This window comes from Gobio gobio (assembly GCF_949357685.1).
Source record: "Gobio gobio genome assembly, chromosome: 22".
NCBI classification, from domain to species: domain Eukaryota; kingdom Metazoa; phylum Chordata; class Actinopteri; order Cypriniformes; family Gobionidae; genus Gobio; species Gobio gobio.
The window spans coordinates 42,083,499-42,600,854 of record NC_137118.1 but is presented as its reverse complement, the minus strand read 5'-3'; the positions used below and the strand labels follow the sequence as shown (position 1 = coordinate 42,600,854).

The window sequence follows — 517,356 nt, the reverse complement described above, 5'->3', positions numbered from 1 at the left end:
CTTTTTATATATTCGGTTAGTTTTGGTTTGGTTTCACATTGCAATCATGCGAGCGGACAAAAGAACTTTACATGACGCACTTGCGTCCACTCGTCATCATCTATGTGGGCGGCATCTGGACATTGATTGGTTTGTAAACGGACGTGCGTCTGACGTCAGCGTCTTTGACAAGTTGAATGAACGGTCGCATATCGTTGCCACTATTGAACAGTGCGCATTGCTTGACTATTTTTTTATTCGTTACGCTTAAAAGTGGGCATTTCTAGCTTTATATACACATATTTCTCATGTTTGTGAGGCAAGTTGCCTGCTGAGTTTCGGTTTATTTGAGACCCGCTCCAGTTCATGTGTAAAGCATGTGATCGCTCCCGTGATTATTGTCTGCTATAGACTATTTGCTTCTTATTTATTAAATCCAGGCAATTATCTGATTAAACGTTGATTAAAATTAAGATACAATTTATACAAAACGGAATTCCCATTAAAGAAATGCTTTCTAAGCAAAATCATACAAAATTTCGTTAAAAATTATTTCTGACTTTCTGTCTACTGACATAATGCGCATATTTTCACTTTTCATAATCAATGTAGCCTAGATTGAATTTAAAAATAGCGTTATAATATTTAAACATAAACAGGAACTTCCTGTAAATGGTCTGAAAGTCCGAACCATACAGAAAATGCTTTCACACTAGAAACGAACCGAACCTTTGTGCAGTTTGATCCGGACCGAGACTACCTCTTTTCGTCGGACCAAATTTCGTCTGTTTGGTCCGGACCGTGGTACGGGGGAGGTTTCACATCTGTAATTTTGATTCGGACCAAACTGAAAAGTCCGAAAATCCGGACCAAACAAGTTAGGTGTGAAAACGCCCTAAGTGGCTTGAAGACAAACCATACATCGGCGCGATTGTGTGTTTATTAGTCTTCCAATGTCTCTATTTGCATGTTTCGCGATCTCAGGAAGCTTTTATTATGGACTTCTATTATGGCACATGGTATCTTCTTCGTCTGTCTGTACCATATATGGACTGCATGTGCACAGAGCGCCCTCCGGCTGCCAGGCTGAATTGAAAACAACACATAAGAGACTCAATCGCTCATGATTAGGCTATCTGCGCATTTTGAGGAAGTATTGAATAAAAAATACTCCTCTGTTTAGAAATTTGACACAGACATATGAGAATCTATCAATATGTCTCCTCATCTGCACACTTTTGAACTAAAAGCCCTGAGGGATGTTGATTTGTCGCGAGTCTTCGTGAGGAGAATAGAGGAGTTTTTTTATGAATGAGATCAGCTGAGGCTCATATTACAATCAAACGGTAGCGACGCGGTTTTCATTTTCATAACTCCTGACACATATTAACAAATTACTGTCACTATAAGACTTTGATGGGCGTTCCGTTTCCGAAAATATCTGCACAGACTATACCAATCACAACTGACTGGGTCATCTGACCAATCACCGCAGATTAGCGTCACGTAAAGGCGGGGTTTTAAAAAGTGAATCACTAAAGGAATCATTTGAGAATCGCTGTCAAAACAGGTAAAAATAAATGCATATTATAAGAAAACTAAAGTCTTTTTTGTCATTGCATGCATGCAAAACTGTTGTTGGGGACTTCTAAAACAATATTTGGAACATTTGAAATGCCATAATAGGTGCTCTTTAAGTGTAAGTCTTTAACTCAAAGAGGAAATAACCGATCACCTCTCCACAACTGTGGGAATGTATGGAGCTTCAAGAAAGGCCCTTGTTTTCATGGTGCATTTTGACTGACAGGCTCTAAACACTCAGCTCTCCTTGAGCGTCCATTCTCCACACGTAATTACCCATAATCACTTGTACATCCTGAGGAGGATTTGCTCCAGTGAAAAGCTTCGGGAGCCAGGGACGAATCCAGGCCTTTCTCTGCTCTAAGTGGCAAAATCAGAGGGGGAAAAAAGAGAAAATCAATGTGGTCAACAGCTCGATGGGTCACACATACCTTCATCTGAGCGTGCCTTTCATCCTCTATATGCTTAACAGTGCTACACTTTTCATTTTCTTTGCGAGACCTTCATCCACAATTACTCCTCATGCTCCCTTTCCCATTGCCGTCCCCTTAAAGCATTAAGGTGGTGTGTAACAGCCTCACTGAACACCGATGCCGAGCAATTATTTCACATCCAGCTATGTCAGCGTTTATATTCCTATTCACCGTTAGAATTCCAACATGATTTCCACAGACACAATTGCACACTATTCACTATTCTAGAGCAACATGTTAAATGCATGAAATGTTAATGATTTTGTGAATAGCCTGTAAATGAAGCTCATAGATCAAAGATCAATAATACGCTGACATATCACAGTTCATGATATTAATAAATGAAAAATGAATGATTTATCAACTCAACAATAAAGATTTTATCCAACTTCATCAAAAAAAGATTTATTTGTAGCAACTGTCAAAATATTACACAGTATATATACACTCACCTAAAGGATTATTAGGAACACCTGTTCAATTTCTCATTAATGCAATTATCTAATCAACCAATCACATGGCAGTTGCTTCAATGCATTTAGGGGTGTGGTCTTGGTCAAGAGAATCTCCTGAACTCCAAACTGAATGTCAGAATGGGAAAGAAAGGTGATTTAAGCAATTTTGAGCGTGGCATGGTTGTTGGTGCCAGACGGGCCGGTCTGAGTATTTCACAATCTGCTCAGTTACTGGGATTTTCACGCACAACCATTTCTAGGGTTTACAAAGAATGGTGAGAAAAGGGAAAAACATCCAGTATGCGGCAGTCCTGTGGGCGAAAATGCCTGGTTGATGCTAGAGGTCAGAGGAGAATGGGCCGACTGATTCAAGCTGATAGAAGAGCAACTTTGACTGAAATAACCACTCGTTACAAATGAGGTATGCAGCAAAGCATTTGTGAAGCCACAACACGCACAACCTTGAGGCGGATGGGCTACAACAGCAGAAGACCCCACCGGGTACCACTCATCTCCACTACAAATAGGAAAAAGGGGCTACAATTTGAACGAGCTCACCAAAATTGGACAGTTGAAGGCTGGAAAAATGTTGCCTGGTCTGATGAGTCTCGATTTCTGTTGAGACATTCAGATGGTAGAGTCAGAATTTGGCAAAAACAGAATGACAACATGGACCCATCATGCCTTGTTACCACTGTGCAGGCTGGTGGTGGTGGTGTAATGGTGTGGGGGATGTTTTCTTGGCACACTTTAGGCCCCTTAGTGCCAATTGGGCATTGTTTAAATGCCACGGCCTACCTGAGCATTGTTTCTGACCATGTCCATCCCTTTATGACCACCATGTACCCATCCTCTGATGGCTACTTCCAGCAGGATAATGCACCATGTCACAAAGCTTGAATCATTTCAAATTGGTTTCTTGAACATGACAATGAGGTCACTGTACTAAAATGGCCCCCACAGTCACCAGATCTCAACCCAATGGAGCATCTTTGGGATGTGGTGGAACGGGAGCTTCGTGCCCTGGATGTGCATCCCACAAATCTCCATCAACTGCAAGATGCTCTCCTATCAATATGGGCCAACATTTCTAAAGAATGCTTTCAGCACCTTGTTGAATCAATGCCACGTAGAATTAAGGCAGTTCTGAAGGCGAAAGGGGGTCAAACACAGTTTTAGTATGGTGTTCCTAATAATCCTTTAGGTGAGTGTATATCCATATTTTGCTGAAAAATTATGGCATGCGGTGCAAAACATCATTTATTAGATTATAATGTTCAACAAATTTGAACTCATGCTCCCAAAGTAAATTATTAGCGTAATTCGACAAAACCTTCCAGAATTTGCAGGAATTTATGATCAAATGTTCAGAATCAGATCATACAACAAATGTACATGGATCAACAAGCACAATATCAAGTGACAACAGGTGAAGTGAAACTTACATTAAAGGGCACAATATATCGGTTTTTGCCGCTAGAGGTCGCCTATTCAAAACAAAGGTGTAGATTGATGACACCGAGATTGAGCGCGGATTCATGAGAGATGTTGTCTACACCTCACAGCCGGTGGAAACGAATCGGGGAGAAATCATGTTCATGGATGAGATTATTAAAGGGGGGGTGAAACACTTAGTTTCAGTCAATCTCATGTCAATCTTGAAGGCCTACAGAGTAGTATTTCTATCCTTCATATCTCAAGTCTTTAGTTTGATTATATTTATAAAAGAAAGATAGGCTCTACCGAGTCTTTCCGAATAAAACCGAGCGGCTGGAGGCGTGTTGTGTGGGCGGAGCTAAAGAATCACGAGCGTGCGCAGCTTTTGCTTTGAGAGCGTCTGAAAGCTGTGACATCCTTAAACGTGGAAAAAAACGTTATCCTAAATAAACCATGGAGATCAATCAGATTCAGCCATACATATATGATCCAGAATCAGATCTATAGGCTGAAATTGAACAGGAGAAGCAGCAATGACGACTACAGCAGGACGTCTCACTGTAACTGTAACTTATATACTTGCTTAGCGGCTTGTCATGCGCAAGTTTTACAACATTTGTGTGTGTTTACTCGTAGTTTATTAGGATATAATTTGGTTTATGGACTATTATATGTGATTTAATGTTAGCAGTAGCAAGCGGAACGGTTTTGCACGTCAGACGAGTGCATGTTTACATAGAAAAACAATGGAATAGTGTTGTCACGATACTGGAATTTCTAACTTCGATACGATACCTAAAAAAGTATTGATATTCGATACCATTTTCGATACCACGGGGGAAAAAACGCTTCATTTACAGTCAAATATATACAGATATTTTTAATATAGTTTATTTTTTGTCCGTCTATTGAAAGTCTAGGCAATTAAAAATTTCTTCTGAAGAGATCACTTTATATGATGAAGCTTTTTCTCATATAAACGTTGATCAATTACCATTACAATTATCTCACAAATTTGCTAACTAATTGTGTTGCAATAGCTTACATATACAGCACAAGGAAGCTTGATTTCAAATTTAATTTAAAAAGACAAGTAAACAGTAATAAAATAAGCACAATAGCACAAATAAATACAATAGAATAAAGATATAAATTAAATAGACTGCTTTATTTTTTCAGGTAGGTCTAACAGTATTCAGGTAAGAAACTGATTAAAAACCCCAAAAGTAATCAAATTTAAAATAACATTGGATAATCTTCATTTAAAAAAATGTAATGCAGATGAATCCATTAAAGTTACACAAGTTAATCAAGAACAGTAAGTGATCGTTTGTCTTTTTGTAGGCCTAGTTTGAATAATAAATAACTGCTGTCCCTTTAAGACCTGACACACGCATGGATCCCTAACACTGTTCCTGTTACACATTCTGAACTGGTTACGACTGTGTTTACGTTAATACTCACTAAGATGGACATTGACATTTTTTTTGAGTGTATTTGACCTGGTAAAAGGAGCACATTTTTGCACTTATATGTCAGAGGCGGCTTTATTACGGTATGTGTGTGTGTGCGCTTCAGATGCGAACGCGAAATCTGCGGGAATGAGAAGAATTAACGTTATGTGCAATCCTGCGCGAAATTCAGACCAGTCACACCAACACTAACACGCTGTCATGAGGAAAAATCCAGCAGAACACGCATTCGCCGTGTTCAGAGGGTTAACCGGACTGAATGAGAGGCGGGTGCGTGTCAACTCGCTGTCAGTCGGAGAGGAGAGGAGAGCACAGCTGATATCGATACTGTAGAAAAGGAGTATCATAACGTTTCAGATATTTCAGTATTGATACATATCGAAATATCGATATTTTTGACAACACTAAAATAGAATAGTAGCGCATTTGAATGAACGAGTCGATAGCTAACAACACAAAGACATTTGAAGCAGTTTTACTCACGGCCTGCTTCCATCGCATGACCGTGAACCTTAATCGCTGGGACTGCTCCATCTTTCAGCATTAGACAAGCTACAAATCCGGCGTCAAACTGGGCCTTGCTTATAAAATGCAGCCGAAATGAAGGGAACAAACAAAAACACTTGTACAACCGGGTTCTTTGGGAAGCTGTACAGGGTTGTCTTGCCCTTACAACCAAAAACACACATCTTTGGTGACATTGTTGATGTCGTGAAGTCCTGTGACTGCAGCGCAGCCGATCAAAGCGATTTGATGGGCGTACTGCTTTCGCTCTCTCGCTATGGTCTACGGGTGCACGCGCGCCCTTCCGGAAGAAGTGCCCTTTGGACACGTTTAAGGAAATTCCGCCCTATCTGACGTCACATAGGCAAATACTCGGAAAAAAAACTTTCCGAAACTTATGAGAAACCGGAAGGAGTATTTTTGGCGCAGAAATACTCCATCAAACGTCCAACTTAATTTTTGAAACTTTGTCCATGCTTAGCATGGGAATCCAAGACTTTAACAGTGTAAAAAACTCACTATGCATGAAACAGCATTTCACCCCCCCTTTAACGTTACTGTATTATGAAGCAGAGCAGGGCCGAGTGTTGCAGAGCTGAATGAGAGACGAGTGCGACACACAGCTGGAGAGCAGCAGAACTTTTATTTTGCCACAGTCGCCGCTTCCACTTCTTGCAGTCATGTGTCTGTGGGGTGCTGTTGATCATATAAGATACATTTGAGTGTTTTGAAAATTATGTTATAACGTTACTCTGTGCGTTCGCTCCGCAGGTACTATGAGACTAGGGCTGTGTCGATAACCGCATTACCGCAATACTGCAGTAATGAGTGTTGAGGTCATTACTGCACTTTTTTTTTTATTTCGCTGGTGAATGTTACAGGAGTGCATAAAGTGTGCGATATGAACTATAAACACAATAATCATATATCGGTTATCATAATTTACTGTCTTCCATATAAAAATTTGACAATATTTATCCTTGATGTAAACGATATGATTTGTGATAGAGTTTTTATCCAAGCTTACTCTATTTATAAGCTATAATTCACCCAAAAATTTAAATTTTGTCATCATGTACTCACCCTCATGTCATTTTGTTTAACTTCCGAACACAAATTAAGATATTTTTATGAAACCTAAGAGTTTTCTGTCCCTCCATTTAAAGTCCATTCCTCTAAAACTTAAAATATCCAAAAAATGTCATAAAGGCATCGTAAAAATAAATAATCAAGTGTAGGGATGAAACGGTTTGGAAATTTCAAATTATCACGGTTATCAATATTATCACGGTTTTCTTCAAATGAGATGAAAGTGTTCAAAAAGAACAGATGCACACACACTTAAAACATTTCAACAAGTTTTATATTTGAAAATCAACAAACAACAAATAAATCAAGCAGCTCTATGCATTTTTTAAGATAGATTCTATTCTGTGGGATTTCCTTCTTTACAATGGCCGTCGTCAATAGCAACGCATAACGCATTAATAATAATAATTGGGTGTAAATATAATATCAAATTTTATCTCTGTAAATATATTCTCAAGCAATATTCTCATCAGCGCTCTATCAGCTATGACACACAAAATATGCTAGATTTAAATGTATGAGCCCAAACAAGTGAAATAATACATATCCATATTTTCATATGATTTGAGTTTATTTTATTAAATATCAAAAATACCTGACACCTAGATAAACACTTTACAGCTGGTTTTATGACTGCAAGTCATTTTCTTCAAATGCTATATAAGTTAGAAACGTGTACCAATCGTGTATGTAACTTTAGAGACACTCGTTTTCAGTGAGTGAGAGCGTGCTCTGAACAAAACTCCGGCTAATCTGAACGCCTCTGATTATTAGAAACACGTGTGGTTGGTTATAATGCACAACGTGATTATAACAGATGGCTTTTGAGAAGACTATAATAAGTTCAACCGCCAAAGTGGCTAGTGTGAGTGGTAGTAATACCAAACGTAGTTTTGGTATTGAGGTCAAAGTTCACTTGCCTTGCGTTCGCAGATGTGAAGTATTTCCCCCTATTACAGCGACTTTATTCTGGCATGTTCTGCAGAAAGGGTGACCATCTTCGATCAAGTTTCCCTCAGGACTTTTGTAAAAGCCAAAATATGACCACACCTCAGATTTGGTCCTTTTAGAAGGCTGAACAATCCCCCGAGTGCTGTCACTGCCTTCTGCCATTTCTTCTCATTCAAAAAACAGCGTTGCCCGCACCTGACTAATGCTGACTGGACAGGATTTACCCGCGTTTTCAAAATAATTAATTTTTAAACGGTATTACTAACCGTCACTACATTTTATCGTGGTTTATAGTGAAACCAGTAATCGTTCCATCCCTAATCGACTGTTTAGCGGTTAACCACCAAACCACATGATTTGTAGCTCCTTCACCGCGGTAAGAAAAAATCACATACCGTCACAGCCCTATACATGAGACACTTGTTGCACACTGCAGTGAGCTAGATCAATATTAGGCATGGTAAAACACTAGCCTGGTCCTACCAGACTCTCGTACATTTCATTTGTACAGAGAGTCTGGCCACTCTCCATTGACAAGTGTTTACTTCCTTGAAGGCGGGTACTCTGTTGAAGTTTGAAACTATTGGATCTGCCCAGAGCCACTCTGCAGCACTTTGTTAGCGTGTTTGTTCATGACTGTTCAGGGATCGCGGTCCCTTTAAATGTTCTTAACGCGTGTTGATGTGGGACGCTTGTCAGCACCATTTTGGTTCAGAGTTTTTCTGCCTCAGAATAATAAACGACACACGCACTCGTGTGCTCAACGTGAGAAGTTGTCTCTTGTTATTTACTGCAATTCCCACACTGTATATAGGCCTATATATACATACATACATACTTCAGCAAACCACTAATGTCGTCAAGATATATTTATCTTGTCATTCGGTCAAATTATTTTAGCACAAAATGAAATTAAATGAACATGATCGTTAATGACGTGTAAATGAATTTCACTTATCAAATCACAGATATTTGATGTATAATATACACTCACCTAAAGGATTATTAGGAACACCCTACTAATACTGTGTTTGACCCCCTTTCGCCTTCAGAACTGCCTTAATTCTACGTGGCATTGATTCAACAAGGTGCTGAAAGCATTCTTTAGAAATGTTGGCCCATATTGATAGGATAGCATCTTGCAGTTGATGGAGATTTGTGGGATGCACATCCAGGGCACGAAGCCCCCGTTCCACCACATCCCAAAGATGCTCTATTGGGTTGAGATCTGGTGACTGTGGGGGCCATTTTATTACAGTGAACTCATTGTCATGTTCAAGAAACCAATTTGAAATGATTCAAGCTTTGTGACATGGTGCATTATCCTGCTGGAAGTAGCCATCAGAGGATGGGTACATGGTGGTCATAAAGGGATGGACATGGTCAGAAACAATGCTCAGGTAGGCCGTGGCATTTAAACGATGCCCAATTGGCACTAAGGGGCCTAAAGTGTGCTAAGAAAACATCCCCCACACCATTACAACACCCCCACCAGCCTGCACAGTGGTAACAAGGCATGATGGATCCATGTTCTCATTCTGTTTAAGCCAAATTCTGACTCTACCATCTGAATGTCTCAACAGAAATCGAGACTCATCAGACCAGGCAACAATTTTCCAGTCTTCAACTGTCCAATTTTGGTGAGCTCGTGCAAATTGTAGCCTCTTTTTCCTATTAGTAGTGGAGATGAGTGGTACCCGGTGGGGTCTTCTGCTGTTGTAGCCCATCCGCCTCAAGGTTGTGCGTGTTGTGGCTTCACAAATGCTTTGCTGCATACCTCGGTTGTAACGAGTGGTTATTTCAGTCAAAGTTGCTCTTCTATCAGCTTGAATCAGTCGGCCCATTCTCCTCTGACCTCTAGCATCAACAAGGCATTTTCGCCCACAGGACTGCCGCACACTGGATGTTTTTCCCTTTTCACACCATTCTTTGTAAACCCTATAAATGGTTGTGCGTGAAAATCCCAGTCACTGAGCAGATTGTGAAATACTCAGACCGGCCCGTCTGGCACCAACAACCATGCCACGCTCAAAATTGCTTAAATCACCTTTCTTTCCAAATCTGACATTCAGTTTGGAGTTCAGGAGATTGTCTTGACCAGGATCACACCCCTAAATGCATTGAAGCATCTGCCATGTGATTGGTTGATTAGATAATTGCATTAATGAGAAATTGAACAGGTGTTCCTAATAATCCTTTAGGTGAGTGTACATACACAGTAAGTATATATACGCTATATATATAGACACTACAGACTAGACAATGACCAGGATTAAATGGACAAAACTATTTATTTTAACCAAAAATCATAAATGAATGGGCTGTGATTATACCACACGTCTAACACACTTGGTTACTCTGCTCAGAAGCAACTAGAGAGGCCAAACTAGGACATAATGATCCATTTCTAGGCAGTTAAGTACAAGGATACAGCTTAATGCTGCTTTTCGTAACCATAATAAAATACCTGCTTCAGTTTCATTTGTAAATAGTGATTTTCAGTTTAATCTTAATGCCTGCTCCAAAGGACAATCAACTTTAGATTTAACAGGAGTGCATGCATAACAGTTATTTATCAGGAAAGAAAAGTCATGTAACTCATTTAAAGGTCCAATGAACAAAACATGAAACACTCCACACACACCTGTTTAAAGATGATTTCTCAGAGGGGAGTCCACTGGAGGGCGTTGTTGCAGGAGACCTGCAACGACAGCCTGCAGTGAGAAAACTGAATTATGCATTCAGACTAAAGACCTCTGTGCTACTTTTAAGGGTTGCCTTATGGAGAAAAGCCCTGAAGACAGTTTTTCTGCATGCTTACTGCTTTGGGTAAATGTAAAAACCCATAAAGCTGAAGTGTGTACATTTTTTCTGATGCTAAAACACTTTGTTCTGTCCCAGTTTAATACACTGATACACCCGGCACAGTGCGACGGCAGGCGCGACACAAGTGTTTTTTGCTAGTTTTAGCCTTACGCAGTTATCATTTTCTGATTCTCTAATCCCTATATAGTTCATGGCAGTTGATGGCACTATATAAGCAAGGAGAGAATGAAATCGGACACTGACGTAATACACTGCGTCAGAGAGCTGTCGCAGAAACTGGCTGCGTCCGAAACCTGGAAAATGCTGCCTTCGGAAGACACATTTCAAGGCAGGAAGGCAGGAAGGCACCAAGGCACGTCCGTTAGCTTCACTTCCTGTCTCCTGAGATACCTTTATCTGATCGATTTTAGAAGGCAGCATATTTGTATCCTACGCTGCCTTTGATATCCCACAATCCTGTGCGTTCCATTCTGTGACAGTTGTGCTGGAAGAAAAAGATGGCGTCCGAAAGTTGCGTTTGCTGGTCAGTTTGTGTGTAAATGTACGTTTTTTTACCAACATTTTTCACTTCTGATGTCATTTCTAACGAGAAATTACTAATGTAGTAATTAAATATTTGTTTAGTTCTCACCAAAGCTCGCTCTATTTTGCTGTAGATCATTAAACGGTTTTACTGCCTAAGAAGTCTGTCTGAAATTAGTTTTGTGAGATGCCTTCATGCACAAACGCTGCCTTACAAGCCATTGTCTGATAAGGCAGCAAGGCAAAGAGTCACTGGCTAGGTTTTCGGGCGCAGCCACTTTGTCACACATATTCATAGTGACTTTAGTTTGTTATTATACATAGGCTTCCTCCATGCCAGCTATAGTTTTATTGATGGTATAATAATGCAATAAATCTGTATAGATTCGGTTTTCTATGGTTAACCTCATTAAACTAACCATAAATCATAAAAAACTCACATCAAGAATAAACACATCAATAAGTGTACATTATTGTATGTATTTTAGTATCTAGTATCTTTAACTCACCTTTTAAGACAATGATCATGTGCATTTAGCGCTATCACTCAACAACAGCTGTTTTTCGTGACTTTTTCCTCTGTAAAATTAGGTATTGGAAACAGCTAGGTAGCAACGTTGATAGCCACTCATCAAGTCATCGCTGAATTGGACTAATTTGGACGGTCACGCTAAAAGTGTGCTGTTTTAATAAGGGGATTTTAAGGCTTTGTGTCGGGGGGAAATAAATTAAGTGTGTAGCAACTGTTTTGATGTAAAGTAAATGGAGTCGAGGAGTCAGTGGGAGTCAGGAATGGGAGTCGACTCCAAAAAACCTGGAATCGAACAGTTCCGGCTTGTTAGATCTAGCATTCTGCTCGCTTTGAATCAGACAGAGATAAAGTAGTGCTGAAGATTACATTTATTTGAATGATTGAATTATAGCATTTATTTGAATTAATTATCGAGAGAGAGAGATTTGTACCTGCATCTGATCAGCGTCTCTCTTAACAATGAAGATGTGCGTTTATTACATAAAAAGAGCGATGTAACCCTCTCATTTCTGAGAAATATAATGTTGTGATCCAGTAGCTTAGCTATTTTATGACTAAAAGTTGAAAACAAGTGTCCTGAACGCTTGTGTGTGCGCAGTGCAATCTCCGCTCTGTGTGCGAATATGTGTGTGTGCTTCAATGAAAACAGCGCATTAATATAGAACAGTGATTCAACTGACCTGGAACTATCTGTGCATTAAATGGTTTTATTGCACAACTTCCAGCCAATCAGAATTGAGTATTCAGAATCACACCCCTAATTCAGACAGATCATGGCATAAATTACTTTAGTTATTGTTAAACTAAAATGTTAAGGAGTTATGTTATACTTTTACTTAAAGGTGCACTATGTAACTTTTCCATCCGCTAGAGGTCGCCTATTCAAAGCAAAGGCGTAGTTTGATGACGCCAAGTTTGAGCGCAGAATCCTGGGACATGTGGTCTACACCTCACAGCCGGTGGAAAAGAATCGGGATAGGACTTGGGCAGGAATCATGTTCATGGATGCGATTCTTAACGCTACTGTAGTATGAAGCAGAGTAGGACCCAGTGTTGTGGAGCTGAGCAAGGCCGCTGCACTCTAAAAAATAATCCGGTGGCTTAGTAAATATCACAGTAATAATTAACTTTATTAACTTAATAAAATTTCTAAATATCATTTATTTGATAATTTGAGTTGAACATACCAAAATAATTGACTAAAAATCCAACAGTTAATTTTGTCTCAAATTTACAGTTATATTTAAGTTTTTTTCACTAAAAGAATTTAGTATTCGAATAACCAATTATTTATTTCAAATATACTTAATATATTTGTGAAATTTCTATCAAAATATTTGAGAAGGGAGAATTAAATCGATCTGTTTCAAGAACCACAAATATTACTTAATTCAAATCAAGATTATTAATATTTAACAAGCACTGAAGAAATTTAGTACATTTACTCAATTATAACACTGCACCCCTCCCCCGCCCCTTAACATGACGACGGCTCGACGGTTGATTGAGCGCTGCTTTTTGAATTCTCAGTCTCCAGAGAAGTTTCTTCTCCTCAGCGTCGCAGAATTGGAACCTTTCTTCTGTGAAATTCAGGTTTGTGTGTTTTATTTTATCTATAAAATCATTACTGAACTTAAAATCTTTTTATTTAATGCAAAACAACATACAGTGTGACGCAATGTGAGTAAACGAGTTCTGCATCTGTCTTTGAAGCCCCTGGTGCTTCACTCCTTGCTCAAAACACACAACTTTATTCCTTAAGATAATGAATATAATTCATTTGGATGATAAAATGTTCTTAAAACTGTGTACTGTTTGTTTATTGGCAGGTTATGGAGTCAGGCGCGTTGCAGCATCTTTGAGCTACGAGTCAAACGCAGGATGGCGGTCTCAAGTTCAAAGTCCACCCGTTGAACGCGAGTCCATATCAGTTGATTACACTTGAATTACTTTTAAATGTTTAATTTTTACTTCAAAAATGTTTGTTACATGAGTTTAAATGTTGTAAATATGTTGTAAAATATTGTATACATGTCAAAACTGTAATATGCTGTATTGCTTTACTCATCGACAATAAAGGCCATTGTCATGTATAAGTGTGGTTGTGTGGAGTATTTTACAAAGGCTTAGAGGAAATTAAAGTTATACTATAAGAGTTCATATTACTCATAAATAAAAACAGTTAATTTTACTCTTAAATATTGTTTTTTAAATGTTTTTCCTCCAATTTTTTCTACTCAATTTTATTTGTAAATGTACCAAATGTAGTTACACAGATCTACTTAATTTTTTTACTTGCATTTGCTCAGCTCATATGGTGTATGTAATTGATTTCACTGCTTTAAAATTTACTCAATTTTATTAGTGTAAAAATGTTTCACCAAAAAAATTGTGTAAATCATAGTAAAAGTTTTTAGAGTGTGGAGCGATTGTTGATAAGATGAACGCAACACTCGCCTCGCGAGCAGCGGGACTTTTATTATGCCACAGTCGCCGGCCCCATTTCCGTTTTTCCGGTCATGAGTATGAGGTAACTCAGCTCTGTTTATCATATCCGTTGGAGTGCAAGCTGGAAAAACCAAACTCTGGTCAGGCCAATCACATCATATATAGAGTCGGTGGGCGGTCTTAACATAATGATGGCAGAATTGCGGCGGTTCCGCATGCTACTTGAGAAGCTGGCGAACAGCGGTCTTTGGAATCGGCTTTGGCCACGACTCTCGAAGACTTGTAGTTAAGCTTTTTTTTTTAGAAAAGAACAAAGAACGGCATTGAAGTCAATCTTAAGAAAGGAAGATGTGTTCGAAGTTTAATCTATCAACTACCTCCGCTTCACCTTCTTCGTTGCTCTGGTTGGTTGTAGCGCTATCCTATTGCGTGCAGAAGGAATTTGAAAGACAACCGTTTATCTCGCCCCTCGGAGTGAGCCCTGCCAATGGTGTGTTCCCTGGCCCAACATCTTGATGTGGGTCTGGCTTGTCAGGCTAGGTTTTTGGATATTTTACTGCAAAAATGTTACATAGTGCACCTTTAAGATTTCCAGGGAAAACTACCAACTTGTACCAAGGCTACTTTTTTACTTTGCTTACTTTTGACTCATGCTGTGTGGCTGTGTCACTATAATGCTGTTGCTGCCACCATATGATGATAGATTTCCACTTTGAATTAGGTATTCTGTCATCAATGACAGTAGCTCATTGGAAATGGATGGAAAATGCCCTTCATTTTGTTTGCACTAATAAATGCTGCTGCCTGCCAGCTGCAATCTCCAATAAAACGTAATATTTTTTCTATATCGTCATTAATTTCATTATTGCAAATATTCATTAAATATCGTGATATAATTTTGAAGCTATATCGCCCACCCCTAGGCGGGACTATCTTTTTGTCTGACCAATGACAGACAGGAAATGTAATTCTGTTTGGAGACACAAATTACACACTTAGCTTTAAGAAACGGTGACCCACAAACTACGAGCATCCATCACTGCAACAGAGAATAAAAACATATTAGTCAGAAATCAATATAGGAATTATAGCAATACATTTGACCTAATGGCATTTCTCAATTGGAAAGTCGAGATCCAAATAATGACAAATGGTTACACAATGGAGAAACAGGAATAGGAAAGAGAAGAGCTTCCCTACACAGCTCACTTTTTATTCTTTCACATCAAGATTATAGTGAAGTTTCTTTCATGCTATCGTCAGCAGTCTTACGAACGCCCTCTACAGCCTTCTATGCATTTCCCCTGGTGCATTTAAAAACCAAATGTGGCATCTCTGGAAGAGAGTGTCTGTAATCCTAAGTGCATTACTGAAACAGTGACGGGAACATGCCAAGTGACATCACTTCTGCATATTTGATGCTTTATCTCTCCCATTGGCCCACTTTTCTTTCTGCTCTTTTAAATGTACTTAACCTTCTAGAATTTCACTTAGTCGTGCATTGCATGCGATGACAAAGAATGCATGTATTTCAGATACTCTCTTTCTCAAATGCAGCTGAATAAAACAGGAATAATATGCATTCCAATTTTTGTATTTTTGTGCAAAAGGAGAGGGATGTGCGAAATGAACACTATAAATCTATTTCTCTTTGTCAGGTAGTAGGTAATGAGTTGCTGGGGTTTTTGAATAATTGAAAACGAACAAAGCAAAATAAAAAGTCATATTGCGTTTCCTTTGCCGGTTTTTAATAACTGGGTTTCACAAATTCAATCTTGCTCGTAGCGAATATGATGCAAATGCAAAACAGAGCTCCTCATGCAACAGCGTTTTCTCTAAGCCCAAGGATTCTTTTCTCATATCGCCTTCTCAGGTTTTGGTGTGGCAATAAGATGTTTTGCTCCTCTGGGCTGGTTCAGGTCTTACTTTGCAGATCATAGTCAATTTGTTTTTATGGATGGTCACAGATCAGACTCAGATGTTGTTCCTGTGAGCATTGTGTCCCCCAGGGCTCAATTCTCGGACCTTTGCTTTTTAGCATTTATATTTCCCCACTCAGTCAAGTACTAAGATCTCTTTACCTTAACTTCCATTTTTATGCTGACGATACGCAGATTTATATTGACTCAGAACCCGGTCAATATGTAGATTTCCCATCTAACAATTTCCTGGCCAACTGCGTAGTGCTGGTTCTTTAACTTTATCTGTTGATGGTGTTGCCTTGGAACATCTTGGTGTTATTTTTTATGCTAGCCTGTCATTTGAGCCATTTGTGCAAAATACTGTTAAGAACTCGTTCTTTCATCTCAGAAATATTGCATGCCTACGACCTATTTTGTCATTCTCGGTTGATTAACTCTTTTGTTTTCTCATGTATAGACTATTGTAATGCTCTTCTTGTTGGGAGTTTTTAAATCTTGTTTTAACAAATTTCAATATCTGCAAAATTCGGCAGCTAGAATCTGTCTGGAGCTAGGGTTGTTGCTGGCAAAATGAGTTGCAATAAGCACATTTTCAAAAATTATATATTGTTATTTTCACGTCGCCTATTAAAAAAACCTTCAAAATTATAGATGCACCGATCTTACATTTCTCAGCCAATCCGATTTTTCTTATGGAAAAGAAACCGCTCCCAAATAATGCTGCAAACTATACAGAGAACCCTCTCATTTGGTACACAATAATATTGTCTGCAATTAACAACAAAGGCAAATGTATTATAATAAACTTAAATAAGGCCATTTCTACTCACAAACACCACGGGTCCGCTTACAGTGAAATCGCCATTTTGCGCCGCCATGTTTCTACAGTAGCCCTAAATGGACAAACTGCTCTACAGAGCGCTAGCTACACTCTAAAAAATGCTGGGTTAAAAATAACCCAAGTTGGGTTGAAAATGGACTAACCCAGCAATTGGGTTGTTTTAAGCTTTCCTGTAGCTCAAACAGTAGAGCATGGCGCTAGCAACGCTAAGGTCGTGGGTTCAATTCCCAGGGAAAGCAAGAACTGACAAAATGTAAATTGTGTACCTTGAATGCAATGTAAGTCGCTTTGGATTAAAGCGTCTGCCAAATGCATAAATGTAAATGTCAAGCCAGCGGTTAGGTTAAATGTTTGCTTAAAACAACCCAATCGCTGGGTTAAAACAACCCAATTGCTGGGTTAGTCCATTTTCAACCCAACTTGGGTTATTTTTAACCCAGCATTTTTTAGAGTGTAGGGGTGGGCGATATAGCCTCAAAATGATTCCACAATATTTCAAGAATATTTACAGTGGCCTGTTGCAATTCACAACCTCACCACTAGATGTTGCTAAAATCTCACAGGACTCGCAAAATATCTTTATCAAACAAACACTATGATTCATCTCTCATCCACCCGCGATTGATTGGAATGTTATTTCTGTATTACTTGGCCGGCCCGATCATCAGTGAATATAACCGCGAACCGTACACGCGCACAGACACACGCTCACGTTGCAAGAAAGGAATGTTATTTCACTACAGCCCATTGGCAGGCCGGTGATAGCCCGTCTGAAAAACACATAGCCCGGGATGTTGGGCTTTGTGAGCACTGGCGTCACAAGTCTGAGTCTGATCACGAATGAACCAATAACACCTTCTCCAGCCTGTGACAGCGTGCTAAGGTATGTAATCAATAGATACCAAACGATCTGTTACGATGCAATACTAACACATAAAAAACAAGTTTTACTCACATAAGTGTGTTGCACCATTCCTGTCGGATCCAATATAGAAGGCACAGCATTGTGTTTTATTCTCAATATGTCTGCAAATCCAGTCTCGACCTGTATCTTGTTTACAATCGATTCTGCTGTGAAATGAAGCGAACAAACGCGCAATGTCTTACGCACGTGAGCTGGAACCGGCATGTTTATTGCTCGGTAGCGCGACCCGTTTGGCTCCACGAGTCAGTGGGCGGGGCTTGAGGCGGTGCTTCTGCATGACGTCAGTGGTCGACATATTCTGAGATCTCTCGTTTTCTGGGCCTGGTGTCTATAAAAGCTTTTCTTTGACTAACTAACAAGGACGTTTTCAGCTCTGAAACTCACAATTAACTTTTATATATCAAAGGCTCAAAGGAAAGTTGATTTCTCAATTTATCACCCCTTTAACTAAATATTTTCTTGCAGTTTCACACACTCATTTTATGGTAGAACATGGGTGTCCAACCCTGCTCCTGGAGGGCTACCTTCCTGCTGAGTTGCAAGAAGAAAAAAAAAAGTATTATCTGCTAGTTAAAAATGCAAAGATGTAGTCAACAAAAAGTAATAAAATCAGTTTTACATGTGAATGTTAACATTTACACTTTTTTTTTTTACTCAAAATACATAGATTGAGAAGTGGGACTGTGTACAGTGGGCCCAGAGGCCCTATAAGGATCTTCCCTAGGGGCCCCGGTCCTGGAACGAGATTTCTACTGGCCCTCCCACCACCCACAACCGACCCCTCACTCGTCACCCCGGAATTCGCAATAATGCAATGACCAGTACAGGGAGCCTAGTTTACCTTGAAACACCATTAATTGTCAATACAGTGGATGATCCTTTTTTTATACCCTAAACAGGCAACGTGAACTGGGAGTTACAACTCATAAAATCAAATCTACATCAAATATTACTTAAGTCCAGATGAAATAAGAAGTGACATGAAATTATTTTTTGCTGATCATTTTCCAGTCGTGCCTGTTTAAGGGTTAAAACCATTTTTAATTTCAGGACTGCTTTTAACTGATTAATTTTGTTTTTATTTTGTTGTTTAATAATTCACTGTTATTCTGTTTCTTTTCTTGTGTGTTTGCTTTATATTTAATGTATATTAATTTATATTGCTGTTTGCTTGTGTTGTAAAGCACTTTGAGAAAGCTACTTTTAAAGGCGTTATACAAAATAAATGTATTATTATTATTATCAGTATGAACATACACAGCGGCCACAAAACGTATTAGGACACATACGCCACACTTAAAATGTATGCATTTAATTTCATTGCATAACAAAATATCAAAGAAAGTGTCAGTATCTGAACTCAAATCCTGCAGGAGCTTTCCACAGAACTAACATTCCTTTTCTCTGTAGTTATTGCATTTTTTCCCATCTAGTGCAATGGCATTCAGGTGTCAAAGAATTACTTTTGGCCCGCAGAACATGCAATAAACAAGCTTATCCTAAGTTGATCCTTTCCATATATATATATAGTACGAGAATCTATTTTTGAGTATAAAAGGGAACTTTATGTAAATATATCACAGAAGTTTTTTTTGGGGGGGGGGGGGATCAAGAGGCAATTCTTCAGAGAAGATAAATCAGAAACATACGACCGAATGTACGTTTTGATGTTTCCCACATCCATCGAGACTTGTTCTACTCTGATATTCTCAGTCAGATCTGAATCAAGGCCTTTGCTGGCTCATTTTCACAGGAACGTCAGAGATCTGTGGTCATTACTGCTCAGTCCGTGAGTCACTCTTAAAATCGAAGAGTGAATTCAAAAATGTACAAGTGTACTCCTCCTGAGAAATCATTTTTGAAGTCCTACCATGCAGTTAGGGGTAGAACAAGCCTGCTGCACTCGTGTAAAAGGTGGTTGGTCCCAGTACAGCTCATAACCCCCGCCTCTCCGTGTATTCTAATGCAGGGGTTCTCAACCCTGGTCCTCAAGGCCCCCATGCCAGCAGAGTTTAGCTCCAACCCTGATCAAACACACCTGAAACAGCTAATTATCCGCTTCAGGATTACTAGAAAGCTACAGGCAGGTGAGTTTGATCAAGGTTGGAGCTAAACTCTGTAGGACAGTGGGCCTTGAGGACCAGGGTTGAGAACCCCTGTTCTAATGGACGCGAGACAAACTAAATATTATGTCATGTCTAACAGTAATCATTCCTCATCGCTAGATGGCGCTGTTTGACACGGGTTTATTTCAACTTCCCCTCGAAAAACTTTATTTGTTATGCTTCATAGAGACAATCACGTAAATCTCAGCAGTCATTTTAGCCATTCGGTGCAGCAGAGAGATCGCTTCATCTGTTTCCAGTTGTTGTTTAACGCCCTGGAGAAGCTTTGCTTGTAAGTTTATTACTTATTATTGTTATTTTATATACTTTGTGTCGATCTTGTTAAGATATATATATTAGAAGCATGTTATCGGTTCCACGTGCGTTATTCAGACATTTTTCAAAAGATCGCCATGTGATCACGTAATGACTACCGTAATTTACCGATGTTGATGTAAAAATTGTATTAATGAGTCATTGTATTTGTTTATTTATATTTAAGTAAGCATATTTTATTTCTTTTTCAGTTTCACAAAAATATTGTAACAGAGATGAGAGAAACAACATGATTGCACTCAAGAAAGTCAAGTAAAGAGGAAATTTTACTACTTCATCTGTGTGGTCATTGAAACATCTTCATCACTTCAAAATGTTTAGCTATCTGTATATGCATGCCCAACGCACACGCATGCAGAGGACAGAATACTAAACATTCACTTCATATAATTTTTTCATAAAGAAGCTTTCTGTCATTTTAGGCTGTTTTTATCACGCTGATTTCCTTTCAAGTGTTGGTTTTAGGTAGTTATTTGATGCTATAAAAATGGGGGGTGTAACGTCATGATTGACAGCTGAGATTGGAGCTTTAGCTTTAATTTCTTCAACTGTTTATTTCCCACCGACATAATGAATTGTTCTTGCCTGACAAGCCAGACCCACATCAAGATGTTGGGTCTGGGAACACACCATTATCATTGGCAGATAAGTGGTTGTCTTTCAAATTCCTTTTGCACGCAATAGGATAGCGCTACAACCAACCAGAGCAACGAAGAAGGTGAAGCGGAGCTAGTGGATAGATTAAACTTTCGCCGTATCCGGTCGGCAAAACTCCGAACACATCTTCCTTTCTTAAGAATGACTTCAGTGCCGTTCTTTGTTCTTTTCTCAAAGAAAAGCTGAACACCAAGTCTTCCAGAGTCGCAGCCAAAGCCGATTCGAAAGGTCGTGATTTGCAGTGATTCAGTACTTTTTATGAAGCATTAATGACATGGTCTACTGGTCTGGATATGCAAACGCTTGTATGACATCAGGTGAGAATTTGTTTCTTAGGGCAACTTCGGCATGCAACTTGTATTTGTGCGTCAGACATGAATGATTCCTCAATTCATATGTCTTGTTAAGGAGAGTAGTGCTGCTACTTTACTAAGTGATCAGATTACTTTTTTCCTCAACTAGCAGACGATAAAACAAGCCAAAAAATCCCATCCTGTGTATCAATAGTTTTCGGCCGAAGTACGGTCACGTGACCTGCCGCGTTACCATGGAAATGTAATCGCGCTGGCTTTTTTAGTGTTTTATGAATTCACATAACCGGACCTGGATCATTTGTCAGCTCCCTTTACAAAGCCTTTTTACCCCGAGAGTTTCACCCCAATTCACACATTCAAGGAGGCAATTCCAACAACCATTACGAGTTTTATGCAGTCTGAATGGGTTCAACACAGGGTCTCTCTAGTACATACACATCATGAAGTCTCTCGGATGACTGGAGAAACGGCTGGAAAAGAAATGGAAAACCTTGGTGGTTATGAAAAACATATTGACCTGACATTTCATAGTTTGGATGGGCGATATTTTCGAGATGAAATGCGGCCGTTTTGGTAAGTAGCAGTAGGTAATCCGAGCGAGTAACAAGTGCACGCCGTACTCGCGCCTGATTGGTCAGCGCGTGACAACCCTCACTCCTCATTGGCTGTTTAGACTGTCCATGACATATGGAAATACGTGTTTTATTAAGTCATTAAAGTTTCAGCGTCTGCACATTTGTAATCTCCTTTGGTTTGAAAGAGTTGATATCTTTCATAGAATAGTGTAAAAAAAAAAGAATAATGACGCAATGAGACATTAATATCATTGTGCAAGATGGCATTTGTTTGTAGCAGTAGGTGTAGTAAGCCTATATTTGGTGGATGAGGTGATAAGTGTTCTCATTATATTTTCTTGCAGGTGAAAAAATAGTGATCATTCAGCACAATATTTCACGCTTTCCTGTTTTGTTTTTTTATCCTGAAACCCCTCAAAACCCCTTCAAATACCCATCATTTGTGACAAACAATAATCCTGCCATTTATGTTATGAATGTCTTGGGTAGAACCGCGTTAGCAATGTGAAGCATATGGCACTGCTAAAATGAATAACGTGCAGATTAAGTCATTAAAAGTTATAGGTGCATTAAGTGATCTAATGATGACAAAGTTTGGGTGAAGACAATGAGTAGCATGAAATTCGGTGCTGAAGGGTAAAGTGAAGGATAATTTTGCGAATCGGCAGGGAGAGGAGAATTGATGGATGTGGGCAGCTTCAGCCTACTATATCTCATTGCTGTTTTTGTTCAAGAACCGTGGGACACCTCCAATGCTGACAGTAACCAGCCCAAATTGGCTCCTGAACACAGCTTGGGTTCCACCATTGGTGAGTGGGGTCTTAGAAATGGCTATATATCTGGCTTGGGGGTCGACAGGTCTTGTACGCTGGAGGCAAGCGTCTCAAATGTGGCTGCATCATTACCGATGCTCCTGTACGGGATCCTGCTAGCATGAAAACAGCAAGACCAGTTTGATGAGAACCTGCTGTGAAACCTGATAGAAGAGCCACTAGAAGTGGTTTGTTTAGATAACTAAAACTAAACCCATAAAGAAACATTTTCAACACTTGAAATACAATATGTTAACTGAAATAAATGCAGGACTCTTGAGAGTAGGCTAATTAGTCTTCACAAATGATTTAAAAGTTAATTTTCAATTAGTTGGATGTTGCACTTGTAAGATCAAGGACACAAATTAGCTCAATGGTGTTTCGATTAATATTTCAGTTGTTTGCAGTTTCTAAGCAGCAGCACTATGGACATTAAGATAGCAGCGTATTTATAATAGTGATTGAAACAGGATTTTTTTCCATAATATACGACAGCTAAGCCTTTATATTGTATAATTTATATCCAGTCTACCAATTTCAGCTCAGTTTCATGCAGTCAACAGAGAACAGTAAGGAATCTCACTGTCTGATCAGTGAGTGACCATAGCATTATGAAAATGAGTCAATATGATTGGTATTAGAAGCTTTAGCTTTGACAAACACACCTGCCAGAGCTTTAAAAGGCGCATTATTTTAAATCTCTTCCAGGATTAGACTTAAACTCAATTCCTAAGAGATAAATATAGGATTGTAAAACTACAGATTGGGGAATTATGTTTTTGAATTTTTTTTTCTCTCTCACTGTTGAGACCTGAGACAAGACTGCAAATACTAAAACATCTCACTGCTTATCATGTCTCGTTTGAATGCTTTTTAATAGATTCCATCATGTGTTGTTTTGAATAGAGGAGGAGACTGTGGATGGCAAAATCATTTTTCTTAAATGTCAAAACAGACATTTTTGCATTTGTTTTTTAGGGGTTCAAGTGTGTGGCGCTGAAACCCTATTGTAATTGTTAGAATTTCCAAGGACCAAACCGTAAATCGTAGAGACTTGAAACTTTGAGGACTGGTAGTACCCACCCCATCTACAACATAACCAAGGCTCGCCAATTGGCCTGAAGGTGGCGCTATAGTGATCAAAAGTGTATAATGGCTCAGAACTCCTAAAAATCCAATTTTGAAATCCTCGGGCCAGCTGATCAAAACATTTAATCTGGATCAAAATTATCTGGATTTGGAAATCCCATGTTGTGCTATCCAGGATCAGGTAATCCATTTTACTTTTGTGCCGGTTTTTCAAAGCAAAATTGGATTGGATCACCCTGATCCAGATACACACCTTTTCAGATTACCAAATCTGGATTACTAGTGCTCTACGGAGCCCCTAAAGGGACATGGTGATGGAAAAAAATATGAGTTGGGGGAAGAAAAAAAAATCACCAGAGAAACCTCGCGTTCGCTCACAAAGAACTTTTGACTGGTTCATCGCTTATAATTGATAAGAAGTAAAAAGTCTTATAAGTGATTAAAAAAACACTTTAAATTGAATATAATATTTTTGTTTGATATTTACAGCTGTTTGGGGATTATTTTATGGCGGCTAAATCTTTTTTTACTTTGACTGTAGGCTACCGAAAGGCTTAATAGGTAGCCTAATGTCTACTTCTAATGCATTACTTTAACAATTAGCCTAACTAATCAAGAGCAAAATAAAACAATATGTCTTTGTGTATATGATTCAAATGTTGTATTTTTTGACCAGTTTTACTACATTTTCTTCCTGGAATCCACCTTGAAATCCTACCCCCTGTTGGGATCAGGATAATGTTGTTTTTTTTGGATCAAAGTTATCCAAATCCTACTGAAAAATTTTGAACAACACAAACTGAAGGTTTGATCCAGATTAAAACTCGGATTGGATTCCGTGATCTAATCTGATTTCAAATTCCTTCTTTCCCTTTTGAACAACCCATTTTCAAGATTTGATCCAATCCGATAACCAAAATCCTTTGAACAACTGGCCCCTCATTCTGAGCAACTTTGCCTCTTGGAAAAGGGGGAAAAAAAACCTACTTTCACAAATTAGTCCTAGGTTTTTGGCTCAACCTTGATAACTGTTAAAAAGCTTTAAAGCATATACTGTATATTTCCTTAGTAAATTGCCTGTTTTGGCTGTAAATGGTCTTTTCCATCTATGATCTAGGTGGTTACAGGCTTGCTAAATAAAACATAAGACCTTATGCATGTGCTTAAAGGCCTTAAAGGGTTAGTTCACCCAAAAATGAAAATTAGCTCATGATTTACTCACCCTCAAGTCCTCCTTTCAGACGATATAACATAACTTCTTTCAGTTAAATTAAAAATGTCCTGGCTCGTCCAAGCTTTATAATGTCAGTGAATGGTTGCGTCGTTTTTGAAGTCCATAAAAGTGCATCTATCCATCATATAACTGCTCCACACGGCTCTGAGAGGTTAATAAAGGCCTTCTGAAGCGAAGTGGCGCATTTGTGTAAGAAAAATATCCATATTGAAAACTTTATGAAGTAAAATATCTAGCTTCCGCCAGATCGGAACAAAACGTAACTGGTGTGTAATGTCGTCAGACGTAGCGTAAGCATTTTGAACTGCGAGAGGCACAACACTTTTTCCATAAGTTGAATACAGAAGGCGATCTGGTGAAAGCTAAATAATTTACTTTATTACGTTTTCAATATGGATATTTTTCTTGCACAAATGCATCGCTTTGCTTCAGAAGGCCTTTATTAACCCCCGGAGCCGTGTGGGGCAGTTATATGATGGATAGATGCACTTTTATGGACTTCAAAAACGAAGCAACCATTTACTGACATTATAAAGCTTGGAAGAGCCAGGACTTTTTTAATATAACTCAGATTGTGTTCGTCTGAAAGAGTGTGTCATCTACACCTAGGATGACTTGAGGGTGAGTAAATCATGGGCTAATTTTCATTTTTGGGTGAACTAACCCTTTAAATCGCTTGAACCCCGTTAATTGCTGCTTGAATTAATTTTTTGGTTAAAATACTCAAATGTACAGAAAACCCTCAAATTGGTTGTTTAATGGCATATTCTCATTTTGACAAAATGCCTTATAAAAGTTAAAGTAAAATGTACTGTATCAACTTTTCTTGTGCAATAAGGTGGAAATGTTTTAGGGTTTGAGTGTAAATTTGAGAAACATTTACTAGCATAAAGTGTGTCAACTATAGCCCCACTTTGCCCAACATATAAGCTTCTTCAATGTTATAGTGATTGCTTTGAAATGTGAGAGAATGGTTCAGAACCTTTAACATTCATAGAACCTTTGCATTGCACAAAAGGTTCTTTATAGTGCAAAAGGACTCTGGGAAACCCAAATGGTTCCTCTATGGCATCGCTGCAAAACTCCCCTTTTGGAACCTGTATTTTTAAGAGTGTCAACATTCACGCGTTACTGTGTGAACTGCTTGGGAGGTGAGTTGCAAACGATCTGAAAATGAGTTGGCTTCAGAAGCGAACAGGATAACAATAAAACTCCTCTACGTTACCTGGTTAAACGTCCCTGTGGAATGAACGCAGAGATGCTGCTGAAGTGGAAGCAGTTTGATTTATTGTGTTTGTTTCTGTATGTGTGGTGGAGAGAAAGAGAGAGGACTCGGCGCTGAAGGCATGTCTCTTTGCAGGAAAATTAAGTGTCTGTGCAGTGCCTGAGACATCCGAACTACCCACCCTCTATAATTTGGTGTCAGACCCTCCGCTCATTAATTTTACTGCAGTGTTTCCAGAAGGCCTCTCGAGCGATGCGTGTGGGGTAGACAGTCCTTTGCTCCTTGCCATAACAACCACAACCATGCCAAGCAAATATGTGCTTAAAAATACACACAGGGAGGCCTGTAAAAGTGTATCTGTGGATGGCGTTTTTGCTTTATTTCTGTCGTAAAGAGCATTAACGAATGATCTCCAACCAGTAAAGATAGTCGTGTGGAAACGGATCGGTGCTTGTAGCGACAGATACAAATCCAGCTGTATGGATGTTGGCAACAATGCTGTTATTTCTAACTAAAACTATTACAAAAAAAAAACCTGAAATAAAATATTAGTTGGAAAACTAGCGGGACACTTTTTTATTGCCTTTTTTTCCTATCACATATTTTAGTAATCATCATAAATTACAGATCATTCGAAAGCTTAATCACTCCAAATTCATCCTGTGAAAACCGTTTTGAAATTGGACATTGCATTACCATGTGTAACGTACTGCTCCGAGACAGAGGTTGAGAATCCAAATGCAGCTTTATTTGTAAGGGTAATCCACACTCGTAGTCAACAAACAGGCAAGGGGTCATAACATGTAATCAGTCCAATAAGGCAAACAAGGCAAGAGAGACAGGCAAACGGGTAATCCACGGAACAGGCAAGAAATCCAAAACCAAGACAAGAAACCAGGGAAAACGCTCAGAAATGCAGTAATACAACAAACAAGACTTGGCCATGACTGACAGAATGAACAGGCTTATATAGGGTGAGCTAACTAGGAAATGGGGTGCAGGTGGATGTAATCAATGGCTGTTGAAGAGTCCGGGCAAAGGATTATGGGTGATGTAGTCCTTGATGGAGTGACAGTCTGGAGTGGAGTGCCCTCAGGTGGTTCTCATGGGCACTCACACAGGACGAATTGTGACACCATGGAAACGTAACCTGGATGCCAGGCGAACTTAGCCCCGCCCACAACATTTGAGGTCGGGAAGTTCGTTCTGGACTTGATCTGTTGTGGAGCAACTATGCTTGAACCAGAGCAATCAAATTGTCAGGGCGGGCTTTATACGATGATGGACAGATGATCAACAGTAACGTAATCATCCACATCACCAAAGAGCGCTTGGGTTGAATTTGTTTACTAAACGGAGAACTTGTTCGTATATGCGTTCAGCTTTACTTTTTCTCTAAAAAAGGATGATCGTGTTGGTAAGTACTCCGTACCCTTAAATTATTTTACAACACCGGCAAAGATCGTTTACACTCATCTTCTTCTTCTACTTCTTCCAGCGTGCGTGCAGTTGAGTTCTGTTGACAACTATGCATCGCTCGTCACTTACTCCGTTGCTCTGATTGGTTGGCCCTGTCCCAAATGGCACCCTAAACCATGACCTGGCGGCCATCTTGTCACAGTCAGCTCGCTCACTCGTAGCATTGCATTTTAATGGTGCATGTACTTTTTAAATAACCATAACCGATTTCTACCGATTTCAAACTGTTTGGTTTGTTATAAAAGTCAGAGATGTAGTTATGACACTGCATAGTTAGGAATAATTATTCATAATTTGTTCAAGCATCCAGAATTATAGCCACGTTAATAACGTTTGTAAGAAACCAAACCATTTGTAAATCCGTCAAGATTTCAGTGAGATAAGAGTATTTGTGTTCGTGCAGATCACTCACCTTACATCAGGTACCACAGAGCCCGCCAGAAAGCTTGCCTGTGACAAGATGGCCGCCGGTGATGATGTTAGAGACTCCGCCGTAAGACATCTAGCCTTTATTATATATATCTATGCCCTAAACCCTCACGGTCTTCCTCGGAGTAATTCTGGGAAGAAATCCGCTGCGTAATCCGCACCAGAGCAGGCTCGGCAGAAGTGCGCATCGAGGGCGCATATCAACCTCAAAGGCTCGCGAGCACCCTTCTGAGACCTAAAATGACAATCGGGACATTTTCTTTCCTGTTTCGGTTGAAACTCGTCTCATAATCACAGCCCTATGGAGCAGCATCAGACTCAGATTCTGACTAGAATCTGAGTTTGACGACGTCAGGCTAATTTTTCAGTTTTAGGAAAACAACAGCGATACTGGAGAACATCATTAGCTAATCAGTTAATTAAGGGAGATAGTGGAAATGTAATATTGATACATGCCAAGTAATTTGTGGGAAATAAAGATGCCAAGACCATTTCAATCAATATGATCAGCTGGGTTAAAGTCCAGCTTAATTACAAAATAAATCAACTATGGCCCTGTCCCAAATGGCACTTTTCATATGCACTTTGGGTCTTGTGGACTTATAATAGCCACTGCGTGCGCGTGTCAGTTAAGTCAACGAGACCGTAGGGTGTCCCATTTGTCATTTTAGGTCTCAGAAGGGTACTCACGAACGCCCCCTTTGAGGTCGATATGGTCCTCGGTGCGCACTTCTGCCGAGCCCCCACTTGTGCGGGTTGTGCAGCGGACTTCTTCCCGGCAGTCAAAGCGGCATTACGTCGTGAAAGTGCGGACTCAGAGGAAGACTATGAGGGTTTAGGGTGCCATTTGGGACAGTGCCTATCTATACTTGTCAGTGAGGGTTGACGCTAATGTTATGCTTTTTATTGCCAGTAGGTGGGATACCCTGTGTTGTGAGGGAATGTGTGATTTATAATGAATTAATCAGCCTACATGTGTCAGTGCTGTTGGTACTAATTGGTGATCTATTATGTATTATTTCCATAAGCCATACATTTTTAACATTTTTAATAAATAAATTCCCATTAAAAGTCTAAGTAATTTATGTCTCTTTATTGCTTGGATAAATACATGAGAAAATCTGCACTAAATTATATAGTTGTTAAATTTTCTTTTTCTTTCTGTTAAGTACACTGCTTATCTGATTATGCAGTATCTTTGCCGTACAAGTGTGGTCGTTTGCATGCAGTATTTCTGTAGTTTTCAGTGTTGCAGACAGTATGTGATCATTTGAAGGCAGATTTACTGTACAGTACTGCTGTTGTCCAATTTAAAGGTGCACTATGTAAAACATTTTCAGTAAAATATCCAAAAACCATTAGGCCAGTGTTATATATTTTGCTCAGTTGAGTACTTACAATATCCCAAATGTTTCCAACTATTTGTAAATCGTGATAAAATTGCTCTTTTAACCAAGGAACCGGGACGTGTGAGGGAGTCGCCTGTCAATGGCATCATATCTGCGTTCCACTCGGTTTCCGGTTTACACTTTACTCTCACTGTAGTGTGAACAAGTGTCATAGCAGCCGCCAAGCGAACGCACAGTGTAACGTCATAACAGAATTTTCAACACACTCAGATGTGTCTAATATGATAAACAGAGCTGCGTTTCCTCATACTCATGACAAGAAAAGCGGAAATGGCGCCGGCGACTGTGTCTTAGTAAAAGTCCCGCTGCTCGTGAGGCTCATCTTATTAACAATCGCTCCAGTGGCCTTGCTCAGCTCCACAACACTCAGTCCTGCTCTGCTTCATACTACAGTAACGTTAATAATCGCATCCATGAACAAGATTTCTGCCCGAGTCCTATCCCGATTCTTTTCCATCGGCTGTGAGGTGAAAACCACATGTCCAAAGATTCGGCGCTCAAACGTGGCGTCATCAAACCACGCCTTTGTTTTGAATAAGCGACCTCTAGTGGATGGAAAAGTTACATAGTGCAGCTTTAACAACACTTCTACTAGAGCTAAACAACTGCATTCATACAAAAACAACTGTGTTTTTGTTAGAAAGTGCTGGACCATGCATGAACAATGATTTGAAAAAGAATAAATGATGTGCATCGGAACTAGAGCACACATTTGTGAGTGTGACTGCATCAACAATAATGATTTGTTATGGTTTGTTGTACAAAAGATGAGACAAAATGTGCACACGCTACACAACTTTATTGTGGGTTGAATCTGTAGACGTTTTAAAAACGTAATTCGTCATATATTTTAAAAGATTTCTCTAAAGACGTTCTCTTGAACTCTTGAAATCGGGTCTGCAAAGTCTGTAATCCTTACTGACTTTTGCTTGTTTTCGGGCCGTTCTTTGGCATATACGGATCAAGCAGAAACTTCCAGGAGTTTTCCCATTTGCTCAGAGATACAGACACCATTGCAGGCTCATGGCTTTTTAAATTATTTGAGAATTTCCAGGATTCCATCCATTCGGCAAACATTCCTTTTCCATCTTCATCTTCCATGTTGCCCGATCTAATGTTACGCTTTAGTTGTGGTTGTGTCTTTGCTATTTTACATGCATCGCTCCATCTCTTCTGTTGTGGTTTCTGCTGATCTATGTTTGAGTACATGTGCTTTCTTATCGTTGCGGCCTTTATCATTATCACCGATTCATCCTCAGCCGAAGCAGAGCTTTTCCCGTGCTTTGAGTCAAGGTCCGTCTTCATGAACCTCCAGGACTTGCTCCAGATTTTCAGCTTCAAGTCTTTGACCAAAGCAGAAGGTAAATAATAGATGTGTTTGTGTTTTGACCAAAGGATCGCATCTTGTGCTCTGAAGGACTTTGGTTTTGCATCAACCCATGAGGCGATGTTCTTTGGTGGTTGCGGGTTTGAGATCTTCCACGATCGACCCCACTCTGACCTGCTCTCCATCTGGACGGATTTGAGCATCGCAACATCAGATGTTAGCTGGAAATTCAAATAACATTCGCCTTGTCTTTGATAAAACTCTGTGCTAGTAAACATCCAAGAATTATCCCAGTCTAACACTTCTTTTTTTATGAGATGTGCGAGTCCCGGACCATCAGACCTCTTCTTAACCCTCCACGAGTCATCCCACTCTTTCAAGGGATGTCGTTCTTTGAATGTGTGAGAATCGAATGATCTGCTAAAAGCATTCGATGCTCTGCGAAGTTCCTTTCTGCCTTTGATTTCCAGTGATTTCTCAAACCAGCTATGATCAGGTTGGAAATCCTCCAGGCTGGAGAACCTCCAAGAATTCGTCCACTCGGTCACAGAGGGTCTATCGTGATTGCGCTGATGAGTTGATGATTTCCATGATTGTTCCCAGTCTGCCACAGATCTTGCGTAGGCATGTTGGCGCTCTGGCTGGGTTGATGCGCCTTGCCCTTGTCTTTGCAGAAGATGCTGGCATCGCGTAGACCTCCAGGACTCAGCCCAGGCACGAACCCCTGCTGGTCCATTATGCGGGAAATCCTCAAATCCTCTTCTAATATGTCTGGGCTGAGTATTGGCGGGCCAACCCTGCTGCCATAAACTGCTGTCTTGGTTGAGTGTCAAGTTTGTGAACCTCCAAGAATTGGCCCATTCGGTGAGAGTTTGTGATGCGGTGGATAATTGTGGAAGTGGACATCTCCGGTTCCTTAAGGCTCTTTCTTCTCTACGCTGGCGTTTTAGCATCTTCCAAGAATCCTTCCAGTCCATTTGCTCTGAGAACTGAAGCGTCTCTCCCCACTTTTGGGTTTTTGGCAAAGCAAGTACGTTGAATTTCACACGTTGACTTTGTTGCTTGAAATGGTCTGGCTTCGGACTCTCAACCTTCATTTTCACCTCCTTACATTCAGCTTTATTAATCTCTTCTTTATACTCTGACAGATTTTTTATAGTCGTCCATGATTTTTCCCAATCAGACGGAGGTGCATCCCTCCCACCAAACTGAATTGTGTGCTTCATCTCTCTAGTCACATTCATTATCACATTGCAGATGTCAGGATGCGGCTCCTCAGGCACCACCGCTTGAGATTCAACTGATTTGGTCTCCTGTTCTGGTATGGTTTTTGCAACCTTCCAAGATTCACTCCATCCTAGGTTATTACCTGTTTTTGACTTCATATGAAGCGGCTTCTTAAAGTACATCCAAGAATTATCCCATGGTAATTCAGGTTGTGTTTCCACATTAGTTGAGGGCTGAATTGAATCAGACATGATATCGCCTCCTTTTACAGGCTTCATTGTCTTCCAGGATTCGTGCCAGTCTGATGCACTTTCCTGATTCTGATCCCTCCACAATGTGTTGCTATCACTTTTATTTGTGCCTTCATTAGACTCTTTTCGTTTCTGAGTGAATATCCAAGACTTCTCCCATTCTGTACTGGCCAGATCTTGTTGAATGAGCTCGGAGTCTGATGCTTTGCTGAGCTTCTCCCACAGAAACACGTCACTGGAGCTCATTTTGTTGTTGGTGCCAAACCCAAGATCGAACCAGGGTTTACCGTCAGTGCGTGGCTGAACATTGAGAAACTTCCATGACTGTCCCCAGTCGAATGCACAGGGACTTTCTTCGGCTTGTGGCAAAGGCTGTGAGAACTTCCAAGACTTCGACCACACCATCAATCCCGGGCAGCTTTCATTGAGGTGACGTAACAGGGACAGTTTGATGGCTTTTGTTGTTTTCGTCATGTCCACCTGCCTCTGAATCCGACTGCTCTGGAAACCTTGCGGCCTTCCCAGGTGTGTCTTTTTAGCCTTGTGTGCATCAAGAGTTGATTCTTCAGGAAGCTTTGCTTTTCTCTCCAGTCTTTTAGGGGTTTTTATCATGGAGGACATGCGCCCCTGCCAATCTTGATTGATTCTATGAAAAGTTTAATTGGAACGGACAACAAATGAAAACGAGTTCTCATTAATTATGAAATGTGGTTTGAGTTAGCTTCTTTCATTTTAACAGATTAATTAAAGATAGCTGTTGTTATTATAATTAATACACAATTAAAGTTGAAGCGACCACAAGCTCATTATCGTTCTGAATGGCCTTATTATCTGCAAACAAAATAGGCAGAGAGGCAGCTGGGATCAAACATGCAAATGCTGCATTCATGCCATATCAGAGTTACTGTAATTATGAGATGACTCAGAGATTCTTCTCAGAACTTTCCTTGTCTTTGTCAGAAATTATTCTTTTCTATATCAGTGCTAAAAAATGTATCATTGTGCATTTCTCCAACTTGTAATTATGAGTTGTGTGAGTTATGTAAGGTTTTATTATGGGGTTAGAATTGTTGCATTATTCCAAATTAATAGATTGAGATTCACAAATAAATGTAAAGAGATTCACAAATAAAGAAAATAAGATTTGCAAATAAAAATGTAATCATTGTATTTTCTGTGCATGTATTTCTGAATCGCTTTCTGTGCATTTGTTAATTGTTTCCTGAGCATTTTTAAATTGTTTACGGTGCATTTGTGAATCGTTTCCTGTGCATTTATGAATCGCTTTTTCTGTGCATTTGTGAATCGCTTTTCCTGTGTATTTATGAATCGCTTCCTGTTCGTTTGTGAATCGTTTCCTGTGCATTTATTAATCGCTTTTCCAGTGCATTTATGAATCGCTTTTCCAGTGCATTTATGAATCGCTTTACCTGTGTATTTGTGAATCGTTTCCTGTGCATTTATGAATCGCTTTTTCTGTGCATTTGTGAATCGTTTCCTGTTCATTTTTGAATCGCTTCCTGTTCATTTGTGAATCGCTTTTCCAGTGCATTTATGAATCGCTTTTCAAGTGCATTTATGAATCGCTTTACCTGTGTATTTGTGAATCGTTTCCTGTGCATTTGTGAATCGTTTACTGTGCATCTATGAATCGCTTTTTCTGTGCATTTGTGAATCGTTTCCTGTTCATTTGTGAATCACTTCTTGTGCATTAATGAATCGCTTTTCCTGTGTATTTGTGAATCGTTTCCTGTGCATTTATGAATAGCTTTTTCTGTGCATTTGTGAATCGTTTCCTGTTCATTTTTGAATCGCTTCCTGTTCATTTGTGAATCGCTTTTCCAGTGCATTTATGAATCGCTTTACCTGTGTATTTGTGAATCGTTTCCTGTGCATTTGTGAATCGTTTACTGTGCATCTATGAATCGCTTTTTCTGTGCATTTGTGAATCATTTCCTGTTCATTTGTGAATCACTTCTTGTGCATTAATGAATCGCTTTTCCTGTGTATTTGTGAATCGTTTCCTGTGCATTTATGAATAGCTTTTTCTGTGCATTTGTGAATCGTTTCCTGTTCATTTTTGAATCGCTTCCTGTTCATTTGTGAATCGCTTTTCCAGTGCATTTAGGAATCGCTTTACCTGTGTATTTGTGAATCGTTTCCTGTGCATTTCTGAATCACTTCCTGTGCATTTGTAGATCCCTGCAAGGATTTGTGGATTTTGAAACATTTCTAGCGTCAAGATGTGCAGACAAATCCACAAATAAGTGGACTCCACCCACCTTCTACTTAAGCCAATCAGATAACAGCTATTTGCGCTGAGCAATCATAGCACGCTCTCGCTCCAAACAATCATGAATTGCTTAACAATCAGGGCGGTCTTACCCAGAAATAACTTTGCTCATTCATCTGCATTGGCTCAAATATGAAGTATTACATAACATTGGTACAGTAAAAGTAAAATATGGATTTTGTTAGACCATTAGACTCTGTATCAAGCCAGCTATAGTCTTATACTTTATGACAGCGCTTTACATCTCTGTTATGGGAACAACACATTATTAAAGCATCACGTTATTCAAGATACAACAGAAAAGCATTAATAAGTAGCTGATTAATGAATAACTGGATTCAGCCTCTGATATGAGCAGCTCTGTAAATCTAACGATATATAGAGCATTATAAAATGTATTTTGAACATTAAATACAGTGGTGGACAAAATTATTAGCACTTGGCATCTGGGAGTTGTCTTATTGGGCCTGGATTTATTTTTCAAGAAGTCAATGACCCGAAACATTCTTCTAACTATTGCAGGAACTACCTGCGACAGAAGGAATCTGCTGGAACATTGAAAATGATGGACTGGCCCCCTCAAAGTCCGGACCTCGACCCCATCGAGTAAATTTGGGGCGAGTTGGAAAATAAACTGGACAGATCTATTGTACATTAAAAGGAAAGCCTTTGGCTTCAGTTGCAGAAGGCATGGGATAATATTAGTGTTGAATTTCTCAGAGTAAATATATTTACATGCCATAAGACTAAGACAGAGAGAGATGTGTTGCAGAAGGTGGACATGCCAAATATTAAAGGGGTCATGAACTGGCTTTTTAAATAAAATGTATACTGTTGTCTGAGGTCAAATTAAGACATTCACGTGGTTTTTACATTCAAAAACATCATAATGAATAAGTAATAGGCTATTTTCTGCCCTGGTTTTGAGCTTCTCTCATGAAACGCTCGGTTTTTATGGGCGTGCCGCACTGAAGACTTGGAAGTAATCGCCCACTGCTATGATTGGATAAGATTTGCATATTATAATGAGCGATCGGCTCCCCCGTGAGTACACGTGAGGAATTGTTTTGAAAGAGTGTGTGGAAACGGCAACCTAAATGATTTGTCCTCAGCGCTCGCAAAATGTCTTACACAAACAAACACAATGATTTATCTCTCATCCCCCGCAATTAATTGGAATGTTATTTTTTTATTACTTGGTCCGCCCGATCGGTGGATATAACCGCGAACCGTGCATCACTCACACACACACACAAGCCTCACTGCTGAGTCAGACAAATCAAAGCATGATCAAAACTTCCGTGATTGTATTTTTCCTTCAAATATCAAGTCAAGAGAGTGAACAACGCACATCAATAAAGGAACGTTTTCAGTAAATTTCACTATTTAAGATAGCCCGTCGGGCAGGTACGTTTGATACGTTTTTGTAGCCTGTCTGGAAAACACAGCCCCGGGACATTGGTCTTTGCGAGCCCTGGCCCGAGTCTGATCACGAATCGTAGCACAATGAACCAACAACACCTCAAATAAAGGATTCTCCAGCATGTAACAGCATGCTATGGTATGTTCAGTTAGACACATACACATAATCAATAGATGTCAAACGATCTGTAACAATGCAATACTGTCACATATAAATAAAAAACATTTACTCACATTAGTGTGTTGCTTCATTCATTCATTCATGTAATTTCATCCTATCTACAAATCCAGTCTCTTGTTTACAAACAAATCCATGGTGAAATGAAGGAACAAACACGCAATTTCTTCTTTCTTCAAAAGTTTCAGGATAAAAACAGTACGACTCACTTCATCTGATATTTGATGGTCGGCGCCACCATCTGCATGATTCATGAACATTATGAAATGAAATCATGTTTTGGAGGCAAAAAAAAAGCTCAATATTTTCAGATCTGTCAGGCGTTCTAATAATTTTGGCCATCCCTGTACGTGTATTACGATTCCCTTTATTTGTAGAGAATATATTGGTGGGTTCTTTTTAAACGTGTGACAGATTGTTGTAAAGAGATCATAAAAGTGAAATGCCCAGCGGACAAGCGATATGTTGTGTTTGTGACATAAAACAAATTTATTTGCAAATCTCATTTTATTTATTTATGAATTTGATACAGTTTTGTGAAACTGTTTACATTTATTAGTGAATTGCGATCTATTTATTTGGAATAATGCAACAATTCTAACCCCCATTTTGTTTATAAGTTGGAAACAAATAAGTACAGTAATTCTGACATGACATAAGCACAGCAAAAGCATGATCATAGATATTACAAAACTGAATGGAATGCAATGGGTTAAAATATTTTCATCAACAAATTGCATCAATTGCACTTTAAGACACTTTTGACACTTTTGAGCCACAAAGTTGTTTTATAAATGTTGAGTTGGCCATTATAAAGAGTTTTTTCTGATTGACAAATGCAAGAAAATGGGAGGTTTCGGCATATCCTCACCTTTCAAGAGCACTCTTCCCTATCCTCTCTTTTTCCAGCTGTCGTTTCTGTCGATACTCCCTCAGTCTGATTTCCCAGACATCCTTCATAATTGAAGAGCCACGTACTATCACCTCTGCGTTTTTGTCCATTATTGTAGAGACTCCTGCTGTAAGCGGAGATTAAGCTGTCAGTGGAAGAGCGAGATTGGATTTTACAAGATTGCAATGTTCCCTTGTATAAACTAACCATAAAATGTGCATTTGTTTTCAATAGCTCATCTAATAGCATGCATTTGATTAAGCTATTTCATTTAACCAGGGCAGGCAATTAAATATAAACACAGTACAAAACAAATGCAGACAAAAAAAAAAAAAAACGATTTGGAACATTTGCGCATTTCTATAACACATTTAGCAGGGAATCATCACTTATCAGGCAAAAACAATACCACATGAAATTGCGTCCGTGATTAATTCTAAAATAGCATTATGGGATCGTTCTTTCATGCTATATTTGAAAGCAATGAAATCGTGTTTACTGCAAGCAATATTAATTGCAATTTCAGAAGCACCCACAGCATAAAAGAGTATTTCTCTACAAAAAATGAATTCATGAAATAGAAAATGTTTACCCGTCTGACTGTTCTCTGTCAAATGAGCATCTGGCTTCAGAAGCAGCTCATATAAGTGTCAACTGTAACTAAACTAGCCCGTGTAACCAGGGCTCTTGACCTGGCTATTTATAAGTTGCCACGAGGCTCTGTAACTCGTTAGAGAAATGCATGTCTGCATTAATTTAAACATATTCTTTGCAGTTCATGGCATACTGTACTCGACTAGCTTCACCTGTAAACCTGTGACATGAGTCACCACGAGGATGATCTCACCCTTGTAGATAATGATTAACATCGAGGGATGGAGATGTCAGATTTCAGAATGAAAATGAGCTGAAAAGAAGGAGCTGGTAATTAATACACTGAATTTAGGTGGGGCATGACACTTGCTAATTAAAAGTCGGTTACTTTATTCCTTTGAAGGATCAAGTGTTTGAGGAAGCTGCGCTCAATATAGCCGCTGTGCCACTAGAACATGATGTTTGCAACGGTTACAGGTTCAAATATGTTATGAATTTACAATCTGCACATGCAAATGACTGGGCATACAGTAGTGAGTAAAAATAGCCATATGAGCCTTGAAGTCGTTCATTTAAAGGTGACTCTTGCACACACTGCATGCATATGATCAAATGTACAGTTGCAAGAAAAAGTATGTGAAAATGTTGATTATTTTGATAAAATAAGAGGGATCATAGAAAAGTCATGTTATTTTTTATTAGGTACTGTCCTGAATAAGATATTTTACATAACAGATGATTACCTATAGTCCAAAAGACAAAATGGCTGAATTTATTTAAATGACCCCATTCAAAAGTTTATGAACTATTGATTCTTAAAGGGTTAGTTCACCCAAAAATGAAAATTCTGTCATTAATTACTTACCCTCATGTCGTTCGACACCCGTAAGACCTCCATTCATCTTCGGAACACAAATGAAGATATTTTAGTGTAAATCGTCTCGGTTACGTATGGTAACCCTCGTTCCCTGAAGGAGGGAACGGAGACGTACGTCGGACGTACCGACGAATTGGGATCACTTCTGGGAGCCCCTATCAGCTTCGAGCTTTCTAGAACCGGCCAATGAACAATTGGCGAGCGAGATTTGCATCTCGCGCCCCGCCCCGCGCCACGGGTATAAACAGGAAGCGAGAGCGAATGCACGCTGTTTTTCACTGAGGAGCCACACGTAATGGCTCAACCTGCAGTGATGGTACAGCAACTGTGGCGACGGGACGTACGTCTCCGTTCCCTCCTTCAGGGAACGAGGGTTACCATACGTAACCGAGACGTTCCCATTCAGTCGGTCACGTTCGACGTACGTCGGACGTACCGACAAATTGGGATCCCCTATGGAAAACGCCATAGTTACTACCACTTCCAGCGCCCAGCGATGAGCCCCTCAGACCCCGATCTGATGCGGGCGGGAAAGTTCACGCAGGGAGAGTCCAAGCTGCTGTTCCGCAAGACCCATTCAGCTGACTGTATTGGATAACGCTGGGAAAGCGTGCCTGTGAAGGCAGCTGCGGAAGCCACATCATGCCCAGAGGGAGTTAACATGTGGAGAATACACGTATGGGCTGGCCGTGGGCAGCACAACAAACGGAAGTCCCAGGGGTGGCCCCGGCCAATTAGAGGAGGGGGGCAACACGCACCTGGGACGGCAGAGGAGACTCTGCCGAGGGAAAGACACGGGCTCGCCGTAGGGAGCCGTACCATGGAAGAATACACATATGGGACCGCCGTGGGGGTCACTACATATGGAACCCAGCCTAACACAAGTTCCACCAATGCATACGAGTGTTAGACCTGGCGTCGAAAGCTCCGCCACGTCCGACTGCCGTGGGTTGCGGAGGACTTAACAGGGTTCGCCGATCCGGGGAACTCGACTGGAGCAGAATAAGCGCGCGCACTTATCCGTCTACCACAGGGGAGGGAATGGCGCAGCAAGCCGACACTAGAACGGGGACTTCGGTGTTACTGACTATGGGAAGTGAGCACACAGGAAGAAACCGGCTCTACACGGAGGCTATAGAATCTAGCGAACATGTTAGGTGTCGCCCAGCCCGCAGCTCTACAAATATTATCTGTCAGCGAGGCGCCACGAGCCAGCGCCCAGGAAGAGGCAACACCCCTAGTGGAGTGGGCTCTTAACCCGAGCGGGCAGGGCACGTCTTGGGACTGATAAGCCAAGACGATGGCATCCACTATCCAGTGGGCCATCCTCTGCTTGGAGACAGCCTTTCCCTTCTGCTGTCCTCCGTAACAGACGAAGAGCTGAAGCTTTGCGTCCTGTCCACGTAAGTCCGGAGAGCACGGACGGGACAGAGAAAAGCTAGGGCTGGGTCTGCCTCCTCCGAAGGCAGCGCTTGCAGGCTCACCACTTGGTCCCGGAAGGGAGTAGTGGGAACCTTGGGCACATATCCAGGCCGGGGTCTCATGATCACATGAGAGTTACCGGGCCCGAATTCCAGGCACGATTCGTCGACCGAAAATGCCTGCAGGTCCCCTACCCTCTTGATGGAGGCCAACGCAGTCAGTTAAGTCCCAAGAGGGTATGGAGGGAGGATGAGGTGGATTTAATCTCCTCGCTCCCCTAAGGAACCTGACGATCAGATCGTGCTTACCTAGATATTTTCCATCTACGAGCTCATGATTAGCGGCGATAGCGGCGACATAGACCTTGAGGGTGGAGGGAGACAGCCTTCGCTCCAACCCATCCTGTAGAAAGGTAAGCACAGATGCGATCGAACATCTTCGCAGCCGTTGCCACTCTCCCAGAGGGAGGCAGTACAACTGACCCTTCATCCCCCGAGGACTGAAACTCCATCTCCGATGCAGCGATCGACATCTGTTCGTCCGCTGGAGCTCCAAAAGTCACCACTGGTCTCCCGTGGGAGGGTCCAGCGGGTTCTCTCGGAGGCTCAACCGGCTGCGGAGCTGAGGGATTAGGGGCCTGCGGAGGATCGCTCGGCGGGTTTGCCCTAAATGTAATCCTCAGATCACCCTGGCCATCCAAAGAAGCAGGTCCACCCGGGTTAGGGGTAGACCTAGTTCGTGGGATGGGTAAGGGGACTCCCCCAGCCTGGAGGTAGGAGAGTCTCGATCCAAGCTCCGAGATCGTCATGTTCCCGCAGTGGGAACAGGAACTATCCACAAATGCCGCCTCAGCGTGCTGTGTGCCCAAACACGTGAGACAGCGATTGTGACCGTCAGCAGGGGACAGGGAACGACCGCATCCAGAAACGTACGGGTGGTAAGACATCTTGAAAAACCCGTGAAGCTCTTTTTGTGAGGAAAACGCTCTGTGCTGAAGCACTCAGGGGAACCGCGACAGCGCACGGGATTGTAGTGCAGCCCGTGCCTGTACTCAAACAGGAAAACGCCCTACCCAGACCAACGGGGTTGCTGTGATAACAGCAGTTTTCTCTGTCTTCTCAGAGGCAGCTCGATGAGTCAGCGCGGTCCCGCTGAAAGGTGCCGTTCCTCCAACACGCGTCCTCCTCTGGTTCTCTCCGGTCTGTAGTTCTCTTGCTTGATAGCAGCGAAAATACTCGTCTGTAAAGATGAGTGAGTCCTTCATATGCCTGTGTGGCTCCGAAGTGAATGACAGCGTGCATTCGCTCTCGCTTCCTGTTTATACCCGCGGCGTGGGGCGGGGCGCGAGATGCAAATCTCGCACGCCAATTGTTCATTGGCCGGTTCTAGATAGCTCGAAGCTGATAGGGGCTCCCAGAAGTGATCCCAATTCGTCGGTACGTCCGACGTACGTCGAACGTGACCGACTGAATGGGAACTGATGGCTCTGAAAGGCCTCCCCCATGAGGGTAAGTAATTAATGACAGAATTTTCATTTTTGGGTGAACTAACCCTTTAAAGTGTCGTTCTCTGATGATCCACGGCTGTGTGTGTGTTTTGTGATGTTGTTCTTGAGTCTCTTGTTTGTCCTGAGCAGTTTAACTGCCCAATGTTCTTCAGAAAAACCTCCAGGTCCCCAAAATTCTTCAGTTTTCCAGCATCTTTTGCATATTTGAGCCCTCTCCAGCAGTGACTGTATGATTTTGAAATTCATCTTTCACACTGAGGACGACTGAGAGACTCAAACACAACTATTAAAAAAGGTTTAAACATTCACTGATGCTCCAGAAGGAAACACGGCGCATTAAGAGCCGGGGTGGGGGGCTTATTGAATTTTAAGATCAAGGTAAATTGTACTTAATTTGTCTTTCGGAATCAAGGGTTCATAAACTTTTGAACGGGGTCATTTTTATAAATTCCGCTTTTTTTGTCTTGTGGACTATATGTAAACATATTTTATGTAAAATATCTTATCCAGGACAGTTCTAAAGAATAAAAAAATAGCATGCCGTTTTGTATGATCCCTCTTATTTTGTTAAAATTATTCACATTTTCACAGATTCTCAAAGGGGTTCACATACTTTTTCTTGCAACTGTATAAATATTAGGGCTGGGCTCCTATTCATAAATGCTTCCAAGCGTGACAAGACACAAGAGAAAGCGCTGTATGTCAATGTCCTGTCTGTGTGGCTGCGTCTCATGTCAGCTAATCGAGACACACACACACTCGACGCACAGACAGACTCGCGTTAGTCTCCTGCTCACATCGAGTTCTCTTTTGCTCATGAACAAACAATAACAACAACACAGAGAATTTTGAGTATTCTCATATTAGGAGTCTTAAATTAGTTAAATAACATCTTAAATGAACTTAAAGAGTTGTGAGGAAATGAGATGCGCGCGGGACAACGCGTCAGATCCGCGTCATGTTCGCCAACGGCCATTCTTAAAGTGACAGGAGCACTGATGATGCCTGTCATTAATGTTCATCAAAGAACAACGGGAACAGAGAAAATTGTAGCTTTAATGATTATTCATCTATATTTAATTTATTATTTATGCAGTTAAAAAAGGTGTTTGATAACCATTACATTTCTGTATCTAACAGGGAAGGCACAGGTAAAAATAACATTTATTATAATGGGGTTATGTAAAGATTGTTTTAAGTTCACTTAAATTAAAAGTTGTTTTTTTTAAAAGCCTAATAAATGTTGAAATTGGTAGCTTTCAGTTATACTGTAATGTAATGTCATTAATGTTTCATAGAGACATCAGTGATACTGGCCTTCATTCATAAAAACATGCCATTACAACACATATTTCAAATATACTGTCTTTAAATTGTTTCTACATTAATTTGGAGAGTAACTGAAATTATTACAATATCAAAATATTAAAAATTTAAAATATTTAAAACTTGCGATTAATTACAGAAAAAAATTTGATGAATTAGTTATTTTTTTTAATCGATTCCCAGCACTAATATATTATAATCATTGTGCTGTTGTACATGTGACAAACTTTGATTTCAATTCAATATCTCTTTGCTAAATCCTGTTTTTGTTTTTTTACTGGAAACTAATAATTACAGTAATTGTTCACAGATATTAAAGGTGAACTATGTAGGATTTTTGCAGTAAAATATCCAGAAACCACTAGGCCAGTGTTATATATTTTGTTCAGTTGACTACTTAGAATATCCCAAATGTTTCCAACTATTTGTAAATCGTGAGAAATTGCTATTTTAACCGAGGAACCGGGACGTGTGAGCTATGCGTGTGAGGGAGTCGCCTGTCGATTGCGTCATATCTGCGTCACCCTCGGTTTCCGGTTTTATTCAGTGAAACACTTTACTCTCACTGCAGTGTGAACAAGTGTCATAGCAGCCGCCGAGCGAACGTCATAACTTCCTTTTCAACACTCTCAGATATATCTAATACGATAAACAGAGCTGCGTTACCTCATACTCATAACTGGAAAAGAGGAAGTGGCGCCGGCAACCGTGTCATAATAAAAGTCCCGCTCTTCAATCGCTCCTGCGGCCTTGCTCAGCTCCACAACACTCGGTCCTGCTCTGCTTCAGACTACAGTAATGTTAATAATCGCATCCATGAACATGATTTCTGCCCGAGTCCTATCCTGACTGTTTTCCACCGGCTGTGAGGTGAAGACCACATGTCCCAAGATTCTGCGCTCAAACGTGGCGTCATCAAACTACGCCTTTGTTTTGAACAGGTAACCTCTAGTGGACGGAAAAGTTACATAGTGCAGCTTTAAAGTGCCCCATTATGCTTTTTTGAAAATTCCCTTTCATGCAGTGTGTAATATAGATGTTCGTTAATGTTAAAGTTCTGCAAAGTTTTAAAGATCACAGTGCATGCAAACAAAGTTATTGTCTCCTAAAATAAAAAATCTATTCTGAACTGCCTGAAACGAGTCGTCAACAATTCCAGTCTCACTTCCCGTTACATACATAACAATGTAACACATTTGCATAATGCCAGCCTATGCTCTTCATTGGCCGCCCACGAACACTGTAGTGTTAACTAAGTCCTGGAAGAGTTTGGTTTGTGTTATCGAGAAGAAGCGGTTTTCTGACCAGCGAATCCACTTTGCGTGCAGTTCAAAAGGAGACTCAGACTCGAATTGATACGGAAAAACGGACGCCATCGTTCCTGTCACTGTGTATCTGAGATGAAACTCAGATATGGTAAGAAAGAGGTGTTTCCTTTTCAATCAGAGCAGAGTAGACCAATCACAAAAGACTGGGCCATCTGACCAATCAGAGCAGAGTAGACCAATCACAACAGACAGAAATGAGGTGGTGTGCAATGCATATTATGAGAAAATGAAAGTGTTTTTTGACCTTGGATGCTTGTAAACCAGTTGTAGGAGACTCCAAAACAAACCTTGGAACATTTAAAGTAGCATAGGCCTAGTAGGAACACTTTAAAAAACGACATGGAAAGGAATAGGTTAAAAATATAAAGCATTTTTGTTGGTTTGTGTGCGACAAATGAAACTTTTTCAATTCAATATCTCTTGTTGTCAAGTTTGCACTAATGCTGTGTTTCTCTTTTAGTCTCAGTGCTTTCTCTCCCCCTCAATGCTTGCATGAAAACTTTTCATTTTGCACTGCATTTGTCCTTGTTTCTCACAGAAGTTGCTGACATCCTGAATCTTAACCTTTCAAGCGGAGTGAAGAAACAGTGCGGTGCCATTCAGAAGGCAGACAGCTCATTAGGAGAGAGAGAGCGTCAACCTTTGCATGGCTGATAATGATTCAGCTGTCATTAGCGTGTCAGTTTTCAGAATAGAAATCACAATAATCAGGTCTGTCAAATGTTCCCCATAAGCAGCAGAAACTTACACTCGCTGTCACAGCCAAGAATGACATGGAGATTCAATCAATAATGCCTTGTTGAATGTATCCTAATTAAAATATTTCATTACAGCAATCCAAAGGCAAGATTTCTTTTTATGAACCTTTATATATATGTGTATGTGTGTGTGTGTGTGTGTGTGTGTGTACATGTATTATATTGTATATACCGATCAGGCATAACATTATGACTAATAATGTGTCGGCCCCCCATTTTGCTGCACAAACAGTCCTGACCCGTCAAGGCATGGACTCCACTAGACCCCTGAAGGTGTGCTGTGGTATCTGGCACCAAGATGTTAGCAGCAGATCCTTTCAGGCCTGGTGGGGCCCCCATGGATCGGACTTGTTTGTTCAGCACATCCCACAGATGCTCGAATGGATTGAGATCTGGGGAATTTGGAGGCCAAACTTTGTTTTGTTGTACTCCTCAAACCATTCCTGAACCATTTTTGCTTTGTGGCAGGCGCATTATCTGCTAAAAGAGCCACAGCCACCAGGGAATACCGTTTCCATGAAAGGGTGTACATGGTCTGCAACAATGCTTAGGTAGGTGGAACGGGTCAAAGTAACATCCACATGGTTGGCAGGACCCTAGGTTTCCCAGCAGAACATTGCCCAAAGCATCACTGCCTCTGCCGGCTTGCCTTCTTCCATTGCTCCGTGGTCCAGTTCTGATGCTCACGTGCCACTGTTGGCTCTTTCGGTGGTGGACAGGGGTCAGCATGGGCACCCTGACTGGTCTGCGGCTATGCTGCCCCATACACGACAAACTGTGATGCACTGTGTATTCTGACACCTTTCTATCAGAACCAGCATTAACTTCTTGAGCAATTTGAGCTACAGTAGCTCGTTTGTTTGATCGGACCACACAGGCCCGCCTTCGCTCCCCACGTGCATCAATGAGCCTTGGCCGCCCATGACCCTGTCGCCGGTTCACCACTGTTCCTTCCTTGGAGCACTTTTGATAGAGACTGACCACTGCAGACCGGGAACACCCCACAAGAGCTGCAGTTTTGGAGATGCTCTGACTCAGTCGTCTAGCCGTCACAATTTGGCCCTTGTCAAACTCGCTCAAATCCTTACGCTTGCCCATTTTTCCTGCTTCTAACACATAAACTGTGAGGACAAAATGTTCACTTGCTGCCTAATGTATCCCACCCACTAACAGGTGCTGTGATGAAGAGATAATCAGTGTTATTCACTTCACGGTCGTAATGTTTTGGAAGGAAATAATTAACCAAAAAATAAAAATTAATTTCATTCAAAACCTGTATGCTGTTATGTTTTGACAACCCTTTTGCATTCGTGACCATGTCTGGCAAGCTCCATAAAAGACAGAAAAAGGCCCAAATTTAACACAATTGCCAATCTCCTTGTTCTGTTTTTCACAATAAAATAGCAGCTTTTGAGTTTGGAACAACGTGATATGACAGTTTTCATTTTTGCACCAGGAAGTTGGTTACAATTTCATTGATGGATGGCATCAAATAGGAGCTACAATTTAGCAAACTGAAAATGAATAGGCTAGTAGCTCCTATTTGATGGCATCCATCGATGAAATTGGATTAAAGTCCTGAAATTCACCCAAAAATGAAAAATGCATTTTCATTTTTAATGCACAAGCAGGAAGTTTATTCCAATTTCATCTATGGATGGCATCAATCAAATAGGAACTACTATTTAGCAAATGTACCGATATATTGAACAATGAATAAACCCAAGTCAAGTAAAAATAAACAACAGCACTTCTTACCTGTGTCGATGTGATTAGAACTTCCTTGTAAACATGCTGGAGCACCTAATGGGCCTGCAGTGGCATTATCCGGTGGCTTGTTAATTACGGGAATGAAACACAAAGATAGGTAAATTAATTATGAGCCAGCAGGGGGCTCATCTGAGTCAGTGCACGAGCAGTTGAGCGAGATCGCTTTATTACACGCACTTCACCCTGAGAGCTTCACTCAGCATAATGAAAGCGCCGGTGTCTCGTTTCCTGGTCACACATGGCACTGATTGCACTTTTATAGACCATACTTTGGCTGGGAATCAAAGCCCATGATGTGTTACAGTGATGAAGTTACATAGATTTAATAAGCTTCGACATGTAGAATATTTAAGGTCTTACATTTACATGGTTGGAGTTCACGGTTGCTCGTGTTTGAAGACAACTTTAATCCTTTCATTTACTTTGCACTGGTGGAAAATTAATAATTACACATTTATGGAGTAAAGATGAGGGTCAAATCACGTTTCTTGTTGAGGAGGTGTGTGCTTTTACACGGTAAAATGTGATTTTGCGAAGTTGTCAATAAACCAAAGATTATTGGAGTGTGTTTTATGAGAAAATACAATTTCAATTTTTAAAAGCCAGTTCACACCAGTATAATGATAACTATATTAGTGTCCACAACAACGCATAGCCTACTGTATCGTTCTGTTTATTCTAAGCGCACGCTGCAGTTTTGTCCTTTTGCAGAATTATTATTTGCACTATTTTCACATCTCTTAGAAAAAGGGTTCCATATAGAACCTTAAAGGGATAGTTCACCCAAAAATGAAAATTAGCCCTTAATTGACTATAGGTGTAAATGACATTCTTCTTTCAGACGAATAAAATCTGAATTATTTTACAAAAGTCCAGGCTAATCCAAGCATTAGAATTTGATTCATAGTTGCTCTGTTTTTGAAGTCCATAAAAATTGCATCTGTCCATCAAATAACTGCTCCACACGGCTCCGGGGTGTTAATAAAGGCCTTCTGAAGCAAATCGACGCGTTTGTGTAAGAAAAATGTTCATATTTAAAACATTATCAAGTAAACGTTTGGCCCAAAAACAGAGCAACTATCAATCCAATTCTAATGCTTGGATTAGCCTGGACTTTTGTAATATAACTCGATTTTATTCGTCTGAAAGAAGAATGTCATATACAGGATGACTTGAGGGTGAGTAAATGATGGGCTAATTTTCATTTTTGGGTGAACTATCCCTTTAATTACTCACCCTCATGTTGTTCCAAACCTGTAAGATTTCGTTCATCTTCGGACCACAAATCAAAAAGCTTTCTTCTCCTCCGTTGACAGCTACCACTTTGACGCTTCAAAAAATTGAGATCATAAAACTGATCAATATGAATTGAGCAGTTTAGTCCAAATTTTCTGAAGAGACTCAATCGCTTTATATTACGGACAGATTGAAGTTGTGGTAAACTAGGGTGACCATGATATTTTGAAAACCAGGACACTCGGCCCGGCAATGAGAGACTCAAATTATACTCAAAGTTTAATCAAAGATTCCTTATTAATTTCAATACATTTAAAGTATGCCCCCTCTGTATGGATAGAAAATTGTTATATTAGGGCCAAGACAGGACAGGACATGTCCTGGGAAAACAGCACGTTTGGTCACCCTAGGTAAACAGAAGCTCAAGCATTGACGTGCAAGAACCAATGAGGTTCATTCTCGTGTTACCAGGCACGTTTGAGCTTCAGCAAGAACCAATGAGGTTCATTCTTGTGTTACACATCACGTTTGAGCTTCAGCAAGAACCAATGAGATTAATTCTCGTGTTACGCAGCACGTTTGAGCTTCAGCAAGAACCAATGAGGTTCATTCTCATGTTACGCAGCACGTTTGAGCTTCCGCAAGAACCAATGAGATTAATTCTCGTGTTACGCAGCACGTTTGAGCTTCCGCAAGAACCAATGAGGTTCATTCTCATGTTACGCAGCACGTTTGAGCTTCCGCAAGAACCAATGAGGTTCATTCTTGTGTTACACATCACGTTTGAGCTTCAGCAAGAACCAATGAGATTAATTCTCGTGTTACGCAGCACGTTTGAGCTTCAGCAAGAACCAATGAGGTTCATTCTCATGTTACGCAGCACGTTTGAGCTTCCGCAAGAACCAATGAGGTTCCTTCTTGTGTTACGCAGCAAGTTTGAGCTTCAGCAAGAACCAATGAGGTTCATTCTCGTGTTACGCAGCACGTTTGAGCTTCAGCAAGAACCAATGAGGTTCATTCTCGTGTTACGCAGCACATTTGAGCTTAAGCGAGAACCAATGACGTTCATTCTCGTATTACGCAGCACGTTTGAGCTTCAGCAAGAACCAATGCGGTTCATTCTTGTGTTACACATCACGTTTGAGCTTCAGCAAGAACCAATGAGGTTCATTCTCGTGTTACGCAGCACGTTTGAGCTTCATCAAGAACCAATGAGGTTCATTCTCGTGTTACGCAGCACGTTTGAGCTTCAGCAAGAACCAATGAGGTTCATTCTCGTGTTACGCAGCACGTTTGAGCTTAAGCGAGAACCAATGAGGTTCATTCTCGTGTCACACAGCACGTTTGAGCTTAAGCGAGAACCAATGAGGTTCATTCTCGTGTTACACAGCACGTTTGAGCTTAAGCGAGAACCAATGGGGTTAATTCTCGTGTTACACAGTACGTTTGAGCTTAAGCGAGAACCAATGAGGTTCATTCTCGTGTTACGCAGCACGTTTGAGCTTAAGCGAGAACCAATGGGGTTAATTCTCGTGTTACACAGAACGTTTGAGCAATGCGCTACCGGCGGCTCCTGTAACCCGAACGAAGCTCGTTGATGGCTGCACACGCGCTCATCCAGGAGAAGTGCCCATACAAGGAATTCCACTCATTTTGATGTAATACATGGCCATACTCTCTTTCAGAAACTTGTTCGAATCCGAAAGGAGTGTATTTGGCACAGAAATACTGTCATATGTTCAACTAATGTTTTTAAATTTTGGCCATGTTTAGCATTGAGTCAAGGACTCTAAAGTGCTAGGAGTGCTAGATTGTACAATAAAAAAGATCCCACGGGATCTTATGCACAGGCAAATGAACTGTAACAGTCTCATTTGAATTGTAGTCTAATATTAAAAACAAGTGAATATACAAGCAGACATATTTAATCTGGATTTGTCCCCTCAAATCGGCTTTTCGCTGCCCACCTCTGTTACTGTAATTACCTCACATATTCCTCTGGCAGCAACATGACAGGCTGTCAGCCGTAAGAGACAGAAATGCACCTGTGAGCAGAGAGAATAAATCACCTTTTGACTCTACATCCGACCTGAAGACAGCAGAGCAGCGTAAAGATCCGTGACCTTGGCTGCTCTCTTGCTGCTCATTAGCGTACACAATTGAATCCTCCTTTATGTGAATGAATTATCTAATTAAACCTCATTAGCCCATTAGCAAAAACAAAATGCATGTATTTATGAACTCTGCTTTGTATTGAATCATTTAATAACTTACATCCAAATTAAATTGCATATGAAATAATACAATTGCAGCTATGATGCTAGAGTGTTGTGGTTATGGGTGCCAGGACATTGCTACTTTAATTACCGAAAATTATTTTTAATTGTTTTAGTTAACAGTAACAACAATTACAGTGATGCATGATGACACTTTAAAAAAATAAAGGTTCTTTAATGCCATCGATGGTTGAAGAACCTTTAACATCCTTGGAACCTTTCCACAAATGGTTCTTTATAGTGGAAAAGGTTCTTTAGATGATTAAAAGCTTTTGGAGCTCCAGTAGCTCGTCTGTTTGATCGGACCACACGGGCCAGCCTTCGCTCCCCACGTGCATCAATGAGCCTTGGCCGCCCATGACCCTGTCGCCGGTTCACCACTGTTCCTTCCTTGGAGCACTTTTGATAGAGACTGACCACTGCAGACCGGGAACACCCCACAAGAGCTGCAGTTTTGGAGATGCTCTGACCCAGTCGACTAGCCGTCACAATTTGGCCCTTGTCAAACTCGCTCAAATTCTTACGCTTGTCCATTTTTCCTGCTTCTAATGCCCCATCCACACAGAGACGCAGAGTGGATAAATCTGAAAATGACACCCTTGCGTTTTCGTGTGTACAGCCAATCCGTATATTTTGTGAAACAGTGATGTTATAACCCCATGTCTCGCGCATGCTCCAAGTCTTCTTCTCCATTTTTAGTGTATCTCTGGCAGAATTACAGCGCCACATACTGGTCTGGCATGTATACTACATGGTTTTGAGTCAGTATCAGTCAGTCATTCTAGTCAGAATATGAGTCTGATACTGCTCCATTGGGCTGTGATTTTGAGGCGTGTTTCAACCATAGACTGTAAAAAAATATGGACGTAGTGTCCGTGACGTTACCCATAGGATTCTGATGAGCAGTTTTGATGCGTAAAGTAGGGTCGAGCTGACTGTTGCCATCTTGGCAGCGCGTCATTGCGCGTCACTCCTGGATAACAGAAAATGGGAAAAGAGGCGGGACGTGGGCGGAGCTAAAGTGACGCGATGAGGCCACGCCCTTAATTATGCAGAACTTTAAGGCTTTATATAATGTAAACTAATGAGTTCTAAATTCACCCCCCTCACAGTTGTCATGAAGGGCAAAATAAGTTGTATAGACCAAACCCACAATTTGTACCAGGCTGTAAACATGTTTTTTTCTGCTGTAAAGTTGGGAATTTTAACATGGGACTCAATGAGATTCTGCTCCTTCTGGAGTCTGACTCTAGCGGCCAGTCGATGAATTGCAGTTTAAGTCATAGAAGTAGAAGGTGACGTCAAGCGGCAACCTCCTCCAGTTTCTCTTGAAGCCAATACGGAAGTGACTGAGGGTGCTTTCACACTTGGTTCGATTGCCTGGACCGAACCCGAGTTCGATTGCTCCCCCCTCCCCGTGCCCCCGCTGGACTGTGTTCATATTATATTATTTGGTTCCGAACCGGGGTGCGTTTGCGTCAAAGCAGCAGCTGTTTAACCGGTTGCTTAGTAACAACAGCGAGCGTGAAGGCGGCGAAATGCATAGTGTTGCTCACCTCACTTTTATATTTTCGTTTTTTAACTGTTGGTTTTGTTTCTAAAGCTTCATTACGTAATGGCACTTGCGTCTATATGCCGCAAATGTACTGCAAATGCTCTTAAAAACGCTGAAGACGAGCAGAAATTTGATTTACAGCTCTCTGCTTGCAGTGTGTCAGTCATGCTCGTCAGGAAAATGAGTGAAACGCACACAAACACACATTTTTATCAAATCATACGTCATTAATAGCGGTTCACTTCCGCGATTTAGTACGATTGCGTTTACATCAGCAGCGAACCGTACCGGAGTTCATATGAACCGTACCCCAGACCACCCTTTTTAAGCGGACTCTGGTACGGTTCGCGGGTGCGCACCCGAGTTCGGAAGACCGCGTTCACATCATCCACACGTAGCGAATTCTGACATCAATCGAACCCGGGTGCGCACCAAAACTGCTAGTGTGAAAGCACCCTTAAACTGCAATTCATCGACTGGCCGCTAGAGACAGGCTCCAGAAGGAGCAGAATCTCATTGAGCCTCATGTTAAAATGCCCAACTTTACAGCAGAAAAAAAACACGTTTACCTGGTACAAATTGTGGTTTTGGTCTATATAGCTAATTTTGCCCTTCATGACAACTGTGAGGGGGATACATTTTTTTTATAACTCATCCGTTTACATTATATAAAGCCTTAAAGCCTTTTTGCCCATTTTCAGTTATCCGGGAGTGACGCGTGATGACCCTCTGCCAAGATGGCAACGGCCATCTCGTCCCTACTTTACGCTTCAAAACTGCTCTTCAGAATCCTATGGGTGACGTCACGGACACTATGTCCATATTTTTTTACTGTCTGTGGATGATTACGTTACTGTTGATCATCTGTCCATCATCGTATAAAGCCCGCCCTGACAATTTGATTGGTCCGAACAGCTCTGGTTCAAGCAACGGATCAAGTCCAGACCGAACTTCCCGACCTCAAATGTTGTGGGTGGGGCTAAGTTCAGCTGGCATCCAGGCTGTTTTTGTGTGTACGCAGATATTTCTGGAGACAAGGAAAAAAAAGATTGGATAGGTAAAGCTCTGGCTATGTGTACATGTGGCCTAACACATCAACTTTGAGGACAAAATGTTCTCTGGCTGCCTAATATATCCCACCCAACAGGTGCCTTGATGAAGAGATAATCAGTGATATTCACTTGTCATAATGTTATGCCTGATTGGTGTAAATACACATGAATGTTGATTTAATCATTAGAATATTAGTATTAAACACAAAGCTAAAAAGTCATTAGGTAATGGTCATGGCATGGGTCATGTAATATACCAGCAGCATTCAGTCTGACCTTTAGCCTTTCAGGGTTGGCCTGTCACATGGTCCACCAACTTTATTTAGCAACTGGCCTTGTTCACGCGGTCGACGTCTGTGCTGAAGATCTTTCCTCTAGATCAGGGGTGTCCAAAGTCAGTCCTGGAGGGCCACTGTCCTGCAGAGTTTAGCTCCAGCTCGCCTCAACACACCTGTCTGGAAGTTTCTAGTATGCCTAATAAGACCTTGATTAGCTGCTTCAGGGGGTTTTAATTGGGGTTGGAGCTAAACTCCGCAGGACAGGATTGGACACCCCTGCTCTAGATGGACAGAGCGGCCGTTCTGTTGTGAACCAATTCCCGGCAACAATTAGTGGAAATGTTGGCATGAATGTAAAAAAGAAACATTAATGGCACTACAAGGAAAGCTCTCCCAGCGGTGATGCATTGTGCTTTGAAATGAAAAATGCATCAACCTGAGCCATGTAATTTGCATGCAATTTCTTTTTAAAAAGGATGATTTTTCCCACTGGACAAAATTTACTTTTTTTTCATTACGCAGAAGACAGACATACATTAAATGTGAAATGTAAAATAGGACAAGTCTATCACTAAAGCTTCCATTTGGAGAACATTATGCTTGTTCTGCTTAAAGACAATCATTTTGACTTTAAAATGGAGTTGAGGTTTAGGAAGAGTGAGTTTGTGACAAGAGAAAGCAGGGCACATATGAATACACTGAAGTGTATTTTTACATTTCTGGTTGCATAGTTAAAAAGACCGAATGGCAAACTCAAATGTTTGAAGGTTCTTCACCTCACAGGCTCAGAGAAATCAGCTAATTAGAAACCAATAACAAAGAATAAGGACAGAAATAGAGCAGGAAGCGTCTGCGTGTGCTTTACGCACCTCTGTAAAGAAGTGAACCGCATCAAACACAAGAAATTCCTCAAAGAAAACTTACTCTAATTACTTTAGGTTTTCAGAGGTTATATATACCTACTGCCGTTCCTTTGGAAATGTCAGCCTGTGGGAACAAAACCACAAGAGATTCATTTGAATTTCATGCATAAATGTTATAAACAAATAAGAAAGGTATCACCAATTGTGTCTCACTAAACAACAAATAACAAACTGCTTCTAAACAAATATCATTTGATATTTATATCTGTTTTTGAACTAAGAGATAAGATAAGCCTTACATCTACACACATATAAATGCAATATAAACAAACAGAAATATGTAAATATATACTGTAACGTGCAATAAAAATGTAGGCTTTGTGCAAATGCATGTGTGCACTGGATTGTGCGGGCGAATGATGAATTAAACTATGTAAATATGCATTACTTAACTCTGTAAAGAAGAAATATATATGCAATAGCAAAAGTTTGGCTTCATTTACGTGATTTTAAAAACCTTTGAGTGTCCAGGGCGAACCGAGCTGAACTTTCTTATTATTCAAACGTGGGAAATGAGTAAACAGGTTTTTTTCCAACTTAATGCAAGACACAATATGGTAAAAAAAAATAAATAAATGTGATATTAGAATATTAACTAATATTAAGAATTGCAAACATTCAATTTTTCTGAAATGTTATAATTAAATATGCAAATGAGGCATTATCTAATTATATGTGCACTCATTTGCATAAACGTAATTTGATAAGCAGGTTCAAAAATCTTAATTAATTTTTTTTACATATTTGAGTCAAATGTTTTTACCTAGGGGATTTTAGATTTTTTTTAGGAATAAAATGTTGTTTAAAATCTCAATAAACAACAAATACCAAACTACTTCTAAACAAATTTTATATATTTATCTGCTTTTTTTTTATTAAGAGATGAAATGTGCCTTACATCTACACACAAATAAATGTAATATATACATAGGCTATAGAAATATGTACATTTTAGCGCTGGGGAAAAATGAATCGTGATTAATCGCATCCAAAATAAAAGTTTGTGTTTACATAATATATGTGTGTGCTGTGTATAATTATTATGTTTATATAAATTCACACACATGCATGAATATATTTAAGAAAAATATGTTATATTTTTATTCAAAAATATATATAAGATATTATATATACAGTATATACATGCAAATATGTATTATATATACATGCATGTGTGTGTTTATTTATATACATAATAATTATACACAGCACACACACATATATTATGTAAACACAAACTTTTAATTTGGATGCGATTAATCACAATTAATTTTATGTTATATTATGTTATATAAAATATGTTATATTTTTATTCAAAAATATATATAAGATATTATATATACAGTATATACATGCAAATATGTATTATATATAGGGTTGGGAACCGAGAACCGGTTCTTATGCAGAACCGAAACTGATTTTTGAAAAATACCAGAACCGCGCGAAATTCCTAAGTTTCGGTTCCGAAAACGGTTCTGGTGCAATGTGTGTGCGAAGCGCTGGAAGCGTATCCTTTCATAGCGAGTGACAGCCAGTGTTGCCAACTCCGTGATTTTCCCGTTTTCCACTGTTGCCGCGGGCTGTGTTTCATGTCCGCGGGTTGAAACGATTGTGCAATTGTGCGGGTTTTGTTGTGAAAACCTGGCAACCCTGGCTCACCTCATCATGAATATTAATTACGTTGCCTGCCGCTTCCAGGAGTGCAGCAGTTCAGCACTGAAAGCCCTCGCGCTACACATTTACGGTTTTGCGTCAGATATTTTCTCGTTGACCACCAGCATGGCGAAGAGAAAGTCACAAGTATGGATTCATTTCCAAAGAATGAATGATAATGAAGCAAAATGTAACACGTGAAAAGTTAATAACATGCAAAGGAGGCTGCACTAGCAATTTGACAAAACATTTGCTACAGCACAGAATGCCACAGGGCTTATACCAGATTTATAGTGAAAGGCCTATATATATATATATATATATATATATATATATATATATATATATATATATATATATATATATATATATATATATATATATATATATATATATATATATATATATTTGTCAACCGTTGAGTCACCATGGTTTAGGTAAGCGTTTAGGCACAATTAGGCTACCTTTGTAATGCTGAATTGCAATTTATTATTTACAAGTTCACTGAATAACTGAATTACTATTAAATTAATATATAACTAATTAATAAATATAACTAATAAATATAATTTATAACTTGGTTTTATTCAGAGACAGAGAGATAAAATGTAATAAGACAATTTCAGAGGTGTTCATTTGAAAAAAAATGTTTTGCAAGAATGGCTTAATTAATACTGTAATATATGTACAGTACAGGACTTTTTTGACATTGCCAACCTGTAAATACATTTTAGAGCAAGTAATAAACACAAAATGGATTGTTTGAGTTGCGTATTGTGCCTTTTTCCTTTACCACTATTTGTTTAATAATTTTAATGGAACCGGAATCGGAACCGGAATCGTTAGGCGGAACCGGAACCGGAACCGGAAAATTTCTCACGATTCCCAACCCTAATTATATATACATGCATGTGTGTGTGTATTTATATACATAATAATTATACACAGCACACACACATATATTATGTAAACACAAACTTTTAATTTGGATGCGATTAATCACAATTAATTTTTGCAACACTAGTAAAATACTGTAAAGTGCAATAAAAATGAACGCTTTGTGCAAAAGCACACTGCATTGTGCAGGCGAATGATGAATTAAACGATGTAAATATACATTACCTAATACTGTGAAGGAGAAAAATATATGCAATAGCAAAAGTTTCGCTTCATTTACATTATCATGATTTTAAAAACCACCGAGCTGGACTTCATTATTATTCAAACGTGGGAAATAATGAGTACATGCACTAAGAAATGATCTAAATAATCTAATCTTTTTTTTTACTTAATGAAAGATCCAATATGAAAAAAAAAAAAAATCATAACATTTCAGAAAACTTGAATGTTTGCAATTCTTAATGTTATCAATCAACTGGAGAAGTGTGGTGATATCTATAACTAATAGATATCACCACACTTCTCCAGTTTATTGATAACATTAAGAATTGCAAACATTCAAGTTTTCTGAAATGTTATGATTATATATGCAAATGATCCATTATCTAATTAAATATGCATCATTTGCATAATGTCTAGGGCAAAAATCTGAACATTTGATAAGCAGGTTCAAAATTCTTAAATCTTTTTGTTTTACGTATTTGAGTCAAATGTTGTTTACCTAGGGGATTTTAGATCTCTTTATCACTCAGAAAATCAGAAAAAAATGTCAAAAATCAGAAAAGAAAAAGAAATCAATTTTTTTTAGGAATAATCTCAATAAACAACAAATACCAAACTACTTCTAAACAAATTTTATATCTATATCTGCTTTTTTTTAATTAAGAGATGAGATGTGCCTTACATCTACACACAAATAAATGTAATATATACATAGGCTATAGAAATATGTAAATATTAGTGCTGGGAAAAATGAATCGTGATTAATCGCATCCAAAATAAAAGTTTGGGTTTACATAATATATGTGTGTGCTGTGTATAATTATTATGTATATATAAATACACACACATGCATGTATATATTTAAGAAAAATGTTATATTTTTATTTAAAAAAATGTATATATAAGATAAATTATATATACAGTATATAGATGCAAATATTTCTTAAATATATACATGCATGTGTGTGTGTGTGTGTGTGTGTGTGTGTGTGTGTGTGTGTGTGTGTGTGTGTGTGTGTGTGTGTGTGTGTGTGTGTGTGTGTGTGTGTGTGTGTGTGTGTGTGTGTGTGTGTGTGTGTGTGTGTGTGTGTGTGTGTGTGTGTGTGTGTGTGTGTGTGTGTGTGTGTGTGTGTGTGTGTGTGTGTGTGTGTGTGTGTGTGTGTGTGTGTGTGTGTTTATAATAATTATACACATTAGGCTACACACATATATTATGTAAACACAAACTTTTATTTTGGATGCGATTAATCACGATTCATTTTTCCCCAGCACTAGTAATTATATACTGTAATGTGCAATAAAAATGTACGCTTTGTGCAAAAGCACACTGCATTGTGCAGGCGAATGATGAATTAAACTATAAATGTAAGTATACATTACTTAATACTGTTAAGGAGAAAATATATGCAATAAAGTTTGACTTAATGTTGCAGTCTATTTGAGTCAAATTTTTTTGACATCTTTATTAAAAATATAAATTTCACCATTTTTTTAGGAATAAAATCAGATTTAAGGTATAAAATCAGGCAATTTAAATATGAACAAACCCCTTTGTAAAAACCTTCCAAATAAAGATAGGAATAAAACACTTAAACGTGTATTTTGGATGTTTTCCTTCCACTAGTCTGAGCAAAAAACACTTTATGAAGAGACCAAAATCTCAAGATTGACAGATGCTTGAAAAAAAAACCAATGCTGTAATGGCTCCCCTTAAAAAACAAAGCAAAAATCCTTGATAAAATCCTGCATTATAGAGCATCAAAGTGCCCTGACAGACAGCCATTGCGAGCCTCTAATCGCTTCTCTGTGATACTGAAGAGAATCGATTCATTTCGAACCGGTTTGACCGACGGAACTAATATGAATGGAGGCGCATTTGCATTTGTGGGTGTGCGCGCGATCTCATGTATGACTATGGGAGGGGTTTACAGGTGTTAATGGCGCGTCGTGAGGGTAAAGATAAATAACAGACCCCGGAGCGGGGCAGATAGAGGGTGGGCTGGTTATTTGGTGTGTGTGATGGTGACACTGGGGATGTTTTGAGCAGATCAGTCACCTCACGCGCTCCGAGTGTTTTGGAGTTTGCCAGCGAGCGGAATGACGAATCAACTGTTCAGGTGAGCAAATGATTCATGATTCTTTTGGGATAACCGGAGCGTTTGTCTTCTTTCTCCTCAGGCCTCACACATTTGCTCTTTCCTCGGCAGGTTGTTGCTGTCTGCGGTGGCGGTGTGTCAGGCTGTTTCGACTGACTCAGGTAAAAGTCGATACTTTAACGCACGATACAATAATTTCATAGCTTCTTTCTAACATGGATAACGCGTTTTCTCTCAGGTTGTGAGGGCTCAGAATGTGGGAAAGCTTCTGGAAAGCCAAAAACACAGGAATTCTTGAAGTTCAATGAAATGAACACGCAATCGCCGCAACGCCAACACCGGAACGCAGAGGCCGTGTTACCGTTCATAGGACTGACTGGAGGTGAGCTCGTGATATAATATTACAAGCTATAATATTAACCATAATGCAATGGATGCATGCTTCGATAAATAAGTCTCTTACCAAGGCTGGATTGATGTGATCAAAAATACAATAAAACAGTAATGTCGTGGAATATTATTACAATTTAAAAGAACTGTTTTCTATGTGAACATATTGTAAAATGATAAGCTGAATTTTCAGCATCATTACTCCAGTCTTCAGAGTCACATGATCCTTCAGAAATTTGCTCAAGTAACATTTCTGATTATCAATAATTTTAGCTTATATATAATGGCTGCATCGCAGTAATACATTAAATTTTCAAATATAATAAAATAGAAAACATTTTAAACTGTAATATTTCACAATATTACTGTTTTGCTGCAATTGTGATCAAATAATTCAACTTTTTTAAAATCAAACTTTTGACTGGTAGTGTATGTGCCGTGTGGTATTTATGATATAAAGTATATACATTTATATTTATACAATATGGTTACGTTCCTGAACAATGTACAATCATTTTTTTTAAGCTGTAAATAAAGATTATTGGAGTTTGACTTACAGAAATTTCCAGTTTTTACGTTAATTCCCTTGAAGTTGTTTGTGAAATTTACTAGCAATTTCTGAGTGAAAATTGTTTCTACATCAGAAGAACTTGCACAAAGAAAACTTCACAATTATAGTAATATTACTTCTACTACTCACTTTAATTGCACACCGTTGTAAACAACACTTACACAACATGAACCAGAGTAAACAAGCTTGTGTGTCAAGCAGAAAACTGTTTTTGAGCATCTAGGCTGGAATTGAGTGGATTTATCAGTTTATTAATGGGAATTCCAGTGTTGTCAAGCGTAACAGTGCCTGCACAGTGTCTGGACGGTTCACGTTGTGTTGGGGAAACAGATGTTGGTAGCAGCTGTTTAGATTACACGCCGTAAATTTGAGCATGAAGGGGCTGCTGTTTTGCGTTCGCTTCCTTATATTCAATATCTTTATTTTGCTGTTTCTCATTTCAGTTGCTAAACAAAGTCGGACCTGCTGCAAGAATGGAGGAACGTGCATTTTGGGAAGCTTCTGCGCCTGTCCGAAGTACTTCACCGGTCGGAGCTGCGAATACGACGAACGCCTCCGGTATAATGAAATAACGTCAGGATTGAGCTGTGCAGCATTGTTGTGGTCGCACAAGGTTTTTAAATGTGTGTGTTTTTACTTTTACAGGGATTGCGGAGTTATTCCACATGGGGAATGGGTTCAGAAAGGATGTTCATACTGCAGATGTGGTTATGGACTTTTGCACTGCTTCCCGCATGTTTTCAGCAAAGACTGTGGTGAGTTGTAAATGATCATTAAGGTCAGACATGCACTTAAAAGGTTAGCTCACCCAAAAATTAACCTAACCTTCAAGTTGTCCCAAACCTGTATGAGTTTCATTCTTCTGTTGAACACAAAAGATGGTATTTTAGAGAATGCTGGTGGTCAAACAGTTGACGGTAGCCATTGACTTCCATAGTCTGTCTGGTTACCAACATTCTTCAAAATATCTTCTCCAAACCTCATACAGGTTTGGAACAACATGAGGGTGAGTAAAACTGTTTTTGGGTGAACTATGCTGTAACTAATTTAGTTTGAGACTCAAACAACAATAGACCGGAGACAGAAGTTCTCACCTCCAACTATTCAAACACACACTTAAAGGGATAGATCACCCAAAAATTAACCTAACCTTCCAGCTGTCCCAAACCTGTATGAGTTTCATTCTTCTGTTGAACACCAAAGATGATATTTTAGAGAATGCTGGTGGTCAAAAAGTTGACGGTAGCCATTGACTTCCATAGTCTGTCTGGTTACCAACATTCTTCAAAATATCTTCTCCAAACCTCATACAGTTTTGGAACAACATGAGGGCGAGTAAACATTTTAATTTGGGGGTGAACTATGCTGTAACTAATTTAATTTGAGATAAACAACAATAGACCTCAGACAGAAGTTCTCACCTCCAACGATTCAGACACACACTTAAAGGGATAGCTCACCCAAAAATGAACCTAACCTTCAAGTTGTCCCAAACCTGTATGAGTTTCATTCTTCTGTTGAACACAAAATAAGATATTTTAGAGAATGCTGGTGGTCAAACATTTGACGATAGCCATTGACTTCCATAGTCTGTCTGGTTACCAACATTCTTCAAAATATCTTCTCCAAACCTCATACAGGTTTGGAACAACATGAGGAGGAGGAAAGGCGAGTAAACATTTTAAGTCTTGGGTGAATTGTGCTGTAACTAATTTAATTTGAGATAAACAACAATAGACCTCACACAGAAGTTCTCACCTCCAACAATTCAGACACACATTTAAAGGGATAGCTCACCCAAAAATTAACCTAACCTTCAAGTTGTCCCAAACCTGTATGAGTTTCATTCTTCTGTTGAACACAAAATAAGATATTTTAGAGAATGCTGGTGGTCAAACAGTTGACGGTAGCCATTGACTTCCATAGTCTGTCTGGTTACCAACATTCTTCAAAAGTAGCTTCTCCAAACCTCATACAGGTTTGGAACAACATGAGGGCGAGGAAACATTTTAATTCTGGGGTGAACTATGCTGTAACTAATTTAGTTTGAGACTTAAACAACAATAGACCTCAGACAGAAGTTCTCACCTCCAACGATTCAGACACACACTTAAAGGGATAGATCACCCAAAAATGTACCTAACCTTCAAGTTGTCCCAAACCTGTATGAGTTTCATTCTTCTGTTGAACACAAAAGATGGTATTTTAGAGAATGCTGGCGGTCAAAAAGTTGATGGTAGCCATTGACTTCCATAGTAGGAAAAAAGGGCTGGGCTGTCTGGTTACCAACATTCTTCAAAATATCTTCTCCAAACCTCATACAGGTTTGGAACAACATGAGGGTGAGTAAAAGTGTTTTTGGGTGAACTATGCTGTAACTAATTTAGCTTGAGAGATAAACAACAATAGACCGCAGACAGAAGTTCTCACCTCCAACGATTCCCTAATAGGGCTGTGAATCACTGACTAGCACTTGATTCAAACTGACGGCGAATGATTATTCTGGACGTCTGTTTCTTGTTTGCCGTTTCTTCAAATAACATTCCTGTATATCATTTCATGTACGTTTTGTTTGGTTTCAGACGACTCTCAGGACGTTCAGTGGTACCGCTCAAGCGCCCTCAGAACGTTGCCGTCTTCAATCATCATGTCGGTTGCCTTTATTTTACCCTTTCTACTGTAAATGAGTTTTCTTAACTGGGTTTTGTACATGGCATTGAAACATAACACAGCAGAGACGGATTACAAACCAAAAAGATGTTTGTTTTCCGTTTTCTTTCTGGGCAGCATTTATTGGTGGCACTGAAATGCATTTTGCTTCCAGTGGAAGTGTAACTAGCTGTGTTAAAAGCAACTGTTTAGTGAAGGAACATGTGTATATAGGATTTATATTGAAAATATATTGTGTGTGTGTGTCAGTGCGCGGCCAAACCAAATGGATTCTGTCTTTTTCTATGTCTCTGTATGAATTTATTGTACTAGAGAGTGCACTGGCTGAAAGTAAAGCTTTTTTTTATATTCTGTATCTGCAAACACACCTGCGTTTTACTTTTGGAATATATGTGTCATCTTAACAATGAGCCGCAGTTCTTGGTTTAAAGTCAAGTTCTCGCTGTTCAAATGGTCTTGTCCTTTATTTGTGCTCCACTTTCGTTTGCTGTGCTTGTCAATGGAGAGAGAAAGAGAGAGTCAGATAATGCTCAGATAGCCTGTGATTGTTGACCTTTCGGCTATTTTCTCTTATCTTATATAAACAAGTCGTCCGGCCAATCAATCTCAGTGGCTGGAATGACTATCTTGACCTTCTTGAGTTGGCCAGTGATGAACTGTAACTCTCTGTATGATTGAGCGAATGACTTTGTCTCATCCAATTAAAACTCGCATCAATAACCGAGATGGCTGACTGTTTACTGACTTCAATTAAGCAATTTATCACGGATGCTGAAAATTAGATTGGATCCCTACAAACTGTGGCTATGAATAACCATGACATCCAAACAAGACTTCCAGGGGCAAACATGTTCTAAAGTTTAAACTTTTTGGGGGAAGAAAATAAAAGGTCATTGTAATGTTGTTGTTTTTGCTATGCTGGTAATATTTCAGCTTCTACTACATTTTCTAAAGACCCCAATTACCTAAATTCTTGTGGCCAAATGTATAAAATCCCTTTGTTTCTCAGTCTAGGCTCTCTTCCTGAAACAGGCTGAATAAACAGAGATACTTAGCCCTCTTTTACACTACAATGCTTGAATCTCTTTGGTATTAATAGCTGGGTGGGGTGGGGGAGACCATCCTAAGCTCTGCATCTTCTCCATTGTCAAGCGTGATAACGGCCTCATTCTGCATGAAGAATGCACTCTTACATGCAAAAGCCCTCGCATGAGTTCAATAGATAGTCAAAGAGATGCTTATAGGGGCGTCTTGTGTGATAAATGAGCAGGATATGGCTCAGCCTGCTATTCAGGATTTAGGATTAGAACGTTTACTTCACTTAAACTGATTATGACATTTATTTTAGCATAAGGAGAAAGTCACAAATTATATTTTTTATTATTCTCATTATTGCAATACAATGATTTTTCATTATTATTTACAAAAGCAAAAACGAAAGGCAATACAACACATGCAGCTATTTATTTTTTAAATACAATTAAAATGATATATTTACAATACTGTTTAAAAGTCTTTTTGAAAGACGTCCTTTTTCTGCTCATCAAGGCTGCATTTATTTGATCCAAAAATACGGTAAAAACTGTAATATTGTGAAATATTATTACAATTTAAATTAACTGTTTTCTGTTCGAATATATTGTAAAATGTAATTTATTCCTGTGATCAAAGCTGAATTTTCAGCATCATTACTCCAGTCTTCAGTGTCACATGATCCTTCAGAAATCATTCTAATATGATGATTTGATGCTCAAGAAACATTTAAGATTATTATCAATGTTGAAAACACTGTAAAAAAAAGTTGCTGCCTTAAACATCCAAGTTGATTGTACTTAAAAAATTAAGTCATTTCAACTTAATTACATTAAACTGACTGAAAAATGAGTTGAATCTTGTAGAACTTATAAAACATAGTTGAAAATGGCTTTACTTGTTTTGATGAGTGAGTCAAAGCAATATGTTGTCATAACTTATTAATCATATCAATTTTTTACAGTGCAGTTTTGCAGCTTCAAATATTTGTGGAAACCATGATTCTTTGATGAATAGAAAGTTCATTTATAAACAGCATTTATTTGAAATAGAAATCTTTTGGAACATTAAAAATGTATTTACTGTCACTTTTGATCAATTCAATAAAATTACTGAAGTGCTTACTGACCCCAAACCTATGAATGGTAGTGTATATACAATTTATAATTGATTTAAATAAAAAAAAGTATTGTATTACAGAAAATCTAATCCCTATTGATAAAAATGACGTCACTAAAAATAATGTAAACACCATAACCTTTTCTGTATGCAAAATGTTATTTCCTATTTTTTATGTCATCTGTATTTTTCATTGGTCAACAATCGCTTGTGCCACTAGCCTGGTTTCATTACAGATTTGCACAAAACTTTTGCGACATTTTCTAAATATCGGTAAAAAAAACGATTATGAAAAGCAGAATTTTTCTCATCTTGTGATAAGTCTTTCCAAAATTCATTTTCATGCATTCATTGTGATGGATGTTGGTAGGTTTACACTGTAAAAAAATCCAACTTATGTTTTGTTTGACAAATTCAGCTTTTAAAGTTTATTCAACTATTTAACAAAGAAAAAAGTTTGTACAACTAATTGACCCTAAGTTGAGAAAACTCAAAAATGTTCTCCAGCTGGTTGCCTTAAACTTTTAAGTTTTCTCAACTTTTTTTTTTACAGTGCAGCGCACTAGCCATTATTTTTAATGGAAGGGGACGTATGCGTGGTATCCAAGTATGAGGTGTTTCTGGGAGGTTACAGTACAGAGGAAATGTGGATTCAGAATGATCATGTGACTTTTACATATGCCGGTGACCTGCGGAACAAATGAAAGCTCTAGCGTAAGTTCTGCTGGGAAGATTCAATGTTACGTCACTTTTACATTCAGACCTAACCAATCAATTCAAGAGTATAAAAGATCGGTACTTACACATGTCTGAGTTCGCAGATGCTGACGCCAACATTTACCTCCAACCTCCCCACCACCACCAGGATGGTCCCTGCCTATACCTCCAAGGGGGTCGGCTGCGCCCCTGCCTTCATCTTCAGGCAGGAAATGCAGAGTCCGGTACCCTCGAGACGAGAGCTATGGACAAGGCAAAAAAAAACTCGAAATATAGTACTTGGTGGTCTGTCAATAAATTAACACATTCTTACTTCATCTGACCTCCTGAGTCTTTCTGGTAGAACTAAATATACCTTTTTGGACTGAAAAACCACCTCATGCGAGAGTTTTGACACGTTTCCATTGGGCGTATTTTCAATTTGCGCAATTTGAAGGGTAATGGAAAGGCAACCACTGTCACAAATCCTTGCGTTTTTCCTCAAGGTCCTTGCAAGTAGTGTTGTAGTACTCGAGACTGGTCTTAAGACCATTTTTTGACGGTCTTGGCCACATTTGTACTCTGTCTTGTCTCGGTCTCAGACTAAGAGGACTCTGGATTTTGTTTCAAGACCGGTCAAGACCACAACTGTTTGAATGTAAAACTTACTGCTTCAGATGCAATCAATAACTTATTTCTAATTTGATTTATTTATTGTGCCGATTCAGAAATTAATTCGGGATTGTGTACAAAAATGACACTAAAAATGAATACAAATGCTCACAAAATTCAAGATATTGTTGCAGTAAGTTATTGAATGAGATCTGGATTTATAACATGATATAATTAAGCAATATCACAAGAACAAATTTGAGCATGACTGCAAACATGATATTGCTTTTATACAAACATTCAATAATAAAAAATAAAAACATTATTTATGCATTTGTAATTTACCAATTCAGGTGCATCTTCTGTATCTACGGTTGCCCAGTAGTGCACAACATAAGCAAACATAAGTTCACAACACAAATAAATCAAGCCACAACACAACGGAAATTATCCAAACCACTTGAAGGCACTCGGAGCGCGGTAAAGTTGCTACTGTTCTATAGAGTCGGCAATCTTACAAAGAAATCAATACCACAATTAGTTTTAACAGTATGTAGGCTAACCATTGTTTATCGATATGAAATATTAATTTAAAATCACCAACATGCATTATAGCTGCATATTTATGCTTGAGAATGCTTTGTCCCGATACCACGGCGCTAAGAGAACGTCTACCATTTCCAACAATTGGTTGAAACGTATAATTTGTATGAATTAAAATTACTTTTAACATTTAAAAACCGACATGTTGAAATTCCACAGCTTGATTGTATTGTTAAAACTGACTTAATAATGTACAACACAACATTGGAATTTGAAAATAAAAAAAAAGTTAATTTAATTCATACAAATTATATGTTTCAACTTGGTGGAATTGGCAGGCGCTCCCTTAGCGCTGTGGCAGCGGGTCAAAGTGTTCTCGAGTATAAATATGCAGCTATAATGCACGTAGGTGATTTTGAATTGATATTTCATGTCGATATACAACTGCACACTTAAAGCTGATCGTAGTGTTTAAATATTTGTAAGATTGGTGAATCTATAGAACAGTGCAAGGAAAACTAACTTTACCGCACTCCGAGAGTCCCCTAGTGGTCGGGAGCATTTCCGTTGTGTTGTGGCTATTTCGTTGTGTTGTGGATTTTTCGTTGTGTTGTGGCTTGATTCCATTGTGTTGTGGCTTTATTTCGTTGTGTTGTGGCTTTATTTCGTTGTGTTGTGGCTACATTTCGTTGTGTTGTGGCTTCATTCCATTGTGTGATGGATTTATTTTGTTGTGTTGTGGCTTTATTTCGTTGTGTTGTGGCTTTATTTCATTGTGTTGTGGCTACATTTCGTTGTGTTGTGGCTTTATTTCGTTGTGTTGTGGCTACATTTCGTTGTGTTGTGGCTTTATTTCGTTGTGTTGTGGCTTTATTTCGTTGTGTTGTGGCTACATTTCATTGTGTTGTGGCTTTATTTCGTTGTGTTGTGGCTACATTTCGTTGTGTTGTGGCTTTATTTCGTTGTGTTGTGGCTACATTTCGTTGTGTTGTGGCTTTATTTCGTTGTGTTGTGGCTACATTTCGTTGTGTTGTGGCTACATTTCGTTGTGTTGTGGCTTTATTTCGTTGTGTTGTGGCTACATTTCGTTGTGTTGTGGCTTCATTCCGTTGTGTGATGGATTTATTTCGTTGTGTTGTGGCTTTATTCTGTTGTGTTGTGGCTTCATTCCGTTGTGTTGTGGATTTATTTCGTTGTGTTGTGAACTTATGTATGCTTTTTAAATTTCGTTGTGTTGTGCACTACTGGGCCACCGTATGTATCACCTCTGTAGCACAAAGATTAATTTTGTTGTTAATGATTTCATTTGATTGGTAACAGCTCTTAATCTAATTATATTTATTATAAGTCATTTATTACAAGTTATAAGTCGTTTCTCAGGTGGTAATGTGGATCTCCACTTTTTAAAAAAAGGTTCTATTTGGCACTAAAAGTGGTTTTTCGTCATAATCATAGAATAACCACTTTTGGTGCTATATAACACCATATCTTAGCATGTTCTGTATATGGTAGGGATGCTATATAGCAGCTTAGCAAAAGAACCGCTGAAGAACCACTGAAGCACCAAAATCAGTGCTATACAACACTTAAAAAGGTTCCCATATGATTATGAGCCAAGAACCACTTTAAGTGCCATATAGAACCTTTTTTTTTTTAGAGTGTTATGTATTTAAGGAGTGCTGGTCTGGTCTTGGTCTTGACTTGGTCTCGTCCTGACTTGGTGTTGGTTTTGTCTTGGTCTCAACCCCTCAAAGTCTTGGTCTTGTCTTGGTCTCAACACACATTGGTCTTGGTCTCGGATTAGGTGGTCTTGACTACAACACTACTTGCAACGCACCTTCCCCATTGAACTCACTGGATTCTCAGGGTTCTGGTGTTCAGGCGCCCGAGGCCTCGAACTCTAAAGTGGCATTAGACATTCTTTAAGTTTCATTGATCCCCTTAAAATAAGCTGCTCTATCTTCTACCCTCCAGAGATTAATCCAGTATAGTGACAAAGCTAGAGACTTTTTTGACTCTGTTTCCATTCTCTGAGCTTCAGGAAGTCCCGCATTTTCCAGAGTCATGACATTCAGACACTCCGGAAAGGGGATTAATGGGAGCGTTTAGAAAGTGACTCCTAAAAGAAACTTACTCTGACTATAATACAACCCTTCGTCCTGCTGGGAGACTAGTCTTCCCTTCCTCTTACGCCCCGCTGACACAAATGCGATTGTTTCGACGATAGCGCTTCATATGCACAAACTGCTCAGTTCCTTTGATGGAGGCCTGGCATGTGGGTTTAATTGGGCTGAAGGGGCTCCGCAGGAATCTCCTCGATGAAAAGACTTGGATGTATGGGATTACATGCAGGAAATCTGTCTCGGATTGTTGGCTGATTGAACGGGGGATGCTTTTTGTAGCGATTGCAGGTGAACTTTTAAGTGATTGCGTCATTGACGGAATAAAAACAAGGGTTGGTTTCAACCCAGTTCCGGAGATGTAAGGAACTCTTTTCAGAGGTTATATCCATTTGATGAGATACAGGAAGCACAGGCACATCAAACACACTCTTCCTCTCTCAGCAGGTGTGTGTTTTTTCTTTTCGATTCAACTTTAATGCTCAATAGGTTCATTGTCTTGGATATGCATGGATCAGCTCAATCCAGGCCGTGAGTCATATACTATTGATAAAAAGATGGCATTATTAATGCATGGCACCGAACCTGCATATTTGACTGTGGGACGTTTCATATTAAAGACCAAATGTGCGAGTACGCGCCAATCAAAATCCTCAAAATCAACATGTTCTTTTTCAGTCTCATGTAGCCCAAAGGTTTGCACGTGCTCCCTCTGAAAGTATTAGACTGAAGTTTATTGGACTTGGACTGAAACTTAGTTAAAGCTTACAGCTCAAGGAAAAGCTCAAGAGACAAACACAAATCTCTCATAGAGAAGAACACTTTTGTTCATAAGGTGATGCTAAGAATCAAGATTTTCTGTTTGTCTTCATGCTTTCTCTAAGACATGATGAGAAGGTTAAATGGAGAGCAAATAAAGTATTTCTGTTAAGAAGAATGAAACATCAGAGACAAAGTTTGGTAGTTAAATGAAACATAACTATAAGAACGTCTTGGTTATGTATGTAACCCTCGTTCTCTGAAGGATAGGAATCCTATTTGTTGGTACTCCGACGTAGCGTCGAGAGTGACTGACTTCATGGGAACTCTGAGCTGTTCATCTCATGTGCATTATATACATCTCAGTCATGTGATCTCAACAAGTAAAACAACGAGGCCTATTTCTTCAGGTGCAAGGTTTTTATTTTACAACTTTTTTAATGAGTTTTATTGTATTTACATTTATTCATTTAGCACTTAATTTATCCAAAGCGATCTTACAACTGAGGAATACAGGAAGCAATCCATCATGAAGATTCGAAAAATCCCAAAACTGTCTGTCTGTCTGTCTGTCTGTCATTCTATCTATCTATCTATCTATCTATCTATCTATCTATCTATCTATCTATCTATCTATCTATCTATCTATCTATCTATCTATCTATCTATCTATCTATCTATCTATCTATCTATCTATCTATCTATCTATCTATCTATCTATCTGTCTGTCTGTCTGTCTGTCTGTCATTCTATCTATCTATCTATCTATCTATCTATCTATCTATCTATCTATCTATCTATCTATCTATCTATCTATCTATCTATCTATCTATCTGTCTGTCTGTCTGTCTGTCTGTCTGTCTGTCTGTCTGTCTGTTGTTCTATCTATCTATCTATACATCTATCTATCTGCCATTCTATCTATCTATCTATCTATCTATCTATCTATCTATCTATCTATCTATCTATCTATCTATCTATCTATCTATCTATCTATCTATCTATCTATCTATCTATCTATCTATCTATCTATCTATCTATCTATCTATCTATCTATCTATCTATCTATCTATCTATCTATCTATCTATCTATCTATCTATCTGTCTGTCTGTCTGTCTGTCTGTCTGTCTGTCTGTCTTTTTGTCTGTTGTTCTATCTCTCTATCTATCTATACATCTATCTATCTGCCATTCTATCTATCTATCTATCTATCTATCTATCTATCTATCTATCTATCTATCTATCTATCTATCTATCTATCTATCTATCTATCTATCTATCTATCTATCTATCTATCGACATGGTCTGTCAACAAATTACACTACAAACAGTGAAAATGTAAATGTGAATCTTGTCCAGTCTCTTGCAATCAAACTCTCACATACACTAATGTGTAACCTATAATTTACAATAATTGTCATCAAAATTTTAGCCATATTTACATCAGAACATCCCTCTAGCCCTTCTCCGGCCTTCGTTTGGGAATTACACTCAGGGTTTTTTTGGGGTCTCCACAGACCCCAGGCAACAAAATGTAATTTTTTAACAAAACAATTGTTTTTTTGTTTTTTTTAGAACAAATGTAATTTTACTCTGTTTATTAATGTTTTTCCTCAACATCTGTGCAGTTTTTGGAGTATTTATAATATTTTTTACATTTATATAAATCAATTAAAAAATATATTTTGAATGGATTTTCACACAAAATCAGTTGTAAAATGTAAAATTCACTTTATAAAAGACCCAAATTTCTAACTTTCATTCGTGGTGATAACATGGATAGTTTGACATGGTTTAGTGTAAGATTTTTGCCCATCTTTTGGAAAATACAGTTAAAAAATTTAAAAATTTTCTTTAAATGGCTGCAGAGCTCCACTATTTGCATCTTTTCACAAGTATTTTTCAGTTGGATTCATATCTAAATGTTATGAAATCACATTTATAACAATTAAAATTAATTAATTTAGTCAAAGTTTAGCATTTTTTTGTACTGAAAAAAACAATTATTTTTTTTCAATTATGTTTTACACTATGATTAGAATCAAACCTGAACAAGAGAAAAGTTGGAGTCTTTAGAGTTTATCATTTATTTCAAACATCTGATTTTCTTATAGTTCTACAAATTTAATCTACACTTCATTTACTAACTGTAACATAACAAAAATGAACAGAAATGAACAGTTATATTACATATTGAGTAAAAAAAAAACACAACATGAACATCAACACACGTGTGTGTGTGTGTGTGTGTGTGTGTGTGTGGGCATGTTTTTGTGAAATATCAGGACACAAATGTGTATAATGACATGGGTATGACATAGGTATTACAAAAAGAGGGTGAAATATGAGGACGTTCCCCATGTCCTCACTTTTCAAAATGCTTATAAATCACACAGAATGAGGTTTTTTTTCACAGAAAGTAAACTGCACAGTCTCCTGTGAGGGTTAGGTTTAGGGACAGTGTAAGGGGATAGAAAATACGGTTTGTACGTTATAAAAACCATTACGCCTATGGAATGTCCTCACATTTCACAAAAACAAACATGTGTGTGTGTGTGTGTGTGTGTGTGTGTGTGTGTGTGTGTGTGTGTGTGTGTGTGTGTGTGTGTGTGTGTGTGTGTGTGCGTGTGTGCGTGTGTGCGTGTGTGCGTGTGTGCGTGTGTGTGTGTGTGAGCATGATCATTTGCATTGTGGATGTTTTATGCATTGTTGGAAGTGTGCCACTTCATTTCTGTATGCGTGTTGTGTTGTTTCTGTTTCCCCGAAGACCCTGAGTGTGACTTTTTTTGTCACACGAACATAAAAACAGATATCAATACAAAATATTTTTTATTTGTAGATCTAGAGAGTGTTCACCACCGTACAAAGTCTCATGCCATTTGGACAAAGGGAACTTTTTTATTTATTTGAGCAAACGTCCTTTGGGGTCAGAAAAGACCCCGAAGACCGGAGAAGGGCTAGAGTACACTGTTATATTGACAACATGACTAAGCAATTTTTCTGTGTTATCCGTACGCAATGACAGAAGGACTTGTCATTCTGATGGCACTGACATGTTCATTGACACAGATATTTACTTTTGAGAGATGAACTAAGGATTTTGAGCAAGAGACTGGCTTGTGCAGGTAATCCGTGGTGTTTTGCTATTTGTACGACTTGTTTTGAGAAATGCACTTACTGTTTTGCAAATGTCGAGGATGATTCGAGAAATGAACCAAAGCGACTGAGAAAAACTGTAATACCAGGTGTGAACCGGGGCTCAGATCATGCTTAAGAACATGATGATCATTAGGTTTAGTTCATGTGGCTCCCTCGAGTGCTGCTGACAGGCACACGACACAACATGTACCGAAACAATCTCACATGCATGTTCATTTTCAGTTAAACCTTTCACTTAAAGGGTTAGTTCACCCAAAAATGAAAATTCTGTCATTAATTACTTACCCTCATGTCGTTCGACACCCGTAAGACCTCCGTTCATCTTCAGAAAACAAATGAAGATATTTTAGTTGAAATCTGATGGCTCTGAAAGGCCTCAATTGACACAATGGCACTTTACACTCTCAAGACCCTTAAAAGGTACTAAAGACGTTGTTACAAAGTCCATCTCACTACAGTGGTTCTAAAATAACTTTATGAATCGGCGAGAATAGTTTTTGTGCGCAAAAAAAACCCTAAATAACGACTTACATAGTGATGACGATTTCAAAACAAGGCATCATGAAGCTTCGAAGCGTTATGAATCAGTGAGCCGAATGATGATTCGGATCGCGTGTCAAACCGCCAAACTGCTGAAATTTGGCGATTCAAACCGCTGATTCGACTCACTGATTCATAACGCTTCAAAGCTTCATGATGCCTTGTTTTGAAATCGTCATCACTATGTAAGTCATTATTTAGGGTTTTTTTGCGCACAAAAACTATTCTCGCCGATTCATAAAGTTATTTTAGAACCACTGTAGTGAGATGGACTTTGTAACAACGTCTTTAGTACCTTTTAAGGGTCTTGACTCTTGAGAGTGTAAAGTGCATTGTGCCAATGGAGGCCTTTCAGAGCCATCAGATTTCAACTAAAATATCTTCATTTGTGTTCAGAAGATGAACGGAGGTCTTACGGGTGTCGAACGACATGAGAGTAAGTAATTAATGACAGAATTTTCATTTTTGGGTGAACTAACCCTTTAAATTGTGATGCTGATGATATCATTTGCATGTCGCGATAGAGGAGTCTCAGAGTTTTGGACTTCACTGTGTGTTTGTTATCCTGACAGACTGTGCTTGTCACCTGGCTGTTTCTCAGGCTCATTCCAGTGGAAAGCTTGTGTGACAGTGGCAAATGTCTCTGCTCTGTGGCAGTAAACAGAGGCAGATAGGGTAAACAGAGCGAGGGCCGTCAGGGGCCAGGACTCGGGCTCTGGTGAGGGTCGGGGACTGCAGTAATAGGGAGGGAGTGGAGAGTTAGCAGCAAAGTGCTGTCTGACTTACACTCACACAACAGACAACCCTATACATCACAGCGACGGGGGACATATTTACCCTTAACCGCACAAGGGAAGGGGGCGGCCACGCTGCCATTACTTACAGAGACACAGGCATATGGTCTGTTCTTCTGCAAGGGTGCAAAGGTACATGAGAAAAAAGGAATTGCCTTGTCTTATTTTATCATCTCTCTCTCCTCGGTCACCCTTTGTACTATCATCTTCACTTATCCTTTGTTCTTGCTTCTATTTCGTTTTCGTCTGTCCCCTATCTCAACATTTCCTGTGGCTATGTTTAAACTCGTCTGTCCTTTCTTCTTCTCATTTGGAGATTTCTCTTCTTATCTGAAGGTGGTATGTAAAGAAGGCAGGACTGGCCAATAGTCTTCAGCAGTGGTCCTCGACTGGTGGGTCACGACCCAAAATGGATTGGACGGGTTACAGACAGGGGCGGAAAAATGATCATGCATAGTTTTATGTTCATAAAAGAAAATATGACATTTAATATGGTTTCATCTGCGATGATATGCAATAATAATGTGCAACAATGTGTTAATAATGCATGAAACCATCAAAATGCAAGGTACATGAAACACTCATTCATTTATTCATTCATTTATAATCTTTATATTATATCATAATATATTTTTGATGTATGTGTATGTATATATATATATTATTCATTTTATCATATTAAAAATAAGTATTCATAGTTTTCAAATATTCATCATTTTTCCATTTTTGATTTTAAGGATACTCGCGTTTACTTTTGACCATGAAATCAAAAGAAAATTATGACATTAAATATGGTTTCATTTGTAATAATAAACATAATTTGGGCCAAAATGAATGCATGAAGATATATTTAAAAATGCTCAATACTTAAATAATAAAAATGTATATTAAAATGTATGATTCATATAATATAATGTAATATAATGTTAATAACAATATACATTTTATTATATTATTCATATTATAATGATATTAAACATAAATTTTTTCATCATTTTCAAATATTCAAAACACATTTTATCGTTTACTTTTGTACATTAAACCAACACATTATAAAACAAGTTATGACATTAAATATGGGTTAGTAAATTTGCAATAGTACCGGTTTACACAGTTTATGCATACATGAAAAAAGCTCAATAATTTTATAATACAAATATATTATCGATAGCACTTAAGATTTCATTAATTAACATTAGTTAACTACTTTAGTTATCATGAACTAAAGTGAACAATACTTCTAAAGCATTTATTAATCTTAGTTAATGTTAATTTCAACATTTGCTACATTAATAAAACCAAATGTTGTATTTGATAACATTAGTTCATGCACTGTGAACTAAGATGAACAAACAATGAACAGCTGGATTTGTATTAACTAACATTAACAAAGATTAATAAACACAGTAACATATGCATTGCTCATTGTTAGTTTATGTTTGTTAATACATTAACTAATGTTAACAAATGAGACCTTATATAATACATTATATCATTCACATTATAATGATATTAAAAATAAATATGCATAGTTATGTAATTCATAATTTTCAAATATTGATAATGTTTGATTTAAAGGAAAATGTTCTTGCATTTTGTATATTAAACAAACTCGTTTAGTTCTTGGTGTTGGTCACTTGATGTCCAGACTGTAAAATCAAAAGCACTTGAGAATCTCTGATCTACAGGCCATCTGCGTTCCGCACTGTTGCTCAAACTCCAGCGGGAGGACGTGCATCTGGGCCGCGTGATAAAAATTCTGCTCAGAAAACCCACATAGCAAGAATGTCACGGTTTAGTTCTCCTCCAACCCGGTTAATTGCTTAAAGGCAGACTCGCGGAATGAAATATGTCTTAATATGCGCGTGGCAATAACCCCTCCTGACGACAGACTCTCTCACATAAGAATCAAACCCTCCTCATTACGCGAAGGGCAATCGGAGCTGAATTAATTGGCAGGTGGTGCTGCCGTAATGAGCCATAAATTAAACACACCATGATCCAATGTATTCACATTCAATACCAAAGATGTGACATTTTTGCACAAAATGACTAGACTGATAGCCCTTCAAAAACCACAAAAGAAAAAAGGCACGGAACTGTATACCAACTGAATGTGGACATTTCCTGGAGAAAATGTCTGGTGCGCATGCAGAACTACCTGAGTGAGTTTTAGGCCCCGTCCACACGAAGCCAGAGCTTTTCCCTATCCAATCTTTTTTTTTTTCTCTCTCTCTCGTTTCAAGAAATATCTGCGTATGCACGAGAGCACTGAAAACTACGGTGGCCCAGTAGTGCACAACACAACGAAATTTAAAAAGCATACATAAGTTCACAACACAACGAAATCAAGCCACAACACAACGGAATCAAGCCACAACACAAAGAAAAATCCACAACACAACGAAAAGTCCACAACACAACGGAAATGCTCCCGACCACTCGGGGGCACTCGGAGCGCTGTAAAGTTTGCACTGTTCTATAGAGTCGGCAATCTTACAAAGAAATCAATACCACAATTAGTTTTAACAGTATGTAGGCTAACCATTGTTTATCTATATGAAATATTAATTTAAAATCACCTACATGCATTATAGCTGCATATTTATGCTCGAGAATGCTTTGACCCGATACCACGGCGCTAAGGGAACGTCTACCAATTCCACCAATTGGTTGAAACGTATAATTTGTATGAATTAAAATTACTTTTAACATTTAAAAACAGACATGTTAAAATTCCACAGCTTGATTGTATTGGTAAAATTGACTTAACAATGTACAACACAACATTGGAATTTGAAAAAAAACAAAAAAAGTTAATTTACTTCATACAAATTATTTTTCAACTTCGTGGAATTGGCAGGCGCTCCCTTAGCGCTGTGGCAGCGGGTCAAAGCGTTCTCGAGTATAAATATGCAGCTATAATGCACGTAGGTGATTTTTAATTGATATTTCATGTCGATATACAACTGCACACTTAAAACTGATCGTAGTGTTTAAATATTTGTAAGATTGGCGAATCTATAGAACAGTGCAAGGAAAACTAACTTTACCGCACTCCGAGAGTCCCCTAGTGGTCGGGAGCATTTCCGTTGTGTTGTGGCTATTTCGTTGTGTTGTGGACTTTTCGTTGTGTTGTGGATTTTGCTTTGTGTTGTGACTTGATTTCGTTGTGTTGTGTCTTGATTTTGTTGTGTTATGGTTTCATTCCGTTGTGTTGTGGATTTATTTCATTGTGTTGTGAACTTATGTATGCTTTTTAAATTTCGTTGTGTTGTGCACTACTGGGCCACCGTAGAAAACGACTCAAAACGTAATTCTGCCAGCAAATCTAGCAAATGAAGCAAAATCTAATGTGCTACTTACCAGATGTATTTTATTAACGCCTACACCCTAAACCTACCCTTACAATAATGCAAATACAGTAATTAAATGGCAATATTGATGTGCGCATGCCCAGTGCCATGTACATAATAACGGCTAGATGTCTCGTCCGCGCTGCTGGCCAATGGAGGTCGACGTCTGCACCTGGCGGCCATCTTGTCACAGTCAGCTCGCTCACTCGTAACATTGTGTTTAGTTTGTTATAAACGTCAGATATGTATTTATGACACTGCATACTTATGAATAATTATTCATAATTTGTTCAAGCATCCATAATTATAGCCACGTTAATAACGTTTGTAGGAAACCAAACCATTTGTAAATCCGTCAAGATTTCAGTGAGATAAGAGTAGGGGAGAGCAGGGCACAACCTAACGCTTTTTGACTTTCTCAGTTTGTGTAAATCCACTTGGGGTTCAGAGTATTTTATTTTCCCATATTAATTGCACACATGTCTAGTACAATTATGTGGTTTTGTTTCATTAATACAGTGTATACTTTTTTCTTGATTTACCCCGAAAGAATGGAAGTGAAATGTGACAACATACCCATAGGTGGGGTACATCGTAACATGACCAAATGACAGCTTAAAATGTTACCTTATATAATCAAAAAAATATAAAAGACAAACTAAAATATTTTGTCAACAAAATACAATTATTAAAATAAAATAATGGCATTTTTTAATCATTAAAAATATACTAATTTTTGAGTTTTACAACAAACACATTGCTAAATACAGCTAAACAGCATAGTTCAAAACATAATAATAATTAATAATTTCTGAACATTAACTCTCACTCATTATTCACCCTTTTCTCATGGTTTTTCAAAAGAATTCATAAAAGTATAGAATGTAATGGTATATTTCTAATAGGGGCTCATTGTAACACAGTGTTACAACACGCCCCATCTGCACAACTGGGATTTAAATCGTGGCTTGTGTCTTCTGCCGTTAGATCAGCATTAAAGAACTATCTCAACTGATAAATAACAGATATAAGATTCAAATAATATCGGATTTGTCTTATTTTAAATAAACACAAAAAACAGAGATGAAAAATAAACTTAAGTAAGAAATGTACTTTTGCTATGGTTAAATACATGTTCAGTAATATCTTCCAGAGATTTCTTTTAATTTGGCGCTATTTTTTCTCTAAATAATGTTGATATGGCAACTAGTAAATACACTAAGTTTCGTCATTCTGGCATGTGTGGAAAGGGTTAAAACATGCGTGTTACAACTAGGTTAGGTTGTGCCCCGCGCTCCCCTATTTGTGTTCCTGCAAATCACTCACCTTACATCAGGTACCACAGACAGAGCCCGCCAGAAAGTTTGTCTGTGACAAGATGGCCGCTGGCGATGACATTAGAGACATCTAGCCTTTATTATGTATATATTAATGGTTGTGTATCCCTTGCTAGTCTTTCCCGTGCGGTTTGTGGTGTGATGACATCACCATTTCACAAAATATACGGATTGGCTGTACACACGAAAACGCAAGGGTGTCGTTTTCAGATTTATCCACTCTGGGACCCGGTTTCAAAAAATATGAGTTTCATGCTCCCAAAATGCTGGATCCGTGTGGACGAAACGCTGATACGGTACAACATTTTTACGTATACAGCTAAACGCGTCTCCGTGTGGACGGGGCCTTAGTGTGTTGTGCTGCTATGGGATTGCTATAGGTTTGTAGGTGATATCCGGGTGTTGCTTTGTGGTTGCTAGAGTCTTTTGAGTTTTCAGTGTGTTGCTCTGCGGTTGGTGTTCTTGGTGGTTTCCAGGCATTGACAGGTGGTTGCGAAAGCCTTGCATTGGTGTTTTGAGTGTTGCTATGCAACTCCAGGGTGTTCTGGGTGGTTGGCAGGGCTAAATGCACATGGTTTGTGTCTGGGTTTGTTCACATCACTAACACTCGGACATATTAATAGTGATGTTTGACTAAGTAAACATCACTAATGAATCTCACGTTATTTTTACGTTTTTAAACTGCAGTCGCTTAAAATCAAGTCAGGTTGTGCATGGAAACACAAGCCAAACGCGAGTGGATAAATTCACAGTGGCGTGAGCGATGGAAACCCAGTGCGAGTGGGAGTGAGGCAGACTGAGAAAGAGGAGGAGTGATTGAGACAGCGTGGTGGACGCTGTGAGATTGGTGTGGGGGTTTGGTGGAGAGTTGAGACCAGAGGACTGGGATAATTAATTACTCCAGGAGATCCTGCGATCCATCATTCCCTCCATCTCTGGGATTACACTCTGTCTAAGCTCCCAACACCTTGTTCCCTCCAGGCTGGAGTTGTATTTAACATGGAAGAGCTTTAGACGCTGTGGATTATGGGTTTCTTAATTAAGTAACACTGTTAGTTCATGAATCACACCAGTAGTGATGCAACTGAGCCGGACAATATCCTAAGGGCTCAGGGGAATCTTTAACTTTCAAGAGGGTTTGAATTCTTTGTTTGTTTTTCCTAATTCTTTTTTAAAGTAGGGGAGAGCAGGGCACAACCCAACGCTTTTTGACTTTCTCAGTTTGTGTAAATCCACTTGGGGAGTATAGAGTTTTTATTTATTTTTTAGTATTTATTTTTTCCCACATTCATTTCACACGTCTAGTACAATTATGTGGTTCTGTTTCATTAATACAGTGTATACTTTTTTATTGATTTACCCCGAAATAATGGAAGTGAAATGTGACAACATGCCCCATAGGTGGGGTATATTGTAACATGACCAAATGACAGCTTAAAATGTTACCTGATATAATCAAAAAAATATCCAAGACAAACTTAAATATTTTGTCAATAAAATACAATTATTAACTTTTTAAATAAAATAATGGCATTTTTTAATCATTAAAAATATAAAAAAAATTTAGTTTAACAACAAACACATCGCTAAATACAGTTATGGACAGCATAGTTCAAAACATAATAATAATTAATAATTTCTGAACATTGATTCTCAGTCATTCACCTTTTTCTCATGGTTTCTCAATAGAATTCATAAAAGTATAGAATATAATAGCGTAGTGCTAATAATGGCTCATTGTAACGCAGTGTGACAACATGCCCCGTCTGCACAACTGGGATTTAACCAACAGCATTAAAGAACTCTCTCAACTGTTAAATGACAGATATAAGATTAAAATAATATCAGATTTGTCTTATTTTAAATAAACACAAAAAACTAAAATTAACTTAGTAAGGAATTTACTTTTGCTATGGTTAAATAAATGTTCAGTGATATCTTCCAAAGATTTTTTAATTTTGACGCATTTTTTCCCTAAATAATGTTGATATGGCCACTTGTATATACACTAGTTTCGTCATCCTGACATGTGCGGAAAGTGTTAAACCAAGTGTGTTACAACTAACCAGCGTTAGGCTGTGCCCCGCTCTCCCCTATATGTAACATGTTAAATCAAACCATCATTAAATTACATTTTGAAGTGGAAATTATGAACAAAAAGTTCTGTCATGAAACTTTAGATGGCGCAGGCTGATGGATCCTTAAAAGATTAGTTCACTCCAGAATTAATATTTCCTAATAATTTCACCCCCATGTCATCCGAGATGTTCATGTCTTTCTTTAGTCGATAAATAATCCTTTACCTCAATCTGCTTGCGTTCACATCATTCTCTATAAGGCACAGCTGATTGGTTCCTGCGGTATCAACAGCCAATAAGCTCGCTGCTCAATCTTCAAATAGCAGTTTGCAGTGCGCTTTCAGAAACCCTCCACCTTCCCCAGCTCCACCTGTATAAATCTGCTACGGGTAATTCATGTATGCTAGGCCTATATTATACAGCAGCAGCATGTCTTACTCACTCACAGCAGCGTCTTGTGTATGTATTGGCAGTAGCAACTCCTGTACTTGCTCTGCAGCAGCAGCAGCGTAGCAGATCTATTCCTTCAAGACCAAACATATCAACATTGTCCCATCCATTACCATGCCAACCACTCAGAGAGTTCTCATGACAGAAATCTGGGCCTGTCAATTTATGTTTTCAGTCCTCGAGACAAGTAGCTAATGTCCCCTTCAGATTCCAGGTTGACACGTAGCTCTAACACATGGAAAACTCTGTAATCTTAACTTCTTCATTTGACACAGTTTAAATCCCTGTATACACTTCACATCTGTCAGCATATTTGACTGTGAATCCTGTACAAACTGCTTTCTCAAAGACTGTAAATCCTCCACACATATATTCCCCAAGGCAAAGCAGATAAACATTTTTGAATGCTTTAATAAATACATATTTTAAAGGGTTCCTATTATGCTTTTTTACATGTTCATCTTTCCTTAGTGTGTAATGTTGCTGTTTGAGCATGAAAAAGGTTTCAAAGCACAAAGTCCCTCCAGCGGGAGTTCTTCTCTTAATCAGTGTCAGTGTTTCTGAACTCCATGAAACGCCTCCATTGTAGTCTTGAGTTTTCTTCCGGGAACGAACATGTCACAAAATTCCTCATTTAAAGGATTAGTTCACTTTAAAATGAAAATTACCCCATGATTTACTCTCCCCCAAGCTATCCTAGGTGTACATGACTCTCTTCTCTCTAATGACAATCTGAGTTATATTAAAGGCGGGGTAAGTGGTATTTCAAAACTGCTTTAGAAAAGTGTCTCGGGCCGAGTACCAAAACAAACTGATAGCCAATCAGCAGTAAGGGGCGTGTCCACTAATGCACAGTGCACGTCATTATTCAAAAGACAAGACACAGGACGGACATTAGCCGAGCGACGACAGAAAGAGAGAGATGGCAGATAAAAAACAAACGTGGAAGATGTCTGTGGAACAAAAGAAGGCTTACGATCAGGCAGAAGTAGGACCCGTGTAAATATCAGATCAACTTTCCAGCGCTGTCATGTCAACTTTCAACTTTTTTTTCAACTTTTTTTTCAACTTTCCTTCCTTTTTCATGCTCAAACAGCAACATTACACACTAAGGAAAGATGAACATGTAAAAGTAGTAACATTGGTTTTGTTTTGTTTCACAGAACTAATATATCGTCGCTGTCCGATGAAAACCACGTATGTCCATTTTGCCGATTTTGAGATTTTTCGACGGATTGAATGTCCAGGTTCATTTCCGTATACAGTATGCTTCACATATCTAAATGGCCAATGAAAATTTGTGAAATCATGTCATCTGATTTTCACGTATATCCATTTGGTGTCAAAGCTGTCAATCACGCCGCGTATCTCCCGCCCTGTGGAAGCATCTCGCCGGTCTCGTGAAACATAGCCTGGTGAGACAATGACTTTCCTTCATCGAGGTAAACGTTTCCCCCCTGATGCCAGACGTAGGTCTAGGAGTGACAAAATTACGGTAGGACTGTACAAACAAAGTATCTGTCTAGCATTACCATGTCAGTGTATTGATTCATTGTCCCTTCATAGTTTGCAAGAGACATTTAATACATTTATAATTAATATTAAATAAACTAAGCATATTTAATAAACTTAGACGTAGGCTATTTAATAAACTGAGCGTATTCCTCTGTCAATATGAAACGCGACTTGGCCATTCTAATTAATGATCGGAAGAACGCGTATCGACCACCGTTACTGTAAAATATGCACGTATGTCCATTTAAACTTAATTTTGGTCAAATGTGGATTATATCATTACACTGGCAAGAATATGGTTACATGTAAAGATGCCGTACCAAGTATGACAACGCTACATTCAACTGCTTTTGAAATACAGTGTTTTTTTCACTCCCTGAAAAGTAACCGTTTTTGGACATACGTGAGTTTCATCGGGCAGCGACGATATGCTGGCTTTTGCTTGAATATGCTCATGTGTCATGTTTGCTTGCTTGTCCATTTGCGATCGTATTGTCGTTCACTTCAGTGATGATAAAGACCCATTCATTTCCACACCGTATAAACCTGGAGCGTCTAAACCTCCTCACTGTCTGTTTCAAGCTCAGCTCCCAAAGTGTGTCCGAACAGTAAGATAATAAACTCCTAATATATGTTTGTTTCCTTTGGTTCTTCTTTTAGTGATCGATATAAGTTATAACACTCTAATCTTAAAGGGGCACTTCAGCGCTGGTAAGATGAATGTGTATTTAAACTGGGTCATTTTTGTAGTAGAAATGTGAAATTATTTTTTAATTTGGTGCCTTCTAGACGAGAAAAGACAGAAAATGTATTTTGTCTCATGTGGATGAAAGACAACAACTCCCAGAATGCACTTGCTTCGCTGCCCTACAAGGCCACTCCCAAAGCCACGGCTATTGGTTATCACTTGCCCACCGCGGCATTGCCCCCACTGTTGTTTTGATATTCATAGTAATAAAATCATTTCGTTCAGTTAGACATTTACATTTAGTCATTTAGCAGACGCTTTTATCCAAAGCGACTTACAAATGAGAGCAATAGAAGCAACTAGAACAGTCAAGGGCAACAGTATGCAAGTGCTGTAACAAGTCTCAGTTAATCTAGCACAGAACACACAGGACAGTTGTTTTTTTGTAATAAATAAATTAGACAGAAAATGAATAGAATGATAAGTGCTATTCTTGATTGGTCAGGTGCTGCTGGAAGAGATGTGTCTTCAGATGTTTTTTGAAAATGGCTACAGTTAGAGGATAGACACTACAATTAAAAACTGAACGTGTCTTTTCAATAACATGTGAGTGAGCCGAACGAAAGTCACGGCACAAACGCAGCAGGAGTCAGATTTCATTCATCACGAGAAGAGCTGAGCAGAGCTGAGGTAAGCGTGGCAGTCATTCACGACACGTGTCCAGTTTGACACGTTTTCAGATCGCATATGGAAGCTTAACTCTCATAGGAATTCATTGAAAAGTTGAAACACTCACTTTGCTCCGCACCTCTCCGCTCTGTTATTAATGCCCGAGCCGAGCGGTCGTGCGCATTTACATTCTGTGAGTGAGATCCCTCTGCTGTGGGCGGGTTGAAAACATGCGGAACATGCGGGTTGAAATCCTCAGATGACGCAAAATGATGATATTTGCGTCATCGGTAATTTTTTTCCAGAAATAAAATGCATAATTCTCTCGTCTCAGGGGGATATGAGGGGGGAAAGTACCATAATTTGAACATACTACCGGGTTTCTACTGATACAAAGCTTAAAGGGTTAGTTCACCCAAAATGGAAATTCTGTCATTAATTACTCACCCTTATGTCGTTCGACACCCGTAAGACCTCCGTTCATATTCGGAACACAAATGAAGATATTTTAGTTGAAAGCTGATGGCTGAGAAAGGCTTCAGATAGGCCTCCATTGGCATTCAGTACACTTATACTCCCAAGACCGGTAAAAGGCACTTAAAACGTCGTTACAAAGTCCATCTCACCACAGTGACTCTACAATAATCTTACGATGCGACGACAATAGTTTTTGTGCGAAAAAAAAAATCAAAATAACACCTTTATCCAGCTTGTTATTGCCTTCCGCGTGTGCCTCCGCGACGCATGCGCGAGAATATGACGTAGCGCCGGGGTTCGGGAATCCATGAAATGCACACTTAAGCCCCATTTTGAGCACTACGCCGAGACCTAAAGCACGATCAATGTAGAATCCAACAGCTTAGACACGCGCGTCTTCCTCTGATTGTAAACAAATCGCTTCTGGGTCATCTGTCCGAACGCCGGATCTGCGTCATATTCTCGCGCATGCGTCGTGGAGGCACACACGGAAGGCAATAACTAGTTGGATAAAGGTGTTATTTAGATTTTTTTTTGTGCACAAAAACTATTGTCGTTGCATCGTAAGATTATTGTAGAGTCACCGTGGTGAGATGGGCTTTGTAACGACGTTTTTAGTGCCTTTTACCGGTCTTGGGAGTGTAAATGTACTGAATGCCAATGGAGGCCTATCTGAAGCCTTTCTCAGCCATCAGCTTTCAACAAAAATATCTTCATTTGTGTTCCGAATATGAACGGAGGTCTTACGGGTCTCGAACGACATGAGGGTGAGTAATTAATGACAGAATTTTCATTTTTGGGTGAACTAACCCTTTAATGCTAAATCGCTGAAGTAACCCTTTAATTGTAATATGTTCATTAGTTGGACTGTCGTGCTCGTGCTATCGAGTTGTTCATGAGAACTGTGTTTATGTTTTTGGGATGTAAGGGATGACTTTTTCACTGAACATTTGACCTGGATTACCATAGTAACACAAAACGCTTTCACTTATTGATGACATCATACCCTCGGCCGTCGTTGCCTGGGTTACGGATGAGTGGGGCGGAGCTATCAAAATAGGGGCGTGTTTGTTTCGGTGATTTGAAATCAACATCGGTTACCAGAAAGCACTTACCCCACCCCATTACTACCCCATTTTTAATAAATATTCTGGCTCTTCCAAGCTTTATAATGGCAATGAACAGGGCTCACGAGTTTGCAGCTCAAAAAGTGCATCCATCCATCATAAACGTACTCCACATGGCTCCGAGGGGTTAGTAAAGGCCTTCTGAAGCGAATCAATGGGGGGGGTTTTTAAAGAAAAATATCCATATTTTAAAAGTTTGGCTTATTTAAAATATTAGGCTTCCGCCAGACCGCCTTCCGTATTACGGAAAAAGTGCAACTTCGCTTCAGAAAGCCTTTATTAACCCCCTGGAGCCGTGTGGAGTACGTTTATGATGGATTAACTTTTTTGAGCTGCAAACTCGTGGGCTCCGTTCACTTCCATTATAAAGCTAAAGGATATTTATTAATATAACTCTGATTGTGTTCATCAGACAGAAGAAAGTCATATACACTTAGAATGGCTTGAGGGTGAGTAAATCATGGAGTCATTTTCATTTTAAATCCTTTAAATATTTCCCATCCAAGGCATTCGCAAAATCAAGGGGCGGGGCCTGGATGAGTTCGTAGTGTGTTGTTTCTTTATTCATTTATTTATGTAATTACGCATGCATGCATTTATGGTTTTCTCAAATTTGTGATTTTTCTTTCATACGGGTCTGCAAACACACATAGTCGATGTCTGGCTGTTTTCTAACTACCTCTGAGTCGATGAAGCTCATCTGTCATTAACGCTCTGTGTGAGTTTGCAGGTCACAGAATCTCACCTCATCCTCGCGGTCCCAAACCTGATCGATTCGTCAGCCGCTTCCCCTCCCCGCAGCTCAGACGGAGTTCATTAGAGCTGTTAGCAACCCAAATCTCAGCAGATTGTGAGAATCAAACACTTGTCAAATACAACAACAGCATGTGACAGCATCGAACACGCTTCCTCAAACCGAATCTAGTGCTGTTAACAATCTGTAAGCAGATAAAAAGGTTTACTGATAACCACTGAGGGATATTTCTGTGACTTTTTGCACTCGAGTCTCTTCTATTTTTGGAGACAAATCACTCGGCCAGTCCTGGCTGTTTTCTTCTTGTCAATAAAGTCGCCTCACCGGTCTCTTTGTCTGAGCCTAATATCCACTTACCCCGAGGCAGCACGGATCTCAAGAGAACATCTCCTCAGGGGGAAACGTGTCTGCGGGAGCTATGAAATTCACAACTTCTATCACTTGAACCATACAGCATGTTATAACCAGCACACGCAGAGGTGCTGACACCACATTTGGTGATTTCAAACTCAACAGCATGTCTAGGAAAGACATTTCCACCGAGCAAGAAAGAGAACAAAATCGAAGGCCAAATGTGTCTACAAATAGCAGCAATCATCATTTATGAAGCCTGCAAGTGAGAACGGGTGCGTTTTGAATAGCATACTAACATACTTTTTGTACTATTTAGCATACTGTGCACAGTAGGCAACTTCCCTGTATGCAATGAATGCTCAAATGAACCTCTAGCCTACATTTGTGCATTGATGATATCACACAATGCAATGCACCCGCCTTTTTCATTTTGATGAAATATATCAAATGCGAAATTCAACGTTCTTCTCCTGCTGGATTAAAAATGTAAAAATAACCATTAACTGGATGACGACACTCGCTGAATAAAACAGAAATGACATCATGGCATTTATCATTTCATATTACTTATACTATTTCTCAGAGAGCAGTTCACTAAGTGCTTCATCTAAAGTTTTCAGTGGCTTTCATATGTCTGTATGCAGCACATGCCGTATCGGTTTGTCGTCCTGAAATGTAACACTGCCATCTAGAGATTGGACTGAAATGTGATTCAAGATAGGGATCGTGTTTCTGTTGGGTGTAAATGAGAAGATGTCCTGTTGAATATCTGCTCGGCTGCCCTTGGCACTGCTCTGCTGTGGTTTAGCATACAGCCGGGGAGATGAATTTATAGTGCCAGGAGTGCAAGTCATGGGGACTTGCCTTCGCAGCTCCGCACATGAGCAGGGAAGAGAAAAAGAGAGCAGGAGACATCAAGAGAGTTGCTTAGTCATTTCCCCCCCCTGCATTTTATAGATATGTGTAAATGTGTAGTAAGAAAGAGCTCTAGTGAAATACCACTGTGGCCCAGTAAAATAATTAGGTCCTCTATTAGACTAAATCATGTGTCGATGGCGATTATGTGTACTGACCTGAGAATAATTTTCCCTGATAATATTTAAGCAATCATGTCCTCTGTTGCCAATCAGCTGTTTAGAAACAGAACTAAATGCCAGATTCGTGAATCACTCCTTTGATCTAATCAGATCAACGGGGTTTAAAGGGATATTCCACCCATGATCATCATTTACTCACCCTCATGTCGTTCCAGACCTGTAATTCTTCAAAACGTCTTCTTTTGTGTTCAGCAGAAGAAAGAAATTCATACAAGTTTGGAACAACTTGAGGGTGAGTAAATGATGACAGAATTTTCATTTTTGGGTGAACTATCGCTTTAAGATCTGAAATTGTTCACAATTCATTCAATTTGATTTATTTGGGCAGTTCACTCACGCACTGAATCATTTGCAGACACTTTATAAGGCAAATAAAACGAAAAGAAAGTGGATTGCACAAAAACGTCTTCAGTAGCCGCGTTTCCATCACAGATTTGCGCAAAACGTTCAAGATTTTTTCTAAATGTCGATAAAAAAACGATTGCGAAATGACAGCGTTTCCATTAACCGATGTCGTGCTTATTTTTTTCCTCTCGTGATAAGTCATTCCAAAAATAAAGTCACGTATGTTGGGTTTATGTATATCCCAGCCACCGCACTGGCCGTTTCTGTTAATGGAAGGAGACGTAAGCGTGTTATCCAAGCATTAATGGCAAGGAAAGCTCCTTTTGAGCACCTGTAAATGCCATTGCAGTTTTGCGAAAATGTCCTTGTGGCGAGCAGCGAGGCCGAGGGACCGTGAGGGCGGGACGAGGCGGCGCTCATCAGAGAGGATGAGCGCCAGCTGCGAGCCGCAGCGATCTCGGCCCTTGCGGAGGAGTGAGGGAGTATAAAGGAGGAGCGACGACAGTGAGGGACGAGAGAGGACCAGGCCTGGACTTTATGTTGTATTTTATTTACGTTTTGTTATGTGTTGCTGCAGTCGACCGTGAGGGGCTGCAGCTTATTATTTTCATTTTGTGTTTGTGTGTAGGCGGCAGTCGACCGCGAGGGGCTGCCGCCGCCATTTTATTTTGTGTTTGTTTTTTATTAAATCTTTTGATTGTCCGCCGGTTCCCGCCTCCTTCTTCCCGTACGAACAAACATTTACTACAGTCCTTTTTCGAATTGCCTGAAAAACCACCTCAGTTGAGCGTAAAAACTTTTTTGCGATATATGGAAGTTTTTGAAACATTGGCGCATTTCCATTGGGCGTATTTTGCTCGCCCTCATGTCGTTCCAAACCTGCAATTCTTCAAAATATCTTCTTTTGTGTTCAGCAGCAGAAAGAAATTCATACAGGTTTGGAACAACTTGAGGGTGAGTAAATGATGACAGAATTTTCATTTTTGGGTGAACTATCGCTTTAAGATCTGAAATTGTTCACACTTCATTCAATCTGATTTATTCGGGCAGTTCACTTACGCCCTGAATCATTTGTAGACACTTTATAAGGCAAAAAAAAACGAAAAGAAAGTGGATAGCAAAAAAACTAACCAAAAAAACGCCTTCAGTAGCCGCGTTTCCATCACAGATTTGCTCAAAACGGTCACGATATTTTCTAAATGTCGATAAAAAAACGATTGCGAAATGACAGCGTTTCCATTGACCGATGTCATGCTTATTTTTTTCCTCTCGTGATATTATTCCAAAAATTATGCCACGTATGTTGGGTTTATGTATATCCCAGCCACTGCACTGGCCGTTACTATTAATGTAAGGAGTAGGCGTGTAATCCAAACATTAATGGCAAGGAAAGCTCCTTTGGGAGCGGCCACATATGAAATAAGTCGGATAGATTAAAGGCCCACTTAAGTGCCTTGGAACGCGCAGCATTATTCAATGTGTTGACGTAAATTCCCCTGAAACGGCTGCAGCTGTTAGCAGCTCCTCCCCTTTTTTGAAACAGCCAATAGCGCTCCGTTATTACCACAGTTTGACTAGAGCCTTTCAGTTTTTTTAATGCCAGTTTCCTCCGAATCTAACCGTTTATCATCATAATCTCCTCCATATCTCTTTGAAATACAGCATTCTGTGCAGCATTTAAATGGGTCCGATATGTTTTGTTGTCTGCGCCGACTCGCGCATATGATCCGCGCTCTCGTGTCTGTGGTCAACGGCTCTGCTCTAGACTACGTGTGTGCGCTGCTGCGGTGCGCGTGAAACTATCGTGAAACCAGACTTCATTTGCCTCAATTGAAAACATATTTACACTGTCTGAATCGTTTCCTATCGCATATATAGTGCGCTATGTGCCATTCACCATGTAGAAAATAGTAAATGCGTGAACAACTGACCGTTTTCAGACGCAGTTCAGGGTCTATTTATAAAGCAGGGGGCGGGACTTCAGATTCTAGAGCGCATTTGATTGGACAGAAGATTTGATGAGAAGGTGAAGTCTGCGATGATATCATAAAAATCTGTGATTTCTTTTAACGGAAGTGAGAGACTGTAAGTTTTGAATGCTTATATCTCCGAAATGCTAATTTTGTCATTGTTTTGGAACACACCAGCTTATTAATAACCTTAAGGCTAAGATAATCATTCTAAAAGCTAAAAAGCTTTATTTTGATTTCAGTGGGCCTTTAAGTCGGTAAGCGTATTTGGCGCGCTGTCCGGGGAGAGGGCTCTGAGCTTGGTAAATGGCCCAAATGCCGAGTTTAATAAAGAACTCGGTCTCGTCTTCTGTCCAAACATACCGTCATCTGTAAAGAATGATCGACTTTTATGTACGCCAGGTGACCTGTAAATGCCATTGCAGTTTTGCAAAAATGTCCTTTTTCGAATTGCCTGAAAAGCCACATCAGGTGAGTGTAAAAACTTTTTTGGGATATATGGAAGTTTTTGAAAAATTGCCGCACTTCCATTGGGCGTATTTTGCTCGCCCTCATGTCGTTCCAGACCTGTAATTCTTCAAAATATCTTATTTTGTGTTGAGCAGAAGAAAGAAATTCATACAGGTTTGGAACAACTTGAGGGTGAGTAAATGATGACAGAATTTTCATTTTTGGGTGAACTATCCCTTTAAGATCTGAAATTGTTCACAATTCATTCAATGATTTATTTGGACAGTTCACTCACACATTGAATCATTTGTGGACACTTTATAAGGCAAAAAACAAACAAAAAGAAACTGGATAGCAAAAAAAACGAACTAAAAAAACATTGAAACAAAACTCGCAAACATCTTCAGTAGCCGTGTTTCCATCACAGATTTGCGCAAAACGTTCACAATATTTTCTAAATGTCAATAAAAAAATGATTGCGAAATGACATCGTTTCCATTAACCAACGTCATGCTTATTTTTTTCCTCTCGCAGTAAGTCATTCCAAAAATTATGCCACGTATGTTGGGTTTATGTATATCCCAGCCATCGCACTGGCCGTTATTATTAATGGAAGGAGAAGTAGGCGTGTAATCCAAACATTAATGGCAAGGAAAGCTCCTTTGGGAGCGGCCATATACGAGGTTTTCACGAGTTCACACTTACAAATAAGTTGGATAGATTAAGTTGGTAAACGTATTTGGCGTGCTGTCCGGGGAGAAGGCTCTGAGCTTGGTAATTGGCCCGAATGCAGAGAAAAAAGGATTAGTATGTCCCAAATCGTAGAATGTTGAAAAGAGTATTCCAAAGATTCCCGGATGGTTTACTATTTCCGGTAAGGATTGGAAGTGCAGATTGATGCGCACTCTAATGGCTGATATTGCCCACAACCCATTGCGAGATAGACGAGGATTCGATTAGAACTACAAACGCGGATAATATGCGAGTCCCGAAGGTTAAGTAGAGAGGGTTAGATAAAGGGGTTTGAGTGAGCAATTATCAGTATTTAATTAACCTGATGAAAAGATATTTATTCAGTATTATCCACATTATATTTCACCTGCAGCAGCATTGAGAACTTTTGTAATGATACGTTTGGCCATTAACTAATCTCTGAATTAAAGACCCACGAATGGCAGATCAACGTGTGTCTACTCTTCTCTCCGATACGGTAGGAAATTCAATTGAATGTGGAGGATTTGAACTGTGACGATGATTGACAGGGCAGTTTAAAAGGTGACAGGATGCACGTAACTAAGCAACAGAGTCAGTTATAGATGACGAAGTAGTATGTCCCAAAGCTAGAATACTCTTCTGCTACACACTCAAAAGTATGTACTTTTTCTTCACAAAAAGAGTACATACTTTTAGGGCGTAGTATAAGTAGGCGAAGTGGGACGCAGCACCAGATTATATATGGCTTGCCTTCGTGCTGATTGGATAGATATGTTGATTACTGATTGTAGACAGCTGGTGATACTAGAGTATTTGTTGATTACTGATTGTAGACAGCTGGTGACACTTGAGTAGCTTATTTTGACGTGTTCCTCCCGAACTACGTTAATAAAACATCATTTGTGTGTGTTTCTCCCTCAGATCTGCTTCAAGGTCTTGATCATTTGTGGCATATCTTTGTTGTTTAGAATCCAGTATTCATGTAATTCTCTTTTATGAGTTTAATAAAGAACTCTGTCTCGTCTTCTGTCCAAACATGCCGTCATCTGTAAAGAATGATCGACTTTTACGTACGCCAGGTGACCTGTAAATGCCATTGCAGATTTGCGAATTGCCTGAAAAACCACCTCATGCGAGCGTAAAAACTTTTTTGCGATATATGGGAGTTTTTGAAAAATTATGTAAATGTGAGTAGGCCTAAATGATGAACGAATTTTCATTTTTGGGTGAACTATCGCTTTAAGATCCGAAATTGTTCACAATTTATTCAATCTGATGTATTTGGGCAGTTCATTCACATACGGAGTCGTTTGTAGACACTTTATAAGGCAAAAAAAACTAAAAGAAAGTGGATAGCAAAAAACAAACAAACAAAAAAACATTGAAACAAAACTCGCAAATGTCTTCAGTAGCCGCGTTTCCATCACAGATTTGCGCAAAACGTTCACGATCTTTTCTAAATGTCGATAAAAAATGATTGTGAAATGACAGAGTTTCCATTAACCAAACCTTTTTTCCTCAGCGTTACGCGAGTCAACTTGCACTAAAAGAGTAACCTCTGATGCTACGTTTTGTTTTGCTCAATACGCATGCGCCAAGGGCTCAAGGGTCAAGGGTTACTCTTTTAGCACAAGTCAACTCGTGTACCACTGGAAGCTAGTTATTTTAGTCTACAAAGTTATAAATATGGATATTTTTCTTACACAAACATGCCACTTCGCTTCAGAAGGCCTTTATTAACCCCCCAGAGCCGTGTGGAGCAGTTATAGGAGGGATAGATGCACTTTTATGGACTTCAAAAACGAAGCAACAATTCACTGCCATTATAAAGCTTGGAAGAGCAAGGATATTTTTAATATAACTCTGATTGTATTCATCTGAAAAAAGAATGTCATAAACACTTAGGATGACTTGAGGGTGAGTAAATCATGAGCTAATTTTCATTTTTGGGTGAACTAACCCTTTAAGTAAGTGCTTATGCTTGACCAGAGCAAGTCTACTGAACCCAATAGGTTCTTTACAGAGGGAATGATCATTAGATAAGCTGCACTAAAGTTTTTGTGGCTTTGGATTCAGTGGGAGCCATTTTAAATGAGCATGAAATGTCTGCTTTTTTAATAGTGCAATGGAAGCGAGGCAGATGGACGGTGATTGGCGTTTCTTTATCTTGCAATCACTCTTCCGTCTCTAAGCGTGTCATAACAAGCACAACAAAATTGAAAAATGAACAGGAGTGCAGGACGGATTTGCTGCTCCGTAACAGTTTCTTCCAGAGCTGCAGAGCTGCGTGTTCAACAGTGTGAGGTGTTTGACAGCCGCTCTTACTGTCATATGAAACTCTCAAGGGAGAAATTCCAGCAAAATACTTTTCCAAGTTACTTCTGTTCCTACTTTCAGATTTGAGGTGGATTCAGCGGGCTGAGAGATGGTTGAATAATTCCTGGCAATATAACCTGTCAAATGACAGGCCGAAATCTCCTAAACATGCATTATGATTCTCCTCAGGTACTGCAGAAACATTCACTAAAGACCTTCAGGAGCATTAATTAAAAACTGTTATTTTAGGGCGGTAGCCCTTACGAAAAAGAAGTTCATTCAGGTGTGCTATTAGTATTTCTTAACTAAAAATAAGAAAGTATAGGCCTACTTTCAGTCTTAAGGCCTGTACACACCAGGACGAATATCGCGCGCGCTTATCGCCAGCGTTTTTCGTGACGTTTTTCGGCGCGTCTTGAGTGTTCACACCTAAGCGATTTTCACTGGCGATGCAGCGAGTGAACGTGCACATTCAGTAGATGCGCTTCCGGTACACAAGGTGGTGCTGTGACAGTGGCACTTTACGCTTCTGACACTCGCTTGTCACACAGAAGAAGAAGAGAGACAGTATTTACGTGCTTGCCAAAACCATCCAAACCATTCACACACACTTTTTGCTAACTGGCAAGCAGCATTAGCTGTTCATCTTCTTCTTTGTCTACTTACTACTTCTTCGTCGTATCAATGTGTGCTCGGCAAGACCGTTTTGTGCTTGAGCGCCACCAAGTCATGTTTTACTGTCACTTCAGCAGCTCCATCACTTGAACAAAAGCGCCGATCTCATTGGTCGGCTAGTTTTTAACGCGCCGCGTCAAAATAAAAAAACGAACCAGAGGCGTTTTTTTAAAAATGACGCTTTTACGCCTGGCGTTTTGCGCGTCGGTGTGTACACTCACATTGGCGCCCTTTGTTTAGTCACGAGGCGTTAAACATCGGCGATAAACGCGCGCGAAAATCGTCCCGGTATGAACAGGCCTTTAGGGTGACCATTTCCAAAACACCAAAAAGGAGGACACTTTGCGGCATTTAGCGAGGCAAGAATAATTGCGTAGGACTGGTGTACTCGCAACTACAATACAATTTTGTCCATCATATCGATGGTATCGTGATACAGTGATTCTGAAATAGCCTGCTCTATTCATTGCCAGACAAATTTGATCTATGATATATCCTCTACGATATATACCTATGTGTAACAGAAGAGGCAGAAAAGTGTTTGTTCACAGTATTTGTTCTTACTTATTCAAGATATTGTGATGTCTGTTTCGAAAACTGACCACTGAGATGAACTTGTCTTGCAAAGTACACAGTGCCTGAAAACATAACATTTCTGGACTTCTGTAAATAACAGAAATACATAAATAAACAAATAATGAATGCGAAAAATAAATAAATGCATATTTCAGTTCTTAAAGAAGTTCACCCTCTGCAGCAGCTCATGCAGCTCTTTGCTATCTGAAATGTGTATTTATTTATTTATCGCATTCATTAGTTGTTTATTTATGTATTAAGTCCAGAAATGTGATGTTTTCTGGCACTGTGCCAGATTATTTGGTTATGTATTTCTGTATGACTGGTGATGCTTGAAAAAATGACCTAAGGGAAGACTTAGCCTACCTGAGGCTCGTCGGTTACTTTTATGTTTTTCGGTGCTGTCATGCGGCTTTCCCTTGACTACTAACGTCCACTTCACAGCGACACAGTGTGCTTTTTGATATAAATGTGTGCTCTTTTGTCCATTCCGGATAAATGAGGTCTGAGCGTCTGACATTTAGGTATGATGTGACATGGCCAGCACATCGTGAAGGCTTGTTTACGTTTTTAACCAATGATATATCAGATATTTATTTGACACTGCTTTCAGCCAATCATTTGTTTAACCAGAGATCTTAGGCCATTAGATGCTATGCTGCTGCGTCCCAATAAAGATTCTAGAGCGGGATTTTATAGTCCGATTCAGCGCAACTCCAAAAAGGAGGACAAATGAGTGTCTGGCTTGAGGCTGCGCTGGACAGGGAGCTTAAAATCCGGACTGTCCAGCCAAAATCCGGACGTATGGCCACCCTTGTTATATACTTCTCAGAAATATACTTACAATTGCACTTAGGCCTAAGTAAACTTGACTTATACTGACAGAAAAGTAAAAAAACCTATGGGTGATTCTATAATTGCAGGTCCAAAGTCCGTATTCAGCTTTTTTTCAAATTATTATATTTCTAATTATTGTAATAAATTGCTACTCATTGTACATTGTACTAAGACCGGTGGAAAATGAAAAGTTGTGATTTTCTAGACCGATATGTCTAGGAACTATTCTCTCATTCCTGCGTAATAATCAAGGAACTTTGAGCCGTATCATGAGTGCAGCGGCGCAGTGATATTATACAGCGCCTGAAAATAGGCTAACTTTCGTCAACATAGCCAACGTGACAACCTGCTTACACAGAGAGTGTGCTGGGGACTATTTTCAGGCGCTGCGTAATATCACTGCGCCGCTGCACTCATGATACGGCACAAAGTTCCTTGATTTTTACGCACACTCTAAAAAATGCTGGGTTAAAAATTGGTTTGTTTTAACCCAGTGAATCGTCGTTTTAACCCAGTGGTTGGGTTAAATGTTTGCTTAAAACAACCCAATCGCTGGGTTAAAACAACCCAATTGCTGGTTAGTCTATTTTCAACCCAACTTGGGTTGTTTTTAACCCAGCATTTTTTGTGCAGGAATGAGAGTATAGTTCCTAGTCATATCGGCCTGGAAAATTACAACTTTTAATTTTTCGTCAGTCTTAGTACACGATGTAACTATACACATCACAACATGTAAATAGGAAAATGTTGGCGTTATTTTGTCACTTATTGAGCAGTAGGCTAGCTGGAGCCATTTACCTCCAGTCTTTGTGCTAAGCTAGGCTAGCGGTGGGTGCGTCAGACAGAGTTATGGCACAGAGATGAGAATGGTATGTATGGACTTCTCTAACTCTGGGGGATACGGTGAATAAGCTAAAGTCCCAAAAAGTCGGCGTGTTCCTTTAATATGTTCATATTTCAAACATACAAAGAAAAATATCTAAATAGGAACATGCTACTTACAGTGCAAAAATAATATATTAATAGTAAACTATATGTATGATGTTATGTTCACTTAAAGAATACTTACAAGTATACAGTATAAAACTACTAAACTATTAGTTTACTGAGAGTTTACTTTCATAAACAAAACAAAAACATTTGACTAGTAAACTATCAATATACCTTTCACTTGTAGTTTAGTTACAGTATACAAACAAAAAACTTAGTTGTAAACTAGTGTACTCAAAATGTACTACTCTTACACTTAAAGTATACTTTAAAGTATTCTTGTATACACTAAAAGTGGGCCAATTTAGTAGTATTGAAACAGTACACTTGTTCTGTAATTCTAGTACATTGATATTAGTATACTTACTACATAAAGTATACCTATATACTTAAACTTTAGCTAAGTATGCTTAATAGAATGAACTTATGGCCTATACTTATTTGTCATCAAGCTCATGGACAGTTTTATGCCCAATTAATATAACCTTCCCAAAGCACCTTTTCCAAAATGAGCAAATGAGAGTTTCAGCTATAATAAAGATCCATCTTCCTCTAATCGCTCTTGGATTCTTGATGTACTGCACTAGCAATAAAACATTTGAGAGGCTCAACTGCACCCTCTGGTGTTTAAGAGAGGATTCATTCAACAAAGCACTCTCTCATGTTTTGAGAACTCTTAAAAGGTTCAAAAAGGCTTTGTGAAAAGTCTTATCCTTATCATTTTATTACATTTTATTGTACATATACAATTATATATTTCACATGTACACTAACGTTTGAAAAAGTGACTGTAAAGACTTTATAATGTTAGGAAATATTTATATTTCAAATTAGAAAATCGTTTTATTCATTAAAGAATCCTGGAAATCGGTTTTATCTGTTTCCACAATAATATGAATCACAATTGTTTTCTTCATTGATAATAATCATAAATGTTTCTTGAGCATCAAATCATCATATTATTATGATTTCTGAAGGATCATGTGACACTGAAGACTGGAGTAATGATGTTGAAAATTCCGCTTTGATCACTGGAATAAATTATACATTACAATATATTCATAGAAAACAGTAGAAAAATACAAAAAATAGAAAACAGTTCTTTTAAATTGTAATAATATTTCACTTTTTTACTGTTTTTACCACATTAATGCAGCCTTGGTGAACATTAGAGATTTCTTTCAAAAAATCTTATTTATTTTCTTAAAATTAACCTTTCATCTTACCAACTCCAAAATTTAAGTGTAGTGTATATGTTTCATATACGTTTTTAACATATATATATATATATGTATATACATATATGTTTTTCTCAATTTCTTAGAGTGGGTTTATTTTTGAAAACTACAAAAAAACGTCAACCATTACATCCCAGTAAAATAAGAAACAGTTCACTGAACACATGGTGACCTTTTGTGACCCCAAACCTATTTAATTACGTCTGATATTGCTCTTATTCTTTGAAATAATGGACTCAGTGGACCAATAAGAGAGAGATTAAGCCTTACCAATGGAGAGATATAAATACCACTTATTTTCCTTCATTTGCACCTGTTTGTGACCTGATGGCGGTGAAGGCCTGGCCTTTTCTCCCTCTGATTCTAGGCTGATGATGTCACTATTCTGTTTTCCTCCATTCTCTGATCCATCTCTCCAGCGGCCTCATCTTACCCCTCTATTCCCAACAATCCCGCTCCCGCCGACCCTCTTTCCTCTCATTAGCCCCTCTGACAGCCCTGATCTATGTCTGTGTTCCGTCGATCAGCTTGTGTAAAGTCCACTATTCTTAGGTTATAGTTCAGGTTTGTTATCCGCCTTACTATAGCCGCAGTTAAATTGGTAATGACCTCCCGAGCAGCGGAGGCTTCTGTTCCCTGAGGCTCCTGCAGTAATGGGCAATGGAGCCATTTTTTCCATGAGGTCATTTTCAGGGGCACCGATGCAGCCGGTCCAGACGGATTCAGTGCAGCTCATGGTTTGATGATGGATGGGTTTAGTCAGAGACTCTGCAGAAACATTTTTTCCCCAAACACTTTTGGAATACATTTGCTTTTGGAATATAACTCTTCTTATTTGCACTGTAACTGTGCATATGATTATGTTTTTTTTTTTCTCGTTGAAAAATGTAGCTATATTATCACCCAGCTCTTTATATAAAGTTAAATATACACCAATCAGGCATAACATTATGACCTAATATTGTGTTGGTCCCCCTTTTGCTGCCAAAACAGCCCTGACCCATCGAGGCATGGACTCCACTAGACCCCTGAAGGTGTGCTGTGGTATCTGGCACCAAGATGTTAGCAGCAGATCCTTTAAGTCATGTGAATTGCGAGGTGGAGCCTCCATGGATCAGACTTGTTTGTTCAGCACATCCCACAGATGCTCGATTGGATTGAGATCTGGGGAATTTGGAGGCCAAGTCAACACCTCAAACTCGTTCTTGTGCTCCTCAAACCATTCCTGAACCATTTTTGCTTTGTGGCGGCGCATTATCTGCTGAAAGAGCCACAGCCACCAGGGAATACCGTTTCCATGAAAGGGTGTACATGGTCTGCAACAATGCTTAGGTAGGTGGTACGTGTCAAAGTAACATCCACATGGATGGCAGGACCCAATGTTTCCCAGCAGAACATTGCCCAAAGCATCACTGCCTCCGCCGGCTTGCCTTCTTCCCATAGTGCATCCTGGTGCCATGTGTTCCCCAGGTAAGCGACGCACAGGCACCCGGCCATCTACGGGATGTAAAAGAAAACGTGATTCATCAGACCAGGCCACCTTTAACACAAAAACTACCCAAACACTGGATTGTTACGTCTGACCCAGGATCTGGGTAACTAAAAAACTACCCAAACACTGGATTGTAAACACTGAAAAAATAACCCAAAAGGCTTAACCCAGGATTTGGGTAGAAAAAATAATCCAAGATTTTACTCATCTTTATGACCTCATATCAATTAAGAGACTAGATCATTTTTATTTGTTCATTTAGTTTCATTTGTGACATTGCAGGACTATTAAAGTGGATTGACAATAGATAGAAAATGGATAAAATTGATGACTTATCACAGCATAAAAAAATATACATTTTTCCTCATAATAATTCTCCGTTAATAGTACCATCAGACGTAACAACCCAGTGTTTGGGTAGTTTCTGTGTTACCCAGAAAATGTTATGATTTTATTCAAAAAGATGAATATAAATACTTATGATGTTAAAATTTGTTCTCAGAACTGATTGTTTATGGATGGTTATGGAGCCAGTCACCGCATATTTCAGCTGTGAGTGAAATGCAGGTGGTCTAAAGTTAGAAGTTCCCCCGCTGAACACGACACAAGCTCCGGCACGAAATCCAGCGCCGTTACGGTGGAAACGGGACAACAGAGACTGATCGATTACACTTAAATTACTTCTAAAAGTTGTAATTTTTTACTTTTAATATTTGTTAAACTAGCTTAAATGTAGGCAATATGTATTAAAAACTATATAAAATATGCCATCCTGTCAAATATGATTGAAAATAAAGGAATTATCATGCAAACAGTGGCTGTGTGGAGTATTTAAAAAAAGTTTAATTAAAGTTAATCCGTAAACATGAATTCATGTATGAAGTAAAAAAAAAAAAAAGATAGTATTATAGCCTAGTAAAAATTAATCAACCCATTATGCTGGGTTATATAAACAACCCAATTTGCTTTGTAAAATTAACCCAATGTGTTCTTTTTACCTATATTTAGCCAGCCCTTGGGTTAATATTGAGTGTATATTATAATTATGAAAGAAAAGCAATCATTGCATTGAATATTATGTATTGTAAAGAAATATGCATAAATACACTTTTCAAGTAGCCTACAAGTGTGAAATGATAAAAAAAAAAAAAAAATCTTCAAATCTTCTTATCTAATAAAATCACGTTTTGTTTTGTTTTTTCTGAAACTACTTTGGCCATGCATCTTAGATCAAAATTGAGTTTGATCTGTAATGATTCGTGACATCTCATTCCTCACAGTCAGTTGCACATACTAGTTTTCCTGTTAAATTAACACGAGGACTGTTTATCACTTCAATAAGTCCAGGCGTAAATCCCAGCACAGCTGACAAGTCATCCTGACTGTTCTCGTGCCAGATGTCAGCAGTGAATCTGGAACTGTCAGTGTGTGTTTGTGTTTTTGGGTGCTGGGGCGTCTCATACTGTGCGAGTGTGTAGGTCTTGCAAGACCCTCTTCACTGCCCTCTGTGGCAGCGTCATGTTTTATTGGACCGTAATGAAATTCCCACGCATCATAAACCCTGAGCTATGGCCCTACATGAGTCCTGCAGTAAGGCGGAGATGCCCTAGAGCTGCTTGTCTGTTCCAGTTTACGGCTCGTACAGATATCCAGGTTCAGACCTGACGCTTCATCTCAGAGCTTTTTAATGGTAAAGATATCAGCCTCTCTGAAGAGATGCCTTACACACGCCAAAAGTGTTTACTGCTTCCACAAAATTCCCAGTGACATTATTAGTGCTGCTTCCTGAGGCAAGAATCATTAGGCTATTAATATTGCTCAGTCCTAATTAGTGTGTGTGTGTGTGTGTGTGTGTGTGTGTGTGTGTGTGTGTGTGTGTGTGTGTGTGTGTGTGTGTGTGTGTGTGTGTGTGTGTGTGTGTGTTTGCAATTTAATTTGTTTAATTGAAAAAAAATAAGGATGAAGTTAATCAAATCACAAATTTAGAACCATATATTTTTGATTTCTTCATAGTATCTCGTCCCGTTTGTTTTAAACCTTAAGGACAATAATTGCTTTGTTCTGAAAGCTAAAAGAACTTGATGAGGGATTTTTTGTTTTGTTTTAAAGCACTGTAAAAACTGGCACACTGTAAACCCGAATAAATTGGCAAAACTAAAAAAATGAGGCAATCGGTAACATACATTTTTAAAATAAATTTTAAGTTTAGTTCTTAATTATAATATAACTTCAGTAATTCAATAAATGCTATACCTTGTTATTTGGTAACACAATGCTTTGATAGCATTAGCATAGCACTGAATAAGTACAGCGATATAGATAATTTAACATACTGTATACATCTGTATAGACGGGTTTATTGAGGATGCCGTGTCGATGAGGCGATTTCAGGGGGAGTCTAATTGACACGGTCTCTGCAAACCGACTTTGGGCGCAGGTCCACCATCTGATCTGGATACGGCCTGGATCCGGCTGACTGCAGTAAACCTCAGGATAAACAGAGAGACTAACATTAGCGTAGATGCCTTTCTTTTTATGATGTAACGAGTACATCAGGTGTTATGGGAAGTGCTCCCCGTTCCGGCTGACCTAGTTAATGCAGCCTAACAATCATTTCATTGAAAATGTGTTTTATGTGTATGCCATAGTAAAGAGATGTGTTTTTAGTCTAGATTTAAGCTGACTGAGTGTGTCTGCTTCCCGAACAATGCTAGGAAGACTATTCCAGACTTTAGGTGCTAAATAGGAAAAGGATCGACCGCCTGCAGTTGATTTTGATATTCTCGGTATGATCAACTGGCCAGAGTTTTGAGACCGCAGTAGACGTGATGGAGTATAATGTGTTAAGAGCTCGCTCAAGTACTGGAGCTAAACCATTTATTGCTTTGTAAGTAATAAGCAAGATTTTAAAATGTATGCAATGTTTAATAGGCAGCCAGTGCAGTGTTGACAGAACTGGGCTAATATGGTCATACTTCCTGGTTCTAGTAAGAACTCGAGCTGCTGCGTTTTGGACCAGCTGGAGTTTGTTTATTAAGCGAGCAGGGCAACCACCCAGTAGAGCATTACAATAATCTAGCCTTGAGGTCGTGAACGCATGAACTAACTGTTCAGCATTTTGCATTGAGAGCATGTGCCATAATTTAGATATATTTTTAAGATGGTAGAATGCAGTTTTACAGATGCTAGAAATGAACGTCTTTGAAATGAAAGATTGGTATCAAAGAGCACACCCAGGTTCCTCACTGACGACGAGGACTTGACAGAACAGCCATCAAGTGTTAGACAGTATTCTAGGTTACGACTTGTGGAGTTTTTTTGTCCAATAATTAAAAAATCTTTTTTTTTCTGAATTTAGTTGCAGTAAATTAGTAGTCATCCAATTTTTTATATCAGCTATGCATTCTGTTAATCTTGTGAATTGGTAAGTTTCGTAGGGGCATGAAGAAATATAGAGCTGTGTATCGTCAGCATAACAATGAAAACTAACGCCATGCTTCCTAATGATATCTCCCAGTGGTAGCATGTACAGGGTGAAAAGCAACGGTCCAAGCACTGAGCCTTGCGGTACTCCATACTGAACTTGTGATCGGTGTGACATCTCTTAATTTACTGCTACAAACTGACAACGGTCAGATACTGTAAGTATGATTTAAACCATGCCAATGTAATTCCACTAATGCCAACATAATTTAACATTACTCTTGCACAAAAAAAACAAACATAATATAACACTTCATTTTAGCATTTACTCTCCCTTTTGAGTGTCGTAGCAAAACATGCTGGGAAATGTGATCCGACCTCGAACAGACCCAACTGCAAAAAGTACTCATCATTTTTGGACTAAACCAGCTGCCGTAGTCAGCTGCGCTGTGCATTATGGGATGAGGAAGTGTTTGTTGACAGTTTGCACTTTAGCATGGCAGGTCGCGGACAAACTTGGAGTAGTGAGGAGGTGCGGAGCCTCATAGAAATTTGGTCTGATGACCATATTAGGTCCCAAATTTCGAAAACTCACAAGAACAGCGCGCATCGCTCGTCACTTCAAGCGAAGATCGCGCTGTTCTTGTGAGTTTTTGAAATTAATAGCCGTTTGCAGTGCATTAGAACGTTGTTTTCAAGCAGCATCCGCTCTTCATTATAGAAATGTATTGTTTGCATATTGTTGTGTATACAAACAATGTAATAGATTATAGCCAGGGACAAAACCAGCCCGCGCAGTCACAGTTTAGGAAATACGCCATGGCCAATGAGTGATGTGGATGTTGTCATGTGACTGCATTTTGGTTCGTTTCAACTGGTTTGGACCAAAGCAATCAGTGTGGTGTGAAAAGGAACCAAAAAAGCTGAAAAATGCTACAATGTATAATTGTTTGCCCTTGGTTCGCACCAAATGAACCGAACTAAAGATGTGAAAGCACCCTAAGTTTTGTCTAAATGAAAAGAAACAAGTTCATAAAACTCAAAACAATGAAACAATTCAGATGACTTAAAATGTGCCAGTTTTGTGAACTCAAAAGTAAAAGAAAGTTCAAATTCAAGTTCATTTGATTGAACTAATTTGTTTAATTTGAGTTGGCTCTACTCAAACCAGTGAATTATTTTGAGCGTTAGGGTTTACAGTGAAGTCAAAGCGGTGTACATGTAACGAAAAACCCAGCACAAACATGCATAATGACACAAACCAATCGCAAAAGTTTTCTATAACATGCAATCTACTGAATGTAATCTACAAATAATTCAATTTGTATTTATTGGTGCTTGTTTTGTGTATTAATTATTAGGCAGGGTTTGTCGAACTAGGCCAAATAAAACAATTATCTTGTTCTCCTTTTTGTGTAAGGGCCGGTTCACAATAGAACGAAAAAAGCGCAAGGCAGAGAGGCGCGTTTTTTAAAAATTGAAAAATTATTTTGACTTCAGCAGTGCGTTTTTAGAACGTTGCGTCTTGTGCGAGACGCTGCAAAAGACACTAGACCCGAGCGCAACAGTCCGTCTAGCCCGTGTTTACATCGAAAACAAGTAGCGCAGTGGAATAAAAAAACTTTGTTCTGTGTGAACGGCCCCTTATACATGCATAAATATTAAACAAAAAGATATTTAACAAATAGAGCGCAACCACACACCGTGGACAGGAGCAAAACAGAGGTTAATTGAGTCTGGGTTTTCAGTCGCGTGAGCAGTGGTACGTGATGTGCTTCTGGTTGTATAGCTCATATAACATCATAAAACATGCTGTGTGACTAAATATCAAGCCATAGTAACTGCATAGCATACATTCTATTTAGAACACCTTAGAAAGTGCATAGCAACACCCTGGCAACCACTCACAACACCCAAGGAACTGCATAACAGTGCATTAATCTGCATCCTGACCTTTAGCTCCATGTCACCCTGGTGTTCACTTTGAAGGGCACAGTGGCAGGTGTAACATGTTTTACTCCTGTCCATTCACACACAGACGCACAAATCCTCACTGCACGTCAGGCTGGCTCAACACAACACATCTCTCACCCAGACGACTGTCCGACAAATCCCAGCAGGCAGCTGCCCAGAATATCAGAGCAGAGTTTTGTCATGCTTACAGGGTGACTGCACGGTCTGAGATTACACACAGACGAGACCGACGAAAAAATGACAGCGCTTATTAAACACACTCCCTCGTTGCTTGGCGGTTACGGATACATTGAATTTTCAGCACAGGCAAAAGTTACCGCAGAAATGATGAATGTGTCTCCAGCACAGTTACTGGGTTTCTTTTGCCATATAAAACCATGCAGAAAAATCTCATCAAGAATGTGGATGTGTCATAAAAAAAGCTTTGATGGTCACTATACGAGCACATCCATAGATGACTGAGTGTTATAATCTGGATGAGATTTTATGGATTGATATATCAAATACTGTTATGTAAGATAAAACATGAAATTTAAAACCATGTTTTTGCAGCCGTTTTATTTGCTTTCATATACATGGTAGGGAAAGATGAGTCTCACAAATTACACTCTTCAAAATGTCACTCGTACAGATGATCTCTATGGAAATATACTGTGGTCTTTTTTATTAAATATGAATGAACCCTGACAAAGGAGGTCAAATCAGAGCTCAAATCATCAAGGAAACATCTACAGCTTGGCTGAATCCGAAATCGCCCCCTAAACCCTCATTCACTATTGCCTTAGTCCACTAATACAGTTCACTTGAAGGAGTGAATGAAAATGAGTGAGTGATTTCAGACAGCCGTTGTGTGTACATCGTTATTGCGGTGCAATGTGGGATTGAATGAGTGCACTTAATAACGTCCACTATGGTTTCGGACTCCACTACAAATGGCTGTCCCCTCAAGGGTAGCTATAGGGGGCGATTTTGGATTAAGCCCATGTTTTAAATTTTTCCAGGTGTTAAATCTAACTTCACTACGGAGCCCCTAAATGGACATGGTAAAGGAAAAAAATACGAGATGGAGGAAAATTATTTGTCAATGCTTGTTTCGCATTTGCATTCCCTTGAAAAACATTTGCATTTCACTGAGAAACGTTGCGTTTGCGAAAGAACACAAAAGCATTGACTTATTATTTTTCCTCTCATCTTATATTTTATTTTCAACCAGCATGTCCATTTAGGGGCTTCGTACTTTACAAAACATTTTTTTTAAATGTCCCTTTACAAACATTTAGTACTAGACACAACTACACAAAACTTCTTAGTGTAACGGAGACCAGCTGGTAGTCGCTGTGCGAGTAAACCTCACTCCTCTGATCTCGAGACATTCTAGCGAACAATGCTAGAGGTTGCAGTCTTTAGCCTCCTTGTTAAGGCTAATTTAACTTCTGCGTCGGACCTACGCCGTTAGTTACGCGTTGGTTTTGATTTATACTTCTGCGCTGTTGTCCGCGTCAATGTGCAATTACACATGCAGACGCTAGTAGGCAGTGTCCTCGGGCATGTTGGTGTAATCAAGACAACAGTCGAAGAAGAAGCAGCTTGTTGTGTAGAATGTGTACATTCATTGTCAGAGTATCAGCAGCAGTGAGAGAGCGGCTTTTCTTGCAGCTTGAGTTGTTGTATCTAATACAAATTAAGCATCTCTAGTTGATTTGTAGAGTAAAATAAGGTGATCTGGCGCTGGAATGCGTGAAATCATGCAGAGTGCTCGTCGCGCTGTTTTCAGTAGCGATGGCTCGAGCAAACGATTGCTGTTGCGGAGACTTCATTCACGAAATGTACCCTAATGTGTCCCTGTTTTTGATATACAATCACTGATTAACATCTTTGGTTTTAATGAGAAAATAAATAAACTATACTCAGCGGATCTATGTATTTCTTTACTAGCATAAAGAATCGCTGGACTACAAAATATTGTGTTATAGCAGACGTAAGGAACTATCATCCCATTTCTGGACACACACACACACACACACACACACACTCCTATCGCAGATTTTTTATTTATTTATTGACCTGAGGGAGGGGTTCTGGCAGACCAATCACAGCGCTTGCGGTCCGCGTATAATTGACGCGTTGTTACATTTTTGGAGAGGTGCGCGTCAGGGTACGGCGTAGGGTACGTGCGCATCACACAGCCTACGCCGTAGCTACGCTACGTCCGACGCAGAAGTATAAATTGGCCTTTAGAGCATCTGGCGCTCATGCCGGCGGACCTGGGTTCGAGTCCCGCTTGGAGCGGGCGGTTCGAACAGGAGGGGTTACATTGGTGCCGTGACCCGGATGGGAGTGAGGTTTAGGGGGGTGAGTGTAACGGAGGCCAAGTAGTTGTCGCTGTGAGAGTAAACCTCACTGCTGATCTCAAGATACATTCTAGCGAATGACACTAGGTTGCAGCCTTTAGCTTCCTTGTCAGAGCATCCGACTCTCATGCAGGCGGACCGGGGTTCGAGTCCCGCTTGGAGCGGGCGGTTCGAACAGGAGGGGTTACATTAGTTATACCCACTACATCATTCAAAAGTAAAATTAACATTACGGAGCTCCTAAAGGGACATGGTGAAGAAGAAAAAAATTAGATGGGAGGATGGCTTTTGCGTATTCTCACAAATGTTTTGTGTTCCCCCGAGAAACCCCGCTCACTCGCAAAGAACACAAATGTTTTGCAAGCAAAGACAAAGTTTCTAGGGGGAACGCAAAATCATTGACTTATTATTTTTCCTCCCATCTAATTTTTTTTTCCATCACCATGTCCCTATAGGGGCTCCGTATAATATTAATTCAATGAGATTGATATTGTTTACTTATTCTGTGAGCTTAACCTGAAAAGTATTCACTTTTTTGATCCAATATTTCTTCAATGCCTCAAATGGCTGCATTTGCATGCTAAATAAATTACTTATTTTTATATATATATCATATATCTTTTCCTTTGCTCAAAAACACATAAAATTATACTTAATTTCAGCATTCCCAATCCAGTCCCATGAAAAGCATGCTGGGAAATCCGCACCTGTTTTCAGTCAATGCCAACAAAATTGATTCATGCAGTTCCAACAGAAAAAGACAGACCATTTTACAAATGTAGCTGGATTGAAAGTGTTGCTTCAGTACATTGAACAAGGAGCATAAATAAATCTTGAGTGCATGTTCATCCGTATACATTTATCAAACCCATGACATCACAAGGTAAGTCGCAGAACCTGATTTCACCAAGTGCAGCATGTTCCTGGATCAACATCTTTGTTGATCCTGGAACAACATTCTAATCAGCCAATCAGATTTGCGGGACAAGTTTACAGTTTATGTCAAGTTTAGGCTTACAATCAGTGTTAGGTGCTTCTACATCAGTGTGATTCACCTATCATTTCTCTCTGATTTTAGGGATAACTTATGAGTAGGGTTAAGTTTAGGGGAAGGGATATAGTTTGAATTAATTCTGCCTCCACATTTACATTTATTCAGTTAGCAGACGCTTTTATCCAAAGCGACTTACAACTGAGGAAAACAAGAAGCGATCCGTCATAAAGAGGCGAAAAATAACAAAAAGTGCCTGAAATACTATGTTTTGGACATTGCTTAGAGTAGCATAAGCTAGAATAGGGAGGGAATAGAGTTTTTTGTTTAGTTTTTTTGTATGTCTTTACATGCTATCGGAATTATTGTAAATATGAGTTTCCTAGTTAAAATTCCACATGAACGCCCTCTGATGTCGTGTTTACCACTGGGAAGTTCAGAAATAATTTGGATACCCAAATTCCAGAGATAGGCATGCCATAACCTTTAAACATGGTGGCAGGGAGAACTACTGTACTGTGACAGGTATGATTTATTTGTTTTTTCCACCAAAACAGCAATATCGTGTCATTAACCTCTTATGCTCTGGGACCATTTTGGGGGATTTCCTCCTGGATTTGGCCTACCCAAATTTAAAAGCTTCCCATACCCACATACAGTGGTCTCTAAATATACAATTCTGGTGTAATTTTACAGGAAATCCTTTGAAGTTACATAAACCACTGCTAAAAATTGATAAACATGTAAGTATATGTTGTCTGAGCTGTAAAAAAATAAAAGAGGCGCTTTTAGATTTTTTTGGTTATACATTCATTTTTGAAAGTGTGTGCTCTAGCACCCTGCAGACAGTTTGGGCTGTTTCCAATAAATTCCAGTAATAAGTGAAAAAAGAAAAAAAGAATTTTGTCTGTATTGTAGCGACTATGAGTCAGATAAAATAATAACTCAACGGGGAACTGAATTAAAATGAAAGAGACTCGAATGACACTATAATTTATAAATAATTCAGAATTAATGTTTACACCTTAACTTATTCGTCCGCCGATATGTAAGAACTTAAAGGGGGCTCTGTTAAAGGGAAACATGTATATTTAGCTCAAATAAATGAATTAATGAATTCATAGGGAATTTTGAGAGTTTATTTTACAGCCGAGCAAATGACTCTTCCAGCGTTCATTTGAACGGGCCGTAAATATCAACTCTGCAGCGGATATTAATATCCGAACAATAGTGAAACACTATTTAACAGCCAGGTAACTTAGATCGGCAGTTCAAGACATTAAATTGATAAGCACATAACACAAGAACAGTTATCTTTGAATACAAACGGAACTTTATTGATTGCTCTAACACATCAAACTAATATCTAACATAAACACACGCACTCGCACATTCACACGTTGCAGAAAGGAAGAAGGTGAGGAAAAGAATAAGTTCTAAGAGAGAGAAAGTATGAAATAATTTGCCTAAGCAATATATGCATTTATGACACATGACCTGAAGAAACCGTTTCTTAGGCAGGGTTATTACATTTGATCTAATGCACCAGTTCTGCTCGGAATCACGAGGCATTACTTGCGTTTTTGTCTCGTGTGTCGTCCTGGCTGGACAGGGGTTTTCCCGGATCTTTAATTCGCTGAAGGTCTGGTCGACGTCTGGGGAAGCCAATCACGCGGCGTGTTGGCTGGATGGAATTCTTGTGGGCGTTGTTTGAAGTTGAAGCGCGCGGTTGGAGACTCGTTGTTGAGAAGCTTTTGCGGCGAAACTTAACAGAACCCGAGACTTAACGGAAATAAAATAAACTTTAAGTAAAAGAAAGGAAAGTGAGAGAAAGACAGATGGCCTGAATGAAATCGTTGTTAACCCATTTTCTCTGATGTTGGTCTGTCACGATCGTCAGATCGTCTCCTGGGAGCTCTCCGTTCAGAACTCAACTCTGGCCAAACTGCTAGGACTTAGCTCATCTCTGAACTGCGAACAGGCCACGAACCAGCTCGAACCGAACTGGAACCGAACTTGAGCTGACTTGAACCGAACTCAACTGAAAAACTCTGAACTGAACTCTTCGTTCGTGTTCTGAGATTAAACTCAAACATTTGCCCATCCCCTGGATGGGTTCTGGCCAATTAGGCTTCAAGGGTGACTGTGTCTCCACCCCTCCCACAAAATTGGGTTATCTATAGAATTTAGTTTCCTGCTCTTAAGCAGAGGGTAAAATTAGACCTAATTTCTTACTATAAGGACATGATCAATTCTATAAAGATTTCATTCAGCTCATCTGTTGGATTATACCCATACGAACACACCGGTATCAAACACGATGCCTTTTCATCCACTCATTCAATAGTTACATAATTGCATGAATTGTGAGTAATATACATGCATAATAGTCATGTGTATTCAGTTGCAAACACACTAACAAGCTATGTTGAAGGCTATTTGAATGAAAGTCCAATAATCAGTAATTTGATATGTAATCAGTATGTAATAGTTTCTGTGAGCTTGCTTGGAGTTTTAGCTGTGTCGTGGAGTTCATTTACCGGTCATTGCAAAAAACAGATCTGGTTGTTTCTTTGTCTTGTGAACACAACGAGTCCTCTGTCCTCTCTAACTGAGTTTGGTCATGAGTCCATAGGAAGTTATCAACAACTAGTAGCTCCAGGCAGAATTGAGCCCCCATCTCTCTCGTGATCGATGGTCGATTTCCTGGGGTCTGGAGCTGAATTGGGCTTTGTGAAGGGGATGTTAATTTGATCGAATCATTTTGAAGATTCATTAACTATGTCTGCATCCATAATTGCTACATTCGTTACAGTATCATGTTATATATTCAAATGGATCTGAAAGGAGGAATATTACCTTTTTTATGTAACCCCCCATTACCCATATACAGTGGTATAAATGCAATATCCCAGTGTCATTAAATTCTTTTTCCAGTGTTTGTTGACATATTCTGGAAACAGCCAAAACTGTCTGCAGGGTGCTAGAGCACACAGGGCCTGAATAAACACACAAAAAAATAATTTATTACCAAAGAAAATCAAAAAGCGCATTTTTTTTTGTCTGTTTTTATTATATCACACACAACATATACTATAATATTTATAACGTTCAGCAGTGTTTTATGTAATTTCAGGTTTTTCTGTAAAATGACACAGGGATATTGCATTTATACCACTATATATGGGTAATGGGGGAGGGGGGTTCATAAAAAGGTAATATTCCTCCATTCAGATCCATAAATTGAATAAATCTTGCATACATGATACAGACACAATTCTTTTTTCCAGTATTTGCTGCAATCTAGTGGAAACAGCCCAAACTGTCTGCAGGGTGCTAGAGCACACTGGGTTTATACACTTGCAAAAATGAATTTATAACCACAAAATCAAAAAGCGCCTTTTTTGGGGGGCTCAGACAACATATACTTAACGCCAGTGTTTATATAAAACACAATGAAAAAAGTCGACTTTGTGTAAAACAAATGCCAAAGTGATGCATGTCTCCAGAAAGGTCAACAGAAAGGCTTTCAAATGGTACCACATAATATGAGGTCTGAGCTCCTCCACAGACATTTAAAATGTAAAGTATATACTTGAAGATGCCTGATCAGGGTCTGCAGAGTTTAAGAGGTTAATGTAGTGCATATTTACATGCGAGTAATGATTTAAAGCGTATTGTATGTTTTATACACAGCAAAAATAGCCTGCATTTGGCTGAAGTTATAGAATCGGCAGAAAGTGGACAGCATCTGGATAGCATCGTAAATGTTTATATGGTTGTGAGTGCATGTGCCACTACATATAATTTTGGTTTTAATAAGATTTTCCCAATAAATAGGCGCGAATAAACATGGCCTCCATGATTCCAACAACAAAGCACTTGAATGCAACAAGCTTGTAATCACAACTTCTGAAGTGGGAATTATGAAAATCCCAATAGCAGGTGAAGGCACCGTGTTCCAGGATCAACAAAATATTGTGACCCAGGAAGGCGTCTAACTCTGCAAAATCCGGATGTGCAGATACAAGTCCACTAGAAGTACTTTTGACCCTGACGTGGTAATTATGATCACTCCGGTACATCTTGCTCTACTAAAGAGAGCCGGTCACTGGGGAGAGTGACGCGTGATGGGACTGGCCTGCTTTCCTCTAAACCCTGTAAGTCCACAAGTGGCGTTTGGTGTGGTAAGTTGCCGACTCCAATGGGAACGGTGGCATTCCTCTTGGCTTAAACACACCAATACTGCAGGTCAGAGCTCCATTTGTCTTTTGTGTTTTTGCTCCAGAAATAAACGATGATGAGATTGAAGGGAAGAGAAACTGCCAGCTCGCCCAGCGAGGGCGGCAGATGGCCTGTACCTGCCACGCTTCACGCCGATCTTCTGTGAGCCATCCTTCAGTTTGCTCGTCCTTCAATGATTCTTTCAGACATTTCTCAGCATTCTGATGTTTTTCTCTTCACAGAAAGTGGAGGACAAGTGAAGCTTGTTTGGAGGTTAAATGTTCAACACCCGCACAAAAAAAGGTACTTCGTTTGAGTTTTATGCTGCCAAGTCATATCAGAAATGATCATTTTCTTTCCAATTTGAGGGCTTGCCTAGTAAAGAGTCACATTGGAAGTTAATTGGTACTGATCATAATAAATTCCAATTGTACATTTGTACTAGATAATGTAGTTTACATGCATGAAGAAGAGGAATAGAGATTTTTTCTGCATTAGTGCTAAAAAAATCAAACACACTGTTTCTAAAGTTGTAAGTAAGAACTTCCCAGAAGAGGCAGAGGGAAATTGTGCTGCATGTGCATTTGGTAACATCTAAAATTTAATGCAAAGTGTCTTGGAAATGTTCTCATTTGTCTTGACTATGGATTACGTGTCAAGTGCAGTTGCTTTGTTTTGTCTTAGTTTGCTTGGAATACAATCATTCCCTGTAAAAAATGGTTTGTCCATGTATAATAGGGACCTACAGATATTGCGTGCTCCAATGAAAAATTGTGATTCGTTTCAGTTTGGAGGAATACCAGAAACACTGATGCACAGCTATCCGTCACCTTGAAATATTCTGGTTGCATTGTTTCAGATGATTAATTTGGCACGTATTCATGATAAATACGGGGTGAAGAAGTTTTGGGAAGAGAAGATTGAAAGCCACGATCAGAGGATGGGAAATGAGGACTCAAGAATGAAGAACAGCGCTTTATCCAAGTGTGTATGCCTATCACGGATAGTCAAAGCTCTTCTCAGATGATATACTTTATCCAATGCATTGCCTTTCTTTCCATTTGTCACTTTCATTGTTATTTTCTGGGGCGGTAATTGCAAAGAACGATTAGGTCGAATAAACTGAAATGAAAAGATCATTTTGATAAACAACCACAAGTCACAAAATCAAACTTGCAGGAATGGACCTAATATGAACTCATAATTGTTTTTCTGACCTAGTTTTTGGATCCATAAAAAGTGTCTTGCTTCTGGTAATGAAAAGCATCCCAATGAGAGGTTCATGGGTAATTCCAGACAGGCTTCTGGTGCTTGTTTTTGCTGCCCTCTAGTGTTTCCTCACAGTCACTTCAGGAAGGTCAGGGTGGATTAGCGCGTAACATGGGTACAAATCTCCAGGCTTTGGACCTTGTTCAAATCAATGTGAGGAGACAGCTGTAGATGCGAGCTGGGCTTTCCCAGCGTGTAATGAATGTATAGATTGTTCCTACAGATGAACCACAGCAGGCTTCAAACTCAAAGCAAATCCTAGGGTTTATTAACACAAGCACCAAACTCAGAACAAATACCTGGAGAAGCTACTTTTGAACCTGTAGTTTGCTGTGCTACAAGTCATAATTTACAGCAGTGCTAAAATTTGTATTCATTTTTTTTTTTATGGAACAACAACGGACCAGAAAAAAGACCAGAAAGGAAAATACAAATTAAAAGCAACTAAATGGATTGATCATATAGCTAAACAATCTTAAATTCTATTGGTAACACTTTACAATAAGGTTTCATTAGTTAACTAAAAATGAACAATACTTCTACAGCATTTATTAATCTTAGTTAAAGTATTAGTTCACTTTAAAAGGAAAATTACTCCATGATTTACTCACCCTCAAGCCATGGGTATATATGACTTTCTTCTTTCTGATGAACACAATCAGAGTTATATTAATTCATATCCTGGTTCTTCCAAGCTTTATAATGGGAGTGAACAGGGCTCACGAGTTTGCAGCTCAAAAAGTGCATCCATCCATCATAAACGTACTCCACGTGGCTCTGGGGGGTTAATAAAGGCCTTCTGAAGCGAATCGATGGGTTTGTGTAAGAAAAATATCCATATTTAAAACGTTATGAAGTAAAATATCTAGCTTTAACCAGACTGCCATCCGTATTCAACTTACGAAGTTTAACAGTTCAAAACATTACGTCCAACGTCATACTTCGCGCCAGTTACTTTTTCCGTAAGTTTCAGAAGGCCTTTATTAACCCCCAGAGCCGTGTGGAGTACAGTTATGATGGCATTCACTGCCAGTATAAAGCTTAGAAACATCAGGATATTTACTAATATATCTCTGATTGTGTTCATCAGAAAGAAGAAAGTCATTTACACCAAGGATATCTTGAGGGTGAATAAATCATGGGATATGTTCCTTTTAAAGTCAACTATTCATTTAATGTTAATTTCAACATTTACTAATACATTAATGAAATCAAACGTTGCATTTGAAAACATTAATGCGCTGTGAATATGAACAAACAATGCACAGCTGGATTTTTATTAACTAACATTAACAAAGAAATAAATACAAAAATATAAATACTTTAACAAATGTATTTAATATTGTTAGTTCATGTTAGTGAATACATAAATTAATGTTAACAAATGAGACCTTATTGTAAAGTTACCATTCTATTCTACAATATTACTTGACAAAATTCTGTTTATTTCTATGAAACAGCACTGTAAAAAAATGCAGGTCTCCAACTGAACATTTTCTAGTGACCGATCACATCTACATTTTTTTGTTGGCCGAATTGAATTTCTCTTAATTAAATTGCATCAATTCACAGAAATTCAATTTGGCCAACTGAAAAATTTAGATGTGATCGGTCACCTGAACATTTTCAATTGGAGACCTGAATTTTTTTACAGTGAGTAAAAAAAAAGATTCCCCTATTCATTTGAATCACGGAGCGATAGCACTACATTTTCTTCAAATGTGTACACTGTAAAAAATTATCATGTTTTTAATGGTAAAAGACTGTAAAAATGCTACGGTTAACAGTTAACTGGTTGACAGAAAGTTTCCATACTATATACGGAGAATAATTGTAAGAGCTAACCTTACATTTAATGTAATTTTACATAAAAAATACTGTTAAATTTAGTTTTTGGAAGTGAAAAAGAAGTCGTTGTGTAATTTACAGTGAAAAAACGTAAATTGAAATTGCCAGAATTCCCTGCGTGATACTTCACATTTGATGTATTTTCATTGAAATAACTTTCTTAGATTTACTTTTTTTTTTCTGATCAGTTTTGTACATTTGGGTTTTATTTTACATTTATTGTTGTTAAATGAATGTTTATTGCAATTTTTAAATGCCATGTGTGTTACCATGATGGTGTTCAGTGTTTGTGTGAATGACACTGTGCACCTTCTATATATTAGTCTTGTCCTCCTAAAAGCTTTGATTCATCATGTGACTCTCATCACCACTGTGATTGGTGGTTATCAAAGGTACATTACAGATATTAGTATTTCAATAGATTGGTAATTTAACATTATTTCAGTTAATGAATTACAGTAATTTATTGTAAATTTAACTTAAATCTGTCAAACCTAAAATGTTGCTACCGTATTTTTTACAGTAAAGTTCTGGCAACCACAGCTGCCGTTTATTTACCGTAAATTTTACGGGGATTTTGTTTACAGTGATATACCTAAATGACATCTAATATACATCAGACTCGCCAATGTAAAGTAAAGTCTATGTGAGAATACGCCAGTAAGACGCTTTTATCATAAAGACTCAATGTTTTCCTTCAGGTTACGTGAAGAGTGGGTCCAGAGGCTTCAGTTCCGGGACCAACATGTGATCGAGACCATGAGAGAGCAACAAATAAGAAGAGCTGAGAGGGTTCAAGGGATTTTAAGATGTCAGCATGAGAAGCAAAAGCACTTCTCTAATGCACTTCCTAGAAGAGCCTGACATTATGCACTCTCAGAAAAAGGAAAAAATGGTACAAAAGCTGTCGGGAACGGTACGGAAGGTTCTATGTACACTTTTGGTACCATTGAGGTACTAATATGCACTCTTTAGGTACAAAGGTGTAACTTTTGAAAGGTATACCGCCTCTGTGACAGCTTTTACACTTTTTTTCCGAGTGTATATCAGTACTGTATAAAAGTCACAGTCTATTTCTTTAACTTTACTAGTTTTTTGTGCCTTTGAGACAGAGAGATGCTGTTGCAGACATGCACCATTAAACTAAATGTGATCTTGCCTTCCAGCATTCGTCTTTCATATAAGGCTCATTGGGTTACATAGAATACATTCTTACAGAGTTTTGTTTTTATTAAAAAATATCATACTTTCACTGTGTAGCTTTATGCTTTTACTGAGAAAGAGCATGAGCATAATTTGTCATGGTCGCTGGCTTTCTGTTCAACTCTGTTATAACATTTCCCTCTTTAAAAATAAGTTTGCTCTGTCTGACATGACAGTTTTTCATTATGTTTATTGTCAAGCTCAATATAATTACACTCAGACTATTTATATTGCAAAAAGGAACGTGCAGATGTAAAGACAGAGAGAGAGAGAGAGAGAGAGAGAGAGAGAGAGAGAGAGAGAGAGAGAGAGAGAGAGAGAGAGAGAGAGAGAGAGAGAAAATAAAGAGAACACTTTTCAATTCCACTTTCATTTAATTTGCAAACTTTAACATCTGTCATCTGTCTTTTCTATTGTGATAAAAAAGAGGAACTTGTTTAAGTTGCAGGGGTCAGTTTACTTAGTAATTGTCAGCAAATTTGTGTCTAAATATCATTTTTTGCTTTTGCTCATCATGATTCTGATGCGAAATGATGATGCAGGCAGTATGTTGATCATTTTCTGTCAGTCTTTCTTAACACCATAAAGGGCGGATTAAGAATTAAAGGGGTCATGAATTGAGGACTCAACTTTCCCTTGAGCTTTTGATATATAAAAGGTCATGGTAATATAAAAAGATCCTGTAAGTTTCGGAGCTGAAAACATTGTTAGTCAAAGAAAAGCTTTTATTGACACCAGGCCCAGCAAACGCTCGACCTCAGCATGTTCACCATCAGTGTGTGGTGAAACACAGCCTCAACAGAAGAAGAAAAACACCTGATTCTGTTGCCCCGCCCACCTATTATAGGCCTACGTAGAGCTAAACCGGATCGAACTTCCAAGCAATAAACATACCGCAAATGCTTCATTCGATTCCAATATTATGAATGCATGGATGAACTTTATTTTTAATGAATATCCTGCACACATGGGGAAGACAGTGTGTGTCTGTTCCTTCGTTTCACCGCGGATTCGTTTGTAAACGAGCCTGGATTTGCAGACAGGATGAGATTACATGAGTGAATGGAGCAACACACTAATGTGAGTAAAACATGTTTTTTTATATGTGACAGTATTGCATTGTTACAGATCGTTTGATGTCTATTGATTATGTGTACGTGTCTAACTGAACATAACTTGGCACGCTGTCACTGGAGAATCCTTTATTTGAGGTGTTGTTGGTTCATTGCGATTCAGGATCAGACTCGGACATGTAGCCTATGGGCCAGGGCTCGCAAAGCCCAACGTCCCGGGGCTATGTGTTTTCCAGACGGGCAACCAAGTGTGTTGTTCACTCTCTTGACTTGATATTTGAAGGAAAAATCGCAGAAGTTTGGATCATGCTGATTTGTCTGACTCTGCAGTGAGGATTGTGCGTGTGTGTGTGTGTATGTGTGTTAGTGATGCATGGTTCGCTGTTATATCCACCGATCGGGTGGGCCAAGTAATAGAAAATAACATTCCAATTAATTGCTGGTGGATGAGAGATAAATCATTGTGTTTGTTTAATAAAGACATTTTGTGAGCCCTGTGGGCGATTCATTCCGGTTGCCGTTTCCCCACACGCTTTCAAAACAATTCCCACATGTTCTGACAGGGGAGCAGAAACTCATTATAATATGCAAAGCTTATCCAATCATAGCAGTGGGCATTTACTTCCAAGTCTTCAGTGCGGCACGCCCATAAAAACCAAGCGTTCCAGGAGAGAGGTTCAAAACCAGGGTAGAAAATAGCCTATTACTTATTCATTATGATGTTTTTAAATGTAAAAACCACGCAAACGTCATAAGTTGACCTCAGACAACCGTATAATAAAAATTAAAAAAAGCCAGTTCATGACCCCTTTAAGGCCAGAACTCAGGCCACTACACAGGACGGGGGTTAAAAAGGCCTTCTGAAGTGAATCGATGGGTTTGTCTAAGAAAAATATCCATAACTCGTTATAAAGTAAAATATCTAGCTTCAGGCAGACCGCCTTTCCGCATTCAACTAACACAGAAAGCGTAACACCTCTCGCAGTTCAAAACACTTATGCTACATCCGACATCATCATCGTGCCAGTTACGCTTTTTCTGTAAGTTGAATACATAAACATATTTTTCTTACACAAACCCAACGATTCGCTTCAGAAGGCCTTTATTAACCCCCCAGAGCTGTGTAGAGCAGTTTTATAATGGAGTGAAACACTTTAAGTTTCAAATTTGGGCCTGCCATTCACTGCCTTTATAAAGCTTGGAAGAGGAAGGACATTTTTTATATAAAACAGATTGAATTTGTTTGAAAGAAGGATGTCATATACACCTAGGATGGCTTGAGGGTGAGTAAATCATGGGGTAATTTTAATTTTTGGGTGAACTATGCCTTTAGCAGGCTGTGATCATTTTTAGCCCAAAACAGTGAGATCACTGGGTAAATCGATCCATCAAGCTCAAGGTGAAAACACTTTCAAACATGGTGATGAGCATAACAAAGTGGAAAGTCTTGCACATGATGGATCCATACAGACAATGATCATGAAGAGAGCTTTGTGCCACATACATGTATATAGTAATGATGGGAAAGGCAGCCCAGGAGGTCGGCATTCACTAAACACTGCTGTATTAACAGTTGTCTTCATCTTTATTCCAGCTACACAACAAAGGCATTTCCAAGAATGCAGAGGATCAAGGGAGTAGATGACCAGAGAAATCACCAGTAGAGTATTATTTGTTTGTTCGGTACATTTCACTGTGGATTCTTTGGTAAATCAGTTGCAATTTCGGCAGAGTGGACTCGACAGTAATGCCACAACAACATGCAAGGAACCATGTTCATTCTAATGTCTGATCTGTGATCAGTGATTTCTGATATGATTCATTTAGAGTTAGACATTTTTGTCTCAAAATCATTTATGGCTGTTTGTGTGTCAATTAATCAAGTCAGTGACTAAACGGTCATCACATAGTTTCTCTTAGTGCCATGAAAATAATCTGTTATTTAAACTGTGATTAAATCATATATAGAAAGTGATCAAAAAACGCTCCATTTATAATCACTGGAGCTGTCAATCAAACAGCGCAAGTTTATCAGTTACTGAGTTTAGAGTACAGAGTCATTTGAACTATGCCCGTTGATCACGCCTCTTGTGCAGTAGAAAATACAGAGCAGTCTCCCCAGACCAATGTTCAATCTTAAAGGGATAGTTCACGCAAAAAACGAAATTATGTTTATCTGCTTACCCAGGGCATCCAAGATGTAGGTGTCTTTGTTGCTTCAGTAGAACACAAATGAAGATTTTAACTCCAACCGTTGCAGTGTGATAGTTGTATAATGTATGTCAATGGGGATATTTTAGAGTATGAGAGCAATGAGAGTAAAAACACATAGACATACAAATCCTTATTAAACCCTGCGGCTCGTGGCGACACATTGATTTCTTAAGACACGAAACGATCGGTTTCTTCGAGAAACCCAACAGTATTTATGTTATTTTTTTTACATCTTATCAGACGAATGTCATCTAGTCTTCCCAGCGCCATAACTTCCGGCGAATAAGGTCAAAATACTGGCGTGATCAAAGATATATAAACGTAGATGCCTCATTGGACCGATCCGCGTAGGCACTAATGAGGAATCTATGTATATATCTATGATCGCGACGGTATTTTGCATGTATTTTGACCTTATTTGACGGAAGTGATGGTGCGGGGATGGCTGATGCAGAGCCATAGAAAAAAATGAAATAAAATTTTAAATATGGATATTTTTCTTACACAAACGCATCGATTCACTTCAGAAGGCCTTTATTAACACCCCGGAGCCGCGTGGAGCAGTTATTTGACGGACAGATGCAGTTTTTATGGACTTCAAAAACAGAGCAACTATTACTGCTATTATAATGCTTGGATTTGCCAGAACATTTTTAATATAACTCAGATTTTATTCGTCTGAAAGAAGAATGTCATATACACCTCGGATGACTTGAGGGTGAGTAAATCATGGGCTAATTTTCATTTTTGGGTGAACTATCCCTTTAAATTGAGCTTGGTCTGGTGATAGCACAGTAGACTGTTTAAGTGTTAAGTGTTTTTTTCCCCTCATGTTCACGACTTGTAACCACTTCCTCTAAGAGACTTCACCAACATGTACAAAAACTTGGCTGAGCTACCTAAAGATGGCTAAGCCTCCCTGCTAGAAATGCTAATGTCATAGGTTTGATTCCCAGGGAATGCATAATTGAATTGCAAATTGTAAATTGGAATAAAAGCGTTTGCCCAATGCATACATGTATGGTAAATAGATGCAAGAAATAGCAATAAGTAAATGAATATAAGACTACCACTTGCAAGTCAGCTGTTTTTTATAGGCTATCGCTTTTCACAAGACAAATTGTTTCGAAGATTTCCTTATGATTATAATTCATATAGTAATGCTTTGTGTGAATATAAAATTGGATATATCAATAATAGTTGTCGAGTGAGGTTAGCAATTCATTTTACGTCTCAATCAGCTCCCTAGTTCAGTAGTTAGGGCACTGATCAGGGAGTTGGTCATTATAAGAGCCGTCTCAATTGCAATATTCTTCCAGTGGGCTAAAAAGTTCGCTCCCAAAAAAAGTCCCACTATAGACCGTGAAAACCAGGGATCACTGATGCTCACTATGTTCCCTTAACAGAGATTCTGATGACAGGTACTGAACATAGTCTAGCTAACATTTATAATTAATTTATGGCTGAAATGTTGCAGGTATGTAACAATCAAAGTATGTGTCATAATGTATGTTAGCTAACATTAAAAAAGTCATAAATAAATAAAATCATGAATAAAATACTGCGGACGTTGTAATGTCAAGTTACAGGTTTGGGCAGCCCTGTTGTAAACCATAAACTAATTCACGACCTAGGGAGCTGATTGAGATGCACCCTATGTAACTGTCACAGGTGATGTAGTCTCAATAAAGTCAGCAGGTAAGAGATGCTGACCTCTAGTGGTGAGTGGACGGTACAGCAGCATGTGTTATTTTGAGAAGAAATTAAAATGCATAATGAAGAGATTTGTCAGATTTTGGGCAATGATTTTTTTTTAAATGCCAGGCGACAAAATTTGACACATTTGTCATAGTATAAAAAAGCAATGACAATCAAGTGGCCAACTCTTAATTAGGTTGATTTTTGGATAGTTTTTCTTTTGTGAAGTTGACATGCTAAACCCCATCTAAAAGTAGTTGAAACAACTAATTCCTTTATAAATATTATGCATTTATGAGATCATTTTAATTGAGAGACTTTGAAATATTAGTAGCCTGCTTATAGTACACTGCAGGAAGACCGTTAGAGACCGATTAAAATGAAGAATTTATTACAAATGGTGACCAGTCGCAGGACCTGAGACATTCACTTTCCCTATAGGAGTTCATAAAATACAACTGTAAAAATAATCTTGATGTTGTTAAGATTTCACATTATGAATCAACTGGCCTTTTACAGTGACACCCTAATGCATTAAAAGCGAGGAACATGTTTAAATAGGAAATTATTACTGAGATCGGGTTGTTCTTCTGAGAAATAGTCAGCAAAACATGCTTATTTTTGCTTTTGTTCTTTGAAAGTCTAGTCGAAAGACTCGAGTAGACTCTGTGGGTCCGTTCTAATCAGGGGATGTGTATCTTCTTAGAGTATTGTGTCAGAGTACTAGATATCCCGCTGCCTATCTGCTTCGTTCAATCACTACTCGTTCTATTGTTAAAGCTTTGACAGTTTATTTCTGTGTTTGGGATTCCTAGGGTGGTTCAAAGTGACCAGGGATCAAATTTGATCTCATTTGTTTCAGGAGTTCTTGCAGCAGCTTGGTGTGAGGCAAAAGTGTTTGCTACGGGCTTATTGTGTGGAATTAAAACGTGACTGGGTTGCCCTGGTTATTGTTGGCGGCTCGTGAGGTGGTTCAGGACAGTCTAGGTTTTAGTCCCAATGAGTTGGTCTATGGAGATAAAATGCGTGTACCACTGGCTGTTCTCCATGAGGATCTGAAAAGGCTGTCCAATATATGGGGCAACCAGCACAGGTGCAGTGCTAAGCAACAGCTTCACATTGTCAAAAGTTTGTTTACACTTCGAGGACCACTCATATTTCACGTTCTTCTTCAATAAATCAGTCAAAGGCTACCACTGAAGAAAAATTTGGGCAAAAATTCTTGTAATAGCCCACCAACCATACCCAGATCAGATCTGATCTAATTCTAGAAAAGTGCTTATATATTTTCAACAATGTGAATGTCTCAGTAGAGTATTATTTGTTTGTTCGGTAAATTTCACTGTGGATTCTTTGGTAAATCAGTTGCAATTTCGGCAGAGTGGACTCGACAGTAATGCCACAACAACATGCAAGGAACCATGTTCATTCTAATGCCTGATCTGTGATCAGTGATTTCTGATATGATTCATTTAGAGTTAGACATTTTTGTCTCAAAATCATTTATGGCTGTTTGTGTGTCAATTAATCAAGTCAGTGACTAAACGGTCATCACATAGTTTCTCTTAGTGCCATGAAAATAATCTGTTATTTAAACTGTGATTAAATCATATATAGAAAGTGATCAAAAAATGCTCCCTTTATAATCACTGGAGCTGTCAATCAAACAGCGCAAGTTTATCAGTTACTGAGTTTAGAGTACAGAGTCATTTGAACTATGCCCGTTGATCACGCCTCTTGTGCAGTAGAAAATACAGAGCAGTCTCCCCAGACCAATGTTCAATCTTAAAGGGATAGTTCACGCAAAAAACGAAATGTTTATGTTTATCTGCTTACCCAGGGCATCCAAGATGTAGGTGTCTTTGTTTCTTCAGTAGAACACAAATGAAGATTTTAACTCCAACCATTGCAGTGTGATAGTTGTATAATGCATGTCAATGGGGATATTTTAGAGTATGAGAGCAATGAGAGTAAAAACACATAGACATACAAATCCTTATTAAACCCTGCGGCTCGTGGCGACACATTGATTTCTTAAGACACGAAACGATCGGTTTCTTCGAGAAACCCAACAGTATTTATGTTATTTTTTTTACCTCTTATCAGACGAATGTCATCTAGTCTTCCCAGCGCCATAACTTCCGGCGAATAAGGTCAAAATACTGGCGTGATCAAAGATATATAAACGTAGATGCCTCATTGGACCGATCCGCGCAGGCACTAATGAGGAATCTATGTTTATATCTATGATCGCGACGGTATTTTGCATGTATTTTGACCTTATTTGCCGGAAGTGATGGTGCGGGGATGGCTGATGCAGAGCCATAGAAAAAAATGAAATAATTTTTAATATGGATATTTTTCTTACACAAACGCATCGATTCACTTCAGAAGGCCTTTATTAACACCCCGGAGCCGCGTGGAGCAGTTATTTGACGGACAGATGCAGTTTTTATGGACTTCAAAAACAGAGCAACTATTACTGCTATTATAATGCTTGGATTAGCCAGAACATTTTTAATATAACTCAGATTTTATTCATCTGAAAGAAGAATGTCTTATACACCTCGGATGACTTGAGGGTGAGTAAATCATGGGCTAATTTTCATTTTTGGGTGAACTATCCCTTTAAATTGAGCTTGGTCTGGTGATAGCACAGTAGACTGTTTAAGTGTTAAGTGTTTTTTCCCCCTCATGTTCACGACTTGTAACCACTTCCTCTAAGAGACTTCACCAACATGTACAAAAACTTGGCTGAGCTACCTAAAGATGGCTAAGCCTCCCTGCTAGAAATGCTAATGTCATAGGTTTGATTCCCAGGGAATGCATAATTGAATTGCAAATTGTAAATTGGAATAAAAACGTTTGCCCAATGCATACATGTATGGTAAATAGATGCAAGAAATAGCAATAAGTAAATGAATATAAGACTACCACTTACAAGTCAGCTGTTTTTTATAGGCTATCGCTTTTCACAAGACAAATTGTTTCGAAGATTTCATTACGATTATAATTATTGCTTTGTGTGAATATAAAATTGGACATTTCTATAATAGTTGTCGAATGAGGTTAGCAATTCATTTTGCGTCTCAATCAGCTCCCTAGTTCAGTAGTTAGGGCACTGATCAGGGAGTCGGTCATTATAAGAGCCGTCTAAATTGCAAATATTCTTCCAGTGGGCTAAAAAGTTCGCTCCCTAAAAAAGTCCCACTATAGACCGTGAAAACCAGGGATCACTGATGCTCACTATGTTCCCTTAACTGAGATTCTGATGACAGGTACTGAACATAGTCTAGCTAACATTTATAATTAATTTATGGCTGAAATGTTGCAGGTATGTAACAATCAAAGTATGTGTCATAATGTATGTTACCTAACATTAAAAAAGTCATAAATAAATAAAATCATGAATAAAATACTGCGGACGTTGTAATGTTAAGTTACAGGTTTGGGCAGCCCTGTTGTAAACCATAAACGCGTTCATCACATCTCGCCTCGACTACTGTAATGTTCTTTTTTCTGGACTACCAGCACACTCTATCTCACGTTTGCAATATATCCAAAACTCAGCCGCAAGACTACTAACTCACACTAAAAAAACTGCCCATATCACTCCAATTCTGTTCAAACTGCACTGGCTACCCGTGTTATCCCGTATCACTTACAAAATTCTTCTGCTTACCTTTAAGTCACTCAATGGTCTTGCTCCAGCCTATCTCTCTGAATTACTTTCTCCTTATATTCCCCCTCGAACTCTCCGATCTTCTGGCTGTGAACTCCTCTGTGAGCGGAGATTTCGCTTATCATCTATGGGTGGCAGGTCTTTCTTTGTTACAGCCCCTAAGCTATGGAACTCTCTCCCCCTGGCTCTCAGGACAACAACCACGTTAAATTAATTTAAAAGTAAACTCAAAACACATTTGTTTAATCAGTATTATCAGTCATGACAATGTTAACTTGACATAACACAATCACAATGTTAACTGACTACCAATAATCTGTTGCATCTTTACTCTAACTGCCCACCATGCTGTCTGTAATTAATGTTTGTTGCCTTTGTTTTTCATGTTGTATTGCAAATGTAGTGCGATTTGCAACTGCAATCGCTCATTACTTGGACTGGGCAAATGTCCACTGTCCGTCTATGTGTAAACTGCTTGTTATTTACTGTATTGTGAAGCGTCCTTGAGCTTGGGAAAGGCGCTATATAAATTAAACTTATTATTATTATTATTATTATTATAAACTAATTCACGACCTAGGGAGCTGATTGAGATGCACCCTATGTAACTGTCACAGGTGATGTAGTCTCAATAAAGTCAGCAGGTAAGAGATGCTGACCTCTAGTGGTGAGTGGACGGTACAGCAGCATGTGTTATTTTGAGAAGAAATTAGGATGCATAATGAAGAGATTTGTCAGATTTTGGGCAATGATTTTTTTTAAATGCTAGGCAACAAAATTGTTTTATGTTAGGCTATACCAACCGATTAGACACATTTGTCAAAGTATAAAACAGCAATGACAATCAAGTCGCCAACTCATTTTTGGATAGTTTTTCTTTTGGGAAGTTGACATATCATGTAGTCTGACATGCTAAACCCCATCTAAAAGTAGTTGAAACAACTAATTCCTTTATAAATATTATGCATTTATGAGATCATTTTAATTGAGAGACTTTGAAATATTAGTAGCCTGTTTATAGTACACTGCAGGAAGACCGTTAACTAGAGACTGTGATTCAAATTAAGAATTTATTACAAATGGTGACCAGTCGCAGGACCTGAGACATTCACTTTCCCTATAGGAGTTCATAAAAAACAACTGTAAAAACCTATAATCTTAATGTTGTTAAGATTTCACATTATGAATCAACTGGCTTTTTACAGTGACACCCTAATGCATTAAAAATGAGGAACATGTTTAAATAGGAAATTATTACTGAGAAATAGTCAGCAAAACATGCTTATTTTTACTTTTGTTCTTTGAAAGTCTAGTCGAAAGACTCAAGTAGACTGTGTGGGTCCGTTCTAATCAGGGGATGTGTATCTTCTTAGAGTATTGTGTCAGAGTACTAGATTTCCCGCTGCCTATCTGCTTCGTTCAATCACTACTCGTTCTATTGTTAAAAATTTGACAGTTTATTTCTGTGTTTGGGATTCCTAGGGTGGTTCAAAGTGACCAGGGATCAAATTTTATCTCATATGTTTCAGGAGTTCTTGCAGCAGCTTGGTGTGAGGCAAAAGTGTTTGCTACAGGCTTATTGTTATTGTTGGCGGCTCGTGAGGTGGTTCAGGACAGTCTAGGTTTTAGTCCCAATAAGTTGGTCTATGGAGATAAAATGCGTGTACCACTGGCTGTTCTCCATGAGGGTCTAAAAGGGGGGCCAGATCCACCTCAGAGTTTGTTACAATGCCTAAATGGTTTTAGATGGTGTTTATTCTTAGTTGGTCAAATGGCTGAGGAAGATTTGTTGAACAAACAAAAGATGAGGCGTTTGTTTGATCGAAACAGACTCTTGTGCGTTTTGTCCAGGTGTTGCCTCTTCATGCTTCTCCTTTTTGTGCCAAGTTTTCAGGTCCATATACGGTGGAACGTCAAGTTTACATAATCTCAACTCCTGAGCGGAAAAGACATTAAATATATGATAAAATAACATTGTTAAACCTTCCTTTTCAAGCTGGGCATCACCTTGTTTACTAGTGGGAAAGCCAGATGGAACGTGCCGCTTCTGTACTGACTATCATAAGGTGAATAATGTAACCAAACCAGATTCTTTCCCATGGCCGCGAATGGAAGATTGTGTAGATTTTTTTTGCCTTTGCTATTTGTATGTCAGTAAATGAAATGTATTGCAAGTATATTGGCAAGTGCCTTTAACTGCTTGTGCAAAGGAGATTGCCTCATTCATTACCCCTTCTGGGCTATATTCTTATTCTGTTATGAGTTACTCTACGCTACTTTTCAACACTTGATGAACCATGTAACTTCTGGTTTAAATGGATGTGCTGTCTATTTAGATGATGTGGTTGTATATAGTGATACGCGGGATCAGCATCTTTTACGTATTAGCGTTTGGCTGAGGCTAGGCTCATGGTCTACTTGGCAAAGTGTTTCGCACTATATTGGCAAAAGCATTGGGACACCCCTCCAAATCATTGAATTCAGGTGTTCCAATCACTTCCATGGCCATGTGTATAAAATCAAGCACTAGGCGTGCAGACGCTTCTACAAACATTTGTGAAAGAATGGGTCACTCTCAGGAGCTCAGTGAATTCAAACATGGTACCTGTGCAATAAATCAATTCATGAAATTTCCTCACTACTAAGTATTCCACGGTCAACTGTTAGTGGTATTATAACAAAGTGGAAGCAATTGGGAACAACAACTCAACCACAAAGTGGTAGACCACGTAAAATCACAGAGTGGGGTCAACATCAGTGTGCAGAAGTCGCCAACTTTCTGCAGAGTCAATAGCTACAGACCTCTAAACTTCATGTGGCCTTCAGAATAGCTCAATAAGTACGTAGAGAGCTTCATGGAATGGGTTTCCATGGCTGAGCAGCAAAGCATGCCACCACTGGACTCTAGAGCAGTAGAGATGCCTGGGTTTGGCTGTTGCCAGGAGAACGGTACTTGCCTGACTGCATTGTGCCAAGTGTAACATTTGGTGGAGGGGGGGATTATAGTGTAGGGTTGTTTTTCAGGGGTTGGGCTTGGCCCCTTAGTTCCAGTGAAAGGAACTCTTAATGTTTCAGCATACCAAGACATTTTGGACAATTTCATGCTCCTAACTTTGTGGGAACAGTTTGGGGATGGCCCCTTCCTGTTCTGACTGCGCACCAGTGACGAAAGCAAGGTCCATAAAGACATGGATGAGTGAGTTTGTGGAGGAACTTGACCGGCCTGCACAGAGTAATGACCTCAGCCCGATAGAACACCTTTGGGATGAATTAGAGCGGAGACTGTGAGCCAGGCCTTCTCGTCCAACATCAGTGCCTGACCTCACAAATGCGATTAAGAATGGGATGACAATAAAGTTAATGTGCATGTAAAGGCAGGCGCCCCAAAACTTTTAGTAATATAGTGTATTTGGGGAAAGAAGTTGGGCAGGGTAATGTACGTCCGGTATGCACTAAGGTTTTGGCAATTGATAATTTTCCTCCACCTCACACGAAACAAGAGCTTATGCAGTTTCTGGGTATGGTTGGTGGGCTTTTACAAGAATTTTTGCCCAAATTTTTTCTTCAGTGGTAGCCTTTGACTGATTTATTGAAGAAGAACGTGAAATTTGAGTGTTCCTCAAAGTGTAAACTAACTTTTGACAATGTGAAGCTGTTGCTTAGCACTGCACCTGTGCTGGTTGCCCCATATATTGGACAGCCTTTTCAGATCCAGGTTGACGCCAGTCAAGTTAGGGCTGAAGCTGTGCTGTTACAAACTGATGCGCGTTGTATAGAGAGACCGGTGTCTTATTCTCCCAGAAAGTTTAAGTCTCACCAGCTGCAATACTCCACTATCGAAAAGGAGGCATTGGCGTTAATTTGGGCTTTGCAATTTTTTGAAATTTATTTAACAAGTGGTATTTTTCCAACTGTGGTATTTTCGAACCACAATCCACATACTTTTTTTGCACTCTTTGCAGAGCCCAAACCAGCGTCTTATTCGATGGTCTCTCTTTTAACAACCCTATCCTCTGGAGATTCGACACACAAGGGGGATGCAAAACATACTGGCGCATGCCTTATCTCGTGCCCCATGTGAGAGTTTTTGCGGCTGATTCAGTTGAGTTTTTTTTGTTTTCCTCGCATTGTGACTGTGGCTTTTCCTAAAGGCGCCAGGAGTTGCGGTCTTCAAGTTGCAGAGGGCGATCAGATTAAGAAGCCACCATACTGGGTTTGCAGCCTGTTATAATGGTTTTGGGTTAAATGGTGATTTTTTTTTTTGTTCGGTTTTTTTCGTGAATTGATTAGGATGTAATTATATTTTTCTAATTTTTGTTTTAGAGGTTCCTTTGCAAGGATCCTCTCCTCTTAAGAGGGGAGGTGGTATGGTGTGTGGGCGTGGTTTGTTTTCCTTTTATTTATTTTCTCTTGGTTGTCTTGTAGGTGGCAGGGGAGATGAGAAACACCTGATCCAAATCAGGAGGTGTATATATGTGTTCCTGTTACATGCATGGAGGGGGGTTTGGTGTGGAGAAGGGACATCATCTCCGACTGGCCTATTTGTTACCTTGCACAAACGGGATGTCGTTGTAATTTCTGACTTTCCAAATTGCAAAAAATTGCTTACTATATTCTGTGAAACCCCTAGAATTACGTAATAAACTCTATTCATTATATCAATATTTTGTTTTCTGGTGCCTTGCATTGAGGAAACTATAGGCTACTATCAGGCATTCAAGTAAAAGTAGGCCTATTATTTGTGAAAATTAGAACAATGTAAAATCAATCTGTCATTTTCACAAAGTAAATTCCAACAGGATGATCTGGACCCCAAGACAAAGCTATTTATAAATAAAATTAATTAAATGACATGAAATATTGATTTGGGCTTAAATGGTTTTATTAGGCTGTGTGGGAAGAAAAGAGAGTGCAGAGTGAATCGAGAGACATGAAACTAGAAAGGCTAGGAAAGCATTTGACCGAGACAAGGATAGCCTACAGATTAGCCTCATTAGATATGGCCAAAGAATGACAACATTGACCAAATACAATTATTCCATACAGCCCAAATATAACACTGTATAAAAATCAATTTGAATATTTAATGATCATTAAACAGTAATTCTATCTTAAAACATAAAACCGTATACTTTTTTAGCTATAACATCTTTTAGAGATGATAATGCAATTGTGATATGTGGCATAACAATATGAGCAAAACTACAAAATGATTGAAGACATTGTGATAAACAGTAAAATATTAAAATCTTGACTGACGTTACATAAATGGTATAGCATTATTATTATTAGTAGTAGTAGTAGTAGGGGAGAGCAAGGCACAACCTAACACAGGGTTAGCTGTAACACACATCGTTTTAAACTTTCCAGACATGCCAGGATGACAAAACTTAGTGTATTTACAAGTGGCCATATCAACATTATTTAGAGAAAAAATTGCGCCAATTTTTTTTTGAAAATATCACTGAATATTTACTTAACCCTAGCAAATAGTACATTTCTTAATTTATTTACTTAATTTAGTTTATTTAAAATGAGACAAATATGATATTATTGTAATCTCATATCTGTTATTTAACAGTTGAGGTCGTTCTTTAATGCTGATCTAACAGCAGAAGACACGAGCCTGGGTTAATCCCAGTTGTGCAGGCGGGGCATGTTGTCACACTGCTTTACAATGAGCTATTATATTCCGTACTTTTATGAATTCTATTGAGAAACCATGAGAAAAGGGTGAATAAAGACTGAGAGTCAATGTTCAGAAATGATTAATTATTATTATGTTTTGAACTATGCTGTATAGCTGTATTTAGAGATGCGTTTGTTGTCAACTCAAAGATTAGTATATTTTTAATGATTAAAAAAAAATGCCATTATTTTATTTTAAAAAGTTAATAATTGTATTTTGACGAACTATTTCAGTCTGTCTTGTATATTTTTTTGATTATATCAGGTAACATTTTAAGCTGTCATATGCTCATGTTACAATATACCCCACCTATGGGGCACGTTGTCACATTTCACTTCCATTCTTTCGGGGTAAATCAAGAAAAAAGTATACACTGTATAAATTAATGTGGGAAAAAATAAATACTCTGAACCCCAAGTGGATTTACACAAAAAGCGTAAGGTTGTACCCCGCTCTCCCCTATGTACTGCATATGCAGACACTAGAATTTTCCATTTATGACAGAATATTCATGTATATTTTTAAAATCAAGACAAGTGTGCATCTGTAGACCACATCCAGTCAGTGGATACACCATTAACTTCCTCAAATCATACATCAGATGCCTTATGATAGCATTACAGATTGCAAGCTACTTTTGAACTTTCGGCATATAAGAAAGCACAGTGTCATGAATCGAATAAAGATAGAAACAATGCAACAAAAACTGAGCATTGCTAAGAATAGCAAAAACAATATTCCTTCTCTGTCATATCTGTTTCAATGCAGATGTTTAAGATGCACTATAAGAGTTTCATAACTTACTGACAAAAGAAGAAAAAAACGAGTGTGCACTTCCTTCTGAAAAGAGCTAGAATAAGCTACTTGTGCTGTTTTGCATGTGCCATCTTAAGTTTCTTTTTTTTTTAAAAGGGAAATAACAAAGGCAAAATATTTGTTGTCAAGATACTTCACAACAGAATTTGGTCAAGAAAACGATTCTGGGAATAATAAAACAATATCTCATCAAAAAAGACACCAATGTTAAGTTGCACTCAAAAAGGTCTGTGTCATTGCATCAGATACAAAATGTCAAAGTCTTGTTTGAAAGTGCAGAGATTTGGCATGGAAAAATCTCTTCACTACACGGAGTGCATTTGTTGTGACTGGGTGGATCGTGACATTTGCGTTCCCTCCTCAGAGAAAGCCCTTTCAAAAACACGTCTTAGAGAAAGTTTAACTTTGTTCTTAAAATCCTGCCCCATGAAAACGTACAGAATGGGGTTTAGGCAGCTGTTGATATACGCCAAAGAGATGACCAATGGATCCACCGCCACCGCCACTGCCACGACACTCGATTCCCCTCCATACTCTCTTATCAAGTCCACCATGTGATACGGCAGCCAGCACAGAAAAAAGGCCACGATAACAGCCAACATGATGCGAAACGCTCGGCCAGACTGAAACTGACTCCTGCCCAGCTTGCGTGCGATGATTCCATAGCATGATGTGATGCATACGAGCGGTATCAAAAAGCCAAACACAAATCTGATGATTCCAGACGATCTCAACATTCCAGATGTTGTTAAGTCCTCATCAGAATGAAAGGTGCAAAGTGTGATGTTAAAATATTCTTCAGTGTAAGTTTGTCTTAATATCATAAAGGGCAAGCTGAGCACCAAAGCCAGAACCCAGGCCACTACACAGGACAGCCGAGCAAGAAACAAGCTGCGATGATTCTGAGCCCAAACCGGTGTGATCACCTGGGTGAACCTATCTAGACTAATCAAGTTCAAGGTGAAAACACTGGCAAACATGTTAATAACTATAACAGAGGGGAGAATCTTGCACATGGCCGATCCATACGGCCAGTGATGGTCAAGAAGGATCTCCGCCATACTGAACGGTATGGAAAGGCAGCACAGGAGGTCGGCAGTCGCTAGATTGAGAAACCATATTGTATTAACGGTCCTCTTCATCTTCGTTCCAGCAAAGTACACAACAAAGATGTTTCCGGGAACTCCTAGGAGAAACGTCAGGCTGTAGACGAACAGAGAAATCCCCCTCATAGAATTGCTCACCTCTGAAGACACTGGGCTCGTCTCACTCTCATTAAAAGACCACGGATAATCATATCCACTTGAGTTCATGTCGTCGATGTAATCGTCAGCAGACGTCTGGTTCATTTTGCTTGAGTTGATGCTGTCCAAAGTGCTCCGTTTATCCTGTAAATACCACATTTGTCAAACATTTAGTCCATTTAACAGATGCTATTATCCCAAATGACTTACAAATGAGGAACATAAGCAGTTTGACTTTGATTAAACAATAAAGTTTATATCAGATATTATCACCATTAAAAAACCCCAACTGTACTCACCTCACCAGCTGCTCTGTTCTTGTTAGCGATACTTTACCCCTTTCACCACTTTAAGGCGGAACCACAGGAAATGGAAGGAAGTCCTAATAATTAGATGAAAGGACTGCAGAAGAACTCCTGTGGTAATTGCATGAACGCATTTCTTATTTAACAGACAATTTCAGTTTCATTATTCTATCTAGAATGTTGATCAAGCGGCACAAACTAAAACCTTTTGACGCTAACACACTCACATTCTTGGGTTCCTCTTTTAAAGAGTGGTAAAACAGAACCACGATTAGAGAAGCACAGAGACGTTTCAGCTGTGGGTCCAAACAATTTGTTCAACTGCAAGTCATTATTTGCTGTAATATGTAGAAAAGGCACCAGAAATCCCCCAAATGATCAGCAATTTCTAAACTAGTTCACAAGACTAGATAATTAAACTCATACTATATATGGCAACAGTATCATAATGTGGAATCCATTTACAAAATGATGGCTGATTACGGTCAGTATTACTGTTGGAGAGTACTACATTCCTAAGAGCTGACTACATGTGAATCAGGAAGGAATTTAGATATTTGTTTGCCTTTCCAAATTGGATGAGTTGGCTTACATTAAATGACCCATGAGTTTAAAATCATGTGACTACATTTTGATAAAGTACTTTTCTCTTTTCCCTTAAAAAAGCTAAATAACAGCACACCCAAAAAGTAATATCACACAATTAATTGAGATTACTTATTTAAACTGGGTAAAAAGTGTAAAAATTAACAGATCATTAAAACACATTAAAAGTCTGGAATAAACAATCAACCCATAGTCACAAAAATGATACCGTTTATTGTGTAGATTTAATATTTTTTATTGGAAATATTTTGTAAACATTGAATTGCCCACTTTATTGCATGAGAAAAATAAAAATTAAAAACTCAAATAAAATGTGATTATTTACACCGTGGTTTTGGCAAAACAGTTGAACCTAATTATGTGCTTAATAACTAAATAAAAGGGAAAAGCAAATGAGCTTTTAAAAAGGTACCAACACCAAAACCTACAGGAATAATTTAATTTTCAAACATTACTTCAGTCTTTCATTGAAAAGACACCCGCCTCATCTGGCAACAACTATACACAAACAGCAGAGCAATGAAACTATGTTTTTTCATATAATCTATGTCAACCGTCAACATCATTATTCGACAGTTTTGAGGGTTATTTCCAGCTGTCAAAAGCGCACACACGAAAGTGTAAAATGTTACACTACAGCTATCAGTACAGGTCATATGTCCACAGAAATGTTTATCTTTATAGGAAATACTATACCACTGAATCGGTTCATGCAAGGAGAAAATCCATTATGTGACATACAATATGCAACAGTAAGAATGAGTTTAACATTTGAATTAATACAGGTTTACAGTTGGTTTGTTTTTTAAAAATCAAATGCAATAGTATTGAATTCCACCAGAAGTTTAACAGCATCCCAAATATTCCACCATTAGCCGTAATTCTTGTCAGTTCAAGCTAAATACAGGATCCTGATGTGCGGTTAAATTAAATATATACATAATCAAATCTGTACAGTACAAATTGTCAAACATTTTTGCTCTCAGATGTCTCCCTACTGCTGTTTCTATGGATCTGAAACCAACTTTAGCTTAAACAGCAATCGACCAGCAAGAATAGGTTGTCTAACACAGGGTGCAACAACAAGAAGTTCTACGAAAGTGGCCTTTTGTCTCCACAAAATCCCAAAGCAAATGATCAACAAGGCCAGAGTCTGTAATAAGTGTTTTTTGGTTGTCGTCATAAAGTTCTATGAGTGTGTCCGAACTTACACAGAGGTGACAATGTAAGACCCGCTTTCAGTTGTGTCTCCTTTAGTGTCTCTTTTTTTTGCACTGCTTGTAATAGGTGTTGGGATCTGAGACGGTCTAGGAGTTGCGCTGTCAGCACTACTCTTTCTGGGGCTTGGTGTGTAGTTAAAAGGACTTACCCTAGCAGCCACAGCCCCACTAGGGGAGCTGTGTTTGCTAGAGTTAGTTGAGCTAAATGGTGTGCGTTCAGCAACTGGGAATTCATGGACCTCTGTGCAAATGTTTGGGTTACTTGGTGCAGGCTTGACGTCGGTGACTTTTTTATCAAGAGACTCACTGCTCCTGAGTAAATTCAGATTGGTTTCTGAACCCAGGTTGGCCACAGCTGCATTCTCACTTGCTAGTGGCTGTTTTGAGTGTGATTCACTTAAGTCCCTGTCACAAGGAAGCCCTTTGCTTGACTGACTGTCAATAACAGGAGGTGTGTTTGCTGTGGGTGATTTACTAGACCTTGGATTGTTTATGGGACAGTCTTCAATTCTCACCCAGACATCTTCTGTCTTGGACATAGCAGCACCCATTGAATGAGCAGCATCACCAGTTGAATCTGGTAAGTCTAATGTCATAGAAGATGCATATGAGGATTCACTCTCTTTCATTTTCCTCCATGTTCCTTTGCGTTCCAGGCCCCCCTCTTTACCTGATTTTTGAGGTGGATTAGCAGGTTGCCGCTCATCCTCGCTTCTCCCCTTTTCGCTGGACTCAGACGAAGCAGAGAGAATGGAAGAGCTGCTGCCGGTTCTTTTCCAAGTGCCTACTCTTGGGAGAGACGAGGAATGTTTGCTGTGTTCCCTTTTCCATGTCCCCGTCCTGTTGATTGGGAGCCTGGAAGGGCTTTCTGAATGAGATCGGGAGATGTCATGCCTTCGGAGTGACTTGCTTTCACCATTCTCTGCAGAGTTCTGACCATGAGGGGACTTTCTCCAACCGCTTCCTTGGTAAGGTAGAGTTAGTGACATATCTGGTAAGGATGGACTAGATACTGGAGTCTGTGACTGGCTCGGAGACGAAGGAGACAAGGACTCGAAAGATGCAGACTCCTCTAGTTTCCTTTTTAGTGTTGGACTAGGGGCTTCTTTGATAAATGTTGACTGCCGAACAAGTCCAGGCTTCTCGGACCGGTCAGACTCACTCCCACTTGACTTTGTGGATGACATTCTGGACAACTCTGCCTTCTTTGAAGGGCCTGTTGTTCCACACTGGTTTAGACTTTTTGAGGCAGATTCACTTCTAGGAATTCCACTGGTACTTCGCTGCAAACCACTCTGCTTTGTTGGCGTTTGCAGGCCCAGTTGCCTCCCTGGAGAAGTGTAAGACATGCGTCCAGATCCCGAAGATTTTGTTGAAGCAGCACCGGGGGAAGCAGTGCGAGGAAGTTGAGATAATTTGTTAGATGGGCTCAAACCATTCCTACCAGGTGAAACTGAGGCACGACCAGGAGACTGCATGGGCCTTGTTAGAGATTGCTGAACTGGTCTAGAAGGTGTAGAGTCTCTAGACCCAGATCGAGAGGAAGCTTTACTAGACCCTCCTTGAGAAGATGGTGGGTCCCTGGCAGGACTAGGCTCAGAATTAGCTGGGACTTTCATGGTTCTTGGAGAGTTTCCAGGGCCTGGTGCTTGGGATGGTGGTTTTGACATTTGGCCACGCAGAGGAGGTTTTTTGGGCACAGGACTGGTGCTAGGAGAGCTGCTTCTCACACCAGGAACATGAATCATTGTCCTGCCTCGTGAGATCACAGGAGCTTGAGCTTGTCTGTGCTGAGAGGACACACTTTCTAGGCTGGGACGGGGCTTTCCTGTGATTAGACTTTTATACACTTTCTTTCCTCCTTTCAGACTCTTAACAGATTCTTCCTCTGTCTTTTTGGCCTCTAAAGAGCTTTTCTCACCAGGTTTGAGTATTCTTGGCCCTTTATTTGTAGCAGGCTTATTGTCATCTTGATTTAAAGGTAGGTGGAAAGGTGATCCAATGGAGATGCCCGATTTGAGAGAGAGAATAGAGTCTGAATCAGAAGAACCTTGTCTGGAGAGACTCGCTGCAGCCTGATGAAGACTGCTAACTATTGAATTGGCACCCTCTTGAATGGCTTTCCAATCAAATGATTCAGAGTCTGGTGACAAGGCTTGCTCTGAAATAGGGCTATGTGTGTCTGTGAGATCCAATATAAGATCTGGTTCTTCTGCTAAAATACCATCTGCCAATATGCTCTTTTCTTCCTTACCCCCTTGTTCCTCAGCCTTACTTCTTGGCGGCTGTTTCTTTTTCTTTGGCATTGCAGAGCTGATGCATTCTTGGAGAAGGTCATCTTCAGAATCGATACTGAGAGAGCTAAGTGAACTATTTCTAGAAAAGCACACAGGGGTGTCCTCCACGTGAAAGGCCTTTGGAGCATAACCAGAGGCTTGTGGCCTAGGTACTTCTATCTGAGTTGCATCATCTTTGTGTGAACAGTCTTTGTTGTTGTTTTCTTGGTCAATGTCGCTTAATGAGCTAAGTGATGAGTTTCTTGAAAAACATACAGGTGTGTCTTCAATGGAAAACTTTTGCTTCTCGTCGCACACTGCAACTGTATTTTCTTTGGGTGCTTGTGGAAAACTTACTGGTTTTTGAATGGGTTTTGTTGGAGCCGTCTGAAATGCTGATACCCTGTTGGTGTTTACTGGCTGTTCTATGCTGCACTTCAAAGGGGGGAATTTTCTTTGCTCTTTATCTTTTCGTAGCTCAGCTTTTTCTTTAGACAAGTCAAGATCATCATCCTCAAAGTCAAGTGAACTCAATGAATCATTGCGAGAGAAGCAATAAGGTGTGCCCTCAATTGGTGTGTAATGATGCGGAGAATCAAAGGCAAACCCAGGACGTGTCCTTTCCTCAGCATTAGCAGGCTTATCAGCAAACTCTCTTGTGACTACTTTGGGCTCTTGCTTTTTGGTTTCTTTGTTTTTATCTGGATATGATGCTGCTTCTGACAAGGTATTAGGAGCCTCTGGCCGTTTGAGCATCCTTGCTCTGTACTCATTGCTTTGTGGCATAGGTTTTACAGGCGAAGTTGGCTTTTTCTTTTCCAGGTCCTGCTGAACTAGATTGCCAGTGGCGGTGGAAGGATGTGGAGCCTGATCAGGCATCTTCTGCACTCTAAACGGCTTGTGAATTTTGCCTTTGGGCATTGCTGAATTGATACACTCCGCAAGAATATCGTCCCCTTCGTTCTCAGCCAAAGCAGACTGCATGGGAGGTGATAAACCTGTATCTTTAGCTTCTGCACTTTTTCCCTCTGGCAGAGTGTCTCGTCTTTGACCAGATGCTTCTGCATGGGGAGCTGAACTTTCAATACCAGCCAATTCATTTGGGGGTGAATCAATTGTGAGGTCACTGAGAGATGTTGCTGTGGAAAAGTTAATGGGTGTTCCCTCAACACAGTATATCCGGGGCATGTCCTCACCGTGTGTTAGGGCTACATGTTTCTGCTGTTGTCCTCTGTTTTGTGGTGGCAACAATTTATAAACTGGGAGCTGACTTGGTTTGCGAGCCACAGGTGGTGGTATTCTTGAGGTGCTAGAGGGCGATTGTTTTTTCGGTTTTCTTGATGATTTTGTTGGCATTGCTGAGTTAATACAAGCCTCTAGAATCTCTATATCATCATCATCATCGGAGTCATCCAAGATGTCTTTTCCGGCATCAGATGTTGATGGTGGTTTCTCTTGAACTTTAGGCTCTAGGATGTCTTCATTCTCAAGCTCTGCCTCATTACTTTGGTCATCCTCATGAACTGGGGGCATTATCTTCAGCTCAACATCTTTCTGAATAAAGGGTTCATCTAAACTTAGTGCACTAAGGCTCGAAGCACAAGAGAAACCATCTGGAGTGCTTTCTGTTGCAAAATGTAAAAGAGTATCGTTATCTGGTAAAACCTGCACTTTCTGTACAGCAGCACTTACAACTGCATGTCTTGGAACCAAATCACGTTTTTCTGAGTGGGGTGGCACAGTTACTTTTTGTTTTACTGATGTGGATCGTGGTGGTGGAGGTGGTGGTGTCTTGCTGCGACTAGGAGGCATTGTTTGTCCAGGGCTATCAGGTAGATCACTCGGACTGATAATCCCACTGACCATCCCACTGCATGGCTCACTCTGTACAGAACTAGCAATAGAATGACTCTCAAAACTGTCGAGGGAGCTGACAGACGTGCATCTGCTGAACATAAGCGGAGTCTCTTGCACATAATGTTCAGGGGGACTTTTAGGTGTCTGGGCACCACTTTTGGATGGCGATTTAGCACCTGACGAAAATTCCACTGTTTTGTGATGCCTGGAACCATCTCCATGTCCCAAGTGATTTCGTGGAGGCTTGATGCGAACATAATGGACGGATGATTGGCTCTCAGATGTTCGTTGGTCAGGTGCATTGTTACTAGAGGACTCTTTTTCTGATATAGGCATGGTTGGGTAGTTGTTGCCTGAGTTGACATTACGCTTGCAGCTCTCCATTTCATCTTCCTCTGAAGACAATGACGATAAAGAGCTACCACGTGAGAAACAAATGGGTGTGTCCTCAACACAATACGTCTGTATTGTTTCTTGATTTATTGTGGGAGCCTTGCATGTTGAGTTCTTCTGAACTGCTCTCGTTGGTCCTGATCTGCTTTGAGCAGAGAAAGGGTGGAGTTGCTTTTGCCTACCCTGATTCTTTAAGGATGCCACAGAGGAGGAACTATCTTGGCTTAAATGGTCTTTGACAGAACTTTGGGTAGAAGATTGCTTTGATTGACCGAACATGGCCTTCTTGGAAGCAGCATCAGAGTACTTCAAACTGTAATCAATAGGCTGTTCTACATGATGATCCTCATTGTACTTCATGCTGTAGTTAGGAGTTTGCTCATCAAGCTGCTCTTCCTCTGAATAGCGCTCACTGTAGTTTGTGGGTTTGTCGTCGGCATAATCATCAACAGTGCAGATGTTTTGAGAGATTTTTTTGTTAAGTCCATGACTTGACCCACTGTTAATTTGTTCAGTTGAGCCCCTTGATCTAAATCCAGTCAGGTCCTGTTGAACAAACCTGGGCTGGTACTTTTTTAGTTTATCTTCTCCTTCACTGTTGCCTTCAGTGTACATGGGGTATCCTGGGCTTTGCGATCTCGATGGTTTCTGATCTGGCCGTTTCATTTCATCATCAAGGAGCTTAGGCCTTGCCCACCTTTCATTCTGGCTTGGGCTTTGTCGACCAGAGTTTAGCTGCTCATCAGAATACTTCAAACTGTAGTTAATAGGGGTGTCAAGATCTCCGTTGTCATCTTCCATGTGATTTGCATTGTGTATCTTATGGGCAAGGTCCGCAGGATATTTTCTGTAGACACAGCATTTGCCTTCATCATCTTCTGAATAGGAATCCACTGAGGGCTTCATTTGACCTCTCTTTCCATAGCCATCGGTGCTGTTGACACTATTCAGACTGTCATTAGAAGCTGTGGACTCCAGTTTGGGCAGTGCACACCGTCTGCCTGATGGGTCAGTTTTGCTGTAGCTGTACATGTTTTGGTGACCATGAAGAGCAGTTTGGCGCCGGATAATGTCGTCTTGCACTACGTGAGGGTCTGGTGTGGATCCTGCCGTTCGATCATCCATACTTAAGTGCATGCTCTGCATTTCCTCCATACCCACTGAAATTTGAGCTTGAGTCGTGGGAATCTGCCCCATTCTCTTGGAAGCCTCAGGATCTGTATGGAATCCCCTTCGCTCTCGATCTAGACTTCTGTCCCTTTCGGCTCGTACACTTTCTGCATTTCCTCTGTTGTCTCGAGAGGATGGGCTTGAGAGCACAGGGGTGTTCATATAAGGTGAGCGAACACCGACTCCATTGGGGCTATAGCCATCTGATCGACAGACACCATCGTAATCGCCATAGACATTATGCTTATGTCTTGGTTTGGCCCTATGGGAGGCTTTCGGGCTCAAGTTGTCAATGTTATCAAAGGTTTCAGATAGTTGCTGTGCATCTAGTTCTTCAATTAGTGCTTTCTGTTTTCTTACATGCAGGGATGGCAGACTGGATCCAGGGGACATTATGTTGGCATCCTTATACTTGGCAGGCCGATTTGCCATAAGGTTTCTCAAAGCAGCTGCACTTCCCATAGCTATCATCTTGTGCTTGGAGTGAATGAGGTTCTTAAGCATGCTAACTGCACCCATGTCCCATAATGCCTCCTGATCTTTTGCATTCCGAGCAGAGAGGTTCCAAAGTGTTCCACAGGCATTGCTCACTATTGTCAGACTGTGTGATTTAAGGTGCTGAAGAAGAGTCTGAAGACAGCTGTTTTCCCTTAATATTTGCCTGAAATAAACAAAAAAGAAATGGTTTGCTCCCATGTGAACAAATTAAATGTCTGTGAGCGTATGCAGCTTTTATACAGCATACTTTACCTGTGCTCCTCATTTGTGGCGATGAGGCTTGACACATTTCTCAGGATGCCACCACCACTTTCTATGATGGCAAGGGTGTTGGTTTGGCTTCTGTATGTTAGAGTGCTCACTAAAAATGCCAAAGCTCCAGGAACGTTACAGATATCAGCTTTGTTTTCCGTGCAATGTGCTGATAAGTTCCAAAGGGCACTCAGGACACTTTTTAATGTGGATTCCTGTAGGAATAATAACAAAGACAATTTCATTAATGATTTAATGGCTCGTTTGCATTCCAATTACAGAATTTATCAAAGACAAACCTCACCTTCTGAACCTCTAAGGCACACTCCATCAGGGCCCTTACACTGCCGACCTCTCGCAAAATCTTCTTACTGTTCACATCAGCTCGCCATGAGAGGTTCCTCAAAACACTGGCAATTACCTAAAGCAGTACAAAGTCTCTTAATACAAATGAGAAATATTGAAGCCCCCTTAATTACCCAAAGCAGTAACTTGGCATTAATGTCTTTCTTCTTGGTGGCATGCATTATGAAATGACTATGATATTTTTTGGCATTTTTGGAATAATGTAAATATGCAACACATACAAAATATAATGTATTTCCAAAGAGTTATACCTGCTGTAGGTCCTCACTCTCTGACTTTAGCTGAGCTACCATGGCCCTCATACAACCTTTCATTGAGCAAAGTGTAGCCTGTAGACAAAACAAGAAAGTAACAATTAATTGAACAATAAAAAAAAAAACAATACATAAAATACCATACAGACAATGATGAGAGAAATAACGCACCTTATTAGCTACATCTCCAAAGGTTAGATTAGTTAGAGCCATGCCAGCATATCGTCTTAGTGTAACACTGTAGTGATCATTGGTAAGACCGTAAATCTCACAGTCTACCTGCAGGAGCTCCCCAATCGCCTGAAGTCCACCTGCATAAACAATATATTGAAAGAGTCAGTGTCTACCCAAGAAAAAACTGGGTGGCCAGGTTTAATTTATATCAGTTTTTTAGATAAATGAATACGTTTGGAGAACCTACCAAGCTCATTCATCGCGTGCCTGTGCTCTTCATCAAAGGAAAGTTTCATGAGAACACAAACCGCTGGGCAAATCTGATGCTCGACTGGTGAAGGCACTGCAATGAAGGCAAAAGTACATTAATGAGATTGTACTGCTCCACATGTATTAAATATGCGTCAACCCACTTAGAAGAGAGTCATCCATCCATTCAACTCCTTCCCATCAGAGCATTTCATATGAATCACATTTATAAATTAATCAAATGTCTTTAGTATATGGGAATAAATCAAAAAGCCTGGCATTTACTACTGCAATATATTAAGGACATATAGGCACCTATTACAGTGGTTGAATTATGTTTTTTTAAATGGCTAATGCAGATGCATCATATTCAATGCAATGCAATTTATTTCAATATAAATTACAGGGTTGTTATTGTTAACTAAAATTAAGAAACTATTCAATCTGGTTCTCGTTAATTGAAATAAAGTGGGGAAAAATATAAAAGTATAAACATGAAAAAATATATACATTAAAAACTATATTGCCATGGCAACTAACCAACAAAATAAAATCACTAAACTGAAATAAGAGTTAGAAATGGTTAATTATTTGTTGGTAGATTTTGAAACCAACACAAGGGTGAGAAAACACTTCTATTAATCCACACAGTTACTGAAACTAAAAATTACACCACAAGGATGCCATGTCACATCCCTCTATGCTATTCCTGACACATTGCATATATCAGCACAAGATATATTAGGTCTTACTTGGGTTCTTGTCCTGGTCCACGCCGCGCTCATGGCTTTCCTGCCACTCCCAGCAGGTCTCGCAGTAAGCTCGGATCTGCTCCAGTAGGTGGAGCACCCGGATCTCCCGCCGGCCGCGCTTGTCATCGGGTTGTGAATGGATAATGTTATGCAGGGCGGCGCTGGCCCTCGCCCGGGCCTCTTTGCTGCCGCGAGAATTTCCAAGCAACACAGAGTCCTTGTCGTTGCCATGGAGAAGTTGGATGAGCAGCGGCAGGCACCCGGATTGGCGCATGGCAATGCAGCTGTCCTGAGAGCTCGACATGGCCAGAAGGGTTCGAGACATGTCATCTTTATCATGGGTCCCCAGCATGGACAGCAGAGAGTACACCATTTCCACCTAAGCATATGCAAACTTCGTTCACTGCAAGCTGTCATGTTTTTAATTGTCATTGTAGTATTGAGAATGAAACATTGAAAATCTAGCTTAGGTTAACCTTAGTGCCCAGATGGCTAGTCAGTCTGCGTGGAACGGAGTAACTTCCCGCACTGCTCATCTCACTGGCGGTGTCATGGTCGACCCGAGAACTTGAGCCCTGTCAGGCAAAGTAAATTCAAGGCAGATTCAAACAACTTGCAGGTCTTCAGCAAACCCAATCAAACACCTTTCTAAAAGTTTACATTTATTTTATCAACTGTAGATATTACACCCCCTACAAAATGTCATTAGCCCCTTTCACACATACAGTCTTTACTGGTGAATTACCAGCAAATTACTGTTAATAAATCATGTGTGAACAGGACCTTTACAAAAATACGGGGAAATTGAACCAATGAGAAGTTGTAAGATTACCAGTAAATTACTGTAATGATGCTGTGTGTGAACAAAGAATGAAGATTTGTGGTATGGGCACATACAAGGTCCGAACGTGGTGACGTAAGAAGTCTGCTTTGGGCAGATTACTCCGCACTGTTTAGGTTTAGTAGTTTTTCTATGTAAATATGCGCCAGCTAGATGGACATCTTTGACCTTTGCGCTGCGTCTTGCAGCTTTTTCAGCACGTCACGCTGCTTTTCCATTCATCAGCACTGCGGATGTGCAGTATAAACTTTATTATCTTTATTAATTGTTTATAGGGATGCACTGAATCGATTTTTGGGGTTTCGGCCGAATACCGAATCCACTGGTTAAGATTCTGCCGAATCCGAAACCGAATCCTACTCCCATCCTCAGTCCATTATCACAGTAAACACATTAAAGGTCCCGTTTTTCCTGTTTTTTTGAAGCTGTGATTGTGTTTACAGTGAGCAATATAACATGTGTTCATGTTTCGAGTGTAAAAAAACAGTATTTTTCACACAATTTACTTATCTGTATACCGCTGTTTTCACTGTCCTAAAAACAGCTTGAAAGATTTCCCTGTTCAATGAAGTCCCTCCTTCAGAAATACGTAACGAGTTCTGATTGTGCCAGCGGTTCCCGTGTTGTGATTCGACAGCAGCTTAGCGCACGTTGCCCGGAAAGGTCACGCCTCTTACCATAACGGGGAGATGCATGTGCTCAAAGTACAGCGTCCCTGGCCAAAGAAAGCCGATTTGACTCCGGGATGAAAATAACTGTCTCGACGACATGGCGACAAACACTCTACAAACGCAACACTTCCTCTTCTCCACGTGGGAGAGCTGAGAGCTGGAGAGCTGGAGAGCAACAAGACCACGCCCCCTTTTTTGCGTATTCTTGTGGGCGGAGGTTAGTCAACAAACTGTTCTACTGACATCATTAAAGCAGGAAGTACAGGGATGTAGTCCAAACCGGCCGTTCGCTGTAGGCTTTGAAAGGGAACTTCTGTTAAATAAAATATCTCGCTTGGCATTGAACATTGAGCTTTATAATTTTACAGGTATTATTTATGCTCTAACAGCAACATTACACACTAACTAAAGTTTGAAAAATGGGATCACGAAGAACAGGACCTTTAATGAAGTAAACAACATCCACAGCAGTGTATTTTTCATTTTATTTTATTTTAACTGTAAAAAAAGAGGATGCCAGGATGAGCGTCCTTCCTTTGTCGTACCTGAAGATCCTGTATTTTGGCTGTTGTCTGTAGATGCACAACTCGTATTCTTCGTAACAGTGGCTATTGTTTAGGGTCCTTGTCACAACGAGACAAATCAGCATTGCAAATTGAACACGTAAATCGACTTGAATCACCTTCTTTTGACTGAAAGTTCTGCCAAACAACACTTTTCCTGCTCACAAGTTCAATTTTCACTTTCTCACAGCCTGCTGCATTTGAGCGGTCCACCTAGTAAACACCTTCCCATAATCAACGGCGGCGTCATTACGTCGACCAGCATAGCGCGCATAGTGCAAGCGTAGGGTTCGGTTCGGTGGAGAAAAATTCTAAGGTTCGACATAAACCGAACTCCGCAAAAAGCCAAATATTCGGCTGAATCCGAATCCTGGATTCGGTGCATCCCTTTTTGTTTTGTATGATTATTGTTTTGTGTTATGTGTGAAACTTTATGTGCTGCCGTCTTGACCAGAGATCGAATATCTCAATGGGATCTCCTGGTTAAATAAAGGATAAATAAATACTATTAAGGGCATCTTATATTTTTAAGATCAAAACTGCGTTCTGTGCAATCATCCCCATACGCCTGTACTCCGATGTGAAAAATGTTAAATTGAACAGATAGAAAACGATAGAAAGAGCTTCTTACGTGGGCGGCACAGCATTTAAAGAAAATTTCCGATGACTGGCATCACAGAATTTACCGGTATTTTGGTGCTGATGTGTCAATGGTCTATTAATGGTAAAGAGCCAGAACACCATTGATTGTGCAGTACATTTGTGTATTTACTGGTAAAGTCACTCTGGTAATTTTAGGGTCATTTACTGGGATTACTGGGATTGAAAGGGGCTTCAGTGAAATCTTCAGCATGTCCACAAAGACTTTGCATAGATGCATAGATAAATGTGAATATTTAAAATTAAATTTACATTTAAATATATTTAAGTTTAAATTTAGAAATGTATGTTTATAAATTTAAATGTATAATTATATGAAATATAAATATTAAATTACATTGATATTTAATTATACATTACAGTATATTTATTACATTTATAAATGTATATTTACATTTATGAATTTGTGTTTAAATTTAAATTTGTATATATAATACATTTCTTTGATACTTATTTTTTATAATTTCCTCTTTTGCTCAGAATATTGTATGTCAAGGTAAGGGAAAGCATTATGTTTAATTGCATCACTGAATTTGTATGCTTATTTTGATCAAATAAATACCTTGAAACAAAAAACTAATTTAAGTTGCATAAAAATAAAATATAAAATACTATGTTATTTGCAAATACAAAATACAGGCAAATCTCTATGCTTGGTAAACAATGTATGGCTCTAGTATTAAACTCGATCCCTGCACCTAATCCAGTGACATACCGCTCACACCATCTGTCTAAAAAATACCATGCAAGCTTAATGCAAGTGAAACAGTATGAAGAACAAAAAACCCTCCTGTTTCTGCTTAGAATTTCAAAGTCTAACTAGGTCTCTATGATGAACAATAAAACCATTAGCATCTGCATTCAAATCATTATTATTCAAAGCACACCGAAGCTCTTGGCATAGACTGAAAGGGCTTTTCAAAAAGGTCCTGAAATCCTTGGCACCCAAAAAAGGGCCACCGGAGAACACTTCTGTTCATGAGACCATCAACAAAATGAGTCTAATTTAGTGGGAGACTATTGCAAATAGATACAGCACTTACCTGTGAGCATACTGCACTACCAGCACCAGCATCTCCTGCTGCATGAGCCCCTTCGCTCTGGGTCACAGGGTCATGCTTGACCTGAGGATTCAAAGAGGAATATGAGGAAACGGCATGTTACATTGAGCAAATGACACCTAGAGAGCAAGGAAAAGACATCAGTCAAGGCAGGTGGAAAGAGGCTCGCTGGCTACAGGCGACAGATAACCTGTGTAATCAGCTCTGTGAATTAGGGATAAATCAGCGTATAGAGATACAGAGCGAGGCTGAGTGGTCTTGAGCTCCAGGACAGCAGCTGCAAGAGCACCAGGCTCTTTCTGACCTACATTGCTTTCTCATTCAGCCGGAGGCAGAGGGGGAGGAAAAGCAGAAGTGTCCAATAGGATTTATCCACTTAATGGGAAAATCACGTGCATGTTAGTGAGCAAAAACTTCTACTTGTGCACTATTTTACTATATAAAACACAAGAAGAGCATTGCACTAGCAATGGCAAGGTAATGGTTTCGATTCCATGGGAAAGCATGACATTACAAAATATATATATCTTGAATGTAATGTAAGATGCTTACAATAAAAGCATCTGCCGAATGCATAGATGTAAATGCAGTTCCTAAATGTGAACATTGCCGTGCACTTAGGTGACATGACTGTTTTTAATGCTCAGCCACACAGAGCACGGTACATTAGTAGAGCATGCAAATTCAATTAAACTTTCATGGCTTCAGTCGGTGTTTATGCACAGAAGCATTTCTGCGCACTATTTCCGTTCGCTACAGAACAAGCTCGAAAAGCAGAACCGTACAGAAAACACTGATGCTGAAATGTCCAGCCTTTCTAAAGAAAATGAATTAAACGTGTGAAGGAGGAACAAATGCTTGCACAATCTGACCACAAATTTCCATTCCAACAAAATATGATTAACCCTATAAAGCCTACTGTATCTTATTTAATATTTTGAAGGCCTCTAAATGATCAACTTTGTTGAAAACGTGTTGCAAATAATCTTCCACATGCCTTCTGTCGTCTGATTGATATTTTATACTTTTTTAGCTACTAAAGGCCTTTTAGTACAACTGTAAGAAACAGTTCAAGGTGAACACTTATTAGACAGAAGCAACTTTGATTTACTTGATTATCCATACATCATTTTTTTTTTAATTTGTGTGTCAAATATGATCTAATCGAGCTTTTGAGGAACATTTCTTTTTCATGTCTCTCTCAATAATCATTGTATAGCATTGCATGATACGTTTTAAAACTACAGAGATTTGATCATTAAACTGCAATGATATTAATATGCATTTTATGAAAGTAGTCTGTTATAAAGATTGCATTACAAGCTATCAGAATTTCATTTGACTTTTCGGTCAAATAAATATCATCTGCATCAAATAATAAATAAATTATTATAAATAATAAATGACAAAGAATAAAACAGTGTGTGTATGAGCTCCATGTTTTCACTATATGAAACCATATGAGCCATAAAAACATGATGTATCAAATATGATACTCAGCATAAAACATTTTTTTTTATTTTGTGAAGTCATTTTTTATAAATGTGTTTGACTATTATCTCATATGGTTAAACAAGACTTCACACAATGACTTTCACTGGACATAAATAGAGATCATAACACTGAGCTTCACTAATTACTACTAATCCTAAAGTGTAATGTTCAATTCTTCCCTCCAAGCACAAATCATGTACCTCTGTGTCGGCCGACTGGGCCTGCAAACGTGTCCGAATCCTCAGCATGTCTTTTTCTATCTGCTGTATCCGTGCGACGCGGCCCTGAAAACAAATGATGGAAACTTCATCACCAAACTGGTGGTTTCACACTGAATTTAGAAGCCTGTTTTCAGTTTCATGAACAATTTGTAAGTCTTTCAGTTTCTGCATTTCAGCCCACCTGTGCCCGTTTCTCCATGTCCTGACATGTGCCCAGTTGCTCCTCCATGGCGGCTCTTATCTGCCGGGCCTCATATTCCAGTTGCCTGCGAGTCATATCGGTCTGGAGAGAAAACTACAACAGCAGGAGAAGTGTGAGCTACAGAGATCATATAAGGTAAAAATAACCTACTGCATTGAACACCATATTGCACACTGTCATTTTTATACGTTTTGCTTACATTCTCAGTCAGTGGCAGACTGTCAATCCTTTTGGTGAGGTTTTGTAACTGGGCATAATACCAGTCTTTTTCCTTTTCTTCCTTCTCGAGTTCTGCCATCAACAAAGACCTAATAGAAAGAAAAGTCACTCATGAAAACAATGAAATTTGCTTTGACTTTTTGACTCACAAAATTAAAATTGTTATAGATCAAAACGTAATGACAGTAAGGTTCCAGAAGTCAAAATGCAACTTATTTTCCTCTATAGCAGTGGTCGGTAACCTATGGCTCGCGGAGTCATGCCTGGCTCTTTGACAAAAATCATGTGGCTCACCAGGTCTGACCCTTTACCAACAAATGATCGATACAAAAAATTTGACATCAAAAGAGATCCGCTCTCTGCAGAAAAAGCAGCCAATTACAATTCCTTTGTTGTACAGCCGAAGTTAATAAAAAGTTTATGATAATAATAATATAGTGCTGTTCGCGAGTGTCACGAGTCGCGACAGCAATCAACTAACTGCTTACGTTTTTGTGGTAAACCTACAGCTCCTGCACTGGGATTCAAGCAGCTGTAGCTTGATTAAGGTAATGGCATTTTTAGAAAAGCTGCAAAAATTTTAAAGTAGGCTAAATAAACTTTAATGTATCCATTTATTGAAACTGGTGCTTTCTGTGCAAAGAGACATTCACCCGCTGATACTTTCGCTTTTGCCACTTTATGTCATACGTGTCGTATTTATGATTTCAGTTGACAATACTGTTTAAAGTTATTAATAACGAATAACATGAATGAATGAGAAAGAAAAGAGTGGGATGTACTTTTTATTGAAAATAAATATTAAAAACGCGATAAGTCGCGAAAGAGAACTGAATTCCACTGACAGGATGAGCTGCACACGCTCCGAGCGCAACACGGACAAGCACAGTAGACGTGGTCTTCGCCAAATAAACACAAATATATCAAAATGCCAAGTCGAGTATTCACGTAAACACAGTAGATGTAGCCTAAGCACTGTGTGCGTTCTCTCGCTCGCTCGCTCTCACACACACACACACACACACACACACACACACACACACACACACACACACACACACACACACACACACACACACACACACACACACACACACACACACACACACACACACACACACACACACACACACACACACACACACACACACACACACACACACACACACACACACACACACACACACACACACACGGATTTATGCTCATCGCTTGGTAACTCAACCTCACAGTGAAAGTCCTGGACCTAAATTTTATTGAAAAAAGCTAATTTTTATTATATTTTATTATTTTTTTAACGGTGGCTCTTTCTGAAAAATTAACCTGATTGGCAATTTGCTTGACATTTCAAAAGATATTAATATAAATGTAAAAACATTTTTTAAACGTTTTTGAAAGAAGTCTCTTCTGCTCACTAAAACTGCATTTATTAAAAATATTATAATTCAAAATGACTGTTTTCTATTTGATCATATTTTAAAATGCAATTTATTCCTGTGATCAAAGCTGAATTTTCAGCATCATTACTCCAGTCTTCAGTGTCACATGACCCTTCAGAAATCATTCTAATATGATGATTTGCTGCTCAAGAAACATTTCTGATTATCATCAATGTTGGAAACAGTTGCGCATGATATATTTTATTTTTCAGGATTCTTTGATGAATAGAAAATTCGGTAACACTTTACAATAAGGTTCATCAGTTAACTACATTAGTTAACATGAACTAATAATGAACTGCACTTATAAAGCATTTACAATGTTAATTTCAACATTTACTAATGCATTATTCAAATCTTGTTAATATTAGTTAAAGCTACACTGTGTGATATTTTCCCCCATCTAGTGGTGAACTTGTATATGACCATCCAGTGAATTTTAGTTTCTGTTCTGTTCAATTCCGATTTCGTTTTAACTCCTACGGTGGCCGATTTAGTCCAAGATTAATATGGCTTCCAGTTTGACCTCGTCCACATTCGACACGGTGCCTGTGGGATATTCTGTGCGCAGTGGGATGGTTGGAACTCAACTGGCCTAATTATTCGGCTAGAAAGAACTGCAGCTAATCCAGAGTGAACTTTGATGATAGTAATGTTTATTCAGTCATCCAATTGCAAGGCATAAACAGGTTTGCATGTGGTTTGTGGTTTGTGAGAGAACAAATTAGGATGGTAAATATACATGATAATGACATGACAGAATATACACAGTTAAGAACTGTATAACTATACTTATAAGTTACATTTGTATAATGTAACCGTAAACCAGAGCTTATTGTACCACATATAGGCGCTAAATGCAGCTGCATTAAAAGGAGCGGAGCTGCCGCTGCTAACAAGCGGTGTCCGGTTACAAAAGTGTGTGCGCAGGTTTAGCTCTGTATAACAAGTGTTAATATGCCGATCAGACCTGATACATATTTCCATCAACATACATTACAAGCAAATATTTTCTATAAACGAATAAACATTGTTAATAACTGAATGGCTATTCAAATAGGTGAGCATTACGCTATTGTATGTTGACACAAAAATACTTCTGAGGTAACATCAACTGAATTACATGATGACACACTCTGAAACACATCCACAATGACAATAACTATTATTACTTACGGAGTTATTAACGCACAGAAATACCACACAAGGAAAAACAGACTTTTGAGGAATAAACAAGCCAGGAAAACTCTGTATAACTCTGTTACTGGAGCTGCTGAGATGAAAACTCTCTGCACATGCACCAGACAAGTCTGAACAAGTTGACGCGCACAGTGTTAAAACCGGTTAAAACGCGAAAGGCGAAGCTTGAATTTACGGGTATGTCCCTCTTTGGCTAATGTACTTTCAAGATGGAGGGGCAACATGGCGACCACCGTTAGATCCCATTACCTTATGTATTTTCAATGGCATATTATAAACTTACGAGAATACTTTATTACTTGAAAGAAGTGAATATACATTAATGAGCAAATATATTTTTGAAAGAACTAAGTGTTTTTAGCTAAGAATAGACTAAAAAAGTTACACAGTGTAGCTTTAATGCACTGTGAGCTAACATGAACAAACCATGAACAGCTGGATTTTTATTAACTAACGTTAACAACGATTAACTAATGCTGAACAGAGGTGTTGTTCATGGTTAGTTCATGTCAACGAATGCATTAACTAATGTTAACTAATACAACCTTATTGTAAAGTGTTACTGAAAATTCTTTGTAATAAATGTCTTTACTGTCAGTTTTGATCAATTTGATGCAGCATTGCTGAATAAGAGAAGAAAAAAAAAATAAACGCACTGCCCACAATTGTTTGAACAGTAGTGTACATGTGAGATTATTTTGCACTGAATATGAAAATAAACTTCTGATATTCAAACACTTTTTCGCTTGAAATCAAAGCTGGCTATCTGGAATGTACCATCATTACCACGTTTACCATGTAAATCTCATCCAGTAGCAAAACCCCTAGAAGAGCTTTAGAAGAAACCTTTAGTTAACATTCTTAAATAAGGATCTAACCGGCCATATGAGCAGTCCATCTAATGCACAGAATGATCCCTTCATGCGAGCGCTCACCGTTCCTTTTCCAGCTCCTCCAGGTAACCGGCGCTGTCTCGTCCCCCACCAGTCACCCCTCTCCTGGGGAAGGAGCTCATGGGACTGGGGCTGGGACTGCTATCGGTGGAGTCCTGCAGAGAGGTCTTGGACCTCAACTTCACGCCAGGGAAACTGCTGGGGTCAAGACTCATTTCTGCAGGACAGAATGGGAGATGATAATGATGATGCCACATGTACTGTATTTTCCAGAAAAAGTCACACCTAACAGTAGATGCGTTTAATTTTGAATCAAAAACTGCAGTGTGGGAAATGCACTATACAATTAAACTTCTCATTCGGTACAAATCCAAATGTGTGCAATATTCTGCATTATAATTGCATTATATAAGTTGCTTTGGAATCGAAGTTGCAGCATGTTTAAGATGATAACAAAAAAGTATATTCTGGAAACATGGTAGATTAAGAGAAGTTTTTACATCTTCACAAAACACTTGTTTCTACTTCTACATAGACCTTCTAAGGCAGCATTCGAACTGAAATGAAACCCCATAAGTGACCGTTTTGGAACGGCCGATATATACAGCAACCACACAAATAGCATTTGATTCTGATAGGGTTTGACATTACCTAGTTGCTAAGCTAATAACAATATTTGACCAAGCATAAAAATACACAGCACACAGAACCACTGGGTAAATAGTTTGTCCAAAATGTGTTATTATTTGGAAGTTTGCATCGGAAACGCACCTATGATGTCGCCTATGACAGGCAAAACCATTGTTTTTTCATGCACTTGGGCTACTTTGTTTCCATCACGTCTTCTTTCAGACGAGTGGAAAGAAAACACAAGTGTTTATTTTATTACACTTTAAATTAAAGTGGATATCTTTAAAGGCCAGAAATCAGCACATACACCAAACTTTACAGGGTTTTACACAGGGGTTTGTTCATATATTATTTGCCTGTTTTCTAAAACAATTTATTCCTAAGTGTATTTTTTTCGGACTGTTGACAGTATTTTCAGATTTTTCTGTAGTGATATAATAATTTTTTTTACAAAAATCCCCTCTTTAAAATCCTTTAAAACTCTAATTTGTAAACAAAATCAAACAAGAATTTTAAAACTGGCTTTAACCAATGTTCAGACTTAATTTATGGAAATGTATGTCAATTAATGCATGTTAAGTTATTTAATAAGCATACCATTTCAGAAATCTTTAATTTTCTTAATGCATTACGTTTAATCAACTGGGCAATTATGGAGCTATCTATTAGTTAACATTTTTAGCAAATTTACAGTGATGTCTTGCCTCAAAATGCAATCTAGATGGTATACAGTTTATGTCAAAATATGCATTTTTCACATGTCCTCACCTTTAAATCGTTCGAAAAATTCAATCTGCCCTTGCGATTCTTTAGGGTCCTCTACAATAGTTCCTTGTAGCTGCTTCAAAACCTCCTGAAAGAGAAACAGACAATATCTGTGTGTGGTAGAGTGTTAGAAGCCATCTTCAGATAACACAACATGATGCACGGAAGGCACCAGAAAAAACAAACATGAGATATTTCCAGCTCCCACCACATGTAAGAAGACTTCTTCAGCCTGTGGGTAAAACGGAGCTGATAAAGAGAAGAAAACTTCCATCAAAGAGCTTTGAAGTGCTTTGAAGACGCGCGTGTCAGAGACATAAACAGCTTTGAAGCTCTAAAGATGCACCTGCTACTTCTTTAGTGCCGTGTTCATGCGTGATCTGGCCGTGATAGTGCCTGAAAGGCCCTGATTTCTGCTAAAGGTTTTTGATGTAGGCAAGAAAATCAGTGCACAAGATCAGCTAGCGTTCACTGCTCAACCAAACTTCAGTGGGTCGGGGCTTTACACATCACAAACCACCGTATTTTGCCGTACTACAAATCCAACGTGGCAGAGGTTGCTGATTATATGACTTGCAAAACTCATCGCTATGATGCTAACATGTTCTAAGACGAATAAATTGATTAATCAATTGTGTTTGGAGCACAAACACAGCAGTTATATTGATGATCAACCACTAGAATTCACTGATCAACAGCACACAATTCATCTCAAAGTCTGTTGACACACTATCAGTAAAGTATCAGAAAAACATTCAGGATATTTGCAGAACTTACCGCTGCACATACGCTGAGGTTTTGGTCAATGTTCCTGTACGGTTACATCGGTATTGATGATGCCAAAACGGCCCCAAACCATATCAAACATGAGACTTTTGCACCGCTCGTTTCATTACTTCAAGTTCTCCAGCGTGTTTGGAAGCTGAAAAAGCCCAAACAATGCGACTGCCTTACAGGAAGCAGCTACCTCCCCCTTCATCCCATCCCGGAGACCCAAAGCCTCATGAAGAGCACAGATGCTTCCCCATTCAGCTCACAGGACCACCCTTCCCAAACGGCCCGGGGTCACCATATCCACAGCCCACTGGAGACGCGTGGAGAAGGCCGGAGGTGTCCAGAAGGGAAAGGTCACACATGAGCATGCCGTTTATCTTCCCTTATCCAGTAGAAAAGAACAACACGGGGTTATTCCGTGTCTAAGGAGAGTCACTCGGGTGCTTTCTCCCAAGGGAGAATGACGTCACACTGAGCCGTCTCAGGAAACAACAGCTTCATTATAGGGGAGGTCATATGATTACAGACCTCTTTACTGCACTGTGAATCAGAGATGAGACGACAGCATGACAGCATCATTACTCTCTCGCTTGTTAAAGACAACATGGCCTCCATGTTCTTGAGAAACGTCTCTGGTCTTATTGTGTGAGATTGTTCACCATATCGTTCAAAAATAATCTTCATTAAAATATAACAATTTCAATATATAAAATATAATGAAATGTAACATAATATAATATAAAATATAATTATATACAATTAAAAATTAATAAATATATAAAATTAAATATAATTATTATACAATTAAAATACATAAAAATAATATAACAAATTATTATATAAAATTAAAATTTAATGAAAATATATAAAATTAAATATAATTATATAAAATTAAAAATATATAATAAACATATAATATAAAAATAAAATATAATTATTATATACATACAAAAATAAAAAGGAAACAAAACAATTATTAAATTAAAAATAAATAAAATATATAATTAATAAACAATACTTATATAATACAAAACAATCAAATAAAATATTACAAAATAACGCTTAATATTACTGATCAACTATGTTCAAATCATTAACACTGACTATAAACAATAGTGAGAGTGCTAGATGCTTGACTAATATTATAAAACATGATGCTATCTGAACAAATTGAGAGTTCTATTTTTTTAAGGTCTACTGCTAGTATTACAAAAGTGATTTGCCGAAATCCTAAAATAACCATTATGAGAGTAGATTACAGCTTTAATAACATTTTCAACAGCCAAATCCACATTCGAATGGACTTCAATTTCCTAATGCGTCTCTGAGGCTATAATGGAAGTCCTCGTTTTTCTCTTCCCAGAGTCAACGTCCGAAGGAATCAGGTTACAGCGATGCAGATGCCCTTGGTACAATATTAGAGTCAAACACCCACTCATGTGCGAAGCTGCGAGCACACAACACTTTTAAAAATGTCATCCTATCCTCCCAGTAATGGAAATCAATGCTCCTAGGCAGCCATCTGCAGGGAGCCTGAAATACTCGCATATCTGATTCCTATCTAGCATGCTTTTCATCTGACCTGGAGTCAGACGAGACCCGTGGGCCAGCGGTGGGAGTTATTGTTTGAGTGTGAGAGGAGGGGACTGGGTTCGTGTGGGCGGATGGCAGGCCTCTTTACTTTCCCAGTGATAAAGGTAGAACGTCCTTGAAATGTGGAAAGAAAACATCACATGACACACATGGCATGCACTAAGGAAAAAACAAGCATGGCGACTGACGACAAACAAGGCTACTCTTCTAAAAAAGACTGCGCCAAGAACATGACGTCAGTAAATGAATTATCTGAATTCAGTAAACTTCTCATTAACATAGCCTGATCTTTGAGATGTATGAAGAAACCAATATGAAGAACTAGTGATGCACAATTTTTTTTTTTGCCAAAACATTGAAACCAAAAGTAAAGTCTTGGTTTAATCAATTAATTAATCAACTATTTACTAATCAACATGCGTGTTGTATATACAAATTTAAAGGTGCACTATGTACATTTTTTTGCAGTAAAATATCCAAAAACCACTAGGCCAGTGTTATATATTTTGCTCAGTTGAGTACTTACAATATCCCAAATGTTTCCAACTATTTGTAAATCGTGAGAAAATTGCTCTTTTAACCAAGGAACCGGGACGTGTGAGGAAGTCGCCAGTCGATGGCGTCATATCTGCGTTCCCCTCGGTTTCCGGTTTTATTTTGCAGAAACGCTTTACTCTCACTGCAGTGTGAACAAGTGTCATAGCAGCCGCCGAGAGGACGCACAGAGTAACGTCACAACATCATTTTCAACACACTCAGATGTATCTAATATGATAAACAGAGCTGCGTTACCTCATACTCATGACCCGAAAAGCAGAAGTGGCGCCAGCGACTGTGGCATAATAAAAGTCCCGCTGCTCGCGAGGCGCGTGTTGTGTTCATCTTATTAACAAATCGCTCCAGCAGCCTTGCTCAGCTCAACACTCGTCCTGCTCTACTTCATACTACAGTAACGTTAATAATCGCATCCATGAACATGATTTTTGAGTCCTATCCCGATTTTTCCACCGGCAGTGAGGTGAAGACCACATGTCCCAAGATTCTGTGCTCAAACTTGCCGTCATCAAACTACGCCTTTACTTTGAACAGGCGACCTCTAGCAGATGGAAAAGTTACATAGTGCACCTGTAAATTGCTCATTTTTATAACACATTTTTAATGATATATTGATTTGTTGTTGAAACATAAACAAACGGTGGCTGTAATAAAAACTTGCTTTCATGAACACTTTTTTTATGAAATAAAGACAACATGTTAAAGCTGTAGTCCAGGGTTCCTCAAATCTTACCCTGGAGGTCCAATGCGCTGCAGAGTTTAGCTCCAACCCTAATCAAACACACCTGAACATGCTAATCAATGTCTTCAGGTTCAATAGAAAACTACAGGTAGGTGAGTTTGATTAGGGTTGGAGCTAAACTCTGCAGCGCATTGGACCTCCAGGGTAAGATTTGGGTAACATCTTAGTCAGCTCCTCACTCTTAAATCTGATGAATGGCTCCTGCCGCTGCCGAGACTCACGGTCGGATCCTGCTTTATTAAGCAGATACGTTCAGTTTTTATTTGTATTGTCTGTTCTCTAACTGAACGAAATTATTTTATTACTATAAAAAAAATCAAAAAGACGGTGGGCGGTGCCACGGTGGGCAAGTGATGAAACCGGTGTTGAGTCTGGACACCGGTAACACCGGCAACACCGACTATCGTAGCAACCCTAGTCTGAATACAACAAAAGAGGAAACAAAACTAGACAGGTGTCTAGTTTTGTTATCGTTTTAAAGGATGTACTGTTACTTCATCCTCTACAGTTAAAGACCTGGGTGTTACATTTGACAGCAACATGTCTTTCAAAAATGATTTCATTCTTCATTCTTCTGCCACCTCAGAAACGTCGCTAAGCTAAGGAACATACTAACATGTTAGTTCATGCATTCATGACCTCTTGACTAGATTACTAGATAAATAAACAAGTTACAATTAGTCAAAAATGCAGCTGCTAGAGTTCTTACCAGGTCAAGAAAATATGATCATATAACACCAATTTTATCATCTCTACACTGGTTACCTATTTAGTTCTGTATCGATTACAAAGTATTGCTACTGACCTATAGGGCCCTAAACGGTTCAGCTTCTGTGTATTTAACTGATCTTCTAGCGCCCTACTATCCATCACGCTCTAAGGTCACAAAACTCTAGGCTTTTGGTTGAACCTAGGATATCTAATTCCACTAAAGGAGGGAGAGTGTTTTTGCATTTGGCTCCTAAACTCTGGAATAGCCTTCCTGATGACGTTCGGGGCTCAGATTCACTCTCCCAGTTTAAAACTAGATTAAAAACACATGTCTTTAACATTCCATTAATGCATCTCATAACCTTGTACTCCAGTCATATCAGATCAACTGCACATGGTTATCTTTGCTTAATGTTATGTACAGCAGCTAGGCTAATTATTTTTCATTAGCTTTGCTCTTTTATCTTGGGACGCCCATCCCGAGGTAGTCTCAGCCTCAGACGTCACGCCCATGGACCGCTGGCTGAACGTCTGATGCATATGGCACACTTATCTTGAAACACTTCAGGAGTTTCGAAGTCGTTATGTGATTGGTTAAATTCTACAGGATGTCCGCAAGACACGTGTGTTGCGTTCTTTAACGGTCCGCCTGGAAACAAATGCTGTGACTCCAAACTCCCTCGTGGAAGAAGAACACCGTCGTGTTTACAACTGTGTCAATGAGCGCTTATCAGGATCGAGTAAACGCTATATTACGAACTGTGACTAGTTGCGTGACATGTCAGTCAAACGTCCTCTTGGGCGGTCCTTGACCAATGAAAGCTGAGAAAGTGTCCAGACCTTCTGCCGTCAGTCTGAAGGTCTGACTACGCAAGACTAATTCCGAGGTAACTAGTGAGTACATCAGCTCCAGTTTGTATCCAGCCTCTTACAAAGACTTCAGATGACCCAACACCTGTGAAGAGATGATGCCAACTCCTGCGAGGATTTCAGATGACGCCAACTCCGAATTCAACATGCACCAATGCTAAATTTGATATATATTGTAATCATTATGTTCAAAACTTGTAATTATTACAATGAGTTTATTGTTTCCGCCTCTAATACATTATCAGCTAACTGAGTGGTTTGTATATGTACAAAACCATGTGCCAAAACCACATTTATTGTTTGAATTTTGTGATAAAATTGACAGAATTCATAAGCGGAGACTTCGTTTCATATCATATTCAATTGTGAACATTGAATGGCAGGCATGCTACAAATAATGTTTAGTTGGAGTTTTGTTTCTGAATGTGCTGAAAAGGGCATAGGACTAAAACTTCTTGGTTCATCAAAAAGAAGATCATTTAAAATCGAAAAAATGATAGTCAACCCAGCGCTAGTGTCCACACAGCTGACATGTTTACTTGTTGCAGCTTAACCCATCCATCCATCTTCTTCCGCTTTATCCAGGGCCGGGTCGCGGGGGCAGCAGTCTAAGCAGAGATGCCCAGACTTCCCTCTCCCTAGACACTTCCTCTAGCTCTTCCGGGGGGACACCGAGGCGTTCCCAGGCCAGCCGGAAGACATTGTCCCTCCAGCGTGTCCTAGGTCTTCCCCGGGGCCTCCTCCCGGTTGGACATGCCCGAAACACCTTCCCGGGAAGGCGCTCAGGAGGCATCCGGAACAGATGCCCGAGCCACCTCAGCTGACCCCTCTCGACGTGGAGGAGCAGCGGCTCTACTCCGAGTTCCTCCCGAGTGACTGAGCTTCTCACCCTATCTCTAAGGGAGCGCCCAGCCACCCTGCGGAGAAAGCTCATTTCGGCCGCCAGTATCCGGGATCTTGTCCTTTCGGTCATGACCCAAAGCTCATGACCATAGGTGAGAGTAGGAACGTAGATTGACCGGTAAATCGAGAGCTTCGCCTTACGGCTTAGCTCTTTCTTCACCACAACAGACCGGTACATCGACCGCATTACTGCAGAAGCTGCACCGATCCGTCTGTCAATCTCCCGTTCCATCCTCCCCTCACTCGTGAACAAGACCCCTAGATACTTGAACTCCTCCACTTGAGGCAGGAACTCTCCACCAACCTGAAGAGGGCAAACCACCCTTTTCCGACTGAGGACCATGGCCTCGGATTTGGAGGTGCTGATCCTCATCCCAGCCCCTTCACACTCGGCTGCAAACCGTCCCAGTGCATGCTGAAGGTCCTGGTGTGAGGACCAGCATAACCCACTGACAGTCAAAACGCACAATCAGAGAAGCGCTTATTAAAATTCACCATTTCGATCAATGATTTCGTAATGCCCTTTAAAACGAAATATTTCCAGTTGCCAAAATGTTGGTGTATCACAACTAAGAACTAACCTTAAAATAAAGTTGGAGAACATTATACAAACACAAACACAACATCTAGACCTAAATAGATCTAATACTTTAGATTAAGATGAAAACAAGTTCTGGACAGAAGAGGCAATGCCTAAACAGATTTTCCTTTGCAACGCTTACGCAGCACTTTTCTGGGCAAGGTGCAAACCACGTCCAGTAAATCCATCAGAGATGTTTCATTAAAAGATTACAGCATTCTGAGTCATTAATGTAGGAATAGAGAAGCATTATTTGCTGAGCTCATACCATAGAGAAAGTGAATTTATTTATACGGCACGCCGCATAGAAAACCTCAAACATCAATGTGACAAAATCATGGAAGATTTGAGTAATAATTCAGGACCATTATGAAGAGAAATGACTATGAAACAAAACGACCTTCACACCTTCAGTGACTCATGTGAACCACTGGCACCATGCTGTAATATTAAATTTAATAAAGATTAATTAAAGATCTTAAATGCGATAATCATTATTATTACTAAATAAAAATATTAAAAATATAGCAATCTTATTACCGTAATATTTTAATGTAAAATAAAAAAATATATTTTATTTTACTTTTACAACTGTAAAATTACAATAGTAATATTTTCATATTAAAATATTACTATACTGAACTTCATTTTTCAAACGTTAAACCATCAAACTTTTATTTTGACAGAAAACCGCAGGGCTTCAAGCATAATTACACTCTACCTAGATCATTATTTGATCATTATTTGATTAACACAAAATTGAATTAAAAAAAAAGCAAAAATCTGTGATTTCTTGACCTAATATTTACATCTCCTAACCAGGTATGGCAAGTTAATCAACCACAAAATCAGAAACATGTTTTCCCCCCTTTGAAATGCCACTAAATCTTGTATCGTTCCCACATGTTGATTAACGGCTAAACTAGGGGTGCACCGATCCGATATTAGGATCGGATATCGGCCGCGATACTGACAAAATAGCTGGATCGGGGATCGGAAAAATTAACAGATCCACAAGCCGATCCAGGTGTTTTTTTCCGTCGCAGCAGAACCTACGTCATTCGTCAGCTTCACGTGTGTCGCATGCTAGAAGGGAGCGAGCCAGAGATTCGGCTGTGTGGAGGAGATATTTCACGCTTGCCACGCCAACTAGTTCGTCGCTGTTTCGAGGGTATTACTGCAAAGTCAGGGTCTTTCCTGCATTGACATTTTTTTGACGGCCAAAGCCTAATTTGATGAGTTATTGTGATTTACGAGTGATGTAGAACAGATGCTGCGCTTGTGACTGCGTGACAGAGAGACCGATCTGAGAGCTCCTCCCCCGCGCGCGCTCTCTGGGTCTTCAAAATAATCAGTGTTCGCTCTCATATTTCACATATTAATCCAAATCAAAAGCTCGGAAGACCGAAACCATGTTGCACGTGACACATTCGGACAATTTTGTCCTTGAATTATCACTGGGTGTGAATTGCGCTCAAAAAACATTGACTCTTCTCTGACCAGCTGACATAAAGCATACTTTCAATAAGCGGGAGACAAATTATATCCAGTTATGAAGTGTTTTCTCTGTGTTGACATCTTTCGCGATGTTCTAACAGACGGGATTCGCACACAACGCGTCTGCTAATGTCCGATTCGTGACCTAATGACTCCTTTGAACCGAATCATTTTAACGACTGGCCAGAACAACTGATCTGTCCAACACTGAACTCATGAACTCAGTTTATTAATTTACTCAGAACGCAACTGAAATGAGAACACAAGTGTGCTTACCCATTTTAGCAAGAGTGGGTAGTAAGAATTATTTTTAATTATCAACAGTATTTCATCTTATTTCTGTTGACAATGTGTAGTAAAATAAATAGGCCTAGCCTACAATAATTTAATCTGGAGTGAGGTGAAACCAGAACAAAGTTGTTATTAGCTAGCTGAAAATTTTTATTAAATTGCATATGGTAGAAAATTAGACTATTTGTTAATTTGTAATGCTACTTTTTAATATTGATATGATTATATACCAAAACAATTATCTGTAGTGTAAAAAATGTTTGGTAACTGTCAGATTACTATTGTATGTTTGACCAATACACTGTTTTTTGTTTCCACTGCTACATTTTATTTATTTAAAGAAGTTAGATTACATTCTATTTTAGATTTGAATGCACAATTGTTTTTAAATAAATAAGAATTCAACACCTTACATACATCTGTTATTTTGTCTTAGTTATGTTTAGTTAGTAAAGTCTGGTGCCTTTAGTCTCTTCAAGGAAGGTATAAGGTGGAAGATATACAGTTTATTATTAATTCAACAATATATCGGATCGGTATCGGGTATCGACAGATACACAAAGCCCAGGCATCGGTATCGGTATCGGGACTGAAAAAGTCGGATCGGTGCACCCCTAGGCTAAACGCAATTAAAATGCCGCTCTGGTAGTTGGATTTGGGAGCACGGAGGGGAAGCCCAGACGCGGATACATGCATGCTGTTTATTTTCTGCCTGCAGATGTTTGTTTCCGCTGGCTGGAGGGGAAGGGAAATGACTTCAGGATGAAGCGGAGCTGCATTCATCCGACGAACAAAGACAGGAAGGGAGATTCTCTAAATTAAGCTGAAAGAATCTCACAGGCTGGGAAACGGAAGGGGCCTCTGAACACTTCCATGCAAAATAGGAAAATGGTTATGATGCTGGAAAAAAAGAGGAGTGCATAGCACTTGTGAATAAAAACGAAAGTGTTTTTCCTTCAGTGACACCGCCAGGGCATTTCTGATGAATGAGAACATTTCTGTGCCACTGCGACACTAAACCACAGTTACCTTGGACGGAGGAAGATGGAGAGGCAGCGGTTTAGTGTTGCAGGTTTAAACGTCATGATAAGAAGGACACTTAACACAAATCCTGTCAAAAATACTGCATTTCTCATAGCATTTGACAAAAATGAGGGGGGGGGGGGGGGGGGGGGGGGTTCATCGGCAGAGGGCAGCAATGAATGATATAAGGAACATTCAATATACTGAATATTTTCTGTGATTCATATATACATATATATATATATATATATATAAATATTCAGTATATTGAATGTTCCTTATATATATATATATATATATATATATATATATATATATATATATATATATATATATATATATATATATATATATATATATATATATATATATATATATATATATATATATATGAAATTTAATTAATTAATGCATTTAATTAATTGTTTTTCTACACATTCTATCATTTGCCTCCATCCCAATATACTGAACAATGTGACATACAGTCACATCAAATCACGGAACATTATAGTTACACACACACATTATATATATAACAAGCGTTAGAAGCATTGCTTATGCACATGTAAGATAACGCGATCATAAACATTAAACAGCATATACATCAAAACTGCCTAACATTACTGAATGAAATGTCGACCCAGGACGAGCTGCAGGACTGTGAAGCTTTGGGGGTGTTGATGGACTCCATCTACTCCATCTGTGTTTGATGATCATTCTGAATGAGATTCGAACGCAGTCTTTGACAAAAACATGATTTACTCAGCTTTTTATTCAAAATGTTGCTTTTTTTAATGGAACGTCAAGTGTTGATACAAAAAAGAATACATTACTTTTTGTATTGTTTTGTTGTTTAAAAGTCTTGTTGTCTGTTCTTTATTTTGATATATTGCATGTTCAGATATAAAATATACCGGGGGCCATGAGAATTTTGTGAAAATGATCAAAAATGCAAGCCATTTCTGGCAACTTTAAAAAAAAAAAAAAAACGATGGCAGTCAATAATAAGCTATACATTTTTTTCAATTCATGCATTCCCTGGGAATCGATACGCTCTACTGTTTGAGCAATTATGCAAACTCATCTCTATATTTATCCTATGTGGGTGCAAACAAACATGAAGTTTACATAGCTAAAAAATTATATTTGTATAACACTTTTCACATTACATATCGTTTCAAAGCAGCTTAACAGAAAGTCATACTGCTGTGAAGTCTATAAAGCTTTAGCCACAGGGTGGTTTTAGAGCTGGCCAATATGGCAAATATAACAATGGTATAAATGATCTCTTGAATTTAGATCTATATTGTGTTTATTGTATTGTTTTTATCATAAATATCCCAAATCACTAAAAACAGTGTGAAAATGCTACGTGGTTCTTTAAAATAGCATCACTCATGGAGGATCGCCATGCACAGTGCAAAGAGCCGACAAATCGATAATGAAATCGTTTTTTGATTATTATCATTAGAGATTTGATCAATTAGCTGTTGCAGTCCTAGAAATAGCCGCAACCCAAAGCTGGAAGGCGGGATGAGGGACTCGGGAGAGATGCACTTCTGGCCTCCGCAGAATCTGTCACAGTTAAAAACACACTAGACAAACCCAGTTTCTCAATAAATGCTTTAAACACTATGATTACATTCAGGGATGACATAACCGCTGGCATCAGGGCGGCCAGAATGTGCCTAAAATCAGATCATCCTAATGAAAGAGGTTAAGTCCAAAACCTCTTACATAAGCCAAACATCAACAGGGACTTCACTTCCTGAGTCTCGACACTGGCAAATATGATTTCGCTCTTTTTTAGATGCAAATGGATGACAACTTCCTTGAGAAATATGGACAGCGAGAGTTTAGACAATCCCTCTGGCATTTGGAGTGGTGATGACAAGGACATCTGGAGAGCATGTAAATGCATGAAAAAAGCAACATCTGAAGTCGACATGAAACCAAAATGGATCCTATGTACTTAACTCACATTCCAGGTTTTACTGTGTGCAATTCATCAGTGCACAAAAAAAAAAAAAAAAACACGTTCGTTTTTATGATGAACTGAAAATATATAAAATCCCTGCTAGTTCTCCGGAAAAATATGCACAATATAAGTACATTTTGCACAATAGAGAGTTGCGAGTATAACGAATTTTGTAGGCCAAAACACAGTAACAAATTCATAGCACTTCCAGTTTCATTGTCCTGAATTCAAAGGTTTTTTTGAATGGGTTTTTGGTCAAATGCTTGAAATAAGGTCTGTGGTTGATATTTTCATGTTTTATCCAACAACATAAACATTAGCAATACTTTATTGTGATTTAAGCTTTTACTTGTAGTGAAAAAAATAAAAATGTATCCTATTTACTTCTGAATAATGTGCACTGACGAATTGTACACAGTGAGACCAGGAATGTTATATATTTTCACAATATTTCTTGTGAACTAACTTGTCTAACTTGAAATATAACTTGTGAAATAACTTGAATTTTCAGCTGATTTCAACATGGACCGAAAATACATGTACGTTTCTCATAAAAACGTAAAAGATCTCTAATGTTGTGTTTTGTGCCATTGCTTTGGAAAAGCATCTGTCAATCAAACAAATTGAAAACTAGAAAGGCTGTGAATGAATTAAATAAGCTGATGTCACCAAGTCTATAGGCAAATAGCCTTGATTTTAGGCTGCAGTTACTATTACAGCCAATTAACACAATTTAATTGTTAATGAAATGATTAGCTTTAAATAAAAGTTTGGGCAAAATATTATATTTTTTAAATGGTAACAATATACAGTCTTGCCCCACATTTTCTTGGAGGAAATACGGCACATTAAAGGATTAGTTCACTTTAAAATGAAAATTTCCTGATATTTTACTCAACCCCCATCTCATCCAAGATGTTCATTTCTTTTCGATTGAAGAAAAAAAAAAGACATGAAGTTTTGAAGAAAACATTCCAGTATTTTTCTCCATATAATGGACTTCAATGGCAAGCGAATTGTTGAAGGTCCAAATCAATGCAGTTTCAAAGGAAGGGCTTCAGAGGCTCTGCACAATCCCAGAGGAATAGGGTCGTATCTAGGCAAACCATCAGTCATTTAAGAATAAAATAACATTTATATACTTTTTAACCTAAATTGCTCATCTTGAGCTGCTCTGCGGCTCGCCACGGATTGCGCGTTCATGTCAGAAAGGTCACGCGTTCATGTCAGAAAGGTCACGCTAGACGTAGCAGAAGTCTTTTCCACTGAAGAAAGAAAGACATGAACATCTTGGATGAGATGGGGGTGAGTAAATTATCAGGAAATTTTCATTTTGAAGTGAACTAATCCTTTAAGTAGGGCCCTATGATTTCTGCTATGTGGAAAATGCAGACAGAATCGCGGGATCTAGTAATAAAAACATTTAATTTACTGGGGCCTCTGTCCCCTCACAAGGACATGAATGCATGAACTTCACCTCCAGAGCCACTCTGAGTCACTTCATCAGCATTTTACCGTTTAATTTGAGAAAAATTATTGTCATATCATAAACACAGAAACTCAAAAAGGTCTTCACGGCAACCTGTCATAATAAAAGTTTGGTTTAACTTGAAATTGTGACTTGAAAAAAAAGTTTGTTTAATTTCTAGGGCTGTCAAAAGATTAATCGCATCCAAAATAAAAGTTTGTGTTTACATAATATATGTGTGTGTACTCTGTTAATTATTATTTATATATAAATACACACACAAGCATGTATATATTTAAGAAAAAAAAATATTTTATAATATTTATATATTATATAAATGTATATACAGTATATACATGCAAATATTTCTTAAAGGTCCCATGGCATGGCATTTTTCTATTATTTTATAATGTTTCCTGAGGTGTACTTATATTGTTAGTATGACTTTTACATCATAAAATGTCATAATTTAGAAATAAAAGGCATTTTTTATATACTGCTGTTTGCCCTGTGGCTGAATGCCCTGCTTCAAGAGGCGTGTCTGCTGTGAGACTTCAGTAAAAATGCCCACTGTTGTGATTGGCTGACATCTTTGCATTTTAAATGAGCGGAGGGGGCGTGGTTTAACGAGGTCTACGAGGCAGGAGCAGGCACGAGCTGCTGCCAGAGAGACGGATGGACCTGAGTTCACTTCACATCAGTTCTCAGCATGTCTGAACTGTTGTAGTTACAGCATATACTTCAGGTTATTAGTCTATTTCTAGTCGGAGGGACTGTCACTCATGTCAGAAAGATAGTAACTTTAGTAAATTATGGATCAGCGCTGACTGGAGACGCGAACTGTTTAGAACGATTCAGTCCGATTTGGTGAACTGATTCGGTTCACTAAAAAGAACTGGTTCAAAAGAAAGATCGTTCGCGAACCGGACATCACGGAGACGGAGCGATTGCTAACAAAATTATTTATAGTAACTACTGAGTTGTGAGAGCGCTGTCAGTCAGCGCGAGTTTATTGTGTTTGTATTTGAGAGTTCTGAATAAACACGAGTCCCAGTCACACCGAGTCCGTCTTCATCATTATTACCAACTTTGTAACACATGCAAAGTACCATTACAGCTGTCGAGATGAACGAGTTAAAAGTAAGTGTTGATAATAGCATTATTTTTAAAATAAAATAAAAGCATCAGTGACGCGCGTTGAGTACACAGCGCAAACAAAGACACAACAGCAGTAATCGAATGTAATCCAGTTTATTGTGGGGCTAGGCTGACTAGCCCGGATATGCTCACGCTTACCCCCGTCTGCTTAATCTCGCGCCGCGTAAGGCGCCTCCACTGTGGGCCAGATGCAGTACTGGGGGTCGGGGATGTTGAAGGCCACCGGCCAGTGCAGCCCGAGCTTCGGCGTGTGTGAGGTTTATCTCTAAAGATCTGACTCTGCCGATGTTGAGCAGAAACTCATGACTGTATGCACATTTTAGAACCGATAGACGCGACGAGGACGTACAAAAACACTGACTCACAAGATAGAAAACACCGTTCTGTCTGGAGAGAGAGAAGCGGCAGCGTGTGCACGAATAATAAATAATTAGCTACACATCAGAAATCACTGATCACAGATCAGAAGGAACTGAAAAAAGACTTCTGTTTTCATTTGTACATCCAAACACTGAGAAACTGCCAGCGTTCACTCGTTCACAACCCATGATCTCTCGAGCGTTTGCATGGGCGTGCCAGATTCTCTGGGCGGAGGAAAGGGAGGAAACCGTTCCTGCTTGGACGTCAAACCAGGAGACTTCAGGATTGGCTCGTCTGGGCTGTCATTTTCTCAAAGGCAGAGAAAGACAGACAGAACTCGGGTTTACACCGATCAACATTTCTATCCACTTGGGGACAATATTCAGGCTAGGGGAACTCATTTTAATGTTGAAAAACCTCATAAAATGAAAATGTCATGCCATGGGACCTTTAAATATATACGTGAATGTGTGTGTATTTATATATAAATAATAATTAACAGAGTACACACACATATATTATGTAAACACAAACTTTTATTTTGGATGCGATCAATCGCGATTAATCTTTTGACAGCCCTATTAATTTCATATGATTAAAAGATAAAATTTATGTTTTATGCCTTCATTTGATTGCCAGAAAATTGTAAATTCACAACACAGAATTTCTCGAAGAAAAACGGAATTTGGAAAATAAAAATAAAATGGAATTTGGGGAAAAAAAAATTATTTTCATATGGCCCTAATAAAGGATGTAAAATGAACTTTTTAATGCTGGATATGAGTGTCTTGAATAATAATGAGAGAAGTTTACCAAAGCATAATGGCTAATATATGGCAAACCATTACTGCTGCTTTTCCCAATGATTTTCCCTGAACCAACCAAAAAAGATGTCTCTTCCCCCTTGAAGACTCTGCAACGTATGAACATGCGGAGAGACAATCTGCTTCCGCTTCAAAGATTCTCCCTTAGCAACACCAATCTCGTGTCTTCAGAGGAACATAAATTCCCTTCAAGAGACTTTCACACGTGTAAAACAGTACAAGGCATGACAGCGACCCGTTTCCGAGCTGATCTACAATTCAGCACGATGTATCCGCACATATCTTTATCATGAACTCGTTTGAACCTTGTCTTTAAATTTTACAGACAATCCGGGTTGACAGGCTTGCTCTAAAACTTGCACATTAGCCAACTTTTAATGTCTCACCACATTCATTTTAGGCCTAAAGTTCTTTCAAAAACCCTCTCTCCTTTTTCTTTTCCTTCCCGAGAGACTGCCAGGTCACATCCAATTTCTTAATGCCCACCTAACAGGCTGCCGCTTCCACTTCAAAAGCTCGACTCAAAGAAGTGCCTGAGAATACTGCCTTTGGTGTCAGAAGCTGCAAGAAGAAAGGGTACTTAGTGGGAAATCAGTGGCGGAGGATGACATTTTAAGTCTTGAAAGTCTGCAACATTAAAAGCAAGCCCAACCATACAGCATTTGGATGACAAAATGAGTCACTGAGGCGTTTAAGTACAAACCCTTTGAGGTTGAACTGAAATTGACAAAAAGGTAGGAGAGAAAAATGTCCAGAAGTCTAGTTGTTCCTTTTCTAGTTTACTAGCACTCTTTCTTCAAAATCTTGCAGGTTTTAACAAACTGTTAAATGTTGAAGTATACCATTTTTCACTGCTAGTTACTGCATCACAACAGCCTGACAAGCCAGACCCACATCAAGATGTTGGGTCTGGGAACACACCATTGGGCAGGGCTCAATCCGAGGGGCGGGATAAACGGATGTCTTTCAAATTCCCTCTGCACGCAATAGGATAGCGCTACAACCAACCAGAGTGCAACAATCCCAAGCGGGTTGTGGCTGAGTCCCATGCGTTTTCCCACCAGCGGAGCTAGTATCCGGTCGGCAAAACTCTGAACACATCTTCCTTTTTTAAGAATGACTTCAGTGCCGTTCTTTGTTAGCAGGGAAGGAGCAGGGAATTCATGCAGAACCGCTGCAACTCTGCCGTCGTTATGTTAAGCCCGCCCACCGACTCTATAAACGATGTGATTGGCCTGATTAGAGTTTGTTTCTTCAAGCTCGCAAGCCAACGGAGAGTTGCTAGACGAGAGTTGCTGCCGCTAGGGTGCGTCCAGATTTCTAGGCTAGCATCACAATGAAACGTGCACCAATATATTTCACGCAATAGATGACGTATTTTTGTAGGCCAAAACCCAGACTGCAAATTAGCATTTAGCACTTCCGGTTTCAACATCCTTTAGTCAATGGGTTTTTGGTTAATGCCTGAAATAAGGTCTGTGGTTGGCACAAGCTCAAGATATTCTATCATTTTAATGATAACGTCCACGACGTAAAAACCTCAGTAATACCTATTGTATTTTTTAAAGCTTTTAATAGTCTTGAAAAAGGTTAACAAGTGGCAAAACTGGGACTACAGAGGTTGTCGAGGACATTAAACGTCATCACACAGAACAGGTAAACTAAATCTACTCACTAGTCTTCTTTTACAGTTTATAATCGCAAACTTTCAGGGAAAATGTTTTTTCAATAAAGACTGAAAGACGGGTGTAACGATACACTCGTGTCACGATTCGATACAAATCGCAATACTGAACTCACAATACGATACTGATCGCGATATTTTAAGCCAAACTAAAGAGAGTTTTTTTTATTTGTACTTTTTTATTATTATTGTATTATCATCAGGACCCACAAATATTCCACCATTGCATTTAAATGAATCATGCAAGGTGATTTACTAAATTAAGCTTGTCAATTTACTGATGTTTGCGCCATTATTTACCGGCCAAAAAAAGCACATCTTAAACAGATGCTAACTGGTAGATTCAATACATTGGTCATTATGGAAATGTCTGTGTTCTTTAATTTGCACGTCGTCAGTAGATCACATGCAGAACTTTCCACTCTCATCTGTGCTTTTTAATGCCCTGTTTAGTAAATCTGGACCATAGTCGCTTAATATAGTAATGTCACTGAAACTCTGTAAACTTTCATTATTTTTCTCTCAATGTAGGCATTCGTTGGATCTCTTACACAAGACACGCATGCACTCTCTCGGTGCTCGCCATGTCCCGCCACTATTAATGCACTATACATATAAGCATAAACCATCTAAAACACTTTGAATAATCATACTACTAAAACTAAATGTGATATGGTGATTTAAATTATGTTTGCACTTTCACTTTGAGGAGTGCCGTTCCAGTGCTTATGTGCTTCAGATGATCAATGCACTTATAAATGGACACTTTTTCCCGGCTCTGTTTTATAAATCACTACTTGTTTTAAACAGCACACTTGATTTGGTAAACTTAATCAATGCAAAAATACATCACTACAGCGTTTTATGAGTCAAGAAACATGTTAAGTAGGTAAATAGAGCTGGTTTTGATTTCAAAAACACGGTTAGGCTGACGCATGACATAAACAGACACTGTACCTTCATGTTAGACGCCTCCGTCTCCAGTTTGTTGAGGTGGTTGGAGTTGTCCTCGAGTTCTTGTCTAAGGTTGGAGTTCTCCATCTTCAATGCCTCCACTTGCTTCAGCAGCTGATCATAAGATGCTGCAGCCATCTTGGACTATCTCTTGACCTACAACACCCAAGAACGGAGGAACAAATCACATGTGGTTTAGAGTGGTGCTCGATTAATATGACTGATGCCAAAATGTATTGACAATTGATTGAAAAAAATTATTGACCAAAGGGAGCAAAATATCTGCAGATCAATTGATTTAACCAATATAATAATCTATTAGTCAAGCTCAGAGACAGAATAACTAATCAAAGGAAATAAGCAGAATGGTGATATAACATAATATGAATCCCAATAAAATAGGGGTGTAACGATACCCTCATGTCACGATTCGATACATATCACGATACGATATTATTGCGATACTCCAAGGACATATGGTAAAAGGTTAATAAAAAAATTTTGATTAAAATGCTAAATTTGGGATTACATTGGTGCTGGAAATGAATAGGCTTGGACTTCGGGCTGGTAACCCAATGCACAGGACAGTGGTGACACCAGAATAAAAATATTCATGATTCTGAAGCTGAAAATACAGAATTATTTTTAGACGAATGTGCTTGCACTCCGTCACTGAGATATAATAATGTAGTAGGCCACTTTTTACTTGTAACATAAGACATTTGGCATTTTCAGGACCCACAAATATTCCCCCATTGCATTATTATACATTATATTCAACATTAAACTACTATATATAATGTAGTACTGACTGACACTAAAACTCTGTAAACTTGAAATTATTTGCATTTTGTTTGGGTGAACTATACAAATTGTCATTGTATCCACGAACAGATTGTTGCATTTTTGTATTGCGATATATTGTGACACGATATATTGTTACACCCCTACAAAAAAACTATATTGGTATTTTTTGTTTAAAATATAGTAATTCAAAAAGCTATTTTATATAGCTTCTTTATTATATATCTGTATATATTTTATCCATGGATTGTAGCATTGTAGTTTAACTTTGCTGCATTTGATCTTTTTGCAGAAAAATGCTATAAAAACAATATATAACAAAAATATAATACACACATACATATATATATATATATATATACACACATATCCAATCTAACATTTCTCAATGTTAAGTGGTCTCAATTTTTTCCAGAGCTGTATATATACATACATAAATATTACATATATTTACATTTTTCATAGCATTTGTTTCTGAGCAAGTATGTATGTGTTTTTTTTTTTTTCTGTAAATATGCCAAACGTACCGTATCATTACTTCACTGGACAGTGGACACTACAGCAATACTATTATATCTAGTGATAAAAAGCCCACATAAACATGAGGCTTAGTAAATGTATAAAGTGTTGCCCAGAGGGTTTCCTCTTGTGTGAGGTCTGTAAAAGGCCATCAGTGTCATGTGTCAATTATGAGTGAGCATCATCCTCTGAACTCTGATGTTTGCCATGTAGTCAATGACCATGTCATGACACTCATAAAGTACTACAATAACACACGTGCCTCACGTGTGTATGTGGAAGGCAGAGCCGATGCCTCTGGGCCATTTTTTACCCGTGCAGTGTGCCCGGTCAAGCAAACAGTTCTGAAAGACAAAGCGAAAGTTTCTATTTTTATCTCCGTCCTGAAGTGAAGGCCTGATCAGCCATGTGGAAAAATCTATCACCACATCGCCACTAAATTACCACTGACATGCTAAAGATCAGCAGCAAACCCTGTTCAGCCTGCTTGTTCTCTGGACTACTTCTAAGACACAATAAATGTGTGCAAGCATACTAAATATCTAGATTTTGCATTTTATTTTGAAAATATACCATTCTAAATTTTATGGTGAAAATGGTACTTTCGTAAAGTACCAGTTTACCTCTCCAACACACATTATTTGAGGAATCATTCAAACACTGCATGAAGATATACACATTGAATTTTAATACTTCAAATCACAAAAATCACTTACTTATATGCAGTGTTGGGGAGTAAAGTTACATGTAACGCAGTTACGTAATTTTATTACATAATAAATGTAACTAATCATGTGTAATTAAATTACAGTTACTTATGAAAATGTTAACGATTACATCTGAATATTTTCTGTAAAAAGCTAGGATATGTTGAATAATATTAATTTGTTGCTTTGCCTGCTTTTAATGTGCACGACGTCTCCTGCCATTTAAAGGCTGTTTAGTAAAGCGATGCTATTCTCATGCTTTTGATTGGCTCTCGTTTGAATTTGCAGCATCTGCCAATTACATCAATGCACTGTAAGCTTAAAGGCCTGTACACACCGGGACGAATATCGCGCACGCTTATCGCCAGCGTTTTCCATGACGTTTTTCGGCGCGTTTTGAGTGTTCACACCCAAGCGATTTTCACTGGCGATGCGCAGAGTGAACGTGCACATTCAGTAGATGCGCTCCCGGTACACAAGGTGGTGCTGTGGCACTTTGTGCTTCTGACACTCGCTTGTCACGCAGAAGAAGAGAGACAGTATTTACGTGCTTGCCAAAACCACAGATATATTATGTCTATGGCCAAAACCATTCACACACTTTGCTAACTGGCTTATTAGCAGCTCATCATCTTCTTTGTCTACTTACTACTTCTTCGTTGTATCAATGTGTGCTCGGCAATACCGTTTTGTGCTTGAGCGCCACCAAGTCATGTTTTACGGTCACTTCAGCAGCTCCAGGCACGTGAACAAAAGCGCGGATCTCATTGGTCGGCCAGTTTTTAAACACGCCGCGTCAAAATAGAAAAACGAACCCGAGGCGTTTTTTTTTTTAAATGACGCTTTTACGCCTGCCGTTTTGCGCGTCGGTGTGCACACTCACATTGGCGCCCTTTGTTTAGTCACGAGGCTTTAAATGTCGGCGATAAACGCACGCGAAAATCGTCACGGTGTGAACAGGCCTTTAGGCTACAACCTGTCTAAAGGTTCTTGCACACGGCGTCCGAAATTCTCATCTGAAGTTGTGCATTCAAAAATAAATACGACCTCACGTTGTGTCAATCACGTTTACACACTGCCTCCGAAACTTTTATCTGTCATACATTTTTTTGGATCGGGTTAGATTTTCTGTGTTTTTCTAGCCTAGAAATCTAGACGCACCCTAGCGGCAGAAAATGTATTTTGCCGCGAGTGTAGTCTAGCAACTCTCGGTAGACCTGAGAGCTGTAAAAACCAAACTCTGGTCAGGCCAATCACAGCGTGTGTAGAGTTGGTGGGCGGGCTTAACATAATGATGGCACGTCACGGCAGAGTTGCGGAGGTTCTGCGTGCTACTCATAAACAAAGAAGCTGACGAACAGCAGGCTTTTGAATCGGCTTTGGCCGCAACTCTGGAAGACTGGGAGTTAAGCTTTTCTTTGAGAAAAGAACGGCACTGACTGAAGTCATTCTTAAGAAAAGATTGTGTTTCGAAGTTTTGCCTACCGGATACGGCGAAAGTCTATCAACTAACGTTAGCTCGGCTTCACCGTTTATCCCGCCCCTCGGATTGAGCCCTGCCAATGGTGAGTTTCCAGACCCAACATCTTGATGTGGCTCTGGCTTGTCAGGCTAGCGTTTTTCACATCCGTAGCAAGCATTTTGAGAGGGGTTTTGACAATTCAGAGCCACCAGATGCCAAACACTCAGTGTACTCAGTGTGCAAAGACCTTAAAGGGATAGTTCACCCAAAAATAAAAGTCTGTAAAGCCGGGTACACATTGTGCGATTTTGGCCACTATTTGGCCATCTGAGACAAATTTTGCAAATCCTAAAAGATTCCTCTGATCCTAGGCTAAAATCTGACGTCTTTGAACGTTAGTTTGACATCTTCACCGGCAGCCGATTAATGACCGTTGCGATCAACTTTTACTGGCAGTGTCAGAAGATTTGGCGCACAATCCTGCAGTGTGACATCTCCTAAGACGACCGTCAAATTATCTTCGTTTTTCAAGACAAACTATGACCAAAATGAGCGCTTGAGATTTCTTGGTGGCCACCATTTCAATCCCGCGTGTAATGCAGCTCTCCATCAATGAACGCGTTATTGATTGAGGATATTGTGGGAGAGGAAAGGAGGGTTGTGGTCTAGTGGGTTAAACCACTGAACTGATACGCAGAAGGTTACTGGTTTGATCCCAGCAATCGCCACCACCAGTGTGTCCTTGAGCAAGGCGCTTTACTCCATGTTGCTCCAGGGGGATTGTCCCTGTAATAAGTGCACTATTAGTCGCTTTGGATAAAAGCGCCTGCCAAATGTAAGACACCATATAAAACTCCGGACGAGTTTTCTTGCGTGCGTCTGATTTTAGCTCGCCTTGACTATCGTACAGTCTGACATTAATGACAACTGAGATATTACAGTGTGACATGGCTTACAGTGGGGATCATCTTTGTACAGTCTGACAAGGAACAGTCGTGAAGGACTATTATAAATCAAAGTGTGCACCCGGCTTAAGAGTCTGACACAGGCTAGACAGAAATTGTTGAATAAATTCGTTATTTTTGTGCAGAAAAAGTATTCTCGTCACTTCATAAAATTAAGGTTGAACCACTGTAGACACATGGACTATTTTAATGATGTTTTTAATATCTTTCTGGACCTTGAAAGTGTTTTTCCGTTTGAAAACATATATTTTACTCTCCGTTTTGTCCTTCCGTCCACACTGAGACAGCGTTTTAGGTCAACGAAAAGGTAGCATTTTTGAAAACACTCTCCAAAGCGGATACGTTATAGTGTGGACTGTGAAAATGGAGGTATTTGAAAACAATGACGCATGTTTAGTCATGTGACGCATATTGTACCAATATGTTTATACTGCTATTGTGCCTGTTAAGAGCTATGTATAAAATGTTACTTTACGCACTCTTCATATCACAGTCCTGCAAAGAGGACACAAATGTACTGACAATTGCTGTCCTGTGGCAAAGCATGACAGCAGTTGCGTTTTAGACCAAACAAATAATGGTGAGTGAGTGCGACTGCGACCTGGATGCATCCGTGAAAGGTGAGATATTTTGCTTAATAAAAAGATCCTGCCAGAAGAATTGTGCGATAACTTGATAATGTTCTGTCTGTCATCTCGGTGAGCTTTTATGAGGTTTAATGCATGCACAGTAAGGTGAATTAAGCAGTTTCCGACGTTTCAGTGTGGATAAGAAACGTTTGGAAAACGCTTGATAATGCTAGTGTGGACGGAGAACGTTTTAAAATGAAAACCAGATATCCAGATTAATGTAGATGTAGCCTAAATAGCTGTCTATGGGGTCAGAGAGCTCTCGGATTTCATCAAAAATATCTTAATTTGTGCCAAAGATGAACGAAGGTCTTACGGGTTTGGAACGACATGAGGGTGAGGAATTAATGACAGAATTTTGATTTTTGGGGGAACTATCCCTTTATCTGTTACCACCATGGCGAGTGATAAAAATGCGTTCCAGTACTGGAAATGAGTCAAGTAATCAAAAAGTAAATCAAATGTAATCAGTTACATTACTTTAATAAAGTCAATTGAAATAGTTACACTACTCATTACATTTTAAGTAGGGTAACTTGTAATCTGTAACCTATTACATTTCCAAAGTAACTTTCCCAACACTGCTTATATGAGATGTACAGCAGTTCCTGCCAAAATATGAAATTATTATATATTCTCAGCATTTGGAATATTAATGGCTTGTGGGGTAAATTGCAACATTTTTGAAATACAGAAACAGGGAAAACGACAAAAGAAGAGAACATAGCATGCAAAAGAAAACATGTTATGAAAAGGAAAAAAATGCCCATCAAATCATTGAAATGCTGCAGGAAAGATGCACACATTGACCTTTAATATTTAGCGTCTAATCACTAACGTGTAAGCAATGCAACTATTTGCCTTTAAAAACTGTTTCTACCAAAATAGCAAATTTCCCAGAGCGAAAAAATTGTATCATGTCCATTTCACAACACACAATAAATTGAATTCCTTCCATTCCACTTTCACCATATTATGATTTACCCTGGTTTTACATTAACCAACCCCAACAGCCTACATTACAAGCTGACCGTCAACGTGTCAGGGCTAATTTGCAGCTGTGTCCAATCAATGTGACTCCGCTACAGATTCTGCCACTGTTTCCAGGGCATCCACGGCCATTATGAAGCAGAATTTATCAATAAAGGGAAGGTATTCCTATATGGCATTTCACTACAGATCAGATTTCTGAAGATAACTTGTATGTGAATCATCATACTCCAAATAATTACATCTTGCTATTATAAAACAACATGAATAATAAACCAGCGTGGATGCATATGATTTAATGCCAACAGCACGTTACACATGAGGGCAGAATGAGTCCGATTGCCACAGAAATCTGCTGACACACATCTGATGACACACATTTTGTGAATAAACAAACACTTGCACTTTTAAAGCTAATAAAAGGCCATTAAAGGCAAGACAAATGTATATAATAATACATTTTAAGCTCGCATATCTTGCCGAACAATCCTAAGCGTATAGCTTCACAATTTTATAGCTATTATTTATTGAAGAATCACGAAAATGCTATTAATTATACATTTAAAAACCTGAAGCAAAGCTCTCTCTGGCATGTAGACACAGCAAAATGGTCGACATCTATTCAGCAAAAAGGCTTGAGGTATGGAGACAGAATCAAAAGGAAACAGGGAGGAGTGGAAAGAAGAAAGCTCATTAATATTTCAACACTTTCCTCAAAAATCTGAGCATCAACGCATCTGAATTTGTTTGCACCGTTGCACGTCTTTAATACCATCAATACATCGCATTATTTCACAATTGCAACTGTGCATTTCTTCAGCAGAGGTGCAGTTGTGCATGCAGCGCTTACGATGCATTAAAGCATTCACCTCTCCACCAGCAATGCAAGATAGAAAATTCCCTGCAGACAACTGCAAGAGATGCCCTTCCCTCCACGCACAAAGACACAGTGACCATCTCACATCCTGGTCTCACCGTCTAACCTGCCAAACCAACCCGTGTTTTACACTGAAAATCTGACAACAAATCCACCATTAAATGTCTGCTTTGTTCAGGCATCGCCAGCTAAATCAGAAAAAAGCCTCTCTGGCAACAGCCCCTCCATCTTGACAGGGGCAATTATCGCTTACATTTACTGTGGAATCCGTGTCCACGGCCGAGATCACTATAAATAATCAGCCTGCTAGCGCATCTGTCCCTGCACAGCACAAAAGAGGCTTTTTAAGCGTCCCGATGATAAAGCCAGAATCCAAATCTATGCACATCCCCCCGCACCCTCTCAATAACCAGCCATCAAGACAAAAGGTTTATCGGCACCGCCTTGCTATACCGCACAAACGCGCTATTATGTCCTTCACACTGAATAGCAGGAATATAAGACCACACATCTGTAACGTTTGCCTCGAGAGATCAGGGCGTTAAACGGAGACTTACCCCATTCTGCACCAGTGACAGCCTCCATCCCAGCAACCCATCAACTATGTCAGTTGCCGGAGAGCATCCAGCCAGCACCGAGTCACATGGGCGAGGGCTCGGCCAATCAGAAGGCGGCCAGCCCAGGCCAGTGTTGGTGCAGTGGCTGATGGTGGCTGGCCAGATTTCTGCCCCAGTGTACAGCTGCTTCCCTTGACTGAGTTTAAAAGCTCTCGTTGGGGGAAGCGGTGCGGCCCCAGGCATACAAGCTACTGGAGATGCAGAGACGGGTCATAACGTCTGGAGGTCACATGACATGATATACAATAAACGGATCAATATGGCAGCCTAATCATGGCAACTGGACCATATAGAAGATACATGTTCAACGCATTAAAGTTATTTCCGTGGGACAAACAAACTGATAGATGCATTTGAAATCTATACCCCCCCTTTTCATTCCAGCTAGTAGTTTTTATTTTACATTGATATTAAATTCAGTTAAGTGCACTTACTATTTTTCTCTCAGTATTTCTCAGTTTTCCATTGCTATCTGCTGATGAGAATGTATTTATATTAGTGCTGGGCAATCGATTACTAGCATCCAAAATAAAAGTTTGTGTTGTTTACATAATAATTATACACACATGCATGTATATATTTAAGAAAATTATGTTATAGTTATATATGAAATATTTATATACAAGATAAATTTTATAAATATATAAATACAGTATATTAGGGCTGTTAAACGATTAATCGTGATTAATCGCATCCAAAATAAAAGTTTGTGTTTACATAATAATTATACACAGAGCACACACACATGTAAATATAAATATAAAAATACACCCACATGCACGTGTATATTTAAGAAAAAAATTATATTTATATACAAAATAGTTATATTTATATATAATATATTAAATATATACAGTATATACATGTAACTATTACTTAAATAAATACATGTATGCGTGTGTATTCAAATATACATAATAATTATACACAGCACACACAGATATACGTAAACACAAACTTTTATTTTTGACGCAATTAATCACGATTAATCGTTTAACAACTCCACAGTATATGCATGCAAATATTTCTTAAATATATACATGCATGTGTGAGTATTTATATATACATAATAATTATACACAGTACACACTAGGGGTGTAACGATTCATCTACTACATCGATGTATCGATTTATTTTCCTACGATCTAACTACATCGATCTGTGCTCGGCAAATTGGCCTTCCGGACGACATATATCGATCTAACATCGTTTTAAAAGGTAATCAATCGATTGTATCGATCATAGGAAATAACGCATTGGATTTAAGCACGTCAGACTTTAAATGGATGTTTTTTCTTAGCACTTTTAATGATAACGGCGTTAAACGTTACTCGATTCAGTCTGCCTATTTGTGACATCATCGCAACGCACGCACCAGCAGCAGCGCTAAGAAAACAAAACATAGCATAGCGGATGGCAGAGGAGAAGCCAACCAGCGAGAAATTATCAAGCCACCAGGAGAAAGAGCTACCTGTACTTTCAACCCTTGCTAAATGTTACCTGTGCATTCCTGGCACCAGTGTGCCAGCAGAGTGAGTTTTTAGTACTGCTGGCGACATAGTGAACGCACAGAGAAGTGTTCTGCGGTCAGATCATGTTGATATTTTTGAAAAAGAAATATGTAGAGTCATTGAAGAGTAGTTGGTTACATTTTATCTTTTGTTAAATATTGTTTGTTTATTAAACTGAGAGTAGTAGCAGGTTCAGCCAGTTTATTCAACCTGAAGAAATGTTGGTTGCACTTTATTTTTGATATTAATATTGTATTAGTATTATTTTAACGTTGAAAAACAACAGCAAAAGTAACAGGTACACCTATCATTAATTAAACCTGAATAGAAGTTAGTTGCACTTTATTTTTGATATTAATATTGTAATATTATAATGTTGGATAACAAAAGCAGAAGTAGCGGGTTAACCTACTGTTGAAATGTTGGTTGCACTTACTGTGCTTTTATTGAAAATGTATTGAATATTGAAAATGAGAGCAGAAAAGGTTAACTTCCTGTTAATTCAACCTAAACTGTTGGTTGCACTTTATTCAAATAAAATTTGAATGCATTTGCCATTAATTGTTGTTTACTTGTTTGTTTATATCCATAATTAATTGATACCTGATTCCCTTACAAGAAACAACAGGAATCTAGGAAACTTCACCTGCACTGACCAGTATCCAGATATTTATTTCAGTCACACAATTTTTGGCTAAAAAGTTACTGAATCGATTTCAAGTCACTGAATCGTTTCGGATCGTATCGTTCTAAATGAACCAACATCGTCCTTGAATCGTATCGACAACCTCAAATCGTGATACGAATCGAATCGTTGTGAAAACGAATCGTTACACCCCTAGTACACACACATATATTATGTAAACATAAACCTTTATTTTGGATGCAATTAATCGGGATTGATTGATTGCCCAGCACTAATTTATATATTTGTTTTCCTACTTCCATTTTTACATTTTGGTCATGTGTCTTATTTTTGTTGTAGTTATTATTATTTATATTTATATTATTATGTATTTGTTTACTTTTCTTTTTTACACTGAAAGTATCATAAATTATAAATAAAATAATTAAAAACCAAAAAAGTCTAATTTAATTGGCATATTACATACAGGCTGATAAACATCTCTAGACATTATTGTATGAAATGTAATTCATCCATCCATCCATCTTCTTCCGCTTATCCGGGGCCGGGTCGCGGGGGCAGCAGTCTAAGCCGAGATGCCCAGACTTCCCTCTCCCTAGACACTTCCTCTAGCTCTTCCGGGGGGACACCGAGGCGTTCCAAGGCCAGCCGGGAGACATAATCCCTCCAGCATGTCCTCGGTCTTCCCCGGGGCCTCCTCCCGGTTGGACATGCCCGAAACACCTTCCCGGGAAGGCGTTCAGGAGGCATCCGGAACAGATGCCCGAGCCACCTCAGCTGTCCCCTCTCGATGTGGAGGAGCAGCGGCTCTACTCCGAGTTCCTCCCGAGTGACTGAGCTCCTCACCCTATCTCTAAGGGAGCGCCCAGCCACCCTGCGGAGAAAGCTCATTTCGGCCGCCTGTATCCGGGATCTTGTCCTTTCGGTCATGACCCAAAGCTCATGACCATAGGTGAGAGTAGGAACGTAGATTGACCGGTAAATCGAGAGCTTCGCCTTACGGCTTAGCTCTTTCTTCACCACGACAGACCGGTACATCGACCGCATTACTGCAGAAGCTGCACCGATCCGTCTGTCAATCTCCCGTTCCATCCTCCCCTCACTCGTGAACAAGACCCCTAGATACTTAAACTCCTCCACTTGGGGCAGGAACTCTCCACCAACCTGGAGTGGGCAAGCCACCCTTTTCCGACTGAGGACCATGGCCTCGGATTTGGAGGTGCTGATCCCCATCCCAGCCACTTCACACTCGGCTGCAAACCGTCCCAATGCATGCTGAAGGTCCTGGTTAGAAGGGGCCAACACGACAACGTCATCCGCAAAGAGCAGAGACGAAACCGTGTGGTCCCCAAACCTGACACCCTCCGGCCCTTGGCTGCGCCTAGAAATTCTGTCCATAAAAATTATGAACAGAACCGGCGACAAAGGGCAGCCCTGCCGGAGTCCAACATGCACCGGGAACAAGTCTGACTTACTGCCGGCAATGCGGACCAAACTCCTGCTTCGGTCATACAGGGACCGGACAGCCCTCAGCAAAGGACCCCGGACCCCATACTCCCCCAGCACCCTCCACAGGATGCCGCGAGGGACACAGTCGAATGCCTTCTCCAAATCCACAAAACAAATGTGGACTGGTTGGGCAAACTCCCATGAACCCTCCAGCACCCTGTAGAGGGTATAGAGCTGGTCCAGTGTTCCGCGACCAGGACGAAAACCACACTGTTCCTCCTGAATCCGAGGTTCCACTATCGGCCGGATTCTCCTCTCCAGTACCCTGGCATAGACTTTCCCGGGGAGGCTGAGAAGTGTGATCCCCCTATAGTTGGAACACACCCTCCGGTCCCCCTTCTTAAAAAGAGGGACCACCACCCCGGTCTGCCATCCCAGAGGCACTGTCCCCGACCGCCACGCGATGCTGCAGAGGCGTGTCAGCCAAGACAGCCCCACAACATCCAGAGACTTGAGGTACTCAGGGCGGATCTCATCCACCCCCGGTGCCTTGCCACCGAGGAGTTTCTTGACCACCTCGGTGACTTCAGCCCGGGTGATGGACGAGTCCTCCTCTGAGCCCCCAGCCTCTGCTTCCTCAATGGAAGACGTGACGGCGGGATTGAGGAGATCCTCGAAGTATTCCTTCCACCGTCCGACAACATCCCCAGTCGAGGTCAACAGCCGCCCATCGCCACTGTAAACAGCGTTGGTAGGGCACTGCTTCCCCCTCCTGAGGCGCCGGACGGTTTGCCAGAATCTCTTCGAGGCCAGCCGATAGTCTTTTTCCATGGCCTCACCGAACTCCTCCCAGGCCCGAGTTTTTGCCTCCACGACCACCCGGGCTGCAGTCCGTTTAGCCTGTCGGTACCTGTCAGCTGCCTCAGGAGTCCCACAAGCCAGCCAGGCCCGATAGGACTCCTTCTTCAGCTTGACGGCATCCCTTACTTCCGGTGTCCACCACCGGGTTCGGGGATTGCCGCCTCGACAGGCACCGGAGACCTTGCGTCCACAGCTCCGAGCAGCCGCTTTGACAATGGAGGTGGAGAACATGGTCCACTCGGACTCAATATCTCCAGCCTCCCTCGGGATCCGGTCGAAGCTCTGCCGGAGGCAGGAGTTGAAGATCTCTCTGACAGGAGACTCGGCCAAACGTTCCCAGCAGACCCTCACAGTACGTTTGGGTCTTCCGAGTCTATCCAGCTTCCTCCCCCGCCATCGGATCCAACTCACCACCAGGTGGTGATCAGTTGACAGCTCCGCCCCTCTCTTCACCCGAGTGTCCAAGACATACGGCCGCAGATCAGATGAAACGACCACAAAGTCGATCATTGACCTACGACCTAGGGTGTCCTGGTGCCATGTGCACTGATGGACACCCTTATGCTTGAACATGGTGTTCGTTATGGACAAACTGTAACTAGCACAGAAGTCCAATAACTGAACACCACTCGGGTTCAGATCAGGGGGGCCGTTCCTCCCAATCACGCCCCTCCAGGTTTCACTGTCATTGCCCACGTGGGCGTTGAAGTCCCCCAGTAGAACGACGGAGTCCCCAGTCGGAGCACTTTCCAGCACCCCTCCCAGGGACACCAAGAAGGCCGGGTACTCCGCACTGCCGTTCGGCCCATAGGCACAAACGACAGTGAGAGACCTATCCCCGAGCCGAAGCCGCAGGGAAACGACCCTCTCGTTCACCGGGGTAAACTCCAACACATGGCAGCAGAGCTGGGGGGCTATAAGCAAACCCACACCAGCCCGCCGCCTCTCACCATGGGCAACTCCAGAGTGGTAAAGAGTCCATCCCCTCTCGAGGAGTGTGGTTCCAGAGCCCAAGCCATGCGTGGAGGTGATTCCGACTATCTCTAGTCGGAACCTCTCAACCTCACGCACAAGCTCAGGCTCTTTCCCCGCCAGCGAGGTGACATTCCATGTCCCAAGAGCCAGTTTCCGTGTCCAGGGATCGGGTCGTCTAGGCCCCCGCCTCCGACTGCTGCCCGATTCGCTTTGCACCGGCCCCTTACGGTCCCTCCCGTGAGTGGTGGGCCCACGGGAAGGTGTCCCCACGTCGCTCCTTCGGGCTGAGCCCGGCCGGACCCCGTGGGGGAAGGCCCGGCCACCAGGCGCTCGCATACGAGCCCCAACCCCAGGCCTGGCTCCAGGGTGGGGCCCCGGCTGCGCCATACCGGGCGACGTCACGGTCCTCCTTCTTTTTGGCATCATAAGGGGTTTGTGAACTGCTCTTAGTCTGACCCGTCACCTAGGACCTGTTTGCCTTGGGAGACCCTACCAGGGGCATATAGCCCCGGACAACATAGCTCCTAGGGTCATTCGGGTACTCAAACCCCTCCACCACGTTAAGGTGGCAGTCCATGGAGGATAATGCAATTAATAATTATATAATTGTATATAATTATTTTCAATGTCAATGTTATTCATAATTAAAATAAGTTAGTTACACATTTAATTTTATAAATATGAATTACATTTAATAACTGAATCATTACAATTACATGTAATCTACAATTATTCATTCAATAGATACTTTTATCCAAACTGACTTCCAACTGAACAATACAACACAAGCAAATGTACAAAAAAAAGCCTAATTTAAGACTGTCTGACACTGCATAGACATAATATCAATCATGTACTCACAATAGACGCTTTTATCCAAACCAACTTTCGAATACAAGAGATTCAAATACTTCCAAAAATTTCCCATGTAACATGCACATGCATGCAATATTTCCATCACAAACACACAATGACCAGTTGCTTGCACAATAATGGACCTTATTCATGAAACACGAGTAGAACGAATCTGTGTAAACTGCTCATCAATCCATTTGGCACAAATGGCGTACAAATGGTTTTACGTATGATTTACACAGAAATTCGTTCTGCTCGTGTTTCATGTAAAAGGGCCATAGACACTGTTTTTCCTTTCACAGATAGTTTGAAGCCAAAACACAATGTATACATAACATTTGCTCCAAAACGTGAAGGGAAGAAAGGGTTTTTGTACAATGTCGAATGGCCAGAAAACGGAAAAAGCATTTGTTTGCTAGCCACATACATCATGTTCAAAATCAGTGCATCAATCTCTGTCTTAAACAACACATTAACTTGGTCCATAATCAGTACTATTTAGTCACACTGGTGTTCATGTCCATCATTGTGTGTTTACTGCTACTGTACAACTTTATCATTGCAATTACAGTCTCAAGAGTTCCTGAATAAGCCTTTGTGAATAATAAATCATGCTCTATAAATGGCTGTGATTTGCTTTTTCAAACTGAGGCGGTGAATAGAAAACACGGACACTTCCACGGCTTTCTCTAAATGCGCTGAAAGTGTTTTTTTTTTTTCATGTAAATGAGCTTTCGGTCTTTGAGAGCTGAAAAATGAACGTTGGCAGAGACCCTTGTTGGTCAGCCCTCTCTTGTGGTGCAATTTAATGGGAAACTATCCACACTTTTTCTTCCTTGTGTGGGAAAACATTTCGAATAGAAGGGGAAAGGCTAATGTTTTGTGCCATTTAAAAAAAAATCTTCAATCTGATTTCCTTCCTTCCCCTGTTCCTTAAGTGCCAATGAAGTGTTCACCATGCAGGATACAAACGCAATTATAAATATCTGTTTAACCAAAATCCACGATAATCCAAGATAATGCATTAAAAAAAACATATTAAGCTATAAGAGACACTAGTTTGAATGCACCTTTGCACAACATATTGTAAAACACACCAAATAGGCCAACTCTTTGACTCGCTTCATGTTTACTCACTTCAAAACCAGATTAAATATTAATGAGGTCTGTAACAGTCTTCAAAACAACTTGTGCACATGAAAGTAAAGCTTCAGCTAACTTACATTTAACCCTAAAATAGAATCCAGTTCAGTTTTAGCGGATAAACATTCAGGCCTGCAGAAGGAATACTAAAGCAAACTTAAAGGAGTAGTTCACCAAAATTCATTATTTAGCTACTAATACTTACTTATTTGATTTATAACTTATGCAGTGAAGACTGTGCAGCGTTTATTAACTGCAGAGATACAGAAATTATTCAATTTCTGTATATTTTAGGGATGCATAATATATCGGCCACCATATCGGCCGATTTATGTTCATTTTTAATGTTATGGTTATCGGCCTGAGAAGAAAATTTGGCCAATATATTAAAGCTGATAAATAATGGATTATTTCCTTCAGCTGAGACACTTCAGATTTCAGGTTTGAATTGCTTGAAATATCAAAAAAGGAAAATACAGTTCAGTGTAGGGCTGGGCGATATATCGCATGACATTGTTATGCGCATCTCGTCAGTAAAGCCGGTTCCTTGATCAGTAGTAAATCGCCATCACCTGCTTTCAGATGGAGCGGCATTTACTACACAGAGCCGTAGTTCACTGACAAGCTGAGCCAAATCGCATTAAAGGAACACTCCACTTTTTTTGAAAATAGGCTCATTTTAAAAGTCCCCTAGAGTTAAATAGTTGAGTTTTACCGTTTTTGAATCCATTCAGCCGGTCTTTGTATCTGGCGGTAGCACTTTTAGCATAGCTTAGCATACATCATTGACTCTGATCAGTCCATCAGCATCTCATTCAAAAAATGACCAAAGACACTTTCAATATTTTTCCTATTTAAAACTTGACTCTTCTACAGTTACATCGTGTGCTAAGATCAACTGAAAATTAAAAGTAGCAATTTTCTAAACCTCTATGGCTAGGAACTACTTTCTCATTCCTGCGTAATAGTCGCGGATCTTAGCAGCCGTACCACGGCTACAGCAGCGCTGTTGTTATTTTATATGTTGTTATTTTATATGTAAACATGTTATTTTATGTATTTTCGCACAAGATGAGAAAGGGGGAGACTTTATAGTGTGTAACAGTGTTTAGTTGCTGTGGACTGATGCAGCTAATGTCATAAGTACTTTACTGAAGGAGCTTTTAATGCTTAGCATGCTAATGTGTGCTATTGCTAGCTAAACGTTTGTCAACTAGCTAGTGCAGTATTATAATTCAGTTGTGTGACATTAAAATATATGAAATTGAATTGAATGAATCATGTCAGGGAGCCATGTAAAAATTCACTTTGAGCCTACTTAATTTGGTCACTTAAAGGGGTGGTAAACCACGATTTCACTATTCTAACTTTAGCTAGCGTGTAATGTTGCTGCTTGAGCATAAACAACATCTGCAAAGTTACAACGTTCAAAGTTTAAAGCAAAGGGATATATTTGCTTTTAAAGAAATCAGTTTCTAAGGACTACAGCAAACGGCCAGCAGGCGACTACAGACATTCCTCCAGGGTTGGTGACATCAACAGGCTCAATATTTACATAAACCCCTCCTCCGAGAATATTAAATAAGGGGGGGTGAGGCCATTTTGTATCGCGGCGCTGTTGTGGTATAGTTAGGCTGGAGTGTTGTTGCCGCGATGCCAAGGAAACGCTGTTATTTTCATCCGGATTGCAGGTCTGGGGTACTTGCTCTGTTCAGCCTTCCTTGTGGGACGGGGGTGCGTTGCAGAGCGTTTAACATACAGCATGTTATATGCACGTGTGTATGAGACAGAGGGGAACAGGCGCGCGCAGGGCTCCCGCTGCACATCTCACGGAGGAAAACTTCCACCATCTTCGCGAGTTCAATGCCGGATTTGAACAACGTCAGCTGCGTGAGACAAACACTGCCAGTGCGTGGATGCACGACGCGCGCGCTGCACATTTCACGGAGGAAAACTTCTACCATCTTCGCGAGTTCAATGCAGGATATGCGCAACGGCTTGTCCTGAAAGCTGGATTTACAAACAGAAGCTGTTTATGGGCCACAACCTGTAAGTCTGATTTATATTTCATCGATGTGTTTTCCTGTAATAGGTTGTAGCAAGGAAGTAAACAGATGACAGCGCTGTTCTGCAAACCAGTCTGTTAAATGCTCATTCATACTTAACGTTATCCGACGAACACCTAACGTTACAAACACTAACGTTAAAATCTCAACAGCGAACTTGGCATTAGTGTAAATGATTCTTTGATTAGAGCTTTTATGTGTTGTTTATCTACAGGCATGCTAAACATGGTTCTGTGTGTGATTTGGCTAACTTACTAGTAGACATGTGCCGGTAAACGGTAATACGATATACCGCAATAATGAACATGCACAATATTGTTATCGTGGGCACTTCAAAATACAGTGAATAATTATTTATTAAGAATTATTCAGATTTTTAGAATGTATTTTAAGAATACTTTACCCGTCAACCGTTTAATATGAACAACGCATCAAAGAGGAACGCGCACTGATGTAGAGCTGCAACTAACGATTATTTTTTCTGTCGACTAATCTAACGATTATTTTTCGATTAGTCGACTAATCTAACGATTATTTTTCCAGATTAATCTTATTATTCTTTTTTACTGATTATTGTATTTCAAAGAGGGTAGTGAATTTGTATATTATTTTAACATGAAATCAATGAATGATGACAATATTAATTGTATTTCAGGAAGGGTAGTGTACATAGTGTGCCATTTTATAATGAAATATATGAACAAAAGAAGCTTTTTAAACATAATATATAATGATACTATTCATCATAAAATGTATACAGAGTAGGCCTAATTAGGAAAAGTTGTTTACTATAGTAGTTGAGTATGATTTACTTATTGATTTGTGTCAATAGTAAACGAAAATGCACTTGTATTTATCTGCAAAAGGTTCACATACAGGAGCTTTCAGCATAGTGTTAATGTATAACTAGTCGTCTATTTTGAAGATACATGTGCATAAACAACGACTAAAGCTGCCAGAAGTTTTTGCCCAAACTTCAAAGACACATTTAAATTATTAAAGCTAGAGGCATATCTTAACTTTAATGTTACTTTAATCATGTAAACTACCTATATACAACAAGTTATTATGCATATGTGTTTGGGACAGAGCGGAACCAGGTCGCATTAACAGCAGATATATGCAGCCCATAATAAATAAAAGCACGAGACGTACTGGGGTCGGAGAAGAACCCAGGAAAATGTGACCGTCTGTTGCAATACACGCGCCACGGTTCAGCTGCGCGAGAGAACACTGGCAGCAGGGTTGCCAGGTTTACACAACAAAACCCACCCATTCGTTACTCAAAACTAGCCCAAAACAAGCCCAATCGCGTTTCGGGGAGGTTCTCTGGTAAACATCGCGTTCGGGGGGTTAAATATGTGTGTTTTTTTGCTTCAACCCGCGGACATAAGACACAGCCCGAGGCAACAGTGTAGAAGTAGCCCAATTCCGCGGAAAAAAGCAGACTTGGCAACACTGACTGCAGTGTGAAAGCTCCCGCTCTCCACGCGCACAGCTTCTGCTCTGCCGTGCGTGCAGTGTGAAACCGGCGTTACAGAGCGAACAAAGCACAGTTTTATTCGGCTTCTGTTTAAAGTACTCCCACACTTTTGAATGTCGCGGTCTGGCTTTATATGATAAATGATCATTTTCACTATGCCCGGGAGCAGAAGCTGCCATTATTCTAGATCTTCTGTTTCATTCTAGAACGTAAATAATGTGCCGCCGACGCGTCGACGCATTTCACGCACGTCGACGTATTTTCGTAGTCGACGTCATCGACGACGTCGACGCGTCGTTGCAGCCCTACACTGATGTAAACAGACGTGCATGAGCCGAGCACATGGCGGAAGGCGTGAAGACACACTGAAGTGCACATTCACTTTCAGACAGCAGAGGGCGCTGATGGAACAGCAGAAATACAGCCGTTTCCCCAGTAATCACAATCCGGTGCTCGTCATCACATAACCTAATACTTAAAGACTTAAAGTCATTTTCAAACTTTTTTTTTTTTTAAAGTTTTAAATTACATGCCCTAGATATTGTTTGAATATGTTCTGACTGTTGTTCAATCACACACTTTACAATATGGCTCCATTATTTAACATTAGTTCATTCATTAACAAACTGACAATGAAAAATACTTCTAAAGCATGTATTAATCTTAGTTAAATGTACATTTCAGCATTTAATAACACATTATTAAAATCAAAAGTTGTAACTATTATTTAATGGACCTGAGCTTACACTAACAGTTGCTTTTTTAAACTAACATTATCAAAGAAGAATAACTTCTGTAAAAATGTAGCTATTCGCTCTTTGTTAATGTTAATGCATTAACTGGCGAGACATTATTGTAAAGTGTTACCTATTGTTCTTTATAATTCTTTAGCACTTTAATCTGTTTCAAATATTTGTTTACTTTATACATTTTTGTGTATTGCTTTATTGTATTTAAATGTTTGATTCTTTTGTTATAATAAAGTTTTTAAACCTGTTATAGTATGACAACACTTTTTTTGCAACTTTTTTTAAATATCGTGATAATACCGTATATCGTGATAAAAGCTTCAGCAATTAATCGCAACATGAAAATTTGATACCGGCACATGCCTACTTACTAGTAAAGCCAGTGTTTAGTGTTCGTTTTGGGTTAGTTCTTGCGACAGATATTTGGCTATAATCGTCCTAAAAATACAAAAGTAAAAGTGCCATTCAGTAGCGATCACTATAGATCCGCAGTCTTTACTCTTGAGGACTGAACAGGTTCTGCTCGATCATCTTCACTAAAATGTTCTGGGTCTGATTCGGGCTCAGATTGGTATGGTTTTATTGACGCCATTGTTTCTAATACTGCCAAAGCACAGTCTACCGGTAAAGGTAAGGGGCGTGACGTTTCCGACAAACGTGCACTAGGCGGTTAGCGAATCACAACACACTGGGCCAGCTAACCAATCTGAGCCCATCGCGTATTTTTGAGAGACTGGCTTCATACAACCCGGAAAGCATCAGACCGTTTTACAAGGAGGGACAGAGCAGTGTAGAATAAAGGTCAAATATATGAAAAATAAAAATAAAAATTTAAACGAAGCATGAACACGTGTTACAGTGCACCCCACAAACACAATAAAGCCTTCAAAACAATGTGTTTTACCACCCCTTTAAAATGACTTCATTCCATGACGTTGAAGTTACATGAACAGATTATGTTTGTTTAACTTAATTGATTCATGTGGGACCGATGTACAAGATTAAATCATGTAAATCCAACACACTTTTTTTCTCAATGCATTACAACATAAAAAACATATTAAAAACTTTAATGTAAGGTGCGATTAATTGCAATTAAATACAAAAATGTGCGATTAATTACTTTTTTATCGATTGACAGCACTACTTATTTTACCATCCAATTCCAAACCTCCCCCCCCCCCCATGGAACACAAATGGAAACATTTTAAATACCATTCTGGTCACTTTGTCCGATGCAATATAATATAAATGAGGATTTAAGCCGTCAAGTAAAAAACAAGCAATCGAACCCAAAACTGTACAATACTCACTAACCACTAATAATTCACTACAGCCACTAAAAAAATCAGACATGGTCATTATGAACCATCCAATACAATTATTAAATACACTAACATAAAGAAATATTAAAACTGCCTGGATAGCTTGTGATAAGGCACAACGTCACTGCTTGATTCCTCATGAAAGCTCTTAACCACTTCAGAAAGGTGCTTCAGATATGACAACAACAGCTGAGGCAATGTCAAACCATATTCAAAGGCTCTGTCAAAGCAAAACAACACGGCTTCAGCAGGGGAGCGGTAAAAATAACACTTTTCTTCATCACAACACTTTGGTGTCACTCAAAGACCATCATAGCACAGTGATTTAAACAAAAATAGATAGATAAATAAAATAAAAACTAGTTTTCCTCACCGTCTGCCAAGGGGTGCAGCACAGATCCACTGCTGGACTCCTGTAAAGAAGAATAGAGTTTATCAGAGAGGTGTACAGTTCATAGCAGTATATTAGAGTTTGAGTGGTTTATTGTAGTGCAATTTGGATTAGTAGAGTAGAATAGAGCAACAATGGACTTTGTTAAAGCAGTTTATTTAAACCGAAGTCTGTGAAGTACAGCAGATTATTAGTACAATACCAGTGTAGAGTTTATTACGGGGCTAATAGAGTTTATTAGAGAAAAGTTACTATGGTATTTTCCTGGAAAAGCAATGGAACCTTTTTGTAAGCAAGTTAGAAGAATATACAATAATATTTTTGTAGATAATGTTGATATGATATATTTTAATATTTTATATGAAATAATATGGGTAGAAAAAAAGGTTTCATTAGTTAACATGAACTAATAACATGATCATTAATCATTAACATGAACTACACTTCTAAAGCATTTACTAATGTTAATTTCAACATTTACTAATTCATTATTATAATCAAAATTTGTATTTGTTAACATTAGTTCATGATGCACTGTGAACTAACATGAACAAACAATGAACAGCTGTATTTTATTTTAACTAATGGTGACAAATATTAACAAAGACAGTAACAATTGTATTGCTCATGGTTAGTTCATGTTATATTAACTATACTGTTAACAAATGAGATGTTATTGTAAAGTGTTACCCTAATATGAAGTATGTAGCAGAATATTAAAGTACATTAACATTGTAGAGTTTCTTAGAAAGTACAAGAAATAGCATACAGTCAATTTAACGTAGGCTACATTTCAAAGACAAGTTGTTAAACATCGTAGGGCAGTAAAATACACAATATCCAGATCTTAATAAAACATATCAATGTAAATGTCAATACTGATGGATGAGTGCTCGTATCACTGCTGTTCTACAAACTCTTCACACATAACTACTACTTATAAATACATACACACTTCTTTAGGCTCAGTTTTATAAAGCACTCCTTGTTTTAACAGCACACTTTTTGATTTTATAAACTTAGGCAACGCCTTATAAGCATATATTTCTGTACATCATTGTGTATCAGAGCTTATTGTGTTTATATAAATACTACTGAAGCTATTTAAAGTCTTACCTGCACAAACATTCGCCTCTTCCAGTAAATAACTCGAGTTTATCGCCCAGGTCGGAATAAATCCCGTGAACTCATATTGTTGGAGGCCCAGAAACGGATATTTCTCTGTTTGCCGATTGTATCATGTGATTGTTTGAAACTTTTTCTTCTTTTGTGTGAGTGATCTTCTGCTCAGCAGCTCCAGTCCCCGCGACGCTTCGCCATATTGTTAGTGGAGTCAGACTTTGAGCATGCGCAGTGAGCTTTGTGCTCAAAACGACACCACGCGGCAGCTAATAGAATTGCTTTAATCCCTTTAATATTTCATAGACATGTAGATGATAATAATATGAAGAGTTCAGATGCAAAAGCCTCTAAAAGCCACTTCGGTCAAAAATGAGATAACGATACTGAGTGAATGCTCTCCGCATATAGTATATGTTCATAAAATACTTTAACTTCAAACCCACTAAATCCCAGCCTCAGCCCATTCAGAAGTATACCGGTAGGCTACTTAGGTAGAAACCTATCTATATGAGTCTGACAAAATGCTAATTTTAAAGAAAAACGTCAGGCGGACATAGAGGCTTTTGCATCTGAAGTCTTCATTTATTGTTTGTTTTTTTATAATAATACTGGGTCATTAATAATTGAATCAACATTAATTTAAAAAAAAAAGAAAGCATTTACTCAAAGTAAGCATTACTGTCTTCAGCAAAAAAAAAACATTTTTTTTAAAGCTTGCACTGCCTGAAAGAGCCTGATATATTACAACAGTAGCAATAATTGCAGTTACTTTGATATTTTTCTGGAAATGCAATGGTATTTTTTGTAAACAAGATAGAAGAATGTATTATATGACTAATTAAAAAAAAATAAAAAATACATTCTTTGACATTATTTCATATTTATTTATTAAATCGTTACTCCTTATAATATATTAATTATAATAAATAATATTGTATCTATATTGTATTATACATATATATATATATACACACAAAAAACAAAAATGACCACATCAGATAAAAAGTGTGTTTTTAGATAATATCAAAATATATCAAAATGTATAGAAGATACTGTCTGTAAAGTATATATATATATATATATATATATATATATATATATATATATATATATATATATATATATATATATATATATATATATATATATATATATATATATAGTATTAGTGCTGTCAAATCGATTAATCACAATTATTCGCATCTAACATAAAAGTTTGTATAATATGTTTATACAATATTATACAATATTATAATATTATACAATATTATAATATGTTTGTATAATATATGTGTACATACACACACACACACACACACACACACACACAGAGAGAGACACACATATTGTGTAATATTTATATACACACATACTAAAAAAACTTTTATGCTAGATGCAATTAAATGATTTGATATATATATATACACGCACACACAAGCACAGACATGCGCACACACACACACACACACACACACACACACACACACACACACACACACACACACACACACACACATATCAATATAATATATATAAATATAATGATACACACATAATATATATAAACACAAACTTTTATGTTAGATGTGAGGTTAATCAATTTGACAGTACTATATATATATATATATATATATATATATATATATATATATATATATATATATATATATATATATATATATATATATATATATACGATAATATATACACATACATATACCAACTTTTATGCTAGATGCGATAAATTTGACAGCACTATTATTTATTTGATTGAACATACTTTAAATATATGAAATAATTTTACATTATTTAATATGTAACATTATTTATTTATTAAATTATTTGAAGAAAGAAAGAAAGAAAGAAAGAAAGAAAGAAAGAAAGAAAGAAAGAAAGAAAGAAAGAAAGAAAGAAAGAAAGAAAGAAAGAAAGAAAGAAAGAAAGAAAGAAAGAAAGAAAGAAAGAAAGAAAGAAAGAAAGAAAGAAAGAAAACATAATGATATGAGAGGATGCGCTGAGTTTCCAACAGGTGGCAGGACAGTCCCGCTCACACACGTGTGTGTGTGTGTGTGTGTGTGTGTGTGTGTGTGTGTGTGTGTGTGTGTGTGTGTGTGTGTGTGTGTGTGTGTGTGTGTGTGTGTGTGTGTGTGTGTGTGTGTGTGTGTGTGTGTGTGGGAGGAGTCACACACATGAACAGCCGCTCAGGCTGCTTGGCAACACACAGCATGAATCCAAATGAAACACGTTCGGTCAATCTGGAGAATTTGATGGGACACTTTGATCAATCCAGCCCGACAGCACCAGCGAAAGTCATCCACAGACCCAAAACCTGCCGAAAGCTTCGGGATTCACTTTCAGGACCGCGACGAGCCTTCACACACAGAGTTTATTCATCAAATGAGTTCAGATGGGACATTTGGATGGTGCAGACATGAAGAATGAAGAGGAGAAGATGTAACAAAGGAGGACATAAGCTGACATCTCCTCCTGATGGATACTAACATTCCGACAGAAGAGAGCTTTCTGTAGGCTGTTGGAATCTCCTGTCTAGTTCAAGATGAGTTGTTTCTGTGCAGTCCAAGAGGAGTTTTACTGTGAGGTTCTGCTGCTGGATGAGTCCAAGCTGATCTTAACCACTCAACAGCAGGGAATAAAGGTAGGAGATGCTTTCATAAGGACTTACTTCAATGTGCTCAAAAGATGAACTACTGATCCAGAGCCAGGCCAATGCACTCTGCTTTCCTTTCCATACAAACACAAAAGAACTAGATATTTGGTGTACAGTAATATAATGGAAATGTAATGTATATATAAAGTATGATTATCTCATTCATGGTAGTTCAATAATAGCAGTAGTTTCCAAAGGAACATATGATGCAATTAGATGATGTTGTGTCCATATTAAATATTGTTGAGGTCCACACCCAGAACCCATGAGCTCAGCACACTGTTAACCAGATTACAGTAACCAGATGATCTGGTTACACACAATGAGAACGGCCTAATTATATAGCTGGTTGGTTCATTTTTTTTTTAATGCATGCATGTTGATATGCAGTACATTGAATATTATTAAATATACAGTTAATTATTAAATAAGTGAACTAAGAAGTATCATGGGATTGCGGACATAATAGCATTTTTTGTGTGACCATATTTTCAAATGCATTTGCCACAGTAGGCTACTTCTGATTCATGTTTCAGCTCTTTGTGAGTAGCTTCTCATTCTAGGTCGTATTTCACTTTATTTGCCTGGCAGTGCATAAGAAGTTTGGTTCTGTTGTGCAGTCAGTTTGATAAGTTAGTCTCATTTATTTAAACCAGGGTGTTAGTTAATGCAGGACTTCATGGGTTGAAGTTGTATATTACTGCTCTGTTTGACTCTCTGAACAACAGAGTAACATCAGATATCATATTGCCGGCGGCTCTAAATTGTTAATGGACAGCAGAGCAGGAGGATCTTTACCAAGTCTTTAATGGACTGTATTATGAGTTTGAACATTGTCTGCACAACACATTTTTGTAGCTTTTAGCTGATAACAGAAAGAGTGAAGGGGTCAAAAATGCTTTTAATCAGAGTTTGTATTAGTTTGTTGCACATTGCCAGGCATGTAGGTCATGGTCATTGCGAACCACAGGAACAGAGTCTGAGATAAAAGTGTCCAGCTGCCTGTAATGCTTGTGTGCATGTCTCCCTCCATCAAGACATTAAAGGTAGGGTAGGGAATTTGTTTTATAAACACTTTCTGTTATACTGGTTGAAACCCTCTTCAGATCCTAATAGCTATTAATAATAGAAGTGGTCTAAATATTAAAACATGTACATACACTCACCTAAAGGATTATTAGGAACACCTGTTCAATTTCTCATTAATGCAATTATCTAATCAACCAATCACATGGCAGTTGCTTCAATGCATTTAGGGTTGTGGTCCTGGTCAAGACAATCTCCTGAACTCCAAACTGAATGTCAGAATGGGAAAGAAAGGTGATTTAAGCAATTTTAAGCGTGGCATGGTTGTTGGTGCCAGACGGGCCGGACTAAGTATTTCATAATCTGCTCAGTTACTGGGATTTTCACGCACAACCATTTCTAGGGTTTACAAAGAATGGTGTGAAAAGGGAAAAACACCCAGTATGCGGCAGTCCTGTGGGCGAAAATGCCTTGTTGATGCTAGAGGTCAGAGGAGAATGGGCCGACTGATTCAAGCTGATAGAAGAGCAACTTTGACTGAAATAACCACTCGTTACAACCGACGTATGCAGCAAAGCATTTGTGAAGCCACAACATGCACAACCTTGAGGCGGATGGGCTACAACAGCAGAAGACCCCACCGGGTACCACTCATCTCCACTACAAATAGGAAAAAGAGGCTACAATTTGCACGAGCTCACCAAAATTGGACAGTTGAACACTGGAAAAATGTTGCCTGGTCTGAAGAGTCTCGATTTCTGTTGAGACATTCAGATGGTAGAGTCAGAATTTGGCGTAAACAGAATGAAAACTTGGATCCATCATGCCTTGTTACCACTGTGCAGGCTGCTGGTGGTGGTGTAATGGTGTGGGGGATGTTTTCTTGGCACACTTTAGGCCCCTTAGTGCCAATTGGGCATCGTTTAAATGCCACGGCCTACCTGAGCATTGTTTCTGACCATGTCCATCCCTTTATGACCACCATGTGCCCATCCTCTGATGGCTACTTCCAGCAGGATAATGCACCATGTCACAAAGCTCAAATCATTTCAAATTGGTTTCTTGAACATGACAATGAGTTCACTGTACTAAAATGGCCCCCACAGTCACCAGATCTCAACCCAATAGAGCATCTTTGGGATGTGGTGGAACGGGAGCTTCGTGCCCTGGATGTGCATCCCACAAATCTCCATCAACTGCAAGAGGCTATCCTATCAATATGGGCCAACATTTCTAAAGAATGCTTTCAGCACCTTGTTGAATCAATGCCACGTAGAATTAAGGCAGTTCTGAAGGCGAAAGTGGGTCAAACACAGTATTAGTATGGTGTTCCTAATAATCCTTTAGGTGAGTGTATATCTTCTGTGGAAGTCTCGTATGCAATTCGGTCCGTATGCAATGATCCGTTGTCCTACCTGCCTGTCATACCTCTGCGTACCTTCTCGCGCAGACATCACACATCATCAGCACGTTCTGTGAGGCTATGCAGTACAGATGCACCGATGTATCGGCCAATAATCGGTATCGGCCGATAAAAGCTATTATTTTCACTCTCGGCCGATTGTTTAAAAACAGCCGACGATCAGGGTAGATGGTATCCTGTCAATCAAAATGGTGCGCAAAAACGTTTCTGACTACAACTCATATTGTGTGTGTGTGTGTGTGTAAAGAAAATGTTGCATGTTGAATTTAGAGCAAGTTAACGTGACAATAGTGCATTAGCAGTTAAAAATCGGCTGCATATAAAAACAGACTCTATTTGACCCTATGATTCACCCGTAGTTCAAGCCAAGGTTGCCAGGTCTGCAGTTTTGCCCTACACTAAACATTATTTGTAGCGCTCCTCTCATCCAACAATCACAAATAGCACTGTGCTTTGTTACTTCTAAAAAGAAACAAAGTGTCATATTTCAAATTCTGTCTATTTTATCATGAAATTCAAACAATAAATGCCTTTTTGATGCTCCTAAATGTAATGTGACAGATTGTGGTAGTGCCTCAGTTTGCAGCATTATTTGGGAGCAGTTTCTTTTCCATAAAAAAAATGTAACTATTGGTATCAGCATTGGCCGATAACGTTCTGAATAATCATCTGAGAAATTTTGTATCGGTGCATCTCTACTAGGGATGCCACAATTCTCAATATAATATTGAACCGTTCGGTACGGCATTCACGGTTCAATACGCGCTTGTGAATTGCGTTTTTTCCGGTTTTGCATTTAATTAGTTATTTTTCTACAAATTCTATCATTTGCCTTCACCTCAATATACTGAACAACGCGACATACATTCACATCACACGTTAGTGGTAGAGTTGTACTCACAGAACACTATGGTTATTCACAATCACGAAAGTTCATTATTTGCATGCGTTTTAAAGGGTCCTTAAAGCGTCCTTAAAGGGACAGTTCACCTCTAAAATTATGTCATTATTTACTCACTCTAATATTGTTCCAAACCTGTATTAATTTCTCAATGACAGAATTTTCATTTTTGAGTGAACTATCCCTTTAATGTTAATACAATAACAAAAGAAAAAGAGAAAATCACTCACTGTTCTTGACTGAAAAACTATACAGTAGCTAAGTAAGAATCAATGTGTATTTTATATTGAAGTCTATGTAGTGTTTTTATTTTTACATTCATTCATTTATACAATTTCATACTTTAATGCTGCTGAACTGCTCTGAGCTGCAGTGTAAATCTTTATATATATTTATTTTATATTATACAAGGAATGTGTACAATGTTTTTTTTAAGTTAAGTTTAAAGGTCCTGTTCTTCGCGATCCCATTTTTCAAACTTTAGTTAGTGTGTAATGTTGCTGTTAGAGCATAAATAATATCTGTAAAATTATAAAGCTCAAAGTTCAATGCCAAGCGAGATATTTTATTTAACAGAAGTTCCCTTTCAAAGCCTACAGTGAGCAGCCGGTTTGGACTACATCCCTGTACTTCCTGCTTTAATGACGTCAGTAGAGCAGTTTGATGACTAACCTCCGCCCACAAGAATACGCAAAAAAGGGGGCGTGGTCTTGTTTCTCCCACGTGGAGAAGAGGAAGTGTTGCGTTCGGTTGCGTTTGTAGAGTGTTTGTCGCCATGTCGTCGAGACAGTTATTTTCATCCCGGAGTCAAATCGGCTTTCTTTGGCCAGGGACGCTGTACTTTGAGCGCATGCATCTCCCCGTTATGGTAAAAGGCGTGACCTTTCCGGTCAACGTGCGCTAAGCTGCTGTCGAATCACAACACGGGAACCGTTGGCACAATCAGAACTCGTTACATATTTCTGAAGGAGGGACTTCATAGAATAAGGAAATCATCAAGCCGTTTTTAGGACAGTGAAAACAGCGGTATACAGATAAGTAAATTGTGTTTTTAAACGCGAAACATGAACACATGTTATATTGCACACTGTACACAATCAAAGCTTCAAAAACACAGGAAAAACGGGACCTTTAAGTAAGCTTTTTCAATTCTTTTAAGTAAAATAAAGAAATTTTTCTCCTTAACCTCTTGCTGTTCCTGTCGCTTAAGAATAGAATAGCAAAAAACTGATGTGACAAGCCATCAGAACCGAACCAAACCGAAAACCGTGGTTAAAAACCGAGGTATGTATTGAACCGTGGACTAACTGTATTATTGCATCCCTAATCTCTACTATCCATCTTGGCAGCACGTCGCCGCACGTCACTCCGGGATAACTGAAAATGGGCAAAGAGGAGCTAACAGGTGGAGTGGGTGGAGCTAACAGACTATTGGTGGGTGGAGCTATTCTTCCCCCACAGGAACAACATAAATGAGAGTTTGATATTTTCACATCAAATCTGAGAAGTGCAAAACTTATTACCATAAATAAAGCTAGGGTTATATGTGGGTCTGTGGGGGGTTTTCACCTGTTCTTTGGTCCAGCAGGTGAAAATGGTGCATCTGATCAGTAAAGGAGAAGCACAAACACTGCAGAACAACTTAATGCTGCTAACATTAAATATGACCATTGCGCAACAAAAATATTTTTTTTTGCTTTTATTTGTTAGGAAGTGCTTACAAAGCCACACATTTTCTTATGTGCACAGATGCTTACACACACACAAAACGTGGAGCGATTCACACACTCACGACACAAAGGCCTCATTGATTTGACCCAGACGGCGGTGTGTGTATTTGTGCGTGAGGAACAGAACAGCTCACATGTTTCCATCATTGCAAAACAAAGACAGCAGCTCAGAGCAGCGAGGCCATTCTTCTGTCGAGGTGATGCTCTCCTGACATTTGTAAATGTCGTTTATGTAGGGTCTTACCAGTGCGAGGTCTAGTCCAGACCGTCTTCCTCCAGTGTGTTTCCTGTGAGAGAATGGCTGTGCTTTCTAAACAATAAAGTCATTCTGCACTTTTCAACACAAAAAGATTAATATAAGCTGTTATTGTGTTCATTGTGAAGTTCAAGGGTTCAGTTTAAAGCTACAGGGCATCAAAACAGGCCTGAATATTTAGATGTACTCATGGTTCAGTGATGATATCACATATGTGATTGAATCTCTGGGTCAGGTTTCACTCTAAAACGAAAAGAAGGAAATAAGAAATTATTTATTTTAACGACAATTAAACAGTTAATCCACCAAATTCTCCTTATTGTAATGGGAAAACAAACAGTAATATAAATACTTTAGATTATATATATATATATATATATATATATATATATATATATATATATATATATATATATATATATATATATATATATATCATGGTAGTATGTGTTGTGCTACCCTTAATTTATGTTTTAAATTCAAAATTCAAAACTACTAGTTGTTTACCACTAATAATAATGAGGAAAAAAATACTGATGACAAAAAAAATAATTTGATGGGGTGGCTGTGTGAAGTCATTTCACACACACACACACACACACACACACACACACACACACACACACACACACACACACACACACACACACACACACACACACACACACACACACACACACACACACACATTTGTGTTTATATATGTGTGTGTATAAATATTATATATATTTACATATTAGTGCTGTCAAATTGATTAATCGCGATTAATCGCATCCAAAATAAAAGTTTGTGTTTACATTATATATGTGTGGGTAATGTACTCTGTATAAATAAATAAATATATATATATATATATATATATATATATATATATATATATATATATATATATATATATATATATATATATATATATATATATATATATATATATATATATATATATATATATATATATATATATATATATGCACACTCATTCATGTATATATTTAAGAAAGATTTGCATTTACATACTGTATATATATTATATTTCTATAATTTATATTACATATAAATATAAAAAAATATATATTGTATATATAAATATAGTATTTTTGTCTTATACATGCATGCATGTGTGTGTGTGTATTTAAAATAATTTAAACAGTACACATTTTATGTAAACACAAACTTATTTTGGATGTGATTAATCACGATTTATCGATTTGACAGCACTAATACTTTTTGGGGGTGAACAATGTGATCTAACGTGTTAGCGCTGGTTTGAAATATACTGTACTATGGTATTGTATGATGATTAGCATATTCATATTGTACATAAATTACTTCATCCAAGGTATTTCAAAGAATGCCATTGTATTACCATGTCAGTGTCCAAAAGCCTGGTAATTGCACTCTTTTGTTTGGGCAGCGACAGACAGAGAAAGTGAAAGGCAGGGGAAATGTGGTATTTCTCCGTGTGTCACTGGTTCCAGAACCCTCGTCCTCCAGTCACACCCACCCTGTCAGCACGGGTGGAGGGGGTTGTGTGGCGTTTGGGAGTGTGCCGGCCTTTCCAGACAAAGGCAGAGGAACCCCTGTGATAAGACGAGCAGATTTCCTCTGGCTGGATTTCAGTTGGACTAATGCGAGCTTTGGATTTGAATCCCTTATCGTTGCGTTTAATGGGATTCCGAAATGGGCTTGTGTCTCAGCGTTATCCTAACCGAGTGTGCTTTATTTTATTTATTCACCTACAAACACATTTCACAGCTTGTGTAAATAATGATGATGAACCTAATCAGCTAATTAAACAGTCTAGAAGAGGACAGAATCAATCGTTGAATGTTTTCTCATGCAGTCTGACCTTTTAAGCCCATTATCTGGTGCTCATCTCGTAATGACAATGTGCTATGTGAGACCGAAATAAACCACAGAATAGAGAGCGTCATGCATTTGCAGCTCATAGAGAGTGTGTTTTTGTGCATCAGCTTTCCCCATGGTAAATTCGATCATTTCTTAAATTGGAAAAGCAAATAATGCATTATAAAGTTATAAAGAAGTCTCTTCTGCTTACCAAAGCATGCATTTAATCAAAAATGCAGTAATATTGAAAAATATTATTTCAATTTAAAAGATTTTTTTTCTATGTGAATATATTGTAAAATGTAATTTATTCCTGTGATCGAAGCTGAATTTTCAGCATCATTACTCCAGTCTTCAGTGTCACATGACCCTTCAGAAATCATTCTAATATGCTGATTTACATCTCATTTTCTGTCATTTTTCCTGTTTTTACTGACCCCAAACATTTGAATATTTAGCTTTTAAGTCATTCCATGTCAAATTTGTAATTTTGTTTATATTGTTTTCTGAGGAAAGACAAACATTAATAGCGATGAAAGCCAAAAGATTAAAAGCCATGGATGAATATTTGGAGCCACATTACAGGAGGTGACTTTAAAAATGATGGCAGTATCATTATTTTGTTTTACACATAGATTGGTAGGTCTATTAGTTAAATATGTTGACTTTAGCAACCTTTGTTGCATTATATGCCAACGGTGACAGTTCAAAAAATTTTGGTGTTTCCTTTTCCCCCCAAATTTGCATGCCTGTAACTCAAGAAGTATTAAAGATGTCTTAATATCCTTTTAGATTTTGGTTTTTAACGAACATTACTTTTGGTATCTTTATTTTAAAGGCCCTCGATGGTTCAATCCCAAATAAATGAGGATCTCAATGTGGCTCCATGAGTAAATTGTTAAATTGTACAGATTTATAGTAGTCAGTAACCAAATGTGGGTCACTTAACATTGTTTCTGAAACACTTTCAGTACAATAAGTATCAGTTGTATGCAAAGTCACCCACATTTGGTTTTAAACCATTGAAAATGGGTTAAGTTCAACAATTTGCACATAGAGCCACATTGAGATCTCTATATCTCTTGGAATAAAACCATATAGGGCCTTGAAATTAACATACACTCTAAAAAAAAAGGTTCTACAGTATATGGCACCAAAAATGGTTCTTGGCTCGTAATCATAGGGGAACCTTTTTTGTGCTATATAGCACCAATTTTGGTGCTTCAGTGGTTCTTCAGCGGTTCTTCAGAGGTGCTATATAGCACCTTAGTCAAAGAACCGGTGAAGAACCACTGAAGAACCACTGAAGCACCAAAATTGGTGCTATATAGCACAAAAAAGGTTCCCCTATGATTAAGAGCCAAGAACCATTTTTGGTGCCATATAGAACCTTTTTTTTTAGAGTGTACCAAAAGAAAAGCTTGTTAAGAACCAGAAACTAAAAGGACATTGCGATATCTTTAATACTTTTTGAGTTACAGGCATGCCAAATTGAGAGGAAAAAGTGCTTCTCCCCAGTGTGTAAGTGCTTCTCCCCAACAGTCACAGTTGGCATATAATGCAATAAGGATTGCTAAAGACAAAATAATTCACTTAGATCTTCTTAGAATTCACTTATAGATCTATGTGTAAAAAAAGTATATTGCTGCCATCTTTCTAAAGTCATTTTCTCGCCCCTGTAATTTGGCTTTAAGTTTTAGGTGAAAATTGTAATTTTGACTCCCCTCTTCTAAATAGAGGATTACACTATCTTACAATATCTATCCATTGCATTTAATATTTTGGCTTTTATGCCTATTTATGTCTGTCTTTCTTCAGAAAAAAATATAAACAAAATAAAACATTTGAGATCACCTCTGGTTGAGTTGCCACGGAATGACCCTTTTATATGAGAAATCTACGTCCTCATTTAGATATTAATGTTTATATGTGTTTATATGTTCCTGTGTGTACAAGTACACGTGTGTGTGTGTAGTGGTTAGGTTTATGAGTGTTTCGGAGACAGGCACAGACAGACTCCATACCTGAACTCTGAAACCCCTGACAGCCCAGAGATGTTTTATTGGCTCTGCCAACATTTCATGCAAGAAAGGAATTCACACAGAATATTCTCTGCAGCAATCCATCTGAAAAATTATGACATTTTTCAATTTTTTTTATGACAGTGGTGGCTAATATTAGGATATCATGAATACCTTGGATACTAATATCAAGAATACCATGCTATCATGGAATTACTTATGATTATTTTTCCTTGGTGAAGTGTGTCGGAGAGAAACATGATATTCTTTGTCCATTGCATCCCATGAGCCTGTCATACCACATTCCACAGATAATTAGGGGAAAGCGGTCATTGAAAACAATTAGTATCAAGGTGTTCATTTGAAACACTTAATCACATAGAGGCTGCCTAAACATTGCTTTTAAAGGGGTCAATAAAAAAAGCTTTTATTGACACCAGGCCCAGCAAACACTCGATCTCAGAATGTGCCAACCCTTGTCATCATCAATACGAAAATCTTATCCAATCATAGCAGTGGGCGTTTACTTCCAAGTCTTCAGTGTGGCACGCCCATAAAAACAGAGCGTTCCATGAGAGAGGCTCAAAACTAGGGCAGAAAATAGCCTATTACTTCTTCATTATGATGTTTTTGAATGTAAAAATCACACGTCATAAGTTGAAATTTTTTTAAAAGCCAGTTCATGACCCCTTTAAGAATGAAAATCCTTCATAAAACCTGATGCATGGGCACATATTTTAGATTGATTGATTTCGATTCTTTCAATTTAGATTCATTCAGGTGGACTGTTTTGTTTTTGTAATTTCCACGCCAAATAGAACCGGTCAATTAGATAGTCTTCACCCAAACTGAAGTTCACATGTCAGGCCGCTCAAACATGAGCTTCAGTTCACGGTGTTTTACTCATTAGGAGGTCAAACTACTAATGGATTACTGATAGTCAAAATCTGTGCACAAATTGGATTGTCTGTAATTCACAATTTACATGTATTATGCATTTGACAGATTGCATTCAAAGCAACCTGCATTGCATTCAAAGCTTTACATTGGGTTAGTGCATGCATTCCCTGGGAATCGGACTCATGACCTTTGGCTATTGATCTACTGTTGGAGCAAAAGGAATGCAATTCAGTTCTGCATATCTGTTTTTGTTTGTTAGATATTTTGGCATATTTGCTTTCATTTACCAGTACGCGTGTAGGGCTCTCAGTTCTCTTTAAAGGGGTCATGAACTGAGAAATCTAATTTTCCTTGAGCTTTTGACATATAAGAGGTCATCATACTATAAGAATATCCTGTAAGTTTCAGAACTAAAACCTTCCTTGTTAGTCCAATAAAAGCGTTTATTGACACCAGGCCCAGCAAACGACAGGTTTTTCAAAGTGGGGATCTTAGATGTCAAAGGGAGGCAAGCACCGCCTCTGCAGAAGAAGATCCACGCCTACTTCATCACTGCCTGTTAAGCTCCGCCCACTGATTCACGAATGACATGCAATATAATAGGTAGCCTTTAGTAACATAGGCCACATGATGTTAAACTAGATCGAGCTACCAAGCAATAAGCATGCTGTTGAGGATTACAAAATATTGTGCAGTGCCTGTGCTCGACAGTAATGCAACATGTAAGTAGTAACTGTGTTCGTTCTAATGCCTGATCTGAAATGTTCTTTGTCTGTGTGTCAGTGAATCAAAACAGTGACTAAACGTCAACTTGCGTTGCTTCTCTTAGTAGGATGAAAATAATCTGTTATTTAACGGTAATTAAATTCTATAAAGAAAGCGTTCAAAGAAAGCTCCTTTTGCAATCGTTTGAGCAGCGCTCACTGAAGCTGTCAATCAAACAAGAGAGTTTATCAGTGACTCCCGTTTTATTCAACGAATCTCTTAAATATATCACGTTTGCACTGTTAGTGAAGATGAAAGCATTCGTTAGTGTACAGAAACTGAGTTGCAATGGCGAGATCACTGCTTTCATACGCTCAACATGTCTGTGATTAGCTACAATGATCATCACTGCAACCTTTCATGCCACGATCTTAATATAATGCCATAGATCTAAATGCAATGCAACACTTTTCAAGATTAGTTAACCATGAGAGCTGTAGTAGTAAAAACGCACTAATAGTGCTTTCACACTAGCAGTTTTGGTGCGCATCCGGGTTCGATTGGCGTTAGAGTTCGGTTCATTTGGATGATGTGAACGCTGTCTTCCGAACTCGGGTGCGCACCTCCGTAACATACCCGAGTCTGCTTAAAAAGGGTGGTCTGGGGTTTGGTTCATATGAACTCCGGTACGGTTCGCTGCTGATGTGAATGCAATCGTACTAAATCGCGGAAGTGAACCGCTATTAATGATGTATGATTTGATAAAAATGTGTGTTTGTGTGTGTTTCACTCATTTTCCTGACGAGGGTGACTGATGCACTGCAAGCAGAGAGCTGTAGATCTAATTTCTGCTCGTCTTCAGCTTTCTTTATGCTGCGTTCACACCAAACGCGAATAGAGCGTCAGGAGCGAGTGATTTCAATGTTAAGTCAATGGAAAGGCGCGTTGACGCACGTCTGGAGGTCCTGCGGCACGATAGACGTATTTCACGCGCCGCGTGTCCAGTTCACGCAAATGGCGCTAATTTGATGCGAATTGAGCGTCTTGCGCGATACACGCGAATGGTGGTTTTTGTGCATTCACGTGTTTGAAGCGAATTCGCGTCTGACGCCCGAGTTGAAAATGTGGAACTTTGGCGTCACGTTAACCAATCAGGAGCCTGCTTGCTGCTGTCACGTGGTAAAGTGATGTGATGAGAAACCCTGCATAATTTAAAAATACTACTGTGTCACAAAATGTAGTTTTAAGACTTTTTCAGGTGAGAATGTAGTTGTTTAAAGCTCAAGTATGTGGTTTATTTATAAAGAGAGCGCCTATTTAAAAAAATAATCTTGTGTTTTTGGAGTTGTGAGATCCAGGCCATCACTGGGCGCTCAGCGCTCATTAACCCCGGCGAGAGCAGCCTTTCCTCGGCTAGTCCTTCTGACATCTGCCGCTGGCTCTGATGTCCTGTAGTGGTTCATCTTGTGTAGATCTAAGGGGCGATCTTTGGTGTCATGAATCTATCATTTGTTGTCCGCCAAATCATTTTGACGTTTTGATATTTAAATATACATGCAGGGAAGACAATGTAGGAGTTGTCTGGACCACATTTGTGTGGCTATTAATGTTTAATATATATTTTGAATGAAAATGAATTCGCTGTGGACGCGTGAATGGATTCAAAATGTTCAAGCGTCCAACTAGACGCGGTAGACGCGATTTCGACGCTCTATTCGCGTTTGGTGTGAACGCAGCATTAGAGCATTTGCAGTACATTCGCGGCAGATAGACGCAAGTGCCATTACGTACTGAAGCTTTGGAAACAAAACCAACAGTTAAAAAAAAAGAAGGTGAGTAACGATATGCATTTTGCCGCCTTCGTGCTCACTGACGTTACTAAGCAACCGGGTAAACAGCTGCTGCTTTGATGTAGGGCTGAAACGATTCATCGAGTTACTCGATTAACTCGATTACAAAAATTCCTTGAGGCAAAAATTCTGCCTCGAAGCCTTGTTAAATTCCTATGATGCGCACTATACGCGCAGGGATCTGATTCACACGGACCGCTGTTCAATGTTCAGGAAGCACACCATAGCGCGTGATACATTTTGAATTTAGTTGGCGGAGAGTAAAGATGTCCATAAACGGCAGAGAATATCTAAAGTTTGGGATCATTACATTCTTAAAAAAGAAGAGAACAAGGTGTAATGTGTCTACTGCAAAGTAGACCTGGCATTCCACAGCAGTACGACTTCAATGGTAACGTAGCCTACGCGCGCACACACACACACACACACACACACACACACACACACACACAGGTTGCTAGGTTACCATAGCAAATAGGCTCACCCCAGAAATTATATATTATTTGTTAGTAGCCTAATGGTAAATTCTGCAGGTGTAGAAATCTACATAAAAGATTTTTACTTTGATGTCAGGGCTAGATTACAGCATGAAACCTGTTGTGCATATTAATAAATTAAATTGCTTTTCCTCTTCATTTTCGTTATGCAATATTTGTTTTGGTTGTTTAAAAACACACACACAAAAGTATCCGATTAATCGATTAATCGACCGATTAAGTGCTAGATTAATCGATTACAAAAAGAATCTGCAGCCCTACTTTGATGACACAAACGCACCGCAGTTCGGACCCAAATAATATAATATGAACACAGTCCAGTGGGGACAGGGGAGATGGGAGCAATCGAACTCGTGTTCGGACCAGGCAATCGAACCAAGTGTGAAAGCACCCTAAAAGAGAGAGTAATACTTAGCTATTTCAAATGGAAAGACGTTAGCCAATCACAACAGTGGGTGTTTACACTGAAGTCTCACAGCAGACACGCCCCACAGAGCGTTCAAACCAGAGGGCTAAAATCAGGGTAGGAAAAATGCCTTTTTATTTATAAATGATGACAATTTTTGATGTAAAAAGCATTCTGACATTATAAGTGCACCCCAGGAACCATCATAAAACAATGCAGTTCATGACCCCTTAAAATACACTCAATTCCTGTTGATTGAGTCCAAAATTGGTGCAGAAATGTGAAAACCATCTGCGATTGGGTGTCAGCAGTGTTTGTGTGTCAGCTGAGGTTAGAGGATTTAACAGGCATTTGAAGGAGCGAGAAAAGAAATGGGAATAATCTCTGCTTTCTTTAGTCACAATGACGGTCATAATCTCTCTTGTCAAACGCAGAATCAACACTGATCACTACAGACACATTCCTTCAGCGTGAGCATACGGCGGGATTCACTGCAGAAGCGCCCTCAAATGAACCACCGTCAGTAATCAGAATGCTAATTATTTAGTTGATTGAGCTGATTGAGGTGCTCATCAAATTTACATCAACGCTCCGTTTGAGATGAGCTGTGAATTATTGATGGCAGTCAAAACTAATTTTATGCTAATAATAACTTTTATGCTTTATTTAAACGTTTCACCTTTGATAAGAGTCGTTCCAGATCAGCTGCTTGGCTGCGGGTCGTTCTAAGCGGCGACTCGTGCCACGCTGAAAACTACCTGCATCAGTCTTTAGTTTGGTAAATGGCCCTGGTGAGTTTCTTGCGATGTTCAACAAAGGCTTTCAGAAACGCTCATCCGTCATCAAGCTGAAATTTCCAGCGACAGTCTCGCGTGTATTTCAGCAAGCCTCATGCATTTGAATTATTACTGATGCTGGAGTCTATATTTAAATCCATCTGCCGTGCAAAAACTCTCCCAAAGCGCAGAGCTCCACAGAGACGTGGCTTCTGGTTCCCAGAGAAACATCGAATATTCTATTTCTTGATCTGTAGACTAGAAGACAAGAATCTTAAACTCAAATCCAGTAGTTGGGAAATTTCCTGTATTTCATTATTAAAGAACTTAGAAACTTTCTTCTCTGTTATTTCTTTAGTTTAGCACCAAGGACGATAACTATAACGATGACGATAAAGGTAGTTTTATACATTGCTCTAAATGTAAAAGAATAGCAGAGTTTTTTTTTTTCAGAATCCATCCTGCTTAAAAGTCACCGTGTTTTTTGGCTTTTAGTATGAATATGTTAGTCTTACTGTTATCTACAAGCTAGTGTGCTCCAAAACAATGACAGAATGCGCATTTAGAAGATATAAGTTTAAGCATTCAAAATGTACAGTTTCTCACTTCCGCCAATATGGATCAATGATGTTGATGACATCACTCTACTTCAGCTTCTCATCAGATTTTCTGTCCAATCTAATGCCCTCTAGAATCTGAAGCGTCCCGCCCCCTACATTATAAAGTGGTCACTTGTTCACACATTTACTATTTTCTACATGGTGAATGGCACATAGTGCACTATATAGGAGATAGGGAACGATTCAGAAATATGAAATTGGGGCGAATGAAGTCTAATTTCATGTTAAGCCCCGTTTCCACCGAAATTACCCGGAACAATTTGTCCCGCAGGAACTTTTTTCCCAGGAACTCTTTTCCCCCTAGACCTGCTGCTGTCTGCGTTTCCATTGCGGTCTAAAGTTCTGTGAAGATTAGTCCGGTGACGGAGGACTGTGCACGACTTTCCAGTTCCCACTGGATTTCGTCCTTCGCATATAAGCATAATAAAGCCTGAACCTAGTCGTCGGATAATCAGTCGTATTTTTAAAATTCCATTGTTCATTTGAATAGTAAACAACTCTTACTGCACGCACCGCAACAGACTTTTAGGTTGAAATAAAATGCTGCGTGAACTTAACCAATCTGCATGTTCAACGCCCAAGTCCCACCCCCGAAAGTTCCTGAACTTTGAAAACCTCGCAAGCAGGGCCATTTTTTGAGGGGGAAATTTTTAACCAGAACTGTATTTATTCTAGGGCTGTGTTCAGAATATCGATACAACGATACATCGTCATGAACTCCTGACGATGAGCTTATCGTTACAGCAGCTGCCGTATCGATACTGTGTGCTTTTGAATGAAACCAACGAGCAGCAGTGCAAGACATTCAAAATAGAGAATGGGAACGTGACGTCAGCAACGCAATGCATTCGTGGACTTTAGGACACTACACTACATTAGAGAACGAGTAGCAGTGGAGGTAGACTTTAAAACTTGTATTATACAGTTAAAAACACATTAGAATGGTGAACGCTTGCTGTGTTATGAACTGCCATAGCCGCTCTTACAACCTGCGTGGAAAACATATCTCAAATCACGCGCAATATTTCAGTTTACCAGCTTGGAAATAACAAAAGTAAGTGAAAGTAATGCTGCCTTCACGTGCTATCGGAAATTTGACAATTCCCACTTCTAAAGTCGTGATTACGAGCTCATCCCATTCATATTTCGAAAGTGGAGCGCGTTCACGTGCAATTTTTACCTAGGAAACTCCTATTTACGATAATTCCGAGAGCACTCGGAAATAAACAACTTAGCCAAAATGTGTCTTTATAATTTGTATTTATTATTTATAACAGATATATTACAGATGAATATTTTCTGAACCGCTTGAATGTGCTCACACCATAAATAATGCATGAAACGCGTCTGGAAATGCTTCATTGTTCAGCTTCTCTCAGTAGAAGGAAATATTGTACTTGTTCCATTTAAGTTCCTTTTTAGTACTGTAGGCTAAAGCGCTTTCAAATACAAATCATTTCAAAGCTGCATTACGAGCCATAATCTGTTATCATTTAATGCTTTAACGTTAAGGAATTAGGACGATATGATATAGGCTATGTTGATTGAATAAATTATCCACTGGCTGAGATCAAGCTATAAGTATATTTATTATTTTATATATCAGATACAGACTTTTTAGTTAGGCTATTAAAAAATAAACTGCAAAAGACAAACCAATGTGTGGTGCGATAGAAGGCGGCCGTCTGATTTCTGATTGTATGAAACGTGATGAATATGTGCAGTATCCTGGCTGCACGACTGAGCGCTCATGTACGTAAGAGATTCAAATATTAATCCATTTATTATAAGTGAGTGCAAGCAAGACTTCTTAAAAAGTATTAAAGTAAATAGTCGTTTTTTCCTCAGGTGATTTGCATTTGTTATCATTGTACTCTCCTGAGCGTGTCCTAAAACATGGCGGCAACTACCCATAATGCAATGCGCAATGAGGTTTTCAGTTAATGAATGAACGGAACATTGCGCTGCCTCACATCCATTAAATAACAATACTCTTTGTGCTTTGTTGCTATTTATATAAAACAAAGTCTCGGATTTCAAATTACGTCCATTTTATTACGAAATTCAAAAACATAAATACCGTTTTGGCACTGTGGCGTGAGATCGCTTTGGCGCAGCTCAGCACTAGAGAAGCTGTCGCGCGAAGCGCACGTGAACGGATCTTTTCTTCCGCCTTAATACTTAATACCAGTTACAGCGCGAAATAAACATGAATGAACATCTGAACGTGTGTTAAAAGATAGAGTACAACTTACCGAAACCCGTATCATGTCACATGGAATCCCTCGATGTCATGTAACGTCACATTTAGTCATTTACCTCAGAAAAAACCATATCCAGTGTCCATATTTGTTAGTCAGCTAGAAAAATTTATTCTAGAGAGGAGCATTTTGCTAAATATATGCACCATATTCCATATTCATTAAAGTTTTTAATGTTCTTCAATATTTAATGCATGTTTGAATTAATCTGGAAAGTTTTTATGACAGACACCATTTAAATGTTTATATTTCAAAAAAGATGTATATGATTATATGATTATGTAATTTGTAAAGTTAATATTATAACTTTATTATTATAAAAAACATTGTAATTTAGTGTAATTTAAGTGTTTGTACAAATCAGTTCATTTTTACCTTTAATATTATAGTACAACTGACTCCCATAGTTTACAGCATTAGTTAAGAGATTTGTTTTCCCAAATTTATTTTAGATTTTAGATTTATCGCGAGATTTGTTTTGCATTCCAAAATTTGGCATGTATTGTACCTGATATATATACAACATAATCAATATTGAACCAAGCCTTTCCAAAGTTTTTTTGTGTCAATGTATTTATTTCATTTAACTCATTGTTTTTTTTAATGACAAAAACAAAATAGTTTTTCAGTTATCACAACTGTTCTAACACTGGTTATTCAATAAACAGATATTACTGTTACTAAACTCTGCTCAAAAGAAATTTAATTCCAAATTGATCCATATCGTGATACGTATCGTATCGTGACGTCAGTATCGTGATGTGTATCGTATCGTGACATTGTTGATGATACACAGTCCTAATTTATTCCCCGGTTCCTGCGGTCGAAACACCCCAAGTACCACATCAAAGTCCCTAGTTTCTGGGGAAAGTTCCAGCTCCGGTCCAGAGACACGATAGCACAGAGCGGATCATGTGATCAAGTCGGCGCAGACCAGACAATGTTTCGGATGCATTTGAATTCTGCACAGAATACTGTATTTTAAAGTGATATGGAGGACATTAGGAGGAAAAACGGTTAGAGATTAGGCTCTGGCCGAGCTGTGATATAAACTAAACGCTATTGGCCATTTAAAAAAAGGGGAGGAGCTGCTCTATATAGCCCGCCAGTCTTCCTGTTTCAGTGGAAATTAAAGGGTTAGTTCACCCAAAAATGAAAATTCTGTCATTAATTACTTACCCTCATGTTGTTCGACACCCGTAAGACGTCCGTTCATCTTCGGAACACAAATGAAGATATTTTGGTTGAAATCTGATGGCTCTGAAAGGCCTCCATTGGCACAATGCACGGTTCACTCTCAAGACCCTTAAAAGGTACTAAAGACGTCGTTACAAAGTCCATCTCACTACAGTGGTTCTACAATAACTTTATAAAGCGACGAGAATAGTTTTTGTGCGCAAAAAAACCTGAAATAACGACTTATAGTGATGACGATTTCAAAACACGGCATCATGATGCTTCGAAGTGTATGAATCAGTGAGTCGATTCAGCAGTTTGGATCGCCGAATTTCAGCAGTTTGGCGGTTTGACACGCGATCCGATTCCTGATTCGACTCACTGATTCAAAACGCTTCGTAGCTTCATGATGCCGTGTTTTGAGATCGTCATCACTATATAAGTCGTTATTTAAGGTTTTTTTGCGCACAAAAACTATTCTCGCTGATTCATAAAGTTATTTTAGAACCACTGTAGTGAGATGGACTTTGTAACGACATCTTTAGTACCTTTTAAGGGTCTTGAGTAGGGCTGTACGATTAATCGAAAAATAACCGAAACCGACATTCAGAACCTCTAACCGACGTATTTTTCCCATGTCGGTTATTTCGGTTTTCACGTGACTCTGCCCCGTCAGTCACATCAAGTGCAGTTTGCAGGCACACAGAGAGATGCAAGAGCAGTTATCTGTGTTTATAGATGCCCGGAATCACTATAGTAACTGCATGTTTTACACAGTTTATACAGGTCAGTTTATTGCTGTTCTTATAGCCTACGCGCTGACACACACACACACACACACAGAGAGAGACGGCGCGCGCAAGCCCCGAAGCCAGATCGCTTTCACTTTCGTGCTCATAAAGTTTGTCAAGTATGCGTTTAAAGGCTGCCAGTTTCAACATTTAACGCGATTGTGCACTATTTAAAAACAACAATACGGAAAACTTCTCCGTTCAGTGCTCAGCTTTTCTCTGTGACAGAGAGCCGAGCCGTGTCGTGTCTCTAACAACGCGCGCGCCCTGAAGGCAGTCCTCTATCAAGTGCGTCCTCACAAAGTTTGTCATTTGTAGGTGGTTTAAGCCCTGCCAGTTTGAACATTAAAGCGAGTTTCGACCATCAGATGTGTATTATTTTGAACTAATGCCTGATATATTGTGACACACGAACACTCAGACAGAAGCTCGCACATCACATGAAGATCGCGCGCAGAGAGCAGCAGAAACGCAGTGTCAACGCTGTCTCGTGACTAAAGTAAAGTCACTAAAGTAGCTTAGAAACTCAACCGTTATAGGCATATATTTTAATACCTTTGAAGTAAGTACAAACCACAGCTTCATAATGAATAGAGACGGTATGAGTAATTCACACACACACACCATCACTCTCTCATTAATGCATTCAAATAAATGTAATGTAGGCCTATGTGCTAATGTATCTGTATCTGATGTACAAGCAGAAATCTGCCCCATAGACAATAACTGCTGAAAGTGAACCGTTTCCTTCAAGTGTTTTAAAATCACAAAGAAATGCACTTTTTCAGTAGAAAAAAAAAATCCACCTTTAATAGTAGAAAATATTTACAGTACAAACCTTATCAGTGAACTTACTCAAAAACCTTATGAGGGCAAAAAAAATAAAATAATTCCAAATAATCGTTCATTAATCGTAATCGAGGTCAAATGTTCAATTAATCGAGGTTTTTATTTTTGGTCAAATCGTTACAGCCCTAGTCTTGAGAGTGAACCGTGCATTGTGCCAATGGAGGCCTTTCAGAGCCATCAGATTTCAACTGAAATATCTTCATCTCTGTTCCGAAGATGAACGGACGTCTTACGGGTGTCGAACGACATGAGGGTAAGTAATTAATGACAGAATTTTCATTTTTGGGTGAACTAAACCTTTAAGTCATCATACCCTCGGCCGGCTTGCACAGCAGATTCCGCCATAGTCGTTGCCTGGGTTACATATGTGTGGGGCGGAGCTATCAAAATAGGGGCGTGTTTGTTTTGGTGATTTGAAATCAACATCGGTTACCAGAAAGCACTCACCCCACCATTAACCTCTGCTGTGTAGGACATGCAATCTCAGTTGTGATTTTGCTCTCCTGAGAGTTTCTTCCAAGTAAACTAGTGTGTTGATTTGATTCATTCACGGTTCAAAAGTCTTATTTAGCTTTGCTTCATCTTTCAACTTTAGTTTGTTTGGTTTGGAGCTCAAAGTGCGTGCTATCAGTGTGTGGTGTGTTTATTTCCTCTGCCTTTGATTTTAAAAGGCTGGTATGTACCGTCCGTTTCCTCAAGTCATTGTGGGAGTTTTCTGTATATGCTGCAGAACATACACTTGTTTCCCATGTCTTTGATTTTTTTTCCCCTCTTGTGTTCGTGGTTTTTGGACATGATTGTATTGAAATACCATGTACCATGGCAATTATTGCACTGCTCTCTAATAAATTTGACTTGACAATACTATAGTGTTCTCGGAGTACCATGTAAATACAAATGTGGTAATCACTCTGTTCTATACACTAGTAAAGGTTCTTTATTGGCATTGATGGTTCAAAGAAGAACTTTTAACATCCATGGAACCTTTCAATTCCACAAAAGATTCTTTATAGGCGGAAAAGGTTCTTTAGATTGTGTAGTTCATTTAATAACTGTCTTCACTGAAAGGTTCTTTGGGGAACCAAAAATGGCATCACTGCAAACCCCCCCATTTGGGATTAAAGTACCATTATATTACCTTCTATACCTTGGTACGTCCTTTAGAGGATTCTGCTTTTTCAACTGACGTATTGTTTGCTTTCACAGAAGAATGTTAACCGCTTGTAAAATTGCTGGTTAACAATACAGCGTTTCCAGCGTGACTCAAGACCGTGCTTGTCAAAGAGCCGCCTCTGTGCCGGTGTTGTGTTGAAAGTGCCGGCGCTGTAAACCAGTGCTGCTCCATGTGTCGCATCTTTGTCTTTATTTTTGAGTAACTATGGAAACTGGGAGGGTCTGTGCCGCCACCGTATGGGGGGTTTCAGACATCTGGACCGTTTCCAGCAAAAACCAGAAGAGAAATGTCTTTTCTGTTGTGTAAAATCATCCCAACTGAGACTGAGATAGCCTGGCCTTTGTATCTGTGACTTCTCAAAGCAGAGCCTTCAGTGTGTGTTTAAGCGAATCTCAATGAAATTAAATGTTTAATAAAATAGTCTTTTAAGGGTTCTTTTTTTTGCAATATTTTTTGTCATTCTCATTATACTAAATCATTTTCAAAAGTTTAATAGTATTTTTTTATTTTTTTATTAAATGAATATTACTATGATATGACCCTTTCACAATTTAAATAAAAGCTAAATTCACATTGTCTGCATTCAAACTTGGGACTTAATGTCCGGAAAAAGGATACATTTTCTTTATGCATAATATAATTTATTCTTTCTTTCTGGAGATCGAAGAGAGAGATTCTTTGCCAAATAATTTTATCAAGATTCTTTCAAGGAATTTTGATCCTAGTTTAATTGTCATGAAATACATTGTCATGGCTTGATTTTATGTATGCAAATGATAATTTCTTTATCTTGAGTTTGAAGAGAGAATTTTTTTTTTCAGGAGTATTTTCTCATCATACCTTTTCAAAGTATTTTGTCAAAGTATTAAGTCATGAAAAAGGCATATTTTTTATTAATGCAAAAATATTTTAAAAAAATCTATTTTCTTGATGCAAGTTATAGTTTCTTTCTTTATCTTGAGTTTGTAGATTTTAATGAATCCTTTTCAAAGATTCGTTCACAGAATTTTCTCACGATTTGTTCGCTAAGAATTTTCTCACGATTCGTTCACAAATAATTTTCTCACGATTCTTTCGCAAAGAATTTTCTCACGATTCGTTCCCAAAGAATTTTCTCATAATTAATTCACAAAGAATTTTTTCACGATTCTTTCGCAAAGAATTTTCTCACGATTCATTCCCAAAGAATTTTCTCATGATTCATTCACAAAGAATTTTTTCACGATTCTTTCGCAAAGAATTTTCTCACGATTTGTTCTCAAAAGAATCTCACGATTCTTTCGCAAATAATTTTTTTCACGATTTATTCGCAAATAATTTTTTTTCACGATTCTTTCGCAAAGATTTTTTTTACGATTCGTTTACGAATAATTTTCTCAAGTTTCTTTCGCAAACAATTTTCTCACGATTCTTTCGCAAAGAATTTTCTCACGATTCTTTCGCAAATAAACTTCTCACGATTCGTTCGCAAATGATTTTTTCTCACAATTCTTTCACAAATAATTTTTTTACGATTAGTTTACAAATAATTTTCTCAAGTTTCTTTCGCAAACAATTTTCTCTCAATTCTTTCAAATATTTTGGTCCTAACATGTTTAATTGTCATAAAAAGGCTTATTTTATTTATGCAAAAAATATTATAAAGGCTTAATTTTATTTATGCAAATTATAATCTCTTCATCTTGAGTTTGAAAAGAGAGATTTTTTTCTCAAGGGAGAGATTTCCCTTTTTAAAGAATTTTCTCAAGATTAGCTTAATGTTTTTAATTGTCATGGAAAAGACTTAATTTTTATGCAAATATAATGTATTATTTGTTCTTTCTCTTGAGTTTGGGGTGAAATGTGACCCGGACATGCTCCTGGCAGGCTTCGTCAGATTCACCCATTTAGGCTCTTTCTGGTCTCAGGAGGAGTAAAAGGAACATCTGCTGATGGGGATATCAGCACACACACACACACACACACACACACACACACACACACACACACACACACACACACACACACACACAGAGTCACAGCCACACCCATACAGCCGGCAGCAGCAGATGGTCAGGTCTCGTTAATGTAGTGACCCTGTTGCTATGGGGACAGCAGGGCATGTCAGAGGAAGTTAATTGTTTCAAAGAATGTCTTAAATGAGCAAACCTTCAGAATCTCCCACAATGCCATTAGCAGGACACAAACGAGGATGGGTCTGACGAAACCAATCAAGAACATGTCCGGGTCATATTTCATCCTCAAATCACATCCACAAGAAAGGAGAAAGAAGCCTGTTTTAGGACCATTGCCATTTTTTGGCATTGTTTTCATGGCAGTTAAGCACATATTGATTTTAAATATTAGTGTAAATTGCATTTGAAACTAATTAAATGGCTTGATGTTCTTTAACTAAACAAAACTGGATGATGTATATGATGATGATGTGACTGGATGAGAGAGTATTTGAAAAAGTGCAAAAGTGTTTGAGCACATTGTGCATCTTTTCCAGGTTGTGTGTTTTTGTAGCTGGACTTGAGTCGGGTTTGTGTTAATTAGTTCATCTTCTTTGTGCGCTTTTGGACATAATACCACAATCAGGCGTTCATTTGATTAGCTTGTGTTATCAGACACACGCCTGGGCTTCAGATTCTGCTTTCAGTAAACAAATCTTTACAATCTCAGTCTCACTCTCCATTAGTTCATCTGTCTTCTTGACAGTCCTTGTACCACCACAGATCTTTATTTATTAGATCTTTGTTTGTGCTCGTTTTATTTACTTCCCAGCCTGCAATTATTAACAAAGGCTATGTTCAGAAAGAATGCCATTCTACCACATTAATCATACTACTATTGCAATATGCAGTATGTATAATTTTATAATAATATCTTGCAAATATTATAATTTTTTTAATTTAATTGATTTCAGTATTTAGTATTTCATTTCATTTTTAAGTTTGTAGTAATAATATACACTGATCAGACATAACATTGACCTAATATTGTAATATACACTCACCTAAAGGATTATTAGGAACACCTGTTCAATTTCTCATTAATGCAATTATCTAATCAACCAATCACATGGCAGTTGCTTCAATGCATTTAGGGGTGTGGTCCTGGTCAAGACAATCTCCTGAACTCCAAACTGAATGTCAGAATGGGAAAGAAAGGTGATTTAAGCAATTTTGAGCGTGGCATGGTTGTTGCTGCCAGACGGGCCGGTCTGAGTATTTCACAATCTGCTCAGTTACTGGGATTTTCACACACAACCATTTCTAGGGTTTACAAAGAATGGTGTGAAAAGGGAAAAACATCCAGTATGCGGCAGTCCTGTGGGCGAAAATGCCTTGTTGATGCTAGAGGTCAGAGGAGAATGGGCCGACTGATTCAAGCTGATAGAAGAGCAACTTTGACTGAAATAACCACTAGTTACAACCGAGGTATGCAGCAAAGCATTTGTGAAGCCACAACACACACAACCTTGAGGCGGATGGGCTACAACAGCAGAAGACCCCACCGGGTACCACTCATCTCCACTACAAATAGGATAAAGAGGCTACAATTGGCACGAGCTCACCAAAATTGGACAGTTGAAGACTGGAAAAATGTTGCCTGGTCTGATGTGTCTCGATTTCTGTTGAGACATTCAGATGGTAGAGTCAGAATTAGTAGAGATCCATCATGCCTTGTTACCACTGTGCAGGCTGGTGGTGGTGGTGTAATGGTGTGGGGGATGTTTTCTTGGCACACTTTAGGCCCCTTAGTGCCAATTGGGCATCGTTTAAATGCCACGGCCTAACTGAGCATTGTTTCTGACCTTGTCCATCCCTTTATGACCACCATGTACCCATCCTCTGATGGCTACTTCCAGCAGGATAATGCACCATGTCACAAAGCTCGAATCATTTCAAATTAGTTTCTTGAACATGGCAATGAGTTCGCTGTACTAAAATGGCCCCACAGTCACCAGATCTCAACCCAATAGAGCATCTTTGGGATGTGGTGGAACGGGAGCTTCGTGCCCTGGATGTGCATCCCACAAATCTCCATCAACTGCAAGATGCTATCCTATCAATATGGGCCAACATTTCTAAAGAATGCTTTCAGCACCTTGTTGAATCATGCCACGTAGAATTAAGGCAGTTCTGAAGGCGAAAGGGAGTCAAACACAGTATTAGTATGGTGTTCCTTATAATCCTTTAGGTGAGTGTAAGTCCTGTAAGTTCCGAGGTGGGACCTCCATGGATCGGACTTGTTTGTTCAGTACATCCCACAGATGTTCGACTGGATTGAGATCTGGGAACAAGTCAACACTTAAAACTCCTTGTTGTGCTCCTCAAACCATTCCTGAACCATTTTTGCTTTGTGGCAGGGCGCAGTGGCATGACGCCACAGCCACCAGGGAATACCGTTTCCATGAAAGGTGTACATGGTCTGCAACAATGCTTAGGTACAGTGGGGAGAACAAGTATTTGATACACTGCCGATTTTGCAGGTTTTCCTACTTACAAAGCATGTAGAGTTCTGTAAATCAGACCTATTATCATAGGTACACTTCAACTGTGAGAGACCGAATCTAAAACAAAAATCCAGAAAATCAAGATGTCCAGGGCACCATGCAAGATCTCACCTCGTGAGGCATCAGTGATCATGAGGAAGGTGAGGGATCAGCCCAGAACTACACGGCAGGACCTGGTCAATGACCTGAAGAGAGCTGGGACCACAGTCTCAAAGAAAACCATTAGTAACACACTACGCCGTCATGGATTAAAATCCTGCAGCGCACGCATGGTCCCCCTTCTCAAGCCAGCGCATGTCCAGGCCCGTCTGAAGTTTGCCAAGGACCATCTGGATGATCCAGAGGAGGAATGGGAGAAGGTCATGTGGTCTGATGAGACAAAAATAGAGCTTTTTGGTCTAAACTCCACTCGCCGTGTTTGGAGGAAGAAGGATGAGTACAACGTCAAGAACACCATCCCAACCGTGAAGCATGGAGGTGGAAACATCATTCTTTGGGGATGCTTTTCTGCAAATGGGACAGGATGACTGCACCATATTGAGGGGAGGATGGATGGGGGTATGAATCGCGAGATCTTGGCCAACAACCTCCTTTCCTCAGTAAGAGCATTGAAGATGGGTCGTGTCTGGGTCTTCCAGCATGACAACGACCTGAAACACACAGCCAGGGCAACTAAGGAGTGGCTCCGTAAAAAGCATCTCAAGGTCCTGGAGTGGCCTAGCCAGTCTCCAGACCTGAACCCAATAGAAAATATTTGGAGGGAGCTGAAAGTCCGTATTGCCCAGCGACAGCCCCGAAACCTGAAGGATCTGGAGAAGGTCTGTATGGAGGAGTGGGCCAAAATCCCTGCTGCAGTGTGTGCAAACGTGGACAAGAACTACAGGAAACGTATGATCTCTGTAATTGCAAACACAGGTTTCTGTACCAAATATTAAGTTCTGTTTTTCTGATTTTTTCAAATACTTATGTCATGCAATAAAATGCAAATTAATTACTTAAAAATCATACAATGTGATTTTCTGGATTTTTGTTTTAGATTCCGTAACTCACAGTTGAAGAGTACCTATGATAAAAAATTACAGAACTCTACATGCTTTGTAGGTGGGCAAACCTGCAAAATCTGCAGTGTATCAAATACTTGTTCTCCCCACTGTATAAGGCAGAGTTTAAAAATGAAAGTAAAGTTCAGATATTAGGACATTTGTCTTCTTAGATTTCTCTCTGTGTTTGTATTTATAATGCATTACAAGCTTTAACTTTTTTCTAAATGCCACTTATAAATGCTGTAAAGTTTTTTTCACTTGTCACTCAACATAGGGCTGTTATTAGTGTACATTTGATAATGCACGCGAACACTAATCTGTTGTGGGTTCGTTATCAACATTACTATCCAGTGGAAATAAGAAGACGTGGGCATTAAACACTGTCTAATGTGGCGGCTTAAGTTTCTCTCCCAGCACAGAAAAGCTTTGCCCTTCTATTGTATCATTTTTATCTGCAGTAAGTGGGAAAATTGCCGATGCCAAGCGTTTCTCAACACAAGGAAATACATTTCCTATCTATTCATTTCACTCTTCCCTGTTATTTTAACATTCCCACCCTGACCAGCACAAATGTCTTATCGGGAAGAGAGATATGGCAGGAATGTGGAAGGCATGTTTTAGGAGGATCTTTCCTGGCCGCGTTCGGACCAGGACCCTTTGGAGACAGCAGTGTGTTTGCGGTTTGTCATATTCACCTCTCCTCCCTTTGGGCTTTTGGGATTTGAATTACGACACTGACATCAGAGGTCACACACAATGGGGGGTTTTTCCCTGGTAAGGCCGTACCTGTGTTCCCTCTGCGTGTTCAGCTTTGATAGATATTTTGCCACCGGGTACTGGCAGTGTGGGAACATGAGCACCTTAAACATACATCATCTGTGAACAGTGATCTCTGTGAGTGTTTAGTATGCATAGTCAAAAAAAAAACATTTATAGAAAAATATACGGTTGTTTACCCTGGTCAATTTTGGCAACAGTTTTACACAACACCGTTTTCAACTAAAAACTGAAAACTTTTTATGCATTTTGGTTAGGGATGCACCAAAATTTCGGCCACCAAAAATGAAAAAGACATGAAAATATGAGCCGAAAATCTGAATTTTTTCAACTTAAAGTACTCCGTCATTTTTAGTCATACAGATAAGAGTAATACATCATTCCAAACTGTAAAGTCTTTATACAGGTGCTGGTCATATAATTAGAACTCCAGCTGCAGTCCACTCTTTGTGAATCTCCCCCACATTTTTGAATGGGTTTTGTTTCACAATCCTCTCCAGGGTGCGGTTATCCCTATTGCTTGTACACTTTTTTCTACCACATCTTTTCCTTCCTTTAGCCTCTCTATTAATGTGCTTGGACACAGAGCTCTGTGAACAGCCAGCCTCTTTTGCAATGACCTTTTGTGTCTTGCCCTCCTTGTGCAAGGTCTCAATGGTCGTCTTTTGGACAACTGTCAAGTCAGCAGTCTTTCCCCATGATTGTGTAGCCTACAAAACTAGACTGAGAGACCATTTAAAAGGTCTTCAATATTGAACACATCACAATATTCAAATTTTCTGAGATACTGAATTTGGGATTTTCCTTAGTTGTCAGTTATAATCATCAAAATTAAAAGAAATAAACATTTGAAATATTTCAGTCTGTGTGTAAGGAATGAATATTATATACAAGTTTCACTTTTTGGATGGAATTAGTGAAATAAATCAACTTTTTGATGATATTCTAATTATATGACCAGCACCTGTATGTGTACACTCACAATAAAAGTAAACCATTGTGCTTTTGTAAAATAGAGAAAACAAACAGGATGAACTTTTTGCCGTCTCGGTCTCTGTGAACTGGAACGCATCACAAAAATGAAACCGAAACTCAGCGTATAGGCTACTTGCCTCACAGACATGAGAAATATCTCTATAGGAAACTTGAAAGGACTACGAACCAATTCTAATCAAAAACAAATATCCTCTTCTTATGTAATCCGTATGAAAGGTGCATTTCTCTCTTTTGGCGCGTCCACTATATGCGGAGATGGCGAGTCAGCATTATCAATTTCATCTTTGCAGCTGACACTGACTCAGAAAACACTAGTTTATTAATAAATAATAAAAACATCTCCTTGCCGATACATTCATAATCATAACTTTTTCCAGTGCTTTGCGGCAAACTTTAAATAAATATGTGTTTAGTTGACTAGACTAAAATGAACGACCACTAGTCGACTAGAAAAATCTTTAGTCGTGGGCCGCCCTAGTTGAAGGATGTTCGCTTTAAAATGAAAATTTCCTGATATTTTACTCACCCTCATCTCATCCAAGATGTCTTTCTTCAGTTAAAAAGAAATTTAAGATTTTTGAGGAAAATATTCCAGGATTTTTCTCCACATCATAGACTTCCATGGCAACCAATGGGCTGAAGGACCAAATTAATGCAGTTTCAAAGGAAGGGCTTCAGAGGCTCTGCACGATCCCAGACGAGGAATAGGGTCTTATCTAGTGAAACCATCGGCCATTTTCCCCAAAAATTTTAAATGAATATACTTTTTAACCCAAATTGCTCATCTTGCACTGCTCTGCGGTTTGCCAGTGATTGCGCAATCACGAAGTAAACGTCACACTAGACGTAGACTGAAGTACCACCCCCGTGTTTACAAAGCGCATATGCGTTGACTAATACAAACGCCCTTTAGCAAAAAAAAAGGTAAAACAACGATGCCAGATGATTTTGAAGTTGAAGATGGAGTGTTTTTGGGTAAAGGCCATTTGTATTAGTCCTCACACGTTCGCTTGGGGCAGTACTTCTGCCTACGTCTAGTGTGACATTTTCTGCGTGATTGCGCAATCCGTGGCATGTCGCAGAGCAGCGTCGCCATCTACTGGCCTGGAACCATAATACTGCGTTTTTAGTCGTTTTTTGCAGATCCGTGTGTATGGGGATCGTTTTGACAATGTTGTCTTCTGTATGAAAAAAACATGCGTAAAAATCTGTTTTTAGTACATCGTTGTCATGTGAACGTACCCTTAGTGATACACTGTAATTTCGGCAACCGAAAATATTTGGTCAAAAATGCATTTTCGGTTTCGACTGAATTTAATGAAATTAATGAAAGATACAGTACAACTTATTGATCATGTCTCATGTAAACCCTCAATCAGTGTTTGAACCGCGGAAAGATGCCAATAAAATGGAAAATAAATGAAATCTAAATGAAAACTTAAACTTTCATTTCATTGTCTGAGTTTTGGTAAATAAACACTTTTGGTCCATCACTATTGATTTTAATGTTATTTCTCAAATTTTGGTCTTTTAGGGCTAAGGAGGCTTCAATTACATTTCAGCTTACCAACTCATGTACACAGGTGGATCAAAGTCAGACAGTCGGGTATCTGCCACAGTAGTGATGGGGTCAAAACGCTATGGCAAGTGTATTTCTGGAAAAAGTTCAATTTTCACAGCTGAAGCTAATGCATTACTTCTAGCTCTTGAACAAATAGAGAAGGAACAACAACGTAATTTTTAATTTGCACAGATTCTTAATCCTAGCTACAAGAACTTGATTCTTTGAAAACTGAACATCCTATAATTATCGGAATAATAGTCGACTCTTTAAAGAAACAAGATGTTAATATATTTTTTTTTGTCGGATACCAGGCCATATGGGATTGACTTAGACTGGGTAAACCCAGCCGGATCTGGCGGCGATTTGATTTCACCCTGCAACTTAGTCTGGAAACCTGTACATTCATTTCTACTGCTTCTGTTACACTTTTGCGGGAACCAATCACAGACTGGCTTATCCACCTGGCGCGCAATTGGCGGGTTTAACACGATGACAGATAGAGAAGCGATGGATCGATGCACGTTGATCACGCCTCTTGTGGTCTGATTGGTTGAAGGACTATCCAATTGCATACAGAGTCATTTAATTTATGCTCGTTTATCACGCCTCTTGTGGAGTAGAAAATACAGAGCGCAGACTCCCCAGACCAATGTTCAATCTTAAATTGAGCTTGGTCTGGTGATAGCCAGACAAGCTTGACTGGTAATGAACAAGCAGATAAAGCAGCAAAATAGATATGACCAGGATGTATATACGAGATGCCGAATCGGACATTCAAGACTCACTCATTCATATTTATTGAAGGAGGAAGAGAAACCATTTTGTGATTTGCGCAAGCATTTCACGAGTGCAAAACATATTTTAATAGAATGTCCTTTTTTAAATAATATTAGACAACGGTTTTATTCAGAGAACACATTAATGGACGTATTCAAGGTTTCTCCTGGAGTAATTTTAGAATTTCTGTCAAATATTCAATTGAAATATTCTATGTAATTGTTGTATTACTGTTGTTGTTATTGGTAAATATGCCTGATTTTGTAAAGTGATTGTTTTTAAGACAAAATTGTTAAATTATTGTAAACAATGTATTGAAGTGATACTGCTGATTGTCATGAATATAGCCATTGCTGCTGATAAGGTATTAAATCATAAATAACTAAACAATTAGTATCAAAAGTATTCAGATTTGAATAAAAGTGAGTTATTTTGGTTAGTTGAGTGCTGTAAAATGAATGTGAATAACGGCTCAGATCATTTGATGACAAATGTTGGAGATCATGTTGAGAAGATCTCTGGATTTCCACCGCAGACTTCAGCATCTGGAAAATCTGAGAGACATCTTTTGAGATCTGCTTTGAAAGGAAACTCATGTGAGATTACTGGAGCCTCTTCCCCAGGAGAAACATCTGAGAGCTCTCCATTTGCTCTATATTTAATCTCATCTCTGTCTGGGAGATGTTGAAGAGATCTTGTGTGTGATATTTCAGTCCTGTGAGTTTGCTGGTGTATATAGTGTTTCAGATTTGAAGTTCATTGTGTTTCACCCTGCAGCGTGTAATAGGAGCGATCATGACATACGTCTGTGTGGAGCTGCAAAACCCTGAATACACGCTAAACCCTTTGTGTGTTTTATGTGTGTGTGTGTTTTTACAGCGTACACAAACACACTCTCAGCGGGGAGAAACTCCTGCAGGTTTCCTCTCACTCACCGTGTGTCATATGAGCTGACGTGTGTCATACGTGTGAGGTGCAGTTGCACAACTATCAGCAGAGATGTCACATAAACACTGAAGATTTATTACCACAGTAAAGCTTTTATTGGTGGTAACGTACTTGTTGCATGAATTTACTAGAACAGGGCCGAACTGGTTTAGGTTTTCTTTTTTCCAAACCCACTGGAATTAGGGTGGGTATGACTGAGAAGAAGTTTTAAATCTGCCTCTGATGTAAATACCCCATGCCCAAAATATAGGCTAAACTTAAGCAGATTTACACATTTACAGTTTTTCTCATCAAAAATATTGATGACTCATCTTCAAGGGTGTAACCAACTGTTTATCAATAGCTCTCGAGAATGAAAGTAGACCATACACTACCATTCAAAAGTGATATTTTCAAGTCTCTTATGCTTACCAGGGCAGCCTAATTCATGCTGCGTCCCAATTTGCATACTATCAATCCTTAAAAGTATTCAAAATTAGAATTAGTGCGCCCCAAATAATAGTATAAGCATTCCAAAGATACCCGGATGGTCTACTATTTCTGGTTTGAATCTGAAGTGAAGATCCGTGCTCAATCTGATGGCTAATATTGCCAACTAATATAAAAATTAGCAATTGCACAAATAAATACAACTGAACAAAGGTTGAAATAAACAGTGTTTTAAGATTCAGGTACAGAAACCTTTCTTCTAGAAAAATGCGGCTTTTTTTGTGATTGTTGCAGGCAAAAATCCTTGATTATGCAGCACGTTTTCTTAAAAAATGCGAGATATTTATGCAATTTTATGCAATAAAATTGCGGGAACTTGCAAAAACTGCGGTTCGATGAAAAAAAGCACTACATCACAGAAAGTGCTGGGAATATTTAAGTTCTCATCTTGTTTTATTGAAGACCTTAATAAACACATGGCTCAAATTTACAAAACATTGAGTCATACAAGTTCTGTAACTTTACAAAAAGAATATGCTACAACAAAAAATGAATAAATTACTTCCTGTTTTACAGAGGTAGCTATACAAAACAGACATGTGAGTGCTTCCAATGCACAAAGTGCAATCTCTTAAAGGGTTAGTTCACCCAAAAATGAAAATTCTGTCATTCTTGACTTACCCTCATGTCGTTGGACACCCGTAAGACCTCCATTCATCTTCTGAACACAAATTAAGATATTTTAGTTGAAATCTGATGGCTCTGAAAGGCCTCCACTGGCACAATGCACGGTTCACTCTCAAGACCCATAAAAGGTACTAAAGACGTCGTTACAAAGTCCATCTCACTACAGTGGTTCTACAATAACTTTATGAAGCGACGGGAATAGTTTTTGTGCTAAAACCTAAATAACGACTTACATAGTGATGACCGATTTAAAAAAACAGCATCATGAAGCTTCGAAGTGTTATGATTCAGCGAGTCGATTCATGATTCGGATCGTGTGTCAAACTGCCAAACTGCTGAAATCACGTGACTTTGGCGATCCAAACCGCTGAATCAACTCACTGATTCATAACGCTTCAAAGCTTCATGATGCAGTTTTTTGAAATCGGTCAACACACCGGGAAACTGGTTTCACCGCTATCTATGGTTTCACCACGGGGTTTGCAGCTTTTCGATGACGTTCGCGTTGGGTAATTACGTCACTTCAAAACGTTCCCATGACAATAGGGGGAAATGGTGGCTCTTGTATGAAGTAAACAAAAAAATTTAAACTCTCTGCTAATATATATGACTTTTTTGCAACGAAAATGCGGGGATTATGAAATCATGCTAGCCCCACATATTTTGCACGCGGAAACAGGCAATTTACGCTGCGAAAGTGCGGCGTATTTGAAAAAATGCGGCCCCCGCAAAAATATGCGGACTTTGACTGATTATGCATTAAATCATGCGATCGCATAATCGCGTTTTTCTGCAGGGACTGATTATAGAGATGGCATAAGGAATATTAGGCTGCTGTCACTTTAAGAGCTGCACGGATCCATTATACTGTTACCCGTTTTCTTTCTCAACTGTTTACATTCACTTAAGATGTAACCGACTGCGTTTAGGGGGAATATTTTGGCAGTTTTTTGTGTGTAGATTTTTCCGTTAAAGTGCAAAAAGACGCGTAAGAGAACTTTTTCAGTGTACCAGTTTTTCAGTGTAAACGCTCATGTGGTCGAATGTGTTCGACCTGTACGTCTACTCTCTGGGAAGCACGCTAGTCAGACGGGATTTAAACTTTGTCGGCTGGAGACCCAAGTTTGGTTTGAAGATGAAAAACAGAGCAGAAACTAAAGCTCTGTATGTTTTTCCGTCGTCTCCAGGCGTGTTCATATGTAAATTGCACAAGCTTATGTTGATCTGAAAAAGCCCATACATTTACCCGCCCATAGACTCTCCCCTCGAAGAAATCAGGACAGAAGACAAATTAAAACACCAGGTGTAAACAGGAATGTGTCTGTCTAATCTACTTGTGATCCAATCGACCAAAACACATCTTAAAAGGGTTAGTTCACCCAAAAATGAAAATTCTGTCATTAATTACTTACCCTCATGTCGTTCGACACCCGTAAGACCTCCGTTCATCTTCGGAACACAAATGAAGATATTTTAGTTGAAATTTCATGGCTCTGAAAGGCCTCCATTGGCACAATGCACGGTTCACTCTCAAGACCCTTAAAAGGTACTAAAGACGTTGTTACAAAGTCCATCTCACTACAGTGGTTCTACAATAACTTTATGAATCGGCGAGAATAGTTTTTGTGCGCAAAAAACCCTAAATAACGACTTATATAGTGATGACGATTTCAAAACACGGCATCATGAAGCTTCGAAGCGTTATGAATCAGTGAGTCAAATCATGATTCGGATCGCGTGTCAAACCGCCAAACTGCTGAAATTTGACGATCCAAACTTCTGATTCGACTCACTGATTCATAACGCTTCAAAGCTTCATAAGGCCGTGTTTTGAAATCATCATCACTATATAAGTCGTTATTTAGGGTTTTTTTGCGCACAAAAACTATTCTCGCCGATTCATAAAGTTATTTTAGAACCACTGTAGTGAGATGGACTTTGTAACGACGTCTTTAGTACCTTTTAAGGGTCTTGAGAGTGAACCGTGCATTGTGCCAATGGAGGCCTTTCAGACCCATGAAATTTCAACTAAAATATCTTCATTTGTGTTCCGAAGATGAACGGATGTCTTACGGGTGTCGAACGACATGAGGGTAAGTAATTAATGACAGAATTTTCATTTTTGGGTGAACTAACCCTTTAATACCAGGTGTGAACAGGGGCTCAGAGCTAAAACTATATTCATAAACAAGTAGATCATCAGACAGCGTCGTGTAATAGCAAGTTTAGTCATTGTGTTTCCTTCATCTGAACTCATTTTACCTTTATTTACCTTAGTCATGCTCAACTTTATTGGCGTTAGTGGTGTGTGTTTTCATGCTGTAACCGGTGTGTGCACGGCTCATTTATCATATGTGTGGTTTGTGGTTGAAAGTAACCCGTCAAACGATATTAAATCAGAGAACAAAGCCACAAACCCTCCTCTCACTGTCAGCAGATCCTCAGGAGAGATGCAGTCCAGCCCAGCCCAGCCCAGCTCGTCACTTTGATGCTGCTCGCGTTATTCTGAAAACACTATGTTCATGATGGGATTTCTAATGCTTTTCTAATTTCTCCACAGAAATCAACCAAAGGTTCGGTAGTGCTGGACTATGTGTTCAATCACGTGAACCTCGCCGAAACAGAGTATTTTGGGCTTCGCTATTGCGACCATAGCCATCAAACGGTGAGTGCTTGAAGATTATCACATGTCAGCTCTTGAAGAAACAGTTCATCCCAAAAATTAAGATTCTGTCATCATTTACTCGCCCTCATATCTTTCAAAACCTGCTCAAAAATAGCTCTTTGGCTGAACAACATTCAATCATGGACAGTGGTTCCATGTGACTGAAACAAGTAAAACCCAATAGAATCAACCATGTACAACTAATACAACTAACTAGAATTAATGGTGTTCATTTAACTTGAATTAATGGTTTTAGTTTAACTCAAATAAATATTTTTTCATTTAAAGGTGCACTGTGTAAATGTTAAAAATGTTCAATTTAATTTTGACGTTGTGAATTGGAACCGGCCACCGCTCACCCCTCCCTTTCAAAGCACGTAGAGAAGCTACGGTGGCCGACACAGGACAAAAATGCCGTCGCTTGAGACAGCAGAGAGTAGCTAGCGCTCTGTAGAGAAGTTTGTCCCTTTAGGGCTACTGTAGAAACATGGTGCCGCAAAATGGCAACTTCACTGTAAGGGGACCCGCGGTGTGTGTAGATAGAAATGGCTCATTCTAAGGTAATAAAAACATAACGGCTCATTATGTGAGGTCTTTATACACCACTGAAAACAGATTTATTTATATTATGTTGAATTTCTGTCAATAGATCCTCATAAATACTACACACTGCACCTTTAAATGGAATTATACAAATAATCCTACAATTAATGCTTCTTGCTTAGTCTGTGATTTACATAACAACAAACTAAATATGATTTAGGAGCACTTACATAGTGGTATCTTTATTATTGAAGCAATTATTATTAAATATGAATTATTATTAAAACAATTTATTTTTAAAGAAAAGCCACGAACATAACAGAAACTTATATAATACCAACATAATAGAACATTAACAAGTCTCTCATTTCCTCATTTTGCAAAAAAGTGCATAAAATAACACTTTATTTAAACATTTAGTGTCCCAATTTAGCCCTGTGTAAAGCATGATGGGAAGTTTAAAAAAATTCTGTTTGATTTGGGTTACTTGGTTGAAATGTTATTTCAAAATTAAAACATCAAGTTAAGTAACTGTTTCTAGTATATTTAACATGAAGCAATCACATTTGAACCAGAAATCTGATACAATGGTGTATCAAGAAACTAAACATTTTGGTTCCCATTGACTTCCACTGATTTATTGTCCATACACCTTTGGTTCCATGAAGAACGTTTAACATCCATGGAGCCTTTGCATTGAACTAAAGGTTTTTTATAGTGGAAAAATGGTGTTCAGATTATGAAAATGTTCTTTACACTAAGAAACTTTAAGAACTTTGCACTTGTGGAACCGAACATGGCTTCTCTGTATAATGGAACTCAATGGGAACTGTGTGGTTACCAACATTCTTCAAAATATCTTCTTTTGTGTTCTGCGGAAAAAAGGAAAGTCAGACAGGTTTGAAACAACATGAGGGCGGGTAAATGAGTCATTTTTGTGTGTACTATTCCTTTAAAACATTCATGAGGTTCTAAGGGTCACGTGTGAGGTCAAGATGGTAAGGTTTACCCAGGGGCCAAATATTGGGTTAGGCAAAGTGCAGTGTTGTGTCATTACCTCATTATCTCGACCAGTGAGAAAGGTGTTTCCCACAATGCCCTCCGGGCCCTGTCCCATGAGCCTGAATTTATTACTGAGCATGCAGTGGGCGAGAGGCACGCCGTAACTTACATTTAAACAAATCTATCAACTCTATGAATGGTTATTTTAGTAAAAAAGATACTGGAGTACAGAACAGTGTAATTTGTGCGGTAGAATGGTGCTTTCTGCTCTGTGGGTGTGGTTTACATGCGCTCTTGACTCAGAGATGTTTCATCTAATTGTAAGGCACTGAAAATTCCTTTGGCACAGATTTTGTTAGGACATTTTTAACATGCTCTTAGACATGCAAAATAAATCTGTCCGCATGTATAGGAGGAAAAGCCTCTTATTTTGAACATTTCTGTTTGCTATGTAGTTGGGGTCATTGTTAACGGGGTCATTGTTAACATGTAGCTATTCAGTTGTTAGGGTGTTCGGAGTAATTAAACATCTTGCTATTCAGTTTCCAGTGTGTTTTGGGTGGTTTCTAGGTTGTTGCTATGTGGTTGTTCTGAGCAGTGTTATTTTAGTATAGTTTAGTATATATACTACACTGTAAACCCGAATAAGTAGGCAAAACTCAAAATTTTTAAGTTAAGAAATTCAAAGTTTAAGTAAGCAGAACTGGCAGGGTTTTGAAATTTTGTACTTATACATTTTAATTGTTCTTAACTTGAAATGTTTGAGTACAGTACTCTAATTCATACATTTAACTTAAAAGTATGTAGTTGTTAAGCTATAACAAGCTAATTCAGAAAATGCTAATTTGCTAATATGGTAAAGGTCCCATGGCATGAAATTTTCATTTTATGAGGTTTTTCAACATTAATATGAGTTCCCCTAGCCTGAATATTATCCCCAAGTGGATAGAAATGTTGATCGGTGTAAAACCGAGTTCTGGCTGTCTTTCTCTGCCTTTGAGAAAATGACAGGCCAGACGAGCCAATCCTGAAGTCTCCTGGTTTGACGTCCAAGCAGGAACGGTTTCCTCCCTTTCCTCCGCCCAGAGAATCTGGCACGCCCATGCAAGCGCTCGAGAGATCATTCATTGCTTGTGAACGAGTGAACGCTGGCAGTTTCTCAGTGTTTGGATGTACATATGAAAACATAAGTCTTTTTTTAGTTCCTTCTGATCTGTGATCAGTGATTTCTTATGTGTAGCTAATTATTTATTATTCGTGCACACGCTACGGCTTCTCTCTCTCCCGACAGAACGGTGTTTTCGTGTTTTCTATCTTGTGAGTCAGTGTTTTTGTATGTCCTCGTCGCGTCTATCTGTTCTTAAATGTGCATACAGTCATGAGTTTTTTTCTAAACATCGGCAGACTCACATCTCTTTAGAGATAAACCTCACGCACGCCGAAGCTCGGGGTGGCCGGACGGCCTTCAACATCCCCGACCCCCAGTACTGCATCTGGCCCACAGTGGAGGCGCCTTACGCGGCGCGAGATTAAGCAGACGGGGGTAAGCGTGAGCATATCCGGGCTAGCCAGCTATTCCCACAATAAACTGGATTACATTCGATTACTGCTGTTGTGTCTTTGTTTGCGCTGTGTACTCAATGGGCGTCACTGACGCTTTTCATATGATAGGAACATATCTAAAAAATAATGCTATTATCAACACTTACTTTTAACTCGTTCATCTCGACAGCTGTAATGGTACTTTGCATGTGTTACAAAGTTGGTAATAATGATGAAGACGGACTCGGTGTGACTGGGACTCGTGTTTATTCAGAACTCTCAGATACAAACACAATAAACTCGCGCTGACTGACAGCGCTCTCATAACTCAGTAGTTACTATAAATAACTTTGTTAGCGATCGCTGAGCTCAGTCTCTGGTACATTAGTGATGTCCGGTTCGCGAACGATGTTTCTTTTGAACCGGTTCTTTTTAGTGAACCGAATCAGTTCACCAAATCGGACTGAATCGTTCTAAACGGTTCGCGTCTCCAGTCAGCGCTGATACATAATTTACTAAAGTTACTAACTTTCTGACATGAGTGACAGTCCCTCCGACTAGAAATAGACTAATAACCTGAGACATCCGTCTCTCTGGCAGCAGCTCGTGCCTGCTCGTGCCTCGTAGACCTCGTTAAACCACGCCCCCTCCGCTCATATCAAATGCAAAGATGTCAGCCAATCACAACAGTGGGCGTTTTTACTGAAGTCTCAGCAGACAAGCCTCTTGAAACAGGGCAGTCAGCCACAGGGCAAACAGCAGTATAGAAAAAAATGCCTTTTATTTCTAAATTATGACATTTTATGATGTAAAAATCATACTAACAATATAAGTACACCTCAGGAAACATTATAAAATAATAGAAAAATGCCATGCCATGGGACCTTTAATAAAAGCATGGTATAGCACTTGCTGCATGAGCAGCAATATAAAGCATTTACTTGCTCTCAAACCAAGCCACATGCACTTGTCACCATGATGGTAACTCTCCAAATTCCCACATTAACAGAAACTCTTCAACATTAGCATAACAAAACATTAATCACTACTAAATCTCCCACTTAGCATTAATCTTGCACAAAAACACATTAAATAACACTTAATTTTAGCATTTACTCTCCCTTTCAAGTGCCATGGGCAAAGCATGCTGGGAAATAGAAATCCCAGCCCAGTTTCAGTTAAACTTAAAGGGATAGTTAGCCCATGATTTACTCACCCTCAAGTCATCCTAGGTGTATATGACATTCTTCTTTCAGACAAATATAATCTGAGTTATATTAAAACATTCCCTGGCTCCTCCAAGCTTTATAACGGCAGTGAATGGCTGTTTCTGTTTTGAAGTTCTGTTTTAGAGCGTTAGTTCACCCAAAAATGAAAATTCTGTAATTAATTACTTACCCTTATGTCGTTCGACACCCGTAAGACCTCCGTTCATCTTCTGAACACAAATGAAGATATTTTAGTTGAAATCCGATGGCTCAGAAAGGCCTCCATTGGCACAATGGCACTTTACACTCTCAAGACCCATAAAACGTAAAGACGTCGTTACAAAGTCCATCTCACTACAGTGGTTCTACAATAAGTTTATGAAGCGACGAGAATAGTTTTTGTGCGCAAAAAAAAAACTAAATAACGACTTATATAGTGATGACCGATTTCAAAACACTGCATCATGAAGCTTCGAAGCGTTATGAATCAGCAAATCGAATCATGATTCGGATCGCGTGTCAAACCGCCAAACTGCTGAAATCACGTGACTTTGGCGATTATAACGCTTCGAAGCTTCAAAGCAGATAGAGCAACCATTGACTACCATAGTATTTTGTTCACTACTATGGTAGTCAATGGTTGCTCTATCTGCTTGGTTACACACATTCTTCAAAATATCTTCTTTTGTGTTCAGCAGAACAAAGAAACTCATACAGGTTTGGAGCAACTTGAGGGTGAGTAAGGGTGCGTTCACACTTGTCATGTTTGGTTCGATTAAAACAAACCCTGGTGCGATTGCTCAGTTAGTGCGGTTCATTAGAACATATGTGAACGCTGCCATCCGAACCCTGGTGCGCACCAAACAAGCGGACCGAGACCGCTAAAAAGATGGGTCTCGGTCCGCTTCCAAACAAACTCTGGTGCGGTTCGATCGATATATGAACGCAACACAGACCAAAGACATGTAAACGAACTAGGGATGTTCAAAACGGTTAATTTTCCCGACCGACAACCGCCGCTCATTATCCGATTATTAACCGTTAACTGATAAAATTGTAATATTGAATTGGCATTAAATAAATATACAATTGAAGAGTGTCAAGATAATGTGAATCCATCAGAACCTGGATTCACATTATCAAATGTTCACGCACCTGCTGCGTTTCTGACAACAGAGAAAAACTGAATAAAATATTTTTAAAAAAGCATAAAATAAATAGGCCTACACTAAAAAAATTTCACTTAAATAATTAACAAATGAAGATGACAAAACGAAAACACTGAATCCGTTTGAAGCTTTGTTTTTTTCCCGTCAAACTAAGTTTTTCTCATCATATAAAAATAGCAGGCCTACCTCAATCCACACCTTGACTGGTTTTACTTTTTTTTAAAAGTAGCATGTCTAAGTGGTGCAGGGGCGCGGGAAGTGGGGGTCCAATTTATTTGGAATAAACATTTTAAGTGGCCCATTAAAAAGTATTATTTATTTGTTGAATTATGTTTTTAAAATGATTCCGTTCATTTCTGAAGCTCCTTCCGCTCAGCACCGCACGCTCAACCCAGAACTCAATTTGTGACATGCTGGATAAAATATAGTTCTATCTGAAATAAATAGTTAGGGCTGCCCCTGACTAAAGTTTTTTTTATTTTCTAATTGTTCATTTAAGCCGTTGTTCACGCTGCGTCGCCGCCTCCATGTCATTGTCTGTTATAGGCTATACTATTTGCTTATTATTTATTAAATCCGGGCAATTTGGTTGATTAAACATAGATTAAAATTAAGATACAATTTAGACAAAACTAAATTCACTTTAAAGAAAGGCTTTCAACAAAACAAAACTTATTGAAGTGTTATTGAACTTATTATAGACCCCCGTCATCTGACATTATGCATCTTATGTGTCCTGTTCACTTTTCAACGTAAATGAAATTAAACGGTCAATATGAGCATCCCTAAAACGAACCAAAAACAGGACGTGCTGTCACAAGATGCGACGCTACAAGTCAGCTGATTTGATGACGCGGGAAGATCGGTGTATCCAAAATGAGTAGAGGGCAAACGTGGAGCAACGAGGAGGTAAAGTGCCTCATCAATATATGCAGATCTTCGTTTCTGCATACAACGGAGGAAATCCTGCTGCTGTTCTGAATGTTTTGAACATTTTATGAGCTCTTCGTGAGTTCTCAGCTGGTAAAAATAAAACCATATGTACACGCATAAAATGATTGCGTTTAATCCAGCACACAGCATTGTTTTGAATGTTCGGTAAGCAAGTTCCGTCGCGAAATATACGTCATTAAAAGCCGACCAATCAGGTTGTGACTGTATCCTTATGCCTTTGGTTCGGTAACTTTAGGTTCGCTGTTAAAAATGCCAGTGTGAACGCTAAGCGGACCAGGACTATATGTTTTGTTTTTGTTTTTTGGTCCGGACCAAACGAACCGAACTACAAGTGTGAACGCACCCTAAAGGATGACAGAATTTTCATTTTTGGGTGAACTATCCCTTTAAGGCTGTGTCCGAAATCACCCCCTATACCCTCATTCACTATTCCCTACATTACTCCTTATATAGTCCACTGTCCACGAGTGAGTGAATTCGGACACTGAGTGCGCCGGAAGGGCTTTCCGCGACTCTCACAGTGCATTATGGGTATTCTCTAGTCGACCGTTGAGCGTACATTGATTGTACACTCGTTATTGTGGTGCATTGTGGGATTGAATGAGTCCACTATGGTTTCGGACAACGTTACAAATGGCTGTCCCTTCAAATAATGCCATATGTAAGGGAATGGGGCGATTTTTGACACAGTCTAAAACTCTCTCTGTTGTGTTTTTGAGCTCTTCAGTTCAGTGAAACACACCAGCTGCTCTAATGTGATTATTAGATGAGTCTTAACGACTTAATGTATTCTAATTTAATAACGTGCAGCACTAATCCTCTTTCCGTCTGCACACACACCTTCGCTCATTTCCTATTGTTTGCACACATGTTTGTTTGCTTTGTAAATGCGGTTCAGAGGGAGTTGTGTTTGTTTGTTGTGTTTGTTGGGAAGTGAAGCTTCCCGTGCTCATAAGGTATTTCATGCATGCATTTGCACATTCATTAAATGGCATATAAATCTTGTCTTCAAGGCAATGCCAGATACAATCCCCTCATGAAATCACCTGACAGGAGTATAAAACATTAAGAAGATCTTCAGGCTGTGTTTATGCTAATCCCTGATCCGTTCATTAGAGGCCATGAGATGTTAATTAGATGAACCGCCAACAGATTGAGTAAATCACTTTTAATGCACTGATGTTTGATGTTTTGTTTGCTAATGGAAGCATCTCTTTTAATATTGCTCATAATTAGTGTTAAAGTTCAGTTTGTGCATCGTCCTGCAGCATTTGAATTACATTTGAATGTGAAATCATGTCAGTTGTTGAAGAGTGGTTTGCTGTTACTTTGGCAATCAAATGCACCATTTTCGCCTGCTGGACCATAAAACAGGTGAAAAAATCCCACTTCAAACTGAAGGAGGATCCCGAGCCACATCCACAGATCAGACGATCATAGAAACGTGAACAACCTAGCAAGCGCTTAAAATACTCTAGAAACTGCATAGCAGCATCCTAGCATTCACACAGAACATCCTAGTAAACCGGTAAACCTGCTATTTTAATTTGACTCATTGAGTTTATCAGGCACTTCTTAATCGTCTAAAGGACGAAGTCAGCATTACGCCGCATTCACATGGGGCTTCGGCGTCAACGCTTGACGGAGGGCGTGGCTGAAGCTTGGTGCCTGACGCGACCGTCATAGTGACAACAGCTAATCACATTACTTGCCGCTTGGACCACACAACACAAAAAAGCGCCTTTTTTGACAGCTAGTCTGTGAGACTATTTTGTGTATGAAAACTGATCACTTTAATATTTGATTCCTCATTTGGCTGGGGGATAGCTCTATTTGAACCACACATGATATGATATGCTGCTGTCATTCAATGATAAACAGAGTACACGGACAGAATACAAGCATGATACATTCCAGATTCTCCAACCGTCTCTGCCACCTCCTTCCAGGCCTGGTCTCTCCAGTTTGTGTCCCGGTATGTAAATAATGATTGGTAGTCCATTTTAGATCGTTCTTTACTCTTCATTCACTCTTCATTCACCGGTGTTTTAAACGAACGCGATTGGCTAGCGTCTGCTCTAGGATATTTGCATAGGGTGATCTGATTGGATGACGCCTGCGTTGGCGCTTGAAAAGTTGAGAAATCTTCAACTTTTGCCGCTTGCAACGCGAGTGAAGCGCCGCGACGGAACCCACAATTCAGTTCGGCAACGCATGACGTCACCCATTCAAAGTAAACGAGAAGCGTTGACGCCGACGCCCCTTGTGAATGCGGCGTTAGGGTCACGGCACTAGATTGGTTCTCATCATACCTCTCTCTGATAGATCGGTAAAGGTGATGATTGGAAACTTGTCCTCTGCACCACTCACCTATGGGGTACCTCAGGGGTCCCTTTTGGAACCTATTTTATGTTGTTTGTACACTCACCTAAAGGATTATTAGGAACACCTGTTCAATTTCTCATTAATGCAATTATCTAATCAACCAATCACATGGCAGTTGCTTCAATGCATTTAGGGGTGTGGTCCTGGTCGAGACAATCTCCTGAACTCCAAACGGAATGTCAGAATGGGAAAGAAAGGTGATTTAAGCAATTTTGAGCGTGGCATAGTTGTTGGTGCCAGACGGGCCGGTCTGAGTATTTCTCAATCTGCTCAGTTACTGGGATTTTCACACACAACCATTTCTAGGGTTTACAAAGAATGGTGTGAAAAGGGAAAAACACCCAGTATGCGGCAGTCCTGTGGGCGAAAATGCCTTGTTGATGCTAGAGGTCAGAGGAGAATGGGCCGACTGATTCAAGCTGATAGAAGAGCAACTTTGACTGAATTAACCACTCGTTACAACCGAGGTATGCAGCAAAGCATTTGTGAAGCCACAACACGCACAACCTTGAGGCGGATGGGCTACAACAGCAGAAGACCCCACCGGGTACCACTCATCTCCTCTACAAATAGGAAAAAGAGGCTACAATTTGCACGAGCTCACCAAAATTGGACAGTTGAAGACTGGAAAAATTTTGCCTGGTCTGATGAGTCTCGATTTCTGTTGAGACATTCAGATGGTAGAGTCAGAATTTGGCGTAAACAGAATGAGAACATGGATCCATCATGCCTTGTTACCACTGTGCAGGCTGCTGGTGGTGGTGTAATGGTGTGGGGGATGTTTTCTTGGCACACTTTAGGCCCCTTAGTGCCAATTGGGCATCGTTTAAATGCCACGGCCTACCTGAGCATTGTTTCTGACCATGTCCATCCCTTTATGACCACCATGTGCCCATCCTCTGATGGCTACTTCCAGCAGGATAATGCACCATGTCACAAAGCTCGAATCATTTCAAATTGGTTTCTTGAACATGACAATTAGTTTACTGTAATAAAATGGCCCCCACAGTCACCAGATCTCAACCCAATAGAGCATCTTTGGGATGTGGTGGAACGGGAGCTTCGTGCCCTGGATGTGCATCCCACAAATCTCCATCAACTGCAAGATGCTATCCTATCAATATGGGCCAACATTTCTAAAGAATGCTTTCAGCACCTTGTTGAATCAATGCCACGTAGAATTAAGGCAGTTCTGAAGGCGAAAGGGGGTCAAACACAGTTTTAGTATGGTGTTCCTAATAATCCTTTAGGTGAGTGTATTTATCAAAATGTTACTCTTTTTAATTCTCTTTACAACTGTATATCTATTTCTTATGCATCTGTTGATTATTATTCTTGGTTAGGGCTGTCTGACTGGAAGAGATTGGAAAAGGAGAGCAGTGTGCTTCGCTTCATTCCGCTTGTGAAGAGTGAGGCATAAGAAGTCGCTGATAGCATCGTTACGTGCTAAAGGCATAGGTAAAACGCTAGCAGACAGTGCAAAGAAAGAAAGAGTCAGACTCAAGAAAGGGGAGGCCCTGCGGGGCATAGGTAACGTCCCCTACAGGAGCCCGTCCTGGACCGACTTGTAAGGTCCTGGAGACATTGCGAACCTGCTCTCTCTCTCTTCCATCTCCTATAGGAGTAACCCGAATTTAGAGAATCAGGCGGTTAGGTATCTATTTATCAGAATTTTTTTAATTCTCTTTACAACTGTTTTAATTATCCTTGTTTCTATTTTTAATTCTTATACATGGTATTTTTTATTTCTTATGCATATGTTATCATTATTTTAATTCACTTTCTATGTAAAGCACTTTGAATTACCATTGTGTATGAAATGTGCTATATAAATAAACTTGCCTTGCCTTGCCTAAAATTTAAGTCACCTATTAACTTAGTTTATTGAATTTTATAAAATCAATATCACATTTGCAAACGGGCTGATAATCGGGAAAACCGCTCTTTTGCTTGTGTGATACTGCTTACTTTATAGATAATAAGAACAGGACCTTATACAGAGACTTTTTTTGCAACATATTTTGGTTTTTGGAAGCAAATGTATTCATTTTGGTCACATTCTGGATGCCCCTTCTGTTGTGAGGCCCGGTGAAACATAGCAAAGGCCACAGACACTAGTTCAGCTCTAGACGACATGCTCTGACGTGCTCAAACTTCATGTTTTATTGATGGAGGCCACACATTTTTAACGAGCCTGTTTCAGAGGCCGGTTTTAATAGGCCTCATATTATGCCAGCACTTGCATGACTGAACATCTCAGCAGCTCAAAGCTTTTAGGCGGAACTAAAGTAAAGCTTCAATACTACTCACTAATTAAAGCCCGATGCTTCGGTTACATGATGTTTATTGTGTTTTGATCTTGTATCTGATCAGATCTCTTCTCTTATGTTTACAGTATTGGCTTGATCCCTCAAAAACACTTGCTGAACATAAAGATTTGATAACAAGTAAGTATGCACTGGTTTTCGCTGTCTTCAGAGATGTTCTTTAATTCTTTGTGCATCATGGGACGAAACACATTGACCTAATGATTTAACCCCCCCTCCCCATTTTCAGTGCAGATTAAAAATGGATCAGCGCAGCGTGAGCCGTAATGATTCTTTAAAGGCCTCCTGATAAAACTCACAATGCATTTCAAATGATAATTTAGAAGTAATTATGTGGTTTATCCCATCCAAATATCTAGTAATGAATAAAGTTAAGTATTTGCACATCTACTGATGTGAATGTAGGGCAAAATTTACAACACATTTGTTTAATTCTGTAATTCACTCCTCTGGGACATGAATGCATTATATATCAGTGTTGCTGTTTTTTAATCTAGAGGACAACATAGATATATTGCTAACCCTATTGTTTTAAAGGGGTCCTAATCTGCTTTTTTACATGTTCATCTTTCTTTAGTGTGTAATGTTGATGTTTGAGCATGAAAAAGGTCTGGGGGTGTATTACAGAAAGATCATAATTTTAGAATCCTATCTTATCGGTTTGGTAACCATGGCAACTTCAGTTAGGACCTCATTTAGGACAAAAGCTATTACAGAATGATATTTCTTAAAGGGATTGTTCACCCTGAAATGAAAATAAAGCCATCTTTTGCTCACCCTGCTGTTGATCCAATGCCCTATGTCCTTCTATGTTTTTCGAACAAAGGCAGACATTTTTTAAATATACTTGCATGCGCTCCTCCATATAATGGCAGTGAATAGCGACCAGGCTAAAACATTACAAAAATGGTACAAAAGTATCACTTAATTATACAGTGAGATGCGCGCCATATATGTAAAGTGTTCAGGAGGCATACTATAAGGTTTTGCGAGAAAGAAACGGTATTATTCAATCGAAATACTGAGCTCAGACGTTATTCTGTGCGCGTTCCTGTGAGTGCGTGCGAGCCGACAGAGCGATCAGCAGCCGCACTGTTGTCATGCTACCCAGGATAAGCACACACACACACACACCATTTTGAGAAATCAGGCTCAATAGAAACAAACGGGACTCTCGTCTTCTCGTTCTTTAAGGTATATGATAAGAAATAATACAATAATACTAATTATAAGGTTAACCTCCTGAAGTGAATGTTGTGTACAGGGTGTCATGACAACATTGTTGTCACAGGAATGCGCACAGAATAACGACCGAGCTCAGTATTTTGACTGAATAATATGGTTTCTTTCTCGCAAAACCTTAAGGCCTGTGCACACCGGGACGAATATCGTTCGCGCTTATCGCCAGAGTTTTTCGTGACGTTTTTCGGCGCGTCTTTGTGTTCACACCCAAGCGATTTTCACTGGCGATGCGCCGAGTGAATGTGCAAATTCAGTAAATGGCACTCCCGGTACACAAGTTGGTGCTGCGCCACTTTACGCTTCTGACACTCGCTTGTCACACAGAAGAAGAAGAGAGACAGTATTTACGTGCTTGCCAAAACCTTCTGGTGTGTCTCAATCAGCTCCCTAGTTCAGTAGTCAGGGCTCTGATCAGGGAGTCTGCCCATTGACTTATGTCCTGATCAGTGCCCTGATTACTGAACTAGGGAGCTGATTGAGATGCACCGATAGACATATTATGTCTATGGCCAAAACCATTCACACACACTTTTTGCTAACTGGCAAGCAGCATTAGCAGCTCATCTTCTTCTTTGTCTACTTACTACTTCTTCGTTGTATCAATGTGTGCTCGGCAAGACCGTTTTGTGCTTGAGCGCCATCAAGTCATGTTTTACTGTCACTTCAGCAGCTCCAGGCACGTGAACAAAAACGCCGATCTCATTGGTCGGCCAGTTTTTAATGTGCCGCGTCAAAATAAAAAAACCAACCCGAGGCGTTTTTTTAAAAATGACGCTTTTATGTCTGCCGTTTTGCGCGTCGGTGTGCACACTCACATTGGCGCCCTTTGTTTAGTCACGAGGCGCTAAACACACGCGAAAATAATCCTGGTGTGAACAGGCCTTTATAGTATGCCTCCTGAACACTATCCAAATATGGCGCACGTCTGTATCATTGTGTGATACTTTTGTATAATTTTTGTAAAAAAAATGTTTGCCTGGTCGCTATTCACTGCCATTATATGGAGGAGTGCGTGCAAGACAATTTTTTACATTTTTGCTTTTGAGGTTCGAAAAACATAGAAGGACATAGGGCATTAGAACAGTGAGTAAAATATGGCTTTATTTTCATTTCAGGGTGAACTATCCCTTTAATTGCATAATCTTATTTTATCTATGGATAGGAAACGGGTATGACAGAAGCATCCTACCTCGAAAAAAACCTAAAAGCTGTCTTAACTTTAGGACAAGCCCACTGTTTTCCTAGCTTCAAACCTTTTTGAAATCCAACGGTAAAAATCACAGTACAAAAGCCTTTTTCGAGAGATCGTTACATTCATTAATTATACAAGATGAAGAACAGCGACATTTGATGGTGGAGAGGGCTTTTGGAGGACCCAGAGGATGTCCTGCGCTTTGATGATAAAACACTCATAAATAATTACAGACTCCCGCGACACATGATTATACAGTTGACGAATTGCGACCAACATCAGAGGTGAAAACTTGCCGAAAAAAACAGGCTTTAACTTTTCAACGGAGCTTATTAAAATATCAATCTCTGCCGCACTGAAATTAAATGCACACCGTTGTTTCTCCGTTTTGATTTTAGCTTTACCTCAGAAGCAGTTTGCGCGTTGTTGGTTGCTTGGTAACGGACCTGACAGTTGATTACCGAACTTGATGGAACGGTTTAAGATTTCCCAACTACAGATAAGATGAGATTTTGTAAGACAGGATAAGAATCCTAAATCAAGTTAAGATTTGCTTCTGTAATAAGAATTTGTAAAAAAAAATCCTAAATTAACCTATATCTTAAGTTAAGATCTAAGATAGAACGTTTCTGTAATACGCCCCCTGAAGTTCCAAAGTTCCTTCAGCGGGAGTTCTTCTCTATATCAGTGCCAAGGTCTGTTCACACCGGGACGATTTTCGTGTGCGTTTATCGCCGACGTTTAATGCCTCGTGATTAAACAAAGGGCGCCAATGTGAGTGTGCACACTAGGGATGCAACAATACAGTTAGTCCACGGTTCAATACATACCTCGGTTTTTAACCACGGTTTTCTGTTCGGTTCGGTTCTGATGGCTTGTCACATCAGTTTTTTGTTATTCTATTCTTTAGCGACAGGAACAGCAAGAGGTTAAAGAGAAAAAATACAATTTTTTTATTGCAATACTCTTTCTTTATTTTACTTAAAATAATTGAAAAACCTTACTTAAACTTAAAACTTTACTTAAAAAACCCTTGTACACATTCCTAGTGTATTGTATAATATGAAATATATATATAAAGATTTACACTGGCAGCTCAGAGCTGTACAGCAGCATTTAAGTATGAAATTGAATGAATAAATGTAAAAATAAAACACTACATAGTCTTCACTATAAAATATACACTGATTCTTATTAAAGCTACTGTATTAAAGTTTTTCAGTCAAGAGCAGTGAGGGATTTTCTCTTTGTCTTTTGTTGTTGTATTAACATTAAATGGATAGTTCACTCAAAAATTAGAGATGAATACAGGTTTGGAACAATATTAGAGTGAGTAAATAATGACATAATTTTAGAGGTGAACTGTCCCTTTAAGGACCGCGTGTTCACTATAGGCTGCGCTGCTTTCAATTTGCTTTCAAGACCTGCTGCGTGCATCTGATATACAGGCATGCGCCGATTTTACTTTCACTTTAGACATAACTGATTGTGTTTATGTAAACCTTGTGTGTATTTGACAGTATTAGTGCAGTAAGAAGACTTAGTCCAGTAATCTCGTGTTTGACAAGCGTTTAGTGCGCGCGCTTGGAAAAGCGTATGTTAAAACCGCGCACACGCCGGTAAGGCTTCAAAACGCATGCAAATAATGAACTTTGGTGATTGTGAATAACTCTAGTGTTCTGTGAGTATAACTCTACCACTAACGTGTGATGTGAATGTATGTCACGTTGTTCAGTATATTGGGATGGAGGCAAATTATAGAATTTGTAGAAAAATACTTAATTAAATGCAAAACCGAAAAACCGCAATTCACAGGCGCGTATTGAACCGTACCGAACGGTTCAATATTATATTGAGAATTGTGGCATCCCTAGTGCACACCAACGCGCAAAACGGCAGGCGTAAAAGCGTAATTAAAAAAAAAATTCCTTGGGTTCGTTTTTTTTGTTTAGACTCGGCACATAAAAAACTGTCCGACCAATGAGATCGGCACTTTTGTTCACGTGCTTGGAGCTGCTGAAGTGACAGTAAAACTTGACTTGCCGAGCACACATTGATACAAACAAGAGGAAGTAAGTAGACAAAGAAGAAGATGAGCTGCTAATGCTGCTTTGCCAGTTGGCAAAAGTGTGTGAATGGTTTTGGCAAGTACGTAAATACTGTCTCTCTTCTTCTTCTGTTTGACAAGCGAGTGTCAGAAGTGTAAAGTGGCACAGTACCACCTTGTGTACTGGGAGCGCCATCTACTGAATTTGCACGTTCACTCGGTGCATCGCCAGTGAAAATCGTTTGGGTGTGAACACAAATACTCGCCGAAAAACGTCTAGAAAAACACTGGCGATAAGCGCGCACGATAATCGTGCCGGTGTGCACAGGCCTTCACTGTGAACGCCTCCGTTGTAGTCTTGAATTTTCTTCCGGGAACAAACACGTCACAATATTCCTCATTTAAATAATTAATACGCAGAATAAAGGGGTGGGGCCTGGTTGAGTTCGTTAGAAGTGTGTTGAAACGCGCAGTTATGGTAAGGAGCGGGACATTTCACAAACAAAGTTTAACCAATCTGCTTTGAACACCACACTGATCCAGCCGGCCAATCAGAGCACACTGTGCTTTTCAGAAGGAGGGGCTTCATAGAGACAGGAACTAAACAGAGCATATACAAAATAATAGCCCAAAAACAAAATCAAGACGTTGAAAAAAAGGGCATAATAGGTCCTCTTTTACCCTCCCATAATAAGTAGCTGGTTCAGGTTTGGTTGGAATGTAAAATTAGTCACTTTAAATTACACTGTATTTTTGCCTGGATGTAGAGAGTGATACTAATAAACTGCATGTAATTGTTTTGTGCGACTGCTTAGTATCACCTATAATTATTGTTCTTACTTTGATAATTTTATATTGGGACATGTAATCTGTGTAACACTAATCCTATAAATCCTGTTTGATTCATGTTAATGTGCGACCGTTTTAATTTGATCATCTCTTGGATTCTATTTGTGGCACATCATTCTAGGTAGCCACGCCCACCGTGGAATCTCATTGGTCACTCATCTGCTCTACTTTAAACATTAAATATGTTCTGATCGGCTATGATTGTGTCATATTGTGCATAATTTTTGATTTCATATTGAGGACAGACTACTGGTTAGGTTAGGGTTTATTTTGTGTGTTTTTTTAAGTGTTTAGTGTTGATTGGTTGTTTTCTTCTTTCCAGCTGGACCTCCATTCACGCTCTACTTTGGGGTGAAATTTTATGCTGAAGATCCTTGTAAACTGAAAGAGGAAATTACAAGGTGTGTGTTCTGTGTAACGTGAGAATAATAACATCATGCTATATGGTTTTGGGGCTGGTGATGGTGTTTGACTGCAGTGCATCTCTCTTTCGGTCTTCTCTCAGGTATCAGTTCTTTCTGCAGGTAAAGCAGGATGTTCTGCAGGGGAGACTTCCCTGTCCCTTTAATATCAGCACCCAACTGGGAGCTCATGCTATTCAATGTACGTACAAATTCACAACATTTGTCCTTATTTCCTACAGCAAATGTCACTTCAGTCTAATTATTTATATAGAAATAATGTGTCAGCACTTAATTAACTTCACGGAATTAATAAAAAATAAACTTCTTTTATAATATATTTTATGACTCATATTGGTATATAACATCAGAGTAAAATCTTACGTTATGTAATTGTTATCTTACACAATATAACTATATATGTATATGTTTTTATATTTTATTTATTTTTTATTTAATTTTATTTATTTTTAATATTTAATTTTATTAATTTATTTTATAATGTACTCATTTATTATAATTATATTTCTTTATTTCATTATTTAATTGTATTTTTTACACGTTTCTTTATTTCATCATTTAATTTGATTTATTTATTATTTAATTGTATTAATTTATTATAATTGTATTTATTCCATAATTTCATTTTATTTTTTATTATTTTATTTATTTCATCATTTTATTTATTGATTTATTATTTAATTGTATTAATTTATTATAATTGTATTTATTTCAACATTTCATTTTATTTATTTGTTTTTATTTATTTCATAATTTCATTTTAATTATTTATAATTTTATTTTACCATTTTATTTTATTTTTAATAATTTTATTTATTTCATCATTTTATTTATTGATTTATTAATTTATTATAATTTTATTTATTTCAACATTTCATTTTATTTATTTATCATTTTATTTAATTTCACCATTTTATTTTATCTTTAACAATTTTATTTATTTCAACATTTCATTTTATTTATTTGTTTTAATTTTTTTCATCATTTCATTTTATTTATTTGTTATCATTTTATTTTATTTCACCATTTTATTGTATTTTTAATAATTGTATTTATTTATTTAATCATTTCATTTATTCATTTATTTCATTGTATTTATTTTTTTATTATCATTTTATGTATTTCATCATTTCATTTTATTTCATTTTATTATTATTTTTATATTTCATTGTATTTATTTATCTATTATACTTTTATTTATGTCATAATTTCATTTTCTTTATACCACATGACATTGTGTCCTCTTTTCCTACAGCTGAGCTTGGAGATTACGACCCATACAAACACACACCAGGCTACGTGTCAGAATATCGCTTTGTCCCCGACCAGAAAGAGGAACTAGAGGACACCATCGAACAGATTCATAAAACGCTCATGTAAGACAATAAAACACACAGCACATCTCACACCTTAATCCGTAATAATCCCATCACAGATTAGATCTCGCCGCTGCCGAGAGCTTAAACATCACATTCCTGTTGAAAGTCATTTGAAAGGACAAGCTACGGCAGATATAAGAGCTTCCCATGGGAATAGGGTCGCTAGCGTTTCGTGTGAGGGACAGTAAAGATTCCTCCCGCTGGCCGCCGTCCATGTCTTTGTAACGAGAGCCGCTCTCAGTGTGTTTGAAAGACTTGACCCTTTGCCAAACACTCACCTGTCTGCATGTGTTGATCCGGTGAGTGTGTGATGGGCTGCACCTGTCCTGTGACACACTATGGCCGGATTTACATTACATGCTTCAAGTGACCCAATTCCAATTTTTGTTTTTCTTCCATGTGGCAAAGATTGGATATGACCCACGAATGTGTAAGCAGGAAAAACGCACATGGATTCCAATATTCTCAGATTGGTTTCAGGCCTCATTCATATGTGGAAATTAATCTGATATTGATCGCATGCGTGTATTTGCGTCTGCTGTGTAGGCGGACGGATTGGATATTCCTGTCTATGCGAGTCGTAAATCATTGAAAAAGCGACGGTGGCGAATGACGTCAACTCAGGTGGACACCAACCGCAATCACATGACTCTTTTTAATGAGGCAGTGAAGGACGAAGCCTCAACCCAATATTTTGCTGACCTTTACAGATGGCGTGATGAAACCAAAATGATGTGGTTCAAAACCATTCACATCAGCTGCGACATGAATTTGCGACGTCTGTGACGTTTCAGAGCTCCAACATTCAAAAACATTTGCGGCGACAGCTGAGAAAACACGGACACTTTATCATCCGGTGAAGACGAGCTTTTCATTTTATTTAAAAGACCGAAAATAAGTTTTTGGGTGCACCCAGTCTTAAAGAACAGAGAGTCTGAAGGGGAGTATGCTAATCTTGTACAAAAGCTTAAACTTTATCATGGCCAGTTCTGCACTTACTTTCGAATGTCCATGGGATAATTTGAGGAGCTCCGCCAGAGACAGTAGCACCACATCTGACGAGACACTTCAGGAACCAATCGTTTCCAGCTCTGTTTACACATGAGTCACAATGTAAACGTTTAAAGGTCCCATGGCATGGCATTTTTCTATTATTGTATAGTGTTTCCTGAGGTGTACTTATATTGTTAGTATGATTTTTACATCATAAAATGTCATAATTTAGAAATAAAAGGCATTTTTTCTATAATGCTGTTTGCCCTGTGGCTGAATGCCCTGCTTCAAGAGGCGTGTCTACTGTGAGACTTCAGCAAAAACGCCCACTGTTGTGATTGGCTGACATCTTTGCATTTTAAATGAGCGGAGGGGGCGTGGTTTAACGAGGCACGAGCAGGCACGAGTCTGCCAGAGACGGATGGACCTGAGTTCACTTCTCATCAGTTCTCAGCACGTCTCAGTTCAGGGTGAACTGTTGTAGTTACTAGCATATACTTCAGGTTATTAGTTTATTTCTAGTCGGAGGGGCTGTCACTCATGTCAGAAAGTTAGTAACTTTAGTAAATTATGGATCAGCGCTGACTCGAGACGCGAACCGTTTAGAACGATTCAGTCCGATTTGGTGAACTGGTTCGGTTCACTAAAAAGAACCGATTCAAAAGAATGATTCGTTCGCGAACCGGACATCACGGAGACGGTTGCGATTGCTAACAAAGTTATTTATAGTAACTACTGAGTTTTAAGAGCGCTGTCTGTCAGCGCGAGTTTATTGTGTTTGTATCTGAGAGTTCTGAATAAACACGAGTCCCAGTCACACCGAGTCCTCTTCATCATTATTCTACCAACTTTGTAACACATGCAATGTAAGTTACCATTACAGCGAGATGAACGAGTTAGTAAGTGTTGAGTATAGCATTATTTCTAGATGTGTTCCAATTAACGTTATATGAATAGCGTCAGTGACGCGCATTGAGTAACTTACACAGCGCAAACAAAGACACAACAGCAGTAATCGAATGTAATCCAGTTTATTGTGGTGAAAGCTGGCTAGCCTAGCCCAGATATGCTCACGCTTACCCTCCTTCTGCTTAATCTCACGCCGCGTTTGGTGCCTCCGCTGTGGGCCAGATGCAGTACTGGGGGTCGGGGATGTTGAAGGCCGAGCTTCGGCGTATGTGAAGTTTATCTCTAAAGATGTGACTGCTGATGTTAAACAGAAAAGACTGTATGCACATTTTAGAACAGATAGACGCGACGAGGACGTACAAAAACACTGACTCACAAGATAGAAAACACGAAAACACCGTTCTGTCGGGAGAGAGAGAAGCTGCAGTGTGTGCACGAAAAATAAATAATTTGCTACACATAAGAAATCAATGATCACAGATCAGAAGGAACTGAAGAAAGACTTCTGTTTTCATTTGTACATCCAAACACTGAGAAACTGCCAGCGTTCACTCGTTCACAAGTAATGATCTCTTGAGTGTTTGCATGGGCGTGCCAGATTCTCTGGGCGGAGGAAAGGGAGGTAACCGTTCCTGCTTGGACGTCAAACCAGGAGACTTCAGGATTGGCTCGTCTGGCCTGTCATTTTCTCAAAGGCAGAGAAAGACAGCCAGAACTCGGTTTTACACCGATCAACATTTCTATCCACTTGGGGACAAAATTCAGGCTAGGGGATCTCATATTAATGTTGAAATACCTCATAAAATGAAAATTTCATGCCATGGGACCTTTAAGTGCCACAGTCGTACTGACGGAAATACATTCACTTTCCATAGTCGTGGATACAAGGTTTAGAAAAAAAATTAACTAGTTTTAACATAACAAGGTTATGTTGAATGAATAGCTAGTGACATCACCTGGACATCTTGTGACCTTTGTTTCCTTGTATGGGATTGGTTTAAGTCTTTTCTGTCGCCACTAGAGTTACAAAAAAATCGACATAGAAGCGGAAAAAATTAAACATTGTTTTTTCACAGCAGCACATTCGAGTTCGGTGTGGAAGCACTCATTATACAAACAGCTGATCAAAAAATAAAACCAACGCGCGAATTATTCCCGCGTCAAAATCGCGTCCAGTGTGAAAGGACCTTAAAGCGAAAGCATTTTGTTTCGTCCATTGCATATCATTTTGACTGCGTCCATTGCAAACTGCGATTGTTTTTCCTTTCGGGGCCTGTTTTTCCTGGTCAATACGTCTACCTTGGGTTGTTTCGCCAAGTGTATAGTGAATGCAGATATCGGATACGGGTCACTTTTAAAAGAAAAAGTAAGCTGGTTGTCAAAAAAATCGGAATTGGGCATCAAGACCTGCAGTGTTAAGGCCCTTTCACAACGGACACGTAACGAAAAAGTGAAGCGAAAAAACGAATATTTTGTGTGCGATTAGTTTGCGTCAAAACCATTCACATCAGCCGCGACGCAAGTTTGCGACGTCTGTGACGTTTCAGAGCTCCAACATTCCAAAACATTTGCGGCGACAGCTGAGAAAACACAGACACTTCCTCATTCAGTGAAGATGAGCTTTTCACTTTATTTAAAAGACCGAAAAGAAGGTTTTGGGTGCACCGAGTCTTAAAGAACAGTCTGAAGGGGAGTATGCTAATCTTATACAGGAGCTAAAATTTTATCATGGCCGATTCCACACTTACTTTCGAATGTCTATGGGACAATTTTAAGGAGCTCCTCTAGAGACAGTAGCACCACATCTGACGAGACAAACTTAAGGAACCAATCGTTTCCAGCTATGTTTCCAGTTGAGTCACAATGTAAACGTTTAAGTGCCACAGTCGTACTGATGGAAATACATTCACTTTCCATAGTCGTGGACACAAGGTTTAGAAAAAAAAATCAACGAGTTTTAACTCAAAAGGTGATGTTATCAGTGTCTGTAACCTACAGTGGGCAAACACAGCTGCAACTACAGCTGTAATCTCATGAGAAATGCCATACCTGGCAAAGGTTAATGTTGAATGAATAGCTAGTGACATCTATTGTCACCTTTATTTCCGTGTATGTGATTGGTTTAAGCCTTTTCTTTCGCTGCGAGTGTTAACAAAAATCGGCATCAAAATGAAAAAAATAAACATTGTTTTTTCGCCGTAGCGCATTCGCGTTCGGTGTGGAAGCACTCATTACACAAACAGCTGATCAAAAAATAAAACCATTGCGCGAATTATTCCCGCGTCAAAATTGCGTCCAGTGTGAAAGAACCGGAAAATTTTCTGTTTTGAAATTTTAAAAATCACAGCTTCATCGGAATGATATGAAACTTGGTGACTTTTCTAGCATTTGGTATGTTAACACACCTAAAAATTTGGGTCATGATTCGAGCATGCTTATTGGTCGTTAAAAAAAAAGTAGCGTTCATTGTCTTCGGACATAAATGACCGACCATAGGAAATTAATGGAAAATCGGCAAAAACACAAAAATTCACAGAATATTTGTGTGTACAATCTACAAATTGGCCACGATGCTGAAAAAGTACACAGCAGTGAAGGGGTACACTCTAAAACATCAAGAGTGTGATATTGACACATCCACTCTTACACACACACTTATACACACACACACACAAACACACCTATGAAAAACTGAACCTATGAACCACATTTGGAATTTTTTTTAAATCACAGCTTCATCAGAATGATATGAATGCTTTTCTAGCATTAGGTATGTAAACTCACAAAACAATTGAGGGCAAGATTTGAGCATGCTAAGTGGTCGTAAAAAAATACTCCCACTTGTGCTCTTCGGTCAAAAATGACCCCCATAGGAAATGAATGGGAAATCTGCTAAAACACAAAGTCACAGAAAAAAATCTATATTTCTAACACAAAAAAAAATCTAAAACTTAATAATAAATAGTCTTTGAGATTTTTTAAATGTATATTCAAATCCATCAAAAAAAATCATTAAATGTGTTCAAAACAGACATAGGGAATTCTCAAGCCTCTCCATAGAGACCTCTAGTGATTACACCCATGGTTCCATGATTTCTTATATAATTCCAAAAGAGGGCGCTAATCTGCCTTCAAAAAAATATTTTGAAGGCATAGTCTCTTTTTTAACCTGAAATACTGCAAAAAAAAAAAAAAAAAGTACAATATTTTTTTTTATAATTTTCAATGGCAAAAATAGACCATAATTATTGCATAAATATTAAAAAATACCATCAAATCATCTCAAAATACAAAATTAAAAAGAAAAAATATTATTGAAGAAAAATAAATTTCATTGGTTTTACTGGGGTGGAGGAAGTTTAATTTTTAGGTGTCCGGTCACTTATGACCGGGAAGACAACCAATGCAACCCCTAAACGAAGAGCACCAGAGGGTTAAATGTGGCGTGTCAGACAAAGGATGACAAGCTTTGAACGTTGAGGAGCTCGAATGAACAAACTGGCTTGAGATAATTGTTAACGTGCAATTTTCCCTTCAAAAACAAAATGATATACTATTAAACTACTCGTATTATTGTTGCAATATGAATCTGACATGTCACAAGAGTGACTTGATTAGAGTATTAGAGACATTTAAACTCTTTTCCAGTTTTTTTCTGCTCCTATTTAAGTCAGCGCTCTTACCTTACTCATATTTCGACCGAATTTATGTTTGACTGGTGATTGTCATGTTTTTTTGCCTTTAGGACTCAAGTCCCCGCTTGACTCGTAGTTTTGTACGATTATCAGCGGGCTGATTTTGAAGAGCTCCGTGAGGAGCTGAAGTAGAGCAGATCAGTCAGGAAAAACACATTTCTCCTCTAACTTCAGAGACTCGACAGAAGTGCGGCAAGAAAAATCTTTGTGTGGCAAGTGGAACAATATAAACCACATTCAAAATAGATGCTCGCTTTAATCCCTTGTGCAATTTTGATCGTCAGGTGAAGTATCTTGTTTTTGGGATGTTTGGATGTTTTTTTTACTGGAAAACATGATTTATTGCCGTGAGATGGCTGAGAGAGGCAGGAGGATGGGAAATGAAAGAGACGAGGGTCAGGACGGTATTAAGGCAAAGGCGTTCCTGTGCATGACAGTCAGAGGTAAAATGAGAAACTCTGATCAGGAATGCTGGAGCACTTAAACATGTTGGGGGATTAAGAACAGGAAACATGAGAAAGCAAAAAAATGTGAGGAAAATAAGTGAAGAGGCTGAAAATATAAAGGGAGGGTGTCTATTAAAACACGAAAAAAGATGGATACTAGTGCTATTTTGTGTATACACTCACCTAAAGGATTATTAGGAACACCATACTAATACTGTGTTTGACCCCCTTTCGCCTTCAGAACTGCCTTAATTCTACGTGGCATTGATTCAATTGGCCCATATTGATAGGATAGCATCTTGCAGTTGATGGAGATTTGTGGGATGCACATCCAGGGCACGAAGCTCCCGTTCCACCACATCCCAAAGATGCTCTATTGGGTTGAGATCTGGTGACTGTGGGGGCCATTTTATTACAGTGAACTCATTGTCATGTTCAAGAAACCAATTTGAAATGAATCGAGCTTTGTGACATGGTGCATTATCCTGCTGGAAGTAGCCATCAGAGGATGGGTACATGGTGGTCATAAAGGGATGGACATGGTCAGAAACAATGCTCAGGTGGGCCGTGGCATTTAAACGATGCCCAATTGGCACTAAGGGGCCTAAAGTGTGCCAAGAAAACATCCCCCACACCATTACACCACCACCAGCAGCCTGCACAGTGGTAACAAGGCATGATGGATCCATGTTCTCATTCTGTTTACGCCAAATTCTGACTCTACCATCTGAATGTCTCAACAGAAATCGAGACTCATCAGACCAGGCAACATTTTTCCAGTCTTCAACTGTCCAATTTTGGTGAGCTCGTGCAAATTGTAGCCTCTTTTTCCTATTTGTAGTGGAGATGAGTGGTACCCGGTGGGGTCTTCTGCTGTTGTAGCCCATCCGCCTCAAGGTTGTGCGTGTTGTGGCTTCACAAATGCTTTGCTGCATACCTCAGTTGTAACGAGTGGTTATTTCAGTCAAAGTTGCTCTTCTATCAGCTTGAATCAGTCGGCCCATTCTCCTCTGACCTCTAGCATCAACAAGGCATTTTCGCCCACAAGACTGCTGGATTGATGTTTTTCCCTTTTCACACCATTCTTTTGTAAACCCTAGAAATGGTTGTGCGTGAAAATCCCAGTAACTGAGCAGATTGTGAAATACTCAGACTGGCCCGTCTGGCACCAACAACCTAGCCTGGCTCCGCCCTCCTACGTACTTCCGCTCAATTTTCATTTTCCTTCAGTACTAGGTCTGGGACTGCTGTATATGCTTAGGTTTTCGCCCGAACAATTTTTTACCGGTCCAATCAGCGAACAGAGGGAGTGGCTGAGAGCGATGACGTTGATGTCGTGCGCTAGTTTGAGTTGTAGTTCAGTAATGGCGGCGGTGAAAGATGCGAGTGTGTGGCAGCGCTGACGAATGTCCAGAAGTTAAAACCGGAGTGTGGCGAGGTGGACGAGCGAGCGACACCGGTGTGCGTGATTGAGACACAGCGGTCTCGAGTCCTCTCATGAGGGAGCGCGGAGTTATATAAGGACGAGCGACACCGGTGAAGGACGAGAGAGGACCAGGCCTGGATTTTAAGTTGTGTTTTGTTATGTTTGTGCGCGGCAGTCGTCCGTGAGGGGCTGCCGCTTTTACTTTCATTTTGTGTTTATTATTTGATTAAAAGTTGTTAAACGTTCGCCGGTTCCCGCCTCCTTCTTCCCTGAACAAATGAACTCCCGTTTCACGGAGCAAGAACAATCACTGCTGTACTGCTGATGTTGTGGTCTGGGAAAAGTCTTTCAGCTCGCTCCGTTAGTGGTTAAGGAGTTGCTGAAGCCGTCCAACACCCACCACCCGCGAGAAAAGCCCAGGCTGAATTATCGACTGCTTTTGACAAACACCAGGTCGTGTGGTAATGTAATAGCTGTCTGAATCCACACCTCTGACTTTTCAAGAATATATCACTTCAAAACTCACTGTTTATATCCTTTATAGACCCTTTCAGAGCACTGTGTGGTTGCGTGAGCTGTAATTTGCATTTCTAGACTTGTATTTCTTTAAATACTGGCAAGTGTTTACAAGAGCAAAATATCTCATCACCGCTCAAAAAATAAAAGAAGAAAAGCACGTAAACATTTGAATTGGGCTGTTATTCACGGCAGCATTTATTCTTATCATACCAAGCATATGACATTTTATTGACAGCATACAATCATGTTATGATTGCACGAGATATGCACCACGAGAGCAGCGCGCTCCGATCACAAAATTCTCCTCTCCACCGTGAATAAATCACAATCCGAATGCACAAGGTTTTATCACTGACACTGAGGTGGTGTGCACAGTTAATGTGAGAATCAAAGGCGAACGGCGCGTGACATACGTCACGACCAAACGTTAGCGATTGGTTAGGCAGATCCAGAGTGACTCTTGGCAAATCCAATAGTTTTAAACTTCAACAGAGAACCCGCCTTCAAGGAAGTAAACGCTTGTAAATGGAGAGTGGCCAGACTCTATGTACAAATGAAATGTACGTACGAGAGTCTGGTAAAACCAGGCTACCAACAACCATGCCACGCTCAAAATTGCTTAAATCACCTTTCTTTCCCATTCTGACATTCCGTTTGGAGTTCAGGTGATTGTCTTGACCAGGACCACACCCCTAAGTGCATTGAAGCAACTGCCATGTGATTGGTTGATTAGATAATTGCATTAATGAGAAATGTAACAGGTGTTCCTAATAATCCTTTAGGTGAGTGTATATATTAGTCACAGTTGAAGCGAATATCGTTGATCATCTAGCAAGGCCGCATATTAAGGTCTGGGTAGATTAGATGGTAGGCAAGGAATCAGTTCTCATAATAAACGTGTTGGATTCAGGAGAAATGGGAAGAATAAAGATCTGAGCGACTTTGACAAGGGTCAAACTGTTATGGCAAGGTAACTGGGTCAGAGTGTCTCTGAAACGCCAAAGCTTGAGTGTTGCTCCCGGTCAGCAGTGCTGAGAATTTACCAACCGTGTCTGAGGAGGGACAAACCGCCGTCAGAGGGTCTAAGGCTCATCGATGCACGAGGGCAACAAAGGCTATCCCGTCTGCCAACAGAAGGTCTACTGTGGCACAAATCACACAAACATTTATTGATGTTCATGCCTTGGCTACATATACTATTTGTCTGCTTTTTGACTGATTATGTGATGACAAAAGTTCTAAAGATGTCAACATTTTTGTGTCTTTAATAAATCCTGACAGTAGTTTTTAACACCAAAAGAGGGTTTGCACTGGCGCAAGCTGTTAGTAAATCTGTCCCTTTATATTTTACATCAAATTAGGCTAAGAAAATACTTTTTAGCAAAAACTGTACTTCATTCTGGATTACATCAGATCACCATTCTCTTAATTAAACATGCAATATAATGAGATAATTTGACAAAAAATTTGTATACTATGGTTTGAATTGCATTCTAAAAAGATAGAGTGTGCATGCTGGAGTTTCCTTCTGCGCTCAGCCATAGACAAAGAGAATCGCGGTTAAAGCAAGAGGGCGACCCTCTCAGACAGAACAAAAGGATCATGGGTACTCCCGTCTGTGATGTGGCTCAGACCGGCTGTGCTGCATCATATTTTCTGTGTGCACTGAAAGATCCAGCGATTAAGAAGCAATATGCAGCCGCACGCACACAGGACCCGAATGAAAGAGATGAATGCAACGAGTCCCCGGGGTGCCCGCAAATGACGGGGCCCGACACTTATAAAAGAGCATCTATAATCATCAGAGACCCACCCGCCGCTGTGAGGGGAATTCATAATGCATTCGTACATATGCTAGATTGACCACAGGAGCAGGACGGAGATAATGCTTTCATTTATGCATTGCATTTCTTTTTAAATAATTATGAATTTAAACTAATTTTTATATTAAGCAAGCATGTCATTGTTTATGTTGATGTTTATAGGTGTGTGTATGTGGATGGATGGATGGATGGATGGATGGATGGATGGATGGATGGATGGATAGATAGAAAAATAGATGGATAAAACGATGGATAGATGGATAAAACGATAGATCGATAGATAGATGGATGGATGGATGGATGGATGGATGGATGGATGATAGATAGATAGATAGATAGATAGATAGATAGATAGATAGATAGATAGATAGATAGATAGATAGATAGATAGATAGATAGATAGATAGATAGATAGATAGATAGAAATAGATGAATGGATAGATAGATAGATAGATAGATAGATAGATAGATAGATAGATAGATAGATAGATAGATAGATAGATAGATAGATAGATAGATAGATAGATAGATAGATAGATAGATAGATAGATAGATAGATAGATAGATAGATAGATAGATAGATAGATAGATAGATAGATAGATAGATAGATAAAACGATGGATGGATGGATGGATGGATGGATGGATGGATGGATGGATAAAATGATGGATGGATGGATAAAATGATGGATAGATAGATAGATAGATAGATAGATAGATAGATAGATAGATAGATAGATAGATAGATAGATAGATAGATAGATAGATAGATAGATAGATAGATAGATAGATAGATAGATAGATGAATGGATAGACAGATAGATAGATAGATAGATAGATAGATAGATAGATAGATAGATAGATAGATAGATAGATAGATAGATAGATAGATAGATAGATAGATAGATAGATAGATAGATAGATAGATAGATAGATAGATAGATAGATAGATAGATAGATAGATAGATAGATAAAACGATGGATGGATGGATGGATGGATGGATGGATGGATAAAATGATGGATGGATGGATAAAATGATGGATAGATAGATAGATAGATAGATAGATAGATAGATAGATAGATAGATAGATAGATAGATAGATAGATAGATAGATAGATAGATAGATAGATAGATAGATAGATAGATAGATAGATAGATAGATAGATAGATAGATAGATAGATAGATAGATAGATAGATAGATAGATAGATAGATAGTTAGTTGGCTGGTTGTCGGCCATCTTGAATTCCCCCTCTGGGATCTATATATAATGATAGTGTTCAGATCTTGCACTGCCTGCACATTCCTGCAGGTTATATAAACATGCTTTCAGGTTTGACCTCTCTGGTCTGGGCCAGCTATTCAATCCGTGACAAACACACATTTACACATCACTGACTTCCTGAAGAAGTTTAAAGCAACACTAAATATCACATTCAATCTTTCTGGGGAAATCATTGAGTCAATGATTACAGTTTTTTGACCCGTTGTTGTTCTTCTCGTACTGGTCTTAAGCTGCACTTGTGTGCTTTGGTCTTCCAAATGTTTGCTCATAGTAAATTATTTTCTGTTGAACATTTCTTTTTTTTAATGTACAGATTTAAATTCCCTCATCTGATAATCCAGGTTATGCACATTTCGCAATTCCAACATGCTTTTATCATCCATCTGGAAATTTTTCTGCGTATTTTAAAACGTATACTATTAATATAATACTAAAGCAATAATGGAAATGACACCTTTCTGGGAAAACCAGTGAGTTAATGATTAAAATTGTGTTTTCCCCTCTTTTATGCTGCTCTTGTTTACTTTGGTATTTCAAACGTTTGCTCAAAGTAAATCGTTGTTTGTTTCGAGGGAACATTTAATAAACAGTTTAATATTTCCTCATTTAATAATCCTGGTCATGCACATTCTTCCAAAATGGTTTTAAGTTCTTTAAACACTCTCATATGTATTTTGATAGTATTTCTTGGCCCTGAGTGTTCAGTAACATGTTGACCTCTGTGTGCAGGGGTCAGGTGCCTGCCGAGGCAGAAAACAATTACTTAGGAATTGCCAAAACACTGGAAATGTACGGAGTCGATCTGCACCCTGTGTTTGTAAGTACAGCCCACAAGCGTTCATGCTGGAACTATCAACATTTATCTTTTCTATCAATGATTGAATTCTTCTTTGCATTTCTCCTCTGCTCTTGTTTCTTTCTCAGTCTAGCTTTCTAATACGCCTGGCATTTTATACTATGAATGTTGTCAGCTGCTTGCGTTCTTCTATTATAAGTCGCTTAAAGGGATAGTTCACCCAAAAATAATAATTTACTCATCATTTACTCCCCCTCAAGTTGCTCTGTATGGGTTTCTTTGTTCTGTTGAACACAAAGGAATATATTTTGAAGAATGCGGGCAATCAAACAGTTACAGGTCCCCATTGACTTCCATATGGAAAGAAAATACTATGGATATGTAAATGTAATGTCATTCATATGTCTTTTCAGGGAGAAAAACAATCGGAGTACTTCCTTGGACTGACGCCTGTCGGGGTTGTGGTTTACAAAAACAAAACGCAAGTCGGGAAATATTTCTGGTAGGTTGCTGTTTAAACTGCATTATTAACCTGTTAAAGGAATTATTCAACCGGAGTCCCATTTAGCAGCTTAAATTTGGGTCTGTTCTTCTCATAATGCTGACTTTGACTTCTTTAGACGACTTGGAGTATAGCACACAAGTCATATGGGCTATTGTTAGGTTATGATACGTTAAAGCTGCACTATGTAACTTTTCCGTCCGCTAGAGGTCGCCTGTTCAAAACAAAGGCGTGGTTTGATGATGCCAAGTTTGAGCACAGAATCTTGGGACATGTGGTCTTCACCTCCCAGCCGGTGGAAAAGAATCGGGATTGGACTCGGGCAGAAATCATGTTCATGGATGTGATTATTAACGTTACTGTAGTCTGAAGCAGAGCAGGAGCGAGTGTTGTGGAACTGAGCAAGGCTGCTGGAACGATTGTTAATAAGATTAAGGCAATACACACCTCGCGAGCAGCGGGACTTTTATTATGACACAGTTGCCATTTCCGCTTCTCCGGGTATGAGGAAACGCAGCTCTGTTTATCATATTAGATAGATCTGAGTGTGTTGAAAATGATGTTGTGACGTTACTCTGTGCGTTCTCTCGGCGGCTGCTATGACACTTGTTCACACTGCAGTGAGAGTAAAGCGTTTCTGCAAAATAAAACCGGAAACCGAGTGGAACGCAGATATGACAACATCGACAGGCGACTTCCTCACACGTCCGGGTTCCTTGGTTAAAATAGCAATTTCTCACGATTTACAAATAGTTGGAAACATTTGGGATATTGTAAGTACTCAACTGAACAAAATATATAACACTGGCCTAGTGGTTTTTGGATATTTTACTGAAAATGTTACATATTGCAGCTTTAATGGTGCTTTTGTATCATTTTTAAAGGTCCTGTTCTTCGTGGTCCCATTTTTCAAACTTTAGTTAGTGTGTAATGTTGCTGTTAGAGCATAAATAATACCTGTAAAATTATAAAGCTCAAAGTTCAATGCCAAGCGAGATATTTTATTTAACAGAAGTTCCCTTTCAAAGCCTACAGCGAACGGCCGGTTTGGACTACATCCCTGTACTCCCTGCTTTAATTACGTCAGTAGAACAGTTTGTTGACTAACCTCCGCCCACAAGAATACGCAAAAAAGGGGGCGTGGTTTTGTTGCTCTCCCACGTGGAGAAGAGGAAGTGTTGCGTTCGGTTGCGTTTGTAGTGTGTTTGTCGCCATGTCGTCCAGATGCTGTTATTTTCATCCCGGAGTCAAATCACCTTTGTGGCTCAAATTGATACGGTAATATAGACATGTTTACAATAACATTGAGCGCATGCATCTCCCCGTTATGGTAAGAGGCGTGACCTTTCCGGGCAACGTGCGCTAAGCTGCTGTCGAATCACAACACGGGAACCGCTGGCACAATCAGAACTCGTTACGTATTTCTGAAAGAGGGACTTCATTGAACAGGGAAATCTTTCAAGCCGTTTTTAGGACAATGAAAACAGCGGTATACAGATGAGTAAATTGTGTGAAAAATATAGTTTTTTTTTACACGCGAAACATGAAAACATGTTATATGGCACACTGTAAACACAATCAAAGCTTCAAAAAAACAGGAAAAAACGGGACCTTTAAGCATGGAACAACTGTTCATTGAAACAAAAATTATTTGGAACGATGAGTTCATTTTTAATTTTTGGGTGAACTATTCTTTTAAACAGATTATTATATTAATTATATGATATGATATTATTACTCTTCACTCTTGTCATTCTGTTTTGATTTATATTTGTACAAAATGTTAAAAAAATAACTTTTAATATTTGTTTTTTCAGGCCTAGAATTACGAAAGTGTATTTCAAGGAAACACAATTTGAGCTGCGGGTTATGGGCAGAGATGTAAGTCTTCTTTTTATTAGAACATCACAATAAATGATATAATAATTATAGATGTGTTTCAGATGTGTGATCCACATGCAAACATTGCATTATATTATTGCCCAGCACTAATCTATTAAATGTGACTATAAGGCATGAAGAAAGGAAAATATTATAAATATTAAAGGAACACACCCCTATTATTGAAATTTGGCTCATTTTCCGTCTCCCCTAGAGTTAAACGGTTGAGTTTAACAGTTTTCGAATCCATTCAGCCGATCTCCGGGTCTGGCGCTAGCACTTTTAGCATAGCTTAGCATAGATCATTGAATCTGATTAGACCGTTAGCATCTCGCTCAAAAATGACCAAGAGTTTCGATATTTTCCTATTTAACACTTGACAACATGACAACCTAAATGGGACAAATATCGAAACTCTTTGGTCATTTTTGAGCGAGATGCTAACGGTCTAATCAGATTCAATGATCTATGCTAAGCTATGCTAAAAATGCTACCGCCAGACCCGGAGATCTGCTGAATGGATTCGAAAACTCTAGGGGAGTCGGAAAATGAGCCTTTTCTCAAAAAAAGTGCAGTGTTCCTTTAATATCATGATTTTCCGTAAAGCGATTTTGAAACTGTTATACAGATACATTTTGGCTTGACATTCTCCCTTCAGTGTTGACCCTGTGTTCAAAAACACAACACTGAGGCTTTGTTTCTCTATTTGAAGCAAGCAACAAAATTCATATATAAAACTGCTTTACTTGACTTCATTGCGGCTGCTTCCATAACATCGATTTCCCCCTAATCGTGGCCACTGGGAGGAAAATCCTTTATGAGGAGTCAATGAAAATCCTATCATTGATTGAGTGTTATGACTGGCCTTAAGCCTCTTGTGAGTCTTCCTTGAAAGTGTCTATAACCCGTTTCCTCCAGGGGCCAATTTAACCTGCGCGTGAAGGCGTCTTCTCATTCGAGGACTCTGCCCTTAATGACCCTCTTCATCTAACCTAGTGAGAACAGACTAATTAGAGCACATGAGGGGCACCACTGGTGATGGGACAACAGATACACATACTAATATCACTTCCCTGTTTCTTTGCAGTGTAATGAGACGTCGTTCTTCTTTGACGCCCCCAGTAAGACGGCCTGCAAGAACCTGTGGAAGTGCTGCGTGGAGCATCATACCTTCTTTAGGTAGACCAACCATTTTCTAAGTGATATCAAATGCAGGGTGATTGTCATCAGCTACATTTACATATATGCTTTTAGCAGATGTTTTTATCCAAGAGAGGAATAAAGAAACCACCAGAGAGGAACAGATAAGGTGAACGTTTTGGAGAGTTACTTTTTGCCTCGTGAAGGAACAACAAGGCATCGCTCATTCAGTGACCTTAGCTGGTGGGAGGGAGTTTAATCTTATATGAGAGAATTGAGGTAGGGAGTTGCTGTTCCGTTTGTAGTTCTGAAGGCTAATTTTAAAGCCTTAAATTTGATTCTGACCACAATCAGGAGATCAGGAGGGGTGTGACATGGGTTCCAGACGTGCTGCTGCGTTCTGGATCATTTGCAGGGACTTAGTTGCGCTGGCCGGAATACCTGCTAGTTGAGCGTCACAGTTGTCCAGTCTTGAGATGACAAGAACATGGACAAGTTTTTGTTGCATACTCTGACAGGAAGAGTCTGATTTTCCTGATGATGTAAAAAGCAAACCATATAATAAAAGGTGCACTCTAAAAAATGCTGGGTTAAAAATAACCCAAGTGGGGTTGAAAATGGACTAACCCAGCAATTGGTTTGTTTTAAGCAAACATTTAACCCAATTGCTGGGTTAAAACAACCGAATTGCTGGGTTAGTCCATTTTCAACCCAACTTGGGTTATTTTTAACCCAGCATTTTTACAGTGTGATAAAATAATAAAAAATATATAGATATGATAACAAGTTTTGAAACACTCAAAGAGAAATACTCTAGCCTGACGTTGTCATACTCAATTCTAGTCAGAATATGAGTCGGATACTACTCCGTTAGGCTGTGATTATGGGGCGTGTTTTAACCGAACCAGGAAAGACCTCAATTGGATAGACCTAGAATCAGGAGAATCAGAGCAACGGAGCGACACATTAACATTAGTTGTCAATTATGCAAATTTTAGCAGACAACCCTGCCAAAAAACACATATTTTACCCCCCAAACGCCATTTTTTCCGGAGAACCCTCTGGAAAGCTATTGGGCTTGTTTTGGGCTAGTTTTGAGTAGGGTTTGGGCGGGTTTTGTTGTGAAAACTTGGCAACCCTGTCTGCACGCACGCTGGAAGAAGTAGAAGAAGAAGATGAGTGAAAACGATCTTTGCCGGTGTTGTAAAAAATAATTTAAGTATACACGAAGTACTTACCAACACGATCATCGTTTTTGAGAGAAATAGTAAAGCTGAATGCATATCCGAACACGTTCTCCGTTTAGTAAACGAATTCAATGACGTGGATGATTACGTCACTGTTGATCATCTGTCCATCATCGTATAAAGCCCGCCCTGACAATTTGATTGGTCTGAACAGCTTCTGTTCAGGCATAGTTGCTCCACAACGGATCAAGTCCAGACCGAACTGCCTGACCTCAAATATTGTGGGCGGGACTAAGTTCGGCTGGCATCCAGGCTAGAAATACTTATTAGAAACACAAGACTTCTACCGATACCTACATTTGCGACATTTTGTTAATATGAAGATGAAGAATGCGGCTGAGGCAGGGAAAGTCATAATGGAATTGTCCAGAAAAGCATACAACTCAGATTTGTTTGGTAGAATTATTTCATGCATATATAAATGTCTATTAAATCTTAAAGGGTTAGTTCACCAAAAAACAAAAATTTGATGTTTTTCTGCTTACCCCCAAGGCATCCAAGATGTAGGTGTCTTTGTTTCTTCAGTAGAACACAAATGAAGATTTTTAACTTCAACCGTTGCTGCCTGTCAGTCGTATAATGCATGTGAATTGGGTCCAATTCTATTAGAGTAAAAATAACATACAACTTCAAATTAAACCCTGCGGCTCGTGGCGACACATTGATGTCTTAAGACACGAAACGATCGGTTTCTGCGAGAAACCAAGCAGTATTTATGCTATTATTTCACCTCATATCAGACGAATGTCATCAGCTCTCCAGACTGCCATAACTTCCTGTGAATAAGGTCAAAATACCGGCGCGATCATAGATATACACATAGATGCCTCATTAGTGCCTGCGCGGATCAGTCGAATGAGGTTTCTATGTATATATTTCTATGATCGCGCTGGTATTTTGACCTTATTCACATATATTTGTATGTTGTGTGCGTATGTTTTTGATAAGAAGATATTTGATATATAGTATCTGATGTACATCTGATTGAAATGTAATGTTTATCTGAGAAAAATTAAATAATAATAAATAAAAAAAGTAAAGAGCAAACCTGCATGACCGGACCGTTGTTGAACTTGTAAAAAAAATTGTATTTGAAATAAAGCTTGAATAGAATATAATAAAATATAGATGTTAGATGAAAAACACATTTCAGTTGCCAAGGCGTTTCTAATTTTCATTCAATTTAAGTGAAATTTGAAAAATGCTAATCAAATAAATTAAAGGAATGTTTTTAGAAATAGGGCTTATTCAACTTCTTTCCAACATTTAGATATGTGGGCAAATCCATTTTTGTCTCAGTGCATGCATTGTTTTAGTTTGCCAGGGTTGCCGTTAGCTTAGCTTAGCATAATGAATGGAATCCTATGTTGCCAGCTAGCATGTCCCGAGTAAAAGTGATCCAAAAAGAAAAAACCTACCCTTATTACTTCTTGTTGCCTGCTTATTCACAACGAATAGACTAGGCGATTTCCTAGGCAGATATTAACATGGGACTATATTATGGGGAAGCACAGGCGAAGCACTGTTACTTGGGCGCAGAGATATCACGCAACACATGAAATCCCCAAACTTTGATTTCATGTGTTGCGTGATATCTCTGCGCCCCAGTAGCAGTGCTTCGCCTGTGCTTCCCCATAATATAGTCCCAAGTTAATATCTGCCTAGGAAATCGCCTAGTCTTAATCTGCATCGTTATTTGTATTCGTTGTGAATACGCAGGCCACAAGAAGTAATTAGGTGGGGTTTTTTTTTTTTTTTTTGATCACTTTTACTCTGGACATGCTAGCTGGCAACATAGCTTAGCATAATGAATGGAATCCTAAGCTAGCGGCGACCCTGCCAAACTAAGACAATACATGCACTGAGACAAAAATGCATTTGCCCACATACAGTGAGGAAAATAAGTATTTGAACACCCTGTTATTTTGCAAGTTCTCCCACTTAGAAATCATGGAGGGGTCTGAAATTGTCATCGTAGGTGCATGTCCACTGTGAGAGACATAATCTAAAAAAAAATCCAGAAATCACAATGTATGATTTTCAATGTATGAACCTTGATATGCTTCTTACAGTCACTCCTTGGTTATCCTGGCTGTGTGCTTCGGGTCATTGTCATGTTGGAAGACCCAGCCTCGACCCATCTTCAATGCTCTAACTGAGGGAAGGAGGTTGTTTCCCAAAATCTCGCAATACATGGCCCCGGTCATCCTCTCCTTAATACAGTGCAGTCGCCCTGTCCCATGTGCAGAAAAACACCCCCAAAGCATGATGCTACCACCCCCATGCTTCACAGTAGGGATGGTGTTCTTGGGATGGTACTCATCATTCTTCTTCCTCCAAACATGTTTAGTGGAATTATGACCAAAAAGTTCTATTTTGGTCTCATCTGACCACATGACTTTCTCCCATGACTCCTCTGGATCATCCAAATGGTCATTGGCAAACTTAAGACGGGCCTGGACATGTGCTGGTTTAAGCAGGGGAACCTTCCGTGCCATGCATGATTTCAAACCATGACGTCTTAGTGTATTACCAACAGTAACCTTGGAAACGGTGGTCCCAGCTCTTTTCAGGTCATTGACCAGCTCCTCCTGAGTAGTTTTGGGCTGATTTCTCACCTTTCTTAGGATCATTAAAACCCCACGAGGTGAGATCTTACATGGAGCCCCAGTCCGAGGGAGATTGACAGTCATGTTTAGCTTCTTCCATTTTCTAATGATTGCTCCAACAGTGGACCTTTTTTCACCAAGCTGCTTGGCAATTTCCCCGTAGCCCTTTCCAGCCTTGTAGAGGTGTACAATTTTGTCTCTAGTGTCTTTGGACAGCTCTTTGGTCTTGGCCATGTTAGTAGTTGGATTCTTACTGATTGTATGGGGTGGACAGGTGTCTTTATGCAGCTAATGACCTCAAACAGGTGCATCTAATTTAGGATAATAAATGGAGTGGAGGTGGACATTTTAAAAGCAGACTAACAGGTCTTTGAGGGTCAGAATTCTAGCTGATAGACAGGTGTTCAAATACTTATTTGCAGCTGTATCATACAAATAAATAGTTAAAAAATCATACATTGTGATTTCTAGATTTTTTTTTAAGATTATGTCTCTCACAGTGGACATGCACCTACGATGACAATTTCAGACCCCTCCATTATTTCCAAGTGGGAGAACTTGCAAAATAGCAGGGCGTTCAAATACTTGTTTTCCTCACTGTATCTACGTAAATGTAAGAAAGAAGTTGAATAAGCCCTATTTCTAAAAATGGTGGAGTGTTCCTTTAAAGCTAAAACTGAAATAAAAATAAACTAAACCAAAATAGTAATATTGAAAATAAACAAAAACAAATAAAAATGACACTTATACTGTGACTGGCGCTCTCTCCTGTACGTTCTCACTGAGAAACTCTGAAGGGCCCTTCAGATTCCCGGGGCTTTACTGAGGCTCTCATTGACAGGAGAAGCTTTCGTGGGCTGCGCTCCAATCCTCCCCGCGTCGCGTCGCGCGTTCAGAGTCGTCTCCGGTGTTTGTTTAATCAGAGCGGTCTCACTCCGCTCCCCAAAGAGCTTTACGCCGCACAGAATGCAGGAGGCTGGAGATTTCAGCTGGTAATCCGCGTGTGAAACTCAAGCTCTGGAAACACAAAGAGCAACGGGAGAGAGATTTAGACAAGTTACACCTCCAAACTGTGTGAACAAAATACTAAAACTTTATTAGAATCATTGCAACACTTTCCCATCTGTTAACATCAGTAAATGCATTAGCTAACGTGTATTTTTACATCATGTTAGTAAAAATGCAATTCTTCGTTGTTTGTTCATACACAGGTAGCAGCAAAATTAACATTGACTAAGATTAATAAATGCCAAGTATTGTTCGTTGTTAGTTCATGTTAACTAATGACAAATGAATCCTTGTTGTAAAGTGTCACTGAATTATTGATTGTTATGTTGTTTGCTATTGTTCATATAACGTGTGCAGAGCTCAGTGGGAAACCTTGCTTGAAACGTTGAGCTGAAACCGGACCGTCCGGACTTTAAAAACAAGCCGAATCATGTTCTGTGATTCCTGAATGTTTTATCTAGCAATAGCACAGCCTTCATGCGTGCATCAGTTCTAGTCTGAGCTCTCGTTATGTTTTGGCTTTTAATTTCTCTGCTGGTTGGTTGTGTGTTTTATCAGCTGCATGTTTATAGCTTTTTAATGAGAGGAAAGCTCTCCTTAACACTCGTTCTGTAATTTACCTCATTCAAATATGGGTGTAAACAACAGATTTGCCTCACAGATGTATGGGTTAAAGGGTTAGTTCACCCAAAAATGAAAATTATGTCATTAATTACTCACCCTCATGTCGTTCGACACCCGTAAGACCTCTGTTCATATTCATATTCATATGATGGCTGAGAAAGACTTCAGATAGGCCTCCATTGGCATTCAGTACATTTACACTCCCAAGACCCAGAAAAGGCACTTAAAACGTTGTTACAAAGTCCCTCTCACTACAGTGACTCTACAATAATTTTACGATGCAACGACAATAGTTTTTGTGCGCAAAAAAAAAATCAAAATAACACCTTTATCCAGCTTGTTATTGTCTTCCGTGTGTGCCTCCACGACGCATGCGCGAGAATATGACGCAGATCAGGCGTTCGGACACATGACCCAGAAGCGATTTGTTTACAAGCAGAGGAAGACGCGCGTGTCTAAGCTGTTGAATTCTACATTGATCGTGCTTTAGGTCTCGGCGTAGTTCTCAAAATGGGGCTAAAGTGTGCATTTCATGGATTCCCGAACGCCGGCGCTACGTCATATTCTCGCGCACCGTGGAGGCACACACGGAAGACAAGAATAAGTTGGATAAAGTCGTTATTTTGATTTTTTTTTGCGCACAAAAACTATTGTCGTCGCATCGTAAAATTATTGTAGAGTCACTGTGGTGATATGGACTTTGTAACAACGAGGTCTTACGGGTGTCGAACGACATGAGGGTGAGTAATTAATGACAGAATTTTCATTTTTGGGTGAACTAACCCTTTAATTACTCGCCCTCATGTCGTTCCAAACCAGTAAGACTTTCGTTCATCTTCAGAACACAAATGAAGATATTTTTCATGATTTCTGTCCCTCCATTGACTGCTACTACTTTGACCTTCTACAATAACCCATGAGGTTCATTCTCGTGTTACGCAGCACGTTTGAGCTTCTACAAGAACCAATGAGATTCATTCTCGTGTTACGCAGCACGTTTGAGCTTCTACAAGAACCAATGAGATTCATTCTTGTGTAACGCATCACGTTTGAGCTTCCTCAAGAACCAATGAGATTCATTCTTGTGTAACGCATCACGTTTGAGCTTCCTCAAGAACCAATGAAGTTCATTCTTGTGTAACGCGTCATGTTTGAGCTTCCTCAAGAACCAATGAGGTTCATTCTTGTGTAACGCATCACGTTTGAGCTTCCTCAAGAACCAATGAGATTCATTCTTGTGTAACGCATCACGTTTGAGCTTCCTCAAGAACCAATGAGATTCATTCTTGTGTAGCGCAGCACGTTTGAGCTTCTACAAGAACCAATGAGGTTCTGTTTTATGTTTGCTTCATTTAAAGCTTTCTTCTTTATGTAACATATTTTTGTTCATGTTCCTTCTAAAATGTCTTTTACAGAATGCCAGAGAACGAGACTAATTCGTTGACAAGAAAACTGTCCAAATTCAGCTCTCTGGGCTCGAAGCATCGCTACAGGTTAGTAAAAGAGAAATTCATGAATTCCAGAGTTTTTGTTTGATTTTTTTAAAAGAAATGAATGCTTTTATTCATCAAGCAAGCATTAAATTGATCAAAAGTGACAGTAAAGACATTTATATTGTTACAAAAGATTTGTATTTCAAATCAATTCTGTTCTTTAGACATTTCTATTCATCGAGTCCTAAGAAAATGTATCACAGTTTCCACAAAAGCACAACTGTTTTCAACATTGATAATAATCAGAAATGTTTCTTGTGTGGCAAATCATCATATTAGAATGATTTTTGAAGGATCATGTGACACTGAAGACTGGAGTAAAGATGCTGAAAACTCAGCTTTGATCACAGGAATAAATTACATTTTACAATATATTCATTGTTATTTTTAATTGTAATAATATTTCACTGTTTTTTACTGTATTTTTGATTAAATGATGGCAGCCTTGATGAGCGTAAGAGACTTTAAATTATCTTACCAACCCCAAACTTTTGAACGGTAGTGTAGAAGTATTCATAAATCATAAGATAAAAACACAACGCATGAGTTATTGAGAAATGACATATAAAATGTACAGACAAATACAGTATTAGTCACAGACAGTGAGGTAATGCTGAATGTGTGTTAAACAGCAGTCACGTCCTTTATTCTCAGGGCTAGTCATTAAACAAACTAGTCCAATTGTTTTTTTAAACGGCGGCATCGCATTTATCAAAATGTGGGCCGAACTCAAAAGAAAAGACGGCACCTTTGTAACACTGAATCAACCACTAAACACCAGTTTTAAAAGGAACAGTTCACTCAACAACAAAAAAATAAACAAAACAAAATTAGAAAAAAATTAGAAAATAAAACAAAATATTGTTTATTAAATTTCATACAGGTTTGGAACAACATTTGGTTTATTTTTGAGTGAACTGTATTTTTATAGTGATACAGGAAGACTTCAATTATAATGTGTGTTTCTGCTTCTAGTGGAAAAACTGCAACACAAATTGTAAGAGAGCCGTCTGTAACTCTCCCACGACCCGACCTGCAGGTGATCCGAACCCGCAGCAAGACCTACCCGAAGAGAAGCGCACCGCCTGCAGGTCAGCTGCATTTCACTGCAGATTTACTCCCGTTACACCCATCTAACATCATGTTTCCTGAGATAACCGACCACACTACACCCTAGCAACAGCTATACAAACACTAGCAACTACTTAGTCACCACAGAGAACACCCTACGCAACTAATTATCAACCACAAAAAACACCCTATCAAACACACAGAATACCCTAGCAGCTAATTAGCAACAGTACAAAAACACCTTAGCAACAACTGAACAACCACAAAAAACACCCTACCAACCACACGGACACCCTACCAACCAAACAGAACACCTGAGCAACTAATTATCAACCACAAAAAACACCCTACCAACCACACAGAACACCCTACCAAACATACAGAACACCCTAGCAACTAATTATCAACCACAAAAAACCCACTACCAACCACACAGAACACCCTAGCAACCAATTATCAACCCCAAAAAACATCATACCAACCACACAAACACCCTACAAAACCCACAGAACACCCTATCAACTAATTAACAGTCACAAAAAACACCCTACCAACCACACAGAACACCCTACCAAACATACAGAACACCCTAGCAACTAATTATCAACCACAAAAAACACCCTACCAACCACACAAACACCCTACCAAACATACAGAACACCCTAGCAACTAATTATCAACCACAAAAAACACACTACCAACCACACAGAACACCCTAGCAACCAATTATCAACCCCAAAAAACATCATACCAACCACACAAACACCCTACAAAACCCACAGAACACCCTATCAACTAATTAACAGTCACAAAAAACACCCTACCAACCACACAGAACACCCTAGCAACTAATTAACAACCACAAAAAACACCCTACCAACCACACAGAACACCCTAGCAACTAATCTACAACCACAAAAAACCACTCTTCCAATCACACAAACACACCACTAAACACACAGAACACTGTAGCAACTAATTAACAACCACAAAAAACACCCTACCAACCACACACACACCCTACCAACCACACAGAACACCCTAGCAACTAATCTGCAACCACAAAAAACACTCTTCCAATCACACAAACACACCACTAAACACACAGAACACTGTAGCAACTAATTAACAACCACAAAAAACACCCTACCAACCACACAGAACACCCTAGCAACTAATTAACAACCACAAAAAACACTCTACCAATCACACAAACACCCTGCCAACCACACAGAACACCCTAGCAACTAATTTACAACCACAAAAAAACACTCTTCCGATCACACAAACACACCACCAAACACACAGAACACCGTAGCAACTAATTTACAACCACAAAAAACACTCTTCCGATCACACAAACACCCGACCAAACACACAGAACACCCTAGAAACTAATTAACAACCACAAAAAACACCCTACCAACCATACAAACAAAACACAAACAAAACACCTTAGCAACTACCTGGCAACCACACAAAACATGTTTGCAACCACATAGAATACCTAAGTAGCTACATAGCAACAGTACAAAACCCAAGCAACTACCTAACAGCTATACAAAACACACTTGCAACTACTCAGCAACCATACAGAACATCCTACCAAACACACAGAACATCCTAGCAACTGCATCACAACCACACAGAATACCCGAGCAGCTACGTAGCAACAGTACAAAACCCTAGCAACACCATAACAGCCATACAAAACACACTAGCAACTACTTAGCAATCACACAGAACACCCTAGCAACTACCTAGCAACCACACAAAACACCCTAGCAGCCACACAGAACATCCAACAACTACCTGGCAACCACACAAAACACCCTAGAAATTTCATAGCAACCGCACAAAACACACTAGCACCTACCTAGCAACCGCAAAGAAGACACTGGTAACTACCTTGCAACCACACAGAATACCCTAGCAACTACGTAACAACAGTACAAAACCCTAGCATCTACCTAACAGTCGTACAAAACACATTAGCAACTACCTGGCAACCACACAGAACAACCTGGTAACTGCATAGCAACCACACGAAACACCCTAGCAACCACACAGAACTCCTGGCAACTGCATAGCAACACCTCAGCATGGCAGGATTGCGATGGATATCTTCCTTCAAGTTGTCTGATACAGTCATGTCGTTGGATGTTACAATGTCAACTGTTTGGGCTCGTACAAAGAAACTTTAAAGGAACCCTGAGTATCACATGACATGCAGCTCAGGTGTGCGATCGGTCCGTTTGGTTCCACCTGAGTTGATCCGGTTCTGTGTGAAACCGCCTTCACTTCAGCGCTCCACAGGCATGTGATTGAGATCAACACTGTAGCGATCTGGCATGCCAACAGAAAGCTGTTGTTGCTCGGCTAAGACAGGAATGTGTGTGTGTGTGTGTGTGTGTGTGTGTGTGTGTGTGTGTGTGTGTGTGTGTGTGTGTGTGTGTGTGTGTGTGTGTGTGTGTGTGTGTGTGTGTGTGTGTGTGTGTGTGTGTGTGTGTGTGTGTGTGTGTGTGTGTGTGTGTGTGTGTGTGTGTGTGTGTGTGTGTGTGTGTGTGTGTGTGTGTGTGTGTGTGAAGTCGCACCTGACCTCCATGCATGTGCTGCACCTCTATTGTTCTGTCCAAACGGCCTTCAGACGGCAATCACTTGAAACAACAGAGGAAAGAATTGAGAGGGCTTGTGTGGCGGATACAGATGGACGCAGCCAGTGTGATAAGGAATTGTTCTGGTTTACTGGATGGAGACGGTAACATCAGATTGATGTCTCTGGCTACAATAGAACTCATGTTTCGGAAATATGTGCTTTAGGACGGAGCAACGGAGGCCAGACGGTCACAAAGAAGGAGAACATGAGCGAAGGCCAGTCCAAAACCACTGCACTTACACCGGTCAAGAGGTATCAAACTCCTTCATTAAGCATTATGTGATTACAGCCATCCAGAGGACAGTTTTATTGTTTTTTAACCAGCAACAATGATTTTCTACCCCAAAACACTCTGAAAAGAGATCTCAGTTGTTTCTCATAGGAATCAGCGGCACAGCAAATGGAAACGGTGCTGAATCTCCTGGGCTTTTCTTCTGAGATAAAGGTCACAGTGATCTCACATGGATCTCCTCTAGAGTTCAGAAGAAACATTTCATACCACATTCTCCCAGGATCAAATGATCTGAGCTGCTATGTATAATCATTTAATAGACAATTATTTACTTATTTGTGACCAATCACATCAGACTGGGCCATCTGACCAATCAGAGCAGAATAGGCCAATCACATCAGACTGGGCCATCTGACCAATCAAAGCAGAGCCAATCACAACAGACTGGGTTATGTGACCAATCACAACAGGCTGGGCCATCTGACCAATCAGAGCAGAGTAGACCAATCACAACAGACTAGGCCATCTGATCAATCAGAGCAGAGCCAATCACAACAGACTGGGCCATCTGACCAATCAGAGCAGAGCCAATCACAACAGACTGGGTTATGTGACCAATCAGAGCAGAGTGGACCAATCACAACAGACTGGGCCATCTGACCAATCAGAGCAGAGTAGGCCAATCACAACAGACTGGGCCATCTGACCAATCAGAGTAGAGTAGGCCAATCACAACAGACTGGGCCGTCTGACCAATCAGAGCAGAGTGGACCAATCACAACAGACTGGGCCGTCTGACCAATCAGAGCAGAGTAGGCCAATCACAACAGACTGGGCCGTCTGACCAATCAGAGCAGAGTAGGCCAATCACAACAGACTGGGTTATGTGACCAATCAGAGCAGAGAAGACCAATCACAACAGACTGGGCCGTCTGACCAATCAGAGCAGATTAGGCCAATCACAACACTTCAAATAATTTGAGGAAAAAACATCTAAGACTGACAAAAAATAATTGAGAACTTCATTAAGTATCTTAAACTGCTGAATGATTTTTTTTTTCTTGGTATTTTTGTCGTGTTTTCCATTACAAATGTCTAAACATTCTTAAGTCAAGATACATTTACTAAGTCATTTTGCTTCTTGTGTAGCAGCTCAGATCATTTGATCCTCTAGAGGATGAAGCTCTGGAGGAGATGTGAGATTACTGGCCTCTTTGTCTCAGAAGAAGCAGGAGATTCTGATTGGTCTCCATTTGCTGTGTCATTGATGACTAAGATCTCATTTTAGACTGTTTTTCCTACAGGATTCTGTGAAATAGTAAAGCTTTTTGCATCACAAATGTCAAGATTCAACATCGTGTTTCATTGTATTTTCCCAAAGTCCCAAAACAAAGACAGACAGCACTTCAGACCAGCAGAACAAGCCCAGTGCACCATGGGAGGAAGACGCCCCACAGAGGTACAGTACAACACTGAGATCACGTGTTCAAGAATCAACAATAAATCAGATATACTGGTACTGTTGCATTCATATTAGAATCATTTTAGATGTATTTGTATACTATTATAGTATTTATTCATATTTTAGTTTGTTTTAGTAATTTTATGTGCTTTTGTTATTTTTATTCATTTTTTTAAAAAATATTTCTATTTAGCTTTAATTTATTTTATTTCAGTTTTAGTAATTTATTTTAGATTCAAATTAAACTTATTTCCGTTATTTGCCAAGGCAACATTTCTAATTTTCATTTAAGTTTTAAAGTTTAAGTTTTTCATCTAATATTTTATTTCAACTTCAACTTCTATCTAACAGAAACACCGGTGTTGTTTTAGTTTTATTATAGTTGTATTAATATTGGCTTTTATTTTTATATTTTTAGTTTTCATGTTAATTTGATTAATATCAATTTAGTTTTAGTTTTTATTTATTTCCAGTTAAAAATGTTATGCTTCATGTACTGAGGTTTTTGATGGTATTGCATGTAGGGGAGAGCGGCGCACAACCTAACGCTTTTTGACTTTCTCAGTTTGTGTAAATCCACTTGGGGTTCAGAGTATTCATTTTTTCCCACATTCACGAGTTCACACTTACATATAATTTATGGAGAGTAAATTTAAATGTGTATGTGCCGTGCTGTCGGGGGGGAGGGCTTCGAGCTCGGAATTTGGCCCGAACCCAGAGTGTACCCTTGTATGTAAGTGGTTAGAACTGAAAGTGTGGAGAAGGGGTGGTGGAGGGATGCTGGTAAACTGCCAATGGACGGAGGTAAGACTGCTAAGTATATACCGTAGCCTACTTTCCGGGCTATAAGTTGCTCCGGAGTATAAGTCGCATCAGTCGAAAACTGCGTCATGAAGAGGAAAAAAACTTATATAAGTCCCACTGGACTATAAGTCGCATTATACTAGACTATAACACCAGCTTCACACCACACGCGCAAGCGTTGGCAGGGCAGAAGCAGGGCGGAGAGCTGCTCGTCTGCTTGCTGTGCATTCACACCAAGCGGCAACCTCCCCCAGTTTCTCTTGAAGCCAATACGGAAGTGACTTAAACTGCAATTCATCGACTGGCCACTAGAGACAGGCTCCAGAAGGAGCAGAATCTCATTGAGCCCCATGTTAAAATATTTACAGCAGAATAAAACATGTTTACAGCCTGGTACAAATTTGTGGTTTTGGTCTATACGGCTAATTTTGCCCTTCATGACAACTGTGAGGGGGGTGAATTTTTTTATAACTCATTCGTTTACATTATATAAAGCCTTAAAGTTCTGCATAATTAAGGGCGCGGCCACTTTGAGTGACAGGTGGATAGCCGTTTGTCTGCTGTCTGTTAGTCATCGCGTCACTTCAGCTCCGCCCACGTCCCGCCTTTTTGGCCATTTTCTGTTATCCGGAAGTGACGCACTGCCAAGATAGCAACGGCCAGCTCGACCCTACTTTACGCTTCAAAACTGCTCTTCAGAATCCTATGGGTGATGTCACGAACACTACGTCCATATTTTTTTGCAGTCTATGATTGACACTGGCAGCGTTTGTCTCGCGCAGCTGAGCCTCTCCCGGCAGAGCGTTGTTCAAGCACCCATCTGTGGACTCGTTCCTCCAGCTCTGGCCATCTTGCTTTCAGTCCGCGATTAGCTTTCTTTGTTTTTTTCATTACAGTTAAAGTAACCTCTGCTTTTCGCCAGTCCCTCACAAGTTTCTCACTCACTCCAAACTTTCTTTCTGCTGCTCGATTACCGTTTTCGGCTGCATATTTGACTACCAGCAGTTTGTAATCTGCAGAATAGGATTTTATTTATGGGGGCATTTTGTTTGTGTTCAGTCTTTCTCAGTTGTCTTTAGGTTAATATTTCAGTTAACAGTTTTTTCAGTTTTCAGTAAGTTTTTTTCAGGGGTAGGCTACATGGAGCAGCATAGAGCGCCCTGTAGACGTAGCTAAATGTTTATTCTAGTCAGTCAGTATGAATTAATTTGATGTATAAGTCGCACCTGACTATAAGTCACAGGACCAGCCAAACTATGAAAAAAAAGTGTGACTTATAGTCCGGAAAATACGGTATACACACCTCTATTGATGATGAGTGCTCTCCACTTGTGTAAATTATCTGAACATGATCCCCCCCAACTTTTTTACTAAAACATCATTTAATTTCACATGTCTAGTACTTTTTTCTTGATTTACTCTGAAATAATGAACTTCTGAACATTGACTCTCAGTCATTATTCACCTTTATACTACGGGGCCGTTGAATGCTTGAATCTGATTGGCTTGATGAACGTTCTGAGATTTTCTGGGAAACGCACAGCGAACGTAGTTCCAGGCAGCTCTCTTGACCGCATTACAGTTCCATATCACTTCGCATAGTTAACTGTAATAACGGAAATTACAGGACTAAAAAAAACAACATGACAGACGATTTTCCTAAAGTCGATTTTAATATTTATATTTTTTCACTAGTGAGGTAATAACAGCGCAGTTTAGAGACGCACAGAGGTAGCCTAATTCACACAAGCTGACTCCACTTCTCTAAATAATGATGCTACGGCAACTAGTAAATTTACTAAGTTTCGTCATCCTGGCATGTGTGGAAAGTTTTAAACCAAGTGTGTTACAACTAACCCCGTGTTAGGCTGTGCCCCGCTCTCCCCTACACATAAACATACCAATGCCATTGTAGTGTTTGCTTCTGTTTTCTGTGCATTCTTGTCTCCTCTAAGCAGTCCTGTCTTTGTTTTTCCTCAGCGGACTGTACAACTCGGCCAGTGAGCGGAACAAATCTCCCAAATTCCCAAAAGCTCACAGACGTTCACCCTCAGGGGGCAGCGAGAACGAGACGTCTCACTCGGCCCGCCGCAGGTGTGCGCTCATCTGCTCAAGGGACACCGTTGTGTTCACATGCATTTAGTTTCTGCATTAAGACTTATTAATGACCTTAGCTGTGTTCAAAATCACCCACTGTACCCTCATGCACTATTCCCTACATTACTCCACTAATATAGTCCACTTAAAGGAGTGAATGAAAACGAGTGAATGAATTCGGACACTTGAGTGCACCGGAAGGGCTGATGCTTTTGCATACAGTAGTTTGTGCTTGATGTTAAATATAATTTGAAACTTTGCAAACTGGCACCTCCACTAGCAATTAAAATGAATTACGGTAATAATCAATTAAAAAGGAATTTACACCTGTATGATGTTACGCTGTACCCACATTGGACCAGCGGTTAATTAATTTGGCGCGACCCTCACAGTGCATTATGGGTATTCTCTATCCATTGAGAGTACGGCCATGTCCCAAATGGCACCCTAAACCCTCACGGTCTTCCTCTGAGTCCGCACTTTCACGACGTAATGGCGCTTTGACTGCCGGGAAGAAGTCTGCTGCGTAGTTCGCACCAGTGTATCTACTCTATCAGTTGTACACTTATTATTGCAGTGCATTGTGGGATTGAATGAGTGCATTTGATAACGTCCACTATGGTTTCGGACACCACTACAAATGGCTGTCCCCTCGAATAGTGCCCTATTTAAGGGTATAGGGGGCGATTTTGGACACAGCCATTGATTCTTAATGCAATTTGAGGGAGTTTTTTGAACATCAACACTGAGGCTGTGTCCGAAAACATAGGCAGCTGACTAGCTGCTTTATCAGGCAGTGACTTTGCAGGCAGCATTTGCACACGAAAGTTCCTCTCGAAACTGATTTCAGACTTCTGTTCTGGGGCAGTGTAACGGTTTAATGATCTACCGCAAAATCGAGAGAGCTTTGGTGAAAACAAAGCAAATATTTATTAATTACTACAATAGTAATTTCTCACTAGCAATGACATCAGATGTGAAACATTTACATTTACTCACAAACTGACCACCAACCACAACTTTCAGATGCCATCTTTATTGTTTAGCTCAACTGACACAGAATGGAACGCACATGATTGTGGGATACATCAATGCTGCCTTAAAAGATCACTTTTTATATCTCAGGATACAGGAAGTGAAGCTAACATTTAATTTGGACGTGCCTTGATGCCTTCCTACCTCTGAAGTCAGCATTTTTTAAGCTTTCGGACACAGCCTGAATCTGAATGCAGGTGCATTTGCTCCCTCTAGTGGAAATAAAATGGAACAAACGTCCTTTTGTACTAAGAAGCCAAACACAAAGAGTTGCATCTGAATCATTTTCTTTAGTTCTTGAAATAATTGATAACACACTGAATATCTAGTTATAAATGGTCTTTGGCATCATGTAACCATGGTTTGATCAGCTTAAGTCTCGTTGTCTGGCAGTGAAGGAGCTGAAGGTTACTATGAGTTCTGGCCTCTGGGCGTCAATAAGACGTGAGTCCCGCCTCAGGCGAGGGACTGATGAAAGAACGGCTGAGAATAAATAAATACTGATAAATCCTCAAAGCATCGCAGGCGTTTGTGTCTGTCTGTCAGAAATGATGAAAACAGTCAGTGTTTCTCTTTAAACGCCATTCCTTGTGTTTTGTTTCGACAGGAGAGGTCAAACCACTGACGACCCGCAGGCCAGCAAACAACACAGGAGGAGGTCCACTTCTATTCATTCGCTCCTTTAGATTATAACAAATTCACAACTAATATAATATTACAAAAAGCACTAAGAGAGGTAGTGTCAAAGGGTGTTCAAATTGTACCTTTAGGGGGTACAGCTTGACAATGGGGCAGTACCCTTAAAATCTTTGTACCTTTTTTACCACAAAAAGGTTCATAGCAGTACCTTAAGGTACGTATTTGTACTGTAAAGTACTAATATGCACTTTTTAGGAGTAAAAAAGGTACAAAGATGGTCTTTTAAGGGTACTGCCCCAGTGTCAAGCTGTTGTACCCCCTAAAGATACACTTTTCTCTGTAAAGATACACTTTTCATATGTAATTTTTTATTTTATAAAGAAGGGGTTCATACTCAATTATTTTTAGGATCATCTCATGTGCAGATGCCATTTTAATTTTCATACCACAATTTCTTGTAAATTGTGGGCTGTGATTTTTATAATTTTTTTGTTTTTGCAAAACTGATGTTGATAATCGTTCTAGAACTATTCAGGAATGTATGCCCCGCTTTCATTCTGCCCTGTCACCTTTTGACCCCTCTGATTTGCCCCATTAGATCACGTTCCCGTGGCAACACCAGCAGCGGCAGCGAATCCGAGAATTCCAACAGGGAACATCGTAAAAAAAGAAACCGGTGGGTGAATCCACTGAGCTTTCGGGACAATAAAAGGCACAGGACTGCTGTCCTGGTGCTCTCGTGAAATATATGCGCATTATAAATGATGTAATTTAAAGGAACACTCCACTTTTTTTGAAAATAGGCTGATTTTCCAACTCCCCTAGAGTTAAACAGTTGAGGTTTACCGTTTTCATATCCATTCAGCCGATCTCCAGGTCTGGCGATAGCACTTTTAACGTAGCTTAGCATAGATAATTGAATCTGATTAGACCGTTAGCATCTCGCTCAACAATGACCAAAGAGTTTCAATATTTTTCCTATTTAAAACTCTTCTGTGGTTGCGTTGTGTACTAAAGCTGACGGAAAATGAAAAGTTGCGATTTTCTAGGCCGATATGGCTGGGAACTAAACTCTCATTCCTGCGTAATAATCAAGGAACTTTGTGCCGTACCATGAATGCAGCGGCGCAATGATATTACACAGCGCCTGAAAATAGTCAACTTTTCATTTTCCGTCGGTCTTAGTACACAATGTAACTACAGAAGAGTCAAGTTTTAAAACGAAACTCGAAACTCTTAGGTCATTTTTTGGAGCAAGATGCTAACGGTCTAATCAGATTCAATGATCTTTGCTAAGCTATGCTAAAAGTGCTACCGCCAGACCCAGAGATCGGCTGAATGGATTTGAAAAACCTCAACTGTTTAACTCTAGGGGAGTCGGAAAATGAGCCTATTTAAAGCTGTAGTCTACGATGTTGAAAATCAGTCGAGAAAGCCTGAATTTTTAAAAAACTCATCCCGCCCCTCCACACGCACACCCCTCCCCTCTGTGCGTCACTCCAACAACAACGTCACTCAGTCAAGCAGGAGTAAACATCGGAACAGAGATGTACCATGTGCTTAGTCGCTTCAATCTAATGACCGCGCTAATGACACATCATATGTAAAGTTGACTTTCGACACTTGAACAGTTGCTTCATCAACAATTCAATGTCACCATTGTCGTAACAAAATAGCTCAGAGGCACACGTTTGAGTTCACGCCCACGCAAGATTAGCAACACATGCAATGTTCTATCGGCTCGAACAGAAAACCGCTAACGTTAGGACTATTGAAATAGTCAAGCACTTCAAGAAATATAATTACTTTGACCCGTGATAGGCGATGCTAAACGGCTAACATTCCAATGCCGACCGGCAGCATGTTCATGTTGTCAGACTGATAAAAAGCTATTTATGTAATACACCACACCATAAAAGTATAAATAAATGCATACCTGCTCAACAAAAAGTCAGCGTCGGTTTTAAGTCCAAGGTTTCTCTGAAGCTTCCTCAAACGGGCAATGGTGGACCCTATATTGATTCGGCTTTGAGTCCGGCGTTCTTCACTTTTTTTTTTTAAATCTCTGCTCTTTCCTCAATTGACTTTCTCTTTCTTCCAACCTTGATTGTTGGGGCGAGCAGGAGCCGCTTTCTGATGTCTGTTTGTTGGTTTTTCTCCATTGCTGAGTTGATGCTGCCTACTTGCCCGCAAAATTTCATGTCGCAGAACGGGGCGGGGTAGGGTGCGGTGGGTGGAGACGCGAGTGGAGCAGGGATTGGATGAGAGCAGTTAACCAATGTAAGCTGTCCGGCCGGACAGCTTACATTGGTCAATTTCTCTGCGGGTGTACACCCAATAGAGTGAATGGATTTTTTTCATTCTTTTTTCACGTGATCTCTGTCTCGGAGGACGAGGTTCGGAGGGCACTCAAACGTGTGGATGTCAGGAAAGCTGCTGGGCCGGATGGTATTTCAGGTCGTGTTCTGCGGTCCTGTGCTGATCAGCTCGCAGGGCTCTTTACATCCATATTCAACGAGTCCCTTGCTACATCTGTTGTCCCCACCTCCTTCAAACGATCCTCCATCATCCCTGTACCTAAGATCAGTAAACCCTCTTGCCTAAATGACTATCGTCCAGTGGCTCTCACATCTTTAGTCATGAAGGTCTTTGAGAGACTCATTAAAAACAACATTTGCTCCTCCATTCCTGACACTTTGGACCCTCTTCAGTTTGCCTATCGTCCCAATAGATCGACTGAAGATGCCATTTCTCACGTCCTTCACTCCTGCCTCACTCACATCGACAGCAAAAGTGGGAACTATGTCAGGCTGCTATTTATTGACTATAGCTCAGCCTTTAACACCATAGTTCCCATTAAGCTAACACACAAACTCCTGGATCTAGGCCTGAATTCTTCTCTCTGCCTCTGGATTGAAGATTTCCTCACTGGCAGACCCCAGGCGGTGAGAGTAGGCCAGTTCACCTCCACCTCCATCACCCTGAGTGTTGGAGCTCCACAGGGCTGTGTGCTGAGTCCCCTGCTCTACTCTCTCTACACCCATGACTGTTTGTCCACACACAGCTCCACCTCGATCATCAAGTTTGCTGATGATACTGTTGTCCTGGGTCTCATCTCCAACAACAATGAGACGGCATACTTGGACGAAGTGGAGCAACTGACATCATGGTGCCAGGACAACTGTCTCTCTCTGAATGTTAACAAGACCAAAGAACTGATTGTGGACTTCAGGAAGAGACAGCATCGGTCATACTCCCCTCTCATGATCAGCGGGACACCGGTAGAGAGAGTGAGCAGCTTCAAATACCTGGGTGTGAACATCTCCGAGGATCTGACCTGGACTACACACATCCAGACACAGGTGAAAAAAGCCAGGCAAAGACTGTACCACCTGCGCCAGCTGAGGAAATTCAGGGTTTCACCAGCCATCCTGAAAACTTTCTATCGAGGGGCGATAGAAAGTGTCCTGACTCAGTGCATCACAGCGTGGTACGGGAACAGCACCAGTCACGACTGCAAAGCCCTGCAAAGAGTGGTGCGCTTATCCGAGCGCATCTCAGGCTCAGCTCTCCCGTCTCTGCAGGACATCTTCACCAAACGCTGCAGAGGTAGAGCTACTAAAATCATCAGAGACATTAATCACCCTGCAAACTCTCACTTCACCCTGCTGCCATCTGGTAAGCGCTTCCGTAGCCTGATGGCAAAGACTGAAAGACTCAGGAGGAGTTTCTTCCCCCAGGCCATCAGACTCCTGAACTCAGTCACATGACTCACTTCACCCCCGCACACGCATAAACATACGGTCTTTCAACATTAACATCCACATACTGCAATTGCACTGCACTTTACTTTACGTCCCTATTGTTACTGCGTAACAACCTGTAATAAACCTTGCACATTATACTTCTTTATATATACATATTATATATTTTATGTTAACCACTTATTTTTAAGTCTACAGTTTATCTCACTTATCATCCACATATTTTTTATATTTTTATTTTTATCTTATTTCCTATTTTTATCTTTTACTTGATTTATTTATAATTCTACTTATGTTAATACTTTTTATTCTAACTTTATTCTATTTCTATTTAATTTCTTGTAACTGTTATTTGCACTGTCCATGGAGCGGACCTGTTTACATTTCACTGCCAGTTGTATTGTGTATATAACTGTGTATGTGACAAATAAAACTCTTGAATCTTGAATCTTGAATCTTTTCTCTTCATATTGTTAGGATTGTACTGTAGAACCATAACCAGCATCTAAACGAGGTTATTAATAATGAACAATCTTTGAAATCGTAGACCATAGCTTTAAAAAAAAAAAAAAGAGTGTTCCTTTAATGGTCTTAAAAAATGATTGCAGGAAATTGGGAATTTGAATTTTAATCACAGTATCAATGCATTCACAACTAAAACTCTATCATAAATATGTCTGTGCGCTGCAGGTCCCGTCAGGAGAACGAGATGGTGGATTCTGGTCCGCAGTGGGAGGTTGTGCTGCGCAGACAGAAAGAAAAAACAGCCAATGATCCGAACCATCGGCGCTCACGGCACCGCTCGCGATCGTAAGCATCTGTCCAAGATGAAATCTTTAACACCTGATCATTTATTTTCAATGGAAAGGCCATTGAACCTTTAGACAAAATATAATCAATCATATAGTATGATATAGTGAGAATATGGAGGAAAAAAACACCTCGATTTTTATTCAGAGGCCCAAACTGAGCAAGAATATGCTATTTGGTTGCTGATATTTATATGGCTAAAAAAGTAAGATGACATTCTGATTGCTTGTAATGTAAATCAATGACATCTTTATAACAGTGTAGCAAACTACTTACATGAAACCTAAATCCATATCTACATATATTTTCACTCTATCTTTCAATTATTCAAAATATTTACTTTTTAAAATCAGTAAAGATTTCACAGCAAAAACACACATGAACCACGACCTGAAGAAGGACGTTTTCACAAATATATTAAAAGGCCTGTTAGTTGCTTAAAAAGTATATAATATCAATCAGACGACAGAAGGCATGTAGTTGATTGTGTGTAACAGGCTTCAAAATGTACATATCAAATATGATACAGTAGATTTATAGGGTTAAATCATAAAAAAATCTATGATATGACCTATGTCTTGTGCCAGTCTTTGAATTCTTTCTCTTGATGTAGACGAAGTCCTGACGTTCAAGCTAAAGAGCTTCTCTGGAAACACATCCAGTGAGTTTAACGTCACTCTCGTCACTAATTAGACTAATTATAAAGCAGAAGAGGAGTCAGTGATGATCATTTTGTGTTTGTGAACAGGAAGGAGCTGGTTGATCCTTCCGGTCTCTCTGAGGACCAACTAAAGGAGATTCCGTACAAGAAAGTGGAGTGAGTCAAATCAAACTCTTATGAAAAGATGTGCTAACCTGCAACTGTAACTTCACAGATCTGTTTTAACTAACCCATAAACTTCCATTTATATCATTTTTCAGGTTGATATTGCCACATTTTACTTGCACGAAACCAGTTAATAAACTATTTAGGTTATCTGAAAATTGTTTCCTGCATATGTAATTCCCTAGTAAATACATTTAAACTGCATCCCATTAATATATTAATTAATTATAGAACTGTGAAACGTGTCTTTTGACCTTAGATGCTCCATTTATATATTTTATTATGTAATTACGATTGAATTATGATAAAACAATGGCTTTAATTAAGAAATGAATATTAAATAAAATCAAAATATTAAAAACAATTTAGCCGCAGTATGGGCCCTATCATTCACCCAACGCAATGTGTCTTTAGCTAGTTTCAGCCCGACGCAGTTCTCATTTTCACATCAAGCGCCACGTTGTTTAAATAGCAAATGCACTCGCACCATCTGTTCACCCATGGGCATGCTGGTCTGAAAACCAGGTGTGTTCAGGCGCATTGTTGGCGCGTTGCTATTTTGAGGAACTGAAAACGACTGCACCATTAACCAACAAAAACCTGCTCTAAAGTCAATAGTGCAGTTTGTGTTGTTTAAAGGGTGTGTTAGTAATATGTGCCTATAAGCAGGTACACAACGTGCGTACACTCTGCTTATTACACACACAGGGATGCGCAGCAGCACACACACATTTTTAAATATGAAAAATGAGTTCCTCTCTGGAGAAGCGTTCAGTATTTCCGCTCGCAAATTCCTCCATGTAAACAACGAATCCGCCAAGGTGCAAGCACCTTTAAAAGGAATGGCTTTTAAAGGGAATGGGAGATGAGACTCTGATTGGTTTATTGCACATTACACCCAAAACACACCCATGACTCATTAACGCTGCATTCACATGGGGCTTCGGCGTCAACAGCCAATCATATTACTTTTCCGGTGTTGCATGAACGCAATTGGCTAGCGTCTGCGCTAGGGTATTTGCATAGGCAATCTGATTGGCTGACGCCTGTGTTGGCGCTTGTAAAGTTTAAAACTTTTCAACTTCTGGCGCGAGCAACGGCAGTGACGCGACACAACGGGACCCACAATTCAGTTCAGCAATGTGTTACGTCACCCATTAAAGTAAATGAGAAGTGCTGACGTTGATGCCAACGCCCCGTGTGAATGCAGCGCAAGAGACTAGGTACAACCCATTTTGGACCATGCGCCTGGCGCATGCGACTGTTTTTTTCGTCGTTAAACTAGCAAAAGTGGATTCGGGCACGTCCTAAGTGCACCTGCGCTTCAGACCATGCGCTCAGATTGTTAAAATAGGGCCCAATATGTGCAAAACCATTCAAGAGCGCATGGGAAACTATCATGATTATACATGAACTTTGTGTCAATTTTGTGTTACAGAAAGTTTGGGATGACCAGCCCAGGCATTCATTTCTTTTACATAGGAAATAAAACATTTAAAAAAGATATGAAATAGGGTCAAATTAGCTGTCTAATAAAAAATTAAAACCCCAAATTGTTATATTTGATAACACAATTGCAAACACGTATGCGGACCATTAAAGTCGGCATCTTCCCTATTGTGTGAAACAGCTTCTTGATCAAGAATAAATGTAGGGCGGGACTTGATTTTGTCATGGGGAATTGATTGGACGGTTGTGGTTTGCTATTGGCAGATCTCATGTGAGTGACAGGTTGTCCCATCCTCGCGCCAGTAAACACATCCCCAGAGAAGAGATGTCACTGCAAGAGCGAGGGGAAGATATTGTGATAAAAGATTACAAGGCACATGAATTTTTAAAACATAAGATGTCTGTCAGTGTGTCAAAATCCCCAGTGCATTACACTGACAATAAGTGCCCATAGAATCATGCATTATTCAGCTCACTGAGCCTCTAAGTGTCCCAGATGAGCCGCATGTAAATCTGACGAACGCTGAGTTTGCAGTCACCCGGAAAAGAAGCTTTTTAAGACTAGGACCCATGTGGTACCAACATGCAAACAACTGCATGCATCTCGTTTCAGAACACAAGGTGACCCCATCAAGATCCGCCATTCACATTCCCCCAGGAGCTTCCGGCAGTATCGCCGCTCCCACTGTTCGGACGGCGAGAGGTCTGTGCTCTCCGAGGTCAAGTAAGTCCTGAGCGGTCAAAAGTATTTTATATATAGAACACTCACTGTCACTGTTCTTCATTTTAAAGAGGACCTACAGTATTATGTCCTAGATTTAGTTTTTGGGTTCTATTAGAATAGGTTTTCATGCTTGAATGTTATTTTTCACACAGCTCCTCTCTTCCCAGTCTGTCAGTAACGCTCTGTTTAGTTCCTGTCTCTATGAAGCCACTCCTTCAGAAAAGCTCAATGTGCAAACTGGTCGGCTGTACCACTGTGTTGTGATTGGTCAACCACTTCGAGCGTGTTTTGGAAATGTCCCACCCCTTACAATAACCGCGTTAGATCCAGGGTGGAAAAAACAGCAGCTGCATTCAAAATTGCATACTTCCCTACTATATAGTAAGTGAAAAATAGTATGTGACCAGAGTAGCATGTCGGAAGTCACGGCATTCATAAAACAGTAGGCCAAAAGTACCTGGATCATCTACTACTTCCAGCGAGACTCTGAATTGCACATTCGATGTACTCCTACTAGCCACTTTGGCGGGTTGAATTTTATTTACAGTGTGGAGAACAAGTATTTGATACACTGCCGATTTTGCAGGTTTTCCTACTTACAAAGCATGTCTGTAATTTTTATCATAGGTACTCTTCAACTGTGAGTGAAGGAAATCTTAAACAAAAATCCAGAAAATCGCATTGTATTATTTTTAAGTAATTAATTAGCATTTTATTGCATGACATAAGTATTTGATACATCAGAAAAGCAGAATTTAATATTTGGTTCAGAAACCTTTGTTTGCAATTACAGAGATCATACGTTTCCTGTAGTTGTTGACCAGGTTTGCACACACTGCAGCAGGGATTTTGGCCCACTCCAGACCTTCTCCAGATCCTTCAGGTTTCGGGGTCGCTGGGCAATACGGACTTTCAGCTCCCTCCAAATATTTTCTATTGGGTTCAGGTCTGGAGACTGGCTAGGCCACTCCAGGACCTTGAGATGCTTCTTACAGAGCCACTCCATAGTTGCCCTGGCTGTGTGTTTCGGTTCGTTGTCATGCTGGAAGAAAGGAGGTTGTTGGCCAAGATCTCACGATTCATGCCCCCATCCATCCTCCCCTCAATACAGTGCAGTCGTCCTGTCCCCTTTGAAGAAAAGCATCCCCAAAGAATGATGTTTCCACCTCCATGCTTCACGGTTGGGATGGTGTTCTTGGGGTTGTACTCATCCTTCTTCTTCCTCCGAACACGGCGACTGGAGTTTAGACCAAAAAGCTCTATTTTTGTCCCATCAGACCACATGACCTTTTTCCATTCCTCCTCTGGATCATCCAGATGGTCATTGGCAAACTTCAGAAGGGCCTGGACATGCGCTGGCTTGAGCAGGGGGACCATGCGTGCGCTGCAGGATTTTAATAGCGTGTTACTAATGGTTTTCTTTGAGACTGTGGTTCCAGCTCTCTTCAGGTCATTGACCAGGTCCTGCCGTGTAGTTCTGGGCTGATCCCTCACCTTCCTCATGATCATTGATGCCCCATGAGGTGAGATCTTGCATGGTGTCCCAGACCGAGGGAGATTGACCGTCATCTTGAACTTCTTCCATTTTCTAATAATTGCGCCAACAGTTGTTGCCTTCTCACCAAGCTGCTTGCCTATTGTCCTGTAGCCCATCCCAGCCTTGTGTAGGTCTACAATTTTATCCTTGATGTCCTTACACAGCTCTCTGGTCTTGGCCATTGTGGAGAGGTTGGAGTCTGTTTGATTGAGTGTGTGGGCAGGTACAGTTAATACAGGTAATGAGTGGAGAACAGGAGGGCTTCTTAAAGAAAAACAGGTCTGTGAGAGCCGGAATTCTTACTGGTTGGTAGGTGATCAAATACTTATGTCATGCAATAAAATGCTAATTAATTATTTAAAAATCATACAATGTGATTTTCTGGATTTTTGATTCCGTCCCTCACAGTTGAAGAGTACCTATGATAAAAAATAACAGACTTCTACATGCTTTGTAAGTAGAAAACCTGCAAAATCAGCAGTGTATCAAATTTGTTCTCCTCACTGTATATATACAAATTTTTAAACTGTAGTCTTTTAAAAAGGCAGCTGAAATATGTAGTTATCAAAAATATTGATTTTTCGATACATATCGATACTGAAATATCTGAAACGTTTTTAATACTCATTTTCCGCAGAATAGATACACAATCCCAGCTGAGCTTTTTCACTCTCTCCTCTCTCCGACATCTCACTCACTCGTTTCATTTGCTCCGGATGAATATTGTTGCTGTTATAAGGCTTGAATTTCACCGTGGGATTGCACATATTGTGCAAAATTGTACTCATTCCTGCAGATCTTGTGCTCACACCCAAAGTGCGCACACATAAATCCACCTCTCAGTACTAAAATGAGTTATTTTCCACTGCTTATTGCATTATACACTCACCTAAAGGATTATTAGGAACACCTGTTAAATTTCTCATTAATGCAATTATCTAATCAACCAATCACATGGCAGTTGCTTCAATGCATTTAGGGGTGTGGTCCTGGTCAAGACAATCTCCTGAACTCCAAACGGAATGTCAGAATGGGAAAGAAAGATGATTTAAGCAATTTTGAGCGTGGCATGGTTGTTGGTGCCAGACGGGCCGGTCTGAGTATTTCACAATCTGCTCAGTTACTGGGATTTTCACACAACCATTTCTAGGGTTTACAAAGAATGGTGTGAAAAGGGAAAAACATCCAGTATGCGGCAGTCCTGTGGGCGAAAATGCCTTGTTGATGCTAGAGGTCAGAGGAGAATGGGCCGACTGATTCAAGCTGATAGAAGAGCAACTTTGACTGAAATAACCACTCGTTACAACCGAGGTATGCAGCAAAGCATTTGTGAAGCCACAACACGCACAACCTTGAGGCGGATGGGCTACAACAGCAGAAGACCCCACCGGGTACCACTCATCTCCACTACAAATAGGAAAAAGAGGCTACAATTTGCACAAGCTCACCAAAATTGAACAGTTGAAGACTGGAAAAATGTTGCCTGGTCTGATGAGTCTCGATTTCTGTTGAGACATTCAGATGGTAGAGTCAGAATTTGGCGTAAACAGAATGAGAACATGGATCCATCATGCCTTGTTACCACTGTGCAGGCTGCTGGTGGTGGTGTAATGGTGTGGGGGATGTTTTCTTGGCACACTTTAGGCCCCTTAGTGCCAATTGGGCATCGTTTAAATGCCACGGCCCACCTGAGCATTGTTTCTGACCATGTCCATCCCTTTATGACCACCATGTGCCCATCCTCTGATGGCTACTTCCAGCAGTATAATGCACCATGTCACAAAGCTCGAATCATTTCAAATTGGTTTCTTGAACATGACAATGAGTTCACTGTACTAAAATGGCCCCCACAGTCACCAGATCTCAACCCAATAGAGCATCTTTGGGATGTGGAGGAACGGGAGCTTTGTGTCCTGGATGTGCATCCCACAAATCTCCATCAACTGCAAGAGGCTATCCTATCAATATGGGCCAACATTTTTAAAGAATGCTTTCAGCACCTTGTTGAATCAATGCCACGTAGAATTAAGACAGTTCTGAAGGCGAAAGGGTCAAACACAGTATTAGTATGGTGTTCCTAATAATCCTTTAGGTGAGTGTACATTCAAATGCACACAACACGTAATTCACGTAAACAATCAGTTATGATTTAACTGAACATAAACAGTTGAGAAAGAAAGTGCATGTTAAACAGTATATTGGATCTGTGCTTCAGGTCTTAAAGTGACAGCAGCCTAATAAGCCTGCTGCCAAATTATGAGATAATATTAAATATATCTTTATGGTGGTTTTTCCCCCATGTTATCAATGTCAAAATTGTGTCCAGTAAAAAATGCTGAGTGGTTAGTAACTTTGGAAAATCACTAGCCACAGTGTCTGGTGAGCAAAAAAGTTAATTTCACAACCCTGGTCACATGATAATGACAACATGGTGAATGTTTGCTACATAGAACATACTTTTTTTAGCAGTCGCACAGTAAGCACTTATTCAAAACAAGTACCTACTCGAGTCGAGAGAGTATGCGATTTTGGAGTGACCCACCACTTTATTTTGCATTTTCCTTGGATGAGAATATTGTGATGTGTTCGTTTTACTGAAGAAAACTCAAGCCGATGGAGGCATTTCAGGGAGTTTTTCACGCTCACACAGCAACACACTAAAGAAAGACGAACATGTAAGAAAGCATAATAGGTCCTGTTTAATGCTCTTTCTACTTATTCATCTCTGTAGCTCTCGGACTGATCTGGTGCCTCCTCTCCCTGTTACCCGCACCGCAGACGTGCCCGGTTCCAGCTCGACCCCTGTGCAGGTCAGACGCCCACCTTCTTCATTACTGCAAAGGCCTACTTAATTATTTAACTAGTGAAAGTTTCATTTCTTATTTAAATATTAACCTTTTAAGGCCGGTTCACACCAAGAATGATTACTATAAAGATAACTAATTAGCATCCACACCAGCGGACAATATCCTTCTGTTTAAGCATGTCTGTCGCTTTAAATGCTCAAGCGCTTTAAAGTCAGGATGGATTCTGATTGGCTGTCAATGTTTTTATCATAGACCCTTCTCACAGACTGTGATGACGCGTTTTAACGGTCATCAATATCGTAAATCCTGCAACGTTTTTTGCATTTTCATAAAAAAAAATATATATATATATGTACATTTATAACACTAAAACTTAGTATTTTATTACTTTTGCATCAAATTACAAAAAACAAGTTAGTGCTGATGTAAGGGTGTTTCTAATACAGTGTCTATGGGAGTGATGGTTTCTCTCTTTTCACTGCCGTTATCAATCTCAATCTATTTTTTCCCTCTTTTTGAAAGTTTTGAAATGACTATTGTGGCGTTTTTCTTTTGCTATTTGAGCAAATGGGCACACAAAAAAAAATATTTAATGTATTCTCTCATTCACAGTTATAATATTTAACCAAACTATAACAACTTCCGCTCTGAGAAAAGCATCTATTTATCTAGTGGATAAAGTCATTCTGAAATTGATTCCAGCGATATTGTTTCTCTGTGCCCTTATCATTATAGCTAACAATTTTTAGATCTATATCTTTATCGTCTTCTTTATACTTATCATCCTTGGTGTGAACGGGCCTTTAGCGTCATAAAGACTATATTATTCTATAATTTCTGATGTTTCTTTGGGGTTTAAAAGACAATTAATATTCGGTTAAATCAATTTAACTGCACTGACTCTACAGTTCAACTAAATTTGAACTGAATTGAGATGAAGGATTTCTGAAGGATTATGTGACACTGAAGACTGGAGTAATGATTTTGAAAATTCAGCTTTGATCACAGAAATAAATTGCATATTAAATTATATTCAAATAGAAAACGGTTATTTTAAATTGTAATAATATTTCACAAAATTACTGTTTTTACTGTATATGTAATCAAATAAATGCAGCCTTGGTGAGCATAATGCTGCGTTCACACCAAACGCCAATAGAGCGTCAAAATCGCGTCTACTGCGTCTAGTTGGACGCTTGAACATTTTGAATCCGGCAAATTGGATGCGCATATATATCGAGCGTTTGAAGCTAAACAGCTGTGCGTTCAAGGTGCTCCAGGAGAAATATGTCATAAAACACCACTCTGCCTCTTTTCATTTTCATTAAAAAATATATATTAAACATTAATAGGGTAGCCCAAGACTGGTTTCCCACTGAAGCTAAGCAGGGCTGAGCCTGGTCTGTACCTGGATGGGAGACCAACTGGGAAAACTAGGAAGCTACTGGTAGAGGTGTTAGTGAGGCCAGTAGGGGGCGCTCACCCTGTGGTCTGTGTGGGTCCTAACAACCCAGTATAGGGATGGGGACACTATACTGTAATAAGCACCGCCTTCGGATGAGACGTCATTAAAAATCCCAGGATGTCCTTCGATAAAGAGTAGGGGTGTAACCCCAGCATCCTGGCCAAATTTGCCAATTGGCCCCTGTCTATCATTAGCCTGGTTTTACCAGACTCTCGTACATTTCATTTGTACATAGAGTCTGGCAAATCTCCATTGACAAGCGTTTACTTCCTTGAAGGCGGGTTCTCTGTTGAAGTTTAAAACTATTGGATTTGCCAAGAGTCACTCTGGATCTGCCTAACCAATCGCTAACGTTTGGTCGTGACGTATGTCACGCGCCGTTCGCCTTTGATTCTCACATTAACTGTGCACACCACCTCAGTGTCAGTGATAAAACCTTGTGCATTCGGATTGTGATTTATTCACGGTGGAGAGGAGAGTTTTGTGATCGGAGCGCGCTGCTCTCGTGGTGCATATCTCGTGCAATCATAACATGATTGTATGCTGTCAATAAAATGTCATATGCTTGGTATGATAAGAATAAATGCTGCCGTGAATAACAGCCCAATTCAAATGTTTACGTGCTTTTCTTCTTTTATTTTTTGAGCGGTGATGAAATATTTTGCTCTTGTAAACACTTGCCAGTATTTAAACTACCCCCTCACGGACTGCCGCGCATAAACATAACAAAACACAACTAAAAATCCAGGCCTGGTCCTCTCTCGTCCTTCACCGGTGTCGCACGTCCTTATATGCCTCCGCGCTCCCTCACGAGAGGACTCGAGACCGGTGTGTCTCAATCACGCACACCGGTGTCGCTCGCTAGTCCACCTCGCCACACTCCGGTTTTAACTTCTGGACATTCGTCAGCGCTGCCACACACTCGCATCTTTCACCGCCGCCATTACTGAACTACAACTCAAACTAGCGCACGACATTAACGTCATCGCTCTCAGCCACTCCCTCTGTTCGCTGATTGGACCGGTAAAAAATTTTTCGGGGGAAAACTAAGCATACACCGCAGTCCCAGACGTAGTACTGAAGGAAAATGAAAATTGAGCGGAAGTACGTAGGAGGGCGGAGCCAGGCTAGTCTATCATGGCCTCCTAATCATACCCATATATGATTGGCTTCATCACTCTGTCTCCTCTCCACCAATCAGCTGGTGTGTGGTGGGCATTCTGGCGCAATATTGCTGCTCGTATCGCGCAAGACGCTCAATATGCGTCAAATTCGCGCAAATGAGGCGGAATCGCTGCAGGACCTCCAGACGTGCGTTGCAGAGGCACGAGTGGTGCTTTTTGTGCATTCACACGTTTGAAGCGAATTCGCGTCTGACGCCCGAGTTGAACAATTTTAACTTTGGCGTCAATTCGCGCCGTGTTAACCAATCAGGAGCCTGCTTGTTGCTGTCACGTGGTAAAGTGACATGACGAGAAACCCCACATAATTTTAAAAACTATTGTCACGAAATGTAGTTTCCAGACTTTTTCAGGTGAGAATGTAGTTTAAAGCTCAAATCTGTGGTTTATTTATAAAGAGAGCCCGTTTTTGGAGTTGTGAGATCCAGACGATCACCAGGCGCTCAGCGCTCATTAACCCCGGCGAGAGCAGCCTTTCCTCGGCCAGTCCTTCTGACGTTTGCCGCTGGCTCGGATGTCTCTGTAGTGGTTAAACATGAGATAGAATTTGTCTTGTGTAGATCTAACGGATGATCTTTGGTTTCATGAATCTATAATTTGTTGTCTGCCAAATTGTTTTGACTGAGGGCAAAGAGAAGTTTCATAACTAAATTTTTTTAGGATATTTAAATATACATGCAGTGAAGATAGGTTGTGCGTTGCCTGGACCACATTTGTGTGGCTATTAATGTTTAATATATATTTTTAATGAAAATGAAAAGAGGCAGAGTGGTGTTTTATGACATAGGGCCTATTTCTCTTGGAGCGCCTTAACGTACATCTATTTCGCTTCAAACGCTCGATTTATACGCAAGTCCAATTCGCTGTGGACGTGCGAATCGATTCAAAATGTTCAAGCGACCAACTAGACCCGGTCGACACGATTTTGACACTCTATTCGCGTTTTGGTGTTGAGTTCTTTCAAAAACAATAAAAATATATATATTTTGACGGTCAAATGTAACCTGTGTCGTCTTTCTGTCGTTTAGCAGCATCTGATGTCTGATGTGTCTGTTTTTTGTTTTGCTCCTTTCAGAAGAAAAAAGGCTCCAAAGACACTCTCTCTGAGAGCTCTGAACAGGACACTAAAAGCACCGCTAAGGTTGTGAAGACCGTACACACATCTCGAGTGAAAACAGAAACGTGACCTCTTTTCAGTCGACGTGTCAGGGACGATGAAAAATCAAGCTCTGGTGGAGTCTGTATGGAAACACTGAAGTGATCCAGATACACGGACACCCTCAATGAAAATGTTCATCATAGTTCATGCCATAAATCAGTTTAATACTACAGTCAAATATATTTCTTCACTGGTCTAGAGTCTCCTGTGAACTTAGATTCATTTCCTACTGACAATCAAATGAAGGATGGTGGACCGTTGTATAGCTCACATGACTCTTTTGAACACATTTTCGTACAGTATTAAACGTCTGTGAGCTCAAGCAGCATGTGGGAATGGTGGTAAACAGTGCTTCGTATTATTGTTGTTGTTGTTCGTTGTGTCCTCAGATTTTAGAGCTGTAGGAAATGTTGCTGCTGTATTTCTATTTTTGTTTTTGCACAATAATGTAGACTCTCATTCCTGTATAAAAAAAATCACTGTAGCTAAACTGGAAGCTCAAATTCTTGAGTTTGAACAACTTCTTGTCAATAAAGGCATTCCATTACACTCGCCCTGGGGTTATTTTACCTGCATGTTGAAGTAACACACTGCAGCCAGTAGAGGGAGGCAAACAGCTTGGTGAAGATATCAAGCAGTTATGTAAATATATTAAATTAAGTGCAATATACACTGACTTCCTAATATTGTGGTGGCCCCCCTTTTGCTGCCAAAACAGCACTGACCCGTCGGGGCATGGACTCCACTAGACCCCTGATGTTAGCAGCAGATCCTTTAAGTTTAAGTCCTGCAAGTTGCGAGGTGGGGCCTCCATGGATCGGACTTGTTTGTTCAGCACATCCCACAGATGCTCGATTGGATTGAGATCTGGGGAATTTGGAGGCCAAGTCAACACCTCAAACTCGTTGCTGTGCTCCTCAAACCATTCCTGAACCATTTTTGCTTTGTGTCAGCCGCATTATCTGCTGAAAGAGCCACAGCCACCAGGTAATACAGTATCCATGAAAGGGTGTACATGATCTCTTCACGTGCATCAATGAGCCTTGGCCGCTCATGACCCTGTCGCCGGTTCACCACTGTTCCTTCCTTGGATCACTTTTGATAGATACTGACCACTGCAGACCGGGAACACCCCACAAGAGCTGCAGTTCTGGAGATGCTCTGACCCAGTCGTCTAGCCATCACAATTCGGTCTTTGTCAAACTCACTCAAATCCTTACGCTTGCCCATTTTTCCTGCTTCTAACACATCAACTTTGAGGACAAAATGTTCACTTGCTGCCTAATATATCCCACCCACTAACAGGTGCCGTGATGAAGAGATTATTCAGTGAATAATCAGTGTTATTCACTTCTCCTCTCAGTGGTCATAATGTTATGCCTCATCGGTGTATATAGTACAGGTAATAATTTTATTGGGGAAATACCATATATGCACAAGACAAATTAGCTATTTGCAGTGCTGGATTGTAACTGATTACATGTAATCCATCAGATTCCAAAAATTAAGTACTTGTAATTAGATTATATTACGTTTTAAAATTATCGTAATCGGACTACAGTTAGTCTATTTTTATTGATTACATAATTACACGTTATTCTCACATTGGCAGTAAATTATTCAGAATTCATTGATTCTCCCGACTACTATTCTTTTTTCCTTTCTAAAAAGTCTACTGCTAATGTTCAGGTTTGTGAAATTGTGAGTTTTCTCAACATTGAATATCTAATAAACTCCTGACAAACACATTCATTATTATTTGAATTATCACGGCAAGTCATTTAACTATGTATTACTGTGGCTTTTGTCTTTCACACACCATTCACTTCATGCAATACAGGGATTCCCCAAATTGTGTCAGCTGAACTTCTTTGACCCGATATATTTACTTGAATTACCTCTGAGACAGAACAAGCACAACATAAGCAAACAAGGAAGCTAGCAGCAGACCAACTGCAAAACTGAGTAAAGACATTTAGAGACAATTTTTTATAAAAACAGTTGAAACCCCATAAATACATTGAGTTGTATTGAGCCAATTTCATGTTTTGTGCTTTCCTGTAGCTCAAACAATAGAGCGTGGCGCTAGCCAAACGCCAAGGTCATGGGTTCGATTCCCAGGAAAGCAAGAACTGACAAAATGTAAATGCGTACCTTGAATGCAATGTAAGTCGCTTTGGATAAAAGCGTCTGCCACATGCATAAATGTAAATGTTTTGTTTAATTATAGCGACTGTTATCTATAAGCTGGTGTGCTCCAAAACAAAATTCACTTTTAGAAGATATAAGAGTTCAAAACTTACAGTCTCTTATTTCCGCCAATATGGATCAGTGATTTTGAAGACATCACTCTGCACTTCAGCTTCTCATCAGATTTTCTGTCCAATCAAATGCTCCCTAGAATCTGAAGCCCCGCCCCCTACATTGTAAACAGACGCTGAAGCTGCGGTTACTGTTTTCTACATGGTGAATGGCATATAGTGCACTATATAGGGGAAAGGGAACAACAGTGTAAATATGATTTCCATTAATTAAGTCTGAAGTCTGCTCCGGTCAAGAGACACGATAGCACAGAGCGGATCACATGCGCGAGTCAGCGCAGACCAAAAAATTGTATCGGATACATTTGAATTCTGCACAGAATGCTGTATTTTAAAGTGATATGGAGGACATTAGGAGGAAAAACGGTTAGAGATTAGAAGGAAACTGCGGCTTTACTGAGATCAACGGCTCTGGCTGAGCTGTGATATAAACGAAACGCTATTGGCTATTTTTAAAAAGGGGAGGGGCTGTTCGATATGTCCCGCCCCGTCTTCCTGTTTCGGTGGAAATGATGTCAACACATTGAATAATGCTGCACGTTTCAAGGCACTTTAGTGGGACTTTAAATGATCCTGGAAAAAAATAGTCACACTTGTATCGTTTGTGGTCAAAAATGACCGCATTGGAAAGGAATGGGAGACGAATTTCATCTGGCAGCTAATTTTTTGAGATATCAACCTCAAATTTGGACACAGCTCGTTTAGATTTATGGCTTTGATTTTCCTCACAGTTTTAGAGTAAAATGTGTTTTGGAAAATATATATTTCATATAAACATTTTAAATTGTATTTTTTTATTTAAATAAATGTGAGTTAACTTTTTTTTTTTACTTTTTGACTTCAGCAATAATGTTTTAAGTGTCTTCTTTAAAGAGGCCCATGCTCAAAAAGTGAATGAAAGGATTATAGCTACTGCATAAATATAGTTTAGTACCCTAAAATCCACCTGAAAAACCTTATTGAACTAAAATATAGTACAATCATTTCATTGAAATAATAAAAAATCGGTAATTTTTGAACGACACGCGAAAAATAAACAGCAAATAAAATAAACAATATTAAAAAAAAAAAAAAAACTGCTGGACAGATTGTGTCCACTGCAACTAGACAAAAGAGGTTGATTTGACATTCTGTGATGGGTGTGTGTGTGATCTGCGCATGCGCGTTTATCTTTCTCTCCCTCCTGACCTCCTCCCGGTTTTTGCGCTGCTGAACAACTTCTCTCGTGAAACCCGCTCAAATACAGCCATACAGATCCTGGCACACACATGAGGCATGGCAGCTATCTTCGGGAAGATCCAGATCGGCATTTATGTGGAGATCAAGCGCAGTGATGGTGAGTCACACCCAGCAGCAGCTCGTTTATCAGGCTGAGATGCAGTTTGTCGGTGCATCATCTTTGTTTAACCCAGTAAAGCCGTTTAACACAAGACAGCTGGTGCAAACGACGGGAGAGGATCGATATATGCGTATAAATACATATCCAATACCTTTCTGTCCTTGGCACGCCGTTGTGTTACCTGTTTTTGGGATGCATGCTCCTGCTAACCCGTTAGCGAATTTACTAATTCTACTATGGCGGAGGCTTGACTCATAAATATTAATGTTGTCCTCCTGACGTTGCTTGGTTACCTTTTTGGAGCGTCTAGGCGCAGAATCATAAGCCACGACGTCACCGCACCGATTTGCTGGCTGACAGGCGCTTAATCGCTAATGTGTGCCTCTCAGCCAATCAGATGAGCGTACTGGGGAAACGACACGTTACGTAATTAATATTCATAAGCCAAGCCTTCGCCATAGTACGTTCGTAAATTCGCAGTCTCTTAGCATCCTCCCTGAGGAAGACGCCCAGAGACATCGCCTGCAAATTCGTTTGTACTGCTGTTTTAGTTTATTTGTATTATGATTTTTTAGTTTATTGGCATTCCAGTTATTTATAAGTGTAAAATGCAGCCAATTTTTCTATCTCTGCAATGTACATGAAATAAAGCATTAACCTTTGGCCTAAATGTTAAAGCTGGTTAGTCCATAGCAAAGTTGTATGGAAAGCAAGTATGAACCCTACAGTTTGGTTGTTAGTTAAAGGCACAATATATATGATTTTTGGATTAAAACATCCAAAAACCACTAGAACAATGATATATATTTTGTTGACTTGTGTACTTGCATTATCCCAAATGTTTCCAAGAATGTTTAAATCCAGGGAAAAAAGCCATTTTAACCAGGACACGGACCGTGTCCGTGCGTCGCCTATCAATGACATCATACCTGCATTACCCTCGATTTCCGTTATTTTGTAGAAACCATGGAAACACCAGAGACGGTTTAATATATTATGTGTTTTATTAGACAGGTGAGCAACTGTTTGGATACATTCATCGGCAGAAAACAGTTGGTCTTATTGTTTAAAGGTCCTGTTCTTCGTGATCCCATTTTTCAAACTTTAGTTAGTGTGTAATGTTGCTGTTAGAGCATTTATAATACCTGTAAAATTATAAAGCTCAAAGTTCAATGCCAAGCGAGATATTTTATTTAACAGAAGTTTCCTTTCAAAGCCTACAGCGAACGGCCGGTTTGGACTATATCCTGGTATTTCCTGCTTTAATTACGTCAGTAGAGCAGTTTGTTGACTAACCTCCGCCCACAAGAACACGCGAAAAAGGGGGCGTGGTCTTGCTGCTCCCGCGTGGAGAATAGGAAGTGTTGCGTTCGGTTGCGTTTGTATAGTTTGTTTGTCGCCATGTCGTCGAGACGCTGTTATTTTCATCCCGGAGTCAAGTCACCTTTGTTTGGCTTTCCCAGGGACGCTGTACTTAGAGATCATTGAGCGCATGCATCCCCGTTATGGTAAGAGGCGTGACCTTTCCGGGAACGTGCGCTCTGCGTGCGCTAAGCTGCTGTCGAATCACAACACGGGAACCGCTGGCACAATCAGAACTCGTTACGTGTTTCTGAAGGAGGGACTTCATAGAACAGGGAAATCTTTCAAGCCGTTTTTAGGACAGTGAAAACAGCGGTATACAGATAAGTAAATTGTGTGAAAAATACTGTTTTTTTACACGCGAAACATGAACACATGTTATATTGCACACTGTAAACACAATCAAAGCTTCAAAAAACACGAAAAACGGGACCTTTAAATCTTGTTTTCTTGATTTACCGCGAGTACCATGTTTTAGCATGCCTAATATCGATCTAGCGCTCTGCAGTGTGCAACAAAGTGTCTCATAGTAGCCGCCGAGGTAACGCACAGAGTATATAACATAACTTTCAACACACTCAGATGTATCTAATATGATAAAACAGCGTTTCGTTAACCCACATACGCATGAGTGGAAGAAGCGGAAGCAGTCGTCTGCGACATAATAAAAGCTCCGCGAAATCCAGGCGTCATCAAGTTACGCCTTTGTTTTGAATAAGCGACCTCTAACGGCGAAAAAATACATATTGTGACTTTAATGTTATTCTACAACTTTTATCTTCCTGAAGTCTATTATTTACTAATTCTTCAAGTAATCATGTATAATATTAGACTGGGTAAACCCAGCCTGATCTTCCGGCGATTTGATTTCGCCCTTCAACTCAGTCTGGAAACCTGTACATTCATTTCTACTGCTTCTGTTACACTTTTGCGGGAACCAATCACAGACTGGCTTATCCACCTGGCACGCTATTGGCGGGTTTAACACGATGACGGATAGAGAAGCGATGTGTCGTTGCCCGTTGATCACGCCTCTTGTGGTCTGATTGGTTGAAGGACTAATTGATTGCGTACAGTGTCATTTGAATAATGCTCGTCTGTTGTGCAGTAGAAAGTACAGAGCAGACTCCACAGACCAATGTTCAATCTTAAATTGAGCTTGGTCTGGTGATAGCCAGACAAGTATAATATGCAATCAGCTGGTCATTATCACAAAACAAACCCCTTCAGGATGATGTTATTTATTTTCCGATAATAACTGACTGGATATACATGATTTCTTTCATAACTTTTGTGCCCATTATTTTCCTCCAGTCAGACCTTTCAGAAACTCATAATCGTATAAATCGTTACAAACTGTACTGTTATGATTGACTGGAATATTTGATTGTGATCACCTGAACTTTCCATTGATGTAGCTCCTTTATTAATGGGGTTTGAGTGTTATCATCAGGCTGCAGATCTTACTTTGCAGTAAACCATTGTTTTGTTATCTATTTCAGGCAGAATACACCAGGCCATGGTGACGTCACTGAATGAAGACAATGACAGTGTGACTGTGGAGTGGATTGAAAACGGAGACACAAAAGGGAAAGAGGTGATGTCTAATATTCATTTCATTAATTTACTGTCCATCATATTGGCATAATGCTCTAAAGACAAGGCTTGTATGATTCCAGCCGAGTCATCATTCTTGCTTTCATGAGCCTTATGTTTTTAAGCTGGCTGTGTAATGTTGATGTGTCAGGATTAGGGTTGGGTATCGTTTGGGTTTTTTTCGATTCCGGTGCCGAACCGATACTTTTAAAACGGTTCCGGTGCCTAAACGGTGCCTGAACCGATACTTTTTTTTTTTTTAAAGGCCACCAAACGAGGTGGATGACATTAAATGGCTTTTTATTGATTTATTTATTATTTAAATTGAACCATTTATTAAAAGTTTAATGTATACTTAAATGTATGAATATAAATAAATACAAAACACAATTTACTTATTTACAAATTATAATTGACATATTTACAAATTCACAGTAAAACCTAAGCCACCCAACTACAACAAGCCTAATATAACTCTAAACAGTTACAGTAATAACAGCAGTCGTCTGTATTCTTGCTCTGCTACAAACCAGCTTCGAGCTTCAGCTTTATTTTGAAATATGATCATATTCTCTGGCTAAATATTTTTGAACGCATCGCCTTAATGTTTCCATGGTGACGCGTCATGTTTCTCACATGACACACAGCAGCCGCAATAGCGCTGACAGCTCAGCTGTATCGGGTTTATTTCGTTTTTTCTTTTTATTCAAAATATTCACAAACTTCTTAACTGTGTCACAAACTATTTGATGTTCAAATGTGTGAGTGAATGTGTGTTAGTTGATCTATAAAGCGCAATGGGCGGCGCCATGTTAGTTTGCGCCTCAGAATCGGATCTGTCATATTTACAACACTTGAGTTCATTCTCGTCTCACGAAATACATGAAAGTAAGTGACCAGTGAACTGGAAGAAGAATAGCGTAAACTATATAGTTACTGTATAATGTGCATGTATCTGATGTGAATAAAACACGTAACGTTAGTCAAATTATAACCGTCTGAAAGGATTGTCATTGCCGCTTTCATAGACATCAGTGTGTGTTTTTTGCTAGTAGCCTACTTATGAACATTTAAATGTCTGAAACCTGAAATAAACATGATGTCGTTGAAAACACTGAATAGTTGTCATGAGTTGTGATGTGACCAGCGCTGAGCGTCTGTCTCTGGCTCAGCCAAAGCGCGAAAGCACGTTTGAATTTTGGCACCGAAATGAGGAACCGAAATCTGCGTTCTGATTCGGTCCGTTACATACCGGTTATATAAGTACCGGTGCCATATTGGAACCGGATTTCGGTACCCAACCCTAGTCAGGATCGAAGGAGATTTATTCTAAAGCAGCTTTTGTACGTCTGCCTTAAAGGGATAGTTCACCCAAAAATGAAAATTACCCCATGATTTACCCACCCTCAAGCCATCCTAGGTGTATACGACATTCTTCTTTCTGATGAACACAATCAGCGTTATATAAAAATATATCCTGGCTAACCAAGCATTATAATGGCAGTGAATGGGAGCCCAACATTTGAAGCTCAAAAAAGTGCATCCATCCATAATAAACGTACTCCACACGGCTCCAGGGGGTTAATAAAGGCTTTCTGAAGCGAATCGATGGGTTTGTGTAAGAAAATATCCATATTTGAAACTTTATAAAGTAAAATATCTAGCGTCCGCCAGACCGCATTCCGTATTCAACTTACGGAAAAAGCGTAACTTATGCTACGTAGCGTAAGCGCTTTGAACTGTGAGAGGCGTTAAGGCCTGTACACACCGGAACGATTATCGTGTGCGCTTATTGCCAGCGTTTTTCATGACGTTTTTCGGCGCGTCTTGAGTGTTCACACCCAATCGATTTTCACTGGCGATGCAGCGAGTGAACGTGCACATTCAGTAGATGGCGCTCCCGGTACACAAGGTGGTGCTGCGGCACTTTACGCTTCTGACACTCGCTTGTCACACAGAAGAAGAGAGACAGTATTTACATGCTTGCCAAAACCATCGACATATGTCTATGGCCAAAACCATTCACACACTTTGCTAACAAGCAGCATTAGCAGCTCATCTTCTTCTATGTCTACATACTACTTCTTCGTCATATCAATGTGTGCTTGGCAAGTAGGGCTGTAATCAACCAAAGAAAATCTTGGTCAACTGAAGTCCTGAATTTTTGACAAAAAATCGACTAAAAATTACGTTAGGAAAAAAAAAAAAGCGTTAAATTGATAAACGTTAAATTGATTAGCTGCGCACTGTGCGCAGTACTTGGTAGCCTTGTTGTCTGCCTAAATTAATTATAAATAAACATAAAAAACTAGTAGGCTATTTGCAGTATATTAAATCGTTTTTGACCTGATTATTTTGGACTCGTCTGACACACGAGTCTGTCGGCTCTGACAGTGTTGCATCACGTGCACCTGCACAATTTCATAGCCTATGACTTCTGAAAATATAGTACTATGTTGTCAACTAGTGATATCATCACAAGAACTTTTGAGGAATATGCAACATAATTTAGACAATTGTTTTTCGTGATATGTATTATAATAACTGACAGACACTATCATTTCAGCCGCTCTGTGCAGCTCGAACATAGGATCAGCTCAGCTTCGCGGCTGAGACACGAATAGACTATTAACTTTTACTCTTAAACACAAAAGGCACGTCGACTTTAATAAAAAAGGAATATTTATTAAACAAGCCGGATCAAGAGCGGAAAAAACGCTCTCACAATTAAATAAATAATATACAGCAAACTAGCCTTCTTCAATCTGTCTCTCTTCTCCAGTGGGTTGGGCTAATCCAAAAGAAGTGAAAACAAGGGGGGTGTTCTGAAGACAGACTGTTACCTGTGAAACAGGGCTGCTCTGAAAACACCCCCATTAGCAATTAGTGCTTTCCACCTGATGAAATGAACGCAGACAAACTGACAGTACAGATCCACTTTTGTGGCACGACTGAAGTGTTACAACATGTGTATGTTGATGGGCGTTCCTCAAGTTTACCGCTATGGGCGTGCGTTTGGGCCAGCGGGGAATGAAAAACAAAGGACCAGCGAGAGACTTGTGCACACCCATAGTGGTAAACTTGAGGAACGCCCATCAACATACACATGAGGGGAAGCGTCACAACATCACGCTTCAGTTGTGCCGCAAAAGTGGATCTGTACTGTCATGAAATGGACGCGGTGCGGCAAAACGAATGAAATGAACGTGGCAAAAATCAGAAATTGGTCGAGCCAGAACGTATATTCAATTCAATTCAAATTTATTTGTATAGCGCTTTTCACAATACACATTGTTTCAAAGCAGCTTTACAGAGAGTGCATTTCATAAATGTACATTGAAAAATGTTAGAAAGAGAATGTTAAAGAAAAATGTTAGAATAAGTTAATCAATCATGTATTATTTTAGGCCATAACAACGCTGGCGTTGAGTCGTCTCTTCACAGGCGTCGAGTCGTCTCTTCACAGGTGTTGGGGCATCTGAAGTCTCCATGAGAGGCTGGATACAAACTGGAGCTGACGAACTAGTTACCTCGGGACTAGTGTCCCGAGATAACAACAGAAAAGCAGATGGGAAATAATTAGCGTAGCTGCTGTTCTGAATACTAATGCTTTTGATCCGATTTAACTGTAGTATAAAACATATTCATAATGTGAATGCTTGGCTAAAGAGATGCGTCTTTAATCTAGTTTTAAACTGAGACAGCAAGTCTGAACCTCGAACAATATCAGGAAGACTATTCCAGAGTTTAGGAGCTAAATGTGAAAATGCCCTCCCTCCTTTAGTGGACTTAGATATCCTAGGAATGACCAGAAGCCTCGAGTTTAGTGATCTTAAAGAGCGCGATGGATTGTAGGGCGATAGAAGATCCGTTAAATACACTGGAGCTAAACCATTTAGGGCTTTATAGGTCAGTAGCAATAATTTGTAATTGATACGGAACTTAATAGGTAACCAGTGTAGAGATGATAGAATTGGTGTTATATGATCATATTTTCTTGACCTAGTAAGAACTCTAGCAGCTGCGTTTTGGACTAACTGTAGCTTGTTTATTGATGATGCAGGACAACCAGCTAATAAAGCATTACAGTAATCTAGTCTCGAGGTCATGAATGCATGAACTAACTTTTCTGCATCAGAAATAGATAGCATGTTACGTAGCTTAGCAATGTTTCTAAGGTGGAAAAATGCCGTTCTTGTAACATATGAAATATGATTTTCGAAAGACAAGTTGCGGTCTAATATAACACCCATGTCTTTTACTGTAGTGGATAAAGTGACAGGACATCCTTCCAAGTTAAAGTTGTATTGTGAGAGGTTTTGTGGGCAGTTTTTTGGACCAATAAGTAATACCTCCGTTTTATCTGAATTTAATAGCAGAAAATTACACGTCATCCAGTGTTTAATATCTTCAACACACGCTGTCAGTTTAGATAATTTAGTGTTTTCATCTGGTCGTGATGAAATATATAATTGAGTGTCATCGGCATAACAGTGGAAATTAATTCCATGTTTTCTTATAATATTACCAAGTGGCAGCATAAATATTGAGAATAGCAGAGGGCCTAGCACGGATCCTTGCGGCACCCCATAGTCTACTGACGTTATCTTTGATTTTTCCCCATTTAGACAGACAAAATGGTAGCGGTCTGATAAATACGATCTAAACCAGTTTAATGCCTGTCCCTGAACACCAGTGTAATTTTGAAGTCGATCTAATAGTATTTTATGATCTATAGTATCGAACGCAGCACTAAGATCAAGTAGAACTAGTATTGAGATACAGCCTTGGTCAGAAGCTAGAAGTAAATCATTTGTGATTTTAACGAGCGTGGTTTCTGTGCTGTGATGCGGCCTGAATCCTGATTGAAATTTTTCATAGATATCATTTTCTTGCAAGAAAGAGCACAATTGAGCGGACACAACTTTTTCTAGTATTTTAGACATGAATGGAAGATTTGAAATTGGTCTGTAATTTGCTAGGTTATTATGATCTAATTGTGGCTTCTTAATGAGAGGTTTTATGACTGCCAACTTGAATATTCTTGAAACATGACCTAAAGATAAAGACGAGTTAATAATATTGAGAAGATGCTCTTCCACTACAGGTAACAACTCTTTCAGTAGTTTAGTGGGTATTGGATCTAATAAACATGTTGTTGGTTTAGATGCAATGATAAGTTTATTTAGCTCTTCCTGTCCTATAGTTGTAAAGCGGTGTAGTAGTTCTTGAGGGGCGATAATTGCGGTTGAATCATAAGACATCATTAAAGATTGTACATTTACAATTTTGTTTCTGATGCTTTCTATTTTCTCAGTGAAGAAATTCATAAAATCATTACTACTAAACTGTAACGGAATATTTTGTTCAGGCGATGCTTGTTTATTTGTTAGTCTAGCCATAGTGTTAAATAAAAACCTTGGATTATTTTGGTTATTTTCTATTAGTTAGCGGAGATGCTCAGCCTTGGCTGCTTTTAGGGCTTTTTTATAACGTGACATACTATCTTTCCACGCGATTCTAAAGACCTCTAAATTAGTTTGTTTCCATTTACGCTCTAAGTTACGAGTTTCTCTCTTGATAACATGTGTAGTACTGTTGTACCATGGTGCTTTAGTTTTCTCTCTAACCTTTTTTAATCTAATTGGTGCAACAATTTCTAATGTACTAGAGAAAATGGTGCTCATTCTGCTAGTCATTTCCTCTAGTTCATCTGTTTGTTTGGGTTCACTTAGCAGCTGAGACAGATCAGGTAAGGTATTTGAGAATCTATCTATAGTGGTTGGAAGGATTGTTCTGCCTGGTCGATAACGTGGCGAAACATGACAGATTTCAGCAGTACGCAGTATGCAAGTTACCATGTAATGGTCAGTGACATCATCACTTTGCGGTATAATATCTATATCGGTTGGGTTGGTTCCATGTGATATAATTAAATCTAGTGTGTGATTAAGACGATGAGTGGGACCAGTGACGTTTTGCTTGACCCCAAAGGAATTTAATAGATCTGTAAACGCAGCCCCTAACGCATCATTTGTGTTATCTACATGTATGTTAAAATCTCCAACAATTAATGCTTTATCGACGTTGACCAATAGATCTGAGAGAAGTGGCATATAGACTAATAATCGACTAATAATCGACTGGGAGATTACAGCCATATCGGCAAGACCGTTTTGTGCTTGTGCACCACCAAGTCGTGTTTTACTGTCACTTCAGCAGCTCCAGGCACGTGAACAAAAGCACTGATCTCATTGGTCGGCCAGTTTTTAACGCGCCGCGTCAAAATAAAAAAATTAACCCAAGGCGTTTTTTTTAAATGACGCTTTTACGCCTGCCTTTTTGCGTGTTGGTGTGCACACTCACATTGGCGCCTTTTGTTTAGTCATGAGGCGTTAAACGTCGGCGATAAACACGTGTGGAAATCATCCCGGTGTGAACAGGCCTTTACACTTTTTCTGTAAATTGAAAACGGAAGGCAGTCTGTCTAATTCTTTAAATTTTTGATTGAACTATCCCTTTAAATCGCTTCCAGGTTTATCAGCAGTAAATGCTGTGCATTAATGTGTGCATAAAATACAAAGACAGATATTTTATTCCTCACATGTTGCTCTTTAATAATTTAGGAGAATTAATAGAGGTTAAGGCCCAGTTTCACAGACAGGGCTTAGATTAAGCCAGGATTAGGCCTTAGTTCAATTGGGGCATTTAAGTAGATTTTATAAACGTGCCTTAGAAAAAAACATTACTGGTGTGCATCTTGAGACAAATCAATGGCACTGACATATTTTAAGATATGTCAGTGCAAGTTGCTTTCAGTTAAAACAGCTCAAACATGCATTTTAGTCTGAGACTAGTTTAAGCCTTGTCTGAAACACATTTATTTCTCTTTAAAATCGGGAGAGTATAGTGTTTCTAACTCACTTTTGGCATGTCTGGATGAGGTTAAGAGCTGGATGGCTCACAATTTGATTCAGTTAAACCGAGGAAAAACTGAGATTATGATATTCAGGCCCATCAGAGGATGCTCAGATGTTGGTCAGTCTATTGTCATGACCAAATAAGCAATCGAATTGTGTTTGACGTAGAATGGAAATTCGACAAGCAGATCAATGCTGTGGTTATTTTGTCTCTTTTGGATTACTGTAACGTTCTGTATCTGTATGAATGGGGCTGTCAGACCGTTACTTCACGCTTACAGTTAGTTCAAAACGCAGTGGCCAGTTTGCTTGTGAGTCCTAAAAAGAGTGATCATATCTCTCCTATTTTGGCCTCGCTCAGGTGACTGCCAATTGACTTCAGGATAAAATATAATGTCCTGCTGTATGTTTTTAAAGCAGTGCATGGAATGGCTCCTGCTTGTGTGTCTGAGCTTATTACTGTACATTTAGCCAAACATCTAGGTAACAAGTTGCTTATTACTATCCCATGAACTCCTCTAAAACTTAAAGGGGATCAGGCCTTTGCTGTTGCGAGTCCGAGGAGGCTTTGGAATAGTCTGTCGTATGAAATTAGAGCGGTCACATCCACACATTTAAGGCTGGTATTGAAAACTACTTATTGTCATTAGCCTTTAAGGAATTGGGTTTAGTATGTGTAGTAGGCTATGTGTTTTACAGTTGATCTTGTATTATGGTGATGTATTTGAATGTGGATTGTAGCCTACAGGGGTGTGCCATATCATACCGTCCACGATAATAACGTTATACATTTTTATATGATAAAAAAAAAGTGTCATAGCGCGATATCAATGATATAGCAACACGATGACGTATGGCGCATTTACGTTCCCTTGCGCGCACAACAACAACACCTGTAAGAGTATACAAGAGCAGCATGTCAGCATCCCATAAGGACTTAGTACCTAAAAAGGTAGCTACTTGGTTACAAGAGGTCAAACCTCTTGATAACTGACTAAACATTGACAACTTAAAGCTGCTATTGATGTTTTCAGCGCAATATTTTACCGGAAGGGTAACATTGACGGTTATTTTCGTCAGTTACGGCTCGTTAGATCTAGCATTCTGCCTTCTTTGAATCTGACACAGAGATAAAGTAGTGCTTAAGATTACATTTATTTGAATGGATGGTTTATAGCATTTATTTGGATTAATTATCGAGAGAGAGAGAGAGAGAGAGAGAGAGAGAGAGAGAGAGAGAGATCCGTACCTGTGTGACTGCGTCTGTTCAGCGTCTCTCTTAACGAAGATGTGCGTTTATTACTGAAAAATAGCGAAGTAACCCCATCGTTGCTGAGAAATATAATCTAGTGATCCAGTAACTTAGCTATTTTATTGCTAAAAGTCGCGGGGTGGCGTTAATAACAAGTTTCTGTGCTCATGAATGCAATCGTATCCCCGTGCGCGCGCGTGTATGCATGTAATAATAGCCCCGTTTATGTATAGTATATATACTTTTATGTAATTCCGATTGAACGATTCTGTGGACAGTTTACACGAGACGTTATCTAAACCGACCTGGTGTTGCTGTAAGAAACATCTCAGAAAAATAAATTCTTCTGTCAGGCGCAGCTGAAGAAAGTGCCTGGGACAAACGCTGTCAGATGATCGTAGACAGGCTATGTCTGTCATTATTCCAACATTATCTTCATAACTTGTTACGAAATACAAAGTTTAACACTTCATAAAAATTAACTTCCCTCTCGTCAACATTATAACATTATTTCCGATTGAGGTGTTTATATGCAGCATTTTCATTCGGACTTTTAAACCGATTACAGTGCTCCATGTAAACGCACCTCAGCGCATTAATAATATAGAACAGGGATTCATCTGACTTGGAACTACATGTGCATTAAACGATTTTATTGCACACCTTCCAGCCAATCAGAATCAAATATTCAGACAGACCATGGCAAAAATTACTTTAGTTATTGTTAAACTAAAATGTTATGTCCTGGTTTTGTTTGCACTAATAAATGCTGCTGCCTACCAGCTGCTATAACCAATAAAACTTTGTTCCGTATATTTTTTTCTATATCGTCATAAATATCGTTATCGCAAATATTCTTGAAATATCGTGATATAATTTTGAGGCTATATCGCCCACCCCTATTGTACACCACTTTGGTCTGTCTGCATGTGCAGTTGTAAAGTGCTTTAGAAATAAAATGAATGAATGAATGAAAGATGTTCATCTCAGATGTTTCTCCAATCAATCCACATGACAAATAGAGCTATAATTTTTTTTTATCTGGATAGCCGCTCAGATCATTTGGTTGTGAATGAGAAATATTTGAGTTCATGTTGAGATCTCTGTCTTTTGATTGCAGGCAAATCTGAGCGCACTTTGAGATCTCTTCTGAAGCTCTATAGGAGACACACGTCTGGATTTGCTCTCTGTTAGACCCTTGTGCTGGGTTGAAAATCTTTACCTAATTTGGTGTCAAATATACCTCAGTTTTTGAGTGAAAACGGAGGTGCATAAACTCAATGAGGTCAATGAGGCTTTTGCATAGAATGTAAAAAAATACGGACGTAGTGTCCGTGACGTCACCCATAGGATTCTGAAGAGCAGTTTTGAAGCGTAAAGTAGGGACGAGCTGGCTGTTGCCATCTTGGCAGCGCGTCATTCCCGGATAACAGAAAATTGGCAAAGAGGCGGGACGTGGGTGGAGCTGAGGTGATGTGATGACTAACAGACAGCAGACAAACGGCAATCCACCTGTCACTCAAAGTGGCCACGCCCATAATTATGCAGAACTTTAAGGCTTTATATAATGTAAACAAATGAGCTATAAAAAAATTCACCCCCCTCACAGTTGTCATGAAGGGCAAAATTAGATATATAGACCAAAACCACAATTTGTACCAGGCTGTAAACATGTTTTTTTTCTGCTGTTAAGTTGGGCATTTTAACATCGGGCTCAATGAGATTCTGCTCCTTCTGGAGCCTGTCTCTAGTGGCCAGTCGATGAATTGCAGTTTAAGTCACTTCCGTATTGGCTTCAAGAGAAACTGGGGGAGGTTGCCGCTTGGGCTTTTGATAATTCATTTGCAAAAGGTAATACAAAAACATGTGCTAATATAAAGAAAACAAGTTGATAAAAAGATTGAATATTTTGGCAATAACATCGCATAGTTTTTTGTAGGCTGGTCTTTTTTTGTCTGGGAACACCACAAGTGTAACGAGGAACCCCCCCTTCCCAAAAAATGTACAATCATTTTTGGGGGGTGTTATACTCTGTGTGAACAAATTCTGTAAATTGTAGTCCCAGGTTCAAAGTCGCGATACTGAAATGTTCTCATTTGTAATTTTTCTGTCCTGTGGGATAATTATATTTAGCAGCTTTTACAACTGTGGAAAGTCCTATGCGCTCATGTGCCGTGAGTAAAAGTGCTTTTGAAACTGGCAGCCTCACGCTCGTGCTCTCGTTCTCTGTGAACAGATCGATCTGGAAAGCATATTTGCACTAAATCCAGATGTTGCACCTGAAGAGGAAATCCCACAAAGCCCTGAAACCCCTCCGCCACCCGTGTCGAGTGCCATCAAAATCAACAAGATCCCCCAAAACAAGGTTGGTGTCCATTTTTGCTACACCATAGTAGTCGTAACCAAGAAGAGGTGGACAGATGACTGTAGTGCCCTCCGTCTGGCTTTTATAACTTCTCAAATGGATTTCCAGACAGGCGTCATAAAGTCATAAAATACTGTTTTCAGTTTTTACATTCAAATCAATTCAGGCTGGGTAAATTCCTGTCATAAAACATAAAAAAACCTCACTAAAATAACTTGCATGTGTCATTCTACATTGGGAGATTACCCATAAGCCCTTGTGCTTGAATAATTTAATGATATATGCATGAATAATTATAGGAAGATGTAACCAGTTGTAATTTGTAATTAATAGTAAAGTACTGTCACTGTAATTTGTGACCCTGGAGCACAAAACTAGTCATAAGTCGCATGGGTATATTTGTGGCAATAGACAATATATTGTATGTGTCAAAATTATTTATGCCAAAAATCATTAGGATATTAAGTAAAGATCATGTTCCATGAAGATATTTTGTTAAAAAACTTTCTCAATATTTAGATTTTTTTAAGATTTTCAAATAGTTGCAAATAGTGTATCGGCCAAATATTGTCCTATCCGAACAAACCATCAATTATTCAGCTTTCAGATGATGTATAAATCACAATTTCTAAAAATGTTTTTGAAAATGTTGTGGTCCAGGCTCACATTTGTCAACACACAGCAATAATGTGACATAAATTCACTGTGAATGATTTTGTGTAGATGTATATATTGTAGCTAGATTGCAGACTGGATTGAACAAAACATGATTATTTTCTTGATTCATCTTTTGTAGAATCGACGAACTGTAGCGCCACCAAAAAATGAAACCCCTGCAAGGGATAATCGAGGTATGGTGTTCAAGTTATTAAAAAGAAAGATCATAATCTAGTACTGTCACACATTTAGTCTCAAAGTGTATTCATTTCAGCACATATTGATTTCAACAGAATGTGTTTTTAAAATATACACCACCAGTCAAATGTTTGGAAATGTTGAATTTATGTTACTGAGGATTATAAAATGCTTTGATGCTCATTGTTACTTTAATATTTTTTATATATTATAGCATTTAATAAATGTTTTAGAATTAGCTTTTATTTTAATATTTTTAATTTTCTTTTTAATTTTAGATACAATTGTGCTTTATTAATTTGTATTAGTTTTTGGTATTTCTGTTCAGCTTTAATTTATCTTTGTTTAAATTTTCAAATTTCTTATTTATTCTTGTTTCTTATATTATGCGTCATATTAGTACTTCATTGTAAACAAGGCATCATTTCTATTTTTCATTAAAAAAATTTGTCTTGTATTTAAATTTTATTTAAGCTTTATTTCTATCTATTTCTGTTTATATATAATTTTTTAATAACACTTTATTTTTAGTGACGTAGTTACTTGTTACTACATGTGCTTACCATAGTAATAACAGTACATTTTGCATAATTACAAGTAACTAAACCTAAACCAAACCCTAACCGTACAGTACATGTAGTTAAATAATATTACTCTTTGCTTAATCAGATAAGTACTATGTAAATACGTCACCTTAAAATAAAGTGTAACCTGATTTTTAATAATACTACTTGAAAATAGACAGAGATACGTTGTGCTTACAAGTTTTTTTTCTTAATGGATGAGTCGTGTATAATAAAGGAAAAGCATTAACAAGCAAACCTGTTTCTCCTTCAGTGCTGTTTAAAAGCCATACTGATGTCTTTGATGTCAACAAATAGGTTTTATCTGTACCATGTTTTGATCACAACATCATTCCCAAATTTAAATGAGTGTTATTTCAGAGTTTTGATAACTTACTATTATTCTAACATGTAAAACAGTGATACAGAAGAGTCATAAATAAGCATATGCTTCTAAACGACCTGATGATGTGATCTCCATTATTCAGTCTCTGTAGGGACGACCCGAGCGCGGCCGAGCCAACAGATCGAACCTCCTCCAGCAGCGCCCGCGCCACCTCCACCGATACAACACCAAACCCTACAGCAGCAGCAGAACGGTACCACATCACACATCAAGCTCCTTTTTAATTGTTATACACCACCATTCACAAACTATTCAGCAAGGATTCATTTAATTGATCAAAAGTGACAGTAAAGACATTTATAATGTTACAAAAGATTTCGGTTTCAAATAAATGAACTTTCTGTTAATCAAAGAATCCTTAATGTATCAACGGTTCATAGCAGCACTACTGTTTTCAACATGGATGATAATCCAAAAAATCAGCATATTAGAATGATTTCTAAAGGATCATGTGACACTGAAGACTGGAGTAATGATGCTGAAAATCACAGGAATAAATATGTAGTTAAGTCATGAAACTCTAGGGACCCTATCATACACCCAGCACAATGTGACGCCAGGTGGTTTTGCTAGTTTCAGCCAGACGCAGTTATCATTTTTACGTCCAGCGCCACATTGTTTAAATAGAAAATGCACTTGCGGCACATCTGTTGCTGGTCTGAAAACCAGGTGTGTTCAGGCGCATTGTTGGCGCATTGCTTTTTTGAGGCAACTGAAAACGACTGCGCCATTAACCAACAAAAACCTGCTCTAAAGTCAATAGCGCAGTATTTTGTGTTGTTTAAAGGGGCTATATGCAACTTTTTCCCCAAAATAAAAGTAACAATAGCCTTTTTATTTTACCATTTATGACTCAAACATCTCCTGATGAGCATACTGACACCTTGTCCGCTCACAGTGGGTGCACCTATAAGTCTGTATCCTATTTTTCCTATTTTCTGGCGGGTCGTCTTTTCCCGCGCTGTCTGCGGATGTGACGTCACCACCGCTGCGAGAGCGAGCAGAAAATGGGAGCAGTTCTGTTTTTTGGCCACAGGTGTCAGTCGCGAGTCAGAACGCATATAGCCCCTTTAAAGGGTGTGTTAGTAATATGCGCCTATAGGCGGGTACACAACGCGCGTACACTCTGCTTATTACACACACAGGGATGAGCAGCAGCACACACACACACATTTTTAAATATTAAAAATAAAAGGATTCCTCCCTGGAGAAGCGTTCAGTCTTTCCGCTCGCAAATTCCACCATCTAAATAGCGCCATAGTGTAAGCACAACTGGCTTTTAAAGGGAATGGGAGATGAGACTCCGTTTTTTCCGTTGCTAAACTAGCAAAAGTGGATTTGGACACACTCTAAGTGCACCTGCGCCATGCGCTCGGATCATTAAAATAGGGTCCTAGAGGCGGCAGGCTGATAGGGTCTTAACATGCACTCTGCAAGAAATCACATCATTACTGCATGGCACAAGCTGATTGGCCTATGCTGATCCTGCAGCCAATGAGATTGCTTGCTCTACATTTAAAGGGATAGTTAATTGACATTGTCACCTTTATTTATTTTGCGCTTTTTACAATGCAGATTGTTTCAAAGCAGCTTTACAGTGGTAACAGGAAAATAATGCAACAGAATTTGATTTGGCTGTACAGCTGCTCTGGAGAAAACAGTGATGTCATCTGGCTCAGTTCAATTACATATAGTGTCAATGCGGGCAGATCAGTATATAGTAGGGCTGTGAAAATGGCTGAAAAGCTAATTCGAAATTCTTTCTTAAATATTATCAAAATTCGAATTCTAAAGGCAATACCTAATTTTAGAGGGGAAAAGTACTGTATTTTCTCCTATGCAATAAGCAAATGCAAACCAAATCAAGCATCGCGTCTTTTATTGAAATGAAATGACATTCACTTTTTACAGTGCATTAACTTTTCAAACAATTGTTATTAAATGAAATGTAATTTCATTAATGAGCATGTAAGGAAAATTAGGTAACAAAAGTGCATAAAACTGCAAGTGCATCAGTAACCTGAGAAAACACTTCAACAGACAACATAATGTGGACACAAAATAGCAAACGGACATTCAGAAACAATCCATTTCCACTCACTAAACATCAACATATTGTTCGTCAAAAACACCAAACGGACAACTTGACCTGCAGCGAGTGCTGAGCGTTTTTGGTGAGGTATGATCAACTCAAGTATGTCTTTGCCAGCTGCGCAATATGTGGATACATAACGTTATACCGCATGATTTATATCCATCTCATGCTCCAAAGCCCTGATTACCTTGTTCTGCACTGCTCTGTGTCTGACTGTATACGCTGTCGCCCATTTTCTCTCTGACTCCGAGTCCTCACTTTTTTTCCCCGCCTTTTTCAAATGAACAACACAGCCGCGTCAGTTCCGTCATCGGCATGTCTCGCATGCCTCTACCAAAAATTCGAATGCACGGTTTTTGCATTCGAATGTGCATTTTTTTTGTAAATTCTACGAATATTCGAAATTCAAATTTTTATTTGACAGCCCTAGTATATAGTATATAGTTGAATATTTAGTGTTTAGTTCACCCCAAAACAAAAATGTTGTCATCACTTACTCACCCTCAAATTGTTCCAAAACTGTATGAGTTTCTTCTGTTGAACACAAAAAATTATATTTTGGTAATCAATCAGGAAAAAAATACTATGGAAGTCAATGGGTCTGGTTACCAACATTCTTTAAAATATCTTCTTTTGTGTTCAACAGAAGAAAGAAACTTTGGACCAACTTGTAAAATCACTTTAAATAGTCTGGTTCATTGTTTGTTGTAGTAAGCTGGTCCTCTGAAACCCTCCACCTCCCCCAGCTCCACCTGCCTAGATCTGCTGTGGGATTTATATGTCTATTTATGCAGCAAACGCATATCTTACATGCTCACAGCAGCGTGTCTGTGTATCGATTAGCAGTAGCAAGTCCATATTAAGTAGCGTAGATCTAGTCCACCAAGATCAAATACGTTAACATTGCCATATTCAATAACATGCTAAAACTATTCTGAGAGATTTCGATTGGAATTCAATTTTAAAATATTTTCAAATAGAACACAATTATTTTAAATTGAAATAATATTTCTGTTTTTACTGTTTTTGATCAAATGCAGCCTTGGTGAGCAGAAGAGACTTCTTTCAAAAACACCGACCCCAAACCTTTGAACAGTAGTGTAATTATTTTTGGCACTACTGTTGAGAGCCTTTATGAATACCTGGGTGTGTAATCTCTGATCTGTGAGTGTATGAAGAGACTCCAGCAGTGATGGAGGAGCTGAAGGGCTCTCAGCGCCGTCACAAACGCCTGTTGACTGCCGTCACACCAAAACAAAAGCAGCATTTAGAGTTGTTTTCCAGCGCGTCTCAGAGATGACCCCTCATGATGCCATTGTTGAGGGAATCACTCAAACACATTTTACACAAGCTAATGCACACTGACTTTGGAATTATGTCAAACAAAATGCTATTAAAATGAGCGAATCAGGTTTAGCTGTAACTGTTTGTTAAAGATTGATGTCTGTTTGCATTGAGTTTTCTGTGTGTGTTCAGCTCGCAGGAAGTCCAACTGCGTGAAGGAAGTTGAGAAACTTCAGGAGAAGCGGGAGAGGAGGCGATTGCAGCAGCAGGAGCTGAGAGAGAAAAGGGCACAGGTGACAAAACACACTGGCATACTATTTCTGTGTTTGAAAAGTTTAGTGTTGCTTGATGTGTTTTATTTATTTAAATATGTTTTGATATGTTTTATTACCTAATAAATAAAGAAATGATTTAATTAATTTTATTATTCCCTATAAATATTGTTAGCTTAATGACAATTTTTTTAAATAAATATATAAAAGACTAAAACCATAAAAAAAAATTTCGTTACTCAAAATAAAAATATATATAAAAAAAACTTTTTAGAATGTAATTTAACTTGTACTAAAACTGAAATAGAAATTAATATAATAAAAACAAAATAGACATTTTTAAAAGATAATGAAAATGACACAAACACACAACAAAATACTAAATTTTTTACTAAAATGAAAAGTAAAAATAAAACTAATTTGGAATATTAATAAAAACAATAAATTATATTATTTAAATTATACTAAAATAAAATTGGTGTCTCATAAATGAATAAATTAACTTATTTATTTAATGTCTATTTATTTAAAAATATGTATTATTATAATAAGAAATAAAAAACTGCCTGGTTTCCAGTATGCAATAAACTTGAATGTTTCTTACAATACAGTTTACTTTATTGACCACATTAACTCGGAAATGACAATCTCAGTAATTAAAATTAATTTCTAATCCAAATATATCCAAAATATCTTGACTGTTGACGTGATGACTTAACATCGCAAGAAAGTTAATATGTTCTAACTCTTACAATATTAACTGAGAGTTTTTTCTTACACAGGATGTCGAGGCCATAACCCCTAATTATGAAATTATGTGCATGATCCGAGACTTCAGAGCGAGTTTGGACTACAGACCGCTGACCACTGCAGATCTGGTGAGTGACTACACCATTACCACTCATCTCACAGTTATTATGTCATTTAATTTCCATGTGATTCATCAACAGTATTGCATGGTATTATAGTATGTATGTTTTCATAATAAATATATTTTCTCAGATTGAGGACCACAGGATATGCGTGTGTGTGCGGACGCGTCCACTGAACAAGAAAGGTGATGATGAAATCTTTTTATTCCACCATACGTTGATGCTGTAAGTGTCGAGTGCTGTTTACGAGACGCCACATCATCTGTTCCCTCTCAGAGCTGACCATGAAGGATCTAGACGTCATCACCATCCCCAGTAAAGACGTGGTCATGGTCCACGAGCCCAAGCAGAAAGTGGATTTAACCAGATACCTGGAGAACCAGACGTTTCGCTTCGATTACGCTTTCGACGACACCTCGACAAACGAGATGGTTTACAGGTCAGATATTTATTGCTTTACAGAGAAATAGCGAAACTAAAAAGCAAAGCCGAGAGAGAAGAATTTATTTTATTCAGTCTCACGCTGTACAAAATAACAAATATGAAAATAATAATAAAAAATAATAGAATACATAGAAATATAAAAATATAATTTGTTCAGTCTCGCACTGTACAAAATAACAAATATAAAATATGCAAAAAAAAAATTTTAAGTAGAATTTATATAAATATAATTTATTCAGTCTCTCACTGTACAAAGTAACACTATAAATATATAATAACATTTACATATAAAATATTAAAAAGTATGTAAGTGTATAATTATATATATTAAAATATACAAGTGTGCATATATATATATATATATATATATATATATATATATATATATATATATATATATATATATATATATATATATATATATATATATATATATATATATATATATATATATATATATATATATATATATATATATATATATATATATATATCGGGTGTAACAGTACACGTATTTGTACCGAACCGTTTCAGTACAGGTTTTCCGTCGGCTTGTTTTAAGCGCGGAACACACTTCAATCCGAGTTCCCACACGAACATATTAAGTATTCAGTCCATTTTATCACGAAATTCAAACGATAAATGCCGTTTTGACGCTCTTTAATGTGACGTGACTGTATAGGCTGTTTAGGCTAATAGTTTGGGCTCTCTCCTTTAATATTATAGTAATGTGCAAGTAAGGGCTCACTATATAGTTTACAACATTATCTAGTTATAATTTAATTAATTTAAGGACAGACACAATTTTTTCAGTAAACCACTGTTTAATAAAAATAAATAAAAAGCAATTTTGTAAAACTGCTGTTCCGAACCCGTACCAAACCCGTGACTTCAAAACCGAAGTACGTACCAAACCGTCAGTTTTGTGTACAGTTTTATATATATATATATATGTATATGTATATGTATATATATATATATATATATATATATATATATATATATATATATATATATATATATATATATATGTGTATATGTATGTATGTGTGTGTGTGTGTGTTCAGTCATGCACTGTACAAAGTTACATAATATTTTTTAAAAATGACAAAATAAAATGTAATTCAAAAATTCTGTAATGTGAACTTTCTGAATAAAACTTAATTCAGCATCTTACAATAATGATGTTATGCCTCTGGATTGGTTTGCACTGTACAAAGTAACAAATATAAAAATATTTAATGAAAATATAATATATATATTAAAAATATCAGAAATATGAAAAAGATAATTTGTTCAGTCTCATACTGTAAGTAACAGTTATACAAATATATTTATGAAAATATAGAATATATTAAAAATATTAGAAATAGGAAAAATACAACACTCCATACAATACTCACACTGTACAAAGTAACAAATATATTTTTTTTTATTCATAAAAAAATATATATTAAAATGTATATATTAAATGTGTAAATTGTTCAGTCTCATACTGTACAAAGTAGCAAATCTAAAAATATATAATATTTTTTTTATAAAAATATAAAATGTCATTCACAACTTCTGTAATGTGGTTCATGAGAAGTAGACTGTGTTCTTATTGGATAATATTATTTTCTTTGCCTACGTGGCCTTGGTTGCATTAGCAGAAAGAGAATAAGGAGACAGTAGTTTCATAAAGAAATTATGAATACAATTGTTTGAATTAGAAATGTGACCTGATAAATCGTTCTCAATAAAAAAGTAATTTTTTGTATTTTTTATCGTGTCATCTGATTCAGGTTTACCGCCCGGCCTCTGGTGGAGACCATATTTGAGAGGGGAATGGCGACCTGTTTTGCCTACGGTCAGACGGGCAGCGGGAAAACTCATGTAAGTATCTGACCATAAACAAAACCAGATGACATCACATTACAGGAAAAGATCCTCCCAGAGGATCGTTCCACTTGCCTCTGTCATAATCGATTTTCCCTTCATTCCAGACCATGGGAGGAGATTTTTCAGGGAAGAACCAGGACTGCTCTAAAGGGATCTACGCACTTGCTGGTATGTGTCAGACCTGATGTTTTCCAATATCAATATTGAGTTATCGTTTCCTGAACGTTCTTTTCTTTCAGCACGGGATGTTTTTCTTATGTTAAAAAAACCAAACTACAAGAAGTTGGATCTTCAGGTGTACGCTACGTTCTTTGAAATCTACAGCGGGAAGGCAAGTTCTTCAGTACACATGAATAGTTAATGAGCTCCTTTAATATTCATAAAGTGCATTGTCAATTTTTCAATTTTAAACCGTGCCTTGCAGGTGTTTGACCTCCTAAACAGGAAGGCGAAGCTGCGTGTTCTTGAAGACGGTAAGCAGCAGGTTCAGGTGGTCGGACTGCAGGAGCGAGAGGTCAAATGCACAGAAGACGTGCTCAAACTCATCGAGATGGGCAACAGCTGCAGGTGCGACCAATCGGACCAATCTTTCTGCCAGTGGTTTTTTTATTTTTTATTTAACTGTTGTATTAATTGAGATTTTTGTATCCGGTTTTCCTCAGGACGTCTGGGCAGACCTCAGCTAACGCTCATTCGTCCCGTAGTCACGCCGTGTTTCAGATTATTCTCCGCCGGAGGGGCAAAATGCACGGCAAATTCTCTCTCATCGACCTGGCGGGAAACGAGCGAGGGGCGGACACGTCGAGCGCTGACCGACAGACACGCCTCGAGGGCGCTGAGATCAACAAAAGTCTCCTGGCGCTGAAGGTTTGTGCTTCAAATCGTCATACAGGGGCCAGAGCTACTTGATTAGAGCATGTTTTGACCTGCCACACCTGAGAAATTATATTTACTGATATTTACAAAGGCAAAGAGAGAGAAAGAGAAACATTTTGGATCAGTCTCGCACTGTACAAAATAACAAATATTAAAATAATTTATGAAAATATAAAATATGAAAAAATATTAGAAATATATATTTTTTAAATTTATTCAGTGTCATACTGTGCAAAGTAACAAATATAAAAAGTTATATAAAAATATATTAAAACATATTCGAAATATAAAAAATCACATTTGTTCAGTCTTGCACTGTACAAATATAAAAATATTTTATATAAAAAAAAGATATATATATATATATATATTATATATATAATAAATATATCAAGAATATTAGAAATATGAAAATTAATTTGTTCAGTCTTGCGGTGTACAAAGTAACAAATATATAAATATATATATAAAAAAAAAAGATTTAAAATTTATAAATATACAATATAAAAAATATATAATTTGTTCAGTCTCATACTGTAAAAATGAACAAATATAGAAATATTTTTATTAAAATATAAAAAATATAAATATTAGAAATATAAAAAATACAATTTCAGTCTCATACTGTACAAAGTAACAAATACAATTTTTTTTAATTAAAATATAAACAATATATTACAATTAGAAATATGAAAAATACAGTCTGTTCAGTCTCGCACTGTACAAAGTAACAAATATTAAAATAATTTATGAAAATATAAAACATGAAAAAATATTAGAAATATAATTATTTTAATTTATTCAGTGTCATACTTGTACAAAGTAACAAATATTAAAATAATTTATGAAAATATAAAACATGAAAAAATATTAGAAATATAATTATTTAAATTTATTCAGTGTCATACTGTGCAAAGTAACAAATATATATATCAAGAATATTAGAAATATGAAAATGAATTTGTTCAATCTTGCGGTGTACAAAGTAACAAATATATATAAAAAAAGATTAAAATGTATATAAATATATATTAAATATACAATATAAAAAATATATAATTTGTTTAGTCTCACTGTAAAAATGAACAAATATAGAAATATTTGTATTAAAATATAAAATATATATATAAATATTAGAAATATAAAAAATACAGTTTCAGTCTCATACTGTACAAAGTAACAAATTCAATTTTTTTTATTAAAATATAAAAAATATATTACAATTAGAAATATGAAAAATGTCTGTTCAGTCTCATACTGTACAAAGTAACGAATATAGAAATAAATATTTTTATTAAAAAAAATATATTAAAACGTATGTAAATATATATATATTCAGTATACAAAACATTTTTGTTCAGTCTCACACTGTACAAAGTAGCAAATATAAAAATATAAGATGTCATTCACAACTTCTGTAACGAGACCTTTCTGAATAAAACAATCTGGATTTGATTTTGATCTTTTTGGTTTATATTATTTTAAGCAGAAATAGTGTCATGGTAGTATCATGGTCCATTTGTGTTTGTGTGGGACAGGAATGCATCAGGGCTTTGGGTCGAAACAAACCACATACTCCGTTTAGAGCCAGTAAACTCACGCAGGTCTTGAGAGATTCCTTCATCGGAGAGAACTCTAGAACATGTATGGTAAGAACACTGATGATGTTCGCCTATCAGTCATATATTCATTTTTAACAAATGTGTGTATTTGTTAATGGTTTAAATGTGTTTGTGTTTGCAATAGATCGCTACAATCTCTCCTGGAATGGCATCATGTGAAAACACATTAAACACTCTGAGATACGCCAACAGGTACATGAGCACATCAGAGAACCCTTCACTGGATCTAGAAATGAGCTGAATGTTGGTGAACCCTGTTTATTTCAAGGTTTCTGATGCAAGTAACCTGACAGTCAAATCTGGGGGCTATTCATAAAAAAATCAAATCACAGACAATTACAAAATTATGGACATATTTGACCCGTTATGTCTTCATAATAGGCTACAAGAACTTGAATATTAATATAATGTTTATTTATACATGTATAATATACATGTATTGATACACATTTTAATATTAAAATTCTTTTTTTTTATTAATATTAATAATTTGTAAAATTTAAAACTTTACAATTATATGAATTTTATATATAGTTCATTATTTTGTATTTATATACTATTTATTTTTATTATTGTTTATATGCAAATATTTAATAAGAATATAAAACGGAATTTAAGGGTTTAAAGAATGGTAATATATAAAAAATATTTAACATTAAATTATAGATATACATTCTATAACATATTTATGTACATATTCATTTATTTATATTATGTTCATATTATTCAAATGATTTGTATAGAACAATTTTATATAAAAAATCGGAGCAAGTTTAATATTATGAAAATCGTATATACAATTATTTAGAATCAAATATAATTATCATTATCTTTTTACATTACATATTTTTGTGTTTAATGTTTGGTAGACAACTATTAACCAATGGCATTTTATGTTTATACATATTTGTCATAAGAATTTAGTTGAATTGAAATGTTGTAAAAACAATAGAATAATTATATTATATAATAATTTGAAAACATTGTATTTATTATATTAAATATGTTTTAATGTTAGAATTATTTTTCATATTATTTATATTAATTGTAGAATTCTATATATTTTATAATCAATTCTTGTATTTATTTATATATATTATATATACATTATATAAATAAATATTTATGTATTTAAATTATATTCATGTTATTAAAATTATTTTGATAAAACAATCATTTGTAATATTTTAAAATTATTTAGAATCAATTATATTTATCATTATCTATTTGCATATGACATATTTTTTGTGCGTTTAGTATCAAACTCTTAACCAGTGGCATTGACTGCTGGAGTGTATTTCACGTTGAACTCTTTTCCACTGATTATGAATCAGGAATGTTTGTGTTGGAGGGGTTTGTAATTCCCGTCTCTCTGTCTCACTGCCGTCTGTCATCCCGTCTTCAGAGTGAAGGAGTTTGGGATCAGCCCTTCCGACATTCCCTTCTCCCAGGGGGGTGGCGGTCGCTCCGAACTCTCTCCTACCTATGAGTACGATGACTTTGCTACCTCACCCAGCAGGTCTCACCCTTTTCCAGTTTCCAGCCTGTCTCTCTTCAGACAGAGCCTCCATAAGACTCCTGTGTTTCTAATGATTCGCTTCACTTTCAGTTCTGAGAATGTGTCTACATGTGCATCTTTCCCTTTTGGTCGGCTCTTATTTTTGTCCCTTGTTTTTTGAGTCCATTTGTACCACATTTCAGGCATGTGTCTGTATTTTCTGTTGCGTTGTTTAATCGTTTTCCATTGCAGCTGCGCTAACATTTTGGTTTGTGTTTGCTTGTGCCTTCTAGAGCGGATGGAGTCCATCATTATCATGCTGCATGACCATGTGTCTGTAACATAAACCATTTCCATTGGTTTATTGCATCATGACGTGAATACCTCATGCTTTCATAATGTTGCTGTCGGGCGGAAACCTTGTATTACCAAAACCACTACTTTTCCATATACGGTCTGACATGTGCAGCTCAGATGAAATTTTTGATCCATCATTAGAACAGCTTATCTGAGGCAGCAAGTGCATTTCATTACGTTTGCATCAACTTACAGGTTATAAAGTTTACTGTAGCTATATATATATATATATATATAATGTACAACCCCAAATCAGAAAAAGTTGGGACAGTATGGAAAACGCAAAAAAAAAAAAAAGAAGTGATTTCTAAATTTACTTTGACTTGTATTTCATTGCAGACAATATGATCACAAAATATTTCATGTTTTGTCTGGTCAACTTCATGTCATTTGTTAATATGCATCCTTTCCTGTCATTCAGACCTGCAACACATTTCAAAAAAAGTTGGGACAGTAAAGCATTTACCACTTTGTAATGTTGCCATTCCTTTTCACAACACTTAAAAGACGTTTAGGGACTGAAGACACCAAGTGATGAAGTGTTTCAGGTGTAGTTTTGTACCATTCTTCCTGCAAACAAGTCTTAAGGTGGGCAACAGTACGGGGTCTTCGTTGTCGCATTTTGCGCTTCAAAATGCGCCACACATTCTCTATTGGAGACAGTTCGGGACTGCAGGCAGGCCAGTCAAGTACCCGTACCCTCTTCCTCCGCAGCCAGGACTTTGTAATGTGTGCAGAATGTGGTTTTGCATTGTCTTGTTGAAATATACATGGACGTCCCTGGAAAAGATGTCTTCTTGAAGGCAGCATATTATGCTCCAAAATCTCTATGTACTTTTCAGCATTAATGGTGCCTTCACAGAAGTGCAAGTTACCTTTGCCAAGGGCACTGACACAACCCCATACCATGACAGACCCTGGCTTTTGGACTTGTTGCTGGTAACAGTCTGGATGATCCTTTTCTTCTTTGGTCCGGAGCACACGGCGTCCATTCCTCCCAAAAAATACTGATTCATCTGACCACAGTACACGTTTCCACTGTGTGATGGTCCATCCCAGATGCCTCCGAGCCCAGAGAAGTCGACGGCGCTTCTGGACACTGTTAACATAGGGCTTCCTTTTGGCACAGTACAGTTTTAACTGGCATTTGTGGATGTAACTACGTATTGTGGTACAGGTTTGCCAAAGTAGTCCTGAGCCCATGTGGTGATATCGCTTATAGATGAATGACGATTCTTGATGCAGTGCCGCCTGAGGGATCGGAGATCACGGTTGTTCAGCTTAGGCTTGCGCCCTTGTCCTTTACGCACTGAAATTCCTCCAGATTCCTTGAATCTTTTAATTATATTATGCACTGTTGAATGTGAAATATCCAAATCTCTTCCTATCTTTCTTTGAGGAACATTGTTTTTAAACATTTCAATAATTTTCTCACGTATTTGTTGGCAAACTGGCGATCCTCGGCCCATCTTTGCTCCTAAAGGATTAGACCTTTTTGGATGCTGCTTTTGTACCAAATCATAATTACAATCACCTGTTGACATCACCTGTTTCAAATCAAATCATTATTTAACCTTTTTACCTCATTACTAGCCCTAAATTGCTCCTGTCCCAACTTTTTTTAATGTTTTGCAGGTCTGAATGACAGGAAAGGATGCATATTTACAAATGACATGAAGTTGACCAGACAAAACATGAAATATTTTGTGTTTATATTGTCTGCAATGAAATACAAGTCAAAGTAAATTTAGAAATCACTTCTTTTTTTTTTGCATTTTCCATACTGTCCCAAATTTTTCTGATTTGGGGTTGTATATGTGTGTGTGTTTCTTGAGTAAAGAAAATGCTGTACTTATTCAAACAACCTTTTCTTTATTTACCATTGCATTGCAAACAAGCAAGGGTGACCAATAGTAATGATTTATGAGGAAAAACGACGAGATAAGAGGTTTCCGCCCGACATCGACGATATGCTGATTGCCTTGAATTGAGACGCTGTTTGTGACCGTAGGGTGAAGGAGCTGACCATTGACCCCAGTGCGGTGATGGATGGACGGTCCGTCGGACACTCGGTCAACCAGCTGGACGTGTTGGAGGCGCAGTGGGGAGTGGGCAGCTCTCCTCAGAGAGACGATCTCAAGCTGCTCTGTGAACAAAACGTAAGAGTGCTTCACCTCACACATCAGCTTGTTTTGGTTGGTATGAAAATGTGATGTGTGCTGATGTGATGCATGCTGTGCGCAGGAAGAGGAAGTGTCCCCGCAGCTCTTCACCTTCCATGAGGTCGTGTCTCAGCTGGTGGAGATGGAGGAGCAGGTTCTGGAGGACCACCGCGCTGTGTTTCAGGTGCGCAAAGAGGAGGCGCTTACACATTGGGCATATGGAACACTTTTTGTATAGCATTTTTTTGACACTGCACAAATCTTATTTAAAAATGTCTAAATATCCTCAAAAAGTACTTCAAAAAGTTTCATTAATGCTTGTTTTCAGAGAAATTATCTCTGAATATACAGTACCGTTAAAAAGTTCCCAATGCAAAACCAACCCAGGCTGTTTTTATTTAATTAAAAAAATACAATAAAATTATGAAATATAATTTCTATCTGAATATATTTTCAAATGTAATTTATTCCTGTGATCAAAGCTGAGTTTTCAGCATCATTACTCCAGTCTTCAGTGTCACATGATCCTTCAGAAATCATTCTAATATGATGATTTGCTGCTCAAGAAACATTTAATGCAAATAAAATATATACAGCGAGGAAAATAAGTATTTGAACACCCTGCTATTTTGCAAGTTCTCCCACTTAGAAATCATGGAGGGGTCTGAAATTATCATCGTAGGTGCATGTCCACTGTGAGAGACATAATCTAAAAAAAAAAATCCAGAAATCACAATGTATGCTTTTTTAACTATTTATTTGTATGATACAGCTGCAAATAAGTATTTGAACACCTGAGAAAATCAATGTTAATATTTGGTACAGTAGCCTTTGTTTGCAATTACAGAGGTCAAACGTTTCCTGTAGTTTTTCACCAGGTTTGCACTGCAGGAGGGATTTCTGCCCACTCCTCCACACAGATCTTCTCTAGATCAGTCAGGTTTCTGGCCTGTCGCTGAGAAACACGGAGTTTGAGCTCCCTCCAAAGATTCTCTATTGGGTTTAGGTCTGGAGACTGGCTAGGCCACGCCAGAACCTTGATATGCTTCTTACAGAGCCACTCCTTGGTTATCCTGGCTGTGTGCTTCGGGTCATTGTCATGTTGGAAGACCCAGCCTCGACCCATCTTCAATGCTCTAACCGAGGGAAGGAGGTTGTTTCCCAAAATCTCGCAATACATGGCCCCGGTCATCCTCTCCTTAATACAGTGCAGTCGCCCTGTCCCATGTGCAGAAAAACACCCCCAAAGCATGATGCTACCACCCCCATGCTTCACAGTAGGGATGGTGTTCTTGGGATGGTACTCATCATTCTTCTTCCTCCAAACACGTTTAGTGGAATTATGACCAAAAAGTTCTATTTTGGTCTCATCTGACCACATGACTTTCTCCCATGACTCCACAGGATCATCCAAATGGTCAGTGGCAAACTTAAGACGGGCCTGGACATGTGCTGGTTTAAGCAGGGGAACCTTCCGTGCCATGCATGATTTCAAACCATGACGTCTTAGTGTATTACCAACAGTAACCTTGGAAACGGTGGTCCCAGCTCTTTTCAGGTCATTGACCAGCTCCTCCCGTGTAGTTCTGGGCTGATTTCTCACCTTTCTTAGGATCATTGAGACCCCACGAGGTGAGATCTTGCATGGAGCCCCAGTCCGAGGGAGATTGACAGTCATGTTTAGCTTCTTCCATTTTCTAATGATTGCTCCAACAGTGGACCTTTTTTCACCAAGCTGCTTGGCAATTTCCCCGTAGCCCTTTCCAGCTTTGTGGAGGTGTACAATTTTGTCTCTAGTGTCTTTGGACAGCTCTTTGGTCTTGGCCATGTTAGTAGTTGGATTCTTACTGATTGTATGGGGTGGACAGGTGTCTTTATGCAGCTAAAGACCTCAAACAGGTGCATCTAATTTAGGATAATAAATGGAGTGGAGGTGGACATTTTAAAGGCAGACTAACAGGTCTTTGAGGGTCAGAATTCTAGCTGATAGCTGCAAATAAGTATTTGAACACCTGTCTGTATCATACAAATAAATAGTTAAAAAAATCATACATTGTGATTTCTGGATTTTTTTTTTTGGATTATGTCTCTCACAGTGGACATGCACCTACGATGATAATTTCAGACCCCTCCATGATTTCTAAGTGGGAGAACATGCAAAATAGCAGGGTGTTCAAATACTTATTTTCCTCACTGTATGATATATTAGGGCTGTGGCTTTAAAGGGGTAGTTCACTTAAAAATGAAAATTATCCCATGATTTACTCACCTTCAAGTCATCCTTGTGCATATGACATTCTTCTTTCAGACGAATACAATCTGAGTTTTATTAAAATGTCCATAAAAGTGCATCTATCCATCATATAACTGCTCCACACGGCTCAGGGGGGTTAATAAAGGCCTTCTGAAGCGAAGCGATAATCTACTAAATCTTACATTTCATACTGTTAATGGTGACGAACATGAAGCAGGGCAACAACTCACTGTGTGATGAAGCCTATAGAATGCAGTTTGAATGACTCTAAAATTCAAGATATCAGGGCAAAAATGCCACTGTATGTTTTTTTGTCTCATATTTATATCATGATTTAGTTAGACAATATCGCACGAGTAATGAGCGCAAATGTTATATTGATTTTATACAACAGTTTAGACATAATATTGTCTGCTTTTGCTCAATTTTGCCAACAAAAATATTACCTATAAAGCCAGAGCAGAACTGTTGTGCGTCTCCGAGCAACACACAGTGGTGTTTAATTTCTGAATGAATCCGTGTTTTGAGTGAATCAATGACCCATCCATAAAGAGAGCCGTTTCCTTTATTCCTGAATGAATGGCAAACTTAAGTAGGTACTTGTTTTGAATAAGCAATTACTTTACAATCACTTCACTCTCATTCACAAATCTTCTCCTGTGGCCTCATGGGATAGTAAATTGTCCATTGTATGCTCACTGCAAAGTCTCCCTGGAAGCAGTAGGTCATCCTGGTACTTTTGGCCTACTGTTTTATGAGTACTGTGAATTCGGACTTCTTCTCACATACTGTTTTTTGCCTACTATATAGTAGAGATGTATGTGATTTTCAGATGCAGCCCTTGACTCATTTAGACATTTACCACAACCTACTAAAAAAAACCTTAAAGGTATAGTTCACCCAAAAATGAAAATTCTAAATTGAATGTTTTTCTTTTTGTTGTGGAGAAAGTTTTTCTTCAATGACTTGAATGTGTGTGTGATGGATACTTCAGGAGCTCAGAGGTTTCTGTCTGCTCATGGTGTGTGTTGGTGGTGTTGTAGGAGTCCATACGTTGGCTCGAGGATGAGAAGGTTCTTCTGGAGATGACGGAGGAAGTCGATTACGATGTGGAATCCTTCGCCACTCAGCTCGAACAAATTCTGGATCAGAAGATTGACGTGTTAACAGAGCTCAGAGGTCAGTGTTTACAGCGTCCTTCATTTATAATGCAGTAATACAGGGAGTCTTTTACATGTGATCCATATTAATTAGAGAAGACACTAATGAAAGTACACTAAATCAAAAGAATAAAGAAAAATAACGTTTATTTCTCCTAAAATATCATTGCTATAATGTAAATAAAATTATATATATATATATATATATATATATATATATATATATATATATATATATATATATATATATATATATATATATATATATATATATATATATATATATATATATATATATATATATATATATATATATAATGTATGTATGAGAGAGAGAGCGAGAATAATTTTAAATATATTATAAAATTGTATTGTTAATAATTACATTAATAATATAGTATTATATAAAATAGTATTATTATTAATTAGCATTATTATTATGAATTAAGAAATATTCTATATTATAAAACAGTAGTGAAAACGGTAATGGTCTAAATTAAAATGGTCTAAATTAAAATTCAAAATGCATGTAGTCATCAAAATAGTCTTTAAATATATGCATTTAAATAAAAAAAATATGCATTTAAACAATATAAATTCAAAAAAATAAAGAATATATAAATAAATATATCATATAATTGATTAATATGGTTATAAATAATTTTAGAAAATATGAATATAAATAATAAAGAATTAGAATATTAATATAATGTTATATGTGTGTGTTATAAGTTTATATAATATTTTATAAGTTATATGTTATAAATAATTTTAGAAAATATGAATATAAATAATTAGAATATTAATGTTATATATATATGTGTGTGTGTGTTATAATTTTATATAATTTATATAATATTATACAAGTTGTTATAAATAATTTTAGAAAATATGAATATAAATAATTTGAATATTAATATAATGTTATATATAGGCGTGTTATAATTTTAGAAAATATTATATGTTATATGTTTTATAAATAATTTTAGAAAATATGAATATAAATAATAAATAATTTGAATATTAATTTAATGTTATATATAGGTGTGTTATAATTGTATAAAATATTATATAAGTGATATATTTTATAAATAATTTTAGAAAATATGAATATAAATAATATGAATATTAATATAATGTTATATTTGTTATATTATCATTTTATATAATTTATATAATATCATATAAGTTATGTTATAAATAATTTTTAGAAAATATGAATAAAAATAATTTGAATATTAATGATATATATATATATAAATATAAATAGCAATTATATTCATATTTTCTTAAAATTATTTATAACCATATTAATCAATTATACTGTATGTAATTATATATTCTTTATATGCATATATTTTTTCGCAAGAATGTAATGTTAAAATGTTAATAATAAATATTAATACATGAATATTAATACTTTAAATATAGTATGGTGCAGTTTCTTTATACAAAATAAATCCTATTGATTTTGGGCAGTTTTTGTTGCCGTTGTCAGTGATTGACTCGCAGGCTACACAACAGAATGACAAGCCATTACACTCGTGTCCCTTACAAAGCTGTTTTCCTTCATGTCAGATGAAATGCTTTGTCAACTGAGAGTCACGTGCAGTAAACTGCGTTTCCTTTGGTCTCAGATAAAGTGAAGTCTTTCCGCTCTGCTCTTCAAGAGGAGGAACAGGCCAGTAAGCAGATAAACCCCAAACGCCCGCGAGCCCTGTAGCTCCAGCTCTTCGCCAGCTCTCATTTCATCAATGTATGTACATGTGTAACCTGTACGTGATGTGACGGTTTTCTTTCATCCGGGAAAAGCACATTAATTCTAGAAATCATTTCAGTTCTTACCTAATTGACTGATCATAGAGTTAAAGGCCACGAGAGGGGGAGATTCTCTGAGCTAATGCATGAACAAACCAGCTCTGCATCATCTGCATCTGTCAAGCCTGTAAATATTTCAGTAATGCTTTTCAGATGTATATACCTGCTACTTGCATATCAGTTTGCCAGTTAATGAAAAACATTTATGCCGTCCCAATGGAAAAAAGAGAAGAATACGGTCTAGAGATTAGGGATGCACTGATATAGACATTTGGACCAGTTATTTGTATGGCTGCAAACCAACATGTCATGTTTTTAAATGAAAGCACACTGGCTGTCAGTTAGGAAACAAACATACAATTACATTTGCTTTTGTTAAAAAAATTTAATAAAAAAAACCCTGACATGCTTCATGTGAAATTAGGCATATACATGTGGGAAAGAGCGATACTGATAATTGTACCAAAAAATATCAGTCGATATTGATGTGGTCACTGATATATCGTGCATCCCTAGTTACAGTAGAAGTTGCATGACTGCAATATGGATGATCTCTATTGAGACCTACAGGAACTGACTCATTTATTCAAACTTGTGTAGCATTGAGACGACACAAACCTTTACTGTTACAAAAAAACAAATGCAGGCCTTATTGCTCCAAATTCACAATAAAGCTGTCCAGTGAAAGAAACGTGTAGATGAGCAACTCTACATGTGTTAGCTGATTCAGCTCTGATCAACAGTCCAGAGGAGGTCAAAATAAGTTCACGTGATAGAATTTTCTGATATAAAGAAGAGGGGTTTTGTTACCGCAGTGTTTTGTTTACATTTTGAGAAATATGTGAAAGTGGTCATTATAAAAACCAGGCTACTGTCTCATTTTTTTAAAAACGCTATTAAGCAGTGTTTTTTTTAATGTTCCCCGTCAATGCTTTAAATGATTCTGTTCCCATCTCATTTTAAACGTTGTTTGTGTTGAGGGGACTCTGGATCTGGACTCAGTGTTTCAATGTATCGCATTGCTAAAATAAAGATCCATCAGATGACATCATTTTTCTGGCATATTATTGTTCACTATACATCATTTGAGTGCTTTGCAGATCAATGGAAGGAAAACTAAATAACTGATTCTAGTGAATACCATACATACCTACATGCATCCCTACCTACAGTACATCCATACCAACAGTATACATACCCCCTACACACAGTACATCTATTCATACATACATACCTTCCTACAGTACATACACCCTACCTATAGTACATACATCCATTCAGTACAACCATACCTCCCTACCTATAATACATCCATTCATACATACCCACATACATTCCTACCTACAGTACATCCATCCATACACTCTTACCTACATACATCCCGACCTAGGCAAGGCAAGGCAAGTTTATTTGTATAGCACATTTCATACACAGTGGCAATTCAAAGTGCTTTACACAGAAATGAAATTAAAATATTCATAGGTGAATAAAATAAAAAATATATATAGTATAACCCATATCTGGAGTGGAAGAAAATTGAGAGTCAGGTTTACCGTAAAAATATTTGTCAGGTAACAAATCTTCCTGGACAGGAACACCAGGGCTTACCTATAGTAAGTACATACATATATACCTATAGTTCATGCAGACATATATACCTCCCTACCTACAATACATCCATCCATACATACCCACATACATTCCTACCTACAGTACATCCATCCATCTATACCTACATACATACATACATGCATACATACAAACATACATACATACATACATACAGTACATCCATCCATGTATACCTCCCTACCTACAATACATCCATCCATCCATCCATACATACCCACATCCATTCCTACCTACAGTACATCCATCCATCTATACCTACATACATACAATACATCCATCCATATATACACCTCTCTACCTACAATACATCCATCCATACATACCCACATACATTCCTACCTACAGTACAATCATCCATACACTCTAGATACATACCTAGATACATACCTACAGTACATCCATATATACCTACTTTCAGTACATCCATACCTACATCCATCCATCCATCCATACATACCTGAATATAGTACATTCAGTCCATCCTACCTACTTACCTACAGTACATCCATCCATACATACATACAGTACATTAATCAATCCATACCTACCTACCTATAGTACATCCATCCACACATACATTCAAGTTTCAAGTTTATTATATTTATAGAGCACATTTAAAACAACCTTGGTTGACCAAAGTGCTGTACAGAAGTTACCTATGTCCATTACTGAAATTTAAAAAAAAAATAGACATTCACAAGACATTAAACGCACAAGAAAACAGATAGGTTTTCAAAAGACTTTTGAACTCAGATACTGTGGGTGCAGTTTTGATCGATAAAGGCAGTTTGTTCCATAACTTTGGGCCAGCTACAGCCAGGGCTCTGTCCCCCCTGCATCTCAGACTAGATCTGGGCACCCGTAATAGGTGACTAGTCTGTGATCTGAGTGCTCTGAATGGATTGTGCACAGTAAACAAATTTGACAGGTATTGAGGAGCAAGACTGTTTGTGGCTTTGTAGACAAATAATACGATTTTAAATTTAATACGATATTGAATCGGTAACCAGTGCAATGAATGTAAAATTGGCGTAATGTGGTCCCTTTTTCGACTGCCCGTGAGCAAACGGGCAGCAGCATTTTGGACCAGTTGAAGTCTATGAATAGACGAGACAGGCAGCCCGTGATACAGCGAATTGCAGTAATCAAGCCGTGATGATATAAAAGCATGCATTACTATCAGGGCCGGCTCTGTAAATCTGGGGGCCCTAAGCAGGATAATTTTGGGGCCCTGCCTTGCAGTGAATAATGGAGTATTGCACTGCAAACCAGCAACTGTATACAATCTAACACTTACATATTTCATCTGTATATCTTTTAACATGATTGCCTACAATTATTTTACTGCTTATTAAAGTACACTCACTGAAACAGTAAAAGTAAAGATTATAGATTTGCAAATTTAAGGTCAATTTGTTGTAAACAAATAAATATTAATAATTTAGCATTAACAATATATAGCTAACTTACAACATTAGCCAGTGGTATGCGGCTCGCTATGCTCTACTGAAGCAGCAGTAGAGTCGCCTCCTCCAGCTGTTGAGATTACAATAGAATTAATAATAAATACAGTATGCAGAGTAGATAAAACACATTCATTTTAAATTAATATTAAAGTACAATTAGACAACATAGTGAATTATGATTATAAAACTAAATTTTTTATTGGCAAGAGGAAAATTAGCTATGTTGAAGTTGCGCACAAAACTATTCAAAAGAAAGGCAGTGGGAAATATTTACTTGTCATCTCTGGTGTCAGCCTCATGAAATGTTTCTCCACGACCACCAAAATATTTAAGAATGGCTCCTCCTGAGAAAGTGACATTTAGTTTTTTACAATTATGTTAAGGGTAAATTAAAAGAAATCCAATGTTAAATTATATTATTTAATTATTGGTTGATTAACTCTTACATACTGTTCATATTTTAAACCTTCACATCATGGAGTGAGATATTTTTTACCTTTTATGATTACATACAGTAATACATTCACTGTAAAAAAAAAAATCAGGTGCCCAATTGAAAATGTTCTAGTGAGCGATCACATCTAAAATTTTCAGTTGGCCAAATTTAATTTCTTGAATTTTAATTGAATTAAAATGCATCAATTCACATTAATTCAATTTGGCCAACTGAAAAATTTAGATGTGATCGCTCACTAGAAAATTTTCAATTGGGGACCTGCTTTTTTTTAGTGTTCTTTACTAAAATTTACCACAAATCCATTTTGCTTTTAGGTGTCTTGTATCGATCATCATTCAAAAATGTTTCAGAGAGGACACTGTGTTTTCTTTAGGTTTAAATGGTCTGGGCGATTTAGCTTAACAATATATAAAATATTTCATAATAGTATATAGATTAATATTTATTAATAATCTTTAATTGCCTATTCAATTAAGACCATAAGAAAAAGCTTGTATTTAACCGCTTTATTTTAAACTTCATTTTGATTTTGACTGTCAAATGATTGCTCTTTCTCTTCCTATTACTTTCTTTCTCTCGAATGTTCTTAAACTATTTTTTTATTGTAATAAGCGTCTATTGAGACAAAGATTTTTCGTTTTTTTATTTCCCAGAACTAGTGTAGGTCATGTAACGTTAACTGTTAAAAAGAAAATACATTCATAGGAGGTGGGTCTGTCTCTAAGCGGTCTGTAGCCCAGAGCTGGGGCCGACGGCTGGACCATAGCGCAAGCAATGTTGATTCAGCATAATCGACGGACAGCTAACGTTATGCTGCGTTCACACCAAACGCAAATAGAGTGTCTGATTTGATTTCAATGTTAAGTCAATGGAAAGGCGCGTTGACGCGAGTCTAGAGGTCCCGCGGCGCGGAAGGCGCTTTTCGCGCGGTGCGAATGACACGAATTGAGCGTCTTGCGTGATAAACTGCGGCGACGCTGGCGAGTGCAATCTGTAGTTAGGGGGCCCCCTAGTGGCGGCGGGGCCCTAAGCAGCCGCTTAGTTCGCTTATAGGGAGAGCCGGCTCTGATTACTATCTCAAAACTCTTCCTACTTAGGAAGGGTTTAACTTTCGCTAATCTTCGTAGATGGTAAAAGCTGGAACTGACAACATAATTTATTTGTTTGTTCAGTTTTAATCCGCTGTCTAAAATAAAACCCAGATCTTTAGCCACAATAGAGCGATACGGAGTGAGAGAGCCCAAATCAACAGTGCTCAGATCTGTTTTTTCAGTGGGGCCAAACAGGACAATTTGTGTTTTATCCTCGTTCAGATGCAGAAAATTATCGGATAGCCACGTTTTTAACTCTTGAAAACAGTCAATTAATTGATTTATAGCCGACCTGTTGTTGTGCTTAAATGGTACATACAATTGCGTATCATCGGCATAGCAATGATAGGATACCCCGAATTTCCTAAATATCGATCCAATAGGTAGCATATACAAAGAAAAGAGTAATGGCGCCAAAGTTGAACCCTGGGGGACACCACAAGAAGCATGGGCAACAGAAGAAGTGTGCTTCCCTATGTTTACTGAGAATCTTCTATTGGACAGAAATGATCTAAACCAGCCAAGTACGGTGCCTCTAACACCTATGCAGCGCTCTAAGCGAGATAGCAAGATACCGTGGTCAACAAAATCAAATGCAGAGCTGAGATCTAATAACATTAAAGCTGTGGTATTACCAGCATCAGTGGACATTAAAATGTCGTTAAAGACTTTCAAAAGGGTGGTCTCAGTGCTGTGTAGTGTTTTAAAACCAGACTGAAAAATATCTGATATACCATTCCTATTCAAATAGTTTTGTAGCTGCATAAATACAATTTTTTCTAAAATTTTTGATAAAAATGGTAGGTTGGAGATCGGTCTAAAATTTGAATAAATTGTGGGGTCAGGAGAAGGCTTCTTTGGGATCGGTGACACCGAGGCAAATCTGAAGTCATCCGGGACTGTCCCTGTCAAAAGACAGTTATTTAAAATGTTCACCAAATCTAGACCTATAGTATCAAAGATTTGTTGTATAAATCGCGAGGGTAACACATCATGGGGAGAAAAGGTGGATTTCAGTTTTATAGTGATTTCTTTACAAGTATGCAATGAAACCAATTCAAATTCACTCCAGTGAGTAGTGGATAAAATGGTGTCTGTTGTATAATTCGTCATTGCAGAGAATTGAGCCCTGGCATTATTAACTTTATCTAGAAAGTGCTTAAGAAGGCTTTCACAAATTAAGGTGGAAGTCTCTGGGAATGTCTGCACCGGGGGATTTAAAACAGAATCAATAGTCGAAAATAAAATTCTAGAACAATGAGAATTTTTGGCAATAATTTCTGATAGACATTTCATCTTTGCCGTCTTGACAGCCTTTTGAAAGTTATGCAGTGAGTCTTTTAGCATGCCATAGGATACTTGTACATCCATCCACACATACATTCCTACCTACCTACTTACCTATAGTACATCCATCCATTCCTACCTATAGTACATCCATCCATTCCTACCTATAGTACATCCATCCATTCCTACCTATAGTACATCCATCCATTCCTACCTATAGTACATCCATCCACACATACATTCCTACCTACAGTACATCCATCCATACATACATACAGTACATTAATCAATCCATACCTACCTACCTATAGTACATCCATCCACACATACATTCCTACCTACCTACTTACCTATAGTACATCCATCCATTCCTACCTACAGTACATCCATCCATCCATACATACATCCATACATACATACAATACATTAATCAATCCATACCTACCTACCTACCTACAGTACATCCATCCATCCATACATACAGTACATTAATCAATCCATACCTACCTATAGTACATCCATCCACACATACATTCCTACCTACAGTACATCCATCCATCCATACATACAGTACATTAATCAATCCATACCTACCTATAGTACATCCATCCACACATATATTCCTACCTACAGTACATCCATCCATCCATACATACATACAGTACATTAATCAATCCATACCTACCTACCTATAGTACATCCATCCACACATATATTCCTACCTACAGTACATCCATCCATCCATACATACATACAGTACATTAATCAATCCATACCTACCTACCTATAGTACATCCATCCACACATACATTCCTACCTACAGTACATCCATCCATACAAACAGTACATCCATCCGTCCATACCTACCTATAGTACATCCACCCATCCATACCTACGGTACATCCATACATACCTACCTATAATACATCCATCCATCCATCCATCCATACATTCCTACCTACAGTACATCCATACCTACATCCATCCATCCATACCTACCAACAGTACATCCATACATACTTAACTACAGTACATCCATACCTTCCTACGGTACACATCCATCCCTCCCTACAGTACATACCTACCTCTTACAAGTACTTGGGCAGTTGGATAGACGATAAACTTTTATTCAATGTACATATTTGCTAATCAAATCAGGAAGCTCAAAGTGAAGATTGGGTTTTATTTTAGAACTAAATATAATTTTACTTTTAATGCCAAAAAGAAACTTGTAGAAGCTACCTTCCAGCGGTGATTGACTATGGTGACATATTAAACATGCACGCAGCGGCCTCCATCTTAACGAGCCTTGATTCAGGGTACCATGCTTCATTACACTTTATTACAAATGCAAAATCCTGTATCATTGCATTCTTTATGAGATGGTGGGTAGGACATCACTAACCATGCATAGAAAGCCACTGGTACATTTTTATCTATAAAGCAATGCTAGGTAATCTTAGGTAATCCTCTATCTCTGTACCCTTCTTTGTCTTAGTTCTGGAAGTTACCAGCTAAGCTCTTCCAAGTGTTTGCTTTTTAAATGTCCCTTGGGGAAAACTGCATTTTCCTACCACGCACCCTGGGGATGGAATCATTAGCAAAATATCTAAAACTAGACACATTTGTGTCTAATTGGTGAATTTAAAGGCATCACAAAGAGAGTGGTAACAGAGGCTTGTGATTGTTTTTGTTGAGAGGATACTATGTTCTAATTTTTCTGTTCTATTGTGTACTTCTTGCATTTTAAAATGTTGTCTTCCAGTATGGCTGCTACCTTGGCCAGGTCTCTCTAGTAAAAGAGACTTTAATCTCAATGAGACTTCCTGGTAAATTAAAGGTAAATAAAAATCGCAACCTTATGCGGTTTAGAAATCGCATGTGCTCAAATCGCGATTGCGATTAATTGGACAGCCCTAGTTAGTTATTGCAGGCGCATATCAACATGTTATCATATCGGCGAAATTTAATATCGTGCATCCCTACCACGTACTGTGTGTGTACATCCATACCTACATCCATCTCTACCTACAGTACATATATACATTAAACATACATAAAATGATATAAAAAAAATGATATACATTCATAAAGCATTATAAATCACAGAAGACTTGCAGTTGTCCAACTGTATTTAATCCACAGTACATACAGTTATACACATGAGAGCACTGAACCACCGACCTGGTAAGAAAACTGTAAAGGAGCGAGTCAGTCCAGATCAGTACGTCAACAGGAGTGTAAAATCAACCTGCAGCACGTCTCCATTCATCATTGAAAAGTTGTTGGGAAAGTGATTCATTTGCAATGATTTGTACAGCAATCGGAAAGTTTTGGCAACAAATAAAATGGGCACAAAACATGATTGTTTCAGGATATTTCAGAATATTTATTTCATCCAATGAGCTTGTGTTTCGAAACACCCGCACACCAATTAGACAGCATTTACATGTCAAAAGTACTTTGATCTCAATTGATTTATATTAACGTCATTTAATGTAATGCCGTTACTCAGATGTCAGGATTTAAAAAAATGGTTGGAATTAGGGTAATATCATTGAAATATTTGGTATTAACAACTGATGTGATGTTCTATATAGACAACAGCATATTTTTAATGACTATAAATCGGGGGTTTGTAGTGTGGCCCATTATTGAAGAATACAGGAAAGTGTACGAAAGCTTCTCTGTGACATGCAAAGTACAAAAGTGGCTATAATCTGGTTTATCTGAAGATATAATACTCGTACACTGGCCTACAAGCAAGGCCGCGGATGTTTAAACTGATGTTTGCCGTGTAAAATCTGTGGCACAATTGTCGATCACAATGCCGTATGATTCCCTGCGACGCGTCTGAATCTTAATCTCAACAATTCGGAAATGAAACTCCTCAACATTGGTGAAAAATAGCTTAATTTGAACACAGGAAAAAGTGTCAGTTCAGATGGCAAGAGTGTGTGGAATAATATAACGGAGAATTTGTTCAGTGGTTAACGTTCAAATCATAAACCAACAATTAAGATGACCTAGATATCAGTGGTACAAGTCGACAAACCTTTCAGCCCCTGATGTCGAGTACTGAACTAGATGCATTACCAGTCCAAATGCCATATCAGAGCACCAATTTAAACTCGAATTTATCACAGAACCACACAATTCCAGTTCACATTACGTGGAAATTTCAATGCGCTAAACCGAGCGTCTGCAGGAGAAGAGACTGAGCGTCTGTACATGTGTAGGTGTGCGTGTGCTCCTTGCCCGGTACGCTCGGGGATGTTGTCTGTTCGCTGAACTGATTGTCCGTGCGGTGGCGGTGGTTGCGTCATCTAGAGGTTTGCTACGGAAACACTATCAACGATTATGCACAAGGAGACACGTCATTGGTCCGTTAAAAGAAGCATTTCGGAACTGTTGGACAAAAGAATAAAGCAACACATGAAATACAGTCAAACCTGAAATATCCATCATCTTATGAAGCTACAGAAATAAATAAATTCTGACCGTAACGTATCCTATTATAGTGAAATTTACATCTTTTACAGTATCTACACTGTTTGAAGTCCCATTCAGACCTCGGTTCAGAACATCCACTCCAGACAAAGGCCACGTTCGAAGCCTCCCAGTTCGCTTAGAAGAATACGTCCGCAACATGCAGCATGGCTATTCCAGTGTGTTCATGACATGATATATAGAAACAGACCGCGTACGGTTCACGACTCCACCCGACTTTGTCATGCTGTTAAAAATTAAAAGCACAATTTCTATATACCTCAATCACTTACATATGAACATATGGACAATATCATAGATAACTGAAGTTGATCTAAAATGATCTAAAATCTTAAAAACATTATACATGTGCCATGGAAACGCTTGGGAAACGTTGCTACAATCCATCGGTAACGTTGGACGTGTTTGGGTTCCTATGATCTGCCTGCTTTTGGCACATTTCTGGCCTTCTTTTGTCTCCGGAGAACTATATAAATCGCACAGATACCCTGCCATAAATAATAAGGGACATGTACTACACGCGAACGTGAGATGGTAACAAGGACCTCCACTATTCCACTAGTGCAAAATAACAATGAGGTTATGCAGTTGCAGAACTACAGCTTTCGAAATGAATTCGTTTTGGCCGTCGGCAGTATCGGGCGAGCGAGTCCAATCGCCCAGAAATGAGTGCAAAGGATTGAGAGGAAATTATTGAGCGAAATCTTTTATCAAACACGCAGATACAGCGAGCCGCACGTGGCGCGTCCTCGATGGGAAACTCTCTCCACGACGACGGCAGCAGCAGCAGGAAAGTTTTTACTTCAGCAGACGTGGCGTGTGCTCGCGACCGGTGTTTGGTGGCTCAGACGTTAACGAAACAGCAGTCGAGAAAGAAAGAAAGAAACGTGGAAGGTGACCCGGCAGCCCGTGTCGAGGTGGCGTCTCGGAGGTATTGCAAGCAGATGGCCTTGTAAAGGGATTGTTGTTCCTTTGAGAGTTTGTTCGTGCTCTGAATAAGAAGTTAAGGCCTCTGATGACCTGCAGACGGAGTTCGGCGTGATGGGCTTCCTTATTGCCAAATGCTGCTGCGATTCGACTCGGAGAGGCTGCCAGGATGGGGCGACCCAACGGAAACGAATGAGTAAAGTGGCCTCTGGGTCTTATCAGCTCCTCGAGTTCATGGCTGCCCTGAGCAGGTAAGAGGAGGCACGTATTTACATGTGTGGGAATCTCTGCGGACACCGGAAGGGAAGTCTGGGGAATGATAGAGGAAGCGGGAAGAGTCCATACCCACCCAACGATCCGTGTTTTCAGTCCCAACAGTACATTCAATCAAGTCAAGAGGCGAGGGCCATGACCCAGAGCGATGCTTAAGGCGCTAGATTTCTGGAAAATGTTTGGCTGCCGGTCTAAAAAAAACCTTAAAACTAAATATCGAACGAAAAAATGTCCCATGCAACAATAGTAATGCCGTGAGATTTGCTCACAGAGTCTGTTGTAATACTGTGAGATTCCATCGTGTCCGTCCCCTACTGTTCCTGCAGCCTGTGTGCCTAATGAATGCCTCCAGAATTTGGACCCGGTGGGAGGAGCCTATTTGGGGCTCAGGGCTCCGCCCTCAAGTTTGCTGGTCCGGCCCCAGCAGCCGGCGGCGATGCTCATGCTTCTCTGTGCACGTTCTGCCCGCTCGCGGTCGCATTCCGATTGGCTCTGCGCACGTTCGGGACGGCCTACCTGCACGGGCGGAGTTGAGGACGTGGGTTGCGAGGAGATTGTGCGCAGCAGATGATTGCGCTTCCGTAAGAAGTCGCCACTGCCGCCCAGCCCGAAACTGCCTTTCCGGAGGACCATGCGAGCGCTGCCGGTCTTGGCGGGTCTCGACCTCTGATTGTACTCCAGCTGGGAAAGGTGAGAGGCGTAGCCGTCGGCGATGAACTGTGGAGAGAGAGTGACGGCTCAGTGAGAGTGTAGAAAAACTTGTGGGAAAAAAGTAGAGGAAAAAACTGCACGTAAACATACCTGACATTGCTGTTGCAGTTTCTTTGTTGGTCTCCCCACAATGTAGATTTGTGATGGTGGCAGCCCAAGTGATGTGTACACAGAGATGTCCTTCGTGGAGCCATAAGCAGCGAAGATCTTCATGTGTGCCTACAAAAGAGCAGATCTTCAATCATACATTTCACGTATATTAGAGCAAAGGCTGACACAGAGATTTTTAAGACCTGCACAAATAAAGTCCATACAGAACAAACGTATCAGTGATTCTTTTAGTTAATTAAACAGGCTGGTGCACACCATCAAATGTTACAATATAAACATACATTTTTGCTGATATGATAATACATTTAAATAATATTGTGCAGATACTAGTAAAATCTATACAATCTAAGTGTTAAATGGATGACCCAGAGAGAAGATACTAGAGACCCCCTGTAGTGAAAATCAAGTTTTTAATGTTGTTAATGTGTCTGTGTGGTTTCTTAAATATTGTCTATAAGACAAACCATGTGCAAATTCCTAAGTCAACACCATTGCTGGGTATTTTCTTCTTAAAACTGAAGTGAAACCTGTTTGAAATTACAACTGTTCTCCACGTCACAAACATTTTGTAACCAATCACGTCAACATGTGGATATCATTAACTATAGCCGCTCTGAAGCAGGGGAGTCTAAAGAGAAGCTGGGTTATCCCCATATGAAAAACCAGGTACATTTAGCAATATAGCGGGTGAAATATGAAAATTATGTATATTACTATTTTATGATGAACTACATGCCTTTCTCCACTGACGTTCTAATCATATCAATTAGCGTTATATGTCCAATGTAGATTGATATATAAAACGCATTACCATTCTGATACATCGACTTCTAATTCCCTCTTCTACTTATTCTGAATCAGTTTCTGGTTCAAACATATATGGCTGAATTAAACCAGTATTTCCACTGCCATAGTGTAGCATTTACTACAATAAAGTTGAGCAGGTGGATCAAGTATTCTGAGCTCGTGTGAGTGAGTGTAGGTGGGACAAATATGCTTATTCATAAAACGTTTAAATGATCAAAGATGATCAAATTATTGATTACAGGGGGACTTTTTTTTCTCCATAATGTACATTTTAATTATAAACAAGCCTGAAATACACCGGGATTCTTATTTTGAAATGCCTTTACTACTTCCAGCTGCTCATTCAAAAGAAATATGCATCTTACAACATACTACAGTACAAAACATCAATTCATAATTCATTAACAGTAAATCATAAGTAATCGCTTGTCATAAATGTGTGGTATTCATTGATTAAACTGCTTCGAAACCGTGAGCCTGTAGAACGTGCAACAGCCCAGCTTTTTTTAATTAAATTAATTAAGTGCTCACGTTTATTAAAAAAAATGTAATTATTGTTTGATAATTACATTAGGCTGTATTTACATCCTCAAATTTGAAACCTTTTGTTACGCTGTTGATCAATATTGAGGATTTTTTCCCGATATTGATTCAGGATTAATGCATTGTAAATGACAGTACTATATTACCCACAACCCCCTGCGGTACAGAAAAGGAGGCGTTTGTGGTGGTTCTCGCTGTATATTCTCACCTCTGTGATGAGAGACTTGAGGAAGTTGGCTTTGTGTCGGAGGGGGTCGTGTACGAGCCCATCACAGAAGGACACGATCCCGTGAGGGAAGTTGTGCTGTGAAAGCCAGGCCACCACACGCTGCTTCTGCATGTCTGGCCGCCCCGTCACGTACACTATCATGTAGCCGAGGTCCTGCCAGTGCCTGCAACAGTCAAGAACAGCACACATTACAAATGATGAGTTTCATTAACCCTGTACAGCCTGATGTATGAAATATTCCAATTATTGAAAACTTTTTTTTAACCTTTACACAAAATATAAAATCAAAAACATTTTCTAAAACATTAGCATATATGTTTGTTGTCTTTTATGGCTAATATAGTATGATATAGAGAGAATATGGAGCTCATACTCAAACACCTTAGTTTTATTCAGAGGCCCAAACTTCAAAAATTTGGTGCAGTTGCTGATATTTACATGGCCAGAAAGTGAGCTGAAATTCTGATTGCTTGTAATGTGAATCAATGAGAGTGTTCATCTTAAATATTACTAACAGTATAAAAGTCATTCGTACATTTATTTTATACAATCAGTAAAGATTTCACAGCAAAAAGATCTGAAGGTGGACGAGGACATAAATTGTGTCAAACAGGCTTTTCAGCAGTTCTGATCATGTTGATAATTTAGAGGCCATGGAAATGTGCGTATCCCTGTAGGCTTTATAGGGTTAAATTAATGAAGACTAGCTCTCACCTGACCACATCTACCGCTCCTGCTCGTACTTTAGGGTCGCTGCCCATGATGGACACGCTGGCGGCAAAAGAGCCGTCGATGCTGAACACGACAAACTCTGTGCCACGCGGCAGCACTGTCAGGTAACTGTCAGCAGATGTGTGGTCGCCCCTTTGGACAGAGAGAACGTTGTTCACTTGTTGAAAATACAACCTTTTATGTGCAGAAAACATTTACATTTATGACGTACCTGACCACCATTTTGACCGGATACACTCCGATGCTCAGCCGTTTGCTCTCCGGAATCACGTAGGAAATTCGGCCGCTGCTATTGGTCACTTCTGTGTTGAAGTACACCCACTCACCGGATGGAGGCTGGGTCATGATGTGGACGTCCACCTTGAAAAGAGCAAAAAAAATGGATGAAATTAAAATCGAATAAGATGCCAATGGAAAACAATACTTCAAAGTAGATTTTGAAGAGAGGCTGAAGTTGAATGGGCTAACTGGGTATCCGGGATCTACACAAACCAAAGCGTATAGGGCACTAACCTTCTCTCCTGTCAGTGTGACCATGTCCAGCGGCCCATACATGAAGCGACCCATGACTACCTGAAGGCCGTCCTCATTAAACACGGCATCGTTCACGCGGTGATTTGCTGTAACATTCTTCAACACAAACACATCTTAACGTAAGCAACTATCCTGTAATGCACTCAATGGCAACATGAGATTTTAGAGATGTAGACGTCTCACCCTGATCTTCACATGGGTCCTCTTCCTCATCCACTTCTCCCGCGGTTTGGACGGAGTGAATTCGGAAACCTCCTTCCCATCTAGTTCCAAAATACTGGAATTCTCATGCCTCATTACCTAAGAGCCAAAAAAAATAAAACATTACAAACATTATTAAAAAAAAAGTGTTTTACATAATATGTGTGTACTGTGTGTGTGTGTGTGTGTGTGTGTGTGTGTGTGTGTGTGTGTGTGTGTGTGTGTGTGTGTGTGTGTGTGTGTGTGTGTGTGTGTGTGTGTGTGTGTGTGTGTGTGTGTGTGTGTGTGTGTGTGTGTGTGTGTGTGTGTGTGTGTGTGTGTGTGTGTGTGTGTGTGTGTGTGTGTGTGTGTGTGTGTGTGTGTGTGTGTGTGTGTGTGTGTGTGTGTGTGTGTGTGTGTGTGTGTGTGTGTGTATATATATAAAAATAACTACACACATGCATGTATATATTTAAGAAAAATGTGAAAAAAATATTTATTTCTATATAAGATAAATTATATATACAATATATACATGCAAATATTTCTTAAATATATACATGCATGTGTGTGTGTTATATATATATATACACACATACATAATAATTATACACATTACACACAAATTACGCAAACAAACTTTTATTTTGGATGCGATTAATCAAGATACATTTTTCCCAGCATTATTAAAATTACATTATATTTGCCTAATTTCAGTAAAAGATCAATTGCTTTTGTAGAATAATTGCATTAAAGATAAAATAACCCTGAATATTCCTTTAACAAAAATGTAATAATGTAATCATCTTAAACCATATGGTAATCTTCACCTGTCTGAGCAGGAAAGACACGACGTCCGTTGATTCCCAGTAGGAGGCGTGAAACAGGTGAGGTAGAGCCACGGTGGGGAAGGCAGTCAGAGCATCGGGACAATACAGGGCGAAATCAATGCGCTTCGTGCCCCACCAGCGTGCAGCGACTGCAGGAGAAACAACATGAGAGATTCAGTCATGCCCGTCCAAACCATTACCGCTACAACGGCAGGTTCAAACACCATTCAAGATTTCGGTTTCATCTGTACATAATTCATGAATGTTTCAGATGCTGGTTCTAGGACAGGACGAGGACATATGATGCAGATTTGCTTCAGGGGCTCAAAAGGAAGGAAAGAAATGGAAAGTTGTCATTTTGTAATGTGCACTGGGCCATGCGAGGCTGTAGCGCACATCTCTCGTCGTCTTCCTCCCATGACCCATTGCAAAGACACTCAAGAACACAACCCTGTTTTTGGATTGAAATTCTTTTCATTGGGGTTCAATGTTCTTGAATCTGCAAACGCCTCTGGTTCTCTACAAGTAGGATTGGGAATTGAAAACCAGTTTTTATTCAAAACTGGTTCCATTTTGAATAGGAAGACTGAGGGTGGTGAATAAAGACAATATACAGACATAATTTTTTTTTTTTGCAATGTCCTCACTTAACTAAACATACAGCGTGAGCAGTGCAGTCTGATTCACAAACAAAAGAGTCAGTTTTAAATGAATCAGTAAAAAAAAAGAAAGGGAATCACTCATGTCCAAATGCAATTAAAAACTAATTTGGAACAGACCTGAAATAAATGGTACTTAAAGTCAAATTAATTTGGTATCACTTAAAAAAAAAGGTAAAAATTCATGTCCCCAATCCGTACGCAAATTTGATATTTGGTCATTTTTCTACCTAGCTTGAAATATCATCAAAGTATTATATTATATTATTTAAATAATAAGATAAAAATTATACTTTTGTAATTAATTAGTAGTAAATCACCCAAATATTTACTACCACAAAACAGCTAAAATCCTGCTGATTTGTTTAAATAATATAATTATATTATTTAAAAAAATATATATATAATAAATAATATTATAAAATAATAATTTTTCATATATATATATATATAATATATAATAATGCTTTAATATAATAAAGATAACAATTTTATGACAATAATTTAATTTATGAAAATTTTAATTTTAAAATAAAAATTTGTATTTTAAAAAACAAGTATTTAAATTTGAAAAAAGTTGCTTGCCCATCCTTATCTATAAGCGACCGCTAACAGAAAACATACAGGCCATAAGCATGACGCACAGCCAGATAATGGTAGCAAGACCTTTCAAAGCATCTTCAGAAGGTCTTCATCATCCAGAGCAAACCCAGAGCGGCTCAGGGCTCCAGAGATGAAGAACCAGAGCACCAGCGCTGAGCTTTTAAGGGATGGGGGCATGAATTCAGAAAACAAAGGCGTCAGCGCTGGGGAGGTCAGCAAGAAAACAGGCTGAAGATTCGGAGGGCTAAAAACAGGCAGTAGGAGGGATTGCAGGGAATGCAGCAATGGTAGAAACTAACGCAGGCAAACAGGAGAGCGGGTGCATCTGGAGGGTCGAGGAGACCCTCTGACCGGACGTCTACCCACGCTCCAAATACCTTGCTCGATGTCCAGCAGGACACGTGGTGATGGCGGGTCTGAGGCGAGCGAGGGTGAGGGCTCAAAGCCTAGAGAGATGCTCAGCTCTGTATCATCCAAACAGCTGGAATCCTGCCTTACTACCTGCCGCTTATTTTGTGCTTTGCAGGATTTGGGGGAGGAGCATCGGGAGCTGATTTTATTATAGGGAAGGGCCAATTGGGACAAAAGACTGAGCTTTTTGGAGAGCCTAAGTTGGCATGCTTGCGTTACTAGAGAAAAAACAACAACATCAAAACAACAGTAGTCAAAAGGTGAACATGACATATACGATAGATCCTAGCTATATTTGCAGCATTCAAATGTTTTTCCTGCTGCTTTTTTTTGCAGCACACTACCCAAGGCCGTTTCTAGCCATTTTGACGCCCTAGGCGAAATCCTTATTGGCACCCCCCAGCCAAATCTTAAAAAGCAACATGGTATTACTGGTATTAATTTGAATCGTTATTAACAAATACATACACATATCATTTGGAAATGTAATCCTTATTAACAAATATATACAATTTGGAAATGTTTTCAAATTTACCGCAAACTACGTATGAAAGCTTGATCGGTCACATGACAGTAACAAGAATAAATATTGATTCAGTGCGGTCCATGTTGCTCATTGACGCTCGAACTTCCCCTTTAAATAACGCGACGCTATGCCCTCTGTACGACACTGCTTGCATTAAGCACTATTAGAACTGAATGAATCAATTCAGCATTTCGACCCCATCCGTAAAGGTGTTAAATTCGACAAAGCGGATTAATAAAGGATGTAATTAATGTTGTGAATTAGCACATTTTATTGTACAATTTTTAAATTGGCCATTAAAGTTTTATATGGGACAAACACACTGATCTTTTAACAATGCATTGGCGCAAACACACACTTGGAGGTGCAGAAAGCTTTATAGAGTCAAAATATAATAATATATCATGAAATGCTTAAGTGAGTGTGGTCATATCTTGCTTCTACAATACACGCGGAGCAATATTACGTTATCTGCCCATTTCACAGTGTGATTTCTCGACTGCCACAAATACGGCCCTAACAAAATACAGATTTGTGCATTTTTTATTGTACCTGGGGTTTTTTTTGGCCTTTGAATTTAGCTTTATTGTGTGGTTAAAAAAGCGATTCCTTGCCAAAGCATTGACCGAGCTCTAATGGTGTTGTAGAGCACTCCAAATGCAAACTCTATAAACAACAGTCAGTCAGACAGTAATTGACAGTCCTCTTATCAATATAGGAATCATCTGATTGACAGTACTCTAGCCCAATAGTGTTGAGGGAACCAGTGGTGGTGGCAATCATATTTCAGGGTGGCCGTGACACCCTTTACACACACCCCTGCCAAAATGTAGAGCCAGACGCTCACTGGCGCCCCTTCATCTGATGGCGCCCTAGGCGACCACCTAGTTTGCCTATGCCTAAAAACGGCCCTGACACTACCATTCAAAAGTTTGGGCAAATAAGCCTTTTTAAACTGATCAAATGTTACAGTAAAGACTTTTATAATGTTAGGAAGGATTTCTATTGCAAATAAGAGCTGTTCTTTTGAACTTTATATTCATCAAAGACTACTGAAAAAAAATCTAGCACGGTTAAGCGTTAAGCAGCACAACTGTCAACGGTGATGATAAAAAAAGATTTCTTGAGCAGCAATTCAGCATATTAGAATGATTTCTGAAGGATCATGTGGTCCTGGAGTAAAGATGCTGAAAATTCTGCTTTGATCACAAGAATAAATTACTTTTTTTAAATATTTAAATATAAAACAGTTATTAATTTGCAATAATATTTCACAATATTAGTGTTTTACTGTAATTTTGATTATTGTATTATATGTATTAATATATTATATAAATTATATATTACTTTAATATGTCCAGATGCAAATAAATGCAGCCTTGATGAAGATTGTGTTGATTTCTTTTTTCTTGTTATTCTATTTGACCTAATCGAGTGAGAACATGTGTTAACTTACTGTTGGCGATGTTGGAGGCGGTGTAACTGTCCGCTAATCCCGACACCTGGCTGGCGATGCTGGTCTCACTGGCCCTGCGGGCCCCACGGAAGGCTGGAATGGATCCCGGAGATGAAGGATTGGAGTGATCCCCAAACATAATGCCGTGAGACTGCATCACGTCCGCTGTAAGAACCAAAACCAGTAATTACTCACAGGGGCCAGGAAATGGAACTGACAGAGAAATTAGGGCCCAGAAATCTGACAACTTTCAGTAGTGACTAAACCTCAGTTCCAAAACCTAGTGAGCTGCCTATATAGACAGCATTATATCTAGAGAGCATCGTAGGTGTGCTCAAGGGAGTGTTGCGGACTCACTAGATTTTGGATCAGAGCTTTAATGATGCATCATTATACATTTGTAAAAGGGCCATTTGATTCAAAATGATAAAAGGAAGTGAAAAGAAGATACAAACACAAGTCCAAAGAGAAGTAAATACTGCCCCTGAGTCCATTTTAATCCGTTTCTTCCATTCTGGAGGAATTTAGGAGAGCTTTTACTCATGGAGCATTATTTACCAAATACACATGCAAGCCCATCATTGGAATCAGGATTTGTCATCAGTCAAGCTTGAATTTACATTTGTTCTTATTATTCTTGCCGTAATGTCATTTTAAAGGTGGAGTGTGTAATTTCTGCAGTATTAGTCACATTGAATGGAACTGCAAAATTAGTGCTGGTTTCCAAACAGGTTTCCCCATAGGTTGGACCACTCATGAAATCTTTCAACATCCCTAGGTTATATTTCACACCAGAATCAAGAGAAAGAAATATCTATTTTAGGACTATTATTTTCATAACAATCATATATACATATAAGTAGTATGTGTGTATATATATATATATATATATATATATATATATATATATATATATATATATATATATATATATATATATATATATATATATATATATATAGTGCATATATATATATAAGTTCTAAATTATTTATACATTATGGTAGTATTTGTTGTGCTGCCTTAGAATTACGCTGATTTAAAAACATGCATTGTGTTACAGTAATTTTTACTATAATACTGTAATTTTACTATAATTTTTACTATACTACTAACCCTGACCTCGCAATAAAGAATCTAACGAAATCGACATCTATTGTATTGGGGGTGAAAATATGCCTAACTGTCATGTAAAGTATGATTTTTCTTTTGATTGTGTGGTAAAATATAAAACTCTTTTTAAGTTTGGCTTATAATTGTCTACATTAAATTAGGATAGGAAAAATCCCTTTAACATTGAAGAAATGCACACTTCGCCTCTAAATTCAATAGCATCAGTTCCACATTGCAGCATCCAGTGGCAGGAAATCACAGTAAAACTCAAAACCAACAAGCCCAAATGAGAGAATCAATGTCAAAGCAGACGCACAAACACAGATTATGTGAAATGAGGGCACACGCCACACAGGGGTGACACACATAACAGGGAGTTTACTCTAAAGGGAAGCAAGAAACCAGGAATGGCTACACACACTCGGCGGGGGCCGGCGTGGCTTGCCAGTTGAGCACAGGGACGGGAATGGAAGTCTCGCTGATGCCATCCTGAAAGCGCTGGGCAGCACAGCTCACACTCTCCAACAGGAGGTGAGGGTTACTCTGGATGGTTTCCACTGCCACATGTCAAACCCAGCGGCATGAGGGACGTGGAGACATGAGAGCGACGTGAAGGGGAGAGAGACAAAGAAACAGAAAATAAAGACAAATAACAGACAGAAATGACACAAACCGAGGCACGAGAACACCAGTCGTGAAGCAAAACTCACGCCAGAACTGCAGTGATGGACGATGCTTCTTTAGACTAAACCAACAAAATACCTGCTTAAATACACATGCGATCACATGTAGGCCCTGCTTACAATCATGACTTCTCAGATGTAAATGGTGTCCAAAATGCTTTGTGATCTGATATAGCTTAAAATGCATGTGGCCACATTGCATTTGTAGTGTAAAAGCTACTGTAAGATGTCCAGATGCATCCTGGACAAAAGACCGGCTGCTTAACTGTCAATCATCCATTGCAATAAAACATGTAAGCTAGCCAGTAATGTGCGGCTTTCTGGGCTTTTTTTTGGCACATTTTGCATTGTGATCAGCAAGCAGTGAGACATTACATATGAGTGATGTATGCAGCAGTTATTATAGATAACTAAAACATATTTCAGAACATTAGAACATTTCAAGGCAACATTTCTCCTTTTCATTTAGTTTAACTTGATGAACTAAAACTGAACAAAATGAATACAAACCTAATAAACATGACAAACACAACAAAATTATTAAAACAGAAAATATAAAAATAAGATTTTGAAATGTTAACTCTTTCCCAACCATCGACGGAAATTTCCGGCTTTTTGTGTTATGCTAAGGGGTGCTATTACGCATCTTCTGAAAGAGTACAGAATTTTCGGATTAAAACACAGACGAAGAAGCAGAAACAAGCGATCGTATGTAAGCAGATGCACATGTAAAATCACACGGTCATCAACATTAAATAGCATATAAATCAAAACTGCCTAATGTTACTCAATGAGATGTCGACCCAGGATGAGCTATAGGACTGTGAAGCTTTGGGGGTGTTGATGGACTCATGGATGAATCAGATCCGGACGTAGTCTTTGAAAAAAACATGCTTTTCTCATCTTTTTGCTCACAATGTTCCTTTTTTATGAAACTTACCCACATTCAAGTGTTGATAAAAAAGAATGCATGAAGCTAGAATGTTTTTTGTTGTTTAAAAGCAGAGGGTCTGTTCTTTCTTTTGGTATATTGAATGTTCAGCAACAAATTATTCTTGGGGCCATTCATTTTTTTTGAAAATGATAAAAAACACTGGCGGGGAAAGAGTTAATGAAAACAATAATCGTATTTTAATATACTGAAATAACACTGGTATGCAGTCACAACATCAAGAGACCATCCCCTCTAAATCCAATCACGAGCGGTCAGAGGACACATGTTAATACAAGGTGAAAAACAGCAATCTGTCTCGCCTGACCACTTGTGATCCGATCACCCGAGAGTGTACCAGGTGTAATCCGGGTCTTAGCAGGTACACGTGTTGACTGAGAAATCTCTCCACTCTTACCCAGCAGGGCAGACTGGCCGTCACCCAGTGGGAAGCGCTGGTAGCGGGGTACGCTAAACGGTGGCATCAGGTGGAAACGCTTCTCCAGCAGGGGCTCCAGACGCGAGGCGGAGGGATCCGCGGGGTGGAACAGGTTGTAAACCTGCTGGCACGCCGGACGAAGATGAGCCACTGCAGGAAGGAAGAACAAAATAAAAATAATGTTAAATTGATCTCAAATTCTGGTGTTAGAATGTACATTTATTCATAAAAATATATAAGATTCATTAAAAAATTCTCAGCTGGTTTGTTATAGTTCAAGTAGAATCATGCATTTACACGCAACTGTTCAACAGTTTGGGCTCAGTAAGATTGTTTAAAGTTTTTGAAAGAAGTCTCTTCTGCTCACCAAGACTGCATTTATTTGATCAAAAATACAGTAAAAACTGTAATATTTTGAAATATTGTTACAATTTCTATGTGAATATATTGGAAAATTTAATTTATTCCTGTGATCAAGACTTCTCCAGTCTTCAGTGTCACATGATCCTTCAGAAATCCTTTTTCAGGATTCTTTGATGAATAGAAAATAGAAATCTATTGTAGCATTACAAATGTCTTTACTCAGCCGAACTTAGCCCCGCCCACAACATTTGAGGTCGGGAAGTTCGGTCTGGACTTGATCCGTTGTAGAGCAAATATGCTCGAACCAGAGCTGTTCAGACCAATCAAATCATCAGGGTGGGTTTTATACGATGATGGACAGATGATCAACAGTAACGTAATCATCCACGTCACCAAAGAGCGCTTGGGTTGAATTCGTTCTAATCCTAAACGGAGAACTTGTTCGTATATGCGTTCATCTTTACTATTTCTCTCAAAAATGATGATCGTGTAGGCAAGTACTCTGTGTATCCTTAAATTCTTTTTACAACACCGGCAAAGATCGTTTACACTCATCTTCTTCTTCTACTTTTTCCAGCGTGTGTGCAGTTGAGTTCTGTTGACAACTATGCATCGCTCCGATGCTCTGATTGGTTGTAGGTCTATCCAATTGAGCGCAGAGGCATTTTCTTTCCTGGTTCGGTTGAAACACGCCCCATAATCACAGCCCAATGGAGCAGCATCAGACTCATTTTCTGACTAGAATCTGAGTATGCCGACGTCAGGCTAGTCTTTACTGTCACTTTTGATTAATTTAATGCATTGATGAACTTCTGAACAGTAGTGTACTTCAGTATTTTCTTTCACCATAAACTAGCTAAAAATAACGTTGCTGTTGGTGGTTCAGGACGTTATGCCTTCAGTATTTTGTTCAACACATTCTTCCTTGTTTATGTTTTGTTTGACGCGCTCTACATGACATATGTTGGATCGGGAATCTCCCATCAGCATACTGTTCGCTTCCTCTGTGACATCAGCCCTCGAAAACAATCTCTAGAATTCTGCTGGCTGATTTAAATTGCTTTTAGGATTAATATGTTTGAAGCCTTTAAAAGGTTTGAACTTAGGAACAAAAACAGCATGAACAATAGAGATTACACAGTCCAGGTAATCCATTAGATGAAGTCACACTTTAAATGATCGCTTTGGCATCCAACCCACGCAGGATTTCATTCTCTTTCATCACTCTTCTTCCACTAGAAACTATAATAAGAGTATTGAAGGTTAACATACCGTCCAAAGAAGGGACCACAGTTTTCCTCAGAGCGAGGACCAGGCCTAGTGGAGAGCCGAAGAGGAAGAAGTCGGACACTTCGAAGTCAAACTTTCCCAGAGGGCCCCCTCCCTCCAGCATGGTACTGCTGCTGGACCGACGTGAACCCGGATCGTTCCTCAAAACGCTGGAGTGCAGACTATATATACAAAATTTACATTATTATACACATTTTTACAATTGTATTATTGTGCATTATTACAGTCACAAGTAGGGAAAACTGACATGTCAGGAAAAGTCAGGAGATATCTATAACTAATAGGGCTGGGTATTGACACAAATTTTACAATTCGATTAGATTTCGATTCACAAGATTTCAATTTGATTTGATTTGATTTAGATTCCGATTCGATTCAATATCGATTACTTTTGGATATATATCAGGTACAATACATGGCAAATTTTTTCAAGGAAAACAAATCTCTGAACTAATGTTGTAAACTATGGGAGTCAGTTATAGACTACATTAGCCTACTATAATATTGAAGGTAAAAATTAACTGATTTGTATACAGCACAAATTACACTACTGATTTTTATAATAATAAAGTTATATGAAATATAAACATTTAAATGGTGGCTGTCATACAAACTTGCCAGATTGATTCAAAATGCATTAAATACTGAAGAACATTAAAAGTTATAATGAATATGTAATATGGTGCATTTATTTAGCAAAATGCTCCTCTAGAGTTAATTTTTCTAGCTGACTAACGAGTTATGAGTTAACTCAGGGCTCTACGCTAACATTTTTCTTGAGGAGCACTTGTGCTCCTAATTTAAAAAAATTAGGAGCACAGTCAAACATTTAGGAGCATTTTCTGATCAATAACACGCATTCCAATTATAACTTTCCCATTACAGGACTATCTTTGTCCCTTTAAAATAATGTCCAGGGGCATTTTTACCATTATAAGAGCTATGTTTTCTAATCTTAATAAATATATGGATCATCTTATCAATTTCTTCAATTAAAATAGAAAAGTTGTTTTTAAAATGTTAATTTAAACAATAAATTCAGTTAGAGCAATACGACACAATCCGACTGTTACCAATCTAATTAAATCAGCATCAAAAGATCCATCTTTGCAGTGTAGAAGTGGCACAGCAGCTCTATCTGAAGTGGTGTTTACACTGTTTGAGATGACGGGACACGCGCAGCTCATGGGTATAATGTTGTATGAATGTTTTAAATATACATTTTTGAATTTAGAAATGGGTTATGTACAAGTTAAACTTTAAAAGTTTGATATTTTAAATAAAAACTTCATGCAAAGTATAAATATGAAAATAAAACCGCCAGTAGGTGGCGTCAAGTCTATGTGTAAGTCATTGATTCAATCGTTCAAACGCAGATTCATTCAAATCAAACCGCTTGGAGATGCGCAACAGTTCTGGTGTAGTTTTGATTTTCACGAAATAAACAGTATTGTGGCTAAAACGTTGTTACTTAACATCAGCTTGTCTATTGGACTTTTGTACAAGGTCAGTATAAAATTTGCAATCATGCCAACTCGGAGCAATAGCAGTCCGTAACTTTTGGCGCTCTGGCGCTAATAAACAGAACTGCATGCGTCTCGCGGAAGAACATTTCAGCCGGATCTACTTCTCTCTGTGTGTGTCTATGGCGAGTCACACAGGGACTGTGCTCCTCCGCAGCACTGCGGTCCAAACTGGAATAAAATAGTAAGAATATAAACACTTATTATATGTGTACCGTAGTGATTCAGGGTAAGATAAAAACACGGTTTGGAAAATGGATTCATGATGTACTCTCATTTATACATCTAGTAATTTTTAAACACGAGAAAAGTTGTGGACTGAAGCTGATAGCTTAAAGATTAAATCAAGAACTCATACAGGGGCTTTTTTAAATTATTATTTAGTAATTCATTTTTGGTGGCATTTTTGCCCCAAGCCCCCGTTAATTTCCGACCTTGTTTATGATAATCCAAATGTGGTATTTCTAGTTAATTTGGATTTGGCTGCAAATAAACATCAGCGCGAGGCGTCTGGTATGTGCGCATGGCTGCTTCACACCTTCACACCCGTTTCACCTAGTAAACAATCTGTGAAGTGTGGTCCGTTGCACACATTTTTTGCACATGCTCTGCTGACAGAAGGCATGACAAGCAGTCGATCGCAGAACGAAACTTAACTGTTGCTCAGTCAGTGTTGATGCACTTTGGCAGTTGTAGTTTTTATTCCGATTGTATTATAGGCTACATTTATTCATGAGAATCGATCGGGTCACTCGCACTGGTGCGCCGAAATATTTTTTCACAGTCACACGCAGTAATTTTCAGGCGCAAATGCGCCCAAAATGGTCGCTATGTAGAGCCCTGTAACTGGATATGTTTTTTCTGAGGTAAATGTGATGTTACATAACATTTGTTTGAAAACTGTTTTACTGACGTCTTTCCACGGCTGAAACACTGTTTGAGTGATTCCATGCGACATGACACGGATTCCAGTAAGTTGTACTCATGTTTATGAGTATAATTCATGTTTATTTCGCACTGTAATTGGTATTAAAAAGGGGTGAGTTCACTGAGCTTTGTGCTGCCGCTTCTCTTGAGCTGAGCTGGAGCGATCTCACGACACAGCGCCAAAACGGTATCTATGTTTTTGAATTTCGTAATAAAATGGACGTAATTTGAAATCTGAGACTTTGTTTCATATCAATAGTAACAAAGCACAAAGATCATTGCGATTTTTTGGATGGGAGGCGCGCTACAATGTTCCGTTCATTCATCAACTGAAAACAGGATGACTAATCGATTTTAAGAATCAATATTGGTTTGAAAAAATGAGAATTGATTAAAATCAAGAAATCGATCTTTTTTACCCAGCCCTAATAACTAATATACATTTTTAAAATTATATATATATTCTTTTTTATAATGCAGAGCTCACAATTTTGTGGGGGAAAAAATCATTTCATAAACAAAAAGTTTATGATAACGAAGAACCCCATTGATACATTTGAAATAATTGACTAAAAAGACTGATTTGATCACAAATAAGATAGCAACTCTACACATGTATTAATTAATCCGTAAATTAATGCCAACGTAATAAAAGACAAAGTATAGTGTTATAAATATACAGATATAAACCCCTTTGCTAGATTTACTATGGAAATGCATCATCACAGTCTGTGAAAACCGTCCATTGTGCACATAATTATGATTAATAAAACAGATATGTTCACTAGAATGATAAACAAACTGAACAAAAGAACGATTGTGGCTCACCTGGTCAGGAAGGCCTGGTGCTGTTTGATGGTGTCCAGCTCGTAGGTCGAGGAGTCGCTGCGTTTCCGGGGCAGCTGTTTTTTGGGGTCGTCCGGCCCGCTGGAACGTGGAATGTCTATATTACTACGGCTGAGGTGCCGACTGCCCTCCAGAGACAACCCCGAGCCAGAACCCGAGCAGTGAGTGCTGTTAATAATGATCCCTGGTGACAACAGGTCATTGTCCTGCGGAGGAAGTCAATCAGCAATTATTATCACAGGGGTCATATGAAGGAAAACAGGATATTTATGCTAAAGAATTTGATGCATTACAGTAAATGACATAGTTTTATAACTAATTAAAAATTATTCAGTTTATCTCATCTCGTGTCATTTATTTAACGGGTTGAATTATGCAAATTTAAATGTTCATAATTTTGTTAATGGGGTCAACTAGAATAAAAATTTTAGAATTCAAAAACTCTTCATTTACATTCTTGCAGCACCTGTTTTCACCCGCTGTCCAAATGGTAACTTAGTCTGCTCTGATTTGTCACCCGGCCCCAGTCTGTTGTAATTGGTCTACCTCAGTGCATGTCAGAAATGTAACAGCCCTTACCATAAATGGCGAGTACCAGCTCTGGAGGCTTCCTGTGGAGCTGTAAACACTACAGTAACTACACTAACTATGGGGTCAGTTTGCCGACTCCGATAATAACAAGTTGATCAACCTGCACCACCTTCACAAACACGACTTGTGGAGGACGTTTCACAGTGGTAATTCTTTATTTTATACTCTTACATTTCAGATGTGATGTTATAATTGTCATTAATAACATCTGACCTGCTTCAAACAGCATGGTTCAAAAAAGGAAGTTAGAAAAATGGTGAGAACACAACAAAAGTTTGTGGTTATACTGATGAGGAACACTGTTAAAAAACAGTTTCCTACATTTGGCGACCTTATAAAGACTGAAAAAAGGGGGTTTGGATTTAGGGAGGAAAAACAGCGTTTCTTGGACATGTGATGACAACACACTGCTAATGCCACTCAACCAGGCCTCATCCCTTTTACTTTTTGCGTATACCTTGTGACGTGTACGTACCTGGAAGAAGGCGTTTCAGGGAGTTGCAGTGGTCATTGCATTCGGACTGAATTTGAGGTACTTAGGGTGTACTCACACTAGGCATGGTTGCCTTGTACCGTGCCCGAGCGCGATTGTCCCCCCTCCCCACTCCCCCGCTGGCCTGCACTCACATTGCACTTAACATACCGGACCGGAGCACGCTTACATCATTCATGATGCAACTTTTTGTTTTGAAGAAAACGGGAAGAAAAGTGTTTTCGCTAATAGACTGCCTAAAACATTTATCATTTATGCCATGCAGCGATTTTCACTTGATTGCACTGCACATATCAGAAGATTATTACGGAGGCAGCTGACTTTGACGGAGGAATTTGCAGCTTTACTCGCAAACTACAATTCATGTTCATCAATGAGGTGAGAACCAGGACCGTTATAAACGTGAATATACTTGATTTAATTGGAAACTGTATCCAAGTAGTAATAGTTTGGTGTTTGCTGTCGTAATGTTGATAGTAGCGCGCAGCTGTTCCGTGCTCCAGCACGGTTAGCGCTCACACTGCATGCGAACCGCGCCCGAGTCCAACTGAACCGCGCTCTGGCCCACCTCTTCCAAGCGGGCCAGGGCCGGCTAATCGAGCCGCGCCCGGGGACGGTTCGGAGCACTCACACTAGTCAAACGAACCGCGCTTTGGTGGTCAAACGCACTCGGGCACGGTTCAAACTGGCTAGTGTGAGTACACCCTTAGACATCCACAGAAGATATGTAATTTTTTTTTTTTTATATATATTTTGACCACTTCTATTATTAATGCTATCAGGATGTTAAGAGACTTTCAACCAGTATTACCATTTTTTTTTATGAAAAACACTGCCTACCCTATCTTTAACGGTAATTAATCCCTGGATGACCAGGCCGTGTGTGTGTGTGAAAATCTGTGTGTTCACCTGCACACTGACAATGCTGCCACGTCGGCTGCTGTTTTGACTCTCTGACACTGTGATGTTGCTGCTGCAAAGAGCATCAAATCCCAGAATCCCTCCAACACAGTCACCAATCAGACACACCTGCACACAAATACCAGACAGACACACATTACATCACAAGTCATGTGCATGGGCAACAAGTGGCATAAACAACAATTTAAAGATGAAACAATATCCTACAAAATGTGATTGTGAAACTGAATGTTCTGCAGGAAAATAATTTTTGTTTTGATTTATTCGTAAAATGTGACATGTTTGCATGATGTTCAGCCTCGATTGTTCACAGTAAAACCACACATTTGTAAAGAAAGCAAACGCGGACAAATGTGATCTCACTTCATTTGATGTTATTCAGTGAGAAAACCACATTTATCCCAAAAGTTATTTTTACACTCAAGACGCTTCAGCAAACAAACTAAAACTAGACGCATATTTCACTGCCACACAATTTTTCCATTGCTCTAATCTGTAATTAACTACATAAGAGAAAAACCCAAACCACTGACTTGGCCAGTGAAAGTGGCCCCCTCCAGGGATTTGATGAAGTCACCGTAGACCTGATTGGCTCGCACTATGACCGTTGCCACGGCGTCCTGGTACTGTGGTGCAGAGGTGGCCAATAGGGGCAGGGCGGCCAGAGGGATGTGATCCTGACTGTTGGAGAGGCAGCCTTCGTCATAGCTGTAGGGGCTCAAACTGTGTCAAGGACACAGGAACAGAGAGCATGCTGGGTTATTACCAGCGAGAAACAGTTATATGCACTAAATTAGCACGTAGAGTGGCATACTACCATACCAGTCTTTCTGCATTATGGATGCAGTACTCGGTTGACCTACTACATTTGCCAAAATGTGCAGTTTACAACTAGAGCACACAGCACAGAACTGTATCCCACAATGCAATGTGTTTTCAAAAATGCACTAAATGAATCAATATCAACAGCAATGTAACTAATAATGATAACTAATAATAATTATAAGTTACTCACTGCAATAACAGCAGCATTTTTCTAACCAAATAAATATAGTTATGTAGGATTAGGATTATAATCCTATTTATTAATAATAATACAATCATTATTTTAAACACAATATATTATATCTTATTAATTAATTAATTAATTAATAATGCATTCATTCATTCATTAAAATGAATAAATGATTAACACATTATTACTTTTTGAATGAATGAATGACCACAGGGACATTCTGGAAACATTATTAAGCAATAATTATATTTTTTCTAATCCATCTATTCTAATTGTTTCTATACCAAAAATTAAAAAAAAAAAAATAATACAATAATTATTTTAAAAACATATTATATTATATTTTATTAATTAATTAATTATTTATTTATTTATTCATTCAATCATTAAAATGAATACATTATTAATAATTATTTAATTTATTCATTAAAATGACTAAATTATTAACACATTATTATTTTGAAATGAATGAATGAACGCAGGGTCTTTCTAGAAACATTACTAAGCAATAATTAAATTTTTTCTAATCCATCTATTCTAATTCTAATGTATTTTTCTATACCAAAAATGTTAAGTATTGATTATAATTATTTATTATTAATAATAATAATACAATTATTATTTTAAAAACGTTATATATTATTTAAATTAATTTATTATGAATGGAATAAATTAATAAATTATTACTTTTTGAATGAATGCATGCAGAGTTTCTTGAAACATTAAGCAATATTTGTTATGCTACTAGAAGGTTGAAAAGTTGGAACTGTTGCTAGATTAAGTTCGTTACTCCCCAACAGTACCTCATGACTACCAGAGGTCATGTTTAGTTTGCTGAATGGGCCGAGTGTGTGTGTTTGACACTCACTTTGACACCAGAGAGAAGGCCTCCACGCACACGGCCGGACAGGGAACCAGACGGATGGCGATGCGGCCCAATGCAGCCGGGTAATGAACCCGCATCACAGCATCAAACGCGCTGCCGATGGTGTTGACGTCCCCCTGCTTGCTGTTCTGGTCTCCGCTGCCCGTATCCAGGATGTTTCCGCCATGCAGGACCAGGAGGAGGACGTGGATCTTGGACGGCTGTAAGCACTGCTGTGAGGAACCGTCCTGAGGGACACATTTGGACAGCTGTTTCTACAGCTGCATTCGGTTCATTTAAAACATCCACACACACACTCGTGACAGCATGCTATTGTGAAAGAGGACGACTTACTAATGAACAACACGGTACAGAGCGCAACAGAAGTCTTCCGGAAGTTAAAATCCTATTCAAAATCTCCATCGATAGAAAACACAAATCTCTCAAGACAGACCTACCATGAGAAACGCAGACACGTGCTTCTGTAGAAACCCAGTGTGGCTCCTCAGATGACCACAGCTAAAATTAGCAACCTATATTGCATTAGATAATGTTAAGGTGTTGTAGTGTGAGAGCATAAAATATAGCAGTGGTCATTTCTAATATATCATTTAATATTATTCAATATATCTAATATATTATAGAAAATATATTCTGATGATGAAATTTGTACAAAACAACATAACTTGTGCTGGTTTATGAGGCGAGCAGTTCATTCACATTCATAAGTACAGTCTTTTTCTACAGCTGTCATTATGTCGCCTATGAACAATTATGATTGTGCTCAATATCAAAGAATTATTATGCACGGGTTGTTTAATTATCTGATTTGTTCATGCCAGTTACAGATTTTGAACAGGGTAGCATGGCATGAATAATTACATTGTTATTAAATAATATTCTTAATAATAATATACTAATAAAAAGAAGACAATGTAGACAAAGGAAAAGAAGAATTAAACTATTTTTTATAATTTTGTTTTATATATATTAGGGCTGTCAAAAGATTAATCGCGATTAATCGCATCCAAAATAAAAGTTTTTGTTTACATAATATATGTGTGTGTACTCTGTTAATTATTATTTATATATATAAATACACACACATTTATATACACATGTATATATTTAAGAAACATTTACATGTATATACTGTATATACATTTATATAATCTATAATATATATAAATATAAATGTTTTATATATAAAAATAATATTTGTTTCTTAAATATATACATGCTTGTGTGTGTATTTATATATAAATAACAATTAACAGAGTACACACACATATTATGTAAACACAAACTTTTATTTTGGATGCGATTAATCGCGATTAATCTTTTGACAGCCCTAATATATATAAAATCCTAATAATAATTTATTAAAATAATTTCAATAAATGAATTATTGATAAAATAATAGAATCTTTCTAAATAAATACATTATTAATATTAAGATTATCTGAAATACTGATAAATACATTTATTAATACATGATTTAAAAAATAATAATAATAATAATACTACCACTACTACAATTGAGGTATTTTTATATGATTAAATAAAATAATTGTTAGAAACATCTTATTTTTATTTATTTTTTTTAATTATTATTATTGATAAATATAGTGACTAGTGGCCAAACATGTTTGGAATTATGCAAATGTGAAACCAATGAATAATGAAACTAGACTACATTACATTCACAAACTGCTAAATGATTTGTATTGTTTATAAATATACATTCACTAAAATTCATGTATATTTATAACAAAATGTTTCTGGTTGCTGTTATATCAAATAATTGTGATTAGATTAAAAAAATACCATTCAGGCTATTATCTTTCAAATGTGCCTATGAGCTGTTTGATTTTTGATTTTATTAATTAATTACTATTTTTTTTAAGAACAAAAAGGACAAAAACAATGGGAAAAACACTTCCAGAAACAAAGACAAAGTAGACATCACTGTCCGATTAGTGAAGATTATTCCATGGTAAAAGAAGAACTACTTGTCTACATCTCTAACGTGTGTCCACTTTACAAAATACTACATCTGAGATCATAAGGTGCTATATTTCAGAGTAAAGATCAGCTAAACTCTATGCAAACACAACACAATCTGTATGAAGATCTGCAACAACACAGGAAAACACCTTTGACTCTACATAACTTCTACACTTCTAACGGATCTAAACAGATACGTGTCGCTGAGACTCACAGCTGGGCGTCTGCGTGCTGAACACCGACGCCTACGGACGGTGGAGCGCCGCATGGACCTGGGTCTCTGCGGACCAGAGTTAAAGAGCACTGAGATCATCCTAAAAAAGCCCTGATCGTGCTCTTCCTCGACACGTCCCCATGAAACCCTTCACACCATGAGAACTTGACCTTATGACTACATAATGAGCCAACCTTTGCAGCGATGCGGATTCATTTTGTGAAAGGTCATACGGATTGTTCTGTGATAGTGTGGCACTGATCCTAACTGAAAGAGCTGTTGCATAATGTACCCTCAGAGAAGCTTTAATGCTTTTCCCCCTCTTTTTACGTCAGCATAAACACAGCGTGACCATGGCAGAATTTTTGCTCCATTAGCACAAGTACAGATCAATGCATCTTTCACTCCTGCAGTTGCATTAACAACACGACACCACTGCTGTGCGTTATGTAATGTTTGTGCTGTATTATATTTCGATTAATGTTCATGGAAAAGCATTCTATGAAAATGCGCAATTGTAGACATACCTCATTGAGTCGCTCCACGCCGCCAGTCCCAGATTCTTGATACAAGTCACCTAGAAACATAAAATTGAAACATAAAATTAACGTGCTTAATGCAAGAAAAAACATCCACGTGCTTCATAATTCTTTCTGAAACTAATCTGCATTGATGAAAAAAGGAAAAAGAACAAAATATTATTATTATTACTAAACTACTAAATTATTAATTCAAGATTATGATATTAAAATAATTAGTAATTATAGTACACGTCAAAAGTTTGGAAACATTACTATTTTTAATGTTTCTGAAAGAAATCTCTTTTATCAAAAATACAGAAAAAAATGTAATATTGTGGAATATTAAAACCATTTAAAACAATGCTTTCTATTGTTATATATTTTAAAATATGATTTATTTCTCCAGTGTCACATGATCCTTCAGAAATCATTCGAATCATTCTAAAATCAGGCTTGATGAGCGTAAGAGTTTTCTTTCAAAAACATTAAAGGGGTCATGAACTGGCTTTTTTTTTAAAAGTATACTGTTGTCTGAGGTCAATGTATGACGTTTGCGTGGTTTTTACATTCAAACACATCATAATGAATAAGTAATAGGCTATTTTCTGCCCTGGTTTTGAGCCTCTCTAATGGAACGATCGGTTTTTATGGGCGTGCCGCACTGAAGACTTAGAAGTACACGCCCACTGCTATGATTGGATAAGCTTTGCATATTATAATGAGCTTCAGCTCCCCCATGAGTACACGTGAGGAATTGTTTTGAAAGCGTGTGGGAAACGGCAACCGGAATGATTCGCCCACAGGGCTCGCAAAATGTCTTTATCAAACAAACACAATGATTTATCTCTCATCCACCCGCAATTTTTTATTACTTGGCCCACCCGATCGGTGGATATAACCGCGAACCACACATCACTAACACACACACGCCTGGAAAACACATAGTCCTGGGACGTCGGGCTTTGTGAGCCCTGGTCCAAGTCTGATCACGAATCGCAGCACAAAGAACCAACAACACCTCAAATAAAGGATTCTCCAGCCTGTGACAGCGTGCTAAGTTATGTTCAGTTAGACACATAATCAATAGATATCAAATGCTCTGTAACAATGCAAAACTATCACATATAAAAAACATGTTTTACTCACACAAGTGTGTTGCTTCATTCATTCATTTAATCTCATTCTTTTTGCAAATTCAGGCTCTTGTTTACAAACGAATCCGCGGTGAAATGAAGGAACAAACGCGCAATATCTTCCCCACGTGAGCTGGATATTCATTAAAAATAAAGTTCATCCATGCAGTCATAATATTGGAATCGAATTAAGTTTATGCGGTATGTTTATTGCTTGGAAGTTCGATCCGTTTAGCTCCGGCCTGTGTTATTTATCTATAACATGCCATACACAAATCGGTGGGCGGGGCTACAGAATCAGGCGTTCTTCTTCTTCTGTTGAGGCTGTGTTATACCACACGCTGACGTCACAGCTTGGAACATTCTGAGATCGAGCGTTTGCTGGGCCTGGTGTCAATAAAAGCTTTTCTTTGACTAACAAGGAAGTTTTCAGCACTGAAACTTACAGGATATTCTTATATCACGATGAACTTTTATATATCAAAGGCTGGATGAAAAGTTGATTTCTCAATTCATGATGCCTTTAAAAATAGTAATGTTTCCAAACTTTTGACCGGTACTGTGTGTGTGTGTATATATATATATATATATATTAGGGATGTGACGGTGAGGAAATTTTCCCACCGGTTAATCGACGTGTGACAACACCGGTATCACCGGCGGGGGCTTGTAAATCACTAATTCCATCTAACCGAAAGTAACATACACGACCGCAACTGAAAACTGAACTGAAAACGCACCAGTGCGCGCACACACCGTGAATGACAGCTCGTCTGTAAATGCGCGCTCTGTGAGACCATGAATGAAGTTCATCTGTAAATGCGCGCTCTGTGAGGCCATGAATGAAGTTCATCCGTAAATGCGCGCTCTGTGAGGCCATGAATGAAGTTCATTCGTAAATGCGCGCTCTGTGAGGCCATGAATGAAGTTCATCCGTAAATGCGCGCTCTGTGAGGCCATGAATGAAGTTCGTCCGTAAATGCGCGCTCTGTGAGGCCATGAATGAAGTTCATCCGTAAATGCGCGCTCTGTGAGGCCATGAATGAAGTTCGTCCGTAAATGCGCGCTCTGTGAGGCCATGAATGAAGTTCGTCCGTAAATGCGCGCTCTGTGAGGCCATGAATGAAGTTCGTCCGTAAATGCGCGCTCTGTGAGGCCATGAATGAAGTTCGTCCGTAAATGCGCGCTCTGTGAGGCCATGAATGAAGTTCGTCCGTAAATGCGCGCTCTGTGAGGCCATGAATGAAGTTCATTCGTAAATGCGCGCTCTGTGAGGCCATGAATGAAGTTCATCCGTAAATGCGCGCTCTGTGAGGCCATGAATGAAGTTCATCCGTAAATGCGCGCTCTGTGAGGCCATGAATGAAGTTCGTCCGTAAATGCGTGCTCTGTGAGGCCATGAATGAAGTTCGTCCGTAAATGCGTGCTCTGTGAGGCCATGGGTGCGTCTCAACAGTTCCCTGGTAGTCAGGGCACTGATCAGGCATTGATCGGTCTATGTGTGAGACGCACACCATGAATGAATGACAATTCGTCCGTGAACCCTTGTTTATACTCGACGCGTCCGCATCATGGTCCGAACGAACGAGCGCGAGGGTGCGTGCGGCAAAAATTGCGTCATCTCAGAGTGTCGGACTCAAAGGAAACAATGCACGCTCTGTGCGGCCGTGCACATTTTACGTTCGGTTTTGAATTAGCGGGTTGCTTGAATTGTGGGTTCATTAGCCTATTATTTTATATGAAAAACACAACAACAAAACAAATGACAAACTCCCTTAAATAGGCGCTTTTACGTTTCGCTTTGAAACCAAATCTTCCGCGACCATCTCAGTCAGCTCCTCACTCTATGATGAATAAAATCTGATGAATGACTCCTGCCGAGACTCACGGTCGGGTCATGCTTTATTAAGCAGACACATTCAGTTTTAATTTGTATTGTCTGTTCTCTAACTGAACTAAATTATTTTATTAGGATAAAAAAAAAAAAAAAACGACGGTGAGGCGGTGCCACGGTGGGCAAGTGATGTAAGCGGTGTTGAGTCTGAACACCGGTAACACCGGCAACACCGACTATCGTAGCAAGCCTAATATATATATATATAAAATACGTATATATAATAAATATAATTTAATACTTAAATTTAATACTATGTTAATTTAATAATATATTAATTAGTTTTCATTATATATATATATATATATATATATATATATATATATATATATATATATATATATATATATATATATATATATATATATATATATATATATATATATATATATATTAAAAAATTAAAACTAATTAATATATTATTAAATTAACATAGTATTAAATTTAAATATTAAATTATAATAATAATTCAATTTAATATTATCAAATATATTTGTATATGATTAATATAATTTTTTTTAGAAATCTAGTATTATTGTTACTATCAAAAGAAACCTAGTGTTAGACTTTCATTTGAACATGGGTTTGATGAGTGTAAAAACCTCCACGGCCCGCGAGTCCAGCAAGCAGTGAGATCCGTCTCGCAAACAGCATGGAATTCTGTGTAATTAAGTGTTCCATAATCTCACACTGTTTGACACACACCCTAACCTCCTCAGACTCAATGGGGCTCCTTTACAGCTAATCCTATTAAAGATGTGAAAATCTCTGTATTTGGCGGATGAATGGAAAAAACTCCTTCCAGTGGGCTCGGCTTAGCCATTACTAAACCAAAGCATTGGAAGAAATGCTTTGCATCACCCGCCTGAAATACCACCCTGCAATCCTAGAGCGTGTCAGATGGGTGAAGATAATCCCTCGCGTACCCTGAGATTCCTCTGACTCTGCTGTCTCCATTTTATCCATCATATCGTTGGAGCTCCACTTGGTGATCTCCTTGGAAAAGATCTCCTCGTTGTCAGAGAAGTCCTCTGAGGAACAAGGATTCAGATTTTAGTAAATAACAGATTGTCAAGAGCACCTTTTAAACTGAGGATCAAACCTGCATTACCGTGAGCATCAAAGAACTCGTCATCTGTGCTGTCCTCCGAGTCTCTGGCGATGCTCTGCATGCGCCATTCAGAAATGCTGTGGCGTGAAGGGCTTCCTGCACACAAGATACATTAAAGAAAAATGAGAAATCATATTAGTTCCATGTACCAATGCTAAATATGATACATCCCCCTGAAAAAAAACACCTAATTATACAACTACTGTAATTTATATATTTATATGTGTATGTGTATGTGTATGTGTATGTATATATATATATAGTTTGGAAACATTACTATTTTTAATGTTGTTGAAAGAAGTCTCTTATGCACATGCATTTATTTGATCAAAAATACAGAAAAAAAAATAGACTGGGTAAACCCAGCCCTGATCTGCCAGCGATTTGATTTCACCCTGCAGCTCAGGCTGGAAACCTGTACATATTTCTATCCTGCTTCTGTTACAAATTTGCGGGGACCAATCACAAGCCGGCTTATCCAGCTGGCGCGCTATTGGCGGGTTTAACACAATGACGGATAGAGAAGCGATGGATCGTTGGTCTGATTGAAGGACTATCCAATTGCGTACAGAGTCATTTGAACTATGCCCGTTGTTCACGCCTCTTGCAGTAGAAAATACAGAGCAGACTCCCCAGACCAATGTTCAGTCTTAAAAGATTGAGCTTGGTCTGGTGATAGCCAAACAAGAAAAAAACTGTAATATTCTGAAATATTATTAAAATTTTAAATAATGGTTTTATATTTGAATATACTTTCAAATGTAATGTATTCCTGTGATTTACTCCAGTCTTCAGTGTCACATGATCCTTCAGAAATCATTCTAATATGCTGATTTATTATCAATGTTGGAAACCGTTGTGCCGCTTAATATTTTTTATAACCCTTTTTCAGGATTCTTTGATTAATAAAAAGTTAAAAAAATAACGGCTTTTATTGAAAATAGAAATCTTTTGTAAAAATATACACCGTTCAAAAGTTTGGGGTCAATCTTTTTTTTTTTTGAAGAAATTAATACTTTTATTCAGCAAAGATGTGATAAATTGATAAAGTGATAGTTAACATTTATATTGTTAGAAAATATTTCTATTTTGAATAAATGCTGTTCTTTTTAACTTTTTATTCATCGATAAATCCTAAAAAACAGTATCACAAGTTCCAAAAAAATATTAAGCAGCACAACTGTTTCCAACATTGATAATAACCGAATATCATATTAAAATGATTTCTGAAGGATCATGTGACACTGAAGACTGGAGTAATGATGCTGAAAATTCTGCTTTGCATCACAGAAATAAATTAAATTTGAATTAAAATAGAAAACGATTATTTAAAATTGTAACAATATTTCACAATATTACAGTTTTTTCTATATTTTTGATCAAATAAATGCAACCTTGATAAGCATAAGTGACTTCTTTCAAAAACATTAAAAATAGTCATGTTTCCAAACATTTAACCGGCACTGTATCATTAAGCTGAGTTTAACAGCTTGTGATCACCATGCATTTTCAAAGTATAGTTATATAAACAGAGGAACTTTGACGTTTTTGTCAGAAAAAATCTGAAAGTGAGACATGAACCAATAATTCCCCTCAAAGTATAGTTGTTCCAGGCCAACAACGGATGTTTATCCAGGAACATGTCCTTCTTGAGTAATTCTGTTTTGGTCAATTTCACATGAAATGCGATGTGAACTTACCGCCCCTCTTGGAGGAACGTGAAGACCTGGAAGAGGTGGACCACTGCTTGGTCAGCTCTCCTCGCGCCTGCAGCGTGTCCCCTATGGTCCTCGTCGTCCCGTCCGCTTCATTGGAGCTGTTGGCCTCCCTGGCTTCGAGCTCTTTCTCAGGGCTGGTGATGGCGCCGTTGTTCTCGCCGCCTTCCTCGTTGCAGCTGTACTGTGCCATCTTCTGCTGCAGGGCCAGCTGGGTCTCCAGCTCCAGTAGTCGGATGTCCTCCATGGTCAGACCGTACCACTCATCCTGCCAACACCAGGCCTGTCGATGAGCGCGTACCATCACCTTCCTCAGCCCTGATGGGAAGATGATGTGAGATTAATTCTTAAGTTAGCACAGGTTAAGTTTCCATAGTCACTGCATGCAAACTAGTTTGGGGGGGGGGGATGTTCACTTTGTTCATTTTCATGTTCATTTTTTTATATCTTCTGAAGATAATGAGAGTACAGTTTCCCATGCAAAAGTCAGCATCCCAATGCTATGTGGTTGATAACGTTAAAATGTTTGGAATGTATTTAAATGTGCACAGCACTTCTGTTCTGAAAGAGAGTCTCAGACAAGATGGAGTGAAAATGTAAAACCTTTTAAAAAGTAACATAATTAGAAACATTTATACAGTACAAGCAACGAGTTACTTTTAAAAATAACGTTTCTCAACACTGCTATCAACCAAAGAGACTGTTTATGCGTTTAGTTACTTTAGGACGTCAACTTAACTCTTATATCAGGTCATGTTTACTTTATTTCAAATAATGAAAATGTTTTTTATGGATTTAGTTTTAGCTTTAGTTACCTATAATAAGCCTGCTTGACTGATGAGTCTGCACACGAGATCGCTCAACATTTGGGGTTGAGGTGTGGTTTGGCTCATTTCCTTGCGCGATTTCCTCGATTGATTAAGATGTGTCAAAGATGCAGTTAACCAGTCTTTCAGATAATTGAACTCAGTAATGAAGAGACGTGCAAACTAAATAGTTTTCACAGCGGCCAGGAAACAGCGAGGAAAAATTGACAAAAATAAAAGGAAATCAGCCAAAGAAGTTAAAGACTTCGCAAATGAGGGAAACAACAGTCCGCTTGCAAATGATCAGAGAAAGGAGCCAATAAACAAGCCGATATCGAAGTAATAAAAAAGATGAAGCGGCAAGCAAACGGCACATGGAAAGGAAATTAATTCTGCCCTGATGTAGTTCACCAATCGTTGATTTTCACTGGATCCGCACTGCATCAATCTCGTTTTCATTAAGTGCAGGTTAATGATTAAGGGCTTTTTTCCTGACAAAAACGCTTGACACCTGCTGCCCACCCACGCACAACGATAGCAGGATGTTACCTAGCATCAATTCACGCACATATGCAACAGATGGATCAGCTGACTCATATAGAATTATTGGAGAGACAAATGTCCTCTCAGTGCTAATAACATATGGTAGAGGACATCACTAACTGGTACTGGTTCTAAGTTGATAATAAATTAACTGGTTTAATCTATATATATATAATATTATATTATATATACACTTTATATATATGTGTGTGTCCATTATATAAAATTACCCAGAATCCCAAGGAGTCTGAACATTTCCGTACACTTACCCACATCATGAATGAAGCGCTCAATCTTTGACTGCATGCCCCAGTATCGAAACTCCACTTTACACAACTTGTAAGCGCACATGACGGGCATATTGCCTGGGTTGTTGTTGATTTCCGCGATCCAGTCATCAGACAGGGGACCCCGCTGGGTTTTATAAGACTTGTAGAGTTTAGGGTCCTCTTCTGCAAGGTACTCGTGAGCGGCAATGAAATCTTTCACAATATCGATAGGATCTGTGAAAGACAATTGCTTCCATTAGAGACTGTATTTTTTGGGGGTGGGGTGGGGGATGAACAAGGCACAAATGGTAAATCGGGGGTTATATTTAATCCTTTAATGCAAACCAAATCAGTTCATCACACAGATTTTATTGAACCTTCTGAAAGGTAATAACATGAACCTTGTGTTATCTGAGGCCGTAAAACCTAGTTTATCTGTTTGTCTTATGTGTCATAAAGTCTTTCTCTTATTTAACATTCGGAAGTGGGTTGTTCCATTTTAAAAAAGGTCATTACTTTTGTCAGAAAAAAATAAGTGTTTTTTTTATGCACAGGTTTCCTACACATTTTTCATTTCAAAATTCCATACTTTTCCAGACTGAAATTTCCACATATTTAACATCATTGGTTAATACAGCATTATTTTCAGCTTAATATTTGGTATATAGTACAGTCATCTGTAAATATTCCATTTTCTCAGGGGTTTGTTCATTGATTTGCTTGAAGTGACAACATACAGAGAAAAAAAGTAGACTTTTGCATGCACAAGAGAAACTTTTCGTGCCCTCGAGAAACTATTCACATGCGCACAGGAATTTTTTGCGTGCATGCGCATTACAATTTCTAGTTTTATATATACTATAACTATATACTATAACAAAGTTCCTTTGTGTGTCACTGCCATCTTACTATGAAGAAAACGAGAGCATGGAAGCACATGAATTAATAGAGATCTATTTGCTCAAAATGTGGCTTTCCTTAGGATAGTACCTCTAATATCAAGGCCTAATGTCCAATTTAACGCATCCTCTGTGGTGGCGGAGAAACCATGACACGAAATGGGCTGATGGGACAATACGGCTGAGTGCATTGTCCTATTTGCCAAGTTTAAGGGTCTATGAAAAAGACTGTTACTATATAAAAAATAAAAAAAAAGGGGGGGGGGGGGGTTAAAAATGTGGCTTTCATTAGGGCAGTGTGTCATATTTCAAAGCCTTAGCTCTGTATTAACACACTCTGTGGTGGCCAAGAAACCACACTGAAATGGGCTGATGGTGCAATAGGTGACTCATATTTTTATTTTTGCAACGTTCCTATTAGAGGTTCTGTAATACAGTGCTAAGAATATCTTGAGAAGAAACCCAAAACGCTTATAACCTGCATTTTTGCATAATGAAAATTTGGACCTTGAACCAGGAATCACTAAACAGCTTTTCTATTTATCGGGGCAACAGTCTGGAAATGCAAATATTTTTCCATACTCTGCTTCCTTTTTTTCCATACTTTTCCAGACTTGGAAATTACTCAAATCAAACTCCATACTTTTCCAAATTGCGTAGGAACCTTGTATGCAGTACATATACATGTGTACATACACACACACATACATTAGGATCCATTTTTGACAGCGGAAGTAAATACTTCAAAAATACTAAAACAATTACTAATGACATTTTTAAGGAACCGGAATCATTTAGTGTAATCTCATAATCATTACATTTTTACTCTTTTTTTTGATTATTCACTTGCCTTTTCTCAAAGAACAACTCTTAATTCAGATCTCTAATCTTTCATGTCTTAACCTAACGTTGTAGGTCTTCCATTATTCACAGTTGCTGATCTTGGGTTGTTTCCTGTTTGCAGACTGCCATGTTGGCAGACGGCCTCTAGGTGTCTCTACAGCACACTGACAAAGGTGCATGTTTTCAGTCAGGAACGGAGTTATGTAACAGCATTCACAGGGCGCTTCCCCCTGCAGTGCCTGCGTCTGTCTATGTTCGGCTCAGAAAGCCTCCAGCACCTGTCCCAGAGTGCAGCGGGGCTCTCGTGCAGTGGCACGCTACCCAGCAGCAGCATGGTACTATGTCAATGAAGCGGCACGCTGTCTGCATCGTAAACACTGAGGCATGACTCGAGAGCTCCTTCTGCTGAATTGCTTGAGAAGCAGGCAATGCTCACGTGGTAAAAAGCAAGCTAAGTATTGACTGGACTTCTTGGAAACGACTTTTGTTCTAGATGCTCAGTTGTGGTTTTGCACTTCAAAAACTGTCAAAGGCATCAATTAAATGTATGCATCAAGCATGCATGCTGAATGAAAATAAAGAAAGTGCAACAGTACCTATATCCCGTTGTCTCCTTTCGGCCGAGGACATGTTGAAGACATCATTCTGGCAACCCGTGTCCGGCTTGTAGTACGTCTCGATATCGATGGAAAACTTTTCGACGAAAGGACACGTGTAGCTGCAGGACAGGCAAGGAGAGATTAACTCTGATGTCATTTCATCATATCAGTGTTCATGCAAGGTTATCCCCTCTTCGCACAGGCGTTGTCTATAACTACCATGACCCCTTCATTAGGTAACAGATACACATTTATTGCAGTGGAAGTTCATCCCTAAACTGCACTCAATGTGAAACTCTGTTCATGGAATAACGTGCATCGTTGCAACATTTACCATAAGACCAGAAAGATGCTTTAAAGGGGTCCTATTACTGCAAATTTCCAAAGCACAGTGGCAGTTATCCTCTATATCAGTGTCACAGTTTCTGTACTCCCTGAAACGCCTCCATTGTAGTCTTGAGTTTTCTTTCGGGAAGGAATATCCCTCAAGGTATATGCAGAAAAAGAGGCGAGGCCTGATTGAGTTGCGTTAGTAGTGTGTTGAAACTCGCGGTTACGGCAAGAGGCAGGACATTTTTACCAAACATGCTCGAACATGCGCTTTTTGGAAGGAGGGGCTTCATTGAGACAAGAACTAAATAGAATGTTACTGACAGACTGGGAAGAGAGGAGCTGCAACAATGGAGAATATGGGGAAAATAATGTGTTTTTTGAACAATCAAGCATGAAAACATGTTCTACTAGACCCAAAAACAATCAAGACTTTGAAAAAGCATAATATGGCCTCTTTAAGAAAGTAAACATAGATCTATTTTGATTTCATGTTGACTTCAAGACCAGAACAAAAAGGCCTCTTGAAAAGTACTCTTGAAAAAGAGCCAGAGGGTTATATTATTAGGAGCTATGGCGCTCACCGTGTACGGGTGTATGGGTAGGCGTTCCAGGATTCCTCTTCCACACGAAGCGCGGCTTTTGGCAAGATGGAGCGGAACCAGCTAGGGATGTGTTGGCCAATGTGGTAAACCTTATGAGTGTATTGACCAGAGCCGCCTGGGCCATCTGTGTAGGGTCGGTTCTCCAGGATCTCCACCCCGCTGCCCTCGCCTTCGCTCTCTTCACGACTCTTTTTCTGCAGGGAGGGAAAGGTCAGAGTGGACTGGAATTATAATGAAGTCAAGTCAATATAGCGCTTTATACAATACAGATTGTTTTGAAACAAACAGGAAAACAACAGTGTTAATATTGTAAACCTCATCAATTATGGAACAGGATCCATTCAGCCATATGAAGCTCTACAGAAGACAATAGTGTCATTATTCTGCTCAAGTCAGTTCAATAACAGTGTCAATGTTGCAAAGTTATTGTTGGATATGCACCGGTTGACCTGCCATAAATCGGAACTGGCCAGTTTTTGCTCCAAACACCAAGGCCGTAACATTGAACGAAATTCTAGGTCTAATTCTAGTTGGGAAATAATCAAATTTGCAAATAATATTTGCATTAATTTGCGTCAAATATATAGTTAGTCTGGAGATTCTTCCCGTTAGTGAATAAAAACATAGATCAAATTCCTTTGTGGTCTGGTGGTAGAATTTCTGTAAACCATATCAAAGGTTCCGGGTTCTAATCTGCTCTAATATAGTTTTTTTTGTTCTTAATTAAAATCAAAGATGTATTAATGATTGTATATTAAGAGCATGGACACGTTTGTGTGCATTTTGTTTTGTGATTTCACCGGAAAGAATAGAGTCCCCGCAATGGCATTCAGCGATAGACTGACACGCTCGTCTGTGTGAAGACCGTGAACGAACCAAAAGAGAATCTAAACCCGCCTACTTTGATTTGATTGGCCATCTCAATCATTTTGACATTGACGAGCGCCATTAAACCTGAGGCAGATCAGACTAAAAATGTAACTTTTAAACCTTTTTGTCATCCTACATACAGAGCACTGCGTAATAGAGTGCAGGAGAGCAGTGCAAGAATTTCAAATACTTGTCCCCCCCAGTGTCTATGGTGGTTACGGCCAGTGTTGGGGGTAACGCATTACAAGTAACTTGAGTTACGTAATAATATTACTTTTTCAAGTAACTAGTAAAGTAACGCATTACTTTTCAAATTTACAACAAAACATCTGAGTTACTTTTTGAAAAAAGTAACTCAAGTTACATTTTCACATTTATTTGACTGACAGCTCTCCTGCCCCCATGTTGAGAAAAATTGAGAGTAAGTGTAGAAGCGTTGTGTGTAAATGTGTTATTGTAGTTCTAGACTAAATGTGAGCATTTATTCATCTCACTTGCACAATAAAGATTCAGTACTCCTTAAAATGAATAAAATCAGTCAAATGCAAAATCAGAATACTATGCAAACCTCAAATATATAAATGTTAAATATAACAAATATTTTTATACATTTAATCTACCTTTATTGACCAATGTCTTGCTACTTACCTTCGATGATTCAGTTAAACCATGAGCAAATATTACTAGATTTTTTGTTTTTATTGGTAAAACTTTTTCGCTCCTGCGTTCTACTCTTCCATTATCCAGAATGGCAGCACATCTTTACCTCAGCCTGAGGCTTATTATTTCAATTTTGGTATAAAGAGGTCTTTACATTTTCACAAAAATATAACTTTTTTTGCTATTAAAAAACAAAACAAAAAAACAAGCCCTGCCCAGGTGAGAAAAAGTAACGCAAAAGTAACGTAACGCATTACTTTTCTTAAAAAGTAACTAAGTAACTCAATTAGTTACTTTTTAAGGGAGTAACGCAATATTGTAATGCATTACTTTTCAAAGTAACTTTCCCCAACACTGGTTACGGCCCTGCCAAACACATGTTTTAGTTTTATTTTTTCCAGAATTGCACAATTTCCCAAAATGCGATTTGTGTGTAAATATTATGAAGTCTAGCAACAGGATGTTAACACAGGCCAGAGACGGGATACACTGAAGACGGATGCAAAGAAGAGAACACAGAAGCGCCAGCAGAGCAAACACTGTACCAGGCACAGCAAACTCACTGCTCACAACGCTCAAAATATAGGAAGAGAAATATAATTATTGAATTGGGGTGGGGGTTTATATGAATGCATCTCTGAAAGAAAAATGGCATTTCCTTTTCCAGCGGTAATCAAAGAAACCACTGCTGTATGATAAGCGTCATCTACTGTCAGAGAGTGAATTTGCATTTACATTCAGTCCGTCTGCTGTTTTTGTTTTGTGCAGGTGCGTCTTATGTTAGCCTGGATGCCAGCCAAACTTAGCCCCGCCCACAACATTTGAGGTCGGGAAGTTCGGTCTGGACTTGATCCGTTGCTTGAACCAGAGCTGTTCGGACCAATCAAATTGTCAGGGCAGGCTTTATACGATGATGGACAGACGATCAACAGTAACGTAATCATCCACGTCACCAGAGAGCGCTTGGGTTGAATTCGTTCTAATCCTAAACAGAGAACTTGTTCGTATATGCGCTCGTTCACCTTTTTACTATTTCTCTCAAAAATGATGATGGTGTTGGTAAGTACCTGGTTCGGTTGAAACACGCCTCATAATCACAGCCCAATGGAGGAGTATCAGACTCATATTCTGACTAGAATTTGAGTATGACGACGCCAGGCTAGTCTTATGTAGCATAATTCCATTCTGTTTTTGCTTTAAATCTTGAAATTATACAATCTAATTCAAATCAAAAGCAACTGCTCATACTATATGAGTGTCGAACCTTTGTTTGGATCGTGATTAGAATGCAGAGGTTGTCTGTTTTTTCGAATAGCTACAGATATTTTTGGTTTAAGGCCAGTTTACCTGTTATAGAGCAAATAATTAACAAATAAATTTGCTTGTAAAAAAATCGGAATCGTCCATGAAAAATCATGATCAGTGCATTAGTGTTAGTGTCATTATCCAGCTCAATTTAGTTCTCATCTAATAGTGTCAGTGCAGTTAAATCGATAATATTAACCTAAGCTTCAATCTTAAAACCTCTTAGATCACTCGAAACTCAGCGTAAATGGAAGGTGGCAATCCATCCCAAAACAGATTTGACTCCAACCCAACATAAGTCAATTACATGCTCAGCGCTACTGGTGTTGGCCAATCAAGGAACGCCACACCTTCAGCTTTGTGTCAGTAAGATAAGCCAAGTCTCACTGGGAGTTCCAGCAAACAGAACCGTAAAAATAGGGTTCAGTCTTGGCAAGGCTCCGGAGCTGTGAATTTTGGGAGAAGGCCCACTGTGCCAGTCAGGGTGACACATGCCATCATATCTGCCACGATTGGGGAGGTCATATGAAGGTAGTTGGACGCTTCCGGTGACTAAAGGCATATCAAGATACTTATGAAGCCATCAAGGACAAGTTCGACCATAGTTGACAGGCCCAGGGAAGGAGAGTGTCTCCCCTTAAAATTGTCCCCCTGAAAGTGAATACATAAGAGTTGGACGACAGTGTCAAACATCAGTTTTAATTCTGTACAGCATTTTATTACATTTCTATTTGAACTAATTGACATGAATGTAGGTGTAATTATGTCATTGTAATGCGTCCTCTATTTAAATAAAAAGACGGATGATGACAGGCCAGTGGAGCTGGCACAGTCACTGGGCAGATGGCCACACAGATCCCATCAGCCGTGACTCTGCATTATCAAGATGATAGCAGGGTGATTAAAAGTCGACACCGCTTAGAGTTTCATTAAGGTGAAGTTTGTTCCTGAGATGAAGAAAGTTGCCATTTTCATTTCATCCAAGTGCTCTCATGAGACGACCACATGGGCACTGAATATCAACATAGTCTAAAGATAGAAGACAAGGCAACAGTATTACTCTAGAAGCTGCTGGTATGTCTTTATAACCTAACTGGCAGATCTTCATAGAATATATATATATATATATATATATATATATATATATATATATATATATATATATATATATATATATATATATATATATATATATATATATATATATATATATATATATATATATATATATATATATATATATATATATATATATATATATATATATATATATATATATATATATATATATATTCATATATTCTTCGATCCTGAATTTCAAACAAGCCTGACTGGCACAAGATGAGGAAACACAAGCAGCAGAAAGCTCTGTAAACTGCTTACAGGTGCAACATTGGTCCGTGCTCAGCAAGTGCCAAACTGTCTGACGCCTGAGAAACGATCGCTCTTGGCCTCTCAGTTTCAGGGTTTTTTAATTCGTCCTCAATCGCTGGATACGTGGCGAGTAATATATTTCCATTTTAAAAGCACAGGCCCGTGCCAGCAAGGGGATAGCGGCTGTGCATATCTCAATGTCAGACAGCTGCTTCTCTCACTTTCTGTCAAACTTGCAGACCAACACATTCCACATAATGCATGCGAAGCTGGAGCCCATCCGTGGCATCTGCAGGTTGTAGCTCACATGTGCAGAGCAGGAAGAAACGGACCAATCATGTCCTCTAGGTGAGCTGTCAGCAGCTGGAGGTGGGGACAGACAGACAAATGGCAGGTGGGAGAGGGAACGGGCGGCAGAAGCGCTGGGCTGCGGTATCTGTTTTTGCTCATCCTCCCAGCGTGGAGTCGCCAGCACTTCATTATGGTGCTGACAGATGACATCAGGCCCCGCACTCGCTACAATCAATCCCTCGTACACACACACACACACACACACCTTAGAAAAGTGTGGTATTGACACCATAAGGCTGTGCAGTACAATTACATTGCAATGTTTTCTCCCATGATTTTGTATCCATACTTTACAGTGGTGCTTGTCAAGTGATTTTGATTTAGCACCAAAATCGTTACCAAAACTGTACAAAAAGTAACAAAATTGTCCTTAAAACCAAACATGAGATAGGGCTGCACGATTTGGAGGAAAAAAATATCCCATTTTTTTCTCATAAGAATTGGAATTAAAAATGAAATAAATAAATAAAAAAACAGTCCAGGTTTGCTGTGCTTGTTTGTATGACTGCACAATTTGTTTTGTGATTTTATATCAATATGGCTATAAAATAATAATAACAATAGTTACAAATATAGGGCCAAGCACAAAAATACACAAATGAGTCATGCAAGCATGGCGGGGAGCATCAGGTCAACTGCAACTATGAGTCATTAAAAAACCTTTTAGATTATTTTATTCAAAATGGCTTAGAAATCATTAATACTATTACAAGTAATACGATTTAATTGCTTATCATTTTTGACCAATAGGTAGCGATATTATCAAATTATTATAGTGTGGTCTGGTCAGTGTGGTGACAATGACACGCGAGTTTGGTTTCAATATGCCTAAGCGTTGCAGAGTTACAGCCTCACGATCAGCTTGGCATCATGCCATCAATTTAGTTGATGCTTTATTCGAGAATGGTTTGGTCAATCAAAAAACTTTTAATAACTTTTTGCTGCCATGGTCTGAAGATGATCAGAAAATTGGACAAACGGTCTAGGAGTTAACAAAAAGATTTAAATTTTTATATTGCATATTGCATAATATTGCATAATTGGTATCATTGTTCTCTTGTCTGGCTATCACCAGACCAAGCTCAATAATTTAAGACTGAACATTGGTCTGGGGAGTCTTCTATTGCAAGAGGCGTGATCAACGGGCATAGTTCAAATGACTCTGTACACAATTGGATAGTCCTTCAACCAATCAGACCAACGATCCATCGCGTCTCGATCCGTCATTGTGTTAAACCCGCCAGGGGGATAAGCCGGTTTGTGATTGGTCCTCGCAGATTTGTAACAGAAGCAGGATAGAACAATGTACAGGTTTCCAGCCTGAGCTGAGGGCGAAATCAAATCGCCGACAGATCGGGCTGGGTTTACCCAGTCTAATTGTTCTCGGTATGACTTGAGGAATCTATCAAGACCAGTTTCATAAAATGAATCAAACGCTATAAGCATGTTTTGAAATCTCATTATAAATATTGACAAGAAACTTTTAGCATGGTCACGATGACGGTACGCTAATACGTGCGTAAATAACAGCATTTTACTACAAAATTCATAATGGCGGAAGCCCAAAATGGCCAATGTGGGAAAATTGGGTATAATTTGACTGGGTATGCTGTTCTGAATCAATAGAGACCAGTTTTATGATTTATTTTTAAAAAAATCACATCTTCTGACCAGTAGGTGGCGCTGTGCCAAAACACTGCATTTAAGCACTCAGATCATGCTTGTGATGACATGTAGGCTACCAAGATTAGTCTCTGCTAAAGCGCTGCGGAGATGAAGCCTCATGTTCATTTTGGCATGCTCTTCATCTAATTCGTTCACGCATTAATTGAGAACGGATTCGTAGGCCTGTCGCGATAGTCAATAAATCAATTAATCGCACGATAAAAAAAAATGAGCTCGATCATTTTTCTGGCCGCGATAATTTCCAGCGTCCGTTTTTATATCCATTTTTGCCGAGCGTTACATTATATGATCACGTTCTTATACATGTAAATGCTTCTAAGCGTGACAAGACACAAGAGAACGCGCTGTATGTCAATGTCCTGTCTGTGTGTGTGTGTGTGTGTGTGTGTGTGGGACACTCTGACACACACACACACACTCGACACACTGACAGACTAACGTTAGTCTCCTGCTCACATCCAGTTCTCTTTTGCTCATGAACAACACAGAGAATTTTGAGTATTCTCATATTAGGCGTCTTAAATTAATTAAATAACGTCTTAAATGAACTTAAAGAGTTGTGAGGAAATGAGATGCGACAGTGCTTTAGATCCGCGTCATGTTCGTCAGCGGCCGTTCTTAAAGTGACAGGAGCACTGATGATGCCTGTCATTAATGTTCATCAAAGAACAACGGGAACAGAGAAAATTGTAGCTTTAATGATGATTCATCTATATTTCATTTATCATTTATGCAGTTAAAAAAGGTGTTTGATAACCATTACATTTCTGTATATGTCTAACAGGGAAGGCACAGGTAAAAATAACATTTATTATAATGGGGTTATGTAAAGATTGTTTTAAGTTCACTTAAATTAAAAGTTGTTTTTTTTAAAGACTAATTAATGTTGAAATTGGTAGCTTTCAGTTATACTGTAATGTAATGTCATTAATGTTTCATAGAGACATCAGTGATACTGGCCTTCATTCATAAAAACATGACAAACACATTTAAAATATGATGTCAATAAATAGTTTCTACATTAATTTGGAGAAATTTTTATTGAAATGATTACAATATCAAAACATTTAAAACATACTAATCATAATTAATTACAGGAAAAAATTTGATTAATTAGTTGTTGTTGTTTTTTTAATCGATTCCCAGCACTACCTAAAACACAAATCATCCGTTGCAGTTTTCCCAGCTGTTTATTCAAGTGCATTTTTTGTTAACAGACTGAGAGTCCATTGCTTTTTTTGTTTTGGTTGTTTTGTTCATTTATTGTGGATATTTAAAATGCTTTCCGTTTTCAGAGTTAAATAGTCTTTAGAAATAAAAGTGTATTGATCTTTGAAAAGGTGTACCTGCATTATTATGCCATTATCATTATTATTTTAGATGAAAATGGTCTCAGAACGACAATATTATTGTTTATCGCAATAATTTCTTGGCCAATTTCTTGTCCAGCTAAATTTGTTATCGTGACAGGCCTACGGATTGGTTTATCAAAAAGCATTTAAGACCTTTTTGCCAGCATGGTCTGAAGATGATCTGAGTGGTGAGAATAGAACGCAGGTATGATAAAACATTTTTCATGACGGAAAATTTTGATTTTTACGGTTCAGAAGTTTTTATCATAAACGTAAGTGCCACTTCGGAAAGCTGATGGCGCTAGAGGGATTGAGCTAGATACACCAAAATTGTTGTGATTAATGTTCGGACTGTCCTCTATCTGTTTGCCAAATTTCATAACGACTGTCTTAATTTTCAAACCTTAAACCATCAAACTTTTATCCTGGTAGAAAACCGCCTGTTGCGATCCCAAATGCACGTTAAATTGACCCAAACTCAGAGCAGATGCAGAGATGGAGTTGATGTGGAGCAGCATTTACTGTGAACCGAGCCGCTGGAAACACCAGCAGATAATGAGCTGCACACGTGTAAGAACACAGCGCTTTACTCCGATACATGCAACGCATATATTTATTTAATCAAATCACAGTTATTGCAATTAGATAATCGCACTAAGCCATTTTAGGATTTTGGTTTTATTTTGATTAATCGTGCAGCCCAACTTATTAGTACATAATAATGAACTGCTTATGTTCAACAAGCACAGTTGCATTTGTTGCAAACAGCGCATTGTTTTCATGACCCTATCACGACAGACCTGTGACCTGATTTTGGGTCACAACTCACCAGTTGAGAACCAGTTTTTCAGTGCAATAGTTTTAACCTTGATGCGGTTTCCTTCACTTGTGTCGAGTTTACACTCTATGAGATGAACTCACAATAGTGAAGCAAACCACACAAAAGAGACAATGATCATGCTTGTGCAATTCATTTACGATTTTCATCATTTGACGAATCAGTGATGAGTAACACACCAAAGTTCAATACTTAAAATACTTAAAATGCGCATCTCGGCTGGATAAATTACATTGATACTCTCGTACTGAAACACACTGAGCCTCTCGCATTCAGATGCAGCTCGATTCTGAACACAATCGATCACTTGATGATCACATGATGTTTCCGGGTTAAACAATGACAGCTCGGATAATCACTTTTAAAAAACCCAGTTTGATAGAATCAGACCCTAAAATGGTTGAAATATAATAATAATTTAGTATATGAAGGTAGTACCAATGGTACAAAAGGTACTTTATGCTGAGAAAGCACTTCACTCATGGTTTATGACAAAAATAATGCAAACTGAATATATTTGAAAGGCCAATAACTGCTGAGAGGTCATAATGAAGATGATAAAAATGCACGGTTGGCACCAAGAGCCGTGCTGCGACTACCGTAACTGATAGAAAGCAGAAAACTGATCTCCAGTTTAGCCTGGCAGGATTCCTGTGCACTCTAGCTAATTACATATTTCACATGGATGACTTTTATTCAAATGAAAAACGACTAGGCCCTAAAAGGAGAATCCACAGAGATGTCCTGCTCTCCAGTTGAAATTTAGCAGCTGGGATTTGCCCTCAAAACATTCCCATTTCTTGCCGAAGCCACGCTCAGCTCTCCCCTTAATTTAGTATGTCCGTGGATGGCCGAAAAGCAAATGCTGCCCTATATGGTCACGGACGGCCAAGATCATGTGAGAGGTTTAACCTCGCCGCGCTGCCCATCTGCGGAGAGCAGAAATCACGGGAGTGAAGTTGCCCTGGCAACAGGCCTGCATCATCATGACCTCTCCCTCTCGCGCCGCAAACAAATGACTGCAGTGAGCGCCACGCTCGGGCTGATGTCACAGGTCTCCATGGCAACCAGAGCTCAGCTGTGACGCTGCAGAGGAGGGGGGGTCTGACCGGAGGGGAGAGAAAGAGAAAACAGGAGAGCGAGAGATACAGCGGGAAGTGTGATGCTGCTGTGACGGAAGCTTTGGAAAGACAAATGCCTGCTGGTGTATAGAGCAAAATTCAATATTCAATATATATCTCAATATAATTATGTGCTTGCATTGAAATGGCTTAAAAGGATGATTTTTTTGGGAGGGGCCACTGTTGCCAAATAGGTTTAAAAGGTTTCATGCCATAAGTAAAATATTGTAAAAATCCAGGTAAAAATGAATACAAAGATCAGTACAATACATTTTGAAAAAGAGGCAAAAGACGCTTTACAGCAGTTTTTTATTAAATGAAAACAAGAAAGTATAGAATTCAATCATTTTATTTATATGTACAAATACACCAATATATATAAACGTATATAATACATAAATATATAAACAGAAACATTAATCTACATACTGTTTATTTTAATTAAAACATTTTAATATTTGAAAAAATTCCATTAACACTTTTTGGTGTGATGACACAAGTGATTTGCTGAATCAAAGTTTTGAACAGAGTGTTAGAACTGACTCACAGAAATGAATCAAACTTATCAACTGTAAGTTTATATCAAACACTAATAATAAAAATAAATAAATAATAATAATCTTAAAGGGATAGTTCACCTGATGAATGAACCCCCAAGTTGTTCCAAACCTGTATGAATTTCTTTCTTCTGCTGAACACAAAAGAAGATATTTTGAAGAATGTCGATAACCAAACAGTTGATGGACCCCATTGACTTCCATAGTATTTCTTTTTCTTCATTCTCCATCTATGGAAGTCAATGGGGTCCATTAACTGTTTGGTTATCGGCATTCTTCAAAATATCTTCTTATGTGTTCAGCAAAAGAAAGAAATTCATACAGGTTTGGAACAACTTGAAAGCAAGTAAAAAAATATATTTTTTTGGGAAACTTAAAGGGATAGTTCACCTAAAAATAAAAAATTGCTATTAATTTACTCACCCTCAGGCCATCCAAGGTGTAAGTAACTTTTTTTTCTTCTTCAGTAGAACAGTAAAGAAGATTGTTAGCAGAACCCGTGGTCCTCTGTGATTCATATAATGCAAGTCAATGGCTACCGTCACCAAAGGTGGGCGTACAACTGTGCGAATTCGGACACATTGCGCACGTTACGATTCAGTTAACCTGATAATTGTGTCAAAGCAGCTGGTACACGACTGTACTGCATGGCGATCTCTGCAATCACATGACCTTTTGCACTAAACTCGGCGGAGACTGGAGCTTCGGATAGAAAAAAAGAATGAAAATAAAAAGTTGAGTGTGCTACTGTGCAAATGATTTGGTGTAAAGCAGAGAAAAACACCGTTATTACTTTCAACAAAAACAACTAGAGGGTTTTTATATTTGTGTGTGTCAGTGAGCATGTTTACATGCACACCAGAACGCGGATAACTCACAAAAATCTCGTCCAGGTTTATATGCAAACCAATAACCCAACAACGCAAGCAAATTATTTATATATATATATAATAAATATGAATAAATCAGGTAATTACCCAGTAGTGGTCAAAACTTAATAATTTGCGTATCTGACTCTGAATATTTAATTTGTTATGTCGATTGTGATGTTAAATAAAGCATTAAAACCCGAAGAAGAGTATTGCAACATGTCAGCAGGAAACTTAGGGCTCATGCATTATGCTGCATCTGTAACTAGTGTTTTCAAAAGTCAGTACTGAAATGTAAAAAAAAATGTGACGATACCAGCAATTCCCTCCAGCATTTTGAGTGCCTTTTTTTAAACACCTCTGATTGGCCGTTATGTTCATGCGCTCAACATGTCTGTGATTGGCTACAATGATCAACGCTTCAAAAACACGTTGTAAATAGACATCTTTGACGCTCTTCACCGATCACTTATACAGATACACAGGAGCGTTTGACGTCTGCTTTCAAAGTTAAATTTAAACATAAAACTTAATTTCACAGTAAGGACGGTTCCTGCCACATATCACACATGTGCACTTCAATAAGCCGACAGAAATCAGGTTAATGCGTTTACATGCTGGCATAAGGGGCATTACATGAAATCGGCATAAGGGGCAAAAATCCAGTTGTGATGATCAGTTTATGCTTAAAGCGTTTATGACCTTTTTATGACGCATTTATATGATCACGTGCATTGCTGGCATATTAAACATAATCGGCTTAAGAACATGCATGTAAACACATTCAGTGTAAACGCACGCTCTAGGTTTGCAGCCACTGGGCTATACTAATATTCATAGATCTAGCCTGTGAGACGTGCTAGTGTATGATTTGGCAATAGGGGACAGCCTATATACACTGGCCAAAATCAGGTCGACTCCCCAAATTTTTTAAACATGTTTTAAAATTATCGAGAGGTCAATAGGTGCTCATAAAGTGCTCGGCTCTGCTCTTAATTCCTCTCACACAATTCGAGCCACGACCATACGAGCATCAACGATTTCCATACGATTTGTCAACAAATAAAAATAAATACATACATATCGCACCGTGTGCGCCCAGCTTTAGTCGTTGACTTGCATTATATGAATCACTAAATGTCTTCTTTACTGTTCTACTGAAGAAAAAAAGTCACCTACATCTTGGAAGGCCCGGGGTCGAGTAAATTAACAGCAAATATCCCTTTAATTGCCAAACGCAAAGTGCACTTAAAATCAGTGCAACATCCATGATGTGTCTTAATTTGATTGCCCCACCCAAGCTTGAAGTAATCAACCAAACAATCTAAATCCATTACCCACTGGTGTGACAACTCGGATGACACCCACTGGCTTATGAAGTAAAAAAACTCATCTTTGGTGCATCACACACACTAGAAACCACCTCAGGTCTTCCACAGCGGAGCTAGTTTTGTTTATATTTCCACCTGCGTTGAACATCTGTTCACGGTTTCTGACCAGAGCTCTGCCGTGTAACATGAGGCTACTAGAACGGCACTCGCTGTAATCGGAAGCATGGGCACACAAACACACACGCCGGTTTAATACTACACCAGCGGGGTCAGTCAGACAGTGTGTACGAGCATGCCGAACCGTGCGCGTGCCCACCGCACACACATTAGGGGAACTCTGCGACGGCATGTCAACAGATGGTGCTTATAAACAGGAGGACTTGGAAAGAACGCACAAAACGATCCAAATAAACAAGTGAAACTAACTTTAACAAGGACGAGGATAGAATGTTCTCTTCAGATGCAGAATTAGCGTGTTAATTGGCTTCAAACTTCGAATCTCCACGCCAACCCTAACCGATTCCACCATCAGTCATATGGACGCTACTTCACACTTTCGATGACTCACGCTTTCAGAAATCTGCTAATTAGACACTCGTTCCCTAAGGACTTCAAGTCTTGAGTGAATCAACATCGCTTAGGCTCGATTCTGAGGTCTACTGACTTAGCACAAGTGCTTAAATTTAGCATGTCTGCTGCGATTGGATAGTAACGTCCTGGCTGTCTATAGGGGCCGTTTGCTTAATACCTCACTGACAACAACACTGAGAGGCAGCTGCATTGACAGACTGCTAATTAACCTTATAAGACCATTCAGAGAAAGCAGAGCATGTGGGTGGAAGCTCAGTTAGATCTGTGGCTGTAACCTCACTGTGAGCTTGAAGAACAATCTGAGCATGCTGGAGACGTGCTAGTTCATTATATTTCACCCAAACCTCCACAGACGTTTCGCTAGATACAGCTCTTTATGTAAAGCAGCAACATTGTGGCACACAAATGAACTCAAGACTCAACTTACAATCGATTCCAATAGAGTTGGACGTTAACATGTTGATAAACGATTGCCATGATAGTCTAAAAGGAATAAAAACTACATAGCATTCACAGATATTGGGTAAAACCCTACTTTAAACACATTTTAGGACTGCACAATTTGGGGAAAATCTCTAATTGCACTTGTTCTGATAAAAAGTTTCCAGGTTTGTTTACTTTTATTTTGGAGGAAAACTGTAAGAAGACCTTAAAGTTTCTCTTTTGTTGACAACAACCTATTAATAATTATAGGGCCCTATGATTTCCACGATGAGGAAAACGTGAAGGGAATCGCGGAATCCGGTCATAACGACGGGATTTTACTGAATAACACGGAATTTCACGCAATTTGTCAAAATGTGTCAGTCGTTCATGAGCATTTTACAATTTCATTTGAGAAAAACTATCATCATATCAAACACACAGAAACTCAAAAGGTCCTCATGGCAACCTGTCAGAATAAAAGTTTAACTTGAAGAAATTGTGGCAGAAATATAATACTTGTTGTACAGTAGAATTTAGCTACGTTTCAATGTAATAATACTAACACTATTAATAACACTAATAATAATAATAATAATAAATAATTCAAACATTAAAAAAATTAAGAAATAATCAACATTTTTCTTCTATGTTTTAATTTTAAAAGTAATGCTCTGTTGTGCAGCACTTTTTTTCAAAGAGTTTGTTTAATTTCATATGATTAAATGTTTTTTTTTATGAATTCAATTAAATAGACATTTTTGATTATTAAAAATGTATTAAACCATTAAAATGGAATCCAGAAAACTTGAAACAGAAAAGACAGAATTTGGTAAAAATCTAACGGAATTTCATCAAATAAAATAAAACGTATTTCATAGGGACCAAAACATGTAATTTTTGTAAAACTTTTAATAAATTGTTGTTAAATTGTATAAGTTTTATGATTTTAATTACTAAAATGTAATTATCCATTAAAATGGAGTCAAGACAAATTTAAATGGAAAAAACGTAATTTGGGAAAAAATCAAACGGATTTCATAGTGCCCTATAATTATGGTTTTACTTTGATTAGTCATACAGCCCCATTACATTGAACTATTTTTATTGAAACGCACTTATTCAACATTACTTTTGAATTGTTCGCCATCTTGTTTTTTTGTTCAGCTCGGCCCAGTGCATTCTGGAATTGCCTTCTCTATGAAGGATACTTGTCTTAGAATTAGGACAAAACTAAAACATATTGCTGCTTATCATCTTGAACAGCTTTTTTGACCATTTCTGTCTATCTAGGGAGCTTACTAGGTTTCAAAACAAAGATATTACCTTGCCTTTTCAACCAATAACATGAAGTAAACCAACAATGCCATGGTTCAGACCACAATTCACAACATTAGCCCTTCTTGAAACACTCACAACATCCACATTAGCACATCGCAGTGGTGCGTATTGATTTCTGGCTGCCGATGAGCATCAGCGTTTTTTCCACGAGCATGCTGGTGGTTTCGGCATCAGCACAATGCGTAAAGTGCTTCCTGCCTCGCCAGCACCCACAACCTCTCTGACATCCTCTCTCAGGGGATCGCGGAACAGATTTAGTGAAATATTTAGAGCATGTGAAACTGTTGTGCCCTACCAAAAATAGACTGAGGTACGAGACGTGAAACACCATCTTTGTTCTGTAAAATTGCATGTGCATCATATCTGAATGATTCAAACCTTCATGATAATTTCATTGCATTGACCCAGAGAGTACAGCAAGTTTCAAAAAAGGAAACACCAAGCATGCCAGCTGTGAGTCACATCTTTTTGTATGTTACGCACTTCGCAGAAAAAACAGAAGTGCATGATGTGCTTAAAAGGAAAACCCAAAAATTTTAATTCAGCCATTTTAGTTGTTCCAAACCCACAGGCTGTTATTTTTTCCATGGAACACAAAAGAAGATTCACACAGCTCTTTTCCACACGATGGTTCACAGTGACCAAGTCTGTCAAGCTTCAATTAGGCTAAAAAAAAGCACAAAAATAAACAGAATGACTCAAAATAAGTCCTCTAAAATGTACGAAAGTTTCCTGTGAAGAACATACTATAACTGGATATTGACACAAATTTCATATTTTGATGCGATATGATTTCGATTCACAAGCTTGCGATTCAATTCCATAATTTGGATATATATCAGGTACAGTACATGGCAAATTTTCTCAAGAAAAAAAAATTCTCAAGTAATGCTGTAATAAACATATAGCAGCTGGTAATACATTAATATAATATGAGCAGATTTGTAAATGGTGGCTGTCAAAAATTTGACGGATTTATTCAAACATACATGTTGAAGAACAGGTTAAGTAAAACTATAAGAATATGCAATATACATGCACATATTTAGCAAAATTCTCCTCTTTAGAATAATTTTTCTGGTTTTTCTGCGGTAAATGTAAATTACGTGACATTTGTTTACAAGCTGTTTTATTGACGCCTTTCAGAGGTTAAAACACAGATTGAGCAATTAACAGGAGACATGCCACTGATTTCAGTATCTTTAAAGGTCCTGTTCTTCGTGATCCCATTTTTCAAACTTGGGTTTTTTCAAACTAGTTAGTGTGTAATGTTGCTGTTAGAGCATATATAATACCTGTAAAATTATAAAGCTCAAAGTTCAATGCCAAGCGAGATATTTTATTTAACAGAAGTTCCCTTTCAAAGCCTACAGCGAACGGCTGGTTAGGACTACATCCTGGTATTTCCTGCTTTAATTACGTCAGTAGAGCAGTTTGTCGACTAACCTCCGCGGGGGCGTGGTCTTGTTGCTCCCGCGTGAAGAATAGGAAGTGTTGCGTTCGGTTGCGTTTGTATAGTTTGTTTGTTGCCATGTCGTCGAGTGACCTTTCCGGTAACGTGCGCTCTGCGTGCGCTAAGCTGCTGTCGAATCACAACACGGGAACCGCTGGCACAATCAGAACTCGTTGCGTGTTTCTGAAGGAGGGACTTCATAGAACAGGGAAATCTTTCAAGCCGTTTTGAGGACAGTGAAAACAGCAGTATACAGATAAGTACATTGTGTGAAAAATACTGTGTTTTTTTTACACGCGAAACATGAACACATGTTATATTGCACACTGTAAACACAATCAAAGCTTCAAAAAAACACAAAAACGGGACCTTTAAACATACCTTCTGATGTTCATTCATGTTTATTTTGTGCTATAACTATAGCGATATGTCGACTTTGTTTCACATTAAAAGTAACAAAGCTTATTGCGATTTATTGGATGGGAGGCATTGACTAAAAAAAAATTTAAAGGGGTCCTATAATGCCCCTTTTAACGAGATGGAAGAGGGTGGAGCTTCAAGAGCTCATGTAAGCAGCTCTGATTACTGCACTTTTTCTGATTACCGGACAATTATGGAGAGACTCAAGAAGAAGTGACAACATGTCGAATGCGACAGGGCGTTTCTGAATGGATAGTTGATGAATTTATGTAGCTAATGTGGAGTTACTACCTTCAAGTCATTGATTAGCATATTCTATAAATCGCTCATGTGGGAACTGTCGTAAGATGCACAGAGCCAGAGAACAGATCCAGCATGGGGATAGAACAGGTATAGTTTAGTTTAATTACGGTTCTACCTTATGTTGTCATACAACAACTCTTCCTCTTCTCAATATGGCCTCACACCCTTCGTTGCGTGTTCCCGGGGGCGTGTTTATGTAGATGTTACATGAATAATGTGAATAAGCTCGTTGTAGTCCCTACCAGCCGTTTGTGGTGATTTCTGTAAAAGCAAATATCTCCCTTTGCTTTGAACTTTGAGCGTCTTAACTTTGCAGATGTTGTTTATGCTCAAACAGCAACATTACACACTAACTAAAGTTTAAAAAGTGAAATCATAATCAAGTACAGCTTTAACAATCGATATTGGTTTAAAAAAATGAGAATCGATTAAAATTGAGGAATCAATATTTTTACCCAGCCCTAGAACAGACCAATTTTTAAGCTGTAGATCTCAAAATATGGCGCAGATTAGATGCCGTTGGTCCCATACTTGATGTGAGACTTTTGATGTTGGATATTTTTGGTAGATAACAATTTAAAATGTTACATTTAACTTATTTTATTATTTGCATCATACTGTTTATGCATCATATTTTATTATTATGTTATAACACTTCCAAAGAATTGGAATATAGCACACAAGTTGTCCAAACTTTTTCTATCCTTTTTGGAGCTTGTCAGACGTGGTCATTGTGAAGCTGAGTAAATAATGGCAGAATTTCTACTGCTTTAATGCAAGATAAAACCATGAGCAAACCTGAATCATGTAGAGTTGAGCGATGCGGTACTCCTCGACGCTCATGGGCATGGGGATGCGGTACTCTTTGATCAGCATGATGGGCGTGGAGCGGGGCTGGGGCTGGAAACGCTCCGCTGGGTCAGGGGCAAATCCACCAGGATGGCCCTTAGCTCGAGTTCATCAGAGAGAAGGAGCCGAGCTCATTCTCAGACCTGGGGAGAAAACACAAACAGATCAGACATCGACGGTTGTCCGGGGAACACTTTTGAGATTTGTTGCGTAATATGGTTCTTCAGAGAACATATCAAAACATAATCAGTCTTCACCGTAAACCGCATAAATTTAGCAAAATTTGCTTAAATACTTAAAACAAAACAAACATTTCTATGAAAGTCTTAATATCTTGGGCAAGTTTGCTTCTTGAGTACATTTATGTTGTTTGAAGGATGTTGAGATACATTTACAGGAAAACAAGACAAAAATGCTGATTAATAAAATGACTAGATAATATCAGACAGTGTCTTTAAAAAGCAGCGGTCAGTATGAAAATTATTAATAATAATTAGGGCTGTCAAAAGATTAATCGCGATTAATCGCATCCAAAATAAAAGTTTGTGTTTACATAATATATGTGTGTGTACTCTGTTAATTATTATTTTTATATAAATACACATACAAGCATATATATATTTAAGAAAAAAATATTTTTATATATAAAACATTTATATTTATATATATTATAGATTATATAAATGTATATACAGTATATACATGCAAATATTTCTTAAATATATACATGAATGTGTGTGTATTTATATATAAATAATAATTAACAGAGTACACACACATATATTATGTAAACACAAACGTTTATTTTGGATGCGATTAATCGCGATTAATCTTTTGACAGCCCTAATAATAATATCTTATATGTGTTGATATATAGAAATAAAAAAACGAATTGCACAAACAGAACTATATCTGTATGTGTGTGTATACGTGTGTAAAAACAGCGGTAAAGCATCTTTAGAAACTATGTATTTCTCTGTTTACAAAGTAGCATATTCCATATTACTTCATAATCAGTCACAAAACCCAAAACTAGCAGATGTTCTGTATAATCACACACAGACATAGTGGTCTGAAACACATCCAGCGCAACCAACTCGCGACTAATAAATACAGTGTTACTGTACGGCAGAAGTGCTGCAATGGAATGACATCTATGCAAGCGGTTTCTAGGAACAAAACACAAGGGGCCTCGTTTTGACCTTCGGCTGCCGTAAGAAACGTAAATCCACCTGCTGATGACACAGAGGTCCGGCAGACACCGTAACTCTCCTGCAGTTCCACAGGGTGCGTCACATGACACAGGCCGCTTAGTGTAAGACGGATTATCCACAGACAACTTACCCAACTCTTCCCTGAGAGGTAAAGCGGTCAGCTGAGCGTGTGAGCAGAAAGGTGAGCTGGTGTAAACACAAACACCATAAGACTCATAAACAATCACCAACCATTGACTAAGCGACCATCTCAGGGCTCCCAAGAGGGGCCATGTTAGGTGCAACAGCTGTCAGAGCTAAAAATGGCATCCATGACGAAAAATATCTTGCTATTTGGTCTATAAATAGCTTGTATGGCTCGGTTACGTCACGCACACTTGCAGTAAAAAGGTTTGCACAGTGATTGCGCTGTCTTGCCCCTGGTGAAAAGGAAGCATTCAACACAATTACAATAGATTGGCTGGACCCTCGACGAGTCTAAAAATAGTAACAATAATCAAAGGCTGACAAAAGGAAAGGTTAGAGACCAAACTACTGTTTATCACCACTGCCTCATTCCAAGATACTCCAAAGCATAGGTATTATTAGAGAGAATTATAAGACACAGTTCACCAAAAATTGTAAATCGTCATTGTTTACACACCCTCATGTTGTTACAAACCTGCATTTTATTTTGAATTTAAATGTGTTTTTTTTTAATAATTATAAATAACTTCATTTATAATTTAAATGCTACAAGTCCACTACCGTAAGTAAATTTTTGGTTTTTTTAAGAAATGAATGATTTTATTCAGCAAGGGTGGAATAAATTAATGAAAATTCCAGTAAAGACATTTCTAATAAAATCTGTTTTTTGAACTGTCTATTCATCAAAAAATCCTATAAAAAATTTTTTTATCTTGGCTTCTACTAAAATATGAAGCAGCACAGCTGTTTTCAACATTGATAATAGTAATAATACATGTTTCTTGAGCAGCAAATTATCATATTAAAATGATTTCTGAAGGAATCTTGTGACACTTAAGACTTGAGTGTTGATGCTGAAAATTCATAGCCTGGATGCCAGCCGAACGTAGCCCCGCCCACAACATTTGAGGTCGGGAAGTTCGGTCTGGACTTGATCCATTGTGGAAAAACTATAGCGACAGAGCGTATTTAGGCCACGCCCATCCAGCGCTCTCCATTGACTTTGCATTGCGTGAGGCTGCATCCTTGTCATTTCGGACTTATAACAAAAAACAGAACAATGTCTGAAAGCTGATAGGTGACAAAGTGTACAGCAAACAAGCTAAAAAAACACAGAAATAAGTTTGTATAAGCTGTCGACCCCCAAAAAACCGAGAGTTTAAGGAGACAAAAGTGGATAAAGGCAGTAAAACGTGACGCTTCAGCAGGAAGAATGGGTACATTTTGGGATCCTGACACTTAATATGCCTCAGTATGCGCATGTGTGCAGGAAACATATTGTCACTGTTAAGTCAAATATCCAAATGTCAGTTTTATATATGATATTTCCTGTCGCTGATTACGTTCCCCTCTAGTGTGTGTACCTCTCAGTGTAATATAACGTGTCGCACTCTGGTTCAATGGCCTGTGTTTTTTGAGTCAACAAACTTCTGGGTTTTTGGTTGTGGGTTTTGCTTAGCTTGTTTGCTGTACACTTTGCCCGCTTTTAGACATTGTTCTGTTTTTGTTATAAGTCCGAAATGACAAGGAGGCCGCTTCACACAATGCAAAGTCAATGGAGAGCGTTCGATTGAGGTCAATGTATGCATTCATTTAATGGAAAAGAACAGCTGAGATATTCTGCAAAGCATCTCCAAACAAGAAAAAAGTCAGGTGCCTGTTTGGAACGACAGGATCTAAATTAATGATATCAAATAGTTCAGTATTTAGAAAGGACATCCATAATAACATTATCGCATTTATTCTCTTTTCGCTTATAAATATATATAAATATCAGAATTTCTCTGGTTTTGTCATTCTTCCACAGGATGGGCAATAAAAGGTCACAGCTGGAAGTGATTGTCGAGAGCAGGAACAAGCCTGTAATGGTCACCGCTTGTGAGTCACAGCTGCCAGCACTGGTGCAACTAGGTCAGCGACCCCGAACATTGCAGCTAGACCTGAAATATCAGCCAAATGCACTGAGACATCATCATAAAGGCCTAAGACGTTCTGCTGCATGCCACAATACAACAGTGACGAAGCCTGCTTCTTTAAACAGACATCTACCTATTCTTCAAAGAACATTACGGATGACATCTTCACTCCCACTGAAACCAGTTAGTCTGGATGCCACACCACTGCCGTCACCGGATCGCCAACAATGGATTTTGGAAACAAACCACAAGCACTATGGAATTAATTTGTGTCAGACGTGTCGCGCAACACTGACATATGTGACCATGGAGAGGGATTTTCAGCGCATTATCTTCCTATCTCTCACCAGCTGGTTAAAATGATACTGTACTGCATCCGAGCATGTGTTGTCATCGATCTGTAACGACAAAAAAGACATGCGCTGCAATTCACATCAGATGCAATTTTCCATAATTATGTTTTCGAAAAATTCCTCCCGTTGGCAAGTGTCTCCAGTGCCTATAAGAGGACAGTTCCCTACTGAGACCGCCTGTGTCCAAACAAACACACATACATACGGACACCACAATCCGATATCTTTTTTAAGCACATCTCGGAAGCTAAATGCAGAATACAGGAGTGTGTGAGCGACTAAAAAGGGGGCAATAACATGTAACGGCGTATAAATTACCATACAGCACTAGATGAGAAATGGAAAAGGTAATTGCTTGTTTGTGTCAAGTGTCCACATGGTAATATTGCATATCATCACATCGTCAGGGTCACATTTCAACAGGCTTTTTGACCTAGTAGAGAACCTGTCTGTCTCTAAATATAAACATACGAGGAAACGCTGTCTGAGCTAACAGTGCGTGTAAAAATGTTGACATCATTGAATGTAAGATTTCTCCCCCCTCAACCTCCATCTTAATACGTCAAGGCGTGTATCAGTTAAATTGCGAGGTGATGTGAGGCTGTTTGGGTCTTAAGAACGCCCCAAAAAAAATCACAGTCTGGACATCACAGATGAATTTGCATGTGAAAATCCTGTGGGATTCATGAGCATTCCATTAGAGACTTGGATCAAAAGCAGGAAAACAAAGCATGCAGATTGAACTCTCCGTCCCCTCAAAAAACACCTGTTTATCAGTTGCGTCGAGAAGCAGGCACTGAGATTCAAGACGTCTGTCCAAGCATAGACGTTTTACCTGTTAGATGGCGCTTATCATGCTGTCTATCCAACTGATCCGATCAATGGACAGAAAGCCGCCAGTCCACATCTCATTCCCAAACAGAAGCATTCTAGCATCCTGCCACCATTGCTGTGCTTTTTTATCCTCTGGTCTGAATGAAGATGTCATCAAACGCTGCCAGTTGAATCATCGTGGAAACATGAAGGGGGGGAAAAAAATGTATCTCTTTTTTTATCTCCTTCTCACTTGCAACCTTTTTCCTCTGCCGTATCGCCTGTATCCACCTCTTGTGGGGCTATAAAGCTCTGTTGCCATGGAAATGCAAAAGGCTGTTATGGGATTGGCTGGGGGTGGTGTGATGAAAGCGGCTCAGAGACGGCCCACTAACGGCTGTGCTCATGAGCGGCCCCGCCCCCTCCTGTTTGCATTCGCTCTTCCAGACTGACTGATAGCTATTAGATTCAGTCATCTGCGGATTAATATGAGCGCAGGTCTGTCAATAAGCATTATGCAGCATCAATGGCATAAAAGAAAATTAATGGGGGACAAATGAACAGGGAGGAGTCATTGAAACTGACATAATGACACCAACCTCATAAATTGACATGCCTTTAAACATTTTTGCAATTCCTGCACAGATTTTGGAGGGAAATCTGAGGAATTCTGTGGAACAAGTTTAAGCATGGTGAGGTAAATATTTAAAACAGTAGCTGATCGCATAATTAAATCAGCCAAGATATTTATTAAACAAACACACAAGGGAAAGGGGAATGCGTTGATGTTTACCAATGATGGCTGATCCAATTTTGTGGAATTTTGCAATCATTAATTCTGATCTGCCAGTAACTTTATACATTTCAATACTTTGGATTAATTATTATTTACACATGCAAAACCGTCAGTTTTGTGTACCGTTACACCGATTGTGTACCGATAGTTTTTTAGGACGGATAGTATGGAAATTGGAATGATACCAAAGTGAAGTCACGGTTCGGTACGGGTTCGGTACAGCAGTTTTACAAAATTGCTTTTTATTTATTTTTATTAAACAGTGGTTTACTGAAAAAAACTTGTGTCTGTCCTTAAATTAATTCAATTATTGCTAAATGTTTCTTAAAGATAATGCTGTAAACTATATAGGGACCCCTTACTGGCACACTACTATAATATTAAAGGACAGAGCCCAAACTATTAGCCTAAATTCAGCTTCTATATATTTTTAGATATAATAAATCAACAGTCAAATAACACATTGTATGCAAACATGTAAACTTCACATAAGGTAGATTTTGCATTAACTTCTAATTATAAAATTATGTTTTTTCTTTCTACAATTCTCCAATTTCTCTGTTGTTGAAATATAATCATTTATACACAGTGTCTGTCATCTTTTTGATGATTTATTTAAACATACATGAAATAATCAAGACATCACTAACAGGTTAAGTAGAATATAATTAATATATATAGGCTAATATAGTGCATATATTTAGTGAAAGAGTTGATCTCTCCAGTGAACTAACAGCTGTGGACACTGAATGACTTCTGAGGTAAATGTGATGCTACGTGACATTGTTTACAAGCTGTTTTATTGACGTCTTTCCACGGTTGAGACACTGATTGAGCGATTACATGACATTTGATATGTTTCAGTAAGTGTTAATGTATCCTCAACATACCTTAAGATATTAATTCATGTTTATTCTTTAGGAAGAGATGATCCTGTTCACTCGCACGTTTGATCTGTCACGTCACATTAAAGAGCGTCAAAAGGGCATTTATCGTTTGAATTTCGTGATAAAATTGACTGAATACTTAATATGTTCATATGGGAACTCGGATTGAAGTGTGTTCGGTGCTTAAAACAAGCCGACTGTTAACTGTTAAAAGATTGCGTTCGTACCGTTCGGCCCGAAACGATTCGGTACGAATATGTGTCCTGTTAAACCCCTAGTATGCATGCTTTTTGAGCTAATAATACTCACAATTAGTGGTCAGATGGGGTTTTAATAGGGATGGAAAAGTTATTGGTAAAAATAAAAAAATAAAAATAAACACGAACCATATGGTTCTCCGTGTGCCGGCGCGGTTCATCTCAAATCTAATGACGCAAAATAACGTATAAAACAGACAGACAGATTTAGGCTAATGTATGTTTCTGTAGTTGGATACACATTCTGGCTTCCCAATACATTACAACAGCAATGATCAAAAAGCATGGACGAAACAGTCACTCTTGAATGCGAGTGTGTATGCTCGACCATTACCCAGTCATTTACACCATCATCACCAGGGTGTTTATAGCACAAATTTGACACAGCCAATTTTAACATTCAAGAGCAAGACACGAAAGAGAACTTGTGCGGGCTAAGAAAAGATTTGTGTGTGTGTGTGTGTACTCATCTGAAGCACGCACACGGCTAGTAGCAGATATTGAGTTCTCTTTTAAGTCTTGTGTTCGAACGGACAAATTCAAACAAAAAAGTTATGTCAACATGCCCGTCTTGGTGAATAATCCTAGCAAACACAGTAGGTTATGTTTTAAGTAAAACACAAACAGTTGAGAAAGACACGTGTTGGCATTATTTTTTAAAAGGAAAGAAGCCTTTTCATGCTGTTTGTGTTTTTAATGTTAATCAAACAACAAATGCGAAAGAAATCACTCACTGCTCTTGGCTGAATAACTTCTCTAACTTCAATAATGATTCATCTTTATTTAATGTATACAGTAAAGATAATAATATGCAATGTTATTTTATATTAAATTAGTTTATTACATTTCTGTACCTGAAAACCACTGTTATATACCTGAAAAACAGGTATTATTATTTTATATGCATCTTTGCTCTATTGTATGCATTTGTGTTGTTGCTTGTAGTTTAAGTATTTGTTCTTATTTTGTATATTTTTATTTGACAAATGTAAATATCAATTACCTAATTAACGAAACCGTGAGCCTAAAACCGTGATAAAAACCGAACCGTGAGTAATTTGAACGGTTACATCCCTAGTTTTTAGTGACAAATATCAATATATAGATAGGAGGGATCATTTTAGTAGTTGACTTTAAAATGAAAATTAGCCCATGATTTACTCCCGCTCAAGCCATCCTAGGTGTATATGACTTTCTTCTTTCTGATGAACACAATCGGAATTATATTAGTAAATATCCTGATGTTTCCAAGCTTTATAAATGACAGTGATGGGATCCATTGAGTTTGCAGCTCAAAAAAGTGCATCCATCCACCATAAACGTATTCCACATGGGTTAATAATGGCCTTCTGAAGTGAATCAATGGGGTTTTGTAAGAAAAATATCCACATTTAAAACTTTATAAAGTATAATATCTAGCTTCCACCAGACTGCCTTCATCTTATGTAGAAAGTGTAACGCCTCTCACAGTTCAAAACGCTTACACTACGTTCTACACTGTAAAAATGATCGTGATTTTAACGGTAAAAGACTGTAAAAATGCTACGGTTAAAAACAGTCAACTGGTTAACAGAAAGTTTCCGTACAGTGAATAACTAATAGATCTAACCTTACATTTTATGTAATTTTACAGTAAAATAATAGTTTTTGAAAGTGAAAAAGAACAAGTCGTTGTGTAAATTACAGTGAAAAAACGTAAATTGACATTCCCAGAATTCCCTGCGTGATACGTCACATTTGATGTATTTTCATTGAATAAATTTCTTTCTTATTCGTTTTTCAGATTTTTTATGATCAGTTTTGTACATTTGGGTTTTATGTTACATTTAATGTTATAAAATAAATGTTTATTGCATTTTTTTTATTTCATGTGTGTTACCATGATGGTGTTTAGTGTTAGTGTGATCGGCACTGTGCACCTTCTATTTATTAGTGTTGTCCTCTTAAAAGCTTTGATTCATCATGTGACTCTCATCACCACCGTGATTGGTCGTCGTCAGTATATGCCAAAGGTACATAACAGATATTAGCATTTCAATAGACTGGTAATTTAACATTATTTCAGTTAATGAAATACGGTTATTTACTGTAAATTTAACTTAAATCTGTAAAATCTAAAATGTTGCTACCATATTTTACACGGTAAAGTTCTGGCAACTACAGCTGCCGGTTTTTTACCATACATTTTACGGGGATTGTAGTGAAACGTCTCGCCAGTTACTCTTTCTTCATAAGTTGAATATGGAAGGCGGTATTATTATAAAAGCTAGATATTTTACTAGGGGTGGGAATCTTAAGGCACTTAACGATTCGATCCGATTCCGATTCCGATTCTGGGAGCAACGATCCGATTCCCAAAACGATTCTTAACATACATTTTTGGTAACTAATTATCCTGCTGTGCAAATACATGAACTTTACATTTTAACCAAAATTGGAGCTAATATGTTTTTTGTTTATAGTTAGAATATGTTTGACAGTATTGCCATATTAAAAATGATTATGAAGATTTCTTTCAATACTTTTATTTTTTTAACAAAGTTATATTCAAGATTAACAAGCTCTAATGAAACATAGTAAGCCAAACAATTGCAAAGAACAATCATTCAGAATAAACAGTTCTCAATTTACAACTAAGTGTGACAATTTTTCAGTTTCTTTAGAACATTTTAACAAAAAATGTCTTTAAAGCAAAAAAATAGTTTACTTTGGTTAGAGCCACAAAAAAATATTTAAAACATAGGCTAATGCAGAAGAAAAACAACTTTAGCGCTCGCGGAGAAACCAAATTCAGTGTGTGCGCATAACATCTCACATGAGAACTTGCCGAGCTGCAACAGTCATGTTAGAGACATTTAACGAATCACTCGCCAAAACGAAGCCTTGGTTCAGAATTTTCCATTCGTTTGAAAAATTGTGCAGTAGCTCAGCAATATTCGATAAGTCATTCCAAAAATTATGCCACTGATGTTTGTAGGTTTATATCTATAATAGGAGTGTTATTAAGCATTAATGGCAAGGAAAGCGCCGTATAGCCTACTTGAGCACCACTTCATTATTTTGGCCCAGAATTTCGTTTGTTGGAATATGAACTTAATTTAGAAGTGCTTTTGAAATTAAAAACTTTGCATTTAATAGGCAAAATAAATTTTTGAAATGGGGAGGCCGCAGCGAGCGCAGACTCAGAGCGGCCAGAGAAACGGAGGAGCGACTGCTGTAAGGCGCTTGTGCAAAACTGCGGAAAAACTGCATAAAACGTGAGGGTGTTGAACCCTCTCACCGGGAAGAGTGTCCCCACGGATGCAACGCCCATGAGCAGGTTGTAGTTTGTCCATTTTACCTTAAACGAAGCCAATTCACCAGCATTCGAACGTTCGCCTCACAGTGGTAAAGTGGCCTTTTGAATTAAACACAGAATCGATTGTGAATTTTTGAGAATCGATTCTGAATCGTTAGATAATTAATCGTGATGCATCAACCTTTTCTCCCACCCCTATATGTACTTTATAAAGTTTTAAAAATGAATATAAAGCCTGAAGCGAATCGAATCTGAAGTGGACCCCGTCACTGCCATTATAAAAAGCTTGGAAGCCTCAGGACAATCTAAATGTGCCATAATTGAATAATTTAGGCTATATCAGCACTATATCGCCCATCCTGCACTCTAAATATCCACATGAGCCAATGAAAAACCTTTTGGTTCGACCACTAACCACAATCCCTTGTCTTTCAGAAGTGGAATTTGTACTGGGTCTCTTTCCAAAAATACAACGAGGAATTTGAGCTGAAGCCACCACTGCTGTACTGTCTTACAACACTTAGTGTGTACTTTCCGATCACAAGTAAGGTACATTCATCTAATGTGCAGTAAAAGGAAACTGTGATGCAACCAAAGACAAAAAAAATATGTAAAAAGACATCTTTTACCTCATATTTTATCACTAGGTCTTAAATTGCAAAAGATATCTGGACAGATGCCATCTGTCTAGTTTGCTCTCGAGAACATTGTGTTCTAATGTTTAACCCAACTACAGACATTAATGGCCACTTTGTTTTACTTTAAAGTAACCTCCAACTCAGCTTGAGCTCATCTCATTCTGTTATTAATCTTTCAAAACTTTTAAATGATTATTTGCATGCACCAAAATGTCCCTTAAACATCTGAGAGAGCATGTTCTTGTTTAACCAATGCAAAGGTTGCACTGGAAAAACTTGCATAATAATATATGCCACCACAATTCACTTTAATGAAAACTATCAATGATGAATATTGGCTCACTAAAGCCACGCTGCGTTTCCCAGAAACACATCGACCTCTGAGATTAATTCACTTAAACAGTGCTAATGTGAGGTCGGCCCGTAGATTAGATATGCGTGACATTTCATATGGCGCTGCCTTAAGCTGTGCAGGGAAGCTAAGAGCTCTTCATTGATTTCTTTAAGGTTGGCGTCCACGACGATTGGGCATCTCGAAGCGGTGTGCAATTACAACAACGCATCAGGTTAGTTCGTCAGCACAGCGCTTCCAGACATCCGATTTCATACGGAATGCCTACAGGAGGGAAATTGAAAACTATTATGATAACAAGATGATGACGTAGCTAAATTCATCTGGCATAAACTAATTAACACTATTTATTTCAATAATTACTTATGGTTACTTTATTGTGATATAATGATAGCCACATGCCATTGTTTTAACTGGTTAATATTTTGCTTTAAAATTATCATATTAAATAATTTCTTTAATATTTATACAACCGTTCAAAAGTTTGGGGTCATTATGTTTAAAGAAAAGAATGCTTTTATTCAGCAAGGATGTATTAAATTGATCAAAAGTGACAGTGAGTGAACCGTTTTCAACATTGATAATAATCATAAATGTTTCTTGAGCAGCAAATCAGCATATTAGATGATTTCTGAAGGATCATGTGACACTGAAGACTGGAGTAATGATGCTGAAAATTCAGCTTTTCATCACAAGAATTAATTACATTTTAAAATATAATAACATAGATAAGTTATTTAACATTGTAATATTTCACAATATTGCTGTTTTTACTGTACTTTTGAACAAATGAATGCAGCCTTGGTGAGGATAAGAGACTTCTTTAAAAAAACTATTAAAAAAACCTTACTTTTGTAGCTACATTTTTAAAGAAACAAGTGTTTCCGAGTTTAAGCAATATCATGAATCAAGAAACGTCACTTTTACCGCTATTGTGACAACCACACTTAAAACCTTAAAAGAAGTGGTATGCATGTCTCACTATGAGATGTTCAAAAACAGGAAGCATGTTGGGGACTTTGGGTATGTTTGACATTTCACATCCTTCTAGCCGACCTGCCAACGGAGCCTGTTGTGTTCAGCACCAAACGCCACTCATCCGTTATCCAGCCATCAGCAGGTTTCCATTAACAGACCCGTCTATCTAGCAACGGCAATTTGTTAAATTTAATTGATCTGAAGTCCTCTGGCGTCTCAACGCTGCCGACATAACGCAGACGCAGGAGTCTGACACTTGCTGGCTCTGAAGGCACATGACCCACGTCACTAGTCCAGTGTAAATGCTGAACATGACAAAATAAAACTGGATTTTTAAATGCAACGGCAAATCCATGAGCACACATTAGTGACAAAGAACTTCCTTCTGTTTCCTTTGCTTTGGACACACTGTGTAACAGGACAAAGAACAAGGGAGTGTTTTGAATATTACAATCGTTGGCTATTGTGATAAATATTCTTGTACAACTCGATAGAGGAGAATAAAAGGGGTTATTTGATACGGGCATCACTGCCTTAAGAATTAACACCATTATCTCATTTGTAGATGTCAAAGGTTAAATCTAATTCCTTATAAATGAAACAATTAGCAGTGCCTGCTAAGATTTTAACGAACCTCTAACCTTCAGTAAATTCAATGTGTCTTGTTGAGACATATTGTTGTGCTTGCTAAGTGATCAGAATTACGATTTCTATTTGGTGGACGACAAAACAAGTAAAAAAAAAACATTTAGATGGAAGACCATCTTTTAAATGGAAGTCTAAAGAACAAAATACCACAAAAACCAGAGGGAAACCACTAGAGATGTGCACGAGTACTCAGACGTCACAGTGACGATCGATCCTGAAATCTGACAAGTGAAACTATAGATTTGAATCACTTTGATTATGAAAATATGTGCAAGATGTGCAGCTGCCTAACATATTGAGAACACTATTCAGTTTAGAGCTGCAACTAACGATTATTTTTTCTGTCGACTAATCTAACGATTATTTTTTCGATTAGTCGACTAATCTAACGATTATTTTTCCGGATTAATCTTATGATTCTTTTTTACTGATTATTGTACTTCGAAGAGGGTAGTGAATTTGTATATTATTTTAACATGAAATCAATGAATGATGACAATATTTATTGTATTTCAGGAAGGGTAGTGTACATAGTAGGCTATGCCATTTTATAAAGAAATATATGAACACAAGAAGCTTTTTAAACATAATATATAATGATACTATTCATCATAAAATGTATACAGAGTAGGCCTAATTAGGAAAAGTTGTTTACTATAGTAGTTGAGTATGATTTACTTATTGATTTGTGTCAATAGTAAACGAAAATGCACTTGTATTTATCTGCAAAAGGTTCACATACAGGAGCTTTCAGCATAGTTTTAATATAGTATAACTAGTTGTCTATTTTGAAGATGCATGTGCATAAACAACGACTAAAGCTGCCAGAAGTTTTAGCCCAAACTTCAAAGACACATTTAAATGATTAAAGCTAGAGGCATATCTTAACTTTAATGTTACTTTAATCATGCAAACTACCTATATACAGCATGTTATTATGCATATGTGTTTGGGACAGAGCGGAACCAGGTCGCATTAACAGGAGATATATGCAGCCCATAATAAATAAAAGCACGAGACGTACTGGGGTCGGAGAAGAACCCCGGAAAATGTGACCGTCTGTTGCAATACACGCGCCACGGTTCAGCTGCGCGAGAGAACACTGGCAGGAGGGTTGCCAGGTTTACACAACAAAACCCACCCATTCGTTACTCAAAACTAGTCCAAAACAAGCCCAATCGCGTTTCGGGGAGGTTCTCTGGTAAACATCGCGTTCGGGGGGTTAAATATGTGTGTTTTTTGCATGGCTGCCGGCTAAAATTCTCATTCCCGGGGCTAAATATCACATAGGCCTAATTGGGATCGCTTCAACCCACGGACATGAGACACAGCCCGCGGCAACAGTGTAGAAGTAGCCCAATTCCGCGGAAAAAAACGGGACTTGGCAACACTGACTGGCAGTGTGAAAGCTCCCGCTCTCCACGCGCACAGCACCTGCTCTGCCACCGCGCGCAATGTGAAACCATAGTTGCCATGTCCGCGTATAACACGCGACTTTGGGCTTCTTTTTTTGGCAAGTCGCGTTAAAAAATCACGAGTCGCGGGTTGCGGTTTTTTGGGCTTATTTTAAAAAATGTGGTTGCTTGTTAGGAAAATATAATAAGCAACTTCGTTTCTTTACATTTATGGTCGCTGTTTTGTCCAATACATTGCCTGACACTGTCTTCTCACAGCTAATAGCAGGGCCGGCCCTGACCAATTTGCTGCCCTAGGCAAGATTTTACTTGGTGCCCCTTGTGTCAAGGTTTAGCACTACATGTTATCAGTCTTTGGAAACACTCGTACTGTTTTATTTTTGTAATGCATTGATGTTTTATTTTTATATTTATTGTTGTTGTTTTATATGATGTCCAGTCCATTCTACCCCGTCATTATGTTCATGATATTATTTTTTTTATTTATTTTTTTTAAAGGCTGATGATAGTCAAACTATACAAAGATTGCACCTATGCCACATTACAGCCTAAACACAAAGAGCAAGAGTGCATCTAACATTCATGTACAAACTATTTATTGAGAACTAGCAAAAGTATTTGTTTTCCAGTAGATGGCAGCAATATTCCACTAAACTATGAGCATTCATGTTTTCACCAGGAATTAAACCGAAATTTAGATATTTAATGTGAATTTTACATAAAATGTTGCTATTTTAAATAAACCTGTATATAAATATAATTACTAATTTGGGCAAATACATTTTAAAATTGCTATACACCCCCTTAAAACTGCACAACTGCAGAGTTAAAACATAGGCTATTAAAAAAGTGATATTACATGCGTTTAATATTTTTATATTATTTATTTTTTTACAAAATCACACTGGCTGTGGCCTCTGGAGAACCCAGAACAGCTGCTTGCATAAAGTTTAAGGTAAAAATAACTGGAATTAATTAGCAAACATTAGTATTTTACTACTATGCAATTAAATAAACTGTTCATTAATTTACCTACATCACTTTACTTCTGTCTTTACACTGCAAAAAAATGCTCTTCTTATTTAAACAAGAATATTTTTCATGTTTCCAGTCCAAATATCAAAAAATTCTTAAATCAAGGTGCATAAGTAAAATGACATAAGACATTTTTCTTGTTTACTTGAAAATAAAATCAAAATGAAGTGAGTTTTTGCTTAAAACAAGCTAAATTATCTGCCAATGGGGTGAGAAAAATAATCTTATTTCTGTTTGGGACAGAAACAAGATTTCAATAAGGAACAAGATTATTTTTCTCACTCCATTGGCAGATCATTTTGCTTGTTTTAAGCAAAAACTCACTTCATTTTGATTTTATTTTCAAGTAAACAAGAAAAATATCTTCTGTCATTTTACTCATCTAGTAAATGCACCTTGATTTAAGAATTTTTAGATAAACAAAACACAAATACTAAGTAAGAAGAGCAGTGTATCCCTTATCTTTCCTGCATCAGAGGGCTTCTGTCTTTTTAGACACTTCAATTCGGCCATCCGTCATAAATATTCAGGCAACTTACACCGTGTCAACACCTGGCGCGAGCGGCCAAGCACCTTAAAAAATGAAAGCAATCCTTTCTGCGTTGGATGCGGCGAGAGGCGACGCGACACAACAAATTCCCCTAACGATAAACTGATCGTGCGTTGTATTTCTGACGCACTTCAAGTAGATCGGCGGGGGGAGATTGATGAGGCGGACCGGGAAGAGGCGGGGGACTTAGTTAAGTTTTTTTGCGCTTTACTTGGTAATATTTCGAAATTAATATTAATAAAATAGTATCAGTAATACATTTTGGCGCCCCTATGGATGAGTGGCGCCCCTAGCATTTGCCTATTCCGCCTATGCCACGGGCCGGCCCTGGCTAATAGCCATTCAGTGCAACGACAAGTGCTGTAGTAATCCGTCCTTTTATATCCCGCCTCCTTCTCCCCCTCATTGAAGAAAAATCGCGTTCAACGTGCAGGCATGTGACGTTATAAATGCACGTAATGATAGTTAGTAGACTTAAATAGACGTATACATTTTTACAAACAGTAGCACAAGCAGAGATGGAGAGGAAAGAGGGAGGAGAGGCACCTAATTTAATTAAAAAAATATTTTTGTGTATGTAATGTATTTAAAATTACAGGCTATTATAAAAAAAACAAGTCTATTAATAATAACAGTAGGTATGGTTCGAATTTATTTTATTTTAAATATGTGGCTATATTGCAGCGCTCTAGTGCTTGTGTCCCAATGTGCACACTATCCATCCTAAATAGTGTGACATTAGTAATTTTCAGTACTATTTAGGGCAGATAGTGTGCACAATGAGATGTAGGGCTTATCTTTTTCACGGTTTGCAGTGTGCGTGTTCACTACTTACTGCCCCTAATATGTGTGCACTAACTCCGACTATGGGTTACCATAATTGGCCTCCATGTCACTCTTCACTCTCCAAACCTCTTCTGTTCACAGCTGATCGGAGGATATTGTGTGTCCTTTATTGGAATTTGATGATTTTTATAAAATCACATCTGTTTTTGCTTTTCAAACTCTGAGAGGTTTCAGTTTAATATGTTGCAGGCTCATTTATTGATAAAAAAATGATTTATTATAAATAATATTGATGATAATAAATAATATAATAATATTGGGCTTGTTTTGGGCTTGTTTTTGAAGCTGCGGTTGCTTATTTGTCTCGCGAGAGTTGGCAACACTGTGTGAAACCGGCATTACAGAGCGAACAAAGCACAGTTTTATTCGGCTTCTGTTTAAAGTACTCCCACACTTTTGAATGTCGCAGTCTGGCTTTATATGATAAATGATCATTTTCACTATGCCCGGGAGCAGAAGCTGCCATTATTCTAGATCTTCTGTTCCATTCTAGAACGTAAATAATGTGCCGCCGACGCGTCGACGCATTTCACGCACGTCGACGTATTTTCGTAGTCGACGTCATCGACGACGTCGACGCGTCGTTGCAGCCCTAATTCAGTTTCAGCTCAAATGCAATGCCTAACATTATGGACTATGATTGGGTTATTTGAGACTTCAAAAAAAAAAAAAAACATCAATATTATTAATAATCCATGTAGAGTTGTTTTTCCCCGTCATATTTTTTCAATAGTAGGCCTATGATTGTTTTTTTTAAGTTGATTCATGGCCCCTAGAAAATTTTGTTGTAGGAATATCTGAACATGAAGTGTTAAAAAAAAAAAAAAAAATTGTGCCTCTGCTTTAAAGTATCTAAACCCTTCTAGCTTCATTATTTATTTTTTATCAACACTTGAATGTAGGTAATTTAATTAAAAAAAGCAACATGTTGAGCAAAAAGTTGAGAAAATCGTGTTTTTGTCAAAGACTACATCTAGGTCATATTCAGAAGGATGATCAAAACACAGATGGAGTAGATTGAGTCCATCAACACTCAAAGTCCTGTAGCTCGTCCTGGGTCAACATCTCATTCAGTAACATTAGGCAGTTTTGATTTACAGTATATGTTGGTGATTGCGTTATTTTACATGTGCATAAGCAATGCTTCTACCACTTGTTTATGCTTCTTCGCCTGTGTTCTGATCCAGAGATTCTGTTCTCTTTCAGAAGATGCGTAATAGCGCCCCCTACCATATAAGAGTGAAAACATTGGATTGCCGGCATTTTCCGTTAATGGCAGGGAAAGAAAGAAAATAATTTCTCGTCATGGCTAGGAATGTCTGAAATCACTTGATATTGTAAAATAAAATACAGTTCAGGTGCGAGATGTGCAGCATCAATCTACCATACATAACATTATAATGAAAACACTATTGAATGTTGTGGATTCTTTATACTTTAGAAGCCCGTCTTTCAGCGCGTTGTTACGAGAATAGTGCATCCACAACGGGAGTAACATTTTCTAGCTAGCACGTAATTTGCATTTGCGTCCTTTTGTGCAGATACAAGTTGTAATGTTATGTTTTTGTTGTGTATCTTATCTATTTAGGACAGAGGTTTTCAAACTTTATGATGCCAAGGACCCCCAAATATGATGAACCTTTTATGAGGGACCCCCTAAAAACAACATATTGTTTCCAAACTTAAATTGGCTATACTTAATGTTGGATGTATAACCCTGAAGAAGAATATTTTCTATTACAAATTATTTGTATAAGAAACTTACACCAGAAATGTAAGCAGCTTAAAGCTACACTGTGTAACTTTTTTAGTTTATTCTTAGCTAAAAACACTTAGTTCTTTCAAAAATGTATGTGCTCATTAATGTATATTTACTTCTTTCAAGTAATAAAGTATTCTCGTAAGTTTATAATATGCCATTGAAAATACATACGGGTAAGGGGTTTGAATGCCGGTCGCCATGTTGCCTCTCCATCTTGAAAGTACATTAGCCAAAGAGGGACATACCCGTAAATTCAAGCTTCGCCTTTTCCGTTTTAACACTCGATGGCACCGTGTCGAATGTGGACGAGGTCGAACTGGAAGACATGTTAATCTTGGACTAAATCGGCCACCGTAGGAGTTAAAACGAAATCGGAATTGAGAGGAATAGAAACTAATATTCACTGGATGGTCATATACCTTTTCACCGCTAGATGGGGGAAAATATCACACAGTGTAGCTTTAAAGGGGTGGTAAACCACGATTTCACTATTCTAACTTTAGCTAACGTGTAATGTTGCTGCTTGAGCATAAACAACATCTGCAAAGTTACAACGTTCAAAGTTTAAAGCAAAGGGAGATATTTGCTTTTAAAGAAATCAGTTTCTAAGGACTACAGCAAACGGCCAGTAGGCGACTACACACATTCCTCCAGGGTTGGTGACATCAACAGGCTCAATATTTACATAAACCCCTCCTCCCAGAATATTAAATAGGGGGGGGGGGGGGGCATTTTGTATCGCGGCGCTGTTGTGGTATAACGTTAGTTAGGCTGGAGTGTTGTTGCCGCGATGCCAAGGAAACGCTGTTATTTTCATCCGGATTGCAGGTCTGGGGTACTTGCTCTGTTCAGCCTTCATAGGGACGGGGGTGCGTTGCAGAGCGTTTAACACACAGCATGTTATATGCACGTGTGTTTGAGTCAGCGGGGAATCAGGCGCGCGCAGGGCTCCCTGCAGCACATCTCACGGAGGAAAACTTCCACCATCTTCGCGAGTTCAATGCCGGATTTGCACAACGTCAGCTGCGTGAAAAAAACACTGCCGGTGCGTGGATGCATGACGCGCGCGCTGCACATTTCACGGAGGACAACACAAACCTCCACAAACTTCGCGAGTTCAATGCAGGATATGCGCAACGGCTTGTCCTGAAAGCTGGATTTACAAACAGAAGCTGTTTACGGGCCACAACCTGTAAGTCTGATTTATTTTTCATCGATGTGTTTTCCTGTAATAGGTTGTAGCAAGGAAGTAAACAGATGACAACGCTGTTCTGCAAACCAGTCTGTTAAAAGCTCATTCATACTTAACGTTATCCGACGAACACCTAACATTACAAACACTAACGTTAAAATCTCAACAGCGAACCTGGCATTAGTGTAAATGATTCTTTGATTAGAGCTTTTATGTATTGTTTATCTTCAGGCATGCTAAACATGGTTCTGTGTGTGATTTGGCTAACTTACTAGTACAGCCAGTGCTTAGTGTTCGTTTTGGGTTAGTTCTTGCGACAGATATTTGGCTATAATCGTTCTAAAAATACAAAAGTTAAAGTGCCATTCAGTAGCGATCACTATAGACCCGCAGTCTTTACTCTTGAGGACTGAACAGGTTCTGCTCGATCATCTTCACTCAAATGTTCTGGATCTGATTCGGGCTCATATGGTTTTATTGACGCCGACCAAAGCACAGCCTCCAGGTAAGGGGCGTGGCGTTTCCGATAAATGTGCACTGCGGTTAGCGAATCAGAACACACTGGGCCAGCTAACCAATCAGAGCCCATTGCGTATTTTTGAGGGACTGGCTTCATACAACCCGGAAAGCATCAGACCGTTTTACAAGGAGGGACAGAGCAGTGTAGAATAAAGGTCAAATATATGAAAAATAAGGCAATTTTTTTTAAAACGAAGCATGAATACATGTTACAGTGCACCCCACAAACACAATCAAGCCTTCAAAAGAATGTGTTTTACCACCCCTTTAAGTATTGCGTTAGGAATACTGCCTTACAACCCCAGTGAGCGAGATAAAGGGGACTATAGTGAGAAAAACTCACTAGAAAGATACAAAGTAAACATATTATACGGCAAGAAATGTTTGGTCCAATTTATCTATTTTTGCTTTGTCTTTTTATTCTCTGTAATTTTCTGGGGACCCCTTAGAACCTTCTGAAGGACCCCTGAGGGTACCCGGACTCCAGTTTGAAAACTGCTGATCTAGGATAACTGATTAATCGCCTATAGGATGTCAACGGGCTTCAGTTTAATGATGTTCATTCATTCTTCAGCTTCACCTCATGCAAATATTCCATTTAGATGTTTATTTTTCGAAAACATTGATGCATTATTTACAATCTAGCAATGTTATTTTGCTAGTCATATTTTTTTTTTTGTCAACATTAATTTCCATTTTAGTCAGGAACTAGCTTGAGACTTGTCTGTGAAACTGGGGGTTAATGTCTTAAAAAGTCTGTGTATGTAAAGTACAATACTTTTGCATGGTAAATGTGCCCAAAAAAAATCACTGCCATAACAAGAATAACAAATAATCCATTCCAAAGTGTTTCCTTCTTACTAAACGCACACACAGACGATGTGCTTTGCTTCCAACAAAGCTTTTCCGAAAACACCATAAAATTCTTATCAGAACATCCGAAGTCTCTTCTGCTTGAGCTAAATTAGAGGCAAATAAGTCGGAGACAACGCGCCGCTACACAAGACACATGAATAAATGGAGGAAGAGGAAAGCGCAAACAAACCCTTGACGTGAGGGGCGGATGATGAGAAAAGGCAGTTTATTTATAGAGCGGGCCAGCTGATAGTGGCTCGCCTCCGTGCTCACTCGTTTCTTTAAATTATTGTAATAAATCACTCACCTCACGGGGATTTGAGCTCAGATAATCGTCAGCCACTCATATCATGCGGAGCTTCTACTCTGAGCTATTAAAAAGCCTTTTTAGGGGCCGGTCGCAGGAAATATGGAACATTGAGAAAACGGCTTCCGTCGGGAGTCTGAGATGGTACGTCGCTGGTGTTGGCGGAGCACATTAGGGGGCTCGGGGTATAATGCATGAGTTTCATAAGGTGGATACATGATGCGACTGCTGATATGCTGTTGGGTAATGGGGAGGAACAAATAACGTGGCTAGGAGGGAAAATGCAAAAACACAGTGACATACAAATGCAACCAAACACATATCAACCAAAGAAAATCATAGGTAGGTAGCCATGATAGGGATAAATATATGCAAATATGACACCTGTATGCTGAGAACATATCATTTTAGACCCGGTTCAGTGATACGCTGATGCGAAGCACAAAATTTATCAATGGCAATCTTTTCCCAACTCTATCTATTCTCCTCCTGCGTTGCTTTGCGTTGCAAATACCTGCTGTGATAACAAATGCAAATCTAAAAACCTCACAATAAAATGCAAATCGCTTAGCAAGTGAGCAACAAGGCTGTTTCGACAGAATGATGAAAGGGGAGATGTCGTAAACGGGTCGCTGTGTGCGGTGGAGGGAAAATTCCACTGGCCCTGGTACCCTATCAGATTAGCCTGGCGTGGCCATACTCAATTGTAGTCAGAATATGAGTCTGGTACCGCTCCATTGAGCTTTGATTATGGGGCGTGTTTCAACCGAGCCAGGAAAGACCACAATTGGATAGACCCACAACCAATCAGAGCAACGGAGCGACGCGTAACGTTAGTTGTCAAATGTCAACAGAACTCAACTGCACTGTGTTGCCAAGTCCGTGTTTTTCTCCATGTCCGCGGGTTGAAGCGACCCCAATTATGTGATTATATAAACCCAGGAATGCGAATTTTAGCAGGCAACCTTGCCAAAATAACATATTTTGCCAACCAAACGCCATTTTTTTCCGGAGAACCCCCCGGAAAGTTATTGTTTTGGGCTATAGTTTTGAGTAGCAATTGTGCGCGACATTGCAAAAACACTTGGAAACCCTGTCTGCACGCACGCTGGATTAAGTAACGTTACAAGAAAAAGATGAGTGTAAACGATCTTTGCCAGTAATAAAATAATTTAAGGATACACAGAGTACTTACCAACACGATCATCGTTTCTGAGAGAAATAGTGAAGGTGAACGCATATACGAACAAGTTCTCCGTATAGGATAAGAGCAAATTCAACCCAAGAGCCTTCGATGACGTGGATGATTACGTTACTGTTTATCATCTGTCCATCATCGTCTAAAGCCCGCCCTGACAATTTCATTGGTCCGAACAGTTTCTGTTCGGGCATAATTACTCCTCTATGGAGCGAGTCCAGACCGAATTGCCCGAGCAAAAAAAATTGTGGGCGGGGCTAAATTCGGCTGATATCCAGGCTACTATCAGATATGAACTCTGAGAGAAACTCGGCCGAATCGCAGAAGCCTCGGCACAGACTCCAGCATCAATGCAGCTAATCGACTAGCTGGTGTTTCTGGCTTCCATTAGCTGGTAATGATGAAAACCATAAATGGAAATACTGCAGTTTTGATGCAGTTTTAATGTTTCAACATTAACCTGCGTGCAAATATTCAAAGGGCAGAGCAAATATGAAAAATCAGTTTGTAGAACAGAACATCTTGGGCTGGCATTGATTTTTATGTGAAATTAGCATAACTTGAAGCTTGAGAAATCGATTGCACTGTTGAATACTGCATCAGGTGTTTGATATTGAGTATCATTTCACAGCCAGGAGATTAAACACAAACCTCACACGAAAACTAAATAGACTCATCTACAAACTCCAGCACATACAACAGTTTAACACAACTAGGGTAAACGTACCTTAAGCTCATCAAAATCTACATTGAGACATTTTAGTGCACAGGGTATTGGTTTGAATACAAGAAGTTATGGTAAAATAAAATATTAATCTCTCACAATAATATTTTATTTTAAATGACAAACGCATCTAAATTAAGATATACATCATTAAAAGCAAAAAGTCTGGCTGTGCTTAACGGGGACATGTTTGTACCCTTTACACCCCTGTTGCCATTAAGCTCACAACATGTTTTTTGGGGGAAATTCTTGTTTATTTTAAACAACATTTTTAAAGAATAATTTTATAAAGATTAACTTGAAGTGACAACCATGAGTTAATATTTAAAGTCTGTTTATGAAGTATTTCCATAGACGTTTAATGTGGATGAGCTTAAAGGGAGCACACTGAGCTTTATTGGAACAGCAAACCTTTTTTTAATAAATAAATATTAGTAAATTACATTTAAAAGGGACAATTTTCCTAAATAAATAATCTAGGTCATGTATTAAGTTCATACATATTTTAATATGAACAGCTATAATCGAAAATATCTATGAAATTATACTTTTTCTTATTGATATCCCACTGAAGCTGTGATTTTTATAGTAGTGCCCCTTTAAGCTCACCTTGCAATAATATGAAGTCTTTAAAAAAAATACAGCAGTGTAAAACCACAGAACATCAATAAACTGTAACTGTATAATATAATGAATTTAAAAGTACAAGCCAGCAATGCCTGTGAAGTAATATATTAGTGTAGCACACAGTCTTAAACAGCTAGTAAGCTAACAATGTTCAGTAGCACCTGCGCTATGTTGCTAAAACTATCTTTTGGATCTAACTGTAATAATTTCCCACATCCAGGTTCCAGGTTATAATATGCAAAAGTCTAAAAATTAATCTCTTAATTTTGCAGTAAGAAGTTAAAATTTTAGAAAATAAAGGCTTAAACGTCTAAAAAAAAATGCACATTTAAGGGGCTACTCTTTTGGTAAAAGTTTTCAGACAGTTTTCAAAATGGCCGCCAGACAGTGTGAACACATGAATATCCATATCTCAGTGGGCAATGGTCTGATTAGCTTGACATTACAGGAGGTATATAGTAACAAACGCACCAATTTGTTAAGACTTCAAGTAGGATGATAATTTTTTTATTTATTTTTTTTATAATCTGAGCTCAAAGATAGTAGTGTGCTTAATGGGTACTTGAGCTTTTTTAATTTATTTAACCTTTATTTATCCAGGTAAACTGTTTGAGAACCACTTCTCATTTACAAACATGACCTGGCCAAGAGGCTACAGAAATAAATTAGAAACATACTGTATATAGTCATACACGACACATAGAACAAGCAATTCAATTAAAAGAAGTAGACAGCAAAGAAGAAGAAAAATGTTTTAATAATAAATAAAAAATTAATAAAGTGCTTAAGTAAGTGTGTATTAATATGGTTCAGGATTATCAGCAGGAACAAGAGTCGACTATGGTGTTTTGGAGGTTCTGCTTAAAGGTGGAGGTTGGAATCAGAGACGTAAGTTTCAGAGTATTTTGTAGTATGTTCTAGTCATGGACTGCCGCAAAGCGGAACGCATTACGTCCAAAGGAAGTAGAAGTAGAGGGGGTACTAAACTTAATAAAATTACTTGATCTTGTATGATAGGTGTTATGAGCGGCATGAAGGAGAGATGACAGATAGTAAGGTGTCTTGCCCAAGATTGTCTCGTATATAAAGAGAAACCAATGATGGAGACGCTGGGTATGAAGGGAGGGCCAACCCCCCAGTTTATACAGGTCACAGTGATGAGTGTGAAAGGGGGCATTAGTGGCAAAACGGATGGCGGAGTGATAGAGTGTATCAAGTTTTTTTTAGGGCTGTGTTCGGTGCCATTCTGTAGATAATATCGCCATAGTCCAAAATTGGCAGTACTGTCATCTTAACAAGGGTTCATTTGGTTGCATGAGTAAAGGAAGCTTTATTGCGAAAAAGAAAGGCTAGTCTAGCTTTGACTTTTGATTGAAGGTTATAATGTGTGTAATGAATGACAGGGATGAATCCAACCAGATGCCTAGATATTTATATGTTTCGAAATACTACTGAGCCATACCGTTCATGCAGGTGATGGAGGATGCATTTTGTCTTACTGGTGTTAATACGTAGGTGGAGATTGTCAAAAAACTGCTCCGCAGCATTGGGAGAGGGACCAACTGAGTACAAAATGGTGTCATCTGCATAAAGGTGAATTCGGGAGGTGCCAGCAGCTTTGGCTCTATCATTGATGTAGATAGAAAAAAGGGTTGGGCCCACGATGGAGCCTTGAGGCACACCTTTAGAAAGGATAAGTGGGTCTGACGTGATGTTTTCAACCTTCATTTGCTGGACACGGTTGGTGAGATAATTGGCAAACCAATCACAGCTAGAGGTGGACAGACCAATACTGGAAAGCCTATGTAAAAGGATCCTATGGTCGACGGAGTCAAAGGCCTTGGTGAGGTCTATAAAGGTGGCAATACAGACCTGCTTACTGTCTACTGCTGTAATTACATCATCAAGGACCTTTGTGGTGGCTGTTATGCACCCATGTCCCGTCCGAAAAACCAGATTGCATGTCAAACAATGTATGATTTTGATCCAGGAAATAATTTAACTGTTTTTGGACAAGCTTCTCAAGAACTTAAGCAAGGCATGGTAGGATGGAAATTGGGCGATAACAATGCGGGTCAGATTCAGAACCCCCTTTGAAGAGTGGAAAAATTATGGCTGATTTCCAATCAGTAGGGACCTCTGAGAGCTGTAGGGACATGTTAAATAGTTTTGTAATGGAGACGGCAATAATGTGGGCTGCTGCTTTTAAGAATATGGGATTAAGACCATCAAGGCCAGCAGATTTATTTGTATTCAGCTTAGTGAGTTCATCCTGGACTTCAGAGGTGGAAAGAGGCGTAAAGGAGAAAAGCACTGTTGCTTGATGGAGAAAGTTTGAGATCTGCTGAGGCTGTAACCGAAGTGTCCATTGAGACTGGATTTAGGTTTGATATTGAAACTGTATGGGTTGCATTAATAAAGTGATGGTTTAGAAGTGAAGCCATCCGAGACTTTTTCAGTAATGATAATGTCATTAAATAACATCGAAATTGGTAAATGGGGGGAAATAACTTTATTTTCCATTACCTTTTCCAAAATGCCCTAGCATCAGTGCCACATGTGGTAAGTTTCTTAATCGGTACATTTACCCTATTGAATTGTGATAGCGGATCAGAATTTGTTGACAGATTTTGTGTAAGAGAGACACAAACATGCCATAGGGGTAGGGGTGTAAATCGGACGGTTCATCACGATTCGATACAATATCGATTCTCATAGTCAGCGATACAATATTTTCAGAACCCACAAAAAGTTATGCAATATAATTACGATACGATTCAGGGGTACATCGATCAATATTTCAATATTATGTGCCTATTTTACACAACCAGTTACATTTTTATTACCTCACAACTGCAACCAAAATATATAAAATTCCACATCCTGATTGGGACATCCACAAATTCACACAGTAATCTAATGACAGCTTATGACATGACAACAGTCAAGAAAGTATTTTAGGCTTTTGTGCTAAAATGTGTAATGTCAAAAAACTGATAAACAAGGAAAATGTATATATACTACAAATACTATCAAATTAAAAGAAATTTATTTTAAATGTATAGCAAAGCTTTTTAATGAAGCAACAACATAGGTAAGACAGAACAAGATTAATATTCTATTAATATTCTTTCATTGTGCAAAAGTATTATAAAATGAAAGGCTCCAAGACAGAACGGCATAAAGCACTTATGCGTATCCCGTGTGCTGAATGATGCGCTTGAACACGGAGTCACAGTGCGCAGCAGTTTATAGAGCAAACAGTTTTAAATTTCAGTTACTGTGTGTGTGTGTGTGTGTGTGAAGAACGATTCATAGCGCTCTATTCTCTGTTCATCTGGTGAAACTGTTTTCATATCAAAATATACACTGCAGAAAAACAAAATGTAATTTTTTTTTCCAATATCATGCAGCCCTAGATCTGAATCATTAACATTTTAATAGATGACAAATGTCACAGGGACTTTTGTGAAAATTTTTGCGATATGACGCAAACTTATATAATCAGAGTTTTGAATCAATAAATTGAAATTATTAGTTTTTGGACAATTATATTTAAATAAAATAATAAAAAACCTCTAAAAACATTTGACAGTTGCAAGAAAAGAATGGATAATAAAATGAACTTAATGAGACACAATCTTTAGAAAACGTAATGGGTAAATCAGTTAATGCGTTAACCTATATTAACTAACAATAAGCAATAAATTTGTTACAGTATTTATTAATCTTTGCTAATTTTAATAGTTATAAAAATGCAACTGTTCATTGCTTGTTCATGTTAGCTCAGGACCATTAAATAATATTAACAAATACAGTATTAGATTTGAACAATGTATTGCTAAATTATATAAATAATATAATAAATGCTTGTGAATATTGTTAGTACATGTTTACTCATGTAGTTGACTATTGTTGCCAAATAAAACCTTATTTTAATGTTTTACCACTTAATGGTCTTAAAAGTACTGTACATTAAAATCAAACTGCAATATTTACAAAGTTGATTCATTTTACACTGTCAGCTAAATCATTGGAAATACATTCCAAACATATTGAATATATATTGCATCTGTTTATCAGTCACTTCTTTAGGTTGGCAGTGGGCGTGGCCTCAGAGCGCCACACACAGCCTAAAACCATTAGCTGTCGAACGGGCTCCAAGTGCAAAAAGTGAGAAATATACAGTTCTTCTTATTCTTCTCGCAGACACGCCGTTCCGAGCCCATAATGACAAAAACCTCAAAACCACGGACCCATTTGTTACCAAGATTAGGCACCTATTAAGACCAACTGGCCATTTCCTGATTGCATTCATTAATAATAGCGCTCTGCTTTGTGGAGAACGGCTATTGCCCGCACACAAACAAAAACCTGAAGTACTGATGTCACAAAAGAGGTTGAAGCAGGTAAGTCCATACTAATAGAGTGGTCCTTTCAGTGTATTGCCTTTCCAAGTCTATTACTGTAAGTGGGGCGGACAAACACTATTAAAATTTCAAAAGACACCGACGTTTGGCTTTGCCGTCACAAGCAGCATGAGCGCAATACCGCTTGGGGATGGTCCTATGCAACTTTTCCATTTGTGAAATTGGGACGAGGTCAGCGGATGGTAAAATTTCAACACACAGAGGCTTCTGGTGTGTTTGAAGGGATAGTTCGCCCTCAGATGAAATGCAATCATTATTTACTCGTCCTCACATCAATCCCAGCCTGTACGGTCATTTTTTTACGTCTTTTCAATTCTATTTTTAGTTTATGGTGACCATCACTCCAAAAACACAATTAAAGTAAATCATATCACTTGCACACTATATTAAAAGCCATATGATAGCTTAGTTTGAGGAACAGACCAAATATATGACATTATTTGCTCCAGATTTGGAAGAATCAATATTAGCTTTGAGAGCTGCAAATTTGAGGTCAATAATGACAAAATGTTTCAAGTTATCACACAAAAGAAGACTCGAAATATAATGCACAACGAGCAGAGGGCTTTTGTATTTTTTGGAGCTTCAAAATCCTTCATTTTGTGTTAAAAAAATAACCAAGTCTGATAAGACATTATTCATCCACAATTTTTTGGGTGAACTATTCCATGAAGATCCCACGATCATTCTGTCAGGTTACAGATCCATCTAAAACAGATCTAGCATGCAGATGCCGTTCATCTTGTCGACTGCGGGAATCAACTCTTCCAGATCGCATGAGCTGACTAATGAGCAGAATAGGGAATAGAGGTGTCGATGGAGATGGTATGGTTATTTGTAACTTTCTGTAAGTTATATAAAAACACCCAAGCATATGCCCACACAGCTCTTCTGCCAACACCAACACATTTCCTGCTCCAGTACGCTTATTAACGAGCACAATGGGTATATGTGGAAGCGGAGAGACCAGTGGTGCCCAGTGGAAACCTTCGCCAAGAAAATCCAGCAAGAAATAGAACAGGACGCATCAATGCCAGAATGACTGATGGATGAACGAATCCTCAAGGAGATCCGGAACAAGCTATACTAAACATGATACAAAGCGCTCGCACATAAACCTACACACTTCATTTATTAATGGTCTCACCTGAGAGATATAGTGTCTGGAGACGAGAGGGTCGAGCGTCTCCGTTACACTCTCTGCCCGCTCGAGGGAAAAGTGCTACTGTTACACGGGTTAACAGATTCCATTGTACGCCAACGACTGTCAGTCATATCACACGGGCGAAGATTTTGTGTTTGCATTCATATATTTGTAAAGAAAGGGCTAGGACTGGGCGGTATGATGATATGCGGTGTTGGGTAAAGTTATTTAAAAATAGAGCATTATAATATTGTGTTACGCCCTATGGAAAGTAATGTGTTACATTACTTTTGAGTAGCTTTTGCTCACCTGGAGTCGGCTTGCTTGTTTTTTAATAACAAAAAAAAAAAAAAGCTACATTTTTGGCAAATGTAAAGGCCCTGTCACATTGAAAGTTGAATGACTCTTCAGCAATAAATTAAAATGAAACACAAATGTCATTTTTGCTTATTCATATGGTTGGATTGATTCATTGATGGTTAGCAGGAAAGACACTGGTTAATAAAGTGAGATTAAATACATAAAGTATATTTTTATTATTTAGCATATTTAATAATTGCAAATTTGCATTTTACTGTTTTTATCATTCTGAGGAATAGTTAATCTGTTTCTGTGAAAGTGAGGTGAGTAAATGCATGCTCACATTTACTCTAGATCTACAATAACCCTCATGTTTACACAGTGCACACAACGCCTCTGCACTAAATTCAAATTTCTCTCTACATGGGGACGAGAGAGTTGTCAGTAAATGTATGGGAAAATAAAGTAATTTGTGTTACCTACTTGAAAATTTTTTGATGTAAATTTAAAAGTAATGCATTACTTTACTTGTTAATTGAAAAAGGTAATCGGATTATGTAACACGGGTTACTTGTAACTAGGGCTGTAATCAACCAAAGAAAATCTTGGTCGACTGAAGTCCTGAAATTTTCGACTAAAAAAAAATTGACTAAAAAATGACGTCAGGAAAAAGAAAAAAAAATTATATGAATTAGCTGCGCACTGTGCGCAGTACTTGGTAGCCTTGTTGTCTGCCTAAATGAATTATAAATAAACATAAAAAACTAGTAGGCTATTTGCAGTATATTAAATAGTTTTTGACCTGATTATTTTGTACTGAAATGAGTCTGACACACGAGTCTGTCGGCTCTGACAGTGTTGCATCACGTGCACCTGCGCAATTTCATAGCCTATGATTTCCCAAAATATAGTAACTGTTACTATGTTGTCAACTAGTGATATCACAAGAACTTTTGAGGAATATGCAACATAATTTAGACAATTGTTTTTGTCATATGAATTATAATAACTGACAGACAATATCATTTCAGCCGCTCTGTGCAGCTCAAACATAGGATCAGCTCAGCTTCGCGGCTGAGACACGAATAGACTATTAACTTAAAGCTTTTACTCTTAAACACAAAAGGCACGTCCGTCTTAATAAAAAATGAATATTTATTAAACAAGCCAGATCAAGAGCAGAAACTAAATAAAGTGTATAACTGAAAAATAAAGCATAGGCTCAAAACTAATACAAACAGTGGCCACATGCATCGCGCATTAGGCTCCAAATAAAAAAACATTGAAATATGGCAATTCTGATATGTTCATATAGCGTACTCAAAACAGACGGGGCAACCTAACGCAGACAAGTTAGCTTACCGTTTTTAGGTGATATGACATGTTTGTCGTCGAGCTGTGATATGCAAACTGCTGCTTGCAAAATTTGCATTCGTCTTTTTTCCCCATTTTCTATTTTAAAAAATACGTCTTTGTTGACATGGTAGAAGAGGACTGACTAGGAAAACGCTCTCACAATTAAATATACAAAATAGCCTACAGCAAAGTAGCCTAACGTTACTTCAGTCTCTCTTCTCCAGTGGGTTGGGCTAATCCAAAAGAAGTGAAAACAAGGGGGGTGTTCTGAAGACAGACTGTTACCTGTGAAACAGGGCTGCTCTGAAAACACCCTCATTAGCAGTTAGTGCTTTCCACCTGATGAAATGAACACGGCTAAACTGATGAAATGAACGAGGCCAAAAATCGGAATTTTGGTCGAGCCAGAACGTATCGACTAATAATCGACTGGGAGATTACAGCCCTACTTGTAATGCATTACCCCACACACTGAGGATATGTACAATACAAGGGTATAAACAAGTCAACCCGGAAGAGATTTGGCTATACAGTTTATACTACAGCTTATCTGGCTATCAACAGACCAAGCTCAATCTTTTAAGATTGAACATTAGTCTGAGGAGTCTGCTCTGTATATTCTACTGCACACACAGGAGACGCGTGAACAACGGGCATAGTTCAAATGACTCTGTACACAATTGGGTAGTCCTTCAACCAATCAGACCAACGATCCATCGCTTCTCGATCCGTCATTGTGTTAAACCCGCCAATAGCGCGGCAGGTGGATAAGCCGATTTGTGATTGGTCCCAGCAAATTTGTAACAGAAGCAGGATAGAAATATGTACAGGTTTCCAGCCTGAAGGCCTGTACACACCGGGACGAATATCGTGTGCGCTTATCGCCAGCGTTTTTCGTGACGTTTTTCGGCGCGTCTTGAGTGTTCATACCCAAGTGATTTTCACTGCCGATGCGCCGAGTGAATGTGCACATTCAGTAGATGGCGCTCCAGGTACACAAGGTGGTGCTGCGGCACTTTACGCTTCTGGCACTCGCTTGTCACGCAGAAGAAGAGAGACAGTTTTTACGTGCTTGCCAAAACCATCGACATATGTCTATGGCCAAAACCATTCACACACTTTTGCTAACTGGCAAGCAGCATTAGCAGCTCATCTTCTTCTTTGTCTACTTACTACTTCTTCGTCGTATCAATGTGTGCTCGGCAAGACCGTTTTGTGCTTGAGAGCCACCAAGTCGTGTTTTACTGTCACTTCAGCAGCTCCAGGCACGTGAACAAAAGCACTGATCTCATTGGTCGGACAGTTTTTAACGCGCCACGTCAAAATAATAAAACAAACTCGAGGCTTCTTTTTTTTTTAAATGACGCTTTTACGTCTGCCGTTTTGCGCGTCGGTGTGCACACTCACATTGGAGCCCTTTGTTTAGTCACAAGGCCTTAAACGTCAGCGATAAACGCGCGTGAAAATCGTCCCGGTGTGAACAGGCCTTGAGCTGTAGGGCGAAATCAAATCACCGGCAGATCGAGCTGGGTTTACCCAGTTTATACTACATCGCTACAACAACACAAAAACTACCATCCACTCTGAAATGTGTGTCTCAGATGGGACATAATCTATTTATATACGATTACATTAGTTCATATATCAGCTACTTTACAATGGATTCAAAGTAATTTAGCAAATTTTGATATCATATTACAGTTTTAAAGTCTATTGTTTTTAACTTAAAAGGCACAATATGTAAGATTTTTTTATTAAAATCGATCCAAAAGAGTACAATGTTATATATTTTGTTGACCTATGTACTTATATTATCCCAAATGTTTCAAACAATGTTTAAATCCAGAGAAATCAGCTCTTTTAACCAGTGTTACAAATCGTGTCCTTGCGTTGCAATGACGTCATATCCCCATTACCCTTGATTTCTGTAGAAACCATGGAAACACCAAAGACGCTTTAATACAATATGCATTATATTAAACAGGCGAGCAACATACATTTATCAACAGAAAACGAATCATTTTATATACAGCGCAACACGGTTAGTCTTATTCTTTGAATCACTTGTTTTCTTGATTCACCACGAGTAGCGTTTTTACCATGCCTCAGAGAAAACACTATTTTGTCAAGAGGCTAAAATAGCATAATCAGAGAGAGCTTTCTCCATCATACAACATATTTTAAATATGTCATTTAGCAACCGTCATTTAGTCATCCTGTTTTATCAATATGAAGTCACTCATTTCAGCCACTGAGCGAACGCGGCATCGTTATAACATAACATTCAACACACTCAAATGTATTTAGTATGATAATTTTAAGCATGTAAAACAGCACTGCGTTACCCCAAAAAAGCGGAAGCGGCGACTGCAGTATAAGCAGAATAAAAGCTCTGAAACCGGTGTTTCACGCAGGTCTCTCTCATTAGCATTCACTCCCAAGAGCTCTCGGTGCATCCTGCTTCATACCACAGCAACATTAATAAAACTTTAATATATTCGCTCATTTCTGAACATGATTTCTGCCCGAGTCTGGCGGATTCCTTTCCATGGGCTGTGGCGGTGAAAAGTCAAGACTACAACTCGCATGCGGCGAAGCTTACACACTGTGCCTTTAAGTGTTACTTTTATTTTAATCCATTCTAATATGCTGATTTGCTGCTTAATAATTATCAGTTATTATTGGTAGGCTACTCAATTATTAATAATGGTTCTTATTATTATCAAAGTTGGTAATGTTTTTGCAGCTTAATATTTTTGTGTAAACTGTTTTTATTGGGAGACATTTTTACATGATACTTTTCATTCTAATTACTAAAGTTTAAAAAACAAAAAAAAAGGAAAAAAGCATTACATAAAACGCACAGCTGTTATGTTATGCTGCTTTGATTCGCTACCGGGCATTCATTTGTCATCTTTTTAAGTATATTTAAAGTATTTAATTGTAAAAAAAAAAAAATGTTGAGTTGATTTTCCAGCAAAGATAACTCTACTGTAATATATCCAGTTATTGTGATATAAAATGTCTCAAATCATGGCTAAATGTTACCCAAGAAAAAGCCAATGGCTCCTTCACAGTAATAACACGATGGATAACACACTTCCTGGGATCGTACGAACACACGTATGTTCTGTAGCAGCTTTGTGGCCCATAGCATGCTCGGTTGCCTTGTTTGGAGGGAATACATTTCAGTGTTTACTATGTGGCTATAAATAACAAGATGCGACTGCGTAGTGTCGCCGTGTTGTTTCGCTTCCTCCTCTCCGGTGTGGCAACAATCCGCTGCTGACGGTGTCGGGGTCATATCGGCATGCTGTCACGAGCCTGGCAGCGGCCTGCCTCGCCACCGTCCACCCATACATCCCTGCCAGAGCTGCAGCCATTAGCAGGCGTTCTCCGGCCGGGGCGGAGGGGAGTGGAAGGCAATCAATACTCTGACTCATTCTTTCTACGATGGCTGCTTCATAACAGGATTCATTAAGGACAAACCTAATCATTTTGGCAAGATAATTAGATACAGGGAAGGATTTTTTCCTCTCCATCGATGTGCTTGAAAAGAACATGGCAAACTATGAGGTCTCGCTAACTAAAAATGTAGGTTGCTAGCGAAAGGGAGTGTCCTGCGCGCGCACGGCAAAAAGAGCCTCCGATGTGGAATAGCAGCTAAAATTAACAATTCCATGACAAGATAATTGTGACCCTGCAATTAAGACATGAAGAACGTCCCAATTATCTTGACAAGACTGAAATTATTACTGGATGATGCAGGACTGTGTTCGATGTGTTTATTAATCAAAGACAGACGATCGAGGATGGAAACACATATTTAGAATTCAAAAAAATAGAATCAACCAGTGAAACCATGATGGATGGATGGATGGATGGATGGATGGATGGATGGATGGATGGATGGATGGATGGATGGATGGATGGATGGATGGATGGATGGATGGATGGATGGATGGATGGATGGATGGATGGATGGATGGATGGATGGATGGATGGATGGATGGATGGATGGATGGATGGATGGATGGATTGTGTTCGATGTGTTTATTAATCAAAAATAGATTATCGAGGATGGAACTTCATTGAGGACTTAGGGATCAAATGTATAAAATGTAGAATCAACCAGTGAAACCATGATGGATGGATGGATGGATGGATGGATGGATGGATGGATGGATGGATGGATGGATGGATGGACTGTGTTCGATGTGTTTATTAATCAAAGACAAACGATCAAGGATGGAACTACATATTTAGGACTTGGGATCAAATGTAAAAAAAAAATGTAATCAACCAGTGAAATGATGGATGGATGGATGGAAGGACGGACTGTGTTCGATGCGTTTATTAATCAAAGAGAGACGATCGAGGATGGAAACACATATTTAGGACTTGGGATCAAATGTAAAAAAAAAATTGAATCAACCAGTGAAACAATGGATTGATGGATGTGTGTGTGTGTGTGTGTGTGTGTGTGTGTGTGTGTGTGTGTGTGTGTGTGTGTGTGTGTGTGTGTGTGTGTGTGTGTGTGTGTGTGTGTGTGTGTGTGTGTGTATGGGTGGGTGGGTAGTAGGACGGACTGTGTTCAATGTGTTTTTTTAATAAAAGACAGATGATCGAGGATGGAACCACATATTTAGGACTGAGGGATCAAATGTAAAAAATGTAGAATAAACTAGTGAAACCATGATGGATGGATGAATGGATGGAGAGACGGATAAACAAATTGATGGATAGATGATAGAATAAGCCAAACTATATCCAAACTAATCTTTTACCATGTAACTTATTTCTAAGTTCATTAACTTATGGTATGATTAGACCAAGACAAACAAGGTCGTCAAGGAGACCCCCCACCCACCCAAAAAAAGAACAATTATTATACAATTATTGGACAATTATTATTATGCACACAAAAATACAGGTTAGAGTGTCAAGTATGTGTCATTTGTATCAGCCTATTGAGACAGCCCAGTTTTCCCACATTAAGAAAAATCATACTGCAGACGAAATTAGATACTAATTTGAAAAATGTATATTCAAAATAGAAATGTAAATGACCTTTCCTGGCCTGTAAATCACCATATAAAAACATATTTACAGGGTTTTCAGTGTTAATTCTGAATCTAAAATCTTGTTATATAACTTATTTACAGCACAGAATCGCTAGTTATTCATCTGTTGTACGGAAGTACTTACAGTACATAATGTCACTTGTAGAGCTCACTAATCTTCTAAACTTTTAATGTCGACTAATGTTGTTGACCATCAGAAGGAGGTCACAAATTCAACACCCCAAAAACCAAACTCTCTCTCATAACCAGCTTTCCTGAGGCAATCACATATGGTACATTTCCATGCCCATTTATAGATTACACAGAAATAGATATAAGTAAGGCTCTTTAAAGATATATTGCCAAATATACATGAAAATATAAATAAATTCAATGCTAATGAATAATTAATACAGCATACATTATTACAGGTACAGGAGTTTGACTACAATATCAAACTGTGATAAGTGATTTGACTGGCCAGTGATAACCTTCATTAACTATTCATGCTACTGTGAAGATTGGACAATTTATGAATCCCATCTAATCTAGACAACTGTAAAAGCTTGAAGATAAGACTACAATTACAGCGTCTAAATACTACAATAATCTCTTCCACAATTAATTAACCCCTTTAATACTAACATACATTAATCTCCTTATAACTCCCAAATGGTAAATGGGGCAATCCGTGAAAAAAAAATCAGGGTTTATGGAGTTTAATTATTTATTTTGGTCACGAATGACAGATAGAGAAGGCCGTGATTAGCTAACTCGCAGGCGACCGTTAAAATTAAAATTATGAACGTAGAGAAGTGGATTTTAAACGTGACAACCGCGCGAGAAGATATTTCGCGGGCTTTGTTTTTTCTTACCTTCGGCGCAGAGTTTTAGCTCAAAACGGCTCTTAGCAGAGCGACGTGGCCATCTATATCCGTCGGCTTTAGCTCTCACACATCTCCGCTGCAGGTCGAGGTGTCTGCCGGTCGCTGCAACACAATTTCCTCGAGCTGTGTATAAGCGAGCAGCTGGCTACCGGTTTAACCGACTAAGTAAAACAGGAAAGCAGGCCAACACGGTGCTCCATGTAATCAAAAATAAAGTCCTGTGGTTTTAAATTACAGCGCACAACTGACAGATAGTCCAAAACATGCACACGCCAAAGAGGAAGTGACAGGACTGGTTAAACCACACGAGAGCTCGGCTGTCACTGCCTTTGCATTGTTGTTCTATGCATATAGAGTAGCGTTAGTGAGGCTTCCTGCATCATTATATCCGCTGCAGCTGATGTAGAGGAGCCTTTAAAAACAGCAGGCGGAAAAACTGTACAGGTATGCTGATCCGTGCATTTGCGTTACGTCCCGTGGGTTCTGTGGTGGGTCTATTTAAAGCTTATGCTCTTTTACAAAACCTTGACCTAGCTTTTCAGTGCGTACACGTCCTTTCCTTCTTTCTATCTTTACCGAAAGTGCGAGCAGCATCATTTCTGGTCCGATATCATTGGATGGTAAAGTCGCCTCTCCCCTTCCTCCAAGGGTTATTTTTCCATCGCGGCAGCGCCCTCTGGCGGCGGCCTGCCGTAGTGCGATAGCTAAAGCGCCGCTGTTGTAAAAGTTTCTTAAAGGGACAGTTCGCCCAAAAGTGAAAATTCTGTCATGATTTACTCAACACCACGTTGTTCCAAACCTGTATACATTTTTTGTTCTGCTGAACACAAAGGGTGTTATTTTGAAGAAAGTTTGTACCGTAACTGTTTTGGGGTGCAGGTATGGCACTTTGTAGTCCAAAATGCGGAACCGAGTTAGCATTTTAGCACTTACGGTTCCCTCGTCCTGAAGTCAATGGGGTTTTTTGAATGGGGTTTTGGTTAAATGGCTGAAATAAGGTCTGTGGTGAACACATTTTTACGTTTTATTCTACGACATAAGATTTTTTTAAGCTACAGAGGCTGTTGAGTAGGGTGACCAAACGTCCTGTTTTCAAGTCCTGTCCTTAATATAACAATTTTCCATCCATACAGAGGGGGCATAATTTAAATGTATTGACATTTATAAGGAATCTTTGAGTAAACTTTGAGTATCATTTGAGTATCTCATTGCTGGGCCGAGTGTCCTGGTTTTCGGTAATCAAAATATGGTCACCCAACTGTTGAGGAGTTTAAACATCATCAGGCCAAAAAGGTAAGCTCAGTCTGCTTTTACAGCCTCATTATGCTTATAAATGTGCTCTTATAAACAAGTGTAACTCAAACTTTCTGGGAAAATGTTTTAAGATAAAAACTGGAAGAGTTGTCGGAAGCTTAGTGATGATGACATTGAAGTCGAGCGACCGTGGTGTAGTTCGTTTATAGCTTACCTTACTTCCGAAGACTGTATTTAGACTTCAAAATTCAGAAAAGTTGTGTTCATCTGTGATAATTATCTTGATGGACAAAATGTGCAAGGTTTATAAACTTTTGTTGATCACAGAGCTTGCTTTTAGCGATAATCCAAAAGGAAAATCTTATTGGGTTTTTCCTCGAGGGACCAGCGTGATGCGACTTACCGGTTGGCCTACAAAGTGACGTCATACCTGCACTACTCTAGACTTCTGTAGTAGGAAAAAAATGACTTTTGGAAGTCAATGGTGCCCCAAAACTGGTTTCCCACAACTTCCAAAATATCTTCCTTTGTGTTCAAAGGACCCATATGGATTTCTTTATTCTGTGGAATATGAAGCGAGATCATTTGTTGAATCTCCAAGTTGCTCTAATCTATACAATGGAAGTGGATGGGGACTAGCTACTCAAAAAGACAAAAAGTAAAAGTACTTAAAAGTATTTTTCATGCTTAAAAGTTTGATTTTTGCTAAATGTCCAAGCAGCTCTTTTCCACAGAGGTGGACAGTAACTAAGTACATTTACTTGAGTTCTGTACTTAAGTACACTTTACTTGTATCTGTACTTTACTTTTTTGGGGAAACTTTGACTTTAACTTCACTATTGAAGACAAATATCATACTTTTTACTCCACTACATTTTCTATCGAGGTCCTCAAAGTCGAAAGTCGTTTCTGTAGCAGCTTTGAAAGTCAGTGAATGATTTTTTTGTTGTTGTTGTTTTTTGCAGACAGTCTATCGGTAATCACTCCTGTATAGGGTCATGTGAAGTTTCCCAACATTTTTTGAACACTGATCAGTTTATAGCAAAATGGAAGAAGGCGGTTCCTCGGCACAGTGCGTGCACCCATGGCCATCCTTAAAAAGTATGTTTCAGTTTTCTGAAAAGATTAAAGATTAGTTTAGTTGTCTCATAAAATGTTCAAAAATGTAAACGTCTGGGAGAAAGAGTAAACCGGAGAACATCGGATGTGTATCAGTGTATTGGATCTGTGCATTTGTCCTTAAAGTGACAGCAGCTTTGTGAAGAGCTTTGTAACTTTTATACAAGTATTTAAATTAGCTTAAGGTAGTCATATGCTAGCATGTCGGATGGAGCATCACTGACTGGCATAATGTGCATTTATTACAACTTTCACTTGTAAGAGTAATGTTTGACTAGTAGTACTTTTACTTTTACTCAAGTAATAGAGTTGTGTACATACATTAAAGTCGATGGTTACTACAGATATTAAAGCCGTTTCAAACCTGTATGAGTTTCTTCTCTTGAACACACACACACACACACACACACACAAAAACACACAATAACCGTGTTTCCACTGCAGGAACTTTCCTCAGGAACTATAGGGACTTTGGGGTGGTACTTGGTATTGTAAGACTAGAGAAACTGGAAAGCCGGAAGAGAGGATGACTCTCTGAGAAAACAAAGGAAATTAACATCTGAACTCTCTCTTGTGCATTTAACATCCCCACCCGGGATGCAACCACACTGAGTCAATCACATTAATTTACATTTCATTCCCCTCTCCACACGTTGAGAACCTGAAATTCACCCAACAAGTACTATACAGTATTATACATGTTTGGTGTCATTTGAAACGTCTCAGTGCGACTGCTACAAAGGTCTCATTCCCACAGAAGTAAACCAAAGGTAATAAAGGTTTTAAGAGTTTAGAGATATTGTGCTTACTGTGGTGGGGTGTGTCCTCCGGCAATTGGTCTTCCATGCATTACCTCCGGTCCTATATAAGGTGTAAAATACCGGTCCGGAGGCTTGATGATTAATGCAAATTCCCATTGTGAACTCATGTTTACATTTGAAAGAATTTTCTGTCTTGGTCCGAGTATTTAAAGAGATGTTGGAGAGCGCTCGAGGTCGGGTTCAGACACTCAGCGTTATGTAATTTTCAGATGTCAGGTATGCATCTTTTACTCTTCAGAGCATTTGATGTATGTATTGATTATCTTTGAGTTGATTATGTAATTGGCATTATAAATGTACATAAAGTCAATAACACCGCAAATCTACACTCAGGTTAGTAACGGACTAGAACACAGTTTAGGTGAAGCAGAGTGGCGCACCAGGCCGATGTTTTAGAGCTCCGACTAACACACATTAGTTACGTATAATTAGACTGTAGAGGCTAATAGGCCCAATGGGTTTTCCATTTAGAGCAACAGTGTTGTTAGACCAATCTAAATAGCATAGCCTCAACATCTGATGAATGGAATATTATTCTGACTACGTATACGTGGGAAACCACAGCACGATTATGCAAAGTTACCATTAGAGGAAGTTAAGTTGGTCAGCTTGGCTCTATAGTAATGGTCATGGCCTCTGGTTAGATATAGTCTTGCCTTAATGAAGTATGTTCAGATCTATGGGGACTAAATAATATATTCTATATAGTCAATCGCCTCTGTCTAATGACCAAGACTGACGAGTTTGTGATAAAGAGATCGTAACTCAAAGCGAGACTCCAAGTGTTATTGGAATTCGGATGAACGGGTATAATTTCAATTAACAGAATAATCAAATGTGTAGTTAAACTATTATACACATGACCAAATAACCAATCGACATTCTAATCTAAATTCGAGGTCATGATAAAATGGAGTCAGATAAAAATAAATTGGAACTAAATTACTCTGCCACGCTGAAAAGACCAAATGCGCTTCAACCGCTTATCGGAAACCGTCGTTGGACTGATCGTGCGGGCCTAACAGTGTGTTTGGACCGCAAGGACCAGGGTCTAAATGAAGTTCCCCCCTCAGAAAGTCCCTGCTCACGGTGTGGTACTTTATCAAAGTTCAGGAACTTTTGGGGGTGGGACTTGGGCGCTGAACATGCTGATTGGTTGAGTTTACGCAGCATTTTATTACGACCACCATTTTTAAAAGAGTTGTTTGCTATTCGAATCAACAATGGAGTTTAAAATACGGCCAATGGGCCGACGACGAGTATCAGCCTTTATTAAGCTTATATGCGAAGGACAAATCTAGCGGGAACTGGAAAGTCGCGCACAGTCCCACGTCACCGGACTAATTTGCCTAATCTTCATGGTACTTTAGACCACAATGGAAACGCAGGCAGCAACAGGTCTGGGGAAGAAAAATTCCTGGGACAAATTGTTCCCATGGACTGTATAAAACTATGGACTTAGTGTCCGCGACATCACCTGTAGGTTTCTGAAGAGCATTTTTGAAGGCCAAAGTGGGTGGAGCCGACCGTTGCCATCTCGGCAGCACATCACTTACGGATAACCGAAAATGGACAAAGAGGCAGAACGGGTGGAGCTGATCAGACAGCAGACGAATGGCAATCCACCTGTCACTCAAGTGGCCACGCCCTTAATTAAGCAGAACTTTAAAACCACTTTTTTTGCTGTTAAGTTGGGCATTTTAACATGGGGGAGATACAGATTTGACTCCCTTTTGGAGCCGGTCTCTAGCGGCCAGTCTATAAATTGCAGTTTAAAGGTGCAGTGTGTAGTATTTATGAGGATCTATAGGCAGAAATGCAACATAATATACATAACTGTTTTCAGTGGTGTATAAAGACCTTGCATAATGAACCGGTATGTTTTTAATACCTTAGAATGAGCCATTTCTATCTACACACACCGCGGGTCCCCTTTACAGTGAAGTGGCCATTTTGCACCGCCATGTTTCTACAGTAGCCCTAAACGGACAAACTTCTCTACAGAGCGCTAGCTACTCTCTGCGGCCTCAGGCGACGACACCTTTGTCCTGTGTTGGCCACCGTAGCTTCTCTATGTGCTTCGAAAGGGAGGGGTAAGCGGTTGCAATTCACAAAATGTACACACTGCACCTTGAAGCCACTTCCATGTAGGCTTCAAGAGAGACAGCGGAGGTTGCCGCTTGATTGTTCCAGGTAATTTCGGTGGAAACGCGGCTAATGGGGGCCGTCAACTGTCTGGTTACTGACATTCTTTAACATATCTTCTTCAACAGAAGACAGACACTCATATAGGTTTGGAACTACCTGAGGTGAGTGATGACAAAATTGTCATTTTTGGGTGAACTATCCCTTTAAATGTCAACGAAAGCCATAGGACTGTTCTGTGAGAAAGTAAATTTAGGAGTTGATCACCCATAAAATAAAAGTCACTATACTATCAAGTTGATATTCACTGAAAATCTTGCCTTCCGCCCAAGTTCAAAATCATTTCTGCTTTTCCACTTACAAATCTGGCAGGTTTGCAACACACACACTTCTTTGTTTACATACATCCAGAAGGGAACGTTCCTTTTTTGGCTGAATTTGCCTTTAACACTTAAACAGTTGTGATGAATACAAACACATTTCAAGCTCCTTTAATGAATGATCTGAGCAAACAGCCAAGAGTGTAACATAATACAGATGTCATCAAATCATAATGACTCGACGCTAAATGACACTGCCAAACACATTATTCCGTATCCAGTTTTAATCGTGGAACATTTTTGTGCAACAGTTAAATAGATTCCGTGAGCTACAGGAAAAAAAGAAATGAACTGTCAACAGCTAACGATGGAAAAGAGCATATTTCAAATTTCATGCATCAAAGTAAGCAGCACTTCCTGTGTTGCGTTGGAAAATGTCAGAGGTCTACCTTTGATAATCATGTGTAAACAGTCAGTGCTGGTTTGGGTTTGTGTTCTTTGCAGGAGATGATCTCAACAAGGCAATTCAGCTCTACGCTATCATTCTCTGCTCGTATATGGCACAGCCAGTGTTATCGTGTAAATGAATGAACACGCCACAAACAGTGAAAGCAAATGATATCCCTATTCAAGTGTCATTTAAATCAAGAGTCATAAGACACATCGTGGAATGGAAACATATGCAAATGAGCTGCCCTGCAGGACTGTATATTTGCCATTCATTTATCAGCAGCGAACAAATAAAATAAAATAAATATCTACATCATTCACCTGAATGGGTCGAGCATACAATTTTCCATATTTCTGTGACATTAAAAAAGTAAATGTTTTTACAAATCTAGGCATTATTAAAATATAATTTATAGTATGTTCACCGTGTAATAAAACATACAAAATAGATCCTAGTAATAAAAGTAGAAATATTTACCATATCAGAGTCTGTACAGAGGAACGATCGTTCCATTGTGATAATAATTCATATGGTCCAGGATTAAGAAAGTCACTGCGTGTGATCATAGTTCATGAGAGTTCACTGCAGCCGTTGGCTATATGTTGGCAGAAGAGCGCAGGATGTTGAATCGCTTTAAAGTCATGCGAATGAATCCGAGGTCACGGTTCACCTTTTCTAGGCGATTCTCCAGGGACACCTAAGAGACGAATAACATCATAAAGTTCATAATGTTACAAAAAAAACTTTAGAAATAATCCAATGAGAGCCTTTCATTTTTGTAAAGTGGTATTATTAACAATAGGCATTATCAGTTATGTAACATATAAAATAACTATATTGTGATCAGTGTTGGGGAAGTTACTAAAAAGCAATTCATTACAAGCTACTAATTACATCTTCAACAGTGTTATTAGATTACTGTACTAATTACGCTCTCTAAAAAGAACTGCATTACTAATTACTTTCTAAATCCCACATCAACCACGGCCAGCAGAACAAATAAGACATGAAACGGCCATTTAATAGCATAAATTATGACCAAAGTTTTTGAAAGGAGAAGGTAAACATCAGTGTTAGGGGTCACGCATTAGAAGTAACTAGAGTTACATAATCAGATGACCTAACTAGTAAAGTTACGCATTACTTTTAAAATTCACAACAAAATATCTGTAATTCTGACTTTATAACTCATAATTCTGACTTTATAAAGTGCAATTCTGACTTTATATCTCGCAATTCTGACTTTATATCTCGCAATTCTGACTTTATATCTCGCAATTCTGACTATATCTCGTAATTCTGACTTTATATCTCACAATTCTGACTTTATATCTCGCAATTTTGACTTTATATCTCGCAATTCTGACTTTATATCTCGCAATTCTGACTATATCTCGTAATTCTGACTTTATATCTCACAATTCTGACTTTATATCTCACAATTCTGACTTTATATCTCACAATTCTGACTTTATATCTCGCAATTTTGACTTTATATCTCGCAATTCTGACTATATCTCGTATTTCTGACTTTATATCTCACAATTCTGACTTTATAACTTGTAATTCTGACTTTATATCTCACAATTCTGACTTTATATCTCGTAATTCTGACTTTCCATCTCACAATTCTGACTTTACATCTCGTAATTCTGACTTTACATCTCGTAATTCAGACTTTACATCTCACAATTCTGACTTTACATCTCACAATTCTGACTTTACATCTCACAATTCTGACTTTACATCTCACAATTCTGACATTACATCTCACAATTCTGACTTTACATCTCACAATTCTGACATTACATCTCACAATTCTGACTTTACATCTCACAATTCTGACTTTACATCTCACAATTCTGACATTACATCTCACAATTCTGACTTTACATCTCACAATTCTGACTTTACATCTCGTAATTCAGACTTTACATCTCACAATTCTGACTTTACATCTCGTAATTCAGACTTTACATCTCACAATTCTGACTATATCTCGTAATTCTGACTTTACATCTCACAACTCTGACTATATCTCGTAATTCTGACTTTACATCTCACAATTCTGACTTTACATCTCACAATTCTGACTTTACATCTCACAATTCTGACTTTACATCTCACAATTCTGACTTTACATCTCACAATTCTGACTTTACATCTCACAATTCTGACTTTACATCTCACAATTCTGACTTTACATCTCACAATTCTGACTTTACATCTCACAATTCTGACTTTACATCTCGTAATTCAGACTTTACATCTCACAATTCTGACTTTACATCTCACAATTCTGACTTTACATCTCACAATTCTGACTTTACATCTCACAATTCTTACTTTACATCTCGTAATTCTGACTTTACATCTCGCAATTCTGACTTTACATCTCGCAATTCTGACTTTACATCTCGTAATTCTGACTTTACATCTCGTAATTCTGACTTTACATCTCACAATTCTGACTTTACATCTCACAATTCTGACTTTACATCTCGTAATTCTGACTTTATATCTCGCAATTCTGACTATATCTCGTATTTCTGACTTTATATCTCACAATTCTGACTTTATAACTTGTAATTCTGACTTTATATCTCACAATTCTGACTTTATATCTCACAATTCTGACTTTACATCTCACAATTCTTACTTTACATCTCGCAATTCTGACTTTACATCTCGCAATTCTGACTTTACATCTCGCAATTCTGACTTTACATCTCGCAATTCTGACTTTATATCAAACAATTCTGACTTTATATCATACAATTCTGATTTTATAAAGTGCAATTCTGACTTTATATCACACAATTCTGATTTTACATCTCACAATTCTGACTTTACATCTCACAATTCTGACTTTACATCTCACAATTCTTACTTTACATCTCGTAATTCTGACTTTACATCTCGCAATTCTGACTTTACATCTCGCAATTCTGACTTTACATCTCACAATTCTGACTTTACATCTCACAATTCTGACTTTACATCTCACAATTCTTACTTTACATCTCGTAATTCTGACTTTACATCTCGCAATTCTGACTTTACATCTCGCAATTCTGACTTTACATCTCGTAATTCTGACTTTACATCTCGTAATTCTGACTTTACATCTCACAATTCTGACTTTACATCTCACAATTCTGACTTTACATCTCGTAATTCTGACTTTATATCTCGCAATTCTGACTATATCTCGTATTTCTGACTTTATATCTCACAATTCTGACTTTATAACTTGTAATTCTGACTTTATATCTCACAATTCTGACTTTATATCTCACAATTCTGACTTTACATCTCACAATTCTTACTTTACATCTCGCAATTCTGACTTTACATCTCGCAATTCTGACTTTACATCTCGCAATTCTGACTTTACATCTCGCAATTCTGACTTTATATCAAACAATTCTGACTTTATATCATACAATTCTGATTTTATAAAGTGCAATTCTGACTTTATATCACACAATTCTGATTTTACATCTCACAATTCTGACTTTACATCTCACAATTCTGACTTTACATCTCACAATTCTTACTTTACATCTCGTAATTCTGACTTTACATCTCGCAATTCTGACTTTACATCTCGCAATTCTGACTTTACATCTCGTAATTCTGACTTTACATCTCGTAATTCTGACTTTACATCTCACAATTCTGACTTTACATCTCACAATTCTGACTTTACATCTCGTAATTCTGACTTTATATCTCGCAATTCTGACTATATCTCGTATTTCTGACTTTATATCTCACAATTCTGACTTTATAACTTGTAATTCTGACTTTATATCTCACAATTCTGACTTTATATCTCACAATTCTGACTTTACATCTCACAATTCTTACTTTACATCTCGCAATTCTGACTTTACATCTCGCAATTCTGACTTTACATCTCGCAATTCTGACTTTACATCTCGCAATTCTGACTTTATATCAAACAATTCTGACTTTATATCATACAATTCTGATTTTATAAAGTGCAATTCTGACTTTATATCACACAATTCTGATTTTATAAAGTGCAATTCTGACTGTATCTCACAATTCTGACTTTACATCTCGCAATTCTGACTTTACATCTCGCAATTCTGACTTTATCACACAATTCTGACTTTATATCAAACAATTCTGACTTTACATCTAGTAATTCTGACTTTATAACTCGCAATTCTGACTATATCTCGTAATTCTGACTTTATAACTCATAATTCTGACTTTATAACTCGCAATTCTGACTATATCTCGTAATTCTGACTTTATAACTCATAATTCTGACTTTATAAAGTGCAATTCTGACTAGATCTCGTAATTCTGACTTTATAACTCATAATTCTGACTTTATATCACGCAATTCTGACTTTACATCTCACAATTCTGACTTTACATCTCGCAATTCTGACTTTATATCTCACAATTCTGACTATATCTCACAATTCTGACTTTATATCACGCAATTCTTACTTTACATCTCGCAATTCTGACTTAATATCTCGCAAATCAGACTTTTATAACTCACAACTGTTCTGACTTTATATCTCACAATTCAGTCTAAATATCATGCAATTCTGATGCATTTTGTGAAAATTACCTTTATTATTTTTTATTCTGTGGCAGAAACAAGCTTCCATAGATTGCGTATATATACCATGAAATAAAATTGCTCATATCATGACATAATATTTTCGGCCTATATATGCATCTGAATGGAATGTGATTGTGTTCCCACCTCGTCTAACCTGGTCTGCAACGTGACCCGGCCCCCGGCTCCAGGAATCCGGCTCAATGCTGCCTCAATCTGTGGAAAATAAATAAATATTCGAGGAAACTGTCACAGCACTCAGCAAATTGCTGGATGGAAACAGCTGAGCTTAAACAACAGGGTTTTGAATTAGCACTCCTCAGCATGATTAGGAAAAGGGAAGCCTGTGCTAAAAATAGTCATGATTAACAAGCAGCACTATAAAGGCAGGTTATGTAATGTGCAGCGCTGAGGACACAGCAGAACATGTGCTGCAATTGATCTACAGTCGCTCTCTCATACCAGCATGGCTCGTGAGGGAGTCACATGCTGTCCAAACACTCATGTGATGTTAAGAAATGCAGTCCATGAGCTATAAGAGTTCATAGTTTCATAATAATGACGTCAGCATGTATATGGCCAGAAGGAAAATATTGAATAAACACAATTGAGCTGAAAATAAATAATTAGAAATTTCCAAAAAAATATCATGTTGTTTTCTTCTTTTACATGTTCTTCGTCACATATTGTCAAATATCAAACATATATATATACACATATACATACATATATATATATATACATATATACATATATATATACATATACACACACCGATCAGGCATAACATTAGTGTATACTATTAGTGGGTGGGATATATTAGGCAGCAAGTGAACATTTTGTCCTCAAAGTTGATGTGTTAGAAGCAGGAAAAATAGGCAAGCGTAAGGATTTGAGCGAGTTTGACAAGGGCCAAATTGTGACGGCTAGTCGACTGGATCAGAGCATCTCCAAAACTGCAGCTCTTGTGGGGTGTTCCCGGTCTGCAGTGGTCAGGATCTATCAAAAGAGGTCCAAGGAAGGAACAGTGGTGAACCGGCGACAGGGTCATGGGCGGCCAAGGCTCATTGATGCACGTGGGGAGCGAAGGCGGGCCTGTGTGGTCCGATCAAACAGACAAGCTACTGGAGCTCAAATTGCTCATGAAGTTAATGCTGGTTCTGATAGAAAGGTGTCAGAATACACAGTGCATCTCAGTTTGTTGTGTATGGGGCGGCATAGCCGCAGACCGGTCAGGGTGCCCATGCTGACCCCTGTTCACCGCCGAAAGTGCCAACAGTGGCACGTGAGCATCAGAACTGGACCACGGAGCAATGGAAGAAGGTGGCCTGGTCTGATGAATCATTTTTTATTTTACATTACATGGATGGGCAGATGCGGATGCGTCACTTAGCTGGGGAACACATGGCACCAGGATGCACTGTGCGAAGAAGGCAAGCCGCCGGAGGCAGTGATGCTTTGGGCAATGTTCTGCTGGGAAACCTTGGGTCCTGCCATCCATGTGGATGTTACTTTGACACGTTCCACCTACCTAAGCATTGTTGCGGACCATGTACACCTTTTCATGGAAACGGTATTCCCTGGTGGCTGTGGCTCTTTCAGCAGATAATGCGCCGCCACAAAGCAAAAATGGTTCAGGAATGGTTTGAGGAGCACAATGAGTTTGAGGTGTTGACTTGGCCTCCAAAATTCCCCAAATCTCAATCCAATCGAGCATCAGTGGGATGTGCTGAACAAACAAGTCCGGTCCATGGAGGCCCCACCTCCAACTTACAGGACTGAAAGGATCTGCTGCTAACATCTTGGTGCAACATACCACAGCACACCTTCAGGGGTCTAGTGGAGTCCATGCCTCGATGGGTCAGGGCTGTTTTGGCAGGAAAATAGGGACCAACACAATATTTGGATATTGATCGGTGTATATATATATATATATATGGGTGTATTTCAGCAGTGGTGAGTAAGACAGTCACTCCTACTAGCCACTTCGGCGGCTTGAATTTTATATATAAATACATACATTTTTCAATTGTAGTCTTTTAAAAAGGCGTCTGAAATAATAAACTAAGTGCAATGTAGTGTTGTCAAAAATATAGATTTTTTGATATTGAAATAACTGAAATGCTTCCAATACTCCTTTTCTGCAGAATAGATACACAATACCACCTCCGCTTTCTCGCTCTCTCTTCTCTCTGACAGTTTTGAATTCCGGCATTGGGATTTCACCTAATCCCGCTGATTTTGTGCTCACACCCAAAGTGTGCGCACATAAAGCTGCCTCTCAGTACTAAATTTAGTTTTTTCAAAGCTTACAGCGCTTAAACAGTCAAATACACACAAAATAATGTAAAAATGCCGGTATTGGCGAGTATTCACGTAAACACGGTCAGTTATGTTTTAATTGAACGTAAACAGAACAAGAAAATGCATGTTTTAACAGTATAATGGATCCATGCGTCAGGTCTTAAAGTGACAGTAGCCTAATAAACCTGCTGCCAAATTATGAGATAATATTACCCATAGTATCGAAGTCAAAATTGTGGCCAGTAAAAAATTCTGAGTGGCTAGCAACTTTGGAAAACCACTAGCCACATTGTCTGGTGAGCAAAAAAGTTAGTCAAGCCCTGATTATATTATACATACAGTATATTACATATAAGTTATAACAGTTATAACTCATGGATTTTCAAAGGTTTCATATTTGAACAATTCAATATAGCAGAACTGTGCATTTAACCGTGCACCAATCAGAATCAAGTATTCTACAGAACAGTGTAACAACAGGAAATATCCCACAATCACCTGCTGCTTTTCCTGTGTGAGCTCATCAAAGAGGCGCTCTGCGTCATCCAGCGACTGAATGCGAGGCTGACAGGAGAGGGACGTCTCTTCACCGGCGTCTTGTGTCTGCAGCGAGCTGACAGCAGCTTCCTGTTCCTCCCAGCCGTGTCTAACCGCATGTTCCTCAGATTCACAGCTCTCTGCAGGCTCAGATGAGCCCAGGCTGGACTGAGGATTCCCTGAGGAGGAAATTCACACAAGATTTACGTTTCCTGAAGGAAATACCAGTGTTTACAGGGTAGCAAATGAGTAGTGTTAATGTTTTAGGTAAAGTAATAGTTTTAAAAAATCCATTATACTGTATATACACTTCTGGGCAAAAACTATTTAGTGGTCTTTTAATGGTCTTAACCATTTTAAATCACAAAACACTGGTCAGGAAATGATCAAGAATTGCATTGTAGATAAAGTAAAAAGCCTTCCTCAACTTGTAGACAGCTTTTACAGGAAAAGTCAGTGTCGTTTCACTCAATGTAAATGGCTTCAAACAGTTCATCCAAACACAATGACACCTCTAACTCCATGCTTCACTGTGGTAGAGATGCATTTATTATTTTATTTATAAAACAATAAAAATGACGCATGTGCGTCATAAAGACAGAACGCAGTAGAGAGGGAGACGATAAATATTCAGCGCAAAAACACTCATTTAACTGAAATATCTGCTGTTGGACGCTAAATTTAGGTTTAAAAGTGAACATGTACTTCAAGTATTTTATGACAGTAGTAACTGTAAATGGATAACAGCATGTAATTGAATATCCTAAATGTAAGACGTTTCATATAGTTTATTTACAGGATAAAGAAACGACAGTAACAGGTTACTGTGTCCAAAGCGAATGTGTGTGTGTGTGTGTGTGTGTGTGTTCCTACAGAACATTCCTCTGGTAACACTGAGTTTGTGTTTTTTTTGTGTGTGTGTTTTTGTTTTTCTTTAATATAATTTTAATGTAGGGATTTAAACTGGAATAGAGTTTACATTCTCTGCTCGAGCCCGTGCCCAAACTTGATCCGACCACTATCCTCAGGCCGGGCCCTTGATCAAGCATTTGTGTTTTTTTAATCGTTACTTTATTAGACTAATTGGGTGGGCAGAAAGCTATGCCATAATCATCCGCTGGCCGCTTGGTCATCACTTTAAATAACGAAAACTTTAATTTAACAAACAACAAAATGCTTCAAACATTTGTCTAAATTAACTTAATAAAGAAACAAAACGAAATATAACTACTTTGACATTAAAAACAAAACTGAACTATTTTAATGGCTGCAACTAATGTGTAATAGGGAGGATTAAAAAAAAACACGGGCTCCAGTCGGACTCAGGCTGATAATTTTGATGAGCTGTCGGACACGGGCCGGGCTAGGGGCTCAGCGTCTCGGGCCAGGGCCTAGTTTTGAGGCCCATGCAGGGCTCTGCTGCTGAGTTTTGGTTCAAGAGCAATGCAAGTGATCGCTTTTCATAATCAATATAGCCTAGATGAAATTTAAAGCAGCACTAGGTAGGTTTTGCTCTCGGGGTCCCCCTACAGTTGGGAAACAGTATTGTCCTCTACAACTGTCGTAAACTCTGTCATCTTACATCAGCGGATGCATCGCACGTGCATTTGTTGACTTGACAACCATGATAGCCCTGAACACTGCAGGAGGAGTTCACATGCAGGTGTTCTGCTTGCGTCGCGTGTGAAATGTCTTCATCCCAGGTACAGTGGCATATGTTTCAGCATGTCATATCAATATAATTTCATGGGTTTTATTTTTTTCAAACGCCAAATGATCGCGATGCTCACGTTTACAAGCCAGCATCATTATAGTAGCCTAGTCTATTGGTTACCGTTTTACAGAATCTATATGTTACTTCAATTCAATGTTTGAGTGGTAGGTAATAACCATACATCGTCAATATTATAATATCAAGCTACCATAGATTAATCTGCAAATTTGAAAAATCGATTTGCATTATAGCTTGAGGCAAGACAAATAAACAAATATCACAGACATGTTAGGTATCCTAAAATATGATTTTGTACGTCTAATTCGTCACGTGACAGCAAGCGACCATGACGTATCTCCTCATTCTCAATTTACTTGCAAGAATGTAGCCCCTCCTCCTTCAGCTCACGCCAACGAGCAAACGCTGGCCCAATGTTGATCCTCGTCCTGCCTTTAATCCGATCACTTTCTCGTTTCCTCTTTTTGCTTTCCTCCGACAAAACCTTATTTCTTATTTTTCTGTGCTGCTTCGGCCATGACTATAACATCCGGCAAACAAACGATAGTTTGGCTCGGGCTCGTACGTCCGAATTTAAGGAAGTGGGGGTGGTGGTGGAAGTGACGTGTATGCCGTAAAGCAGTCGAATTTTGTAGTTCTTTTTGTTCTCGGGTTACTACCCGAAACCCGAAGTTTAAAAGTACGATTAAAAACGATACAGACCCCGTCAGGCTATGGCAGACGTGTCATTCAACCTATTGTAAGTCGATGTATCATCACAAGAGTCTTGAAAATATATTATGAAGGTTGAAAAGTTACCTAGTGCTGCTTTAAAAATAACATTATAATATTTAAACATAAATATGAAAAAATACATTGTTTAATGGCAACAACAAGTATAGTAGGCTACAGTACAGATAAATGTCATGTCTGAGCGGGATTTGAGCGAACGTCATTTTACCGGTGAGCGGTTCATGGAGCGTGCCTGCATAGAGCGGATTATTGAGCTGAGCGTCACACCGCTCTGCTTCGCTCATTACAGGCTCGTTCTCGTCAGAATGCCGTCGTTTTAAAAAAATGGTCGGGTTTAAATCGGGCTCGGGCTCATAATTACAGGTAATCTGTCAGGCACGGCCCGGCTCAGACACAACGTGCACGGGCTTGGGTAGGGTCGGGCTTGATTTTTTTGGGCCCGGTCTAAGCTCTAATGTGGAATAATGTGTTTTGTCAATAAAATAACAAATGGGCTTTTTATCTGATTAATCTAAAAAATAATCGGTCAATTAATCGATTATCAAAAAAATAATCGTTAGTTGCAGCCCTAATATATATATATATATATGTATGCTTTTATTATGTTTTTCTCCGTTCACAGAAGTGCTGCAGGTGTGTAATGTGCAGATGAATCCTCACATTCTTCTGTTGTTTATGCTGCTATTTGCGCATATAAAACTAAACCCCTGGAAAACAAATTGTGTTATTTTTAATAGGTCACAGAAACGTATCTATTGTAATTTAATTTAATTGTAATTTAATATGATCTTGTCGGTTAACAGTAAATGATCGCTTAACGAGCTTCGGTTTTCGGTTAGGGAAAAAAAACTAAATGAATATACCTAATATATATATATATATATATATATATGATGATTAAAAAAAGAAAGAACAAGCACTGTAAATAGTGGTCAGTATCACTGTTTTTTTCTTCTAGGATTGTCACCATTTGATAGCTAAAAGCTGAAAAAGTAACAATACCTTCCAGTCTCTTTGAGTGATTGAACTGTAACCTCTTCCTTGGACTTGGATGAGACGGTAAAGAGGAGCTGATGCCATTTCGATCAAAATCAAAATCAATCCTAAAAAACAAGGCATTTATGAGACGCATTATATATTGACAATTGATCAGCGCGGTTGGCAAGAACAGATAGCAGGAGAGTAAATGTTACCTGCTTTGCAGGTGTTCTTGGGATGGAAGAGGGTGACCTAACGCGGTGGAGAAGTTCTCACTTGGGCAGCGCTTAGGACTGGACTTGGCTGAGAGAGGCGTGAGTAATGTATCCCTCTTGGCTAACATAAATATAAAACAACAACAATCGGTGAAGTTGGAGTTTTATGTTACTTTGAAAATGGCATCATTATACATCCAAAGATTTGGGTCACTCACTAGGTGTGGTGACAGAAATCTGTGCCCTCTGTGCTCTGGGGGGCAAAGATGATGACCTGTGGCCCTCTGGAGAGAGACTCCTCTGGGCCCTCAGGACAGCTCCGCTCCGCTCCTCCACCGCGTCTCTCACAGAATTCTCCACAAAAGCCACCGTAGGCCTCCTCCAAGCCAACCCTAAAGACACACCACAAAATAGAAATTGGAAGTGTTAGGAATGTTAAAAAGTACCTAAATAACTGTTAGGATTAGGGTTAGTAGCTCAGCAGTTTTCAAAATATTGTAGCTTTCCTTATAGATAATAGCTACTATAAATCCTATATATAAAAACAATATAGATAGTCAAAAATTTGGGCTCATAAAATACCCAATATATTTTGAATGTTTTTGATAGAAGTCTCTTATGTTCACCAATGCATTTATTTGATCAAAAAGACAGTAAAAACAGTAATATTGTGAAATATTATTACAATTTAAAATAACTGCTTTCTCTTCGTAATTTATTCCTGTGATCAGAGTTTTCAGCATCATTGCTCCAGTCTTCAGTGTCACATGATCCTTCAGAAATCTTTCTAATATGATGATTTGATGCTCAAGAAACATTTATTAATATCATCAATGGTGAATCAGTTATTCTGCTTCACATTTTTTTGGTAACCAAAAATACATATTTTTTTATACATCTCTTTCTCTGATTATTGACGATGAATAGAAAGTTCAAAGGAACCACATTTTGTGAAATATAATCTTTTGTAACATTATAAATGTCTTTACTGTCACTTTTGATCAATTTAATGCATCCTTGCTGAATAAAAGTTGATTTCTTTAAAAAATTCCAATGACCCCAAACATTTGAATGGTAGAGTAAATATTACAGTCAATAAATATAAAAAATTTACAAATATTTATTTTGTTAAATACATATTTTTCAATTCTATGATAAATTTATAATTTTGTTTTATTATTTAGTGTAAATGTGTGTGTTCAAATCTGATGCTGTCAGCCTAATTGAAACTCACATTGCTTTCTTGCAACAATAATACGGCTGATTATTTATAACATTAAAATATATTACCTCCTTAAGATTATTCAGTGTAGTTAGTTATTGTTAATTATTTGTAGCGTAGCTAACTACTGTTTAAAAAAAGTCAAGCAAAACAATCTACACAATTTACAGTAAATTCCCAAAAATGTGCAGAAGGCACTTGGACACCATTCAGTCATGTTAATCCCAACCTCAAATGCAGTTTTATTAAGGAGCATTTCGAGACATACTGGATGAACTGCAGCCGTTCTTGGACAGAACACGTCCCTCAGTGGCTTTAGTGTCCTCCATCTGGATCAGAGCCTTCATCATGGGCGTCAGTGGAACATCCCTCTTCCTCGGCTCTTCACAGTGACCCGGAGTCTGTTCTCTCTCTGGTGGAGACAGCCGCCTGATGACAGAGGATAACGCAGGTCAGAAATTACCTTCTCAAAGTGAACGTGCCACAGCACAGCATGGTAAAGAAATTAATATTGAAATACCCTCTAGCTGTTCGGTCAGAGTATGTCTGTTCACCCCTGAGACCAGCACTGTTCCTCATGCCGACATCAAAATCCCGTTGCCTTTTACTTGGTGAAAGCAGAAGATCAGGGTGGTGGAACAAGCTGGAAAGATTCAATTTGTGAGTTTCAGTAATAACTGCGATAACAAGTGCATCAAAAAAAAAAAAAACACTACAACACTGTTTTAGAGTGCTTTCACACTAGCTCTTTTGGTCCTCACCCGGGTTCGACAGACATCACAGTTCAGTTCATATGGTTGATGCGAACACTGTTTTCACAACCGTTTACCCGAGTCCATCTAAAAAGGGTTGTCTGGAGTATGGTTCATGTGATAAGGTTTCTGCAGGCTTTATGAAGGTACATTTAAGACTTTTTAAAAACCCTTTTCAGACCAAGTAAAGAATATTTAAGGAATAACCTGAAGGAAACAAAATATGTTCTCTAAATGTAAATGACTAGGGAGAAACACTTCAGAGTTTGAAAATATTACTTTCAACAGATATTCATTAATTTTTTATTAATTAAAAAAAAAAAAAAAAGATTCTTAAATAAGACTCATTTATTTGAGATGCAAAATGACAAAATATAATATTTTATTTTCTGTACAAATGAAGTTAATTTAGGATTAAAACAAGAACAAATATCTGCCAATGGTCTGAGAAAAAATCTATTTAATTCAAAGGGAGGTTTTCATAAGTTATTGACAGATATTTGTTCATGTTTTAAGAATAAACCCATTTAATTTTGATACATTTTTCAAGATTTCATTGTACATTTGCATCTCAAGTAGATGTATCCTGATTTAGGGAGGTTTAGATACAAACAAACTGAGGAAGATATCAATATTTTTTGCAATGCATGCAACATTTAATGCCCTTTTCTGCTCTAGTTAAAGACCTTTTTAGGCCTTAATTTGTGTAAAAACCTTTTTTAAGACCTGCAGAAACCCTGTGTGAACTCTGGCATAGTTCGCTGGTAAAAAAAAAAAAATAGAATGCAGCTTGATGATGCAAGCATACCGAGGTTCAGACCGAAGTAATATAATGTGAACAGAGACTAGTGGGGGAAGGGGAGCAATCGAACTCTGGTTCAGACCAAGTGTGAAAGCACCCGTAGACCCCTGATGAAGATGTTTTGTGAGTTTCGTACCCCGCTCCAGATGGTTGTGAGTTACTGTGAAGAGATTGACGTGTTTTGGCCAGATTCTCGTGCTGCAGCTGTCGGACTTGAGTTTCTAGCTTAGAGATGGCCCTTCAAAACCAGAGAAATTCATAAATGATTATTCTTAAAGATCTTTAGTTACTACACAAAAGGAAATATATTATATATAATATAAAAATATAATATAATTTACTTTTTAACTATAGCATTCATATTACTACCCATGTTACATACAGTAGTGGCTAAAAGTGATGTCTGGCCTAGGAAAATCTTTATTTAAATATTATTAAAATTTGGTAAAGATTTCGTAAGCATATTGCGTAGTTGTGCTTGGAGTCAATTGTTATTGTGATAACGCAATGAAACAAAACTAAATTGTGCAGACATCATTTTTTGTATGCCAGCCTGGCCAAAAAGTATGAACACATGCAAAACAAGAGAACCAATTAAATATTAATAACTGATTATGCTTTTCCTGTGAGCTTTTTGTTTTTCTATGCATTTGTTTTGAATAGTAAAATAAAACCTGTAGCTGCAGTTTGCCTTTTTTGCCAAATAAATTTAGTCAGATAAACACTTTAACCACATTTATTGTTTTGCTCTTCCATCATATTAAAAAAAATATATATATATATATAAATATTTTCCTCATATTTCATTAAGAACAAATACACCCTCCAGCCACTACGGTATATATAATGAATTATAATAGTAATCATACTAACAAACTGTACAACACAAAATAATTACATATTAAGAACATATTTTTCATTTGCATAAATAATTATTATAATTGTTATAATTAAATATATTACAAATAAATATATGACTTTGCTTTAATATTTGTTAAATATGACTTTTAACATTTAAATTATTATAACATTTAAAAAATTAAACAATGTAATGCAATTGTTAAATATACATTTTAATTTTAATTCTAAAATGGCAATTCATATGATGAGACGAAATGCATATTTTTAAATTAAATCTGACTACCTTTTCAGTTCACATATTTGTTCATTGGCATCAAAGAGCTTATTTTCACTTGAGACCAGCTTGTCCTGTTAGGAAAGAAACAATTGATTAGTTTGTGCACTTTGTATTCATTTTGCCGATTTGTGTCATGATGTCAGATAAAACAGCTTTCACCTTCGCTCCTTCATGCTCCCTTCTCAATGAATCATACTCGTGGAGGAGCTGCAAAAAAAAAAAGATACGAAACACACATCATCATATTGATCTTCACGGTCTTACACAACAGCACATGGGACGTTTAAAGGATTCTGCATGGCTCACATCCTGTAGCATCTTGTGTTCTTTCTTCATGCGGGCCTCTTTCTCATCCACCTCCTTACAGGCGTTCTGCATGGCCTCCTCCAGCTGACGCAGGCGGTTCTTCTGTTTGGTCATGGTGGCGTCTTTCTCACGGCTGCTGTGTTTGGTCTCTTCTAAGCGCTGCTGCAGGGTCTGGACTGTGGCGCTGGCCGCATCGTATCGTTCTGGCCACTCCGCCTGGACCAGAAACACAAGCTTTAGGATAGAACAGTGTTTAAACACATTTTGACTACTTTTCCAGTCATTCATGATCACTATTATTAGGGATGTCATGGTGAGGACATTTTCACACCGGTATACACTATATTGCCAAAAGTATTGGGACACCCCTCCAAATCATTGAATTCAGGTGTGCCAATCACTTCCATGGCTGCAGGTGTATAAAACCAAGCACTAGGTGTGCAGACGCTTCTACAAACATTTGTGAAAGAATGGGTCGCTCTCAGGAGCTCAGTGTCCATTCGTGAAATTTCCTCACTACCAAATATCCCATGGTCAACTGTTAGTGGTATTATAACAAAGTGGAAGCAATTGGGATCAACAGCAACTCAGCCATGAAGTGGTAGACCACATAAAATCACAGAGCGGGGTCAGCGCATGCTGAGGTGCACAGTGCAGTCAATAGCTACAGACCTCCAAACTTCGTGTGGCCTTCAGATTAGCTCAAGAACAGTGTGTAGAGCTTCATGGAATGGGTTTCCATGGCCGAGCAGCTCATCCAAGCCTTACATCACCAAGTGCAATGCAAAGCGTGGGATGCAGTGGGGTAAAGCATGCCGCCACTGGACTCAGTGGAGACGTGTTCTCTGGAGTGACCAATCACGCTTCTCTGTCTGGCAATCTGATGGACGAGTATGGGTTTGGCAATTGCCAGGAGAACAGGACTTGCCTGACTGCATTGTGCCAAGTGGAAAGTTTGGAGGAGGGGGGATTATGGTGTGGGGGTTGTTTTTCAGGGGTTGGGCTTGGCCCCTTAGTTCCAGTGAAATGAACTCTCAATGCTTCAGCATACCAAGACATTTTGGACAATTTCATGCTCCCAACTTTGTGGGAACAGTTTGGGAATGGCCCCTTACTGTTCCAACATGACGGCGCACCAGTGACCAAAGCAAGACATGGATGAGCGAGTTTGGTGTGGAGGAACTTGACTGGCCTGCACAGAGTCCTGACCTCAACCCGATAGAACACCTTTGGGATGAATTAGAGCGGCGACTGCGAGCCAGGCCTTCTCGTCCAACATCAGTGCCTGACCTCACAAATGCACTTCTAGAAGAATGGTCAAAAATTCCCATAAACACACTCCTAAACCTTGTGGAAAGCCTTCCCAGAAGAGTTGAAGCTGTTAAAGCAGCAAAGGGTGGGCCAACTCCATATTAAATCTTACGGATTAAGAATGGGATGTCATTAAAGTTCATGTGTATGTAAAGGCAGGCGTCCCAAAACTTTTGGCATGAATCAGGTCTAACACTAGTAAGTTTAAATGGTGGATCAGAATATTGACTTTCTCAAGCCAACATAGTAAATGTTCTGCATATATTGGGGAAGAAGCTTTGAGTTTTTGAAATGTCTACAAAGTTCACCAAAAATCCTGTTTTCCATGATATGACCCCTTTAAAGTGATAGTATATCATTAATTAAGCTGACTACAGGCACAATTGCAATGTCAACATTCAAGTCTCTCAAACACAAGCCACTGATGTATTTCCTGTTTTAGATGGAGGCGGTGACTTATACCAGCTGTCTCTCCAAGAGGTGGTTTTTGATCTCCAGCTCTCGGATGCGTGTGCTCGCCTCCGTTAACGCTCGTTCCAGGTGCTGACATCTGCCAAACGATGATCAAAGACACAATCAGTCAGAGTGCATTGGACTCCGTCGATGACAGTGTTTATCGTGCGTTAAACACCAGATACCAGATGTCACCAGACTCACTGTGCTGATGTGAGCGCAGATACAAAACAGAAAGAGCCAAATATATCAATATACCACATTAGACCTACTAGTTATTCATTATTAGCGTATTGAATTTCACTGTGCAGTCTGAAACAATGTAGCAGTGACACTTAATATTCAAATATAAGGAATGCACGAATATAGAAATAATGGCTGATGATATTTATGTTTGGCTAGTAATAACAAATACCGAATTTGTCAATGTAAATGGGCATCAAAACATTTGAATGTACTGTAAAAACAGTGTTTGAATATTAGCAGCTGACAAAATCAAGACAGATATTGATAACATGATAAAATGCTAATATTGGTGGATGCCAATCTGGTAGCATGCAATCCTACAAAATGTAGGAAATGTACGTGTCTTGTTTCTCACCTCTCAAGCAGGATCTGGTTGCTTTTCTCCATGTCAAGAGGCAAATTCACCAGATCCAGCTTTTCCTTCAGGGCACCGATCTCTGCTTCATAGTACGCTCTGAGATCGGCTATGTGGCGGGAATGTTTCTCTCTCAGCTTCTGTCTCAGCCTAGCAAGATTAGACCAACCAAACGAGTTAGTGTGGATACACCAAATAGCATTGGATAGGTTCAATAAAGCACTTAATAAAGATTATCCTTAATCATCTCAAGCTACTCTACCATTAAAAAGATTTATTCATGTTTTTGAAAGACGTCTCTTTTTTTGGCACACCAAGGCTGCAATTATTTGATAAAGAATGCATTAAAAAGTAATATTGTGAAATATTATTACAATTTAAAATAACTCTCTTTTCTATTTTAAAGTATTTTAAAATTAAATGTATTCCTGAGGCAAAGCTGAATTTTCAGCATCATTACTCTGGTCATTGAAAATCATTCTAATATGATGATTTGCTGCTCAAGAAACATTTCTAATTATTATCAATGTTGAACACAGTTGTGCTGCTTCATATTTTAGTGGAAACATTTCTTTCAGGATTCTTTGATGAGAATATTAAGTTCAAAATAAAATTAAAAAAAAAACGAAATCTTTTGTAACATTAAAAAATGTCTTTATGCAATCAATTTAATGCATACTTGCTGAAATTATTTTTTTTCTTTTTAAAGACCACAAACTTGTGTACATATTTGTCTAAGGACAGTCTCGGTTAACTATAGACCCGATATAGTCCAGCTATGAGTAACCCACTTCTAGCCAAAATAACCTTGAATTTGGTTACATGTCATTTTTGCCTAAATAACTTGCGAGATGTATGATATTCCATCATGTAAGCAAAGTTAACAGTGATTACAAGGTGTTTGGTTTCATTTCTTTGACATGTTCTAGATTACTAGTCTATCATTGACAGCCCAAATTTTAGACGTCAGGGCTGTGTTTGGACGGCTATTAGACGTCTTTTAAACGCAAAATTGCTTGCTGAGAAAAAGCCTCATGAAATCAAAACTGACCCAAATAATTAATGTACAGAAGTCTCCTGCTCTAATCCAGCAGCCATATCACCCTGTAACCCAAAACTGGTTTTCCACTGAAGCTAAGCAGGGCTGAGTCTGGTCGGTACCTGGATGGGAGACCTCCTGGGAAAATCAGGTTGCTGCTGGAAGGAGTGCTAGTGAGGCCAGCAGGGGGTGCTCACCCTGTGGTCTGTGTTGGTCCTAACACCCCAGTGATGGGGACACTATACTATCAAAAAACACCATCCTTCGGATGAGACGTTAAACCGAGGTCCTGACTCTCTGTGGTCATAATAAATACCAGGATGTCCTTTGGAAAAAGATTAGGGGTGTAACCCCGGCATCCTGGCCAAATTTGCCCATTGGCCTCTGTCCATCATGGCCTGGCGCAATATGGCTGCTGTTGCATCATCCAGGTGGTGCTGCACATTGGAGGTGGTTGAGGATATTCCCCCTCTATAGACCCCTTAATCGCCTACGTCACTGTGACGTCACCGCTCTAGCTGGAGGCAAAATATAAGGAAGAACTCATAGCAGGTGCGCTAAAAGTTTGAGGTTTTGACTTTAAAATGTTGTCTCGTTGTGTTTTTGGCTCTAAAATGTCGTCTTGTTGTGTTTTTGGCTGCCAGAATAGAAGGAACAGCACTTTTGGTTCAAAACTAAAGTTTTTACCGGATCCCGGCAGACATTCCTTCACAGAAATCAAGAAGACAATTGTGGTTGAATGCAATACGGCGTACAGACTGGACGGAGACAATCATAAATAATGCTTGTGTTTGCAGTGCACACTTCATATCAGGTAAAATAATCTATGCATATGTACTGGTGTGTTGGTTTTATCTAGTGCAAATCAGCAAGTTTCTGTTTTATAGGTGAAAAGTCGTCAACCTTCAGCGCACTAACGTTAGCTAGCTTAAATGTTAAACAAACATACAGCGATAGATGTGTGTGCCATCCTTTGAATGGTCTCTGAAAATAATCCACATTGCCAATCATAGTTAGCCCAGCGATAGGTTACATTAGACAATAAGCCTTGACAAAATTCCCCAAACCACCCGAAAGTATTGTTGTCTAGGAAATATCCAAAGCCTGGTTAAATTGTTTCTAATGAGAACAAGATATGGTCCCGCAGAGTCAGTGACTGTACATATTTGGACAGTTCCGAACCTTCTTCTGCAAAATCCCTCCAAAAACGCGCTTGTCAACATTGCGTCCAGCGCCTTTTTTGCCTCCAGCTAAGCCCCTCCCACCATGAAATGTTGCAATGTTCACAAACTTTCAAGGGGTCTATATGTAAAGTGCTTTGAGTACCCAGAAAAGCGCTATATAAATGTAACAAATTATTATTAATCTGTTTCGTAAATGATGCTAAAACACTTTTGTGAGTCGCTCTGAATAAAAGCAACTGGTAAATGCCTTCTAAATGCAATTATAAGGAGCATGAATAGTGCGTGTTATTTTAAATAATTGTTTTTTATAGGATCCCAATAACTTTTTCCAAACATCCACATCTTTCTGCGGATGCAGCCAAGGCCATATGGTAAGGGAAAATAATAATGATAGTGTTTGATCATTATGCATTTTTTGTGACCAAGCTATTCAAAATAATTGAATGATATTAAAGGGTTACTTCAGTGATTTAGCATTAAGCTTTGTATTTAAACTGGGTCATTTATGCAGTAGAAATGTGAAATTATTTTTGAATTTGGTGCCTTCTAGACAGAGAAAAGACAGAAAATGTATTTTTGTCTCATGTGGATGAAAGACAACAACTCCCAGAATGCACTTGCTTAGCTGCCCTAAGAGGCCACTCCGTACACCGTCATTTTGATCTTCATAGTAATAAAATTATTTAGTTCAGTTAGAGAATAAACACTACAATTAAAAACTGAACGTGTCTTTTCAATAAAGTGTGAGTGAGCCGAACGAAAGTCACGTCACAGTCGCAGCAGGATCAGATTTCATTCCTCACGAAGAGCTGAGGTAACGTTAAGCGCCAGTCTGGCACGTTTTCAGATCGCATATGGAAGCTAAACTATCACAGGAATTCGTTGAAAAGTTGAAACACTCACTTTACTCTGCACCGCGCTGAGTATCCGTGATTATCCGTTATGATTGTCCGTCTGTGTCTTACATTCTGTGCGTGAGATCTCTCCCCTGTGGGCGGGTTGATATCATGCAGAACAGCTCCATCTAGTGGCTGTAGTCTTTAGCCTCTGGCCAAAAAATCCTCAGATGACGCAAAATGACGATATTTGCGTCATCTGAGGATTTTTTCCAGAAATAAAATGCATAATTCTCTCGTCTCAGGGGGATATGAGGGGGGACAGTACCATAATTCAAATATACTATGGGGTTTCTACTGATACAAAGCCTAATGCTAAATCTCTGAAGTGACCCTTTAATGCATTGTAAAAGGCATTTTATGCTGACTTTCAGGACTCTTACAGTGAGAGGACAACCGGGTCCTCCAGCGAGGTCTTCCGCTCCAGTTTGCCATTGCCTGCCCCTGGGCTGCTTCTGTTCAGCTTGTACATCTCTTGAGCAGACGGTCCTCTGGGCTGTACGGTGACCGTGGCAGTGTGGCTGCCCTCATCTTCACTGTTGGCCTGGTTTGCTCTCAGCGCAGACGGGGAAGGAGACGTGCGGTCTGGCGCCTGCTGTGCAGACAGACTGCTGGCGTTGGAGATGCAGTCTGTGTCGCTGTGGCTGCGCAGGGCCATGGAGTCGGGACTGACGGGCGCGTCGCTGCTGCTAGGACAGGCCCGGACCTGCGCAGACGGACTGCTGAAGTGGGACGGCGACGTGAAGCCTGACGTGCGATCTGAGTGCTTCACATGCACCGTGGAGTCCAGAGTCAACACCTGGGTGAGCGAGCAACAGGTGAGGGATGAAACTAGACATTTTGCTCCTTAATTAATTCTCGTCTTAATTGGCTCTGCTCTGACCTGAGGAGACGAGGTGGAGGAGTTGATTAAGGAGTCCCACTCGTGGCCTTTGGGATCTACTCTTTTGCTCTGGTAGATCTCCCGCAGAGACAGACGGTTCTCATCTGGATTCTGTGTACAACAGAGTCTGCATTCAAAGAGTCTGAGGCGCAAAGCTCAGTGTTTAACAGTACAGACTTAATCCTGTATTATATTTGATACGCACATTTTAAGGCCTCTAAATGCTCAACATCATCAAAACTTTACATAAAAACCTGTTTTAAATAATCTTTCATGCCTTTTGTCGTATGATTGATAGTTTAAACATCCACATTCAGGTTGTGGTTCACATGTCTTTTTTGCTGTGAAAGTAAACATATGAATGACTTTTATATTGTCGAAGATGAACATTTGCTGGACTGAAGCAACATATGTTTACTTGATTATCCATAAAAGATTTTGCATAAAAATCATGTTAAAGGCGAGTATCAAATATGATCCATCAGGCTCTGGAAAGTTTATTTGTTCTTCTCTCAATAATCATTGTATTGCATTTACATGATAAAACTACAGAGTTTATATAAATATCAGCAACTGCACTAAGTTGCATATCAGGGGTGGGAATCTTTAGGCGCCAAAACGTTCTTCATCTACATTGTTTTCTTATTAATTAATGAGTTTACCATTAATGACTTTAAATTTATTTAATAACAATTTACCTGCATTAGGACGAAGGAAGCACTTTCAAAGTTGTCCGGTAGAGGGCGGTATAACTCACTCTCATCCAGCTTCCAGTAAGATAGGCCTGAAAAATCAAACAGAATTAGAATATGTGAACAGCAATTTCACAATAGAAATGACTTCAGTCTTAAGCACCAATTCAAAACCTCGTAATAGTACACATTACAATCCCCACCAAATCACAATCACATGCCTCCAGTGTGCTGTTAGACAGACAGCGGAGCTTGATTCTCTGTGAAACGTGTTACCTGAGGCTTCAGACACCAGACTGTCACTTCTCTTTAGAGGCAATGGGTTCATGGAGGCTGCGCTGCATCCACGCTGGGGGAAAAGCCAGAAAAAAAAGATGTTTATTATGTTCAGAAAGCAATTTCCAAATGCACAGAGGTCTCTATGAACATTCAAAGTAATTCGTTGAACATTGATGCTTCGTCTCATCTCTGAAACAGCAAATTATGCACAATTGAAAAAAAATACAAATCAAAGATGCATTAAAGAAATTGACCAATTAAAAATCTTTTCTGTCTTTAAATTTAGAAAGTGAAATGTGACATCCAAATATTATTATACAGAAGGAAAGAAGAGTTTACTGGTTAAATTAGTTAAAAAAAATAAGCTTCCCAATTGCCAATATGCTCACAGATATCTCATGCATCCCTGCTGCTCATTGTTATTTAAAATAAATAAATAAACAATCATTCAATATTAATATTTGCTTACATCAGGTAAATGATCTGTGTGCTCTTTAGGAGATCCTGCTCCTGCTGTGCTCCTTGTTCGATCCTCCACATGTGGCGTCCGGTTTTGTGCCGTTCTGCTCTTTCTCTGTCTGTGTTTTTGCCGTTGGGCCCAGGAGGTCAGAGGTTGACTACACAACATATAACAACACAAAACAACTACATCTATTAATGTTATAAAAACTATTTGACAGAGTTCATTACTACCAGTGTTATTTTAGTACATACTATTACAGTTTTTATTAATACTCTGAATCAGCTTTTAATTTATATTTAGTTTTCATTTTGAAATGTATCTTTCTTTTTAGTCATTTTGTTTATTATTTAATATTTCTAAATAGTTTTCATTTATTTTTCAGTTTTAGTTTAATTTTAGTTAGTAATTGTAGTACTTCAACTTCACAGATGAGTTGTCAAGACAGTATTTCTATTTTTTTTTTGTGTGTTTTTATTTCATTTCAGTTAATGAATAGTTTTTAATAGTTTAGTTTTAGTTAAGATAAAAACACTGACTACAACAATAAATGCTCTATTTATTACGTATTTGATTATAGTCAAAAGTTTAAACACATTTGACTGAATTTATTTACAGATTTATTTAAAATATAACTCTAGAGAGAAGCATTTTGATAACTATATGCATTATATTACATATTCATTGTATTTTGACTTGCATTGTATACTGAAGATAACAGGTTATGTTTAAATAAATCAGTAATGAAAACAAGTTATTACAGTTCACCAATTAAATGTTTATATATTGTTTTAAAAATTAAGTACAAACTTAATTTTATTATTAAAAAGATTAGTCTTATGAGCAATGTAAATGTTTATATACAATGAGGGTTGATTATTAAATAAAGTTGATTCATGTATTAATTCCCATTAGGGATGTAACGATACATCGTATATCCAGATATCACAGTATAAAAATGCGACGATATATATCGTTGATGTCAATATGGTTCGAGATATAGTTAGTTTTATCCCAGGCTCAGCTTACTGTATTTATAAGGTATAATTCACTCAAAAATGTAAATTCTGTCATCATGTACTCGCCCTCATGTCATTTCAAACCTATAAGATTTTCATTCAACTTCAAAACACAAATGAAGATATTTTTCAAGAAACCAGAGAAGTACCTCCATTTAAAGTCCATTCCTCTCAAACTTAAAAAGATCCCCAAAAAATGTCATAAAAGCATCGTAAAAATAATCAATCGAGTGGTCTAATCCAAATCCAAGTCTACTAAAGAGACACGATGGCTTTATATGATGAACAGATTTACAACGACGCATACTGTAGTAAACACAGACGTTCAAATGTGAGTAAATGCAGAACTAAACATTTAAAGTTTGGGAATACTCATTTTGACACGCTTTCTTGTGATTAGAACTGTGACTGATTGCATACGGACTACTGGCACATCTGGGAACTTAACTGTCAATTTCGTCACCGCCCCTTTTCAGGGGAAAATAAACTAGACTTCCCATAGACTTCAATACAAAATACCAGCACAAAACAACGTCCGTACACAGCCGGCAGAATTACATCCGTATACATCCACACAATTAATTTGGTCAACTTAAAAAACATGGCTCTTCATTCTCCCAGCATCAAATTGGTGTAACAACCCCACCCAGTGGCCAGAGGTGTTTTACCCGGACATTTACTCGTACCTCATCGAGTCACCAGGTAAGCCAGAGAATGATTTTACTTAGTTTTTGAATCATGAAGTACGGATGATGCTATCAGAAGCTAAGTCAGGCTAGTTGTATGGCTGGACAGAAAAGTGCACTCAGTACTCTAAATATAAAGACATAAAATATACATTTAAAGATGTTTACTTTCAAAAACGAAGTAAAATCATTCACTTGTTACACCAATTTGACGCTGGGAGAATGAAGGGACATGAAATTTACCAAATTAAGTGTGTGGATGTATCTTTCACGCTGTTGGCAGGCAGGCAGGCTGGACATATATTTACTTGACATGTTTAATCTTAGTGATTTCTTAAGTTATTCACGCCTGCCGGCTGTTTACGGAGGTTGTTTTTGTGCCGCTATTTTGTATTGAAGTCTATGGGAAGTCTAGTTTATTTTCCCCTAAAAAGGGGCGGTGACAAAATTGACAGTTAAAGGGTTAGTTCAAAAATGAAAATTCTGTCATTAATGATTGATGAATCATGAAGCTTCGAAGCGTTATGAATCAGTGAGTCGATTCAGCGATTTGGATCGCCAAAGTCACGTGATTTAAGCAGTTTGGCGGTTTGACACGCGATCCGAATCATGATTCGACTTGCTGAGTCATAACTCTTCGAAGCTTCATGATGCATTGTTTTGAAATCGGTCATCACTATACAAGTCGTTATTTAGGATTTTTTTACGCACAAAAACTAATTCTTGTCGATTCATAAAGTTATTGTAGAACCACTGTAGTGAGATGGACTTTGTAACGACGTCTTTAGTACCTTTTATGGGTCTTGAGAGTGAACTGTGCATTGTGCCAATGGAGGCCTTTCTGAGCCATCGGATTTCAACTAAAATATCTTCATTTGTGTTCCGAAGATGAACGGAGGTCTTACGGGTGTCGAACGACATGAGGGTAAGTAATTAATGACAGAATTTTCATTTTTGGGTGAACTAACCCTTTAAGTTCTCGGATGTACCGGTAGTCTGTATTGATCATCTGAAGCGCACACGCCGAAATGACACTCCTCAAAGTGAAATCGCAAACATCATTTAAATCACAAGATCACATTTATATAATGCATTAATAGCAGGAGAGGCGGAACATAGCGAGCACCGGGAGAGTCTGTGTGAGTGCGGCGCGTGTACTGCATGCAAAAAAATTATAGATAAAGAGTTTCAGTGAAGTTACTACATTAAACTACTATATATAATGTGTAGTAATGCAATCGGGGTATATTTGTGTCCTGATAATAATATAATAATAATATTATTATTTAAATAATAATAAAAAAAGTCTTTATTTGGGCTTTTAATACCGCGATAAATATCGTATCGTGAGTTTAGTATAGCGATAGTATCGAATCGTGACACGAGTGTATCGTTACACCCAAATTCCCATTCATTAATTTGTGTCATTTCAGTTTTGATGACTCCAATCATACTTGACTAACTGCAGCTTTACCTTACTACTCTCCGTTTATCAGTCAGGGTATCAGGTGTGATCATCGCAGGCATCTGGAGTTTGTCACTGGCTGTGATGGTTCTGCTCAGCAGGTTCTGGCCCAGTGGGCTTGTGTCAGGTATAGGGGATGGTGTAAGACTGCCATCCTGCTGGTTCGGGGACCACATCGCCTCATCCCGACCCTCTATGGAACTGGGCCGCCCTGTTTCTAACCCATGCTCCCAGGTGGAAAGAGTCCCATATCCGCTGCTCAGCACGGTAACCATCCCCTCCTCCGAGCTCTCCTGAGGGTGAACGGTGAGCTGGGGATGTGACAACGGTCCCGCAGCTGACGACGTGAATGTGTTCTCAGCCGCCGGGTCCTCTAGAGGCTTGTGGATCTTACCGGGCTCCAGAGAGTGTGTTTGTGTGCTGACTAGGCGGTTCTGTAACTGCACTAACGCCTTAATTTCATCCTGTATGAGCTGGAAGAAAACATGCAAGAACTGTCTCGATGACAGAATTTCCATTTTTGTTGGTGAACTATCACTTTAACTCAAGTTTTGAAGCATGTGCATTCACAGAAATGTGTTTCAAGCCTTTGGGTGCTTTCACACCTGAGTGTTTGTTTCGGAACGTGGTGCGTTTTCTCCCTTGGTTTGGTTAGTTCAAGCATATGTGAAGACGGGAATCGCGCTCGGATCCGCACCAAAACAATGAGACCGCCTGAACGAGGTGGTCTTGGCCCGATTGCAAACAAACTCTGAGACGGTTCGCTTGAGGTGTGAAAGCAACCCAACGACCCAACGGACCAACGAACCAAATGGTATTATAATACATAACGGGAAATATGCTAAATAAATAGCAGTAGTGTCTGATTCTGTGAGTCAGCACATCACAGTTGAAAACCAAAAGAGCTTCTCATCACCTTAAAATGTTGTGTAATTGACCTATCGGTAAGCCCTTCCCCTCGAACGCAGATGAGCCAATAGCAGTTGAGTATCGGTTGCGCTGGGGCCGGAACTCGGACATCTTTAGTTGTCGGCGCCATAGAGAAACATTGGAAAATCCGAAGCTCTCATCGGTTTGATGGTGTTTATGCTACAAAAATGCTAAAATGCCGTGCTTGAGGTACTGTAACACTGATTCCAGGTATCCTGAGAGGATTTTGTGTTTATCATATTCTCGTTAAGTTACGATTAAAGTCCCTGCTAACATACAAACCAAAATAACTAACTGTTCTCACGTCATGTAACACTGTAGGTCAAAAACACGAAGGTCTACATTTCAGTGCATCTCCCTATTAAACTGGTTATATGTAAATCAACTTAATTTTAGATATGTTTAAGGTCTACATTATCTGTCTTACTAAGGAGGACTCCTATTTTGATAGGTGTTAGAGTCTACAGGTAGTGAAAGGGAGAGCTTGCACGCAGTTTATCGGAGTTGTTTTGCAGATACAAAGTTTACCAGTTATTAACTGCACCCTGTGTTTTTGTGTAATTTGCTGTGTATGTTAATGGTAATGCAACGGAGAGAGAGTTTGTGAATGAGACGTTAATGCGCACTTCTTATGCTACCAAATATTTTTTGGAGTGAAAAAGGACATAATAAACTTGATAAACCATCATACGGACGGGATATACGCTACATTCTGTGTCCAAAAACATCTTGGGATAAGGTTTTCACACGGACAGCTGTCATTGTAAGATATAGCAACTCCGTTTGTTTGTCCGAGTTAGCAACAGTAACTAAGGGGGTCGGGGCTTCCCGATAGGTCAATTGCGTTGTGTAAATGTAGTATATAATTTAACAGCGGCAATGACGTCTACATTAGTATTGTGTTTGCATGTGTCTCGACAGTCACAAATAAAGCCACAATAAGCTCATGGAGCGAACTTGTCAATCATCTTGATGGATGACGCAGAGGAAACTCTGACCAATAAGAGGAGAGTTGTACTCGCATGTGACTTCCATAAACACATTTTGGTACGCTTTGAAAGGTTGCCTTGTAAAAGTCAACCGAACCAAGAAGAAAATTCAGCATTGTAACAAATTAAGTCCCCGTTTCAGAACAAAACAAATTATCTTTAGGTGTGAAAACGCCCTTAGACTAGCATAACCAGATTAAACACACTGAAGCACCTTGTCGGCATCAGATACAAAGCACAACACTTGAACCCTTGGCAACATGAACACACATAATAATTTGGTAACAGTCCAGTCAGATCCTTTGAGAAACATACCTGTATTTGGCACTGGTACTGCTCCTGCTGAGCAAGGATTTGCTCTTGATATTGCTTTTCCACCAACTGAAAGAGATGAAGCCACCGGCCCTGATTGAGCAAGAAAACACAGTCACTACGTTGTCTGCTTTTTAATAAGAGGATAAACACAGAATCTGTGGATGCAAGTGAAGGAAATGATAAGACAGACAAATTGGTGTGTTTTAGTTAGATGAGCAAATAGAGGTTTCAGTGTGACATTTCTACTGCCAATCTCACAAAAGAAACCAACAGAAATCTTGATTACCATGTGACCATTCTCAACATATAACATTTTTAAAGTGGCGATGAAACAGAAGTAGCGAAATATCTTTTCTGTTGTAAATATATGGCCTATATTGCATTTTCATTATATTTTTACTTAACCTGTTGTTGTGTTCATTATTTTATGCATGTCATCAAACTAAATATTACAGTCACCATTTAAATGTTTATATTTCAACAACAAATTAGAATAGAAACTTGCATTTATAATTAAAAAGATTATATAAAAACTCGATTTGCTCCAGAAGGCCTTTATTAACCCCCGGAGCCGTCTGGAGTACATTTATGATGGATGGATGCACTTTTTTTTTAAATGTATCCCCATTCTTTCCCATTATGAAGCTTGGAAGCATCAGGATATTTATTAATATAATCTTAAGTCATATACACCTTGGATGGCTAGAGGGTGAGTAAATCATGGGATAATTTTCATTTTAAAGTCAACTAATCCTTTAAAGGTGCCCTAGATTGAAAAATCGAATTAACCTTGGCATAGTTGAATAACAAGAGTTCAGTACATGGAAATCACATACCGTGAGTCTCAAACAGCATTGCTTCCTCCTTCATATGTAAATCTTGTGCGTGAAAAACACCACAGAAAAATAGGTGAATCTCAACATAACACCGACTGTGACGCAACTGTCAGGATCATTAATGTAATTACGCCACCAAGATTTGCATATGCCAGCCCATGTTCAAGGCCAGGCGGAACTGCACACCCGAATCATCGGAAGTTCTGCAGGTATTGTGAAGAAACAAGCATCACGTGAGGATAGCAAAAATGGCAGATCATGGAAATAAAATTTATGTTCCAGGCTATGAAGGGGACGTGAGGCCTTTTCACACCCTTCCCACAGAACAAAACTGTCAACAGGCATGGTTGATGTTTATCTATAACCGGATACCACAACAATTTAATTCAAAGTTGTTCGTTTGCTCGGCCCATTTCACCACGGACAGTTTTTTTAACCTGGGACAATATCAAACAGGCTTCACTCAGCGTCTGATACTGGAGAAGCGGCAATTCAAACTATATTCCCGCAAGCAGTAAGTAGTGATTTTATCCACTTCTTGACTGTCGAAACCATTTATGATTAAATTGAAAGTTTCTTAGTGAGACAACATCAACAATAATTTACTTTGCGTTGTCTAGATCCAACGCAAGATGCTAGTACAGTAACAATAGGCAACTCCAAGTAACTAGCATACAAAACTAAATACAGGGTTTCTGCAGGTTTCACCAAGTCAAATTTAAGACTTTTAAAGACCTTTTAAAAGACCATTATTAATTAAATTTAAGACCTATTTGAAGGAAATGCAGTCACAAAATTACTTGCAAAGTAAATTAATTTATTCAAATTGAACAAATCGATAAACTTGTATCGATAAACTTGCACTTCCCCATAGCTCAATCTCACCAGGATTTCGATTTTTTTTTTGATTTTTGAGATCAAAATGACTGAATTTGTGGTGGTAATTTCCAGAAATTTGCATAATAGGATACCACATTTACTATATTATGTATTATATTAGATGCACAATAGTCACACATGACCATAGAACAAACCAAATGCATAAATCTTGTTTATTTTGTTTTTTTGCCATTATTTTGCGGAGAAATTACAAATTATGCAGGACCTCAAAAAATGTATTGTTGATTTTTCATTGTATTTAGTAATCACGGAAATGCGAAAAACTTGAGGACTATTAGCTGAAGAATAAAATCCATTTTATGTGTCTGTGGTACAATCCTAAAGAGACTCGCGCCAATAACACGAAAGCTGATTAGCTGCAATATAAGTTACATATTGGTCTCATTTGTAGTCGTAATACAGCAAATTAAATTTGGACTAGCAAAAGAAAGAACTACAACACCACGGAATTAAAAAACAAAACATTCCAGAGCGCTGCGGTTTGAAGTATTGAAGTATTTCAATGAGCATTAGAGGTAGCGTTACATGGACATAGGAAAATTAAGACCTGTTTAAAATTATTTAAGACCTAGAACAGAATAATTCCACGAATTTGAGACTTTTTAAGGCCTAAAATTTTGATTTTGAAATTCTAGACTTTATTGGACTTTTTAAGACCCAGCGGAAACCATGTAAATTGTATGACAAATGTCAAATGACAAAGGTTAATATTATTTCCTGCCAGTGTTGTCATATAAATCTACAAAATACAACCGTAGATACATATGGCAATCCCTTTTGTCCAAGCCTATATTTCATCACCAACACATAACTCAGGAGCTAACTACGTTAGTTTAGTTGCTTACAGATAGCTCACTCGATCCTTCTAGCTAACGTCAGCAACAGTTACGTTTTGCAGGTTTTTACTGAAAATAAAGACTAAATTTACCACTCAGAAGCGTCCATTTCCAATCTCAAAACAATCTGGTCGTTACTCAAAATCTGCATCTTCGTCAGAAACAGGCTCAAACATATAAGGTTGGATGCCTAATCTCTCCATTGTCATGCCGGACAGTAGAGATGTGTTTGCTGTCACTGTGAGCTACTGAAATTAACCGCGAAATGAAACAGCCAATCAGAGCAGAACTCCACATTACTATTCATGACCCTTCCAAATAAGGCAAAAACAGACCATTTTGTTCAAAGGACAATTTCTAGGGTTGTAAATGGACCTGTAAAACTGTATCTGGACAATTTTTTCCCTTAAATAAGCCACAAACCCTCTATGTAGATATCAGAGAACAATTTAAAATATTGTTTCAACTCATTCTAGGGCACCTTTAAGATCTATAATATGCATTTAGAAAATAGGGTGATTTTCCATGCCAATTTTAAAGGCTTCAAGATACTTCTAAATGATCTAATTTGGGATGTCAGGGATCAGCTGCATTGTGGGATGTTCTCCACAGCTCTGGGAGTGGCTGCTGTTGTCGGCTCGACTCCTAGGGGAGACCCCAGACGATGGCCCAGAAACCTGGGCCATGACGGCTGCTTCATAACGCCACATGAGGGAATGAATGGACAGTGTGGTCTCGGGCATCTGCGCACCTCACAGTTCTTCCAAATCTCAGGGTCGGTCTCCCCGCTGCTCTGGATCTCCTGGACCAGGGCTCGGAGGGTCTCCAGGGAGCTTGGGTTGATGAAGGGCAAACTTCTCCCTGAGCTGAACTCCTCCTCAGTACGAAGACACAGATTCCTAAAGCATGTGACATGAGTAGAAAGACACCCAGAGGGATTTAAAACAGCTTATCAATGACAGTATCTTTGTAAAGCCAAAAACACCACACATCACATGAAAAAAACAGACCTTATTTTGTTGGAAATGCTGCATGCTGGTGTGGTTGAGGGTCGGTTTGCCCCTTCTGTCGCCTGAAGGAAGCCCTCGGGGTGGGACGCGGAGTGCTCTTCTTCGGGGAGACCCGATACTGTGTCCTCAGAGGAGACGATGGACGCCTCGCTCTCTTTCCCACCATTGGCACTGATTTGATCGTGGCTCAAGGCCACAGAGCTGGACACGTCCTCAGAGATGCTGTCATCTGTGGACATGCTTAAACAGCCGTGTACAGTGACCGTCTGCGAGCGCTGTGTAAAAAAAAAAAAGGAGAATTTTATACATTTCGTAAGAGTAAATACATGGAGATGAGACTTATCCAAAGCAACTAGTGCTCAAACCTGTGATCTTACAATTACCAGCCCAGATATTTAACTAATTAGCCACCCACCCATGAAAATAAAGCCTATTTTTACTTTCAGAATTATTTACCTGCAATTGATACATAAAAAAATTATCTATCTGCCACTGATTAAGAATAGTTAAACACATTGTTTACAAATAATGGCCCATTACAGGACCTAAAATATGTATTTTTATATGCATATAAGTTGTCGTGTTAAGAAATAAAACGCTCATCCATGTTATTCCTTGTGAAAAACAAGTACACTAGCGTTCTTTAAAAAATAAAAAATAAACAGTACTTATTACAGAAATAATATACTTTAAAAGAATATAAGTGTAGACACTTCATTACATGTTACCTGGAATTAAATGAAAGTGTTTAAATGTATATTTACTTTAGAGCAGGGGTTTTCAAACTTTATGACGCCAAGGACCCCCAAATATGATGAATCTTTAATGAGGGACCCCCTTCTCTATAATATCTATATATTTTTATGAATGAAAAAACATTTAAACTGTTAGATAAATAGCAAGTGTGACATTATAAATACAACATATTGTCTCCAAACTTAAATTGGCTATATCTAATGTTGGATGTATAAACCTGAAGAAGAACATTTTCAATTAAAAATGATTTGTATAAGCTACTGTCAGAATAAAAATATATATACGTAGCTTACGTCCTGCATCAATAACCCCAGTGAATAAGAAAAAGAGAACTATAGTGAGAAAACTCACCAAAAAGATACAAAGCAAACATATACAATTCTGGGAAGTTTGTATACGATAAGAAAGAAGAGACACATTTAGAAATGAAACAGTTATAATGTTTGGTAGACTTTATCCATGTTTGCTTTGTCTTTTCTGAGGACCCCTGGGGGTCCCGGGACCCCAGTTTGAAAACCCCTGCTTTAGAGTGTTTTTTGACATACTTAAGTAGGACTTCAGTACATCTTTATGTGTAATTTCATAATTGCCTCTACGTTCTTACCGAATCTACTGACATTTAATAAACATTAATGTGATTTCTATTTACTGAAATGTGTTGTGTATTTAAATATTGCACATTTGTGATGAAGAAGCTGCAGTTTAGTACACTTAAAACATACTGTCTTAAAATGTACTTTAATGTAAAATGTTTAATTTGACATCATTACCAAAAGTGCACTTTTTAAAAGTGTATTAAGAAACAGGTTTACTCTCTTTAAATACACGTAAGTGGCCTTTTAGTTATTAATGTTATATTATCTGTAAGTACAGTTTCTTTGGTAACACTTTAGAATAATGGTCATTAGTTAGCATTAGTTAATGTATTAACTAACATGAACTAACCATGAGCAATACATTTGATACTGTATTTGTTCATCTTTGTTAACGTTAGTTAATATAAATCCAGCTGCTCATGGTTTGTTCATGTTAGTTCACAGTGCATTAACTAATGATAACAAGATTTTAATAATGTATTAGTAAATGTTGAAATTAACATTAACAAAGATAAATAAATGCTTTATAAGTGCAGTTCATTATTAGTTCATGTTAACTAATGACCATTATTGTAAAGTGTTACTGTTTCTTTTAATATATACTTTTAAGATTTGAAGTACAATACAAACGCACATTCAATAGGATTCAAGCAAACTTATTTTTCACAAAGGATTTGTTTACAATTCATAATTCATCTTAATACAATATGCTAAATCTTTAAAATACATGCAGCAGATCAAATCTACAGAATCAAGAGTTTAAGCTCCATCACAACGATGTTTCACGACTACCATGAACTTAGAAAATAACATATAATTCATAATATTATTTTTAATGGTTAAAGCATAAACAAGAATCCAGCTGTCAGACTGTCAGGCCACATCTGGTAAACACATATGCAGTCTGACAACAACAGGCATATTCTCACAACAAATGTCATTCATTGGTCATAACTTGGATGGAGACCAACAGTAAGTTAAATTAAATGAAACCATAAAGCCAGAACCACATACACATTATGCCATCATCAGATCAAGAAACAATACAAATCAAATCTGGCAACTTACAAACCCAGCCGGTGGTGTTTTTATCGCATATCTATTTTAAAAGATGTGAAGCGGGTTCATAGAAGATGTGGACATGCCAGCAAAACAGATCCAGATATCTCGTTATGGCGCTTCCTGTTCCCTCGCGCAGCCGCCACACACACAGCACGCGCATCACCTCTGCAGCTGCATCCCGCGAGCCACCGAGCACAAGCGCTGACACACTTACCATGATAATAACTCGCAAGTAACGAGACACTTACTTGTTACTTTTTCTCATCGCTTGTTCTCCCATTTTGACATTTCCTCATGTGCCGCGCGCGCCCTCTTTCTTTCTCTTCATCTGTCACTGACGGCTTCTCGCTCAACCTTCTAACGTTCTAAGCACCCAACGACGACACACTGCGCCGCGAACCGCCATTGGCCGAACGAGTTCGAAAGGCGTCACTTGATTGGCCAGCGCCAACAGTTAACGTCACTTCACGCTCTGTGATTGGCTCTTTTGCAGGATTCTGCGCATTTTGAGAGCACAACAGTGGCTCTGATTGGTCTTTTTAGTAACGGGTGCATTTCACCTGTTAGGAAATGCCTTGGTTCTATTTCCGTCAGTAATCAAAATAAATACACATTTTATTACATTTGCTTAAAAAAAAACCTTTTTGGGACCAGATTTTTTTCTTTTACTATGCACTTTGATGTTATTTAAAAAATAATTATATTTAAGGGTAAAACTTTATTTTAACGTCACGAAGTTGCACATTACTACATAATAACAGTAAATTATGCATAATTACAAGTAATAAACCCTAAACCAAATCCCAACTGTAACTGTGTAGTAAGTAAATATAGTTAATTAATATTACTCAGTTCTTATTTGAGTAAGTACAGTGTAACTACATCAAAATGAAATAAAAAATAAAGTGTAACACAATTAAGCAATTTATTTCACTTAAAATTTGCCCTACAATACAATACAATAAATCAATTTTCTGAGAATAATAAAAGCAGAACAACTCAAAACATAATATGAGAATGCATTACAATACTTATAATTGAGCAAGGAAAAATGTCATTAAATATTTTCACAAATGTAAAAATAATGTATCCAAAATATGCTTCATTTTTTAATGCAAAATTACAATATCTTATTTTATCCTCCTTTGGGTGAAGTTTTTATAAGAATCCCCAAAACAATTAATTAAAAGTGACACTGTACAATAAATTTACAATGCAATTATCAATTTACAAAATTCAATTAGTTAATTTGAGCTGTATTACAGCATTATTTTGATGTGTAAACCATGCTAATTAATTATACAATATAGCCTTAAAGCTGCACTATGTAACTTTTCCGTCCGCTAGACTAGAAGTCGCCTATTCAAAATAAAGGTGTAGTTTCGTGACACCACGTTTGAGCGCAGAATCTTGGGACATGTGGTCTTCACCTCACAGCCGGTGGAAAAGAATCGGGATAGAACTCGGGCAGAAATCATGTTCATGGATGTGATTATTATTAACGTTACTGTAGTCTGAAGCAGAGCAGGACCGAGTGTTGTGGATCTGAGCAAGGCCACAGGAGCGATTTGTTAAGACGAACGCAACACACGCCTCGCGAGCGGCGGGACTTTTATTATGGCATAGCCACTTCCGCTTTCCCGGTCATGAGTATGAGGTAACGCAGCTCTGTTTATCATATAAGATACTTCTGAGTGTGTTGAAAATGATGTTGTTAAGTTACTCTGTGCATTCGCTCGGCGGCTGCTATGACACTGCAGTGAGAGGAAAGCGTTTCTGCAGAATATGCCCTTTTCACATTTTTGGGTTTCTCAGAGCGGAAGTCGTCATAGTTGGGTTAAATATTATAGAATGAGAGAATACATTAAACATTTTTTTGTGTGCCCATTTGCTCACATAGCAAAAGAAAAACGCCACAGTAGTGATTTCACAACTTTCAAAAAGAGGGAAAAAAATAGAGTGGGATTGATAACGGCAGTGAAAAGAGAGAAATATGTTCATTTTTACCATCACTTCAATAGACGCTATTACTAAACACCCTCACATCAGCGGTAACCTTTTTATTGTAATTTGCAAAAGTAATAAAATACAAAGTATTAGTGTTATAAATGTACATTTTTTTTTTTTTTTAAATGAAAATACAAAAAACGTTGCAGGATTTACGATATTGATGACCGTTAAAACATCAGTGTGTGAAAAGGGTCTATAAACCGGAAACCGAGGGTAATGCAGATATGACGCCATCGACAGGCGACTCCCTCACACGTCCCGGTTCCTTGGTTAAAATGATGTTAAAAGAGCAATTTCTCACAATTTACAAATAGTTGGAAACATTTGGGATATTGTAAGTACTCAACTGAACAAAATATATAACACTGGACTAGTGGTTTTTGGCTATTTTACTGAAAAAAAATGTACATATTGCAGCTTTAAATAATTACTATGGTAAACACTGATTCATAATGATCGAAAATGTAAGAATCTTTGTATTTAAATTTCCTACTTAGGTGGATCATCAAACCAGGATACCACAGTTTTATTGTAGCAACAGTAAAAATCTGGTATTGCCGTGTTAAACTGATGTAAGGATAGTAAAATTGCAATACAACACAAGTCTTTTGCAAAACAATAAACAAAAACGTTTCATACACAATGAATGTCATATTTATTGACAGATATACAAAATTCCAAAGAGTGACCTTTTTTGTCTTTACATGAAAATACATTGTATTACACAAGGTAATAAATACAAATAAAGACGAAAGTAATGGCATCACTATAATACTTTTGAGAATCTCCCCGGTTAAAAGAAAACTCAGCTATCCATGAGTGTGTCCGAGGAGAAAATACCTTATAATCCTGAGACCTATTTCTAAAAGCACATACCTAGTCTAACCTGTAAAAGCCATGCAGATTCTAATGTGGGACCTTTCATCCGGTTGCATGCATTTTTGCTTGTTTTGTTCTTAAAGATACTATGTGGTCAAAGAAAATGAAATATATAAAAACGACTCAAATGGCAACAGTTCTCCCAGATCTCTTGCATGTATAAACCAGAAGATATATTCTCTGCGTCGTGCCTTATCCCCTCCAAACCACAGATGAAAAGCGCAACTCGTAACATAAATGCTCCACTTGTTGATTGTTTTGTCCCCCTCAAAGGAAAGGCATGCATGATTCCCGTGTGACGGTATAAGAAGACACAGTTCTTTCAGCCGAATGGAGAGCATGAGGAAGGAGGCGCTAGGATCTCGCGTTTCTTTCTGTCTCTGCCAGACACTCCCGGACGAGCCCTCTGGCGTGAATGATGCCTTCAAATAAAGACACAATATTGGAGTTGATGAGTAAGTGTAACACGAGTGCATTTGATAAAAGGGTCGATGACAAATAAGAAAAATAAAAACAAGTCATTATTAAGCAAAAGAGTTTTAAAATGTAAAAAAAAATGTATAGTGTTGATTCATATTGGTTTTACAGCTTCTAAGACAGCATTAATTCATTATTAAACAAGATTTTTTGATTTTACCACACAGAAAATGTCAGGTGGTGTGACCATAAACTCATTTTAAATAATATACATATACAATATGCGTATGAATCATTGTAAAATGCATATCACATGGAAAATTCCCTTTTCTATGGATTGCCCTTTTAGTCCAATTCCTTTAAACGGACACTTTTCTGTGTTCAGAACACAATTTTCCATAAGGAGTTTTTATATTATTTGTATACATTATATAATGGTTTATATTTCTTACTTCCTTTTGCAATTGCAGTGGGAATTGATACTTTTAGATGTAAATTTGCTGGTCACACCACCTGACATTTTAGGCTTTTGAAACCCCACAACTCAAATTGAATTTCAAAAAAATTAAAAGAGTATCTTATAAAGGAAATATTGTAGATCAATTTGATGCGAGACATGTATTTATACAATTTTTTTTTTTAGGAAAATAATGAGTTCGGACACAAAAAATACATGTCATGTCATTGACCCAAAAGCAGATTTATAGCGTTTGTGCACAAACCTCTTTTAAGTCGCTCCATGGCGCTTTTACTCCCTGCATATGTCGGCCTTATTTCTTTCCCAAGTTCTTCAATGATGGCGAGGAGTTCAGCATATTTACTCTGAGGTACTTGGTTTCCATTCGGACCCTAAACATGATAAAGGAGGGGGGGGGAAAACACAAACATTTAAATTACCCCATGATTTACTCACCCTCAAGTGCTAGGAGGACTTTCTTCTTTCAGCCAAACACAATTGGAGTTATATTTAAACATGTCCTGGCTCTTCCAAGCTTTATAATGGCAGTGAATGGCACCTTTTTTGATTTTGAAGGCCAAAAAAGTGCATCCATCCATCATATAACTGCTCCACACGGCTCCGGTGGGGTTAATAAAGGCCTTCTGAAGCGAAGCGATGGGTTTGTGTAAGAAAAATAACCATATTTATAACTTTATAAACTATAAATCACTGGCTTCCGGAAACGGCCGTATGCAAGTCGAGTTCTGGTAGAAGAGTGACCTCTGACCCGACACATGATGTAGGATGTATGAGTATCATAAGCTCAGGTGAGAGTAGACGCCTCACGCAGTTCAAAAGAATACAAAAGCTACCGAGTTCATCAATACAGCATGTGTCGGGTCAGAGGTCACTCTTCCGCTGGAACTAGACTCGTGGATTACTTTTATGATGGATGGATGTGCTTTTTAGGCTTCAAAATCTAAGGTACCATTCACTGCCTTTATAAAGCTTGGAAGAGCCAGGATATTTGTTTAATATAACTCTGATTGTGTTTGTCTGAAAGCAGAAAGTCATATACACCTAGGATGACTTTTTAGGTGAACTATCCCTTTAAATATGTTCGTTAGGACCAAGCGGCAACCTCCCGCAGTTTCACTTGAAGCCAATACGGAAGTGACTTAAACTGCATCGACTGGCCACTAGAGACAGGCTCCAGAAGGAGCAGAATCTCATTGAGCCTCATGTTAAAATGTTCAACTTGACAGCAGATAAAACATGTTTACAGCCTGGTACAAATTGGGGTTTTGGTCTATACGGCTAATTTTGCCCTTCATGACGACTGTGAGGGGGGTGAATTTTTTTATAACTCATCCGTTTACATTATATAAAGCCTTAAAGTTCTGCATAATTAAGGGCGTGGCAGGTGGACAGGTTCTGCTAGGCCCTGTCCCAAATGGCACCTTAAACCCTCACGGTCTTCCTCTGAGTCCCACTTTCACAACATAATGGCGCTTTGACTGCCGGGAAGAAGTCCGCAGCGTAACCTGCACCAGTGCGGGCTCGGCTGAAGTGTGCATCGAGGGCGCATATCGACCTCAAAGGAGGCGTTCGCAAGTACCCTTCTGAGACCTAAAATGACAAATGGGACACCCTGCGGTCTCGTGGACTTAACGGACACAGAAATGCGCACGCAGCGGCCATTGAAAGGCCCTGTCCCAAATGGCACACTTCATGCGCACTTTCGGTCTTGTGCACTTACAATGGCCCCTGCGTGTCCGTTAAGTCCACAAGACCGCAGGGTGTCCCATTTGTCATTTTAGGTCTCAGAAGGGTACTCACAAGCGGCTATTATGCGCCCTTGATGTGCACTTCAGCTGAGCCCACAAGCTAGCGAGCTAGGCAGTCAAAGCGGCATTAAGTCGAGAAAGTGCGGAATCAGAAGAAGAGCGTGAGGGTTTAGGGTGCCATTTGGGACAGGGCCTAAGTCCACGAGACCGAAAGTGCACATGAAGTGTGCCATTTGGGACAGGGCTTTAGTCATCTTCAGGTCACCTCAGCTCCGTCCACATCCCGCCTCTTTGCCCATTGTCAGTTATCCGGGAGTGGCGGGAATGACGCACTGCCAAGATGGCAACGGCCAGCTCATCCCGACTTTACGCTTCAAAACTGCTCTTCACAATCCTATGGGTGACGCCACGGACACTACGTCCATATTTTTTTACAGTCTATCTATGGTTAGGACAGAATGAGTTTTAAAGTGTAAAAAAAAAAAAATAATACAAACCTACCAGTGTTATTTTAGGAACTATTATGGTTAATATTATGAGTTTTTACTTTTATATTTTAAGTTCACAGTAATTTTGTTGTTAATATGGTATTTTAATGTATTACAATTTTATTTTATTTCAAGTTACGATTTTTTTTTATGGTTTAAGTTAAAGTCGGCATGAAACTGAACTTGCGATAGACTTTCGTTCCCTATTGTGACGTATATCCGAGTAGATTTTGTCCATGGGGAACTCATTGAATGGTTGTGGTCTGCTATTGGTCGATCTCATGTAACACTCAAGTGAAATGTTATTGCAAGAGGGAGTGAAAGTTATTTTGATTAAAGATTGAGTTAAAAGAAAATGCTAAATACATCTTTTATAATAATTACTGCAATATTCCACACAAATAAATAAACAATTGTTCATTTTGATTTCTATACTACAATAAGCCTGAAACCTACCGGTGGGAATCCCAATGAAGGTGGTCCGAAGTCGTTTAGAATTGGCTTGTATGACTGTATTGTTGCCATGGAAGATGGAGAAGGAATGTTTCCTGTTAAGAGTGAACAACAACACAAATAATTAACTGGATGAAACATACAGCGATTATGATACAATATACAGCGATTATGATTGACATAAATACATATATTATTCCTAGACAAGACTGACAGGTAGATAGTGTCAATGCAGAACGATTGTTTGTGCATTTGCGTGATTGGCCTTTTGTCTCAAACCCACTGATACGCAACTGTGACAACTAGCCCCGGTCTCCGTCACGCTCGTTCTGTGCAATACCGCCATCGGCCACTAGGTGTCCCCAAAGAGCAATAAAAAACTGCACGTCTGAATCCGATCAATCAACAGCCCAAGAGACAATCATGGAGGAAACGGCACGGGCTTGATCTTAGCCGCTAAAAGGATTCATTTTTATCACAATCTAGCGGCCTCCACACAAACCCATCCGGCCACGGCGCGACGCGGACCCTTCGGGAAGAACCCGAAAATGCACCTCACGCCGATATTTAGCCCTATCGAAGGCGAGGAAAGCGTTTTTTTCACTAGTAATAATGGCGGATGTGAAGGATCTGACCCTGTAGCGATCAGACTGGACAAAAACTACACACGGCTTTTCCCCAGGTATTCTTTCTCACGCCAATTCTTACATTCGATCAAATACACTCAAGACGAAGAGTTTTCCACGCTTTTTCGGCATACCTTGGTTCCCAGAAGTTCCCGGAAGGTGTTGATGGGGATTGGGTTTGTAAGACATACCTGAAGAGATAATAAATGAGAGAAATAAAATTGTCCCTAAAATCAGCGGAGCGTCCGTCTCACAGACACTTTTTGTTTACAGCGGAGCAGCACCGGCAAATATGGCCGCGTCACTCCTCATGACACCCACACTGCTGTCCATCATCATCACAAAGAACTCAAGACAATTAACACATAATTAATAAAAAAAAATAAACAATGTTGTCCGTCGTCGCAGGGACAACTGGAGAAGTTACAAAATCATTAATGAAGAAATACTGCTCGTTCAGCAAGATTTTAAGTGTATTTTACTTGAATGTTTTAATTTAGTTTCACTAAAAATGCATTTTAATAAAAAAAAACATGGAAAATGTTTGTTCAATTACACATGTATATATTTTTTCTTTACATTTTTTTAAATTTGGGACAAAAAAAAAAGGTTTTAGGATTTATTTGAACAAACCTTGATTAATTAGATTTAATTATTTTGTCTAGCTTTGTACAGGGTGTACTTTTTACTGTGCCAAAATGCTATTAAACTACATTGAAATAAATGTGAAACCTTGTGCGTGTGTGTGTTTTTATTTTATAAAACTCATCTGACCTTGAGAACTAGATTTATACATTTACTTCGGCTGTAGTTATAGTACTTTCTTTCTCGTTCAACCCTTAGCACATTGATAAAGAAAGCCGAATACACATTACCAATACAAAAAAAGTGGTTCCCTTCAAGCAAAGACATTTTGAAATTGATGTAATCCACAAGATTTATTGGTCATATGCAAGAGGTAGAGATCTTGCAGTCAGTTAAATTTTTCCATAGATTCTTTGTACAACAGATCCATCAGTAGTGCAACTCGTGCAAGGATGAATGACATTGTCTTCAGAGTGCCGCAACATCTACAATTCAGGAAAAACATGACATTTCAGATATGCAACTATACATGGAGATATAGTAGAGAGACCGAGCACGTGTCAAACTCCAACATTTACAGCAGAGATGAGGTTCGGGAGCTCTTTATCCCAAGGAACACGTGTGACAGCAAATTATTAAAAGCGAGAAATAGAAAAAACGGAGCAAAAGCTTTGATTGATGTGGCCTTCTGTAGAGGTCATTCCAGTTTACAATTGCATTAAACACTCAAACTGCAACACCGGGAAGCAGCGAAAACATCAAGCCTCTTGGAAGCTGACCTGCTTCCGTAAACTAAACTAAATCCAAAGGGTTCAAACCATGCAATGTTCCTGATAGTCTTCAGGGTTGGGTTTAAACCGCTTACACCCGTCGGGTGAGCCGGAGCGTTCCTGCTTTCAAAAATCAGGGACTGTATTAAGTGGTAAACAAGCAGCGTCATGCCCAAGACATGCTGGGTCACAAGGCTAAAGGTGGGGACAGGCGGAGGCCATGTTTAAAATTAGACAAAAAAGAGGGACAAGAAAAGGAAAAGAAAACTCGATTGCGAGTAACCCCTGAGCGCTGTCCTGTGTACATAGTAGTGTGTGTGACTTCACAGAGCCACGTGTGTCGATGGAAAGCACAGGCGATGATTTAGCCGACTGGAGGTTGTGAAAAGGAAACAGTCTGACCAAATATCGTCCAGTTTCGCCCCCTTCTCAGTGCGGTTTCCTGAAGCGCAGAGCTCCCGATTCTGTCGTCCAGCAAGCTCCTTTGGCAATGAGTCCTCTTTGGACACGAACCCTGAAATATTAAATACGACACAAGCACTGTCTTCCTCACAGTGTACCGGAAGAGGAAGGGTGGCTGGCTGGCTTACGATGCCACATCTGCCCTAAAGCGAGGGGCGCGTTTGTCACGCTATGTGTTGACGGTGTGGCTGATGCTCTGTGGATGGAGTTGCTGCCACATTTGCTGCTGCTGCACAGCCAGCTGCTGAGACTGATCTGATGATGACAGGATGTTGGTCAGGGGCGACACACAGTTGGCGGGAATGATCAGACCTGAGCAGGGAAAAAGAAAACGGCTTGAAATTAAAACTCGTCTTGCTTGTTTTTCACAGCCACAATGTACACTCCTGTTAGAAAGAAGTCTCTTTTGCTCACCAAGGCTGTATTTATTTGATCAAAAATACAATTAATTCAGGAATATTGTGAAATATTATTACAATTTAAAACTGCTGTTTTCTATGTGAATATATTGTAAAAATGTAATTTATTCCTGTGATGTAATGCTGAATTTTCAGCATCATTTCAGTCTTCAGTGTCACACGATCCTTCAGAAATCATTCTAATACACGGATTTGCTGCTCAAGAAACATTTCTTATCTATAGCCCTATTCGAACAGGACTAGATTTCCAGGGGGACGTGACAGAAATTCATGTTTCACAGACGTACTTTGCGATTTTAATCCCGTTCGAATCTGCCAAGTCAGTGTTTCTCACACAACCTCTGTAAAAATTCCAGGGCAAATTGCCTACTGTTTTTCTGTGATTGCTGAACTTGAATATTCTTTTAACGCTTCTCCTTGTGTTTTTGACTTACCTGAGCTACCGTTTGCACACCAATCTTTGGCATGCTTTCATTTAGTTTCAATATGGATGGTCTCCGATGAAAAAACAACATATACAATCAATAAATAGAGCCAAATCGCAGAAACTGCAAAGACTGCCTATTTTAATGTCAGTGTCAGGTAAGATTAGGGCTGCCACTAACGACTATTTTTATATCGATTAATATATCGACTAATTTATCACAATTTTCCTTAAAAACATTTAATTTAACTTGCAACGTTGGCCTTCAGTAGTATACTATATAAAAAAGTATAAATGTAAACAAGCCCTTGACAAAATGTAAAACTAAAAGAGTAAAGGGGTGTAAAAAGGCAAATTTGTAAACCAACATAAAAAAAATAAAAGAATATCAGCAAATACTTTTTATATAGAATATTGTTGTCACGATACCAAAATTATGACTTCGATACGATACCAGACTAAAATACCTCAATACCGAATCGATACCATGGCAAAAAAACTGTAAAAGTAATTGAATAATATGACAGAACTTACTATTCATTGTTTTAGGGTTAAAAAAAACCCTAAAAACTCACTTGGCCAGCATGTTTCTGCCCTGCCTTACACAGAATATTAGGTCCGGCCCTTTAAGAGCTGCACGGACCAATCACGACCGGCCTAGGCAAGATACTTGTCTAGATTTCTCAGCTGACTTATGCAAGTTTATTATAAACAGCCACTGCTATACATTTGTGAAGTTTACTTAGTGTTTAAAATAAAATAAAAAATAAATGTATATGAACAAATAATAAATTAAAGACATATACATCATGCATGCAAGCACAGCACATGACCTTCTGTAACATCCACATCCAGAAAACACACTCTCCCACCTCTGTAATAAACACTGAGATGTGAGGCCTGTCCGAATCGGTACATGAAACCACAGGTGTCGAGTGATAAGAATTGCAGCTTAAATGTGTTTTTAGAAAACTAGTCCCGTCTGGATAGGGCTTATGTTGAAAAAAAGTTGCGCTGCTTAATGTTGTTGTGAAAAGTATATAGTTGTCTTTACTGTAACTTTTGATCAATTAAATGCATCCTTGCAGAATAAATCTTAATGACCTAAACTTTTGAATGGTAGTTTAATTTTCTACACTCCAAGCAAACATCTGTTTGACAACTTACCCACAATTCTCTGCCCATCCTCTGTTCTCAAACGTACAATCTGCATCTTCACATTGCTTCCGCTGACTGAGGCCAGTACGCCCTCCACTTTGGTCCACACGCTGAGGACGGAGCCACAGAGGACATAGTATGTCCTGCACCGCAGCCCGATCTCACACTGTAGCCCCACTGACACCTTCTTACAGTTCCCTCGCCTATCAAACAGAAAGAATTTCCAAAACGATTTGAGAAGATTCACCAATCAAATGAAACTGCACGATTCTTTTGGATTTTCAATTCTGAAGAGACTTAAAAGAAGACCCTACCAGTACGCATGCGAGCAGACTTCAGCCGAGCAATTGTACTGATCAATCCAGTGCTGCTTGGCATCATCAGAGAGGACCTATTTGGGGATGAGAAGTATTAGAGACTGCACAAGCTAAAGAAATGACATGAAATAGTCTGCAGAGTGGCATTCACCAAACCCCAAATGAGACAACAAATTTGATTTTGGATGTTGGCTTATTGCAATGCTGGTGTAAAACCTATGAAGATCAAATTCAAGATGTGGATCATGACTGCTGTAGAGGAGTTTTACAAGATGTCTGAAGCAACTGCATCTCAGCAGATTTGAAAGCATGCTTTGATTTTGGGACATTTTTGTAGGGTGGCTATTTTGGCACATTGAGGAGCTGCTTGATCTGAGACTGGCTAAAACAAGCTGCTTGACCATCCCCAAGTCATAAAATGGGTGGTCTGGGGTGCGGTTCATGTGAAGAGTACAGCTCGCAGCTGATATGAACACGATCATACTAAATTGTGGAAGTGAATCACTACTGATTCAATAAAACTGTGCTTGTGTATGGTCTGTCGATAAAAGTACTGAGCTAAGGCAAGATACATTTTTACGGCTAATATATATAAAAAATATATATAAAAAATATATATACACATAGCTGGTAAATTCATAACTTGACTGATGCTGAACCAAAAACATTAAGAATGCAATAAACCTGCATCTTATAAACAGCAGTAACGCAATACCTTTTTACTTCTCTTCTTGAGGTCTGCGTAAGTCTCCAGTTTAACTTGTTTTCCGATATTTGGTCTGTACACCATAAAGAGTCTCTTTCTGGGATTGACTTCCTTTGTAAGGATGGCAATTTTCTTGTTATTCCGGACCTTGAGATGAAACAGAAAATGTTTTGTGAATTGGCAGAGGGGTGTATAAAGATAAAGGCAGCGGGGGAAAAAAGGCCTCACCTGAACGTAAAAACCATCATCTGGTCCGTTCTGGTCAGCCCAGACATGGGTGGCATCCTCCCATGACATTCCCCGCTCCACACTCACCTGAAGACACGAACACATTTTTTAGACATAAGCCAACTAAACAGACACTAATAGTGGCATCATAAAGGTGCATCCGTTTAAGTTTCTCAGTATGGATATAAACGTACTGTATAGAGCTCCACATGCCCTGAGGTGGAATATCCTGGTGTCAAGAATTTCTTTGCTTCAACTTTCTTTACTTTCTCATCTCCAGAGCCCAAATCTGCAAGAAAAAAAAACAATATTCAAACTGAAAAAAGGAAACCAAACCAGCTAATCCTAAAGTCAAAAATGGTGTTCACTACATTTTAAGATCACACTGATATTCTGTTAGCTTTGAGATGTGTTTCCAATAGAACTTCCATGGATCTTCGAGACTTTAGTCGTGTTTAAAACACCACCTTACCTAAAATTCCCATGTCATATCGTCCCGTCTTTTTGGCATTCTGAATGACAGCGCTCAAAGTGTCAGCGAAATACTGAAAGAGAGCGTTTTGCTGCTGGACCTCCATACCAAGAATCCTGTTCAAGAACTTCCCAATGTTGTTGTAGTCTAAAAAGAGAAAATGAAAACATTGTTTTACTTGGTCTTGAATCCTTTAACATTTCACGACAATTAAAACTGAGAGTGAAATTTAGACTCTCTGAAAATCTCTCACCTTTGTCTAGTGAGAGAACACCAGATCTATCCTCCACATTTATCAGCCCCACTCCGATTAAACCATTGCGGATTTCTGGAAAAAAAGAATATACAAGGTATTAAATTGAGTTAAATTCGACGGGTTTCCAGTGACTACTACTAATGTTAAAGACAAATCACCTGTACCTTTAAAGAAATCCCCATTGAAGTCAGCAGGTGGAGACACTAAAGGAGAGTCCAGACTGACAATAGACTTCATGACTATTTCCAAAGCGTTTCTGCCATACTGTGGATGTAAAAAAAAATACATCAGCGAATAAGTCCAGCAACAACTGCATTTAATACTGACAGTGCGTGTAATCCAATCTTACTTTGTTGTCAAAGTTAAATCGGCTGAGATCTCTCGTCTCTGTGGCCCTTCTGTCTCCGTGCGTTAAAGCCCCCTATTTGAGAAAGACAAACAATTAGGCTTACCAAATTAAAACTGACACCCATTAGCATGCAGAATGTGCACGAGTGACTCACCAGGCTCTCCAGTCGTTTGGCAACAATTGAGGCGAATCGTTGCTCTCCAGCGAGTTCAGAGATGAGGAACACATACTCAGGTGCTGTGACCTGGTTGGATCTGTGTGTTCGACCTGTTTGCAGTGAATCCAAAGAGTCAGTAAACTGGAAACTAATACAAATGTGATATATGCCTTATTTGAATTGCATATAAAATTTCCATCCATCTGGATTACAGTTTTAGCAAACTAATAAAACTTAGTGTGATGAATATTTTTCAGTACAAATGATACAGGTAAAAAAATTTTTTTAAAAAGGGTAAGAAATGTAAATAATCACTTAAAATGCATTTATTAGGATCAGCATAAATATATTTATTGTGGAAACCATTACATTTATTCAGTTAAAAAAATAAAATAAAATATGACTAGCTGTGGAACAAGCAATATTCAGTTCGTTAAAATGAATGAGATTTAAATAAAGTGGATTTTTAATTATGATAAATATAAAAACCTGGTTATTGTGCATTTAAAACACAAAAGGGATAGAGTTCACCCAAAAAGGAAACTTCTGTCATTCATTAGGCTACTCACCCTCATGTCACTCCAAACCTGTAAGACTTTCTTTCATCTTCAGAACACAAATGAAGATCTTTTTGATGAAATTGAGAGCTTTCGGTCCCTCCATTGACAGCTATGCAACTACCACTTTCAAGCCCCAGAAAGGTAGTAAAGACATCATTAAAATAAATCCATGCGACTCCAGTGACTTAACCTAAATGTTATACGACGCGAGTGCTTTGTTCGCACCAAAAATCTAATTTACCACATAGATTACAAATATTAATCTCCAATGGACATTCACGGAACGTCTGCTCTCACATCAACACAGCACGCAGTGTTCTCGTGAACGCGTGTTGGAGATTATATTTTGTAAATAAAGTGGTAAATTGTTTGTTTTTTGTACAACGCACTCGCATCGCTTCATAAAATTGAGGTCACATGGATTATTTTAAGGATGTCTTTACTACCTTTCTGGGGCTTGAAAGTGGTAGTTGCGTAGCTTGTCAATGGAGGGACAGAAAGCTCTCACATTTCATTAAAAAGATCTTCATGTGTTCAGAAGATGAACAAATTTCTTACGGGTTTGGAGCGACATGAGGGTGAGTAATTAAAGGGATAGTTCACCCAAAAAAGAAAAATAGCTCATGATTTACTCACCCTCAAGCCATCCTAGGTGTATATGACATTCTTCTTTCAGACAAAAAATCAGAGTTATATTAAAAGTGTCCTGGCTCGTCCAAGCTTTTTGAAACCGTTATATGCTGGATAGATGCACTTTTATGGACTTCAAAAATGACCCAACAGTCACTGCCATTATAAAGCTTGGAAGAGCCAGGAGGACCTTTTTAATATAACTCCGACTGTATTCGTCTGAAAGAAGAATGTCATACACACCTAGGATGACTTGAGGATGACTTGAGTAAATCATGGGCTAATTTTAATTTTTGGGTGAACTGTTCCTTTAACAACAGAATTTTCCTTTTTGCGAGAATCTTAAAAATTTTGGTTTTAGGCTTTCATATGCATATATTATATTTCCATATACACATTTCCCTCTCAAAGATGAATAAATTAAAAACAAAACAATTATATATATATACCCACCAAACTGCTGAATAGCTCTGTCAGCACTCCAGGGCAGTTCTAACGTCATGTGTACCCTCCTCCTCTGGTTCTTCACTCTGCGGTCAGCTTGGAGAGAAATACCAGAGCTGGCAGCCTCTGAGATAATTGCAATGTTCTACCAAGGTGAACATAGAACATTTAGATGTTGTTCATAATATCAAAACATTACACAGACGTGGGGAAAAAAACCAAAGCAGCATACCTTATCTCCATCCATGAACCTCTGTTTCTCCGTGAGGTTTAGGATTTCAACTGGGACGTCAAGTTCTGATCGAGACTCGTAGGAAATGGTGCCATCATCGTTGCTGACTACCCTGCCTTTGCGGCCAGTCATCTGTATTGCATAAGATGCACACATTTAAAAATGGCATCGCATTAATTAAATGCAGTGTGGCTGACTCAAAAAAAGCCTCTAAAAACAGACCAACCTCGGCGACGTTATCAGGGCCTCCCAGCTCATCGATGAGTTCGTCAAGCGTGTTGGGTGGCAGATCCTCTGCTAGCTGCTCCAGTCGATCCAGCAGGTCCCTCTTCATCCGCTGGGCGTCCTCAACAGCATCCTGACTGGTCACACAGCTGCTCTCCTCTGGCTCACTTTTAGCTTCAATACAATTGTTTGGTGTGACTATTAGTATTAATATTCATTGGACAATGACGTTCTTAATTATACAGCTTTATCTAACAACTTTCAGATGCAATGGTCTAAACTTTGTGAAGAGCTCATAGGTCACTTACCTACTACTGTAACCGTGTTGTTTGAAGGTTTGATGGTGGGGGCTGTAAAAGTGGGTCTGGTTGTTCCAAGCCCGGACGCTAACAAGGCACTTTGAATAGAGTCTGGATCAATGCTCTTTTTCTTCTTCTTGTTCCTCTTGTCTTTACTCTTTTTAGAGTCTTTCCTGATGAGCCACGGATCTAAGTTTCAAATAAATAGGCAGCATTTGAATATTTCTAATTATCTTGGTAGCAGCATTGAACTGAATTGAGCTGAATAAATGACACTATTGTCTTCTGTAGAGCTGCTAATAGCTGAAATTGAATTTGAACTTTACAACATTAACACTGTTATTTTACCTGTTTATTAACTTTTTGATCTGTATTGTATAAAGCACTATATAAATAAATGTGCCTTATCATCTTGGTTGTAAAATGCAAGAGCGTTTACAAATTCTCACCATCTTCCTCATCCTCACTGGAATCATCCTTAAAGGGGTTGAAGTCATCTTCATCCCCTGAGCTGACCGACTTAAAGCTGTCGTCGCTTTCTGCATCTTTGTCCGAATCATCCGAGTTGCTCTCATCTGAGCTGGAACCAGACAAACCACCAGATTTACGAGCCTTCTTCACTTGCTTCTTGGTTTCTGGACCTGCAAACATAAGTCCCCAATGGTCAGAGTAAAACCATTACTAGCCTTCATTTTCAATTTGAGTAACCTAAAAGCCCAAGAGTGGTTTTACTTCCTCCAACAATCGAAATATGCTCATAGTTTCAGGGTAGAAACCAATGCTAAATAGAACAGGGCATCTATATTGCGGTTTCCATGTGTGTGTGAACTGTAGTACCTTTCCGCTTTTTGCCTTTCTGCTCAGTGGTGGTTTCTGAAGGTGAAGGCGTTTTCTTCACACTCAGGTCAATGCCTAAAAGACTGAAGAGTTTCTGTCTGTCTGGTGCAGGAAAATGCTTCTCCACTAGGGACTGCAGGACACCCCTTTAAAGGATCATGCATAGATATGTTCAGTAGGGAAAAAAAACAGAACTTCCCCGAGAACTTAAATGTTCCCCTAGGACCATTTTCCCGGTTGCATTTGCACCACCAGTAGGAACTTTACATAAGCCGTTTTTGGAAAAATTGTCAGCGCTTTCGTCGGAAAGGGGTTATAGAAAACGTAGCCTATATTTAGTTTCATAGTTAGGCTATGTTTAAATATTAGCCTATTATCTTATTTTTTAGATTTCATATGTTGATTATGGAAAGTGAGCAGGTACTAGGTTAAAGTTACACCACTTTGGGCTCAATAAATTCTCTAATGTGGATCCAGACATACATATATACATATATATACATATATATATACATATATATATACATATACATATATATACATATACATATATATATATATATATATATACACACACACACACACACGCCCTTATTAGGAGAAAATATGTTGTTTTAACGAGAAAAATGTTGTTTTAACGAGATACGATCTCGTTATTATGAGAAAATGGACGTTTTTAAGACATAAGATCTCGTTATTATGAGAAAATTTAAGTTTTTACGACATAAGATCTCGTTATTACGACATAATTGAGTGAAGAAAAAAATATGTATGTGGCAGCAATGCATCACCGTACTAGTGTACACAGCTTTTTTTTTTTTTAAATGTCGGGTACTGGTGTTTTGTGTGCATTCGGTCAATGCACTTGCGTCACTGGTAGTTCCTATTGTGCTGGGATAGAACCTGCTCTGAAGTAGAAGCTAATTAAGTTCCCCCAAAAGGAGTTCCTAGATCTAAAATTGTTCCCAGTTCCTGCGGTGTGAATAAGCCAAAAAGCGTGTACTTCCGCCATTAGTTCTAGGAACTATGAAAAGGTTCCTACGGTTCCTCCAATGCGAAAGCCCCTTAAGGCAAAATGAATTATATCTGCTGAAAAATTATTACACTTACTTTGCAGTAGAGACAAAGTCATTGAGCTCGCCTCCTCCCTCCTCCAAGGCTTCAAGGGTTCGTGCTTCTCCAGTTGATTGAAGACCAATCACCACACACTACAGAGAATGTTAGAGGTCAGCACAACCAAAATCACTGCAGTTCTTTCTCTCTGAAAGCTCTTCTGTAACAAGAGAACACCTAATCTAACCTTTCCATTTTTAACCTCCTCTCGGGCCAGCTGCACCACTCTTCGAACCTTAGAGGCAATGCACAGGTACTTGAAGAACCTCTGATGAGCTGACCAGAACTGACCCCACATGGACTTTTTCATCCGTTGTTCTGCATCCATCAAGTTGGCGGCTTGCTGGAACTTCTCTCTTGCACAGACCCACTGCACATTTGCAAAATAAAGAGTTTATGATTATTTAACGCTGCGTTCACTTCACACTTGGCAGGTTTGGTTCAATTAAAGCGAACTCTAGTGCGATTGCTCTGTTAGAGCGGTTCATCTGAATAAGTGCGAACACTGCCATTCAAACCTTGGGTGCTCACAAAACATGCGGAACGAGACCCAAGCCTCTATACAAATAAAAAAAAAATATACACATTTCAAACATTGTTAAAGACAAGTCAAACTAAATCAAACTACAAACCATAGCACAAATAAACGCAATAGACTAAAGATACAAATGAAATAAACTGTGCTTTTTGGGTTTTTCAGGTAGATCTAACAGAAATTAGATACAGATCAGGTACAGAAATTGAATAAAGTATTCAAATGTAAAATAACACAACATGGTTGTCAATGTACTAATTAAATATAGATTAATTCTTATTAAAATGACAAAAGTTATCGAGTCAAGAGCAGTGAGAGTTGCGAGAGTCTTGTTTGATTAACATTAAAAACACAGCAGCAGGATTATTAGGCTGCCCTCACTTTAAGACTAAGGGTACGTTTACACGACAACGGTTGTCAAAATGATTCCCGTTCACACGAATCTGTGATGACTAAAAAGGCTGTATTATGCATGCCAGTAGTTGGAGATGCCGCTTTGTCAAGAAACACGTCACAAACACGTAATACGCATGTGTGAACATGTAACACGCATGTGCATGACGTCACCATTTTCACAGATCCGCGTTTTTTGGTTTACACATGGAGACGGCAAAGGTATCGTTTTCAAAACCTTGTACTTTGAAAACCGTTTACCAGGCCCCTAAAATGAAAAGATCTAATATACTGATACACGCATTTATGTTCATTTAAGACATAACAGACTATGTTTACTACGATGCTCACCGAGACAGGCAATGTTGACAATTGTGTGTGAAATTGTCTGTTCAAGCGCAAGACGACGTGAAAGAAACCAATTTGGTATTTGTGTGCTGTCAGTCACGGCTTTCTGAATGTGCGCACACAAAACTTCTCACACAGTGCGAGAGTACCGAACAGACTTCTCTTGTGTGTCTTCTTGTGCATGTTTACATTGGCAAGGCTTAAAAACATGTGCAAACGATGCACTGGCTCGATCGGGACAGTGACAATTCTTCCAACTCTTGGTCATCGGGCAATCCTTACCGCATTTAGATCTAGCTGCGTCAGTTCATGTGTACGGATCTCTCTCTCTCTCATATTGAGTGCACATGTGAGAGAATCCGACAGAGGGCGCTCTCGGCCAAGTGACGGTCCATAAAGCTCACCAGGCAACTAAACTTATTTTTTGCCTCTAACTGAATCACAGGTGAGTGAAATCATACAAACTTACTAGCATTGGCTAAATAAAGGCATTTTTTAGTCGCTTATCGTGAAATTTGGTGGCATATGCAAGTGATTTACTCGAAGTGTAGAGGGTTGAGATCCCTTAAATGTGGGTCTCGGTCCACTTAAAATTATGAACTATGGAGAGGTTATGAAATATGAATGCAACACAGACCAAAGACATCTAAACGAACCAAAACAGGGTGTGATTTTACAAGATGCAACCCTAAAAAGGACAGAATGCTCAAGCATACCTGGTTTTTGGCACACACTGCATTGATTTGGATGTTTGATATGTTCCATCACAAAATATACGTCATAAAAGCTGGGGGGTTTTTTGTATCTTAAGGTTCGGTGTTAAAAATGACAGTGTGAACACTAAGTGAACCAAGACTAAATGTATGATTTTCTTTTTAGGTCCGGACCAAAAGAACCAAGAGAACCGAACTACAAGTGTGAACAAACCCTAAATGTGTCTGTCTTAATAAAGTTATGCATCATTTGGAATAATAGTTTGGTTTTAGCTGACATTTCACCCACCAAGCGGACTGATTTGTTGTACATCTTGATGTAGCTCTGCGTCAAAGGAACTTCTTCAATTTTAAACGTCACGCCTGTGAAGCTCAGCTGTCGAGCGATGTACATTCCTCTCAGCTTCATATCCATGGCAACAATCTCCATGGCACCGACACCTCTAAAAAAAAAGAAAAAACAACCAAAATAGGGTTGCATTTAATATTGAAAGAATGCAGGCTGGTACTAAAAAGCAAGGTCATGAACACAAGCTCTTATTTGATAAACTCACCTTCTTTCAACAGCTTGGATAAAATTAGTAAATTCCTTAAATGGAGTTCCTTCTCCCCAGATCCCAAGCCGATTCATGTAGGCCATATTGCGGGGCTCAGATGCTCCTACACAAAATCATACAAAAGATGTATACATAGCAAAACAAATAAACGCACTGCTTACAGTGTTCCTACATAAATTTTAAAAATACAACATCCACAGACACATACCTGTAGCACTTGCGTACACAACCCGGGCTTTTGGCAGCTTGTTCTGTAGCTCTAAAACTGCCAAACCGGTCTTTGTGGGCTTGGATGACCCAATAGGGCAAACATTTTTGGCTTTGTGACACTCATCAAAGATGATCTGAGATGCTTAGTCAAGGGAATCAGTCACCATAGTTACCAGAGAGCTGAATACAATCACACCATGTGAAGTGCTTCACTGCGGTTCAGTCAATATGCAATGAAACATGCTTTTTCCTAAAGCATACAATGTTTTTCTAGGGATGTCAGATTGATGTAGTAACAAAATTATGGAATTGTGAATTTATTGACCACTTCCTTGTAACGTGAAAGGATACAACACCATCAAAGTCATCTCCACACCAGTGTAGTAACTGTTTGAATCTCGTCTTGTACTTTCCCCCAGACTGGCTCTCTCCAATCAGGGATGAGTATGTGGCAAAGATCACACCTTTTTTCACACTCCCATTGTGTTTCGATGAGATCTTTCCATATTTGAACTGAAAGAGAGGAGTGAGGAAAGAATTAGTGTACTACTCAAAATACACAAACATCTCATGTGTTGACAAAGAAGCACTAAATGTACCTTGTTTAGCGAATGGACCTGAATGTTCTTTGCTCCAATGTCTCTCAAGTCCCTCTCTGCATCATATTTCAAGTCATTTGAGACACTGAACCTGCACAGACCAGTGGGGAAAAAAGGCATGAATAGTGGTACAATTACACACCAAAAAGCAGCTTGGAGGATGAAAAAAAACAAGTGATTACCAGAGGGACCTTTTCCTGCCAAGAAGATAATTTTCATATATAATTCCAGCAATGGTTCTACCCTTTCCAACACCGGCTCCATCTCCAATCAAGTAGGCTGCTCTGTCTCCATTTGGTAGGAATGTCTCATGTTGCTGTACGAAAAAGACATGATTGAGATAGTCAGATCTTAAACACTGTAGTAAACTGTGTGTGAAATTTTGACGTACTTGTGATTTGACCTGCATAAAGCTAATCTGCTTTCTAAATGCCAATACATTTTAAAGGTTACAATATGTAAAAAGACCCAAACCTGAGCAGCGTACGTGATGGCCTCTAGCTGGAGGGCAGATAACCAGCCTCTATCGATGGTCTCCTCTGGAATGGAAAGTCTGTACCACACATCTGGCGGGTTGACGCTGGACAGAGAGCTGGTCTCAACCACAGGATCAGGGTGCCGCAGTCCAATTCTCACTGAGAGACAAGATGTGAGATTAACTTTACAAAATTGCCAAATACACAGTGGAAAAACAATGGATCTGTTGACACTAATAATAATCCAACAATCTTGAAGGGAAAGTGTGCATTTAACGACTGAATTAATGCTAAGAAACTACACCGTGTACAATCTATTAATTAAAGGGTAACTTCAGTGATTTAGCATTAGGCTTTGTATTAGAGCTGCAACTAACGAGTATTTTTTCTGTCGACTAATCTAACGATTATTTTTTTCGATTAGTCGACTAATCTAACGATTATTTTTCCCGATTAATCTTATTATTCTTTTTTTACTAATTATTGTATTTCAAAGAGGGTAGTGAATTTGTATATTATTTTAACATGAAATCAATGAATGATGACAATATTAATTGTATTTCAGGAAGGGTAGTGTACATAGTATGCCATTTTATAATTAAATATATGAACACAAGAAGCTTTTTAAACATAATATATAATGATACTATTCATCATAAAATGTATACAGAGTAGGCCTAATTAGGAAAAGTTGTTTACTATAGTAGTGGAGTATGATTTACTTATTGATTTGTGTCAATAGTAAACGAAAATGCACTTGTATTTATCTGCAAAAGGTTCACATACAGGAGCTTTCAGCATAGTTTTAATGTATAACTAGTTGTCTATTCTAAAATAATTTCACATTTCTACTGCATAAATGACCCAGTTTAAATACAAAGCTTAATGCTAAATCACTGAAGTAAACCTTTAAGCACTATGATCACGACTACACATACGTTTCATTGGCATGTATTCGGCATACGTCTCCGCATGACCCAGCTCCTCTTCTTCCTCTTCTTCTGGTTCATCTTCCTCCTTCATTCCTGGTAATTTCTACATTCAAGTAAATAAATGTTTTTGGATTTTAAAAAAATGAAGACCTCAATGAACTTAAGTAAAAAAATTAAAAATAAATAAACTTACATTTACAGGTGAGAAGCTCCGCATTTTCATGTCATCGTTGACCCAGATTCTTGCTACATCTTTGCTGGACACTTCTTTTTTCAAGCCATTGTTTAATTCCGCTGAAGACAAAAAAAAAAAAAAAGAGAGACAAAAAATTAGAGACAAATATTCACACAGCCACAACAGTTTGTCAGAACTGATACGGCCCCACCACAACATGAAAGCACCTGTGAAAACAGAATCAGTGCACTGCAGTTAAAACCCTACCCATACCTGATCTGCTCATCATCTTTGTGGAGACCAGAATAATTTCTGAAAGGAAGAGCATTGACATTAAGAAAACACAGCATGATTGCATCCACACGGTCTCTCTAGATGAGCTTTAGAAAATGCTCAACTTTAACAAAGAGCGCACCATAAAGGTTATGAATTAAATGTATTAAATAGTTGTTCGGGTTGAAGCACTGAGAGCCGTAACATCCATCTTTAGCAGCACCGTGTACGTGGCCTAGATTTAAAGCATTTTCTTTAACAGAATGGACAAAAACAACATGTCTCCTATTTCCTTAGAGCATCTAAATAGCTTTTACGCCTTCAAAGGTGATTTGAGCCCATGTTGGTTTCTTGTTTTGACAGCTGGAGGCAGCACTTGAAAACTGGCACCCAACGTTAGATCTGGAAAGTGCCACAAAGCCGACAGCTGCAACGACAGACCCTTACAAGCAAAAAAACACATCTATGGTCCAGCATGTCTGCCAGCACTCACTTGTGCCTGTGGCTGTTGCCGTAGCAACGGGCTGCGCTATGTCAGGTGGGGGCTTCAACTTCATAAGCTCTCCAAGGCTGCTTGTCTTCAGGCTGCTGGTTCTGAGAAGGTCCTTCAACCTGATCTGCTCATTTTTTGGTGGGACCACAGTGGCAGAGGATAAAGAGCTCCGTTGTGCCGTCGAACTTGTGTGTACCACCTTGGTTACGGTGATGGTCTGCCTGGAGGCGGTCCCGCCTGATGGTTTGGTCACTACTATGGTACCCAGCGATGGCAACTGATTCAGTTGATTTAAAACAAAGGTGGTAGTTGAGGGCTGAGGCTTCTCCTGCAAAGACACACAATGATCAATGCAGCATGTGTAATGAGCTTTACAGTCAAATATTAAAACATGTTACACACCCAGAGGCCTCAGACAGACCGCCCACAGTTTGCTCACTCACAGTCTGCATTATATTTCACAGAAAAACTGCAAGAAATCGCTAGTTCCAATCTGATTAGATAGCTTGATGCAACTTCCAGAAGTGCACTTAGCTGCAAGTTAATGAGCAGAACTGGATATTCTGCTTTCTCTGATATTCAGACTGGATATTTTCGCCTTCTCTGATATTACAACTGGATATTTCTGCTTTCTCTGATATTACAACTTTCAATCTGTGAAATAATCTGCATATTGGGTATAATTTAATACGGATACACCCGATCCTAAACGGCACCCAAGAACAAAAACTCTTTCTGCATACGTGGGCAGTTCTTGGACAGAATAAACTAGACCAGACTTTACGAAGTTAGTTAAAAGTCTATAAATAGTGACGCTATGTGCAACACTTACCCTGATTGTGACTGTAGGAGTAGGTGGAACTGCAGGTTCAATCCTGACAATTCCAGAAGCTTCATTACTGAGACCGATGTCAAGTGCATTTAATGAGACAGACTGGAAAGGAAAAAGAACAACTCACGTCAATCAACAAATGTGTTACTTTGAGAAAAATTGTTTTTAGATTTAATTCTGTTTTGAGTAGGGCTCGAAATATCGATTACTCTTCAAATCAATCCTCATTTTGATGAATTAGTCTTTTAGTCTACACTGTTTTCAGTTGATGCATGAAGAAAAGTTCATTAAACATTATTTGTAGCATGCGTCCCATCCAATAATCTATTTTATTACTTTTGATACGAAAAAGTATCAGATTTTACATTCTTTCAATTCTATTGCAAATGTAAACAAATATAATTTTAATGCTCTTTAATGTTGCGTGACAGATCGCTGTTGTCACATCAGTTCAAGCGGCACGTGAACTGATCATCTCTTCTTTAATACTAGTTATGGCACAAAATAAACATGAAAGAACATCAGAAAATATTTTGACAGAAATAAATCAGGTTATTGAAAATGTATCAGGTCTCAAGTAATCTCTCAATCAGCGTTTGGGGGGGGGGGGGGGGGTTGTGGCCTTATGGTTAGAGAATTGGACTTGTAATCCAAAGGTCACAGCCTCGTTTGTATTTGTATATGTTATTTATACATCTCTTTATTCAAGTGTTTATTATAACCAAAAAATAAACAGCAAATCAATTTAATACGGTTAATTTTAGCATTTAATATTATAGTAATAATACCCACTTTATATTAGGTGGCCTTAACTACAATGTACTAACATTTAAATTAATCATTTGATTCAATGCAATAATTGTGTACATACATGATTTTACATTGTAAAAATTACCTGCATGCAATTACATCTATAATTAATTTCTGTAGTTACATTTATAATTACACTGTTGACACTTCCCTTACGCCTAACCCTACCCTTAAACTTACCCATAACCATAGGGACACACACCTGTCCCTAACTTTACCCGTATCCCACCTCAATATCAGCAAAAGTGTTTTCCAATACAATATGAACACAATAAGTACATTGTACTTATTTTTTGATGTACGTTAAGGCCACTTAATATAAAATGGGACCGGGTTCTCTTTATAGCACACAGCTTTTTTTTTCCTTAAGAAAAATGTACTGTACATAGCCAGATAAATCGATATCATATTCAGGGCTCGACATTAAACCTTGTCATGTGCCTAAATCGGTCACTCACTTCAGAGAAAATTGATTTTTGTGGTGTAAATATAATTTATTCTGAAGCAATATACTTATCAATGTTCTATCAGCTGTGACATTTAAATGATATTTGTGATATTTACCCCAAAGGCATTTTTTTTTTTTTTTTACTTTTATAAAGGGCATTTTTCCCCCTAATCTTATGAAATGTATGCTTCATATTTACTTTCAAATTCTTAAATTTGATCATTAAATTAAATAAAGAATAAGACAATATAGGACTGTTACTAATCTAATGAATGACTTACAGTGAAAAATTAAACAACTGCATTAAATAATGTTATGAGATTGTTCTAAATATAGAAATAAATGTCAGGGTGAAAATTATTTGACTTAAACATGAAACTAAACCGCAAGTAGGTGGCGACAAGAGACCGTCTTAATGAAGGGAGTCATTGAGTCATTCTAAAATGAGGCAGTTGTTTATGGCTGGATCATTGAATCTTTGACTCAACCGATTCGTTCAAACGCTGAATCATTCAGTGAGTGTTGCTGTGAGATATGGTTCTGCTGTGATTTTTCTTTGGATATTTTCGCTGCTTAAATGGAGCATAACAGTCAATATCGCATCTAAAATGTAAGTAATAGGGATGCACCGAATGTTCGGCAACCTCCCGAATAAGTAAAAAGACAGAATCAATTTTACCGAACAATGAGGTTTTTGATGACGCGATCAAATTTAGGAACCAGCACGTCTGAGAGAGAGGCGTGCATGCTTCTAAATGCAGCACATGTCGGAAGTGTGGAAGCATTAAGCCTTGTTTATACTTTTGTCTGGCTCCGCTGACTGAGCGCGCGCCTCGTCCACTTGGTGCTCTGCGATGACGTCATTGTCGCGCAGATGAGTAAAAAAACAAGGCTTTAAAATGTCCGAAAAAGACGCAGAAATGGCCGCTTGCAGACACTGTTCTGCTGAATTGTCTAAGCACCCTCAAATGCAAGCAAGAGCACCCTCAGTTGATACTGTAATAATATATTGGCAAATGCTCCAGTGTAGAGCCCTGCGCGGGACTGTTTTCTTCATCCCGCTCCCGCCCGCCGAATTTCTGACCATTACCACCCGCTCCCGCAACGTATGTGTTAACACTCCCGCCCGCTCCCACAATATGTATGTCCACTCCCGCCCGCACCCGCAAAACTCCGAGAATTTATTCCCGCACAATAATAGAGATGCATTGATTTTGTCTCTTCTCCCGTCCCGCAGGGGGGAAAAAACACGTATTTGTATTGATATTATTAAAGAGATTCATGGGGTTGTTTGTTTCGTTTCCCTGGCCTGCATGTAAAAAAAAAAAAAAAAGACAAATACATTCAAATATAATTTCGTTTTTATCAAAAACTTTGCACATAAAAATAGACTGCTTTGCAAAACAGAAAACCAGATTGAGAAACAAAAAACAGATCCCAATTCCGTCGAACGTGACCAACTGAAAGGAAACCTGAGAAAACATGCTTCAACAGAACGTAATGTGAACACAAAATAGCAAACGGACATTTAGAAACAATCCATTTCCACTCACTAAACTTCTATGTATTGTTTGTCAAAAACACCAAACAGTCAACTTGACCTGCAGGGATCTATGTATTTGCCAGCTGCGCAATATGTGGATACATATAACGTTATACCGCATGACTTTGCCTACCAAAACAATTGAGAAACTTCTCCAAATGTCAGACTTTCCTTGCTTAGCTTTTGTGCTGTAAATACCTCGTTTGAGGTTCTTTTCTACATCATCTATTGACATCTTCTCCATCATGTCGTTAGGCAACCTCCCTATCCCGCCGATTCCCGTTGTGTTTTTTTTAGCCGCCCATTCCCGCCCGCAGCAAAATTCAAACCGCCCGCTCCCGCGAGATTTACGTTGGGTCCCGCGGGACCCGGCAGGACTCAATCCCAATGCAGCCCTCTACTCCAGTGCATATTTGTGTCTATAGAATGTCAAATGTATCCATTTACAACATGTTTCATTATCCACTATTGCCACTTACACTAAATGTAAAAAATCTGAATCATTGTAACATTTTGGTGATTCTTGTTATTAATCAGGCTACTTGTCAGGTCAGGCAAGTAAAATTCTTTGACTTGCCCCTACAAAAAAATGAGTATGAAAGTATAGTATATCATGTTGCATGTATGCATTTTAAATGACCTGTTGTGAGGCAGGGAGTGAGAGCGTGTCCTGAGGATCAACATCAAACAGATCATTAGGGCAGATTCCACTTTCACTTAGGGCAGCCAGAAGCAAATCTTGTCCAGGATCCATTGTCTAAAAGAGAGAAAAAGAAAACATTATACCAAAGATTACAAAGAGAATCTGCTTAGCAAAACATCCCACTTAATCTTCTAACATCAAACATAATTCGATGTCCTCTTAAACTACACAGACATTTACTAAAGACATACACCCAACTTAAAGATCACATCTTTCCCATTGCATTACCAAGATAATGTATTTGAATGTTTTTAATCGCCTGATCACCACATATTAAATAAATCTAAACATCAATTAGTCGAGAAATGCAGTCTTAAGGTCAAGGCAAAAACATACTAAACTAATGCTGCTAACGGCTCAGCACAACATCCAGCTTCACACGTGTTTGCCAAAACTGATCCAACTAGACTTCCTGGTCTGACGTTGCTGCTGGATGATAATGTCAACCAGCTTACACATTCAGAAACCAGACTAGAAACAAAAGAAAACTCTAACGTTCCCTGAAATAATCAATACATTGTAGTTACACAGTAACAATAATCTGTCGTAGAACGTAACGGTGGTAATACACAAGATTAGACAACCGGTGCACTAAACGTGCTGCTCTTTAGTCATAAATATTCAGCGGAAGCGTTTAAATGGCAGACCATGAGTTAAAAATAAACTACTATTTTAACAACAAAAATCTCATTCGTCAAAAATATGCTGCATGTGGTGTAACTGCTCCTCAGACTTGCTTACGGTGGTTGCTAGCTAATTTCCCCTCACGATCCGTATAATTAACTTTAAATAGCAAAAAGGGAGCCAAAACACCCTTTAAATAGGCTATAACCCGGTTTAAACAAATCCAAACGAACCTGACAGGCAGCATACGTGCCAAAAAATGACATTTGAGCGAATAATTCCTGTCAGTGACTTTGTCAAAAGTGCGCTAACGGCTCGCCTCAGGTTAGCTGCCTAGCGCGTGAACCAGTCGCAAGACTCCTTCAGCTTTCACGCGAAACGCAATAAAACTCAATATTCCTTCGCATATCGGCCCTAAACCGACCGATATTGTGACTATAACGGAAAGCAGAGCAAACCCGCAGTCTGGCCGCTTATGTCCAATAAGTCAAACACGTACTCCACTGGGTTTCTATGGATCCCAAACGTCGCGGCGGTGTGAAGGATGTCGCCGCTGCTTGCGCTGCTTGTTTTCTAACCGCCAGGCGCCATCTTTACCCGAGGCGCGTGCGGGTCACGTGATGCTGCAGCCCACAAAACAGACGATTTTGTGTCCAGAAATGTTCCCCACGCGCCGCGTATAACGCACCGCCGAGCATCGATCGAGAGCTGACCAACGACCATCTTTCATAAAGCTCTGGAGCCCGTCCATAGTAATCGAGATTTTAAATTATATTTTTAAATCAAAAGTAGTCGGAGAAAGGAGAGCGCCGGAGCCATGTCACGTGACCTCCCCCTTACTCATATTCAGGAAGTGACGCTGTAAAAATTATTTCCTCCAATGACACGTCAAAATGACATTGCTGGAGCCATGTTGGTAAGGTCAAAGGCAGAGAGTCTGACCTACGCTGTTGACAAAGGTTGAAAACACCCAATATATCTGATTTAAAAAAAGTGTTTTAAACCTATGAATTATTTAAATCAGATAAATCCGCAAAATGAGAACATCATTAAACAAATCTTTGTATGTTGTATTCTGCAACACTGTCTTAAGCACTTAAGCACCCTAAACTTGCATTATATAAACTATAAAAAAAAGTTATGTGGATATAATATTCTCATGTTGGCATAACATTTAGATTTTTTTCAGTTAGAAAATATTAATATTTTATAAAATATTTAAAAAGTTAATTTTACCTTTTATATATGATTTTATTATTTATTATAAATAGTAGCCTATTATGAGTGACCTCCCCCTTTTATTGTTGTTCTGCAAGGTGTCTACACACACACACACACACACAAAATGTATATTATGTATATATAATATTAAAAGACAGATAGATAGACTGTATATAGATTTATGATATACTGTATAAAATATGTGTACAGTATATATACAGATATGGATTTACATTTACATTTACATTTAGTCATTTAGCAGACGCTTTTATCCAAAGCGACTTACAAATGAGAGCAATAGAAGCAACTAGAACGGTCAAGGGCTACAGTATGCAAGTGCTGTAACAAGTCTCAGTTAATCTAACACAGAACACACGACTTTTTTTTTTATTTTTATTTTATTTTTTAATAAATTAGACAGACAGAAAATGAATCGAATGGAATGTTAAGTGCTATTCTTGATTGGTTAGGTGCTGCTGGAAAAGACGTGTCTTTAGCCGTTTTTTGAAAATGGCTACAGACTCGGCGGCTCGAATTGAGATAGGCAGGTCATTTAGATAGAGATAGATTTATGATAATATGTATGTGTTATGCGGATATAATATTCTCATGTTGGCATAGTTTTTAGAATTTGTCAGTTAGAAAATATCAATATTTTAGGGTTTTTTAATAATTAAAAAGGGTAATTTTACATTTTATAATTTATTATAAATAGTAGCCTATATATAGTATACTATTAGTATTTTTTATTGTTGTTTTGCAAGGTGTCTACTACATATATATATATATATATATATATATATATATATATATATATATATATATATATATATATATATATATATATATATATATATATATATATATATAATTTTTTTAATGTATAATATTAAAAAACATTGATATTATACTGTATATAGATTTATGTTATCTTATCATATATATATATATATATATATATATATATATATATATATATATATATAGTACACGTATCGTACATCCATTGACTACAGGCACGACGCCTGGTCCAGTGTTTGTAAATATGTGTGTATATATATATATATATATATATATATATATATATATATATATATATATATATATATATATATATATATATATATATATATATATATATATATATATATATATATATATATATATATATATATATATATATATATATATATATATATATATATATATATAATGTTTTATTTATTTTTTACAATAAACCAGCTCTTCTGGCACCAAGCAGGAAGGGTGCGCCGCTTAACAGCTCCATCTTCCGGCCAATTTGAACACAACTTCCAAACATTATTGGTTATTTAAATGCTCACATGGTTTCCTCCCGTGAATGAGATAAAAGTGCAAACATGGCGGCGTGAAACTGTACAAACTAGCTCGGATGGAGGAGCATTAATTAAAACAGCTCGAAAGTTTCTTGTTTTTTTTTTTCTTCGTGAACACGGAGCTGTTAGTGAATGTCCTCGTTCCACGCCGTTTAGAAGGACAGAAGTGTAGAGGAGAAAACACTGGACTGGACCAGACCATCGCTTCAAAACAATAGGGCTCGAGGAGAAAGTGGGCTGAAATGAACGGGGTAGGTTAAACGGCTTGTTCCTCGCACACGGTGGTTGTTTGACGCGGTCTCGTGTGTTTGATGGCGGAATGATAACACACGGTGATCTGGTGATTGTGTAAACCGCTCGTGTCCGCAACACACGAACTCGCTGACTGATTCTGGTTCCTGTTTGATAAGTTGTATGAATGGATGCGGCGTCGTGCCTGTAGTCAATGGGATGTAAGACACGTGTATTAGCAGTACAGTTGATCAAGGCGATTAAAGCAGACAAAAGAACAATAGCGCTGCGGCGAGCAGTATTTTAACATTGTGGACCGCGCGAGCGCAGCTGTTACAGGCCCAGTGTGGGCGTGTTCATCGAGTATCAATAACATCACCATCACTACATGTTATCCAATTTATAATCCATTCAGATGTGCTTCTATTTGGTTAGTCCCCTCCAGCGTAATATATTATTATTTATATTAATATATTAATGTTATTTTTACTTTATTTTTTTACTATTTAAGTATATACAATTATTTATTTGTATGTTCTACACATGTACTATTACATTATTACTACCACATGTAATTATAATGTTTCAGTATATTTTACACAATAAGTACTATTACATTTATTATTATTATTACTACTACAATTAATTCTAATTATATTAGTCTATTTTAAACCATATGTACTATTACATTATTATTATTATCACAAGTAATTATAATTTATTATTTATTAGGATATTTTACACAACATGTATTATTGCATTTACATTTATTATTATTACCACAAGTAATTATAATTATAATGTATTAGTATATTTTATGCAATAAATACCATTACATTTATTATTATTATTATTATTATTAATAATAATAATAATAATACCACAAGTAGCCTAATTCTAAATATTGGATTATTTTACACAATATGTACTATTACATTATTATTATTATTATTATTATTATATTATTATTATTAAGTAATTCTAATTTAGGATTGATTCGTATATTTTACACTATGTACTATTACATTTATTATTATTATTCTTAACACATGTAATTCTGATTATAATTTATGATTGATTACTATATTTTACACAATACGGATTATAATTTTTTTTAATTAATATTATTAATTACCACAAGTAATTCTATTCATTTATTTTACACGATATGTACTATTACATATTATTATTATTATTATTACTACGACAAGTAATTCTAATTTATGATTGATTACTATATTTTACATTATGTACTATTCCATTTATTATTATTAGTAGTAGTAGTAGTATTATTCTTACCACACGTAATTCTAATTTATGATTGATTACTAGATTTACACAATGTTTTTTTTTTTATTTGTTATTATTATTATTATGAATGTACCCAATGTGTCGTGTTATGTGTACCTGATTGCTTAACTGTATATTACTATATTTTTTGGCCCTGTATGTTTTTTTTAATTATAGCTGGAATGACAAAAAAATGCTTAAGAGACGCAGAGACATTTCCACTGCACAGAAATCTCAAGTCAGTTGGTGACTGCTTTCTAAAAGTCACTGTTTTACAGGACGTCATATGCAACGGACACTCGGCATTTCACCATCTCTTAAAGCACCGTAGATCACCGCATCATGAAGCGATCACCGTCAAACTCATCCAGGACGGGAAAACTTGGAAACATGCAGATCGTAAGGATGAACAAAATGCACTTTTGACACTAGTGATGTTCACTGCATGAATGTGTCACATCTATTTGCTGTAAGTCATTAATCTCTGTGAATTGTAGCCAGGCGAGGCAGTGCTGTAAATGGTGAGTTCATCCTCCCAAAATCGGCTGTGAATGAAGAGCTGCAGCACTCGGTGCACAGAGCAGAGGAGCAGACGCGTCAACTGCACTGCACGGCTTCATACATCCACGCCAGCAGTGACATCACTTCCCCCAATCAGAGGAAACGACCCTCTCGCAAACTTAAAGTAAAGAAATCCACACAGAGAATGTAAGTCAATGGTGAAGTTGATTCGCAGATGTTAAAAAGGACAGTTCACCCAAAAAAATTAAATTCTGAGTTTCTTTGTTCTGTTGAACTCAAAAGAAGATATTTTGAAGAATGTCGGTAACCAAACATTTTCTGGTCCCCATTGACTTCCATAGTATTACGGCATTCTTAAAAAAATCTTCTTTTGTGTTCAGCTGAAGAAGAAAAATCATACAGGTTTGGAACAACTTGAGAGGGATCTTTGGGTGAACTATCCCTTTAAGATGATAATTTTTTTAAACTGTTGTTATTTTTGCACATATATTGAAGAAATTAGTTCTGTTCAGCCACTTGTCAAGCAACATTATTGTCTAGCTTTTTGATTTATTAAATTATTGTGAAATTGCTGAATTTGTACAATTCACTACTGAACAAAGTAAATTAAAGTTAACCCTCTTTATATTGGATCTATCTATCACACACACCCACACACAAAAACTTTCTTTACTTGAAATAAACGCAAACTGAATAAAATCAAATCTAAGAATGTTATTCCAGCTAGTTTTTAAGGCAACATTTCTCAATTTCCTATAGTTTTAGTTAATAACTAAAGTAACTAAAACATAAGACGCATAAAAAATATAAAAAATGACAGACAACAAAATTACTAAAATTAAATTAACATAAACTATATTAACATACTATGTTAGTATATATTAGGTATACTAAAATAATATAATTATGATATTTTTCCACCTTATAGTGTGCGTGTGTGTATATGTATGTCACATTATTATATATGTACACACACACACACATACACATATATACACTTATCAGTACACATTATTGTAAAGAAAATAACAAATATTTTTCTCCTTGACATTCTTGGATTACGAATAATTTTTTGTCTTGCAGTGCTGATAACAAGATCCCTCAATGCCGAAAGGTTACAGATTATTTCCCCATCAGAAGAAGCTCCAGAAAAAGCATAAGCGAACAGAAGGTAGTGCACAGATTTTGTTTTCCTTGCGTTACATCAGCCAAAGTTCTAATATTGAATGCATGTGCCTGGTTTCCGTCAACAGTGTGAAGAGAAGAGGCACATAGACATGCTGATCACAAACGGGATTGAGAATGGAATGATGGTAATCTTTGACAGTGAATTGAGTTGAATGTTGAACACTGCTGGACGGACACAAACGTACCTTCATGTCGGTCTTGACAGGTCAGGTACATTGAAGGAAAGGGCAGGGGAGTTTTTGCCACACAGAAGTTCCAGAAAGGGCAGTATGTAGTGGAGTACCACGGAGATCTGCTCCAGATCACAGACGCCAAAAAAAGGGAGGCTTTATATGCACAAGATCCGACCACTGGCTGCTACATGTATTACTTCCAGTATCTCAGCAAAACGTATTGGTAGGTTCAAGCACCACACACACTTTCCACTTTATCTGTTTAGTTTTTCTTGAATTAATTTTTTTGTCTGAATGAAATTGAAGCAAACTCTCCTAAAGTCAACATTAAAACCTTTTGCAATACATTTTCACTTCTGTACAAGAAAGTAAATGGCGTTGATTGTGATTTCATGCTGACCAGTGAAAGTAAAAGTAAAAAAGACTGAAATTAATCATTTCTATTTAAAAATACAACACATACCGCGCAATTAATTTACAATATATCCCATGAATAATTCACTGGAATGCACTGAGAATCTCTCCTTTCTCTCTCCAAATCCTCACGTCTCTTTCCAGGTTTGTTTTCACACCAATGCTTTAAAATGTAACTGTCTCCCCTTTTCACTTCTAATCCCTATTAAAAGTGTTAATATTTACTAAATTGTATTTGCTAAACACAGTATTTGTTATCTGTCAAAATTACATAAAGTATTTTGAAATATTATCACTCAATGCTAAAGTTAATGAAAATGTTTAATTGGGGCAACGGTGATGTTTAACCCGTCTGTATTATCACTGCGGAAATAATCGATCTTTTGGGTCTATTGAAAGTACTTTATTAATGCTTTTACACTTAAGTTTCCTTTTAATGCTCGAGGGTTGAAGGGTGAGTAGAATAGTCACTTCATTGTACCCTGTTTTGTAAAAAGCGCATTATTGCATTTATAGATTGAGACTAACTGATTGTTTACAGTTTAATAGAAGTTACTCCCATAATTCAAGCAAAGCGTCATAAAAGGCCCTGCGCTGTCTAAAAGGCCCTGTTTACACCTGGTAATAAGATGCGTTTCAGTCGATCGGATCACAAGTGGACGATGCTAAATACAGGTGTAAACGGGTCTAAAACGTTTTGAGCTTTTCCACTTTCAGCCACTTCCAAAGGTAGTTGAAAACGCTTTGCTTTCATAGTGTAAAAGCTTGTGTTGTTGAATGTGTTCGAACCATAGACCGTAAAAAAATATGGACGACGCGACTTTATTGACTTCCCCTGACCAGAGTTGAAGCTTTCGTAGGCCCGCACACGGCGCTGACATCTTGGGACAAAGTCTGCGCAGTAGAGAGCAGGAAGTAAAGGCGCGATTATCAAAAGCCCGCCCACACTCTCACAGATGCAGAAATGTAGAAATTAAAGCTAAAGCTCCAATCTCCTCCCAAAAATCCAGAAAAAAGTCAGTTAGTGCCTTAGTGACAAAAAATTCACTCAGAGAAGCCGTCAATCTCAGCTGTCAATCATGACGTCACACCCCCTGTTTTTATAGTATCAAATGACTAACTAAAACTAAACTTATTTAAAAAACGAACACTTGAAATGAAACCACGTGATAAAAACTGCCTAAAATGACAGAAACCATCTTTAGGGAACAATTATTTGAAGTGTAATTTAATTGTTTAGTGCGTCTCGCGTCCATTCTAATACATGGAGAGGTGGGGTTTATGAGCTATACTGGGACCAACCACCGGGGGGGCGATCGAGGCGCGGAGGCTTCAGTTTCTGAGAGGAGTGCTCAGGCTTGGTTCGAACAGCCACAAAAGACCATCTAATCCCCATCTACTGACCTAACGCGTAAATATTATGGGAAGCGCACTAGCCAGTCGGGACTCGGGATTTAAACTTTGTCGCCTGAAGACCTACGTTTGGTTTGAAGAGGAAAACGTACCAAGCACAATGTTCTCGCACCATTCGTGATTTCTAACACACACTCAATGTTCGGCTGGTCTTGCGTCTATCAGAGCAGAAAAGAAAGCTGCTGCTTATTTTGTCCATTAGATCAAAAGATCTGAAAAAGCCCATACATTCACCCGCCCATAGATCCTCCCCTCGAAGAAATCAAGACAGAAGTGGTTGAAAAGAGACAGATTTAAACACCAGGTGTAAACGGGAATGTGTCTCTCTCGTCTACTTGTGATCCCAATCTACCAAAACGCATCTTAATACCAGGTGTAAACGGGCTAAAAGACACTTAAGGCCCGGGTATACTTCGGCCGTCCGCGTTCGTGCACCGCCCGCATGACGTAATTTTCGTCACTCGGAGGGCTCGCGGCCGGCCGCACACCCCGTCCGCGCGCAGCCCAAATTTTGTGACCGCGCGGACGGTCCGCGTGCAACAGCGCATGCGCCAGCAGTACAGAAGAGTCCACTAGGTGGCAATAAACACAGTATTGAGCACAGTGTTCAGCCGTCGAAGAAGAGTGTGCAAAGACCGGTTTAAAAACAACACGCTTGGAAAAAAAAGAGAGATTTTTTGATTCTTCAGTGTTTCTTCCAAACTATGTTGCAATGGTGGATGTACTACAGTTCTTCTCCGATCATGCCCAGCGAATGTCCCGTTGATGACAGGACTCAGTGCTGCCCTCCGATGTCTGGTAGAGCATAGACATTTTTTTACTGCGCATGTGTCGAACGCGATCATCCGCGCGCATCCGTTGTGTGTAGTATACTTTGAAAGACGCGCGGACAGGGCTGCGCGCGTGACGCGTCCGGGCGCGGTAAGTGAAGTATACCCGGGCCTTTAGGCCCTGTTTCACAGACAGGGCTTACATTAAGCCAGGATTAGGGCCTTAGTTCAAGGAATAGGAAAAGGAATAGTTCACTTCAAAATGAAAATTTCCTGATATTTTACTCACCCCCATGTCATCCAAGATGTTCATGTCGAAAAGAAATTAAGTTTTTTTGAGGAAAGCATTCCAGGACTTTTCTTCACATAATGGTTTTCAATTGCAACCAAAATGCTGAAGGTCCAAATCAATGCAGTTTCAAAAGGTCTTCAGATGCTCTGTGCGATCCCAGAGGAGGAATAGGGTTTTATCTAGCAAAACCATCGGTCATTTAAAAAAAAAATACACTTTTTAACCTAAATTGCTCATCTTTTGCGCAGCTCTGTGACGTGCTAGTGATTGCGCAACCACATCGAAAACGTCACACTAGACGTAGGCACCCCTTCACTCTCTTCCATTGTAGAAAAGTGAAGCCACCAATGTCTGAATATGGCGCTGACATCTTGCGCTGATTTGGGACCTGTGTCTGCGCAGTAGAGAACAGGAAGTAGAGCCGCGATATCAAGACCCCGCCCACACTTTCGCAGTATCTGTTAGTACAGTTTCCTGCAGAACAACTCATTAAGTTGCTGTGAAATAAACAGTTATGGAAATGTAGAAATGAAACCTAAAGCTCCAATCTCCTCCCACAAAGGCTCCGGTGACAACTTCGCTCAGAGAAGCTGTCAATCATGACGTCACACCCCCGTTTTTATAGCATCAAATAACTAACTAAACCCAAACTTATTTAAAGTATGAACACGGCGTGATTTAAAAGCGACCTAAAATTACGACAACCATCTTTGGAAAAAATGTATTTGAAGCGATTTAGTTTCTCATGTCCCATTTGAATACATGGCGAGTGGAAAGTTTATGAGCTATACTGGGACCAACCACCGGGGGCAATCGAGACGCTTTGGATTCACTTTTCAGGACGTGTGAGGCACACTTGAAACCTTTTTTGAATTGCCTAAAAAACCACCTTGTGAGCGTAAATACCTTTTTGCGACGTATGGGATTTTTTACGGAATCGTTGTTTCCTTTGGGTGTAATTTCAATTTGCGCAATATGAAGAGTAAAGGTCTGTTCACACAGAACGATTGTCGCGCACGTTTATCGCCGTCGTTTAACGAAAACGCCTTGGGTTTGTTTTTTAGTTTTGACGTGGCGCGTAAAAACTGCCGACCAATGAGATCGGCACTTTTGTTCACGTGTCTGGAGCTGCTGAAGTGACAGTAAAACACGACTTGGTGGCGCTCAAGCACAAAACGGTCTTGCCAGGCACACATTGATACGACGAAGAGGAAGTAAGTAGACAAAGAAGAAGATGAGCTGCTAATGCTGCTTGCCAGTTAGCAAAAGTGTGTGAATGGTTTTGGCCATAGACATATGTCGATGGTTTTGGCAAGCACGTAAATACTGTCTCTCTTCTTCTGTGTGACAAGCGAGTGTCAGAAGCGTAAAGTGCCGCAGCACCACCTTGTGTACCGGAAGCGTCATCTTCTGAATTTGCGCGTTCACTCGGCGCATCGCCAGTGAAAAACGATGGCGATGAGCGCACGTGATAATCGTCTCGGTGTGCACAGGCCTTAATGGAAACGCAGCTATTGTAGCAAAATTGTGGAAAAAATTGTGCTCTAGTGACGTAACATTGGTTGATGGAAACGCCGTCAGGTTTTTATCGTCATTTAAAAAATATTGCAAAACTTTAGCGCAAATCTGTGATGATAAACAGGCTTTTGACACTTAACGACCTGAATCGACATCGAACTGACTCGAGCTGAATAATGAAATGACTGTGTTCAGTAGCTGAATTGAACTCATTTCATAATGAATGACCTTTAGTTATTGAACTGAACTGAATTGAGATGAATAATGCTTTGCTACAGCTGCTTTACAGCAGAATTTGTCTCTTATTTGATAAAGTTTGCATCATTAATCCTGTTAATACTGTGAAACAGTTTCTATTGTATTACGCGTTGTAACAACAATACAAATTGTTTCAAAGAAGCAGATTAGAGCTGGGCGATTAATACAGTTTACATTTGGACAGACTGACTTTATATAAAGAGATGGGCTGTCTAAAACTGTGCATTTTGTTTCCCCGACAGCGTGGACGCCACGAAAGAGTCGGATCGATTGGGAAGGCTCATCAACCACAGTAAAAACGGCAACTGTCAAACCAAACTCCATGACATTAATGGAATACCTCATCTTATCCTCGTGGCCTCCAGAGACATCCAGGAAGGAGAAGAGCTCCTTTACGACTACGGCGACCGCAGTAAATCTTCGATAGAAGCTCATCCGTGGCTAAAGCATTAATGTTCTGAGAAGGAGGGAGGGAAAAACACCATGTTTCTTAACTAGACAGTTTTTAATGTAATTATTGCCTTAGTAAACAGAGAATGTTTTTGGGCTAGTAAGTGTATGGGTATGTTACACAGTGACAGTAACACGTTAGATTGCGGTACATATTCAACGTGTCCTACTTTTAAGATATTTATCCTGCTCAATGACATGCTAGTTTCGGCACATTTCTTTTTGTATATTTTATATATTGGTAGATCAGTGCTTCCAAAGCATGCAGTTATAGTCCAACTTTCTGCATTTTTATAAAGTTTTCTTAATCTAATCTAATGTAAAGTAGTTAGAGGCTTAGCAATAATTATTTATAATGCCCAAACGTTTATGTTTGAAGCAGAAAGCCTGTGATGCTAAAAGGAGCGGCGTTTTAAAAGGTTCAGAAAACTGGAATGTGAAACCAAACATTGATATCATTTGAAATGTTACCGTTGTACAATGCTGGGTGTGTCGTGATTAACCTGAACAAAGCTGTACCTGTTACACAAAAGCCGAGTGTTGATGACCAAAAGCTCCGACGACGGGGAGTGTTCAAATCAAACTGTAAGAGATGATAGATGCATTGTTTAAATAAATGATTTTATGCAATGCTTTGCCTCTGTTGTCGTATACATATATATAGTGGTGTCCAAAAACGGCAATTGTTTTTTGTGTATATATTGCAGGTTGCATCGGCATAACAATTTTAGTAAACAGATGAATTATTCCCCATGACAACAGCACTGAAGCTGACACAAATCTGATAATAATCATGTTCTCAGCATCGTTTGAGTTTCAATGGAAGCAAGAATATTATATTGACAAGATCAATGTCACAAATTTGCTTATTTGATTAGTGACCTAAAAAGTTTAGTATAATTATCAATGTTTTCCAATAATTTTCTTTAATTTAAATTTTAATTCCTAAAAATTTCCAAATTACATTTAAACTTCCAAGATTTCAATGTGGTCTTTAAAAAAAAAAAAATTATAATTAAAATATTCCTATACACACACACATATATACACATATATATATATATATATATGTTGGTGCTGGTCATATAATTAGAATATCATCAAAAAGTTGATTTTATTTCACTAATTCCATTCAAAAAGTGAAACCTGTATATTATGTTCATTCATTACACACAGACTGATATATTTCAAATGTTTATTTCTTTTAATTTTGATGATTATAACTGACAACTAAGGAAAATCCCAAATTCAGTATCTCAGAAAATTTGAATATTACTTAAGACCAATACAAAGAAAGAATTTTTAGAAATCTTGGCCAACTTAAAAGTATGAGCATGTACAGCACTCAATACTTAGTTGGGGCTCCTTTTCCCTGAATTACTGCAGCAATGCAGCGTGGCATGAGTCGATCAGTCTGTGGCACTGCTCAGGTGTTATGAGAGCCCAGGTTGCTCTGAAAGTGGCCTTCAGCTCTTCTGCATTGTTGGGTCTGGCATATCGCATCTTCCTCTTCACAATACCCCATAGATTTTCTATGGGGTTAAGGTCAGGTGAGTTTGCTGGCCAATTAAGAACAGGGATACCATGGTCCTTAAACCAGGTACTGGTTGCTTTGGCACTGTGTGCAGGTGCCAAGTCCTGTTGGAAAATGAAATCTCCATCTCCATAAAGTTGGTCAGCAGCAGGAAGCATGAAGTGCTCTAAAACTTCCTGGTATACAGCTGCGTTGACCTTGGACCTCAGTGAACCAACACCAGCAGATGACA

At 38.6% G+C, this 517,356-nt stretch overlaps 11 protein-coding genes across 28 annotated transcripts; 4 read left to right on the top strand and 7 right to left on the bottom strand.

The window, feature by feature from the left end:
• Nucleotides 1-30,402: 30,402 nt before the first annotated feature.
• Nucleotides 30,403-37,891, bottom strand: LOC307118281 (uncharacterized protein). Of its 2 annotated transcripts, none has more exons than XM_079803858.1 (3): nucleotides 37,804-37,891; nucleotides 37,191-37,335; nucleotides 30,403-33,072 (listed from the first exon to the last, which is right to left on the bottom strand). In XM_079803858.1, exons 2-3 carry the CDS (start codon nucleotides 37,319-37,321, stop codon nucleotides 30,537-30,539), a joined length of 2,667 nt encoding a protein of 888 aa, XP_079659984.1. In that variant the 5' UTR covers nucleotides 37,322-37,335; nucleotides 37,804-37,891; the 3' UTR covers nucleotides 30,403-30,536. The 2 variants fall into 2 exon arrangements, with proteins under 2 accessions (XP_079659984.1, XP_079659983.1); XM_079803857.1 differs by having other exon boundaries at nucleotides 37,191-37,356; nucleotides 37,804-37,834.
• Nucleotides 37,892-58,985: 21,094 nt separating this feature from the next.
• On the top strand, nucleotides 58,986-119,515 carry tdgf1 (teratocarcinoma-derived growth factor 1; the record flags this gene model as incomplete). The annotated part of the gene is made up of 7 exons (XM_079805215.1): nucleotides 58,986-59,005; nucleotides 59,096-59,145; nucleotides 59,223-59,366; nucleotides 60,389-60,503; nucleotides 60,591-60,700; nucleotides 62,528-62,594; nucleotides 119,446-119,515. 7 exons carry the CDS (start codon nucleotides 58,986-58,988, stop codon nucleotides 119,513-119,515), a joined length of 576 nt encoding a protein of 191 aa, XP_079661341.1.
• A 10,797-nt stretch (nucleotides 119,516-130,312) lies between these two features.
• c3ar1 (C3a anaphylatoxin chemotactic receptor) lies at nucleotides 130,313-133,928 on the bottom strand. Of its 2 annotated transcripts, XM_079804063.1 has the most exons (3): nucleotides 133,727-133,928; nucleotides 133,494-133,610; nucleotides 130,313-133,338 (listed from the first exon to the last, which is right to left on the bottom strand). In XM_079804063.1, exon 3 carries the CDS (start codon nucleotides 133,297-133,299, stop codon nucleotides 132,256-132,258), a length of 1,044 nt encoding a protein of 347 aa, XP_079660189.1. In that variant the 5' UTR covers nucleotides 133,300-133,338; nucleotides 133,494-133,610; nucleotides 133,727-133,928; the 3' UTR covers nucleotides 130,313-132,255. The 2 variants fall into 2 exon arrangements, with proteins under 2 accessions (XP_079660189.1, XP_079660188.1); XM_079804062.1 differs by having other exon boundaries at nucleotides 133,494-133,824.
• Nucleotides 133,929-134,302: 374 nt separating this feature from the next.
• Nucleotides 134,303-194,750, bottom strand: apc (APC regulator of WNT signaling pathway). Of its 4 annotated transcripts, none has more exons than XM_079804979.1 (17): nucleotides 194,531-194,750; nucleotides 193,397-193,436; nucleotides 172,394-172,546; nucleotides 154,429-154,513; nucleotides 153,073-153,247; nucleotides 149,479-149,587; nucleotides 149,259-149,372; nucleotides 149,057-149,140; nucleotides 147,345-147,425; nucleotides 144,043-144,141; nucleotides 143,567-143,945; nucleotides 142,813-142,908; nucleotides 142,563-142,702; nucleotides 142,389-142,466; nucleotides 142,076-142,192; nucleotides 141,772-141,986; nucleotides 134,303-141,682 (listed from the first exon to the last, which is right to left on the bottom strand). In XM_079804979.1, exons 3-17 carry the CDS (start codon nucleotides 172,526-172,528, stop codon nucleotides 135,313-135,315), a joined length of 8,277 nt encoding a protein of 2,758 aa, XP_079661105.1. In that variant the 5' UTR covers nucleotides 172,529-172,546; nucleotides 193,397-193,436; nucleotides 194,531-194,750; the 3' UTR covers nucleotides 134,303-135,312. The 4 variants fall into 4 exon arrangements, with proteins under 4 accessions (XP_079661105.1, XP_079661106.1, XP_079661107.1 ...); XM_079804980.1 differs by lacking the exons at nucleotides 193,397-193,436; nucleotides 194,531-194,750 and adding exons at nucleotides 173,976-174,057; nucleotides 179,901-179,951; XM_079804981.1 differs by lacking the exons at nucleotides 193,397-193,436; nucleotides 194,531-194,750 and adding an exon at nucleotides 179,901-179,951.
• A 1,897-nt stretch (nucleotides 194,751-196,647) lies between these two features.
• Nucleotides 196,648-299,725, top strand: epb41l4a (erythrocyte membrane protein band 4.1 like 4A). Of its 2 annotated transcripts, XM_079805012.1 has the most exons (23): nucleotides 196,648-197,192; nucleotides 232,697-232,801; nucleotides 244,000-244,051; nucleotides 249,584-249,662; nucleotides 249,767-249,864; nucleotides 250,939-251,059; nucleotides 262,888-262,975; nucleotides 263,368-263,456; nucleotides 265,274-265,337; nucleotides 266,425-266,516; nucleotides 273,381-273,458; nucleotides 274,434-274,549; nucleotides 277,350-277,437; nucleotides 278,799-278,876; nucleotides 281,664-281,777; nucleotides 283,423-283,473; nucleotides 284,053-284,130; nucleotides 287,909-288,028; nucleotides 288,642-288,689; nucleotides 288,777-288,845; nucleotides 290,917-291,027; nucleotides 295,296-295,374; nucleotides 299,093-299,725. In XM_079805012.1, exons 1-23 carry the CDS (start codon nucleotides 197,094-197,096, stop codon nucleotides 299,201-299,203), a joined length of 2,028 nt encoding a protein of 675 aa, XP_079661138.1. In that variant the 5' UTR covers nucleotides 196,648-197,093; the 3' UTR covers nucleotides 299,204-299,725. The 2 variants fall into 2 exon arrangements, 1 of the variants encoding a protein (XP_079661138.1); XR_013815606.1 differs by lacking the exons at nucleotides 262,888-262,975; nucleotides 263,368-263,456; nucleotides 265,274-265,337; ... (12 more) ...; nucleotides 295,296-295,374; nucleotides 299,093-299,725 and adding an exon at nucleotides 254,843-256,248 and having other exon boundaries at nucleotides 196,755-197,192; nucleotides 250,939-252,189.
• A 2,904-nt stretch (nucleotides 299,726-302,629) lies between these two features.
• Nucleotides 302,630-337,800, top strand: LOC307119025 (kinesin-like protein KIF2A). Of its 3 annotated transcripts, none has more exons than XM_079805008.1 (21): nucleotides 302,630-302,833; nucleotides 305,701-305,795; nucleotides 316,203-316,331; nucleotides 317,128-317,182; nucleotides 318,238-318,348; nucleotides 321,727-321,827; nucleotides 322,589-322,684; nucleotides 322,809-322,863; nucleotides 322,955-323,117; nucleotides 324,907-324,997; nucleotides 325,108-325,171; nucleotides 325,243-325,334; nucleotides 325,428-325,570; nucleotides 325,666-325,870; nucleotides 327,418-327,528; nucleotides 327,626-327,693; nucleotides 328,907-329,020; nucleotides 331,368-331,515; nucleotides 331,601-331,702; nucleotides 334,816-334,951; nucleotides 336,570-337,800. In XM_079805008.1, exons 1-21 carry the CDS (start codon nucleotides 302,773-302,775, stop codon nucleotides 336,653-336,655), a joined length of 2,226 nt encoding a protein of 741 aa, XP_079661134.1. In that variant the 5' UTR covers nucleotides 302,630-302,772; the 3' UTR covers nucleotides 336,656-337,800. The 3 variants fall into 3 exon arrangements, with proteins under 3 accessions (XP_079661134.1, XP_079661136.1, XP_079661135.1); XM_079805009.1 differs by having other exon boundaries at nucleotides 302,683-302,833; nucleotides 328,907-328,990; XM_079805010.1 differs by lacking the exon at nucleotides 328,907-329,020 and having other exon boundaries at nucleotides 302,662-302,833.
• Nucleotides 337,801-344,801: 7,001 nt separating this feature from the next.
• Nucleotides 344,802-436,089, bottom strand: pitpnm2 (phosphatidylinositol transfer protein, membrane-associated 2). Of its 7 annotated transcripts, none has more exons than XM_079804983.1 (26): nucleotides 435,443-436,089; nucleotides 398,858-399,051; nucleotides 381,194-381,408; nucleotides 380,277-380,398; nucleotides 377,939-378,172; nucleotides 376,306-376,638; nucleotides 374,606-374,701; nucleotides 374,421-374,525; nucleotides 370,474-370,523; nucleotides 367,729-367,973; nucleotides 366,379-366,568; nucleotides 365,834-365,953; nucleotides 363,823-364,046; nucleotides 360,527-360,705; nucleotides 358,871-359,041; nucleotides 357,258-357,395; nucleotides 355,726-355,890; nucleotides 353,710-353,961; nucleotides 352,071-352,219; nucleotides 351,244-351,360; nucleotides 351,040-351,156; nucleotides 350,738-350,886; nucleotides 350,509-350,658; nucleotides 349,774-349,957; nucleotides 348,195-348,323; nucleotides 344,802-348,110 (listed from the first exon to the last, which is right to left on the bottom strand). In XM_079804983.1, the coding sequence occupies exons 2-26, from the start codon at nucleotides 398,933-398,935 to the stop codon at nucleotides 347,769-347,771; spliced, it is 4,254 nt and encodes a 1,417-aa protein (XP_079661109.1). In that variant the 5' UTR covers nucleotides 398,936-399,051; nucleotides 435,443-436,089; the 3' UTR covers nucleotides 344,802-347,768. The 7 variants fall into 7 exon arrangements, with proteins under 7 accessions (XP_079661109.1, XP_079661110.1, XP_079661112.1 ...); XM_079804984.1 differs by lacking the exon at nucleotides 435,443-436,089 and adding an exon at nucleotides 400,253-400,389; XM_079804986.1 differs by lacking the exon at nucleotides 353,710-353,961.
• A 5,167-nt stretch (nucleotides 436,090-441,256) lies between these two features.
• On the bottom strand, nucleotides 441,257-476,455 carry mphosph9 (M-phase phosphoprotein 9). Its single transcript, XM_079804801.1, has 24 exons — nucleotides 476,338-476,455; nucleotides 473,676-473,950; nucleotides 473,417-473,564; nucleotides 470,094-470,183; nucleotides 467,869-468,332; nucleotides 464,699-464,846; nucleotides 464,227-464,299; nucleotides 463,957-464,042; nucleotides 463,259-463,369; nucleotides 462,759-463,174; nucleotides 459,257-459,406; nucleotides 458,665-458,752; nucleotides 456,892-457,107; nucleotides 456,745-456,792; nucleotides 456,592-456,656; nucleotides 455,584-455,685; nucleotides 454,414-454,536; nucleotides 454,162-454,322; nucleotides 452,890-453,063; nucleotides 452,672-452,792; nucleotides 452,481-452,581; nucleotides 448,976-449,193; nucleotides 446,321-446,389; nucleotides 441,257-442,261 (listed from the first exon to the last, which is right to left on the bottom strand). Exons 2-24 carry the CDS (start codon nucleotides 473,912-473,914, stop codon nucleotides 442,160-442,162), a joined length of 3,513 nt encoding a protein of 1,170 aa, XP_079660927.1. The 5' UTR covers nucleotides 473,915-473,950; nucleotides 476,338-476,455; the 3' UTR covers nucleotides 441,257-442,159.
• A 1,680-nt stretch (nucleotides 476,456-478,135) lies between these two features.
• cdk2ap1 (cyclin dependent kinase 2 associated protein 1) lies at nucleotides 478,136-483,514 on the bottom strand. Its single transcript, XM_079805275.1, has 4 exons — nucleotides 483,323-483,514; nucleotides 482,566-482,657; nucleotides 480,118-480,244; nucleotides 478,136-479,400 (listed from the first exon to the last, which is right to left on the bottom strand). Exons 1-4 carry the CDS (start codon nucleotides 483,375-483,377, stop codon nucleotides 479,333-479,335), a joined length of 342 nt encoding a protein of 113 aa, XP_079661401.1. The 5' UTR covers nucleotides 483,378-483,514; the 3' UTR covers nucleotides 478,136-479,332.
• Nucleotides 483,515-483,925: 411 nt separating this feature from the next.
• sbno1 (strawberry notch homolog 1) lies at nucleotides 483,926-505,350 on the bottom strand. Of its 4 annotated transcripts, none has more exons than XM_079805272.1 (33): nucleotides 504,995-505,350; nucleotides 503,809-503,925; nucleotides 500,368-500,469; nucleotides 499,536-499,863; nucleotides 499,043-499,081; nucleotides 498,788-498,888; nucleotides 498,601-498,697; nucleotides 497,661-497,821; nucleotides 497,369-497,502; nucleotides 497,187-497,277; nucleotides 496,939-497,100; nucleotides 496,586-496,721; nucleotides 496,375-496,480; nucleotides 496,110-496,263; nucleotides 494,019-494,201; nucleotides 493,829-493,926; nucleotides 492,719-492,864; nucleotides 492,331-492,522; nucleotides 491,891-492,070; nucleotides 491,584-491,756; nucleotides 491,358-491,489; nucleotides 491,135-491,270; nucleotides 489,489-489,601; nucleotides 489,335-489,406; nucleotides 489,150-489,249; nucleotides 488,983-489,057; nucleotides 488,730-488,876; nucleotides 488,452-488,546; nucleotides 488,258-488,344; nucleotides 488,039-488,176; nucleotides 487,321-487,397; nucleotides 487,016-487,209; nucleotides 483,926-485,317 (listed from the first exon to the last, which is right to left on the bottom strand). In XM_079805272.1, exons 2-33 carry the CDS (start codon nucleotides 503,920-503,922, stop codon nucleotides 485,175-485,177), a joined length of 4,206 nt encoding a protein of 1,401 aa, XP_079661398.1. In that variant the 5' UTR covers nucleotides 503,923-503,925; nucleotides 504,995-505,350; the 3' UTR covers nucleotides 483,926-485,174. The 4 variants fall into 4 exon arrangements, with proteins under 4 accessions (XP_079661398.1, XP_079661397.1, XP_079661400.1 ...); XM_079805271.1 differs by lacking the exon at nucleotides 504,995-505,350 and adding an exon at nucleotides 504,729-504,850; XM_079805274.1 differs by lacking the exon at nucleotides 499,043-499,081.
• A 1,703-nt stretch (nucleotides 505,351-507,053) lies between these two features.
• kmt5aa (lysine methyltransferase 5Aa) lies at nucleotides 507,054-516,225 on the top strand. The gene is made up of 7 exons (XM_079804111.1): nucleotides 507,054-507,322; nucleotides 508,871-508,991; nucleotides 509,090-509,300; nucleotides 510,198-510,285; nucleotides 510,368-510,427; nucleotides 510,508-510,698; nucleotides 515,383-516,225. Exons 1-7 carry the CDS (start codon nucleotides 507,314-507,316, stop codon nucleotides 515,591-515,593), a joined length of 891 nt encoding a protein of 296 aa, XP_079660237.1. The 5' UTR covers nucleotides 507,054-507,313; the 3' UTR covers nucleotides 515,594-516,225.
• Nucleotides 516,226-517,356: the final 1,131 nt, after the last annotated feature.

Bases quoted from the DNA above. Each gene is read 5' to 3' on its own strand.
- LOC307118281 (XM_079803858.1), bottom strand. From the start codon at position 37,321: ATGGACAAAAACGCAGAGGTGATAGTACGTGGCTCTTCAATTATGAAG. The intron at 33,073-37,190 runs GTGAGGATATGC...AACTTTTCATAG, and splicing joins GGGAAGAGTGCTCTTGAAAG to AATCAATCAAGATTGGCAGG.
- c3ar1 (XM_079804063.1), bottom strand. From the start codon at position 133,299: ATGAACCAGACGTCTGCTGACGATTACATCGACGACATGAACTCAAGT.
- apc (XM_079804979.1), bottom strand. From the start codon at position 172,528: ATGGCTGCAGCATCTTATGATCAGCTGCTGAAGCAAGTGGAGGCATTG. The intron at 149,141-149,258 runs GTGGGCTGAAAT...ATTTGTTTTCAG, and splicing joins ACATGGAGAAACGGGCACAG to GGCCGCGTCGCACGGATACA. The intron at 141,987-142,075 runs GTGAGGTTTGTC...TTATTCCTACAG, and splicing joins GTGCCTTAGAGGTTCAGAAG to GAATCCACATTAAAAAGTGT.
- epb41l4a (XM_079805012.1), top strand. From the start codon at position 197,094: ATGAGTTGTTTCTGTGCAGTCCAAGAGGAGTTTTACTGTGAGGTTCTG. The intron at 273,459-274,433 runs GTTAGTAAAAGA...TTCTGCTTCTAG, and splicing joins GGCTCGAAGCATCGCTACAG to TGGAAAAACTGCAACACAAA. The intron at 277,438-278,798 runs GTATCAAACTCC...ATTTTCCCAAAG, and splicing joins GCACTTACACCGGTCAAGAG to TCCCAAAACAAAGACAGACA.
- LOC307119025 (XM_079805008.1), top strand. From the start codon at position 302,773: ATGGCAGCTATCTTCGGGAAGATCCAGATCGGCATTTATGTGGAGATC. The intron at 317,183-318,237 runs GTATGGTGTTCA...TCCATTATTCAG, and splicing joins CCCTGCAAGGGATAATCGAG to TCTCTGTAGGGACGACCCGA. The intron at 322,864-322,954 runs GTGATGATGAAA...GTTCCCTCTCAG, and splicing joins GCGTCCACTGAACAAGAAAG to AGCTGACCATGAAGGATCTA.
- pitpnm2 (XM_079804983.1), bottom strand. From the start codon at position 398,935: ATGCTGATCAAAGAGTACCGCATCCCCATGCCCATGAGCGTCGAGGAG. The intron at 370,524-374,420 runs GTACGCGAGGGA...TTATGTTTCTAG, and splicing joins AGAGTCAGAGGAATCTCAGG to GTGACTTGTATCAAGAATCT. The intron at 351,157-351,243 runs GTGAGACGTCTA...TTTGTGTTGAAG, and splicing joins GGACCCATGTGAAGATCAGG to AATGTTACAGCAAATCACCG.
- mphosph9 (XM_079804801.1), bottom strand. From the start codon at position 473,914: ATGTCCACAGATGACAGCATCTCTGAGGACGTGTCCAGCTCTGTGGCC. The intron at 459,407-462,758 runs GTAAGAGTCCTG...TAATCTTGCTAG, and splicing joins GACCCGGTTGTCCTCTCACT to GCTGAGACAGAAGCTGAGAG. The intron at 452,793-452,889 runs GTGAGTGACCCA...TATTTATGTTAG, and splicing joins GATTTCTGTCACCACACCTA to CCAAGAGGGATACATTACTC.
- cdk2ap1 (XM_079805275.1), bottom strand. From the start codon at position 483,377: ATGTCTTACAAACCCAATCCCCATCAACACCTTCCGGGAACTTCTGGG. The intron at 482,658-483,322 runs GTATGCCGAAAA...CACTCTTAACAG, and splicing joins GGGAACTTCTGGGAACCAAG to GAAACATTCCTTCTCCATCT. The intron at 479,401-480,117 runs GTTTGTGCACAA...CTTTATTTGAAG, and splicing joins CATGGAGCGACTTAAAAGAG to GCATCATTCACGCCAGAGGG.
- sbno1 (XM_079805271.1), bottom strand. From the start codon at position 504,761: ATGTCATTTTTTGGCACGTATGCTGCCTGTCAG. The intron at 496,481-496,585 runs GTATGTGTCTGT...GATTTTGTGTAG, and splicing joins TGTGTACGCAAGTGCTACAG to GAGCATCTGAGCCCCGCAAT. The intron at 489,407-489,488 runs GTGAGTCACTCG...TTTCTCAAATAG, and splicing joins CCAAACGACTGGAGAGCCTG to GGGGCTTTAACGCACGGAGA.
- kmt5aa (XM_079804111.1), top strand. The intron at 509,301-510,197 runs GTAAGTCAATGG...TTTGTCTTGCAG, and splicing joins AAGAAATCCACACAGAGAAT to TGCTGATAACAAGATCCCTC. The intron at 510,699-515,382 runs GTAGGTTCAAGC...TTTCCCCGACAG, and splicing joins TATCTCAGCAAAACGTATTG to CGTGGACGCCACGAAAGAGT.